Source organism: Boeremia exigua, assembly GCF_020726555.1.
Source record: "Boeremia exigua strain MPI-SDFR-AT-0100 chromosome Unknown C7974scaffold_7, whole genome shotgun sequence".
NCBI classification, from domain to species: Eukaryota; Fungi; Ascomycota; class Dothideomycetes; order Pleosporales; family Didymellaceae; genus Boeremia; species Boeremia exigua.
This window is the reverse complement of record NW_025763524.1, coordinates 1165478-1601057: the sequence shown is the minus strand read 5'-3', so window position 1 is coordinate 1601057 and position 435580 is coordinate 1165478. Positions and strand designations below refer to the sequence as shown.

Below are 435580 nucleotides of genomic sequence, written 5' to 3'. Positions count from 1 at the left end.
TGCAGCTTGTACTCCCCCAACAGAACAGATGTTCCGAAAGCTTATCGTACCCTGATTGCAGCTCATCTCTGGCAAATAGTAGTGCTCTTGTAGTTGCTAAGCCTCTCAGGGAGAATCCTAATATGAAGTTCTGGAGATAAAGCCACGGCGGACGTTTTTCACGCGCTGGCTAAACCCCCAGGAAGATCGATCGACTCTTAGACCAACGATGTACGTTGAACAAGGTCGAGATCTTCTAATCAAGTTCCCGAGGCGAAGTAACTGCGTTTGAGCCATAAAATGCGTCCGGATTAGCGCAGGTGGCTTCGACTACAGTAAAGGTCATTGGAAAGAGAACAGGCACAAGTCACGCTTTCCTGAGTAAGGGTGTGGAGGGTTTAGTGTCGACATAATGGCGTTGAATAATTTCCGTTTCATATCAAGATACCCAGTTCATAGACAGGTTGTTCAATAAGCAAGCAACCCTTTTCAACGTATCGAGCCTTCTGAACCTAATGCGTGCGCCATAAGTTGAGGAGGGATACTGACCAGTGTCCGAGCGACAGCCAAACCTTGGTCTTGCTTAAAAGCTTGAATGATAGCACCACATCATACCAAAGCTACCTGTCGAGTTTGTTGTTTGACGAACCAGGAAATTTGAGCTCTTGTGAGATCAATGGCAATGCTGTCGTCGAGACATGGTTGAGTAAGTTCGAGCTTGACCGAGCGAGTTCATTCCTTACTATGAGCTGCCTGTAGTTGTAAGGTTAGTATAGGTGACTTGTTCGATCATTTGTTGCATCGCAGTGTACGTGGGGACGGCAGTTTCATTTCTTCCCAGCGCACATATTTGAAAAACGATTGGCCGTCTGCTCAGCCCAATTACAGTCGTCATTACGATGTCTGGCATTGTGCAGCTCACCGGACACTCGATGGAGAATCTCCCCACAGCAAGTTCAAACAATATACGAGAAAAGGTCTGCCCTGGGCTTCTCAATGCAAGTGTCGGTAAAACGGCAAAGATGGCTAAATGAAGCCACACAAACCTGTTTCACGCACTCATGATGCACTTATTGTCACCGTCGCCACGGCTTTGACGGAAAATTACAATACCGAAGGGCGTGTCACAATAAATTGTAACACCCTCTCTATCTGCTGAGGGTGTCATTGTGCTATTGTCAGCCAGATGCATTAGTAGGCTTCAGCGGTGACATCTTCATTCGCTTCAATCCCTGTGGTCACATCAATTGTGTCTGCATATGGTAGCCTCCCTCCACACTCCTGTCTTACCCAGCGAGTATCGTCGCCCACTGCGCCAAGAGTCGAGAAGAAGTTGCTGCAAAGCGTATCACATCATCATGTATGACATGTCAGTCCTGCGTCGTATCATTCGAGAAGCGATGTACGGAGATTTACCGATGCTGCATTGCTTGCACATGATCTTCCTCGTATATGTCGCTAATTTCCACATATCACAGTTGTATGCAAAATGGTTGGCAGGGTACCACTATTTGACATCGCGGAGGCTATGTGTAGCTGCTCTGACTGGGTTGGTATATCAGCCTTGGTCTAGATCACGGCAAGGCAGTGCCGCCAGGACACGAGTGTTGGGCCAGGAAATGGCTGCCATATTTGGTCAGCCGCTGTCATGTTACGTGAAGTCTTGCCGAGTGTATGGGTTCCCACAGACAAGCAACACATCACAGAGTTTCAGTCCGAAAAGATGTTGACTAGTTAAATAATTGGGATGATCAAGCAGCAACTTCAACATCGCAGACGTGTCTCATCGATGTATCATGGTGTCGCACAAGACAGAATATTCGTCAGTGTTTGCGTAGTCCAAGCACGATGTCAGATCTTTACCAGGTGACAAATGATCATTGTTAAGTTCCCCGATCATGCTCCCGAGACGAACTTTCAGACAAACAGTCATGATACCCAAACGCACCAGGAAACTTTACACACGAACAGAGAGGTCATCGCTTGAAGGCGTGTCGTTCCAAACCACGCCATACTATTGAGGTGTGGGGCACAATGCCGAGGACGAATATAGTGCAAGTATAAGCGACAACGCAAATGATTCTTATTCAGAAACTTTTGCCTCAATATAAATTGGATGACGAACTTAGGCCCAGTTGAAGCAGGTGCTGCGTACAAATCATGCGATCGCCTTGATCGAGGTTGGCGCGCTGCTGCAGTCCATCCACGCCATCCGGTATCCGAAAAAGCAATGATGCCTCCAACCTTGTCAGTATCGTCGATCAATCCAAGGATCGGCGCGGGTGTGGTAGGTCCCGCTATGTAGCGGGAGATACCGCGCTATATTCAATGTTGATCGCTTCGGTCGATGAGGGGATTCTTCAGATCGCTGTTGCCCCCTCGCGGATTTGAGTATCTGACCTACATGGGTGATACTGGCTGTCAGAGTTTCAGAACCAAGTACACCTCAGTGTCGCGGAAGACGAATGGCGCCATGTCGGCGATGGTTACCCCGCTTTACCGTTGTCGAGCCCGGATCATATATGTGATCTGTGGCGATGTATATGGGTGCGAACAACAAGGAGAGTCCCTGGGGCTGGAAGATAGATGATCCGGCTTAAGCTGTTACGTGTTCATTATGGCTTATGGCGCTGTTCGCGGGCGCCTAGCGCGCATTTATGGATGTCCGTTTGATCAAGTATTGATCATATGCGTGACTGGTGCTTGTTTGATACATGGTGGATGCTGACGGTCTCGCTTGACCACGCTGAACACGACCCTGCTCAAGCTGTTAACCGGTGATCTAGGCTCAACGTACGACCGCCAGCATACTGAGCAGAAGTCGAAGCCAGCAGGCGAGCTTCTGCAAATCAAGCTTGCCTGAAGGTAGTTATGAGTGCGAGACATCCAGCTAGTTGGAATGGCAAGAATGACTATGAAGTACCACTTACCGTGTCGCATGTCACTCAGCAGGATCGATCGGTCACCGCAAGCGAACTCATGGTCCCGCATTCGGGCCCAGGCTGCTTCCTACACAAGTGTTTCATGCACAGGACCTGGGCGTTACGACTAAGCAGTATGGAGCATTCCGATCCATAGCCATGGAGGCACGCTTGATCAGCGTATTGACAACCCGACAGTCTGGCAACTTGTGCAGACATGCCGTTCCTTGCAGCCCTTTAAGACTCTCTGGGTATGTCAACCGGTAGTTTGTGAGCACGGACAATCTCGTATCATGTACCTATGGTGTGTGAGGCACTGTTACGCTACGGGTCTATACATCGAACCAAGGTTTTGGTATCGGGGCTGTAGTCTGTTGTGGACCTCCGTTGCGGTTGTCGGGCTCGTATTCATCTCCGTGGGTCTCCGTGGGAGATATATGGCCGGTAGCAGAACCGAATGCCCTATTCTTGCTACCGGTCGAGACTAGCCTCTCGCGTGTTGAAGGACGCCAAGTGCGACATGTCCGAACCTTCAAACGCATAACTACCCAAGCAATCTGATAAGATGGGTGCGCCTGATCCCGCTCGAGGATGTAGGCGGGATAAAACGATAGTGATTGGACCGGCGCTGTTCACCCCATATTCCAGTTTTCTGGGAACGGTTGTACTTCATGAGTGAGGCGTTCATGGCATGTCACCGCCGCCAAGCGTTAGTAGAAGATCGACACTAATCTTAATTCTTAGACCGCGGCTGATGTGTCTGCTTCTGGTGACATCGGAATCTGGGGCATATAGAAACGTGTCGTTCGTAGATCGTCGTTTCAATATGCTGTTTCTTGCAACTGCGCCACAGGCTAACGCTCTGGCTACAGTCTACGAAACTATTCCCAGGGAGGTTGGTCTAGCATATCAAGCTCTGCATGCAGGTCTAGATGTGCCGTCTTCGTTCAAGAAACTGTTTTTCAGAACAAAGTCACACCGCAAGTCGCTGCGCATTGTCGGGATACATTGCGCATGGAATCGGACCGGTGGTCAGCGTCATGACTTTGTGGCTTTGGGCGCTCTGCCGGCAGATGGGAATAGCGAACCGAGGAGATCACAACTGTCAGGTCGATTTAAGTGCATTCCTCAATGTTTGGTTCGTTTCGAAACCTCTTGTACAAGCAGTTGCTGAGCTATTTCAAGGCCCCTCTTCAGCCCATCTCCAAATGTTTCACGTTTCAAAGTCGCTAGTGAAAATTTGGACTCTCCTCTTAGCGTATCATACAAAGTTGACGGAAGACGTTGGCCCGGGGCTCGCTGGGAAAAGTTGAGGACGAAAGCGAGCGGAGTACGCTCCGGCTCGACTGTAACGCACCGCCATCCCGTTCCGGCACCTCTGCCAACGGACGTTGGTACAATGAACTGCGTGCGTATCGAACCTAGGCACAGCCTGACGAGGCGGTCTTTTGGGGAGATCGTAGATGGAGCCTACAGTAGAGGCCATATGATGTAAGTAATGCGCAAAATATGCAATAGTACGGACCCGTTGAAAAAGTACTAGAACCTAGCTCTCGTAATCAAATGTGCCTTGCTGTGAATCAGAGTGGCGCTCAGGTTGAAAAGGACCTCGAGAGCCATAGGGTAGCAGTGACAGTGGCGGAGTAGCCTCCGATTTCACAGGCGGCCTTCAGAGGTTTGACTTCGTGTTATCCGGAGCAATGCCGCACATATGGAAGTGATCATCGGACCTCATGTGGCACTCGGTAGGAGCCGCAGGAGCATGTCTAGCGAGCGAAGCTTGGTGTCGGTCTTGACCGTCGTCGCATTACCTACCTACCAAAATGCCCCTTTTGCAGCACTCGCACCTTCTTTGACTCCATACGTCACCAGGCTCACATGTAGACAACGCAGCGAGGGTTCGGTGGAACTGTCCGATAGGTCATTCGAGAAGAAGTGGAGATCCCGCGAGTTTGTCAAGCGGAAATTACTTTTGTAGGTCGCGTCATCGTGCGGCGTTGGTAAGGGAACTTCGTGTCTTCTAGTGGACGGGGAAAGCTAGCAGGCCTACTGGTGGGCTGTCTCGTGCTTTTGACGGTGTCAGTTGGCGGTTTCGCGTGGCTGTGCTAGATCAGAGCGGACAAAGACGGGACGACAAGCGTCAGTGATGCTGTCAAGCTGTCGTGATGCACTATGTAGGTAGCTTGTGCTGTTGAAACGACGCTTGCGAGAACTGACTGGGAATTGTTGTGTTCAAGTGCCTTGTATCAAGGACGTTGGGTATCTATGATTAATGCAGTTTGAGTTCATTGGAAAGGCGATCCGGGCCAAGAGAGTGAAGCGAGATATTGTCAAAGCAAGTCTTGCTTAGTGCTGTGTTCCGTACGCTACCGGCTGACATCCGTGAGTCGTACAATAGGGGAGGTACAAACATAGCAGCATCTGCGAAGAGTAGGGGTCTAAGAATGAGGAAACACGATAGCGCGATGCAGGCGGAGCAACGGAGCCTACTGTGTAGCATCTGCGACATCGAAGACCGAGAGAACAAATGAACACGAGCTTCGGGGCGTGTCACAGCAAATCGACGAGATTGACACGCGTGGGGACCGCGGTAAGTGGAGAAGAAGGGACGTGTTGCTCACACCCGTCCACAAATCAGGGTTCGCAGGCCTGATAGAGCATAACCTTGCTCCCTGGTTGATCCCAATATTCGAAACACAGAATGGAGATACTGGCCGAAATGTTGGAGAAATATCTTCTTGTCTAGATCTAGGCTCCTCACGACGTCTGTAACACGTGGCTGCACGTCTGTACAGGGGGTTGACCTTGTTTCAGCAATGCTGGAAAAGCACTCGATCTCTCTAAACAAGTGACCAAGTGTTTAAAATGTCGGAAGCACATCATAGACTTGTTGGTGATCTGGGTGGCGAAGGGGATCGATTCAATGTGCAGTTCAAGCTGAAGGCATGCATGTGACCCAATGAACGTCAACAGTTTCAAGTGCAAAGCCACGCTGCATGACTGCCCAAGGCCTGGAGGTCGGGATACCCAGTGTGCGAGTCCAAGAAGGTCACGGTACGAGGTGTGTCCTACCGGTTGCAGATCACTGGATCGCCGTCAGGAATTGGGATGATCGATGAGTGCCGAAGCCGCAACTTGTCGCGGCCCCGTGGAGGTGCCAACCAACAATTTTGTCATGCTTATGCAAACGCGTGGCTGCCATGTGCGTCGATTGCGCAAGTTCCCGCATGAGGCCAAGGAGCGTAGCGAGTGGCAATAGACCGATGTGGGTTTTCGACGACAGAGGTGTAGAATGCATGTCCAAATCGACACATCCGACAGCTCTCTGGAGTTCAGTACGTCCGGACAGCTGTCTGCTGCTCTTTCGGGTTCACTCCATGTTGGTAGAAGGGTATGCTTGCGCGTGATCTTGGCCCTAAGCCGGCGGAGAAATAAGGTTTGGAGGAATTAGTCCATGGTCATGAACCAGCCTACTGCAGAGCACGCGCTCGCGTGAACGACGCCTACATACATCCAGGGGACCTGCTCCAATCGAGTCGATAGACGTGCTTGCAGGTTCGGAAGACTTTGACAGGCGAGTCCTGTACGATTTCTGCAGCGTCCCAGTCGGTCCCAGACTTCGTACCGGTAGGACTGACTCGACCTTGCCCATTGGGCCGCGGAGTGAGGATGGCAGAAAAGGTGCAGCGAGACGGTCGTTGAGTCGCCCGGCAGACGGAGGGTGGAAGCAGCTTCTGGCGGACGGGAGGTGGGAGTAGCTTCTAGCGGCCGTGAGTGCATGCCACGAGCAGCCATCCGACTGCCGGTGTCTAGCCATGGTAGCTGTACCGGGCATCGGGCATCGGGCTGGGGGATGCGATTGTGGCAATTGCGGTTGTTCATCTCCTTTTCGTGACTGTTTGTCGTCTCTGGTCATCTCCTGACTCCTGGCAGCCATTCAGAAACGAGATGGACCGGCTATCTGCAAAGACTGCTGTCGACCTGCATTGGCCTGCTGCATCTAAAGAGGTCTTTGTCGTCGAGACAGCAAGCAAGACAGGGGAAGTACACCCAGGTGGAAGCTGCCACAACCCGCTGGGTTTCATCAACCAGCAAGCGGACTTACCGATGCACTGCGTGCGATTTGCAAGGGAACGGCCGTCCCGCCGCTCTGGGTGTTCAACGCCCGGATCGAGTTGCGCGTATTATTGGAGCCAACGAGAGGGCGTGTGGCGCAGATCCACCTTGTCGCCATTACTCCCTATTCTCTTGCCCTGTGCTCCAACTAATGATCCTGGCGCATGGGCGCCGACGGCGTCGTGCCTTAACAGGGGCGCCTAAAGTGCAGCATGATGCCTGCACCCATGCCGTTCTCTGCTAGGCTTCCTGGCAAACGCAGTAGCTGCAGCCCACCTTGGTCGCAGTCGCAGGCGGAAGATATAACCAGAGCAAGCCAATCCCGCCGGTCCCCACACGCATCTTTTCCTCTGCATTTTAACGTCGCTGAACTACGGATGCTGCAATCGCGCAGTTGAGTCGCATCGCAAACCCTGGTTCTTGTAACGGTCCACACCACCCCGGCAAGTCGCAGAGCGAGCCGGTACCTGCCTCGAACCTAAAAGTCCCACCTGGTCCACGGGCTTTGCGCAGCGATCCTCCGTATGCTCTGTTGATGCTGAAACGAGTTTGAAGCGACCAAAAGACCAGCTACTTGCTCCGGTCCGGGATTCTCCCATGTCGAACGGTTTTCATGCTTCTTTGTCTGGCTCCCGACGCCCAAGTGTCCCCCACCACCACCCAAGACACAACCTCATTGAAGCAAACCTGCAGGAACTTGGTCTGGTGGGCCACAAGCACCAAAAGAAGAACAAGAGGAAGGTTGTCGAATTTAGATCCCCTGCAGATCACAGCGACGGTACCAGCTCCCTGAACCATTTAGAACTTGTCTAGGAGCTCAGGCCGCTCATGACTTTCCTAGGAGGATTGCGCCCCGGCTCGCGCAGCTCCAATAACACCTCGTCCACCGCCACTGCAAAGCCTTCTTCCTCACACGGCCAAGTACCCTTACACAGTGCCCGCGGCATGGCGCCTGTGCTCGACATCGAGAGGTCGCGTACCAGACGAGAACGTACCTTCATAGGCAGCGATTGTGCAGTATGTGAAGAGGCGTTGGAGCATACGCTGCGAGGCGAGCGCATATTGCAGCTGTCGTGTGGGCATGTCTCCCACGAAGCTTGCTTCTACGAGTACATTCGCGAGTTCGAGGCGAAGGAGTGCCCGACATGTAATGCCACACTTGGGCTTGACACCAGCCGCGGGGGCAACATTGACCTCGGTATGTATCACCGGCGATGGTCATGCTGTGGTATGCTGACAGTGGTATGCAGAGAAAATAGTCAGATCAGTCCAGTCCGACGTGTCGCCGCAGACCAGTAGCCAAAGGAGCAACGCGCCCACGCCGACACCATGGGACAACGCGTCGACGATGCACTCGGTCAGTGGCCACACACAAGGCCGTTCACGTAATGGCAGCGATGCATCGGCTCGGTTCGCACCGTCGCACCACACACGCCAACGGGACAGCAGTCACAGCCGCGAGCGCGGCTCTGACCGAGGCGGCTCCATGTCGCGCCAGCATCTGCGCAGCGATAGTGGTGCAACTGGTGCTGCCTCTTCGCATGACTACGCGGCGGCGCAGGATGGTCGGCGACACGATTACGACGTACAGTCGATGGAAACAAGTCTCAGCAGCCCACGCGCACTCCTGAAGAACCCAATTCCGGCGCCAACGGTGACGGTTCGAAGCGAGTTCCCGACACTCAGCAGGTCGCGTCAGCAGCAAAGTCTGACGTGTTTGGTGACGGTCGAAGTGGTGGAGGGGAAATGGCGGCCAGACCCGGAGGATATGCGAGGTGCACCGCCCCTGCCCTCAATAGCAAGCGCAACCGCCGAGAGCTCGTTTGGGCGCGCCAAATCACCAGTACACAACAGGCACGCAGGTTACGAATATGATACCCCATACGAGTCCGAAGGAGTCTTGGATGAAGTCACTGAGGATCTTCACTCTCGTGTCGACAACTGGCATGGTCTTGACTTCTCCCGTTTTGGGAAGCTGCGCCTGCATGGCCAGATCCGCGTCGGGAAGGACCGACAATCATGGCAGGAGCTCGAATGTTATCTCTTCTCGGAGATGCTTATCTGCGTAAAAGAAAAGAAAGCTCCTGCCCAGCCTCAATGGGATGATTCGAAGGCGTCCAGATCAAAGAAGACAAAGTGCACTTTGAAAGGCTCCATCCTCATCAAGAAGCATCTCAATCAAGTTGAGCACTCGCCCGATAACTTCATTCTCACCTTGAGCCTCTCCGTAGCAGAGTTACCCTCTTTCCACTTACAGTTCCAGGACAGAAGTCAGCTGGAGATATGGCGACGAGCCCTGATGGAAATTCGCTTGGACTTGCCCATGAACAGAGGAATGCCAGATTACGATCAAGACCACTCCGGAACCGAGGAGGACGACTACCGAAGACCGAAGCGGGTCTCATCTGTCAACTCTTCCTACGGCGCAGCTCGATCAACAATGACTGCTCCCACCGAATACACCAGCCCTCGTGCGAGTCCTCCGGAACCCCGCTTGTCTGGCTCCATTCACGTACCCATCGATGTTGTCGTGGTAATCCCTGTCTCGTCATCGATGCAAGGCTTGAAGATCAATTTACTGAAGGACACCCTCAGATTCCTTGTTCACAGCCTCGGCGAACGTGACCGCATGGGGCTCGTGACGTTTGGGTCAAGTGGAGGCGGGGTACCTATCGTTGGCATGACTAGTAAGGCATGGAGAGACTGGTCCAAGGTGCTCGACTCGATTCGACCTGTGGGCCAGAAGAGTCTCCGTGCAGATGTGGTGGATGGTGCCAATGTGGCCATGGATTTGCTGATGCAACGCAAGTCAAGCAACCCGCTATCAAGCATACTGCTCATCAGCGACTCGTCTACGTCGGACGCTGAGAGCGTTGATTTCGTAATCTCTCGTGCCGAGGCTGCAAAGTAAGTACTTCAACCCACGACTCTACGGATATCGGGCTAACGTAGTGCTCAGGGTTTCCATTCATTCATTCGGTCTTGGACTTACCCACAAGCCTGATACCATGATCGAGCTGTCTACACGTACCAAAGCGTCATACACTTACGTCAAGGACTGGATGATGCTGCGCGAGTGTGCCGCGGGATGTCTCGGGGCACTTCAATCTACTTCACACCAGAACGTCAGGCTGAAGTTGCGTCTCCCTGAGGGTTCACCTGCAAAATTCGTTAAGATCAGTGGCGCGTTGCAAATTACGAAACGAGCCACTGGAAGAGATGCCGAGGCTTCACTTGGCGATTTGCGCTTCGGCGACAAGCGAGGTATGTAAAACATCATTTCACAGCGTGAGTTAAATTGTCTTGCTAACTGTCATTAGATATCTTGGTGCAGCTTGCCATCGCGCCTGACTCAGGATCGCCTGACCAGCTTCTCCAGGATCCTTGGGAGACAATAGTTTCTGGCTTGGAAGCCTTGGGCGGGCCTCTGGACCAGGATGATTCCCGCACACTTAGCGTCGAGGAAGTACCACTGATCCAAGCGGACCTCACGTATGGAGACATTCTCAGGGAAGGAACCCTGTCACACCTGGCCAGACCATCACTGCTTGCCATCACTCTGCTGCCTTCTGGACCGAAGAAGGCCTCGACCGCGTTTCCATCAACACCGCCTATTCCTCCCCACCCACATGTCGTTCAACGCCGTATGGAATTGTTAACATCGGATATGTTGACCAGAGCACTTACCCTAGTTTCCCGCGGCCAACATGAACGAGCTCACCATCTCTTGAAAGAGACCCGGAGTATTCTAAAGGGGTTAGGCAAAGGAGGCTTGCCCCCTCTGCCGCCTCCAGGTCAGCGACGAACAGATGCACCCAGCATGACTGGTAGCACCGGGACCTCGTCGCCTACACAAAGCAGTGCTGGCGATCTTCGACCACGGACGCCTTCGCCACACGCTAATAGTCCTTTTACCCCCGCAGCAGGCATCGATGCCAGGACGATGCATGCACTTGACGCCGAACTGGAGTCCAGCCTGGAATGGATCAACCACCCCGCAGTTTTCGGCCGAGACTCGAGGAAGGCTGTGTTGCAGGCGATCGGCGTCATTTCATCACAGCGCGCCTACACGTTCAGGTCACCCTCCGAATCGCTCTGGGCCGAGCGTGTTGCGGGTGTCAAGCGCCTCTCTGAACGCTCGCGCGAATGGCGTGAGTCTGGCGACCAAGAAGCTCTCATGGAGGAGAACTAATTTATCCTCCCCTTCTCCCGAGCTCTACGACTTTCTTGTACATGTTGATCATACTACATCATAACTCGGTTACTTCATACGGCTTTTGTTTTCTTATCGGCTACTATACCCCTGGCGATTGGCTCTCTGAACTTTGTTCACGGTTAGGACCGGACTGGTGGATCATTGCTTCGCTTGATCGTGGAGGCTGACACCATTCTGTCGTATTCATGAAGGATACCACTATCGGTCGTCTGTGTTTGGTTTTATCAGACTTGGCCTGGAAAATTTGAAATTTAGCGTAGTTTCTGTCCCATTTGGACTGATATCACGAGCATATCAACTTTTAGCGCATAGATTTACGAATATTCCCCATCAAAGACGTTGCTTCAGCCCCACTCAGCATATCTACTGTTACTTAGTTCACTAGCCAAGGCGCTGCAACTTGGCGAATGCGAAACAGAAATTGAGCACGAGGGCGCATGTTGGATCTGCAGATTCCAAACATCTTGAGCACCTGCCCATTACAGGCGACAGCCACTTGAAATGGTATCGTTATGATGTATTGGGAATGGTAACCGGTACCACCCAGCTGTATATTTGTCCGCGATACGAGCGCAGATGCAGCAAATTTCCAATCGCCGACGAATCACAATCGCGCCATGTCAGTAATGCCTTCCTTATGCGAAGCCACATTGAAAAGGATGGTTACACAACAGTTATGGCACTGTTCTGCTGGTGACAACACTTCAAAAAGCAGACTCCCAGACCGCTCTTCAGCAGGCGCAAGCGCGCCCATCTCCGAGCCCAGAACAGCGCATCCTTCTCCGGGCTTAGGCGCGTCGCCTACAGTTACTCATTCTTGATACCTCGCTCAAGACCGTAACAATGGCGAGAAAGGCAAAGCAGATCACGTAGCACAAAAGCGGACGCATCCGCTATCCCCGTTAAGCTGACAAGCCAGGGTCTAACAGGCGGGCTGGCCGCTGAAACATGTCTGCCGCATCTGCCTGACAGGCACCATTGGCACCGTCAACACGGTCAACCATGACGTCGCTTCCCTGAACGTCAACGGATGAAAAGCAAATCCTTCGCGTCAATATCGCCTCCATTACGAATCTGCCCCAATGCCCCCTCGCCTCTCGATTCGGTAAACGAAAACGCGCGTGGCCAGGTGTTGAAACAAGATTCCCCCACCCCACCCACGTCGCATCTGGTCCCGAGCGGACAGGCGGAAGGTACGCCTTGTCGAGATCCCCTGGTCGGCGTGCCTGAGCTTCTCGATACTTTTGATCCGCATTTCTCTCGCTGAATATTACGCTGTTGGCTTGCCGTCTGTGGCAATGCCAGCCGCACTACAGGAAGCCCCTTGCAGCCGTACCTGCAGCTGCATCATCTCTAACGCTCTGCTGTGTATACGGCCCGCAACTGCTGTATCACGCTCATTGGGATCTCCTCGGAGCGGGGCTATGGGAGTACAACCGCGGCAAGAATCCCTGACCCAGTCGTGCTCCATCAGTCAGTTTAGGTCGAGACCTCAAGAGCATGTTGAGCTGCCTCCGCTGCCTGGGGAGTCGCCGTGAAACACGCAAATTGCCGTTGCACATCTACAGTTCCACCGTGGCTTACCACAGAGGCCTGGCCGTTCGATCCCAGCCCGCGCCCAGTCTGTCATACGAACAGCGTTTGGCTCGTGGAACAGGGATCTTGAAGGATTTCCGAGCCCGGGCGGGTCATCGGTTCACAAGCCACAGCTAGGCAAAAAAGAGGAGAAACAGGGGCGGCGTAAAGATGCGAGAATACCGAGTGCGAAAGTACTGTACCGGTACATTTGCCAACCTCCTCGATTTTCGTCCACCTGATCCTCATCTGAGATTCGAAAACGATTGCATCTAGTGGCTTGAACGCTCTCATGCAGGGTCAAAACAACGCCTACGCACACCTACGTCGTAGTGATGCAATGTTGGGACTCCAAGCATGGTTGCATTCACTTTGTAACTTTACAGATGGAGCGGCTTGCATGTCGAATTGCTGCAACCGAACAACGACACCAAAGCATCAGAGTTGCCGAGTCACCTCCGTCGTGGGGATTGCATCGGTCCTCCTGTCCTTCGGCAAACCGATCACCTCATCCGACTACAGCTCCACCCGTCCACCGAAGCATTTTACTGTCTGGGCCGTGCAGGGCCGTCGAACCCGTTCCCCTGGTCGCGGCACGGCTTTTGTCCTATTACTTGCTTTTCCTTATAAAAGGTGATTCCAGTTTAGTCAATGGTTGGCATCCCTGAGATGGCTCTGTGGGCCGTTGCAACGCTCGCACGAATCCTTCGCGCTTCTGTGCGGTGTTGCGGGTCGGGGCTTTAGGTAAAGCGCCTTCCGCAGCTCGCCGTAAGGAGCTCGCGAGTCACAATACCAGAGATCTATATTGAAGGTGATAAGGTCCGCCGACGTAGGATAGCCCCTTACAAAGGAACCATTGTCATTGTTCGCGTGCAGTTGTGGCCGCGCGCAAATTGCCCAATGGGTTCCCCCTTGCGCAGGACACAGTCAATACTAGATACCAACATGCAGTCAAGCACTCCAACGCCAATTTTCTTTTTCCCAGTGTGTTGTTTGTCATTTCGGCAATTATCGCCCCGGAAAACGGTTTTCGGCGGCGTTCTCACCGGTTAGCTAACGAACTACAGGATCTCCCCACGTCGCCTCATTCATAGCCCTCGCTAAACCCGCCCGAGTCGATGCCCCAGAAAGGCAGCTTGAATGGTAAACATGTCACCACACGGCGCCTATCGGAATCTGCGCTGCATATAGGACAGGGTTTGGCTTAACAGAAAATCTATGACCTCGACCGAGCGCGCGCTGCAGTCTTGAGGGTTGCGTACGTGCATAAGATAGATGAATCTGCTGCAACACTTGACCACGCGCCAGGATGAGCTTGCATGCAGCCGTGTAGTTTGGCACTCGACACATGGAGGAAAGCCAAGTCCACTGCCGGGCCCACACGTGGGGTAGGTGGATCGCTGCGCAGCGGTTCCATAGAGCTGACGAGGTACACTAATGCCCAACTAGTAGGTGGTTGATGCTGTCGGGGAATTCGAGCGACAGTTGCACCTTGGGTGTGGCAGTCGCAGCAGACACATGTTTCAGGATTGCTGCAGAGTACGAGCTGTGGAGTTGACATGGCTATCTCAGACAGGTGAATGCTTCGCGGCTCGGCTGTTGTGATTGCACGCGCACGCAGCAGCAGCAGGACTGGGGAGTTGCTGCGTCGTCGTGCATGTGTATCGTGTGTGGGGTACATACCGAGGCTTCGAGTCACGTCCATTCCTCCAGATGAAGATCTGAACCCACAAGGTCAGTCTTGTGGACTGCCTACTTTGGCACAAGCCGCCATGAGAACGAAGCAACCAACAGCACACCTGCGTTGCAGCTGTTCCGTGATCCATAACAGTACCTACGCCCGTCATCGTACCATTTGACACGTACCATATCATATCACACAAATTACTTCGGCGAGGAAGATATGTCCTCGCGCGCCGCACAAACGGCGCAACTTCGCAACACATCTCGGCGCCTCTGTGGCTTAGATATTATATTGTCGCCGATAGTACACGACATCTTAGGTATGGGAATCATGTCAGTCTCCACGACTAGCGGTCCGATCCGATACAGAGGGACAAACCGTGCGTTTTGTAGTGCTGCATTATGTGCATGCTGATCTCTGGCACGTGGGTCATGCGTGATGGCGTGTTGATGCTTGGTACTGTGAGTACCACCGCGAGGCCGTACGTCGGAAAATCTGGGACTGGAGATGGGAAATGTGACAGGTGACTAGGAAGGTGGGATATGCGACAGGTGGCTGAGAAACGTATGCTTGGAATAAAGGGTCGAGGATGAATCTTTCTTCAGAAGAGGATTCAACATACTATGATGTTGTGAACTTGACTTGACAGTGATGCATGATAATCACTGTATACATGATTTCCTCAACGTCTACGCCGGACCGGCGAGTCCTTGATGCAAACACTCTATATAGCATAATACACGTACAGCATAATGTCCTCATCATCTAAATCTCTCATACCGCTCCTCCTCTTCTAGCCTCGCCTCGACCTTCGCTACAACATCGGCCCCATACACTTCCTCCACGCTCTTATCGCCCTTTAACACCTCCTTCTCATGCTTTGTAATCTCTTCCTTGGTCATGCACACCAGATCGCGCATCTGCAGGCGACTACTCTTCTGGCCGGGCGTGCTCTCATCCAACATATCTGCCGACGGCTTCTTCCACCGGGTCAAGAACAAGCGGGTTGACAGACCACTGAGGACACTACGAGCACCATAAACCTCCTCGACAAGGTATCCTACGTCGTCCTGAGTAACAGGGATCTTGAGGCCCTGCACAGTTGCGCCGGCGACGTGGCGCGCAAGGCGCTCCTCAGCGCCCTGCAGCGCCCCCAGAATCCCGTCGTACATCTTGTCGCGCGACTTGCTGGGGAGGTATTCGCAGGGGTAGCCGGTGAGGCGCAGGATGACGTGGTTTGCGACGCTGAGGCCGAAGATGGCGGGCATGGTGCCCAGAACAGGCAGGATGCGGACGCGGAAGTCGGCGAGCACACCGAGTTCGCCCACATTGCCTTTTTCAAATTCTTCTTGCTTGAGGGGTTGCAGTTCGGCCTTGCCGGGTCCGGGGCGCTCGGTGCTGTAGACGACGGGTATTCCCGAGCTGACGCCTAGAAGGCGCAATTTGCGGCGGGTGGATTTCGAGAGTGGGTCGTCGGTTGATGTGCTAATGTCGCCGATGAACAGTCGGGTGGGATCACTCTTGCAACCTGCGCCCATCGAGGAGATGACGGGAATGGAGTTTGTGTTGCAGTAGTGCAGGAGCGCAACCTTGGAGTCAATGTTGTCGATGGCGTCAATAACGAAGTCTGGTGCTTGCCCGTTGAGGGGAGCTAGTTGTGTTGGAGCGCTTTGGCCGGAGAACAGGGCGTTTAGGCATTCGAAGTGCGTCCATGGTGTTATCTTCTCGAGGTGTCGGCGGATGCAATGAACCTTGGGTGTTCCAACATCAGCCAGCGTAGCGAGGGCGTGGCGATTGAGAGAAGACAGAGTCACTTGGTCAAAGTCAATCAAACGTAGCTTGGAACATCCTGACCGGGCGAGCGCAGCTGCCGCGTGGGAACCAACACCACCACACCCGACGACGATGATGAATGCATTGCGTAGTTTCTCCAGACCATCATCGCCGAGAAAGACACGGTTACGGGCCAGCTGCTCCAAAATCAAATCATCATCGTAGTCGCCTTTACGAGCACGGGCTGCGAGGGCGATGGAACGTTCATCCTCTTTGCTGGGCTTGAAGACAGTTGAAGCGGCGCCGTATTCAGTAAGCTGGATGATGTTAGTTGGGGTTCGCAGCACAAGTTGTTATATAAAAGAGTATCCCAAACACGTGATTGTAGTACTGAGATTTCGCCGGATATCAAAATCGTCCAAAACATGAAAGGTACTGTAATGATGATTGAGCAGACTTACTCTTGTCGCATGGTGGTCGTCGGTAACGTCTGGTATCGATGCCTTCAAGTCGGCCAACCTGTACATTCGCCTCGCTTTTTGGAAACCGAGAATGGTACTCGCAACGACAACACCTGATACGACCGCAGTCGTCACCAGCTGAGCATTGCGGTTCTCAGTCGCTCGAGATATCCACGAGGACATCTCGGCGGCATGCAAATTGAATATGTATTCCAGGCTCTTCTAATCACAATTCCATCTCTTTCCCACAATGTCTAAAAACTCGTCTTCTCGATGCAACGCCGAATGGTGATGACTAGAGAAAGATGCGGCTCAAAGTTCAGATGTCGGTGTGGGACTAGCTCCAATGAGGACAAGCGCCGTCTGTAAATTCTCCAGATGACCTTCTCCCAGTAGCCGCCAGCGAACGACTGGGGCACGGCTCGACGCGTCTGAGACATTCTGTACGCGCAGTCTAGACACCTGATTGCTGTTGTTTGGTGTGCCGCACATAAGAGTGATCCTCGACCGCCCACGACCCTTCACCGTTTCGCCCGTTCGCCGACCTATACACATAGCGACCATGTCGAAGGTCACATTCGCCATCATCGCCGCGGGTGGTGCAGCAGCCGGCGCAGCAGCAACAGCTGCCTTCTACTCGACCAAGAAGGATAGCCTGCCACCCACACCAGTAACCACCACAGCCACCACCATCACCGGCCCACCGCGACCAGCACCGGTCCCCGCCTTTCCTTCCACTCCCGCGCCCGCCGCCGCATACCGCACACCCCTCGTCGACCCCAACGGCCTCTTCCAATATGGCTTCCCCGGCCCTGTCAACGACCTCCGCCCAGCCGCCTCGCTCACATCTGCCTATGACCGCGAGAGGCGCAACCCAGCCTGGGTAGCCGAGCACATCACACCCGCGTCGCTGGCAGCCAGCAATGCCGACCGCAAGCACAGCGTGTTCGTCGAGGACATCACAATCCCGGAGAAGTTCCGCGCAAAGCTCAAGGACTACTTCCGCAGCGGCTTCGACCGCGGCCACCAGGTGCCTGCCGCCGACGCCAAGTGGAGCCAGGAAGCCATGGATGACACCTTCGCGCTCAGCAATATGTGCCCGCAGGTCGGCGACGGCTTTAACCGCGACTACTGGGCGCACTTCGAGGACTTCTGCAGGCGCCTGACGCGCACGTATCCCAGTGTGCGCATTGTCACCGGGCCGCTGTACTTGCCCAAGCGCGATGCTGACGGCAAGTGGCGCGTCTCGTATGAGATGATCGGTACACCGCCTAATGTCGCTGTGCCGACACATTTCTACAAGGTCATCTTCGCTGAGGACGGGAGCGTTGGGGGGAAGGTGGCGCTGGGTGCGTTTGTGCTGCCGAACGCGCGCATCGATAACAAGAAGCCGTTGACTGACTTCGAGGTCCCCATCGAGGCGGTCGAGAGGGCGAGCGGGCTGGAGTTTGCGACCAAATTGGATCCGGCGAGGACCAAGAGGCTGTGTCAGGAAGTCAGTTGCTCTGTGATCGTCAAGGAGTACGCGCAGAGGCAGAAGACATTCCCCAAGGCTGCGTAATTTCGAGAACTTGTTGGCAAGCATATGCATAGCGGTGGTCAACTGTGACCTGATGTACATCAAATTTTTGGTACATTACATATCTCTTTCTCAATTGTACAGTATGGTACAGATAGCTTGTAGCCAGGCGTATACCCATGGACTACCCAAGCAGTCTTTTCAATCCTCTGCGATTCCTTCGCGTCTCGCATATCATACACCGCCCGCCACCTCTTGCGTCGTCTAACGCCCATCCCCCCTTAGTTGTGCGACCATCTGGTCCTTGGAGGTTCACATGCTCAGTCCTCCGGCGGCACTCTCCTTCTGTATCCGCGCAACGTACTGCTTGCTGACGGTGTTCCAGGCGCTCATGTACTTCTCCATGCAGCTCTTGAAGCAGCCCTCCTCGCCGCTGGACAGCGAGGTTCCAGGCTTGGGCACGCAGCGTTCGAAGCAGTGCTCGTTCAGTTTCTGGAGCCCATATTAGACCGGCATTTTATCGATGTGTGGTGCAGGCTGTACCTCGACCAGCATGCGCGCGTTCTGCATGGCGGCTTCCTGCTGCACCTGGCGCATAATCTGGATCTTGCTGTCCTCCATTGTGTATTCGGCGTGCGATTCGTAAGTGGGTGGATGAAGGGAAGTCGTAAGGTCGTAGCAGGTGGACGGTACAGAGTGCTTGAACCAGTGGTCGCTCAAAAAAGTTGACGTCAACTCGTTAGCGCGCCTGGACCCCTGCTCTCCGCGTGTAAAGGCCACTCATCACAAGCATCCCGACTCCGCCGACTTGCCTCCCTGTGCGCCGCCCACCAGCTTTCTTCTCTTCTCCCCGCTATTTGTTGCACTCGAGCCAATTGCTGGAGCTCAGGCTTCGTACATTCTTTGCGCCTTGCGATTCTGAAAAGGGAGCGTCCCTGCGAAAGGAGCTTGACACCGGGAGTGGTCTCAGGACTGAGGACTTGCAATAATGTTGTTCACACGGCCATGGGCGAGCTTGTGCTTGCTGGCAGGGAGTTTGACGGGCGTGAGCAGCCTGGGGCTGAGTGAGGACCCGGATATCAAGGCTATTTCGGTACGGTGGTGCTCGATATTGTTCGTCAGGAGCGAGTGCTAACATGACCATAGCTACGCACACACAGCCTCGAGCCTGTAAGTCGCCGGCATAATCGCCAAACATGTAGCAGCAGCTCCTAACAGCATCATCAGCCGTACCTCGACTCGGATATGCAGAGCCGCTGGTGGGACTTTGGAGGAGACACCATCATTCGAACCGACCAGTACATCCGTCTCTCGTCAGACAAGCCGTCGCGTGACGGCTGGCTATTCTCGCGCGTTCCCCTGACCGCGACAAATTGGGAGGTGCGCTGGTTCTACCTCCACGTTTGGGAAACAGCTCACACGAGTAGATCACGATCGAGTTCAAGGTCCATGGACAGGGCAACCTCTACGGTGACGGCTTCGCCATGTGGCTCACCAAGCAGCGCGCGCAGCCAGGACCCGTCTTTGGACATGCCGACAAATTCGAGGGACTCGGTATCTTCGTCGACACGTACAAGAACAACCGCCCGGGCACCGTATTCCCCTACATCATGGCCATGAACGGCGACGGTAACACTGCGTACGACAAGGACAACGATGGCAAGGCAAATGAGGTCGCTGGATGCTCTGTACGACTCCCGTATCCACCGACATAAGGTCAAGAGCTAACATAGACTTTTTAGGCTCGCGGTATCCGCAACTCCCAGGTCCCCACCAAAGCGCGCCTCACCTACTTCGCAGACTCCTTCCTCAAGCTCGAACTCCAGTACAAGTCCGAGGATGAATACACGACCTGCTTCGAGATCCCCAACTTCAAGGTGCCTCCAGTCGCATACCTTGGTTTCAGTGCCGAGACGGGCGAGCTCAGCGACAACTTCGACATCATCTCCGTCAAGTCGCTGAACTTGTACAAGCGTAATCCTGGCCAGGCTGCTGGAAACGGTGCCACAAAGCCCGGTAAGACGGCTTCGAGCATGACGCGCGAGCAGGAGGGCGGCAGCAGCTGGACATGGTTCCTGATGAAGTTCGTGCTCTTCGGCCTCGCGCTGACGGGCGCATACGTCGGCTATACCATCTACCGCACAAGACAGCGAGACAGGTTTTAGAGGCGCCCCGGAGACGCACCGCACCCGTCGTTTCCCACCAACTCCTTTCACCAGCGCCACTTCGACTGGGCAGCGAAAGGTCTCATGGGTTGCGGGGGGTAGCGTGTGGTTTTGCACGGATATGAGAGAGCAGGTGTGGTTTGACGAGGTGGCACAGCAACGGCGCAGATTCTGTGGTCTCAGCGGCTTGCGCTCACCGGGCAGAGTCGCGCCTCTGTACCATGTTAGTTGGGTGCGCGGATCAACCGGGTGCGGCGTCAGTGTCTGGGTGTGCACATTCTCGCGCGCACGGCGTTGGGCCGTACACACTATCACGGCGTGTCAGTGTTGACTTGGACGTGTGTGCTTTTATCGTGTTTGTAGCATTGTTTGCATTCTTCCTTTTTTTCCTCCGCCGGACCTCAAAATACCACATTTCATGATCGCACATCTCGAACGTAATCTAAAGTGTGCCCGTGTGAGCTACGAAGCACAACCTCAGTGATGTATCCAGCGCTATTGACAGCCCCAGCATTCTGCCGAGCCAGCCTCTTTCCGCGGACATTTCCTCAATCTCGCACCCGTTTTAGATGATCAGCTGCACGGCAGTATCGCAGCAGCCATGATGTACGCGATGCCTTTCATCATGGTTCCCGTGACCATGATTACCAAATCGCTCCGCAGAGCTTGTAGAACAAGAAGACGGCAGCGAGTCCCGGCGAACGCATAGCTGCAGATTTCAACCTTCCCAATGCGGAAATTCTCATTATCTGTAGATTGCGGGCTGCGGCTTTCCGTGAGAAGTGGGGCGCGGCGGTGCTAGCGCGCCCGTGACCGCGCGCCGCAGCGACTATATGTTTCTCGCACGCCTGCCTGTGCGAACCACTAACACCACCCGAGCTTCAAGTGAGTCCCCCATGGTTTGCAGCGCCGCCACTCGCAGACTCGCAGACAAGAGAGGCTGCATGCAAGAACAGAGAATATCTTGCGAGTGCATCTCGCGAGGCTGCTGCGAATCTGCGAGTCCGCGAGCTACGAGCTTGCGACCACTTCGCCTGCAACAACAGCTAACACCCCGCCCCAGATCCCAGTGAACGACAACCCAGATCACAAAGGCCGCCGGCGCCTCATCAGCCCGGCCGCCTACTGCGTGACACAAGAACGGAAAGCGGAGGGAGTGCGCATCTCACATGGTGACGCATGCCGCGCCCTGTCATTGCACGCCGACGGGCACGGCTGGAGCTCTGGGCGGTGTTCAGCGGCGCCGTTCCTTACAGAGGGCAGCGAGAGAAAGAGGCGGGACGCAGAGACACGGCGGTCCCTGCAGTCGCGGTCAGCCGTTCCCACGCGCATTGAGGAAGAAGTAAAAGAGTCGAAGCGCCGCCGTGCGCTACCCCGCGAGGGGAGCGCGCGCCGCAGCTAATGACACGAAAAAGTAGTTTTCAATCCGAGCGCCTGCACTGCGGTGCTGAACGTGGGGATGCGTGGTCGTTGTCGCTGGCCGCGCTGCAGGGCTGTCGTTGCGCTTTCGCGCTTCCCTTCTTTCTCTTTCCGTTGGTGGTAAAATCCGACCCTTGGTATCTGACTTCGGCAGAGAAGAGGCGAAAGGAGGTCCAGTGATGATGTTCCACCGTGCGATGGGGCATTAAAGCCAAAGTCGATTAGGACCCCGCGGTGCTGCGATCCGTGAAAGCGGCGGGCGCCGTGTGGACGCCTTGTGAGAACAGCGGGAGAGCTAATCTGAGGACCTACAATACTACTTCATCATCTTTGTCCCCTCTCTGCTTCTATGCCTCAAATTAGTCGTGTGAGACTCCGAGTTGACTTGTATGCATGCAGACACTGTGTCACTCGCTATGCTAACATTGTAGCGCCTGATTGCTCTCCTTTCCTTCACCATTGCTTCCCCTTTCCTTCACCATTGCTTCCCCTTTCCTTCACCATATCCGTGTCCTCACACCCTCCACCGGTTTCCGCAGCCCCAACCTCAACCTCAACCTCCGCCGCCACCTGGCTGGGCTGCATGCTCGTACTCTCACCTACTGCGTGCTTACACATCGGCGCTAACTGCCGGGAAGTGCACACTTGGATGCTTTGTGGCGGACGAATGCACGAGGAGATTGGACGCGCCTCGGCCATTCTGCGACCACAGCGGAGAAACCTCGAACGATGGAGTGCGTACCACGTTGCGAGCAGCCCTTACAACAGTGCGAGGCACGGTGGGAGCACTTATCGTCAAGACAAGAAACATGAGATATTATTAAGGATCAAAAACACGCCATTCACGCCCGGAGCCCCAGGATCCCAACGCCGTTCATCTCACCAGCCACACGGCGTGCGTCTCAAGCGCCGTGCCGAAGGACATGCAACAATCTGCCCAGAAACTGCTCGCCAACGCGCCGTCGCTACCGCAGGACAGCAAGGAAGTAGAACACGGCCCCGACAGCAACAAGAGTCGAGATGCCGATGCTGTTGCGAGTCAGCCTGAGCACGCAACAAGCTGTCCGCGTGAAGACGACTGAATACGGCGGCATCGGGTGCTGTTGTGTGGGACCTTACCTGGCTCCTTTCCAGCTGTGCAGCGAGCGCTTATCGAGCGTCAACTGCTCAGCGGCCGACGCCACCAAGTCCGGCTTGACGGAAGGAACAGGTTCATTCTTGTCGTCCAGCTGAGGCCTCGGCGAAGAAGCCTCAGCTGTTTCTTCCCTAGCCTCTCGACGTTGCCGGAGTCCTGCTTCTGGAAAAGCAGGCGCTTCGAGCGTCCTCGGCGTGAGCGGAGGGGTCAGAGTGTTTTTAACCGTTGCCCTCGAAGCTACAATATCAGACAGACCCCTCATGCCTCTGTCCTTCGACCTATCAGTCTTACTAAAACTGCTGGCTTCGCTAGACTCGACGTTGTGAGTGCTTTGCGTCTCGGGCTTCTTTTGTGAAGTGTGGCCAAGCTGCTTGCTGTCGTCAGGATGAGGTGTTGCAAGCGGGTCTTTCTGTCGAGCAAATCTAGGGCCCGCGTGACTCATAATCATAGGAGAACCGAGAGATTCGACATCGGCATTATCTTCTTCGTCCTCTTCTTCCTCATCCTCGCGTACGGATGCTAGAGATATGTACGATTTGACAGGTACGAGGTCGACCGAGGAACAGGCTTGCGAGAGGACCGATGATTGTGGCGAGGCGGGCGCGCCATGTGTTTCGTCTTCAGGTAGTTTGTTGCCGATTGTCGCCACGCGCTCAAGAATTTGGTCACGACCGACAGGGAAATGTTCAAGCCCCGGCTCGTGGAGATCGATATCCTCTGCGTCTGATTGTGGTAGCTTGTTTGGAAGCGTGCTACTGCTGGTGCGCGTCCTAAAAAAAGCATGGCGCAAACTAGCAGATGATTCTTTAGCGGCGTCCATATCCTGACCAAAGACTGGGGCATCATATCTTGTCGGACTCATGCTAAAAGATCGCTCGGATCCCGAGAAACTTTCGGCGGCAGAGCCTCGCTCATGCGGAAGCAGAGGTGTACCGTAGTCTTCCGCAGACATGTCTTGTTCGTGGGAAAAGGTCAGGGCGTGGCCCAGTACTCTGGAGACTTTGCCGTCATTCGAGTAGGCGCCGTACCGCATGTGATGATTTGGCTCATACTCGTACTCGTCCCTACTGAGACGGCTTTTTCTAGAAGCAGCGTCACTGTTCTCACTCGACGAGAAGCCAGTCTCGTGTGGCAGAAGCGGCGCTGCGTCGAAATTGTCTTGGTCGTAGTCATCGTCTACTTTTTTTTTCTGAGAAGTGAAGCCGGTCTCGTGGGGGAGGAGAGGCCCTTGGACGAACTCTCCCTCTTCGTCGCTCTCCTCAGCTGTTGCCCCTTTCTCATGTGAGAGAAGCGGTGCATTATTGGGTTTGCTTCCCTTGCCCACAAAACCTGTCTCATGGGAGAGAAGAGGAACGAGATCCAGCTCATCACCATCTTCCAGATCATCCTGCGATTCAGCAGAGGGCGTGTTCATAGCATCACCCGTGCTGGTGTGGTCGGTTGAGTACCATGCATACTCTTCTTCGATTATTTCCAACGGACGCTCAGGCAGGGACTCTCCTGAGTCTTGAAAGGATTCGTGTCGAAAAAGTGGGACTCCTGTCTCGGAAGGCTCCAGCTCGTCAGGTTCTTCGGGCGAGCGATCTGGGGACGCGTCCGCTGATCTCGATACGTGCCCTGGCTTGTCGTCGGCCATTTCGGCCAATACCAGTGGTACTTCTGGCGCTTCTGGCGCTTCGAGTGTTTTGACGTCAAGGGGAGAATTTGCCTTGGTCTCTTCAAAGTCTGGCTCAGGGTCGGCAGCGCGCTTGCCCTCGTCCACTGTGAGGCTTTTAGGTTGGACGTCACCATACTCTGGCTGGGCCTCATCCTCAACCTTCTCAACCACTAGAAAAGGGATCGGCGCTGGGCCCATATCGCCCGTATCTATAGTACTGTCTTTGCGATCCAGCGTATCCTTCCCGTTGGTCGTGCGCGCGAGACCGACGTGCGAGGGCGCAGGTTTGACGTGGACGACATTGTTTCGATTGCCTTGCTCGTCCGTAGCTAATGTGTGTCAGTCCTTGTCAGGAGTGCAGGCATGGTAATACACACCAGATTCTTTGGACTCGTCGACAACCCAGTGCCCTTCACCAATGCGGATCTTGTACTGGTAGCTGCCCTCGGCAACATTGGCAAACTTCTGCTCGAAGACGAGATCCCCGGACGATGTGTTCTCCTTCTTCAGTGCCAACTCGAGAGGTGCCCATGGCGGGGTGCTGAGGGAGGTGACCACATACACAGGAGGCTCCACGCCAGGCTGCGTAAAGGTAATGGTCGCCTCGCTCTGCATTTTGACGTTCGCTAGTACGATTGGTGGATACGAAAGGGCAGCACGTGGAGAAATGCCCTGCAGCGTTGGGTCGCTGGCGTGCCGGATCAGCTGGGGGAGGGGTTCGAAGCTCTTGGTAATAGGGTCTGCTTTGGGAGGGATATCGTCAGTCGTTGAAGATGGGCGTCTGCTAGTCGTCCACAGCGACCGCAGACGACGGCGGTTGGAGCGTGATAAGATGCTCATGGAACGGGGAGAGGGGTCTAGGTGGTCGCACAGGGTGAGTTCATGTGCATAGAGCAGACGTACCGACGCGCACTTCACGGCGCGATCATTCGATGCAAGTAGAGCAGTCTCCACCGAGACAGCTTCTCACGCGACTGTGGTCCTTAACACTCGAGGGAAGCGCGTGGGCATTTGTTGGGAGTGTGGACGGCGGTTGGCAGGTGCTCAGCTGCAGCTTCCCGGCCCATTGGATGTACACCTTTAGCTCACTCACAGTGAAAGGATAAGCTCGACTGGGGTTTTCGGATTGAATCGATAGTTCTGCCCGGGTCTGACGGCTGTATTTTATCCAAGCCTGCACGATGCACTCCCCGCAGTATTACATCCATGCTGGCGAAGCGGTTCGCAAATGACGTGAGAGCAACGCATGCCGTCGTGCAACCTGGTTGGAACTTGGAAGGCGAGACGGTTGGCGCTAAGCCTCATTGAGATCGGTTCCGCGGGGAAGGTGTTCACATGCAAACCCCGGCCTCAACAGCCTCAAACCATGCAGTTCACGTCCATCGAATGCTCGCGATCAGCTCAACAAAATTCTCCTTCACCTGTAACGTGTATCTTGGTGGTGCAGCGTGGCTGTGACGCGGTGGCAGCTGCATGCTGCCGTGACGTCTTTTCTGCCTCACTCCCAATCATCATCTCCTCATTTATCGTCACCATCGTCCTGTGAACGCCTGTTCCCGGACGATATGCGCGGTTGTAAGAGCGCACATATATTGCTGACAGCCCTCGTATGTGACATCTTGCACAGGCACAAGAATTCATGTTGTGTACGCAGCCCCGAACTGACACGGACATCGCCCCGAGGCCGACTACCACACGAGGGAAATGTCTGAATGACAACGGGTTGTTGGCAACTCGTTAGCAGCGCAGACCTAGATGCTATATACACATCACAGAAGATCTCATCTAGCTGACGAGCCCAACGTCTATCGTGTTACGCTTCGAGATAACGCGTATGACACACGTGACGAGTTGGTCTAGATGTCGAATGCTGTTCGATGAAGCAGTGTCCCCTCCAGAGGCTGCGCCAGCTCAGTTGTGATACAGGGAGATACGTATACACTCGGACAGTAGTAGTTTTATGCAGAGTCCTCCGCAATACGGTCAAGTCCTGAGGCTACCTAGGCTATGCTTGTCTCCGCATTCGGGTAAGACGATCAAGAAGCCATACATGCTGGAGCATAATGCATACTGATCAGACCACAACGCCTGCAAAACGCCAAAAATTGGCTAATCCAGATCCAATCATGATTCAATATCCTCGAGCGACGAGCAAAATGTGCTTCTCAAGCTTCATCTGGTGTGGAGTACACCAAGAACAAGTCACATGGTATCATACAGATCTCGCACTGTATGGTTTCCGATTCTTATTTCAAACTGCCATGCCTTGTCTCGTAGAGCCGCGGACATGGGCTTTTATGCAACAGCGAACCACGTTGCTGGGATAATCGTTCTTGACAGGCGTCAACCACCACCACTAAGCCAGCCGCAGCCTCATCAACAGCGAACAAACAGCCACTACTGAGCCTCGGATTCATCAAGCCTTGGGCACGCGTTCGATTGATCGCATCGGACCAGGTTGATGGGTTGAGATAAAGTTTCGATACACGCTCTGTTACAGGACATGCCGCACCATACCCTTGCCATCACGTCCGAAGTGGAAGCATCCACAGCCGCGTGGTCTCTCTCGCCGTTTGAAAATATTCCAGAATATCTGGTTTCAGGGCTCCGGCATTACGTTGCTGGGCCATGCCGAGCCGGTTTGGGAGTACGGCACCCAAACGGTCTCCGCAACAGACCGGGTCACATTGCCCCGTGCACAATATATCCACGACTCTCCGCTCACCCATCTTCATTTCTCTTTGCTTTTGTCGCTCTCCCGTCGGTCGTTTTGACACCACAGTCCTTCGTTTACTACACCTTTTGCGCTCTAATTTCTGTGGAGTCTGGTGTTAGTTGGCGATACTCCATGTTGTTTGCTGGAACCACGATTCATAGGAAGTATCGACATACGGGTTGACATGGGGCATATAATTATGTCGGCAGCTGCCGACCAAGGCCCTTTGTTGAACCGTGTGAGTCTGGCTCTATACACCGTAGCCGTTTTCTTCGTCCTACTCCGGTCAGTCTCGTCGCCCATTGTGGGCATCAACACAGTACTGATGAGGTGCTAGCTTCTTTACACGGGGCTTCATTGTGAAGAGATTCGGTCTCGATGATCTCTTCATTCTAATTGCCATTGTACGGTACATCCACACAAGTACTGACGGCTCTGCTAACGCCACCAAAGGTTCTGGGGTTCGGCCAAACAGCCACCATCATACTACAGGTCGATCATGGAAGGGGTCGACACTCGTCCGAGCTTCACCAAGAAGACTACGACATGATGCTGATGGTATGGTTCTGCCCGCTGACTACCGCCGCATTGAGCTAATTTGAACAGTACAAGTGGATCAACATGCTCATCTACTTTGTAGCGAACTGGTACGTTTGCACTTCCACAACTATCCTAGTCTTCCCTAACGCTACTGTCTAGGGCAGTTAAGATGTCCATTCTCGCACTGTACCACCGCATCGGCTCCGGAAAGCGCGGTCTGCCATTGATTGTGCAGTCCCGCGCCATCTGGATAACATCATGCTTCATCTCAGCGTTCACGCTCGCTGTACTACTCGTATAGTCCTCCCTCCACCCCAGCCGCGCCATAACCTGACACTCTCCAGGTCCAAGTCTTCTCCTGCCTTCCCGTCACCGCAGCCTGGGACGTCGAGCAAATTCCCATCATGTGCATCGACGGCACGGCCTTCATGCACGCGCAAGCCAGTATCAACGTCTTCACCGACGTCGTTCTCTTGATCTACCCGCTACCGTTACTCCCACTGCTGCAGTTCAACAAGCGGCAACGAAGTACGCCTCCGCCCTTACCAACCTCATCCCTGAAGTACACACCACTAACCCCTCCCCAGCCGCCCTCATCGTCATCTTCTCCATCGGCCTCATCCCTGTCATCGCCAGTACCATGCGGCTGTGCGAAATCGTCATGAGCGGCAACACCGTGCAGACCGGCATGACCTGGCAGCAAGCCGACACAAGCTGGTACGTCCCCCTCTCTCACATCCATCTCACCCCAGCACCTTCTAACGCCCCGTAGGTCCTGGGCCTGGGTCCCCGTGTGGTCGCAGATCGAGGTCGACGTCGGCATCCTGACAGCCTGCCTGCCGTGTCTCTCGCCCCTGCTGCGCATGTTCTGGAGCGAGGTGCGCGTGCCCCGCATCACGACGCCGAGTATGGTCCAGCTGCCCAAGTATAGTGGGAGTTGGGATAGTGTAGATAGCAAGGATAGCCAGGCGAGCGGTGGGTCGGTGGGCAAGGAGGAGGGCGGGAGGGGCGACGGCGCCGTGCGCGTCAGCGAGAAGGAACTCCCTGCGCTGCCGGCGGGGCCGCGCGGGCGGAGCGCCGCGGAGGGGATGTCTGGGTACTATGAAGATGCGAGCGACGAGGAGGAAGCGCGGGACGCGGACGACATCGGCGTCGCGCGGTCAGATAGCAAGAGAGTTGAGCACGCGCTGCGGAAATTATGATATCAATGAATTTACTCAAAAAAGCGCCGCCTCGTATACTCTGTCTACTTGCCGCTCTCGCTCTCGCTGTCCGAGCCCAGAAAACTGCCCTCGTGGTCTTCGTCGCCTGGCGTCCCAAGCAGGCCCCGCTCCTCACTCCCCTCCGCGACGCCCTCCCTCTCCTCTCTCAACCCGCCGCGCCGCACGCCCCCGCCGCCCCCGGCGTCGCCGTACTCCTCGCTCTCGTCCCACGCCTCGTCCTCCATTCCGTTCAGCACATACCACACGTCCTTCTTCGTTAGAAGGCCGCGCAGCATGCCCTTGTCGGTGAAGAGCACGTATCGGAGCCCGAGTTTCTGGAACATGCTGACGGTGAGCTGGAACGAGGCGCGCGCGTTGAGCGTGATGGGCGTCTGGTCCATCCAGGGTCTTAAATCGAGCGAGGAGGACGGGTCCGCGAGGGGCTGGTGTGCGAAGTGGCACTCTGTTTCCTGGGGCAGGGACTTTGAGATGGTGAGGGAGAGGGCGTAGAGAAGTTCCGTGCGGGAGATGTAGCCGAGCAGGAGGGCGTCAGAGGATGCGGGGGAGGAGTCGTGTTCGGAGGGCGGGGAGATGACGGGGAAGCCGCGGTAGCGGTGGGTCTGCAGCATTTGGCGCAGCGACTGGATGGTATGGCCGGTGGCGGAGATGGTGGTGAGGTCCTCGATGCGCGTCATGACGTGGGCGGCAGGAACGTCAGGAATGCTGGAGCCGTTGTCGTCGCGATTGTCGAGGAATGGGTAGCCTTTGAAGTGGATCCAGGATTCGTAGATACCTCGCGGGCTGATGGCGTCGCCGATCCATTTCGATATCATGACGGCTATCATAATGGGTAGGACGTATGTCAGAGCGCCGGTGAGCTCGAACATGATGACCACGATGGAGACGGTCATGCGTGTCGTGCCCGCCAGCGCGGAGGCAGCGCCGACAATCGCGTAGGTTCCAGGCGTTACACATTTAACGTCGGGTTCGCAGGAGCCGAAGATGAAGAGATGGGAAAATGCGGTCTGGAAGACTTGGACGCTGAGACCAACTGCGCGGCCGTAGAGGCCACCGATAGCCATGGAGGGAAGGATAATTCCTGCGGGAATCTGCAGGCCGAATGTGAAGGCTGCGAGCAAGATGCCGAGGAGGGCTGAGATCAAGAGCAGCGCGATAACGCCCGTGTTCGCTTTCCCGGATTTGCAGAGGCCGAGTGTGTCTTCTGTGAGGTCGGCACATTCTGCGAAGAGTATATAGACGAGCTCAGAGGCTTGAGCGCGCATGAATTTGATGGGGAAGTTGATAAGCGCGGTGACGAACGAGATGATCACGACTTCAGTGACAGGGCCTTTGAGGTAGGTGCGGTCCTGACGCCACGATGCTATGGCCATGTTGAGCTTGATGAAAAGCCCGCCGTAAAGACCACCAATGATGCCGAGAAGTGCGAAGGGAACGAGCTCGAAATCGTGCCAGCCACTATGGTAGGTGACCTGGTAAAGAACGAGTTTGCCGGTCCGGAACGGGTTGAAAGCCTGAAGGGTGACGGCGGCGACCATGGCGCAGACGAAGCTGCTCCACATGGTCTTGTCTGGGAAGTAGTACGATAACTGTTCGAGGCTGAACAATACACCACCGACGGGTGCACCGAATGCAACCGAAATACCAGCTGCTGCGGCCGCGGAAAGAACTTCTCGTTTTCTTGCTGCAAATTGTTAGCCAGACTCATGTACGGGTGTGAATAGTACTGACCTTCATTACCATTCACGTTGCCGAACAGCTTCATGAACAGATTTGCGGAGCAGCATGCCACGTGAACCAAAGGGCCTTCTTTACCGAGCCACAGCCCTGATGCCACTGCAAGACACTGTAGTCATCAATATCTGGGACTCAGATGGAGTTGAGGACTTACCAGGCCAAGCGTCTTCGTCACTAACGTCCAGCCACCCAGGAAATGCCGAATCACAAAGCCGCCCAACACAGTCTTTATCTCTGGGATACCACTATGCCTAGCATACGGCGAGAATTCCCTCACGAGCAGACTCGCACAAGCTGCAAAGAAGACCTGTTCAGTGTCAGCTCATCGGCCTTCGCAATCTCCACATGCAGCCACTCACCGAGAACAGGATGAAGAAGATATACTCCACAATCCACTTCCCGCCCACACTCCCAATCCCCATCGCAACCCCCCACTCCTGCCAATCTGCACACTGATCCCCCGTATCAATTCCCCAGCAGCAAAACCCCCTGTTGAGATAGAACCTCCCATCACCCTCTACACTACTGCAATACCCCGTCTTCAGATCCGCGAGCCAGTCACTCGCCACATCGATGAATGCCGCAATACCGCCTGAAAGCACCCCCGCCGCAACTAGTATAATCCACACCTGGCTCGCGTCAGCCAGCTGCTTGACCGAGCCCAACAGCCCCGTAGCGCTGCTGTACAGATGCCGCAGCCGCTGCCGCTCCTGCGCGTACTCGAAGATCCAGTCGATCGCGGTCAGGTCGTCGTACCCGACGCGCCGCCCGGGGCCCTCGACATACCAGTCCAGGCCCGCGGCGTCTTTGGCGTCGGCGAGGTGTGCGCCGGCGTCGGCGGGCGTGTCGAGGTAGTTGAGGATGAGCTCTGTGGCGCCGTCGTCGGGGGCATTGGTGGTTGCGGGGCGGCGGGACTGCTGGGTGCGCGGGCTGGGGGTGTTGCGGGGGGAGGTCGAGGGCCCGGCGAAGAAGCGTGGGAGGATGGAGGACGGGGTTGGTTTGGGCTTGCGCTTGAACGAGATTCTGGCTTGTTAGTACCGCGGGGTGGTGTGTGGTGCGTCGGGGACGTACTGCTCGGACAGGCTGGGGTTCAGCGGGTCGTCGGCCAGCAGGGCTTCCTCGTCGCTGTGGTCATCTTCAACGGCGGGCTGCTTTCCGGGCGCTGTGCGGCCGGAGGGTGGGCGGCTAGAGGATGCTTCGGCGTGTGCGTGCGGAGACTGGCTTGCTGATGAGCTTGACATCCCATGGGCGAGTGTTTGGTGAAAGCTGGCGTGTCATTCTTCGCGGGCGCATCGTGTCGCTGATGCTCGAGCTGTCGTATCTACGTAGGGCTGAATCAACTGGCCTGTGCGTGATCTGCAACATCCAGGGTCTCGAACATGTGAACAGTCCAGACGAAAGGAAAATGATGTACAGTGGTAAAGTCAAAGAATTTGTTCATGGTAATATATCATTCTGTAAGTAATATACTGACGTCAAACGCCTCATCATCCATACATCGTGCCTTATACATTGTCTTCTGTACAGTCAATTCCAATCATCCTGAGGCCCCTACTCCTGATTGAAGTCGACCACAGCTCTGCCAGCAATCTCGCCCCTCCGTAGCTTCTGCACAGCCTCGTCGAATTTGCTCAGAGGATACACCGTGTAAATTGGCTTGAGCAGGCCCCTCTTCGCAAAGTCCAGCGTCTTATCAACATCAGCCATGCTGCTCACAAGAGTCCCGTGGATGCTCTGCTTCTTGAAGCACATCTGATTGGGATCGACATCGATATGCTGGGTGCCTGCAGGAGGCAGACCGATACACATCACCTTTCCGCCCACTCGGCCACCGAGGTAGCTGACAGAAGACGGGTATGTCTGTACCGCGGTGACGAAAACACCGTGCGCTCCGATGCCGTCGCAAATGCGGATAATTTCCTCGGCTACGTTCTCAACTTTCTTGAAGTCGATGAACTCTTCCGCGCCCACGTCCTTGCACAGCTTCTCCTTGTCGGCACCGGTGTCAATGGCTACAGCGCGCAGTCCCATCGCTTTCGCTAGCTGGACGCCCTGCATGCCGACTCCTCCGCCTGCGCCTGGAAAGACGGCCCAGTCTCCAGGCTTCAGGTCGGATTCCTTGATGGACGTGTAGATTGTTGAGGCGGAGCACATGATCGGTCCGGCGATGTAGTCGTTTACGCCGTCTGGAATGATGGTTGTGTAGCGTTCGGGTGACACAACGTATTGTTTGTAGGATCCGTCACACATCAGCCCGGTGAAGACTGCGCCTGCGCAGTAGCACTCTTGACCGCCGCGACAGAGCTCGCACACACCGCAGGTATCCTGGATGGGCTGTCTGCTGTCAGTTCAATCTGTACCTCGAGGTTGCTTGCAGATAAACCCACCTTAAATCCAGCCCTCATGCCAGGCTTGAGTTTCTTGACTTGAGCGCCGACCTGCACGATAACACCAGCGCCTTCGTGACCAGCACACTTGGTGCCCATTTCAGACATCTTTGGTAGTGCCCAATCGTTCAACATGAAGTGAATATCACTGTGGCAAATACCCGTCGCGTTGAGCTTGATCAAGACATCGGTCGGCCCTTCGATTGCTGTCAGCCTGTGCCAGTGCGAAGCAGTACTGTAGGCATACCCGGCTCTGGAGTGGGAACATCTTGGACCTCGACATGGAAGTCAGGGCCCTCATTAACAACTACACCACCTTTGCATGTTTTTGGAATGTCGAAAGTCTGGACCTTGTCGTCTGCCATGGTAATATGGTTTCTGCAATTGATGGGATAGGGGTGAAGAGCAGTGATCGAGTAGAACAGCACAGAGGTCGAACGAGATAAGTATACTTGAGATAGCTATGTATGACGAAGTATTTAGGAACTGGCCTCGGTCCTGCCATTACCCCTCTTCATGGGAGAGGGTCTTGCTACTAGAAGTCCACATCGTTCAGGTCTTTAAGAAGTACGCCCCATTGCAGGCTCTTTTACTGTTGGTTCGGTTGAAAGCTATGATGCCGCACACCCACCCATTGCGTAGAGGCCCTTTAGGTGCGTGGTTCTCAGTCATGCGAATCAACAGTAAAACATGTACTTGACTCGGTGGGTGCGAGTCGGGGTCGAAAGAATATCCCCGCGAGGTTCCGCACTGCGAGTCACGAAGAGTGCGGAATGCGCTGGCAGTGGCCTTCGCTGTCGCCCAGCGCGTGGTGATCCTTCGTGTGGAGCGCCGACCGAGTGCGGGGTGGCCGTGGGGAAGCTTGAGCTTTGAGGCCTTAAAGTCAAGGCAGACGGCCGAGGGCACAGCACGCCAGCACATGTGGCCTGCTCTGCAAGGCTCATGCAAGCAGAGCCCGGAGCATGTCCAAGCATCCAAGACAGTAATTTCTTCCGGACCGTGGCTTTCCGCCCTGTTTGCTACTGTCATCCGCCTCGATCTCGGCCTCGGTATTGGTAAACGTCACGTGTCAAACGCGCCATGCTCAATTCCACAGCCGCTGATTCGCCATTGCCGTTGCCGATCAGCATGGTGCGGTTCCGAGGCGATGTAAGACGCAATAGATTCGTGGCGGGGTGTAACACTTAGTCAAGACCCATCAAATGCTTAGAGGGCAACAGTGCTCAATTGCAGTTGCGATAAGAGATGGCAGGACACAGTGATGTAGAGCGCGACGAGCAGTGTGAGATCGGCTCACATTGTTAGTAATGTCTCGTTGCCCGGGCACGCAGCGAGGCAAACAACGGGGAAAGTGGGGCTCAAGTTGCTGTGATCCTAGGCAAAATCGAGCTAACAAATGCGACCCCGTGCATCATAGGTGAGGGGCAACAGCGAGTGGATGGCCAGACGTTGGAGATTACGAATTGGCCGCTTGCAAAGGCTCCTTATATACTCAACGCCCACCGAGCCACCCGTTCTGCACATCCTCTCCCCTCACACATACAACTCGACCCACAGCAACCATGTCTAAAGGCGAGTGTCCCATGAAGGCTGCCAACGTCGCCGGCGGTGGCACGTCCACACGCGACTGGTGGCCCAACGAGCTCAGGCTCAATGTCCTGCGCCAGCACGATCCCCGCCAGAACCCTCTGAGCGCCGACTTCAACTATGCCGAGGAGTTCAAGAAGCTCGACTACCCGGCCTTGAAGAAGGACATCGCCGCCCTGATGACCGACTCCCAGGACTGGTGGCCTGCAGACTTTGGTCACTACGGTGGTCTCTTGTGAGTACCTGTTTTCGTTGCATCAGTGCATTGGCTAATACTTACTCAGCGTCCGCATGGCATGGCACTCTGCCGGCACCTACCGCGTCTCTGACGGCCGCGGTGGTGGCGGTGACGGCCAGCAGCGCTTTGCTCCGCTCAACGCCTGGCCCGACAATGTCTCGCTCGACAAGGCCCGTCGCCTGTTGTGGCCCATCAAGCAGAAGTACGGCAACAAGATCTCCTGGGCCGACCTGATGCTCCTCACCGGCAACGTCGCCCTCGAGACCATGGACTGCCCCACATTCGGCTTTGCCGGTGGCCGTGCCGACACATACCAGTCCGCCGAGGACGTTTACTGGGGCGGCGAGACCGAGTGGCTGGGCAACGACGTCCGCTACCACGACGGCAACAAGGGCGTCGAGGGCGAGGGCGTCGTCGATGGCGACCAGTCCAAGAACGACGTCACATCCAAGAACGAGGTCCACTCGCAGCGCGACCTCGAGAAGCCGCTTGCTGCCGCACACATGGGTCTCATCTACGTGAACCCCGAGGGCCCCGACGGTGTCCCCGACCCTGTTGCTGCTGCTCACGACATCCGCACCACCTTCGGCCGCATGGCCATGAACGACGAGGAGACCGCCGCCTTGATTGTCGGTGGCCACTCCTTCGGAAAGACACACGGTGCTGCTCCCTCCGATAACACCGGCACAGACCCCAACGGCGCCGACCTCGCTGAGCAGGGCTTCGGCTGGAAGAACGAGCACGGCTCTGGCAAGGGTCCCGACACCATCACATCCGGTCTCGAGGTCACCTGGACCGGCACCCCCACCAAGTGGAGCAACAAGTACCTCGAGTACCTGTACAAGTTTGAGTGGGAGCTTGAGAAGTCTCCTGCTGGCGCCAACCAGTACGTCGCAAAGGGCGCTGATTCCATCATTCCCGATGCGTATGACTCCAACAAGAAGCACAAGCCTCGCATGTTGACCACTGACTTGTCGATGCGCTTCGACCCTGCTTACGAGAAGATCACCCGCCGCTGGTTGGAACACCCCGAGGAGCTGCACGACGCCTTCACACGTGCGTGGTTCAAGCTTCTCCACCGCGACATGGGCCCCCGCTCCAGGTGGCTCGGTCCTGAGATCCCCAAGGAGGTTCTCATCTGGGAAGACCCCGTCCCCGAGCAGGAGGGTGAGGTCATTGGCGAGAGTGACATCGCGTCGCTCAAGAAGGAGATCCTCAACGCAGGTGTCGAGCCCTCCAAGCTCATCCGCACTGCCTGGGCCTCGGCTGCTTCGTTCCGTGGCTCTGACAAGCGCGGTGGTGCCAACGGTGCCCGCATCCGTCTCGAGCCTCAGAAGAACTGGGAGGTCAACAACCCCTCTGAGCTCCAGGAGGTCCTCAAGGCTCTTGAGGGTGTCCAGTCCAAGTCCAGCAAGAAGGTCTCTCTTGCTGACTTGATCGTTCTTGGTGGTGTCGCCGCGATCGAGAAGGCTTCCGGCGTCTCTGTCCCGTTCACACCCGGGCGCACCGATGCCACACAGGAGCAGACCGACGCCCAGTCGTTCGAGCACCTCGAGCCTGTCACTGACGGTTTCCGCAACTACGGCAAGGGCACCGACCGTGTCCGCACCGAGCAGCTGGACGTCGACAAGGCCAACCTTCTCAAGTTGACCCCACCTGAGATGACTGTTCTTGTTGGTGGTCTGCGTTCTCTCAACGCTAACTGGGACGGTTCATCCCACGGTGTCTTCACCAAGCGCCCTGGCCAGCTCTCCAACGACTTCTTTGTCAACCTTCTTGACAACAGCGTTGAGTGGAAGGGCACCGGCTCCGGCAGCCCTTACGAGCTGTACGAGGGCAAGGACCGCAAGAGTGGCCAGAAGAAGTGGACAGGTACCCGCCACGACCTGATCTTCGGTTCGCACCCCGAGTTGCGCTCCATTGCCGAGATCTACGCACAGCCCGACAACGCCGATAAGTTCGTTAAGGACTTTGTGGCAGCATGGGACAAGGTTATGAATTTGGATCGTTTCGATATCAAGGCGAAAGCGGTGAGTGGCACATCAAGTGTTTCGACCAGGCCTCGTCTCTAAACGAGTGATTCTTCTGTTACATGTGCGCTTTATGTACCGACTTCTCGCGACTGCGTTTACGTTCAGTAACAAAGCGCGGCTTACTGACGAGTAATGATAGTAATGATACCGTAAATAGAGCTGTAGAGCCATAGCCACCCAAAAGATACCTAGGTAGTCGGTAGTGTAGGATCAGATAGGAGAGAGCAAAGCCAACCGAGATCGAGGCAGATAGCATGACTTACGAATGTCACAAAGTTACGACCAACTGTGCAGTCTTGAAATTATAAGTGACAGTCGGTGAAGTCGGAGTGCGTTGTTGCACTTGTGCATCTTCCTTTCACACTGTTGCATCTTCTTTTGGAGTGCTGCATTGTCAGCTGGTCACAAGACAGCTTCGGCTTGATCACACGAAATTTCCCGCATCGTCCTTCGCGCTCATTTCGCTCTGCAGCGCCTCGACACAGCCTCTGAGAAACTTCGCACAAAGGGCAGAGTTGCAATCGTCCGCAGCAGCTTCACACCGCCAAGCTCGCCGCCACCCAATCGCGATTCAAAGGTCCGGAATCGCCGCTTCGGCGAAACCATCGTCATGCAGCCCGGACCACTCATAAACACATGGCCACGCAGGGCGTCCTGCATGTGGAGAGGCGGGTGCATGTTTAGCTCGGCCTCCTCGCTGCTTCGTGACTTTCAAGCTCTCGTTCCTCGACCTCGTCGTCCCTTATCTGTTGCAGCATTCCTTTGTGCAGTCTTGTTTCACCTTTATTGCGGAAGCAGGGCCGCCAATCAGGTTTATGCTCGCGCTCGCTCACATTACGCAACTGCTGCGATGAGCAAGGTGATATACGCGACGAGTAACAGAAGACAGCAACTGCTATACTCCCGATAGCACGCAGAAAGAAAGGACTCCGTGTATTCAGGAGAAACGCTTCACACAGACCACTCGTACTAGCTACAAGGCGCGCATCATGGCCCACGAACACAGCGATTCCGAGCCCAGGAGAAGGAGACGCACTCATTCGTCATCTCGAACATCAAGTTCTCGATCGACGGCCAAACAGTCGTTTGTTTCGCAATCAGTCGTTCAAATCAACACGAATGTACATCCCCACGCAGTCCATACTGTTTCGACACAGCATCTTTATCCAATGTATGCTGCACATCGGTCCGGCCCGCCCCCAGCATATCCAGGCAGCCCACCTCAGCACCCCGTGTACGGTGCAGTGCCACAGCAGTATCCGCAAACATATGGATTACCGCCACACTCCGTCGCATCTCAGCACAGCCCTCCGGAGGCACGGTTCGCATCTCCATCGCCCCCTCGGCATCAGCAACCACGAAAACCGTCACGCGACGAAGGCCCGTTTCAGCAGCAATGGGACAGACTGGATCGCATAGCAACGAAGTCAAACGCGGATCTGCGGCAGGGAACCTCCAAGTTGATCACGAATTACATTGAGCGACCAACACATGCCATCGCAATGAGGAGTATGCAAACCCTGTGCCAAGGAGCGGCACTTTGCGACGTCATCAGCTCCAAGTTCGACGCAGTCATCACTAGCATTGACGATGACAAGTTCAGTGGGAAAGAGGAGGATCTCAAAGTGTACGAGGATACACAGCCAAGACCGACTAATCCTAACCCACCACCACCTGGACGCCGAAAGGACACAGCCGAAGACCAAGTTTACGAGGCGCTGGGAGGTGATAAGGGCTCAAATCACTTCGCCAAGGTCTGGCTCTACTCGAACTCACGTCTCCCACCGCATCTTCCTCCCTTCAAAGTTTACATGCCAACCTACCCGCTCCTATGTCTGGCCGCGACGTATTCAGAGCGCGTCTACCAACCGCCCGTGCCAAAATCGAAGGAAGTCGAAAACCACATCCCAGCAAACTGGCGCAGCGGAACCAAAGCCATGGTACTGAAATCCATACCAGTCGACGACATGAACACAGTCGTATTCGCAGTCCGCGGCAGCCAGACATTTATGGACTGGGCCGTAAACTACAACTCCGCCCCCACAAGCCCCGAAGGCTTCCTCGACGACCCGTCCAACTTCTGCCACGCAGGCTTCCTCTACGTCGCACGCAAAATGGTCAAGCCTGTCGCCGAGCGGCTCAAAGTGCTCATGCAAGAAAACCCCGCGCGCTCCAACTGCAGCCTCTTGATCACGGGGCACTCAGCCGGCGGCGCCGTCGCCGCCCTGCTCTACGCGCACATGATGTCCAAGTCGGTCGACAGCGAACTCAACTACCTGACCAGCTTCTTCAAGCGCGTGCACTGCGTAACCTTCGGCGCGCCCCCGATCTCGCGCTGGCCGCTGCGCAAATCCGACGACCCGCGGTACAAGAAATGGCTGTTCTACTCGTTCATCAACGAGGGCGATCCCGTGCCGCGCGCAGACAAAACCTTCTTCAAGAGCCTCGTCAGACTCTACACGTCCCCCGCGCCTGCCGCGTCCGCCCTCTCCCACACCATCGCCAGCATCAGCACGCTCAACCTCGCGCCCGCGGCGCCGCCAAAGTCGCGCCTGCGCTTGCGCCGCCCCAGCAAGGCCGCCGAGCCGCCGCCGAAGGCGAGCACGGCACCGCTGCCTGGCGTCGAGTGGCCGGTGCCCGCGTGCGAGCTGAGTCCCGCAGGGAGGCTGATTGTGCTGCGGGCGCTGCCGGGGCGGCGCGAGGACGATGTCGAGGCGGTCACGGTCGAGGAGAGCATGTTGCGCAAGGTCATGTATGGGGATCCGTTGAAGCACCAGATGCGGATTTACAAGGAGCGGATTGATCAGGTGGCGACGAAGGCTGTTACTATGGGGGGCGCTATCTGAGGCGGGGTTCGCGGGGGGGCGCATGTCTATTACAGAAGGGGATGTTGCACTGGCTTGTAATGTGCTTGGATACATATATGGGGCTGGTTATGGCGTCCACGCAGGTTCGTGTGACTTTCAGCCGTATGAGATCAACGAACAAATGAACGCTACCGTCTTGCACTCCTGGTAATCATCTCACGCTACTCATCACACAGTCTAGTCAAGTAGACTTGCCAAGCGCGTCCATACATCCTACACACTCATCCCATGCACGATGAGTTGACCCTCCCTCTAACATGTAGCGTACCAGGCACATCACCCCTCTGTTGGACAGAGCACTTATTGTAGCGAGGGCTAGACACTTCTCCACGTGCTGCCCAGGCACGAACACGTGCCAAATTTTGCTTCAGGAGCCTGCGATTGGCTACACGTATCTGGTTTGACAGCCACGACACTCCGGAATACATCCTGCAGGGCACACACGTGGCTTCCGACAACCCACACGGCTACCTGCCTTTAGTACCGTGGAATGCATCTTGCTGTTCCATGGTAACAGAAGTCCGCGTGTTTCGGTAAACGTCGGTAAGGGGAGGGAGCGAGACCTGTGTGAACTATGGTACCGCGCTACACTAGATCAAGGCAGATGTATTAACGTCGGGACGTTTCGGGCGCACCGGGGCTGTGCTTGCTTGGATAATACTCGAGTACTTTCTACATGGGAGATTGTGACGAGCGGCGCGGTGTATCGGGTATAGAGTAGTCTACACATGTCACCAAGCAAAGCACAATCCAGGTCACCAGAGAACAGACATCATTGTTTGCAAACTCTTATATTCATCATTAAACTCTCCGCGACTACTTCGCCACCTATCCAACTCATAGACTCGTAGCTCGTAAGTGCATTTAAGCGCCGTTGCCGTTGTACAGGAACAGGTTGGGGCTGCCGCTAAGGCTGCCGGTGACACGGCCAGTAACGCCAAGAGCCTTTATGCGAGCAGTGACGGCAGCAGGAGTGGTCAGGCCCTCGAGCGCCTGGAGGTAGAGGGCGACACCGACGACGTGGGGGGTGGCCATGGAGGTGCCGCTGAGCGAGGCGGTGGCAGAGTTGCTGCCGATGTAGGACGACAGGATGCCGACACCGGGACCGAAGATGTCGACGCCGGCGCCGTAGTTGGTGAACGAGGCGGTGCGGAAGGAGCTGTCGGCGGCGGCGACGGTGATGGCGTTGGGGGCGTTGGCGGGGGACTGGCCGGAGACGGGGAGAGGGTTGCCGTTGAGGTCACCGTTGCCGGCGGCGGCGACGGAGAGAACGCCCTGGGTGTAGGCGGCTTGAATGGCGTTGGTCCAGGTGGTGGAGGCTTGGCCGCCGAGGGACAGGTTGATGACCGAGCGGGCGGCACGGCCCTTGGAGGTGATGTCGTTGACGGCCCAGTTGAAGCCGGCGAGGATGTTGGAGGTGGTACCCTGGGCGCCCTGGAAGACCTTGACGGAGATCAGGTTGGTGTTCTTAGCAACACCGTAGGTGGAACCACCGATGGTACCAGCAACGTGGGTGCCGTGGCCGAGAGTGTCAGTATGGGTTCCAGAGAAGACGTTGTAGCCGAGAGTGGCACGGCCACCGAACTGGGTGTGGGTGGTGATGATACCAGAGTCGACAACGTAAGCGTAAGTGTTAGATCCAGCGGTGGTGTCGTAGATATACGAGGTGGAGGAGCCAGTGCGGTGGCTGATGGCACCAAGACCCCAGGTGGCTCCGGTCTGGGTAGTCAGGGCCTTCTTCTCGAGGGTGTCCTCATGGACCTCATCGACGTTGTACCAGAGGTAGGCAATTGTGTCGGGCTCGACGAGAGCGACCTGTAGTAGTCAGTATGAGTGCCAGAAGTTGAAAGAATTGTGTTTCACAACTATGGAAATGTGGGCAAGAGTACTTGGCAGGCTCAAGGGACTTAATGTACTGAGGCAATACGCAAGAACCAAGGAGCACATTGATACCAAGAAAAAAGGGAGCAAAGTTCAGGCTAGAAGCCTTCAGTGGCTTAGACTGCTACTCACATCAGGGCTGGCCTTGATCTCAGCAATGGTGGCCTCGTCGAACTCTCCAGCGTACGCCTTCCAATCCTTAATGTCGAACTGCTTCTCAATACCAGCGGTGTCACGCTTGGCGAAGCTGCGCCTGTGGACATCGGCAGCCCAGTTCAAGTGAGCCTCGGCGGCAGCAGCATCGACACCAGGCTTAAGGGTGACGATGAACTTTCCGGGGATGATGTCGTCCCTCTTGGTGATGGGAGCAGCGGGAGCCGCGAGGGCAGCCGGGAGCAATGCTCCGATGAAGAGGGCGAGGTTGCGAACGTTGATCATCTTGACAGCTATGGTGTGTGAGCGGAGTGGTCTTCAGATATCCAGGACTGAACTTACTCGAGAAGACAGTGGATGTGGACCGGTAGAAGAAGCTGCTGTTCCGAGGCTGATGCTTGGATGATGGCTGTAAGGCGGCCTTCCGCGTACCTTATATACAAGACCGAGACGTTAACTTGACCATATTATCACCATTCGGCGTTTGTATGATGCCATTAGGACTACATGGTGAAACTGCAGCTGTATTCCTAATGAAGAAGGTGGAAGGGAATTACCACGCGGAAGGGGAGCATGGTGTCTTTTCGAGCAATCGTCCAATACTATAGCGCGTGTTCCAAGGCCGTAGAATCGGAGCTTCTCCGTCTCACTGTTGTGTTGCTGCTATCGCTCTTCAGACGTTAACGTGTAGTGACCAAGAAGGTCAGGCTAACACCTGCCGAATAGGGACGGCATTTAATATGCGATTGGCAGGGGTAGCGCCTTGCCAAGCAAAAGTACCGGGACAAGACCATCAAGAAAGAAGGAAGCAGATTGGTGACTCCAAGACAGTCATGCGTCAGACTGTGGGGAACGTAGAGAAAAGGATGAGGATACCGGAAGTTCATCTGCTGTTACTGGTTGGAAGAACCAGGGGAGAAAGACATTAGTGATAGTGTTGCTTCCTGAGCAGCCACCTGCTCAATGGCCAGTCTGGCAGCAGACCGGCGCGTAAACCACATTACAAGAGTACTCGCTGTTTTAGGCTACTCATGGCGCCCAAAAGCAAGACCCCAGACAGAGGGGTGCGAACGATCAGCTTCGCCACACAACATGCGCAGTAGGCACCCAAAGCCTCTGAACTCATGAAAACACTGAAGGAGGCTTTGCAAGGCGATCCTGTGGCGTTCGTGCGAGTCACCTGCACACTCTGGCGTCCTGGGCTACCTCCGAAACTTGGATCCGGTCTACCAAGAAACTTCGTCTTAATCCTAGGTAGGCATGACTCGAAGCCTCATCCTGGGCGTCGTATAGATCTACCTGTTTACAACCATCTCGGACGGTGTACAGATGTGGCAGTGTCATGGCTGATCCTGCGATGCTAAGCAAATGATGCCACTGGGCGCGGGCATCACGATGGCAGCGATCAAGGGAAGCGTGGAGGCGATGGATGGAAAAGAGCGAGCGTCAGTCTTGGAACCCTTTCATGGTTAAGCAATTTGCTTGGCGACAAACCTACTTGCCATATGTAAGCTGTGATTGGTAGGAGAGATAATGACTTGCCTGTGTGTCTGCCCTCCCGGGCCGTACCGAACGCGCCAAGATTATTCCAGACTTGCCAAGCCATGAGCTTAAGCAGAAGAGGCAGCTTGTTTGGCTCACACGCGCACATGCCTATCACGTCTTATCGGCAAATGAAAACGACTTGTGAGCCCGCAGATACGCCGGCATGCATGGCGGCTAGAAGGGCGGCGGGAAATATCAGAATCGTGGACTCCGGTTGTCACGGCGCTTTGCAGCACGACCCGTACCTGAATGTGTTCGCCACCTGCCTTTACAAGGACACAGGGCACGGAGTCGATAAGATGCTGAGATTAATCGTTAATTAAGAGTGTTGAGACTGTCGGACTTGAGATTCACGATCCATCACGTGACGTGATTTCCTTGTTATAAGTACAGCCGCTTCCTTTCCGTTTTCGCTACCTCGAGGGTTTGCGCTGTCCATATCGCGTTTTTGTCATGTTCTTTTCTTCGAAGCAGTCGTGATGGATCGTTAAGCTTTCCGGGCAAAATGCATGTAAAGCATTCTCAAAACTCCAATAGCAGTCAGCCGATCAGGCACATTGCCGTCGATGTTAACAATGGTGCCTGCCATAGCACATTGTTCCTGGGTAGTCCTTCAAAAAGACCTCTTACCCAAGGAAGACCCCGTTAGGTAGTCTTAGACCAAGCACTCTCCAAGGACCTACCTCCATCGCTCGCATTTGACGATCACAGAATCTGTACGGGGAGTCCATCAGGCCCTTCTATTTACATAACTTCGCACCTTGAAACATCGAGACCTTTTTTGGGACACGCCCTCTTATCAACGCTCTTGAGCTGACTGACCTCTCGGCGGGACTCGCCGTTACGAACACGTGTTGGATTTGGGGTGCGTGTCTTACTTCCCCGAGTCGCATGGTTGGGACACACAGTTCTTTGGCCCGTCGAGGAGTGAAGAGGTGCTTGTCTTGATGTTCTCGAGTTTACGTGAGGTGTAATCTGCCTGCTTGTTGGGTCTGAAATACCCAAGTATTTCAGAGCGTCAAGCACCTCCTGGGTCAGTGCCGGAGGAGAGTTAGTGCGAGGATGGCCCATGACCTTCACAAGTTCCCGGAACGCTTGTATCACCAACTCGATGTGCTCTACTTCCATCTGAGTAAGGGTAGCCGTCTCTTTGTGTTGCGCTTCGTCGCCTCGACCTGAAACATGCACCGATGAATTTGGACATTTGTTCTCTGAAATGATGCCTTCGTTGCACTTGACCAAGGTTGTCGATGTCGGTGCAGGTGGTTCCGGAGTGTTTGCCGTCCATGCTGCGTTCGCCTCGTCCGTCGCGTCAAAGCCAACCTCATCACCTGTCTGTTCCAAATCCTCAGGTGAGAAATAGTCTGCTATCCAGGTGGAATCAGTTTCATAAACCGTGTAGTTCACGTCGACTGGATGCAATGGATCAGTACTGGCAACATAGTCGTAATCGTAGACGTAGTCTGGATGATCGGGGTGAATCACCTCTGGCGGCTCAGGTATGTCGTCAGGGAACACTTCGTTGCGGAGGGGAGATGCTTGGGCCGTGGAGTGGCCAAGCTCGACTCGGATAATAGTGCGGTCCTTGTGGGTGTCAGGAAAGCGCTTTTGGGCAACCCACGTCTCAGTACTGAGCCTATTCTTCAGCTCGTCGACCAAAATCGTCACCTCAAGCACTCCAGGAAACTGTTTCTCCGTGATCTTTTCCAGAAACCCCTCTGCCATAGACAACTTTCGGTCTCGATCCCTCTCGAAAGCTAGAAACTCGCACGGACCGCAGTTGACGGGAATGAACATGTTAATGTACGCACCAGGCTTGCATGCAGCTGTTGGCCGGCGACGTGACTGTTTGTGTTTTGTGCCGCCACATTTGGACAGTCTCACGCTGAATCCGTGCTGACAGGCATATCGGTACTTGATAATCTTGCACATGGCGATCTCGCTACCCGGGAAGTCTCTCAATGGGGTACAGGTGTGCGTAGGGTGCAGTGAGAGTGGATTAGCTGTGTCTCATGACTTGCGCGGCCACTGGAACCCGTGCGTAGTCAACTGTGTCATACAAATACTTAGTGATTGTTGATAGTGTTGATGTTGATAGAATTGAGCGTTATACGAGTGTTAGTGGGTTGGGCGAACGTGCGTGGTGTGTGTGCTCGAGCTGGGCTGTGGTGTTTGTCAAACCCCATCGTACTTGCGTGAACGTCGGGAGATTAGGCAGGACGGACGCCGACGTCGCAGTCAAGAGGCCGTCGTTTGTAGCAGCATGTTTGCGCTGGTTGTCCCAGAGACGCCGACATCGCCGCGACGAGGTGAAGGTAAAGATCCGAGGTGTCAGTGCCATCGCCGACAAGAGACTCATAATGTCTCCGTAGTTATGATACGAATATAGGAGGCCAGTGCAGGTATAGGTTCAAGGCTGACTTTCTCTTGTTAAAGGCGTGTGTGGGTCTTCACCTCCGGAGTTCTTCCTTAATCCCTGAAAGATCGACCCGATGCCTGCATAGACGACACGTCAACCCGTGGCGCCGGGTATAACGGCCAGTGCGTGTGTTTATTTACAGCAATTGTAGCCGGCCCGTAGCCGCCGAGTCTATTGAACGTTGTCAGGTCGATACCTTGCTCCACCCACCGAACATGCTGAAACCTTGGAGGCCCAACGGCCACAGTACAAGATGGGTGACCCTCCGACACTTGTTTCTCGGGTTCATTTTCAAAGCTTGACCAATCTACGAGCAGAGAGTTTGTCCTCGAGCTCTGATCTGAAGCAATGCACGCCGCGCCGGTATTACCTATTACCCCGACGCTGATCTTTCCTGTACGCCGGGGCTGGTACATACCCAGGCAGTGCCGGCATGCGGTGCATGCAGCAAGGGTTTGCCAATCTTCAACAATGTTACGTTCTCTTAGAGGTTGTGACTTGCTGTTTGTGTGTATGCCGCGCTGGACGCGTCCGCTCGAGGTGGGTGGATCCCATACAGGGGGTGGCACGCCGGATGCTGGCTCACGGCTGCTTGTTGAGAGTTTGACCAATCTGCAAGATCGAAGAGTTCGTCCTTTTGCTCCGATTTGCGACCGTGTACGCCGCGCCGACACCATGTCTCAGCCCGATGTGACACCTTTCTGTGCAACGTTCTGTGCTTGGCTGCGAAGCTACGTTGGGCCTTTATACATACAAAGTGAAGCTTGCACATTACCACGGGCCAGGTGCGGGGCGAAACTTTTTGACAACACTGTTACAGGATGTAACAGCTAAGAACAGGGATAGGGATCTTAAGACGCGCATAAGATTGTCAACAACGTGACGTGTGTGTGTTTCCGAGAGATTCAACTGTACCACAATGTGGTGTACAGCTCATGGCGCATTACGCATTACTTCGTGAGAAAACTATGAGTATGAGTGTGATGTGGGTCTGAAGAGCTGAACTGAAAGGACCGGCCGTATCTGCGTATCCAACGCCATGCCAAACCAAGAAAAATATACAGGAATCACGTTGACCAAACATCAACATAAGAAATCTAGTAGCGCACCACAGGTGTGTGCGCACTGCCATCTTGGACGATGACACCCTCTTTAACACCTTCTTTCTCGATCTTGTGCATCCAATCATCCTTCTTCTCTTTCTTCAACATCCAACCACTAAACACTTTCTTCAATCTGCTCTGCTGCTGACTCTTCGGCGACTTGACTACATTAGGGGGCGCAGACTGATCTGACGTGTCTACGCTAAGGTTGCGTGAAAAGTTGTGCTGATCCATACTCGATTTGCTGGTATCGGCGCTCTGATGACGGGCGTGGCCATTGTGGGGAGCGATGTTTCCAGTCGAGGAGGACCAGCCGGTCATCGTTTGGGAGATCTCTAATTGGTCCGGTCGGGGAGAGCTCTTCTTCGAATCCGATCTCTGCTTATTGTACATAGGAGACCGATGGCTGTGCGACGGACTTTGGGGATGTGATTGTGCATATTGCACGGCTAAATTGTCGGACCCGTTGCTCATGTGATGACTGCGCGTTGGCGAAAAGGGACCTTGCTGTTTGTCGTGTGCGCGCATCACACTAGCGATGTGTGAGCTGGACAGTTCAGGTTGTGGCTTGACTTCGCCTTTCCACGAGTCAAGACTGGGTAGTGGTGGTAATTCCCGATTGAGGTTGACCTCTGACTTTTTGGAGTGCTCTACGTCCGCGTCTCGACCCGCCCTCGTTGCCGGTCTGCTGTTGCTCCTCGAATTGACCCTCAACGCCGAACCCCAGCTTCGCCAACCGCGCTGAGACCCTGTACGCCTCGGCTCGCCGTCCTCATCATACAACGCCAGGGACTCCCTGGATTGAGTACGGCTCAGTGCTCGAGAAGGCGCGCGGGAGACGGTGGTGCTGCCTGGGAAGATGTATTCCTTGATGTTCTCCTTGATACTTCGAGCACGGCTCGGTGGTCGGTTGGCGGTGGAGGGAGCTTGCTGAGGAGAGTCGTTTTGTTGTCTCCTCCTCTCAAGCTCCTTACGCATCCACTCAGCAGCTTGAGCGTCTGCGATCGCCGCTGGCTCCAGCTGGTGAGAATGGCGGTTGGACGTCCCACCTGAGGTAAGAGCGGCGGACGAGGGGGCAGTCGATGCCTGATTGACGTACGCATCGGTGGTAGAGGCGGTCATGGGGGTAGCCAGGCTGTCGGTGTCGACAGACTCTGTCCTCTTGCGTTGAGACCGACCCCTCTGCAGCGTCTCGGCGGGCGCTGGCTTGGCTGTGGTATACTTCTTTGTTGCCGACCGCGCCCGCTCGTCTGAGAAGGCGTCGTCGAAGCGCTGTCGGGCAGACTTGGTGCGGACTGGCAGGGTGCTCTGCGTAGGGGCCTTCTTCGATTCGGCCTCTGCTCTGATTCTCCTAGCTTCGAGGGCAGTCTTGAGGTCGATCGGGGCTCCAGTGGGCATCTTAACCCGGACCTCGTTTGCACCGACTACGGCATTGCTCTGCTCGCCCTTGCGCCTGTTCATGGCACCGAAGTCCAGTCGTGGATCGGTGTCTTCCATGCCATGGTCGGAGGGCTTGAAGTTCTGCAGCACATAGCGGCAGGCCACGCGCAGCTCGCGTTCGGTGTGGGCGTCGAGCGACTGGCGGCTGATGTAGGCGGCGAGGTGGGGGAAGTCATCCTTCGAGTGGTGTCGCCTGTGGGCCGGCGCCTCCTTCTGCGACGGGGCACGCGCGGGCGGCTCTGCTGTCTTGTCCTTGGCGGCGTCGGGCTTGCCGGGAATCTTCTGCGCTGCGTCAGTACGAGCATGTGACCTGCAGGCGCAGGATGCTTACAACGGGCGCCAAGTTGAAAGAAAACTTGCGCTTCATGGCGACGGTTGGTGCAGTTAGAGATGCGGTGCTGCTGCTGGTATACTTGCGCAGGCGGGCGGTGCTGCTATCAATAGCACGGCGACGGCTGGGACGGCGGAGGATGAGGCGCGCGTGCGCGTGTCCGCATTCGAGCCGGTATATCTCCGCCGGCTTGAGGCGACTCCGGCGATGGCGGCGCAGCAGTAAGAATGGACAGGCTTCCAGCAGACCAGAAATGCGTGCGCAGCAAAACGGGGACGAGCACGACAAGGAGGGCGCCGCAGTGGATATATCGCCTGTGGCCTCCCGCCAGGAGGTGGTTTGGGTTTCAAGTGATGCTAGCTGCGGCAGGGAACATGGCTGGCGGCCTCGACTTGATCGCTGGCCGGGGTGTCTGCTCCAGCACTGGCCCCGCTCCGCGCCCTGGCCAATGGGCGCGCCCTCGCCAGTGCAGGCGCGCCTTGACTCCAGCGAGTACGGCAGCCACCACTGTCCCGTTGTCGTCTTGCAATCACGGCCGGCATCTCGTGGTGCGTGTGGACCTGTGCTGCCGTCCTGTCTGCGCGCAGCCCCCCACCTGGCCTGCGAAGCCGTTCGGCAGCCCGCCTGGCGGCCAAAGACTATCGAAATTGCTGGTGCTGCGTCCCACGAATCATTCACGCGCTGCGCCCAACTCATTTCTCGATGCAGGTCGATGCGTGTCGATGCGCGTCGAGATGCCCATCCGGGTGCCTCCACACTGGTCTTGCTCTGCCGCAGTAGCAACCTTGGCCTGCATGCAGTAGCAGGAGTGCTACACTCCTTCCAGCTGCACCAACTCGCGAGCGGCGACACCCTCCCAGCATCCGTGACTGTCCAGATCGAGAAGACCCTTTTGCGGGGTGCTAGTTTCACTTTTCCTCTGTCCGGCGTTCGTGGCTTGCCATTGCCTGCCTCACCGCCATCTGGTGGTAGCAGCACCGCAAAGTCGAGACCCGTGTTGCTGTGACTGCGTCCTTGACCTGCGGCCTTCCGAGCGTGCGTGTCGCTTAACCGCAAAACTTCCGTTCACCGTGTCACGGCGCATGTCGTGCCACTGAACGCGCTGGGGCCATGAAACGTCTCTGCAAACGGTCGCTTGTCTATCCACTTCAGTCGTGTCTTTCGTCATTTCGATATCGATTTCATCCGTTGTGCATGCTCAATATCGGGCCTGTATATGCTTGGCTCAATGCAGCTAGCATCTACCGGTTAATCAGGTACCTTCCCTGTCAGATGCACAGCACATCCTTCATGACGACCGAAAACATCGGCCTCCAGCTGCTCCTCGGATATGAGCCTCTCAGCCACCTCGTACGCCGTCGCTCAGCACTGCCGTTCTGGCCATCTGTCTTGGACAAAGAATGCGCAGTGTCACCGACGAAAGAAATCCCGGTAGCAGAGCCGCAACATCGGCAGCGTTCCGGCTCAAAGAATGACTCTCCTTGTGTCGCCTGGGCGCAGGGACATTGCTTGTTGGCGCAGTCAAGCAACAATAGCCGTGAATGGTCGATCGCCTTATTTAGAGTCAAGCATTGACCCAGGCCACGCCTCGTTCACCACCGTCACAACAATACAAAGAACCGCTCTCACGAGCAAGAGCACACTTACAGTATGTCAGGGGTAAGTAGTCAATGTGTCACAAGACTTCGCAGCTGCCAGCTGTTAACAAAACATAACCTATAGAGGTATACAAAATATTTTAGCTTTAATGTTAGCACTTTGTTGTTTAGTCTAGTGTGCTTCACTATTACTTGCGGAGAGGTGCTGCTAGAGGAAGAATATTTAAGAATCTACATTGATTACTTACCCCTGCTATACTGTAGACGCCGCGGATGTTTCGAATAACGACGGTCCTGTTCTGGTAGAGCAGACATGCAACCCAATGTTGTTAGTAGCCACGTCCCCTCGAATTGCCCGAGAATTAGGTTCGGGCCTGGACTCCCCGATGTCTTCGGTACCTGATCACTACTTGCCGACATACAGACGGTGTACAGTTTATCAGATTACTGCTTGGGACTGCGAGGGCTCATGTAACACTCTACAGCAGGTGCTAACACTTTGAAAGCCTACAAGATCGTCATCACAGCCGACATTAAAGCTGGGATCATCTTCTAGCCAGTGGAATGTTATGACTCTGATTGGAGAGCTGACCTTTCAGTGACTACTCCTCCAGATCAAGGTAGACCGCGACTCCACCGACGTTACATCCAATCCAAACCCATTGAACCTACAGCACGACGGTAGCCGCCAGATACATACGTCCAAAGACCACGAAAGGAGTTTCTTGTCGCATGCGTGCAATTCGATCGTCTGCTCTGTCTCAACAATGCAGAGCATGCCGTGCATCTTAGAACTCACGTCTTCAATTGTGCGTGATACGTCTTGCAACTCTCTCTGAACTATCCGAATCAGGGTCCACGATAGCGAAACGATAGTACACTGTAGCGAACCGCGGGATGGGCTGTAATTCTGTCTGGCCAAATTCCACAAACACTTTTAGGACTCGGTCTTTCGAAAGCTACTTCTATTGGATCTGACGCACAAGGATCGGAGTTCAACAACTCGAAGCAGTTGTGAACTGTGATGTATCTGTCTGGTATAATCTAGACATGATCATGCGTAGCGTGCGCAGTATTCCGAGCGGTGGTACTTCACACGAAGGGCCGTACGAATCTGGAGCGACATCGTGCGCTTGGCGTGTGTTGCGGAGAATATTTTGTTGTTGCTGATGAAAGGCCATGAGCCGTATAAACTTCTAGGCATCCCGGTACTTTAGGCAAGGTATCTTAGCATGCACACACTACCGCAATCTGTGGGTTGCGGTCATTTCTGCGTGCGATAGTTTGCTCGGTACATCCAGAATCCACCGACGTTGGGCTGATACGTGGTGCCCATGCACACAAGGTTTGGCCAATCTTTAACAGCGCTGCGCTTCTCCTCGAAGTCTGACTTGCTATGTGTGTGCCGCGTCAGCAATATGTATCAGCCCGACGTAAGTGGATCTTGGAGATGACTTCGGTCTGAAGTGTAAGGTTTCGGGCGAAGAAGGATGTGAGTGCCACGACTATGACGTTGTTGGGTAGGGATGTCAAAAACGAGGATGCGTGGCAGGCCGGGGTCTGATATTAATTTACCTATCTCAGGTCAGCAAAGGATCCGCAGGATCCGTCTTTATCCTTCAAATCACCAAAAAGACCGTTTGGGTAGGTCCCAATCACGCAACCCGCGAGACTCTGCAGGTCGCGAGGCACATTGTTCAAGCAAAGAGGGCGACTGAGATCGCACTTCTTCATATCACGTGATATGGTGTTCAAGATTGTGCATTGCATCTTGCAGCAACTACGATAAGTCAATGAACCAGAACCAAGGAAACAGTAGCCTAACGGCCTCCACCCCAGTGCTTCATCCCCTCGGGCCTGCGCATCTCCGACTCCTTGCCCTCGTAGCCGAGATCGTCGTTGCTGCTGTGGAATAGTGCGCATAGTGACCGGTAGAGACTGGATGCGTGTGTGGTGGCCTTGGGGAGCATTTGAGGGGCCTCCATTGACCCCGGCGCTACGTCGCCCTCGACATCGATCTCCTCGTCGGCATTCGCGAGTGACTCCAGCAGGGCCGAGAGTTTGTTGTGGAAGCGGGTCATGATGGGCTCGGTCTCGTCGGATTCGACGATTGGTGCTGACAGGCGCTCGGCAATGTCGAACTGTGGTTGTTAGACTGGTGTCATGGTGCTTCACTGTCGCTAACGTACCTCGCGCAGACCCTCGAGACGGAACTGCTCAGCGCGCTTCTGAAGCTGAGGTGCTGATGGTGTGATTGGCATCGCGGAGACGAAAGCCAGTAGCGCCATGACGGCGATCAAGATGAAGGAACGCATTTTGATGTTATGGTAAGATATTTTGGTGCGTCGAAGCGGGTGATAGTTGCAGTTGGCGATGCGATCGAGTAATAGATGTTAACGCTAATTCCGGAAAAGCGACAGTAATGAGAGTATGAGAACGAAAGGCACGCAGTCAACAGACGCGGTGTTAATATCACTACAGTCCAGGTAGGAGGGGTCGGAAGTCAATTCGCCTGACGAGACAGCATCATGTTCCGACCATCATCTATATATCTGTTTCTGACTCGCGCCCTTGAATAAATCCGAAACAACGGCTGGGTAGCAGAAAAGGAATGATCAGCCGCAAGGAGAAACATGTTCCCACGTTCGCGCCATCTTGGCCCGACTCATTGGTGCAGGAGCGATGCTGGCTAGGCTAAACGGTGGGAAGCTGCAGAATTCCTCATCTTTCGCATTGATTGCGATTGGCAGAGAATGCCCGCTTGCCGAGGGCGTGTGAGCGCGCGTCGCGAAACGCATAGAGGGATGATCAAAAGACGTTGGCACGCAAGGGCGCACTGCAACCTCACTGGCCAGGCTTTGTCCCGTAGAGAATACAGACAAGCTCGTGGTCAACATGCGGGTTACACATCGTGAAGTCACGGACGAAGAGCTTCATGCACACTGGTCTGTACTCGTGGCCCGGTTGTCGCCTTCCCGATGGAGCATGAACGCTGGTGGAGAAAAGCGCTGGCCAACCGTTTAAGATGAAACATGTCGCAGATTAATGATGCGGCCTTCGAGAAGCAAGTGGCCCGTTGTCAACTGTCAGCTCGATCTATGAGAGTGGCAGCTGTCTGCAACGGTGTGTGCAACAGCGCGGGACGTTCTCGCTAGCTGCAGAAAGGCGTTGAGGTAATCCCTCACTTGGTGTGGGGTGCAGGCTGGGTGGAGAGAAAGGTGGTCCCTCAGAATGTCAAAGGGTAGGCTAGCTGAAAACGGCCTGGGTCGATCACGTCTCGACCGCGCGGTCCAACCTCACGTCGTCATAGTCGTAGCATTCGCGATTCAGTGCAAGCCTCAGCTTCAAGTTTGTCTTTGCAATATTACTTCTTGCGTATGCTATTACGTTTATTTTTGGAGCATTCATACGATGCTTTGCAGATCACATCGTTACTCTCGCAGACCGAGGACTCGATTTTTCAATACATCCTAACCCCGCCCTTGCTTGGTCTTATCGAAGTCCACTACGGTGACATTGCTAGCTATGGACGAGAGTGAACACGCTCAGACAAAAGATAATGGATCCCTTTCGCCAGTATCTACGATCTCGGACCTTGGCCTCGATTTGAGCAGCCTACCACCAGTCGCCATCTTATCTGCTCATTTGAAGGACGATGAAGAGAAGCACTTGAAAGAAACGCTACGCCAATTTCATGCACCGCTCACCGCTGATGTCTCGCGTGCTAGAATTTTCATTGGAAAGGTGGGAACTAAAAAAAGGGCAGAATTTGAACTTAGGTCTCGCAAGTTTACAGTTGAAGAATATGTCACACCAAAACGATCTGTTGGTCCCACCAAGAGCAGTGGTCACGCGAGGAAGAAGCGAAAAGTGTCTGGAGGGCAGCTGTCACTAGACGGAATGAATGAAAACGACTCTACCACTGAAGATGAATCCTTCCATGGGGGGCCTGATGAGGACCGTGAGGCGCCTGACGAGGAGACCGAAGGTCTCGGACTAGATTCGGCATCCGCTCAAGTTGTGTCTCTGTTCGAGCAGTCTCTGAAAGAAGACTTGGTCTGGGTAATCCGACTGGACTGGCTAGACGAGTGCGTGCAGACCGGGCACCTGCAACCCCTAAGAGACAAGCTGGTGTACACCGGTCGGGTACGCGACAGTCCTAGCTCGGCAAACCCGAGACCTAGGATCCCACTTCCCTCGCATAAGCCAGACGTTACTCCCGTAGCTCAAATTCATGTAGCAATTCATCCACAGGGCGAGGGTGACATCTTGGAAAGAGCCAAGGCAGATGCAGCCACATATCCACCAAAGCCACAATACCAAGCCCATCGAACGGGGCCTAGCCATGGCTCCCGAAGGTTCGAGGGGAAAAGCTATGCGCCTACATTGGAGCTCAAGACATCGAAATCTGCTGCAACCACTGCACATCTGCTTCAGCAAACCACAAGTGAGTACGAAGGCGATGATAGTGACATACCCCAGCCTCCAAAATGGGTCGTGAAAGGTGTCAAATACGCATGTCAGCGCTTTACACCTGCCGATGGCCCCAACGAGGACTTCCTTGAGCAGCTAAAGAAGATACGGACGGCAAGAACCCTCATCGACGACGAGATTGGCGTACGCGCATACTCAACAATCATCGCGTCCATTGCAGCATACCCGCACCGACTCAGTCTCCCCCGCGAGCTAGCACGGCTGCCGGGATGCGACGAGAAAACTGCGATGCTATTTGTAGAGTGGAAGAACACGGGGAAAATCAAAGCCGTAGAGGACTATGAGAATGACGAGGTGATGAGAGTGTTGCGATCGTTCTACGATATCTGGGGCGTCGGCGCGAAAACTGCCCGCAATTTCTATTATAAAAACAGCTGGAACGAGCTGGATGATATCATAGAGTTTGGGTGGAACGATTTGGACCGTGTGCAACAGATCGGCATCAAGTACTACGACGAATTTCTCGACCCAATTCCTCGCACCGAGGTAGAGGAAATCGCAGAAATCGTGCATCAACACGCTGTAAAGCTACGAGATGACCGCATCACGGTGACCATCGTCGGCGGCTATCGACGCGGCAAACAGGCTTCCGGCGATGTAGACATGATCGTCTCCCACCCAGACCTCGACGCCACTGCTGGCCTAATCCGAGAGATTGTAGATTCTCTCGAGACCGACGAGTGGATCACCCACACTCTGATCATGAGTCTGGCCAACACCGACAGAGGCCAACAGGCTCTCCCTTTCCGCTCTACAAAAGCCCGTGGCGCTGGCTTTGATACGCTTGACAAAGCGCTTGTCGTATGGCAAGACCCGGTCTGGGCGACTCGCGAGCAGGACTTGGAGGCAAATTCAAATGCGAAGAATCCGAATGTACACCGCAGGGTAGACATCATCGTTGCCCCATGGCGAACCGTCGGCTGCGCAGTTATGGGCTGGAGCGGCGGCACAACTTTCCAGCGCGATCTCAGGCGGTACGCGAAGGCCGCTAAGGGCTGGAAGTTCGATAGTAGCGGCGTTCGCAGTCGTAGTAACGGCGAAGTGGTGTCGCTGGAGGGTGAGAATGGGGTTGACGGAACGCCAGAAGATGCTGAGAAGAAGGTGTTTGAGGGCTTGGGGCTGGAGTACATACCGCCTGAGTATAGGGTGACGTACTGATAGACAAACATGTGAATGGGCTGCCAACGGCCTGCAAACACTGTCCACTAGGAGTCCTACATCTGCAATGGACGTCCACACTGGACCTCCCAAATACCTCTGCTCACTCCTTGCCCTAACTCAAGACAAGCAAAGACTTCTACAAATACGATGTCCAACCCACCACGCTCGCCTCTCCACCCCACAACCCAACTCGCCATCTCCGCAACCAACGTCCCTTTCCACTTCCTCAACCGTCTATTCTCCCCCACCACACGCTTCATCCTATCTACGTGCACCCTCATCCACCGCCTCACCAAGCAAAACTACATCTTCCTCTGCATCTTCCTCCTGCACCTATGGGACCTCTTCAAAGCCTCCCCACCAATCCGCCCCCTCGCGCAGCACTGGAAACGCATCGCAACCGGTCTCCTCTTCGCGTGCTGCAGCACCCCCGCCTCGCTCATCCTGCACGCCAGTATCCCGCCCTTCCGCGCCTACTGGGCCGACCAGTCGCCCAAAACGCGCACCGAGGCCGCGCAGCGGCTCGCGCTGTTCGTATTCACGTGCGCGCCGGCGTGCGCGATACTGGGTGCTATTGTGACGGCAGTGGGGTTCGTGTGGAAACAGCACCGGTATGGGAAGTACCGCGCGAGTATGCGGAAGCTGGGGCGTGGGTACTGGGCTGATCCGCGAGATTTTGAGGATTGGCGTAGGGCGGGGAGTAGTCGAGAGGTGGCGGAAAGGTTGAGGGCGTGGGAGGGGGTAGAGATGGAAAGTTTTGTTGTAGAGAGGGTATGTGAGAGGTGTAAGGGGGTGAAAGAGGGGTTGAGTGCGAGGTGTGCTGCGTGTGGGGCGTTTGAGGAGAGGGTGGACAGGATGGAGTGGTAGGTATGTGTTGCTTGTAACGACTTGGTGCAGATTGGACAAGTAGATTTACTGCTTTGATTGGAATTTATTACTATGCGATTACGAGAAGGAGATCGATCGTATCTCAATTTCTACTCAGACACCCTCACCAACGCCACGCTACATCATCTCAACACTTCAACACACCCGGAATCTTTGTTACAGTGCTCTAGGCGTCTTTGAATCCCTCCTTGGTCGCCAGGTCCAGGTGCCACCTCAACACCTTCTGGAACACACTCTTCGCTCCAGTCTCAATCACATCACCGTGACACGGAATAAGCCTGTCGAAGTCCCACTTGTTGATCCTCGCTGTGGATGCAGCAAAGCTCTTCCTGTCACCCGCGCTGGTGCCCCACCAAATCATCCTCTGCTGCGCCATCGCCTTGCCCTGAGTACTCGTCAGAGCGCCAAAGATCCTTGTGTAGATGCCCGAGCTGGGGTCGACGCCTGACTTGGAGAACTGCTCTGTCGACGGGCTGTTGAATAGGTAGTCCGCCTCGATGAGTGTGCGCGTGGGGCGGTGGTGAAACACGATTTCCTTGTTGGCGTGGGCGTGGACGTATTCCCAGTCAAACTCGGCGTCAAACTCGGGCGAGATGGTATCAAGAGTCTTGGAGGCGCGGAAGAGGAACGCGAAGGGGACGTTTTCCTTGGTCTTGTCTTTGGCACGAAGTTCGGGGAGGGTCTCGGGACCCATGATTTGGGCTTGAGGGTAGGCCGCGTGCCAGGGGCCGAGGAAGATGTGGTGCTGCATGCCAGATCAGTAAGGGTCATGACGAGAGCTTCTGGTAGTCAACACGTACCTCAGCGTCGGGCGCGCAAATGTAGCGGACTTCTCCTAGCTCCGCGACTTTGGCTTTGACTTCATCGGTAAGAGCAACAGGCGAGAAGACAGCGAGAGAGCCTGACTGGAGGCGCACTGGAATGATAGTCAGTTTCGTCTTTGACACCATGTAGATCTTGCATACCAATGGTGCCTCGTCCACCAATCTTTATCTTGCCAAATCGCCAGAAGGGAACGGACAATGTTGTGATGACCCTGGGTACAACTTCACGGATGACCATGACCTTGGCCGGGTCTGAGGGGACTAGGGTTGAAGACATGTTGGTGTATGTAGGTTAGAATGCTAATAGCTGATGTGGGAGTTCTTTTGATGCGATCGCATGTGCCAACGGCTTGAGCTCGGTAGACTATTGACGACGTCACGAGAATGACGCAATGTTCGAGGTGGAGAGATCGCACGTTAGTAAGGTAGTTGATTGCGCGGAGGGTGAATGGTATTTGTAGATTTTCCACTGTCTCTAGACTAAGTTTGCAGCATCCTGCTCGGCCGATCTTGATTCAAATGACGCCGTTCCACGTGTATCCGGCCGATATGTGGAGGTCGCTTGGTGTTGCTCATGCGTCGGCACCGAGCGCATAGACCGCATGCACAGTCAGCATCAGCATCTTTGTCAAAGCTTCCCAAATCTAGAATTTGAGTATCTGTAAACACCACAACGTGCATGAGCGATCCCTTTACTGCTGCCCCCTGGCAATGTGGCTTTGTAATTATCCAGCCGAGGTACTGTCTATCTTCGCATATGCACAACCTCCTGGTAATTACCCTTGAGTCTGGCCATCCATGATCGAGGTATTTGCATTCCACCATGCTGCGCCTACTTCTCCCTACGCGGAGCTCCACATGGTTTCCGGACATTAACCTCCTAAACCGTGGCAATCCTGCAGCCACTCCTGATCCATTCAGGAACGCAACACTTCTCGGACAAAATGTCGTGCGGTGTTGCAGGCGGATGTTGTGGGGCCTCGGAGCGCTCATCGCTGGCTAGAATCGTCGTGATGTGTAAGACGTGCAAGCGCGACTACTCATCCTGGAATTGCAGCATTCTCTCTGGCGTTTTCAGCACTGAGCTCGTTCATGAGGCTCTTTGGATTCCTCTTTTTATTATCGTCATCCAGCTTTTTCTGTATGTATTTACCAATTTGCTTGACCTTGTCCAGCGCAATATTGGTACAGTTTAGAAGAGCCAGTGGATTGATGGTCGCGCCGCCATACTTCGCGATTTGGCAGATTTCGCCGTGCTTGTTCATGGTGATAATGACCTGCCCCTGGCGAACCTGCTCCTCAGCTGCGTTCGCATCGACCAAGTAAACTTCGTCGTCTTCAAAATATGAGAATGTGACACATAGTGGCTGGTGCAGGATAGAAAGCGGTATCGGTTCGCGTTCGCGTACGCTCAGAATAATGGCCTTTTCTCCTTCTACTTGGACGTCTGGTCGCCTGAAGTGTTGAAGCGCAGCCATGACGGCAATGCACGAAGCATCGATCAACCCTCCGTCGTGGTCAATGATGTGTACGTCGGCCCGGAGAGAGAAGCACTTTTGTCCTGCGATGATACAGAGCGACTCGGTATCGAGGGCATTCGAGCGTCGAATAGCTTTCTCCAAGATACGGGAGAGAATGATCTCAGCATCGGTAGGTCGTCCGATCTCAAATGCAGGCGAAGCCATAGGCGAGAACTCGGTGACGATCTGGAAGAGGCCATCGAACTTGCGCTCCGGCGCCGGGGTGACTACGTCGACGGAGATGCGCGCAACAACTCTGATATGAGTTAGTGGTGTATCCCTCACAGTCAGTATCATAGTTGCGCGGACCTTGTCTTCCCCAATTGCACATCTGCGACACCATATTCCTCGCCAAAAGTGAGCTCTAGAGGGCGAAATGCATCGAATGCGCGACCGTCGAGGCGAATTTGTTCTTGCAGCGCCTGCTTGATGAACTCGCGCTCGTTTATGGAGATCTCAGCTTCCCGAGGCATTTTGCCTCTGTTGCAGTTGGTATGGTTTGGGGTAGTGATGTCAACTGCCTGTGCTCTGAAAATATAGCGGGACCGGCGAAAGTGCATCACCGACAGCCTTGGCAGTGCTTTGAAGCAAACACTCACCTTCTCCCACTCCAAACCCACGTCAAAGACTCCCGAAACCTCGTGCGAAACAACAAGACTCACAACAAACGTACACCGACAGCATGACGACCGCCCACAGACCGACGTTCGATCCCGCACGCGGCAAGGAAGCCCAGCGCGGAGTCGCCTACCATCAGCGCCTCCTGCCCGCACACACAACGCTCAAGCACAGGCAAGCCGGCCAGGGCGGAGACGCAGATGGCTACCAGCGCGACCTACGTGCAGAGCTTCTAGAGGCTGAGGCGCGTCATTATGCGAAGAAGAACGGCACCTATGTCGAACCAGAGGCTGCTACCGACTCTAGCAGCGCACCGAAACGACAGATCGACGACGTAGCAGCGGAAGAAGGCGAAGAGGATGAAGCAACTGCGAAGAAGAGACGGATAGAAGTGCTCGAGAAGTACAGGGACATAGACGCGGACGATAGTAGTGACGCGAGCGAGAGTAGTGATGAAGAGTAAGCATTCATCGCCAGGTCGCACGACTGACCTTGCTAACGCGTCAACAGCGACGACGATGAAGAAGACGAAACTGCGGCACTGATGCGTGAGCTGGAGAAGATCAAGAAGGAGCGCGCAGAGGCGAAGGCCAAAGAAGAGCAGGAACGCGCAGCTGAGGAGGAGGAGCAGCGTGAGATCGATGTCGCGCGTGGCAATCCTCTGTTGAACAAGAACGATTTCGCCATGAAGCGCAGATGGGACGACGACGTGGTCTTCAAGAACCAAGCGCGCGGCACTGAGGACAGGAACAAGAAGAAGGAGTTCATCAACGACATGCTGCGATCTGACTTCCACAAGAAATTCATGGTAAGCCCACACATTACAGCACACATCACGAGTCTTCTAACAGCTGCAACAGTCCAAGTACGTGCGATGAGCCCTTAGCATATGGACTTCTTGTAGACTATGCATTACTCAGCCCATCGTGGGATTCTGGCGCATGGCGTTTTCTGGACTGACACGCGGACACGTGAGTGGCACTCCAGCGCACGGGGTCCGAAGCTTTCTGGAAAGCTTCGTGCCCCGTGCGCGCAGCTCCTTTGTCAGCTTCTTACGCACGGGGCACGAAGGTTTGCTGTGAAGCTTCGTGCCCCGTGCGCTGTGTCACCCTACGCACAGGGCACGAGGCTTCTCTGGCAGCTTCATGAACCGCGCGATGTCCTCTTCTAGTACACAGGGCATGTACACAGATGACGCAATTTTGTTCGTCCTTATCTGGATCAGCGAACGTTGACCACTTCTGGTTGTCAGCTATTCCTTATCGCAACTACATCATTCCCAATCGAACGAATAGGAACATCTCAACATCCAACTATGAACTTCGAGCTTCGCATTCACTGTGCGCATGACCCTTCAAGTCTACAGTATTGAGCCTGAAAGGGCGTCTCAAGCATAGCAAACCATCGGCCTCATACTGAATGGGGCCTATTCTCATGGACAAACAAGTCCTTGGTCAGTCAAGCGGCCTGACCGCGATCTTGTTACCCATACTGCCCAGCCCCACAAGCGCATCGGAAGAACACAAGCACACCTTGGCCCTTCCTTCCAACCTCTTATGAGGCTTCGATAGTAGCCAGCCAGCACGGGAGCTGAGCGCGCCCCAGCACAGTGACTTCATGTGGCTTAAGCATGCGCATCGATTGCTCGACTGTGTCTGGCCGTTGCCCATAGGTAGCCAGACTACGTAGTTTAACACATATATACCCCACTTTGTCTCCAGCAGTGTTGATAATCCGTGATCTTGACTTACACTCTACATTTTATATTACTAAATATTACATATATTTACACTCTCCACAATGGCAGGCTACGGCAACCGCACAGCCCCAGACTACACCGCCGACGCGCTCGCGGACGAACACTCATCCACGCGCCTCGGCCTCACAGACTCACACAGCGTAGGCCCCCCATACTAACTAACCCCAATTCTCTGTCCATTCAGATCCCATTTCACACACACATACACACACACACACACACACACACACATATATATATATATATATATATATATATAGACACGCACATCCCTATATACACATACATACACACCCCACTAACCCCCTCCCCTAGCCCCCAACCTACGGCGCAGGCTTCGGCAACAAACGCGCCTCGCAGCCCACAACCCACACAGCCACAGACACAGACGCAGACACCACCGCCGCCGCCTCCGCCGCCGCCGACACACCGCGCTTCAACACCCAGGACGCGCACGGCTCCGCGCCGTACAGCAACGCGCACACGTACGGCAGCGCGAGCACGGCGGGCGCGGGGTGGGGCAACAAGACGGGAAGTTTTAGTGAGGAGGGGAGGGGGGAGGGGGGGCATGGTATGTTTTTCTCTTTACCTCTTCATCTCTCACTGTAGCTGTGGTGGAGTCGTGATAGAAGTGGTTGAACTGGGCACGGGTGTGAACGATGACAGGGCTGACGAACGCAGATTCCGCGCTCGGCAAGGCGATGCAGAAGATCGGGGGTGCGCTGCATGCGCCCGGGCTGGCGCGCAAGGGCGAGGCGAAGAGGGAGGCTGCGGATGCGCATGGGGAGGTGCCGACTGCGAATTAGACTGTTGGGGGTGGAGTATGAAGAGAGAGGGGGGGGAGTAATAGTAGTTTATTCGCCACGAGGCCTATGCAATGCGAGTTCTATCGTCCAACACCGGTGTCTGCGGCTCAAATGCAAGATAGCCGCGGCACGTGCAGAATGCAAGGTCGCCACTTGCCACGGAATCGTGGAAAAGGGGGTGTGGCTAATAGATGCCCTGCGTGCGGTATTGGAAGGTATCGTAACTGCGTGCGTTAGTCCATTGTTTTCTCAATGTGTCCGGGCACAACTCACAGTCTAGTGTAGTAGCTGCCCACGCTCTTCGCAACCAGCTCCTCGACAAACGCCTCCGCCTCCTCTTTACTCAGATGCAGCATCAGCCGCGCCCGCAAGCTGTTCGTCACGCTCGCGCTGCCGGCCGCGAAACACGGCATCTTGCTCTGCTTGCCCATCAGGTCGACCAGCATGATGAGGCGCTCGGCCTCGCGCCGCAGCGCCTGGAACGCTTTTTTGCACAGCGTCTTAAACTCTTCGAAGGCCGGGGATGTGATGCCGCCGAGCACGTCCACGTAGTCTTGTGTCAGCTTGAATGGCGCGGCTTCGAAGCCCATCGACCCAGGCGAGTTGGACAGCATGAAGCCGAAGTCGATGTGGATGATGTGGCCCATGTTGTCGATGAGGAGGTTTCCATTGTGGCGGTCCTTGAGCTGTAGGACGTAGGAGATTACGCTATAGGCTGCCAGCGAGCGGGTGAAGCAGCCGACGCCCGCAATATATGGCTCGGATTCGGGCTCGCCGAAGGTTTTCAGCCAGTGGTCTTTGAGGGTAGAGATGCGTTTGCGAGGGTTCGTGCCGGCCGCGATGCTGGCGAGGGTTAGGGAGCGCTTGAGCGAGTGCAGAGAGACACCGTTGGTGATGGTTTCGATCAGGCCGCAGGACTCGCCCGTCACGAGGATGCGCATGCGTTTGGTCCAGACGGGGATATTGGCGTCCTCCCAGATCTTGGTGCAGACTTGGATGAGCTGGCACGCGAAAGCTTCCTGGCGGAGGTCGTCGCCTGTCTTCACAATGACGGATATAAGATCCCAGTTGGACATGTAGCCGTAGGGGGAGGAGCGGCGGACACGCTCACGTTTGGCACTCCACTCTTCGCCAAAGGTTGCTGCTGAGGGGTCGTCGCGATCACCCTTGCGGCGCATACCAGCAGTCTTGAGGTCGTTCTCCATGCGTGCTGCGCCGGCTCCAGAATTTGTGGCAACTGCCATACCTTCTTCCAGCTCCTCGGGCTCGGCCATAATCGACGTAGGATCAGACTCTGCCATAATAGTATCGAACGTAGGCCCCTGATCGTCCGACATGAAATTCTGCTCTTCCAAGGTCTGCATACTTGCAATAATCTTCGCCTTGATAGCTGCCACTTCTGTCCGTGGTCTTTTCGAGCCGCTCGCCTCCAACTGTGCCAGCATCTGCGCCGCTGTCCGCATATGGGTCGCAAGGGCCGTGAAGTCCGGCTGATCCGGTCCCTGGTTCTTATTCAAAGGTATTGTTGCTTTCCGCGACGGAGCAGGGCTGCTCGAGCGACTGACCTCCATATCTGATGTCCGTGGGGTCGATAGCGTGGCCATGGAGGCCAGCGTGTTCGCCCCACTGGATGACCTGGGCGCTGTGGATTTGCCATTGCTGGTGCTTGCTGGTAACGCAACTCGTGCAAGGCCAGACGCGAGGTCGTCTTCGGCGATATCCTTGATCAGCGTTGTGCTGCCCAAGTCGCCGTTCGAAGGCTCGAAAACACTGTCAGTTCCATTGGGCGTTGTCTTATCAAGCGCCAGACGCTCCGCGTTGGTGATGTCGAACAACCGCCTTCTTGACGTCCCTTTCTCCATCATTAGCTTCTCCAATAGCTGCTGGTTCTGTTCTGAGTCCGGATCAAAGTCAAAGTCCTCCTTCAGCACTTCAACCATGAGCAGGTACGGCACTTTCTCTGCGCTGTTCAAGCTGGTAGCTTCTGCTGGGTTGATGCGCACAATGCGGTGGTGCTGGCTCTGGGACGGTATCCCGTCCTTCAACGTCGGCGGGGAAAGTAGCGGAATGTCGACCTCAGCTGGCAGATCTTGTGCTATCAGAGCCAGTTCGGCGCGCAGGGCGCTTAAGCGTGCCGGCTTGGGCACGGATACCAGACGACTGGAGATGTCCTCCAGGGCACTCAGGAACTGTGTCTCGTTGCGGAAGTAGTTGGATCGCAGCAGCCGCACTCTCTGCGCGCGGGACAGCGCTGTCGGTGTGAGCGGCCGCGGCTGCTGCGCCAGGTACTTGCGAGACGTGCGGTCTGCCTGCGGTCCCAGGCCAGCGGTAGCGGGCGGCGTCGGCAGCGGGGACGACGTCCTGGCGTTGCGGAAGTCGGGCAGGGAGGACGAGCTCAGACGGGCGTCGGAGTCGATGTTCAGCAGCGAGGGCCGGTGCTGGGCGGACATGCCGTGGGCGGTGTGCGGCGGGCGGGCAGCCTGGCGTCGGAGGTCCTTGGGGTCTCGCAGACGCGGCGTCGGCGGCTTGGATGCGCGGCCGTCCTCGGGGTCAGAGTGCCCCTGGTCGGTCCTGCGCTGGCGCGGGCGCGGCGAGCCCCCGGCGACGGTGTTGCTGCGGCCCATCTTGCCCGTCTGCACGTTGTCGGAGATCATGTCCTCAACGGGCCGCGGCTTTCGCGCCTGCGCAATGGCCAGCGGGCCGGCGTGGGCGGGCAGAAAGGGCGCGGCAATGCTGGCCAGCACCAGGCTCGACAGCACCGTCGTGGGCAGCACATTCTCCTTGATGCGCTCGCGGCGCGCGGGCTCGGCCGAGCCGAAGACGATGCGCTGCACGCGGTTGTAGATGCGCCGGCACGTCTTGAAGGCGTTCGAGTTCGGGGCGGCGGCCAGGTCGTGGAGGTACGTCTGGAACAGCCAGAAGGTCTGCGGCACGGTTACTACGGGTCACGGCGGGCGGGCGGCGGGAGGTGCGCACCAGAAGCGCGCCGTTGACCGACTCCTCGCACAGGTCGATGATAAACTCCTCCAGCGCCATGGACTCATTGTCGATGCTGATCAAGAGGTGGCATAGCCTGCGGGCGCCAAATTTGTAAGCGGGTGCTGCTCATGGGCGCCGGGCGCGGGGCGGGCACGTACTGCGGCAGGAAGAACTCGAGCTCCTCGTACGCAAACGTGCGCAGCTTCGAGCAGAGCACGTAGTGGATGCCGACATGGTCAGAGTACCGCCTGGCTGCGTCAGTACGGGCGAGGCAGGGCGCGGGGATGCGGTGAAGCCACACTCACGCCAGGTAGGCCACGGCCAGCGACGGGTCACTATTAAAATGGTCGGATTCAATGAACCGCTCAAGCAAGTTCCAACTCATCTGGGACGGTTCATTGAGGCGCGACGCGAGAAGGGCGGAAGAATGGGCGCGAGCACTTGGACAGGCGTGGCATCAAATGGTCAAATGGGGCGCCCGCAGGGTTCAGGGCGCGCGAGCTGCCGGCGGAGATTAGCTCCACTCACGTCCGCTCCGGCACTGTGACACTGACACCACAGCACCAAGCACCACAGCACCCGGGCCCCGGCACGTTACAGAATGCGCGCGCAGTGCTGGCCGACTCCTAATTGCATTACCCGTACCTTCCCTCCTGCATATTGCTACACACCTGAACTATCCGCCCACAGATCCTCAAACACCTTGCGTCATGCGAAACAAACTCCGGGAACGCCCTCACCACCGTCTTGAGCGCCTGTATACTGTACACGGGAACGCTGCTATGTACACTGAACGCCCATGCATGTACACCAAACACCCGTGAATGTACACCGAACACCCATGAAATGCCTAGTCGGCGGCGTTCAAATCGACAAAGATATTAATAGCGGCCACGACGACTTCAGCAAAAATGAGAATGATGACGATCCACTCGAGCAATTCACCCTGCACACCATTAGCGACGCTCTGTGCCAGCCCGTGCTGCTGCAACTTACATGTGTGGCTGTGAGCTGGTCTTTGAGAACAGCCAGCAGATCTCCAATGACATTCAGCCGCTCCGTGAGCAGTCCGACTCGCTGGTCCATCTCGAGGTAGCTTCGTACCGCCTGGTACACAGGATCGAGCTGCGGCTCTGCCCACATGAGCTCCGGCGCATCGAGCACCGAGCCCTGCAGATGGATGCTGATACGCAGGATGAACAGCTCACCGATCTGCATGTTGATCTGCTTCTTGTTCAGGTTGATCTTGCCCGAGCTTGCAATCTGCGCGGGGATATCCTTGGTGTCGTCGATCGTGCTGTCGACCAGGTCTTCGAACAGACTCGTCTTGACGCTCTGCGAAAGGCCGTGCGAGATGGCGAGCTTGATCATGTAGTTCTTCTTGTCGCGGAGGGAGATGAAGTCGTTGTAGATGCGCGCTTGGTACTCGCGGGTGTAGTAGAAGTTGAACTCTTCCGTCTCGACTTCGTCTTTGCCGAGTTTGTCGACTTCGAATTTGGCAATCTCCTTGAGGAAGCGCTTCTCTTCTTGCAGTGACATGCCCCATATCACCACCGTGCCGTACTCGAACAGGAATACTTCAGGTGTGTGGACCTGAGTGTCAAAGTCGGGTGTGTCCATCTGAGGATCCGAGTCGGCATGTGTGACTGATGGTCGTCTGGGTCTGTCTGAGCTCTCGCCGTTACCTATACTGGGCGCATCGCCGTCGTCGTGCAGATCAATGAGGTCCTCTCTTCGTCGCTCGTTCTGGTGCTCTACCTCGATGGCGCTGTCTGAGAACCTCCTCTGTAGCGGTTCGGGCGTGCCGTCAAGTACAGCTGAGCTGTGTACATCCTCTGATCCCTTGGAGCCGTAGTTGTATGGCGAGTATATGCACTCGTCGAACCGCTTGGGCAGTGCACCCCTCATCTTCTGCTTGCCTTTCAGGAACCTCATCAGGTCGTCGAGCTTGTATGACGATGCCGTACAGTATGCCGTCACCCGCGGTAACCGGTCTCGATCAGCTTTGCCCAGTCGTGCAGCATCTCTTCGCGCGGTGGGGTCCTTGATCCTTGTGTATTGCACGTATACGTCGCGTCCGCTTTCTTCGTCTTCTCCATCTTCGTCTTGGGCTGGGTCGGGGAGAAGCTTCAACTTCTGCGCAGTTCGCGTTGTTCTCTGCGGACCGATCTTGCCGACTGGGGTTGGAGGTATTCTTGCAGGCGCGCCTGAACTGTTCCTTCTTCGTAGTTTGCTGTTGAGGCCGGCGAGCATTGGCTGCCCTCCATGGCTTGTAGGCTGTCGGGCCGAGGACGTACCCTGCGAGCCGGACTGGAATTGAGCCGTGTCATTGGAGGAAGAGACAGTTGTGTTGAAAGTGACGGTGCGCTGCGGTTTTGGGGGCGTTGTCTTCGGCGCCTTGCTGCCGCCCGACATGGACGACATCAACGGCGTGGTCTCGGTTGAGCTTGACGCCATTGTGATACGGGAATTGACAATTCAGCGGCGTCGCGATAATTGGACGGAACGAAGTGCGCGCTGAACACGGGCGGGTATCACGGACTAGACGTAACAACTATGGCCCTGCCATATGGGTGGGGTGACGAAGTGAAGTCGTTGCACGTTCGACCGTGTGCTGCTCGCCGAGACTGACAAGATGACGTTCCTGCCCAAAGCTTGGAGGCCCCTGCAACCTGGGCCCCACGTGCTGCATCTCATGCAAGGCCGTTGACAGGCACTACAAAGTGCAAATCATCAATTGGCCGCTGCTTATTGCGCAACCGCTTCGTTCTGAGACTAAGGAATTCGCAGGCGGAATACTTACTCCTGTGAAGTCAACTTTGCGCTCCACAACTGCGCAACTTGAGAAGAGTGTCGCTATGACCAATGCGACTGACCTCTGCTATAATTGGCGAACATCCCATAGAATCAACTCAAAGAACCAGAATAATGTACATTTGGGTATAGCGGAGCTTATAGACACTTTTAAACGACAGCGATGGAGCAGACTCCCCAGCATGCATCTCAATTCTCTCCTCTCGCGATATTCCTCGCCCTCCTCCGTTCCCTCTCCATCTTCCTTGCCTGATTCATACTTGGCTGCATCCCCTCCTCCTCCAGCCTCGCCTTCATCAAGCTCTCCTCGTCAATCCGATCAAACCCAAAACTCCCCAATTCACCGCGTCTCCACTTCTGGATCAACCACAAAGCAGTTGCTTCGTGGTCGACCACCCCTTTCTTGCCATACCGCCCCGTCTTCTTAGCAACCAACTCCAACAGCTCGACGATATCGTTCGTCGGGCCTGGCGCATACTCGGCGTACAGCTTCGGATCGACCAGATTGATGTGGAACAGGAGATAATCCGCAAGCATGACGGGCGGGATGATGGTGTCCTTTACACTGCCACAAAGCGCCAGCTTCATCATCGCCTCTGCGTCAGGCACATACGGGATGAACACACCCGGCGTGTCGAGCAAATACACTCCTCCCCCTACACCCCTCTCGCCCTTCCCTGCGTTCACATCGTCCTCGCTGGGTATGATCTTGACACCACTGCCAACCTTCCGCGTAACGCCGGGCTGCGCGCCTGTGCGTGCGACTTTGCCCTTGCCTAGACCGAGCCCGCGCAGTGCGTTGAGCAGTGTGGATTTGCCGACGTTGGGCATGCCGACAACCATGACTCGGTGGCCGACAAGCTTCCATCGCTTTTCAGCATGCTCGCGCAGTACTTCAAGCACTTTGCCCGTCGCCTTTCGGCTGTCTCTCTCTTCTTCGCCGTTGCGCACGAACATGACTGTGCTCCCTTTGTGCCATCCGCGAATCAACTCTTCGTTCTTCTGATCGCGCGGCCCACCGCCCAAATCGCGTTTCGTATAGACGATTATGCGCTCCTTTCCCTCAAGAGCTCTTTCAAATAGCGGGTTACGCGAGGTGAGCGGCACGCGATAGTCGCGACATTCAACTACGAGGTCGATGGATGTGAGCAGTTGCTTCATCTTGGCAAGCCCGGATTTGTGATGGCCCAGGAAGTATGAACGCGGGAGCGACGGGATCGGTGGGAAGACATTGCGGGCGATGAATGACATGGAGGAGGAGCGTTGGTGAACTGGCCTCGAGCGTGAACATTATTTCTGGTGTCGAGTCAGGACAGTCACATCGCTTGGCGATCTTTGACTCGTGCCTCCAGCCTCACACGCCAGAAGATGTGCGTCTTTGGCCTTGGGCCCAACATCAATAGTCGATTAAACTATTTACGCTAAAGCTGATAAGAAAGTTATGCTGCGATAAACCTTGCGACCATTTTTCACAGACAGGCTGAACCCAAGCATATGCTGGAGTGTGCGAAGCTCAGGGCGACCTCACAACTGATCGTGTCGGACACTAGTCGAGCTGGGCACAGATGTAGTGACCGTTGTATACACAGTGTATACAGCAGGCGCGGGGAAGCCGATCCACTGCGAATCCGGCCTGTCCTTCTTATCACAGAAGTGGACCTTCTGGATCTTGATGTGGTCCTTGCCTGCCTGACCGCGCTTTTCCCACTCCGCATCGGCGCAAGCCTCCCTCCCATCGATGAATGGGTGGGGAAACTTGACGGGTGTGTGCCAAGATCCCTTCTGTTGGACCTCGAAGTCTAGACGTGGCACATCTTCATCGCTCTCCGAGTCTGTGTCGACATGGTCAGTGTTGAGGCGATGACCAAGTTTGATCTTCTGCGTAGCAGTCGCTGTGGAGGTAGTCGTGGATGTTGCCGTCAGGGGTTCACCATTTGGACCAAGAGTAGGAGCATCTCCGCAGTTGACAGGGAAGGCACCGCCAGCACGGCACTCGATCTTGCGATAGTCGTGTTCGTCGTCAGGGTAGCAGAGATAACAAAGTAGGGACCGGCTCCAGGGATGGAACATCCACACGCCCTTGGTCTCATGGCCTGGGTCGAAGCGCTTGTCAACGGCAGCACTTGCTTGAGCGCCCAATATGGAAAGAGAGCCGGTGTAGGTAGCCGTGTGTACGTTGTGATGTGGTGCACCGTACGTTGAGTCGATGCCCCATATGGTGTGCTCGATGGTTTTGGTGCAGAGGTGCGCAGGCTCCCTAACTTCGCCGCAGACGAACTTGGCAGAGAAGAAGCTGTTCTTGGGACCCTTCGGAATCAGGCAGCTGTTGATATCCTTGGGCATGTCTCCGTTGAGTCCATTCTGGTGTTCCTCGATTTTGCTCTGTTTAGGGCAACCGAAGTCTGAGAATGTCTCAAGCTCACAGTGCATCTGAAGACCGTTGACTTCTTTAAGCCAATCCTGGTGATCGAAGCGAAACCTCGGTCGAAGGCTGCGAGCCTGGTTGACGTTGATGCATTCACCCTCCTTCAACTCATACGGGCTGGTGAAGGGTTGTCCGGTGCAGTCGGATGTCACGAAGGGATACAGGTGGATCTCGGCATCGGACTTTGCGTCGCCCGCCTTGGGTGAAGCACCGTACGCCACTGAGGCGACGGCGAAGGCCACAATCGTGGCACGCAGGAGTGAGCGCATGATGTCGCTGGACCGTGAAGAAAGTCAGCCATGTGAACAACGATCTCAGAATGCAGTTGAATGGGATAGACATACCTAATCGAGCAGACGAGGTTCAACACGGCCTACTGTTGAAGTTCGATGCGTGGCGGAGTACTGTGTGGTGTCAACATATGGCTCCGAACGTGGTGATGTATGCCAATTGATGAGGATCCGACTTCATAAGCCAGACAAATGTATGTAGAACAACGCACCGACGGGTATGGCTCTTGTATCATGTAGCGGCGTGTGTTGGTGATGTGCTATGAGATGTTAGGAAACAGAGATGTCTTGAGAACAGGCAATGCATCGTGTATTGCACATGAGTGTAAAATTGATGAGAGAATGGAACGACTTGCCTGATCGATGGTTGTTTGCTGTGGTGAGGAGTCTGATGTTGTACGGTGAAGAAAGACGGAGTGTTGGGTTGGAAAGGGTGTTTATAAACAAACAGAGATGGCTCCAGCGCGCTTCATTTCGAATGCAGGAAGAGAAGCTGGCTCGCACTGACTGTGTTGCTTCTCGATGCGTGCGGAGGGAGGCGCGCGCAAGGAAGGTAGGCGCAGAGTGAGCAAGTGACATTGGTCGAGAAGAAACTGCAACGACGAAAGAAATGACGGATAGATACGAGTAGCCGATCATGCGGCCCTGATGAGAAAGAACATGAGTACAGCCTCGTGAGGCTTCAGGAAGAGGGGGCGAAGAAAAACTGAGGCACCACTGTCCAGCTATACACTCGTCGCAATGCATTCAGAATCATTCGATACCGTTGGGACCCATTCAACTGAGAATACAGAGTAGTGAGCGCAAGGGAGCCATTCACAGTTGCCGGATGCTATAGCAGTAGCATAACAACCGGCATTGAGCCTGAAATTAGGGTATTGTACTGGCAGAAACTTCGAATGAACCTGCTTATGAATCAGTATGCATCGTACCGAAAGCAGATCTAACTGTAGACGCTCAATTTTGAAATGCTGTGAATGTGAAGCACATTGATGGTAAGAGCGCAGAGGAATTGAAACGCGAGATAAGAACAGTAATGCCGCAGCGGTACTGAAGTTGAACTGAACGCAGTGTCATACAATACCTCCATTGTAGTATGAGAGACCGACCAACGCCATGACTCCCCCAAGCCGCCAACTCCTTGTCATGTGAAGGGGCTCCTGCATCTACCAGTCCTCCCACTTGTCATCCTTCTTGCCTCCCGTCGGTCCCGATCCACTGCCCTTCTTCATCGCACTTGTGCCAATACCCGATGGTTTGGGCTTTTGTCCTAACCCGGATGTGGCGTTTGATCCAGCCTCGCCAGCGCTTGCAAACTCGTCCCAGAAGTCTTGCTTGTCGCTGCTAGGGCCCTTGGGAGCGGCACCAAAATCGTCCCAGAAGTCCTTCTTCGCCGGTTGTACACCACGACGTGTGTTGCCTGAAGACTCTCCCTCGACGAAACGGTTGAAAGCAGTGCCGGCATTCGCTGCGGAAGCTTGGATCGTCTGGCCCATAAGTCCGGCGGTCTTCTGTGCCTGCGAGGCAATATCTGCTTCGGCGAGCTAGAGCGGCATTGATCAGTGCTGCAACTTCACATGTGTAGGCAGTCTCACCTTTTGCATGCCAGGCTTCACCCACCCCTCGTAGCCAGTCTTGCCTGCCTTGCTCACACTCGCACCCAGCCAACCGAATCCCTTCGTGAGAGCTGCCACAGGGTCTTTCTGGAAGTCAGCAATCTCCGGCGGTGCCCCAGGGTCGTCGTTGTTCTTCCAAGAATCCGGTTCGCTTCCAAAACCACCATATTTTCCACCCTGGTTTGGCGCCAGATTGTCGCTCCTATTGGCGTTCTCAGCTCCCATGCGCGAGAAGTATGCTTCGTTCTTCGTCTTCTGTGACGCCATAGCATTCGTCCCAAGAGCCGGCGATCCTGATCGCTGGAAGCCAGACTCAGTCTTGCCCAGTGGTGTCTGACTTCTACTCCCACCGGCACTGGCGCGGCCGCTCAATGGCCCACCGGCGCCAGCAGCGCCAGTAGTCTCCTTCTTCGGCAAACGCTTTGGCAGATTGCTCTTGTCAAACTCCCTGTCCTCGACCTTGCAGCTCAGTCTTTCTTTCCACTCGTCGCCAGCTTCAGAATCATAGCGTTCTTGTATAGACGAAGCCTCAAATGTCCTGTTGTCCTTCGTGTTTGATGGGTGCGCGGTGAAGAAATCCTGGTATGGTTTGTTGCCGCCAGCGGCCATACGTGCAAGCTCAGCGCCCTTGAAGGCATCCATAGTGATGCTGCGAATAAAGGAGATGTGAACACCCAGGCCGCGATGGACGCCGGAGCATGACAGACACATGAAGATGCCCAGTTTGGGAGAGGCCTGATGTCTTCATATCAGTATATAGTGCCGGAGTTGTGGTCGCGTGGGACTCGAGAAGGGCGACCTGGAGGGCTGGTAGTTGCGTACCCACTGTGGACTCGGCGCGTTGCAGTCGACACACTTGTTGTTGTCGTTCGTCTTCTGAATCTCGAGCAACTGTATAGTATTCAATCAGCGATATGTGCTTCCTATCCGCTGACGAGATTGCGGTCCAATTGCTCTGCTCTACGAGCATCACAGCCCCACCTAGATATGTAGGTACACCGCGCAACGTACCTTACTCCGCGTCTCCGGATCTACCTCCCACATTTTGCTCATGATGAAGAACTGCCGCCGCGGTCTGTTGCGAGAAAGATAAACAAGGTCCGCTTAGAACGCGATTCGAGGTTGAAGTGTCGGTGTTGAAGTTTACGGAGGGAGGATCCATAACAGTCGAGATTCAGGGCCGGAAGCTGTGGCGCTGCAGTTGAGCCTCAACCACCAGCGGGGGTCTCGTGCTCCACCATCTAAGTCCGTGCATCGCCCAAAAGCAATCCGGACAAGAGAGAGACTATGAATGCTGAGTTACTCTTGTTCGTTGCGCATAAAATACAAGATCTTTCTCGTGGAAACGGTCACGATTGAATCAGACGCCACCAAGCGGTTTCGATCTCATCAAGGACCCTGCGATGCAAATTGTGGCTTCGAATTGAGAAATGCTCGATCGCTAAGTTGAGAGAAGAGACCAGCTACGGAGATAAGAATGAGTCGCGTTATATGTACCGTCACCTCAAGAGTCATAAACATTACTGTAATCACACTGAAGCTCTCACCAGGCGGAGTGGCTTTCCACTGTCAAGTTACGCTCCATCTCCCCATATGCCTACAACTTGCATGCCAAACGCCAGCCCTGTGAAAACTGCCTTGATACTTTCGGTCAATCTCTTTCGCTCAACTGCCTGCCTCACTTGTTCGCCGTTGACATCGTCGCCCTGCGCTTCGAGATCCAATGCCGTTCTCCGTTCGTTGGTGCCGCTACGGAAGGATACAGCGTAGTCAATAGCTGGACCGGACCCGAATGCGAATATCGATGTATAGAGGAGATATGGATGGCGCAGCCGACGAGGTGATAAGAGGTAGGCGGAGAACAGTGTGAAGGTAGTGATATGACGAAGGTACGAAGTGATGTTCTGTGTCTTGTACGATACATAGGTTGATGTTGTACGTGCATCAACGGCGGTGGGCAGTGCAAGCAGTGCAGGCAAAGTAATGGTCGAGAGGGTCGCAGAAACACCCTTGAACGTATGTTAGCATGCAAGATCAAAACTAGTCCGCCGCAGAGACTCGCGATGAGCTCAGTGGGAGCTGAAGTTGGAAAGGACATCGACGAAGAGCTGAGAGTGTGGCGACATACCGTCAGTAGGCCCAGGCTGACTGTGCCTACAAACTTGCAGACGGAGATTGTAGGTGCTGCCATTGTTCAAGCGCTTTGCAGCAATGTGTATATGTTGTCGTGTTGGGGCGATCAGTTGGGCGCTGTGTGGTCGAAGAGCTCTGTGACGTTATCTGCAAGCTGATTGATGGATTGCAGCGTTTAGGAAGCTTGGCAACTACAGTTCCTGTGGGAGAGCCACGCAGGTATAATCCTTCAAACATTCCTTGACTTGTCTCAAGCATCATGATCACGCATGTCTGTGAAGCTCTATTTGTCTCCAGACTTTTAGAACCGAAGAGTGTGGTTCAATCTCGATGTGTCACGTCCAATGTCGGCTTCATGTCTGCGGATAGTAATCCGCTGGACCTCGGCTTGCTCCACGACTTCACTCCAACTTCTCCACAACCGACGTTCTCGGCCGTATACTTGACTCGACAATCTCACATAAGATCAGACGACATCCACTAACAGCAATAATACAGTCCTCTCCGAGTAACGAAACATTCCGTCACGGCCCATCTACCACAGCGCCAAAGCCAGAAATCCTCGTCAATCCTCCACCATGCCTCTCGAGAGATATCAATATTTGAGCAACGTCTGGAAGGATGGTCTTTTTGACAACAAGGTCATATTCTGCACTGGTGGAGCGGGATCGATCTGCTCAGCGCAAGTTCGGGCTATGGTTCACCTTGGTGCGAATGCATGCATTGTTGGGCGCAACGTAGAGAAGACAGAGAATATGGCCAAAGATATTGCGACAGCACGAAAGGGGGCAAAGGTGATCGGTATCGGTGCGATAGATGTGAGAAAGCCAGAGTTGCTCGAGGCTGCCGCAGCCCGCTGTGCAAAAGAGCTGGGGAGCATTGACTTTGTAATGTGAGGTATACAAGCAGGGGTGCTGAACATCGCTGACGACTTACAGCGCTGGCGCTGCTGGCAATTTCCTCGCACCTATGGACCAGATTTCGGCCAACGCAATGAAGTCGGTCATCGATATCGACGTGCTAGGTTCTTACAACACTGTGAAGGCAACACTGCCCTACCTCGTCGAATCTGCCGCCAAACACAAGACAAACGGTCACACACCACCGGCCAGTGGCACCGGTGGTCGCATAATCTTCGTTAGCGCCACATTACACTATTCTGGAACACCATTGCAGAGCCATGTATCTGTTGCGAAGGCCGGTGTAGATGCCATGGCGATGTCTGTAGCGATAGAGCAAGGGCCTAAAGGCATCACCTCGAACGTCATCGCACCAGGACCTATCGCAGACACTGAGGGTGTAGCTCGTCTCTCCAAGCAAGATCACCGTGATAGATCGTCCAAAGGAATCCCGTCCGGACGTTACGGAACGGTGAAGGAGATTGCCGATGCCACAGTATATCTCTTCTCAGATGCTGGTAACTATGTGAATGGCGCAACGCTAGTTGGTAAGCAACACAGCTCATGCTTGACAACGAATCCAGCTGCTGACATATGTGTGTAGTTGATGGCGGCCAATGGCACACTGCAGGATTTGCGAACGGGTTCGCATACCCCGACTTCCTCCTATCGGGTGAGGTTGTGACGGGCGTTTCTGGCGGCAAGCAGTCGAAATTGTGAACGTGAATCAAGAAGTAGATTCGCCCATAGGCTGGTGTTGTATACTATCATCTTTGTAACGGCGCCCATGTTGATCGTGACCACTGACACTGATGTTGGACCGCAACGTGCCAGCAGCGCGACCAGTCAACTTCGAAAGGGTCTGTTGAGGTCCTGTTAGCACTTCACGGGTCGCACGCGGCACTTGAACACTGACCCTGGCGGCGTATAGCTCGTTGTCCTTTTCAGGATAACTGTGGGACTACAAACAAACAATGGGAGACCTTGCGCAACTCATCCAAACTCATGATCGATCTCACATCGCACCCGTGATCCACACGCTTACCCGCGCAACCTGAACCAGATCAACAGCAGGGACAATTCCAGCCTCTGGGTCGACCACTCAGGGTTTGCTCGCGCGTCCTCAAACGCCGATTGCGCCAACACGACTGAGTTGTCTGAACATCTTCATCTTGCCAGCCTTGCACTGCACCGTCTTCGCGAAGCGCGGCCTCTTCCCCTGCCGATCTCATTATCGAAAAGTGGAGAGAGGTTCGGCGCTCGAGTCAGCCACTCCACATCTGCGTCATCATCAGGAAGCGAGCTGTAAACTGAATAGTGTATGCTGCATTCGACATCCTGGAAATAGCCAAGCTGCTCTGTCTTAACGTGAGGATTGGTTGCGACTCAGGCACCGCTCGGCCTCGGTGCTGTTTCGTGTGGCATGTTCAGGTTGGAGATGACAGGTAGAAAACGAAGGGATATGTTGGCTTCGGTCACACGCAGGTGTTTTCGCTGGCAAGTTCTCTGTTTTGCGACAGATGGGTGTACATGGTTGGCCAGGCGTACAGCCGCTTATGTACTTGAGGGCGCCTCGCTGAGAAGTCGTCTTTTGCTAGTCGTGGTGTGATTCGCCTGAGCTAGAGGGAAATACGATCTCTATCGTGCGTCGTGCAGAGGCCGCGGGTGCAACAAAGTCGAGGGAGATGAATTGCTCTCGTACTACCACAGCCGTTCGTATACGTCGCAAAGCTAATATACATGCAACGGACACCTGCTTCCTTATCGCTGCAGGTTCGCTGGTCGCCTGCAGCAATACCACCCTCACATGAAGTTTTCCCGTCCTATACGCTTCCTTGTCAGTCAATACGCTCATCGTGGCGCGTGCAGCTTGTGATCAGCGCTCAAAAATAGGCTTCCACTCATGCAGCCGCGACTCGGACAACAAAACCACCGCGCCCCCGTCACCCAGCCTTGCTCCTTGCTGCCGGGCGTCTGATCTCCCAGCCTTCACACTCGCTCTTCTCTCCTATTCCCTAGGTCACGTTGTGGCCGTTCACTCGCTCAAGAGGTACCCGACTTCCATTGCAGTACTTCGGTACCGCAGCGTTCACGGTTCGCACTACGACAGAACAGGGCGTTCCTCCGCACGACTGTTTGCAGGCTGCTGTGCTCCAGTGCTACCCTAAGGACCATTGCCCGGAGTGCCGAGGATCTTCCTGGCACGTCATGACCCTTTGGGTCGCAACTCCTTCGCCGAGTATTGACAACTACAACACCTTCAGCGCGAATTCTTGTTTTCGAACAAGCCGTCCGGCACTTGTGCACTGTTTTTAACGCGTGTCCGGTTGCTCCCTCAAATTTGGTCGCGCCGGCAGTGGCGGATTCTAGTGCAGACTTTCATTTACAAGGTTAGTCCCTCTTGGCTGCAGGTTGATCGACGCCGGAGCCCCAGGTTCCTTTCTCAACAGCTGCTTGCGCAGCTTCTTCCCGCTTTTCAATTGCTCTCTGCTTGTTTCTTTGCCGGGCAATTCAGTCAAATGCAGCGATGCTGACTATCGCCTGAGCGAACAGGTCCTGTTTCAGCCGTGGTACTCCCCAAGCCGTTGTCGCTTTAACAATCGCCCTGTGCCATATCACCAAACTATTACACAGCATCGATCGTTGTTCCACCCCGCTTGTCCGCAGTTAAGGATACATCGATCTCCATCAACGTTCAACGACAATTGTTCACGACACCGGAGGCGTTCAGTCGCTACTTTCGGTTTTTTGTCGTATTGAAGTGTTTCGCCACAAACATTCCTTCATTGTTCGCCGTATTATCCATCACGAGGTAACCCACAACCATTGAACAGCACTTCCAGCCTTCTTCGACTATCCAGTCGGAACTTGGCATCGCCACCGAGGACAATGTTTGCCAACATGATTGCTGCGGTCGTTGTTGTGTTGTTCAGCGTGCTGGCAGCAGCACAAGATACTGGGTTTACACAGTCATACTGTTCAACGCAAAATACAGGAACAGGTGATGCCTGTGAGTATGCATTGCTATCCTGGAAGAATCTTGCTGACTGAATCATGTCAGTCTTTTGGACATGGCAAACCAATGGCAAATGTTCAGACTACTGCAACGCCGCGGGCACGTACGCTTTCGCTGTCATCCAAGAGAACGATTGCTGGTGCTCGAATTACATCCCTTCGAGCACAACTGATATCTCCCGCTGCCAGAAGGATTGCCCCGGCTATCCGACTGAGAAGTGTGGTGACGTTAATGCGGGCGTATACATCTACATCCAACTCGCTGGACGGCCTTCTGGTACCGCTGGAGGAGGAGGCTCGCGACCAACTTCCAGAGAAGTGAGTAGTGCGACTCCCGTGCCTTCTTCGACGGCCCCCCCGTCGTCATCATCTGCTGCAACTGTTAGTACTCCATGTTTCGTTTTCTTGCAAGCATTTGTGATTATGTTCACCTTCACTCCCTCCTTTATCTCGCTTTGATCTTTTTTGGATTTCTACTTTTGTGGCATGACTTCTCAACTGAAGTCATGTCTTCTGTTGTGGACCGCATTTGACATGTAGGCAGCCCCCTCCGGCTCCGCCAAGTACAAGTCGTGGTCGACCTTCCACACGCACTGCTGCGGGAGACTCGTCGACCGCGACTTCTGCAACACCTGTATTAAGCCCCGTTTCCTTAGTTGTGATGCGCGTGCAGCCAGCACTTACTAACACTGCTCTCAGTCCTCCTCACCCACCAGCACACCGTCTTCCACCTTTGAGACAGCAGTCACCTCCTCTGCCACCGCAATGTCTACGAGCGTCCAGGTCATTACCGAAAGTGGCGCTATCGTCACCCGAACTGTCATTTATCGACCCACAGAGGCTGCATCGCAGTCCGAGACCTCCAAAAGTAGCTCTAACAACACCGGTGCTATAGTCGGGGGCGTTGTAGGAGGCGTCGCTGCCATCGCGGCTATTGTGGGTGGTATCCTCTTTGTCCTATGGCGAAGGAAAAAGCAACAGCGTGCGGACCAGGAACAGCAAGCGGGCATCACTCGGAACACAAGCACAATGAGCAAGGCCGGACTGCTTGGAGGACGAAGTGTTGCGACCGATCCCCAGCGCCCACCGCCGATCGCTACAAATTTCAGCAATGCCGGCAGCCGGCACGAAACCGAATCGATCAGTCCAATTTCTGGATCGCAGCGCAGATACAGTCAGCCGATGATGATCGACTCCCGACTCAACCCAGAGACAGTGTTGATGTACCACCCCACGTTCGGAAATAGCAGCCGTGAGAGCTTAGGCAGCATTGACGACAGCCGCGATTACGGGCGGCAACTTAATGTAAGCAGCACCGCGGTGTCACTCCTATCTTAATACTGACTTTTACAGGTGAGAAATCCTGATGTGCGCTGAGTGATCGAACCATCGACACTGCAGTTGGTCCCGAATCCAAAATAATGTCGACTCTACGTTCATTTGCGGCATGTACATGACCATCCGTTCCAGCACTAGGCGTTGGGCGAACTACCTTGTTATCATCTTGGACATTTAATTTCGACACCACTATTCATTACTAATGGCGTCACCTTGTAAATAGAATACACTTGTCGCTTCGAAGCGTTATCACGTTGCTACGTACATACGAAGGACAGCCTCATCCGGCCACGAGATCCGGATTGGAATACACATAGCCGCTGCCGGAGCCGAGTCGCGGTGAGCCGGGCGGCATGAGCGAGACAGACGGACACTTCAATATTGGTGTCACGGTGGGAGAAGATCGCAGAGCTGAAAGGCCGCGCGGCCCCCTCCACAGAATCAATTAAATCATACACACCTGCTCTTTCCGACTAGCGATGTCGTTGTATATAAAGTGCTGGCGTTGTGGCGCTACCATGACGCTTACACCGGCCCCAAACTGCGCAGCTCACCTCTGCGAATCGCATACTACGCTCCAATAATTAGCAGTTCTTTCGAGGCTGCACAGTTGACAGTCTATCGTGCAGTAGCTTGCCAACTGCCAATAGCAGCTAGTTCATGATTGGTAAACAATTTTTGTATTCGCTGGACTAACTAAGTGACTCTCGGCTATCGGTTCCCGCCCCATGCAGATCATGCTGCCTTGCATGCTTGTGCTGAGCCGTGTGGTCAATTGATCGGTGGACTGCAGCATTAGCTGCCTGGGCATGAGGAAACAAAGAAAGAAAATGCAGAGCAGAGTAATCGCGCCAAGTTTCCGGTCCCATGCCCAGGCATTTCAGCCTATCGACCAAGTCCGTTACCATCCCACCCCAAATGGCTGATGCCGTGTGTGTATGAAATTGCTCTCAGGGGTCGCTATATGGCTTCCTCCTTGGGCCAGAAACTCAAAGGTGTTCTTGCTTGACTCTCTTACCCAGACGGCCACCTACAGGAGGCTCATGCTTCGTGCGTTTAGCCACCCTATCATGGATAGCCGCGAAATCGTCCTCCTCTTTGACATCAATATCATCGACCTGCATGTCCTGTGCCTTCTCGTCTGAGCTGACGCGAGCAGGCAGTAATGCTACCAGTTGGTCAATTCTGGCCTGTAGCTCTGGAATGCGCTCCTGTACGTCGGCGCGAATGGCTTCCCCGTCAGCCCTAAGCTGGTAACGAATCGGACCTTGGGCTCGGATCTTGTCATTGAACTCATCAAACAGCTTTTCGATATGTCCAAAATGCTTGTCCAGTATGTGCCGTATGTCCTTATCCAACCTTGACTGGAAGTGGTTGATAACTCGGTCGACAAAGTGGTCGCCTGGCTGGAGGAAAAGTTCGTTCAGCCTGTTCATCTGGAACTTCAGCTTGGGTGTGACGTATTGCTTCGACTGCTTTTTGGCATTTGGATTGATCGGCTTCAAAGCTGGCGCAGTATTGAACACTTCAATGTAGATGCTATCAGTCACTTCTGATATCAGACTGTTCTGTCTGTCGTAGTCCATGATTGCCCAATCGAAAGTTTTGGACTGAATCAAGTTAACCTCGTCCATGAGCGACTCAAGCTTCACCAGCATTTTGGTTCTCAGCGGCGCCCATTTCAGCTTTGCTTTCTCCACGGTGGGAACATTCGCCTCAGAGGCGTTCATCACACGGATGATCTTGTGGTAAAATTTATCGAAGGCGTATGCCAGGGAAGGTAACATATTCCGCATGCGTTCTTGATGCTCCTTGATCCATTTTTGAAAGGCAGGTGCCAGTATGACTGCCAGGTCCCTGTTCCAGTCTGCACCTTGCTCGAGCCCTCGAGCTTTAGATAAGCCCTTTGGCACCAGGCCTCGGTTCTTGAGGATGCGGTTGAATGCTGGAGCCTTGAGACCGGACCAGTCTAGAAGGAGATCCTGAACGTGCTCTTTGTAATTCAGTGACTCTAGAGTCAGCGTAGCAATCTTCGCCTGCGAAAAGATTTGGAACTTGGCCTTCACACCCGACAGTGTTTTCGTCATGAATGGCTTTCGTACCGCACTAAAGTCTTCGGAGATGCTCGTGAAACCTCCATCACGATCAGTCACAGTAACGGTGCGTTCAATCCTGTCCAGAAATGCGGGAAGGATGTTGTATATATGGTCTTCGTAATCCTTCAGGTTTTGCTCTGCAGGGAGAGTGTATAGAAATTGCCGAATGGCGGGAATACCTGTCATCTCCACTGGGAGAGATGGCTGGTCTTTGAAGTTGATCCGATCGGGCTTAATCCACTCCATATATTCCGACGCAGACGTGTGGAACACCTGTGGGAGTTCCTTGGTGGTACGGCCTTGCAATTTCGCGGCAAAGTCGTTGGTGATGCCCTTCACGCGGCTCGTAACCTTTGCTTGCAATGTTGCTCGGACCAAGTATGATATGTACTTTGATATCATGTCTTTCTTTATCAGACTTTCGAGATCATCTGCATTTTCAAGAAGAGACTCTTCCTTATCAGCAATTTCCTTGAATCGCTTGATCTCATCGTAGATGCCCCCTTTGTACTGGGATAGTTGGTTCTTATTGATGGCCTGCATGTCATTTAGAAAGGGATTTAAGAGTCTCAGAGCTCTATAGCACTCACGTCAATCTTTGTGGCCACGATCTTGACCTTTGATGCGCCGTGGTGTGCAACGGCTGCGCGTATCGAGTTGATAAGCTTGTCTTCAGTAGTGATTCGGATGGTATCCGTCAGGATTATCACGGCGTCTACGTTGTGACTGATCTCTTCGGCGTGGCGTGCTCGAGACAGATTCAAGTCGCCCCAACCTGGTGAAAAGTTAATGCGGAAAATCAGATAGATGTGTGGGACCATTCATACCAGGAAGATCAATGATCTCCAATCCGGCTGACAGAAGATCGTTATTGAAGTTGACTGTGATGTTGTCGACTAAAGGCCACAGACAATTGACATCCGGAATTTTGGTTAAGAATGGCTTGAGCTGCTCAACAAGTGCGTGCTGATTTTCAGCGCTCTTGACGACTACTCTCTGTCTATCCGCGCCTTCATTCTGTAAAGCTTCCTCGCACTTCAGCTTACAGATGCGAACGAATTCCTTGTTGAGGTATGCTTCTCTGCTCCAGTGCTCAAGGAACGCATTTTTGGAGCCGAATAAAGTGGTGAACACATCTAAAGCTGTGTCACTGAGGCGGACATCCATCTCGTCATCTTTGCCACTCCCATCCTTCTTGGCATCCTCGTCATCCGAATCATCGTCTGCGTGCATGCGCTGGTAGTACGAGCGTGCATGTTCTTCGAGGAGAGTCCTACACTTTTCGGCATCGAGGAATTTGATCTCCGCGAAGTACCGATTGCCACCACCTCCTCCTGAGCGATAGCCGACATATCGCGTTATGGAGCTTGTGCATGCAGCACCATCAGCTCCCGTAAGCGACAGACCATCACAGTCGAAAATGGCATTCGTGCCTAGGCTCTTGCCTGCGCCTTGCGCACCAAGAAGGGCTACTTTGACTGCAGGACTGCGTAGGACGTTGGCGAGTTTGTCGGCGTTACGAATAAGATGTTAAAGTTCTTTGTCATCATCCGGAGACCCCTTCAGAAGATCAACGACTGCCTGTGCAAACTCCTTGAGCAGCTCATCGATCCGGGCCTGTTCGACCTGGTACCAAGGATGATCAGGCCTTCTCTCGACGCTAGGATCGTATCTCGAGAGATTCTTCTGTGTTTTCAGGTACGCAGGAAATTCTTCAATGCTGAGAACATCTGCAACCATGTCGTTGGTCGCCATGAGATGACTGCTCGAAGTTAGCTCCATGAGTGTTTTGAGCATGGTATGGTCTTGATCGTACTTATGTGCAATGCGGCTTTGACTGGTGCAGATAGCGGAATGCGGTGGTGTGAAACAGCCTTTGATGACTGGGAGTGTGATGGCAGAGTCGAGAGTGGATGAGGGATGGAGGTTGGTAGGTAATGGTGTACATAGAACAGCCCCACCAGAGGTATCCGTCCTGCATCGAAGGTGAGAGAAGTCGAGTAGATCAAGTGAGAGAGACGTGAGCGTCTTATGTGGAGCTTAAGGTGATACTCGCGGTTCTAGTTCTTGTGTACTTGCAGGTAAATCTATTCGTCTTGGTATTCCGACGTAGAGATGTGGGGAGTTAAATGCCGTGTTACAAGATATCTAAGATATACTGGAACTACCTCTTCAAGATCGGACATCTAGCAATTATGTTTCCTTACGCATGCGCATTCGGTTAGAATGTAAGAATAAGGTCGCCGAGGTCGCTGTTGGAATCATTATATGCAGCCAGCAAATTCATAAGCATGTCCAAGTTGTGTTCTTCCTGAGAGGTTATAACAATATCAATTGGTTCGGCAACGCACATCCAACTTCTTTCGGAGCGCAGGATCGTGACAACGCATGTCCAAGCTCATGGCTCGGGAGATACGCAGTGTCGAGCTGAAAACATCTGCCACCAGGACTGATGATTGCTTCGTTCCTACTCAGCAGCAGGCCAAGTTTGGTTCAAAGCGCGGGATGGGAGGTGCGAGAATGCAGTTGAATTAGCGACGGGCAGCAAAAATATTACAACACCTACGTCAAAGGGATTATATACAAAGTCGATCTTGGGGCGTATCGAGACGTAGCTCAAATCGTGGTACTAATCGAGCACACAACCTCGCAACCTTTTGGGCCCTATGTGGGTACCCCACAAAACCGCTACATGAAAAATTGGAAGATTGTCTCATCGAGCCGGTGGAAAACTTTAGTGTGGGCTTTAGCATATGATTGCAGCTTATGTTGAAAGAGCTGGGCTTTCAGATGATCTTGCGTCGTCGTGCTCGATGCGACTGCGTGGCAAGCACCAAGTTTCATGCTCTAATCGCGACTTATCAGTAGTAGTTCCGGAGATCGAGGTCATGAAAGAACAGAGAAGATTATGGTAGCGATAGCGGAGCTTCGACCGCGACGCGTTCGCGACAGCACTATCCTGGCCTGGAAGCACTAGCCTTCTCCACCATTCCACTTAGTGGGAGCTCATCACGAACTACTCACGTACCACCCGCTGCCCCTGATATTGACCCACACACAATCTCGGAGTTTATTTGTTGTGTTTTCGTGAAACTCGACGCGAGCTGCGGCTGATCTGACGTTATGTAGCCGCAGCCCCTGGTGCCACAGTTCCGTCGTCACCAATGAGAAGTCATGGGACCACTGCCTTCATCGGGAGCTTCAACTCAACGTCTCTTGATGGATCCATCGAGCGTTAAGCTAGGCGATTCCGATGGGTTGTGGCTACCTGCAGTTGCCGTTTGGCCCGGGGCTGAAGGTCGGAAAGTCAAATCGAATTTCATTTCCATTGTGGGCGCCACTGGAAGGAGTATTGAAGACCTCAAAAAGCGCGGTCTGCTTCCACTGTTGCATTCCCTGCGTTCTCTCTACTTGCCTCATTGACCCGTCTGACAACAGTTGATCAATGTCCGGTTTGGAATACTGCACACTCGAACTGTTTATACGCTATGAGCTCGACTTACTCACCTGCTCCGAGTGAGTGCGGCTCGGTGGGAGTAGCTATCAGCAGCTGTACCTGCTCGAAACGCAGCGAACACGAAGTTGGCGAATGCTTGAAGATCAATGCTGTCAAGTATGGGCAGGTTGATTACATCGCACCTCTCACGCCACAGCCTTCACCTACTCGGCGGCGGCCCGAAGAAGCTATCCTAATGGACGACCTTCGGAGAGCACGTGAGGAGATGCGAGGCCTGCGCGAGGATTTACAGAAGATGAAAGACGAGCGAGATAAATGGAAGAACCGAAATTACGGAATGCCAATAGAATGCTATGAGGTCATCAAGCACTACGGTTTGGAGTCTGGTGAGTGGAGGATCCGATATTATCCTAGAAATGTCACTAACAACGAAGATCTGAGCCTTACAACACTACAACATCTGGACGCCCCTGCAGCAGTGAAACGCCTTGAAGCGCATGAGCAACATATGGAGCATCTTTTTTCCAAAAACTCGTGCGACCTTGCTGCAACTGTGCAGACGATTGTTCTTGAGATACAGTTCGTCAAGACAAACATGGGTGGTGATACATTGCGCTGGAGACTGTACTCGGCGCTGAAACTCATGTTGCACATCTCTAAAGGTCTACAGAAGTCTCTCCGACAGCAGTCTGAAGATGATAGCATCGATCTGGTACCCTCAAAGTTGGTATTCGACGACTATCTCAAATCGACTCTGAAGTCCGCAGACGTACAACTACTATCTACACTGAACGAGATTCGAGAGCGAAGTATGGATGACTATTACTTAGCATTTCGCGAGCGCTTTGCTCCCGAGTACGACCTCATTCACAACGGCTGTGCTTTGGAGTTTTATGAGAAGACGAAGGCGCTGATGGTTCATATGTATTCTCTGCGTAGAACGCAAACCATTCCTCAAGCAAGGGAGTGCGAGGTGGTTTCAAGAGGCAATGAAGAAGAAGAAAAGGAAGAGGTCGTTGCCATAACCTGGATTTAATGTGGTCACCGAGCAGAAACGGTGGTCTGGCGGTTTTCTGAACACCAACGGTTATGATTAATAGTAATGGAATGCTAGTTGGGAGACGGACAAGTCGAACGCTCTGGTAACACAAGTCAGCGAACAAAGAAACACAATGCGTGATGTTGTTGTTCGAAATGGGCAGAGTGGCGTTGAACTCCGCAAGCCAACTCCGCAGGGGGTGCGGAACACCGCACTCAACTTCTGGATCAGATAAAAGACATGACGCGTCGCCAATACGCAATGTCCACGCATAAACCTTTGTCCATTAGGCAACTACGATTCTCACGCCTATATATTGTTCCTGGCAACCTTGGAGGCCATCAAAGGCCAAATCGCACGATCTCGCGCACAAACAATGACGAGCAATCCTATAGGTATGGTACATGTTCATGTTAAAGGTTTACATCTGACCAGTCGCAGAAATCCCATCAGCTGTCGCAGATGCTTTTGACTCCTTCACTCTTGATAGCTCTCTGATAGCTTTGATCTTGACTCTCGACGGAAACACGCTTCATGCCCATCCGAGTATTCGCAGCAAGGGTCCAGAAAGCCCCTTCCAGAGTAATCTCAGCCTGCTGGATGATGTACTTGATTCCAAGACATCTCTCTACATTCTTCTTCGCCGCGGCAGCTCTATTTATGCAATTACATTTGTGCCGTACCGAGCACCTGAGGATGAACGCGAGAAGTACCTCCGCTACAGACATGACTTGGTGCAATTGTTAGGAGGGGAGCATTTTGAGATGAGCTTGATTTGCAAAGAAATCGGGGAGATAACAGATGCACGATCCTGGGTTGAAAGAGATGCACACAGGCAAGGAAACAGACCAGAGAAATGCACAGATGCGTGCGAAGATGCGCACGACCAAAGTTTCGATCCGAAGGATGCAGGCTACAAAAAGAACGAATGCCGCCTCTGCGACCGCAGAATGAAGAATAAGATTACAGATGAAGTTCTTGGAGCACTCGGGAAGCTTGAAAACGAGGGAGACTGTGTGCAGATTGTAAGTCTGCTTCTTCTTTAGGAAACGTACTTACATCTAATCATAATTCAGTCCCTGGACGCAGATCTGTCCCTCGCTCTTGACCTGCAGACTTCGTCTCTGCCGCCTGAACAAGTATCCTCACATCTCCCAACGGCGCATCCCACCTTCACGTTCTACCGTCATCCCAACAAACTTCTCTACTTCGTCTTTCATTCACCCGATTCCGCAACCGTACAGCAGCGCATGAAACATACAATGGCTATTCCCGGTCTAGTCAATGTTCATGCTGGAGATTGCGGCGTACACGTTGATCAGAAGATCGAGATTCACGAACCAGAAGATCTGGTGTTCGAACAAGGAGACGATAAAGTAGGAAAGTTCAGAAGCATGTACCTGAGAGGCGGATGGCAAGGTACTGAGAGTCAGTACGAGGGACTGGATAGGGATAAGAAGTTCTACGACGCAGTGAAGTGAAAGAGATGGCTCGTTTATGCTAATATAATAGGTGTGAACGAAAGAACTTTACGCGTCAGAGTACCATAATTTGTAGACATTGCGAGTAGAAAGGTTGCGAACCGTCAGTGTGGCATGACCTAACTATTTTAGGCTAGCACAGCCACCACAACACTGCACCCTTCGTTTGTGCCTTGTGATGTCAGCACCACAAACGGCATATCTTAGAATCTAAAACGAACAGCTAGGCAACTACAGTCTGTGCGCCTTGTACACCTAGCATGCAAAGACCTTTGTTGCCTTTCTGCCCCTGCACCCGCCTTCTACATCACCTTCGAAGGGTTCCTACATCTTCCCTTCATACTTTTCATCACGGTCAACGGCTTCCATCCTTTTCTCGCTCAACTCATTTACTACGCACATTGCCCCCCAGAAAAAACATGACGACCATCAGCCAGTACAAGCACTACACCTTCAGCACACCTGTCGAAGTACATCTGCCCAAAAGTCTTACGCAGGAAGAGTTCGAAAGTCTCTTGACATCACAGTCAAACCCTGAAGCGGCGTTTACATTTCCAGCTCTCGATAACTGGCTTTCGAATCTGCTGCATAATTTCAGCCTCCAGCAGAATGAAGCTCACCCATTTCACAAGCACCCTTACAAGCTACGGACGCTGGAGGTCCAGGCTGTAGACTGGTTCTGGCGAAATCTACCAGGCAAGCAAGATAAGTTGGGGTTCATGAAAATTCAGTCCAGAATTGAGACAGATCCCTACATACACGATGGAGAAGAGAAAGCGAGAATAGACTGGATTCCTGGAGCAGTTTTCCTAAGAGGAGGGAGTGTTGCGGTACTCGTGAGTGTTCTTCTCAGTCACTCCGCGAACGAAGAACAACATGTTAATCAAGTCAAATATAGATCATCGTACAGCCCGAAGACGCACAAGGAGACGATGATAAACATGTCATTCTCACAGTGCAGCCGCGCATAGCAGCAGGCTCGTTAGCGTTCACCGAGATACCGGCAGGTATGCTGGATGGTGGCTCGCTCAAAGGCGCAGCAGCCAACGAGATCGAAGAGGAGGCAAAACTCAAAGTCAGGGAAAGCGATCTTGTCAATCTGTCAGAGCTCGCGCTGGAAGGTGTACCTGTGACGCCCTGGACAAGCCAAGCGAATACAGCTGCCAATGGATCTGAGAAAGTTGAAAATTCGATGTACCCCAGCGTCGGTGCTTGTGACGAGTTTATACCAATCTTCCTTTGCCAAAAGCGGCTGACTCGACGCCACATGAACTGGCTACAAGGCAAGGCAACAGGCCTGCGCGACGAGGGCGAAAAGATCACGCTCAAACTTGTTCCACTGAACAAAGCCTGGAGGGAGGCTGGCCGTGATGCAAAGGCGCTCGCGGCGATTGCCTTGTACGAGAATCTCAAAAGAGAGGGACAGATACCTGAAGCGCCTCGCGAGGCTGAGGTTGAGCCGACAGATTTAGATTAGGCAATGCAAGGGTTGGAGGCAGTCAGACGATCCAGTCCCAGTACCGGTAGCATGAGGCGTTGCCAAGGCTCAAGGCACCTTCCAAGGCAGGCATCTTAATCTAAGACAACCTCCATTCGTCCTTCACAGTCTGAAATCTATCTCCATTTACTGCTCTCTTTCCTCCCTATGTTGTAGTATGTCAAATATTGACACGACTCACTCCGTCCTCCCTACAGGGGCCGGTGACTTCGATCGTCTGACAGCGGATTGTCAGAACCCTGAAGAAATTGTGCGTAAGATACTCTCATGGCCTTGTTCAAGTTGTTGTAACCTTGATGCACGAAAAATTGCATTCGGTCCAGCGCTGCCCGGTTACGATTGGGCCCAGATTGAGTATGTCGTTGCAACCAACACGCCGAGCACAAAGCTTTCAGTCAAACGTGAAAATCTACTAGACCGTGCAGATGGTGGATGCATGTACTGCAATCTACTCTGCAAAGCACTCAGCACAATCCGCCCTGCTTGGGAAACGGAGAAGTCGTTCGTCGAACTCTTCCTATCGCCCAATCTTCCGGTCATCGTTAGATGGAACAGTGGAGTTACTTCTGCTGGACAGAATACGTACGTGACAGCCGTTGGACCCCAACACGAACCCGAGAGATTCGGGTACGAAATAGAAGTCAAGTTTGTTGAGGGCACACGCGACTTCGAGGTACCTGTGGAGCTTGAAATCTACAGGCCGGGGGTTACGGAGTTGTCAAAAAACGAAAATGGTAGGTTCTTATTCTGTGCTTTATGGAGGAAAACCATTATTCTGATTGCTTCTTATAGGCTTATCTGACACGCTACTGAGCCCTCTCATAAACCATATAGGCACTGCTCCCGAAGAAGCGTGGCACGCAGAAAGTGACGTGAGCATTGACTTCATATCAAACCATATCACAACATGTCTTCAGAACCACAGTTGCGGAGACAACACAACCCCTCGGCTACCCGATCGTGTACTCTGGACTGACCCAGGAAGCAGTGGACAAGTGCGATTGATCGAGTCCAACGGGGCTCACGCACGTTATATCGCACTGAGCTATTGCTGGGGTCCGAAACAGCAGGACACGTTTCTCACAGATGCAAAAACCTTCGCGGATCGAAAGGCTGGCTTCAGGGCGTCTGATCTACCGCCCCTTTTTACTGATGTCCTCACATGTGCTCGCGCGCTAGGAATCGACTATATCTGGATCGATCGACTGTGCATCATACAAGGAGATGCTAGCGACTGGTCCGCCCAAGCGCCTAAGATGGGGCAATACTATGGCAATGCTACACTGAGCCTTGTCGCGGCATCTGCAGAATCAGAGATGGATAGCATCTTAGTAGAGAGAGATCCGAAATGGAGAAGCTATGGTCTCAACATCAAGCCCCAGTGGGCACCTGACCACTCACTTGGTCTTCGCTTTCGTCGAAGACCCTATCTGTTGGGTTGGGAAGCAGAAGGAGGGAAGTATGGCAAAGTCTCCAAAAGGGCGTGGATCTGGCAAGAGCGTTTGCTTGCTGCACGCACCGTATTCTTTACGCCATCTGCGCTGAAGTTTGAATGCCGCAATCATTCAGTCTGGGAAGGATACGGTGCATCTGTTACAAGCCCTTCTTGGACGGCTCGAGTGGAGAAGATGACCCATCTGGACTGGTTCACCCTAGTGCAAGAGTTCTCCCAGAGAGATATCACATACTCCCTCGACCGGTTGCCTGCCATCAACTCCGTAACAGAACGAATTGCCAACATCCATGGGTGGATTCCAATCTGGGGCCTGTGGAGAGACTTTCTCGACAAGAGTCTAGCCTGGACGGCACAAGATGTGCTCCGTTCAGGAGAAGATGCCGCAGATGAGACCCCCAAGCATCCCTGCAGTATGCACCCCAAATACACTGCTCCAAGCTGGAGTTGGGCTAGCATCGAAGGCCCAGTCACTTTCACCAATTGCTTGCCAAAGAGAGGGAGTTTGGGAGCAGATAAGATCAAATTAGATATCAGCGACGTAGACTCGGCGAGCGGCGTGTTAACCATCGAGGCCTATGCATTTACAACGACTATCAGTTGCTCTATCGGGAAATCTCGTTTTACTTGGGGCAACGCATATATCTACAAGTGTCCAAGATTCTGGCAACCTCGGCAAGGCTCAGAAGAAACGGCGTTCTTGAAGTCAGACGTGACAATCTCTGCTGATGTCCCTTTGCGGCCGATCCAACAGAATTCTGCATCAGTAAAAGATGCAGTGCTTGTCGAGCGAGTACCTTTTGGGCAAGAACCGCCGAAAGAATCCTGGACAGGTAGATGTCTAGCCGTCCTGGTAGGGCATACGCGACTGACGGCAAACATACTCTTACTTGGCAGTTCTTCGAGGGTGCCTGGTGCCTGGGAGCGAATTGGTCTTGCTGGTGGTCGGTCCTTGGGATCATTTGTAGGAACAACCAAGTCTTCGATCAGGATCGCTTGATCCTGCACGGCCCGGTATTTGTCCAGCTTCATTTATTCTCGAGCCATAATCGTGGTCAAAACATGACCATTTACTGAAACGTGATTGTGCCGTGAGCTCTTTGGGAAGCTACACAATGTATGCATTCATCTCCCAATCATCGATAAACATTATCTACAGTACAATAACGCCAGTTCCCGTGGTATCTTCGTGTCACCTATGCGCCGTATCCCACAGCGCTAAACAAGCAAAGACTCAAGCACGTAATGCAATCAGGAGGACGATACAGAGTCCTCAGCGGCTGGTGAGAGTGCTGCGGCTCCAGCAGCGTGCAACGATTTGATGGCGTTATCAACCTCGTCGCCAGCCATACGCTGCCACTTCTCCCTAGTCTCCTGGTCTGCCAAGGCAGTAGCACCAGCATCTCCAACCTTGTCGTATAGCAAGCGTGAAATGTCACGATTGATATCAGTATATTCCTCCTTGGTGACTTCTTTCTTTAAGTATAACGGCTTCAAGACTGCAGTAACCATGCGTTGTAGTTCAGCCTTCGTAGAATACGAGAGCGATGGGGCCCGCGAAGGTGAAGAGTCCTTCGACCGGGGCGGGCTGCTGAGGCCGGCAGCGTGGTGTGTCAGTGTCCGCCGCCCGATTCGTTCATCGTCGGCCGGCGAGTATGGAGAGTATGTGGGCGATCCCTGGTCCTGTTCAACAGGAGACTTTGGGCGTGTTAGGTTGAGAGGCGGTGGTGTAGTCATACCAGCACGAGGTTGCTGGTAGACCGGGGATAGGCCCGGGGACGAGTGCTGGGGTGAGCAAGCGCGCTCCACAATGATGCGCTTGGGCTGTGGGGCGGCGATCTCTTTGTCGCGTTCGGCAAAGCGGTCGACTTCGACCTCCTGTAATAACGATGCAAGAAAGCCAGGGGCATTCGATGATTCGCCGGCAGACGGCGACATGGCCGGGTCCGGGCCATCTTCATGGGGGATAGTCCGGCGACGAGCCGCCGAGGCGGACGATTCTCCCCTTCCATTGTCGATGTGTAGACGAGTTCGTGGACGCTTCAACTTGCGCTCAGGCTCTTGCTCAACAGGCTCAGCACCAGCAGGAGACGAATCGGCAGACTTCCGCTTGCGTCCTCGTCGACTGCTTGTAGTACTCTCAGGTGGCGCAGGTGCATCACTAATCTGCACGAGCTGACTCCGTGCTTTCTCGAACTGATTCCAGGCACTGATCTCTTCTTGTGATTCTGGGTTTCGAGGCGTCTTCGGTGGCTCGCGGTGAAGTGCTCGGTTGGTTGGTCGTGAGGAGCGGTTTGAGCCGCGGCGTCGCGAGTGAATGTTGTCGGCAGCAGCGCGGAATCGAGTTCCGGCACCCATCTGACGAGCGAGCTCAAAGCGTCGCTCCCATTCGTGTGCTTCGCGTCTGAGAACCTCGGACTGATTCTCAGACTGATCATCATCCTCGAAGGGAAAGTCAATGTCCCATTGTAGTCGGTTCCAGACGCTCTGCCACACCCCAACCCATTCGTCAGGAGCTCGATTGTGTCTGGGAACACGGCTGCGTCCGTTGATCCACGCAGCAGGACCTCGAGGGTTCGTACGCCGGCGAGTTGCAGCCTCAAGAAGCGCTGGGTTCTCCATGCATCCCTGACAGTACCAAGCGCCGCGAGTGGGCATGTCGTCGAGACCCGCACAGAAGACGTGACAGAGTTGTTCACAGCTGTGACAGAACATGAGCTGTGATGCGTCACCAAACTCATCACAGATCATGCATGCGTCGTAACTACCGTCATCCTCGAGCGCGTAGTCCTCGTCGACGATCATGGCGGGGTCAATATCGGCGATCTGCTGCTTATCCTTGACAGCATACTCAGATAGCTTAGGGCCTGGAGCACAGTTAGTTGTGTTTCATGATAGACGCAGGACGCTGCAACTGAATCGGTCGCGGACGGTTGGGTCGAGTTCGACTGACCATTTAGCCAGTAGCTAGGTGGCCGCTAGGCAGCCACCGAAGTTTGCGGCTCGCCAGTTCGTAAAATCGCAAAATGACATACCTCCTACTCGTGCGCTGAGCTCGACCATGTTGAAGCTGGCTCGACATATTGGACAGCTATTAGCTCTCTCGACCCAAGGTTTCAGACATTCGTTGTGTAAATTGTGGCCGCATGGAAGCAGGTGTGCAACCATTTCGTCCTCAGCTGGTTGTTCTGAAGCTGTCGTGGTGGTCGTATCAGGGTTACCGGGATTGGCATCAGCCCCATCCGGAAGCGAGTTGCTCGTTGATTGCAGCTCAGTGGCGGGTGGTCCGTCATCTGGGTGGACGAGATCGCCGAGGCAGACTATACAAGTCTCGGCCATTGTTTTGTAAATTAGAAGAAGCGAAAGAAAGGAAAGAGTGTCTGACGCGATTCATAAGTTGGAGATGGGGAAGGTCGAGAGACGGAGGGGCGGGCTTAAGTAGTTCGCCTAGCGCCTTCTTGGCCCATGCGCCTGACATGGGTTCTTTGGATGACCTTCCCACCCTGCATCAGCCACACACCGCAGGCAGTAGCGCAACCCTGCGAAACCCGTGATCTGGCATCGTGAGGCGGGTCGTTATTTAGGACGGGCGTACCTTCGTGTTGTATAGCGCTCTTAGCCTAAAGGGACTGTCCGCGGTGACGCAGCCCTTTGACCCGTATCAGGCGCCGAACTTGAGGCTTACCTTACCACGTGTCACGGCACTCTAAATGGATGAGGCGTATGACTTGCCAAAATCACCGGGTGAATGCTTGGAATGCAAACATGTTTCAGCTTCGTTCGTTGCTTTCGTGTTCCGACACCTCCCTGCCAACGCTGCGACCGTGCCGATTTATCGATTGTCTTGGACCTTGCGCTCGTTTGGTAGTTCGTACAATGACTCTTGTGATCGAGATGGTACCCAAATCTTGCGCATTTGCAAGTTGGTCTAACTGCCACGGCAGCAAGTCGTGCGGTTCGCAATATTCTCGCCGTATGAGCCATATCGGGGGATATCCTCGGCTCGCAAGACACCGTTTGCCGGCATCTTTCGGAAGAACTGGAGTCAACGTTTGCTCCTCAAATCAACATCAATCATCATGCAAAGGCTATTGCTCGAATTGCCACAACTTCACGCGGGCGCAGGAGAGGCAGTGTGGCCAGAAGCTCGAGGCGTCTCGATACGGTTCGAAGCAAGGCCGATGGCGAAAACCATTGGTAGTCTCGATACGCATTCGTCGCGCACTCGCGGGTCTGAAGGCCTTTGGGCATTCATGCGGAAACGTATGGTCTTGTATTGCTACGTCTAAGTGCTTCGCGGCTGTGTAAGCGCCGGAGGGCCAGCGCTCGGCGCAAACGACTGGTTCCTGCTCGAGGAGGCAGTTGCTGCCTTGTTCGGGTGCTCGAGCGCGTCTGAGAAAGCCATCCGCTTCGACCTACGAGACCCTAGATCGTCAGCGACGCTCCAGGCGGCAGTGGGTTTGCGACCCCTCCAAGCGCGTCCCAAGGGTCTCCGGCTGCGTGATGTGGATAGCGGTTCGTCAACCACTATCATAGAAAAATTCAGTCGCGCAAATAATCGATCCTGTGCTGGCTAGCTACCCGTCTTTGTGGTGGGGGTGAGACAGCGTCTTGTTGTCGTGGTGCGCTCTGTCTTGCGGTGACCTTGGCAGCGCTAACCTCACTGGCGATAGCCTGGAATGACCAGCTTACTTCGAACTCTACGCGAGCAAACGATACGCTCGGCTTACCTTGTGAATACAGGCGCTGTTCATATCATCATACAGCTGCTTAGTCTCAGTATACATGCACCAGTGAATGCATCATGTGGCGTGACGGGGGCCTGCAGCGTACAGTGACCAGTCCAGGGCGCTTGGCCCTGCCTCGGTCCATGACTTCAGCGGCCTTGCCCACATGCAGAGCTTCGTCCGACATTCAAAGATTGCGAGTACGGAGCCATTTTGGCCACAACTATCCCACTTTGCCCATCAAACAACACCCAGTCGTGCAATTCTTTTTCTGAATTGCAGCTGTTCAACACAACATGGCTGCAACACAGAACAACCGCCAATATGAGCTCATCCTGCTCGGCGCTACCGGATACACTGGAAAATTGGTTGCAGAGTGGATCAGCATCTACCTGCCTGAGGACCTCAAGTGGGCAATTGCTGGACGCAACGCAAAGAAGCTTCAAGGTGTCATTGATGAGCTGAAGAAGGTCAATGCAAATCGCAAGCTGCCAGACGTCGAGACCTGCGAATTGAAGCCAGATCAGCTCGACACTCTTGTCAAGAAGACAAAACTCCTTATCACCACTGTCGGCCCATTCATGCACTATGGCGAGCCTGTGCTCGCAGCCTGCGCTGCCAATGGCACCCACTACCTGGACTCTACCGGCGAGGTGCCTTGGATTTACGACATGATCGCAAAGTATGATACAGTTGCAAAGGCCAACAAGAGCATCATCATCCCAGAAGCAGGCCTCGATTCCGTACCTGCCGATATCATGGCATACGTCCTCTCCCGTACCATCCGCAAGAGGTTCCAAGCAGACTGCGAACGCGTCATCATGACTCTCTACGACTTCAAATCAGGCGTTAGCGGTGGCACCAGTCTCACCATGCTGGAGCTGTTCAGCAACTATTCCCTCGGTCACCTAGCCAAATCCATGCACCCGTACTCTCTCAGCCCAAAGAAGTTCGACAAACAATTGGATAAGCCTGCCGACAGTCCTAGCGGAGGTCTGCTCGGTCTGCCCAACATTGCCGAGCTCGGAGGTCTGCAGACAAAATATATCATGTCCGACGTCGATACCTGTATCGTACACCGCTCCGCTGGTTTGTACGGATACGGATCGCGCTTCCGCTTCGACGAGTATATGCGCGCCAAGTCTCTTGTTCAAGGTCTTATTGTCAAGGTTGCCTTCGCTCTCGTCGGACTGTTCCTTGCGTTGCCACCTACGCGGATGATTCTTGCACCTCTATTCAAGAAGTACCTGATTACTCCCCCTGGTGAGGGCCCTTCGAGGGAGAGTATGAAGAACGACTTCATGTCTTACCGTGCTGTAGGTGTTGCCGAGGGCAGTGGCCAGAAGGTCACGGGGAAGCTGGACTGTGGTCACGGTGGATACGCAGCTACGGCGATCACGCTGGCTGCCGCTGCGCATGTCATCCTAAGGGGTAAACTTGACGAGACAGAAGCGAGCAGACTGGGAGGCGGTATTCTGACGCCTGCTACCCTGGGCGAGCAGTTTGTGGACACGCTTAACGAATTCGGCATGAAGATCAACGTGGATGAATAAGAGGTGGACGAAGCGGATGAAGTGAATGAAGAAAAGGTGGACCTCGCGGTCACAACCTACGATATGTAACGCAGCACAGCGCGTGTAACGATTAGACGTCCTTCAGAAGCCCGGTGTCGGAAATGTCTTTTAGGCAATCAACCTTTGCGTCTTTGCCCCAACTCTCCTTCTCCTCACTGACCATCTGGCCCCTAGCGAAAAGCTCATCAATGAATGCAGGCACAAACGTCCCCGGACCCTTGACATCCTCTCTCTTCGCCGCATACTCAGCCGCTATCTCGTAATGCAGAATTCCTGCAATTGCCGCGTGCAGCTTGTCCTGTGGCCACGCAGCCAGATACGCACTCAACGTAGTTCCCAGCGTACACCCACTGCCAGTAATCTTCCCCAGGTACGCGTGGCCATTGCTGATAGCATAAGTCCTCACGCCATCGCTGATAACATCCGTCGCGCCCGTCATAAGCACCACATTTCTCTCCCGCTGCGCAATCGTGCTAACAAGATACGCTCTCTGTTCAAGGCTGAACAGTGAATCCCCACTGTCAACGCCACGCTGCTGACTTAGATCATCCAACGTGAAGCCCGAAGCGCGCGCAACCGCCATAATCTCCCTCTCGTTCCCTTTGATGAGGTCGAAGTATCCAGCGGCCAACAGCTGTACAAGCGCATCCCGACGCACACTAGTCGCGCCCGCACCGACAGGATCAAGCACGATCGGCCCGCCGGCAGCGTTGTACGCAGTGATGGCCTTCTTATAGTTCAGCAGCCCATCCGGCGTCACAGTGCCCATGTTTACGACAAGCGCACCGCCGAGACGCGACAGATCGGGTGCTTCTTCGCCGTAGTTGGCCATAATGGGAGATGCGCCGATGGCCAGGGCGACGTTAGCGGCGAAGTTCTGGACGACGAGATTGGTCATGTTGTGGCTAAGAGGGCTCTTGGAGTGGACTGCGGCGGTGGCCTTGTCGGCCGTCGAAATCACGGACTTGATTTCATCTTCGTTCTTCTCGAGCCAGAAAACGGGGTCGCTGGACTTGGAGAATGGTGGAGAAGACTTGATGAGTTGCCGAAGGTGGGACGAAGCTTCTTTGGGGTCTTTGGCACCCACTATGGCGGAAACAATGGCGACGCCGTCGATGGTCTTGGGCTTTGAAGAGCTGGAACGGGGAGCAGACAGTTGATAGATGACGCGCTGGACATTCGATGCATTGACACCGCCGATGCAGACTGTTTTGACATCCTTACTCTTTCCGCCAGCGTTGTCGAGATGGCTCAAGATCCTCCTGATACCGTTGACGCCGATGATTTCCTTTGTGTTCTTCTTGGTCTGGGTAGAGTAAAGTGTGCCAATGCCTAGGTAGTCTGCGCCTCGCTCCACGGCTACGGTAGCCTCTTCAACGGATGATACAGTAGCACCAACAATCTTGTCGTTTCCTAGGAGGCGGCGTGCCTCAACGATGTTCATGTCATCTTGGCCAAGGTGGACACCTTCACAGCCTACGGCAAGCGCGACGTCAACTCTGTCGTTGATGAGGAGAGGAATGTTGTACTGCTTGCACTTCTCATGCAATTTCTTGGCCGTAGAGATGAGGGCACCGGTGTCGCTAGTCTTGTCTCTGTACTGGACAATGGTCACACCTGGAACAAGTGTCAATCGCTGATCTCCAATGTGTACTGTTCATCATGATGTACACGTGAAAAGAGGAAAGTGCAACCGACCTCCTTGCAAGGCCTGCTCGACAACCTCAACCAGATCTTTCGAGCCTAAAATGGCCTCTGTCGAGTCCGTTACAAGATACAGCGAGTAGTCGACTTGGTCAGCCATTGTTCCTGATGTCGGATGGTTCTATACACGGTGCCTGATGATTGTCTAATTTGCAAGGAAAAGTCGTGAAGTGACGTTTACTGTTCAGCGGGACAGCCTACCCCACACGAGCGGCGAGATGGGTCACCATTTCTTTCACTTCGCATCGAGTAATACCACAAGAGAAATTTCGCACAATCAGCTGCATACATTGACCAGAACCGAATATCATGTGGGAGTCAGAGCTGGTCAGCTACGGGCTTGCCCAGGTTCAGGAACATGGGGTGGACACTGCTCATCATCATCGCGGCGCAATGTGTGACAATCGGCATCGTCGGCAACGGGCTTCGGGCTTGCTGAAACAGGCACGCTTGTTCCAGGCAGTCGTTTGAATTTGATTGAGAAATTTCTTTGTGGTCGACGGCACGCGGCCCAGGCTGTTTGTCTTACACTGTAAACAGTCTGTGGGAGTACGTTTTGCAAGCAGGCGAACGATAGATTGAACAGGCGCCGACTGCAGCGAGACGAACGGCAGTTTGTGGTACACGTGTTGTGCATTGCTGCTTGCTTGGTGGTTCCACGGAAAGCCCTGCAATTGGCCGCGGGTTAGGGTCGCGCCTGCGCTCGAGCCCACAGATGCTTCTCCACCACCGCCTTTAAAAACTTGCCCTCGACTCTTCCAAGCCCGCACACACCCACACCCTCGCCCAGCGCAAACCCGTCAGGCAAACCCGCCCTCCCCAGTGTCCGCCACTGGCAACAGCAGCACAAGCACCCACAAACTCGTCCTACAAGTCGCACCTCGCGACCTCGCTGATCCGCCACATCTGCCTGTAGGCACCGCAGAAGCAACCCCTCCCAACCACAGAGTCGACAACGACAACTGCGGTATATGTATTCGCGCCAACTCCACGCCTTCCGAGTCGAACCTCCCCCCAAACTGCACCATTCTCGCTGTATGCGGATACCGCGCAGTCTTCACCATTCCACCAACGGTTAACATTGTGCCTGCCTGACTCTAAGTCACATACACACAATCTGCATCCTACAGACAGCTATTGCATGTCTTTTACAGCCCTCCCACGCATATCAGATCTGATCCAGAACCTCTCTTCTAATCCTCAGTAACCACTCCACACCCGCCAACCTCACCACCGCAACCATGGCTACCGTCAATATCCGCCGCGATGTCACCGACCCCTTCTACCGCTACAAGATGGAGCGCCTTCAGTCCAAGATTGAAGGCAAGGGCAACGGCATCAAGACCGTCATCGTCAACCTGACCAGCGTTGCCAACTCTCTGGCTCGTCCCCCAGCTCACGTCATCAAATACTTCGGTTTCGAGCTCGGTGCCCAAACCAACACTAGCCCCAACGATGACCGCTGGATCATCAACGGCGCTCACGATGCTAGCAAGCTCCAGGACTACCTCGATGGCTTCATCTCCAAGTTCGTTCTCTGCAAGAAGTGCAAGAACCCCGAGACTGAGGTTAACATCAAGGACGGAAACATCACGCTTGACTGCAAGGCTTGTGGTAAGATCTCCGAGGTCGACCCTCGCCTCAAGCTCTCTGCCTTCATCGTGAAGAACGAGCCTAAGAAGGGCAAGAAGGACAAGTCCACCAAGAAGGCTGAGCGTCGCGCTCGCAAGGAGGCTGAGGCCAGGGGCGAGGAGGTCTCCCAGAACGGTGGCAGTCCTGGAGACAGTGCTGAGGACGACGACAACGGCGACTTCGAGCTCGATGCCGGCAGCGATGACGAGCTTACCAAGCAGATCCAGGAGCGCGCCGAGGACATTGAGGAAGCCAAGGAGGTTGAATGGCACATTGACACCTCCGAGGCTGCCATCAAGGCTCGTGCTCAGGACCTTCCCGACGATCTCAAGCGCGCCCTTGTCATCGAGGGCGAGGAGGATGCTGAGGCGTCCGAGTACGACGTCTTTGGCAAGTGGATCATCGACACTGCTAAGGAGAAGGGTGGTGTCGACAAGCTTGACAGCGTTGAGATCTACCTCAAGGCCAAGGAGCTGGGCATCGAGACCAAGCACCGCACTCTGACCGTCATTCCCCAGACCCTCTTCAGCGACAAGATCGTCAAGCAGATCGAGGGACGCGCTCCTATGCTTCAAAAGCTCATCACTTCCGAGAAGCACGAGAAGGCTTTCCTCGGTGGTATTGAGCGCTTCGTAGGCAACGACAAGCCCGAGCTCATCCCCCAGGTCTCGGCCATCTGCATCCAGATCTACAACAACGATCTTGTAAGCGAGGAGGTGTTCAAGCCTTGGTGCCAGAAGGCCAGCAGCAAGTACGTTGACCGCAAGGTCAGCAAGAACGTACGCAAGTCTGCTGAGCAGTTCTATGAGTGGCTCTGCCAGGAGGATAGCGAGGAGGAGGAGGAGGAGGAGTAGACCACTGTCTTGAGCACGATGGCGCTGCTACAGCACCTCGAAGCCCGTGTGCTGACTTCTCGCGTTCACGGCTCGAAAGAGTTGTGTGTTCCGAGTAGTGAATGAAGGAGTGTCGGGGTGTCAATGATTGTTTAGCTAGAGGCATTACTCTCCCTATACTCCGCCTATCAAAACTGTTGCTGAATTAGCTTGTTACCTACTCCACTGTGATATGTGCCTGTGCTTGCATGTGCGCTCTGCACGTCCTTCGGCTCCTCATTCCTGGCTCCTGGGCCTACTGGCGCGCATAGCTGCATGTTCGGATATCCCTTCTGTATTCGTACGTGGAGAATCTGGTGGTTCAAGAAAAGCAGCGTGTTGCATGTTGCGATTCAATGTTCTTATCTGATCGGCACATGCTCGGTCTTTGAGCTCTCATTGACTACATTCGTCGCTTGTTATTGCCGGCAACATGCTCGAGCCAGCAAATCGCACAATTATCATGCAGCCCTTTCACACCCTGCGTAAAAAGCAATGCGGGACTCGCCTAGCCTAGCCAGCGTCCAGAGCACGGCTCCACCGCTTGCACGTTGCCGGCTATGGGTAAGCCTCGGAGACTAACCGCGTATATGTGGAGATCGACGGGCGCGATTTGTGTCGAGCTGCGAGCATTTTTGCGCGTGGCGCCACGGCGCAGATGGTGTATAAATGTGGCGGGCCCCGCATGCGCATGGCATCTGAGTACCGTACATCCCTTCTACCTACCGACTAACTGTGTAGGACCGTGAGCGACTTCAGGAGTTTTGCGCTCACGCTGCGATCGAAAAGCTCCACCCCGCGCCTTTGAATTCGCGACTTGCCTATTTACAGACAAGAGTACAAAAGCAACGTCAACATGGCACAGCAGCAACCTCACGCCGCCGATGGCTTCTTTGGGAAAGGCGAAGATATCCATACCGGACCAGTAGCCACCCAAATTGTCCATCCCAAGGGTCCTGAGGGCACCGCGAGCTCTGAAAATGAGCGTACCGGCGCACCCCTGCACACCGTAGGGACGGGCAACGAAGTTCTGGAGAGAGATGCTCAGAGCAAGGGCCGCTGGTTTCAGTACGTCAAAACCAAGCAGTTCTGGCTGACTCTGCTGCTCGGACAAGGTATGTCGTCTCTTTTTAAGATCAGACACCAATGCTAATGTGTTGCTTAGTTCTGGCTATCTGCATAACAAGCACCAACACGCTCTCTTCTCTCCTGGCCAACGAAGGCACCTCGATTCCTGCCTTCCAATCCTTCTTCAATTACGTCCTCCTCAACCTCGTATACACGTCTTACACAATCTACAAGTACGGTTTCAAGCGCTGGGCGCGTCTGCTTCTTGTCGACGGCTGGCGCTTCTTCATCCTCGCCTTCATGGACGTCGAGGGTAATTACTTCGTCGTCTTGGCCTACCGCTACACCACCATTCTGTCCGCGCAGCTCATCAACTTCTGGGCCATCGTCATCGTCGTTGTAATCTCGTTCTTCTTCCTGAAGGTCCGGTACCACTACACGCAGATCGCAGGTATCCTGTTTTGCATCGGCGGCCTAGGCGTTATCTTTGGCTCGGACCAGATCACAGGCAGCAACTCGTTTGGCGCTTCTGACGAGGTCAAGGGTGATTTGTTTGCTCTGCTCGGCGCGACTTTTTACGGTCTTAGCAATGTGTTCGAGGAGTTCCTCGTCAGCGAGAGACCGCTGTATGAGGTTGTGGGCCAGCTTGCATTCTGGGGCATGTTCATCAACGGTACCCAGGCGGGCATCTTTGATCGCACGTCTTTCCGCAACGCGACATGGAACTCGAAGGTTGGTGGTTACCTCACGGGGTACACGTTCATTCTTTCGCTATTCTACTCGTTGGCGCCGGTGTTGTTTCGTCTGTCGAGTGCGGCGTTCTTCAACATTTCACTCTTGACTGGAAGCTTCTGGGGTGTCGCAATCGGTGTCAAGGTGCTCGGGCTTAGCATTCACTGGATGTACCCCATCGCCTTTGTCCTGATTATTTTGGGACAGGTACTCTACTTCATCAAGCAGACCACGTTGTCGGAAGCAAGGAAGCCATGGCTGGGTGAGGATCAGTCAAAGGGCGTTGCTGGAGTGGGTACAGCAAGGAGGAGGGTTGAGAACCCCGAGGCATTTGTGTAAGATGAGATACAGTAGGCTACTAGGCCGAATCTCTCCTAGATGGACGTAGTAATGATCATATGGTGACACGGGTAGTAGTACCGCGCTGTTCTCGCGAAAATAAATACATAACTTTCGGCGCGTGAAAGACACTTCTTCGTTCGTCTATGTGCACGACTCATGCCAATAGTGAGCACTCTTGATCGCTTCGCCAAGCAATACGCGACGAGCATCACTCTCTCCCACATCTGTGTCTCCCTTGATACCATATGAGATTGCCTTCATAGACATCATCGCCGTTGCCTCTAGCTCAAGTATGATTGACGACCCTCACTGATATACGTTAACGCGTCCCATAAAATCCGCCGCCGAACCCCGGAAGTGCCGGCGTGCGCATTCCAAGATTCTTCATGAGTTTCTGCGCAGCGAGAACAATATCGCGAAAAGTACAACATATATTCATCGTGAATCGAGTTTTGTCAGGCTGTGAACAGGACGTTTGATCGTCAGACTGAATCGCTACAGAGACACCGGACGATCGGAGATCTGCAATGCACTGTTCGCGCTCAACGACTCAGATATCCGTGATCTACGCACGCTAGAGACTTGATCGATTTTCTGTACCGAAGAGTCGGGTTTTCTCAAGGTTGCAGCCGTCGTGATATATCTTTGTTGATAGACCGAAACTCTTGAATGGTTGTCGATTGATTGGATGCTTGGAACGAATTTAACTCATGATCTCGGTTGGAATCTATGCCTCTCGTAAGGTGGAAGTGGTTGGATTGAAAAAGCTCAGCGTACAAGGTTAGAATGTGAGTGGGATACATGGTCAACTCGAGAATTTGTTGTACCCAGGCAGGTCCGGCCGTTTGATATGCCCAGGTGCAGTACATAGACTGAAAACCAACTCTTATTATACTCCCTGAATGTGGAATGGCTTCTCGAAGACATCCTGCGAGACCAGTGATTTTATGTCAGGAGTATCTTGCAATGCTGAATTCTGAAGACCAAAAACAAGAACAACCTGCACCTTTCGTGAAACGACACACTTTGTGACCCAGCAGATAGTTCAACCTATCGCAACAAGTCCATCCAACTCGACAGCTACGTACTGTGTCCGTTTATTTCAAGCGCTCAACTTCAGAGTCGAGCATGCTTTCATTTATACTTAAAACCAAGTGTGATAGTGTTTCACGACAACTATAGTAAGTTTGGACCTGGGTGGACTGTCCAATAGATACTGACGTCATCAATTGTTTCGGTTACCTCCATCTCTGCATCATGCAATTGTATGGACAACATCCCCAACAGAAACCACGGTTCAAACCAGATTATTGTGATCATAGATATCACGAACAGTGTAATCGTTGGCGCTCAGATGCAGCTATTGGCAGACTGTTTCTTCAATTGCTTGCGTACGCAAAACCACCTTGCCGGAACCTCCTCGAAGCTGCATGCCTTGGTTCTTGGTTCTGACATCTAAAGCGGATGGAACAGATGCGTGCCAGTCCTCCTAAGCATTATTACCTCGAAGATGAATGAAGACATGTCCAGAGGAGGAAAACACGCAGGGGACAGGGAACACTTGAGAAGAGATCCCAGATTTCAATACCGATGCCACATGGCATGAATTTCTTCCCGACAAGCTTTGAGGCGCTGAGGAAGTGCCGTTCTACAATTCGAGTACTTATGCGGAGCGACCGTTAACGGCTCGCTCTCGCATCACATAGCTGCCATAAGCTCGCCGGCCTTCCACTTCAAGGAAAGTCACGTCAAAGCCCCGCGTACAAATTCCAATGCTCACCTGCAGCTGTTTGTACGAGGAAGAGTGGGACAGATTCAGTATATCACCGACATCAGCCAAGACATGATTTTCTCCTGAAGATCGTCGCCAGCGTTGATCATAGCACCGGCAGATATATGTGCTGTGATTTCCGCGCGTTTCCGCAAAATGAGAGACAGCGGGAACCTGGGGTCGGGGGCATACAAACGGTAATTTGATTGAAACGCCGCGTTGACAAAGGCCCGAATACCACCACTCCGAAACCATCACCAAGCGTGACAAGCGGACCAAGCGCGAACCAGAATGACACCAGGTGTAGAGCCGCATCGACCACAGGGTTTGTAGAACAATTTAGTGTTCCCTGCAGATCCCCCATTCGCCCTGCAAGGTACCATCGCGGCCAAATCTACCTCACGGTCCCAGTCTGAGTTGGCCCGATTCAAGCACACGGGATGTTCGTCCGACTGAGGTGCCGAAAGTATGCTTGGTCAGGACCATAGTCTGGGAATCGTGTGTGTTGGGCTGCAGGCGTTGGTTTAAAGCACTCCAGTAGCCAGTTAGTTGAGCAGGCCAACCACTGCTATCCGCACACATTCATTTTTACATTGTCTTGGCTCTATAGCCGTCCTCTCATTCAACATGCGCTTCCTCACTGCTGCTGCGCTTCTTTCCGTTCCTTTCCTTACTAACGCCGCACCCGTCGAAGATGTCAAGGGTTCCAAGGGTTGGCAGATGGGCGTGTTCTACACCAACTGGGTAAGCTTCTTCTCAATATCAAACTAATATATCTTCTGACCTTCATAGGCAATGTATGGCCGTCAGCACTTCGTCACAGACCTTCCTGCGGAGAAGCTTACAAAGATCACCTATGCATTCGCCAATGTGAACAGCACTACTGGTGAAGTCTTCCTCTCTGACGAGTGGGCCGATATCCAGTTCCACTACCCCGGAGACGCTTTCACAAATGGCACACAGCTGTTTGGTAACCTCAACCAGCTGTACAAGCTCAAGCAGCAGCACCGTAACCTGAAGACCAGTCTCTCGGTCGGTGGCTGGAGCTACAGGGAGAACTTCAAGACCGCACTGGCTACCAGTGCTGGGCGCGCCCGCTTCGCGGAGACTGCGCTGACGCTCGTTACCGATCTTGGCCTCGATGGCTTCGATATTGATTGGGAGTATCCCGAGGACGCCACCGATGCTGCGAACCTTGTCGAGACTGTTCAATTGTGCCGCACCGTGTTCGACGAGTACGCTGCTAAGTACGCCAACGGTTACCACTTCAACCTCGAAATCTCTGCTCCTGCTGGACCCCTTCGCTACACCGTTCTTCCCATCGCAGCTCTGGACAGTTATATCGACGGGTGGAACTTGATGGCCTTTGATTACGCTGGACCCGGTTTCTCTAACTTCACCGGCCACAACAGCAACGTCTACCCCTCCAAGTCCACTCCCGCGGCCACGGATTTCAACACTGCTCAAGCCATCGACTACTACAAGTCCAAGATCTCTGACCCTCGCAAGATTATCCTCGGTATGCCGCTCTATGGTCGCTCGTTCGCCAACACCAACGGCCTCGGCCAAGCCTTCAACGGCTCAGGCACAGGCGACTGGGAAGCTGGTGTCCTCGACTACAAGAACATCCCGCTCGACAACACCGTCAGGACCGACAAGAAGGTCATGGCATCGTGGTCGTACGACAACAAGACCAGGCAGCTTGTCAGCTTCGACACACCCGAGGTGCAGGTCATGAAGACCAAGTACCTGAAGAAGGAGAAGCTCGGCGGTGCGTGGTGGTGGGACTCCAGCTCCGACCGCACCGATGAGAGCAGCTTGGTTGGAACCGTGAGCAAGGCTCTTGGTGGCCCGAAGGCGCTGACCCAAGACCTGAACAACTTGTACTATCCTTTGAGCAAGTACGATAACGTTCGTGGCACCGCGTCGAACGCTACTCTCGCTCGCCTCCGTTAAGCAGAGATCCCGCGGCGGAAGAAGCCTGCTTTCCTACCCTACTTTCCTTTTCTAACAGAGGTGTTGGCGGCATATTCTATAACATGGTATTAGCGGACTCTCTTAACCCGTCCATGGATGTTTACGTAGATAGAGACTAGGTTACACAACCGCAATCACAAAATGCTCTATGATACAAGTCAAACCTTGGCGAAAGTCAATGCTATGTAATGATACGCTGTTTTTTGTACTGTGATCAACTCGGCATTCATGTTGAATGCTGCCTGATTACTCACAAATCAACGCCTAACACTTGATGGCGCTTGATATAATCAGCTCGAATAGATATCTTCAGAGTAGACGCATGTATGTTTCGTAGGAAAGCAATCACACACAAGTTTCACTCTTTATTCCCGAAAAGTATCGAAAACGTCGACGGTTTCTGTGAGAATCTCCACTCCCATAGGACAATCATATACAGCTGGTTCTTTTGTGCTTTGCATTGGACAATGTGTTCAAAATATCTTGACCGGGTAACATGTATTTCATGAATTTTTCTTAGAGATGAGAAACTTGAGTACCTGGGAGATCGTTGGACATACTCATGTGCATCTCAGGAAGCAGGGAAGCGTGAGCGAATAGGGTGATAAAAGAGATGATTGTACACTTGAAAGAAAGTCTCTGCTCCTGTCTTAAAATATGAATCTGAGATCGTGATCTACTCTTCGAGAGCGTCGAGAGCTTCCAGAGCTTTCTTGAGCGCCCTCCTCGCAGCATCACGCTTCGACTTGTTTCCAATGCTGCGTTTAGTCGAGCAGCTCTCCTCAATAACAGCGTCATTCGCTGCAGCGCCAACCGCAGGAGCAGCATCGCTCTTCTGACCTCCGTTCTTCATCATAGTCAAGCTGGTCTCATAATCACTTGTACCGTTGTTCGGATCCGCGTCTTCGGGCGTGCACTCGCTGGGCTTAGACCCAGTGCCATGCTCACCATCAACGCTCTTGAACTTCTGCTTCCCATCGGCGTCGGCCTTGAGCATATTCTCTGCAGCGTCGGCGTACCACCCATTGATGAAGTCACCGTGCATGCAGTAACCGTCACCAACGGTGTCACTGCAGGAAAGCTGCAGAGGTGCAGTACCGGACCAGCCCTCGGGAAGTGCCTTGCGGAGGTCGTAGCGAATGGAGAAGCGTAGTTGGGGGATGCGCTTCATTCCGTCAGGGCAGCGGTTGGCATTACCCCACGCGACTTCAGAGTACTCGTATTTCAGAGTCTCGGAGCTGTAGCAGTCGGGGAAGCGAAGCTGGACTTGGAGGTGCGTGGAACAGGTCTTGGTGGGGAATTTGCCTGCGTCTTTCGCCTCACTCTCGTCCATTTCGCACCACCACTCCAGCAGGTTGTACTTGTGATCTGCTGCCGCCTGGGTGTGGGCTGATGCGTTACCAGCGATCAAGCCAGTGTCTGCAGGGAATGCGGCTTCGGCATAGCCGCTGTTTTGATAGTAGGAGCTGAAACGATAGATAGGGACCTCAATGCGCTCGTCATCCTTGATGTAATAAAGGGTTGGGACCCCTTTGATATGTCAGTATCTGATATCGCTCACAATGTTGCTCAGGGAACTGCTTACAGTATACGGAGAGATCGTTGGCATTGTCGCCTGAGTAGCAGCCTTTTTGGAGCTCGGCAGTAGTGGGCTTCACATTGGTTATAACGTCACTTCCGAAGAACGTGTGCATATGGCTTGTGTAAGTTCCTGGGACGACCAAGGCATCGACGTTCTTGTTCATGAAGGGCTTGTGGTTGATGACCGTGTAGGCAGACACAGCGCTGAGGCTGGCCAGAAAAGAAAGTGTGGAGCGCATGGTTGCAATTGAAAAGAGTGTGGTGATCACAGATCAGGCAAAAAGAACGAATGGTAAAGAACGAAAAGCGAAGTAACAAGCAACCAACGTAGGCAGGAGTTCAGAAAAAGTGCCATTCTTATGCATTTGGATACAATTCCATAGCGCTATCGTAATTGGACTCTGCCGCCGACAGGGATCTTGTTTCGAACGGGACGTTATTAGAGGAGCGCCTCCATGTTTCACACCAAGATCGGATCGTTTACTCAACCCCGCCCCTTGACATACTGGCGATGATCAGTAGCCAGGTGGGTGAACCAACGATTGATCCGAAAAAGTATGAGGTCAAGTAAAAGATCCTTTGGATACTGAAGCCCGAACGGCTGACCATCGGCGAGGAAGGCCACAAAATCGATTTCGGTATAAGCGCTTCTGTTGCTGCCCCACTTCGTTGTGGCACAAGCCCATCACAACGCCTGAAAGGGGCTGATCTTCGGCGGAGATCCTTTTCGGGTCCTAAACTCGTGTGGTAAATCTCCTGAAGCGCTTGGCAGAAGCGGAAGATTCAACGCCTCAAAGTAACGTAGCGGATATGCCCTAGAAACCGTTTCTTGTCGACTGACCCAGGGAATGCGGCGCGACAGAGTCGTATCATTACTCTATTCATGCCGAGTGAAAACACAGTATATTCAGGTGGAAGTATCGGCATCAGCCATGTATCTCGAACAACGCCAAGTGATGTGTGAAAGGAGCGGAGTCTAGCCGTAATAGATTGAAGCCTCGGCTAATCCTCGAGTCCAGTTGCCGGCAAGACTTGCCCATATTTAATCCTGGATGTGCATCTGTTCGAATACTGGAATTGGGGTGGTAAAAATGCCAACGAATTGATGTCACCTCTTTAACATCCTTGTTGTAGTCAAACGTCTTTGCCCATAGAGGCCAACCTTGACTAGATTGATGGTTGACAGCACTCAAGCGTGCTCGACGTTCAGCCCGCGCCATTCTGGCTTCATAGCCTCATTCAACCACGTGCACTCTGTCAAGCCCACATGCTTCCTCACGTACTCTTCCAACACCTTTGCACCTGGTGCGCCCTCATAGATGCCAATCGCGCCGACGCGTGGGATGTGTAGTACACTTGCCAGCCGAGTATCATTGGAGGTGGGGAGAGTGACAAGACGTGTGATCTCTGATAGTTTGCCTTCTGAATTAGATCGCAGGGTGGCAAGATGAAGCAGTGTGGGTATATGCCCATGGGATGAGGACAGTGATGGTTGTGGATGTGTAAGGACGACGAAGCTCAAAGGTCGAGGCGGTGCCTCTGGTTGCTGTTTGTCTTCATTGGGTATGGAGCTGTCGCACTCATTGACGGCTGATCCGTTGACTGGTACGGGAGGAGGTGCGGTTCTGGCGGCCAGAGTTTCTAAATGTCTCGTCACGCTGTTCAATCCGATAAGAACATGGGATCCTATAGCTGGTACTGGCGACTTAGGGGAATCATCTGTGTGGGATTTTATGTCTCGCTTTCGTTTTTTGCCCTTGGAAGGTTGAATGTGAGTTCTGCGATGCTCGCCGAGTGGTGTGAGTAGACTAAAAATGTCAGATGCGGTCTTCTAGGCATATTTGACAGTCTTGTTTTCGCCTGTTCGACTTCCTCTGGCGTTATGATTCTGACGAAAAGCAGGTCTTACCTACTTGCAGAGTAACTCCGTAATCACTTCCTGGTCTTCACGAGATACAGACGGCCTACACTACTCAGCACGTACAAACCCGAAGTTTCTATACTGACGACGAACCATTTAGTTTCTGTGAACGGCGATGATGTTTTGAAGATTGGCTTCGAAGGCTTCTTCAACGGTGGTGCCATATCGGGCGTAAAGCTGCACTGATATTTACCAGAGAAAGGTCACGGTCTGACAGTGCAACGTAACACTCAGACATGTGTTGCTTATTGAGTGACAGCGAGGGGCACAAGATCTGAGACACCGTCGGAATGGAAAACTGCTTAAGCAAGCTTTTGGCAGATGGAAGAAAAGTGAAGTGGATTGTCGTTTCCTCGGGAGTCCGCACACACGCGCTAGGACGGATAGCGTGCCTGTTGGCGACCAATTGGCGATGACGTCCGACAAACTGCCCCGCCACTGCCGCGACCTTCGTGATTTAGAGACGCGTCTAACAGCTCTCCACTACGACAGTGCAAACGATTTTGCATTCAATTCAGTCTTACCAAAGCGACCCGATGCAGTTACAGCTCATGTTGTTACTCACTCACGCGTTACCCACCTCTTCGCACGCGGTCCTTGCCCAGTAAGGCTGGACCTGCAGCTGCAACTGTTGCCTGTGCCTGCCGCAGCGGCTACGCCAAACTCGCCCGCGCAAACAAGCCGTTGGCCTGCCAGCTCACTCAGCCATGAGCGCGCAGCATCAAGATAATCAGCAGTCCCACGCTGCGGATGAGCCGGCTGCTTCTACCTCACCCTCGCCGCCGCGCCGCGATCCTGCCAAAGACGCAGACGACAATTTTACCCGTAAACGCCAGCGACTAGATGACGGCGGTGTTGTTCTGCGCGCAATGTCGACCGACCCAGATTCGCCAAGTAGAGCAATCACGTCGCCCCACAAAGAGATGGTAGCCATGACCATACAAGAGCATTCGCCTCCATCTCCCTCGCCCGCGGACGGCCTAGGGCACAAGCACATTGTTATTGAACCCTCCGCCAGCCAAGAACCAGCACCCGTGCACTCGATCGCGATGTTAGACGGTGCCGAAGATGACCCTACAAGTCCACCTATCATCGAGATCATAGACGATGATGACGACGATGTGTCAGCGAGCGTCACGGTGCAACTCAGTGCCGAGGATACCTTCAAGCAGTTCCCTTATCACGAGCGCTTCAAGACCGCTTCACACACACTGCGTGTAATCACCGACCATATACAGAAGAGTAAGTCGGATATGTGTCGCGTTCTTCCTCACTGCTCACATTGCATAGATCAAGATATTCCTCCCGACCTTCTTCCCTCGCTAGCCCACTGGCTACAAAGCCTCCCTAATGACAGTCCGGGCCATCTGCAAAGCTTCTACGTGAGCAAAGCAACCTTTTGGATTGACTTTGCGGATTTGGTTGAAAGGCTTTTGAAGCGGAGGTACCTTTGGATGACTGCTTTAAACGCTGGGCAAGATGATGACATGAGTAGATACCCATTCGGTGAAAATTTTGGCGATGACCTCGCAGTGGACGATGCCTTCTCCGGATTCTTCGGCGCTTACGTGGGGTTGTGCTCTCAACTCTTTCTTGTTGATGCATACCTGCTGAAACGGTCGCGACCCGAGGAACACAGCCCGTCACCTCTCCTGAGCGAAAAGCATTTGTATCATCTTCATTCGATCCTTCGCACCGAAAAGGCTCCGCTGTTCCATCTCCTGCGCAAACAGCACGATGTTGACATGAGCGACATGAGCAATCGACTGCATGTCGCCTTCCTCGCTGCCAACGGTGCCGAGAACCTTCTGCGTCTAGCCGACGAAGCTTTTGGTAAAATACCCACAACACTACAAAACCAGATGGCTCTGTACATATGCCAGGTTCTGGGAGCCTTGGGTTGGACCGTAGATCGAGGCCACCGCCAAGGCCTGGGCATTGACCCAGAAGAGTACTACCGCAGGACCCAGCTTTTCTTTCGCAAGTACACCGAAGACCTCCAAGACCCAGCAAAAATTGTCGACGCTGGCATGGCAAGGGAGTTGATTTTGTGCTTCTCTGCTCTAGTCCAAGAGCTCAGCCAGTGGAGCGAGAGCAGCGCTAGGATTCTGGCGGACGAGATACTAGACATGCAGGCCACAGGCTCACCCACAGTTTCCTCACCTGTGGACGCACCGATGATTGGGGCCACGAACGAATATCGCCAACATCCCGATTTCCTCCCCATTCTGATTGCGAATGCTTGGAAGTTCAACTTGCTGCGCAGGTACATCGTGAAAGGACGAATGGAACTGCGGGTCATGAGCATTACCTTCATGGATGAAGCACTAGTGACTGTGTACAAAGAGTACAATGATCCCGAATCGACTGTTAAACACCCTGTCCTGAGACACCTAGCAGATGTACTCCTGCACGGGCGGGTGGTGGACTACATCATCAGTGCGGACTCGCATCCACAGTTGATCTCTCGAAGTGGGAACGTTGCCGGGTTTCTGATTGTCACTGACCGATGGATGGATAGTCAAGCCGACGCCATCTGGAACATTGTGTCTCACAGCCCGGATCCACGCATGGTCACAGCCACTATGACGATGCTTCACAGCTTTATTAATTTGATGAATCCTTCAGATCATCTTTACTTTTGCATGAAGCTTTACAACTTGCCCGTCGAAAAGTTTACGGCGGACATATTACGGTTCTTGCGAGAGCTATTCAGCAGGCTTTTGGAGCGAACGTCATCCATAGATTGGACTTTGAGAGACAAAACCGCACGACCTTGGAATGTCTGCGTCCGGCTGCTCCAAGAGACTGCTCCAAGGAACGGTGCCACTAAGCATGACTTGGACCTTAACTCCGAGGTGGACGAACAGTTGCGCTTCATGGCGCGCAGTATCCCAGAGTCCGACCAGCGGTCAATTTATGAGTGCTGCCTAGAGCACATCGTTGCCCGATCTCCAAAGGCCACAGGATCAGTGAGAGTCATCTTCATTTTGAGCACAAATGTAAATACCACGTACTTCCAACAGAACGGGACCATGGTGCGTCAGGTCATCGAAGAACTGTCATCATTCGTTGAGACCGAGGCGGCAAATGCTCCGCATGGTTATCAACTACCCGCGTTGCAGCACCGGCTTGACATCCTTGCGTTTCTGGCCTGTAGAGTTGGCCAGCTGATTCCAGAGGACCTCTACAGGCCTCTATGGGATCACACTGTCGGTGATCGGGCTTTGTCTAACCACGCTCGCGACGCAGCATGGGCTCAACTCCTGCAGGCGACGAAGATAGCGCCTGAGAATGATTTCTGTCAACAGCTGATCTCCGCATACGTGCCGACCATGGACCCACAGTTCTTCACACCTGGATTGTACGACTATGTAGCCAGCTACAACTTCCCTCCAACACGCAAATCTGTTCAGATCGATGGTGTGGAACACTCGCTCTTGCAAATCCCTGGCAGCGACCTCCTTTGGTCTCTAGCTTTGTCCAGCCCTCCCGGAACTATTGAAGAGCTCGCTGCCCGAGATCTTGCTGTTCGTTACACACAGATCTCTCAAAGTCGAGATGTCGTTCTATCGGAAGTTGAAATCGCTCACGTTGAGCTGGTTGAGCGGTGTATGAAAGAGTTGAGATCCGCTTCCGTGGCGTTGCGTGAAGGACCTGGTGAAGGTGGACGAGACAGTCAACTTCGGTTCAGTCGCGTCCTGATGTTTTTGAAATTGATGCTTGAATTGGTACGCCAGAAGCCTGAATTCAATCGTGGACGCAGAGCAGATTCGAAGGTTGAGTCAATGGACACGGACACCGATCTCCCGACTGCGGATGCCATCACCATCCGGTATCAATTCACGAATGACAGGCAAAGCATAACGATTGCTCCAGACCGCACAGTCGCAGATTTGTATCGCATCTTGTGCCGTGCAACTGAATGCACGAAGATCAACCTATTCGCTGGAGGCCGGAAGCTTGACGTGGTAGAGCGGGCCGATGAGAAGGTTTCGGATGTCAACATTGACGGCCACCTTCTTGTGCAGCCTGTGCAGAGGGATGAGACAGCACACGCAGTGAGCGCACCCGTTGCGGGCTTCTCTGAGTTCGAGACAAAGCTGGTCAAACACTTTGACGAAATGTTTGGATGGATGGATGCAGACGACGCAACAAGCCAGCTGCTTTTCGAGTTCTTGACGCTTTTCCCATACCGCAGCACGATTACCAACAGTGTGGCTGCTGGAGAGGCAACATCCGAGAGCCTCTTCCCACCTGGCAGGAACTTCCAAGCAAAATACGCTGTTCAAGCTATTCATAGCAAGTTGAAAGGTCAACTGCGGACATCAGCACTAGACGAGACTTTCTTGATTAACGCTATCAAGCTCCTCGACCGCGCGCTACTTAGTGCAGAGCTCCTCGGCGAGGGAGAATCTGTTGCTAGCAGACTAACACTCACCGCTGTCTTCGTCAGCGCCATGCTGGACTTCTTAAAAGAGCGACCGTCTTCCGACCTATCGAACGAATATTTCTCTGACGCGCCCGCATTGGCTTATCGTCTTGTCGACATTCTCTTAGCTGCGACTCGGACCAAAGCCCCCCCGAAATTTATACACGAGTGCTACTCGACGATCCTTGAAGCTTCTTTGTATTCTCATGTGATTTGGGAGACTTTCTGGGGACACCCCCAGATTCCCCAGATCCACCGAACGCTTTTATTGAGCGACACGCGCGCGACACTACGAGACAAGATCAAACTGAAGATACTGTATATCTGTGGCGGGCACTTGCCATCCTCTTGTCCATTGAGCACAGCCGACATCGTTTCACGTTACTGGACGACCATTGCAAGCATTCTGCCTGAAGCTGTTCAAGAAGTGGAGCAGTCTGTTCAGCTTTTTGACCTTGCGCAGTCCGTTTTTCGAAGCTATGATGAGCATCATCGCAGCGAAGAAAATCTACGATCACTACTGCGGAGTTGGAGTTCCTGGTTACTGGCTTACGACCACACCGAGATTCCTGGCCGGTATGAGGCTGACAATGTTGTCTTGGGTTTCACCAAGCTTCTTCTGTGTCTGGTGCATTCACTGAAGTCTTACAAGCGCCCATTGAACGCGGGCTCGCTTATCTCTTCGATTTTCCAGAAGTTCATGTTCAACAGGTACATCTCAAAGCATGCTCGCTGAGACTCTGCTAATATTCAACAGCGTACCGTCTGTTCACAGCGTACTGCTAGAAGATGATCTCGCATCCGCCTCGCTGCCTGTCCTAGAGAGCAGCACTCGTCGCGAGCTATACGATCTCATGCTAGCACTAGCGGATGACAAGCATTCCTATGAGCGGCTTCTCCGTCTTAGTGACGACGTTGAAAACAGACAGGTAGCAAACGTCCTACCCACCGTCTCGGTTGATCGCACCGCCGAGGTTCGCTCTCAGACCGGATACGTCGGCCTGCACAACCCTCGCGCCATATGCTACATGAACTCTTTATTAGCTCAGCTGTTCATGAACTTGGACTTCAGACAATTCATGCTTGGCCTGGAGGTCAAAGATGGCAACGGCTCGCAAAGACTCCTACTGGAGACGCAGAAACTGTTTGCGACGATGCAGAATTCATATCGCAAGTCTGCTGATCCACGACCTTTCGCGGAGTGTGTACGGACACTAGACAAGACACCTATCGATATCTCGGTACAGATGGATGCCGATGAGTTCTACAACCTACTTTTTGATCAGTGGGAAGCACAGCTCGTGAACGAAGGCGATAAGCGAAAGTTCCGCAACTTCTACGGCGGACAGATGCTTCAGCAGGTCAAGTCAAAACAGTGCGAACATGTGTCCGAGCGTGCGGATTCATTCTTTGCGTTGCAGTGCGACGTCCAAGGCAAAGCCAATCTTCAAGAAAGCCTCCAGGCCTTCGTTCAAGGCGATGTCATGGAGGGAGACAACAAGTACAAATGCGAGTCCTGCGATGACAAATTTGTCGATGCAGTGAAAAGGTAAGTAGCGATTCCGATTTGAGCAAATCATGGCTAACGGTAGTAGAACTTGCCTCAAATCTGCACCAGATAACTTGATCTTCCACTTGAAGAGATTCGATTTCGACTTGACCGACTTCAGCCGCAAGAAAGTTCACGAACATTTCGCATTCCCGGAATCGATATTGGTCTCTACACCGTCGACCACCTTAGTGATCCTTCAAAGCCGCACAAGGCAGACGTCTTCGAGCTCGTTGGCGTTGTTGTACACTTCGGTAATTGCGAAAACGGCCATTACTATTCATACATCCGGAAGCGACCCTGCCCGGCTGGCGACGTCTCGCCTACTTGGCTCAATTTTAATGATGAGCTGGTCGAACCTTTCAATCCAGCGGAGATACCACAAAAGGCATTTGGCGGGTTATTTGAGGATGGCTACACTCGCCAGTACAAGATGTACTCCGCTTACATGCTATTCTACCAACGACGGACAGCTATTGTGAGTGACGAACAGAGCTTGACCGTCTCCCTGAGACCAGAGCCGCCAAAAGTCGAAATCCCTCAAGCCATCCGACAGGAGATTGACCTCCAGAATGAGGCATTCATCCGGGAGTACTCTCTGTTCGACTTGCACCATTCAGCATTCATCCGACAACTATATGGCATGTCGCGGAAAATCAACAACGGATCCTGTTCAGAGGACCATGAGAACGAGTCGCGCGCAACCGATGTCTTCTTGGCGCACCTGGGTCGCGTGGTCTGGCGGCAACAGACAACTGAACCATTCGAGCAGGCATTAAGCCAACTTCGGCGATCTGTGTTTTCGTGCGATGCGTGCTGCGGTGCCACTCTTCTGTGGCTTGCACGGGACGAAGAGGCGCTCCACAACCTGCTTTTGCGATGCCCACATCTGAGCGTCAGGTCACAGACAAGATCATTTCTGGTCGATAGCCTCAGAGCTATGCGTGACAAAGATGTTTACCTCTACAACACATCCTTCGAAGATGACGACTCGGATTCGGGTGACGATAGCAGCATCGTTGTCTGGATCGCAAAACGATTGGCTGTACTGGTGGAAAGCTCCGCGAAGCATTCAAGAGCCTGGGATGATCTGTATCTCTTGCTGACGCAGTTTGCCGAGATGAGCCACGTTGAAGTTGGCGCCTTGCTGGACGCTGATATCTTGAACTTCTGCCTCCGTTTGTTCTGTTTGCAAGCCCGTCCAAAGCTTGCGGATGAGTACATCGACTTTCACCGAGTTTTTCAGAAGAGGATTGGCGTCTACAACCGGCTGATAGGCTTTATATCCACTATGCTTTCGCGCATGGATATAAACCTTTCAACTTCTGATTCTTGCGACCGGATGATGGAAATGAATGAAGATCGCATGTTATTCCGACTCACATTCCAGGAGAAGAGCTTGTTGCTGTGTTGGAACAGCGAAATCAAGGCATACGCAGTCATCGACAAAATGGTCGAACTGTTCGATACATCGAAGACGGAGTCTTACTATCCAGGAGAGATAGTCAAATGGCTGGCCGGATCGCATGAATCCCGCATCCAGCGCGATATCATGACCATGATCATCCAGGGTATCAGTGAGTTGAGTAACCCTTACTGTGACCCATACATACGAGTGGCTTCCAGCTATTGCGAGGCTGCTCCCGGTGTGGAGGGTCTCAGCAAAGTCTGCGACATCGTGGCGAACAGTCTTGCGGTAGTTGAACAAACCTCGGATGAAAAGATGGCACCTAGTGGCGGCGATGTTTTGCGCTTCTTCCGCCATGTGCTCAGACTGCGCAACACAAACTTTACATCTGCGGAAACTCACTGGTGTCTTATCGCTAGATGCCATAAGTATGCCAACGTCCTGCTTCTTTACTCCGACGAAAGCGTTCGCAACAGCACCCACGAATTCATCTGCGAACTCTTCACCAAGTACATGGAGGTCCGTCAGAATCTGGACGAAGCATACAAATACGCCCGAGTCACTCTCGGCGAAATCATCAAGAGGGTTGTATTCGAACCGGATGCTGGCACACCACGCAGGCGTTTGATTCCCCTGCTGGAAACCGGCAACTTCCTCGTTTCGTTACTGTCCGACTTGGACTCGAGCCAAGACCGGGACCTCGCCGATTTGAAGGACGTTGACGACCCAACCTTGGTCTACCAGTGGCAAATTGAAGTGGAGCCGCGAGTTCGCATGCTTCCTGAGACTGGTCTACCGAGCCCGGGCGAGGGAGTGTTCGACGCGTCTGACTACGGCAGTGAGTCTGATGATGTTGAGCTGCTTGATCCCTGAGCGTCCATTGACCACAGTCGTCTGCAGATACTCCAAGCTCGATGAAGTCGGTGAGGGACTCTGGCGTAGTTCAGGCATGTCGGACATCGTGAGAGATTGCTGAAGTCGGGGAGTAGTGGAGATGATGTGCACGAACCACAGGCGTTACGAGTTGATGACATTGATTCCTGATTTGGGAGCGAGAGAGCATACGATGGAGTTTGGGTGTGTCGTTCCACGACACGAAGACAACAACCTTTGTAGCATTGGGCGTTTTCGGTATTTATAGCATAGCGTTGGCGATTGGGATTCAGGGATGCGTCACGAGATCATGAGCATGAGCATGAGCATGGCGCTTTGGCGTTTCCGCGTAGATGAGCACAGAGCTTCGAATACCCAGATTTCATTCTTCAACCGCGATCCTAGCCTTTGATGTGTTTGTATTCGTCTCTGAGTCGGCATGGCTTCCGTTTGATCATACGGCAAAGCGTATGCGATCTACCCAGTGTGATTCACGTCATCCAACGTCCTTTTTTCTGTGACTCTAATGTTCAGAAATGGTATCACTTAAGCCTTCACCTCCGTCTCCCCACCCTCACTCAGTCTATCCAGTGCAATCCGCGTCCCCTCAACAATAACCCCATGCTCCACCGCATGAATCCGCTCCTCCAGCCCCTCCACCCCCTCGCCCTCCCTGATCTCCACCTCCTTCACCACAATCGCCTTCCCCGCATCCACCTCCGCAATCACCTCATGCACCATGACCCCCGTGCGCCGCAGCCCCTCGTCCCGCCCCGCCGCCCACGCGCGCTCGATCGCGCCCGCGCCCGCAAACTCGCCCGGCAGCGCGGGGTGCAGGTTGATAATCGGCACGCTCGCGTCGGCCATTGGGCCCAGGAACGAGGGCGTCACGATGTGCATCCAGCCGGCGCACACGACGAGATGGGTTTTCGACGCGTGCGAGAGGATCAGCGACGCCAGGTCGGCGTCGTAGGCGGCGCGGGCGGCGGCGAGGTCGTCCGGGTGCGCTTTCTTGTAGGGGACGAGGTTGTGGTATGAGGTGGGGATTTGCGCGGTGGCGGCGCGCTGCAGGCCGAATGCTGCTTTGCGGCTGCAGTACATCAGTTTGGTTTCTGCGCTGCGGGGAGGAGGTAGGCGGACTTGGAGATGACGTGAACTATGCGCGTGTTGGGCAGCGCGGGGGTGTTGCAGGCGTCGATGAGGGCCTGGAGGTTCGAGCCGTTGCCGGAGATGAGGACTGTGAGGTTTCGTTGCGCCATTGTGGGGATTGGAGCCTGTTGGGAGGGCGAGGAGTGTGAGGCGCGTTGTGCGAGGCGGTGGGTGAGGCTCTGCGGCGGAAATTATTTTGGAGGGGTGGGGGTGGGGTGACCCCGCGCGCTCTCGGAGGTGAGAAGGTTGGCCGCAGTTGCGGATTTGCGCTAGAGCTTCACGAGGGAGAGTTGAGTTTGTGATATCTGCAATTCGAGTCCATTTATCTCGAATGATTCCTAGCAACACACTAGTCTTATTCTTGAGACGTCCTTGGTATACTACCCATCTCATCCGAAAACGCTCAAGCAATCTGATGGTATCGATGCCCCAACGCCGTGTACTCCCGCAATGCTTTTTCTTCCTCATGCCTTTGGCTTCTTGCTCGCCACAGGTTCAGCATCCATATCCTCCCAATCATCATCGTCTTCATCCTCGACAACGACTCGCTTGCGCTTACTCTTCGCTCCGTTGCTTCTCGCTTCTCCACGTCCCCACCTTGCCCGCTTCTCGATGCCCTGAAGTCGCTCCTCGAACTCCTCTTGCTGGTTGTCGACAGCTGCTTCTAGCTTGTCGACCTTCTCTGTGACTTCCATCTGGTCCAGGGCGTCGGCGTTCTGCATGTAGATGCGATGCTTCAGCGCCAGTCTCCAGAAGTAGTATTTGCGGTCGTTCTCGTTGCTGCTCTTAGCTTTGCGGGTGATGCGCGCTCGGTTGCGGTGGTTCGGTGGGATAGTCGAAAGGGCGTGGAGCTCCAGCACCCTATAGAATTGCCTTGAGACGATCTTGGTCTTGTGCCGAAGGTCGTCTAGATCAACGCCGTTGCCAAGAATCTGGTCGCGAGGGATCGGAGAATCTTTGCGAAGAGACTCGGCTGGGAGGCTGGATGCTAATGAGAGAGACTGGAAGGCAGGCAGTTCGCGCAGATATTCGATGTCGCAGTAGTCGCGCATGGCATCAAAGTCCTCGCTGGGATCCTCGACTGGTATCTCGTAGATGAAGGGCTTGCTTACAAGATCTTCGAAGATGGTGTTGTACAACCGCGATCCCAGGGACTGGCCCTGGTAGGGTGGAAGAATCAAGAACTGTGATATTCTTTCTCGAGACGATGTCTCGAGTCTGTTGAGCTTCTCATTGAACAGGAACGTTTTCGGGTCTTGCGTCAAGCGGCGAGGTGTGTACTTCTCGACAGCGCCGTTCGAACCTTCTGGGGGTGGGCTTGGTAGCATGTTGGTGTAGCGCGCAATCTTGAATGTGGGAAAGACCCATGTCCGGTAGGAGGTAGAGAAACCGGCGAGGACGTATGGCGTGGAAGAGATGTCGGACGATTCCACTTCGTACAGGAAGTACAGCGACCAGCGGTCGAGAGTCTCCTCGTCGTCCAGACCGTCGATAGTCGCGCCGTCAATGAACAGCAGTACCAGTATCCTCATGTTCAGCCAGATCTGTCTCGCGGCAGAGTCCACCATAGACGCCTTCCAGATCTCGTATTGCTTGCCGTGCAGGGTGAAGCTCTGCATCAGCTGGCCTGGCGGCTTCCAGTCTTTCGAAGTCGCAGCATCGCGCTCAGCTGCGCTTTCCTTTGCCTCCTCTGGCAGGAAACTCTTGAAAAGCTCAGGTGAGAGGTCGACTTGCGCCTGGTCTAGGTCGGGCGACAGCTTCTTGAGATCGAGCTGCGCATCGAATGCGATCTTGAGCTTCGGCTTCAAGTCGTTCGCTCGAAAGTCGAGTTCAATTTTGGGGTTTTTATAGCCAACGATTGACTCATTTTCGTCAACCACGGCGTGTGTAAAGCTCGGATTGAAGGTCTCGCCAATGCGCGTTTCGCCGGCAGGGCTCGGTCGGTACAGATTGATATCGAAGCACTCGTTCGAGCTAGTGACCCCTATTTTGTCAGCCTAAAATCTCCGTGCTGAAGTCTGAACGTACATTCGTCGAGATCCATGTTGCGGGCGTGCAGAGGTGTCGTGGTGGAGTTGTCAGATCTGCGGGCGCGTCACGAAAGCGGACGCGAATTTAGCGTGACGGCAGTTCAGCCCTACGCTCTGGCGCTAGTGACGCAGCCCCTGCACGGAGACGAGACATTTGTGGAGAACCGTGTTGATTCAACAGACACTGACACCCGCCACTGCAACACCTCTGACGCCTGGAATCTGCGGCATGGGAAACGCCGAATAACGAATTCTTTTCGACTTTTTTCTTTGGCACATCGGCGCATTATTCCTTCTTCAGCAGCACCTGCGGACAGCCGCACACGACACGCAACATGTGGGACGGTCTATTCATGCTGCTCACTCTGAGCACGATCATGGCAATTGCGTGCGCATCCTCAGCCCTGAAAGCTGATATCGCATAGCTGACACCGCCAGATCTTTCGTCGCCGGCGCACTGCCGCTCACCTTCACCCTCTCGCCGCGGCAGCTGCGCATCATCACACTCCTTGGCACAGGCGTGCTTGTGGGGACTTCACTCATTGTCATCATTCCAGAGGGAATCGAGACAATGTACAGTGCTGGCAAGACCCATTCGCACGTCTCCCGCAGCGTCCTACCTACCATCCCCAGCGTACACAAGCTGCAAACTGGCATCAAGCACCCCTCAGACTTTGGCCTTGGAAGCAGAGGAGATATCCTGGACACTAGCGTACTGAAGGTGGGCGCCGTTAAAGCGCCGGCTGGCCATGTTGCTCAGGAGGGCGAGTTTATCGACCTCCGAATCAGGCGGACCCAGGAGCTGAAGGAGAAGGCCAAGGACAAGCAGCAGCTCGAGGACGAGGAGCACCACGAGGCGCAGAAGGGCGGCGATGACGACTCCACAGAGGGCCACAAGGAAGGCCACACACGCGTGCACGCTCCGGAAGAAGACGAGAACCACAAGCACGTTGAAGACATGCAAGGCCCGAGTCCACATGCGTACATTGGCGTCGCTCTGATCCTCGGCTACATCCTGATGTTCCTCGTCGACCACGTTCCCGAGGCTCTATCCTCCTCCCAGCAAGATTACCAGCCCATGCACATCTCGCTGTCGAACCTGCACCGTGGACCACACAACTCATCCAGTCTCAGTCTGAATGGACTGACAACGCCTGGGTCACCGCCAATGCTGACGCCCACGCCCATGGCTTTGCCCAAGAAGAACGGGTCTGCAACGACCATAGGGCTGGTAGTCCATGCCTGTGCAGACGGCATTGCCTTGGGGGCTTCCTCGGCTGCTCCATCTGGTTCCCTGTCCTTCATCGTCTTCCTGGCTATTATGCTGCACAAAGCCCCGGCCGCATTTGGACTCACGTCAGTGCTGTTGAAGCAAGGCCTTTCTAAGCGCTCGGCACGCACGCACTTGGCGTTCTTCAGCTTGGCCGCTCCTGCAGGCGCTTTCGCAACATGGGCTATCGTACACACCCTTGGACGCAATACACTCGGTGGGGATGAGGGTTTGACATGGTCGACCGGCTGGGTATTGTGCTTCTCTGGCGGCACATTTTTGTAAGCAGCAAGACCAATTCTTCATTCGCTTCACTAACCCGACTAGGTACGTGGCAATGCATTCCATGATCGAGGCGACAAGCCCTCAAGAAGAGCCCATCGTTCACGGATACCTCGACGCACCTCTTGGAAAGGCAACTATGTCCAAGACAGACATTCTGATCGTCGTCTTCGGCATGCTATTGCCACTCGTCACCCAGATCGGTCACGCCAATGCGCATGCTCATTAGGAAAAGTGGTTTATGCTGGCGTTTGGCATGCAGGACCTGCCTGGTTCGTTTTGGGGTGAGGACTACCCTTCAGGATTACATTTCAAATGATACCACACGCTCTCGTTGTAGATTAGCAATGTATGCATATCGACCACTGATGAAGCTCAATGAGCTGTGGTCATCTAGACTCGACAGCACCTGATTCGACGCTCACTTTGATCACGATACGGCTAGGCGTCATCTGTTACACACATCTCGCTGATGCGGAGAGGGGCACCTCCATCACAAAGCAGCTGGCAAATCACACACCGCTGTGCGTTGCCAAAAGCAACCTTGAAAAAGAACGAGCAACATCGCTTCCCGTAACAACGAAGCATCAAGCGACAGCTCACCGAATCCCCGTTTCAAGATGGAAAATATGAAGCTGCATGTCGACAGAAGTGGGTTCGAGGCGTCGCGTGTGCGGCCTTTCCTTCACTTGACTTGTACCTGCCCTTCACTAACGTGCGCCGGTTGCCACACCGTACGTAACATATATTTACTTTCACATGCTCCTGGCAGAGTTTTCCGCACACACCGTTCATATAAAACTCGAAACCACCTACTCCTTCTCAGTAACACCAATATGGACCGCCTTTCCTCAGACCAACTCGTTCCTACCCTACCAACCGCAAGTACAGACGCAGTCAACACCACGACCATGAACGCAGTCACCGCCGGCGACGCTCCCCTCTCACCCCCCGCCTCCCCCACCTTTCCCCTCGCCAACGCAACAGTATCCCGCTACACCGCGCCCACCAACCCGCCCCGCTTCCCGCGCCACCCTTGCCCAACCTCGCACTACACGCTCTCGCTCCTCAGCTCCGAACACGAAGCCCAGCGCCTCTTCGGCCCGGCCTTCACCCTGCGCTCCCCGACCACCGGCGAGCTGCTCGGCCCCTTCGCCCTGCTGAGCTACACCGACGCCTGGATCCCCAAGTACTGCCGCTACATCCACAGCGTGGTGTCGACGCCCGTGTTCACGCTGCGCGAGCGCGAGTTGGTTATCTTGGCTGTTGCGGGCGTGAGTCAGGCGGAGTATGTGGTTGGTGTGCATCGGAGGGTCGCGAGGGAGGTGGGATTAAGGGAGGGAGTTGTGGAGGGGGCTTTGGCGGGTGTGGAGATGGGGGACGAGTGGATGGGGATGCTCGGGTTGAGTGCGAGGGAGAAGAATGTTTGGAGGATTGCGAGGGAGATGGCGCAGGGATGGGGGAGGGTGAGTGAGAAGACGTGGGGCGCGGTTGTTGTGAAAGATGAATTGAAGGGAAGGGGTGTGGAGGGGTGGCTTGACATGGAGGGAGATGGAGAGGATGTGAAGACGGCTGTTGAAGATGGCGAGAAGAAGATGGGAGACGGCAGTGTTGGAGAGAAGCCGGACAGGCTGACTCGAGAGGAGGTGGCGACGCTCGCGCAGGTGTTGGCTAGCACCATGTTTGTCAGTGTGTTGGCGAACTGTGCTGATGTGAAGGCGCCGAAGGACGCGGGAGACATCATTCAGCAGCCTTGAGGGCATTGTTCAGTACCCTCGAGACACATTGTTTGGTTATTGGTTAGATTTCTCCTCTCGTTATTACGAGCACGGCAGAACGATTCACACATAGCTTAATAGTCCTTCGATCCTAGATTCACACAACGCACATCACACGAACCAGCAATCGTGACGAACGAAACACTGAACCACACAGATCTACACAATGCTCGCTAACAAGACAACATCTCAGTCCAAATCCATAATCGCCCAATGCGGCCAGGTTTCATCCTGTCGCGGCCTGCTCGCCATATTGCGGTCCTGGATGTGCTCGCTCAGCGGCAGATCCTCGCGCTGGCTGCGCTCGCCCATACTCACCCCGCGCGCCTGAATCGTGCGCGCATACCCCAACGTCTCCTTCTTCCACTCCAGCCTGCCCACCTTACCCTCGATCATATCGGCCAAGATCATCGCGTCGAAGCACGCCTGGCTCGTGCTGGCCACGGTGTGCGGCCGGAACCCCGCCAGCGCATCTCCGATCAGGATCACGCGGCCGTCGAGGAACTCGTTGGTCGGCGAGAGCACGTCGGTCACGGCCTGGATGAAGGGCATCTCGGTCGCGCACACCAGCTCGGCGAACTGCGGGGGCAGCAGGGCGCGGGCGATTTCGCACTGTTTCTGCCACGCCGGGGGGTTGATTTTGCCCGGCGGCAGCGTGACGCGGTGGTATTTGCCGTCGACGTCGGTCATGAGTTCACGGAACTCTGCGGATTTGTCGGTGAGCCCGCGCGGCCGCGTGTTCTTGTAGTACACGAAGTTGATGCAGCGTTTTCCGGGCTCGAGCGTGCCGTTCTCGCCCGGGATCAGGTACGCGAGGATCTGGATGCCGGGGCTGTGGAAGAAGGTGAAGCGCTCGCGGAAGGCGTCGAGGGTCTCTGGACTTACGCGGTCCTCGCGGACGGTGCCACGCAGCGCGACGTAGCCGGCGTACTTGCGCTCGACGTCGGGGCAGAAGATGGAGCGGATTGTAGAGCTGGGGCCGTCGGCGCCGATGACGAGGTCTGCTTCAATGGAGCCTCTCTTGTTACTGCTGGTTTCAAATTCGACGACCAGCTTACCGCCTTTCTCGCGTTGCTCCCACAAGCCTGTGACTCTGTGGTCGTGTAGGTACGTGACTGGCAAATCGCCGTCGTCCGTCTCCGGCACTTCGCAATACTCGCTCCGCAGACCGTCGAGATTTGCGCGGAGGATATAGTACGCGAGATCCCAGCTCGTCATATTCTGCTTCACATCCTCCTTGTGCACGATTTTCCCATCTTTGTCCAGGTACTGCCTGCGCAGGCTGGAGACAGCGAGCTCGCTCTCACCCCTATCATACTTTTGAAAGAACGCAAGCGTGTCTCCCCCTGCGACGATGCCAGCTCCCTGGTTATCTAGGACGGGCTTGGGACTGCGCTCCAGCAACGTGATCGAGTGGGCATGCGGTGATGGAAGGCGTTTGAGAGCAAGAGCTGTCGCAAGACCGCCCAGGGAGGCTCCTATCTATACCAACGTCAGACACGTACGGATATACGATGACGTAGCACAGCTTCCTCTTGCCAACAACCGCATGACTTACAATGACGATTTCGAGCTTTGCTGTTGTTGCGTGGGGATAGCCCTCGGACCGACGTATGCTTGAGCCCATATCGGTCCGCGAGCACGATTGCAGAAGGGACAATGCATTCTACCACGCTTCATGGTTTTCACGGATCAGCGTTTATGCCGTCAATCTCCAAACACTCTGACGTGTTGAGGCCTGTGAAAACCTCGATCGATGTTCACTTGACTTTGGGTCTCGGATCGCTTGGTCTCGATCGGAAAGAGCGGAGCAGAAAGTCCAGGCCTCTGGAGGCTGCCTCCACGTCTCACACGCCCTTCGACATCCACGACTAAACTGAGTGAGACCCTGCTGCGGGTCGAGTAGAAGGTTATTTTTAGCCTTGGGGAACAGTTCGCTGTTTAGAAGTTAACCTGTCGACTGCCTGCTTAGCAACTGAGACAGCGACAATGGCAGAGTCTGGCAGGGGACTGGTAGCGGTACGTCATAGTCATCACGAACCAGGTCCCCATAGCTGACATCCGTTTTAGGTTACGGGCGCAAATGGAACCATTGGATACGCATGCGTCGCATACGCTCTGCAGACTGGATATCGAGTCCGATGTATTGTACGACGTGAAGATGCGATTGCGACGATCAAGTCAGGACCTTCTGTGCAACCACACCTCGACCATCTCGAGTTTGCCGTAGTCCCCGACAACACAGTCCAAGATGCATACAACAAAGCCTTTGCGGACGTCAAATACGTCGTCCACATCGCAGGAGTATGGCCGCTCCCGACCCTGCACCCCGACAACGAGATCTACCACCCCTTCATCCAGTCCATGAAGAACGTCCTCTCCGCCGCCAAAGCCGCAGGAACAGTATCGCGCATCGTCTTCACGCAAGCCGGCGCCGGCCTGGTCGACTCGGAGGTCGGCGACACGTATGGCCGCGGCATGACCCAGGTGCTCGACGAGCATGTCAAAGTCAACGCCGAATCACTCACCTACCAGCCGCCGCTCACCAGCCCGCACCAGGCCTACTGCGCCGCGAAGGCGCAGTGCATAGACTACCTGGACCAGTTGCGTGTCAGCAAGACGGCGCCGTACTCGATCGTGCAGGTCATTCCTGGTACGGTGATAGGGACGTCGGAGTTTGTCGAGACGGCTGAGCAGGCGAAGAAGTACATGGACCGGCAGACGAGAGCGTTGGTTTTTGATGACAATACGCCGCGGTATGCGTTCGGATTTGTGCACGTCCAAGACTGTGCGAGAGTGCATATCGAGGCCCTTGATCAGCAGAAGGTTGCGGATGCGGATGTGCCGCATAGGTATGTGGCTGCTGCGACGACGGAGGAGGGGTTAGACGGAGACCAGATCTGGGCCAAAGCGGTGGGTATGGTGCGGAGAGAGTTTGCTTCTGAGATTGGGAAAGGCGTTTTCACGGTCGGTGATGAGAGGACGCCGACCAACATGCCGTACCGTGTGGACTCGAGGATAACAGAGAAGACGCTGCTTGGTGGAGATAAGATGAGAAGCCTGGAGGAGTCTGTGAAGGAGGTTGCTCAGTGGTATGTTCAGCTAACCGCGAAGGAGACTTTATAGCCATATTTATGATCTAGGTGTGTATCCAAATGCAATGCAAAGACGCCATTTATATGCAGCCCATCTACCATTTGAAAGACTCTTCGAAATATTCAACTCCCCTGAACCCATTCGCAAGCATCTGCACGCTCGCCTTGCGTGCCTCGTCCGCCATCCTGGCCGGCCCACACGCCACAATAGCAAGAGACGCCTGGCCCGCATCTTCAGCAGCCGCCTCAATCGACAGCCGCACATTCGGCCTCCCAACCACAATCGAGACCCCGCGTGGCGTCTGATTCGGGATGTCGTCTTTGTGCCCCACATCCTGAGTCACATGCACTTCGAGATCGCACCGCTCATCCCCGAGCAGCGTCCTGTACTCCTTCAGCATGGAAGCGAGGAACGCGTGCTCTCTGACGGCCCACACGATCTTCACGCTCTGGACGCGCGATTCTGGGCTCAGCAGATGCGCGAGGTGCGACAGGGGGACTGCAATGCCGGTGCCTCCTACTATGAATAAGACGTTCGAGTAATCGCGCAGAGGCACACTGTGCCCGTATGGTCCTTCGATATTAACACGTAGTGTCTTGGGGCGCGAGAGGCAGTGCTTCTTTAGGCGCGAGGTGAAACCGTCGTAGGGGCGAATTAGATAGACCATGGATGGTGCTGAAGACTCTTTTCGCTTCGGTGCGAGGAGTGCGTCTGATTCAGACGATGAAGTCGAGTTTGCGCGGTGCGTGGATGGCCTCGAGGATACTGGTGAGAGCGGTATCTGCTCGTTGTCTTCTGGCGACGAGACATATGCCAATGTGAAGGGGTGGTTCTGATGTATGTAGAGGGGATCGTTGAGGACATAGATGTAATAGTAGGTGCCGGGCTTAGGCGCAACTCGATTCCGCGGCATAGGAACGTCCATTCGCACCAGATTAGAAGCTGGATCGTAGCTGACGGTGGCTTTGGTGTTCCAGAACCTCCAGTCAAATGCCAAGATTCGGCCAATTCGAAGGACACGGTCGAAGATCCAGATGAAAAGACATGGCCAGATGAAGATGTTCCATTCACCGTTTGTGAAAATTTCGACGTGGTAGTACATGGACCAGAGAGCCGCTATTGATAACACAATGTGCGTGACAAGGAATATCTCGTAGTGGGCTCGGCGGATGCCGTAGAACGAGAAGGCCAGTAGACAACACATAGCAATGGTGGCTAGCTCACCGTTCCAGAAGTAATGCTTCTTCCAGTAGCCCATAAACTCTATGAAGCCACCACCTGCGTCACGTTAGCTTTTCGTGCCACAAACTTAAGAATCCACTGTCGACTGACTGTTCCAAATCATCACCGTGTATCCGATGCTATGTACCACGGCCTGCAGTGTTGCTATCCTTGCAGCCCATCTGTGAAATGCGTTGTATGTGCCAAAACCCCAGCCAGTCAACCACATCAATACATCATTGCGCATGCCAAAAAGCCATACCAACGGGAAGTTGGCGAGCGAAATGATTCCGGTTCGATCCGAAACATATCGGAGTAGCTGGTTCGACTTTTCCGGCCAGTACAGATTGTCCTCTGTGAGTCGGTAATCCGCACAGCACAACACTGTGTTGAGAAGGACGAAGGCGGCGATAGTGAGCGTCTGAGCTCGAGGTGGTATTGTACACCAACCGAGGGGCCTTGAGCAGCGGTCGCCGAAGGCAGCAGGTACAGTAATGTAGCGCTTGAATAAAGTATACGGCAAGCTTAGAAGGCTGCGCTGGGTCTTTGGTCCAGCAGATTCGTCTTCCGCAATAGCTTGATACTCTTGGCTCCGGGCATTTGAGATCAACGCAAGAAGACGAGTGCCGACTCCAAACGATACAATAACAATCCAAAAATAGTACATGTACCATCCATAGACCAGGTGGATATCGTACTCGTAGAATGCAGCATCCTAAAGCCATCAGTGCTCTGGGTACTAGCCCTGGGATCATGCGCCTACCAAAGTCGTGATAGCTCTCCGAAAGAAATCGCTCTCGGGAAGCACAACAGTATTCAAGACCGGCCAGGTATCAGCCTCATCTGCACTGTGTCTGGGCAATTTTGCTCTCTCCTCAGGACTCCAGCGAGCGATCACATCGTGGAATGAAGGCAACGTTACACCCGCATGCTCATCGCACCACTCGCTATGCTCGGCAATAAACTTCGGGACCTCCCTGTCTTCTAAGCTGCAAAATTCGTCGAAGCACAGGTACATGGAAGTGATCCTCAGGTCGCTTCGACATTGTCTGACTTTGCGCGAAAGCCACGGATCTGTGTCGTTAAAGGTTGCATATCCAAGGGTAAGGTCGCATGCCCGCGGACACCATTTCCCAGAAAATAAGGCGGCAGCTACATCTGTAAAGCCAAAGAGGAGAGGAACTTTGCACCAGGCGACGTGCATGTGTAGAGAGATCGGCGCGAGGCGTGGTGTCACAGTGTGGAAATCTGATTAAAAGGATCTGATCTGATAACGACATGTGCGCACGGGCCGACATCGGGACATCGGTTGGGGCGGCCTGAACCCCATTACATGGCGCACCCATATTACCTGGATATCAGCAGGGGTCGTCATCTGATATTACGCATGCACTCTGGACGGATTCTGAACCAGCTCCAGTCATGATCTTGGCGCTTCCCACAGAGCTGCGGTTACGCATAGCGGAGTACGCATTGGAGCAACGCCCAGCAGCAGGTATTCCCTACATGGGCAGCCGTCTGCAAGAGCACGAGAACGAATATCGGCCTTCTCAAAACCTTGCTTTGCTTCTTGTGTGCCGTCAGTTCAATACAGACTTTGCTCAGCTGGCGTACAACAAGACGAGATTCGTCCTGTGGGACCACGAACGCGGCACCCACCTGCAACAGCTCCCTCCTCATATATTGCGAGACATCCGAAAGCTCGCCTTCCTCCTCGGTGCACATGAGATTCAATCCTGGGACAAATACTTCTACGACGTGGAACTGTTACGGCTGGACGAACTCGTGTTCCTCTGCCCGGCGAGATGGACAAATGGCCCTCTGAACATCAGGAATGTAGTTCGATTCTTGCGGCGCCTCGCGCACGTTAAAACCGTCAAGTTCGTGGTGTATGGGAAGGGAGAGGGTCTGAGTCGAGCTCCTTGCTTCTCGTTGATTGGCATGATTATGAAGGAAGATCATTTCCAGAGATATGACGCTCCTGGAGCGCCGAATATTGAGGCTACGGGGTGGGATTGGCATATCAGTACTCCAGAAAACAGCGTCACGCTGAAAGCCAGGGAACCTAGACCGGTGCTGGCGGAGGAAGATTACATGCTGCTCATGAAGCCGGAAGTAGATGCTTTCATGGCAGCAGCTCAGCGAGAGGCAGGTCTTTGAACATCGGCGCGATGAGTCATGTATATGGGGGACGGATGTATTGCTAGCTGATCTGCCAGGACCCTCTACGGTTGTCGTACCTTTAGAATACGCCTGGGGTCTAAGAGCTTGCTCTGCGTTTCTGGAAGCTTCATCTCTGATTCACGGACCACCGCAATGTAAGAGGTTTACTGGAACTAGGTGCATCAGAGAGGCGCCACAGCAAACGTGCGTTAAAACAGCCACGCCACCATCGCTTGTTGGCAACCAAAGCACGATCAAGTCAAGCAACTGCAGCAAGCCTTAGAGATCATGCACGTCGCCGTGCGCATCGTGTCACAGAACGTCGATATCATTTTGTGTTGGCCTACATTGATTTCTCCAACACGTCGGACTTTGGAGAATGGCCACACTTGACGACCATCTTCCTCTGACATGTACAGTGTGGGCCCTCAATATACCAAGCCATGGGCTTGAGCCATCTTCACGTTCAGGGCACGAAGCTGCACGGGCCCAAAAGTTTGCTGCTGAGTTGCATGCACAGAGCGGTTCACGAACAGTAACATACCGGTGCTTGACGCTCTGTCTTGCGGGTTTGAACTTGTCTTGACAATCAAGACAGGGCACAGCAGTCGTTTGGTGCCTACATAAGGGTATTGCCTTCAAGCCAGAGGCGAAGCATATCATCAGTCACTTTCACAGGCTCCGATACTTTCACAGGCTCAGTTGCATTCGCGGGTCGATACAAATCAGCAACACATCTTTGATCTCAGCTTTCTTCTCCGCCTTAACTTCACACTACACTAGACATGGGTTACCCTCCGAGCACGCTGCTTGATTCCAACCACATGGCCGACGGTATGCAAAGCTTCACTTCAGGTGCTTCAGACAACCCGATCATCAACGGCCTTTCGTACGCCTTCGGTATCGCTCTCGCCATCTACTACGTCGCCATGATCTTTGACATCGACCTCACTGCCGTCATCGACGCTACCGTAGCAGTCTATCATGCTTCCCAAAGTGTCCTTACCGCGCAAAACGCTCACGCCACGCCTCGACGCATCCCCAATTTCATCGTCTGGATCTACACCTCCACTGCAACCCGCATTAAGACCGCCTACCACTCCCTCAAAGACACGTACAAACTCCTCCACTGGCTGGCCACCACGCTTTCCCAGCCCTCCGCGCGCGGCGACCCAGCCATCACAGCCACGACCCTCACGCTCGCCCACTGCGGCACCGTCGCCGTGATCCGCGGTCTCCCGTCCGACGTGTCCGCGCCAGAAGTCCGCCGCTATCTGGAGACGAGACTGTACGCGCAGTACCGTGCGCAGCCCAACCTCAACAACGAGACGGCTAGGATCGATACGCCGGGCCTGGGGTTGTGGAATGGGACGTGTGTGCGCGGAAGCTCCTCTGGCGCTGCTACGCCTAGCTCGTCTGGCGTCAACACTCCTGCTTCTGGTTCGGAGACTGATGGCTCTGGTGGCCCTGTTCGCGGTGCGGCGGGTAAGGAGCGCAGGTCTCGGTCGAAGCGTGCTTGAGTAGGTGAGTAGGCATCAGCAGCTTCCCGTTTTGACGGTCTGTGGCGACACCTTGATGGATATGGATGTGGCTATTGATAGGTGGATCTCATTGTCACGGTGGACGACATGTATTGCCAGTGGTGGGCTTTGTGTACTGTGTTTGGATGCGTGGTGAACTTCGAAAGCGCTGGGCTGGAATGATGGATTCGCATCTTACACTCGCTCACATGTATTTGCTATGTTCTTGATTACTGTACTGAAATTGACCTGAGTCGCTCATTAACCGTCATGTTTAGAGTGAAGTTTGACAGTTGTGAAGGCCTGATAGCTTCGCGGAGCCAGATTCTCACTTTTCCTTACATGTCCATGTGCGGTATACCTATTTCAGTGCAACAGACAGTCGTTTGGGCTTTTGGGCAATGCTGTAGTGCTTCCTTAGAAGTGTTCGATAGAATTGATATGCTTATTGTGGTATATCTTGGTGCCAGCGTAAGGCTGCACGCTGTGCTGCGTCATGCAGCAAAGCCGTCATACATGGCCGCTGCGCCAGACAGAACCCCTTTTTTATATTGCTTTTCAGCACGACCTACACCATCTAGGCAGCCGCAATCTTATATGCGGTGTAACCAGACATGAGGAGCAGCGAGTGATGCGCAAGAAGCCAGAGGATACCGTAGTACCTGCCCTTGCCACCATCCTCGCTCGAAGATGTGTACCCGATCGCATACACGACCCTCATGGCGCTCCAGACAGCTCCGAGGACCGCGGTCGCGACGGGCCACCTCAGGCCCGAGATCAAGATTGTGCCGATGATGGTGGGGTGGTTCTCGTTGAAGTTCTGGTGCGCGCGCTGGGCCGAGTTGAACGCGAGCATGGCCTTCTTGGACGCGGGCGCAGCGGTCTGGACCTGCTCGTACGAGGCGTACTCGAAGGGGTAGGGCACCTTGGCGGCCTTGCGGAAGCCACCAACACGGGCGCCGTGCCAGACGCCGACGAAGAAGGTGCCGACGACAGCGCCGAGTACGTAGCTGGGGTTTATTAGCAAGCGTTGCGGCGCATTTATCAACAGTACGGGTAATGGTGGCAGGTGAAGCGGGCGGCCTCCTGGAATGCGACAAGGGGAATGAATCCATTGACGTACCCATACTCGGCGGGGATGAGGTTCTTGATGATTTCGACCATTATGACGACGTTGTGTTTAGCGGGACTTGTTGCTGAGGGTGTGTTCGTTTCGATGGCGGTTGTCTGATGAACAATCGTCGCTAGTGGCCAATTGTGCTTTATACTAGCTCGAATGACCTCCTCGAAGCTTCTGTAGCTTGTTGATAGCGACACGTATGACGACGGACGAGTTTCGGCTGCGTTCGAGCGGGCCACGGGCCCTGAATCTCTCCGCACCACCTCGAGCTAGTCGCACGGCCAGTTTGTGTGCACCGGAGCATTGCGCTGTGCTACACGAAGGAGCATCCTATAGGTACGCAGGATTGCTGCTTGATAATCGCTGAGGGGCAGTTGATTCCGGTGTGAGAGTGTAAGCTGCAGCCAGCAGTCGGTTATACGAGTGACGTAAGATGGCTTGAATGGGAGGAATGTGCAGTTCTGAACCACAACACAACGAGAATTTTTGGCGATCACGACAACGTAGTGGGAGGAACAGGGAATATAAAGAAATGTCCATCGATAGCGCTGGCGTCATTTCTATTTGACATTGCACCATACCAGTGATAAATATGCCGCGTGAATGATTACTACTCGACGTGATTACGGATCGCTGCGGCTTCACCTGCGGAGGTTGCCGCCAGCATTCGCACTCCAGGACAATCCTAGCCGGCGTGAGACAGCTTACAAAGCCCAGTCGGGTATGCTTAAACTGCCTCTGACATGCCTACGCTGTGAAGGCAATCGAGGGGCCGTTCATCCGCATCGACAGTAGCTCACCACATGAGAAGCTTGTTTGTCGACTAATCGCTCGACCAGTACCAAGTCGTCATCTTATCCTGTTATACAGACAGAACTCAAACTTCACGTCCTTCTCCTCGACCTCTGTGCCCTCTTCAAACGTCTCCCCCGTGAACTCCTGCAGCTCCTCTCGACTCGCTTTTGTCCACCCGTCTCCTTCAAGATTCTCCGAGAAGTACGTATCGCACTCATACTCCTTCTGTATCTTTGTCAACAGCACATGCTTCGCTTCCTGGAGCTGCAGCGCTTGCTCGTATATGCTCGCACCACCAATGACAATGACTTTGTCTACTTCCACGCCAATCTTGTCGCTCTGCAGTTGTGATAATGCATCCGAAACCGACCCAGCGACGAGTGGGCCCTCGTAGGCCGCAGCGCTTTGTGCGTGTGGAGGTAATGCCGATGTGAAAGCGTCGACTGATCGAGTGACGACGACGTTGATCCTCCCCTTCAGCGGCCGGAATTTGTCTGGTATGCTGTCCCATGTCTTCCTCCCCATGACCACTGCATTCACCCTCTGTCGCTTCGCAGGAGCCGCTCCTGCAGCGTCGCCCTCCGTAGCAGTGGTTCGCTTTGTGACGCGCGCGAAGTAGCCCATTTCCTTTTTAAGTTGGGGCCAAGGGAGACCGCCGCCTTTCCCAATGCCCAGGGAAGGCGTTGCGGCAAGGATTAGGGTGAGCGACTTTGGTGCCATCACAGACGTGCTTGGGTAGACCGAGGACTGCGCCGCGCTGGACAATGGTGTGGGAGATATATCGGAGTTGCTCATTGCACAGACTCGTGGCTGTTGAGGTTGTGTGGAGGAGATTTGGTGAAGAGGCGATCTGAGGCGTTTCCGGACGGAATCCCGCGTTGCGCGCTGAGCCTGTAAGTATGATGTGGGGATCTTCGATGATACGAGGCGGGCTACAGCGGGGCTCAATGCAGGGAAAGAAACGCGGAAATGACGCGCTAGTGAAACGCGAATAAACGTGATCGCACGACAGAGAGGATATCCAAGATTTGAGCGATCGTAATTGTCCTCGTTCTCTACAACAACGTACGCGAAGTATATAGTACATAGCCAGGCAGACAGAGTACTTTCGCTCATGAGATGAGAATCCAACTTCGGTCGGTGCGTACCAGCCCAAGCCCCCCTAAGCACCTAAGGCACAGGAACGCCAGTAAATACACCTTCAATGCCATGCCGCTAATCTCCCGCCCATCCAGTAATATGAGTGATTGACAAAGCCCTTTTTCATACAATGCGAGCTCGTGTGCGGTTTTCCAAAGGGTATACGTAACGCTTCTCGAGATTCCGTCAAAACTCCCCCATGTTCACTCCAGGAGTGATGTGTTCTCATTCGTTCTCGTTTTCACCGCTACTCTTTACGGGTAGCGAAATTGTTATCTTCTTCGGTGTTCCGCCGTCCTTGCCTGAATTAATTTGCGGCGATCTTCGGCGTAGATTTCGGAGGGTGGAGGTACTTGTGTTGCTTGATGTCGAGGCACGGCGTTTGGGTGCAGTTGTTGTCGAGATGTTGGCGAGCAGTTCGTCTTCCTCGTCCTCCTCTCTGCGCCGCTTCTCCGAGATGCGCTCTGGTGGTGACCCGGTGGCAATTGTTGATTTCGATGACTTTGTCTCTTGTTTAGCTTGGACGGGAGCGGTAGCGCCCCGCATTGCAAGTGGAATGTCCATGTCAACGTCTCCTTCCTCGGCATCGTCGTCAGGGTAGTTCACCAATGGTCGTACGGGCGATGCTCCGTTGAGGACTACCTTTCCGGGAGCTGCCAACTCGTCCTCGTCGTCGGACGTGTTGAAGTATGCTTCCTCTTCCGCATCAATGTCCTTTAGCCCTTGGCCCCACTTGCCGCCATTAACCAGACCAGCCGTCCTGACAGGCGTCTCGCTTTCCACGCTCGTGAAAGAATGATCCAACTCTTGTGTGGTCACTGGCTCTTGCATCTGATCGTAACGCAAAATGAGGTTCTGGAACGTGTCGACATATGTGATATCCTGCAGCTTTTCGCGATATGTCTCGACTAAATGCTGAACAATGATCTTGATATTTTCACGCTTAATGAACTCGAAAAGCTCGAGGCAGGCCGAGTTAAGGAGATTGTCTCGAGGCATGGTGTCGAACAGGACCTGAAGGATCGGTTCGAAAAGTTGATGCTGAATGATTTGCCGGTTGTGAGTTTCGTCGTGTAGGGCGATGACTGTGCGGAAGTATTTTAGGGCAGCTATATCGCGTCAGCAGTTGTTGAGAAAGGGCACAGGCCATCCGTACTGAGTTTGAGGTGCTTCTCGGGACAGCTCATGAGCTGGCCGACTCTAGCTGCCAAACCCTCTGAGAGAATGAAGTATTTGCTGCGGTAAGAATGTTGACGGATGAAGAAGCACAGGACTTCGACCAGATGAGCATAGAGCGACACATCCTGGATCGAGAGATCATTCACTGGTTGATGTTAGTCTTGCTCCGGGTAAGTGTTAGATCTAACTTACTCGACTCCCTGCCTTCAAGATCTTTAAGGGGTTGGAACAGCTTCCTTGCAGATTCGTCGTAGAAGTTTTGTATAAAGGAGTCGGTCTGGGGTATTGATGGCAGCTGGCCTCGCATCTTTGCCAAGAAGTCGCTGTTGGTCCGTCCGAGCGCTTCAATTGATGCTGAGTTGGCGTTGGGGTCTAGTAATATCTTGATCGCGTCTGCCATTTGCGCCTTTACCCCCAAATCTACCTCAATGAGGAGCAGCTCGATCAGCGTGTCCGTCAGGGGTTTCGACTTCTCCTGGATAGCCTTGAAGATGTAGCTCCGGACCATCAGAGCGTCGTGGTCTATCAAGGAGACCAAGATATCTGTCCCTGCAACACGCACCGAAGCGTCCTGGTGCTTCAGTGCAAACTGAATAACCTCAAGTAGACCATTGCTGATGAAGTTCTGATACAGCTGGGCACGGGCGTTTGCCTGCAAGCTCTTTGCTATGGCGCAACACTGCTGGATGAACAGAACGGCATCCTTCTTCCTCTGCATGTTTTGCTCTTTCGCGCTGAAAATGCTGAACAGCTCCTTGAGGAAGGGGAGATTTGCCTGCAGGTGCTGGACAATGTCGACTTGGTGGAAAAATATAAGTGAGTTGAGCACCGAGAAGGTGGGGTCGTCGAGGATGCGAGCTAGCACAACGTCTTTGAGGTATTGTAGGCGGTACGTCGAGTGGATCTTCCGTTTTATCATCTCGTCTTCGATCTTGACCACTTCCTTAAACTTAGACTCATCGGCGAGATACTGTCTGTGGTTCGCCTTGTGCAGGGGAAAGTCCGGATCGTCTGCAGATGTCAGTGATTTGGCATGGAGCAAGCCTGTCCGACACGTACATTCGAGCGCGCCGACAACACCCAGTATAATGTCATCGTGGACCACGTATTCGATGATGGAAGTGTCGTTGAGCAAAATGAGCAGCTTCATGATGCTGCATAGCCGATGCAGGTCTGAGACGCTCTCTAGATCCTCGGCCATGTCGACCAAAGGTATCAGCATGGGGATGTATTTCTGCGCCAGGATGAATTTGGCAAGAGCGTCGCGACCGCCCGGGGTCGAATTTGCAGCGCGCATGTGGTTCTCGATCTCGTGAAGGTTGCCGAGGTCGGGATTGGGGAGCATTATAGGACCAATGTTGTCGACGTCGTCTGAAAGACCATCGTCTGCGTTAGATCAGCTCTGCCGTGCAAGCACAACGGAAAGAACGCACCTTGAGCTAGCTGCTGCAACCGTGACTGCACTTCATTGACAAAGTCCCTATGCAACGTCAGCGCATACGCTACGAGATTCATGTGCAGTGGGCGTACCAGATGTTCGCGCAGCCCTCCGGCTCCTGGAAGCTGAGGGCCATGTCGGTGCCGTTCTGCTCGGTCCATACTATGAGCGTGTCTTGCTGCTTCTGGTAGCCGTCATCCTTGCTGATGCGCGTCTCCAGCAGCTGGCGCGTCTGGTCATCCTCAGACAGCACCACGATCTTGGCATCTTCCTGCTGCATTACACGTCAGCCTAATCCATCGGCACTGCGACGCGAACCTACATTCACCACGACACCCCTGCAGAAGCCGGTGCCCCTGTCGAACCAGTCATTGTTCTTGAGCTCGTAGACCTTGACGCGCTTGCGATCTTGGGCTGGTGGCGCTACCAGGGCCATCATCCACGTGAGGTCTCTGCCAGCACTCTGGCGGCGACAGATCTCCTCTCCGCGGCAGGCAATGCGGTCGCGACGGGGTGCGCAGGGCAGAGGCGGGTGGCGCGGCTGGTTCCGAGGTCGCGATGTTGGCCGGGCGTCGTGTGCGATGTTCGCGCTGGGCGGATGACGATAGGAGGCTAGGCGGGCAGCAGACGCTGCGTGGGCGCGAAGCAAAAGAACGCGACGGGACAGCGGGGTGCTTCGGTGCGATGCGCAATGCGCGCGGGGTCAGCGACAGGCTGGATGCGCAGTATCGTGACTGCGACGGTTGCTCGGGTCGGTGGTGGGTGTGATCGTCCCGGCGCGTTGCGTGCGTGCGGCCTACAGAGACAGCGGACAGACCAGCGGAAACGCCAACTAGCGCGGGTTCGGAGTAATCGATAAGGCTGCTAATTAAAGCTGGACCGCGGCAAAGGCTGTCTTGAGCCGCAACACCACGCGGGGCCGTGATGCGGAGAACAGGTGCGCGATCAAGGGCAATTTGCAGCCGTCACTGCACGAGCTTGCATCTGCTGTGGAAGCTGCCACTGCCAGTGCAGGCGCTCCTTCCTCGACGCTGAACCTCTGACGCCATGTGTCTTGGCATTGGCGACTTCAAGACCACGATGCTGTCTGGGAACGTCCAGTCTGCCATGTCTCAACCACCACTACCTACCTTGCATCATCGATCATGCGTTCTTGCTCACACCGTGAGGCTCTGATGTCCGCCTTGGAGTGTGGAGAAGATGTCACCCCCGCTAGCTCGAGGCAGCATTTATCGCAGTGTCTCGTCTCAAACCATACATCTCAAGTTTACCTGACAAACTACCAATGCCCATCTGTAGATGCTTGGCCTCTGTGGTCTATCAATAGGCCACAGAAAAGGGCTGTCCCATTCCTCCAAGCATGACCAGCCTTGTCCAATGACAGCCCAGCAGACCCTGAACCAGTTCCGACAAACGTGTACCCAACAATGCAGACCTTGGGGAGGACGTCAGTCATCCCTTGGATTTCACGTCAACCTGAGTCCTCACGTCACGACCTGGGTCCCAGCTTGAGCACGAGCGACGTCAGTCTCGACTGACGACAGTCTATCGATGCGCAGAGTCTCCAGAGGCGCCAACCAGTCGGCTTCGACCGTAGTAAGTCTTACAGGATGGTCCACATGGCTTGACTAGCCGAAGCTTCTTCTTCATCGACGATACCCTACCGGTCGGCACCAGGTCCATGTGTCTTTGTTGGATGACAGGCACTCCTCAATGGTCGAGAAGCGGGCAGAGGCTGGTACAGGCACACATGGACCCCCACGGCCATGTAAACTTTCGTAGGAGCAGGGACGTGATAGAGTATCTACTGGGTACGCAGATAAGCGCAGGGCAGCGGCGCCTACTTCACCAAAAGAGCAACCGAGTCGCAAAGGACAGACACTCTACATGAAACGTGTTCCAAACAGGACTTCGAAATTCTCCGCATTCCATAGACAAGCAACAACCGGCGCTTGCTGTAGCGATAAAGCCTCACTCGATACGCTTCGTCAATCGTCACGGCTCAAAAGAGTAAGACGATAATCGATTACATATAACGGATCAGTTATGGGACTAGCGCCATCTGGCACATGAAACTGGGACTGGCTACCTGCCTGTCTGGTTGGCAACTCTGATTTCTGGGACGCAGAAGAGCGTCAGCGCGCGGCACAGTCCAGATTCACGGGCTCACCTTGGCCACTTGGCCAATATCGGCACAGCGGCGGCAGCACAGATGCCTTCGTACAGCTGACAGCGTTATCAGTGATCACCATGCGCTGTGTTCTGTGCGTCCCCTGACACCCTGGGTTGCAGTCGGTCTCGACTTCCTGCACCAACCTCAGGCATCGTACCGGATTCTTATCTGTGCCGGTCAGTCCCAGTGCTAACTTTAGTTGCAGCTGTCATGGCCGCGCTTTGAAACTAAAAAACTGGTTTTGCTCTGATGCTGTTGTTGACGTGTCGCACCTCAACGCTTGGAGACCGCCAACCCGGCTTCCTGTGGGCTTGATTGTGCGCTGAATCCCCATGCCCACTGTTTCGTCCGTCTCGACCGTGCACGCGTGAATCGCCGTACTGTTTTTCACGGTTCCTGATGGGCTGATAGTCTGAAGCGGGAGCTAACGACTTTAAATATTTACTAGTCACGGCTAATGCTTGTGGCTGCATCCTAATAGTTCGGTGCACTTCCGTAGCGCCATTACCAAACACGCACTGACAAAAACGCAATCAACTCTCGCTCAGCCCGGCGGGTTATTGTTGGGCCACTATCTCTTAGCTATATCCCATGCTCCATGACTTGGACGTGACATCCTGTCGCAACATCAAACCACAACTTTCACAATTTTTCGACATCTACCGGCTTAATACATATCCACTCTACCCGACTCGATGGCATTCTTCTCCAAACTGAAAAAGGCAAAGGAAGCCGCTGATGAACACAAGAAAGAAGCGGCTGTTCAAGAGCAAGAAAAGCCCAAGGTCCCATACAAGCATGTTCCCGTCCACGCAGGTAGAGACGCTCTGTCAGCCACCCCATCGGCTATACGCCCCGATGAATTGAGGGAGAAGATCGCAGCGGCACGAAGGAGCAGGTCCATATCAAACGCCAGCGCACCCACGAGATCAGGCTCCGCAGTGTACCAGTCTGCGAACCCAACGCGATCGCGTCCCAGCTCACTATACTCTTCCCCAAGCTCTACTGTCTCCTCGGCCAGCCACAGTCGCAATGGAAGCCTAGGCAGGAGGACGAACAGCGACCTGTCCATTTCCACCATGATGCATTCGCGCCAAGAGACGCCTTCACGTGGACGCCAACCTGTGCGGCACGACTATTTCAGCCACGCATCGGGCGTCCCTGCTGTACCCCAGCTTCCTGCACAGCATCGCCCAAAAGCTCAAAAGCCCGTCAGCAGCCGCTCTTCCATGACCAAGAGGAGAAGCCCGCTCTCAGCCATGTCCATTACTGAAGATGGTATGTTTAATCACTTCTTCCGCGTGGCGTTTCTGACCTTGACAGATGAAGCTGGCGAGCCGTCTTCTAGCAGCTCACAGGCCTCAGAAGGCTCTGTGGCTTCTTCGAGTAGGTTTTACCCATGCATTGGAAGTGTGACATGGCTGACAGATCTGCAGAGAGCTCGGCGACTGAAATCTCAAGGCCTAACAGCAGCCAAGACCACTCCAAAGACATGGCTGGAGACATTACCAATGAGCAGAACTACAGCCGGCCATTGTCCACTGTTACCTCAGCAGCAGAGGTAGCTGCTCAGACGCAGCAAAAGAAGCTCCCAACCGTCGAAGTCACGGCGAAGCCTCAGCTCACACAGAGGAAGTCCCTGAAACAACGATTTTCCCTTTTCTCCCGCAGGAGCATGGTCGTTGCTGCACACTAGATGATATCATACTATTAACAGCGGATATTGGTGCATGACGAAGGTTCTTCGCGGCACAGCACACTCTCTGACCTGTCTTTTGGCGGCTACATTCACTTTGTCGCAATATACACAACTAGCATTTCGTTCTAGCGAGGCGTTTGGGCTTTGAGGGATCACTATGGGCACTACAAGTCTACAACACAAGGCTTTTCCTTGATGTCACGAAGGAATAGGATGGGAATGTGAGAATAGGTACATAACCGGCACAACTATATGAATCGAACATAAAATCCAAACACAAGCTGCTCCGTCAACATCAATACGAATCGTAAGCGACAGGTTTCAAGTTTTCAGCCTCAACGTGCACGACGACCCACTCCTTCGGAGCTTCCCTCAAACGGTCCTTTCCTCTTCTCGTTCTAGTTCAGCCAGCCACATTTCCAGCTTTCAGTCTCTTCCTGTGATGAGCGCACGCGTTATCTTCTTTGGGGACGCCGAATTGATACGACATCCTTCGGTGTACACGAGAAAGTGGGTAGGCATGCCTGACACGTCACAGATCAGCGCACCCTGCTGCACAAACAATCCAGATCCGCTCGGTTGGGGAGCAAGCGGCACCTCGAACAGGGTTAGGCATTCCTTGACACCATGTACCGAGATGGCAAATCTGGACTGTCAACTTTCAGGACGATCTTCTTTGCTCCGTCCGTGGGGTGGCACGCCTCGGCTTCGAGATCCCTCTCGACACATTCTGCAACGCGTATCCAGCATGGCACATGCGTGCGTCGCACACACACGTTGCGGAGCACATTCCGAACCTAGTATGGCAGTGTCGTGGTGCAGCGGCGTCAGCACGCTCGAGCAATCCTGAATTCCCAAGCCATGCTTTTTCGGATGAATGGCCCGCATTCCAGTGTCCCTGATTAGGCTACAGCAAGCCACAACGAAGCTGGCAAGCGAGAAACTACCTAGCTTAGCAGGACACCGCTGGAAGAGAAAGTGCGTCTGACTCGATTGGGAGTCGAGACGGGAGAGGAGATAGGGACGCCTATTTTAGGGCAATGTGGCAGTAGCGTGCGTTGGCTTGAAAATTGGCGTTGGGAGGCTGGTCGACAGCCTTGCACAGAAGGGGGAAGGGAAGCGATAGGACTACGGAAGGCTACCGGTAGTCTATCGTTTCAATCGGTCGTTGGTGTTGGTGTCGACTCGCCCGAGGTCATCGCGGTCCGTAAAGGCGTGTGGCTAAGATCGACGGATTGTCGTGGAAGGGCGCGGCCCACCCGAGATCGACAGGGGACGTCGACCCTGGCGTTTGGCTGTCGTTCCAGGCAACCAGGACCAAGGTTCGACGTTGCTGACAAAGTTTGGTAGACACCACGGTCCCCCCAATCTGTCGGGGAGCTGCCAAACGCCACGACGACCTCATCGCGCTGTAGCTGTGGCATCGGAGTTGTGACTTGCGCTCTAATTTCCAGGATGAGGAGACTCAGCTGTGAGGGGCGCAGCTCGCCCATCGATATTGGATTCAGGGTCTGGAGCTCGTCTGCATCGGAGGAATACCCTCTGGGCGAGAAGTCAGTCGTATTTGAGGCCTCTACAAGATTTGACCTATCCCTGCGGAGTCGTCATACCAAGCGCGACCACACCAATCATGACGGAATCAATACTTTCATGAGGCTGAACTCATTTCAACCCCAGATCGAAGTCTTTGCCCGCAGCTACACGCAGATCTCGCTGCACACCAGTGACAAGATGTTGGGCCACTGGTCAGGCACCAGGGTCAGCCAGCCTTGGAAATTCTTCACCCGTTCCATGGTTGACGACCGACAGAACCATAAAATTCAACCTTGTCGCATCGCTGCTCTACGTACTTCGTAAAGTGCCGATCGGGTGTAGCGTGCACCGTGCACGCGTTAGATGAAAACGAGGCTAGTCGCGTGAGCACCATGAGCTCATCCAACGACCTGACCCCACGTTCCGAATCCGAATCTGGGGTCAAGACTGGTACCTGAGGCTGGGATGGACCCTTCGAAGCGCACGAAGGAGGCGTTGCTTGGTGAGTTAGGTTCCCGTTGTTTGTTCGCAGTCTTGAGGCGCAGTCATGGCCTACAGAGCCCGCGAGCAGCCTTATTCAGGGTTGCCAGGCTTGTTGCCATCGCTGCGACTGGTCTTCGTACGACTGTCCCAGAGCCTAGGCGCAGTATTCTGGGTTGAAGGTCACTGCTAGCCTTCAAGGAAGCTCCGAGCTTCCAATGAATAGCTCGGCGTTCATTGCGCCTTTCCAATCCCCGCTTCTTTGCTCAGTTGCGCCTCCGTTCGAGAACGTTGCCAATTGACGCTATTCAGCTCGTGCAGAGACTCTCTGTGACGCCATAACACCGAGACACGATGATCCCGACCCTGCTGCCGGCGACGGCTACCTGAGCACGATCTTGAAAGCGGTCAAGATGGACGGTGCGCCGCCAAGCACCATGAACGCAGCAAACGACTATGCCACGAGTGCAGCGAAGGAACTGACCATCAGGGAGCAGACTGCCGGTCTGGTGGGTTGCCAGTAGCCATCCGTCGTGGACAGGTTTGCTGACTAGGTGTGGTAGATCAAGACTACGCAAGACATTGCAACCCTGATTCGAGATCTTCAGGAACTCTGGCTCTTTGGAGGTCTCGACACGCTTCAAAACCCGGCAGACGAAGAGGCGCAGAGGAAGAAGGCTGTGGAGGTTGCAGGCATAATCGAGGTTCTGGCGCAGCAGGAACCCATCACAAAAACGCAAGACCAAGAGAACGGTCTTGGAGCTACTACATGAAGCGGTCGATCACACAACGAACACGCAAAGGCGGGGGAAGATTTCATGATTGACTTCCTGCATCATTCCCGGAATAACATACATTGAGTCCACATGTAATGCTGCGCGACGGAATGATCTGACACAACCGTGTGTACGCTCCGAAGGGAGGAGGTTACACTGTCGCTCCGCAAACCAGACTGTGGTATTTCCACACGTCCTCGCTGCATGTGGGGATAGACCGAAGACATCCAGATACCGATGGCCTCTACACGTCGAAGAAGGCAGGCATCAAGGCGGCTAAAACATGTCACAATTCTATCATTTCTGAATTTCCTGGTGTCCTAGAGTGAATTGGCCTCTTGTGTGTATAGAGAACACGTGTGCTTGCGTGGCTCATTCTCTGCTCGGTATTGTGGCACGAATACTGTGGCCTCGCAACAGCTTCGTTACGGTGAGCTTCGTGTGGTGACCACATAAACAATCCGAGGTGGTTTTGGTTGTGGGGCGTGCTGCGTGCACGGACCTGAACCTCAACCTCGAATCTCATTTTTGCTATTCCGTCTCTGCTTCGTGCACCATCCTCGATCGCGGTCATCACATCGCCTCCGCCGGCGTTTGTCGTCTGTCTCTTCCGGTTTCATCAACTTATGGCGTTCCCTGCTGTACATTGGACTTCATACTATCCACCGTTGACTTTACTATATCAGCCATTTCAAAATTGATAAAAGAGCTAGCTATGGATTTTTCTTCCTTCAGGACTTGCCAGAACGCCCCATGAACTAGTCGACAGGATCTTAGCGCAAAACACTGTGCTCAGGATGTTCCGATTACAGTCGGTCTGCCCGAATGTGCCAAAACATGCGATTCACACAAACCCAGTAAGGGTATGTGGACGTCGTCAGGCTACAGTCGTTGCTGGCGGTAAACGATTGGAACGTTATGTCGACGTAGTGCATACTCAAGCACCAGACGTACACCACCTTAACTGGTGGTATAGACTTCGTCCCAACAAGCTATTGACTACACGGCCTACGCCTTATGAAAGGCTCCAGAACCCTAAGCTCAGGCCCACTCTCGCACAACAAGAGAACATTATGCTCGGAAGATCTTTAATAGCAACACACGGAAGTGTTGAAATTGCTGAGCGAGCGCTGCTGGCTGCTGAACATCGGCTACATGGAAGTGTATCAGTTTGGTGGTCTGATGATAGGTTAGTTGACCTGCGCAAGTCGTGGGATGTTTATGGCTTCAATTCCGCTTGTGCTGCCTCTATTGCACACCAGCATATTGGCCTCTGGGAAGCCGCCTATGAAGAAGCAGAAGAGTTTGAAAAACTGTATACTTTGTTTCGTTTGAAACACGTAGTAGCACGGCGGTTCATCGAAGAGCTCATGAAACCATTGCTTTTACTTATCCAGCGACAAGTATTGATCGCCACCTGCCTGAGACAATCGCCTTCCAGCAGCATGGCTGCTTCTGGCATGCAGACTTTTGGTTTAACGAGAGAGCTACATGATCTGTACAAAGCTTTTAGACACGGGTACATTGCAGCCAGGTCGCCCTCGAACTTCGATAGTCGATATGACATGGCGAAAGAACGTGCCTTTCGCCCCTTTGTCGCTTTTCGCAGCACAACAGAGTCTTTGTGGAAAAGTGTGGAAGCGCTTCTTAACTTTACTGAGCTTGGCGCCAGCCGTTTATCAGTGCCACTGAAAACTTCCCTAAACAGGCACCTCCTATTTAGCACCGACGTCGCCTCCGCAGAAGCGGACCTAAGCCTGATAATAATTAGAAGACGGTCACTGAGGATCAGTCGCCAGCAGAACATCTTTAGTGCTCTTCACAGCAATTTCAAGATGACATGTAACGCACAAAAAATTCCAGGAACTACATTTCTCGGACGATTCAGGATCTCTGCATGCAGGCGACGGAGCTTTGTCGAAAGCATAGGTGGAATCCCTCGCCTATCTTAAGACACGAAGATTCTATTCTCGAGGCACTCCGCAAGGTCGACAGCGGTATGGAGGAGGTCGCTTTGACGTACTACAACGACTTCCTGCCTCTCTGGGATAGAGGCGTTAAACTCATGTCGCCCTGTGAGCTAACTCGTCAAAACCGGATCGCGCAAAGATATTGGTTCTCTCGCTTCGTACTTGACAGAGGGTATAAGGTGCGTCAGGCACAACTGAAAGCGATGTCCAGGACTATGTATAAGGCCTATCGCCTACCCGATAGCCGTTTCAGATCCAAGACTCTTAAGGCGAAGGCATATCTAGACGGCCGTGTCGCAAATGTTCCGCAGTACTTAGATGGAAATACCGCGCAACACTTGCTGGCGCGACACGAGACCCTCTCCTTAGCAACTCAAGCCCTACACAACTATCAAGGTCAAGTCAGGGAACATGCAAGGGATTTGTATGCATATCTTCGGAACGACCCATGGAATAACTCACACAATCTCTTCACACATAATATGAGCATCGACCACACTACCTTGTTCTACCTTGAACAGAGAAGATTGCTCTCTGCAGTTGCGTATAAGCAGGCGCAAGGTGTGGCAAGGCATATTGCCTTGCATGCTTTGCGCGAGGACATGTCAACAGTCTCTGTCCTGAAGTATATGCTTCCCTTTCGACATCAGGTTCATTTCCTGTCCTGGATGCATGGGACATTGGAAAACTGTCCGTATCCAAAACTACAGAGACTATCATCATCCTTTGACATCCTCGCCACCGAGACTCAGACGATTGTCACCGGCCTCCAACGTACAAGAGTCCTTGCCACTCTTGGAGATGATCAGGAGCGGTGCCATGAAATTGCCAAAAATCGTTTTACGAGAAGCTACACTGATCTTCTGGTGTCTTGTGAAAGCCTCACAGACGCAATGGATCACTACTTGGAGAACCACACCACTCCTAGCAAAGGGTATCGCTCTTCGTATTTACCACGCGTATTGAAAAACGCGCTTTCAGTTATGCCTGATTTCATTCATTGTATCCATGACGCAAAAGATGCTTCCACCGTAATCGGGATGAGGCGCCGTGGGTCTACGAGTCATCCTCAGCAGAATATTTTCGACATTCTGCATCATCACATCTACCTAGTCCTTGTAAATACCCGTCGAACAGTTGCAGAAGTTCAACGCAGGTACAGAGCTCTTTTCAAGAAGAACTCACGCTCAAGCGCGATCTACGGGTTAGAGAACGTGTTGGTACAAAGAATGCACGACGTCGGATACATCAACAAAGCACTAGCAGACATAGCTCACAGAGATTTCACTCCTCTCTGGATAGCACATATCGAAACCATGTCATCGGAGGAGCTCGAACGTCAGAACCGAGTTGCCCAACGTCACTGGGTGAAACAGTGGACGTCCATCATGGCGAGAACCTCAGTAGTTGTCAAGGGCCTAGACGATGCTGCTAGGGCCATCAGGGGAGCACACTGCCTCCACGTCGAAGCGCCTAGGTACGAGGACGGGAACTCAACTCACATCCAATGGTCGGACTTTGGCAGACAGCACCAGTATCGTGCAATTAAAGAGATGCAACTGCTGGAGGAACGCTTTCCATCTCAATCGCCGAAGAGCGAGCAGGCTCTGCAAGAGCTCGTGGGTGTAGATATGTCCGTCAAACCATTCCAGCGACGATCGGCGAAGGGCGAATCCCTCAACGAACAAAGGAAACAAGAGCAGGGCAGGAGGAGACTCCACTCGCGTTCTGCAAGAGACAAGAACTCCAGTAAAAAAGATCAGGATGGTGGCAGGCTATCCAGACCACTTTCTCCAATGGACAAGAACTCCAGTAAAAAAGATCAGGATGGTGGCAGGCTATCCAGACCACTTTCTCCAATGGACAAGAACTCCAGTAAAAAAGATCAGGATGGTGGCAGGCTATCCGGACCACTTTCTCCAATGGACAAGATCCCCCGTAAGAAAGATCAGGAAAAGGGCAGGCTGCCCAAGCCACAGTCACTAAAGGGCATATCCCTCAGTGACACAAGGAAACGAGACCATGACAAAGGCCTCAGAGGCTTGAACATTTACCCTCTTGGCCCTTTCTGAAACATGACAGCTCCGTGGCGGTATCGGGGGTCCTTCGTGCAATATATTTGAAGATTACATGTTGTTACGAGGGAGTCGGCAAGAACACGCGAGGGTCGGATCGAGTGACATTCGGTTGTCTCACGTAGTGCAGCGCAAGTCCGTTTGCCCTGGTAAAGTAGATGCCTGTTGAGCGCGACGAGCAAACGACCCGTTGATACAAAGAACCACATTATCTGAGCGCATATTTTTGAGCAACAGTAATGTTGTGATCGGGATGCTGCAGCACAGCACAGTAATTCGCTCTCACGTTGAAAAGCAGCATTCCACAATTCACACGTACGATCTGTAGACTACAGCAGAGACAAATTGCACGACAGAACATAGTCGCAACGATCAATTACTCTCGATCACCTCACATCGCAGCTCTCTTACCTCAGCCACAAGTCTGACGAAAGCTAGCTTGGATTCCCGCGGACACTCACCCCACAACTGACCTCTTGATAAACCCCAGGCTCAAGCCCCCGCCACTTTCACCCACCGGAGCTTCGATTTGCCTTCCACCAAGTAAGCAGCACGGCTTACCGACTACTCCTCGAGTGAAAACGAGATTGAAACATAAGTAGCCCAAGTTCTCACGAACCGCGCGACAAGAACTCGCAAAAGGTTCAACACAAGAGTGCGGAAACTGTGAGAAATGAAAGTGGTGGCTCCGACCAACGACAAATTCCACACAAGCGGTTTCCGGACAGCTTGAAGCGGGAGTCACATCACAAAGAGCACAGCCGCAGCAATGCCCGACAAGATGTCGCGATTGATGTCGCTCAGTTGGGGAGCATCGGCCAGTCAGCCCTCCCGCGACAAGAACATGAAGAAACGAACTTTGCCAACTCCAACATCTCCAGCTGCTACCAAGCGGCAAAAGTCCGGCCCGTTCATAATCGACTCAGATGAGGACAGTGATGGAGACCGCGGAAACGATGACGGACCGGTTGAAAATGATGGATCAGAGACTCTGGTGACTCCAACAGGAAGTGTCAGGAACAGACTCCAGTCTCCACTTGCCAAAGATGACGGTATGATAGCTCCGGGCGCAATTTTGCAGCAACAGGCGTCGAACGGGTCTGAATGCCTGACTTTCGGTTCAAAACCAGTCACAGCTTCGCAGCCTGGCAAGGAGAGAAACAATGATCGATTCAAAATGATGATGGCAAGGAAACAAGGTGGTACCGTTGCGCGTGGTTCGGAGCAAAGGCCATTGCAGACTGGGTTGCGAAGTCGACCGATGAACATTACACATGCAAGCAACTTGTGGCAGGAAAAGCCTTTGAGCTTTACGGCGGATGACGACTCGCTTCAACTAGATGGGCCGCAGCGAGGCACCAGTTATCTCGGTCCAAGGGGAGTACGTCAGCAACGAGATACGCCTCGATGTAGCTCATCAGCACACGCTTCTGCAGATGCTCGGTCCAACCCATCTTCTGGGACTGTAGGAAGATCGCTATTTGAGGTCGAATATCCTTATCAGACTCATATCGGTCGCCCACAAAAGCCTGCTAATGAGGAATATCCTCAGCTTGCCACGGCTGAAGCACGCACACGGCAACCTCCAACTTCACGTGCCCCCAATTCATCTGTGTCGCGAAAAACGGAGACTCCAAGATGGAAAACCCCGCCAAATAGCTGCTCTTTGCGCAACATACTGGATGTAGCCAAAGCTGAAGACAACGGCGCAGCGCAAAAGCAAAACAGCGTTGGCAGTGAGTGGCGCAGAGCTCAATCTCAGCGAGCATCGATGGTGTCAGCCAGAAAAGTGCCGAAGCCTGAGGTTGGTGCTCGATATGGACATACGTTGACAGCAAAGAAGATGAGTGCCGCAGAGAAGGCGCCAGTGGATACGAAAAGCGCGAGAGGCTTCAGAGATGACCAGATACCCGTGGCTCGTGATTCAAATTCTCCAGGAGTTTCAGTGGAGGGAACAAGCTCGAGGGCTACTTTTCCTCCTAACGCAATTGTACCTGCTAAGCGGAAGCCAACACCTCAGTCGATTCAACCTGCGAGACAGAAGACTGTGCCTCGCCTTGTCAGCCAAGGATCGCCCAAGATGGCGTCAGGCAGCAGTGAACTATCAGCTCCACCTAATCCTACGAAGGAAACAGTCAATTCTTCTCCTCTCGAAGAAACACCTAGAAGACCTGAGCGGATGTCCAACGTTTCATCACCAACAGATGCTCTGTTTTCCGAAGTGGAGTGTACCACAGGAGAAATCACCATGAAACCACAGTCACCGTCGCTTTTGGAGCCCACTACTCAGCCTAGAAGCTCAGTCGGACTGCTCAGTGATGTTATGGTACGAGACATCACTCTCCAAAACGAGGCAACGGATACGTCCAAACTATCAGACACTGGTTACAAAGTGCCTATCTCTCACGAATTCGAGGTTTGTGAACCACGCTTCCCGTCTTACGAGTCTGCGGTTCGAACGAACGTGCCTGTCGCTGTGATGGTTCGTCCTAAGCAAGGGCTGTCTGGACCATTTCTCGCAGGGTAACAACAACAATAAGCCGCTCGTTACAATTCCTGGAGACGTTGGTATCGAAACTGGCCATAAAACGAGCACAGATGACGCTCTCGAAGGTTCTCAGGTCGCCATGGAGGTGGATGACGCACAAAAACACGCTGCTCTAGCAACAAAAGTCTGTCCGGAGACGGCTGGTCGTATAGGAGAGATATCAGATGCGAGCGGTCTTATGAAGACAGAGCCTTTTGTTCCTGGGAGAGTCAAAGAGGTGCACATTTCGTTACCCTCAAATGCTATCACTTCGAGACAGCAGCCATCAAAGTCACCAGAGCCAACAGTATTGCCAACGCCTATCGACAGCGATCGTGGAACGCATCACTCATCTAAACCATCCTCTTCGGTAGCCTCACAGCGTGTTCTCGAGCCCGGTAACCCACCAGAAGGAACACAGCTAGAGCCTGTCGCCATAACGATGCCAACACGATCTACGACAGAACCATCTTCGCCGCAGCCTTGCTTTACCGTGCCCACTGTTGTGGACGCGGCGACCTCGACAATGGATATGGCAAACCTATCAGTACCATCTCCAACCCCATGCTTGGCTTCCCCAGTAGCGATCGTGCTCCCCTCTCCAAACATCTCCCCTGACGCTGAGCCATACTACGAGTACACAGTTCACCAAAGCCTCACATCATTGTCATCCGGCAACACTGTGACTGATGTCTCGGCTCAACCGCTGATGTCCATCGACGTGGCGACCTCACACACCGAGACTTCTCTACAAAACACAAAACAGCAGTTCGAGCTGCTTGGTCTACTCTGCCGATCGACCAGATCCCAGGTTGACGAAGATGGACTTACAGTACACGAGGCCATCTTCGAAAGCAACGACAAAGACCCCAGCAAAGCCGCAAAACTCACTCTGTGGATAACCAGAGCTGAAGTGGGTGTGCACGCCAACCATACGCCTTCAGCCCACTCATTGTCACCCTCAGTCAGCCGCACTGTGTACTTGCTCCGGCTGTGGGAGCTAGTTGACGCCACCAAAGAAGAGTCCGACTCCGAGTCCAACAATGACGACGAGTTTGAAGACGAACAAGATACCCATGATGCCGAACACCAACAGCACAAGCAAACGCGTACTCACTGCCCACTCCCGCCCATCTGCACCGAGATCCACACATCTCTAGACGCCGCGAACCGCGCAGCAAAGCGTGTTCAGATCTACCTGAGCCACGATAGAGACCCCAAGACGCCGCTGGATAAGCAATGGCAGCACCAGAAGTTGCAGGAGCTGAACTGCAAGGTCGAGGATCTGCGGAAGGAGGTCGAAGACGGCGAAACTGAGGAAGTGGACGAATCCCCGTCGCTGTTCGAGTTCGAGCAGGGTAGAAGGAAGGGGTGCTGGAGGAGCTGGTTTGATGGGGTTGGGCCTGGGGCTACCAGTTACGAGTTACTCGTGTGCAAGGTGGGATTGAGTGGACCGCGGAACTTGTAGTCGCCGTATGCGGGAGGGGAGCTGGTGAAGGAGGAGGTTACTGTGCTTTACGAACATATGACTGCTTTCCGAAATGACTTTCATCCACACTGACACACCGTTCATCTGTTCGTACTTTTGTACTTATACAGTGTAGCAGGGGTAAGTAATCAATGTAGATCCATGAATATTCTTCTTCTAGCAGCACCTCTCCGCAAGTGATAGTAAAGCACACTAGACTAAACAATAAAGTGCTAATATCAAAGCTGGATTTTTTTATATACCTCTATAGGTTATGTTTTATTAACAGCTAGGAAGTCCTGTGACACATTGACTACTTACCCCTAACATACTGTATCACGAAGTACAAGATCGCTACGGGAAAAGACTGAGTTCGTTACACGCGAACAGCAAGAATGAACCGGAAAAGTGTAACACCAGCGCACGTTGGTGCTTTGGGGGAAATGCAAAAAGAGTGCAAAAAAGAGTGCAAAAAGAATGCAAAAACAGATAGCTGAGACTGGTTTCGATCCAGTGTCCTCCGGGTTATGAGCCCGGCGCGCTTCCGCTGCGCCACTCAGCTTTATCTCTGATTGGATGAAGGTATCGAGAAATATTTGCAATATATATAGAGTAAAAACTGCCGTAATAACTGTGGACTTGTAGAACAATATCTAATATCCCATTTTCAATTTGACACTGATTTAAAATCTTTCTGTGGGATCAGGACCGAGGCGCGGAGTGGGTCTGCAAAAACCTGTTCTCAGAGATACACCTGTGAACAGCGACAACATCAAGGATCCGAATTTTCTCTCAACACACCGGACACTCCAACACAGAAAATAATTCATAGTCCGATGACTGCACTCAACACCTCAATGGCACTCATCTATCGAGAAGCGGGTCGAATCTCGGTGGTAATCTGACATCTCGCAGATGCTCTACAGTACGTTCTACAGGGGGTTTATTCCTCCGGTTGTTAGCTCACGGGTAACCATCGAAAGTTTGGCCAATCCACAACAGATGCAACACCCTCCTAGAGCTTTTGACTTGCTAGATGCATGCCGCGCCGGCACACTGTATCAGCCCGACGTGTGACCCTCCTGTATGTAGAATTTACTAGTTATAGATCCACAGCCTCGTCGGTATCAATGAGCTGACAGTGATACTGCTGATGTTCGCGCCGATGAGCAACACGAATAAGAACACTGAACACACGATTTCGCGTAACAAGCCATCTCATACTTGATCGTCACTTAGACCTGCCGTCCGACATCATCCAATCTCACCTCTCCCTTCAGCGCGGCATCAAGTAGCCACGCCTGCTCTGGCGCCAACTTCGCCGGCTCAAAATCCAGATTGAATTCCCTCTCTCTATCTGGCTCAGGCTTTCGGACACCCAGACGCTGCAGCACCGCGACTGTATCCTGCACCGACTTCCCCTTGCGCACGCTATCCACGAAGTCGCTGCTGTACCCGCAATACAGACCATTCCTCTCTTTGGGTGGGGAGAAGTTGCTTTCCGGGGTGGCGCCGGCGACAGTCTGGTTGCGCTTCAGCCGGTCGATGGTCGCGCCTAGGCCCTTGCTGATCTTGAACGGACTGGGAAGCGGCTGCAGGGTGGCGAGGGCTGCGGGTGGTACGTAGGAGATTTGGCTTGTTGTGGCGTGGATCAGGCTCACGAGCTGAATAGCGAAATGCTGGCAGTTAGTTGCGAGGAGTTTGTATTCGCCGCGGAAGATAGCGGCCCAGATCACAATGGCTGTGTCATCAGTTGGCTTTCTGTGGAAGAGATGCGAGCGTGAGACTTACCGTTTTCTGTGATGTAGATATCGCTGCGGAAAGTGATTCCAATAGGTATCTTATCTGCACTGTGGCTGGGGCGGTTGCGCTCCCACTCTTGTATCTTCATTGGCTTGTCATGTAGGGCGTATTCATGATCGTTGTCAACGTCGTTGAGGCGTGCGACGTCGTAGACATTGTGTCGGACCTGGATTGCCCAATGTTGGTATTGAATTCCGCGGAGCACGTCGCCAGCAGCGAACCCGCGTCCAGGTCCGGAGGTCTTCTGAGAAGCGTCGAGGGGCGCAGTGCGAAGGTATACATAGTCCCATGGCCGTATGCCCACAATCTCTTGGACTGGGGTTGCAGGAGCAGCGGGCGTGGCTTTCTTCTTCCCGAATAGGGACGGCATATTCGTGGATCGTACTGCAGCTACTTCTGTAGCTCTGGATGTAAGTGTATGAGCTGAAACCACAATCACCTGTGCGAGATTCTCGCGTAAGGCTGAAGCGCAGGTAAAGTACTCGCAGTTTTGACAACGAAGATTCGAGCTGAAAAGCTGGCTTACCATTCAGACTACATCTGAGACAGGGGTCAGAGCTATAAAAACATGATAGCGCCTTGCCAGCATCGTTGTGTGCGTTGTGGAGGACGTGGTGGTGGCTTAGCATAATCCTCACCGATAAATCGCTTGGCTGCAGGGTCACTGATACTGATTGGCTGCATGATCTAGGCAGAGATCGTCTTGACCTATGTCCTCGCACTCTTAGGCGTAGCAGAGCCTCTTGCGGAGGTTGCCATGATGTAGCAGGCGTGTTGGTGACCGGATGGGAGCTGCACTGTTGTCATTCGATGCTTCGCTCCACACCCTTCGTTGCCGAATCTCTTACGATGCGAACGCCACCTTGTCCAGATACTGAAGTTACAGTCGCTCTTTGCGCTCGAAAAGTATCGCCATGAAGCTGAGACTGTCCGATATCTTCTTGTACCTGTTGGCTTGGCCTTACTACTGGACTCTCCGCCATTACACTATCTATCCTATCCAGAGGATAGTTTTAGCGCAACACGATGAAGACAAGCTGCGGACAGCGGCTCGAACGTTTTTTCATGGAAAGATCAATGAGGCTAAGCTCGTCACCTTGGCTGTAAGTTTTGTCGAAACGGATGTTGTACCCCTGCTAACAACTCAGAGCACGTTGTCGGCGGCCGCCAGCTTCGCTGCCTTCTCATGGACGGCGATTGCAAGGGCCCCTTGGTTTGTGTTCGCGTTCTGGTACTTCAGCCTGGTTCTTGCAATCCTCAGCCTGATCACCGCCGGGCAGCACTCTGCCTTGATACACACCCTGATACAGCATGAAGACGCATTTTACGAGGCACTTCCCACTAAGGTCATCCTCAGACTGGTCGCACTCGATGTCTCAAGCCGAATCGGGGCTCAGCAGTCGAGCGGTCGAGGCCCGAACAGGTCTGGACCTCCAGCAAAAGCCAGGACAGAGGCACAGCAAAGCGCCATGATGGTTTACGTATGGCAGAATCCGGTGATGAAGATGGCTTGGTCGGTTGTAATGTTCATCCTGGGCCTGGTGCTGCTGATAACATCGCCGTTGCGGCACGATCCTCCGGGCATCGATGACCCTAAGATAGCAATCTTCGTCCTCGTTGCCGGCGCAGTCGTGTTGCTAAACTTCGGATGGTGCAGCTTTTGCCTGTATCGCGCTGCGAAGCACGACGATCTCATGGAGAGACCCGCCACAACGGCACCTGGTGAGGTCGATGGAAGCGCGCAAGTGGCAGCCGACCCATAAGATCAATTCAACTCCAACCATACGCAGCACGCATCACGCACAGTTCAACGACTGAAATCTGATCCTGTTACAGCGGGCGAGGAAGATGCTTCGTACGGCCCAGCTCTGTTCAGTGATGAAGAAGCCGGCTGCGGCATTGCAGGGGCGGAGAGCGGTGTCGAGCATCGCAGTGCAGGGCAAAACACAGCTGTCTGCAGTAGTGAGAGTTTGAGCTCGCATTGAATTCACAGAGTAGGAGTGGAATACGAGCTTCTGAAACGGTCTGGGACGGAGCGCAGGGACAAAGTAGAGAGAGCGGATCTCTGACATCACCTCGAGCCAAGAAAGTAGATCACGTGACCGATAACGTCGCCGCCTCTCCTGCAAAACACCGCAACCCTCTATCGCAGGATCTTTGACATTACCACATTCTATGGCCTCACATTGTGGTCTTCTCGGGGCTTGATGGGTGAAGGCGGGCAGGGATGAGGTTGTGCCAGGGAGGAGACCCCAGATAGGCGATCACCGCGCCGCGTTTGATCTAAAACACCGCAATCCTCTGTAGTATCATCATTGGTATCACTGCTTCCCCAGGCCTCAAAACGCGGCCGTCCAGAGTCCTAGAGGACAAATGCGGCTGAGGTGAGTTTTGCCTATGGCGAGTCGTATAGGTAACTCTAGATGAGTATCAACCACGCTGCCTCTTGTCCAAAACACCGCAATTTCTCACAGTATCATCTTTGTTGCTTTGTCTTACTCCGTGCAAAGATTGCGGTCTTTCTAAGCGTTGGTGTTTGTGGGCGGCCGGATGTTATCGAGGTCTTCCCCAAGAGCAGGTCTCATAACTCAAGATAGGCATCAATCACGCCGCCTCTCATTTAAAACACCGCAATTTCTCGTGGTATCATCTCTTCTGTTTTCATTTCCCCACCGCAAAAATTGCGGTCTTTTTGAGCGTCGTAGAGCAAAATGCGGTCGAGGGCGCGGGGTGGACCTGTCTTGGGCCACGCCCTTAACACCTCAACAACCTCCACCGCCTTTCGCGCACAAGCGAGATAAACATCGCAATCTTTGGTAGTAGGTAAAGACACCTAATACAAAACGATAGATGCAAAAAGGCGGTCCTTCCGAGTGCTGGGGCGCAGTGGCGGTGAGCACAGGTGACAGTTGCGGCCGGCGGCGCCAACTACAAGTCCACCGTACTTGGCCCACAACGACCGCAGAGACCGCAATCTTTGGCAGCAAGTAGAAGTGAGTAGCGAGAGATGGGTGACAAAAAGTGCGGTGCTCTTGGGCAGTGGTGCTCAAAATGCGGTGCACACCAATCGCCGGGCGGCGCACCTCAGTACAGACAACCAGAAGCCCAAGTTTTCCGGCCCGCCGGGACCGCAATCTCTGGCAGCGGGTAGAGACACATGTTGCGAGGGTCTGATGCAAGATTGCGGTCTTTCTGAGTGTTCATGCTCAAATTGCGGTGCACAACAGTCGCCGGGCAGCGCACCTCAATAAGACAACCAGAACTCCAGGTTTTTCGGACCGCCGGGACCGCAATCTTTGGCAGCAGGTAAAGACACATACTGAGAGACCCCGACACAAAATTGCGGTCTTTCTGAGATCTGGTGCGCAAAATGCGGTGCTCGACAGGTGACGGGCGGTGCGTCCTACCACAGCACCACCAAAAGTCGACCGCCCTTGACCCCTGCTGACCGCAGGTACCGCAAACTATGGCAGCGGGAAGCGATATATAATACGAGATCACAGTACAAGATTGCGGTCTTTCTGAGAGTTGATGCGGAAAATGCGGTGCGTAAGAGGTGATGGGTGGCGTATACTGACAGCCAGTATAGAACTACACCGCATTTTGCCCAAAAATGACCGCGTGCACCGCAATCTTTGGCAGGAGGTACAAAACTACAATACCTATCGATTGATAAAACAAAGTAGCGCCTGCGGGCATTGGTGCGCAAAATGCGGTGCGCAACAGGCGACAGACAGCGTGTACTACTAGCCGGCATATGACTACGCCGCAATCTGCGCAACAATGCCTGTAGGCACCGCAATCTTTGGAAGTACGTAAATAACTTCAACATGCTTCGATCGGTATCAGAAAACAGCGCCTCAAGATGTTGACGCGCAAATTGCGGTGCGCAACAGGCGACGGGCGGCCTATACGACCGGCCAGCATAAGTAGACCGCATTTTGCGCAAAACTGACCGCAAGCACCGCAATCTTTGGCAGAGGATAGAGAAGTGTAAGACGAGACGGCAATATCATATTGCGGTGTCTGCGGTCAGGTTTGAACAAAATGCGGTGTGGAACCGTCGACGGGCGACGTGTACTTACCAGCCAGCACAATCACACCGCATTTTGCGCAACCACGCTCAAAAAGACCGCAATTTCTGGCAGGATATATAGGAGTGTAGGAAGAGTCAGCGATACCAGATTGCGGTGTCTGCGGTCTTTTTTGAACAAAATGCAGTGTGCAACAGGTAACAGGCGGCGTGTGCTACCAGCGAGCATATATCTCCACCGCTATCGACCACCAACCCTTGAAAAGACCGCAATTTCTGGCAGGAGATAGAGGCACCCAAGATGAGTCAGCGATATCGGATTGCGGTGTCTGCGGGCATCTTTGTGGAAAATGCGGTGTTCGACGTAAGGGGCCCTGCTATGGTAAGCTGTCCCACTACAAGTCGACCGCCCTCTTCCAAAGTTGGAGAAAAACACCGCAATTTTCAATCGTAGATAGAAATACATGTGGAGAGACTACAACCAAGGATTGCGGTGTCTGCGGTCAATTTTGCGCAAAATGCGGTGTTCAACGTAGGGAGCCTTGCTGTAGTAAGCTACACGGGTACAAGTCGACCGCCCTCTTTCAAAGTTTGATCAAAACACCGCAATCTTGGACAGTAGGCATAGAAGCGCAAAAGAAGGCCATAGCCAAAGATTGCGGTGCACGCGGGCGTTGGGGACCAAAATGCGGTGCCTGACAGTAGGAGGTCTCACTTTGGTACCCATGTGACTACAAGCCGACCGCCCTCTTTCAAAACTGGGACAAAACACCGCAATCTTGGTCAGTAGATATATATACATACAGCAAAGCTACAGCCAAGGATTGCGGTGCATGCGGTCATTTTTGGTCAAAATGCGGTGTCCAACAGTGGGAGGTCTGACGTTGATGAGCCACGAGACGGCAAGACTCCAGGTCGACCGCTCTCAACGAACACACGAGTAAAACACCGCAATTTTTGGCAGGAGGTAGTAACACATGATAGAAGACTACAGCCAGATATTGCAGTGCATCCGGACGTTGTGGATGAGAATGCGGTGCTCGACAGTTGGTCTTAGAGTCCCCTACGAGCTGACAGGCTTTATGTTGACCGCTCTCAGCATATATGCAAGAAAAAGACCGCAATATTTGGCTGGAGGTAGATAGACATATTGTGATACTACAGCCAAAGATTGCGGTCCCGGCGGTCATTGGTGCGCAAAATGCGGTCAACTGGAGGAGGTCTCTCTTGGTAAGCCACGGCACTGCGCGACTACAAGCTGACCGCTCTCGGCGAACATACAAGCAAAACACCGCAATCTTTCACGGGAAGTAGACCTACTCGACGCAAACCAGTGATATGAGATTGCGGTGTTTTCGGACGTTGATGGGCAAAATGCGGTGCGTAACTGTCGGCCCCCTGTCGGAGCGTCACGAGACGGCACCACGACACAGACCGCCCTCAACGCCCACACAAGCTACAGACCGCAATCTTTGGCAGGACATAGATGTATCTGAGACAAGACAGCAGCCAAAGATTGCGGTGCACGCGGCCTTTGGCGGTCGAAATGCGGTGCGCAACAGCAGGGCACTGTTAAGGGCTGCAAAACGAGACCGCTCTCAACGCCTATGCAAGTAAAAGACCGCAATTTTTGGCAGGACATAGAGAAGGGTAAAAAGAGATAGTAGCCTAATATTGCGGTCTTTGCGGTCATCAGAGCGAAAAATGCGGTCAATAGTAGGAGGCCGCTCGGTGGTGAGCTACGGGACTGCAAGACAACACCGCATTCAACGTGTATACAAGATATAGACCGCAATCTTTGGCAGGCGGTATATATAGCTTATATCAGACAGCAGCCTAAAATTGCGGTCTTTTCAAGCGTCAGGGGCCAAAATGCGGTCAATAGTAGATGGCTGCTCTGTAGTGAGCCACGGGGCTACATAACCACACCGCTCTCAACCTCTATACGAGATAAAGACCGCAATTTCTGGCTGGAGATAGTTGTGTATGATACGAGACAGCACCCTAAGATTGCGGTCTTTTTGAGCATTAACGCGCAAAATGCGGTCTCCAACCGTGGGAGGTCTACCTTTGGCAAACCACGAGACCGCTCTCAACCTCTATACGAGATACAGACCGCAATTTCTGGCAGGAGATAGCCACAAGCGCACAGAACCAGCAGTACCAGATTGCGGTCTTTCCAAGCACCGGCGCGCAAAATGCGGTCTCCAACCGCAGAAGCCCTCATCTCTGGTGAGTCACGAGACCACAAAACAGCGCAAACCTCCCGTAGCCCAAAACACCGCAAATTCCGGCACGAGGGTAGCGACATGTAGTATGAACCAGCGGTACAAAATTGCGGTCTTTCCGAGCACAAGCGCGCAAAATGCGGTCTCCAACAGCGACGCACGTCGAACGCGCCCACGCGCTCGTTAGGCAGGAGCCAGGCCGCAGCTGCCGTGTGAGATCCAGACTAGTTCTGCCCCGGCGGGCGAACAACCTTATCCGAACGTCGGCCGCGAGCTGGAGGGCCGCTGCAGGGCCGGTGTGCAGGCCCGTCCTGTCTCGCTGCGAGCGTGCCGGGGAGGTCCCAAGCTGGTCCAATGTCGCGGGCTTCGCTCCAACGTTGCTCTAAGCATGGAGTTCAGTGAGAGGACTAGGGTGGACTTCACGGCCTGAGATCGCTACAGACTTCTCCCAGCACCGCTCCAAGCCGGCCCCGGACGACGCCCTGGAGCTCAAGCGTGACTGCTGGTACGACGTCAGCCACTCCCGTTCCCATCGCCGTCGCCTTGGACGTAGCACAGCGGGCGCCAGCGCGTGGCGGCTGGGGCGGAGGGCGCCTCGCTGCGGCGTCGTCCCGGTCTCGCTCCAGCCTCGCCCACCGCAGCCCCAGACGCGCAGCACGACTGGGCGTGGCTGCAGGGTCAACGGCGTAGCGGCCGCTGTCGTGCACGGGTGGTGATGGAGCAGTGATGGAGCAGTACCGCGGCATCGACGGCGCTGGTGCGGACGCGTAGAGAGCAGGGCTAGCTGTGTGCCGTGCAACACCACGACGGGCGTGACTACTACACGGATGATCGGCGGGTTTTTGGACGGAGGCAAGGAGCGCAGCAGCGTTACGCGGTCGATTGGCCTAAGATCAATACATCGGGGTATTCCACCTGCCCAGAACCATACCACATCCGGTCTCCCCACCTCACGCCGCCTCCCCCTTCATCCCCCAGTACCCCTGCCGCAACGCCTTCGGCACCGTCATCTTATAGTGCAGATCATCTTCATCCCCGCTCCCCGCATCCTCACTCCCACTGCCGCCTGCGTAAAACTCCTCATCGCCTCTCAACCCCTTCGCGCCCGCAAACCCCTCCCCGTCGTCGCTGTCGTCGCCCTCGCTCCCCTCGTCCTCCGGGTAGTCGTTCCCGTAGTACTCCTCCGCATTCGAGTCCTCGTCGCTGTCGGCCTCGGGCTCCGAGTCGCTGCCCGTCCACCACTCGTCGTCGTCGGCTGCGAGCACGAGGTACCCGACGGTGCCGTGCGAGGCGAGTGTGGAGGCTGGCTGCGATACGCGGACGTATGTGTCGATGACGTACTCGGTGTCGATGTCCATGGCGTCTGCGTCGTCGTGGGCAGCGAGGGCTGCGGCTTTGGCGGGCGAGCGCTCCGCGAAGCGCGCGTGTGGTGCTTTGGGCTTGTATTTCAGCGGCGACGGGGCCGGGGCGTCGAGGCGGTGCGCGAGCGCCTCGAGTTCGCGCACATCGTGGGCCGACGGTTGGGAGCGGTGCGCGGGCGTCGAGGGCGCGGCGGCGCTCGAGGCGGCGCGGGTGCCGGGGCGTTTGCGCGGGCGCGTTTGCGCGGGCTCGGGCACGGCTTGCGGAGGGGGTGATGCGGTGCGTGGGGGCGAGGCGGCGCGGCGCTCGATGAAGACGTGTTTTGATTTCAGGCGCGACACGGGGTCGAGGTGGAAGCGGCGCTCGGTGGTAGGGGTCGCGGCATTGGGGTCCTGGGGCGCGTCGCCGGGCTTGGTGAGGCGGCGGAAGAAGATGTCGGTCTCGCTGCGCTGGCGCTTGACGCTGTTGTCGAAGATGAGGGCGTCGACGGGGGCTTCGGTGCGTTTGCGCTTGACGGAGAGGGTCTGGGGGGCGCGTTGCGACATTGTGGTGGTGTGGTGTCGCGGGGCGCGGGTGGTGTGGTGTCGCGGGGCGCGGGTGGTGTGGGTGAAGGGCGTTTTGGAGATAAAAGCGGAGGGGCATGTCCGCGGGGGATCGCTGGGTGATGTCAGCCCGGGCTAGCGTGGCCAAGAGCCAGGAACGCGCCGTGACCGCGCATCACATCACCTGCACTGATAGCGGCTATGTCCGTCTGAGACATGTCTGCCTGCGTAGAATCTGCCTATATACATATATCCTGTCCCTGAAGACGTCCGCTCCTTATCACCCCTTCTCGTATCCGCCCCGACCACCACCACCACCACCACCACCACCACCACCACCACCATGTCGATGAAACGGATCCGCGGCATCTTCGAGCGCGAGACGGAGCGCGAGGCTTCCTATGAGCCGCTCGAGGGCGGCTCGGAGCGTCCAGACGGCGAGCCCATCGAGGGTGCAGACGCCTTCTCGTGGACCACCTACTCCGTGTTCCTCCTGCTGGGCGTGGCTATGCTCTGGGCCTGGTACGACAGCTGCTCCGGACGCACAACTACACTAACATCGCTAGGAACATGTTCCTGGCCGCAAATCCGTACTTCCAGCGCCGCTTTGAGCGCAACGACAACCTCCTCCGCAACTTCCAGTCGGCCATCATGTCCGTGTCGACCGTCGGCAACCTCGGCTCCATGATCGTCTTGACCAAGCTGCAGGCGCGCGCCAACTACCCGCGCCGCATAGCAACCTCTCTGGTCCTGAACATCGGCGTCTTCACCCTGCTGGCCCTGTCTACGAAGATGTTCCTCGGCGTGACGGCCGGCGTCTACTTTGCGTTCCTGATGCTGATGGTGCTGAGCGCCAGTCTGGCCGCCGGCCTGTGCCAGAACGGCGTCTTCGCCTATGTCGCCGGCTTCGGCCGCGAGGAGTACACGCAGGGCATCATGGCGGGCCAGGGCATCGCCGGCGTGCTGCCCTGCATCGCGCAGATCGTCTCCGTGCTCTCCGTGCCGCCCAGCGAGCACGCCGACGGCACGCCCCAGCAGTCCAGCACCTCCGCCTTCGCCTACTTCCTCACCGCTACTGTTATCTCTGCGGCCGCACTCCTCGCCTTCGTCTCGCTCCAACGCAACCACTCCCGCGTCCACCTCGAGCACGTCGACGTCCCCTCCGACCGCAAGCCCGTACCCCTAACCCGGCTCTTCCGCAAACTGACCTGGCTCGCCACCGCCGTCTTCCTCACCTTTGTAGTCACCATGTTCTTCCCCGTCTTCACCCAGAAGATCCTCAGCGTGCGCGACCCGGCCTCCGCCCCGCGCCTCTTCCAGCCCGCGACCTTCATCCCGCTGGGCTTCCTGTTCTGGAACGCAGGCGACCTGCTCGGCCGCATGGGCCCCGCGCTGCCCGCGCTGCGCCTGACCGCGTACCCGCGCATCCTGTTCCTCTTCGCCGTCGCGCGCGCCGCGTTTATCCCGCTGTACCTGCTGTGCAACGTCGGCGGCACGGGGGCCGCGGTCGGCTCCGATTTTTTCTATCTCGTTGTCGTGCAGCTGTTATTTGGACTCTCGAATGGGTATCTGGGCAGCAGCTGCATGATGGGGTTTGTGGAGTGGGTTGATCCGGAAGAGGCGGAAGCGGCGGGCGGGTTTATGTCGTTGTGCTTGGTGGGCGGGTTGACGGCGGGGAGCTTCATGAGCTTCTTTGCTGCGCAGGCTATTTGATGGAGTTGTACGAATGGAGTTGGTGGCTGCCTCGAGGATCTCTGGACATCCACATCATGACGTATACCGCTTCTTCGCGTGACGGACAGGTCGTAATCTGCGCTTGTCTCGGCAAGGAACTCCAGGAATTGAATCTCTACCGCCGCTCGCCGCTACGTACGGTTTGAGGAGCTCCGACACCCTGTACAGCCTCCTGCTGGCGCCAACCTACTCCGAGACCCTTCCGGACATCAGAGAGCCTGAACATCGAGCTGCGCCTGTCCATATTGATAGATCCCTGATGGCTTCTTGTCCGTTTCGCTGCCTAGAGCACGAAAGAACAGGACACGGCGGTCAAGAGCAGACGCCGCACACTCTCCTCTCACCACCACCAGCAACCGAGGGTCTCGACAAGCACAACGTCACATGTTCGGTTGTAAGAGAAGGAGTCGCATCCTTGTCCGGCAGGCTGGGGCCTTGCATAAGCGCGCTGCGGCACGGCACAGCTTCCGGAGGGATGTCTGGAAACCCCGCGTTGCAAGGCTGAGTTCATGCTGCCTCGACCAACAGGTGTTTGTGTGCATTGATTTGATGCACGACAATTCCGGACCTGAAGAGAGTCCGACGAGGCTTTGCTGTTCAAAAGCCACCCAATATAACACAGAGAGTCAGAGACATTAGGTAGCCAGGGTATCACAATCTCGCATCGTATCATGGCTTGCTCCAATCATGCTGCTGTGGTGTGTGATTACCCCGCCGTTCTCCCGTGTAAAGCTCCTCGTCCTACACTGATCTTGCTCCAGGCACCTTAACAGCCTCCAGATACTGACTGACAATGACGAGAGAAAGAATGCTCGACGCGATCTCCCAGTATGACTCCCGCGACCTCATCATCGCGGCTCTTGTCGTATTCGTCTCCTACGCGATCGGCAACGCAGTCTACCAGCTCTACTTCAGCCCGCTGTCGAAGTTCCCCGGCCCAAAGATAGCAGCCGTCACGCTGTGGTACGAGATCTACTACGACGTGTTCAAATGGGGCAGATACTGGGTAGAAGTGCAGAAGATGCACGAGGAATACGGTACATATCCTCACACTCCAAGCGCAAGCCAACACTGACCCCCCAAGGCCCCATCGTCCGCATCAGCCCGTCCGAACTCCACGTCGCAGACCTCGCCTTCATCGACACCCTCTACACCCGCTCCGCGCCCCGCGACAAACACTCCTTCATGACCCGCCAGTTCGGCAACGACGACACCACCTTCAGCACCACGGCGCACGCGCACCACCGCCTGCGCCGCGCCGCCCTGAACCCCTTCTTCTCCACCCAGCGCATCGCCGGCCTGCAAGCCATGATCTGGACGCACGTCGAGAAGCTGTGCGCGCGCTTCGACGAATACGCTGCGGCTGCCAAACCGCTGCCCGCCGGCGACGCCTTCGCGTGTCTGACCGCAGACATCATCATCGAGTACACGATGGGCTTGCAGCAAAACGCGCTGGACGCGCCGGATTTCGCGCCGCTGTTCACCCAGGCGGTCAAGAAGTTCGCATCCATGGGCGTGTATGCGAAACACATGCCATGGATCCACGCGCTCACGCACGCACTCCCGCAGCACTGGATTGCGCGCGTGAGTCCGGAGTACGGCGCCATGCTGGCGTTTCGACATATGAACAACGACCGCGTGGCGGAAGTGTTCGCGCGGCACGAGAAACGCGACGCTTTTGGGGGAGGGGGACACGGTCGCGACGCCGCCACGGCGACCGTCTTCGACGCGCTGCTCACCTCCCCCCTCCCTCCCGCGGAAAAGAATCTGCAGCGCCTCTCCCAGGAATCCCAGCTCCTCGTCGGCGCCGCCCTCGACACCACCGCCCACGCCCTGACCACAACCCTGTACCACCTGCTCGCCCACCCCACCGCCCTGCGCACCCTACGCGCCGAACTCCTCACCCTCGGCGACCCGCGCGCGCACCACGCGCTGCCCGCGCTCGAAGCCCTACCGTACCTGACCGCGGTGCTGAACGAGGGTCTCCGGTTGAGCCACGGGTTGGCGTGCAGGAATGCGCGCATCGCGCACACCCCGCTGGCGTACGGGGGGTGGGTGATTCCGGCGGGCACGCCGGTGGGGATGAGTGCGCAGATGACACACTTCAACGCTGATATCTTCCCCGAGCCGCTGCGGTTTTGGCCGGAGAGGTGGCTCACTTCCTCCTCCTCCGCGCCCAACAACCGCCCGCTAAAAGATTTCCTCATGGCGTTTGGCCGCGGCGGGCGGCAGTGCGTGGGGATGGGGTTGGCGCGGGCGGAGATGGGGATCGTTATTGCGGCGATCGTGGGGCGGTTTCCGGGGTTGAGGCTGTGTGAGGGGGTGGGCAGGGAGGAGGTGGATTTGGTGCATGATTTGTTTTTGCCGGGGGTGAAGGCGGGGGGGAAGGGGGTGAGGGTTATGGTGGCGTGAGGGGAGGGGGGTGGATGTGTTGATTGTCAATGTGTGGGGGGTGAGTGTGTTGGTGGTGAGTATGTCGATTGTGAATGTGGATGTATTAATCGTCAATGTACTGCTGAGAGCGTATTGTGTATCTGCAAACTCCTGTCCGTGCAAAGAAATAACCGGGTATCTTGATAACGCCCCCCAACGCCTTAATTCACGCGTTCAGCGTGCTGTCCTCATTACCAGCCCTCGCATCCTTCTCTCCCTGACTGCTCAAGACCCCCCCACGCTCAGACTGCTCTTCCTCTGCCCCGGCCCCGGCAACTGCCCCGGCAGAATCTGCCGCGGCCCCGCCATCCCGCTCTGCCGGCGCCCCATCCCCTCCAGGCCCGCGCTCATCGGGAACCCGCCCATGCCCGCGCTGCCAGGGAACCCGTCGCTGGACGCACTCGGCGGCGCGCCCATGCCGCCGAGCCGCAGCCCCATGCCGCCGTCGGTGGCGCTGGGCGGGTTGCCGAAGGGATTGGCGGCGGGCGGCGCACCCAGCGCGGACCGGATCATGTCCTTCATGCGGATGTACTGGTACTTTGAGCGCTGGGAGACGTGGGTGTAGGCGGCGAGGGGCCGGGGCTTGTGGCGAGCGAGCGCGGCCATGATGGCGTCTTTCTCCTCGTCCGAGTCGACGGCGCCCGAGGGCTCGAGGTCTTCGGGCAGCGGGGCGTTGGCGTCGATGGCGGCGCCTGTGAAGTGTTAGAGGGTGCAATGTGCAAGACAGAAAAGACAACGCACGCTGCTGCTTGGCCTGGTTCTTCTTCTGGTACTGCGCCAGCAGCATGTCGTAGGGCAGGCTGCGGCCGGGGACGGCGCGCTTCAGGCCCATGCTGTGCGACTTGCAGGTCAGGCTGCGGGCGCAGAAGCCGCCGTTGGGGAGCGGCACGCCGCACTGGCGCTCGACGTCGACGGGGCCCTTGGGCTTCGCGCCCTTGGCCTTGGGCTCGTCCTTCTTCTTCTTCTTTGCGCCGGGCTTCTCCGAGTCGCCGTCGATCTTGCGCTTCTTGCCCTTCTTGGCGCCCGGCTCGAGGCCCTTGATCGCAGACTTGCGCGCGCGGATGTCGTCGTCGTCCTCGCCCTTCTCTTTGCGCAGCGCCGCGTCCTTTGCCTCCTTGGCCTCCTTCTTCTTCCGCTGCTTGTCGGCCTTCTTGTTCAGGCAGTCGCGGATGTGTGTTGCTGACGCCGCGCGCAGTATCGGCCGCCGGCAGTGCTTGCATTGTATCGTGTCGACCTTGTCGTCCAGGGGGCGGCCGGTCTGGAATCCCGCGAGCGTCTTCTCGTCGAGCGGGTTGACGACCGGCGAGCCCGTCGAGGCAGGCTTGCAGTCGACATCTGCTGGGGTCAGACGCGCTCGCGTGCAGTGCGGCTACATACTCTTCGCGTCGCTCTCCTTCCAGTTGCCCGCTTCGGTGGGCTTGGGCGCAGCTTTCTTGATCTTGAGTGTGAATTTCTTGTTCTCCGTCTTGATGACGTTCTTCACGGCGCCGCCGCCCAGCAGGCTAGACCGTGAGTCCATGCCTGTTCGTGGTGGTCAGCGTGTGGAGTTGCGGAGATACGCGGCGGGATGGCCACCACGCCACCGCACACGACTATGGCGCCCGGACTGCGTCGATGCTGCTTACCGTGGTATTGTTGTGTGTAGGTCTGGAGACAATATCGCCGAATAACCTCGATGACGAGGGCGACGCTGTCCTGATGCGCAGGCTGTCGTTTGAGCGTCACTTGTCTTGGCATGTTATGTAAGCACATTCACGGGTCTCGAGCACACGCGCAGTTGATCGTGTCTAATTGTACAATAACAGTGCTACCCAGTTGTAGCAGCCATGTGCTCGTCGAACAAATCCGACCCTACGCTTTGCCTGAAAAGAAGTGGACAGTTGCTGACGTCCTGTACATCCCACAACGCCATACCTCTATACGCAGCGCAATGCTGCTCATCCCCGTGTGCAAACTCCAGAAAATGCCCAGTACATGCTGATGGTACGCATGCAACGCCGAAACACCAACCAATACACCCGTAATCGTCGCACGACTGCTATCGCTGGCGAACTACCGTCTGCCTTTGCTTTTAGCAGTCTTGACAACCCTAGCCTTGCCCTTCCGAGGGGGCTCGTACTCGGTGGCGTGTGTGTAGCCGTACTCGTCAAGCATGATGCTATTCGTCCAGAGCAGGCAGCGGTCCTTGACTTCCTCCTTGTCAGCGTTCGCCTTGCCACGCGTTGATACTCGAGGCTTGCTGTCCTCGTCCTCCTCGTCCTCCTCCGCCTTGACCGCTTTCGTGAGGTGCTTCTTCATCTTCTCCATGTACTCCGCAATGCGGTCACGGAAGATCTGCAGCTCCTTGCGAAGCTGCTTCTCACGATGGCCGCGTTCGTCCAACCAGCCAATCAGCCTGTCGATATCCTCAGGGTCGTCGTAGTAAGCCCACTCCTTGGATGTGGTGAGATGTGTGGACCCCTCCTCCTTCTCTTTTCGCTGTGGGATGGTAAACTTGAATCGCTGCATGTCCTGTGACAGAGCCGGCTCTTCAAGACACGGCTGTAGCTCTTCGGCGTCCGGTCCCTGCACCCAAATGCGACCGTTGGCGTATCCGTACTCTGCCGTGCTGCTGTTGGGGACGCCACCAAATGGCATTCCGTTGTGCTCGAACCAGTAGTACTTGTTGAGGAATCGGTCCTTGCCCAGCACCTTGCTGCGATGAACCAAGGTCTCGCGGAGGTCGTCGTCCAGCTCGTTGATGTTCGCTTCGCACTCCTTAAGTTCGTCTTTCTTGTCCTCGACTGATTTCAACAGCTTCTCCCACTCCTTCTGCTTCCTGTTCTTCTCGGCCTCGATCTTGGCCTTCTTGGCCTTCTCTTTGCGGGCTTCTTCCGCTGCCGCCTTCCGCTTGTTCTTCGTGCGGGTTCGGCTCTTCGCGGCGGATGCATCTTCGGACTCGTTGACGTCTCCTTCGGCAGCTTCGGCAACAGACTCCGTCACGCTGAGCATTGATACGTCTTCATTCTCCTTCGCATCCGAGGGCGAGGCTGGCGTGTTATCGGGTAGCTTGATCTTGCGCTCCAGGTCCAGCTTGAACAAGTCATCGGCCCTGCATGTGTTAGTAGTGCGTGCGTCTGGATTTAATTGACTTACAGTTCTTTGCGTTTCCTCTGGAACTCGATCTTCTCCTTGCGAAGTCGAGTCATTTCGAGGGACGCCGCGTTGAGCTGATCACGGAAGGCCTCGGTCGTCACGGTCAGGCGCAGGACCTGGTCCAGCGCTGAGACGCGCAGGTTGACATCCATGTCGCGGTAGTTCTCCGCAATGCTCTCAATAGTCGGTTCCTGAGCACCTGGTACGAGAACGGCGAGGATTTCGTCGCATGTCTCCTTCTGGAGTGGGTCAAAAGACAGGCGGTATAACAGAGCTACCATAATAGCCTGCCAGCCGCCGTTCTGGAAGTTCCTGATCTTCAGCTGTTCGACCCAGTCGAAGTCAGCAACGAACGCGGCAGCTTTGTGGATCTCCTTTGGCGGCTCGGGGGTTGGTGTCCGGGCTTTCTCGACGATCTGCTGCACCTCAGACTTCCTCAAACTACTGCGAGTAGTCCGCTTGGGAGGCTCTGGCTCGGGTGTTGGCGTGGACTCTTCACTCGAATCCTCTTCTTCCGACTCATCCGCCTCGGCCATGTTTGGCAGAGAAGCTTGGAGTTTTCCATTCTCGCCAACGATCTGCTTCAGCACAGAACAGTGGACTTCCACAAACAACTCGCATTCCTGCTCCTCCGAGGAGTACCGCATGGCATCTGCGAAGTCATCGAACGTGAAAGAGTCGAGCGAGTAGATAGTGTCGTGTACGTTGAGGGTCTCCCACGCACACAGCAGCGGGCCGACACTTCTCATCAGAATACCGGTCTTGTCTTCCTCTGCAGGCCCTTCCACGCCGTCCGGGACGTCGTCTGAGAAGAACTTCAGCGAAGGTCGTAGAGTATTCAGGCGAGGCTGCGAGATTTCCAAATCTTCGATAGGATACTTGATCGGCTCGAAGTGTTTTGTCGGCACAGAGACCTGCTGCTGTTGTTGCTGATGTTGAGGAGGGTTCCGGGGCGCAAACTGCTGGTACTGCATGAATCCATTCTGGAATGGAAGATTGACAGGCAACGCGCCGGGTGGGTGATGGATGAGGTGCGCGAGACTGGGAGGAAGGGCGTTCGGTATGTTGAGAGGGACGCCTTGTTGTAGATGGTGCGGCCCGTTTTGATGCGCAAACTGTGGTGGTAGTCCGCCGTGCATCTGCTGAGCATGTGGGTGTATGAGATGGGGTAGGTGTTGCACGTGCGGGGGATTTGTTGCAAACTGAACGAATGCAGACGGCCCTTGCCCATGCTGGGTTTGCTGCTGGGGTCGGTGTCCGTTTGTCTGTGGCGCGCCTCCGTTAGCCAATTGGTGCGGGTGGGTTTGCTGGATGGGTGATCTCGTGCCGTTCGGGTGAGAGCCATTTGTCAACTTCTTCTGCGCCATCACCGATTCCCGGGTCTTGTTATCTGGAATCTTGGTGGGAATCTTGTAGCGTTTGGCCAAATGCTCCCTCGCCATCCAAGGAGCACCAATCCACGACTCTCTCGTCACCGTGCTACGGAGGAATTGCTTCAAGATGAGTTTTGAGAAGTACTTCCGGTCTCTTTGCAGGTCTGCAGCCTTGTACTTTGTGATGGGTTCGTTGTTGTCGTCCATGGTGATAACGTAGGTGTAGGCCCGGTACTGCTCTTCAGGAGACCGTGTGAAGGCATGCTGATGTAACTGGCTGTTGTCGGTGATGTCTGTGATCACGCCGTAACGGCGGTTGATAGGCCCTTCGACCTCGATGCAGACTCTGTCGCCGACCATGTATTGTTCCTTGAACTCCTGCCGGGAGTTAGCACTGAATCTTCAGACTGCCATGGCATCGTCGGGTGGCGACTTACGTCAAAAACAAGATTGACTAGAACGACGTTAGCTGGGACCAAGCAACGTTTGGCCAGAACTTACCCAAGTCGTCCATACGCGAAGTGGTCCTGAATTGGACGAAGTGGAGGACACGCGACCTCAAAGTGTCAGGGAAGATGCTGTCAATCTCCCTTAACGCCTCCGTCTGCGTTTCCGTTACCTTGATGCCCTCCCAGACAGGCTCAGAGCTCACCTGGCTCTCCATGGCCTCGAAAAAGGTGTAGCCCGAATGCCCGGTGGATTCGCAGGTGAACAGCTTCTACATAGGGTGTTAGTGCTGTCTCTCCAAGAGCAGTCGTTGCAAACTCGGGGCCTACCTGAGCATAGAAGTCTAACCTGCCGCAGTGTTAGCAGACCTCAACCTTGACGTCATATGGATCTGTATCGTACCGCCTGAGATATTTGTCATACTCGTTGTAGACTTCCCCCGTCTTTTCGATGACCCAGACCTGTCCACGTTAGCATGTTTTTCGGACAATTGTTGTCCACCATACCTCATCGTAGTCTCCGACGTCACTCGGTGTAGGGTCGAACTTCACTGGCTTGCGTTTGAAGAGCACCTGTCTGGTCAGAAGAACGATCACTCAAACCCTCAAGGGTCGTGTCATACCATGTTGCTGGATTACGAGCTCATGTGAGATCTTGCGCGCTCGAGCAGTCGCGGTTCGACCTTCGGAACGGTCGCGTTGCCGGAATCGCGTCGCGTAGGCTAAGGAGCGTCGATTGAGCTTAGGTATATGTTTGCGCAGCTCCTCCGAGGTGTATTCGACCAAGACTGTAGCTGTTGCGCGTGTCCAACTATGATGTCGTAAAACTTGTCGCAAGCCTCGTGGGTCCGAAATGCGTTCCGAGACGCGTCGTTCGGTTCCGAAAACGCGTGTCTTGGGTGTGTGGTCGAGTTCGTGACGTTTGTGGATGCGGAGGTGGAGGCGATAGAGGGGTGAGAGCGGCAGGATGGCTTAGAATAATTCAATGGGGGGGAGGGAAAGTTATAAGGTAGTTTGCCGGACCGTCAACGCTCTTGCCAAGGGACCTTGACCTAAATCGGCATGAACCCTACTCACGTCGTCCTCACACAACCCTACCTTCTGCACACCGCTGCAGGTCCAGCACAGGCGTATTCGGACTCGTTTTGATCGTCGAGACGAGTCAAGTCTTGATGCGATATATTCTAATCGCTTGCAACTAATTTATGAGTGATGTTGGTAGACATAAAGGGAGGTACGTCAACCCGTAGGTCTTGAGCCACCACCAGTGGACAGATCCGACCCACTTGAACCTGGGCATGATCTTCCGCCTCGCCAACTTGAACAGTTTGCGAGGGCACATGCTTCTTTCATCTCACTTCAAAAGTTCAGTCCTTGCGCAATACATGAAGATGCTTAGATCCATTATCAGACCCTTGGGGGTTTTTCACTACCCCAGAGAAAGTTGCTGGAAACAATGACAAGTGAGCAACTCAATGATTTGTTTATGGACACGTAAGTATATCATGCAAGGACACTGGTAGTGTTCAATATCTGTTTCTCTGAAAAGCATACTTGATCTTGAAAAGGATGGGGATTACCATCACTTATCGAGGCTCAAGATAACCTTCAATCACCACAGACGTTTGCAGCGACCAATCTCAGACTCATGTGTCAAAATAAACAACCAAGAATCCCAGCCAGCTGCTGACAACACCGATAGCTGAGTACGAGCTGATGAACATCAGAGGAAGGAACTCATAGCGGGAGCCGAAGATGACGCTGTGGAACAACGAGCAATATGCGATCAAGGGGATAGACAAAGCAATGTACAGAACAGAGAAGCGGTCAAGCAGGAAGAGGCGTCGTTCGGACGAGCTGGGTCGTTGTCAGTGACGAAACATGAAAACTTGTAGAGTACTCACGCTGGTGCGAGTCTGTCGAAGCTCAACAGAAAAGCAACAAGCCAGAAGATGGTGTAGACCGTCTTGATGGGAAACTCGGCAGTTGTGAACAACAGAGGGAACAGTGACACGTGGCCGGACACTGCTAGAGGCCGGAAAGCGCCAAAGTATCGGCGGTCACGGAGGGCCACCAAGCTGAAAGGGATGATGACGAGCAAGATCGCTTTCTCGTGGACGTGCCAGCCAAACAGAAAAGATGCGTAGCCACACAAAGTGACCGCACCGACAAAGGTTTCCCACGTTGGCTTGTAGAGAAGGCGTAGGAGGACGGGCTGTACACTGTTAGTTATGTCATGCGCGAAGCGGAGATTTAACACACAATCTGAGTGCCAAGAGTGAGCAGAAAGCACGTAAGAGGCACAATGTCGGGGAGCACCGCAAATGAAGAGTCTCCAACGAGTCCACGAGTGACGCTATTGACTGCGTCCTGATTAACGGTCAGGCCAAGACGAGGAGCCACTACACATATTAGCACAACCCGAAAAGCGTCGTAATGGGCAACTTACGATAGATGAGCAGTCTGTCGGTGAAAGAGTACATTGCCCAGACGTTTGGAGCCCAATAAGCATGGCAAAGGCCGCGGGAGAATGGGAATAGACGCTTGAACACTTGTTCGAGTTGCCCCCAGAGCGCAAATGGTCCGAAGGCACTGGCGAAAACAGCAACGATACCCACGCCCAGTTTGACGCAGTTCAAGAAGCGGATGGTGAAGTACGGAAACTTTCGGCGTTCACCCAGGCAGTATGCACGGAGGAGGAACACAAAGTAGGCAGGGGCCAAGTAGAGGTATATGTGCTTCAAGCACAGGAGCGCTGCAAAGAGAAGGCCTGAGAGAAGCAGCGTCGACTTGTTCCTCGCCAGCACCATGGATAGTATGAGGACACCATAGAGGAAGCCGTTGTACTGGAAGTGGATGTGGTCGATGATCAGAAGACCAGGTGAAAGAAGAATTGACAGTGCGGCTGCATGAGCAGTGACTTTCGACTTGGACGTCTTCACATAGCTGTTCAAGGTCAGCAAGCAGCAAGATGCGAATGGGGATAGTGCTGTACAGGTGCAAAGCGTAGACCAGCACCAGCTCCGTGACAATTACAGTGCTCCGCTGGAAATAGACGGTCTGCCAGCTGTCGTAGTTGAGGTCCTTCACATTCAGCAACGCAGGCTCGACGTATGCAGCAGCCTGAGACATGAGCCATTCAAAGTAGGCAAAGAATGGCGGATAGTCGAGGGTCCATTCTGACGTTTTCTATAAACCAGGTCAGACTTCTCGCCTCAGCCCACAGATCTTCCAGCACAAGCTCACTTCATAGTACCACTCCTTGATATCAAGCGAATGCGTCAGAGCCAGCCAGTTGCGGTGGACTTCAAAGTCTGTTGATTTGCTGGCAAAACGCGTGAGCACCCATGTCCGTGACATTAAAACTTCATGCCATTGCACCTACTATGCAGGGAACAGCAGCACTTTCAAGGCCGTCGCCACGACAGCGCACTGCGCAATCGACGGATACAGTTCTGACATTGCGTCTGTGTCGAGTGGTGGGCAAGCAGCAGGCGAAAAGACACGAGTCGGCAGTCACTGCTCACGAATACAGTCCGTGCGCCTTCCCCTTTGAGCACGAAATTGATGCTTTACAAACTCGCCTCACAGACCCAATTCTACGAGTACGGCGAGCATAAAGGAGTCGTTCAGAATACAAGAAAAGCGAATCCCTGCACCGCAAATTCCATCATATGCGAGCGACTACTGATTGAGAACGTGACCACGCTCCTCTTTCATGAAACGACGCGTTTCGCCGCTAGGGTCCCTGACGTGCCCACGGAGTGGGCGCCGTAGTTAGGACCCTTTCGCCAGGGAGCCGCCAGAAGCCTCACAGACGCCGGGCCGTGTTGGTTGCTTTTTCGCAGCGTTCTGGAAGAGAGACCTGGCGGGAGCCTCTTGTTAGCTCAGGCACGATCCTGCAAGCACCCGCTGCACTGCAGTCAGCCCTGCGACGGTGATCGGCGGCCACAGCTGGGTGACCATCCCTGGCCTCAACGTGAGACAGGCAGAAACATCGCTGCAAGCGATGCACGCCACATTGCACAGGCGTCGGCGACGGTTGGAGGCCCCAGTCTGCAGGGCCCGGCAGGTGTTGCTAAATGGTTTGCGCGATTCGTTGTAGAGTAGTGCACGGGCACGCCTTCCCGTATTGGTCGCACTCATTTGCTGCCTTCTCCTGTCTCGCAACGCGGTGAGAGCATTTTCCACCCACCTCTCTTCTTTCTCCCCTCCGCCATCAGGTCGCGTTGTCCTCTGCGGTCCTTTCGCTCATTATCTACGCTTCTCCAGCTCCGGGGCCCTTGGCAAAGTCGGCCTCTTTGCCTCATTCATTCTTATTGTTCGCTCTTTCAGCAACGCCGACCAAAAAACAGACCCAGGCCAGCATCTGCCCCCGCGCACGCAGCCTTTAATTCTGTCCCGTGTGTGGCCATTGCTCGAGATCCGCGGCTTTTAATCTGCTCCTAATACCGCGCTTGAACCCTCTGCTCGACCTTGCATCTGGGACTGTCGACGCCTGCTTGGACTGGATACATTGAGCAGCTGTTGGATCCCTTTGACCTTCGATTCGGCACAGCCCATCTTGTATTAAGTACCCACTTGCCATTGTGCTTTGGATGTAAGCCTTCCCCCTTGATCTGGGGCTCAATACAACCCGATGGCCAGCCACTGACTGCCGCAGATTGTCTTGCACGCATTGACGCACTAGCTTCCGCTCCGCATCCTTCGCGACCACCTTGCAACCGGTTGCACGTTCACCTTCAGCATACATATTTTGCCGTCCGGTCCATCGAGTCCTGGACGCAGTAATACATCGTCACCACGGCTGTACTATCTCACAATCCGCGGGACAGCTTCGGTCTGCCACCGCATATGCTTGGAATGCAAAACGAGGGAACATCTTCAACACCCACTGGACCTCGTCTGCAGTCTAGCTTCCACAGGCAGATGAACGGCGGCATGAACGGCAATATGAACGGCATGAACGGAGGCCACCATGGCTTCTCGCATGGAGCCTTCGCTACCAACCAGCCGGGCTATGCCGACAGGCACCCGGAGAGGTCGAACAACATGTCGATCAATACCGGAAGGCTGAACCCGAGCAACCAGAACGCTGTCGATATGCAGACGCCTGGCACTGGCTATGACATGAACTTCACGCCTTTGTTGCCTTCGCAGCTCCTTCTGGGCAGCCCCTTTCAGCCCGGCTCTCCTTCGGCTTTCGCTTCTCCCCAGTTCCAGAGCTTTGGCAATTTCGCTGCGCAGAACCAGCAGCAAAACAACCATTCTAACCACATGGGGAGCCCCTTGCAGCAGCCCCTCTCACCCCTGTACCAGGGCCTAGTCTCCCCCACGAGTCTCAATGGACCCGGGTTCTTCAACGGACCCCAGTCGCCTACTGGGTTCTCTAGCTTCGGTGCTCAAGGTCTTGGTGGATTCGGTTCGTCTATGCCAATTGCCCCTGGTCTCGTCTCTGGCACGAGCAGGACCGTCTACTTGGGCAACATTCCCCCGGAGACCTCCGCGGAGGAGATCCTTGGCCACGTCAGAAGTGGACAGATCGAGTCCGTCAGGCTGTTGCCCGACAAGAACTGCGCATTCATTTCTTTCCTCGATAGCAGCTCTGCCACTCACTTCCACTCAGACGCAATCTTGAAAAAGTTGTCGATCCGTGGCCAGGACATCAAAATCGGATGGGGTAAGCCCTCTCAGGTCCCGACATCGGTTGCCCTTGCTGTACAACAGTCGGGGGCTTCCCGCAACGTCTACCTTGGCAACCTGCCTGAGGATGTCTCCGAGGATGAGTTGCGTGAGGATCTGAGCAAGTTCGGTCCTATTGATACCGTCAAGATCGTGCGTGAGAAGGCCATTGGTTTCGTCCACTTCCTCTCGATCGGCAACGCTATCAAGGCCGTCGCCCAGCTCCCTCAAGAGCCCAAGTGGCAGGCACCCCGCCGTGTCTACTATGGCAAGGACCGATGCGCATACGTTTCCAAGACCCAGCAGCAGAACGCTGCGCAGTACCTTGGTATTGCTCCTGGTTACGCCCACGTTCTCAACGGCGCGGACCGTGACATGATCTCCAATGCTCTTGCTCAGCAGTCTGTCGCCGCCGCAGCTGTTGCGACGTCCGCCGGTGGTGTAAACAACCTCGGCAACCGTACTGTGTACTTGGGCAACATTCACCCTGAGACTACCATTGAGGAGATCTGCAACGTTGTCCGTGGCGGTCTTCTGCACCACATTAGGTACATTCCTGACAAGCACATCTGCTTCGTGACTTTCATCGATCCCACTTCTGCCGCGTCGTTCTACGCGCTCAGCAATCTTCAGGGTCTGATGATTCACAACCGCCGCCTGAAAATTGGCTGGGGTAAGCACTCTGGTGCGCTACCGCCTGCGATCGCTCTGGCTGTCAGCGGTGGAGCCTCGCGTAACGTGTACATTGGCAACCTCGACGAATCCTGGACTGAGGACCGCCTCAGGCAGGACTTCTCCGAGTACGGCGAGATCGAGCTTGTAAACACACTTCGCGAGAAGAGCTGTGCGTTCGTCAACTTCACCAACATCGCCAACGCCATCAAGGCTATCGAGGCCATCCGTGGCCGCGAGGAGTACAAGCGGTTCAAGGTCAACTTTGGCAAGGACCGATGTGGCAACCCTCCCCGCCAGATGAACAACCAGGCTCAGGCTCAGGCCCAGCAAGCCGGTAGCGACGGCCTTCAGTCACCGTCGCCCATCAACGGCCTCCAGCCCAACCGTGGCGTCGGCCCGTCTGTTTCTCCCACAGGATCTGGTGCTCCTGGCTCGGGCGTTAGCACGAATGGCCAGTACCCATCCCAGGCGCCTGCCCCGGCCAACATCCTGAACAGCGGCGGCAACAACCCGTTGATGATGTATCTTCAGGCCCAGCAGCAGCAACAACAGCAAGCCGAGGCCAGCATTCAGCAACAGCAACAGCAGCAGCAGCAGCAGTACCAGTCTCCTCAAGCTGCTTTCTACGGCGCTGACCTGAACACGCCCTCGCAGCCTCACCACTCGCACACGTCGCACAACAGCACTTCGAGCTTCAGCCTGATCAACGGCACATCGAACGGCGGCGGCAGCGGTGCCACCACGGTGGGCGGTCTTCTTGCGCCTTCCAACCTCAACGCTCGTGCCCAGCACTCCCGTGCCGTGAGCCTTCCGGTCTTCACGCAAGGCCCCTTCAACCAGCCCATGACAAGCCAAGCAACCCAGCAAAACTCGTTTGGTAGCCTGAGCTCTGGCATTGGCGGCTTTGGCAGCGGCAATGGCGGTTACGGACTTGCCATCCAGGGTGATGGCGGTCTGAGCGGATGGGCTGAGGAAGAGGTTGGTGCTCAGTGAGCGCTGGATGTGCAAGCAAAACAGGTCGACCCCGCCTTTGGATAGACCTTCAACTCTTCTCTTATATCCGATTTCTTTGCATTTTGAACTAGGGAATGGAAGGCGTCTCACGTATGGATCCGATCCGATCTGATGTCGCGTAAATTGTTGTAATCTGAACGTTGCTTTACCCTTAATTGCATTTTCACCGCTCTTTCACCTGTTGTAGTTTAGATACCTGTACGGATCCTCATGTTGGGATGGTATACTAATGGGCTTGCCGGGCAGCTACGAGAAGCGTTTAAGCCCTAGCTTGCGAATGATAACCTGTCACTCTTTCACGCTTTGTATTATCTCGTGACGACTCGATCTTATGGCTCTTGCGCTTGGACTGTTCGAGAGTGGTCCATGGCCAGGCCTTGCGTAGACAAGCAGACCAAGTCTTGTGTAGACAGGCGCAAAACCATGCTTGGAGGTCGCCTCTACCAGCAGACACTTGCGGTCGCTGAGATGTCCTTCGTGTGCTCGGTACGTCCCGCGCTAGCCCCTCAACCTCAATACCTCGCACCACATCCTTACCATGGCGTCCTTGTCCTCACGTCCTTGCTCAGGCGCCATAAACACCTCCCTCACCTCCGCCCTCCCCAGATCCCGCCCTTCCCTGACCTTCCCCCAGAACTCCCGAATCGTCGCCTGCGCAAACTCCAAATCGACGTCCTGGCCGTCCACACCATCCTCCTCTCCCCCCGCAACCGTACTAACACACACCACCACACCCGGACTACTCACCCCACCTCCCTGCGCCTCCCGCAGCACCCGCACCTCGCCAATCTGCACCGCAAACAACCCGCCCGCATACGTCGCCCCGTTCTGGATACTCAGCGTGTGCCGCGCACTCCACAGCGCCGCCATCTGGTTCCGCAGCAGCGCCGCCTGCGCATCCGCCTGCGCGAACGGAATCGCGACCACGCTTGCGCTGCGCGTGCCCGGCGGCGGCGATACGTGCACGTAGCACCTGCTCTGGCTCAGCGCGGTGTGCGTGAGCAGGTGCGTGTGCGAGTGGGCATAGGACACGGGGTTCTCGGGGTCGGCGCGCGGCGCCGTGTCGCGGAATAGGCGGTAGGTGAGGGTCCATGGGGCGCCGCGCGCGAGCGTGTGGAAGTGGGTTTCGAGCGAGGAGGTGAGGGCGGAGGCGGTCGCGGCGGACTCGGCGGGCTGCGCGGTGGGCGACGGGATGAAGTAGAGACTGCGGGGTCACGTCAGAGGTTTCGGGTAGCGTGGGGAGGGGAGGCGTACCCGCTGTACTTCATGTTTGGTGGTGGAGTGCCTGGCTGGAGCTCTGCGGCGTGAGGCGCCGCGGATCGTGAGCAAGCTACCCCTGCTAGCGCGGGTTAAGCGAGTGGACCCTGACGTGACGACGCGTCGACGGAAGTCAGGACGGCCAAGGTCCACGGGGCTGTGTGAGTCTCCGGCCCGCTATGGGGGCTGCCCCTTCTTGCTGTCGTTGACATGTTTCATTATCGCTGCGTCGGACTCCGTGTACACTTCCATTCCTGTCGTTTTCGCACTGGTTACACTCCCCATCCGCTCGTTCCGATTAGCTGCTTAATCTGTCTTGATAAGATTTCGTCATTCTCAAGACCTCCTGTCTAGATTCCCAGTGTCTTTCTGCTCCTCCTTTTGTATTGCAGATGGTTTGAATATCTTAGTTTACATCGGCTGTCATGGGCCCTTTAATGCGACGCATTGCGGTGTTGTGCACTTCTACTGTCCTTCTTTACCTTGCTTATCGCCAGCTTACGCTTGAAGCTGGATTTCCACTACCGACCGCCACATCGTCGACCCGCGTCGTTGGGCCTGTGAAGTGGAAGGAAATCCCCCAAAAATACCCAGTAGCTTCGACAATTGCTTTGCCCACAGGCACACCCTCGGCGATCCCCCACATCCAGCACGAATTCGGCGTCGAGACACAGCACAACAAGGCAGAGAGGCTCCGCAGACAGGCTGCCGTGAAAGAAGCGTTCTTGCACTCCTGGAACGGATACAAGAAGCACGCATGGCTGCAGGATGAGGTCACTCCGGTAACAGGAGGCTTCACGAACGCATTCGGGCAGCGGGCTGCAACCCTGGTCGACGCCCTGGATACCCTGGCGATTATGGGCTTGGACGATGAGTTTGAGGCAGCTGTGAAGGCTGTCAAAGGCATTGACTTCACCACGAGCGGTGTGACTCGTATCAATGTGTTCGAGACGACGATCCGCTATCTGGGCGGGCTGCTCGGCGCGTACGATGTAAGCGGAGCAAAGCACCGCGTCCTCCTTGACAAGGCCACTGAGCTGGGAGACATGTTGTATGCGGCTTTCGACACGCCGAATCGTATGCCCGTCGGGCGTTGGGACTGGGCGAAGTGCGTTCTCCCCACTCGCAACACTATCATTTACTGACATATCGCAGTGCTGCTCTGCGCATGTACCAGGAAGCCGACGGACAAGGATTCAGCGCGGAGCTGGGCTCACTGACTCTCGAATTCACCCGCCTCACGCAGCTCACCGGCGATGCCAAATACTACGACGCCGTCGCCCGCATCACAGCCCTGCTCTCCAAGCACCAAGACCGCACCCAGATCCCCGGCCTGTTCCCGATCCGCATCAGCCCCGCGCGCGAAGACTTCTCGCAGGACAAGCACTTCACCATGGGCGGCATGTCCGACTCCCTCTACGAATACCTCCCGAAGCAACACCTCCTCCTCGCCGGCCGCGACCCGCAGTACGAAAACCTCTACGCCAACGCCATCCGCGAGGCAAAGCAACACCTCTTCTTCCGCCCGCTCAACCCGCAAAACGCAGACATCCTGGTCGCCGGCTCCGCCTCGCTCAGCTCCGCCACGGGCTCCTCCACCCTCGACCCCACCGCGCAGCACCTGTCGTGCTTCACCGGCGGCATGGTGGGCCTCGCAGCGCGCATCTTCAACCGCACGGAGGAACTCGACACCGCGCGCAAGCTCGTCGACGGGTGTGTCTGGGCCTCGGAGAACACGCCCACGGGGCTCATGCCGGAGGCCGTCACGCTGGTGCCGTGCGGCAGCGCCGCAGACTGCGCGTGGGACCCAGCGAAGTGGCGCGACGCGGTCTCGGTCGCGGGCGTGGGCGTGGGCGAGTACGAGCGCCACGCCGACGCGGCGGATATCATCAAGGAGGACGGGCTGCCGGCTGGGTTCGCGCGCGTGCAGGACCGCCGGTACTTACTGCGGTATGTGTTTCTGTCTTTCACACCCCCTGCTCTAGTACTTCTACTTCCCCTACTCCTACTATCAACACCCAAGCATCCCCCAAACTAACCCCCCCGCAGCCCCGAAACCATCGAATCCCTCTTCACCCTCCACCGCATAACCGGCGACCCGTCCCTCTCCGACGCCGCCTGGCGCCTCTTCACCGCGACCACAAACGCCACGCGCACCACACACGGCTACTCCGCGATCGCCGACGTGACTTTGCCGCCGACTCACGGCAGCCAGAAACTCGATCAGTGCGAGAGCTTCTGGCTCGCCGAGACGCTGAAGTACTTCTACCTGGTGTTCAGCGACCCGGGCGTCGTGAGTCTGGATGAGTTTGTTTTGTAAGTGCTGTTGTGGAGATGTTGGGAATGGGGGCTAATAAGGGTAGTAATACCGAGGCGCATCCGCTGCGGCGACCGGTGGCGGCGTAGAAGTAGGTGGATTGAAGGCGGGAGGGATGGCTTGGGAGGGGGCGTCGTGTTGCGGGTAAGAATCACGGTCGGTCTTGTGCATGTCTCCGCGTCCTGCGACCTGGGGAAGAGAGAGTGCGCGGCTCTGCTCTGCTAGCAAGACATCGTTCACGAATCGGGATCAACACGTGTTGCAAAATCCAGACAGTGTAGTTGGCAGCGAAGTCTGATCTCCACAACAAAAAGAGGTCATTAACTTAAAGCCTCCGCGCCCATGGCAGGGAGTATTGGTATGAGAATCGCAGAGTTGGCTTTGAGCATTCGAACAAAATAGCAAACAACACCACTAGGCACAAAAGTACATCACTGCACCACGGAAGTGCTGGGGCGTCACGGGTAGAATATACAAATGCATCAACAATATGGGTACGAGCTACAATTTCAAACTATACATCTATCGGTTATCCATTTCGTCTTCCCAACTCCGCTCCCATGTCACGACAGCCACCAGAACGACGACCGATCGCAGAGCGCCATGGCATCCATACCCATAGTCATCTCGTCCATCTGCGGCCCGAAATCGAAACTCCTGTCAAACACATCGATTCTGAACTTTGTTCCCTCCCTCTGCCCGGTCCAATGCGGCATCCCGTCTGCATCGTGACAAACCACAAGAAGAGACGACGCGTTAGCCGACTGGTTTGTGCAGTTGTAGGCCAGCACCGCAGCGGTCTCACACGCATCCTCGAGTGTGAATCGCGAGCGGATATCCCACTGCATCGGACATGTCAACGAGCGCGCGTGCGTGGGCCATGACAGCGTGGCGACAATCCAGCCCAACTCTTCCTGTTCTGGAAACGTATCTGGCAGCCGGATAGGGTGGACGCAGATTCTGTGTGTGCTTGTGCCCAAGTCTATGGTGTATGCGTACGGACTCTCTCTATTATCTGACTCTCCTCCGAAGTTGGTACAAGCTTCGTGCATGCGCTGTGCGTGCTCCAGTGCTGAGGATTCTTCAGAGAAGACGGCTGAAAATAAGCATCTGATGTTGGTTTGGGCGGGAAATGTTGATCGTTGTATGACGTACAGTTGACCTGCCATCGATGCCATAGTGGTGTTGAATTCTGCGTGATAGCAACGAACGCTGCTCCTTAATAGCTATTTTGATCGATCGCTTTGAAACATGTTTGCTGATGTTTGCTCAAAGACCGAAGTCGGTAGAGAATTCAACAATTTTCACGCTCATGACCGAAATCTGGTCCAACACTGCGTTGCGACTATATCCTGACATCTCCAAGCCGAAGTTTGTCGGCCCACTCGGGCCTGTATTTGCTCTTCATGTGCGTCATGAGGTCGGCAAGGGACGCATTAAGGGCAGCCGAGCTTGGCCACTTCCACGACGAAAGCTCGAGCACGTGAACTGTGTTGGAGTAGAGCTGGATAACATTGCCCTCATAGATCTCAGGCATGTTCTGGATGATGATTGTGCCAGCGCGGTAGACCCAGTGTGGCGTGAGGAACGTGTATGTGCCGCCCAGGCTTACCACAGCTTCGAGCACGTACCTGAGATCAAATCTTAGCCACTGGATTTGACGACTTATTAAACACTTACCATGCACTGCCCCATTTCGGATCCAGGAGAAGCACTGTGGTGTGAAGAGCAATGCGAACAACAGGGAGCAATTCAGCCTTCTCGTCCAGACGTGGTAGGAGTTTTCGCACATTTGCCTTTGCTGTCGAGTCGCCGTTGCGGAAGCGATGCTGCAATCTGAACAGCGAACACATGTACTCAGCGGGCCTGGCCTTGTCAAAGCGTAGTTCCCAGTTCTGCGGATGTTAGAAGCGTATCTTGCAACATGTGACTAAGCCTACTGGTTCTGGAAACGTTGCTGGCCGATCCAAGGTAGAAGCAATCTCGTTCTCTATACTAAAGATGGTCATGTGCATGTTTCGAAGCATGTCCGCGTGCTCAGGCGTCGATCCCTCCTGTTCTGCCTTTGCCTCGAGGCTGTACGCAATACGTGCGGCGAGCGCTATCTGCTGACCGATGTTGCCGGACTTTGGATCGAACAGGCTGTTTATGGCCATCAACAGCACTGCGCGAAGGGTGTCGATCGTAGGCTCGAGCGTTGCCGCCTCCACATGATCCATGGCTTTGTCGTTGAACTTGCCCGCGAGGTTGCGATATTTCAGACAGTTTGCTTGGTAACGCGCCTGCTTTCCTGACGATTGCCATAGATTCCGCGCGTCCTGCCGTTTCGCACTGTTGGGGATGACATGGCAGGCAATGGAGTAGATCATGTTCAGCGTGAATGTCTCTATAGGCGAAAGATCTGTAGGCACTTCCAGGTCGAGGTATCGGTGTGACATGTCAACAATGGGGTACACCGGCTGCCTGCGAATTACCATCATCAGCATCCAGCTTGACACGCGTGAGACGGCGTTCATACATGCATTCAAGGTACTCTTCGACCAGCTCGTGCAGCTTCTGCGGCGAAGACTTCCATTCGAGAACGAAGTCATCTTCCTCGTCGAATGGAGACCGGACATAAGTCGATTGCAGTCGTGGCGACTTCAAGAGACACGATTCCGAGCCAAGGTAGCGATAGCTGTCCGCCGCGTATGCAAAGTGATGCTCGTACTGCGGAACAGCGCCTGGCAGTATTGGCTCGCTTTTGGCATGAAAACTCCCACTCTGTGGTGTGTCCACCGACGCAGTTGGCGACGCTGAGCTGCTCTGTGCTTCAAGCCTGCGCACGTGATCGACGAGTTCGGAGATGTAGCTGCACCGCTGTAAGGACCCGTCGCGCGTAACACTTAGTCATCGTACCTGCGAGGCACCAGCGTGCCGCGACCATGATCGTGGTAAAAACAATCTACGCCGGCTTTGCTGCACTGCCTGTTCTTGTTAGATTTGCTGTTGAGCTTCGGGAGAGCTTAATGACCGGCATTTCGGGAGAAGCGTGTCGCAGCCACGGCGGCATTCCCTGCAGCGTTTGCATGCAGGCAAGCCCTGTCTCAAGCTTCAGTATGAGTTGGGACTCGATCGTAAACCATACCTGAATCACAGCAGCCAGGTCCACCGCAGGTGCACTGCTATGACCAGTCGCGGAAGCCATCAGGCGGTAGTCGGTACAAAGGTCGGTGAGCCCCTCAGCAGTCAGGCGTTAGATATAAGCCATTTAGTCCTAAGCGCGAAGGGATGCAACGGCATCAATGCGTGATGAGCTGGGAGACGAACCAGGATTACTGTGACGCAAGATCGAGTGACCTTATCTGGCAAGCGCCGCAGACCAGGCGGGATTGGCAGCCGCGAACTATCGGCACCCTCACTTGCTGCGTGCATGCTGCACAGCCGCTTGCATGCACGCTCGGAGATGCTGCATTCTTGAGATGCAAGGATAGACCTCCTGACCAGAGTCCAGCAGAAACACGTCGACCAACATGCACAATGTTGTTGTTGTATGAGCGCGCTAACCCCAGCTAACGCCCGAGGTGCCAGATATCGACTCGGCTGACCCACCACAAATCACCCAGCCTGAGCCTCGACCTCGAGTTCCCGGCATCATCACAACCATCACGACGGGCTCCTACGCCATGAGCCCTGCGCAGTCCCACAGTAGTCGCATAGCGCCCACGTTGTACGATGCAGAAAAACAAAGTGCGCCGCCGTGTTCTCGCTTGTGCCAGGTGCAGAAAGAGGAAGCTTGCGGTGCTTACCATGTCTCACTATATGTGCCCGGCATACTGACGTAGAGCAGTGCGATTTTAAAGTGCCAGACTGCACGCGATGCGTGGCTGCGGGTGTGAGATGCGTTGGCTTTGATTCTTCCACAGCCTCGACTTTGCCGTATAGGAGTATTGCCGATCACTTGGAAGCTCACATCGCCCGTCTGGAGGGAGCTCAGAGCCCGCCGGCGTCCAGACGCTTTGGTCAGTTGTCGCCTGCGGCTTCCTTCACTTCTGAGGCACATTCGAGCTGCCATGGCGCGGAAAAGTGTGCTTTCGCCGACAGCCTGGTCAACCAAGCCATGGAGGACATTACCCCACCATTCCTCGGTGTTTCCAAGGCGAGGCCGATCCTGCAGTGTGTCGTCAAAGGGACATCACTGCCGTCGAGGAAGGGACCTGTTGGATCTACCGACCTGGACGAGAACCACCCCAGGTCCATCATCAACCCTCCAACCATCAGTCTGTTCCGCGACCTGATTGCCGATGAGAATGGCGCCAAGATTTTGTTCGAAAACTACCTCGAACGGATCATCACGCAGTATCCCATATACCACCGGACTGATGTCACGACGGCGTTCAATTCCATCTATCCGCAGAAGCCAACAAAAGCGGGAGAAGACTGTGTACGCAACCAGTACATAGTATGCATGATCATGGCCATTTCATTGAGTACGCACGCGCGCAAGAACGTGGTCAAAGCGAACCAGCAGGCGTTTCAGCTCGTCAGGTGCGCCATGCAGTGGATCCCCAAAGTCGCAACCAACGACATTGCTGGTCTGCAGGCGATTCTCCTTCTGACGCAGTACATCTTCCTTAATCCCAGCATGGCGGACCTCTGGCTTCTGACCGGGTTGATCAGCCAGTCGGTCATCGACCTGGGTCTGCATCAAGAACTGCCGAACGATGCCAAGATTTCTGACTACGACCGCGATATGCGCCGGCGGCTGTTCTGGTGCGCTTGGGAAATGGAGGTCGGCGTTTGCTCCATCTTCCTCTTCCCTACCAGCCTGCCCATCAAGGGCATCCAGGTCAAGTTTCCGCTGGAGATCGACGACACAGCCATCACCCAGCACGGGACCGTTCCTGAAGGGCGCGTGTCAAAGTTTACGCAGCGGATCATCTGCAGCTTTCGAATCGTCGAAGCAGAGTGCGTTTCAGTTCTGTGGCAAGACGAACCTATTCCAAAGGAATTCGATTCTGTCGAGAGTTGGGAGCAAAGTTGCATTGAGCGCATCCATCAATGGCAGCGCGAGATCTACGCTGCAGCACGCGCAAACAAGGATCCCGGACTTCTGGCACGATGGGAAGAGATGACGCTGTACTCGGACATTGCTGTGCCTTACATCTCCTTCATGCTCAACCGCCCATCGAAACGCGTGCCGACACCCACCACAGAGCAGAGAATGATCGCGATGACCAACGCGGTGAAGATTGCTGCTGGCTACTTCAAGCAGTCAGAGGCTGCTCCTGGAAGGATCAAATACGTCTTCCACCCGTGCCATCACGTGTTTCATTGTGCGATTGTGTTCCTGGAGGGCTTGCAGTATTGCAAACAGGAGGTCCTGACGACATACCTGTGGGAGCAGGTCCAGGAGTCGATGAACGTCTTCGCCGAGTGCTTTCGGTCTATTCGCGAGCGATGGGCCGCTGCCACGCGCTGCCTCGAGGAGTACGAGAGATATCTCGCGCCCTTGAAGAAGGAGTACCAGGAACTGTTTGCTTCGAAGGCAAGCATAAAAGCGCTGTCGGCGCCTCAAGCCGTCACTCCCATCTCGTGCAGCCCTGGTCTCCACGACGAGTCGGGCCACGCGATGATCGAGGTGGGAGGAGGCTTGGCCCACTGGAATCTGTTCAATCCCACTGCGACATCGGAGCCCATCGAACCGCTCAACGCATACACGTATACTACGACACCCCGAGACTGGAATGCGGAATTCCAGCTGCACCCAGGCATCGAGTGCATGTATGAGATGGAAACCCACTGATGCAGGCTGGCACATCTGGAACAATCAACAATGTCAATCGCCGAATACAGAACACACACTGCGATCATCTCCCAATAGGGATGCAGTCGCGTGGTTTTCACGTCGGGATCCTGCCAATGCATGCCTGGATCCTGCAACATGTGGCTGCCTGGATAACGATTCTCCCAGCCCGAGCATTGGCCGCAGAACAATCGTGCCATCTCCAAACGGCAGCAATCATCGCTGCTGCGGCCCAAGTGGGCTGCCACCATGGTAGCGTGGCGCGAGCCGCGAATGAAGGTGCCGCATGCACGGTAGTTCACCGACGTCGCACAACCACGAGCCCGTGCCGGGGAACGCGGGAGCGTCGCTAGTGCGTGCAGCTGCGGTCGGAACGCGCTGGGAACGCTGCTACTGGTACACGTTGCTGAGACGACTGCCAGCGCCTCCTGCGGGGCGAACCGAGGGCACCCCTGGCGCGCGGCGCGGACACACCCGCATGCAGGGAACGGACCCACTGTTGAGGTGGATGTCACCGTTACGAGGCATACAGTTAGGAGCATGGCAGTAATGGTAGTAATGCAGTAATGCAGTAATGGCAGTTAACGGTAGTCATGACAGTAATAACAGTTAAGTCAGTTAAGTCAGTGAATGGCAGTCATCTCCACACTCCACCCCGCACCCAGCGAACCTCACAGCTGCAGCGTAACAATCTCCTCCGGCTCCGTCGGCCTGCCGAGCCTCACCACCGCCTTCTTACTCTTCAAATCCATAACAATATTAAACAACGTCGCGCTCCCCGTCTCCTCCGTCTGCGTCCGGCAAATCGCCCCCGGCGCGCCCTCCTCGTCCTCAAACAACCCCCCAATCTCATCCCACCCGGCCCCCGGCCCCAGCGCGCCCGCATTGCGCTCCATCGTCGCCATCCGCGCCGGCGAATCCTTCAACCACACCGAATCGGTCTCGCCCGGATGCTCGCGCAGGAGGTGGTTCGTGTGCACCACGCGCCCGTCCCCATCCATCTCGCACCGCGCAAACGTGCTCTTCGTGAACTCGACCCCGAGCACACCCTCTGCATCCCCGATCAAGATGTGCGCCGCGCTCGCCATCCCGCAGGCCTCGAGGCGCTGCAGCGCGGCGGCTACAGAAGTGCTTTCCAGGACCGCGCGCAGGCCGAAGTGTGCGGGCAGGCGCGTCGGGTCGGCGCCCCGGATGGAGAGGGCGTTGAAGAGGGTGCCGACGCCGGCGGCGTTGAAGCCGATTTTGCCGATTATGCCGGCTTCGGTTACTTGGATGAGGGTCGGGAGGCCCGGTTGGGTTATGCGGGTGATGATGAGGTTTTCTTTTTGGGCGGTGTCCCACTGCGGGCGGGAGTGCGTGTTAGTAAAGTACAGTACCTACAGTACAGTGCAGTGCGCGTGTTTGCACGGCGCGGGCCGACGCGGACAAGAGCACGGGTGGTGGGTATGGTGGATATTGGATGCTGGATGGTGGATGGTAGGGGTACTCACATCCCAATTCTGCGCCAACCACACCCTCCCCTCCCCATCCCCCTCCCCCTCATTCCCCCCAACCCTCCACCCCAAAGCCGTACACCCCCCACCCATCCCAAACCTAATCTCCGTCCTCACATTCAACGCCACAACATCCAGCACCCCGACCCCCGCACCCTCCGCAATGCCCTCCATCTCCTCATAGTACGCGGGCCACGCCTCGCGCGCGCGCTGCGCAAACGGGGTCGCGCGGGAGAGGACGTCGGGCCAGGAGAGGCCGCATGCGGTGGAGAAGAGGGATGTGTAGAAGAGGAGGGTGCGGTGGATGGCTGCGGAGGCGAGGGTGCCGTGGGTGAGGCCTATCTGCGGGGTGTTAGTTGGGGTGTAGAGAAAGAGGGGTGGAGAGGGAGGGGGAGAGGGAGAGGGAGGGGGAGGTTGTGCGCGAGGTGTCAGGTGTTTAAATCCCGCCCCGCCTTGTTCGCGCGGGCCGTGGATTCAGAATCGGGGACTGTATGTTGCTGCGGGCTGGGCCCGGACTCAGTCGTCTGGATACTGGATGTGCTTGTGCTTGTGCGTATGCAATTGATAAACGACGAGCAGGAGGCGAGCGCGCGTGACGTCACCCCCTCGCTCTCGCTGGGGGCTTACCTCGTACGGCGTCCCACTGCACTCGATAACCAGCATCCTGTATCCTGTATCCTGTATCCTTCCTGTGCTTCGTACTCCGTACTCGTGTCTCGCTATCGAAGCCAAAAGCGTTGTGCAACGTCAACGTACAGTACTTACTGCGTTCGCTGCGCGAGGACGGGAGCGGGGTGTTTCAGCGGCGGGGCACGCGGGACGGCAGGGTGGGGCGCGGGTGCGGGTGCGGGGCGGCTTTGAGGGCGCGCGGGGCGCTGTGTATACTGTACGTACTACGGGGGAACGAGGCACTTAGAACGCAGCGAGGGCCAACCACGAATCTCAATGCTACATGCAGAGAACAGAACAATATCAAACAATACCCCCCCTCCCCCCGGATCTATACCCAACGCCTCAATACCTCCGGCACCTAGCGGAGCGAAAACATGCCCCCCGCGCGACTCGCCTCGAACTGCCTACTGACACTCCCGAACTTAGCCTGCCAGGCGAAGAAATACAGCAGCGCGCCCAGCGGCTGGCCAACGAGACAAAAGCTGACCCAGAAGATCATATTGCCTGCGACTTTCCCGTCGATGCCGCGGATACGCTGGATAGTGTCGGTAAGGGCGATGAGCGGGATCTGGGCCATCATGCCGAAGAAAGCGACGCCGATGACGTTGTGCGTGGGGACGCCGACGAGCAGCTCGTGCAGGACGCCCGAGATGAAGAAGACGACGATCTGGGCGACGGGGGGCGGCACGCCGCGGCCGACGAGCGGCGAGTAGACGTGGCGGCGCATGAAGTTGGTGACGGGCTTGTTCCAGGTGGTCCAGTAGGTGCGGATGGAGCTCACGTTCCACCAGGGGCCGTAGAACTCGCGGTCGGCGAAGCGCATGATTTCGGCGAGGGCGTTGAGCGAGGCCTGGAAGAGCGCGAAGAAGCCGCACAGCCAGCAGAAGACGCTGATGGTCGAGAGCTTCATGGTGCGCTCGAGGATGGCGGGGAGGTCGAGGGTGAGCAGCTTGTCGAGCGAGTTGCGCAGCAGCGGCGCCGCGTATTGGGCTGATGCGATCCAGACGACGATGCTGAGGACGAGCACTTCGGCGAGGCGGTGGAATACGAAGCCCCAGCGAATGTGCGAAGTGCGCGGATACACGGGCTGGTAGACGAGCGTCGGGGCCCACCAGAAGTAGCACATGTTCCGGAAGTTGATGTTCTGCGGGTACGGACACGAGGCGTACAGGGCGGGGAGCGGATCGGCCTGCTTCGGGTGCAGATACGCGTGGCGCAGGTCGCGGTTGGTGAAGGCGTAGGAGGCGCACTTCAGAAACACAATGACGGCGTGCAGCTCGCACAATGTACCGATACCCGGGTGGAAGATGTCGTAGTAGACGTACTTGGAGGCGATGTAGAGGTTCGACACGGCATTGATACTATGAAAGAACGCGACGGTGTGCCAGGTGGAGTTGAAGCTGCGCAGGGCGGCGGCGTACTTCTCGGGGGTGTCCTCGTCGGACTCGAAGCTGGCGTGGGCGCGCTTGGCCTGCCACGACGCGACCAGTTCGATCAGGTAGGTGACGAACAGGTGGGCGGGGACGAGCAGGTACAGCAGCAGGCCGGTGACGACGTCGGAGCGGCGGTAGTCATGACAGCTAATGCAGATGAGCACGCCGTACTTCTGGAGGTTCACGATCATCAGGCGCAGGTTCGAGACGACTGTTGGGTCAGCGTGAGGCAGCAGTGGTGGCAGGGGCCATACTGAGGACCAGGATCATGAGGTTCCTGAAGCCGACGAAGCTGGGGGTGTCGGTCGACTCATGGCTGAGGCAGGTGGTGCGGGCCTCTGCGTGGGTTGCGAAGACATGGCGGTACTTGCTGTCCTTACTACGAGTCCGCTTGTGCGCCGAGCCGTTGTGTGTGGAGTTGTTGGGTGCGTCAAGGTTGGCGTGCGTGCCCTCAACGTTGGGGCCCCTCTGGCGGGTGGAATTGACGCCGTGGGAGTCGACTGCAGACGACGCGGCGTGGGTGAGGGTAGCCATGATGCAGCGATTGACGGGGGTCGGGGGTTTATCAATGGGCGTGGGATGCGAGGAGCGCGGATTGCGTATCTCTGAGCCGAGGCGTGGAATGCGCGAACCGAGCTACTTGGCCAGCCGCGGGCGCGAGAGGGAGACGCAGCGCATGGCGTCCTGGGTGAGGTGCAGCTGTGAATTGTTGGGGCGCGCTGGGCAATGACGAGCCAGGCCCCTCACCCGGTTCCCCAGATCGGCGCCGTTGCAGGTGGCTGGAGAGACGGTGTGGCTGCTCTACTGGTAGGCTGTGGCTGGTGCAGCGACTGGGTGTGGCTGAAGGGTCCCGTCTCCGATACTGTGGCGCTGCTAGTGCAGGTGTGGCTACCTCTCACAGCTCCACCACCACGGCGCGACCTCGACGCGACACAATGGAGCGCGAGCCTTGGCAGCACCAGTTCGACGGCGCCCCGCGCGCGCGGCCGAAGCGTATGTGACCCGCGCCGCGCATGTACTCTACTAACAGACCCAGGCGCCGTGACCGACTACGGCGCGACGACGGTGCAGTGGATGCGCAGCCGCCGCCCGCGCTACAAGCATGCCGCCGCCCCCGAGATGGAGCGCCCCAGCGCGAGCTATATCGTCGACATGGCCCCGCCGGCCGCCCGCGTCGCCCGCGCCGCCGAGTCGATCCCCGCAAAGGCCGTCCACTCGTCGCTCAACAAGGTCAAGCACCCCATCAACGTCGTCAAGTGGACCCCCGAGGGCCGCCGCCTGCTGACGGGCTCGACCAGCGGCGAGTTCACGCTGTGGAACGGCATGGGCTTCAACTTCGAGACGATTATGCAGGCCCACGAGGCCGCCATCCGCTGCGTCGAGTACACCCACACCGACGACTGGCTGCTGTCGGCCGACCAGACGGGCGTCGTCAAGTACTGGCAGACCAACTTCAACAACGTCAAGGAGATGCAGGCCCACGCCGAGGCTGTGCGTGGCCTGGCCATCGCCCCGACCGACTCCAAGTTCGTGACGTGCGCCGACGACACCACGCTGAAGATCTGGGACTTTGCCTCCAGCCAGGAGGAGCTGACGCTGACGGGGCACGGCTGGGAGGTCAAGTCGGTCGACTGGCACCCGCACAAGGGGCTGCTGGTGTCGGGGTCCAAGGACCACCAGGTCAAGTTCTGGGACCCGCGCACCGCCCGCTGTCTGACCACCCTGCATGGCCATAAGAACCCCATCAGCAAGACCATGTTCGAGCCCGCCCACGGCAACCTGCTGGCCACGTGCGCACGCGACCACACCGCCCGCATCTTCGACCTGCGCATGATGCGCGACGTGCTGCTGCTGCGTGGCCACGAAAAGGACATCATCACCATGGCCTGGCACCCCATGCACAAGAACCTGCTGTCGACCGGCGGCGTCGACGGCAGCATCCACCACTACCTGCTGGACGAGCAGAACGCCCCCGCCGGCACCCTGCCCACCCTCTCCCCCTACGACTCGCCCGACCCGGCCAACGCCCCCGCCCAGCCCATCTACCCCGCCCACAGCATCCAGTACGCCCACGACTTCACCGTGTGGACCCTCGACTGGCACCCGCTGGGCCACATCCTGGCCTCGGGCTCCAACGACCGCGTCACCCGCTTCTGGACCCGCCCGCGGCCCGGCGACACAAAGTACCCCGAGGACCGCTACCACATCGGCCAGGACGCCGCCGAGCGCAACGGCACCTTCGACCGCAGCCACGGCCGCCGCCAGCGCGCCGAGGAGGAGGAGCAGGAAGCCGAGGACGAAGCCGAGGGCCTCGTCGACCAGAAACTCCCCGCCAAGCTGCCGCACATGCAGCACCCCCCCTTCCTGCCCCCGGGCCTGTCGCTGCCCGGCCTCGCCCCAGACTCAGGATCCCTCCCGGGCCTCGCACACCCCGCGCCGCCCTTCCCGCCCGGGCCCCCGCCGCCCTTCACAATGCCCGGTGCTGGTGCCCCTCCCCTGCCCCCCGGTATCCCCGCCGGCATCGACCCCGCCCGCCTCGCCCACCTCATCCAGTCCGGCGCCATGCCGCCCCCGCCGCCTCTCGCGCACCACCCGGGCCCGCCGGGCTTCGCGTCCCACGCGCCGCCGCCCAGTTTCCCGCCGGGCCCGCCCCCGGGCTTTTCTTTCCCGCCCGGCTTGCCGCCGGGGTTCCCGCCGCCGGGGTTTCCGCAGGGCGTGCCGCCTGGCTTCCCGGGGATGTCGGGGATGCCTGGGTTGCCTGGGATGCCCGGGTTGCCGGGGATGTCCGGGTCGCCGGGCGCAGGTGCGGGTGGGTTTGCGCCGCCGGGGATACAGATGGCGCAGGGCGGGAGTGCGCAGGGACAGGGACAAGGACAGGGGCAGGGGCAGGAGGGCTGGGAGCGCAAGAGGGCGCCGTTGCCGGATCAGGGGGATGCGCTGCAGGCGGAGATGCGGCAGGGGCGGTATCGGAAGGCAAGGTAGTGCAAGAGATGATCAAGGACGAGGATACGGGGAGGAGAAGAGCAAGAACAAGAGAGGACGAGATGAATAAGTCGCTTGTACGAGTATTCTGTGATATGGTGGGGTATGGTATATCGAATATGGAATATGGAATTCGGAATGTGGAATACGGAATATGGGATATGGAATATGGAACTGGAAGATGCATCATTCCCATCCATCTCACAAACACCAGTTTTTTTTGACTCTGAGACTCCTTCTTTCCTCTCTCACTACCTCGGCTCGAGCTCGTCCGTCCGTCCACACCCTTTCTCTCACCTCCTAAATAACCACCGCCACCAACCCACAACCCACCCCCTTCCTCTCACACCCTACCTACCGCCATCGAATCACCGCCTACCCCAACCACCCCCCCGCCCCAGCATACCCCGGCGCCACCCCCGCAACGCCCCTCACAGCGCCCAGGCCCCGCAGCACATCCCCCTCCAACACCGCGCTCGCGAGCTGCACCACGGCCCCGTGGCCGCCGGCGCGCGTCAGCGCGGTGAGCAGGCGGGCGAGCGCGAGTTTGACATCCTGACTCTGCGTCTGCACCTGCGCTCTCTGCCGCAGCACGAAATCCGCGAGACACACGACCCTTACCCCCCACGCGAGCACCGCAGCCGCACTACCCCAGCCCAGCGGCCCATCAGCCTCGGCGTCGTAGCGCGCGGTAAGAGACGTGAGCGCGTCGAGCGTCCAGCGCGCTGCGTCCGCGAGCACGCCCGCGCCGAGCCCCGCGCTGAGTCCCGCGCCGCCAGACGCTGCGTCGCATAGCACACCGCGCCACCCCAGCGCCGCGCCCGCGTCGTCGACGAACTGGTTTGCGCGCTCCGGCGCGAAGAGCGCGGTCTGCGGACGCGTCGCAACCTCCAAGTACGCGGCGAACGGCGCGCCGAACAGCGGTGCTGGAGGGGGCGTGGCGGTGAGCCGGCGCAGGACGTGGGTGGCTAGGCCCGGGTGCCGCGGCGCCAGGCGGGGGAGGTGGGTTTCGAGGGCGCGGGACGCGAGCAGCGGGACCGTGGGGGCGCAGCGCAGCAGGCGCGCGGCGGCGCGGGCGGCGAGGTCGCGGATGTCGTCGTCGTCGTCGGCGAGGAGGTCGTGCGTGGTGAGGGCGAGGCTGAGGGCGAGCGGGGCGGGGGCGGTCCACAGGTGGTGTAGGGCGTGGAGGGAGAGCGCGGCGGAGAGGCGGGTGGCGTCTGGGTTGGTGTCGGTTGTTGCTGTGCGCAGGAGGTGGATGTAGCGGGTTGTTGCTGCGAGGACGGGGTCGCGGGAGGAGGGGAGGTGGGCGTAGGTGTGGTCCAGGAAGATGCCAAGGAGGTGCAGCGCGGACTGGGTGTTTGAGGGGGGCGCGGAGAGGCATTGGGATTCGAGTTTGGGGAGGGTGGAGACGAGGTGCGCGTCCGGGAGCAGGCTGAAGAACTCGTCCCGGCGCTCGGGCGCGCTGTCTAGGGCGTCTGCGAGGACGAATTGGGCCTTGGAGGTGACTTCGGGGTCTTCGGCGTTGAGCACGACGCGGTGGATGTGTGCCATCAACAAGGACACCGGCTTCTTTGGGGCGTCTGGAGACACCTTCTCGATGATCGTCTCCAGAGTCTCGAGCGCAGCACAGCAGGTATCTGGGTCGTCCTCTGCCAGAAGCATCAAAGCGTCACCGATGCTCTGATAGTCTTCTGAGACAATCGTACTCAAAGACTCGGGACGGACAATGACACGGTCGATGATGAACAGCCTGGCCAGCGCTTCAGCACGGAGCGGACTGTCAGATGCGCTGCTGGTGTCCAGATCGTACTCCGGACCGATCTCAATGAGTGTCGTGAGCTGTGTCCACGCCACCAGCACAGGCTCCGACTCCCTTCGCTGAAGGATGGACAGACCGCAAGTGCTGACGATGTCGAAGAAGACGGCGTCGAGGAACGGGCACTTGTTGTGGGTGAACCATCGAGGAGCGCAGTTGATGAGTTCGAGCAGCAACGCCTCGATGGACTGTGAGGCTGCAGAGGTTAGCGAGTGTCAAAATCGAACACAAATCTGCCTACCTAGACTCAGCTGCTCGCTGGCCAGCTTTCTCATCATGTACTTCACGGCCAACAGCACCCCGTGTCGTGTGTTGGTGGAGTCATAGTCCACCCTGAGCATATCAAACGCTGCGTCGTACATCTCGTGCGACGGAAGCAGGGCTACTACCGTCCGTGCGGCCATATCACGCATATGCCAGTGCGGGCTCGCCAGGAGCTTCTGGACGGACGCCCTGATCGGCCCCAGTTCGTTTGTCGGTGGCCGCGCTTGTCGCAGGATTTGCAGCGCTGGGAAGACACCCTCGGCGCCATGGAGGTCAAAGGGGTTGCTGCCCTCTGCACTGCTCTCGAGCGTCGCCTTGACGGGACCTGCGGGGTCGAGGAGGTCTGCCAGTATGCCCAGCAAGCTGGGGTAGTTGTCGTATGAAAAGCGGGACGTCTTTGCGCGTTCCTGCTCTTTCCAGTCCTGCGCTTCACTGCTGCCCAGCAGTCTTTCGATCAGAGCCTTGAAGAGCATGAGACTGCAGTTCCGGATCGGCCAGCTGTGTGTGTTAATCTCAAGTCAACGAAGATCAAGTCATACGTACATATTCGAGTTCAAGGTCTTTGCTGCCAGTTCGAGTCCCTGCGCGATGTACGCTTCGGACGCTACGCTGAGCTTTGAAGTGGTGAAGATCTCTTTGATGCAGTTGAGAGCGTGCACCTGCGGGAGGCGACTCTCTTCGATGTTGGTGTGCTGCGCCTCCACAGACGCTTCGCTGGTCAGGTCAGTCATTGCGCGAGCGAGCAGCTTGCTGCTAGCTTCAGGTTCTGCTGCGATGATGCTGGCCATCAGCGTGGGGATGCCAGCAGATCTCCGAGTGATAGCTCCAGCTTTGTCTTGCATCGACCGCAGTGTTTCCTGCAAATCGTCAGATTTCTTCTTAAAAATTGTTGAATAGACCAACCTGATACCAAGTATCTGGTAATGCCTTCAGCTCTGGGATTTTGGATGTTGCGCATCGACGACAAAATGCAGCGAACGTCTGAGCGACTGTCGAGTGCGCACCACGGTGGCGAAGCTCGAGCAATTGCGTAAAGCAAAGGCGGCCAAGTCTCTCAAACACAGCTGGAGTGAGTATGGACTGCTCATCGTTACCGATAGGAGCTCTTGTGATGATAGTTCGGACCAAAACACTGGCCTGTCAGCAGGTGTCACAGCTGTGATAAAGGTACTGACCTGGCCTCTTTCAGCCCTCTCCATGAGTAGCTCAGGACTTCCCTGGTGTCCAGATTTGCTGCTTCATCTATCTCGTCGGGGACGTTGCCTTCCGGCGCATCTGCGCAAAGAACGTTGTAGACTATCGACCAGAGAGCCTCGAAGCTCACGATCAGCTCATCGTGCGCTTGAACCCACGTGAGATGTGCTTCTGGAGTATCCTTCGCAATCGATGGATAGAAGGAATCCTGATCTACGATGTAACTGTCAAGTATCAGTGGGGAACTTAATTTTGGAAAGGGAAACGAACGTCAAGGCAGCATAGATACCATGTACTGGGCGACCGTTCACGGCTTCAGATAGGTTCGTGCGAGCAATTTCGAGTGTTTCTGTTAGCTGCTTTCTTAGGCCGTCGAAAATTCCAGAGCTCGAAGAGGGTAATTCCAACGCCTCCGTGACATTTGCATCGGCCACATTGAACAGCAGTGCGTACGCTCGAGCAACTCCGTCAGCCTGATCAGCGCGCCCTGTACGCAGCATCATTGTCTCTGCACGAGCCACGAACTGAGGGAGCATCGACAGCGTCACAGTCTTTTCAGAATCTGGTAACGCTGATAACGAAAGCTGCAGGACTGATATGGAAGCTTCTCTGATATCGTCGAACGGATCCATGACCAAGTCCAGCAGAAGTCGCGTAAGATTTGTGTTCGAAACTTGTAGACTGTGGGCCCAGTTCAGCTCGCCTTGTGCAGACTTGGAGAGCTGCGCGTGTGGAACGCCGGCGTCAACGCCCGACTTGAGGACAATGATCAGAGACCGAAGAGCCGTGATGCGTCGCTGATAGGTGCCAGTCGAGCGCAGCTCCCACTCGAGGAACCGCGTGTACCATACGATGAATGCAAGAGACTCTTTTAATGGATCTTCCGACGCAGAAGTCTGCTCCTGGAAACATTCTTTTGGAATCGGCAATCGACCTTGCTCCGGAGTGCGGCCCTTGACCAGACTCTTCGACAGCGTTGCTGTGCTAGCCCGGAGGCGGTCAAACAGCTTTTGCGTGTAGCCGTGGACCTCCCTCCGGAAGTAAGCATCAGTGTCTGCGTGGAGATGGAACAGATTGCGCTTCAGTGACTTGAAGACGCCACCGGTCATAGGTTTCGTGACGGCGGTAGAGTGTACTGAGAGGAACATGCCAGCGAGCCTTACTTCGGGTTCAGAGTGTGACATCCACGTGTCGAAGATGTCGTCGGGCAGATGTAATGAGTTGCCCTGGATCTCGATGCGGTCGCATGTGCGATAGTCTGGAAGATGTTAGTGCGTTTCTACCCGGTAGTACATAAACTCACCAATGTCACGGACAATGGTCAATTCCTTTCCAGTCTCGAGGGCGGCCAAGAGGATCTTGAACTCCTCGGATTTGGACAAGCTACTAGTCCGCGACTCGTACATGCGCAACGCTTGAGGTACCTCGCCTTTCGACTGGACATGTAGGCCGAAACGGAGGAAGGAAAGGAAACGCAGATACTCGTCAATGTTGGGCAAGAAGCAGTGTGGGAATACGTTTGCTTTGAACTCGCGCAGACGATCCGGCCAGTCGTGAAGCATCTCTACCACTGGCTCTATCCATAGAGGCGAGACGGTCTTATTCTCCCCTTGAGTGGAATACTCAGGCAGGCGGCGCGCTTGAATAAGGAAGTTCTTGACCAGATGGCCGGCCGAGAGGGAGGTGTCGTGGTGAACCACCCATACGAGAAAAGTCTTGAACAGGACTTGTGGGGAACTTCTGAACTGTTCACTGGATGATGATTGAGCACCCTGAATGTCCAGCAGCTGTGCTATTGACACTACATCCCGGAGCAAGAAGTGTGCAAGACCCTGTAAGGCTGGCTTGACTTTGATGCGGTCTTGCCGGTCGCATATAATATCCACGAATGTTGACGCAGCCTGCAGTCGGAGTTCTGCAGCCCGTGTACTTTGATTCTTCGTTATGACACTGGTAAGAAGCAGAAGCATCTGCCTCATCGACTTGCCTTTGGCGTCGTCTGATCTCTGCAGGTAGATGTTGAACAGTCGCAGCCAGACCGAGTCATCTAAGATGGCGTCCCGTGCATACTCGGTCTGCGATGCTTGACAGCATTCGAGAATCGAGCACAGTGCATTTGATGCTGCGGCTCTGTGACCAGGGTTCAGGTCTGGCAGATCGGTCGTCTCCAGCAAAGGATCAATCAGATCGTGAAGCTCTCTATCAAAGTCAGCATGATCTAGATGCTGAACCCCGATGTTCACGGACTTTGTGATCTTACTTCACGCCGGTGATTGGTTCTTTTTCTTCGAAACGGGGGATGGCTTTGGCCGCATTTTTGGCCAAGTCTCGCAGCAACTTCTCCGGAACTGGCACTTCACGTTGCTTCACAGCATCTGCCATCATTGGGATGAGCAGCTGTCGTGCAAGGCGTAAGGGTCACGGGCCACAGATTCGAGGGAGGATTTGGGATGGGACGCGCTGGGAATGGTCAAATGTGGGGCACCGAACTTTTTGGCGCTAGCGATGGACCCAGTTAAAGGCCAATACGACCCCCATGCTTGCTCCTACTGATGTACATGTGGAAGGGGGCTTGAAATCTCGTGTCTCAAATTATGAGAGGTGTAAATCACGCGGCAGAAAGACAGATGGACAAGGGATCAAAGTCAGGAAGGAGTATCATTGTCTACAGCATTGCGCTCGTTGACTGATGTCAAGAAAAGAAAGAAACATGCTCAGAAGTTTCAAGACGCCTATCGTGCTTAATCACACATCCTGAACTTCTAGCAAACGATCTGTAGATGCCGCACTTCTTGTACTTGGACCCAGCTTGCCGGCAGATTCTGGCTCATCCAGTCGAAGATACCTGTTCAGTTATCTGCACTATCGTAGTGCACGCCTTTCGCAAGCTCGCAAGGATCGGGGGAGTAGGTGATTGTGCACTGCTCCCACTCCTCGTCCCTCATCAGATAATTTTTGAAATTCAGTGCATGATGGACATTGCCAAATCGAATCTCGATGTAGTGATGCTACATTGTGTCAGTTTGCGTACCAGGTTGATGTGTGCGTTGACTTACTCCGCGCGCAGTCTTTCCTTGCTTGACATGCTCAACGTCACGTGGAATCTTCTGTTTGCCGCGTGCGAGGTTAAAGAGCATTCCGTTCGACCAGTCATCATCTGCGCCTGTAGCCCGAATGCAGCGGGTCACATTGCCATCGATGCAGTTTTGAATGACATCGTTGATGGAGTTCGGTTCTGGCTGTTGGTTCACGAAAACGACGGTCTTCTTCATTCCGCCCTGGATCTCGATACCATTTTGAGTGGCGTTGAGGTAGGCCTGGCAACCTTCTGGCGTGAGGAACTTCACGACCGCGTTCTCTGATCCAGGCTCTGGCATGAAAATCGACTCTAGGCGTCCGCCCCAAACAAGAGCTTGCAGCTCGTTGAGAGTCTTGACTCCACCGACACCTTTGAGAATACATGCCCGGTAAATTGCACCTGCTAGAAGTTAGTATCAACTATAAATACAATGCATGACTGCATGTGAGACGTACCGTGTTCACGCTTCTCTTGTGATGGCCAAGCCTTCATGTTTTCCATTGGATCAGCTGGCGTCGTGGGATCCGCTTTAGCGACAGTGATAGCTGGAGCAGCTGCTGTATCGACCTTGGAGGTAGCCACCACACTGTCGTCTGCCTTTGGAAGCACGGCGAGAACGTTCCGGCACATGTTCGTAATGTGCTCCAAGCTGTCGAGCGCGATGTATTTGTCAGTGACCAAAGCGGCGCATAGGTGCAAGAAGTTGCCGTTGCTGTCGCGTAGTACGCTGTTCACGAAGGCTGTGGTCACTGGCTTAGGATTGAGCTTGACCTTGTTGTTGATGAAGGTCACAATAGCGAATGAGTATCGTGCTTTCAGCTTTTCTACTTCCTCTGGTCGAATCTTAGCTAGGCCGGGAGCGTAGGCAGCATGCAGCTTGTTGGCCACAGTCTGAATGGTATGCGTAGCGGAACCAGGACGAGAGGGGAGCGTGTTGAAATATTTGACTGCTTTGCCAAAATACTCTGCCTCGCCTTCAGACGCCTTAGAAGCGGACGAAGATTGCTTTGGCTGAGACGAGAGGCTTCCAGGCTCCGAAAGTGCAGGAGCTGGCTTCGAATCGATCTGGCTCTTGGGAGAACCCTGATCCACACCCTTGCTTGAAGGTGCGGCCGTGTCTGCGCGATCCTCGAACGAGAAGAAAGACTTATCGGGCCCAGATAGAGAGATCTCCTTGGCGGGTCTTGACGGCTCGGGGGTTGTAGCTGACAACCGTGCAAACATGTCGTCCAAAGAGCTGCTGGGGAGAGTAGGCTGTGGGGGCAATTCAATCTTTGAAGGAGGTGAAGTGGGACCTGTACTGACTGAAAACAGCGGAAGTGGGAGCTGCTCGTTCCTGCGCACGGAGTGTTAGTGACGATCGAACATTGCAAACAAGTGGACGTACTCTTTGGGCGCCACTTGTTGTGCCTTGCCCAACCAAGAAGCTGGCGACGGAGCCGGCGTCGACACAGAAGTCGTAGCCATTGATGAGCTCGAGCTGATTCGGAGTGGAGCCTTCGGTCGTGATGCAGTGGGTGTTGGGCCCGCGGCGCCTACGATCTTGACAGCCTTCTTCTTGAGCTTGAAGGTGACTGGAGTCGTAGCAGGCTGAACTGCAAAATTAGTTCCGGCATCCTGCGAAGTTCTCGCATCTTGGGAAGCCCTCGCATCCTGGTGACCTTGCGTGAGACCTTGCGGAAAGCCTGCGGTACTACGAGCAGGACCGCCATGCAGAAGCGAGCGATCCATGCTTGCTACCGTTGATGGCGAAGACGAGTTCTGGCTCTGCGGTGAGTCTGGAGGTGAGTCTGGAGGTGAGAGTGGGACACTAGATGGGTTGACTGGCGCAGGCGGAGCCACTGCCCTAGCGGGAGGTGCAAGAGAGTGAATGCCTCAAAGACGCTGTCAGCTGCAAGGGTGAGACGAAGTGAAGAGAGCTTGAACATACGAAATAAGCTTCGCCTGTTAGTGACTGTCCAGTTCTCGATTCCCTCAATACACGCGTCGAGATCACTCTTGTAGAGCGTGTCTGCGCTGCTGCGAGATGGGGAATTAGCGACAAGAGATGGTTGCGAGACCATAGATCTAACCAGACATGGGCCCCGGTCAGGGCCGTGGTAAAAGATTGACTTTGGGTGGGATGAGTGGTTTGGAAGAGGGGTTGACCGCGACTGCTTTATATGGGGTTCGGCAGGTTTGGCGTTTGACCGTTAGCTCATCACATCATAGTGAAGGTGAGCAAGTTCGTCAAAGCCGGAACACCCAACATGAGCTGGTAAATTTGACTGAGAAACACGACATCAATGTCAACGGTCTGATAAACAAACAGATAAACACACATGAGGAGAGAACGAAGCACCGACACCTGCCTACCAGCTCAGTCCAAACTCCATTGTTTACCTCCGCGATCCACAGCGGGAGCCAAAGATTATAAGCAAGAAATCCAAGACCAATACATCGATTTTGGAAGCGTTTAGAACACCATCAAACCTGTCACATGCCTAGTTCTAGCAGTTCGTGATGGAACACCTTTGATGCGGTATTGTACAGTCTCCGGAGGCGACTTTTGGGCCACTCTGAGCGTCTGTGAAATACAAACACGAACTACCGCTGAGAAGACATCTGGTAAGTTCATCCACAAAGATCCCGCAGAACACTCGAGATGCATGTGCATGTGGCGTGTGATAACAAGATCCGAGCGTGGATGTGCTGTGGCTGGGTAGCGCTTGCCCCATGCGCTGGGTGACGTCGCGGATGTGCGCCGATCACTAGCGTGCGCTGTTCCGGCGGTGCCTGGAGCTCAGGACTCCATCTCCACAGTCCAGAACAGCTCGAGCGTTGCAGCCACAGACCGTATCGTCGCTACCATTCTTTGTACCGAAGCCGCAGATTCTGCCTCTCAACAGACTGGTTACCCCGCGATGTGGGACGACGAGGACAACAACCCGTATGGGTCCTTTGCCCGCCATGATTCCAATGCCTCTGATGTTACTGGACTAGCCTCGCCGACAGCCCGTAAGGCCTCAATATGCTGCCAGCAGCTGAAAAAGAGCTGTGAGCTTACTGTGCCGTAGTGCCCTATCGTCCAGCAACGCCGCCTTCCGAGGCATCGTCCCCCGCGCAAGAGTCCCCGGAATATGTCCCGAGGAGGGACATGAGCGAGGTCGACTACGACGAGGACCAGCAGGACGACGAACCCGTTGCGCCCAAGAAGGGCGGCTATGACGCGCGCGTGGAGCAATGGCTGTACGAGAATCCAGGGCAGCTCATCCTGATCACGGAGGCTGGGAAAGACAATGTCAACTTTATACAATACACGATCAATTGCGGCGTACGACACGGAACTTCGGTTGTAGTAATATGGACTAACGCAACCACAGGGTCTTGAAGTTAAGCGCAGGTACTCTGAGTTCGCCTCGCTGCGAGCGACGCTGGTCAGCCTCCATCCCACTCTTGTCGTACCGCCTATTCCCGAGAAGCACTCGATGGCCGACTACGCCGCACGGCCTACCAAGGCAAAGGAAGATGCCGGCATCATAGATCTGAGGAAGCGCATGCTTGCTGTGTTCTTGAACCGCTGTCGAGCTATGAAGGAAGTTATGGAGGATGGGGTCTTTTGGCGATTTCTCGATCCGCACACAAGTTGGGTGAGTATCAATGCTGGGCATTGCACCCATATGCTGACGTATGCCGAAGAACGAGGTCCTGAGCAGCGCGCCAGTCGCCAATATCCCCAAGCAGATCTTGAAGGCTCCCCCACTCGATACCGCGAACCCTACACAAGCGCACAACTATCTACCGGTTCCGTCGTCCTCGGCGAAGCTCAAGTCTGCTGGAGCGACGTCCAGCTCAGGTACACCCACATCACCACCCAGCCATGCCGCACTACCTTCTGCTGCTGCGCATACCACACCTGGACCACAGATCTTCGGTCGTTTCCCTCCAGAGTCGCGGGAGCTGTCAGAAGAAGAGCTGGATCCCTACTTCGTCAACTTCGAGCAGTCGTCGAAGGAACTCGAGCATCTACTGCAAGGTCCCATGGAGAAGGTCAACAGGCGGTTACTTACGCACTTGGGTGCTTGGGGCGACGATCTAGCAGACCTGGGCGCACGCTTCAATGCTTTCTCGCTATCTGAACAGTCTCAGTCGCTTGCCGCAGCGATAGAGAAGACAGGGCAAGCAGTGGACTCCACCTACGTCTCAACCACCGAACTCTCCTCCTCCCTCAGCGCAAGCTTCGCCGAGCCCATGCGCGAGAGCGCACAATTCGCCGGCGTCGTTCGCGCCGTCCTCAAATACCGCATCCTGAAGCGGATACAAGAGGACATGACCAAGGACGAACTCGAGAAGAAGCGCAACCTCCTCGAGTCCCTCGAGCGCAGCGAAGCCGAATCCAAGCGCCTCGAGCAACACCTCAGCGGCGTCGGCCACGCCCCGCAGACGCGCAGCCGCGCGCCCTCCCACAGCTCGCAGCGCAGCGACGCCTCGGAGCCCCCGCGCCACGAAGAAGCAGACCGCGTCTCCATCGACTCCGACTTCCCGCCCACCCACGGCGACGGCCCGCCGCCCAGCAGCCACCAGGGCGCCCCCGACTCCCCGAACCCAAGCCACTACTCACCGCCCACCAGCCCGCACAAGAAGACCGCGAGCGGCAACTTCGTCACGAACAAGCTGTTCGGCTCCATTACACACGCGTTCCGCGGCATGGCGGACGTCGATCCGGAGAAGACGCGGCGCGACCAGATCGGCAAGACGCGCGACAGCCTCGTGCATGTACGTGTATCCCGCATCAATTGACCCAGCCAGCTAACAAGTGCAGCTCGAGCAGGCGCTCGGCGTCGCGGAGAAGGACACCAAGGACGCCAGCACGGGCGTGATGCGCGACCTGCGCCGGTTCCAGACGGAGAAGGAGAACGATCTGCGGCGCTACATGGTGCGCCCACCCCCTCTCTCACTCGGCTTCACGAGCTCTTGCTAACGCGTTGCAGATGGAATTCGCACAGTGCCACGTCGACTGGGCGAAGCGCAACAAGGCGGCGTGGGAAGAGGCCCGCGCCGAGGCGAGTAATATCCAGCACCCGGCGGACGAGTACCCGCGGAGTACAAACGACATGTAGAGTGAGCGGACAGGGGGGTAGTAATACAGTAATGAAGACCCCACGCAGGCGAAGATGCGCCGCGTGGGACGGTAGAGAATCATGCACTCAAGTACTGTCATTGAATATGCTGCAATTGGTATAACCGCTGCCAACCCTCCCTTCCCCTACGCCTCAGTCCAATCCCTCACGCTCGTGCTGCTAGAAAGTCGTGGTCGCCAGTCTGCTCGCCGCGTTCTTGGCGTCGATGCGGTCATCGTCTTCTTCGCCGGCCTTGACGCTTCCCGATTTGCTGGGCGCGCGTTTCCGCGAGAGCCCCGACTCGTCGTTCTCGTCCTCGTCGCCTTCGGGGAGCACAGGAGGTATGCTGCCACTGACGCTCCTGTTAAGGCCCTCGCCAGGGCGGCGGGGTACGCCGGACCAGGCGTCGCCCTTGGGGCCCTGGGATGTGGCCATCGTGGCGCGGCGTGTGGCAGGGTGTGCTTCGCGGCCGAGGCGCGACAGGCCTCCGCTGCCGTCAATGGCGCGGATGTCAGGGCGTACCGATTCGAGAGTTGCGAGGGTGCGGCGTTCGGCTTCGATCTGGCGGATGGCGTATTCGCGGATTGCTTGGCGCATGTCTGCTGTAGTGCGGCCGAACCATTTCCTCTGCTCCTGGAGTAGGTTCGCGGTGACGCGCTGGGCTTTCGAGGTTAGGTACTGCTCATGGCTGCGGGCTTCGTCGAGTTGGCCAATTGCCTCGTCGACCTTGTCGCGTTTTACGCTGGAACTGGCCTTCAGTCGGTCGGCGGCAGTGAGCTTGGATTTGGTGGCTGCTTGCGCCTGGAGCAATTCGCGGAGGATGATATGACGGTTGGTGAGGGTTTCCTTGGCAATAAAGGCGTCACTGCTGTGGTACTGGAGTGGGTCGCCGAGCGTGGTCGCTTCAGCAGTACCTTGAGCAGCATGGAAGTCGCCGGTCGCTTGGATGACCTTTCCTAGCTTCTTGTACGCGTGCGCAAGTCCAGCGTGTGTCTCCTGAGCGTGCATGGCAGCGAATTTGGCGCCCAAGTCAGATTCAGCGACACCAAGATCTGCGTGATGTTAGTACGGTCAGGCAAGAAAGCGACAATCTCGTACTTCTCCTGTGCTTGACGACCTTCTCGACTTTCTGCTCAGCCTCCATTGTCCCCAGGTAGAAGGCCTTCACAACCGGGCGGGCGGCGGCGAGCTCGGGCGTGTCATCCGGTGGGGGCGCAAACTGCTTGATGACCTTGCGGCGCACGCCTGTGGCAGGCTGCTTCCGCCGCACGACCGGGCTGTATCCAAAGTCGCTCTCGACGAAAAAGACCATCTCCTCATCGCGAATGAGGATGTCGTTGGTGCAGACGACGTTCAACCACCGCTGGATCGCCGCCTTTAAGCGCGCCTCATCCTCTTCAGTGCCAGCTCCTGCAGAGGTCGTGGCCGGGGGCACGGCGGGCACGATGGCCTCGGGGCAGGCGGAGATCAGGTGTTCGCCGAACTTGACGAACTCGCTATGCACGCGGCGGACGTCGCGGAACTGGGTCGTTCGGAACTTGGGCAGGTTGGTCTGCGATAGCGTCAGTATTGCTGCTGTTGACCGATGCTGCCTGCACATACGTATACGTCGAAGCGGATGATCGGGTCCTTCTTGCCATTGCGCTCGAGTCCCGTCACCTTGGCCTGGAGCTTGTAGTGCTGCTGCTGGCGCTGCGGCCGTGTTCCGTGGTATCGCTGGGGCTGCTGGCCCGGCTGGGGAGCTTGTTGGTGCGCGTTTGGGTGCTGCGGCAGCTGCGGCGCATCTTGGGTGGGCTGTTGCGACGGCTGCTGTTGTTGCGCCGGGTACGATTCGCCGTTTTCTGTCGAAGCAGTGCCGGGTCGGTTCTGCTGGGCGTTGTCGCCCATGTAGCCAAACTGCTCCGAGTCCTGGCCGTAGGGTGACGCGGGCGGAGGCAGCGGAGATGAGGGGAGGTCGCTGGTGGGAGTCTGCCCGAATGACGCGCGATTGTGCTGCGGCGACGACGCCCATGGACTGGAGCCGCCCGCATATCCGTCGTCGTTGTGCGAGTAATCCATGGTTCTAGGGCGCAGCTGGGAACAGGCAGCTGTTGCTAGCCATGGTATTGACGTCGCCCTCGGCCGTGCCTTCTTACCCGCATTCTTGGCAGCGGCCCTTGCCATCATCGGGCAAGGTGCGACCCAGCATCAAACTGGACATCACGTGCAGCATTCTCAGCGTCATTCCAAGTCTACTATCCACACATCAGTGCAGACTTTGGCATGTTGGTTGGATGGGCGCGTTGTGCGAGTCGAGTCGTCCGACATGATGTGAAGGTGCCGCGGAGGCTGCTCTCCACCCAGGCACCTACAGCAGATCGACTATCCAAGACCACTCGGAACATTGGCATCGTTGCTCATATCGATGCTGTAAGCCTTGTTGATGACTAGTTGGAACCCTCGCTGATTCGTGGGTAGGGCAAAACGACAACAACGGAGCGCATGCTCTATTACAGTGGCCACACACGGAGAATTGGAGGTGCGTTGTCACAGAACGTCGAATATCAGTACTGACGCCCTCAGATGTCGATGAAGGATCGACTGTGACCGACTTTCTCCCTGCTGAAAGGGCTCGTGGAATCACGATCCAGTCCGCTGCCATCACCTTCCACTGGCCACCCCAAGAACCAGGCGCAAAACCTGCTCCAGCACCTGAATCCTTTGACTCTATTTCTCCTTCGTCATTCCCGCACAATGTGAATCTGATTGACACCCCTGGCCACGCGGATTTCACGTTCGAGGTTTTGCGTTCTCTGCGTGTCCTTGATGGAGCTGTCTGCATTCTTGACGGTGTTGCCGGTGTTGAAGCACAAACTGAGAAGGTATGGACGCAGGCTGGGAACTACCAGATCCCAAGAATCATCTTCGTCAACAAGCTTGACCGAGTCGGGGCTGCGTTCTCAAGGACCGTGAAAGAGATCGGTGTCAGACTCCATGGATGGCCGGCTATCTGTCAGATTCCTTGGTGGAAGGGTGGCAACGGCGACTTCGTTGGTGTCGGCGACGTCGTCAATCTTCGCGGGATGCTCTGGCAACCTGGAGGTGATGGGAGAGACATACAAGCACCCAGTCTTGAGGAGCTCGACAAGACCGACCCAAAGTTCGCAGACGAGATCAGAAAGGCCAGAATCGCCCTGATCGAAATACTGAGCGAGCATGACGACCTCATGGTCGAAGCTTTCCTGGACCACGACGAAGATCATCTTGCTATCCCTGCGTTGCACATCTGGCAGTCCCTTCGACGCGTGACGCTGCAGAGCTCACAAGCTGTCATACCCGTCTTCGCCGGCGCCAGTTTTCGCAATGTCGGTGTTCAGCCGTTGCTGGATGCCGCAGTCGACCTTCTTCCGTCACCCCTCGAACGACCAGACCCAGAAATCAGCATCTCAGGACAGACCAGCACGCTGTCTTCGCTGCTCAATGCATCAGCAGCCGCCAAGCCTGCAAAATCAGCCAAGAAGGGCCAGCAATCTTCAGGTCTGGCGATCCCAGAAGTCAAAAACCTCTCAGCTTGTGCGCTCGCATTCAAAGTGGTCAATGACGCTAAACGAGGTGTGCTGGTCTATGTGCGCGTCTACTCTGGCTCGTTGGAAAAGGGTTCTACACTTTATAACACAAGTTTAAGAAACGTGGAACGCGCGCCGCGCTTACTCAAGATGTACGCTAATGATGCTGTGGAGGTTGACAGCATCGGGCCCGGTCAGATTGGCGTCATTACTGGTCTCAAGCATGCAAGGACTGGCGATACGCTGATTGTATACAGAGGCCTGCAGATGAAGGGTACACCTGCTGGTGGACTGGATACTCTACAACTCAGGCCCATCCACGTGCCCCCGCCCGTCTTTTTCACAAGCATTGAGCCTCAAAGCCTCAGCGAGCAGAAACATGTTCATGAAAGCCTGGCGATATTGCTTCGAGAGGACCCAAGTCTGCATCTTTCCATCGACGAGGAGTCAGGCCAGACACATCTGGCAGGCATGGGCGACTTGCACCTAGAAATTGCTCGTGACCGCCTCCTCAAAGACTTCAAAGCCAAAGCGCGCATCGGAAAGATCGAGATCGGATACCGTGAGACCATCAGTTCAGCGACCTCGCCATACACCCACGAACTCGACAAGCTCATCGCCGGCAAACAAGCCAAGGCTACCATCACAACATCCGTGGAGCCAATCGACGACAGCATGATCATTCCCGGCGCCCAAGTCGAGACCGAAACCGCAGCCGGCCCCTTCGAAACCATCTACACCCTCCCCGACAACAATACCCTGCACATCTCGCACCCCGCGCTCTCGCGCCACGACTCCGCATCCCATAAAGCCCACATCCCACTCCACCTCTCCCTGCCCGCCATCCTGCACTCCCTGCAAGCCGGCGCGTCCGCGGCCCTCGCCCGCGGCCCCTTCAACGGCTTCCCCGTCGCCAACACCCGCGTCCACATCGCCCTGGACCCCGCCCAGCTATTCGCCGACACCACGCCCACCGCGCTGTCGATGTGCACCCGCGCCTGCGTGAACGCCAGTCTGCGCTCCTCCATCGCCGCCAGCGCCCCGGCGCTCATGGAACCCGTCATGAACGCCACCATCTTCGTGCACGAGTCCTCGCTCGGCGCCGTCGTGCAGGACATCTCGTCTGCGCGCGGCGGGCAGGTGCTGTCGCTCGACGGCGCCGACGCTGGTGTCTCTGCGGCCGACGACGCGCCCCGCATCGATCCCGGGCTGATATATACGCCGCCGGACCCGTTTGCGTCGGGCACTGGAGATGTGGGCTCTGGCCTCGCGGATTCCCAGCGCCAGATCACGGCGCGCGTGCCGCTGAAGGAGATGGTGGGGTATCTGAATCATCTGCGCGCGCTGACGGGCGGGCGCGGGACGTTTGTTATGTCTGTGGATGGGTTCGAGAAGATGGGAGGGCAGAGGCAGAAGGAGGTTCTGGACAGCATGCGGGAGTTCTGAAGTGTATAGTAACGAGTATGTCGCGCTGTATGATAGGATTGTACAATACGGGTATAGAAATGCTGGCTCCATCGGTTGCTACAGCGCCGAAGCTTCGTGAAGGCAAAACGCGTCTATGTTTACTTTCGTCCACTGCTTTCACCTCGACACCACGCGCCGCGTCTCCACACTCGAGACAACCCTCTCCCATCACCATATCACAACACAGCAAAATCCGAACCCCCACAGCACATCCCGCCGCACAAGATGTCATACGACCTCCCCGATTCGCACGCCGTAGTCCTCACCCTAATCCTCATAACCGCCTTCTGCGTCTTCTTCGCCATCTTCCTCTGGCGCTGCTGCAGCCGCGCCGTCGACGTCGAGTTTGTCGCGCTGCAGGAGCAGTATAGGGCTGAGGCGGAGGCGGAGGCGGAGAATGCGCGTGCGGGCGCGCCTGCAGCTGCACCTGTACCTGGTGCTGCGGCTTAAGGGGGAGTTAGGAAGAATGGGGATGGGTAGGGGGGAGGAGGAAGGAGAGGGGAGGTACGTTGCCATACCGTGCGGTGTGTGGAGATACGCACTAACAGTCCAAGGTAAGGTCCACGGTGGCTGGATATTACTGCAACCAGTCGCTACCAGCTGCAAGCCAGTCATCAGCCAATCGTCAATCGCTACATCCTCGTCCATTGTCGTCCAGTCGTCAGTTGTTACCCAGCCATCAGTCGTTACCCACTCGTCACCGACCCGTCACCAGCGTGACACGGACACAGACACAGACACGAGCACAAGCACAAGTACGCCGTCCCACCCTCGACAACGGAATCCAGCGCGGTTTGTGCTTGCGTCGCTCCCGACCCTAACCCGAGGACGCGGCTCTGACAGGTTGGACGGTTGCACTTGCGGCTTCGTGGTGGCTAGTGTGCGGGTTGTTGGTTCACGGCGTTGCTGGTTTGTCTGGTGGTGGCTAGTGTGCGGGCTGCTGTTTAAGATGCCGTCGGTCCTGTCTGGTGATGGTTTTAGATCTCGACTTGGGTTAGGTGTTTGCCTTCATTAGTGTGGTATGGCGAGTACATTTGACCTCAACTGCGCTTTTTGGTAGATCGTAACATCTTACTTCTCCAGCCGTTCGTGGATATCTTGTCTGTGCTTTTGTTATGCCTGAATCTGCTGTCGCGGCTGGTCTTGTTGTGGGAGCTGTCCTGGGTGCTGGGTTGCTTTGCTTGGGTACTTATCTTGTCCATCGGTATATGAACCTGCAGTCTCGACAAATCGACCTCCGGGCTCAGCACAATGCCGTCAGCGTCAATCACTACCAAGATGTCGAATCTATAGGAAGGAGTTGGGAGACGAGACACCAACCAGCTAATAGGAAACGGCGGCCATCACGGCGTGAGGGTGACGAGACTCAGAATGTTGCGAGATTGAGAGGTGGACACGGACATAGGGATCTAGAGAACGACTTGAGTTGGGCAGACGAGCGACAGTTGCAACCCAACATCCAGCAGCCAGCACTTGCATATGCACATCCTGTTGTTGACCCTCTGGCGTTTGGATGGGAACGACACAAAGTTTCATATCACCAGGGATGCCATACTCCTGCAGTTTTCCAGCAAGCGGTCCCCGGCACCTACTACGCATACGTGTTGCCAAGGACACACGTGGCGAGGACAAACGTGCAGCCTTCGATTGGCCAGTCGGGTGCATTTGATGAGTTGTGCCCATCACGCAGGAAGCGTACTCACAACAGTGAACGCTGCTCAGCCCCGGTCCAGGCAGTACCTGCAAAAGTTCATCTTAAGGCACAGCCCGTGGTCTACGAGACCGACTGCTTCGAAGTCGTTGACGAGTACCCCTCCTTCATCGAAAAAGCAAGGAGGCAAAAACTCCAAACGAAGAATGTGCAGAAGAACAAACGCATCGCAGAAAGAAGCGAACGATCATCCAGTACCGATTTGGGAACCTGTTCGAGCAGCGAAGCTTCAACATCTACCGAAGATGTACACCGAGATAGCATTCCCAGTGGAGCACCGAACTGCGGGTCACACACCCCACACGACTATCCCCTGTCGGCGGAGTGCTCGACACGCAGCTCATACGCAGATCGATGGCGACACGTACGTCCGAAGACCGCAGCGAGGCGAAAGGAAAGAGAGGCGAAGGGATGACGGCGCCGCGCGGTCGAAGGCGAGACGGGAGCCTAGTGCTGGAGTTCGACAACAAGCAAGTAATACTCTACTCTGCTGCACCTGCCTGTTTTCTGGTGGCCGGTTATACTTCCAGTGTTAACGGGTATTGTAGTCTCTTCAACGGCCCGCGTGCGAGGAGGTGAAATCGGCAGAAACGTCTTTTCGGAGGGTAGGCGTGCGGGAGAAGGTTCTATGCAGGGCCGCTACACTACTAGAGATAATTCTGGGGTGAGGTCCACTGATGGGCAAGGTGGAGCGGCGAGACAAATACAACCATGGCTCCGGATCACAGCGGAAGATCCGTTGACCAGCCAATTCAACAATTTTCATGGTCCGTAATACAACCGCGAAAGCAACCTCCTGTGTACTTACGGCAGCTTTCTGCACCCATATTTCAGAGATCGGCTGTCTCGTGTAGTGACTGTCTCAACGAGGACACGCCCTTTATCTTCCCGGCACAGCCGAAGACCGGAGTACGTGACGTATCCATATCGAGAACTAATGGTCAGCAACGAGTGTGTTCGACCTCATCAGATTACCATGTCCTCGGCTGGTTTCGACATGAGTGCTGGCGCCAGACAACACAGTTAAGGGTGCATAAGCGCCCAGGCCAGTCTTTGTGTCGGCAACCGAGAGCAAGAGCGGAGATCAGCATGGGAATTGTTTGGTGCTCTGTAGATCCCCCTCCGGTCCCCGGTCTTCGATTTTTGAAAGTTGAAACCTCACAGTGATGATGCTCAGCCACGTCGGAGCTTACTGTGTTGTAGCGTCTAGAAGACCGCGCGTCGTACAACGCGTTAACTCGCGCAGCCCTGGGTCGGGCTGTCTATCGTCCGGCGACTGGTCGCTGTCCGAGGCAGATTTGCGGTGTTGCCTAGTGCCAATGGGTCTGGGTAATGCCTTGCTGTGAAATAGCTGCAAGTCGCATCAAGGCACAATGCACGATGATGCTAATTTCGTATTCTTGTATAAGCGAGGCTTAGAATCAGCTGTGCAATGTCACTCAGCTCTGCGCCCACAACGTGCAAATGACTAGACGTATACGTGCACGTGAAAGAGGATACGCATCCGCATACGCAGGTACGCAGTGGAGCAGCAATGCGCTATTGCGCTATGATGTTTGGTGCTTGGTGGCAGTAACGTGCTGCTAGCGGTTGACACCGGTCCGTAGCTTCAGGGTCCGCGGTCCAGCTCCTTTGGATGCCCGCACGGTTTTGTGCCGTGTCTGCAATTTGTGAGTGATTTTTGCGCACATACGAGGTTGGTCTCCAACGCCGGTTGACGATCAGCTTGGTCGTTGAAAGCCTCGACGATTCGGGCCAAGGCTGCACGCGCCGGGCCTCGCTTTCTACTCCCATTTCAGGGGAAGCAGCCAGCCAGCCAAGGCCTGCAGTTTGCAGCGTTTGGCAATTTTCACGGGCATCTGATAGGCGGGGACGCGGTGATCGGACCCATCGAAGGTTGCCGCAGCCGCGGCACGCCTGTCGAAAACAGTCTTGGTTTGGTGTTGGTGGAACCACGGCGTGTGAGGCACTAAGGACCCTGTCCCAACTGCGCCCCGTGAGCTTGGTGCTGGGGTAAGATTGCGAGTTACAAAGGTCCGATGCCCAGCTCCTGACGAGCGGGATCCACGATCTTGGTCGGTTCATCGATATCTATAGCAACCGCCACTATCACCACAGCTCCAAGGACTCTGCCGTCGCATGGCCTCGTGATATCCGCGCAGCCTCCCTTCCTCTCGACCAGGTCTCCCCCGCGCCCTCGTCATATGCGGACTCTGCTCCGCCGGCGCTCGACGTTACCCTCAATCCCAATGTCTGGTCTTCTGCGACACGACTATGAGCGCCTGCCTCGCACCTCGCTCGAGGCCTCGGACCTGCCTGAGCTGAAGCGCTCCGTGTCCACCTCGTCGTGGCTGAGCACCCTGAGCGCACGGCTGCCCGGCGTGAAGACGCTGTCTGAGCGCGCAACCTACACACATCTGGTGACGCCGCGGAGAAAGAAGCGGTCGATTCTGCGCGCCATCATCTACACCGTCTTCGCCTTTCCATACTTCTGCGCCTTCCTGGTGCTCGTCGCGGGCATCTTCTTCCCGAGCTACACCAACCGCCCCGCCCACTACGTCGCGCTCCAGCAGCGAGCCGCAAATGGCACCGAACCAGGGCGCGCAAATCCATACAGCGAAAAAGTCTTTATTGCAGCGTCGCTGTACGAGGACGAGGGCCAATTGACGTCTGGTGGCTGGGGCAGATCGGTGCTGGAACTGATCGACCTGCTGGGTCCAGACAACGTCCATCTGAGCATCTACGAAGACAACCCCACCGAAGCAGCCAAGCAGTCGCTGGCTAGCTTTCGTCACAATGTTACTTGTAAGACAGGTTCATGTTGGGCACGAATGCAGCAGCTAATTTGTCAGGCAACTCGACCATCATCGCCGAGAAGTTCGATGCGAGCACCATGCCCCGCGTCACCCTCCCCACAGGAGAAACCCGCCTGAAGCGTATCGCCTTCCTCGCCGAGGTCCGAAACCGCGCTCTGGCCCCCATCGACCACCAGGGTATGAAATTCGACAAGATCCTGTACCTCAATGACGTCAATTTCCACCCTATCGACGCTGTTCAGCTGCTCTTCGCGACCAATATCGACTCGACAGGCCGTACCAACTACGGTGCTGCTTGCGCCCTCGATTTCATCAACGCGTTCAAATACTACGACCGTTTTGCTACGCGGGATTACGATGGACGCATCACCGGGATCCCGTTCTTTCCGTTCTTCACGAGCGCTGGATCGGCGACCAGCAGGAAAGACATTCTCTCCCAAACTGATGCTGTCAGGGTACGGAGCTGCTGGGGTGGCATGGTGGCGTACGAGGCACAGTGGTTCCAAGATCAGACTCAGTTTGAAGAGAAAACCGCGAATACTACGGACGTTGTACAGCACAATCCGAGCCATCGAGACCCACTACGATTCCGCCACGAAGACGAGCTATTCTGGGAAGCCTCCGAGTGTTGTTTGATCAACGCAGACTTGCAGTATCGACGCACCGGGAAAGGCATGCCGGTGGAGTCGGGCATCTACATGAACCCCTACATCCGAGTCGCATACTCCGAAAAGACCCTTTCGTGGCTCAATTTCATTCGCCGCCCGGAACGTTTATACTCTATCATTCACAACATCCTCAACCCCATGGTCGGCTTCCCTGGCCCGAATTCGCGTTTGGGTGACGAGCCCGGGCAGACCGTTACTGATATGGTCTGGGAGTACGATGACCCAGTACGAGGCTTCGCCAGCAATGCTACAGACGTTGACCGTGCGGGCCACTGGACTGAGGTCACCAGAATCGCAAAACCCGGCAGCTACTGCGGCGGAGCAAATCTCCTTGTTATCAACGACATGCCCGGGGATGGCGAGGGCAAGTGGCACAAGATCCTTGTCCCCCACCCACCAGGCGCATAAACAACTTTCCCAGCATTTCTACGCGCCCACGGCCTGTTTCACCACTTCCCCACCTTTCTCACACTTCATAAAGCCCATTTCTATTATCTTTGTAATCAGCATAGCGAAGGCGCATCTGGGAGCATGACACCCGCTTCGACAAGGAAGCTTGCAAGCGTGTCGGGCGTTTTGAGATTCGAGTTTCATAGCCACATCCGGCGAGACAATGGGGAGTTTTTTGGACAAGATCCAACCAAACATTCATATGTAGTCACGAATATAGACATTCTTCAAACCACCACGTTGAATTACCAGTTGTTGCCGTGACTCGAGCAGTATACTCAAAGGGACTTGATCCTTGCTTGTCACACCGCATGTTCACCACCAGACTGATATCAAGTCCGAGGACTGTTGTCAGCCAATCAAAACACCCGCATTCTTTTGCGGTGACATCCACGTGACGAGATATTTCAGCCCTACGCCGCTAGCCGCCGATCTGCAGACTGCCCATCAAGGTGCCACCACCATCAGGACCGCCTACAAACCTCAGTCGTGCAAGTCAAGCCTCGTCTGCTACCTAGAGCCCGCCAGTCACTCACTTTCAGCGTCTGTATAACACCAGTACCGGTGCACTGGCTTGTGTGACGTTGTTTTGAAGTTTTCCCAGATCTACGCCACGAGGAAAATACGGAGACGCAGGTACGGTACCCGCGGAGCAGACAGGAGGTCGCAATCATGCTTGACAATGATACGCGAGGATGGATTATGGCGGTGGTGAGCGGCATTGGTATGATCGCGCGTTTGTTGTGAGGGACTGAGTGCTGACGTAGACTCAGCGTGCACATTCGGCGCGTCGATAATATGCGTCGATCTCATTATACGCCTGCTCCCTGGCCACAGAAACTTTAAAATCGAGGACAGCAACGCCTTTCTTTCCACTGGGTTGAGTCTTTCATTTGGTGTTATGGTACGTGTGCCTCCTCCACACCGTGTCTGGACGCCTAACGAATGGTGTAGATATTCTCTTCCCTGTTTAGCATGCTGCCATCGTCAAAAAAATACTTAATAACAGGAGGCATGACGCCAAGGAATGCAACGCTGACGATGATTGCTTTCTTTTTGCTGGGTGCACTAGGCATCTCGATTTTGTCAGACATCCTGCATCGGTATATACCGCATTCGATTGTGGATTGCGATCACGAGCATGGCGACGAAGAGGAGGGTAAGGTCGAAGATGAAGAGGCCGCGCATTTGCACAAGCCCATGCAAGATCAGAACCCTGGACTATCACTGGCTGATAGTGAGCATGAAGACCGTTCATACGGCACAAACGGTAGCGGTTCACTCCCCCGCCGGCCATCACTACACACATCCCTCTCGACCAAGGTCTCGCAATTTGTCACTGGCCAGAAGAAGGAACTGTGCGATGAGAACGGACAGTGCTATGGCTACTCGGACGCTTGTGGCACTGAGTGCTTCAAGAACGTCCAGCAGCGCCCGCCGCGTTTGCATGCCTCTAAATCCAGCCAGCATCTCAACCCAGCAAGACCTTCCGCAGCAAGTAGACACCAGACAACACAAGGGCCGCATGCGCACGATCGTCAAGTTCTCACTCTCGAAGATGTCGACGAGACAACGCCACTAGTGCCATCTCGATCAGGACCTGCAACAATGGAGAACTCTACCGCAAGTCTTCCAGCACCCAACGGTCATAGCCACGGCCACGGCCACAACCATCCCCAACTCTTGCAGAAACACAGCACGACATCTCTCTCCAGTACCTCTTCCCACTCATCACACCACTCGCACGCCTCCCACCCCGCCCAACACCACCACCACGTCCCCACCAACGCCTTCCTCGCCATCGGCCTCCAAACATCCACCGCCATTGCGCTCCACAAAATCCCAGAAGGCTTCATCACCTACGCTACCAACCACGCCAACCCCACTCTGGGCCTCTCCATCTTCCTCGCTCTCTTCATCCACAACATCACCGAAGGCTTCGCCCTCGCCCTCCCGCTCTACCTCGCCATCAACTCGCGCTGGAAAGCCATGTTCTGGTCCGCGCTGCTGGGCGGCGTCTCACAGCCTCTCGGCGCCGCTGTGGCTGCGCTGTGGTTCAAGCTCGCGGGACGCGGGAAGCAGGATGGCATGGGCGAGCCCGGGGAGAAGGTGTACGGGTGCATGTTTGCGGTCACGGCGGGCATCATGGCGATGGTTAGCTTGCAGTTGCTGGGCGAGAGTTTGGATTTGACGCATAGTCGGAAATTGTGCTTTGTGAGCGCGTTCGCAGGCATGGGCGTTTTGGGGCTGAGCTCTGCGCTGACGGCGTGAGCGGGTGGAGGGTGCTGGAGAGCGATGGAAAGACGTTTATTGTTGTTGGGTGGTTTGATTGCATCTTTGGAGTTGGGAACGTAGCATGTTGGATTTGGTTATAAGATGCATTGGCTCCGCTCTCGTGCACTGATTGTCGTATAATGGAAGCTGATCAACAGCCATCAGCGCCTGTCAGCCCGAACTCACAGTCGCACCCTGTACGCTGAAGCTTGAAAAGCCCTCCAGATACCGCTACAAGTAGTGTCAAAGTGAGCTAAGCGGTGGCGAATATGCCCCTGATATATTTCCGAGTCTACGAAGTAATACGCCAGAGTGGTTGCTGACGTTCAGGGTCTAATGCTACCGTGGTAGAACACATACAGGGTACAGTGAAACCCTTCCCTGCACACTACGCCTTAAATGAGATCAGAGACTTTTTAATTTTCATCTCACCTACCTCAAAGTCTTACCGAGCCACTCCAAATTTGTAAATTCATCGTTGCGCCTTGAGACACCATGGAGTTCGATCTTTTCCCTATCTGGTTTCACCCACTCCTCTTATTCACGATATTGATCAGGCTAATTATTCAAGTATGTCGTGAGCATAGCCTTACTCCCCACAAACTAATTGATCTCTTAGAGTCATAAGATTGCGAAGCATCCGAATCTTCGCTCTGTCCCCGGGCCTTTCTTCTCGGCTTACTCGAGTCTCCCCTTGCAGATAGCGATTCTTCGCGGCCGAAGGACGGTATACATCCATGCGTTGCATGAAAAATATGGTTAGTAAAGGAATAATGTTCAGTGTGGAGTGCTCTGTTGACTAAAGATAGGACCCTATGTACGCATCGGCCCACAAGAAATAGCCATCGCCGACATCGAGGCTCACCGAGTCATCCATCGAGTCGGTAGTGACTACAACAAAGGCTCATGGTGCGCGTAACGACTCCTCGCAAGCACGATGTAGAGCTGACAGAACCAGGTATCAGGGCCAGGTCCCCACACTGCACACCGACGCGCCATCAGGCATCTTCTGTATCATGAACAACAAGGACGCGTCCCACCGCCGACGAGTGTTACAGAAAGCCGGTCCCATGAAGGTGGTGCTCGAGTGGGAGCCGCATGTCATCGCGTTGACGGGGCTCGCTGCCCGCAATATCAAATACGAACTCGAGAAGTATGGGTTCTCGGATGTGATGAAGCAGTGGACTGTGATGAGCGCGGAAATTCTGAACCTTGCATTTGGACAATCGTCTGGCGACACTGAAGAAGAGGGCAAGAATCATGTGCCGCACGCTGTCGGGCCCATGATGCCGATGATTAGCATGCGAGACGACTGGCCCTGGACGAGATTCTTCTTCGAGACCTTACCATCTTGGTGCCCGTCTGGTCTCACTTCAGTATGGAATCGCTTTGCCAGGGGCGAAAAAGGAGCAGAGAGAGCCACACACAGCAAGACGCTCTTCTCGAAGATGGTGCGGAGCGCCCAACACCCCAACGGCGCAGCCACACAACAAGAAGCCGATGCCCTCGCCGCCGGCACCGATAACACCGCAATCACACTGACCTACCTCGTCTACACCGTGCTGAAGCACGAAGACGTCAAACTCAAATTGATCGAGGCCCTCGCAACACTGCCACGGAACCCCTCCTCCAGCCAGCTAGAAGCCTTACCACACCTGCAAAACGTCATCCAAGAGGTCCTGAGACTGCACCCCGTAGTCCCCGGCAGCCTCCCGCGCATCGTGCCAGAGGGCGGCGGACGCCTGGGCCCCTACGTCTTCCCCGGCGGCATCCAAGTCTCGACGCAAGCCTGGACCATGCAGCGCGACGCCCGCGTCTTCGCCGATCCGCTCAAGTACCCAAACCCCCTTCCCTACAGCTACCTTACAGCAGTAGCTAATCATCGCAGATTCGACCCCGACCGCTGGAACGACCCCACGCCCGCGATGCGCGAGCACATGCTCGTTTTCGGCGGGTCGGCGCGCAGCTGTCTGAGCAAGGACATCGCGCGGGTGAGTCTGGCGCACGCGGTGGCGGCGCTGTTCAGGGAGTGTCCGCGGATCGGGCTGGGAGCGGAGACGACGGAGGAGAGTATGGAGATGGTGGATTATTTTGCGGTGAAGCCGCGGGGGAGGCGGTGTGTTGTTGTGCCTGTGGATCGAGAGTAGATGGCCCTACTACCAGTTCAGTGTTTGTAGCAGAGAAACGTCTTGGGTGACTGTGCTTTTTGTTGCCCTGTGTCGATTTGCCGGGTTTCTGCTCTGATGATTCTAAGAACGACTTTTGCTTTTGATGGACATATCAATCAACCCTTTTGAATGATTCGGCGATTTTACATCCACTTCTGGTCTCGTTACCCTGTCGAAGTTCACGGGTGCTGAGTACAGCGTTCTCCTTGCTTGAATATGATGATGTGGCTTCATGATCTGTGATGGCCATAAATTGGCAGTGTGTTCTTCATGTTGGCACCTTGTAGGTGCAGTCCTGGTGGCAGGCCTGAGTGATTGTATGTTTTCAGTACATGGACTCTGTATTATGCCAGGCTTTCCTGTGATCTGACTGTGAGGACTTGGTGATGCTGCTTGAGTGATTTCTCTTCGCGATACGTTAAACTGTGTGGCGGTCGCACGTTTCAGTGGTCAGATTTCACAAATTGGAGACTAGAAGGCTCATCGCGTGAAGGGGGCTTTGTTACAAAAAGATGATCGCTTGTGCTAACACATTGTATTCCATGAAACCGTAGTTGATATGCTGGCTGACAGTGACTTCAATGTTTACGGAAGCGCTGCTGTTTTCTCAAGAACCTGCAGTATCCAAAGAACTCATCAATTACCCTATACAAACAACAAATCGAACAACAAATCAACATGTGTATACAATACACCACAGTTTACTCGTGCTATGATCGTGGCTGCCATCACTGCGAAATTTCCTGGTCTACCAACTGCAGGGCCATTGGCCGAGATAATATTCAAGGCAACCCAGCAAAAGGCTGTCCCGGAGTCACTGAAGGTGAAATCATACGCTTGAACTATCCCTGTGCAAGTTGCAGCGGTCTCCGAGGCGGGCAAGACCCTCGAACTGCAGCGGACATAGTCAGGCGTGACGGGAGTGACTCGTGGCGATTTGCACCAAACACAGGCACGAGCTCGGGCGGAAGAAATTCATATCCTGCAAAATTGCAGTACACGCAGCTGCGGAAAGGTTGGGAGCAAGATCCAGGTAGATACGAGGGAACACCACCTGCTAGCCACCGGGAGGCTCGGCTCCAAAGAGAAAGTGTCCTTGGTCCGGGTCCCGATTATAATCATGGTAGGAACTATGAGGCAGATCCACAGCCCTGGGGACACAACAGACCTGGTGGAAGGAAATACTAAATTTGTTCAGGCGTGAGTATTGTGCTGGATGTTGAGGTTATGTGAGCATACATAGTAACGAGAAGTCGAGACCAGTTGCGTAAGAACAACGGCGCACTATGCCCAAGATCGAGACGCTGAAGTCTTCCATGTACGAATACTCCTTTTCAGTCTGTTGCACTGGACCCTGGAAATGAGTAACAAAGGCTTTCGATGTCCTCTATAGTTTCTGGCATGATTCTGCGCGCAATTGTGAATGTGCCGACGTCGATTTTACTCACCACAGCAAATCCCACCAGTCACACAACGACTGTATAGCTTGCCACGCTTGCTTGTGACTCACGACGCCATGCCAGATGCTTTGTCGAGTCTTCCAGTGTTCGTAATGCTTTGCAAATAACCGCGTTGATAAAGGCGTGAATGAACACCTTGAACAACAGCGGTATCCTGTCTAGCTCTAGCAAAACCGAGGACCCTGTGAAAATCTTAGAAGTTTTGTCAAGGTCTCTTCGGAATAGTCATTGTTGGTGGACACTGATTATTGTGTATCACATGTGTAGTCATCGTCCGCTTGAATGAGAGGGTCAGGGAAGCCAAGAGCACAAATATATTCCCTCTTGAAATCTGCTGAAGTCAGGGCATAGAATGGTATAACCGACAATGATGTGCATGTATAATGTGACAGCGAGCTGCAAAACGCTCCGCCGATCGACATCATCGTGCCAAGGCCGCGCCGCAAAGCCGAGGTCGGTTAACGTTTGATGTGAGCTCCGATGCTATCCCCACTCTCGCCGGCTCCATTCCTCTAGCAATTGCTCATCCTACTCTCCAGCAAGTACCTAGGAGAACGTACACGTCAATATGTCTAGCCTCAGGATATTGGTCCCCGTTAAGCGGGTCATCGACTATGCGGTAAGCCATGCAAATCCTCCATGAATCATCAAGGATGGCCGCCGAGTATCGCGCAACAGTCCAACAGTCTTGCAGCTCGCCCACCGCATTTCATATTTCGCGCATTCCATGATGGTGTTCTAACATGTCTCAGGTCAAACCGCGCGTCAACCGCGCCCAGACCGCCGTCGAAACCGCCAACGTAAAACACTCCATGAACCCGTTCGACGAGCTCTCGATCGAAGAAGCCGTCCGTCTGCGCGAAAAGAAGACGACCCCCGTCGAGGAAATCGTCGCTTTCAGCGCCGGCCCTGCAAAGGCCCAAGACATCCTGCGCACGGCCATGGCCATGGGCGCCGACCGCGGCATCCACGTTGTGGTGGAGGAGAAGGACGCGCTGGAGCCGCTGGGCGTGGCAAAGCTGCTGCGCAAGGTGGTCGATGAGCAGAAGAGCAACCTGGTGATTCTGGGCAAGCAGAGTATCGATGATGACGCGGGGCAGACGGGCGGTATGCTGGCGGGTCTGCTGAACTGGCCGCAGGCGACGCAGGCTAGCAAGGTTACGATTGAGGGCGAGAACGTGACGGTCATTAGGGAGGTGGATGGCGGTGTTGAGACGCTCAAGACCAAGCTGCCAATGATCATCACCACGGATCTCCGACTCAACGAGCCGAGGTATGCCAGCTTGCCGAACATCATGAAGGCGAAGAAGAAGAAGCTGGAAAAGAAGACACTGGGCGACTACGGGCTGGACAGCGAAGTCAGACTGAAGACACTCAAGGTTACAGAACCGCCGACAAGGAAGGCGGGTGTTAAGGTCGATGACGTGGATGGCATGATTAGCAAGCTGAAGGAACTTGGTGCGCTGTAAAATCTCATCGGGCGAGCAATCTGTGTGTATAGCATGTTTTGAATAGACCTGGAATGAAGATTGAAGCCACGGACGTTCTGACAGTCATTTAGTTACACACAGGAAATTCTGGCCATTGACTATTAAAGGTTACGTCTTGAAGCCCTCGATCTATGAAACGACAAAGGAAACTGACTTGGTATCCGCGCAAAGAAATTGCCGCCCATCATTCCTCACTCCCCCACACTTAGTGCTGACCCCTCAGACAACAGCCTCTTCCTTCGTCCACGGAATCGCCTTCTTCATACTAGCTCCATTCGCCGTCGGCGCCCCACTCATCGAGAGCATGTAATCCCTCCCCTTCAACGCCCACACAAACCAACTCGGCACTTTCCACCCCATGACCGCACCGACACCGCCACCGCTGCCAATAGGAACGATCTGCATCTCCTTGGTTTCTAGGACGAGCTCACGGTCCTTGCCGGACGGCTTCGCATCGGGCAGCAGGGCGTTGTAGGACAGCAGATCGCGCTTAAGGTTGACAAAGAGCACAGGAAGACTGTTTATGATGTCGACGGCGCTGTTGCGCGAGTAGCTAGCCACATCGCCGATGGAGTAGACGCGCGGGCCGGCGATGTCGACACGTAGCGTCTTGGAGTTCGTGGTGAGGTACTGCTTTGCGTCGAGGAGGTGCGCGGGCAGGAAGGACGAGTTGGGCTCCACGCCGTAGGCTGGCACGTATAGGTCTGCTTCGAGTCTGTCGCCTTTGGCGAGCGTGATGATGGTTCGGTCGCCTGAGGTTTGGGAGTCGGTGACGCGCTGGTTGTACATCACTTCCACACCCAGGGCGTTGAGTTTCTGTTCTGCGGCTTTGCCAATCGCGGGGCGCAGCGCGGGGAGCAGGGCGTCGCCCGCGGTGATGAGGGTGATGTTGGCTGTCTTCGAGATGCTGCTGAACCAGCCTGGCTTGCCGTTCTTGTGCTCTGCGACCTCGCCTGCAAACTCGACAGCCGTGGGGCCGCCGCCTACGATGACGATGTCCTTGGCTGTGCTGACCTTCTCGTTGGTGAGCTTGATTGAATTAAGTGTGGTTTGGGTATCGCCGCTCATGGAAAAGGCTTGGTGGTAGGTCCTGCTGCCAGTCGCAACGATCAAAGCATGATACTGGAGCGTTTCTTCGTCCGAGGCGCCAGCACGGCGGTAGGACACTACGCGCTTGGACTCGCTGAGGTTAGTAGCTGCACCTTCAATGAACGTGATGTCGTCTCGGGAGTATTGCTTCAGCCCGGTAGGAATGTCGAACAGGATCTTCTCGGCGGCCATACGGGTAGTCGAAGCTGCGACTCGAGGTGATGCGACTCTGAACCACCAATCGGATGAGGGGTTGATGAGGTAGACATGGTACTTGGCATCTTTCGTATGTTGTTTGAGAGCTGGCAGGATGTGCTTCATGATGTAGTGAGCGCTCTGAAGTCCTGCAGCAGATGCGCCGAGAACGACGATGTTGCGCTGTTCGGCCATGATGAAGGTGTCGTGAGAGTGTTGATGTTGTGAAGTCAGACTAATGGAGAAGAGAGGTGAAAGCAGGAGGAGGTGTCTGAAAAAAACTGCTCGGTGTATACACTCTAGGAAACTGCTCGGTGTATTTATGAACAGCACATTCTGGGGGAGATACTGCGCACTCTTATGCTTCTATCGGCGCCGGTGCCACTGCCCAGCCCTCCCCATTTCATTCAACACGCCATTCTACGGACGAAGGACGAAAATTCATTCGACAAATACGATTCGATGCACGGAATCGATGCGCCAACATCTTGCGTGGAAAATTGCGTGTAGTCTCAGCCAGAAAGCAATTTTGGTAGCAGTTTGTAAGCTTCGGCGTGTCAGCGACGGAGCGGATCTGCAATGTTCCCGCTCCCGGGCGCATTGTCAGCGAATTTACAATCAGCTCAACAGATTGTGATTGGTCTGCTGACTATTTGTCCGGACTAGTGCCGCCGAAACACGTCTTTGTAGAACGAGGCACTTCACGTAGACTGCAAAGACCCAAGTCATTCAAATGCATCAATAATACCGTAGCGCTGTTTTCTGATTCTTCAAACTTGTTCAGTGCATATAGTCTGCTTATCTAGTGCCAGATGCGTGCACCCAGCAACTCTCAAAGCCCGAGCTGCGCATCGCTAAGAAAGTGGCTCCCTCCTGCACACCTGTATCCAACACTCTGCTTGTGCCACATGTATCCAGCAGGACATCGACCTAGTTCCTTCAGCCTGCGTTGAGCCTTCCTCTCTCTTGCGCGCTGCTCTTCTATGACAGCCAATTCGGCGTCCTTGCGTCGCCTCTCCAGTTCAGCCTCAATCCTCTTTTGCTCAGCTTGGCGACGCTCTTCTTCGTCGGCAGCAGCCTTCTCGGCCCGAATGAGATCCTTGATACGTTGCTCCTCCTTCTTCTTGTCCTCCTGTCGGGCTTTGTATTCGCGCTCCCTGGCGACGAAGGCATGTTTGTCACGCTCAAGTTCTTCCCATACTGCGTCAGAAACTCCAGCATCGCGCTTGATCTGGAAAATATAGTCAAGCGGATCTCCGTTTGGCTTTGCCTTTGATTGATCACTTTGCTCGGCTTGTTTTGCGGGAGCTGCAGGCGGCGGTGATTGAGCACCAGGGTCCTTCGCTGTCCCAGACGAAACATTGGGCGGCGGCGGTGGTTGTTGTGGCGGCGCTTGCTGCGGCGGCTGCTTATTGCGGCGCGACGAACGATCTGGAAGACGAGATGTGCCAACAGCCTGGTCGCGTTGATGTCTGTCCTGAAACGTGTCTTGCATAGTCTTGAGAACAAGTTCTTTCGTCAGAACCAACGATGTCGTTGCATCCACAGGCGCTGAGATAAGGCTACGGAACATAGCATCGCCAAGAGCTTTTACGTCGCGACCGTTGCCCCAGGATTCGAGCTTGGAAAAGCTGGTGAAGAGATCCAAGATCTGGGTCTTCAACTCTGGTGTTGGAGGTGAAAGCACCGAAAGATCGAGTGGGGTGTCGCTCCTTCTCTGCAAGTCTTTTGTGAGAAGTTCAAGACAGTCCACAGGTTCCATGTGCTTGAAGAAGACGGTTTCCGGGAAGCGGCTACTCAGGCCTGGATTCATACTCAGGAGTCGGTCGATGTCTTTGTCGTAGCCAGCAAGTATGATGATCATCTTCTTTGCATACTTCGGATTGGTCATGCAGTCCACAAGCTCATCCATAGCCTCAACGGCGAAGTGGCCCTCAGCAAGGCGATAAGCTTCATCAATGAAGAGGACCTTGCCCATTGCCGATTCCAGCTTCTTCTGCACTTTAGGCCCAGTGTGGCCGACATACTGACCAATAAGATCAGTAGCTGAGCACTGCACCACCTTTGCTGCGCTAAGAAAGCCCATATCGTAGAAAACTTTCCCCATCTTCTGCGCAGTAGTGGTCTTTCCGGTCCCTTGCAACACGTTAGGGGGATTGGGGATAAACTACGAGGATTTTGCCACTTACCTGGTGGGCCCTTGAAAAGAAAACTGAACGGAACAAGTTCACGTGGATCCTTTCCTCTGGCCTTCATGTTGGCAGCAGTCGCCTGGTATCCTTGGAGCTGTTTGACTACGTCGTCGCACCCAATGATATCTTTGAACAAAGCAGGCAGATTTGTCGCAGCGCGCTGGCCTCGGTCAAAGTCGGGATCGAAGTCGACAGCTTCGAGAGTGTCACGATCGAAGACTTTTCCGGCCGACAAATGCTTCTGATGCAAACCTTTCGCTCTATCGAGCACGATGTCAACTTCTCCTGCATTGCCGAAGTTCGGACGATTTCGAGCTCGCCGGAGAACCTCCATGGCCACCCTCTTCGCCTGGTCGGTCGCATTGAAACCAATGTCGTTGAGTTTGAGATCCAATATGCGAAGGAGATCAGCATCATCGAAGTCTTCGAAGACGAATGCCGATTCCATCGGAAATCGCCTGGCCAGACCTGGATTGACGTCACGGAACATATTCTCCATCAAATCCTTGTAGCCAAGTAAGAGAACACAGCGATCTTCCCCAATAGTGCTCTGGACCTCTGCGACGATAGTGTCAATCACTGCAGTCTTGAAAGAGTCCGCCGTCTTCGATGAGTCTCCAGAATTGCCAGCTAGCATGTAAGCTTCGTCGATGATGAGGACTTTGCCTACTGTCGAGGCTAAGATAGCCTTCGTGTTGGCCTCTGATCCACCGATGACGTTACCTATGAAGTCTGCGGGATTCTTCACAACAACTACATTGTGTAAGCAAGATTCATAGTAACTGATGCATCGACTTACCTTCGCCGTTAGAGAGTAGACTAAGGTCTGCCAGAACTTTCCCGTAGAGCTTTGCGACGGACGTCTTTCCAGTGCCCGGTGATCCAATGAAGCATTTGTTCAACGAATACTCCACAAGAGGCTTTTCGTCCAGCTCTCGTAGGTAGTTGGTCTGAATACCATCGAGCAGCGATTGCACCGTCTCCTTGACTGACTGCAGACCGATGAGTTTGTGAAGCTTTGACCAGGCGACGTTGTTCTGTAGCGCTACCGCAGGTTCTGGCCCTATGAGATCCTCCTTGGTCAGATAGTGATCGTCCGTTGGTATGCGTGCTCGCCTTTGCTTTCGTAGGCGTTTAGCCTGGCGTTCTGCGATCTGAGCTATCTTGTTCTGCACTTCTCGAGCGTTGCCGAAGCCCTCTCGCCCACGGCCTCGTCCAATACGTCGAGCCACAATCCGAACATAGAGGCCAGAAAAATCATCCTCAACCTTCATCCTCCCATGGTACTTTTTGCTGACGTAATGGCAGAAGATGGCTTGGAGTTCCGGGTCGGTGTAGTCGTGAAACTCCATCTGGATAGGAATACGGCTTGGGATACCTGGGTTGTGGGCGAAGAACGCCTCCATCTGCTTGTGGTATCCGGCTAGCACGAAAACAACCTTTCCCGTCAGGTTCTCGATTTCAGCCAGCAGATAGTCCAGGACAGCTTTGCCTCCAGGACTATTCCCAGACACAAGCTGATAAGCTTCATCGATGAAGAAAACGCCGCCGCCTGCCTGAAGAATGCTGTTGATTTGGTCCCGACATTTAGAGACACCATCATTCGCGAGCGCTGATCCAGAGGTTTCGATGAAGTGACTGCCGGGAAGCGCACCCACCTGACCAAGGAAGTCCGCATAGAGACGCGCAACAGTAGTTTTTCCTGAAGAACATCAGATTGGTTTCACGAGAAGTACGTTAATGTAGCTCACCTGTACCAGGATTTCCAAGAAGCGCGGCACTGAGTCGTTCTCCACTCAAAGGCACACCTTGGCGGACAAGCGTATCAACCTTATTCTTGATGGCAAGAAATTTCTCTTTCACTGTTTCCAGACCTACTCAGTTCATCAGCCGCTGCACGTTACCGCATACAGTGTGATCCTACCTATCATTGGCATAAGTGAGTCCAGTGCTGTGTTCTCTGCGCCGTCGAACTTCTTTTGGTGGTTCCAGTCATCTCTGGCATCGCTGTGGTTCCACGGCAAGCTAGGTCCTCCGCCGTTGGTGGTATTACTCTTCTGGCCAGAATTACCAGGAGGCGTTTGACCGGGACTCTGTTGAGGAGCTGGTACGCTGGTTGTGCCCGCCCCTTGATTCGTAGTAGGCGCATTTTGACCGTTGTTGGAAGGGGCATTGGCTTGAGTAGAACTTGGATATGCACCAGGCATTGTAGATCCAGTGGGTTTTGATGCATGGTTCTTAAAGTTCTCGAGATCCTTTCGCTTTTGAGCCAATGCAGCTTCTTGCTCTGTTTCCTCATGGCGATTTTGTTGCAGCCGTTTTTCATGTGCAATCTCGTCTTCAATCTCGACCAGCCTTGTCAGATAAGCCCGTTGTCTCGCCTGTCTATCTTCTTCCAGCTTATGGTCGCGTCGGGCGCGCTCCTCCTTGGCTCGTGTTGCAGCCTCACACTTCTGGCAAGCATTTGCAGCCTTGTTGTAGCATTTTCGTGAGAATTTGTGATCGTTTGGACACGTAGACTTTACAATAGCCATACAGTGCATTTTAGAGTGGTCTTGCAGTTGATGACAGCGATATGGACAGGAATGAAGCCCACAGGCGAGCAGTTTTCCACTACGAGAGTTAGCATGACATACCAGACCTCAAGATATGCCGTTACATACCATGGTTCAGAGCACCCTCCGTCAGGACATACAGTGTCGAACTGGTCCTTCTGGGTTAGAAGAGCAGTCTTGTCTGGGTGTTGCTCGCACTTGACCGGGAATCCATCGTAAACGTGGCCATCAGTCTTGAGTTTATGCATCAATGGTACCCAAACATCCCTACCTTTGCGACTGTTTATGAACGTATCTGGGTTTCCAATCATCACCAGACCGTTCCTCGCACGAGATAACATGACATTGACTCGTTGCGGTGCCGACATGAAGCCGATGTCCCCCACGGAATTGCTGCGTGTGAGACAGACGATGACGATATCACTCTCCTCGCCTTGGTAGTTGTCTGGTCTTGTTAGTTGTTGCATTCCCAGCAATGGATTTAGTACGTGCAGAACGTATGTCGGGACTACTGACCAATGGTTGAGATTCGTATTCTCCGCTTCGAGATGTTGGCACCCGCGGGAGAGAGCAGACCAGCTCGAATGAGTTCGTAAGAGTCCAAATCATTGAGGTACGGGTCATTTTCTGCAGCCAGAGTCTTCGTCAAAAGATAAAGCTGACCCAGGTACGGCGTGAGTACCACTATGTCTTCAGTATTGTAGCCCTGCTGCCCAAGGTAACGGATACACCGCAACACCATATCAGCCTCATATGCATTCTCTTTGCTGGATTTTACATCTTCGTCACGTCTATCGGCAATCTTATCTGCGTTGACCTCGGGGTGATTGTGACTAACGAATATGACGTTGTCCTGGAAGCCTCGCAATGCAGGCCTGTTTTCCGTCTTATCAGCGTTTTCCAGTTCAGGATATGTCAATTCCTTGACTAGAGATGCTATCTCTGGGCGCATGCGATGTTGTTTTGTGAGCGTAACGTGTGGCACCCCGGCGTGGACCAATCGCTCGAAAAGAGACATGTTGAGGTTGTAGCCTTCGCCTTTCTCGACCGTGAGAGAGTAATTGTTGACTTTGGGTCGCAACTGCTTGTGGTCGCCGATGAGAACTAATTGTTTTGTCTGGGCAGTCATCGCCGTCAAGATATGGCTCTCAAGGATCTCGCCAGCCTCCTCTACCAAGATGATACCAGGAGCTGCTTTGCGCAATTCTTCTGTGTACATCGCGGCCGCAGTAGTCGTGCATCCTATGATTCGCGCCTGAGTCATATTGTATGATTGCTTCTCTTTGAACAGCTGCCTTATTTGATCTTGACATCGATTATACTTCTTGAAGAGGGTACCGATTTCCGCAACCTGCTCATCCAGTATTGCTTGTCGCCATCGGGCTTGGTATTCTTGGCGGGCTTCAGGTTTCATACTCCAGATGTGAGGGAAGTCCTCCTCTGCAACAGCCTTGAAGATACCGGCATCTCTGTTGTGTGTCCATTGCTCGATTAGGTAGAAACGGCTGATAGCCTTTCCGTCCTTACCGACTGGTATCATTCCATCAGTGCTGTCCGGTGCGACAAACGCATCGTAGAACTCGGAGTCATCGGAAAATTCAAGATGGTCCAACAAAGCCTGATTACCGATGTGGAGTGCGTTAAAGCGAGTTGCTTTCTTTTCCAGCGCACCTACATAGCTTTCCGCCTCCTTCTTCTGAGAATCGAGAACGTTCCATGTCTGTGAAGACATTTTATAACTGCTCTTCTTCTCAAACATTGACAAGCATTTCGTCGAGGGAGACGCTTTCGAGCCTAACCGAAGCATACAGTCATCTGGAATGCCTATATTCCGCAAATCCTCAAGGAACTGATCAAGAGCATGATTAGTGTACGTTAAGACCAACATAGTCTCCTTGGTGTGGTCTTTGAGGATTCTGGCAATGAGCGCCCCAATGAACGATTTGCCGGTTCCTGTAGTCATTGTTAGTAAGACTGAAGTGATGATACCACTCTCGGACCATTCCCAAGACCGTATAATCATGAGAAGTGATCGCGAAGATGGAGGGAAAACTTACCAGGAGGGCCTTGAATGAGACTGACTTTTTTCGTCAATCCTTGAAGCAGCGATTCTGTTTGGGCAACATCGAGTTGAATCGGGCGGTCGGTCTCGATGATGTGCTGCAGGTTGCTCTGCCAGTTATCGCTAATGGTCCTAACGATCTTGCTGGGCTCAATGCCAGAGAAGACTTCGCCCATGTCCGCTCCCAGATTGAGAACTTGGTCCTGAAGCGGCAGGTCTGTCAGTTTTTGAAGGCACTTCAAGACTGGTTCGTAAGCAAAGACAGCAGTGTCAACTTGAACGAAACTCAAGTCTGCTCCGGATTTGCACGCAAGGAGGGTTTGTCGAAACGATTTCTCTTCTGCAATGCGCAGCACAATGATAGGTGGCTTCTTTGCAAGCATATCTTCATCCCGTTCCACTGTCGCAAACGCGATAGTCTTGCCACCACTGATAAGGCAACCCAATGATTGGTGCTTCATAAGGTTCTTATTTCGTGAGTCATTGATGCATGTCTTTCTCTTCGACTCATCTTTGATGTGCTTGAGTTGAGGTATGTCATCAAGACACTTCAGTTGCAGAAGGCACGGTTTGCGTTTCTGGGACGAACCACAGTCAATGCCCGCGAATTGCAGTTTCGTGAAAACAGTCTTACGCCTGCCCTTCTTTTGACCAATAGCAATTTGAAAGTCGCTACGCAGCTCTCCAAGCATGTCCTCGCGGAGTAACCGAAATTGATTGTCGATGTGTATGAAGCCGCGCTCCTCGATGTCCGCAGCCTCAACGTCAATAGCACGCCGATAGTATGGAGTAACAGCTGAAGCAAACTCGTCTGATGTTGGTAGAATCTTGATATCCCGAAAGTTCGCGTGGTCATTGTCATGGCGTCCACCGGGTCCATCAGCAGTGTCATTGGTCGTACTGAGAATGTGCTTGATCTTTTGACCAAGATTTCGGACTTCCAAAGATTGCGAGTTGATGAGTGACTCCTTGTCTGTCACTATTTCAGCGATCTCTCGTACATCTGGGCCATCCTCGGATCGTGAGATGAGCAACTCGAGGAGCAACCACGCAAACGCGTGAGAAGCGTCCAGAGTAAGAGCGCGTGCATCGTGCGCATTGACAAGCGCAGTCCAGAACGATGCAGGATTTACGATCGCCTCAATGATACGCTGCAGAAATTCACCACCGTATAGCTGTTTGAGTGATGGATCAGAAAGTCGTAGCAGAACTGATGTTGCGTGACTATTGATGAAGGTGGTGCTGTTCGAAAAGCGGAAGGCGCGCGCGGTGGCACTGAGCCCCGCCGGTGCCGCGACCAATACCTCCACACACTTCGACACGTCGTCCTGAGCGCACAACGCCTCCAAGAAACGATCACCATCAGCTGCACTCTTCAGGTCGCGAGTACCGTGTATGACGGCATGGAACAGCTTCTTCAGGCCGGCGGCACGCCTCGTGGTTGCGTCTGTCTCCGCCATGCGTACCCAAGATGCCAAAGTGACTGTAAAAGTGCTAATCAGAAAGTAGGTAATGGTTTGATCAATATGACATTTCTGTAGGTACCTCCTTCGATTTATAAAGACACGGGACAGGCGGCGCGACAGTAGAGCACGTTCTGGCTGTGTGGATACCTTCCATTGCATCAGGCTGAGCAAATGATTGGAACACAGCAATGATTTTGTACGTGGCAATGCTTGCTAGATGCCTGCTTGCATGCTTCATCGTACACCTGGCAAATGAGCGTTCTTTGCGCTGAGGTCGTGCCACATCAGGTCGCAGCAAGCGCCCTCTATCTCGCAAGCCGCTTGCTCAGCCTTGTCTGTGCATCACCTTGTTCCCCCCATATTTGGGGTCTCTGACACGTTATACCAGGCTTCTCACCCTCTGTTCTCTTTCTCTAATCCTTACAAGACTCAAATTCCCGACCTCTCCCCATGTCTTTCATGCGTTCAGGCAACAGTCGAGGTGGGTATGCTCCACGACGAGGACGAGGTGGGTCGACTCGTCCGTTTGTCAAGCGCCAGGAGCCAGTGAAGCCTGATCTCGACAAATACCCATTGGGAGAGCTCTTGCTCACACTCCGGCCTTCAGACTTGATGCCGCCGACAACTGGACTGCCTTCTTCGCCTCACATAAATGATTGCCAGTACGTCACTTCGTACAATTGGCTAGCCAGCCAGGATCGTACCATACTGGTGCCAGGTCGGTGCTCGTGTTATGAGCATGAATGTAGTTAACCCAAAGCAGGCCAACCTCCTAAGTGGACGCCTCCCAAGGTCGCTCAACGACTTCCTGAGGATAGTGGCAGCTACTATCGAGATCCGAATGCTGCAAGATATCCTGAGTATCCCATCGCACCTGCAGTGCAGGCTGTCATGGATGCTACCGATGATGCACCCATAGACGCCGATGTCTTTGCGTGTGGCAGCACGTTGGGCAATCTTCTTCGTTTTACCCGCGGTATGGATCGAGCGTTCCGCTTCAACGTTGAGACCATTGGCGATACCGTATTCCTTGTGCGTAAGGAGAATGATCCCAAAGAGCTCATTGAGGGCGTTCGTGGCTTCGGACACACCTTCCCTGAAGCCTACACAACATGGCCAAAGGAAGTCAAGGGCTCCGAGACTCACCAACGGATCATTCAGTACGATCTGGGAGGTCTACAATGTCTTGTACGTTTTGAATGTGACGGGTTCCTCGACGACTCCCCTGCACCAAACAAACTCGCACCCTCCACAGCAAAACCCCCAACTGCCCCACCGTCCGAAGACATCCTCTCCCAAGCCCTTTCCAGCACCACCGTAACCACCCCGCAAACCACCAGCAAGCAGCCCCTCACCATCCTCCACACCGGCACCCCAATCCCACAGTCCTCCATCTTCGACCTCAAAACGCGCTCGGGCAGATACAACAAGACCATCAATATGGACGACATCACCCCCCAACTCTGGCTCAAGCAAGTCCCCAACTTCATCGTCGCCTACCACGACGGCGCAGGCCTCTTCCAACCGCCCCAGATCACCGACACACGGCCCCTCATCTCAGCCTTCGAAACGGCAAACGCAGAGCCCATACGCCGCCTCATCGCCCTGCTGACGAAGATCATCGACGTCGCGCGCGCGGACGACACGCGCGGTCTCGAAGTCTACTGTCCCGGCGCCAATGCGCTGGAGATCCGGCGGCAGTTCGGGGACGGCGTGCGCGCGCTGCCGGCGGCGCTGCATGCGCAGTGGGTTGCGAGGTGCGATGGCGGCGGATTGGCGTTGGATGGGGGGGACTCGGGACATGGGGCGTCGCCGAGGGGGATGGGAGGTAAGTGGAGTGCTTCGTCTGATGGGGAGGATGATGAGTTGGATTTCACGGCGTGTTCGGCGGAGGACTGTGGGTATTGTGGGCGTTGCACGTACTGATATGGTGTTACACTACGAGGCTGTTGTGTGCTTGGGTTGATCGAGCTGGATAGTTCACTCTGTCAGATAAATCAAGTATACTCCTGAAAAATGGTGCTCGATTGCTTGAATTCCCTGATATTTTGCTGTGTCAGATATGAAACTGTCATCTACACACATCGTTGCACCTCAATCGGGAGAATGGCACTACGTCCGATTTTGCGCGAGTTGAAGGGGACTAAGACAGGGGTTAAGATCGATAGCGGGGAACACTTAGACTAGTATATGAGGCAGCGAATCAATATCATTGCTCGCACAAGAAACTACGTTGTTACAGTGCCCTTCCAGACCGCCGATTACTCAGCGCGGGTATCAGTCTAGTCGTCGTCGCGGTCCTCCTAGCGTACAAAGCTGCATTCCACAGCTGCAGCGGCCGAATCTGCATCCCACCGAGGCGTGTCACCGAGAAGCGTCATCGAAGACCCACCGCCTACCCCAGCTTCTCAAGCAACTTCCTCCGTCTCCGCTCGACCAGCTCCTCATTGACCTCCTCGAGCGTCGGCACGCGCCAGCGCACGCCATCCCCCGCATCCCCCGGAATCTCCACCCAGTCATCCACCTTCTTCCCCTTGCGCAGATCGTCCGGGAGCGCGAGAAACTCCTTCCACGCGGCTTTTTCCTTCTCCTGCTCGTACCGCAGCAGCACCCCGTCCTCCTCGTCCAGATTATACCCGTAGTACCCCGCGTCGACGCGCTGCCGCAACTCGCTGCGCTTCTCGCGCCCTTGCGCCGCGCCCTCGTCGTCCTCGGGCCGCTCCTGCCGCTCAAACAGCTCTTTGACGCCCGGCAAGTCTTTCGCGCGCCCAAAGTACCTGTACCCCTTCCCGCCGCCGGGCACCTCGCGGCCCTCCTCGTCCAGCACGCGGCCGCCGCGCATGTAATTCGGCCCGCCGAGGTCGCGGATCTGCTTCTCCCACATGTATTTCTCGCGCATGGCCTTGTTGATCTCGTCGTTGAGATCGCGGATCTGGTAGTCGCTGAGCGCCTCGTCCTGGATCTTGGTGACTTTGCGGCTGATCTCTTTCAGCACCTGGCCGCGCCACTTCTCGCACACGGGGATCTGCGTCACGCCTGTTATGAGCTTCGGGCGCCGCGTGCGCGAGATGTCGATTATGCCGGCTTCGGCGGCTTGTGCCGCGCGGAAGCGGAACAGCATCGAGTGCGCCTTCTCGGAGTTGCGCGCCATGGTGAGGGGTGTGGGGGATGGGTTGTGCGGGTGGCGAAGGTGATGCGCGTGGATGTGCGCGAGGGCGTGAGCGTGGAGTCGTGATCAAGGTCGTGCGCGAGGATTGAGTGTCGTCAAGAAGCAGCTGCCGGCAGTCGCGAATACAGGAGCGTTCACTTCGGATTGGTATTACGTTGGTGTCGGTGGTAGTGCGTTGGGAAATTAGACGTGTTGAGTAAAAAGTTGAAGTTGGTGTTGCGACGAGCGGGTGACGTTGGCAGAATTGGCTTGGCAGGTCCGCAAGCGCATTGACACCTTCACCTCGCGTTGCTGTGGAGAACGTCACTGCGCAGGTCTAGACCCTCACGTATGTAGCAAATATAGCACTTCACCCAAAAAAAGGAAGTATTCCCAACTTAGACGTTTCTTGCATTCCTTTCTACGGCTAACGAGCGCCAATCTATGCACGCTAAGACATTACCAGCAAGAGTCCTTCTTGCGCGGAGAGTAGAGTAGAGTATCGTCGAGAGAACAACTTGGCCTGATACAACAGTTACAGCACGGGCTAAGCCGCGGGAAAAAGAAAGTCATTGACACCATCCGTATCCGCACTCAATCTCACTCCGCCAACCCGCAAACAGCTGCTTGATGGACGAACGCCAAGTCCAGGGCCTCGTCCAAACGCTAATGCGCACCCAATCTAGACATTGCTGCTTCTTCTGCTTCCTGCGAACCCAAGCCGAGAGACGACATCCAAATACAGAAACGCTGATGGTGAGACACATAGGAAATAGAGAATGGGTTTTGCGATGATTGCTGATACTGATACTGATATTGAGAACTAAGGAAACAGAGACTGTCAGTCAGATTAAACGACTATAGTGGCGTACGTGTTGGTACAACATACACCAAGAGATGTTGTAGGAATGTAGTGGGGTGGGAATGAGGAATCTAACCACCAGCGCTGGAAGTTGAGGCATCATGTCGGTCGTTGCGAGCTTCTATGCGTGACTCGGTCCTGGACTCGGTTCTCGACTCTGCTCGCGACTCCGCACGCGACTCAGCCCGGGTATCTGCACGCGACTCGGCCCGGGTGTCTGCGCGCGAGCTTGAGCGTGAAGTCAACGAGCCGATGAACGATGGCCGGTTGCTCGGAGCACTGAGGCTATTAGGTCGGTGCTTCATCGAGTGCATGTGCAGATGGGCTACATCATGCTTGCCGTCGCAGCATGCCCGAACGTTAACCAGGCCTTCCATGTCGCGCTCGACTTGGTCATGTATCTCGCGACTGAGATCGATGGTGGCAATGCTTGGCTCGTCGAACGTGTCTTCGTCGATCCGGCTGCGGCGACTCGTGAATGAGCCTCGCATAGCCGAGTTTGGTCGGAGCATGCTGCTAAATCGGCCACTCATGGATCCGGTCAGGGAGCCTGTCTGACCAGGCTCAGTCGAAGCTGCACGTTGCGGTGTGACATGATGTTGTCGAAGGGTAGGAACCTCGTCGCGGCTCACAGTCGTGTTTCGGCTCATACGGGACGTCCTCGACCGACCAGTAGCTCGCGATGCGCTCCGGTATCCACCGTTGAACTCGTCTTGAATTTCATTGGCAGACGGAGACTCGGGTAGTTTCTGCTCCTCGCTGCCCTCTTCTACTCTTTGGCATAGGTAGTGGAGCGCATTGTACCACGTCTCGTGACGCTTGCCTGTAGCTGCGGTGAACTTGATTGCACGGCCAGGCGTAGTCACGATCAAGCTCTTCTGGTGAAGACCAGGAGGCGTAGGGTTCAAATCTTCGACCTCCTCGACAGACTCAATCGCCACACTCTTCGCTTTCAGCTCTGTCTTGCCGGCTGTCTGAGGGTCCCTATCGCTCCAGTACAAGGTCCTTGTGTAGGGGTGAATCCAGAAGAATCGGCGATGGCGTGTGTCAGACATACCACCACCCATGGTCTTGCGGGTGTATTTCCAGAGATACTCGCCGATCATAGTTTGAGTAATTGCCTGGATCATACGAGGATCAGTGGCACCAGCGGGGATCCCAGGAGGCGCGAATGATGGTCCACCTGCCATGTTAAAGCGTTGGTCGACCTCAGACGTGAACGAAGAAATTGACGAACGACGGCTGATCGGAGAAGAAGCTCTGCTGTGACCCTCACCACGGTTGGTGGATCGGCGACGCGCGCGTGGCGTAGTACCGGGGGTCAATGTTGCTGTGCCAGCCCTGAGCGAAGGTGTCGAAGGCTTCTTGTAAGCTGATGCCGGGACCGCAGGAGGGCCCATCGTTCCTGGAGTTGATGGTACGAGTGGCTGCTTAAGCGCCGCAGCGGCAATAACCTGTCTGTGGTCGGCTGGCAGTGGTGGTGGGGAGGCAGCGCGAGAGCGTATGCTACTAGAGCTGCCAGGGCGTCGGGGAAGGCGCTCGTTTGAATGCTTTCTGCTTGGTGAAGAGGGTGGCGACACTGACTTTTCGATACCAGCTCCCAAGTACCTGGAGCTGCTACGAGCTAGCAATAGCCTGTCAATTTGATCGGCCGAGACCATGGTTTGGGTACCACCATCAGACATAGTTGAGCGTGGTGTACTACGCACCGCATCAGCGCTGATAGGTGTAAGCGGCGAGCGAGCGTCCTTGTCAGCAAAGGGAATTTGATCCGCTTCCACCGACTTGTTGTCAGGCCACGGCTGTGTTGCTTGCGAGAAATCAAGCGTCCACGGCTTAGGCCCATCTCGGTGCGCGGTCACAGGCCTCGAAGGTACCTTTGGCTCAGTGACTTGGGTAGAAAGTGTTGACAGCGACAACGACGGTGTGACACGGCTCGCAGTAGATGGTCGGCTCGCGGTGGATGGTCGGCTAGGGGTGGGAAGGAATGAGGGCACAGTAGGCGACTCAGGTTCGCGACTTTGCAGAGTTCTTACGTCTGAGAAGGCCGGCTGACCCGCGGTAGGCTGGAAGGGCTCAGTGTGTTGAGCTGTGACGAGCGACACTCCAGATCGGGGTATTCCTTGGGGCGCCAACGGCTCGGTGGTCTGCGAAGAGAACGTCGAGAGATTCGAAGGTGCTGACCTCGGCTGGACGGGGTCGGTGGTCTGAGAAGACATAGTCGAGAAGACTGGTCGTGCAAGCTTCGGTGCCTCAACAGGCTCAGATGCCTGGTAAGAGACGGTGGACAGCTGGGACGAAGCTGGCTGTGGTGTGACTGGCTTGGTGGCTTCGGAAGCGAACGACGAAAGCTGCAGTGACTGCGGCTTGGGGACCACAGGCGCTGTAGTCTTCGAAGCGAAGTTCGACAATTGCAAGGGCTGCTGTCGAACCGTGACAGGCTCAGTGGTCTGAGCAGAGTAGGCCGAAAGCTGGTGAGCCACCGGCTTGGGAGCGAACGGTTCTGTTGTCTGGGAAGCATACGTCGAAAGCCCATGAACAGCCTGCTTGGGAGCAAATGGTTCCGTCATCTGAGCAGCGTGCACTGACAACCCATTAACCGCGATTTTAGGAGCAAATGGCTCCGTTGTCTGCGAGGCGTGCATGGAGAACCCGTGCGCTACCGGCTTAGGAGCAAATGGCTCCGTTGTCTGCGAGGCGTGCGTCGAGAAGCCATGGAGAGCCTGCTTAGGAACGATAGGCTCTGTGGTTTGGGCTGAGTGAAGCGACAACCCGTGAACCGCAACCTTAGGAGCAAGCGGCTCCGTCGTCTGAGCAGCATGCAACGACAGTCCATGAACAGCCTTCTTAGGAACGACCGGCTCTGTCGCCTGAGCTGAGTGCATCGAAAACTGGTTCGCCACGGGCTTCGGTGCAAACGGCGCCGTCGCCTGCGAAGAGTGCATCGAGAACTGATGGGGAGTCTGTCTCGCCTTGTAAGGCTCTGTTGCCTGCGAACTCATCGTCGAGAAAGACGACAGCGGTGCGCGAGGCACATCGGTGGGCTCCGTCGAATGCGCCGAGAAGCTCGACAGTCCCAGCGGAGCTTGCCTAACAGCCTCCTTCTCGTTGATCTCGCGGCTGAGGTTGGCAGCTTGGTCGTCTGACTCCATCGACCTGGACGCCTCCTTCGGCTCGGTCATCTGCGAGGTGGCAATGCCAGATGCAACGAGCGCGGCTGGAGCCAGCGCCTTGAGGCCGAAGCCGTGACCCTGGCCCTCCGCAGGCTCGGTGCTTTGGTGCGACATCGAGGACATGTTGAGCGCGGATGCCTGCGCGTGCTGCGGCTCGGTCGCGTGGCCTGAGACGGTGGACATGTTGAACGCCTGTCGTGGAGCATCCTGGGGCTCGCTTTCATGGCCTGAGACCGTGGACATGTTGAATACTTGACGAGGAGCGTCGCGGGGCTCGCTTGCGTGTCCCGACACCGAGGACATGTTGAACATCTGTCGAGGAGCATCCTTGGGCTCACTGCCATGTCCTGCCACCGAGGACATATTGAAAGCCTGGCGAGGAGCATCCACCGGCTCACTCTGGTGTCCTGATACCGAGGACAACCCAAACACCTGTCGAGGAGCATCTCTCGGCTCGCTCTCATGTCCTGAAACCGTCGACAGATTGAACATCTGTCGAGGCGCATCCCTTGGCTCGCTCGCATGCGCAGAGACCTGCGACATGTTGAACACTTGCCTGGGAGCATCCTTGGGCTCACTTGCATGCCCAGAGACCTGCGACATGCCAAACTCCTGCCTGGGAACCTCTCTTGGCTCCGTCACGTGTCCAGACACCGTCGACATGTTGAACGAGGGAGCGGGAACAGCCTTGGGCTGCGTCTCATGGCCAGAGACCGAGGAGAGGTTGAAGACCTGCGCGGGCACAGAGCGAGGCTCGGTGGTGTGGCCAGAGACCGAGGAGACGCCGAGGGCGGGAGGAGGCACGGCGCGCGGAGACGTAGCATGGCCCGCGATGGAAGAAAGGTTGAAGGTTGGCGCGGGTGCAGACTGTGGTGAGGTGTGTTGGCTGTGGTGAGCCTCCATGGTGGAGATACCAAGGGACGGCGCTGTGGGGATCCGTGGTGACGTATCATGAGCGGACATGGATGAGATGACCAGAGGTACGTTTGCAGGGGATCTGGGAGACGACTCGTGTCCAGAGACGTTGGAGATGTTGAGCGATGGCGGCAACACAAGCTTTGGCTCTGTGTGGTTGGATGCGTGCGCCGAAAGCTTGAGCTGCTGCGGGAGTGGCGCTGCCGGATTTGTACCCTGGCTGACCAAAGGCGACAGGTGGAGCGCTGCTGGCGCAGGAACCTGGGGTGAGACATCATGGATGTTGTGGATCGACGAAACGCTAACATGCTGTGGCACATGAAGCTCGGTCATCGTGCCAGAGTCCACCATAGCCACCATGGGTATGGTTCGCTGCAGAGCCGACCGCCCAAGCACGCCCTTCTCATACGTAGATTCAGGAGATGCAATGCTCGATCGACTCGGTGTACCCTCAACACTGTCCGTGTCCTCGCCGCCACTCAGACCATCCAGTTCAGCGAACAGACTCCTGCCCTGGGCAGGAGTGCTTTGATTGCTGTTGATGATTGGAGAGCCCCTCGTCTTAGGGGGTGGTGTCCCATGATGGAAGAGGTCCTGAAGACTTCCCCTGGGTGTCGCAACCGACTTGCGAGAGCTACCTGGGCGCAAGAACCTGAACGAGTTGCGGCCTTGGCTACCAGACGCCCGTGTGTCCCTTTCAGAGTCGTAGTCAGAGTTGGAGGCGGTACTTTCGTACATATCCTTGTAGCTCCCACCGCTCACTTGGCGTCTCGGGATTGGTGATCTGCTCATGTAGCTCCCGCCGCTCACCTGGCGTCTTGCGACCGGTGATCTGTTCCTGACGGTTCCTTGAGTCGATCCAATCTCAGTCTCGGTCATCTCATCACTGCTCTCGCCATCGAGAGTCTCGGCACCAGTCTGGAAAGCATCAGTCTCCGTCGTCGTACCATCGTCGTTGGCAGTCTCAAAGTCGGCGTCAGAAACCTCATTGGCAGTTTCGAAGGCTTCGTTCGCGCTTGCCTCAGCCATGGAAGTGTAACCGCTGTGGAAGGCTCCGGGGACCGAGTGGTGAGGGCGTTGAGGCTTGCTGGGAGATGGAATAATGTCTTGCTCCTCCCACTCATCGTCATCGAGTTCCATGACGACTTCTTGCGTGCCTTGCCTCAATGCACCGAGACGGTCCGGACGAGCTGGCTTCTTGAACAGCTCCTTCTCACTCTTCTTGCGCTTAGCTGCACTTCCGGGGGCCTTGGCGTCAGTACGAGAAGTCTCGATCTCATCACGGGCATCCTGAAGCATGCGCTTCAACTCGATCTTCTCGGTCTTCTCACGGTGGACGGTGTTCTTGAGCTGCTGGATCATGCGGTGAGCATGCTGCAGCGAGTGCTTGAGCGTCTCCGATTCGAGTTGGCCGTGACGGGGAGTCGCCTTGCTTGGGGAAGGTGGCGGAGAGTGCTCAGGAGTAAGGTCATTTCCCTCGTTAAAGCTCTCATCTGGGGACGCTTCGTCAGGCGTGTTGTGCTCGTCGCCTCTCATTCGATAGGCAACGGCCTTCGCAAGCTCTTGGTTCTGATTAGACAGCTCCTCCACCTTGCGCTGCAGAGCATTGCGCTCAGACTCTCCCATGAGTACATTGCGTCGCAGACCAGACAGTTCCGTCTCGTGCTGCTTGACCCTATTGATGTGATCGTCGTTGAGCTTTGCGTGCATGCCCTTGAGCTCCTCGAACTCTCGCTCCAAAGACGCCTTCTCGGATCGCGCCAGGTTCAGGATATGCGTAAGACGGTTCTCCTTGTCGGCCGCCGACTTGGACATCGCCTCGAAATCCCGCACTTGGGTTTCGAGATTCCAGTTGACGTCCTTCAAGCGCGAGTCGCTCTCATCCAGGGTCCGCAAACGCTGCGAGAGACCCTCAACCTCGATTTCCAGATTCGCCCGTTCCAGATCGGCAGACTTGAGCGCCTCATCCTTCTCCGAAAGAACAGCCTGGAGCTCCTTGAGCTGCGACAACAACGAAGTAGAGATCTCGGTGGCCAGGTGGATATCCTGGATGCGGTTCGGCTGCTGGTTCCGTTGCTTGCGGGATGGAACGCTGACTTTGGTGGGCGATTGCAGGGCCTCGCTGGCATAAACAGAGCCATTGGGATCCGTCTCGCCACTGGGGACGCGAGATTTTGGGAGAAAGGCGCGAGCGGTCTCGCGGCCGACCTCATTGAACTCCTTCTCGAGCTCGGCCAGACGTGAGCGCAGCTCTGGTCCGATGTCGTTGTCTGCCTGCTGCCCCTCAACCTCCTTCAGCCGCTCCTCCAGCTCCTGGCGCTGCTGGACAAGCGCATTGCCCAGGTGTGATGTCTCCTGGAGCCGGCGCGTCGTCTCGGCGAGATGCGCCTCCAAAGCGCGCCGGGCCTGCGCCGGGGAGCCGTTGAGGTAGAGCGAGAACTGCGAGTTGTCGAAGGCCGAGTAGCGCTGGCGGTGGCCGTCCTGGGTCGTGAACGGGTCCAGGGTGGTGTAGTCGTCCACCACCAGCGCGCCCGGCGGCGGGTTCGCGGTCGTCGCCATGGTGTGATGCGCAGGGCTCGGTGCTCACTGTTCCATGCCCGGTCGTGGAATTAGAAAGTATAAGGGTTAAAAGGAGGTCCGTCCGAACGAGGCAGCCAGGACAGACGACGCAGGCAAAGCAAGTGCGCGTTTCACTCTGGGGGCCCGGAATGCGCGCCCAGGAACGGGACGGCTGGAAGTTCGGCGACGCGTGAAAGGTAGGGGAACGCAGCGGCTACTGGCACACTTGAGCGGTCCACGAGGGCATCGCCGTCACCAGCGCCTAGAACTGCACGGGGTGAAGAACAAAAGAAAGAGAAGCCACGGGGGCGCGAAGAGAATGACGAGAGAAGAGGTGGGCGATGCGCAGCAGCTGGAAGCGGGAGTGTTGTGCAGGAACGAGATTGGATCGCGCACAGGACAGGCTTAGTGCACCCCCAAACAGTTGACAAGTGAAGGCGGCGCGCTGTCTCTTCCTGATTGGTCTAGGCCCCCCGTCCAAATGCCTCTAAACAATCGATAAACAAGAGCGACATCATCTCACGCGTCGTGCCCCTCCTTCTGCTGGCCCGCGAGGCGCGCCATTGGGCGGTTGTGAGTGTTGTGATTCACACCCCGCCTTGTCAACAAGCAACAGACCCGATGCCTGCGCGTTAAGGGGCTTTACGAACAAAACCAAACACAAAGCACATGCCAACGCATGTCGCGCAGGGATACGCTTGGATTGCGCTGTTAGCTAAACGGCACTCCTCGTGCGAGGTATTCATCTGAAGGTAGGTGGCACTTTTGTGCGCCGAGGTAGGCACGCTGTGCAACGGGGGGCTTGGTGTATGGCCGCGCCACGAACTTACTTTTGAGCAGTACGGACAGCCAGAGCTGGATCTACACATCACCGATACAGGGCTAGGCAGACACCTCACGCGAGGCCAGGATCAGCCGTGTGCCTAGATTGACGTGTCCAACGTGAAATTACTCAAAACACCGCCCATACGTACAGATCCTACTATGTACACAGCTACAACGAAGCTAATCAAAGTCTAATCGCACGCGACCCAAACGCCGCAGTACACCACACGCGTCTGCGCATGCATGCAATACAAGTCTCACATGACATCCCCGATATCTCAAAAACTACAATCGTGCGAATCCAAGATCATCTCTCTCATCTCTTTCACAAATCCTCAGAAATCGTCCATACTCCCCATGAAATCATCGTCATCCGCATCTCTCCCCCTCGCCACATCAACACCCCACTCATCGTCCTCTGCTCTTTCTCTCTCCTTTTTGTCCTTCTCCTCCTTCTCCCTTCGCCGCTCCTCCAAGCCTCTGAGCCGCTTGAGCTCGTCCTGGTCGCCCTCGCGCTGCGCAGCCGTCATGCGCACGCTCAGCGGTCGGCCCTGCATGTAGCTCTCGAGATAGCTTGCGCCGAGGCTGCTCGGGTACCCAACGCTGCCGACCTGGTTGACGTCGTCGACGCCGCTACCGGAGATGCCGCCGACGTACGTCTGGAAGTTCTCGGCGGCGGCGGCGTGCGGGACAAGCTCGTCGGTGGATTCGGGGTAAATTGCGGCGGGGCCAGCGGTCGTGGGGATGTCTTCGATGTGCATGCGCTCTGGCGGCGGGTCGAGGAAGGAGCGGGTTGCGTAGGAGGGCGGGGCGAAGGGGGTCGTGGGTGAGCGGAGGCTGGGGGGTGTGGGTGGGGAATTCGCTGCGTCGGGCAAGACGGGCGTTGGGGTGGAGAAGGGCGGCGCGGTGGCTTTGGTAGGGCTCGTCATCTTGGGCGCGGTCATGGTCAGCGGCAGGCTGTGGTGCACGGCGTCGTGGTGCTCGATGTACACGGGGGCGTCGGAGGTGAGTCGGGGGTCGATCATCTCGTCGAGGCTCGCGGTCGAGTTGGTGGCAGACGTGGTGTCGCTGCCCGGGCTGGTGAGGGGCGGCTCGAGGATCATGTCCGACGGCAGCACGACCTGGTCGTCGATGACGAGGCTGACGCGCTTGCGGTTGCGCGGCGTGCTGCTGTGGCGCAGGGCCGACTTCTTCTTGATCGAGGACCGCCGTGACTTCTTGACCGGTTCAGAGACGGACCGCTCCTTGACGGGCATCTCCCCAGGCATGTCGCTGGCCGGGTCCTTGGGCGCGTTCGGTGGCTGGCGGCACTCTCTACTGTCCGGCGCATCGCTCGTGGGCGTCAACTGCGCGGAGCTGGCGGTGCTGCTGGCGTCGGCGGACTTCGTTGGCGTGGCAGGCTTCTGTTTCTTCTCGGGCGGTGACTCGCGCGCGTCGAGCAGCGGCAGGAACACAGGCGTGACTAGGCCATACAGCTCTTTCTCGCGCTTGTGCACGCGGCCGTGCTTCTTCTGCTTCTTGGGCTCCTCGGGCGATGCGGGCGACTGCGATTGCTGCGACGCTTGCTGCTGCGGGCTGGTAGGGTCCGCGGTGCCGTCTGTCGAGGCGGCGCTGGCGCTGGACCGTCTTGAAGCAGCGTCAGGGTCCGCGGCGCGTTCCATGGAGCACAACTGCTCTATAAGCTAGGCCGCGTTAGTCGCTGCAAAGACAGAGTCGTCCAGTGCCCGGAAGCGTGGACGCAGGAATGCGCGCGGCGCAGAAGGGCCTACCTCGCTCTCATGCTGGCGCAGGTCGGCTTGTTTGCGCGCAATGTAGGCGTTGATGTCCTCCTCGAGTTGCTGCCGCCGCGCTTCAACGCTGCGGGCGAGGCGGTCCAATTGCTCCTGCGAGAAGCCTGGGACCTCGGCCGCCAGACTCGGGGTCGCGTGAAGGTGCATGGACGTGTGCGAAATGTGCCGCTGAACCGTCGAACCGGCCGCTTCCGTCTCCAGCGCCGAGCCGACTCAGGACCCGGGACGCAACTTCAAGTAACGGTGGATGAATTCGGAATATACTCTGCGACGCCTGGACGCGGCCTGTCAGTTGTCTCAACTCCATGGCGAGCAGCTGCGCAGCTGCGAGCAACGTGCGGGCGACCGTACCTGGCGCAAAGTGACGCATGCGGAACTCCAGGCGATCGATTGGAGGAGCCGAGTCACAGGATGGCGTCTGCGGCAGCTGAACACGGCGATGCTACCGCGAGGGATGCACGTGAACTCCAGCGAGCGATGCAGCGAATGGAAGCGAGCGGCTGAACAAACGACAGTAGCAGTGTCGAAGCGTAGACATGGCCAGGACCACGCAAAAACTTTCCCTTTCTCTCTGGCGGAGGGGCTCGCTCAAGTTGCGGTCACAATCGTCTGTATCCATCTTACGCCATCCCGCATGCAGGCTCGCTAAACCGCCGTGGTGGGGCGCAAACTGTTCCAGAAGCGCGATCCAGCAGCCGGCCAGCAAGCGGCCGGCGAGTGTCTCCATTGATCTGCCCGGCGAGCGCACCACACGCACTTCCACGCGTCCCTCACGTTGCTGTGCACTGTGTACGCACGTGTCTGCCTGTGCTACGGCGACCACGCCGCTGGACGCTGGAGTGACGCCCTAGGCTCGCTGGTTGGACGCGCAGGCGCCCCGGTCTGGCCACGAGGGGAGACTGCAAGGATCTGCAACGGCGCCGGTCAGGACGGAAGTCAGCCGTGTGCCTGCGGTGCCAAGGCCGTTCACATGAATGTACCCCGAAAGGTACCAAAATACTCGGCGTAGTGTAAGTACTTTCACGTGGTTGTATTCAAGTAAGCAGATGCATCACATGCGAATTCGACGTCTTGGAAATCCCTTGGAGTTTTCGCTTACTCTCAGAGGGAATATCGAGCCTCTGAGGCTAAATAGACTGTGCTGGTGCGTCATTGTGTGAAATACTGTTTGCAGTCAAGCCAGCTTATCACATAGCCAACGATAAGGTGGCCTGATAACATCTGAGGTTGACAGTCGCTGTGGGTAGCACTGAGGGTTCTAGACCCTATACTCGCGCACATGTGGAGACCCGGTGACAACTTGTGCTCAGGAACAGTATCTCCGGTAACGACAGTGTTACTTTGTGAATATCCAAGATAGATAGAGACAGCGTCAGATACCGTTACTCCAAATCCGATCCCCGACTCCTAAAAGCTGCTCAAGATAGCCACCTCGGATCCAGACCCTTCAGAAATTCGACATCAACATTTACAAAACTCCTCCAAAAATCCACTTCCAGCCTCCACGGCTTCGTCTGCACTATCCAAGTAACCCCCTCACTAAAGCGTCTGAGTTCCTTCTCATTCTTACCCATCACGATGATGAGATCCTTCGCAATCCACACCTGCTTGCCCCAGACGACCTCGAACGGCTGCAGCCTGAGACTCAACTGCTGATGCACGCTCCACTCGCTGTACGGCATATCCTTGGGTATAAACTTCCACTCCCAGCAGCGCCCACGGTCATCGAGGAAGCTGCACATGTGCCTGCTGTCGACGCCCAGCATGAGCGGGTAGAAGTGCGGGCTGGACCACAGCCGCATCGCCGAGAACTTGGCGCCGGGGTTGTTTGACGCGAACTTGGTCACCTCCTTGATGATGTAGTCGCGGTCAAAGACCGTAGGATCACGCAGTTGACTGCCAATTTTTGCGAGTGGGACGCCGACACGATAGTCGATGTACATGTCCATCTCGCGTCCGGGCTCGGCTGCTGCCGTCGCGATGCCAGAAGCACTACCACCGTAGGAGCTGCATATCACACCGGCCTTAAAGACTACATCGTGTTAGCGCGACCGGAATAGATAGCAATGCAAAGCGGGTAGGCTAGAAGCCGGGTAGGGCATTTGCTAGTCTGCTCAACAGTTTGGTGCTGCGGACCCACAACGGCGCGTAGCCTGGGAAGAGATAGCAAACTTACGCTTGATGATAATTGGACGCAAGGCTTTGCGCCACTCCATAGGGAAGATGTCGTCGACAGCGTCGCCCGACTTTCTCTTGTTCTTCTTTAGCAGATCGTCCCAGCTCTTCCAGAATTCTTTGGGCAGCGTCTTATTGCTCATGTGAGTTCGTCGGTCAGGAACATGCCTTGCTCGCTCTTCTTGATTGAGCAGTTTGGTGTCTCGCCATGGTTCGCCCATTTCAGATGCCAGGAATGCGTCGCCCTCAAAGAAGACTGCAATGGAAGCGTACGCGGTAAAAGCATCATCGACGACGCGGCGCTCTTCGCGGAACATGTCGGCCATGTGCATCGTCTTGCAGAGCTCGAAGGGTTCGGGGTTGACGGACCGAGTCATGATGAACATGTCCATTGCATCAACCATGTACTTGTGCTCAACGTAGCGCGAGAGGGCGTTGGGCTCTGCATCTCCGAGATGGAAGCTTTGCTTGAACACTGTACTCGTGAGCGGATACACATCTCTATGAAAATATCCACTTACCCTTGCTTTTCTGGCGATCAATGTGACGGTAGAAATCAGCCTCCATACCTGCGGAGGTGTGCTCATACTCCTGTTGGCATCGCAATGCGAACCGACAAGCCCCCATGAGTTCCTCAGGATTCGTCCTGATCGATAGTGGCAGCATTTGAGCCCTCTTCGAAGTCGTGTTGCGTAGTATGGGTATGAAGTAGTCAGGGTCTTTCATCAGGGAGGAGCTAAATTGATCGCTCAGAATCTCTATCGCTTTCGCAGCATCTTCACTTTCTCCAGGCCGAAGCTCGCTTTCCAGAACGTACTCGGACTCAGGGTCGCTGTGGTCTTCCCAGTCGGGATTACCATCATCTTCAGCCTCACCAAGGTCTGTGCCTTCCGAAGAGCTGACTTCGTCGTCGGTATCCAGATCTGCAGCGAACCTACGCAGGTCGATAGGATCTGTTTCAAACATTTCCATGGCGTTTGGAACATAATGATAAAGGTCGTTAGGCAGCAGCCCACTCTCTTCGAGTGGGAACAGAATGGCGTCTTCGAGCTCGTCAGCCTCTGTGTATTTGTAGCTGTCCTCGAAGCCCTCTTTGTCGAAGCCACTCTGCGGCGACCATGACCAAGCTCGCGCGTTCTCATCAAGCCCATCCCATATGCTTTGCACATTCTCTCCTGGTTTGATGCTACGCATGCGATCAGTATCCGGGTCCTTCGTTAGTGTCTTGAGTATCGGCCCGGCGGTAGAGAACATGTCTTTCAGCTCGCGAACCCTCATGGCGCGGGTAAGAACCTCCTCAATCTTTCTTTGCAAGATAAAGAAGGAGCGACCAGGGCTGGAGTCCCAGATATACACATCGTAAAACTCCTCGAAACCAAAGTGCCATTTGCGAGACTTGTCCATGGATTCGAAGAATTTAGGGCCAACTTCACCAACATTGTTGTACTCGTTTCTGCTGGCTCTGCCCCAACCACTCTTTTCACGGACCAGCCAGAGCTCATCTTCAGGTGGCGAAATCAGGACCCGGCCCGTCTTGGCGTCGCGGACGAGTGCACGCAGCTCCCATGTTTCCATTGCCAGGTATTGGATAAAGCGTCGGCTGACAGGATCATCACGCTTGATATGGCCACATATGAAGTTTCTCATCTCAGTGTGCTGATGTGCCCTGCGGGCCATTCCACGGCTGCCCGTCTGAGAGTAGTTAGTCATTGACTCAGCCTTGTCTCCATGGAAGTAAGGTATGAACCCAAGCTGAAGCAACTGCTGGCGTGCCAAATCGCCAACAAATTTAGTCCACTTTGGTGCCGGGAAGTAGTGATATAGGCAGAGGATATTGAGCTCGAAAAACTCGTTCCAGTTACGGCACAGCTCTACCGCATCGAAGAGATCGGAGTCTTTCGCGATGATGGAGAAATGAAACCAACCGCCGCGAGTAAGTGCCTTCTCGCTAGGGTAGTTGTACATGTAGCGTCCACAAATCTTGATGCGGGTTCGCTTGCGAGAGTATTGGCTCTCATCAGTGACTCTGCCGAAATTCAGGACACCATCATTCTCATCCTGAAACAGATCCTTTGGCTTCTTCGCGGCTCTCTTTGCGGCCTTCTCACGCTTCGTCTTGAAGTTCTCGGGTACCTTGCCCTTATTAATCTTGAGCCTGTACTTTTCTGGTGTTCTATACGTATTTGCGTAATCATCGGCGTCCTTCGTCTCTTTTGGTTCTTCGAGATCCTCCACGCCATCTCTTTCGCGGATGAAGTCAGCGCATGCATCGCGGACGTCTTGCAGTACGGGTCGCTCAAGTTTTAGGCAGATATCGCGAAGATGCTCACGCGTGACTTCCTCCTTGCCCATGAAATCCTCAATATTCTCCGCTTTCAGTGCAGCTGGAAGCAGGGTTGACTGCGCAAGCAGTAGTCGACAGAAGAGAAAGTTCTTGATCTCAGCAACTTCATCCAGTAGCTGTTCGACATCGTTCTCCGGGATAGGCGGCGTGTCAGCATCAAAGCCGTTCGGGCCATCTCCCTGTACATACCAGCCCGTGGCTCGCTCGAACTTGACAGGCGTACGAAGACGTTCCCGCATTTGAGACCTGGTCTCCATCTCGATGACATTCGCTCCTCTTCCCTCTTCAGTTTGCTGTGTTGGATCGGCCAGCTTCTTCGTTTCTGCGTTGGCTTTCTTCACCCTCTTCTTAGCACTCTTAGAGAGGGCCTTTGTGGGTGCAGCTGCCCTGGAAGCCTCGTCGGCGTGGGACATCCCTGCGTCTGCGGACGGGTCCTCGGCTCCAGCGCTAGGCTGATGTTCCTTCAACATGAGGAAATACTTGATGAGCTCTACATAGTTGTCCCGCTCGAAGCCGTATACATCTTTGATAGGATCCCAGTCGTCCTGCTCTTCCTCGGTCATGTCTGACAGACGCTGCTGGTAAGTTTCATCAAGGTACTGCTCCTGTTGCTTTTGCGCTTCCTTTGCTCTCATTGCCCGCTGCTGACGTTTGAGCTCCTTTTGATGACGCTGGAAGAGCAATGCCTCGAGTTTGACCTTTTTGGACTCCGTTTCTCCCTCCTTCTCTTCCTTGACCTGCGTCTGTTTGATCCAGTCAAACCACTGCTTCTTCTCATACATGACAGTAGCTGCGCGTTTTCCGAGTTTCTCGAGAGCCTTTACCATGTTCTGCTTGTCATTCAAAAGCTTGTCGAGATACTTCTGATGGCCGTAGTCGTTATCGATGGCGAAGAAATGGCTATGGTGCAGCTTTCGAGCACGAATCACTCGATCAAGTAGCTGATAGGTCTTGAACAGATGATCATGCAGCGTCTTGAGTGCTGCTTCATCGTCGACGTCTGCGTAGTCATGGGACACTACGGAGCCTTTCTTGCCCACGAAGTAAGATGGCGGTTCGTCAGACAGAGCATCCAACTCCGCATTGCGTTTCTTGTAGCCACGATAAAGAGCTGTAAGTTGTAAGATGCCGATCAAGTGGTTACTGCATGTTGCTCGCTACTGAGTTTCAATTGCAATCGAAGGCAAGCTTACCCTGACATTGACGAGAGTGGAACGCGCACAAGCGTCCATCAGCAGATGTTGCCTCATTGTCGCACGCTGTCTGTCCGCTGAGATCGGAAAGCAGCCGAGCTCGACAAATCGCAGCCATCTTGCCGATGATCGATGACCCAGATAATGATGGAATTGGATGAATGGATAATTGGGACGAATTAACTTCACAAGTATTGGAAACCCCGCGCGCTAGGAACCCTTAGCGTCAACCTTCAACGCGTGTTCTCGTGATGACGGGAAGCTCCCATTCGTCCCTTAGCCTCCTTGTGCTTGGACGCGTTATTGTACGACGACTTCTGAAACACAGTAACAACGTTGACAAATGGGTATCACATAATTCGGTCTAAGACAGCTCTGAAGTCTAACAAAGACAGAGAATCTTTCTATGAATCTTCGTTTTCTTTCTCCTCCGCCTCAGCCTCGGCCTTCTTCTTGTCCTCCCATTTTTGCTTCTTCTCCAGCAATCTTTGCAGGTTCTTGGCGCCATTGAATACGCCATATGTCTTCGCGCTACATGCTGCACATGTCGGGTCTTTCCTATACCGCTTGAGCGCGCATGCCTCGCAGAAGTAATGCCCGCACTTCGTGATAATAGGGGTTGTGTAAGGCTTCTTGCATATGATGCATGCGAATGGAATCTTCTCCAGCAGCGCCAGATCTACTCCGTCTTCTTCTTTCGCCTGCGCATCACGGTTTGCCGATGCGATGATTGTGCCACCCGGTTTCTTGCCCTTTGTCGACATTTCCCACTCGCGATCTAGTTTCCAGCCTGCAGCGTAGTCCTCTCGAGCGTGCAGGAACTTGCAGTTGTCGCCAAATCCGCAGAACCCTGTTTGCTTATAGTCCTTGCAGACATCAGGTGTGTAGTCGGTTACTGTGATGGTTCGCACGTTCGATGAAGATTTCTGGGGGCCAACTTGTCGAGTGGGCGCGTCGGGGTTCTTCTCGATGAACGTATTGGGCTTTGTGCGTGTGCTACCGAGGAGATTCTTTGAGCTCAATTCGTCTTCGCCTTCAAACCAGTTTGATTGTTTCGTTGCATCGTTGCTAGCTTCTATCGTTGCGGAGCGGTTGGCCTCGTATTGTGTCGTACCCTCAAGGGCTGCTGTGTTGGGCTTATGATCAGCAGTCGATGCTTTCAGAGCACTGCTGTTGGTTTTGCGACGCTTGACAACGCGCCCGTCTTCGCCCTCTGCTTCCGAGCCTGACGAGAAATCGTCCGAGTCTGAGCGTGGTGGTGGCGGTGCGATCTTACGAGGAGCAGCCTTTGCCCCTCGCTTCTTGAACTTTATGACCGGTGCGTCTGCCATGATTGTAGTATGAATGAGAAGAATAGTTTAGGGTAGGTTGCAATTTTGGTCTCGTTTGGAGAGTGGGAGCGTAGACTATGTATGTTGGCGCATCGCAAAGAATGTTTGGTGCTGATAGTCCGGGGAAGCTCGGACGCCACGCTAACACTAAGTGCGGCTGAACGACTGTCTGCGAACCATTTGTCATATTTCTCGAAAGCTAAATTGAGCATACTTAGCGACACTGGAAGGACGGAGAAGTTTACACAATCTTCCACTTCACGTGAGACATAGCTGGAGATTGGCTTAAGACCCCCCAACCAACGAAAGATACATTTCATTGACTAACAATCTCATGAACATTTGCACGTTACGTTGTAGCTGGTATACAATATTTGCGTCTCCACTATACAAGCGCCAGTCATGTGCAACGATGCATCGTCCGCACGAATCACATCTCGCCTCCATACAGAAAATCGGTCGAGTTCCGCCTGTGAAAGCCGTAGTCTGTGCTATGACGAATCATTTCTCTCCTGAGCTCGGGTGTCTGCATATCAAATTAATGCATGTTCGGAAAATTATCATCGCGATTAAGACTCACTCGTTCGCTGACTTGCTCAACCCGATTCACCACTCGGTCAAGTAATGATGTCAGCTCCTCGCTGACAAATCTCGGGCTGTCTTTCTGAATAAAGTGCCCACAATTTAAAGCTATGAGCGGACCAATGGCCTTGCCGTCATCGGTGATGTGCGTGAGAGCTGAATTATACTTCTGCCAGGCTGGATTCGCGTAGGTCATTGTCAAGACCTTTGGTGTATGGAGGGAACCTTGATCTTGGTTGGGAAAGTCAGCTTCATGTTCGGACCGTTACATGCATTGTGCGCTGGTCTGCTTAATAAATTCAAAAAAGAGGGGGAGATGTACGTACAGGACTGCTCAGCGAAGGTTTCCCAGTCGTGACCCACGACTGTCAGGTATGGCCCAGAGCCGCCCCAGCCTTCCAAAACAGGCCCATCAGCTTCTGGTAGTAATGCGGCCAGATTTCGCCGCGACAGGCCCTCCATGTTGGGAACATCAGGGTGAAACATCTTCTTATAATTTTCTCTCGTTTCTCTTACTTCGTCTGCCGTCACGTCGGCGGGTAGGGAGTGTGGGTCGAAACCAGGGGCGTCCGGATCTGGCCACATCTTGGACATATCTGTATTCGCCATGATACTGTCGAGGAACAACATGCCGATCACAGTCCCAGGATATGTTTGAGCGAATAGTCTGGCGATGGCGCATCCAATGCTGTTGCAGACGAAGACAAGAGTAGGAACCTGGTTTGGACTTGCTCTTTCCAAATGCTCCTTCCAAATCTGAAGGGTGAATTGCCTGAGATCCCGGACTGCAGACATTGCATCGTGCCCATGACAGGGAGGAGGCTCTTGGTCATTGGGGTCACGGTCCGAATCGCCCTGTCCATATCGATCGTAACTCAACAGAGCAGGATATGGAAGACCTGCGGTCACTCGTTTCTCCAGGAAAGCTTGAATACTTGGGTCCCAAGAGCTTCTTGGTAGCATCAGACCATTTAAGAAGACGATTAGCGACTGTGCGAAAGGATTGTTGTGTCCCAACTTTGAAGCAGAAGATGCTGGGTAGTATGTGTAGTGAACCTTTGCTCCATGCTTGCCCTCGAGTGGGATGGCGGAGATTTCTGGCTCTGGAAATCCCTGGAACGTCTCTTCGGACGGAGGCATGCTACCTAGCATAGGGTTTCCAGGGTTTGATCTTCTTGTGGCATCGTGAACAACACGTTCGGGCGATGTGACTGGATCGTGGTCATCATGCACAGACTTCTCTTGTACTGGTGTTAGTGTTGGCTCCAGTACATACTTCGGTTCCGGTTGTTTGGTATGGTTTTTAGACCTATGGAACAAGTGAACCATGCTGGCGGCGACTTTGCTGATGTGAAACCGGCCTTCGAATCCGAGAACCAACGACAGGCAGCGAAACGTAAACGGCCTTACAGGTTGCCGAAGAAGCTCACCTCGTGCCTTGGTCGTTACAGAGTCCTAATTCGATGGTTCGCATGTGTTCCCAGCCTTCCGGGTCTGATAGATGCAATCTGCGACAGATGCAAGGGATCAAATCCAACAATTTAGCAGTTGTTAGGCAAAAGCTGACAGTCGAACGCTGTTGGATTTCTGGGTTTACTTCAAATATCTGAAAGGCCCTGGTGGTTGCAAAACTTGGTCATGCCCCTCCTTCTGACGGGCAAGACGGGAAGGATTCCAAGACGTTCTGACGACTTCTCGGACCGTCTCTACGCCGTGAATAGGTTGCTATCTCGAAAGAAGCGATGCCTCCGTTCTTGGTGATCGGTTGATAACGAAGAATGTGTTGACTTGCCAAAGGCGCAGGGTCATCATCTCGCTGCGCTCTATGCCGTGAGGGGTCATCATGGCCAAGGAACGGTCACCTCTCGCATGATGACATGCAGATCCACAGAACCGCTCTGTGGCTTGAACGGGACCCGTGTCAACCAGATTTCAACGGCAGATGCATTTGGCGCGAGATAAAACGCCCTATCTGCGAGGTGCATGGCTCCCGCTGTCGTGGCCGTCAGTCGGAGCTGCGAAACGGTGGCTCGGCTCAGGTACGCGGTTGTTCCTGCCAGATGACGTGTTTGGTGATGCAGGTCGCTCTTCCTTCCTTTCCACCGCATGGACCCCTGCTGCAGATCGCGCGTTTTGACACGACAACAATGCCAGCATTTCTAGACATTCTCCACCCCCACAGTCTTATTCAAAACCGTATCATCCATCGCCGTTCGCTTTGACACCTCACACGATCAACCAGCACTACGCGACATCTCAGACCGAACCTGACACTACTCGGCATCGGACCAAGCCTCCGCTAGGTCGGTCCTTTGTCCTTCTTGACGAGTTCTTGCGTCAGCGGCTAACCGCTTGCAGTATTCCGCGATCTACCATGTCGAAATACGTCGATGCTTCTTCGCAGACAGAGTGGGCGGGATTGATGCAGAAGAACATTGTTCGTCCCGAGGCCCTCTTTGCTCCTGCTCCAATTCCTGATACCAGCACACCGCCAGCTGAACCACTAACAAACAAGGAGCAGTGTGTTGCCGACCTGCCGACAATATCGCCAGCAGAACAACGAGGGCAGCCACACACGCCACCACAGTCGAACAATTCGTCACAAGGAGAAGTGCCTGCCATGTCGACATCACCGCTACTCGCCAGGCGCCAAAATCGCCCTGACGACTTTGTGCCTTACCTCAATCTGCCGGCACCAGATCTGCCAGCAATCGCGCCAAGCCCACTCGATAATCAGGCACCAATGTCACCACCACCGTCCGCCCTTCCTTTATCACCGGTACCTGAGGCCAATAGGCGATTTGCTGGGCATACGCCCTTGTACGCGGGGTCGCCGTTGCAAGAGATGAGACAGCCACCCGGTCGCCACCTGCATCCAATGGCGCCAGATATGCTCCCGTCATTGCCCACACACGAATTGATCGTCGAGCAGGATCCTAGCGAAGATGCCGACACGGAGCCACAGATGGAAACGGAGAGCCAGTCAACGACACCACAGAGAGACGTCGGACTGACCGGACCGCTTAGTCTCGCGGCAAATCCAGGCGACGGAAGCCAAGATACTATCTTACTCAGCGCACTGGATGAGGAGCTCGAGAGGGTTGCTCGGGAACAAGCGCGGGTCGATGGCACCGCAGACGTTCACCGACTGCCCAGCCGCCAGGGATCAGCAGACTCACGTTCCTCGGATGTTCAGCCTGTCGACGGGGTCATTCTCAAAAAAACGGTGCCAATGAATTTCGGAGCGCCAATGGGAGAAGTGTAGGATACGCCAAACGGCTCCTCGAGCAAGAGCAAGCGCGGATCGCGCGATGAAGGTTCAGACTCGGACAAGCTTGGAAACGAATTTGAATAACAGCATAGATAGCCATTAAGCATTATAGCGATACCCAGAGGTCAAGGTCAGCGTCGCGGACTCAACTACAGCACCAGATTACAAAGCTGCACAATAGGAGCATTACTTCGAAAACCAGCCAATTCATTCAACGCTGTGACTTTGTTGACATGTGACGTGCTCCCACAATGCTTTGGGTCGTTCGTTTACTGTACAATGATTCTACATGAAGATTCTCACATGCGTACTCTACACACCCCAGTGTAAGTAGTTGCGTTACCGCTCAGCGAGCATGTTCTTGATCTGGCGCCAGTAGTCACCCTCAACCGCCGTCTTTAGTTCATCCTTGTGCAGCCACTTGAAGTCCTGCAACCCGAGCTTGTTCTCCGCAAGATTGGCCTGGCCGGCCATGATGCGCGCCTTCAAGAAAAAGGTCTTGGAGCCTTGCTCCTGCAGCCCAGACTCCAACTGCTTGGGGCTCGCGTATTTGCGCTGGTAGTGGCCAATGGGCACGTGGCCCACGAGCCAGGTGTTCATGTTGATGCCGCCCGCTGAGGTGATGATGCGGTGCGCAGCCTGTTCTAGTCAGCATCTTATGCCCGCGCTTCATGAAGGCATCACGAGCCAACGTACCCCGTGCAAGTTCTCATCGGCCAGCCTGTCCTGCGGGAACTCCCACCGGCCCTCCTTGTTCTTGACCAGCAGATACAGCGTCCGCTGCAGCGCACGCGCCAGGCTCTTGGTGTCGTTTGCGTGGTCCGCGGCGGTGATTCTGCTCGGCAGCTGCTCGATCGTCTCGCGCTCGTCTTTGGCGGCCTCTGCTGCGGCGGCTACAACCGCGGACTGGTCCTCGGCTCCCGTGGTCTCGGCGTCCTCCAGCAATCGGTCCACCTGCCATTGCGTCTGGCTCTCCTTGGCGCCGACGAGCACCTCGTCGTTCCACGCCTCCTCGCCGTAGCCCTTGTACCGCCCGATGTCGCGCGCGGGCGTCAGGCGCTGCGCGATCTTCCGCTTCCACTCGCGGTCTGCCGGTGTTTTCGGTTTGATGTAGAAGTAGCGTGTGAAGGGCAGCGCGGTGCGCTCGTTGAGGCGCTTCTGGTACAGGAAGAAGGCCTCCTCGAACGGGTGCAGGTCGCGGGTGATCTGCGGGGGGCGGGAGAGCAAGACGCCCGCATTGACGGCGTAGGAGGGCGAGGGCGACGACTGGGCCACGGGGGGGATGTGCTGGGCGACGGGCTCCTCGGGGGCAGCGGCCGCGGCTGCAGTTGCGTAGGCGCGCGAGGTGGAGGTTCTACACGAGCGGCATACCGCCTGGCCTGGGTCCATCAGCAATGGGTCTCTTTTCGGTGCGCTGAGGCGTCTCACCTGCTCTCGCAGCCACGCGCCGTGTCTGGTGCGGATTCATCTTCGCGTGCGGGCCTGCTCGCGATAATCGTCCTACGTCTGCTTCGAGCCCATCTCGAAAAAGTCGGGGAGCGGGAGTCGCGCGGCCTAGCGCCCTTATGTAATCCGAGGCGAGTGCATTTAAAACTCGGAAAACGATGCGCCTGCTCTTTACTTCTATATGGCCCTCCTTATCCCCAGCGTGTCGCTTTCTCTTCTACCAGACGCTGGTCATTAAATGAGGCCTAGAGGGATCGAGCAGTCTTTTTCGCTAGCAGTACCTTCAAATTGTTCCAAGGCGTACAGCTAGATAGATTTTGCTCACATTCTTTGTCGTGACCACGGTACTTTGGAGTCTACAAATGCGCAGATTCAGGTGCTGTGCTTCTGTACTTGTGATTGCGTTCATGTTCTTATATGGGCTTCAGCCAATGTGCTGCGACGGCGCATTGTTATCGACTTTGAGGATGTTCAAAAGTGCTTCTGAACCCTGCATACAGAGGTGTACAGGATCTTCGCTAGCAACGCCTGCAAGACGGTGGTAAAGACCATTTCTGGATGGAAAGCACTGTCTGTAGATATCTGGTCACACTCAAGTAGTCCATGGCCATCGTTTCCTCGTGCATAGTCTTTACATCGCCGCCGGTCGTGCTCCCCGCGGCGCTTGCTTTCGCCGACGCCAAGCCATCTGTAAATTTACCAGACGCGTCCCGCGCTGAGCTCCCAGGCACAACCAAACCCCAGATACCCCTCACATACCGCCAACATGTCTCTCTCGATACCCAACGCCCCGAACGCTGGGCTGTTCAAGCAGGGCTACCAGAAGTGAGACTCGTCTACCCCACCATAACATTTGTGTCCTGCTAACACCCCACAGCTACGACGCTGAGGATGGCGCTGTTATTCGCAACATCGATGCCTGCAGAACGATTGCGCAGACTGTGCAGACCTCCCTGGGCCCCTTTGGCCGCAACAAGATCGTCATCAACCACCTCCAGAAGATGATCCTCACCTCCGACGCCGCCACAATATTGAGGGAACTCGAAGTTGTGCACCCCGCAGCGAAGCTGCTGGTCATGGCCAGCCAGCAGCAGGAGGCGGAGATGGGCGATGCGACCAACCTCGTCATCGTTCTTGCTGGCGAGCTGCTCAAGAAAGCTGAGGAGCTCATTCGCATGGGTCTAAAGACAAGTGACATTGTCTTGGGTTACGAGAAGGCACAGAACGCGGCACAGCAGGTCCTGGAGGGTACGTAACGTGTGAAAGACTGTAACACCTAGGCTGACAGTAGTACAGAGCTGGTATGCGACAAGGTCGAAGATATCCGGTCGCAATCCGAGCTCGCCAAGGCTATTCGCACCGTCGTCGCCGCGAAGCAGTCCGGCAGCGAAGACTTCCTCGCCGATATCGTCGCAGAGGCTGTCTTGGCCGTGCTGCCCAAGAACCCCGTCAACTTCAACGTCGACAACGTCCGTGTGGTCAAGATCATGGGAGGCGCGCTGGAGCAGAGCAAGGTCGTTAAGGGTATGGTCTTCGCGAGATCACCAGAGGGCAATGTCACAAAGGCCACCAAGGCCAAGGTTGGCGTGTTCTCGTGCCCCATCGACATCTCGCAGACCGAGACCAAGGGCACGGTCCTGCTGCACAACGCAAAGGAGATGATGGACTTCACAAAGGGCGAAGAGCAGCAGGTCGAGCAGGCCATCAAGGAGCTCCACGACTCCGGCATCCGTGTCGTTGTTGCCGGATCCACCATTGGCGAGCTCGCCCAGCACTACCTCAACCGCTACAACATGCTCACCATCAAGATCCTCTCCAAATTCGAGCTCCGACGGTTATGCCGCGTCGTTGGCGCCACACCTCTGGCGCGCCTGGGAGCACCTATGCCTGACGAGATGGGCACTATTGATGTAGTCGAGACCCTCGAGATTGGCGGTGACCGCGTCACCGTCTTCAGACAAGAGAACGAGCAGACACGGACAGCGACCCTCGTCCTGCGCGGCGCTACTCAGAACCACCTCGACGATGTTGAGCGCGCCATCGACGACGGCGTCAACGTAGTCAAGGCCATCACTCGCGACGCACGCCTTGTACCCGGAGCTGGAGCCACAGAGATGCAGCTCATCGAGCGCATTAAGACCATCGCCGACAAGACACCCGGCCTCGCACAGTACTCGATCCGCAAGTTCGCCGAAGCCTTCGAGGTCATTCCCCGCACCCTCGCCGAATCAGCAGGAATCGACGCCACTGAGGTTCTCGCACGCCTGTACGTTGCACACGCCGCACAGAAGGGCCGCAAGGACGATGAGTGGACAGTCGGTGTCGACATCGAGAACGACGATAACACCGGCATTCTCGACGCCAAGGAGGAGGGTATTCTAGATCTCTGGGTCAGCAAGAGCTGGGCTATCAAGCTGGCCACCGAGGCTGCCAGGACAGTGCTGAGCGTCGACCAGATCATTGTCGCCAGGCAAGCTGGTGGACCGAAGATGCCCGGCAAGGCGCAGCAGGGCAACTGGGACAACGATGATTAGACACGAGCAGCCTAGAAAAGTGTATAATGACATGAAATGAACCGATGTTCATACCCGCATCATTTGTCACGCACAGCCCGGTTTGTTCTCTATGTGATGTTAATAATCAGGGATTCTCGATTACGATTAACGGTTATCTAGATCATAAACACCACTATGTCAGAGCTCTGATAGATCAACGCTGCGCGAATGAATGATAGGACAGTCACCATATCTACGTAGATCCGGAGATAGGCATGTCTACCCCGCGGCGGAAACGACTTTCCTTATCCGGTTCAAGCATGTCGACAAGATATAAGTTATCTTAACTTGCAACTGAGGCTCGAATATTAATCATTGAATTCTGTAGCCAGCAGACACATTATCTGGTCCATCGAAACCTCGACACCCCACCTCACCACCACCACCACCACCACCACCACATCACTATCTCACCATGCCCGAACCCGCACCACCCCGCAAAATCCCCCTCGGACCCCCCTCCTCCCCCTGGCACCACTCCCCCACAACCGGCTTCGACCTAACCCGCGCCTCCCCCTCCCGCCTCACAATCGAAACAACAACCACCCCCCTCACCCTCTCCCCCACAACAACCGCCCTCCTCATAATCGACATGCAGAACTTCTTCCTCTCCCCGGCCCTCGGCCACCCGCCCCCGAGCCCCGGCCACGCCGCCTGCGCCCAACTAGTGCAGCACGCGGTGCCCGCAGCGCGGCGCGCGGGGATTAGAGTCGTGTGGGTGAACTGGGGGCTTACGGAGGGCGAGGTGCGGGATATGCCTGCGGGGGTGGGGCGGGCGTTTGGGTTCCGCGCTGAGGGAGCGGAGGGGGTGGACGGGGTGCGGTTCGATAAGCACGGGCGCGAGGGCAGGGGCGGGGGGCTGGGGCGCGAGATGGGCGCTGTGGAAGTCGGGGGGGAGACGGTGGACGCGGGGCGGGCGCTGATGCGGGGGAGTTGGAATGCGGGGTTGTATGGGCCGCTGGGGGAGGTGTTTGAGGCGGGGCGGGCGCGGGCGGTGCGGCCGGACGTGTGGGTGCACAAGAACCGGATGTCTGCGCTGTGGGGGGCGACGACGGAGTTGCAGGGGTTGTTGGAGAGCGAGGGGATTACGACGCTGTTGTTTGCGGGTGTCAATACGGATCAGTGTGTTGGCGGGACGCTGACGGATGCGTTTAGTAAGGGGTATGATTGTGTGTTGCTGAGTGATGGGTGTGGGACGAGTAGTCCGGGGTTTGCGCAGGAGTGCTGGGAGTACAATGCTGCACATACGTTTGGATTTTGTACTAGCTGTGAGAAGTTCGCGGATGCGGTGGAGAAGATGGGGAAGTAGAGTAATATCAAAGTAATGGGGGTGGTTATAGTATTGATGCACTAAGAGCCCTGCGCGAAACGCTTCATCCGCTCTTCTGCGGCGCGCGCTCGCCTTTCGCGTTCGAGTCGCGCTTGGGCTTCTGGTGTGAGTCCTCTTGCTTGCTCTTCGCGTATCTCAGCAGCTGTCTTGACTGGCAACGCACCAAGCGTCTTCCCCTTGCCCAGGCGCTGCGTAGTACGTGCTGACTCTGCTGCCTCACTTTCCTTCCTCACACGCTCTGTTTCTGCTTTTCTGCGCTCCGTTTCTGCTTTGGACTCAGCAGCTTTCTCAGACTTGTCTTGTGCTTCGCGCTTGTCTGCTTCTGCTTTCGTCAGTGCGGCAGGCACACCGGCCTTCTCCCAGTCCCAGGCTGATTCGCCGAGCTCAGATCGTGACACGCGGAAGGCGTCGCGAGTTGTTCTGTCGCCCGCGAGAGTGAAAGGTGTCCTCGCGTCGTCATTCATGACGGTGGGGTCTGCGCCGGCCTTGTTGAGGAGCGCAGAGATGATGGGAGCCGAGTTGAGCGAGGCAGCCAGGTGTAGGGGTGTCGGTGTGTGGTGGTTTTCTGGCAAAAACGTGAATGTGGGAGGAATGGCGTTGGTCTTGATGTAGTTCAACAACGCAGGTACTTTTGATCGTCTGATTAGCGGAATAATCTGTGATGAATGGAGCATGGCTGTCTCTTCCTCCTTCGATGGCTTTTGAGGCTTGGGCTTCGCTACTGGCTTTTTCGATTGCTCTTCAGGCTGCGGAGCGTTGAGTGCCGCAAGCGCTGCTTCGTCGATGGTGCTTTGCTTGACCCGTGTAAGCTCAACAAATGCACGCATAAGTTCCTTCTGTGTCGCACGTCGTGTGCTGAACGGAAAGCCTCTGTTCCTGGGGTCGTTCGTACGGAGAACCTGTCCCTCGTATGGACCGAACAGAGTCCGTCGATTTGTGGCACCTGTTGCACGTACGAAGACCAACTCTGCAGTATCGATCATCGACTTCCAGCTTGTCATCAGATCGCGGACCTCCTGAATCAGCGCGTTCTCGTTGTATCTTCGTATCGATGAACCTGCTGAATGCGCGGCACCCTTTGCGTTGTCATTCGCCGACTGCGAGCCACCCTGCTTCCGTCGCGTTGTGTACCGGTGGAATGTCTTGTGCGCAATGACCGTAGCTGACCGCTCGTCAACCCCAGTGTGGCTCTTGCCAGTCTTCGGTGCCAGCGCCACAATCATAGCGGCAAAATGGCCACCACCGATCATGGCGAGGAAGTAATGCGGCCCAATATCTGTCTGAGGGACCGGGACGCCGCCTTCAGAAGATTTGATCTTGGGTGGCTGCACAGGAGCGAGCTGCTTGCTTCGTATTGTCTCGACGATGTGTGATGTCTCTTCCTGTTCCGCATTGGTGAGAATCGCGCGGTATATCCCCAGAGACACGTTCTCTGCTAGCTTGGGTGAGGAGAACCATAACAAAGGCGCGTTGCCAGGCCCTCGCTGCTTCTTCTTTGCCGCAAACTCGTCAAATTCAGGATCTTGTATCTTGGCTTGCTTCTTCAAAAGCGCACTCAGCGTGGAGTCCTTTGGCTTTCCGTTCTCGTCCTCCTCTTCGTCCGACTCGGATGACTCGGAGCCCGATATGCTCTCGTCCAGATCTCCAATAAGCTTTTCAAACTCGACTTCTCCCACAGGATTTTGCCCCTTGATCTTCTGCTTCAAGTTGTAGCCATGCAGGTCTGATCGTACGTGTTTGCGCTGCTCATCCACAGAGCTGAAATTGAGTGTGCAGAGGTTGCAGGATGTCGCCTTCGTTGCGCCACCATCTTCCCCCTCCAGTCTCTCTATTGATCCATTCGAGGGTGTTTGTGCTTCGGGCGCTGGCGTAGCGACTGGCCGACCGGACTGGTCTTTGTATTCGAGAGTTGCCAGCAGCTCTTTCGGCAGGTCAAACACTGCAATTATTAGCACTTATGCTGCTGATCTGGCCTTGAAACATACCATACAGCGGTCGCTGCAGCAAGTCCTCACTTTTCTGCGCCATTTTAACCTGAATCTACTTCGTGGGAAGGGTTCGAGAGGTTGCACAATCAGGCGACAGCTTGTGAATTTGGTGGGGAGTCAAACGATGACGTGCAACCGCGCTGAGTCCATGAGTCAGGCGCGCGCTTAATGTGTAGCGCGCTTATTCGCGCTCCGCTTTCACTGCAAGACACCGTCTCGTTTCGTATCTGGGTCTCAAATCTTGTACCCACATAGTGCACGTAGGCGTTTTGTTGTAACTGGCGTTCGTTGCGACAGACGCATCGATCTGGGGCTGACACGCGTTTTCGACCAAGGCTGGAATCATGCACCTCACCCTCCAGTCCTACCATCCAAGAGAGTCCAGAAGCTGAACAAAAAGACGCGATCTGGACTTAGAATTCAACAATATGGAGTCCGCCAAAGCAACTCTTGACACACTCCCCGAGGAGCTCCTCGTCGCTATCCTGGAGCACATTACCACCCTCCCCGCCCTGCTCGCCCTCTCCAAAACCTCTCGACGCCTGCACCGCCTCTCCCTCCCCCAGCTCTACCACACCTTCCCCGGCCGAAACTCCGAGCTCTTCCTACGCACAATCTCGCACTCCCCTGACCTCGCTGTCCACACCAAAACAGCAATATGGCACCAAGAACGCCGCACCGTCCCGTCCATCGACATGCTCGAAAAACAGCACATCGTCATGCGCCTCGCCCAACTATGCGTCCCGCACGGCACTGATCTCGCGCAGCACTTCTCTAACTTCGGGAAGCATGAGGACTACTGGTACTTCGAGGTGCTGGTGCTGTTCATGCCGAGCCTGGAGGAGGTGCAGGTGCGCGAGAGCTGGCTGTGGGACGACCACCAGTACTGGTTCAAGAGCCTGAGTCCGTTTTTCAATCCGCTGTGTGAGAGTCGCTTGAGGACGGCGAGACTGGATGGGCCGATGAGGCTTGAGAATCTGGTGCCGCTGCTGACGATCCCGACGCTGAGGACGCTGGAGGTCACGCAGGTGACGGTGATGCGGCGGGAGGGGTTTCGTGTCTTTCAGTGGAGCGTGTGGCCGGTTGAGAAGTTGCTTGCTGAGCGCAGTTCCGGGCTTGAGACACTGAGTTTGAGGGAGAGCTACATTGATTTGGAGTTGCTGCTGCCGTTGCTGCGTGGAGTCAAGGCGCTGAAGTCGTTCACGTACGAGCACTTGCCCAATGATCTCGTAGATGAGTTTGTGCTCGAGCAGCGTGTGGAGGATGGAGCGCTTGCCGCGTGTCTTGCGGTTCAGCGAGAGTCGCTTGAGTATATCCGCGTAAGGGATACGGAAGAGCGCGATTTGATCGGTATGCCACAGCTACTGTTCGACCCAGAGTTGGACTACGATGCAGCACATGACGTAGGAAAAGCCTTTCCAAACCTGCACACTCTGGACATTGGTCCGCTTAAGTGCATCTGGCATCAGATCAATCATGGGCACGAGACATCTGTGCTGAAGTTGCTGATGGCCAATCTACCGCCGTCCATCAAGATCCTGAGGTTTGTGGCTAGTCCAACTCATCATCAAGATCTTGAAAGGCTCCTAGATATTCTCGCCTATGCTTTCGCAGCCGAACAACGCCCTTTGGAGGCCATTGAAATCACGGACTGGGATCCAACACTTGGCTGGTTTCCTGAAAACTTACCAGTTCTGCAGAAGACGTATAGTGTCCTCGGTCTGCGGCTTATATCGGTGGCTCGTGATGCGACTGACGTTTATGGGGCAGAGCCGTTGCTTATCGACGAAGATACGGAACCAGATTGGATTTTCGTCACGGATTTGAGATTGGCAAGTCAGGTGTAGGTTGCCGAATCCTTCTATTGAATGTTCCACGACATGAAACTAACTACCATGTCTCTTGTCTATATCTCCCGATTTTCTCAAGCGCCACCAAATACGCCTCTGCGTCCTCCCTAGTCGACTGCGCGTGCTCTTGGAACCCTTCGATCAGTGCTTCGCGCACTGCTTGCGGCATCTTTCCCGACGAGCCACATATGTATATTATTCCATTCTTGTTTGCAATTATATCATATACAAGTGCGCTCTGTCGGCGTACAATGTCCTGGACGTAGACCTTCTGCCGCTGATCTCGAGAAAAAGCAGTGAAGACTTCGAACGGAGCACCACTGTCCATAAGAGATCTCCATTCGTCCTTGAAGAAGTAATCTGATTCAGCATTTCGGCAGCCAAAGAATAATACATCTTTTGCGGCGGCTTCGTGATATCGGGCATTAGCATTGCGCCATTGTATCCGCTGCTGTGTGAGGGCACGCATGGGTGCTACACCTGTGCCAGGGCCGATCATGACGACTGGCCTGTCTAATTCGTCATGAGTGGCACCTAGTCCACCACGTGAGAGAGTTACAGTGATCTGCTGGCCTGGCGTGAAGCTGGCGATGTACCGCGTGGCTACACCCTGTCTGATCCTTTTTATCACTGTCTTGTACTTGACGATCGCAATAAGCAACTCGACCCTTGTGCTTTTGTCTTTGCCTTCTGCGCCCGGTGTTTCAGTCATTGCGCTTGCAATACTGAACTGCCGCCCGCGCAAAGCAGGAATGATGTCGCATACTCGTTGCCAAGGGATCTTCACACTTTCAAATTCTTGCAGTACTTCGAGGATGCTACGCCGTGGACGGGTGGTATAGTCATACAATTCATCGATGTACTCTGGATCCGTGAACTCTAAGAGTCGATCTCGGTGGAACTCGTCACTCGTGTAGTGAGCGAGCTTGGCGAAGAATGACCGTCGTGGAATAGATAGGATATCAAGGTGATTTGTGAGAAGCTGTCGTAGGGTCGTAGTACTAGTGGACGAGAAGGTGGGTACGGGAAGGCGGGCGGTGGGGGAGACAGACGAGGAAGAAGGCGTGAACTTTATACGCTTATCAGCGATAGGCGTCCAGTCCATAACGGCAAGGAGCTGGTCAACATCCGACGGAAAGTTTTTGGGATATATTGTCAAGACATCTCCGGGAAGGTAGGGATGTGAGCCTTCGATGTCCAGTTTTAAGTGACGCACGTCCTGCCAATGTGTTTCTGGTGTTACTCTTTCGTTGGACGAAATATTTGCTGTGAGACCGCCAGGAATGTCGAGCAGGTCCTGAGGTGGGATCTCTTCTACCTTACCATTGGTCTGTGATGCAGCATGGGCATCTGCTGGTGCAGCGCTGTCGAAGTCTAGCACCCATTTTGGGTCTAGCAAAACACCGTCCGGTATCGGCTCTAGTTCCTCAGGCAGAGGATACTCCTGGAGGAGACTGCTGCGTAGAGTTGCTGTCCATGGAAGGAAGGAGCCGTCAATACTGACAAAGCATCAGACACAAGTCATGGTCCAGGTTATAAGGGGAAGAATTGAAGCGGAAGTTGGGCAAGCAGTACAGATTCATCGCATAAAGTATAACAGTGCTGAGATAAGAGGAGAACCGCGACATACCCTTCAGGATGCTGTTCGTCTGACTCTCCACGGTCACATATTGGCTGTGCTCCCAGCTGGACGAGGCGATTGTAGAGCTTGCGATGTGCCCAGTTGTACCTTCCCGATGTCAGAACACCATGGCAACACGTAACTGAGCACACTCACTTTGGATACGAAGTATCTCCAAGTCCGAAAGACGCAAACTTCATTCGCTGCAGACATCCTGGCCGTAGTCGGACACTGCGCAGCGCCTTCCAAAAGGCCTGGCTGTTCGGGGGCAGATCACCCTGGCCGGTGGTGGAGATGGCGACCAGAACGACGTCGTGCTGCAGCAATTGCTTCTGCAAGATATCAACCACTGGCTCTGCGTGCTATCGCGCCTGACATACTAGGCTGACTGCATTCAGTTCTGCGACTTCCGTGTCGAAGCGCAGGCGCTCAGCGAGCCTTCCCATCTCTTCGGCGACATCCTGGGCGTTGCCTGTTTCGGAACCATAGAGAACCAGGGCTCGCCGGAGGTTTTGCGAATCCCCCATGGTCGGTGCTGGTGCCGCCAAACTCAGAATGCAAGCTGCGGTGAGACTAGGCTGGAACGGCCTGGAGAAATTGATGTCTGTGTGGCGCTTCCCCGGGCCCGTGGAGTGAAAAGCGGTGCGCTAGCGGACACGTCAAACGGGCGGGTCTCCATGGCAGCGGCCCCATCTGTGAGCGACGAGCACCGCATCTCTCGAAGCTTCGACGGGCGAGCCATTGCGTCAACCGGCCGTCGGTCGCCGTCGCCGTGGCGTCGCCGCTCGCTAAAGGACCGCCTTGCATTCCAGCAGCGTCGCGTGCCTGCGTCGCAGGGCGTCGACAGCGGGCGTCGAGGTGAGCGCAAGGCGGCGCCCACCTGCCCAATTGCCGGGCGCGCTGCCCTCCTGGCCTCACCGCTCTCGCCGCTGCCTGGCTCGCAGCGGAGCCCTTGCCAGCACTGATCGCAGGGCGCCTGCGTGTGTGGCTTTCTCGCTGCAAGAGCTCGTCTGCCCTGCCCCATGCGGTCTAGCGTGCTGGTGCACCCGTCGAATCGCTTGATTTATTTTGATGCTGTGCTCCCGCTCCTGTTCTCCCATCAAGTCAACAACTGAGACACTTTCAACCCATCAACCCACCTCTCACCAACCTTCCGGGCTCGTAGCTTCCCACCCCACCCCCCTCGTCAATAGTTCCACCCTCCAGGCGGTTCATCCCACTACTGTTCACGGTTACCTTCACCGGTCTACTAGGACTCCAAGTTTACTCCACTTCCACACGCTTCGATCCAGTTCGTGTCCGTCAACCCCAAACTTCAGCAAAATGTCCGCCCCAGTCGAACAGGTCACCGCCCAGATGGCCAACACCACCCTCGACAACGCCGCTCCCGCCACCACGGAGAGCACCGGCGCCCAGCAGCCCACCGCAGCCGAGGACGAGGCTGTGCGTGCCAGCGCCGCCGAGGGAAGGCGACTTTACATTGGAAACCTCGCGTACGCGACCACCGAGGGGGAGTTGAAGGACTTCTTCAAGGACTACCTTGTGTGAGTGACGCCGCGCGCGAGCTGTGGAGCGAGAGCTAACACGTTGCACAGCGAGTCCACCACCATCCCCACCAACCCGCGCACCTCGCGTCCCGTTGGCTACGCCTTCGTTGCCCTGTCGACACCCTCCGAGGCCGAGCGCGCCATTGCGGAGCTGAACGGCAAGGCCATCCTCGACCGCAAGGTCTCGATTCAGCTCGCCCGCACTCCCGAGGCCCACGCCGAGGGCGCTGGCAGCGGTGCTGAGGGCGCCAGCGGCAACGAGCAGCGCCGCCGCGGCTCCACCCGTGGCCGTGGTCGCGGACGTGGCCGCGGTGGCCGCACTGGACGTGGCGGACGCGCCGTAAGACTCATGACTCAGATGCATGAGGCTTAATGCTAACGTGGCTGCAGAACGCTGACGGCGCCGAGGCCGAGCAGATCGAGCTCACCGACGCTGCTCCCGCCGAGAGCACCCCCACAAATGTACCCGGCCAAGTCGCTCCCCTCACCGAGACCACGAACGAAGCGCTTACCAACAAGGACTCTGCCGCCAAGCAGCCCGCCGCTCCCCGCGAGCGCAAGCAGCGCGGTCCCCCCGAGGATGGTGTCCCTTCCAAGACCAAGGTTATGGTCGCCAACCTGCCTTACGACCTCAAGGAGGACAGGGTACGTTGCTTCAGTTACATCATGAAGCTCGTCTAACAATCTGCAGCTCCTCGAGATCTTCAAGGACTACTCCCCCACCCAGGCCAAGATCGCCCTCCGCCCCATCCCCCGCTTCATGGTCAAGAAGCTCCAGGCTCGCGGTGAGCCTCGCAAGGGCCGTGGTTTCGGTTTCGTCACCCTCGGCTCTGAGGAGCTCCAGCAGAAGGCTTGCAACGAGATGAACGGCAAGGAGATTGAGGGCCGTGAGATCGCCGTTAAGGTCGCGATTGACTCCCCCGGCAAGGAGGATGATGCCCCCGCCGAGGCCGCCACCACCGAGGGCGCCGCTGCCACCACCGAGGCTACCTCTGCCACCACCACCCAGTCCACCGAGAAGCCCACCGAGAAGCCCACCGAGAAGCCCACCGAGACTCCTGCGGCTGCTCCTGCGGCTACTCCTGCAGCTACCCCTGCAGCTGCCCCTGCGGCTGAAGCTGCGGCTGCCCCTGCGGCTACCACGACTGCCGCTTAGGTGCCTCCAGTTGCTCATGGCCACGTCGGACACCGTCAGCAGCGCTCGATGGACTCCTTCACCAACCCCGACACACGAGTTATGACTTAGATGACACGACTCAGCGTTTGATTCGCTGCGATTTGATTACCGAGTTTCTGGTCTATCGATATCTATCATCTTTGCTAGATGTTCAGGCCATTAGCTTTACCGACTTCGTTCGAGATGACCAATCTGGAAAAGTGTTTATGGAGTCTGCCGGGCGTCCGAGTTATGGTGGAAAACATGGAAAGCTTGTCTTAACTGCATTAAGCTTTGAGTGATATGAAATATATGAACATTGATCTACATGCCGCATTGGCTGATGACAAACCTCACGACTACTTATTGCACCCTTTGATGTGCAACTATGTGCACAGACCCATATACAAGCTTCAGTGACACTGCGATTGTTGAGCGAGTTAACTGGCTTTCCGAGGCAGACATGTAGATCAACAGTAACATCTGCAGAGCCTCGTGCTGCTCGTGTTAGAGAGATGCATGACAGTGTCATTGCCTTGAGGCTCTGCTTAACTTCATGCATGTTATGTTGATCTGCATGCGCCCAAGGCGCATCCCAACAGTCATTCAGCACGCCTGAAACCCTCGCATTTCCGTCAGCACGGCCAACGACCATGTTTTGTACAGATGCAGTTTTCTAAGCCAGAGGCAGTTCTCGTCGGATTCTGAGTCTTCTCAACTAGACTTGCGTCTGTGTACAGTAGGCGTCACTGCTACAGTAGTGGCCCGCTTAGTCATCAGGTACGAACCATTGCTTCCCTGCGCTGTTTCGTCAACACCACATGTCACAACGGATACAAGCATTTCTCTCAGGTGGAGCACATTCTTCCCATCAGGATGTTGACTTGTTGAGTACACACTGATGCCATTTTGTACAACAGTACATGCTGATCATCAATGGCTGTGGACGTGTGTTAATGAGTGACTATCGTGTTGCGAATGTCAGCCTGCCCGCTTAATCCTCCTTCAGCATGGCAAAGCCAGCGAATGCGGCTAGCTGGAGCCTAACCACCTTTATGCTGTGCACTGCCTGGCACACCTGTACGCCATGGAAGGCTGAGCCCCGCCCTCGTACTTTATCAGGCGCCGTCGACTTCACTCTGCCTCGACACTCATCTCACTTCCATTTCACTTCCCTTGCCCAACTTTCGGCGATTCGCAATCATCGAAGCCGAAGTCATGCCTTGTGAGAGTTGCCAGTCGCCACGTTCTCATGTCGCTTTCTTCGAGTTTCGATTATCCGATCGTTCTCTTGACGCCATCAACCGGTTGGTGTCGCTCCAAGATCTTCAGATGACCTCTTCCGCTGGCTGCAGACGGTGTTTCCTCATTTTAGAGGCTGTTCGGAAACGGGGTGTGTCCGGACATCATCCTGTGTCTTACTTTGACCTGCCGGAACAGTGTGTTGTAGGTGTTGGTGATACAACGCGACGTTCAGAAAACAGCTCTTTATACCCCAGATACGGATATGGGTCCATACTTGACATAATGTTGTGCAGGAGGAGCAGCTGGATTGTAATGGATTACAACGCTCCGATCATGTTTGGTCTATATACTGAATCTGGCACGTGCCAGTCGTGGAATACCACGCTGCCATATTTTGTATATGATGCTAACCAAGTTCAGTTGAAACTTCGGATGTACTACTCATACCCTTTTCAACAACGGTGTCGGCCAAGATGTCGGCTGAAAGCTACAGTGTCATGATCAAGCAGTGGCTGGAGCACTGCTTAGACACACATCAAGAGACGTGCCCAGAGACTGCATCAAGACTTCCGAACCGAGTAATAGATGTTGGAAGTAACCACAGGAGACCAAGACTTCACACAACCGATGCTAAGGAGAAAGGAAACTACTGTGCGCTTAGCTACTGTTGGGGTGATAGTGTCGCGTTCCGAACGGAGACATCCACTTATGGAGAAAGAAAAACAGGTTTCGATCTTGAAGCCCTCCCGAAAACAATCAGAGATGCTGTTCTGCTTGTTCGTGGGTTAGGTATTCGATACCTTTGGGTCGACAGTCTTTGTATCATCCAAGATTCCGTCCTAGACTGGGAGTGCGAAGCAGCGCTCATGGGTGATATCTATTCCCGGGCATTCATTGTAATTGCTGCTGTTGATGCTCCTGATAATGATACTGGCCTGTTCCATGAGGATGAACGCCGTCGTATTCAAAGAGTCGGTGCAGATCACGAGTCTGTATTTGTGAGACAGGATTTCCACAACGGCGTCGCAGGTTGGGGCAACGGGCAGCCGATAAAGCAACTCACTGAAAACGCTTTGCATAAAAGAGGATGGACACTACAAGAAGTTGCTCTGGCTTCACGGATGGTATGGTATGTACTTTACTCGCATCACTAAGTGATGATTAATCAACGATGACAGGTTCAAATCAGGCGAGATCAGTTGGTCTTGCGTTCGCTCCACCGCATGCGAGTGCAGACCAGAGTTGCTGAATATCATCCATTCTGAAAACTACAAATCACACCTCTTACAAACCATTGCATACCTTCGAAGTTCAGGTGCCAACCGTTCGCAATGGCTAGAGAAGTGGCATAGCTTTGTTGGGGATTACTGTACTCGCAAATTCAGCGATGTCAGGGATAGACTCCCAGCCATTGCAGGCGTAGCAATCAAAATGCAAGGCGAGATCAATTGCAGGTATCTGTTTGGGTTTTGGGACAACGAGACATTCTTGGATCGCTTAATCTGGCACTGTAATAAGGCGCCCAAACATGAAAGTTCCTTCGATCCTCGTCATTTTCCTCCATGTGACTACGCACCTACTTGGTCATGGGCGAGTTGCTCGGTGAGTAGCGAACCAGGATGGCTAGCTCCTAAGTTGCGGTATACAAACGTTTGGATATTGGAGTCCATGAAGATCGATTTGAGTACATCCAATCCCTTTGGTCCTGGTCGTGGAGCTTTGCATCTGCACTCGCTCATCGTTCCCGTTACTCGAGATTTCAAAGACAGCCGTCAAATCCGCTACTCAGGCCCAATGAAGGATACAATTACATCGAGATCCGAGAGCAAAATCGCCTCAAGAGTTGCTGTCATGTTGCTCAGAAACAGCGGATTTGAATTGAACGACAGCAGGATCGACTACGTCCATACATCAGACTGGTATCAGGGCAAGGAGCTTTCCTTCATCTTCGGCAAAATCGATGACAAAACTAAATCGGGCGAATTCGTGGGATTATTGCTGGAGCGGCTGGAAGGTGCTGAGAGAGGTCTGCACAGATATCGGAGACTGGGTCTCATCGTGGGCTCCTTCGCAAGACCAAGTGAGGTGCAAGTCGGTACTTCGTGGGAGATTGAAAAACGCACCAGGTCTGAAATCATCTTTGTAAAGCCGACGTGGGAGTATTGGCAGAAGTTAGGCAAGTGGGAAACTATTGTTCTGGTATAGACAGTGCAGGGTACATACAGTTCTTCAAATTCTTTATCTGAGAGTACAATTGCATCAGAACAACAAAACCAATCAGTAAAAAAAGGCGTAATCTAGCCATTCCTATTTCCAGTGGTACTGCGATGAGTGTACACTGTTCAAATGTTTACCTGCATGTCTCCAAGGGACTTATCTGGGTACAGAGCAGTATTTAGTCGGTCGAAGATTGTCATGGGTTCGAACATTTGGGGGGGGGGGGGGGGGGGGGGGGGTTCGAGCAGATGGATCTGCAACGCCCTGAGGCAACAGCTCTCATCCCATGCATGTAAAGTTCAAGCAAATGGTTCTCCAGGGGACTATGTACTTGGAAGCAAGGCAAGCAAAGTTGATCTGTAGCTAAGAGGAAATAAGCAATCCAAAGGAACGGTTGAGTTTAGACGCTACGGGAACTAGTACTAGCGCATCCACCTGTGAGAGATCCTCGAAGGACATATTTGCAGTTGACTTAGATGAAGATCTCCAAGTAACTCGCATCTGCACTGCACCTCTGCTGTCAACTAAGTTGAAATGCATTAACCGGTTGCCGACCAGCTGTATGAGCGGGTCGAGAGCAGAAACGTAACCAGCACATCGAATTAATGCCGACGCCCCTGGAAACGCCACCAGCGATGTTGATTAGCCCATTTCATGATAGCCTGGTCAGGCGTGCCGCCTTCAACCATGACTCGTAAGGACTATATGTTGCCGCCTTGGACCGCCAGCATAGCGAACCACCGGCCGGTTTCTCACAGATCGCCGTCACTCATTTCAGTCTCTCGTTAGCGTTTGCACACAAATTCAGTAACTCACCACCGTCAACAAGCTCTCCGTCCAACCACACAACACCACACAACCCGTTCACAGTACTCAACATGATCTCCGCACTCATCCTCTCAACCATGCTCGGCATAGTCGCAGCCCAGCAAGATCACACCCTCACCGTTCCTCTAATCGGCGGCGACGCAGACACAGTCGCCGCATCCGTCGTTAGCGCCAACAGCGCTGCCACCACCCTCGCCCTGGCCTGCATCTCCACCGAGTGCGGTCTGTTCCCCGCGCACACCCTCGTTGTCGGCCCTTCGACATACAATGTCGACATGTCGGATCCCAACACCGATTTCACGGCAACCCAGGACTGTGTCATCGCGTCCAGCAGCGCGGTGTGCAAGGAGACGGCGGGCGGCAGCGAGGCGAACTTCCCGGGCTCGAGTACTACCACGTATGAGGGCACTGAGGTGGGAAGGTTGACGGTCACGGTTACAGCGGGCGAGGAGAAGCTGGCGTCGATGGGGCCGGGTGTGAGTGAGTCGGCGGCGGCGTCGCAGACCAGCTCGCAAAGTGCGGCGGGGAGTGCGACGCCGAGTGTTACGCCTGCGCCGGGGTCGGGAAGTGCTACTGCGTCTTCTAGTGCGTCGAGGACGGGCTCGGCGGCTACGCAGGCTTCTACTGGTGGTGCGGTGGTGAATGGTATGCTGTTCGGAGGAGGATTTGTTGGCGCTGCAGCGGGTGTGTTTGGTGGTCTGCTACTTTAGAGGTATGTGGTGAGCAATAGATATCTTTTGATACTGCAAAGGTGAGGCCAAAGGGCCATTGTACCATACTGTAGACTATAGAAATATATCATGAGTGCGATCCATCAATGCGGAGCTTGCATAACTCTTTGCCTTTTGTAATTATGGTGCTGAATATCTCCATTTAGATGCTTCGATGTTTTGACGCCTGTAAAGATGCAGCGACTTGACATAGTTTCTTATGCTCATCTTTGACGCGAGTGAGCCTTTGAGTGGTCTCCCTTCACTTCAACATAATAGTTGGCGCGTTGACACTTCACTCATCATGGCAGGGTATCCCCACCAGGGACCGTTTGCGAGCTGTCAGCTCTTATTGTCAGCCAACGCTTCGCCTGCAACTCTACCCGCAACATCACCTGCCTGTTTCCAAAGAACTTTTGTTCAGCATGAAGTTCACTCTCCTACTGGGCGTGGTCTTCCTATTCAGCTTTGTTGTTGCACTTACGGTACCTCAGTCGGCCTCTTCAATCGGCGGCAAAGACGATCACTCGTTCAACTTTACCACTCTGGTCGATGTCGGTGCTGATTGGACAGACGATGTAACAACTACTGCCAACGATGAGCAAAAGTGGGCGTCCAACGTCGCGAGGGGCAGGAAGCTACTTGCAGCCATGAAGGGCACTGATGCCGAAGCTGCCGCTATCTGGAAGATGGAGGGCACCGCGAAGAGTAGCTTTGATGGCGACCTCAAGACCGAGATGAAGCAGTGGGGCTGGAACGATAACCCAGACAAACAGAAGAAAGCGCTCGATCCTCAGTGCGACGTTGCTGTCTACCATAAGATCGGACGCGCCTTCGAGGAGCTGGGTTTAGGAACGAAGTCCAAGAACGCCGGCGGACCGAATGAGTGCTTCATAGCCGAGCACTGGAGCGGTCCTACAATCAAGAAGAACCTTCTTGGTAAACTGCCTAAGCCGGAGGACCAAAAGTACAAAGCCTGCGACGGAAACAAGTACAGAGTGAGTTCCACCTTAATTCCCGTCAGAAAATAACAGCACATTGACGCATTCCAGGTCACCAAAGGCTACTATTGCATCGGCATCAACGCCCCAGGCGGTGCCATCCTAGCCCTCGACCGCAAATCGCCCGCTCACGGCGCCGCACAGCTCTGGGGCCGCACGCCCGAGGATCGCGAACTACCTCACATCCGCTCTTCCTCAGACGTGACGTGGGCATTCTGGAACCGCGCGACCGCCGGCGGCGACATCACGAACATCAAGTACTTCTTCAACTGCCTGATCGTGAACCCAGAGACACAGGACTTGATCCGGCAGGCGCACGAGAAGATGACGCCGCCGAGGAGTGCGCCGGGGATGTGGCCTGGTACGGAGTTTAGCATGGATAGTGAGCAGGGGCTTGCGCTGCTTGGTGAGTGGTGTCGGTATATCTTGCTAGAATTGACATGCTGATTGTGTCTAGGCTCTCCTTTGGGTCGATCTCATGGCTTCTTCCTTATTCAGCACAAGGAGAAGCTCGGTAGGTCGAAGTTCATATCCAAGGCTCGTGTGTTCAAGAGTGACGCGATGAGCATGCCGTACATAGTATTCTACGTGCAGAGTGCTGTTGCGGGCGCAAGGAACACCTCTTGAACCTCAGATATGGCGCGATCGATATCTGAAATGAGATCCAGTCTTGATCACTCTCGGTTCCTGACTCTAGCCTATGCGCCAATGCTTTGAGGCTGTCATGTATACTACTATTATGTCTAGCAATGATTTCGGCAGGCGTGGGTAGCTTTTTCGTGCAGAAGAAATCGGAAACATGGTCAATCAGCAATCCCGCGATCTCCAAGAAAACCGTATGACCAGTCTCGACGTAACGTTTGATGCTGAGTCTCAGTGGCGTAGACCTATGAGGAGGTCCAGAGTCTGGCTTTATGCCTGTAATGTAGAGCAATAACTGCGCGATTCTATAATTTGCAGACTCCACAGCCCACACCAGTGCAGTTCGACCCGACTTGTCTGTCAAGTTTGGACGTATGCCGCCTTGGACTGTAAGTTCGGCTATCATCGCACATGCAAATCCGTCGGCTACTTTTGCACACCATGAGAGAGCAGTTCCTCCAGAATTGTCTCGTGCATTTGGTTCATGTTTTGGATGGTGCAGTAAGAGCCGAAATGAACTGAGATCGCCCAGCTTGATAGCGAGCATGAGTGCGGTTGTACCATCGTAGGGATCGCGAGCCATGGGATCAGAACCGGCATCGAGCAACATTTTCACATAGGTTTTCCGTCCTTGATACAATGCCCAGAGGAGTAGCGTCATGCCTTCTGTGCGATCAAGTGTAGCCTTGGGATTGAAGAGGGTTGGGATGCGTTCTCCGCGATGGAAAGTAGCGTCCAGATTGGGATTCATCTTCTCCAAAACCTGTTCAACTATACACTCATTGTGCGGAAGGCATATCGTCTCGAAAAGCTCTTGTTCGACACTCACTTTGTCAGGAAGAGAGTCCAGTCCGACTTCGAATAGCTGTTTCAAGATCAGAGTGCGGCTTTCCTGGTTGACTGCGCTACGCATCGCAGATAATAGGGCCATGCGCCAGTTATGGGCATCGGTCGTCTCGATACATAGCCTTGCGATCCTATGGAAGCCTTTCGCGGCGGCGTAGCTCAATAAGCCACCTGAAACTGCCCAGATGGAAGTTGAGTTGATGATGTCCGGATGATCTTTCAAAAGTAATCGGAGGTATGGCAAATCGATACTAGCATCATCGGGATTTGCAGAGGTCATTGGTCTCCGCCTGGTAAATGTGTAGGGGTCATCGCCCGAAATCCGCTGGAACGATACGATTGTGTCAACAATGGCTTCGGAAACCGCGTAGGGATATAATTGGTGGGAAGGAACAAAATTTCGTTCTTCGTTTTCCTCGATCAAAACACATTCCAGTAGATCTGGATCTCCATATTCGCACAGAATGGTCCAGATCTGTAATTCATGCTTGAACTTGTCCTTCTTCAGAGCGAAAGTTGGACGTTGTCTCGATTGCAGCGTTGTAGAACTGCAGTCATCGAGCGCAGGTGGCAGATCGAATAAAGCGCGCGCTGCTGCGTTGTGGCCCGCATACAATGCAGCCAGTAAAGGTAGACCATAATGGCCTCCTTCACTGAGATCGAGATGACGGGATCTTTCTGGATGAAGTCTTATAAGCTCGTCTGCGCCGAACTCGCTTAGAATGTATAGGAGATGTGCATTGCTCAGAGAATCTCCACGGTCAGTGCAATACAGACTGCACCAGCCCCGCCTGTAGTGATTCTCGAACTGCGATAAGAATGAAGACTGATCCCTGTTTGTCCTTTGTGCATTGTTCGCATGGTACAACACATAGTCCACGGCGTATGTAATAAAGGATCTCTCACGTTCCACACCCTCACTTCTGAATTTGTTGTTTTGGATGACGCTGTCCAACTGTTGCAGACACAGTTTGACAAATATACTGTGTCCCGATACCTGGCAGCCATTTTCCGTTGATCGAAGCTTGTTCAGTCCGTTCTCTGTGAGGAAGAAATCTCGCACAGATTCGTGTATCCATTGGACAGTCGGCTCCTTCGACTTCGTGATTTCTGCCAGTCCCTTGGAGGCATCGAGTACGAATTTTCTCAAGTTTTCAGCGCTCAGCGATTCGGCATCGTAACATTGATCATGACCGTATGATGGATCGAAGTACGACTCGATAGCGATACGAAACTCCTCCGGCTTTAATGGTCGAGCGGCGTGTAGAATGATTTCAATGGTGATGCGAAGAAATCGCACTCTTCGTTGATCCCTTGTAAGCATGTCAACGAAGAGGTCATTTAGATTGTCCGGAATCTCTGTAAGTCGTTTCTTCAGCGCTTTGATTCTTCCGGTGTCATACTCTTTGTTCAAAACCGGAATGACTAGATGTACCCAGAGGAAGATTCCAGATGCCTTGCGCAGAATCTCGGCTCTGACATCCTCAAATTGCGAGACGTGATCGATCCTCAAGTTTGCATCGATATAAAGAGTAATGTCATTCTTATGCTCTGCTTCGTCTTCAAGCACAAGTTGCAGTCCAGTCCGAATGTTGATTTCAGGATAGTGCCGACTCGAGAAGCAAACGCGAAATTCCGCGGTCGACTCGATTTCTCCAATCTCCTCAAAGAAAGAGACCATAGCGCGAATGTCATCTTCGGGACATTCGTCTAAAGCATCTACAAAGCAGACGACTCGATGGTCCCCCAGCCTCTGAAGGCATCGAATGAAGAGCTGTCGAAGGACTTCTTCTTGCCAACCAGATTCTTCGATCAAGTTGAGCGTGGCGCCAATTTCATCCAACTCAAATGCAGCCCAGGTTTGAGGTGCTTTCTCAAGGAGCTGTAGTACCAAAGCACGATACAGGCCAGACGTTGTTTTCTCCAGACTCTCGCCTCGGGCGTTGAAGAAGAAGGAAAGAACAATGCTTTTCTTCATGGACCTCTTTGCGTGGGAGAATAGAAACTTCATCATGATAGACTTTCCCGAGCCTGGCTTCCCCTTGATCCAAAAGAAACCACGGTGCTCAGTAATTTTGTCCGCGTGTATCCAGTCAGCATATTTCGCATTCTTCAGCAACCACTGACACGTCTTAGCTTGCGCTTGCTTAAGAGTAAGCAGTCGCGCATCTCTCTGCTTGAAATGGAGGCTAGCCTTGATCACTTTGCGTTGATCATCCGAAAGCTCGAGCTTCTCTGGCGTGGTTTCATGGTTCAGGGATTGGCGTGTCTCGTGATTTCTTGCTATCTGGCTGGGTTGGGAAGGCGGCCTTGCAGCTGATACATGGTCGACGGCAGTGGCATTAGGCTGAAAGGTGTGACGATGTTGAGCTGGCTGAGGATCTAGTCAATGTTATCAGTACTCGGCTTTGGATTCAAATGCATGCATCCATTGTTGTGTGTACTAACCGCTGCGTTGACTGACTTCACTGTCTGCTGTCTGTATGTCTGCCACCTCAGTAGGCTGTATGACTGATACAACTTCTCTTGCGTATGCGGCCGCAATGCCTGCAGCATACGCTTGCCAACGATCATTCTTGTGTGTGTCGGAGTAGTCGCAAATCCCACGGATGACGAGGCATGGAAAGGTGTTCATCAGCCCCGCAGCTTCCATTTCGAAGCAGAGGACACCGCCGAGCTGCGCGCTAGCAATGTCCCTTTCGGTGGCATTCTTCATCACTCGATTCCCCGATGCGACTGTCCCAAAATGCACGACGACTTCCTCCCCGTCCATTCGTGGCTGTCTTGTCTCGATCCTGTCTGCGCTGCACTTGACGCACGTCTGGCTGTGTGGGTCCTCGTGCTCATACGCTGCGTGGAACAAAACGTCCTGCCCTGCCCTGCTTCGTCGAAACTTCGTTCCTTCCAACTTCTGGGCGTGCGCAAGAAACCCGCTCTTTCCAAGCCATTCATCCGCCTGAATCGCCGCTAGAGCATTGAGTAACGTCTGCGGCGGAGAATTGAGTGAGCCCGTCCGCAGGAAGCCATCGCTCGTCGTCTTTCCCATGTCATACTGCACCACTCCGCCAAACGTGCCGGCAGGCTGACTAACTACTACGTCCCCAAGTCTGATGTCGGAATGGGTGCTGGGAACCCCACCACCGATGCCCACCATCAGACCGAACCGAATCTTCTTAAACGTGGCTAACATCTGCGTCGCTACAACCGCAGCTGAATTGTTCCCAGTCTGGCCAGCTGGCAGACACCCAATAACCACGTTGTGTCCATTGATCGAGCCGAAGACGTACAGATTCCCGTGGTTGTCCGACGGGTCGCGTGGGAGGTCGGGGTGCTTCGCGTCAAGCATGAGCTGCGCTGCCGCCAGCTCGACAGGCAGAGCACACACCCATCCTACGGTGTAGTCTGTGCAGCGAAGCTGGCGCTGCATGTGCAAGAAGGTGGTGATCGGTAGCTCATAGAGGGAAGAATCGAGATGCAAGACGACGCCTCGCAGCCTGGCGGTTTTCAGCCCCTCAGCCTTGTCATTTCGCTGCGCCTCTGCAGGATGGGATTCGTCGAATGTAGACAAAACGCCGCTGACGCATGCGACTATGAACCGAATCTCGCTAATTGGACGCGCATGCGCCGTGTCACGCAGCGCGAGACAGAGGGTGAGTCCGGTCAGTGAGGCTGCGTGCAGCTAACTACACCAGCCCAGTCCCTTGCGTAGGACGTAGCACACTCGACACAAATATTTCAATGCAACCGCTGGAAGTACTGCATTTTAGTACGTTACATGCACACAGTCAGATCAGCAACTAAGCGAGCGCAGCAGCAGGAGCATGGGTGCTGGAAGCGAAGACGGGAGATCATCTGAATGTGAGCAGCCCTGTCCGGCGTAGATCTGTCCGGCGTAGATCTTCTAACAAATCACAGCATACTGCCTCGACCTATGAATACATGTACTGTTCGGATTAGCAGAGTAATAGACTGTCCTAATGTTGTTGCAGATTGATCGAAGAGGACGTCTACACTGTGGATACAACCCCAGCACCAGAACTCGTGACAGCATTTCAGATTCCCAGCCATTTGCTCACGCATGTGTATCGGCGCTCGAACGGCTTCTTTGGATCTGGAGAATCCTTTGATGCAAATGGCAAACTCCAATCCCACAGCACGTAAAGCCGTCGCGACTCCAGCAGCTGCTGACCACAGCAGATACATGGTTCCGCTTCCTGGTCAAGATGACCGCCCCGGATTCCAAGTCGAGCTACACCTGGCACGAGATGACTTTCTTCTCGCGCTGGACTCCGAACGGGTGCAGAATGCTCTGCATTGGCGTACCCTCTCTGTTCACAACACTCCTCCAGGACTCGCTGTCACGCATGAACACCCCACAACCCCCGACCGAGCCCTACTCGCTCCACGTACCTGTGCTGGAAGCCATAGTAGCCATGCAGGATCTGTCTCTCTGGTCGATGCGCGACATCGTCCGGGGTATTGAGAAGGTGAGTCCATCGATCAAAACGGACAACAAGAGCCAACACCACTAACACCCCAGACCCGCGCCCTCGCCCTCCGCGGCCCCGAAGCTTTCCTGCCCATGCACGAAGGCGCGCGCCACGCCATCCACGCCTTCGAAGTGCTCAGCGTCTCCGTCCAAACCGGCGAAGCCCTGCAGCAGAACCTGGCCCAGCTGCGCCCTGATCCACGTTCCAGACGCTCGAGTGCCCTGGTACCACACGTCGCCTTCCAGCTGCAGATGCTGCGCAACTTGCTGTCGCGGTCGCAGTCGAACAAGGAAAGGCTGCAGAACGAGGTTGCTCAGGTACGTTGCGTTGTTCTACTGCCTGCTCCGTGGTGGGAGAGTGGAATGGAGATCATGTGTGTGGAGCACAGTGCTAACAGGTGATGGTAGGCGCATAACATGATTGCCCAGCGGGATAGCCAGACCATGACGAAGCTGGGGGAGGCGGCGAAGCGGGACAGCGGCGCGATGCGGACGGTTGCGGTGGTAACGATGGCGTTTCTGCCGCCTACGTTTCTGTCGGTGAGTGGAATCAAATTGCTTTGCTCTTTTCTTAGGGCTTCGATTTTCTCTCATCTCCCGGTGTTCCCTTGGCTTGTTTTTTCTCACACCTCCACCCCCTACATCTCTTCTCTTACTCCTTCTCAATACTTGTCTGAATATTTCCCCCTTCATACTTTCCCTCACACACTCTCCCTCACACACTCTCCCTCACACACTCTCCCTCACACACTCTCCCCCGCCCCTCCCAACAACGAGCATCCAACTAACCCACCCAGGCCATATTCAGCATGTCCTTCTTCAACTACACCCCCCCGCCGGCCAGCAGCGGCTGGAGCGTGTCGAGCAGCGTGTGGATATATTTCTTGTGCGCGGTGCCGCTGACGCTGGGTACGCTGGGGGTGTGGTTCTGGGGCGCGTGGGTGGGGCGGTGGATGCGGCGGGTGGCGGGGGGCAAGGCATGAGTGTGTTGAGGTGTGTTGTATGTTCGTTATTCTCTGCGCAGTGGATTCGAGATACGAACGCTCTAAATGCGGGATGTTTCGTGCTATCGTACAGTCTATACCACATACACTCATATACACCATCATATACACTCATGCCCTCATTCAGCCCCACCCTATCCTACACTCATCACCCCTGCCCCTCTCTCTCTTTCTCTCTCTCTCTCAGATAATAGCCCCCTAAATCAGCGCCTCCCCCCTAAACATAGCCTCCCGCACCTCCCTCACCACATCCGCCCGGTCGCCCGCGCCCAGCAGCACAATGCCCCTCCCGCGGCGCCCCATGCGCCCCGTGCGGCCCAGGCGGTGGATGAAGTCGATGGTGGTGTGCGGGACGTCGTACAGAATCACGTGGCGCACGGCGACGGTGTCGATGCCGCGCGAGCCGAGGTCGGTGGTGACGATGACTTTGGTGTTGGGCAGGGCGCGGGGTGGTTTGCTGGCGGAGCCGTGGGCGTCGGCGTCGGCGTCGGCGGAGGAAGAAGACTCGGAGTCGCCTTTGAAGCTCGCGCTCTCGCTCCCGTCCACGAAGCTGCCCAGCGCGCGCGCCTGCCGCACGGGATCCGTGTCGCGGTGGAACGCGAGCGCGTCGATGCCCTTGCTCGCCAGATACGCGGCCACGCGCTCCGTGTCCTCGCGCTCGTTGACAAAGACCAGGATGCGCTTCGTGGGCACGCGCTCGCGGTCTGCGTCGCCAGCGTCGGGGTCCGCGTCGTTGTACTCGGCGGCGGCGCGGCCGATCTGCCAGATGGCGTCGGCGCACGCGAGGTTCTTGTTGCCGCGGTAGGGCTCCTTGTTCACGTCGACGACGCCGAGCTGGACGCGGCGCGGGATGGCGTGCAGGTTCGGGGTCACGAGGCGGGTGATGTCCGGGAACTTGGTGTTGAGGTACTTGTCGAGGTATTTCGGGATGGTGGCGGAGCACAGGACGAGTTTCTTGAGGGATGGGGTGGCGCGCTCGAGGAGTGCGAGCGTCGAGGGCTGGAAGGATCGGTCGAAGAGCGAGTCCGCTTCGTCGCAGATCAGGTGGGTCACGCGGGCGAGGATGTTGGGGGTGGATTCGGCGATGGAGGCGAGCAGCGGCGGGGTGCTGATGACCACGTCGACGCCGGCGGGGCTGAAGAGGCGGTTGCGGATGACGGTGGCGCTCATTTTGGCGCTGATGGGGGCGGCGCGGAATTTGATGGTGTGGGAGAGCGACTTGGCGACGGCGCCGACCTGGGCGACGAGCTCGGCAGAGGGGACGAGGATGATGGCGCGCGGGCGGGCGGGGTCGACAGACTTGTTGAGGCCGGGCTCGGGGGCGTCGAACATGTCGTTGCGCTTGGTGGGCGGGGCGGCGTCGGTGGCGGCGGCTTTGGCGGCCTCCTCGTCCTCCAGGCGCTCGTCGAGCTCCTCGCGCTTGATGGCGTCGAGGGTGGGCAGCAGGTAGGCGAGGGTCTTGCCGGAGCCGGTCTCGGCGGCGAGCAGGAAGGCGTCGGGGCCGGACGAGGGCTTGGGGGCGGCGCGTGTGCGCTTCTCCTTGCGCAGGCCGAGCAGGGCGGGGATGGCGACGGCCTGGGCGGGGGTCGGGTTGCGGTACTCGAGGTCGGGCAGGGCGTCCTTGACGGCGGCCTGGACTTGGTCGAGCAGCGGGAACTTGTCGAAGGCGTCGTAGTGGTCCAGCTGGCCCTTGACGGCCTTGCGCGAGGCCCACGGGATCTCGTGCAGCGAGCGCTGCATCTTCAGCGCGTGGAAGGCGTCGGGCTTGGTGCGCCGCTTGTCGCTGTCGCGGCCGCGCGGGTTGCGCGAGCGGTCGCCGCGGTCACCATCTGCGCCTGCGTCTGCGTCTGCGTCTCGGCGGGTGGCGCGCGCGCGCTCGCGCTCCAGCATGGGCGGGGCGCGAGTCTTATTGAGGAACGAGTACGGCTCGCGCGGCTTGCGCTTGGGCGTGTCCGCGCGGTCGACCGACCCCGACAGCTGCAGCGTGTCGCGGCCGTACGTGGGCCGCTGGCGCGAGCGCTCTGCATCGTCGCGGTCGCGGCCACGGGGGGCGCCCAGACGGGTGTTGAACGAGGCGCCGGTGCGCTGCGGGCGGCTGTCTCGGGGCGGCGGGCGCGAGCGCGGGGGCAGCGAGGAACGGTCGCGGTCGCGGTCGTTGCGGTCGCCACGGGTGCGGTCGCTGCGGTCGCTGCGGTCATTCCGGGGCCGGTCGCTGCGTTCGTGGACCTGCGTGTAGAGGCGGGCGTGGGCGGTCACGGGACCCAGCAGCGAGCGCGCCTCGCACAGCGCGCACACTCTCGTAGCCTGGCGCAGCATCTTCAGTTGGCAGACGGCAGACTCGTCTGACGTCGAGTCGCAGAATCCTCGGGAACTTTTTTGGCGGCCGCGGGCCCATCACACCTCTACTAACTATAACTAGACCTAGCGCTAGCGGCACGGGTCTGCGAACGGTCGCATGGTGAATCGGCGTTTCCCTGGCAACTCCTCCACATGATGTTGACAACCTGCCTTGATTGACCCCGGCTGATCCTGGGCCACTACAAGTGCCTTATCTCGGCGGCACAGCCCATCCTTTCCTCTTGCCCTCGACACCAACAGAGCGCCGTGCTGCATCTGCCTTCGCTTCTTGCTCGCTGTGGAGCGTATCCTTATCGATTGTAATTCGCGTCTTTGTTGACGTTGCCGTCGCGCCGCACGCGCCCACGCCTTGAGGGCGCCATTCTTCACAACATTCCAGCTGCCCCTCCGCCGCTGTCCACCATGTCTCGCAACGAAGCCGTAAGTCCGACCCAGACGCTTGATGTGTCGTCCATGCCCCCGCGCCCGACGTCATCGCTGACCGCCCAGGTATCGCCGCTGCGCATCAACAAAACACCGACTGCCTCGCCCGGGAAAGGCAGTCGCCCGCTCTCTGAGATCGGGTCGGGTGAGCGCCGACGCAACTCTCCCAGCTTCGACCAGACAACAAAGGTATGTGCCCATTGTTCTCGCGTGCCTTGCCTCGTGCGACGCAGCCTGACGCCGCCAGCGCATGTATCTTGCCAAAGACACCTCCCCCTTTAGCTCGTCGCCCTTCCAAAACAGCCCGCGCCTGTTTTGGAAGGAGCAGACGCACTCGCCGCGTGAGCGCTTTGAGAACTCGGAAAACAGCCTCAACGAGGACGCCCAGCTGCCCATGTCGCCCAAGCGCAGCAGCATTGAGAACCTCAAGAAGCAGGCCCGCGTCAAGAACAGCGGCATCTTCGCCAAGGAGCAGATGCACGCCTACGACCCCACATTAGTACAGCCACTGGACCGACCACTGGCCTCTGGCCGCCCGCTGAGCACCCACATCCAGGGCAACGCCTTCGGGGGCGCCGGCCTCCACGGACTGCGCCAGCACAGCGCCTCGCCCGACAAGAACCGCCGCCGTGGTGACAGCATCAATAGCCCCATGCTCCCCTCCATCCAGACATCGCCCGCAAAGCTGCCCACGCAGTCCTCCTTCGCCTCGCCCTTCTCCTCGCCCACCAAGGACCGCCCCTCGTCGTCAGCCGGCCGCCCCTCGTCATCAGCTGGCCGCGCCTCCCCCACCAAGTCCTCTCTGGTCAACAACGGCCGCTTCAACTCGCCTCAGTACAACCAGGACTCGAGCGTGCTCTCATCAGACGACGAGATGAAACACCAGACCCCGCGCGCCCTGCGCCGCCACGCAAAAAGTGTGACCTTCGATGCTGCCCCCCCTACCATCACAGAGTACGAGCTGGTTACACCCGACCCGTCAATGGCCTCCGGCTCGCGGGCCGGGAGCTACGATGAGAGCGACGAGGAAGACGAAGGCAGCTTCGACCAGGACGACAGCTTTGACGCCTCGCTGGAGGACACCGAGAAGACGCCTGTTGTTCTTCCTGAGGACTGGCGCCACGTGAGCCCGGACAACGCAAACTCATCCGTGACCGACACCTACGACGACGTCTTCGACGGACGCGACACTAGCCCAGCGCCGGTCGCCCAGCCTAATGGGGCTTCCCCCAGCTCGCGCCGCGGCTCAGAAGGTTCTCCAAGGCCACTACCACCTCTTCCTGGCATGGGCCTGAGCCGACCGGACTCGACCACTGGCGAGCGGTCGCTGCCACCGCTGCCCCCGGTTTCGGGCTTCTCCAAGGCCGATCTCATGAGCAGGCGCGAGAGCTCCATGTCGCTGGAGGACAGGCTGCGCCTCATGAACTATGACGGTGATCGCGACACCTCCACGCCTACCCAGGAGAACCACCGCGACGACGTGGGAGTCCACGTGGATGAGCTTGATGACGGCGCATCGATTCTGACGGCCGACAACGAGCAAGACGCTTGCATCCCTCGCATCTCGCGTGAGTCCATCTTGCGCAGGGTGAAGAGCCAGAACTTCGACGACCGCGAGGACATCTACCCTTACGACGCCGAGTCGAGCCCTGGACGCAGCTACGGCGAGCTGGCGGACCTGGATCCTGATGTGCCCATCCCCTCCCGCGAGTGTTCGTCCAACTTCGATGAGACCGCCCACCAGGTTGTTCGCGAGTCCGAGGCCGACAGCGTTGTGGATGCCTACCAGGATGTAGACGTCGACGGCTCCGCCATCTCCGACCTCGACGATGACGAAATCGATCCTTACAGTCAGGACTTCGAGCGCGAGGGATCTGACAGCTCCGTCATCCGCCACCCCGTCAGAGACGACAGCGACGAGCCGGAGCTTGCTGAAGACGACATCAGTATCAGCCAATACTCAGACCATGCGGATGAGGAGCAGTACAGTGACCCCGAGCCGGTTCCAGTTTCAGCACCGGTTCCAGTGCCAGCACCGGTTGTCGAGCTGGCTGAGGAGCATCCTGAGACACAAGACACCATCGACAGCTCTGGTCCACCAACACCCACAGTCGTCGCCGAATCCCCGTCTGCGGCCGAAAGGAAGGCTCGCCAGAACGAGCTGTTCGCCAACTTTGACCGGGAGCAGTCGATGGACCTCAGTCTCGACCCGCTCAAGGCCTCTTTCGCAACAGCTCCAAGCCCTCTCGACACTGCACCCAAGTTGGAAGCCATGCGCGACTTCCTCGAGCGTCCTGGCACGCCCGATGCCGAGGAGGATGAAGAGGAAGACTATGTCGGCAGCCCTGAATCGACCTTCCGCGCTCCAGTCGTCATCTCGCCTCCTGACATTGATTCTGACCAAGAAATTCCCCAGCGCGAAGCCACCATCCGGGGTACTGGCCAACACAAGCTGAGAACTCGCCCGTCCCTCATCCCCGGCGAGATCGACATGGCAGCCACCCGCCGACAGGTCAGCGGCACCTTCCCCCCGCCTGTGCCTGAGAAGAGCAACAAGCGCCAATCTCTCAACTTTGAGATTGGACACGTCGACGACGACTCCTCTCAGCTCAGTATTGGCACCATGGAGAGGCGGATGCTGGATTTGGATCTGGGTGAAGACGAGAACGAACTGAGCTTTGGGCTTGACAACGAGTTCGACAAGATTATCGAATCTCAAAAGGTACACTCCCTTTTCCCTTTACCCGACTTTGCTCAATTCCCATCCACGCGGTCACACGCGACTCATACGTTGGAAGGGTTTGTGTCGAAGTACAGTCCCGCTAACACGCCTGAACAGAAGGGTTACATGATGCGAGAAAACAAGAAGGTTGTGGTTGCCAGCAGCCGACAGTTCAGTGATGAGGCGCGTCTGGCCGAGACCCCCGCTGCTATTGATCCTACCACTGGTGAGAAGCTCGCCAAGGCGCCCGCCCGCAAGATCAGTGGAAGCAAGCAGGCATGGACAACAGAACCGTGGAACGGCAAGGCTCGCCGCAAGAGTCTTCGAACTGCATCCGGTAGTCGCAAGGCCCCCCGCACGTCCAATGTTGCTCCTCCTCTTCCAGGCCAGGAATCTGCCGTGACTTCTGGTCTCGATGCTGTCAATGAGCAAGGTGACGAGGAGCTGGACGACGGCGAGGAGCGCGGTCGCGTATTCGTCAAGGTGGTTGGTGTCAAGGATCTCGACCTCCCCTTGCCCAAGAGTAAGCCTTCCAAGACTGTGAGTAATCCAACGCTAACCTCATTATAGACGAACGCACATGGTTTCAACTGACGCTAGACAACGGTCTTCACTGTGTCACGACATCATGGCTGGAGCTGGGGCACTCTGCTCCAATCGGGCAGGAGTTCGAGCTTGTTGTTCTCGACGACCTCGAGTTCCAACTCACCCTTCAGACAAAGCTTGAGCCTCCGGCACGTCAACCGGAGGTGTTCACAGCACCACCCCCGAAGGCTGTCACTAAGAAGACGTCTGGCTCTACTTTCCGCAGCCTGCTGTCTTCTCCCAAGAAGCGCAAGGAGCAGGAGCGACGCGCCCAGGAGGAGGCCGACCGTGCTGCCCTCCAGCAGCAACAAGAGGCCCAGGCCGCAGCCAAGCGCAACAAGAAGGCCACCGCGTGGGATCTCCTGCACGATCTCGTCGGCCAGGACGGTTCGTTCGCTAGGGCCTATGTCTGTCTCGGCAACTACGAGAACCAGGCCTACGGCCGTCCCCTGACTGTCGACATCCCCTGCTTCAACGAGTGGGCTGTTGATGACAGCGGTGTTAGCAGCGTCAAGAGCAAGCGCGGCGGTGTTGTCCGACGACCTCCTTACCGAGTCGGCAAGCTTACTGTCCAGCTTCTCTACGTCCCCAAGCCAAAGAACGCGACCGACGACGACATGCCCAAGAGCCTGAACGCTTGCATCCGCGAGCTCAAGGAGGCGGAGGAGGTGAAGAGCAAGACCTGGGAGGGTTTCCTCAGCCAGCAGGGTGGTGACTGCCCATTCTGGCGCCGTCGCTTCTTCCGTCTGAACGGGACCAAGCTGACGGCGTTCCACGAGACAACGCTGCAGCCACGTGCGACCATCAATCTCGCAAAGGCCACCAAGTTGATGGACGACAAGAGCGCGCTCAAGCAGCCATCGGCCACGAAGAGCGGCGGCCGTCGCAAGTCGGCGTTTGCCGAAGATGAGGAGGGCTACATGTTCGTCGAAGAAGGTTTCCGCATCCGTTTCGCCAACGCCGAGGTCATCGACTTCTACGCCGACAGCCGCGAGCAGAAGGAGGAATGGATGAAGGTGTTCTCCGAGTGCGTTGGGAAAGACATTGCCTCCGGCAAGGCGTGGACCCACATGGTGCTCGAGAAGGAGCGCGCAGAGAAGGCACAGAAGCCAAAGTCCCAGAGCGGAGCACCTGTGCTCGACACCAGCCGTCGACCCTCCCACGGCCGCACGCAGTCGCATGAGGTGTACAGCAAATCAAACCCGTCGAGCCCTGCCGTGCCATCGCACGCGCGGACACAGTCGTTCGCGCCCACACCGCCACCCAAGGAGCGCGACCCTCGCATGGCGCCTGCGCCTGCACCGCGCCCAAGGCCGCAGACACAGGTGCAGCCCGCCACGGGCAGCAACAGCCGCCGAGACCAGGTTCGATCGATGATCTTCTAAGCACATCCTGCACACAGCATCGATACTCCATCGCTACGCTTCCTCTTGGATATTCACTTACATGCTTCTTCGCTTCCTGTAGGTTCTACGCAGACTCCGCCTGCGGTTCGCGCGCCGCCTGCGCCGCCGAGGTGCTGTGCACTCGGCGTCGCTTGTGTAGGGCCTGTGGCTCGACGCCTGTTTTGCTGTCCCGGTTTCCTGGTGCGAGTCGAGACAAAAGCCCCCTCGGGGGATGTTGATGTCGGGGCGTTTCTTACTATACCTGTTTACTCCATCCCCGCAGCTGTTTCTCTTTCTTTGGACACGTGGTTTTGTGTTTTGCGTTCTGTTTGGGCGGATTTAGTATTGTTTGGCGTTTTGGGTGTGCGGCAGGGCGGGTGGGAACGCATCGATGTGTAATGCAGCGAGGTCACGACTACGGCTTTTCTGGTTAATGATGCTGATGCTGATGCTGATGCCGGGATGAGGCGCGTTTAGAGGCGAGGTGAGGAGTGAAGGGAAGGAAAGAAAGGGTGAGGGGAGAATATACGAGTTCACCCACTGCTGCCGTCTCGACTTGCTTATAAGTGATGTGCTGGTATCACGACCATGTAATGTACTGACGTGATGAACCGGTGATACATTCTCCTCGCTCGCACACCCCGACCGCCGCACTCCCAGATTCGCGATCGTATTATGGAAAGGATCGAGGCCCTTGGAAAGAATGTAGTAGTTTGCTCTCGAGAGAGCTCTTGCTACCTCAAAGTGTTCACATTCCAACGCCAATCTCAGTGCACTCCATCACTATTGATTCCAGCCACGGCTCGAAGGTGCCCTGTACATAACCCCTCCCGAAGCACGGTTCCATGCAACTAGACCCCGCAACGTGCCCCCCCCCCCCCCCCCCCCCCCCCCCCTCCTCTACTACCCTGTACATTCACGTTGGCATTTATGTTCATAACCTGTTGTTGATTGGAGATTGTAAGCAATTAGGTAAAATCTCGTTAAGATAGAATAGATCTAGAGTAGTTGAGTAGATCAATAAAGGTTTCTGCTTTTGTTAGGGTGTTGTAACTACGTATATACAGTCTGTCGTAGTGTTTGGTGAGAGTAGAGTGATGAGTTGTTTGGTGGTTGTTATGGATACGGATGGGTGGGGGTGGGGGATGTTAACTCGGACTAGGTGATTGCGTGCGTGTCTTGGTGCTTGTGAGAATATGTGGATTACTGTAGCTAGAAAACAGAGGTGTGCTTATAGGTAGTAAGGGCCTGGTTAGATGTCCTGCACAGCAACAACGCGGGATTTAATTAATAATAGGATAGTTTGTAAATTGCTACTATAGTACGTACCTACATTGTCCCACGGTTGTAAGGGTCTGCACAAAGCGCCAACAATTACAGGGGTGTAGTATGAACTGCAACCGAGTAGAAACAACCCCAAACAAACCCAAACAAACACACTCTGCCTGATATGCGAATGCCTTGAGAACGACTACTTTGGATGCGCCGAGGAAGACCACACGTTCCCTCTTGATCGGCAGGGAGAGAATGTCATGTCGTGAGCACAAGCCGACTACCAGCATCTAGACGTGTTGAGTGTGGGGAAGCATGTGTAAGTCGAGATGCGGAGCGCACCGGGCGCGAACAGGGATCGTAACGGACATTTAATATACATCACAGTGTCTATTTGCATCGAGATCCACGTTTAATATTTCCGTGCCTTGTGCGTTTAGAGTTGTTGAGTCAGAAATAGGGTATATGTATGCATCACTCCCCCCCCCCCTCATCCAGCCCCTCCACGCTACACGCTACACGCTACACGCTACACGCTACACGTCCTCCCTCCGTACTGGAAACGGCACGGGAGCCGTCCGCGGCACCGGCGGCACCGGCGGCAGCCGCCGCACCACCCCCGGCGCCCCGAGGCCCAGCACCATCCCGTCATCGACCACCGCCTCCGCCACCGCAACCGCAGTCCCCGGCTCCTTGCCTGCTGTAGATGCGACGCTGAGCGTCTCCATGGCGATATCGTCGCCGTAGAACTCCCTCGGGGCCTGTGCCGACGGGCGCCGCGCCGCCTCGCTCGGGCTAGAGTGCGCGTCCGCGGTAGACACCACGCCGACCACGCCGTCGATGCGCGCCAGCGCGTCCAAGTCGCACGCGCGCTCGCACCGCAGGGGCGGCAGGACCGCCGGGTCGAGGGTCGCAGCGATGCGGGCCACGGCCAGCGCGTCGAGGGTGCGCGTCCAGCCCGGGCGGCGGTACAGCGCCACCGCGCACGCCAGCAGGGCGGCGACGTGTAGCGCGAGGATGATGGACAGCACGATCTGCACGGCGAGTGACGGGGCGGGGCGGCGCGCGGTCCAGCCCTCGGCGGTGTAGAGCGTGCGGCCCGTGTCCGCGGGCCAGGGCAGGACGCCCGCGGTGTGGGAGGTGAGGGCGGCCTGGTTGGCGAGGAGGACGGCGGCGGTGATGCGGGAGGAGGTTGTTTGCGGGTTGGCGAAGGCGGAGAGCAGACTGTCGAAGGACTGGCGGAGGCCGAGCAGGTTGCGGGGGCAGTAGTAGTGGGCGACGTTGGTGGGGCGGAGTCTGACGAAGGGGGTGCGGTCGCAGAAGGGCGAGAGGAGGGCGGCTTGGTCGGTGTGCGAGGCTGCGAGTTCGTCGGTGGATTTGTTGATGGTGAGGTTGCGGACGGATTCGGCCCACGAGAGGGGACCGAAGATGGTCAGGGCCGAGGTCATCAGCGGACCGGCCATGTAGGTGTAGGTGGGTGGATCTTCAATGTTCTCCCTGGGGTCAGATACGCGGACTGCACTACCGACAAAATCGTCCCTGTGATGATCAGCCAAGTAACAATGGTGCAATCGAGGTGTGGGACAAGATGTACTTACACTTCCGACGGGATGTACGGCGGGCGACGGTCGGAAGTGGCGGTAAGTTCCTGTTCAAAGTAGTCGTGGTACTGGTATGGCACCTCGCGGCTGGGCCACTTATCCAGCAACGGACCAGCTTGGCCTCCATTGTAAAAGTTGCCGAGCTCAAAATACCCCCTGCTCGTCTGCGCCGTACAGTGTATCACCCCATCGCGCGAATCATCGCCAAAGCTCTCCGAGACGTACGTCTCCGCGTACCTGATGAACAGCTCTTCGGTGATCTCTTGACGGTTGCGACTCAGCGTCCAAGGGTATGTCCCCTGATCGCCAGGTGCGCAGACTTCCAAGGTGCCATTCCAGCGCGTTTCCCACGACTCGTAGTTGAAAGAGGCTCGAAATGGGTTGGTGCCGGTACAGGTCGAAGGGAACGCGGAGGCTGTCAGATTGGTGCATGAGACAGAGGAGTTGAGGCGCATGATGTGTTCGCGCAGGACACCTGTCGTAGTGTCGGCAGGTAGAGCGGCAATCCAGACTTGCTGGTCGGCGTTATCAAGGTTTGTGGGGATACTCGCCCCGTATTTGTCCTCCGCTTGCCACATGTATGAAATATCTGAGCCACGCGTGTATGAAGACAGATCACTGCTGATGCGCGGTATGATAGACGACGCTGAAATGATCGCCATCTGTGCTGGCTCCAGGTCAATCCCGATTGACTGAAACGCTAAGGCGGGCTCCCGGCTGAGCGCATCACAGCGTAGCATGCCGTAGTCGCGTTCTGTGATGAATCTTGTGCTCGCGCAATTCGGAATACGGACATCTTCCCACGGCACTAGAATCTGCACCAGCGGGTGTTGGATAGCACCTAACTAATCAGCACTGCCAACCCGTGTGTCTGGTCGAACTCACCAAGGAACACCGTGACCGCACCCAGCAGGAAGATCCAGTTCGCTGACTTTTCGCCATCCATGAGCGTCCGGGGAAGAGCTGCCCAGTCACACCACACCCGGTCCGCGAGAGCAAATAGCCGTCTGACGCTCATCTGCTGGCCGGCATGTCTCCTTTGGGCGAATAGCACTGCCACTTGCGCAATGACCGACGAAGTGACACTGATAGCAAAAATCGCTGCAAAGACGTTCATGATCGGTATCGCCTTCGCCCATCCCTGCATGACCTTATAGTCCTTGTACGAGAAGCCTGGTCCGTAGGTCCAAGACGACTTGGTCATTGGCCGATAGACGAGAACCAGAGTAACAACCCATGGTATGACCACGAGCGGGATGTAGAAGGCCAGCAGCAAGAACGCGCGCTTATGAGTCCGCACTGTCGGCTTCTGCTTGGGATCCGGCTGAGGACGCGGCTGGACTTGGCGCACATGGTCGTTCATCTTGTCGAGCGTCTACCGAGAGGGTAGTCACGACCGTAAGACTGGGGAACCACGACATTGTAAAGCTCTTGACGGTTGTCAACTCGTACGACGGGTCTCGCCTTGCCAAGTTTGGAGGCGTAGAAACCATTTCGCTTGCGTCCCAGTTAAGCTGTTGGATGCCTTAAATTCGATATCGTTATCGCCGGTTACCCGTACTCGACTTGGCATCCCAGCCTCACCCGCGCCTGCACAGCAAGAATCCTCCGTCTTTAGACTGTGCACCATATACAAAAGCGTCCAAGTCGTTGCAAAATTGCTCTTCTACACTCTGCCTTGCGCTTAGGCGTTGTCGTGCACAAGCCTCGCCGTGCACAAGTCTTGCCATGCACGAGCCTCTTGTGTAAACAACTGCCCCTGTATGCTCTTGGCAGTCTGAGATAGAGTACCACCGCAGGTACGTCTGGGTCGCTGGGCGAAGGATCGAAGTATCTTTGACTCAGCCAATCGCTTCTCTGGACATGAATAGAGTCTCCACTCAAGCACCAGTAAGGAAGCTTCCGTTTATGTTATTGATCCCTCGGTTTTGGTCTTGCTGCTTCGGTGGCTACCTGAACGCTCCTTGTCAGTACAGGTGATGGGTGGGGTCATGTAGGATGCTCGTGGGGCAAGCATGAGGCTCGGCTTTGCAAGAGGTCGGTTCCTACATGGAATACGATGGATACAGGGGTATCTACGGAGTGTTAGACAGAAATACTCCCATGCGCAGTTGTCGCTTCTGGGCCGCAACACAGGAGTTGAACAGAGTCAGGATGCTCGTGGGGCAGACACGAAGCTGAGCTTTGGTGAGCGATTGCAACGCAGACGACGGCATGAGATTGGCTCTTGCATGAAAGACGGTGAATATCAGGGTATCTACAGAATGTTAGTGGGGTGGCAAAGACACACGTACTCTTACAAAGCGCTCCTCCAACCCTAGCCCTCAGCGACTCCGCAGCTCACCACCCCCCAAAGCGCCTCTCGCCCCCGCCAAAGCCCCCAAACGCGCCCTTGAAGCTCTCAAAACTCTGCCCCGTCCCTGCGCACTCGCTCATATCAGCCTGCTCGTGCGCCTTGGGTAGCCACTCCCTGATCTTCTCCTCGCGATTGTGGTTGCTAGGGTGCGTGCTCAGGATCTGCGGCGGACCGTGCTGACCGGATTTCTCCATGCGAGCCCAGAACTCCATTGCGGCTTCGGGGCGGTAGCAGGCCTGGGCCGCCATCAGTAGGCCGATGTAGTCGGCTTCGGCTTCGTGTTTGCGCGACGCGGGCATGGAGAGGAAGAGCTGCAGGATCATGTTTGCGCTGTAGAAGGAAACGTCGAAGGCGAGGGAGGCGAGGATGGGGATTAGGATGAGGGGAGCTTGGGACATGCGTTCGCTGTTGGATTTAGTGTGAGAACTCGCATGGCGCGTCTTGAAGCATGGAGTCTGAGGGAAACGTACGCGGTATGATGCGCAAGCACATGCGCAATCTCATGCCCCAGCACCGCCGCAACCCCATCCTCATCGCGACAGTGCGGCAAAATCCCCGTGAACACAAACACCTTCCCACCCGGCACCACAAACGCATTCATCTCCGGGGAATCAATGACATGAACCTCCCACTCCATCTCGGCCAGCCCGTCGCCCTCCTTGAACGCAAACGGTAGCAAGCGCTCCAGAACCCTCTTCACCAAGCGACTCCGCGGATCCGCGTCGTCCAAGAATCTGCCTGCATACTGCTGCTTGATCTCCGCGACCGTCGACTCGCCCAGCGCGGCTTCCATCTTCGTAGGGATGAAGTTGAAGCGCCGCCGCCCGGACACAGGGACCGTTTCGAGGTTGAGCACGTATACTGTGCCACCGCCGGCGGTGATTAGGCCCACGTCGCGGTAGAAGGTGGGCCGCGCGGCCCAGTTGGTGAAGAAGGAGGCGATGCCGCCGCGGGCGGAGAAGCGCTGGTACTGCGGGCGGCTGCGGCCGAAGGGGAGTTTCTGGTAGGTGCGGAAGGGCACATGGTTGAAGGTTTGTTTGGGTTGGAAGAATGTTTGCGGGAGCGCTCGGGGGCGGATGCGATGCATGGTGGTGGATGTGGGAGTGGTTGTTCGAGAGGAAGCGAACGAGTGCTGATTCTATAGGCAGCGAGAGAGTAGTAGTTCAATAGGCAGTGAGCGAGTAGTGACGTCGAAGTCCGCGGGAGTGCCAAGAAATCCGGGGAACCCTGGATACGGCAGACACAGAAAACAGTCCACTGCGTCGAAGGGACAGTGGTTCACGCTCATATTATCTACTTTTAAAGATCCGAATAATACTGTACATCGATGGAATCTACTTGCGTGCCCTTTCCAGGCCAACGCGCAATACCGACAAAGGCGCCGAAGCGCATCTCAAGAACCATATCCAGCGTTAAATCAATATGTGTGTAGATACTCCTTGCGCCGTCTTTATATGCTGCCCCCGTGTCGTGCGCCATAGTAGTCAAGAACGATTCGTGGCCACGTTCCAATTCCTCCCGCCGTCACGTCGTTGAATGTGAAAGTTACATGGTCTTCCTGGCTTTTGTCCTCCTCTTTGGTGGCGTGTCCACATCCACGCTTGTGCTCATGCTGCTGCGCTGACTCCTGGGTGTCGAATAGCGCTGCATGATGCTCTTCTTCAGCATCGTCCTCGACTTGCTGTGTTTGAGCTCGCGCTCCTCCTCCGGGTCGACGAAACGGTTGACAGTGCGGTGGTCGAGAACGCGCTCTTCTTTGTCGTGCTTGCCTTCTTTTTCTGTCTTTGGCCACCTGAAACCGTACAGCTTCGAGTGGCGCTCGCACCGCGGGCACTCTTTGCGGGTGTTGTAGCTGTCAGCTTGGACGAACATGTCGTCGCACGTCTGGCATTCAACCCATTTGCTGTACTTTGCCGAGAGACATGCGCTGCTTGTCATGTAATCGCCAGGCTTGCGCTTGTTCTGGACCCACCCCTCCGGCACATCCTCGGCTGTGAGTTCGATAGGCGTGCCGATGCGATTCTGATAGTCGTTGTTAGATTTTGAACGTGTTGTGCGTAGTGTTGGGTAGTATTTGCGTTTGATGATTTGCTCATGCTCGCTGTCAAACTCTAAGCTGTCTGACAGTTCGCTGAGTTCTGACGTGCTATCGTCGTCGGGGAAAAGAAGGGAGGGCAACGGGGCGTTTACCGTTGTCGTGGTGGATTGCGTTTTGAGCGTGGCTACGCCTAGCGTAGGATTCTCGATCAGGACTTCGGCTTCGATTTTGATCTTCGGTAGCGTTTCCGGTGAATGCTCATCATCGATGGAGGTCGCGTCAGTCGAATGTGCAGACTTGGGTGATTGTACCTGCGACAAGGGGCTCGTGCCGCGCGACGAGCTGGTTTCATCCATACTCATCGTGAGCGGCGTAAGAAGACCGTCGTGCTGCAAGTTGTGCATGTCGCGCGCAACAATCGGAGACGTCGATTCTGATTCCTCGATGCTGCTGACAGGTAGAGACGATGTGCTGTGCGCCTTTCTCAACGTCGCCTCTCGTAAATGTTCAGAAGCGCGCTGTTTCGGCTGAGGCGACCTCTTCATGAACCGGCCTTTCTTTCGCGGGGCTGGCTCCTCTGATTCTGACTTGCGCTTCTTGCTCTGCTCCTGTGGTTCGTCCTCTTCTTCTTCGTCTTCACTGTCTTCTATCCGCTTCATTGGCGCCCAGCCATTAACGCCTCGCTCCTCGCACGTTTTGCACAGACACTCTTCGTTGTTCTCGCCAAAATAGTCTTCGCCATACGACACTGTGATCTCGTCGCCTGCTTTGATTGGCTTTGCGGCGACAATCTGCATCCCATCGTAGCCCTTGGTTGAGAGGCGTGCGTTCGCGTCGCAGTCGTGATTGGCGAAGCGCGCGGGCCCCAGAAACAGCGAGCGCGTCTTCTTCCGGCTGGAGATGACGAGACTGAAGTCTTTGCGCGCCAGTTCCAGCCTCTGCTCCTGCTCTTCGGTCATGGCGACCTGGACGCCCGTGAGATACTTGATCTCCTCGCGCGGGTTGATGTTTCTTCGGGCGGTGATGGAGGCCTCGTGCTCGGTGATCATGTAGCGGTTGGTCGTAGTGACTTCGAACGGGCAATCCGGCAGGTAGATGTTGACGTATCTCTTCAGGTGTCGCTTGAACTGGTCCTGGTCTTTCTCGTCCTTCATGTTGGCCATGAACTTGCGCAAGCCGGGCAATTTGAGCAACTCCAGGACGGCCTCGGCGCAGTCCTTCTCCCAGATGGCGTACCTCCGCACGCGATCCGCGATGTCCTCCTCATGCATGCCTCGAGACGCAGCGAAGCGCCCGCCATGGTTCTTGCGAATGGTGGTCCAGTAGTAGACCTGGTGCGCCTGTCTTAGCCCAGCTGCTCTCCTGCGTGCCGCGACCGCCCGGGCGGGCTTCTGCGAGAATGCGACTCACCTTGTCGACCAGCGCGTCAGTAATCACGTCGTCGTATGAAGCCAGCTTCTCCAGCGTTAGGCCGCCCCTGACTCCTCCAATTTGGCGTGGCATGGTGCGCAAAGAGTCGCGGTAAGTCGCAGTAACAAGGACGGGTGTCTATGGCAAAGCTGACGGCAGCATAAGGCGACACGAGGCCAGGAAGCCGAAAGGGGTGGTTGGGGGCGGGTGGCAGCCAATAAGCCGCTTTCACCTGAAGGAGCGACGGCGACAAGGGACAATGGGCGCCAGAATGAAAGACAATAGCAGCACAAACGCTCCACGGGCTCACGGGCTCACGGACGGGCAGGAAGGAGCGACGGCGCACAAACGCAGCGAAGACCGGGATAGCGCACGACACTCGGCGCAAACGAGGCTGGGCTGAGTTGGGGCCGGGGCGGCAGCAGGGGGCCTGGTCCGACGCTGTGAAGCGTGGGCAAGCGAGCGCTAGCACTGCCTAGCAGACGGGAAATGGCCGGCGGCCGACGACATGCGAGGAAAGTTACGCTGGGCGGCACCACCACCAGCACACGCCGCACCGCAACCACGCCATTGCCCCGGAGGAGCCCCCACAGCCGCCCACGATGATCCAGCTGAAGGTACGCGGCCCTGCGCGCTGCAGCCGCGACGGCAACTGACGCGCGCCAGACTCTCGTCAACTGCATCGACAACTCGGGCGCCGCCATCGTCGAGTGCGTCAATGTCCTGCGATCGAAGCGCCCGGCCAAAGTCGGTACGTAGTCGCGCCACGGGGCGAGTCGGGCGGCCAGTGCTAACACGCCCAGGCGACCGCATCGTCGTCGTCGTCAAGAAGCAACGCAACTTCGGCCCCGAGACGGGCAAGAGCGTGTCGGTCAGCGCGGCGAACAAGGTGCGGAGAGGAGACGTGCGCCACGCCGTCGTCGTGCGCACCGCGAAGAAGTGGCAGCGCCCGGACGGCAGCGTCGTCAAGTTCGACGACAACGCCTGCGTGCTGATCAACAAGGCCGGCGAGCCCATCGGGTCGAGAGTCAGCGGCGTGGTGGCCGCCGAGCTGAGGCACAAGCAGTGGTCGAAGATCCTGTCGCTGGCGCCCATGCACGTCTAAGAGGGAGATGCCCATGCACGTCTAGGAGGGAGATGAAGAAACGGGGATTGCATTTTATGGAGTATAGGAGCGCAAGGCCACTGTAAAATATGTGTATGCCATTGTATCAATACCCTTGGGTATCAGAAGACTAGTTTCCGGGACTCCGCGCCGTGTGTCAAATCAAACGCCGGCCAAATGCCTGTCAAATGCCGCATAACTCATGACGTGTGCGTGACTTTACCGCAGCCGCAGCAGACGTAGTAGAGGGCCTGGAGTGTCAGGCACAGTCTCACAAGCTGAAGGTGCACTTACCATGCCCGTGATCAGGGTTCGCTGTTGCGACTGGAAGAAGACGGCCTCGTTCTCGCCGCAGGAGCACTGCTTCTGGATGCGCGGTAGCTGGCCGCAACTGTTAGCAAGCAGGTTCAAAAGAATCAGGCTAGCAACAGAGGGGTGTGCTCAGGAAAGGACGTCTTCCATGTCCTCGTCATCGAAGAAGTCATCGTCGTAGACATCATAGTCATGGTCCATGTAGAACGGCGGCTCAACGTGCGACGGCTCGTCCTCGGCCTCGAGCATGTAGCCCGGGGCCCAGTCTTCGCCGCACACGTTGCACATGATGTCTTGCCCGCACATGGTGCAGCATGTGACCTCTTTGTCCTTTTCTTCAGGGACGAAGTAGGCGACATTGTGGGCAGCATGTTGGGCAGAGTTCTGGGGAGAGGGGTCGGAGAGACCAACCGTAGGATCCTGCGCAACCTCTGCGGTGACACCAGCGGTGGCGCCCACCGTCGAGGCGATTTCGTGCCTCATGACGCACGCCGAGGGAGCCTCTTCGGTGAAGGAACATGTCCTGCAGGCGAACAGCAGCTTGTTCTCGGCCTTGTCTTCGCGGGGAAACAGCAGATTCGAGCTGCGAAAGTCAGCAGTTGGGTGCCAAGGCAGCGCGGCCGACTCACCAGTCGGAGCAAAAGCGGAAGAGGATCTGCTTGTTGGCGTCCTGCGCGTCTTTGGGGGCATAGTCAGCCTCGGCGGGGGACGACATGGCGATGTGGTGTGCGTGGCGTGGAGTGGAGTGGAGTGGAGGAGTGGAGGAGTGGTGTAGTGGTGTTGCGGTGTTGCGTTGGATTGTGTGGGCGGTGTCGTGAGGGCTGCGGATGCGCTGCGAGTGCTGCTGTGGCGCGCGGTGTTGCTGGGCCGATGGTGGCGGGACTAGGCCTGGCAAAACGCAGGCACCGGGCGCAGACAGCCTTCCCCGCATCCCAACACCAGGATACACCACGGCCAACCTCACGCGCACCCACGCTCCGCAAAACTGGTCCCTGCCCGCTCTGCACTGCGCGCTGCCCCATCACCCCCATCCGAGCCCGTCCACTGCCAATTGCAACCATGGTAAGCCGCCGCGCTGCTGGCACGCCTCGCGCGCCTGCGCCGCGGGCTCGCTGTTGTCTCTGCGCCGCTAATGCCCGCAGTCGTCGAGCGAAACTGGCCTGCCCGAGGGCTGGGAGATCCGCCGCTCCAACAGCAAGAACCTGCCCTACTACTTCCACGCCGCGACCAAGGACTCGCGGTGGGAGCCCCCCGCTGGCACCGACCCCGAGAAGCTGAAGCAGTACATGGCCGCCCACCACAGCTCCAAGGGCGTCGCGCCCGCCAACTACGCAAACTCGGGCGACAAGATCCGCGCCGCGCATCTGCTCGTCAAGCACAGAGACAGCAGGCGCCCGGCCAGCTGGCGCGAACCCAACATCACCCGGTCCAAGGAGGAGGCGCGCGAGCTCATCGACGGCTACGAGGCCCAGATCCAGGCGTACGAGGGCACCACGACTGATAACGGCGCGGAGCCCAAGTCGCTCTCGGAGCTGGCGACGACCGAGTCCGACTGCAGCAGCGCGCGAAAGGGTGGCGACCTGTACGTGCGAGCCTGATGTGTGAGGGATGCATGCTGACGCTCAACAGGGGCTTCTTCGGCCGCGGCGATATGCAGAAGGAGTTTGAAGAGGCCTCGTTTGCGCTGGAGAAGGGGCAAGTGAGCAAGGTTGTGGAGACGGCGTCCGGCCTGCACTTGATCCAGAGGTTTGCACCACTCCGCCCGGCCGACGCTGCAGCACTGACGTATCGCACAGATTGGAGTAGGCCTGCACGAGAGCGTGAGGCAGGACTACATGGACAGCACGGGTGACTTGAGTGACATGTGGTACGAATGCAGGGTGTCGCGGAGGGTGCGCTTGACAGGCAGTATGGGAACGTGGCGTAGACCCTGGCCACGGCAATGATGCCCAACAGACGACTGCTGAACCGACGCTGCGCGGAGGCTGCGCGGAGCACGCGTCGACGTGCCATACTAGCAGCTGCATCACAATGAAGTCAACGTGTCCAGCTTCGTTTGTCCACAGCCCCCCTCAGCCCTCCCTAACCGCCTCAGGCAGCCTACAGCGACCCAGACCTCTGCCACTCTGGACCTGACGACGCAAAGCCGCAACCAGCAATCAAAGTGCGGTGCCCAAGCCTAGGATGCGGGGAAACGGTAGCTCGACAACAGAACCATAGTGGGAACTCTCCCAACAGCAGGTCACCTATGGTTGCGTAGCGTCATCGCTTGTGTGACAGGGACCAACGCCGCCGCCCACATATCTCACATCAAGCCAGACGTCTGGATTGTCTCACGCGTCCCAGCAGCGAGCTTGTGGCACCACGCAGTGCGCGTCGCGCGGCCGCTTCCTGAAACGGCGCACCTCGGCCGCACTCGAGCATTGCGAAACGCACCTCAACACGACAGTGTGCATGCCTGTATACGATCTGGCGACGTGCTGCACGTTCACTGACGCCCGCCAGGGTGCAAAAGCTTGGTACGGCACCCTCATCCGTGTCCGGCATCCCGTTTGGCGCGTCCGACCCGATCTTTCCCGTGCTGAGAGTGACCTATCCCGGCTGACGTAGCGTTGGCCCGGCCGTGCCAAATCTCGCAGTACCAGCGCACAGCCATTGTCTGAAGCAGCCAAACCTGGCAAACCACTCATCGCTGCGCCTGCATAAGCAGCCCGCACTGCGCTACCTGGTTTGGGGTACGCGCGCAGTCGCACATCATTAGGTGCCGCAGCACGCGCAGCAGCTGCCTGCGCGCCGTTGACCTGGGCAGCAGGGCCAGAGTATTGGGCTGTCATCCCTGCAACCATGGAACCTGGTGTTCCGCCTCAACTTGTTGCTGAACGCGCGCGTCGCCGCATACGGAACATTTCACCGCCCGATCTGCCTTTGTGCGCTCTTCCATAGGTCGGCCCTTCCCGCTTGGCGGCACCGCCACCTTCACCCGCGGTCTTTCCGGAGAGGCTCTTGCAAGCTGCGACCTCATCCACTGATACGTCACATGGAAAATAGCGAGATCCCATCCACCAAAGAGTGGATCTTACCCACAACCACCCCGACCTCCACATTCCTTTTATTACCTGACCTCTCCCGCGCGCCAGTCTCGATTGACACCCCAACTGCGATCCCTCGCCTTGCAGCTTACAGGGCTCCGCCCAGCTCATACTTTATCTAGAAATTTCGCCCTTGCCAGTACAAATAAACACCGCACCCCCTCGCTTTTAACTTCAGTCTATCCGGCCGGTGCACTAGCTTAACCCTCATTCCCCTCACTCTATTAAGTGACACTAGTTGTCGCCGACTCCAACGCTACACAACATCGCACCCCATCATGGCTAACCTGGCTGTCGTCAACCCGCTGCACGACTCTAGGTCGTCGCGCCCTCACACTCGCCGCAACTCGACACGTCGGAGCTTTGCGTCTTCTCTTTCTCGCTCAAGCTCTTACCTCGACTCGCCGAGGACCGCTTGTCCCCAGGACGGCGACGCCTTCGCCTACAACCCAGCTCACCTCAAGACATGGGACTGCCCCCAGTCCACCTGGGACAGTCTCCCCAACTCCGTACAGAAATGTCTCGCCGCGGTTCAGCATGCTGGCGCGTCAGCCTTGACTGGTGTGTAATTACTATTTTTGTGCCACTATCGAAGCGCTGCGCCATTGGCCGCACTGTTGCGCGATATCCACCCATGTAAGAACGCATGTTGTGCATATCAGGCTAACCCACTTCAGGCTTCGAACGTCTCCATGAACACCGTGAGGTCTGCGATGGTTCACGCACTGACTCGAAGACGCAAGAAGAAGAGATCTTGGTCAACCTAGACGAACTCCGTAGGCAGAAGTTCCGGACTACCAGCAATGCTAGCAGCATCTTCATGTCCGACGTTTCTTCGCCCACCTTCAGCGGGACACCAGCATCAGACTCTGGCTCTGCCTCTCCCGTTCCCTCCACCTTCTCGCTCTCGCAGTCTGCGTCCAACCCAGCTCCTATCTCTCTTGGACCGCCAGAGCTCGAGGCCAAGCGCACACCGACCCGCGAGCGCTCGTTCTCCACCCCTCTTGAGCCACAGGACGCCAAATACGCCTCCGAACTGTCGTACTTGCGCACCGAAGCCCTACCCCGTCTTCGTCACGCCGGCCACAAGGTCGACACGGAGTGGTACGAGGCCAAGCGCACCGGCTCCGTTGCTGCCGAGGATGCGCAAGTCTTCGAGAGCTGGTGGAGCGAGATAAAGTGCACCATCTTGAAGCTCAGTGAGCACGGCAAGCGTCTTGCGGAAGCCAACGGTGTGACTCCCAACGGCATGGGCTGGACTGCCCCGTAGTCGCTATTGAGGTGGGTTTTCCTTTGTCTGGTCATGTGGAGCAGTTCACTGAGATTGTCAGTCTCTCCATCATGGCGGCTTGGGTCGTTTCTTACTTTCCATCAGATTGACACCACATTTCACTTCTTTCCGCTTTCACCTAGGGTATATGTTTCTTCCAGCGAGGAGTTGGGCTCGGCATGTACCGAGAGATGCATTTGCACGCAGACGGCATGTATCGGTCTGTTTCCTGGACAGCAATGGTGTCCACGCACTGCACCCAGACCCCGCTCCCGTCGAGGTCTAAATCGTCGAAAGACGACGCGCCGAGAGCGCCTTTACGAACCACTTTCTCTTTCTGCAGCATCCCTGCCGGCTTTCGACAGCCAGGCGTTTACGATCATACCCTGAGATAGCAAGCATCATGACTACGAATTCCACTCTCATCTCCATACTATGCAGCCCGTCCCTCTGTGCGTTTCGATACTAATCTGAGAGTCAAGTGCTGCCACGTATGCTTGTCGTCAATTCAAGGCGCATATGAGATGGAGGCTCCAATCCCGTATCTGCACATTGAGATTACCAAGCTACGGCGTCTTATCTCTCCGCAGCATGCACCAACTGATATCAGACGGGGATCCCAACAGGGAACCTGTAGGTTGCCCGGATGGTCCCGAGAGCGGACAGGATCGCCCCTGCGAGCCATCGATTCATACGTCTGCCTGCAGCCACGTTGCCGACGTCAATCCAGACCTGCCTCCGCGGGGTTGAGCCACAGCGGACCGTTCTCGTGAACCGGCAGGGGTGGTTAGCCAATACGCTTGTGAGGCTAGATGGGTGCTAATTTTGACGTCAATCTGATAAATGTATACAATCAGGATTTAGAACGACATGCTACAGGTGCGTTTCTCATGAATCAAGGACTAGCACTACACCTCAGAATTACAATAGATGTGGGTCTTCAAGAATCCTCGTCTGTTTCAACGCGCGCCTGCTTCCCCGCAGCCCGTCTCCGCACCCCACCTCCGGGTGGACTGAGCCAGGGTCGTCGCCTCTGGGGTGATGCACCGACGTCGCTGTCCCCACTATCGCTTCCTGGCAGAGGTTCAGCCACATGAACTCTCATCGCACTAACAAGGCATGGCTTACTAGGCAAAGCGAACATCGTAGGCCGACCGTCACTGTGACCAAAACCCTTCATGCGAGGCGGCCTCCTCGGATCAGGACTTACATCACTCTCGTCAAGCTCGAAGCGAGGATGACTTCTCTTATGACGTCCCTTGCCGAAACTGCGATGCCGCGGACCACTCGGCTCACTATCGGATTCAACAGGGCCTCCTTGAGGGTCAAACCTCGCCCGCCCTCTCGCAAGCATCGACGCCTTGTGCTCACCCTTGCGCGCCGCCCGGCCAAATAGAGTCCCCGTGCTGCCCGCTCCCGCGTCCCCGTCGCCGCGCACGAAGAACCCGTCGTCCCCGCGCGGCATCCGCATTCCAGGCTGCGGCGGCATGCGCGGGCCCCGTCGGGGACGCGTGGTCAGCGAGTCGAACATGCCTTGCGCTGGCATCGTGGTGCGCATTCCGCCTGTGTTGTACGGCGATCGGCGCGTGTCCAGCATGTGCATGCGCTCCAGCGTGTCCGGGTCCAGGGCGCCCATGTGTCCAGGGAACGACGGTGGTGGATAGCGAGGCCCTTGCGTCCGCATCATCTCGTTCATCCTGGCCTCCAGCCTCTTCATCTTCTCGCTCGTCCGCAATTTCTTCCCGTGCCTGCGGTCCCGCTTCCGCGGCTGCGAGGACGCGTCGCTGCTGCACCCCGAGCTCGCACTCGCACTCGCACTCGCACCCGCGCCCCCGCTCGTCCGGCACGCAGCGTGGTCGCCGCAGTCCTTCCCGATGTCGTCGGCCAGTACATACCGCGTGTTCAGCTTCGCCCGCACCGGCACCTGCGCACCGCCGATGTTGGCAACGCCCTTGTACCATTTCGTCCCGCGCTCGCCCTTGCGGCACCGGCAGTTCGTCGTGCAGATGCACGTGTCGATGCCCTCGCCCCAGCCGCCGTGCCTCTCCGTCCCGGACGCCGCGGGCGCGGTCTTTGAGCGCGTCCGCGCACCGTCGCCGCGGGCGTGCTGCTGCAGCGCTGCGTCGAGCGCGGCCTGTATGGCGTGCGGAACGCGCCGCGGCGTGTCTGGCCGCGCCTCGGACGCGGACCTGCTCAGCGGCGCCGCTGCGTACGGGAACCCGCCCACAGACTCCCGCGACACGTAGCCCGGCGGCGCCCCCGTGTTGTCTCCCCCGCTTCGCCGCTCTTCCCCGCCCCGTGCCTGCCCGCCTCTCATCCCCACCCGCGCGCGCCGCCGCTGCCCCTCCATCTCGCCGAGCTGCGTGCTCTCGCTCTCGTCGGCGTATTCGTAGACACGCAGATCGGGTGTTTCGCGGCCGTGGCGGAGCGGGCGTGTATCGCGTCCCGTGTTGACGCGGGAGAACACTTTCGCGCCTCCACCGCCGCGAAAGAGGCCTGCGTTTGTTCTTGGGTTGTAGTGCTCGGGGTATTGGTGCTCGCCGCGGTGGTGCGAGTGCGAGCGTGAGCGTGAGCGTGAGTGTGAGTATGGGAACGGGCCCGGCGGCATGGCGTAGAGGTTTGTGCCGTAGGGGATCATGACTTCGTTGCCCGGGGCGTGGATGGAGACGAGGGGGGGCGGGGTGGAGGGCGTGTTGCCCATTTTGGGAGGTGGGTGGATGTGGTTCTTGGAGATGGTGTGAGGACGGATATGCTGTTGGGAACGCGGATACTGTGCTGTGCTGAGATGGTAGGATGCTGAGGTAGGTTGAGATGGTAAGACTGTGTTGAGACCGTGTGTCGAAAACGCTGGAGAAGGTAAGACGAAGTGCTTTGCTGTGGCGTGCTATGCCGAAGACGCTGAAGTTGCTCTGTTTGAGGCGCTGCGTTAGGGACACTGTGGATGCTGTGCTGAAGACGCTGTGCTGAAGGTGCTGTGCCGAAGCTCCTGTAGACGCTGGAAGCAGTAAGATACTATGCCGTGCTGTGTCGTCCTGCAAAGATACCGTCGAAGCATCCCAAACACACCATCCGCGCGGTCTTGTACTTACAATCCCACCTCACTGCGTCGCAGCAGACGCCCGACAGACGGCGGGAACCTCGTAGGCGAACGACCCAAGCCGTTACGAACAACCGTCGCAACAAAGCAGTCTGGTAAACAGCACAGTAAACAGTCGTCACCCCAAAACCAAACGAAACCCGCGCGTCTGTCAGACTCGCGAACAGTGCGGAGTGACAAGAAGAGCACAGGAGAAGTCAAGACCCACACCCACGCAATGAACACGCCGTTCCCAACAGCAAATCCAAATCCCATAACACCGACACTGGCTCTAAATCGGAGTCAGCAAACTGCAGGCTCCAGCACCAGCACACTCCGCATTCAGCAGCCAATGCAGATGAGACCTCACATCGCACCACGTTGTTTGCTTGCGCACAGTGACACGATAAGCGTGTGGTGTTCGCTCTATCACGTCCTGTGGTGGTGGGGCTGGTTGTGCGCCGTTGTACAATGGGTGCTTGTTCGTGCGCCGTGCGGTGTGCTCCACACTCTACGCTCCATACTCCACGCTTCACGCTCCACGCTCTACACTTTACGGTAGAGCTGCCACACAGCGACTCGGAGTTCTGGCTTGCTTCTAGTGTGGCGCTGGGAACTTTGTGACTAAACAACGCATAGTTGTATTTACATGACTCCTGAGATACACCTTACAACTGCATACCTATCAACCTCTCTTCAATATCGGCTGCGCGTGTTACACCCTCTGTGGGTCGGTGACTTTGACCACCTACACCACTGCCGCACTCAGGACACCTCGCAAGCTCCATTGGCATACCGCACTCACCTACAGTGAATGGGTGTCCGTTGGCACAACGATACCAGTGTCCCGTACCACGAAATTCTTTTGCCATTGCTCTCACCACCATACCCATCTCACTACTCGCCAGGGATTCACACAACATCCTTCGCACCTCAGCAGCTTCGTCAATGAAGATGCTCATGGGATTTTGAAGCATGTTGACTCGCTGATCGGTACGCTCGAAGGGCATGAAGTGTCGCCTGGTCGTAATATTCTCTGCATATTGCGCGCAGATGCTTTCCACAAGGTCTAGACGCGTCTTGGCACCTTCTCTCAGGATGTGCAACCTTTGACGCAGCTCTGGGTCATCTACCTCTCCTATGGCTTCCGTGATGCCGCACTCCATCGCAGCGAACTTAGCCCAATGGATCTTAGCCTCGACTGCTTGACATATACTTTTGCTTTCCGTAGCTTCGGCAATCACTTCGTCACATAGGATGCGATTTTCCAGGAAGTCGACATGCAAGCTTCCCCGATTACCAGCATGAGTCTTTTCATGGACACTGATAACGTCGCCCAACAATATAAGGTAACTGCGATTAAGCAAGTTGGATGCCTGTAGGTGATCTCGCAGCTGGAGCTCACTGCTGGGGAACTCAAACTTGGCGGTTGATGTTGGCACAGCCCGGCGTCGTGCTACCTCAACCAGATTATGCACTACTTGGTAGGGTTGCTCGTCTTTGCTAACCTTTTGCGCAAACTGGGCGATCTCGGTAATAAGTGCGTAAAATCTTTCGTAGCGCTTCGTCGTCTTCAACTTCTTGATGGACATTATCTGTGAGTCAACCGACCCTGCCAGTACGATGGTCTGATTTGCCTTGTGCGGAAAGTCGGCGGATCCCATCAATTCGCCTTCAAGGTTTGCCAACTGAGTGACTAATTCTTGATGCCTCCGGTTCGACCAAGTGGTGAGCTTTTTAGCACTTTCGTCGAGCATAGCTCTTCTAACAATGCGGCCGTATCGGGCGAGGTTGCGTAGGGAACCACGGCATTCTGGACATGGCTTACTGTCTTTGTTGGAGAACGGTTCGGCGGACGACTTCAACCCAGTATACCTGTCAGTAAGTGGGTCGACTTGGTAATGGTCTTGCATGCCCATGGTCCCGTCCAGTGAGTCGATCGTGAAGATATGACCGCATGAGGTAAAGATACATGGGTCTACATCAAGATCGATATCCTCATATTGAGTGAACATTAGAAGGTCAGCCCACATGGCCTTGACTTCGTCGCTAGCATGGTGCTGGCAGTACTTTGCATCTGGACACGTCTCACCACAGACCGAAGGACACCGACAGCCGCAGGAAAGGTTTTGATCGCATCGCTCAGAGCATGGGATCCAGGTACACGGAGCTGCGCAAGGCATTATGCAAGGCTGATTGTGTGGGCAATTCGTTCCTGAACTACATTGCTCCTCCATGCACGGCATGCAAGATTCGGAGCAGAGCTTGCCGCATCGAGAATGAGTACATCGGGTTTCACACTCCGTAAGACATGGCGGGCAATGATCGCCTTCGTGGCAGGTGGATTTGCATCGGTGACAGCACGTGCTGTATGCCCGATCGCATTTCTGCAAGCAAGGGCCGTGGCCTCTCGTGTCGTTCTTCTTTTCGTTCTCGTTACACTGCTGACAGATTCTGCTGCAGAAATGCCCACAATCTAACATGTCGCCGCAAGTAGCGATACACTTGAACGTATCATCTTCGACATTGACGTGGCAAGGTACAGTGATCTCATGGTTACAACCAGGAACCACTCGCTTCATGGGCTCCCTGCAGACCACAATGGATGTATCCTGATGTTCGAAGCACGCTAAACTTGTTCTTATGTGGCCACACTCAAGCTGGATCTCGATGTTTTCAATGAGGAACATGCAGCGTGGATCGCACTGAGCCCCGCATGGCTTTGCGCAAAGGTGTTCGCATCCATCTTTGAGCTTCATGCAAGGCTTCATGCAATACACTGCTCGGTGGAGCATGTCGGAATGACATTTCGCAATACACGCGTGACCGCACTGGAGTTGTTTGTCGCAGAGAACATCACATCCCGCTTCCGGCGACAAACGTACAAAGTCGGCGGGGGTCTTTACGAACATTGGCGCATCTTGGTGCCGCGGACAGCATAGCTCCAAGGCGTCCCCTACATTGTCATCTCGGCGTAATATCTCCAACACATCGTGCCACATGGGAACACTTTTGGTTGTGTTCGTGTTACCGAAGATGTACATGCCATGCTGTGCTCGAGAGAGTAGAACGTTGATTCTGTTTGGTGTCTTGAGAAAGCCAGGATTATTCTTGAGATTGCTGCGCACAAGTGACACGATAACAACCTTGGCTTCTTCACCTTGGAAGTTGTCAACTGTGGCGAGGCGGATCGCTTGGCTGAGTGTTCCTTTAATAACCGTCGTTTGATCCGGATCCGACTCCAACTGCAAGGTGGAATCATCGTCATCGCCAGTCGCATCTTTGGCTAGTTCATCGACATCTCTATCGTTGAGGAGAACGCTATGTATGCTACTGAGCCTTTTCCGTAGCTTCCGCAACTGGCCGAGGTAAGGCGTAAGAACGGCAATATCAGTTGGTATATAAACACCTTGTTGAGTAAGGTGCTTTACCAAGGCCATGACCATTTCCACTTCGAAAGAATTAGTTCGGGAAGTCATATCCCCCTCTGACTTGTCGTCCTCTAGCTCTTCGTGATGCGTCCAGAAGAGCCGACGACGCATACCGACTACCTCTGGATAGGAGGAGACTGATGGATCATCCTTCAGACTAGGATATTGCGTTTCCCGCACGAGCTGCGAGATTGACGGATGCATACGCCTCTGAACCTCTAATGTGGATAGAGGCAGAGGATTCGCAAAGATGTCCTGAGGTTTGACAAGGCGCTCGAATAATGATATATCGAGCCCATACTGACCGCCGCTGCGGCTCTCCGACGACAGGTCAAAATTCTGCACTTGGGGGCGAAGTTGTTGATGGTCTCCTATGAGCATGCAATGCTCCACAGACGGTAAAAGGGCTGTCAACATATGTGCTTCGAGGACTTCGCCCGCCTCCTCACAGATCAGGACCTTCGCATTGACGCCGCAAAGAAGTTCCAGGTTGCGGGCTAAACCACTGGTCGTGACACCAACGATGTTTGCTTGTTGTAACACTCGCAGGTTCAGCTCCGTATTGACATCATTAAGTCGCTTCTTGGTTTCGTCGTAAGACGTCAGAGCATGATCAAGCTTCTCATTAAGCTCATACTTCATCTCGGCGATCCAGGAATTGAAAACGACCCATCGCTCGACCATGGACATATGATGTACATTCACGTCACTGAGATCGGCGAGGTCGCGTGGGCGCCACGAGATAGTGATGTTGGTCCTGAGCCAGTTATCCAGTATGGTGTCTTTGCTTCTTTGAACTATTGTATAGCCGTCGTCATCGACACTGCTGAAAAGCTGTGCGTGATATGTGGGGTGGTGCTGATAGACGTGATTTTCTACAGCTGGCTGCGTGCAAATCAAAGTGAACGATTCCAGTAATCCATCGATCTCTGCAGTCTCTTCTCGTACCTTTCTGGTCAGCTCCCAGCGTGCGTTCTTTTCTGTCTTTGTAAGCTCAAGTTTCGTGGCCAATACTCGGAGGTTCACATCCTTTACCCTCTCGGATTTGGACTGCCCTCCGATCCGAACAATATTCTTTACACCATCATCAATGGAACGCTCTAGAATGGCGTCCAAAGCGTGATTGGTCTGAGTGCATACGAGAATGGGGCCTATCTTTGTTGCAGCCTTGTTGGCAAGGCTTACTCGGATTAACTGAACTCCCGTGTACGATTTGCCGGTCCCGGGTGGTCCTTGAACGATTGCGAATGACCGTGCCAAGCAGGAGATTACTGCCACCGCTTGACCAAGATCCAAGGTGGAACACTCGGCAAGTCGATCCGCTGCTTGTGCTATGTTCTGGCCTGGTATAAATGACAAAGGTGTATTATGTTGGGTAATGCTTGAGAGGTCAAACTGAAATCCAGGCTTCGTCGCATATGTTGGCTGTGCGATGTCGCTCTCTCGTTCGCCACCATCAGGTGATGGTGTAGGTGCCAAGATGTGTGAAAATGGCATATCCAGAGTTTGACTCATGCGCTGCATCGCCTTCAGAGTGGGCTCAAATGCAGGCAACAGAACACCAGGAAATTCTACAAGTGATCGCTGCACAGACGCCGTATCTGCAATCTCTTGTGAGAGCAGACTGTGAAGGACGAAGTGATCCATGGGCTTGGCGATCAGGTAAGCATGATCAGGGTCGGAAAACAGGTTGAATTCAAGCTGTAGTCTGGTGGGCTTTTGTCCTTGCAGAGCAACGACGAAGAAAATTGCAGAGCCCTCGGAGCCAAGAAGGCAAATGAGTGCATCTGGACCGAGTCTCCTGGAACTGTTCCACCACTCTTTGCGATGGGCTACAGTTTGCTGCCGTTTGGCTTGGATCTGCGGAAAGCGTATTACAATCTGGGCGCCATGATACTCGTCGAATTCAGCCGTGATGATATCCACGTTATGGTAGACATGGGTGCGTGCACTCTGACGATTGGACCCGGTATTGTGGGCTTGACGATCGGGATTTTGGAGCCTCTCAAGCTCAATTTTGGCTGCCTCTCGAATCTGGCCAACAGTGTCTTCTCGTAAAAGACGGAAATGTCGATCGACTAGACCGTGAATGCCGCCAAAGTGCCATTCACTTGGGTTGGCGACAGGGAGATATTCATTACGAGGACTTTGTATTTCTTGCAAAGTCGGCAGAATTGAAATGTCTGAAATGTGCACATGGTCGTTATCGTGCCTGGGACCTTGCTCTGAATGCACACCCGGCATGTCGCGAGCAAGTTGGAACTCCGCGCGCGCACCAACAAGCCTTCGAGTGTCATGTCGGTTTGGAATATCATGGCCAACGCTGAGACGGTTATGTAGCCTGTCCAGATTCTTCCTTGCATTCCTCATTTGGTAAACCAAACCTTCTGGGAGTGCGTTCAGTAGGGCAGCGAAGGCTCCGGCAATAGCTATGAAGCCGGTCTCGGTCTGGGCAGCAGTGTTGACGTCAACTAGAATCGAAAGAGCAGCCAAAATAGTGTCAACAGCTTCCATGATATCTCCGCCATCTTCACTGCCACCTTCATAGCCTTGATCACTGGTACGTATGGCCGCGGAGTTTGAGAGATGCGTAGCCAGCACAGTGAAGAGTGAGATTGCGCGTTCGCTAGTTCCATCGCCAGCATAGAGGACGTTGTAGACGGTGACGACTCTTGCCCGCAGTAAGACAGAACCAAGTACTTTGGTGTGTGTGAAGGTCTTGAAGAATGGTAGGAGCTGCTTATCAATGACCCTAGAAAGTTGCGATGTAGTGAGTATCTCAAATGGTTGGTTAAGAAGCTCATCGATTCGCAGGAGCCCCCCTTCGCCGCTGAGCAATGTGACGACTTCTTGTAAAGTTTCGACGCCACTTTCAACAAGATCAAACGCCTGCTGGAAGAAGTCACCAAGGCGGTGTCCTAGGGGCATGGCGCCAGTGACTTGCCTGGGGATCTTCCATCGAAAGTCTTTCAAGCGCAAATCTGCGCTGGGTATCGCACTGCGGTCTGTCACTGTCACGTCGTTGGCATATGTGACGTCTTGAGACTCGACTCGCTCGTGCGAAAAGTTGCAATTATTGCCTCTGTTACAATTCCCTTTGAGAAAGTAAAGACAAGGCAAGCGTCTGATGTTAGGATCGGTGACATGCGCAAAACTGCAGCTGGCATCTCTTCTGCAATTACCTCGCTGAAAGAATTTACAAGGTCTGAATGATCTTAGTCTAATAGGTCCAGCGTTGGGGTGAGGTTGAACTGACCTCTTCATGGGCGCCATGGCAACGGACAAATCTTGGTGCGGGTCTGTAACGGCGTCGAGTGAATGCAAGCGTTCTGGACAGAATTTGGTAGCTATAGAATGGAAAATTGGAGACTAAACGCAAACTTAAACCAAGCCGCGGATGATTGCGTCACAAAGCATATCATTTGAGGGACTATCCCAGGGACCAGCGATCCGCGGATGCCACTGGAATGTGGTGAAGCACAGCATCGCGAGCTGGAGTCCAGGCAAATCTATTACAAGCACTTCCAAGTGATTCGTCGCGTGTTAGCCAATCAATGGATCATAGCTATGGCAAGTAGGACTGTCGTTGTACGTTGTACGTTGCACAACCTCACAGATCTACCCATGGTATCCAATTACACACGGTTGAATCTCGTTTCATGCACCAGTTCTCGCATTGCATAATGCGAGGCTGCTGATCGGCTTCATAGCAACTTGTACCAATGATTGTACAGATTGTTGATAGCTACTCAGGAAATTGTTGAGTAGAGATATTTTGCTTCGAGTTCTTGTCCGCAACAAATGTTCGAAATATGATTCTCGTCGCTGCTTGTGGTGGTTTTGAATGTAGATTTAACATAGATGACCTTTAGCTCTAGGTAGTCACTCGGCGTTAGGCGCATTGGCTTGGCATTACCGGACACTGGTGTCCAGTTACAAAGGAACTTGTATCTGGATTTTCCCGGCCGCCCTCTGCACCTTCATCCCATACAGCACGTTCGTGGAGAACCGCTCGAAAAGCGACGACCCTTTGTAGGCGTTGAACGGGCCCCACGTCGCCTGTCTGAACGCGTACTGTGCTTCTTCTCTCTGCAGGCGCGACTCCAAAGCAGTGACTCTATCGGCGATGCCAAAAAGTCGCATTCGCTTGGCCATTCTGCCAGCCCCCGCTATGTACCTCGCGGCGACCTGACCGCCGTTGCCGTTATTCGCCATCGCTACATAGAGCAGCGTGAGGCCGGCCAGGTTTGGTGCGGAGTCGTCGCACTCAGCGCGCCAGAGCATGCGGGCCTCTTTCTCGATTCCAGACTCTTATCAGCAGCTGTTGGATCGGTTTTGCAGCAGGCTTGCGATGCGAACGCAAACAAGCTGTTGACAAGGAACGCCGAGCAGTGGTCATCTCTCAGGTTAATGAGATCGTTCAGGAAAGCTTCGGCGTCGAACAAGCGCAGCATGGACACACTTGCCCAGTAGCCTATGGACAAGTGCCTTACGAGGGCCTCGAAACACGTAGAAGATGATGCAGGTATTCCAGTTCGTTTTGGCCCTTGCCAGCCATCATCGGCAGTGGGTTCTGCAGAGGGCTCATGGGCTCAGAGCTCAGCGATGCTTCCCTCACCTTTCAAGTAACCCCCCTCGGCGCTTTTGATCGCAAGGTCAGTCTTCTGCAATGGAACATTCTGCGTGTCTCTGCAACAGTGGCAACCTCTATTGGATGCATCTCTTAGTACGGCACAAAGCACTCCTGTAGTACCGTGCAGGTTAGTACAAGTACCTATGCTAAGGGAGAAGTTTGCAGAGCCTAAGGTACAAATATTAAAGTACTTATTAGCTATTATTAGGTAAGGGCTAGAGTAGTTATCTTTAGCTATTTAATTGTTGTTACACTCCTAGCTATTACCTCTTTAAATAGTATAGGGAATAGCAAGACCTTAATATGTAGCTGTTAGGTTTAATAAGCATGTAGATAAGGGGTCCCGTGGGAACATGTTTGAGTTAATAAAGCGTGAGATGTAGAGATTTCCTATGACATGAGTATACTGCGCTGGTAGTGCTCCACTTCCCTCTTGCATCTCGAAATTTACATCATGATGTTTGAGTGTGTCCTGTTGCCTCTCTTGGTCTATTGTTTCATTCGTGAATAAATTCAGACAGTTCCTTACATCCGATCGCACTCAACTCAATTTCGTCTGCCTCTTGATTCTTGTTCGACCAAGTGGTGAGCTTTTTGGCACTTTCGTCGAGCATAGCTGTTCTAACAATGCGGCTGCATTAGGCGAGGTTACGTAGGGAACTACAGCATTCTAGACATGGAAGCAACGAGTTTTTACGGTAGAGTATACTATATTGAAGAAGAACTATATCTAGATACCAACAATCTTAAGTGAATCTTCCCACAACCGAGTGGCCTGCTGGACATCAAAAGCCCAAGGAGCATAACCCTTTGAGGTCAACTTGTCCTCGCCTTCAACGTGAGGACCTGCGACCTGGCAGTCAACAAGGTACTTGCCAGCCTGTGCCTCCAGGTTTCCAACCGCAGCCAACACCGTGGTTGCGGCGCCCTGCTCGACACTCTTCATGGTAGGGAATATGTGATCCATGCCCTTCCAGGAATCTGCAGGCATGTGCTGTGCCAGCCCGGTGGCGATGATGCCGGGGTGGAGGCTCGTTGCGTGTAGGTGTTGCGAGCCAAATCGGCGCTCAACTTCGTTGGCAAAGTAGAGGTTGGCGGTCTTAGACTGACCGTATGAGACATTGGGCTCGTACGGGGTTTTCTGGAAGTTGTAGTTGTCGGAGTCGTTGATGCCGTTGAAAAGGTGGGCCGTAGAGGATAAGCTTATAACGCGAGAGGGTAGCTCAGCTGAAGCATTTGCTAGGAGAGCAGGCCTAAGCAGCTCGAATAATAAGAAGTGAGAGAGATGGTTCGTTCCAAATTGAAGTTCGTGGCCGTCAGCAGTAAAGCTAAGTGTAGGGATTCCCATAATGCCAGCGTTGTTGACAAGGAGGTGGATTTTTGATGTCTTTGAGAGAATAGTCTCAGCCGCAGAGCGAATAGAAACAAAGGAGTTCTGGTCCATCTTAACAATCTCCATAGTATCGGGATTGAAGAAACTTGAGAGTGCAGTTTGAGCTTTAGAAACATCCCTGGCGGTAAGGAAGAGCTTAGCGCCTGTGGTGGCTAAGGCTTTAGCCGTCTCAACACCAATACCAGATGATGTTCCAGTGATGACTATATATTGACCGACAAGCTTGCCTTCAGCTCCCTCGTCCTTGATAATCTGGAGAGCTGTAGGGCGGGCGTCACCAGGACCCTGGGGCTTAGCGTGCGCTTCAGAGTAGCGAGACATGGTCGTGTTGGCTAATGAAGAACGAAGATACTATGACTTTCGACTTGAGGCTCAGAAATTGTGAAGAGGAATGTTGTTTGTTGGAATGGTTGTATCTGCAATGCTTTGGACGCAAGTGGTTCTTATATAGGTTGCTTGCTACGGAGTTACAGCTGAAGAATCCGGAGGCTAAACGAACCCTATTCGTCTGGATTATTCAGACACGTCTCGGCAGCTTATCCATCATTGCTGTGTTGAGATGTGTGTTGTGTGAGTGGCCTATCATGCCCCGTGCGCGCTAGGCTGCGGGTGGCATGAGACTCACTAAACCCAAAACGACAAAAATGTCATCACGCTAGTTATTTAACTCGACAGCAGAATAGCGGTCCGAGACAACGCTGATCAATATGCTTCGTGTGAAAACTACGAAAACGCAAACAACGCATGGCTCTTCGCTTATCGCCGGTAGGTACAGGTACGTTGACTAATGGACCGAAATTGTTGCTGCGTCTTGGGACTCAGCCGGCTGTCGCTGCCTCTGGGGCACTTGAGCACGTGCATGTTATGCGGCGGGCGCGGCCACACTGGAGATTAGGAAATTCATACTACGCACGAAGCAACATCATCATACGCTTTGATGCGCAATCTGTGCTCGATGGTGGGGAGGTGAGCTGAATATGTCAGCCGCAAGTACATAAACTTCGGAGTTCCTGAATGTAGTTCAGAACTACAACTTCAACTCCAACCATCGATGAAAGTCTGCGCGATGCGTCCAAACTTTGCATTTGCAGCACTCTACTTGCTGAACGGACATGTCTCTTTAGCAGCACCGTCTGCCAAGGCCCAGAATCTGACTGTTGATCTGGGCTACGAGGTCTATCGTGGTGCTTACGACTCGACTGCACAACTCGATATCTGGAGAGGGTATGTCAAACAAGGCTGCAATGGCTACATCGATGATGAGATGTGCTAGAATACTTACCACTGCCCTATAGTATTCGCTACGCAGCACCCCCAATTGGCGACCTCCGTTGGCGAGCACCGGCTGCCCCGATTGCTTCTGAGAATGGCGTCGTTGACGCGATCGAGTTTGCACCTGGATGTCCTCAAGCTGCCCCTGTGCCTTTTCCAGCCATCCCAGGGATATCCGGTAGTGAAGACTGCTTGTTTCTTAACGTATACGCACCAAGATCTAAGAAGAAAACTAAGCTTCCGGTGCTCGTTTGGATCCACGGTGGTGGATATGGCTTTGGAAATGGGCAGCAGGACATGCGCGAAATCATTAAAGCGAATGACAACAAGTTTGTCGCAGTCTCTATTCAGTACAGAGTAAGTTTATTCCATTGCATTGACGCCGAACTTAAGAACTGACTGTACTAGAGCTTGGGGCTTTCGGATTCCTCTCGTCAGCTGAAGTGGAGCAGAACGGTGCTCTTAACACTGGTATTCTAGATATGGCTTTTGCCCTGCAGTGGGTTCAGAATCACATTGATCAGTTCGGGGGCGATAAGTCACAAGTCACTGTTTCTGGTCAAAGCGCTGGTGCTGGTGGTGTGATGCAGCTTGCTATCGCAAAGAACGGCACTTTGAAAACTTCTTTGTTTAAGAATGTAGGTTTTCCATTCCATTCGACTAAGATCCTTGATCAGACCGGCACCAAGATCGTTACTAATACTTCACCAGATTGTGGTTGCCTCGCCTTTTCTCCCACCACAGTACAAGTTTGATGGCTCGATACCGACGAGACAGTATAAGAGCTTTGCATCTTATGCTGGATGCGCGAACGCAACTGATGTTCTCTCATGTCTGCGCAGCAAGGATACCCTCACATTGCAAAATGCAAACTCAAACACAAATGCTGCCAATTTCTATGGTAATTGGGCATTTGCTCCTGTGGTAGAGCCGAATACTGGTTATGTTACTACTCATCCAAGCAATGCTCTAACAGCAAAACGCGTCAACGGCGAGCACATCCTGGTTGGTAACAACGCCAACGAGGGGCCGCTCTTAGTTCCCACGATCAACAGTACTGAAGCTTTTCACACTTGGCTAGAGGGCAACTTCCCTTTGCTTACTTTGGCTGAATTGGACGCCATTCTCGCAGCGTATCCGGCTTCAGAACTGCCGATCAAGATTAACGATGCGTTCGCAACCTCGGGCTTTGGTCCAGTGACAGCTCTTGATGTCAGCTCATTCGCAACTGGCATGCAACAGCGCGCAAACAATATCTTTGCAGAAGCAACCTTTGTGTGTCCGTCCTACTGGCTTAATGACGCCTTCACGACACAGAAACGCAAGTCATTCCATTACCAGTACTCGGTAGTTGGTGCCTTGCATGGAAGCGACGTGAGCGCATATTTCGGCCCTGCGACACCAAGTCAGCCACCTCCCTTTACCGATGCTCTCAGACAGATCTGGGGAGGCTTTGTCACGGTAGCAGACCCAACTACTGCAAAGGGTCTGAAAGACCTGAAATGGCCCGTATGGAAGCAAGACGGACGAAGCCAGATGATCAACCTGAACACAACGGGAGGTGTGCCCTACTCTGCTCTGCAATTAACAGGCATGAATCTTACAGAGTACATGGAACCTGGACTACGAAATCGTTTCAGCCTTGTGAATGCGCTACAGTGGGAAGGGGACCGGGGCGCAAGATGTGAGCTTTGGAGAAACATCACTAGCAGAGTACTTGTCTAGTACAGGAAAAGTTATTGTTAACCTTTTAGATTCTTCCTATTCTACTTTCTCATATAGATATTGAAATATAGGTCTTTAATTAAACTAAATAATCTACGTGTCTCTGCAACAGTGGCGACCTCTATTGCATGGCATCCCTTGGTGCGGCACGAAGCACTCCCGTGGCATCGTACTAGGCAACATAAGTACCTGTGATAAGGTAGAGTTTGCCATGCTTGAGGTACGAACATTGAGGTACTTGTTGGCGCTTGTCAGGTATAGGCTGGAGCAGTTGTTTCTAACTATTTAATTGTTTTCACACTCTCGGCTGTCACCCCTTTGAATGGCGTAGTGAATAACGAGACGTTGATGTGTAGCTGTTAGGTTTGATGAGCACGTAGACGAGGGGACCCATGGGAACATGTGTGAGTTGATGAAGCCTGAGATGTAACCGCTACAGTACTCATTCGAACAACTACTACCAAAGGGTCGCGCGAAGACACAACGTCGACCCATTATAAAACCACCTGCGGGTATCACACACCACAACCATCCATGCAATCTACCCCTTCAGCGCCTCCTTCACATTCCCCTCGATCCCCTTCAGCGCCTCCTGCACGGCAGGCGCATAATGCCGCCTCAGCAACTCGCCCTCCCACACCGTCGCCGCAAACGCATTGCTCCCCTCGAACTCCGCCTTGAGCGGGTCAAACACGCCGTCGCCCCGGCGCTCCTCCGTGTTCCACAGCGGCGCAACCTTCTTGCCGTGCGCGCGCGCGACCCGGTTTAGCAGCCCCAGCATCGCAATGCAGCTCTTCTCGGGCAGCTGCAGGGATATCGACATGAGTTGCTTGGTGAAGGCGGCGACGCGGATCGGGGGCACGCCGCGCAGGGCGGTGGCGGGCAGCAGCACGGAGGAGAGCGAGCGGATGAGCAGGACGATGGTGGTCTGGACGTTGATCTTGTTGGGGCTGGGGGCGTGGGGGTTTTCGCGCGCGCCCGGGTCCGGGAGGTGGAGCGACTTGGCGCTGAGTTCGATGTCGGCGTTGACGCTGACCGGGTGCAGCGTGCGGTACAGATGGGTGATGAAGAAGGTGAGGTCGAGTTTGAGGGTGGAGGCTTGTTTGAGGACGTCCTGGCCCTCGAGGAGCGCGAAGGCGGTGATGACGCATAGGAGCGATTCGCGGGAGAGGTTGCGCTCGGGGGCTTCGTCGTCGTCTGAGTCGGACTCGGCGTCTTCGTCTTCGGAGACCTCGGCGGCGGCGGAGATTTCGGCGGTCGCGATGATGTCGCGCAGGGCTTCGAGGATGTCGCCGAAGAAGTCCTGGTTGATGAGATGTGCGTAGCGTGCCAGGCCTTCAAGGACGGCGCCCATGAGCTTCGGCGAGCGGGCTTTGAGGATGCGGAAGTAGCAGACGAAGACCAGCTTGAGGGTCTCGGCCTGCATCCTGTCGCGCTCTTCGTGTGATACAGCCGCGTCGGCCTCCTTGAACTCCTTTGCGATCGCCTTCTTCTCCTTCAGGTCCTTGCGCAGGCGTTTCGTCCTGAACTCGCGCTTCTGCTTGATCTTCTTGACAGTATCCTCTTCGTCCTTGTCGACGGAGTTGTAGGAAGCTTTCCTGTGGAAATCGGAGAGAAGGCGGAGATGGAGGAATGTGTTCAGTGCACTCTCGTCGAAGTTGTAGTGCTTCGCCTTCATCATCTTGGTCAGCAGAGTGACGCCCTCGAGGGAGACGTTGCCGTCTTCGTCTTCGGCGAACAGCTTCTCCACTGCCTCCCTGCACCGTACAAAGTCTGCATCGACGCGTCGCGTGCTCAACTTGCCGACCATAATCTTCAGCAGGTCGTTGCGGAAGTTGAAGTGAGGCACCGCTGTGAGCAGGTTGCACGCGCAGCTGACAGCGACGGTGGCCAGGCTTGCTTTCTGCTCGTCGCTGGATCCACTGAGCTTGCAGAGCGCAGCCAGCTGCTTGACATATGTCTCGTAGCCGGAGACGAGCTTCTGCTCGAAGTGGCGCAGCTTCTTGACCTCCCTCGACACCTTCTCGCCCATGGCCTCTTCGGCGATAGGTCGGATCCGGTAGCCGGGAATCAGATCCTTGAAGATTGTGACCGATGTCGCCAGCGCCAGTTTCTTGACCGTGTTGTTCTCGGACTCGGCAATGGCGGCCAGTGTCTTCAGCGCGCCAATGTGCTCCTCGGGATCCTCGTTGACCAGGCTCGCAATGCGGGCCAGCTCCTCCTTTGCCTCGAGAATCTGTTGTCGCGCGGGGATCTTGGGCGCCTTCTTTTCCTCCTCCGCTTCTTCCTCGTCGCCCTCACTACCAGAGCCCAGGAAGCTGTCCGACACTTCCTCGTCCTTGACCTCGACCGGAGCGGCGGGCAGCGCGACCCATCCCTCAGTAGTCCGGACGGGCAGCTTGTCCTGGCCCTTCTTCTTCTTCTTGTCGAGGCGGCGCGGGCGGTTCTCGTAGTCCTGCTCCAGATCCCACTTGGCCGCGCTCTTCAAAAACGACTGCTGGTGGCCTGGCGCCGGCGCATCGTCCTCGGGCGGCGAAAGTCTCCTTCTCTTCGGGGCAGAGGGGCGCGACATGATATTGTATGGCGGGGTGTGAGCGGAGCAGAGGGTGCAGCACGTCCCGGCTGGTGTGCACACTTTTTGTTTCACCGCCCGCGATTCTGCCGGGAATTTTCCAGCACCGCGCTCGCGACCCCGGCTGCAGCAGCCCTCACTCACCAACAACCCTCACATCCACCACTATGCGGCCCCTCACCGAACCCGAGACGAAGGTGCTCTTCGAGAAGCTCGCCACCTACTGCGGCAAGGGCATCTCCAACCTCATCGCCGACCCCGCCGGCGGCAACGACCGCAACGTCTTCCGCGTGCAGGTATGAACACCGCATGTCATTCTCCGGCGCCCACTAACCTTCCTCAGGGCTCGCGGTGCTACTACGTGCGCGAATCGCTGGCCAACCTCGCGACCTCGGTGGCGCGCGACAACCTGCTCAGCCTGGGCGTGTGTCTCGGAAAATTCACAAAGACGGGCAAGTTCCGCCTGCACGTCACGGCGCTGAGCATCATTGCGCCGCACGCGCGGTACAAGGTGTGGGTCAAGGCGAACGGCGAGATGCCGTACCTGTACGGCGGCAATGTGCTGAAGGCGCACGTCGGCCGGTGGAGCGAGGACTGCCCGGAGCACCAGGGCGTCGTGGTGCTGAGCATGAACGACACGCCGCTGGGCTTTGGCGTGTCGGCGCGGAGCACCGCCGAGGCGCGCAAGCTTGACCCCACGGGCATTGTGACCTTCAGGCAGGCGGATATCGGGGAGTACCTGCGCGAGGAGGATACTCTGTTCACCACATGAGCGTGGGACGGGGCGAAAAGTGGTTTCAATCAATCGGCGTTCTGGATGGGCGAGGGATCAGGCACTTCCGTATTTGAGCCTGGGCGGCCGACAGTGTGCCGGAGCGACAACACTCCGACGTCGCGCAAGCATGGGTTACCATACAGCAAACAGTCATCTACCAGAGGAAGACACGCTAGGAGACATGCCAGGAGAATGAGAAGCAGATACCCAGCAATAGACTCAATCCATCTTCTACGGACCCTGCTTGCACCCCGCCAGGTACTGGTGTTCGACATACTCTTCCAGAGACTCAAACCTTGTCACGCACTCACAGCAGATATGCTGCAGGCATTTATGACATCTGATGTGGGTGCGTGCCTCGGGGTTGATCACGTTTGCCTTGCAGACGGGACATTTCATTACGACGTTCATTGACTTTCCACAGTCAGCAGTGGCTCGTGAATGCAGTTTCAATCCACGTTACCTTTTCCAACTTGCAATCCCATCCTACGTGAGGCGCCTTCCCACAGTGTTTGTATGTGCACGTCTGTGTGAAGCACAACACGCACGTGTACAACGCAGCAGTTTCTGTAACAAGGTACACTGACTGACATTTCTTTTCACGACATGACCGATAGGTTTCGGGGAGTGACAGCGTGTGCTGATCAACAGATAGTTCGAAGAGAGCTTGCAGCCTTTCCGCTGATACGAGTTTGCGAATATCCGACACCGCTATCCGTTCGCCACAGCTGGCTATTCCGCATCTCAGAGGGAAGTGCTTCCCTAAGGGGTCGGCGAGAACGTGCCACATCCGTTTGTCAAAGCAGGAAAAGCAGACGACATGCTCGCAGAAGGTGAGTATGACACCTCGAGCAACTTTCCCACACGCGTGACATCGAAAGTGTGCCTGTGCTCTGGAGATGGATGGATGTGGTGAGCTGAGCTCGTGCTGAAGAAGCTGTTCCGTTCGAGGAGGACATCTGACAATCAACGCAGTCGAAGCTTCATCGAGGACGAAGTTGCCACGGCCAAGAACCGCTTGTGCTGCCTTCCGGAGATCGTGTGCTTGTACAGCTGCCCAGGTGGAAGCACTGAGCGCAATCGTCCGCGCAGGCTGCATTGCGTCAAGCTTCGCAACAACGTCTGCAATTATGGGCGGATAACTTTCATTCAGTCTATCGTCGTCGGCGTATAGTAAAAGACGCTCTTGCATCAGATCAAAAACAAGAAGACTTGAATTGTCATCCTTGACGTGCTGTGGCAGTAGGTCCTCGACGTCCGGCGACAAGAAACCCACATGCCAGATTTCGTGCCTGACGAGGGACTTCTTTTCGGGATCGAGGCTGACTGTGGTTCCGGTGAAAATTTCCTTTGCGCGTTCTTTGACGAAGTTGATCATATTGATCCTGTCTCCGAACATGCGAAGGATGTGGCCGCTGGACGACGATTGCTCCCACACCTAGTAGAACCCGTCAATGAGACTGGGAAGTCGCTCCAGCCTCATATATATCAGATCCACGATCTGTGTCGATGCTTTGAAGCGCACATTGTAGACCAGTGTAGCGTCGATGCCGGCCATTTCATTGAGCAGCTGCACGGCCATATGAGCGTGCTCGGGCTCTTTGAAGTCCATCCAGAGCTCATTGTCTGGAAATGCGTATACCATCCTGCTTGCAATCGAGTGGAGGATGGATTCGATTACGGCGACTTTGGGTCCTGCGTGAACATCGCGCCAGACGATCCGCACGGTGTTCGCGTCGACCTTCATGAACACGTCAGGCCCAATTTCGACGTCTGTTCCTATGTCGAGCTGCAGAAGCGCTGCTCCGGCTCGAAAGTGAGCGACGCACCCCCTCACATGCCTGAGCATGGTGTGATCAGCCATTTGCTGCATGTAGGATGTTGGAAAATAATATGAACGAAAGTGCGGTTAGTGAATAAACGACGGCCAGTGGTGTCGTGAGAACTGAGATCCGGCTCAACTGGCTCGAAAGAAGGCGCCGCCATACAATCCGGCAGGAGCTACGTCTAGACATGTAGTAAGGGAAGGTCCTGCTTGCCGAACGAGTACTGCATGTGTTGTGTCACTGTATGGCGCTCTACCGTCGATGGGGTCAATCAATGCATCTACAGTGCATAGCGGCATCATAATAGACAATACTGAAGTGCTCAACGGTCGGAGCATAATGTGGTGCCTGTTGGGTGTGGTGAAGGGCAAGGGTCCACGGGGATGCGCCGCAACATGATTGGTTTCAGCTGGAGCCGCTTCCTGAACGTCCACGACCACCACTCATTCCTTGCACCCCACTTCGCACGCACCGCTCCAATGCGGGGTTATTAGACATCAGATGGACTTCGTTCGTGCAGTATCTCTCCTGCTCTGCTTTTGCTGACCCAGACTTGTAGTGGGTAAGGTTACTCGGCGGCTCTTCCCAGAAGAAACAGGCCGCTCCGAACAACCCGCAGCAACGTCTGGCACGCTTTCGACAGCGCTACAACCAAGTTCTGGTGCGCACAGCTATATGGACCATAAACTCGGAGCTGACTCCGCCTCTAGTCACAATGGCAGAAAACACAGAACCTCGCCAACGACCGCGAGGCGCTGAACAACATCCGCCGCGGCTTCCAGGCCCTGACCGCAATCCTCAACGATGAATCCCGGTCGCCAGCGCCTCACCTGTGCCTACAATTCGCGGCTGTTCAGCAGATATACACCGGCATTTCAAAGATCGCGGCAACGTCCTTCGATGAGGGTGTTGTGCGAGACGCTGTTGCTTTCTACAATGCGCTCATCGATAGCGAGGAGGAGGACTTCTTGGAGAACGACGTCTTTGCAGTATCCCTCATGAACTTTATAAACAGGACGGTAGGCTCCGGCGCCATGAACGTTGGAGAGGATATAGAAGCGGATATTGTCGAGCTGCTCTTCGGAATTGCGGCCAAGATCAGGTTACAGCCAGAGATATTGCCAGTGTGGTTCACCACCACCACCGACACGGCTAGCCGGGCTCAGGCGCAGGGCAGCGATTTTGCTGGTGTGACACAAAAGGAAGACTTTCCTTTGTGCTATCAGCTTATCGACCACGTTCACCATGAGGGACGCATCGGAGACTTCGCTCGCACCGGCTTGCTTTACGTGTTTGAGTCGGCTTCGAAGTCGATGACTCTCGAGCAGTGGATAGTCAATAGTGATTTGCCTACACTGATGGCTTCGGGGCTGGGTGCGCTATACAGTCAACTTAGCAGGTGTGTTCTTTTATACCCAACCGACTGTTGTGGTGATCTGACCAGTAACAGAAAGCTTTCGATCCTGCATCCACAAGACAACCTTCCACTCGTACTGTCCTTCTCCGACTACGTGGAAACAAAACCCAATAACGATACCGAGAACCTCCACACCGACGAGTTTCAGAGTCATATTGGCACGTTCTTGTCGTATCTCGCATTCTGGCAAGATGTGCTAGAACACTGTCGATCTGCAGACGTCAGGCATACACTAATTGATCACTTCCACGTCCTGTTTCTCCAGCAGCTCCTGTCAGTCGACACCACATCAGTATGTATAGCACAAGCTAACAGCGTACAGTTACCCATCTCTGTTGGAGTCTTCTGATGCCGATGGCGGTTCCTCTGTTGCCGTGCTCACATATCTGCGACGGATTCTTGACGCCCTCGACCACCCCGAGCTCGTTCATATGATCCTACAATACCTTCTTGCACTGCCAGATCGTGCAATAACGGGCAGGGCCCCCCGGTCATCTGCTGCAGTCAAGCGACGTCGAACTCTCGTGCTCATGACACAAAGTGAGAAAGAAGAAGAGCGGCTGAACCCATCCTTGTTCAACCTTGTCGATCTGATTCTGGGCAGCACTGACTCTCGGAACTCACAGACCGTCACATCAGCACTGAAGCTTACCACTGTCATTCTTGGCAAGAACCACAGTTATGGACTGGGATCTTTGATCAAAGTTATGAACGTACACTACAAGGAACCACATCGGACTGCCGGGGCTCTGAACATCGAGCTCGAGACCTATTTGAACCTTGCAATTGGCCTCGCTGGTGAGGATGGGGTCGACGAAGCCTACGAGATGCATTTGAGAGACACCCAAAGCCTGCTCGAAAGTCATCCCTGTTCTCTGAAGACCTTAGCTCTTCCTCCCACGCAAGGCTCTGGCTACTACGAGTCCGCTGAAAGCAGTGGCAGAGAAGTACATCAGCACTATCTGATTCCAGAGGATCCACTCTTCAAATCTCTGATTGAACTACTGTTAACCTTCCTTACGAACGACGTGGAGACCAATCTGGCATTGACGGAAGCGGTCATAAATCTTGGCACATGCTCTCAACTCCGTCTCGAGGGCTGGCTCTCGGTTGATCCTGCCGATTATCGCTTTGAGGATACTGTGCCAGAGACCATCGTCTTCTCAAATGATAGTCTCCGGGATGTATACATGGCGAGTCGCACACCGACTTGGAATCCATCAGCTACACCACAGCTGCTTGCGTGCATACAAAATGTTCATGCGCAGGTAGCAGCTCTCCGCGCCGATGTACCCGATTGGGATGAGCATGTCACGCATCGTAAGAATGCATTCCGTTTCCATGAGGAAATGCACGACGCGATGAAACAAGCGGTAATGCAGCCTAAAGCCGTCCAGCAACTTCCAGAGGCTCCGGTAGGATCGTGGACGCCACAGCTGCCAAAACATGTGTTGGACAACTCTGCAACACCGTCAAGAGCGCAGTCTCCAAGAGGCCGAAAAGACACGCTCTCGGAACACAAGAGTTCTCAAGCATCCTCTCCAGCGCCGTCGAAAGCTGCCAGCCTTGCGAGTCCGCCTCCAGGAACATCGTCACCTTTGCAAGGTGGGAAACGCCAGACCACACTGTTCTCAGACATCGACGCAAATCTCGCAGGTTTTAGACAGTCCGATTTACTTAGGAGGCGGATACGATTTCGCCGACCTGCTGGTTCGCAGGATGTCGAGGTCATGCTGTCGAAATATCAGCCCCCACCAAAGGAGCCTACTGACGATACTTCAGCCGGTGCAGAGACAAGCAAGGAGCAGGACGATATCCGCGAAGCTAGTCTTCTACATATCATCACGAACGTGGTTGTACTCCAGGAATTCGTGTTGGAGCTGGTGGCTCTGATGCAGGTCAGGGCGAGCTTGTTCAACGAGATCAAGTTTTCTTGAGTCGTTGCTTGTTGAAACTATGAGTTTTCGGATGCGAGTTAGACGGCATAGCGAATATACCCCTTTTGTGTTTGGCATCCTCAAGCGAGCATAATTCGAGTTTTCGCACACTTCTGTGCCGTGGAAATGTTCAACAAGGCTGTCAAAAAGCGCTCAAGGCCAGTCTGAGGCCTGCACCGTCGCTCCTGCGACGATGGTAGTTGGAAGTTCCACCAATGACAAGGGTGCTGTGCAACATCGTGATGGAGCCTCAGGAGATGATGTCCGGGAAAATGGGTCAAGAGCAGCCGACCTTCCTCGCTCCAGCCGGCCTATCTTCGTGCACGTGCCAGAGCGGGTCTACTCGGGACCTGTGTTTGCGGATGCTTTCCGGCACTCGCTTGAACGTCATCTTTCACATGGAAGCTACACCAGCGTTCCGTGATCATATGCATTCACGTGGACGTCCGACACCGCACCCGACCAAACTTCGGCAAGCCTCATTGTCTGAAGTGTGAAACCCAGCTTCAGGAGCAGGCACAATGAGCCTGCAGTGTTCTTGTATTGCTGCTCGGTTAAGGCCATCCTCTACAACCGATCCCGGCCGAAAGACATCTCCGCTCTCCAGGTTCCGCTCGCCCACCATCACAGATCTGGGGTAAAACGAGCCCTAGCGCCAAGCACCCTGAAGCGCAGCTCGACGCGTGCGCTCGCTTTGGTAACAACGGGTCTGGGCCGCTTCAGAGGCCGAGGCCTCGGCGCGTGTTTTATGTCCTCACACCCGCGGTAACTTGGGAGCTGGATTATGACTGTGATGCACTTCTTTACTTTTCCAGACTTGCGTCCTCTCTCTCCTTCTCGCTCCTAAAAGCTTGTGCTGCTGTGTCTGTTCTGCATTTAGCCAGACCCTTTGTTTCCAGTCGACAGCCGAGGCGCTCGAAAGCTAGCTAGAGCTCCAAACCCGGGGAAAGAGCTTGGGGAGATCAGCCAGCGTCATAATCACACACCTCCGCAGATCTCGAGCCTTTTAAAGTCCTGCGGGCTTCCGTTCGCGCGCAACTGCACTTTTGTAGAGTTGCACAACTCACTTCCTCCCAATATGTCTGCAAAGTCGACGCAAGGGCCTGGCGGCAAGAAGCCGGCGTCCGCAGCTACTAACTTGATCGGTACGATTAAATAGAGCCATTGCGCAGAGTGCGTGGTCGTTTGAGGACTTACTGATTGTTTTGCAGCTGGTGGTGGTGCTGGTATGATGGAGGCGCTCGTGTGCCACCCTTTGGGTATGTATTATGCCTGTCTTCGAGCTGCAAAGTATTAATTGAGCCTGCAGATACTATCAAAGTCCGCATGCAACTTTCTAAGCGAGCGCGCATGCCTGGTGTACGTACCGTCCCGACTCGAGCGCTGTCGTTCGGAGTGTATTCAGCTTCTAATCCTGGTTACAGGCCCCAAAGCGTGGATTCCTCAAGACTGGATCCGAGATTGTAAAGCGCGAGACTGCGCTGGGTCTGTACAAGGGTCTTGGTGCTGTCCTGACGGGTATTGTTCCCAAGATGGCTATCCGTTTCACGTCGTATGAGTGGTACAAGCAGATGCTCGCAGACAAGGACGGCATGGTGTCTTCAAAATCGACATTCCTGTGTAAGTGTGACCTTATTCTCGCAAGTGGAGAGATGGCTGGAGAATGTCCAACTTGTGAATCGTATGCAGGCGCAATTGCTAACCTCGTCTAGCCGGTCTCGCTGCAGGTGTCACTGAGGCTGTCCTTGTGGTGACCCCCATGGAAGTCGTCAAGATCCGCCTTCAAGCGCAACACCACTCTATGGCTGATCCGCTCGATGTGCCTAAATACCGCAACGCTGCGCACGCCCTATACACCGTGCTGAAGGAGGAGGGTGTCGGCGCCTTGTGGCGTGGTGTGTCGCTGACGGCTCTCCGTCAGGGTACCAACCAAGCCGCCAACTTCACAGCTTACTCAGAGCTGAGGTCGCGGCTGCAGACGTACCAGAACACCACCGACCTGCCCGGCTGGCAGACGTCTTGCATCGGTCTCATCTCCGGTGCCGTCGGGCCCTTCTCCAACGCGCCCATTGATACAATCAAGACCAGGCTGCAGAAGACACCGGCCGAGCCGGGGCAGAGCGCCATGAGCAGAATCACAGCGATTGCAGGGTAAGACATGACTGTCGTTTTGATTTGACAATGCTGACACTTTGACAGTGATATGTGGAAACAGGAAGGCGTGAAGAGTTTCTACAAGGGCATCACACCCCGCGTGATGCGTGTTGCACCGGGACAGGCTGTGACATTCACGGTATACGAGTACCTCAAGGGCATACTCGAGAAAGGAAGAGAGATGATTCCCGGCGGCCAGTACGAGGAGTAATGCGGGGTAATTCTTTGATATCCACGACGCTTTGATGGTCGCGTGCAGCAGGGCGGTCGTCTGCTCCTTACAGTAAAACATGTTCATACACAGTCAGAAACATTCAAAGTTAGCACAGCCGATTTGTGACATGTGAGAGGGACGCGCCAGGATGCAGGGACCCCATGCAACCGAGTCCAGCCCCACTACTGCATGCGACGTCACGTAAATAAACACACCTCCCACACAGCCCACGCCTCACCTCGCACCCAAACATCGACACCCAGAATCTGCCATTGCCGTGCATAAATCTCCATCATCATGCAGTCTGGTATCTCAGGTGAGTTGATGAGTCGAATGTGTATGAGTGGGGACTGACAGACTTCACAGCGTCCCAGGAGCTCAAGACGGCGCTGGGCGAGCTCATAGTCTCGCCCACGCAACGCGGCCTCATCGCGCGCATCGAGAAGGAGACCATCGTCCCCGGCGCCACGATCCCCTCCACAGCATCGACCTTCCTCGACGACCTCTCCAACGTCAGCACCCTCACCCAGCCCAACGAAGCCCTCTACATCCTCCTGCGCCGCGCCGACTCGCTCGCCTCCGACGACAAGTCCCTCGTCGCCATCACATACGTCCCCAACGCGGCCCCCGTGCGCCAGAAAATGCTCTTCGCCTCGACCCGCCTGACCCTCGTCCGCGAACTCGGCGGCGAGCACTTCCCAGAGAGCGTCTTCACGACCGAGGCCGCCGAGCTGACCGCGCAGGGCTGGCAGAAGCACGAGCAGCACACGGCGTCCAGCAACCCGCTCACGGCCGAGGAGCAGTCCCTGCAGGACATCAAGGACGCCGAGGCGCTCGAGAGCCGCGGCACGCGCGGCCACGGGCTCGCGCAGGCGGGGCGCCTCGCCGTGCGCGCCGACGACGATATCGCTGCCGCGCTGCAGGCGCTGGCCCGCGGCGGCGACAATCTCGTGCAGCTGCGCATGGACTCCGGGTCCGAGACGCTGTGCCTGGTGTCCGTGTCGAGCACGACGCCCGCGGGGCTGGCGGCCGCCATCGATGCGCGCGAGCCGCGGTACAGTTTCTACCGCCACGACGACGCGGCACAGAGTATCGTGTTCATCAGCACGTGTCCCAGCGCGGCGAAGATCAAGGAGCGCATGCTGTACGCGGCGAGCCGCGGGAACGTGGTCAGTCTGGCGCAGGGCGAGGGCGGGCTGACGGTGGCGAAGCGGCTGGAGGCGACGAATCCGGAGGAGGTCACGGAGCAGGTTATTCTGGACGAGTTTGCGGCGGAGAAGGTCGAGGTCAAGCAGGGGTTCAGCAAGCCGAAGCGGCCGGGGCGGCGGTAGGGCGCAGGCAGGCTGTTGTCGAGCGGCTGCGCGGCAAGACATGCGCGGGTGGTTTCAAGCACACAGCGAGCATAGCATCAAAACGCAGAGCCCTGCCTGCTCAAGCACCACAGCCAGAGTCTTCGTTCATTCATTTCATTGTACCCCTTCGCTAATCACCCCTCAAAAACCCCCCGCCCCCAAACTTCGCCCTCTGCCCCCCTTTCCCTCCTACCGCCTTCCCTTTGCCCCCTTTCTTACCCGTCCCATCCCTCCCTTTCAACCACCCCTCCCTCACCCCCCTCCCCCCCTTCCCCACCTTATCCGCCAACACGCCCTTCCGCTGCCCCAGCACAGCAACCCTGTGCTTCCCCACGCGCCGCTCCTTGGGCGCCTGGCTGCTCTGCTCGAGGAACTTGATGTGGCGGGCCAGTTTGGCTTTGTGCTGGGCCTCGGCCGAAGTGTTGGGGGTCTCGGGTGGCGGTGTTGGCGGGCGGGTTGCGCTGAGGTTCGCGAGGAGGGAGGCGGGGAGGAGAGAGGGCAGCGCGGTGTGCGGTGTGCGCTCGTCCTCGCCTGAATCCATTGCGTCCTCGACATCGTCAGCGGTGACTGCCAGACGCGCGGCTTTGGCGGCGTGGCGCGCTGCTTTTTCCGCTTTGCGTGCTTCTCGGTCGCGCTTGGCGGCTTGTTCGGCCGCGAGGCGCGCGGCGCGGGCGTCTGCTTTCGCGCGCTCTTTCGCGGCCTGTGCGGTGAGCGCGCGGGTTGTGTCTGCGGTGGCGGCGGCGGCGGCGCGGACGGCGGCCGAGGCGGACACGGTTTCGGGCGCGGCGTCGGAGTCGGAGTCGGAGTCTTCGTCTTCGTCTTCAACGGGCGCGGGGGTGGGTGCGGGCACGGCGGGGGGTGCGGCGGCGGGCTCTTCGCTGCCGAAGCGGACGTGTGCTGGGGCGGGCGGGGAGGCGACGGAGCTCTCCTGCGTCGAGGAAGGGATTTCTTCCGGGATGTCCTGTTTTTGGGCCTTCTTGGGGCGGCCGCGCGCTTTCTTTGCCACGGTCGGGGTCTCGTTCTTGGCTGATGCTGGTGTGTGCGAGCCCGCAAGCGCCTTCTTGCTTGTGAACGGCGTCACGAAGGCGGCCTCGGACGACGCGGGCTCGGGGGTGTGGAAGCCGTCCTGGGTGTGTGCATCATCACCCGCGTCCGACGACGGCGCGACGACGACCTTGGGGCTGGAGCGGCGGCGCCGTGCAAGCGGACTCGTCTTTTTTGGCTTTGGTGTGGGTTCGTCTATCTCGGATGCCGAGTCTGATATTTCAGTCGCGCCCTTGCGCGGCGTCGACCTCAATTTGCGCGTCACTTCCACGACGGTCGTCTTCTGGCGCTTCGGCTGGCTGGGCGACTCCAGCGCCTCGAGCTCGCGCTTGCCGACGAACTTCTTCGCAGAGCCCGCCGGCGTCGACATGCCCGGCGTCTCGGTGCCGCGGCGCGTGGTGACCATGGCGGCAGATTCTGGGTGTAGAGGGGCGGGGTCGCTGGTGGGGATCTCAGGGACTTGTTCTGCGGCGTCGCTGGAGGGGCCCTGGTACGATGGAGTGCGGCTGATGGCTCTTCGTGCAGCACCGAAAAGCTGCGCGAACATTGTATGGGAGCGGACGGCCCAGAAAAAGTTCTAGTAGCGCCCTGCACCAAAGCGGGCCTCTCGGAGGAGCCAAGAGTTCGGCTTAGCGCGCCTGACTAAGCAGCCGTCCTTCACCACCGGGAACGACATCATCTGCACAACAATGTCTTCGTCTCGTGTACTGGCCTGCACGGCAAGCGCTGCGCTTCGAACACATGTGTCTGCGTTCTGCCGTGCGCGACAGCTGCTGCCGGTCGGCCAAAGCAATGTCTTTTGCCCGCCAAAAGCAGCACGAGCGTACTTGCGTCTGGAGAAGGCTGGACAGACAGATGTGAAGACACAGCGCGCCAGGCTTGATACGCAAGCCCGACGCAAGTTCTTCGGGATCACAAGGGAGCAGAAGGTCTTGCTTCTGGAGGTCGATGTGGCCGAGGCCATTTACCAAGAGTTCATCGCGAACAAAGACCGCAAGCAATACGGGGCAATAATCGAGCAATTGATGAAGAGTTCGTACTTGGTCTTCAAAGTGAAGTCTACAACTGACAAAACCCAGAGTACAACGTCACGTCTGAGCAAATCTCCGGCCTCGCCCTAGTAATCTTCTCCGTATCAGACCGCGCCCCCGCAGCAGCAAACTTCCCCCCCAGCCCGCACAAATCCAACGCCGCCCTGCTCCTCCAAGGCTGCGCTCAACTCAACGACCCCCTCGCCCTCAAACACCTCCTCACCGCCGTCTACCTCAGCACCTACACCGCCTCCCCCCGATCCAGCGCCCACACCCTGGCCTCCCACGTCCCCCGCGCCGCCATCCCCACCTACCGCACCGCCCTCGCCTCCCTCACGCTCGCCGGCCAAACCGACCCCGAAGCCCTCACCCTCACCGGCCTGTTCCTGGAGCGCGAAGCCCAGCCCGCGCGCGCACGCACCTGCTACGAGCGCGCCCTCGCGCAGCCCTGGATCTTCGCGCACGCCCCGCACGCGCGCCACCCAATGCAGCACCCCGTCGTCCCGCCGTGGCTCGCGCTGGGCTACCTGCTCTCCGCGTCCCCCGACGCCGCGGCGCGCGCACAAGCAACTGCGGTCTTCGAGCGAGGCGCACGGGAGGCCGATGATCCCCTCGCGTGCTACGAGTTCGCGGCAAGGCTGCCGCGGGATAGCGCGGCGTGGCTCAGGTTCATGAGTAAGGCGGCGGCGTCGGGGCATGGTGGGGCGATGCTGGCGCTGGCGCGGTTTTATCGGGGGGTTGCGGCGGGCGAGGTGCAGACTGGGGCGCTGAGGGGGGCGCTGGCGTGGTTGTTGAGGTGGCGGAAGGGCGCGGCGGAGCGGTTGGCGGCAGAGTGGTATGTGGTGGCGGGACGGCGGGGGCAGGAGGGCGCGGAGGAGGAGTTGGCGGAGTGGCGGGGGACGGGGGCTGGGAAGGTTGGTGGGAGGGCGGCGTGAGGATGGGGTGGGGATGTATGATATTTGGTGTGTACAGTGTACAGCGTGCCTGTGGCGATAATGTCGAGAACCAAGAGAGTACTCTGACGCACACCCTCGCTGTCGAGCCACGCGGCCATGCCGCCTTGTCCGCGAACAACACGACACAGAGATCCAAAGCCTGCGGCTCCTTTCATATCTCGCCTCAACGACGTTGCTCCCACATCAACGTGTCTGGACATTGTTGCTCAGCCCGTGCGTGTAGCATGGCTAAACTAGAAGCTTGTACTCCATCGTCTCGATCATCATACAACAGAGTCTTCGCACGAAGCACGACAGGCGCGCTTCGACCTCTTCTTGTTCTCCAGTGCAGCGGGGTCGATGTCTTCGTCACATGGAGGTCGCTGTCCGCCAACAAAGCGGTACAGATGCGTCTGTGGTAATTGCCTGCACGCCATGCTGGACTCCTCGTTGATACTCCTTGGAGGTCTGGGGACTTTACTGAGCACGCTCACACGAGCGGGTTTGAGGCCGGAGCTCCTTTTTTCGTGCATGCGTTTTCGCGGTTACTGGTTTGCACACTGGGATTCGTGACACCTCTGTATAATGTTGGCGCTATAAGGCAGTAAAGTAGGAGATGAATCAAAATAAAGCAACCTGTCTATTTCTTTTATAACATATACCCGTGCCTATATTGGGTATTTTCCAATAGGTTCAGGGGTCCATTGCAGCTACAGATGAATCAGCGGTATTTTTGCGGAGTCTATGTAGGCTTTCTAAGCCCATGCCAGCTCCACTTTTTTGTCCTACCAGGTATCATTCATATTATGGTTAGAACAGAGTTGTTCCTACCATCGAAACGCTCTTCAGGAATCGAGATCGTAGCCAGACCGATGCGTGTATAGATGTGTTTATTAGGATCCACACAGGCGAACACCAAGCAATGTGCGTCCTCAAAACCAAGAAACGTGCGATAGATGGCCATGACTGTCGCCATCGTTCCATTCGAGAGCTCGCTCGGAGAATCTGGGTAGAAGGAGCTGCAAATATTGGCCTCCGTTCCCGACTGATCTCCTTCGTGAAAGATACTGGAATCATCGAGACACCACACGCCCGGTCTCTCTCCTATTCTCTCTGCAATACGTCCAGTAAAGCAAGGACCTTTGAGCTCCAACTGACCGGAGAGCAATTGACCGAACGGGTCGGATCCAAGAGGGATGGTTTGTATGCTCACTACTTCGGCCAAGAGTTCGAAATCCTGTGGATAGTTGTACCAGTACACGCGACCTGTGACTGATGCCCACGACCAGCTCGGTGCTCTGCATACTGCAGGTCGACTATGATCCCAGCTGCACCACAGAAGATCAAGAAGAAGCGTTTCCGAGCGCCATAGGCCGGCGTAATAATCACCGTAGTGCTGCAGTGATTTTGCTACACCTTGGAGCGCTGGGAATATATCCGTTTCGTACTGCAGTTTTTTTCGTGTGTACTGCCGTACCACGAAGTGCCATAATCCAGATTGCGTTGGGTATGGCTTGTCAGTCTCAAATCGACGGCCCAGCCTGGTTGGAAGATACTCGCTCTCTTCCACATATCGCCAATCCGAGCACTCACATGTGTTCCCCACTCTGCACTCCCAATACAGTTCATCTGGTCCGAAATGCACCACTCGCGGCGACAAAACCCTTTCTTGGAAGAACCACGCTCGCTGGATCAACGGTGATGTTTCAAGTTCATGCTGGATGCTCAGACGCATGTTGACACTGTACTGCTCATTGTTTGCATTGGTGAACCACTGTGGAGTCTCTTGTATGGTATCGGCTATCGAATAGCAACCGCCAGTACTGTCTTCAGACCTGCTTGCTGCGATTGTGAGGTAGGATCCTGAGTATATATCGCACATTTTACTCCCCTCATGTCGCCAGTCTTCTAGGTCATCCTGCTCTCGTAAGTCTTCATCAAAACTAGGAAGCCTCATACACTCACCTGGATGATGCAGAGACTGTCTATCCAAATGTACCTAACGCCCAAACGTCTTGTGATGTCAATGGTATCCTGGAATGTCGTTGGAAGATCGTCCCAGGAAATTGTATCACAATGCGCGGCAAGTGAAGCTGTCGTGGTGCGGATGAATGACTTCTTACCCCAACAGTGGCTAAGGCAAGTGTAGATACCCTTTTCATGGCAGTCTTCTCGTAGCCGGATCGTGGTCGCATCTATGATTTCGACGACGCGTGTCGGTAATTGTGGCTTTTGCCGGATCTGTTGGCACGGCTCGTGAGAGTCAAAGCATTCCTCAACCCAACCTTTGATTGTTGAGATAGCCGCTTCGGATGCAGTATTTAGAGAGATAGTACCACGTTTTAGTCGTGGCCAGGGGCATGTTTTCCCTGTGTTAGTCAGCTTGAGATCGTTGATAACTGAATAAAACGCCGCTGAACACACCTGTTGTCGTGAACAGATCGAAACGTATTGGACCTTTACCACTATACCATACCTGCATACGAGATGGGTCTATAGCGCCTCCCAGTATGCACAAAGACCCCTCCACATTACCACGATGCCCCTCATATGCAGCTAAAAGACTCGCAATAACAGAGCATCCGGCACAACCATTTTGTGCCGATCGAAGAAAGTCTTCACAGTTCATAGCTGTCACATATTCGAACTGGAGATGATCGCAAAGACTGCAAGAAAGCTTAGACGACTTGCTCCACGCTCGTTGAGAGAAGGATGCGCTGCAATCGTGTGTTGTCTTGGTATTTCGTGCAAGCATGATGAACAAGACCTGCAGTCGATTGTGATGATAAAAGTGTGGTTGAGTGAGCTACAGTTAGGCTTAGGCAGCCGCGAGGAGGTAGTCAGCATGCTCAGACGGGGAAGTACCTACCTAGGAAGGTACCCCGCACTGCGCCTGCATCAGGCTGTGCTCGTGTTGGAAAGAACCTCAAACAACGAAGCTCACCTGTACACTCGTGCTGATAATGTAAACATACCTGCTTGCTCAAGGCGTCAATTACATAGCTGCAAATATGCAGCCAGGGCATGCAAGGTGAACGCAAAGCAGACGGAGCGAACTGCTCATCAAGCTGCAAAGCTTCCGAAACGTCTTTCCGATAAGGCATCTACTTATCGACTGTCACAAGTGATTGTACGCTCACATCCAGTAGTTATATGCATAATTTACTAGCGTCTATGGCGTGAGTGATTACTGCATGCTTTGCGCTTAAATATAAGTCAGTATCAAGAACACTATAACTAGCGGTATATCTTTGTTTATTGACTGTAAAGATAATATGGCAACGCCTTCTAAAGAACCTACAACGCTACTCGGCTTTGTCTACGAGCCATTGCAATCCCTGTCTTCAATCCGAGTGTTGGACTTGCTTCCATCCCTCAACCAGGCCAGCACAATCAAATGCAGCGTTCGTCAGGTTGTTCTCGGAAACGCAAACGCTCGATATGACGCTCTGTCATACGTCTGGGGCGCGCGCAAGGGCAACCTTCCCATTCTGTGCAATGACCAGGAACTCTTTGTCACACCTAATTGTCGAGATGCACTCATCCGCCTCCGACAACGCCTCGGGATTCGTACGATATGGGTCGATGCTATCTGTATTGACCAGAGTGAGACGCCGACCGCCACGACAGAGCGAAATAGACAGGTACAGATGATGGGCGAGATCTATCGTCGTGCCCAGCAGGTCGTCGTTTGGCTGGGCCATGGCGACGGCAACCGATCTCGACGTATCTGGCAGTCATTGAGGCTCCTCGCAACCGCAAGACTCGCCGAAGTTGTATTAGATGACCTTCCCCTAAGCCTTCGAAATGCTTTTCGCCATATCACGAAGAGTGTCAGTCGTGTGGTGGAAACCAAGGGACTCAAATATCTCGAACGAGACTCCGACCCAATCTACGACGATTTCCTCAAGATCCTGGAAAATTCATGGTTCTTTCGGGTCTGGACAACCCAAGAAATCGCCTTTGCAAGGAGGTGTACCGTTGTGTGTGGTACTTCAAGCATGGACTGGACAGGCTTTACCGTCGCGATCAAACGAGCCCATGCTTTGCATCACTCAACCACAAACACAAGAATGATATCCTTCAAAGACAACATGCGGGATGACGTTCGAAACAGAGACATAGAAGACGAACAGTCGAGCGATTATAGCCGTATGTATGACATACAGCTACTCAAATCTATGTGCAAATTGCAATGTAGTGTTCCAAGCGACAAGGTCTACGGGCTGTATTCAATTTTGGAAGCCCGCGGTACCCCAATGCCAGAGCCAGACTATTCGAGGCCATCAATCGAAGTTCTCGAAGAGTTTGCGAAGGCATATACGCGCAGTCGTGGACAACTAGATGTGCTTCGCATTACGCTTCCCGCTACGGAGGCCCGTGGTCTACCGTCCTGGTTGCCTGACTGGTTCGAGGGCATCGCGGTCAGTGAACTGACCTGTAGCGATGTAACTGGCACCTGCATCGTGTGGTTTGATGACTTCCCCAGCGGTATTTCGGCGTGCCGTGAGGCCTCAGCGAGCCGTGAGCTGTCACCGGCATTTGGGAAGCTGAGGGTGAGAGGGAGATTTGTGGGCAGTCTCACGAGGTGCATTGCTGCGGTACCAATCGGCAGTGTTGATGTCGATGACTTCCCCCGGTTTGAGGATTTCTTGCAGACATGTCAAGATTGGTGTTCCGCCTTTGCAAGCGTTAAGACCTATCCTACCGGTGAGGATCCATCTCTTGCTGCAATTCGCACGATTGGAAGCCATCGAAGCTACGGTGGTCTGAACCTGAGCCGGGAGGATCTGACACTGTGGTATGAAAGAATGCTGCAGCGTCGCGACGATCAAATGGTTCTAGATCAGGACAGCCCTTCCCGTACCAGAGATACCGTGAACCTTAGCAACAGCGGAGATTCATCCAATCCTAAGGAACCCGGTCAAAGCTACGATAATAGCAGGATGCAGAAGGTCCAGAGGTTCGTCAACTACAAAGCTAACTATGCATCTTTTATTCTCGACAGCGGCTACTTTGGTACTGCATACAACACATGCCAAACAGGTGATGGCATCTATCTATTAGCAGGTCTCGGAGTACCGTGTGTATTGCGAGCTGTCGATGAAGAGTTCCGGTTCGTGGCGCTTGCGTACGTACACGGCGCGATGAGAGGAGAGCTATGGCCTGACGATACATGCGAGCTTCGTGACATGGTCCTCATGTAGCTACTGATTCTCCATGCCTCGAGATAGCCAGAGCTTGAGCTGTATCTGCCATATAATCAAATGAAATATGTCAATGAAGTAGTGCCGGAGTTTTGTCGCATAACTTGGGCAACATCTGGCGGTGTTCGCCAACGATGACTTCGCATGCCGAGATCTTGACGTCCCTAAGCAGTTACCAATGATGTGAAGGATGGATAATGCATTGATTGGCTTCATTTGCTCGTGTCACTGGTGAGAGCAGGTTAGTTTTGTTGGTACGACCTGTGTATCGTGGGACAAGCAATTTTAAGGGCGCATGCGATCTCAGCTGTGAGCCCGACAACATTCATACTCCTTATTGTTTAGAATCCTATCTTTTTATCTCGAAACGATTTGTTGTTCCTTTGATACTGTGTCCGTCGACATGATGCTGCGTCCTTGCTTGCATCACATCTGAAGGGAGCCAAGCTCAACTTCGCAATATAGGGTTCCACTCTTAAATGAATATGAGAGTATAGCTGAGTGGGCGAGAGGGATTTGGCGCGGTGACAAGGATTCAGAATACCCAGAAGAGGTAGTAATGGCTCTTACAGTCTGCAAAAAAAGCGTCCGAATTTTACCGAGTTATCACGTATTTCCCAAGGTTCTTGGTTTCGGTTCCAAATACTGACAGCCCCTGCTTTAATCTCACTTTCTGTAACGTACCGTGGTTTCTTGGTGTCGTTACCAAAATTCGAAAGCCCTTGCTTCATATAGATGTGAATCCAGAGCCCTTTACCTATATCACAAACATTTGCGAGACGAATAACTCCAACAACCACTCACGCCAGTTCTACTCCTGTCACAGCCGCTGCATCCCCGAAAGATACCAAAATTCTGAGAAATAGCAGATCTCCATCATGGCCAGGGAAGATGAAAACGTGAAGAGGAACCTGGATAGTGTTCAAGAAAAGCAAGCACAGAGATGGACATTGAGCCGTGCGGCTGAGCTAAACCCGCCGAAGACACCACAGCGTATCTCAAAAAATCCTTCTGACCCACAAATAATCAAGCACGCGGTCACTACTGTTAACAATGCTCGTCAATTCATCTCGCCGATCACATCTGAGCCGCAAAGAAAGATCTCATTGACAGATCCGCAAGAGCTCGAAGGAAGAGTGAGAGTTGCGAAGAGAACGAGCGTGTTTCACGCGGATGAGTGGAATACCCCCAAGAGGTTGAAACGCGACCCTCATATCACTGAATCTGTATGGAAATAGACCAAACAAGCAGGGAGAACTCCTTAAAAATCACATAAGGGGCAAAGTTGCAGACATGGCGTACGTTGATGCAATGATTATCTAGTATCTGCTCTTGGCTGGTTACACATCCTGAGGTAGCGACGGTCTACTCGCGAACCTGACATGGCAAAACCCCCACAGCTAAGGCTTTGACTACGCCACGCACATGTACGACGCACCCTCCGCGCCAGAACAACGAAAATTGGCTGCCGAACAACCCCCTGAAGAACTCCGACATGGTCCTGCGCCTCCACCACAAACCTGATCGCATACTCGGCCCGCTTCATCGCCAACACCTATCCCCTCGTGTTCATTCTTGCCACTCAGACCAATGCACTCATCGATCGCTTCGGTCAACCACACGCAGCTAGTCTCCACCTGTAAGACAGCTGTGTGCTAGCCATGCTCGCGGCCCCCGGCCTACTTGTAACTCCGAATTTCGAGTTCCTCTGGCTCTCGTGTACACGCGACAGAGCCACGCGGCGCTCTGGCACCACTGATTTGTACGGTATGTTTCATCCTGACGTGAATCTGGAAGCATGGCATGGCCGTGAAGTGCTGTTTATGGAGACACTACAGGTGTTTATGCGTTCTGGAGAGGAGGTTGCAGGGCGTGTTGTGTAGATGCTGGGCAACTATTTGACGAGAGCTGGGTTTCTTTGAGCTGTATATTCCAAAGCCTATTTCTGTGTTTTGAGAATAATCTAGCCTACGGCGCACTACAAGTTCTAAAACCGCCATTCACGTTGTCAAATTCCATAGTGTTGAATTGCCATCTTAGTACGCCCTGTTCCTAACAATCTTAGTTAAATTCCTCGTTCCAGTATCCCTATCATTCGCAAACACAATCTCCAGCTCATTCTCTGCATTGACTCTTACACCAACACCCTCGCTAAAGGTCTTGATAGAGTCTATGCCAACAGACGTGTGTCCTAGATGATCTGGCTTCTTTGACTGGAGAGCGAGTGCAAAGAGCTCAGTTCCAGAGTTCCAGGCTGTTGAAGCTGAGCCAGTGATGAGAGTGTATAGCATATAGCTAGCTGTGATCGCACAGTATACAGTTAGAACCGCCATGGAGAGGTATACTGGTGTTGATTTGGCTCCGTAGCCGTATCCATAGTTGGTTATAACGAAATATAAAGCCGTTGAGTTTGGCGTTGCTGTTTGTAGTCTGTCATGCCACTGATCATCGGGGTTGGGCAAATTAGCTAGCGTTACAGCCAGAACCTGCGCCAAACTGCGACCCATCTCAAACATCTCCATGAGGTAATGGAATCTCGAAGCGCGAAATGTGTCGGCATGCGTGAAATTCAAGATAATCGGTTGGGCATCCAATTGCCTGCGTATTGATAAAGATTTCGTTTGTGCGATCGTCGTAAACCCGTTCACGAAGTACTGTATCTCGCCAGTATTCCAGTAGGCGGAGACAGTGCAAGTGGTGGCGTACAGCTTGATTCCAGGGCTCTTCGGAGCCTCGCTGAGCAAATCCTCGCCCTAAAATGGCATGCGTGGATTCGTTCTTGAATTTACCGGAGGTGTGACCAAAGATGAACACTCCCACCGATGATGCGGAACTAAAATCTGGTGACCGAATCCAGACAGGACCAAACCAAACCGTCGAAGGAGTCCCGATCGCGTATGGATTATTCATCTCCATGTGGTCTGAAACTTCGTTAACAAAAGTGCCTACCGCTGGAAGTTCGCCGACCGTGATCCGATCGTTTCTCCAATATCTGATCTTGCTGCTGGCATTGAGACTACTGGAGTTCTGCGTCAAGCATTGCGCCTCTACAATTGGATGTGCCGTCACGCTTGTTATGCTGCCATTGGTCAAAAGATCTGAATCGTAGGTCATAGCACCGGTAATGTATGCTGTGGGCAAAGTGGCAACAAATCCAGTTTCTTGATTTAGGGGAAATTCAAACCCGAAGGGGAGCGACCGTAGAATGCGCCGTCTGTTGAGGCCGGGGATATTTTGATACGCGAGTGACATGGGACCTTGACGGCCGTTGTAATCCCAGAATGATGATTGATATAGACTCGAGTTGTATCGCTCAATGTCACTGTCGATAGCTTAGCGTTTGAGTTGCAATAGGCCAGGCGTCGTACACGGTCAATCCTTCAGCAACACCTATCTGACTGGGGTAAAAACTCTCTGTAGACTTGTTGAGGTGGATTAAGTTCTTGTAGCTAGAGAGTGGACTGTTTGGGCGTGGTTTCATGAGGATAGCGCTTGATGGCCCAACTAGCGATGTCAAGCTGATTAGCGCAGGGATGGCAACTATAAAGACAATTCGCTGCCACCTACTAAGAGCAGGTGACCCGAAGAGGGAGAAAAAATCAAGGGACCAGAGGTATGATACCTGAGTTGTCTGGATAGTACTCGTCAGTGCGCCAAGAGGGACCATGTTGTCTATTAGACTTGTTCGAACAAGACAGAGCAGGATCTCTACAATGGACGCTTGCATCACCAGCTCATGAAGCTTAGCTGCAAACTGCAGGGACGTTGAGTAATCTTCAGCCCAACTAACCCAGTATTCAGTCCACTGGAAGACCAGAAGTATCATAGCCCCAGTGAGAGGAACCAAGTGTGACAAGCTGTGTGCAGCAGCAACTGTCCGACTTTTGTAGACTACCGTCTTGCGATGCTCTATGGCAGCATTCCAATTCGAGCGACCTAGTTTGGCAAGTATAGGGATTGCAAATTGGAGTCGAAGATGACGCAGCAAGCTGCTGAATGTGATGTTTTTGTTTGGAGGAGATTTGTTCTCATCGTGTGAACGGTCACACGCACCATCGCTCGTCAAAAAGTTCGTGTATGAGCTTTGAGACCTGTTAAGATGAGTTCAAATGCTCATAATATCGGCATGAAATGACTAACGGCATCCTCGGCAGCTCACGCTCAGATCCAGCCTTGTGGCTCATTGTATGCGATTGGGTGGTAAGTGCTACAAGATGACAGCGTAGTCTTTGTTTCTGACGATGATATAGATCTGCAGCCAACGATCAAAGGAGGTCTGTTTTTGAGGTTGTTTAAAGAAACAAACATGAAGAAAGACACGGTTGATATTCGAAAGGCTACCGTGGGGGCTATGTTACAGCCAAGTGTGTGTGCCACCAACGAGGCCTCCTGATAGGTACCGGTGAGCACGAGACGCACGGTGTTCAAAAACAAGAACTGTCAACCAGCATGTAGCAGATGTGCCCTAACAATTTATACTGTAACTGCGTTTGGAGTAAAGTGTCTCATTGTTTAAGCTCTTGCAAGGAAATGATATAAACAACTGTTCTTGTATATGGTGTAGGGTTTTTTTTTGAACATATACGGAACATGCGATTTCCAATTTCTCTCGACTGCAAAGATGGACACTGACCGGTTCTCGGGTCCACTCTCTCGAACAGGGGGAACTGTAGACCTACGGTGTGCTGCTTATGGAAACACTGCAGTGACACATATTTGCAGATCACGTAGCTCGACTGCAATTTGTGTGCGCTGGAATGGCATTAAAGATGTACGTATGAGCGCATTGGGTTCCTGCTTACGGCGAATATGGCGGACCCGGAGGTATCCGTAGGTTGCAAGGAGCAAGTGGTGTTACGTGGTATGACTGAAGTCTCTATGAGCCATGGATGCGGAGTTGTAACTGTAGATGAGAGTCTTCGTCTTGTGGAAGCACCCACCGAGTATGTCTACCGATTCGCTAGATTACAGTGCAGTGAGAGCCACAATCGCGATCGTGTATAGATCATCCACCACATACCAGGGTACCTACCACAGTTCTCCCCGCTTCTAGGTACATTCCATGGTCTCACTCTCAGCACCTCATTGGGCAGCGCCCTGACAGCGAAACACATAATCAACAAACCAGACCGTTATAGCCAATCAAAGCACCACTCAGCCTCATGTCCGCCCATCAAGAACAGCAAGTAAGGCAAACTTGTACCACAAGCACCGCGCGTCGACACTACCTAAGCCTCCCAAGCGACGATTACGCGCTCTGCCACTTCACAGCCGAGGGCGACTGCGCCTCATCGACATGAGCCATGCTGTGTCGTGGCGTACACTTAGCCAGTTAGAAAACCAGATAGAAAAAGACAACCATTAGCTTTACAAAATCTAACTATCCGTTAAAAATGGCACTTAGCCGGTTACAGCGTCTAGAACATGAACTGGTGATGGTGTTGAGGAAGCAGCGAGGCTGAGAGCTGGGGACGGAGTCGCTAGGTTGCGGCTAGGTGTCGCGTCATGGTACAACGAAAGAGTTGCGGTAGGGTATTCGTTTCGCATTGTGATGGCTATGTATGGGAGCGGTGCGTTGGTGTGGGTATATCGTGGGGTAGCTCCATCATCCCCATGTCTTCATCTCCATCATCTCGTCATCTCCTCAATCTCCATCTCCTATCCCTCTCAAACCTACAACCGCGCCCTCACCGCCTCAACCGGCAACGCCCCACTCATCAACACCTCCCCGCTCCCCGCATCCTCCCTTCCAAACAACACCGCCTCCCGCCCACCCCCCGTAGTCCACCACCCCACCGCCACCCCACCCCTCTCCGCATCCATCTCGCCCACCAGCACCTCCCAAACCCTCTCCTGCACCGCGCCCCTCATCCCGCTGTCCTCAATCCCACTCACCAGCCCCGCCACAAGCGGCAGCCACTCCCCCAACACCCCCGGATCCACATACGGCAGCGCATCGACCAGCGCCAGCGCCAGCACCGCCTGCTCCGACAGCGGCGGCGGCGGGGCGTCGCTCCCTTGCAGCGCGAGCGCGGTGGCGTCGGGCGGGAGCGGGGCGGTGGGCGCGTGCGTTGCGCGGTGGAGCACGAGTTCGAGCAGGGTGGCGGGGAGATCGGGGTGCGAGGCGCTCAGGGGCGAGGGGGGCGCGGTGACGCGCAAGAGCGTTTTGAAGGCGAGGCGGAACTGGCGCGGCGACAGGGTGTGTGGGAACGCGGTGAAGAGCGCGTCGATGTAGAAGGGTAGGTGGGTTGCGGTTGTGGCTGCGCTCTGGGGCGCGGAGAGCACGGAGAGGATGACGGAGTGGGCGGCTTCGAAGGCGGGGGTTTGCGAGTGCGACGGCGAGGGCGTGAGGTACGGGATTGCGGTTGCGATGAGGAGGGTTTCGTTGATGGGGGCGGGGAGGGTGAGGGTGAAGTGCTCGCTGGTGTTGAGGAAGTAGAGGTCGAGCGTGCGGTCGAGGGGGTGCGAGGGGACGGTGCCGAGGTGGGGCGGGGCGATGTGGGAGAGGAATTTGGTGGCGGCGGCGGGGTGCGTGGAGAGGATGTCGATGGCGGTGAGGTAGACGAAGGTGTGTTGCGAGAAGGACGCGGGGCCGAGCCGCGAGGTGATGAAGTACATGTGGCGGAGGGTGTGGAGGGCTTTGGAGGCCAGCGCTGGAGCGTTAGTGTCGGACGCGAGAACTGGATCGCGGAGGGTGCGCGTGAAGACGCCGCGCAGGATTATAGTAGTGGCGAACAGAGCCGCCTTCAGCAGCTTCCACAGCTGAGGGGTCGTTGTGTGAAGCGCCTCTTCCTCGAGATGTGCCGCCTCGTCGGCGGGGTCGATATCCGAGAGCTTGACCTGCCGCCACTGCGTTGTGAGTGCGCGCGCAAAGCTCGCCAGATCGTCCATCATGGTCCGGATGATCCACGGATTCCTCACATTCTCGACCGCATGCGCAATCAGCCGCGACAACGGCCCCATCGACGCCACCAGCGGCCGCGCCAGAATGCCCTCGACCTGCCTGAACGAGCTCGACGCCGCACTCCAATCCAGCCTCCCGTCCCTCCCAACCCTGACATCCAAATCCAGCCCGCCCAGAAAATACGCGCTCTGGAACCCCTCGACCGAGTAGAAGGCGGTCCCAATCAGCACCGGCAGCGCCAAGTCGTAATCGACCCTCGCGCGCTCCGCGTCCCGCACACACCCAAACGCATGATTCAGCACCAACACCACCGTCTGCCCACCCAGCCCATCCGCCTCACTGCGCTCCCTAACCTCCTCCAGCGCCAGATTCGCCGCGTCCACCAGCGCGGCCTCGAGCTTGCCCCGTACGCCCCCCGCCCAGTACAAATCCACGCCTTGCTCCTCCAGGCTGCCGAGTCCGATCAGCAGCCCGCCGAGCACGAGCAGGTGTTTCCAGCGCCTGCTGCGCTCGTCGGCGCCCGCGACCACGGCCTTGATCCACGCATCAAGGCCCAGGCCGCCGCCGACGGGCGTCTGGCCGGGCTGCAGCGCGGGCGCCGTGTGGTGCCGGGCGTCGTGGTGGTGGGTCAGGACGGCTGTGGCGGCGGCATGGAAGACGGAGAGCAGGCGCAGGGGCGTGCGGAGCCCGTCGGGGCGGTCCCAGAGCGCGGGCGCCGTGAGCAGGTGCGAGGTCAGGAGCGAGAGGTTGTGCGGGTTGCCGAGCGAGGTGAGGAGGGAGGACGCGGTGCCGAGGATGCTGGGTGGGTTAGCTTGGGTTGGGGAGTGTCGGGGGTTGGGCGTGCCGTGGCGTGTCTTCCTGGTCGGTGTAGACCTGCAGCGCGCGCAGCAGCGTCGAGAGGAGGCGGTCGGCCGGCATGGTGCCTGCGGTGGGCGAGATGGAGATGTTGTGGTGGTGCGGCGCGTGGAGGCGCGATGGTCGACGTCCAGCTGCGAGCCGAGGTTGCGGCTAGCGCGGTGAGCACTGTGGGTCCCATCGCGGAGCCGCATCGCCAACCTTCACCGTCGACGACGCGCTAACGAACAACCAGCGAGCACTGACGTCGTGTGCTGCCTCTCACGCCCGGAGCGCGTCCTCGCAATGCCGCACCGATGAGGTAAGACCTTCTCCTCGTTTCTAACCCTGCCCCACGTCTGACACCCCCAGCTTCATCCAGCGCCTCGACAGCGCCGCCCCGTTGGGCTACACAACCCCCCCCCTTCCCATCGCTCTACTGGCCGCTTCCGCCCGGCGCCGCGCAATCCTACTACCTCTACACGCCGTCAGATATCCTGCGCTTCACCGTCTACTGGACGCTGCTGCTAGCGGGCGGCATACACCTCGTCGTTGCGCTGTGGGCATGCATCACGCAGTGGCGCAACTGGAAGTACGTGTGGGTAGTGCCGCCCCTATTTTCGCTTGTGGGTGCGCTCGAGGGCCTGTTTGCGGGCGCCATCGTGGGCGGGCTGCTGGGCGGCGTCTACCAGAGCGGCTATTTTGAGATGAGCACGTGGATCCCGTTTGTGTGGGGGTGCATCAACGCCCTGGTGTTGATTCTGGCCAGTTTTGCAACCTATGGTGGGCTGTAGTCATGGCGAAGAGACGCGCGGCTTGAATGCCGAGTTTCGGCAAGCAGGACGAGAGGTGAACAATAGTATTCATGGAATATCATACTCAAGCCACAAGTGCAATCTAACCCGATATGTGTCCCTTTTTCCTTCTCTTAGTATGCAGTGTAGGAAATCAGTAACAGACCGAAAAATAGCGAATGACTGCTGCAGCCAACTCTGCCCTCCGTGCTGCGCATCAGTTCTCGTTCTCCCCAGTGGTGACGTCGAAGTAGCCAGGACTCCTTCCACTGCCTTCCTTCTGCTTGTTCGGCGTCAAATCGAACCTCGGGCTGCTGAGTCCCGCACTCATCTTCTTGATCGCTAGGAACGTCGCCTGCAGCCTGGTCTGGCCCGGGCTGCTCACACCACCAGTGCCGGTAGGTGATTTGGCCGTGGGCGTCAGCGCAGAGGCACTGGGGCTGCTCCCCTCGCGCTTCAGCGCACCGCTCCAGCTCATTGCACGGCTCAGTACCGGCGCCGCCCGTCTTGCCGCGATCGATTGGGTGGGTGGGCTGCTTGCACGCTGCGTCATCTTCGGGCGCATCCCCTTGTGCAAGTTGTGTTCTGCAATGGGGCTGACCATCGGGCTCGAGATCGGATCGGCAAACTCCAACACCACAAAAGACCCGCCTTGAGACTCATACGTGTTCGGTCCCGGGACAAAGTTTCGCACTTTCCGTGGGGGTTCAGTGAGCGCTTTGTGGTGATGGTGCGCTGAGTGGTGGCCTGGTGCCCTGTCAGTCTATTACTCCGCATCAGAAGAGGATGTGATTGATGACGACGAGTCGCAAGACGGAGATGCATGCACGGAAGAGCGAGGGCTCAAGGCAGGAGAAGATATGGTTTATATCTTGGTGCAGGGGCGTACCTCGACTGTGGCGGGCGGTTCGCTCCATACTCTGCAGTTTCAGCGGTGGCGGGTGTTGACCAACCGGCGTTGCAACAAGTGTAGAGACCGCAGTGATTGGGCTAGAGGGCTGTGAATTAATTGCGAGACCCAAGCCTTCTGTTGTGATCCGCGGCGTCGGTGGGAGTACACGAGGCGTACAAACAGTATGCCCGGGAGTAGGTGGTGGATCTCGGGCATCAGCGGTGATATCCTCGGACTCAGCAGGACTGAGATTGATCTGCGGACCCGGCAAGTCTGTAAACTCTGCATGGGGTATGCTGTCGACTCGGGGCAGGGTTTTATGCTTCATATCGAGATCCGTGACCTGTACATCACCGAATTCTGCAGCATCGTTAGCTTGACTTGTCACTAGACATGAGTTATGACTTACCTTTTTGCAAATTTGCCAGTCGGTCGTCGTATGATTCCAGGAGAGTGTTTGAAATGGTGCTGACTGTGTCGGACGCGTTTGAATCTGGCTTCCAGTCGATCGGACAGAGAATACCATGCTTTGCAACAGCCTGGAAAGCCTCAAGGAGTCGCAGGGCTTCCAAGACACTCCGCCCCACAGTGAGATTGTTCAGTGTGATCTGTTTGACTGGTTAGCTCGTTACGCCGCAAACAAACGACTCTTTCTGATGAATGCGTGTACAAACCTGCTGTACCAGTCCTTGGCCGTCGATGATGAACATGCCTCGCAGACATACACCTTCCTCCTCGAAGAGTACGCCATAGTCCCGACCGATCTTGTGAGTCGCGTCACTCAACAGCGGTATTTCGATGTTACCGAGACCGCCATACTGCCGTGGCACATTCTGCCAGTGCCACAAGGAATGCTTCGTATCGACCGAGATAAAAGCAATACTACAGTGTCTCTCCTGAAATTCTTCGTAACAAGTCTGGAAGGCAATGACCTCAGTCGGACACACAAAGGAAAATGCGGCTGGTATGAAGAGCAAAAGCAGCCAAGGGGCATCCGAGTCGGCGGAGCCAGGTGAAGTCGAAGGACGAATAAAAGTGCTGAGCGATACTTCTGCCCTAACGTAAGTAGTGCTGCGTAAAACCGGCATGGGTCAGTAAATACCCTTGATGGAGCCTCCGACGACTGCTTCACAGTGGAAGTCGGGAGCTCTATGCCCGATGCGGACTTGGCCTAGATGGCTCATGTTTATTTTCACGGCGCGCAACAGGCACTCCAAGACTGGGAATTTCTTGTATGGATATTCCGAGATTGGAATCGGTCAGCCATGTCCGCGGAAAAGCTTGTATATAACACCTGTCATGCCATTGACTATCACTGACCTCATAGTGTTTTGGACGCAAGCAAATCGCGCCTGCCCATTCACTCTAGTGTGTCTCTGTTGCTTGGGGTGTTGTTTCTGAATCTCGTTCCACGCGGCCGGATCGGGTCGGAGCGGCATTTTCTTGGCATATGGCTGCTTTGTAGGGCTGTGCAACATAACATGATAATGATGGTGCTGTCGCATGCGTGTCTAGAAGTGAAGTAGTTAAAGTGCTAAACAAGAAACCGCTCGATACAAACCATGGAAAGCGTGGAGATGGTACTGCAATTCACGATTACGACGAAGCACCCCTACATTACTGATGTTTTGCGCATCTGATTTGTTTCGGATGTAGCTAGGCGAAGCTCCATCGAAAATGTTTCTCATACTAATCTTTCGAGCACATGTCCCATCGAATTTGAACTTGGCACGATCATCCGGGTGGTGCCACAACACATCTGCGGTCCTCAGAATCCATCCATTGAACTATTTGCATCGCCAAGCGTCCCTCTATCGCGAACGTCAATCCGGCACTCCGGGTACCTAGGGTAGAACATGTGGATCTGGTTGCGGGAACGTGGCAGCAAACGAGAGAGAAGAGCCAACGGAATGAAGCTCTAATGGCAGGCTCGGGTTATATGTCCGATGGCAGCGTCAGCTTACCGTGAGATCTTAAGACACCTACTTAGTGGACCAACTCTTACCCTTGCAAGTGGACCAATGCGGCCGATATATAGCCCATATCGCTGGTGGTTGCTGGTCTTATTGCTCGTATAGCAAATCTAGTCGTGGTCGTATATATCGACTAATCAACCAGTATGAATCCTGAATCTCTGCTTGACTTGCTTTCGACACATGGGACAATTGGAAGGTCTGATTGGGATGTGAGAGTGCTTGACAGGCACAACCACGTCTGCGCACCACTCACACATGACCATGTGGCCGCAGGGCAACACAGCAATATCGGCCAATTGCTCGTAGCACACCTGGCACGCGATCACCTTTGTCATCTCCACATCTGTCTTCGGCGGTGGTCGGTTAGGTTGGTTGTCCAAGGTTGGGGCAGGTCGTTCAGGCTCCGGCTGAGTGTGGAGAGCTGGGGAGATAGCCTCTAAAGTCATTTGCAACCTTCGCAGTTCACCAGTGTAGTATTCAAGCGTACTACCCAGAGAAGGAGAACCCGTCGCAATAGCCTCATCTGCAACTGCGCCCATAGGTTGTACGTTCAAATTCAGCCAAGGCGGGGTGATAGTCACCTCATTGGGTCTCGGTTCAGAGCCCGAGTCGGTCCTGACTGGAGCGTAGCTCCACACGGTACTTTCCGGATCTTGATCGAGCTGGGACTGGTGTAGCACACCCAAGAGGAGCCGATCTTCAACTTCTCGACGCTCCTGGCCAGACAGCCCTTCCAGAGGAGACGCTTCTGTGTCGCCAGCGGCTCGCAGGCTCTCTGCTTGACGATAGTGGTTCCATGCTCGATCGTACATGGCCGACAGAGGAGACTCATCGAGATCGCGCTCGACGTCTGCAAAGGGGGTCTGAAATCGTTCCCGCGCCCTCTGCCGCTGCGCGGCAAGGCGCACTGCAACTATGGACTGGAACGCCGGTATGGGGCCTGTGTTTAAGGTTGGCGTCTCCGGTGTTGCTGGTGTCTCATGTTCTGCAGCCTCGGCGTCTGAAGCCGCTTCCAGAAGGCTGTTCAAAGCATCTTCGAGACTCTGCTGCGGCTCGGCGGGCCTTTCATCTTCCGATGTCAGTCGGTGCCGTGCTAGCCTATTTTCCGGTCTCCTGGCGTCATTCTCGACACCTGCTCGTAGCTGATCCAATGTTCGTGGCAGGAAGCCAGGGCTGACTTCATGCAGAGGCTCGCCCATGACTGCGATGCGCTGCTCGGTGCCATCAGGACGCGTTGCTAGCCGGAAGCCTTGATGAAATTCGAACCATCGCTCGAGAAAGCCCTTCTGGTCGGGTATCTCGGGGATGCGTGACTGGGAGATCTCGAGTGGAGGTTCGGTGGCGGCCATGCGGTTGGTCCAGAATTCTGCGCACGATCAGCTGTCTTGTCGGGCTGGCAGCACGAGAGAGAGCGGCTACCTTTACAGAACCAGCAGTAGCCTTGCCACCGGGTCCCTCGCTGCACGAAACCGATGCCATCTATATACACTCTGTAGGTCAGGCTGTGTGGTCGCTCGTCTGCACAGGCACAACAGTTGAGTGTGGATGTCAGCCGGCACGACGTCGCAAGCTTGTGGTCGCAATGCGCGTCCAGCCGCGGGCAGTCGGCAGTGAGCGTGCCCATTACTGCAATAAAGCCAGAGGCCAATAGCGAGGGGAGTTAGTGAACCGTTGAGGCAGCTATAGATAATTAGTGATGATCGATTGTTGCTGTGGCCACTGGCTGCTGAATACCTGCAATGACGCCGGTGGTGGGGCTGAACGATGCGGAGGACGGCTTGCGGAGGAAGGCGCTTGCCAAAGCTGCGCGGCTGGACTCGATTATAACAGCCAGAGTGAGTTCTTGCTACACCACTCGCCAATCGTGTGCTACATTGCTCTCTGTCGAACGCCAGTTATGATGGTCATTTTCGGGTCAGCCAACAAGCCCATCGGAGAAGAAGTAAACGCTAATTTAGGGCATTGAACAGGTGAGACTCTACAATAACTCTGCATCTACCAGTGGATAGTCGTTACTAGCTATTGTGCCGTTGAATAGAATGATCGGTGTTTGACAGAGATCACGGTAGCTGCTTTTGCTTCATTCTTTTGACAGATTTCACTTGTGTCGACGTTCTGCCCATTCTATCGAAGCGCAGGGGAAGCAGCCGTTATAAGCGCCAACACCCCTCCTTAATCGTGGTACCTTTGTCTCACGAACAAGCCAGCACTCGGCCACCCTACTACACGAAGTAATGTGTGGAGCAGCAGGCATATGTTCTACAAGAACGACTTACGAGGTCTCGCAATCAACCCCGCGGCCAGTCGCGTTTTGACACAAAACAATTGGCCTCATGGCTGCCCTGGAGCTCACGAGAGAGCCTCAGACGGTCTCTCTTCTACAAAGTTCATATTGGGCCCAAATAATTCCTGATATTGCTGGCTAGTGATGCTGACGTAACTGCCGTGGCGTGGTACGGAGGGCCGAAAACGCGGGGAACCTTGGACATTGACGGCCCGCGATTACCTTCGTACGAGAATACCGACCGTAGAGAGCCACCTCATCAAAATGACTCCACCGGCCTCCGCTGAGCTGTCTCGGAAACGACGCGCTATCAACGCGTGTATCTCCTGTCGCTCGTCTAAAGTGAGATGTAATGGCAGGCAGCCCTGTGAGCGGTGCGACAGAAATGATACCATCTGCCAATATCGCGACGTGTCAGTGCAGGACCCCAGTATTACTCGCATAGAGAAGCTCGAGGCAGAAGTAGCGCTTCTCCAGGCGCAACTGCGACGAGATCAGCAGCCGACTGGAATTCCGCCACCGCAGACTGCAGAGACCAGTGTCGGGCCTAACTTCCTTCAACCAGGGGAAGTGTCGATAACACAGCCTCATATATCGATGAACGCGGTTACAAAAGGTATCATTACATACGATGATGCTCTGCAGTGGTTCGCTGGTTTCTTTGCTGGTAGCCATTACCTCGTCCCGATTTTCTCGGAAAGCAGCGACGTGATCACCTCGGTTGCCACGCGCAGTGCGTTTCTTTTTGATGCCATCGTCAGTGTAGGTTGTCGAGCGGAGCAAGGTTTCAACTCCCCAGTCTTTCGGCGACTGCAGTCTGGTCTTCGAGAGCATCTCACCCATCTACTCATCACATGCGAACCACCAACACTGGAGGCAGTGCAAGCTATTGCGCTCATGGCAGCTTACAGCGAGAATGGATACATCCTAATAGCCCTTGCCCTGCGGTTTGCTACACAGCTGGGTCTTCACACGGCTACTGACCGGCTATTGGCTCCCGTGAATGACCCAGATCATTCGCGTACTGAACAGTCGGAGCTTTACCGCTTGCAAAGAGTTTGGCATGGCATCTGCAATCTCGAGCTTTTGTAAGTTTTTGATCGTCTGCATTACTAGATTTGATTTAACACTGATTTCGGTAGCTTCTCGCTCGATGGTGGCCACGTCCCAGCTGTAACGCCACGCTCAACGCCGCGCAAGATACGCGCCCTCCTTAACCATGCAGACTGCACACCGGTAGATATTCGATTACTCTCACAGGTAGAGCTCAACCTCATACGAATGGACGCGTACAACGATGTCCTGAAGTATACCAGCACCAGTTCGTCCCTCTTGGAAGACGAAGAAGTCATTCGAGCCAAGGTTCGCGACACGACTACCGAGCTGTCACTTTGGCTAAGCGAGTGGACCAAAGTCATGTCTGAGGACCCAGTACTCCACCAGCGTGATCTTGCACTACTCAACCTCCACATTCAGTACGACTGGGCACTCACTACACTGCATCTGAAAGCTGTGTCCGCTTCAGGCATAGAGAATATCGCCATTATGACTAATTTCCAAAAGGAGATGATTCAGATAGCCAAGGAAGCATCGACAAGACACTTGCGTCATTTGCTAGGAGTCTCCACTTGCCCATCATCGCCGTCTGGATTAGCGCCTGCGTATCTCAACACTTTTAAGTGGACGATGGATTATGTGTGGGCGAAAGGTGCATTCTCCATATTGCTCGTGCTTCGACTGTCTGTGCTCCTCCGCGATCCAGTCCCTCACACCTTGGCTCTACTCCGCGACGCCCATCGCGTGCTCGAAGAACTTAAAAAGGTCACGATCGGGTATATACCGTACTTCCAAATTCTGCAAACCAGTATCGAGAAGTGTGAGGCGGCGTTAGTTGACTACTCTGCGCAGCAGGACATTCCGGACCCGAGCTTGGCTGTCAGTGGTCCAGCAGAGAGCGACTTCCAGGGCTATGCCCCAAATCAGTTCACGTTCGAGTGGGACTTTCCTGGCTTGAACCTGAAGCATATGCCGCTTGGATGGCAGGATTTGTTTGTTGATGTCGACAATCTCTTTTAAATGAAGACTGGCATTACAAGAGCGCAACTACACGAAGAGCAAACCCAGGTTTATCAATATCTAAGACCCGAAGACTCGACATGCAAACACATGTCTTGAGATACCGTACACGTTGAGTCATTCCCACTAACAGATATAGACAAAATCCTCGCTCTTGAAGTCAGTCTGGTTATTGAACGCTTTGTCGGCCATACCGCTTGCCTGGGCATTCTCTGCATTTCCAGAGTCGACATCACGACTCGCTTGCATACTCGTGTTGCCAATATTTGCAGACCTACCCATCGCCTCGCGAGTAGCTGCATGCTTGCGATTGAGCTTTTTTAATGCATGCTATCATCAACACAACGAGCAGCACGAGGGTGACGAGCATGACAGATTCGATCTCAAGCGTTGGCGATAGTGGGGTCGCTCAGAAGGCCTGAAGAGATGAAGAACATTCATATTGTCTACGCTAGCTTCTACGACCAGAATGTTTGTCGTCACATTTCTCTTTGTGTCGCCTCCAGTGTTCTGTCCTAGTCTGCCAAACGGGCAACTTAATATGCATAGAAAACATTGCCTCCGCTGTTCTTGAGCCTCCTGTTCTGCACAGTAAGCCAGGTGCGGAGTGCCCAGGCAGCGGCAATGGTTGCGAAAGCAAATGAAGCATTACTGCTCATCGCAATGACATACTTCGGCCCGTCCCACTTGGGATACATGTAGGGTGTGTAGATAAAACTTGCCATGGAGACGACGTTGACGATAGATAAAGAAACAGCCTTCTTCTCTGCCGTCTGGCCGAGAGTACCAGATACCCAGCCGAGAATGACTGAATTGACCGAGTAAACGCCTGTTGGGTTATGTTAGCTTGGAATGTCCAGCAGATGGGCTGATTTGCGCGTACCTGAAGCGAACAGAAAACAGGACAGATACCGAGCAGGAAGGTTTAGTGTGACCGCACTGATGATGAAACCAACCATTGCAATTCCCATCATGACGGTGATGTGCCATGTGCGATCGTTGAATCTGCCAGATGATATTCCCACACAAATGCCCACCACACCCGCCACCAACGATGGGGGTGCTGTGAGGACAAGAGTAATGGTGGTGTTGAAGCCGAGAGATGAGACGACGGTAGGAAAGAACTGGCGTGATTGTCAGTAAGTCAGGCACTTGACAACACCCGGTGGGCGGGCATACTTGATTGAAGGAAGTGGCGCTCAGGTGCATGTTTTGCATGAACACCAATAAGTACAGTCTAGGATCGCGCAGAGCTTGCATAAACCCAGCCTTAACGCCCTTGCTAGACTCCAAACCAACAGTATCGCGCTGGATACGGTCATGAGCGAGCTGGCGTTGCTCCGGAGTGAGCCATCTAGTTGTGAGGGGTTCGTCGGGAAGGAGGAATATACACCCGATGGCCACTCCAACAGTGACGACACCTTCGATGATAAATAACCTGATAAATTATGGTCAGTGCGTTCATGTGTCGTGGTATTGATAAAAACTCACCACTGCCATCCGTGCATACCGTGCTTGTCGTCCAGAGTGGCGAAAGTCGCAGCTGCGATGAGTCCGGCGAACGATACTGCAAAGATATTGCCAGCATATAAGATAGAGACTCGAGTAGCAATCTCCTTGCGCGTATAGAACAAAGATAAGATGTACAGCGCCCCGGGGTAGAATGGCGCTTCAACGAAACCCAGGAAGAACCGGACTAGGACCAAGCCGACGTAGTTGTGGACCAGCGCGGTGAGCGTCGCGACACACCCCCATACCATCATGCAACATGCCATGTAGATTGATGGCCTGACTTTCTTCGACGATAGAATCATGTTGGACGGTATTTGGGCAAAGAGGTAGCCAACATAAAGAATCGAAATGCAAGTGTTGTACTGAGAACCTTTGAGACCTAGATCTTTCTCGAGTCCGTTCAGCCTTGCGTTTGCGATGGCGTTCTGATCGAGTTTGTTGCTGGGGATGTCAGTATTCTCGCCTGGTTCTGCAAGCTGCGCAAGACTCACAGGAAGTACATGCAGAACAATGCTGGCATGATACGATAATCCAATCTGCGGACCAACGCAATTTCTTCTGGGTCCGTTTTCGCTATGGCACCGCTGTAGTCGGCACCAGCCAGGGGTAGGTTGGCTTTACTATCTTTGTCGAAGGTATCGACATGATCCACTTGGAGAGGCATATCTTTCTCCAAGTCTGGGCGGTGGTTCTCGGATGAAGGCATCTTATTCAGTCTTGCAAGCGGTTGCGAAGTTTGGCATTCAGATACACATGCCAGTCGAGTTCTATATAGATCAGCTGGGATTAACTTACCCCAGGATCTCCGCAGGTGGACAAAGTCCCCCGGACTTACCCCATACTGGACGCTATTGCCAACAAGCCATGTGCGGCACTAATGTGTGGGGAACATGCGAACGCCGGTGAGACTCGCCTATTGAGTGAGTAGTCATGTCGGTTCCACAGTGTGTTGACTGGGGCTGTGAATCGTTCACCCAAGTGCCGAAGGTAGCTTGCGATGCTACGGACAAAGACATGTCCGCCCCGGATCGCACTAAAGAAGTCCCTGCAGTCGCTGTTGACTTTCCCCAGCCAATGAGAGAGTACGGCGACACAGTGTCAGTGGGGCGTATCTGGTTGCCACTCAGCTGTGTTAACGGACTTTCCTTTGTCCGTGTCGATAGCTTGCCAGTTGCACTGTGTAGGTGGAGTGTGGGGTGCATGTGAACCATCACGTTGGTTCATGCGGCTTCAAGTGCCCGAAAGGTCATATTCTCGCTGAACATATAATGAGGCAGTATTGGCCTTCAACTGAGTCCATCATCATCCATCTCGCTTCATCAATACACTACCATTTCAACCAATTACATATACCTTCACAACATGGGTTCCATGCCTGAGATTCAGAAAGCACCTTTCATTGACCTTGCTGGTCTTGTTCCTGCTCCTGTAACACCCTTCAACAAAGACGGCTCGGTCGATTATGCGGCTATTCAGCGACTAGGCTCCTGGCTCGGTAGCATAGCCGGAGTGAAGGGCCTGGTAGTGCTTGGCCATGCGGGAGAAGGTACCTTTCTCACCCAGGAGGAACAAGTGGACGTCATCAAGGCCTTTGTCAAGTCGGTCGACAACAAGATCCCCATCATTGCTGGAATTACCACCGAGGGCACAGAAGTTGCTGCACTCGAGGCTCAGCGTGCCAAGGCTGCAGGGGCACAAGCTGGTCTGCTGTACCCAAGCCACGGCTGGCTTCGCTTTGGCTACCAGCCTGGCGCACCCCAGGATCGATACAAGACCGTTTACGAGAAATCTGGACTACCTCTCATCCTGTTCCAGTACCCAGACAACACAAAGGCTACGTATTCATTGGAAACGCTGCTGGATATTGCCGCACAGCCCGGTGTCATCGCGATGAAGAATGGCGTCCGCAACATGCGTCGCTGGGACGTGGAAATCCCTATCATCAAGAAGCAGAACCCTGATCTCACAATCTTGACATGTCACGACGAGTACTTGCTCCACACCTGCTTTGATGTTGATGGCATGCTTGTCGGCTATGGCAACATCGCCCCGGAACCGCTTCTGGAGATGATCGAGGCAGGCAAAGCGCGCGACTATGCCCGTGCGAGAGCTGTCCACGATAGGCTCCTACCTGTCACAAGGAACGTGTACCACCGCGGGTCGCATATGGAGGGCACCGTTGCTCTGAAGCACGGTCTGGTTGCGCGTGGAATCTTGGAGCATGCGACAGTACGAAGCGGTCTGCTGCCACTTGTTCAAGGAGCCGAGCAAGAGATCCACGACGCATTCAAGTCTGCGAAGCTTGGTAAGGTTGTGCCACCTAAATCCGGGTGAGAGTACGTAGACTGTTCAATTTGCAATCCAAAAATTTGAAAACTTTCAAAGAAGCCCGTCGAGTCCGTAGTCTGGTCCCATCCACCATGATAGATCGTCTTTGTTAAACATCTGAGTAATATCCTCGTTTGGTCGTGGGACATCAGACGACTGTTGCGCTATGCCTAAGAAGTCGCCGGAGCTGACAATGTAGTTGTTCGTGGTCAAGAAAGCATCTGGGTCAACATGACCTTGCAGCGCGGTATACTGATCCATGCTACTCAGGTCAAAAGTACCAGGAGGGCGCTGATTGCTGCTTTGTGGGGCGGGTCTGCATTGCTCTGTCGTCCCGAGCTGGACACTATTGGAGAGACGATTATCAGCAGTGCTCCCCGAATCTACAGCGCGACCACGACGCGGATTCATGGATTGAGAGGGACCTTCAGATCTGCCTGGACGATTTGTGTCGAGAATCTCTGATCGCGGTGCACCAGTGATTCCTTCACGTGCTCGTTTCAGTCGTGCGACGAGATTTCTGATGCCCACAATACAAGACTCAGGCCAGCTGGTTCCTCGCAAGGCAAGATACTGTAGCACTTCGATACTACGTTCAGCCAGTCCGAAGGCGATCTTATGTGAGAGATGTTTCTCGGATGCGGCGAAAATCACAACGAAAGTGCTCATCCAGATAGCCCAGGTAAAAGACGGCCAGAGGAGAGGGCTACTTTCGTAACCGTGTTGCCCAGGTGAGCCATCGAACGCTCCAAACCCTTTCAGTGCTTTATGTAACGTGTTGATGATAGACCGGGATGCTGTGATGCAGCGCTGCAAAGCTGCATTGAAGACAGTGTCGTGCTTAGGATTGCCCAAAATGGACCTATGCAACGCGAGGATGGTTTCAAAGCGAAGTACTATCAGAGTGACTTGATGAGGTTTCGCGATGCTTTGCGCTGTCTTATAGTCGGAAAGATGCTCGTCAACCGTGGTCCACCATTTGGCGTGCTCCGTCTCTACCAACAAAGCCTGGTCGTCATCTTGAATGTCAGAAGTAAGAGTCGTCTTATTCCGAATCTTCATGATGGAACCTCGAATGTCAGCGTGTCGAGCTAGAAAGTCGATGAGATCGAGCCTGTCGTCATGGACTGGAACTTGTCAGTACGACGCAAATGGGTCGAGCTTTGTGCTCTTACCTGCAACGTCAATATGACCCTGATTATGTCTTTCGGATTGTGGATAGCAAACGTCAATGTCTTCCGAGGAGATCACACTAGGGTTGCCAAGTCTGATGGAAATATAACGATCAATGCAAAAGACTGACCAGAACAGACGCTTTCGTAACTCCGCTTCCTTGTCAGTCGGCGGGCAGGTCCTGCCAGGACATTTATACAGGTGAAGTTGAAATGTCAAGTGCGCAGATATACCCTGTAATCTAGATGCCGCATTGTATCGGTTCATGGAAATCAGAAAGAGTTGAACGCTAACGAGCGCTTGAAGAGATAGTATCGAGCTCTCCTCCGTCAAGATTGGCTGCACGCTATTTATGGCGTCGTTGAACGTCTGGAACAGAAATTCGGACGGCACAGGTTTGTGCGATGGGGCCATCTGTCTCCGGTCCATGGCCGCTATAGACATAACGGATCGTAGTATGATATGATCGAAGCTGTTCAAACTTGATGGATTCGACAGTCCTCCATCTGAGTAGATCAACGCCTTAAAGTGGTCTAGTAGTGCTGGCGCATGCAAGAATGGGAAGGAAGGATGCCAATGATCGAAGTAGCTTTGGCTCCATTCGAGGAAATCCTCAAAAGCTAGAGGCAATCTCGATCCCTCCGTGGCCCTGATTTGCACCTCGTCTGTACGCCAAAGCCATCTTGAGGCGCTATAAGCAGCCCCTGCAGGTAATTGGTCATCCTCGCCAGAAGCACCATCGTTTGGGGCTGGTACCGTGGCTTGTGAGATCGCTGAGTCGGCAGCGCGTGATGCGGGTCGTCCACCGGGGCTGGGGAACGTATTTCGAGATTGGTCCTGAGGACTGACACCTTCGTTGCCGAATTCCCGAAGTTGCTGGCCCATGGTATGGAGGAAAGCCCTACGCTTCCTGGCTTCCACAACATCAGTCTCCGGTAGATCAGCCAAGCCCTCGCTGGGGTCGTTGCGAGCGCGCCGCCTCTTAGTGCCTGCTAGTGTATCAGACATCGCATGTGCACTCCTTCGTCGGCGACGTTCATTCTTGATATTCTTGATGGTCCGGATACATTAAGATGGATGCGCGACGGGAGTTGGCGACGAGAAGCGATTGAAGTTCCAAAACGACTTATCGAGGTTAGCGCAGCCTAACGCGCCCCACTTATCTTCGTTGCTGGTCACGGTGGCGTTAACTACGAATTATGTTCATATCCTCGGATTTATCAACACACGAAATTCAAAATATAGTTTATATTTGTATAGAGTCTCATGTCGTCAGAAGTATTTCCGCCATTTGTCTGCGGGCTCGGCTCTGGATCTTATCGATATGGGACTGGCAGGTGGCAGCGGTGGAGTAGCTGCAACTTTGTCTACCTCCAGAGGTCTTACATCTGTCGCGACCGTGATATGAACGCGATTCCCAGCCTCTTCTGATAAGCCTGCCGGAGAGCCGACGGCGAGCAATGTGCGTTGTGTGGAAGGCTGAACCGGCGAGAAAACACTTTCGAAGTCTCCCATGCTCTCGAATACGTCAGGCGAGAACTCTGATGCATCGTTAATATCCGTATCAAGCATCTCGTGTGTTGATGATGTGTCTGGTCGGGAGATACAGTCCCTTTTCGCGGTCCACCAAGCCTGCCTCTGTTGATCGGTCCCTAACGGCGAACTTTTCCATTCCTCAATCTTATCCGATTTCAATTGCTTTTGTGCGATATCTGTCAAGAGCTGGCGCTGATTGTTGGACAGGCGATGTCGCTGTTCCACCGAGGCCCCTAATTCCTGGAGTACTGACAGAACTTCCAGTACGAAAATCTCAGTCTCATGAAGTCGCTGCTCTATAAGTGAGACATACCCCGAAGGTATCCCCCTGCACATCTGTGAGCTTGGGCTCTGCCTCCCATGGACTGTCGCCTACCTTTTGTTGATTTGTGGATATCGACATGTCACCCCTGTAACGGTGCACTGCGAACAAATTGGACTACGCGATGTTAGGACTAAATCATAGACCTGAAGGGAAGACAGCGCACATCTCGCGGGAGCACTGCGAGGTCAGCAAGAGCCTTTGCGATGTAAACACCAAGCATACCTTGGATTTCTTGTTGCGACATGACTCGCAAGCAATCGGATGGAACCCACTGCTCTCTTCCTCACATGATTCAGCACTAGGTAAGGTATGAAGGATTTAACACTCACCATTACATTGGCGCTGTGTACGGTAAGGAGGATTTGCGGTCCTTTCTTTCTGCGGCACCGGACTTGACTTTGTCCTAGCGAACTTACCCCGCCTCTAGGCTCGGCTTACTAACTGGGTACTCGTCTTTCAAGCATCCGACTCAATTCGCTTTCTATTGTGTATTGACATTGTTGAACCGTTGATTTTGAAGTGCAAATCGTCGACGAGATCTTTATCCTAACTTAAGCACGACGGCTTCTTGAGTTCTTTGCTAGGTGGAACGTGATAACGATGACACTCTATAGAGGGTGTAGCAGTCGCTCGCGGAGAATGCAACACTGTCGCAAATTCGCCTGGCAACGTAGTGGCTAGGTAGATTGGACAAGAGAAGACCCATGAAGGGTGCAGCCAACGGCGGAGACTGCGCGAGGATGGTTGACAGCGGTATGGCATCGCCGGAAGACGATCTGGCTAGCCTGAAGGATTCCCCAAAGTAGCTTTTCGGATTCGGCCAGGCTCACACATTCGCGTTCTTGCCAGAGACCTAGTGCAATGTCCCTCGTGGTGTTTGGCGGCAGCCGGGCGACCGCTGCGACAATGACGTACAAAGGATTTTGCAGGGAACGTTTTGGCCACGAGCAACTTTTCAGCCATACTGTGTTCCCGTGGTGTTCCAACTCTTAATCTCCCAGGTAGGTAGAGATTTTTTTGCTTGTCTAGTACTCGTGCTTCTTCCCTTGCAAATGAAGTATGTTTACTTGTTTTGTGACTGTAAACGGCAGGTGTTCTAGGCACACCTTAGTTTTGGTAACTGGGCCAAGCTAATTGCACAGCATATATACAAATCCAAGTCGCGTACGCGCCCAAAACAGAATCTAGAGGGGAACAGCTAGCGCCTTACTGCCCCTGCACAGCACTAAGGCGTGTTTCAGAAAATTCAATCGCAACATGCTCTTAGCAGGGGGACTATGGGTGTTCCGCATTGACATCTCATATCAGGGGCAGTTATCGCTAAGAGAATCTCTCGCTGGCAAGCTGAAGATCTTGATACGCTCTACCTGACGGCATGAACGTTTCCTTTGAGAGTTCTAACGAGTGACTTCAGCAGCTATCGCTTCGCCAGACAGAACCTGATGCTCGTCCCACATAAGAACCACAGGAAGCCGAGGAAACGGATTATGGACAAGACTGCAGTTGCATACAGCAGGATTCTGAAGTACATTGGTGTACGTGTCTTGTCGGCAGGCTGTGGACTGTCAGATAGTTTCCCGAATGCGTATAGCGACAGACTTACTTTCAATCCCACCATATTAAAGTCATCAGTGGTCACCACTAAGATCAGAACGATGTTTGACAACAGCCACGAATACGTCAAACCGGTTCTGAAGCTCTTGTACGAGTCTTCAGTATCCTTTTTCTCCATCTTACCATCTTCAACCGCTACTGGCGTCAAGGCCCGCCTGACAACTTTCTCAAATTTGATGTCAATGTCTTCCTGCTCCTGCTCGATCTCCTCGACCGTAGCCTCTTTCTCATTAGTCAAAATGTGTGCAGACGGCAAGCTCTCTGTGATGTCGGATCCCTTCGTTCCCCAGCTCACGTCGTGCCAGTTGTTGAATGCATATACCATCAAGATATTGATATATGTGCTCATCAAAACGAGATATTGCGGGAAAGAGTGGAACATATGCCAAGGATCGAGGTACAAGAATGAGGCGATGAAATTGAGGCCGTATATCGTGATAAGAGCGATCAAGATCAAGCCAGCAACCCCGGTTTTGCCACCGAAGAATGTTTCGAAAAATTCCTTGCCAGACGCGAAAGAGATTTGATCCTCGATTGGCTTTGAGCTGAAAGCGCGGTAGACGAGATAGACAGTGAGTATCAATATGTAGAGCTGAATCAAGCCAAAGACAATGAAGGAGGCTTTATATGTCTTTTTGGATCCTTTGGGGCGATTGCCGAGGGCGAGAATGAACTGTAGGATGAGAAAAGCAACATAAACGTATCTGATAACGACGTTGAAGACGGGGGTGACTTGATCACCGAAGGGCCATCCGTGGTAGTCCGCTTCTTTCTGGGGTGTACCTACTAGAGTCATGATTACGACTGTCGTGAGGTAGTAGGATGCCAGTGAGAACCAGGTGAAGAGGACCTGGGCGAAGTTGTACAGAAGTTGGATGTGAAGAAAGATCAGTCGAATAATGCCATGGCCTGAGGAGTAGAGACGTCCGAAGTGCATGATGGAGTAGAGAGAGGCGGCAAATGATCCGTTCAACCACCTTCGCCGTTGACCTATAAACTCTGCGCTGCCTTCAGGTACGTCTGTCTCACCCTTAGAAGCTTTTGTAGATTAGCGTTCGATCAAGCCTATGTGATCACTTCTACTTACCCTTCACATACGACAGATGCCATTTCGAGCCCGCCTTGGCCACGAGCTCAAAACACAGTATTCGGTCCTCAGCAAGGAACATATTTTTCTTGAAGATATTCATACCGTCAATGCCTTTCTTGCCAAGGATCTTTGAGAGCGTATGATCGCCATGAAAATATTGTTCGAGTGGCCTTCCCATGATTGCGCGGAAGCGATATGCTGAAAATGCGCCAGGAAGTACACTTACATAGCCAAACGCACTTTCTAGTGGTTTGTCCAGGACATTCGAGATCTTGTACTCGAAATTCTGCACAGCGACTAGTGGGTTCAAAAGTGCGCGGCCCTGTTTGCCGAGCATAGCGTGAATCTCGCCGCAGGCACCTCCCAGATCTTTGTCATTGTAGAAGGCCTCCCACAGTGATAGCAGCGAACGATACCCTGGCTTTGTACCAGCGTCGATAAGGATCGCCACCTCTGGATTCAGGATTCTGCCGAATGCGTTGAAGAGCCATCGATGCGAGTTGATTTTCTTTGTATTCTTCTGTTTCAAACAGAAAATGAACTGTACAGGCGGCAAGTTCTCAGACTCTTTTCCTGCATTAGGTCGAATGAGCTGGTGCTCAGGTGTAACAGAAAGTTGACTGGTGTACTCGAAAATATGCGCCACTGTCTCCTTGCCATTGACATCCTTCTTGATGATCCCGTCTTGGTAGATGCCAATGGTCGCGAGAACGTCGAAAACATTCTTATCAACATTGTCGATACCATCGAAGACAAGGCATACTACGATCTTCTGCCATGCAGGCCCGCCTTTGTCCCAGAACTGAGAGTTTTTCAAATTGGCGATATCTCGGATGTTCTTCATCACGCCATGCAATGTTCGCGCAAGGAGCGTTTTATCTTCGTTGTAGTAGGTAATGGCAATGAGAAGTTCGGTATGACGATTGTACATTCGTGCTCGTAGGTTGTGTCCGTTTGCCAAGGTGAAGTCGTTCGGGTCACATGCAGCTGCAGTGTAGCGTAGCTGGGTAAACTCTTCCTCATCTATTCCTTCCACGCCGCGATAACAAGGCTCGACAGCATTTTGAACAGCGCTAGGCACAGGATAGTTCGCAGAGAGGACTGATCCTTGAACAAGCTTTACTTTGCGTGTCCTTGAGCGCTTCAAGCCGCTGCCTTCTGGTCGCTGTCGCTGCACCCAGTCGTCATCAGCCTCCAGTGAAAGATCTCTTGGCAGCGCAGTGTTGTGATTGGGATGAGTGGGGATCTCGAAGCCATCATGGCGTTCCGAGGCAAGGTCAGACGACTGCTTGTCATTTGCGTTGGGAGTGTCCGTCTCTGTTAAGCTGTATACGGAAGACGGCGCTGTGTATTGAATCGTTCTTTCGTCTTGGTATGAGTGTTGAAACGGTGGCGGAGACGTAGATACCGGCGAGTCGCTCAAGAGACGTTCGTTAGCATCGATCTGTTCGGGCAGATAGTGATACTGATAAGAGCTGTCAGGAAGGCAACGTGCTGGAGAAATCTAATGGCACTACTTACAAGTTGATTAGACACCATGTCCTGCATAACGTATTCCTGGCGGTTAAATGGATCGTTGTGGTCGGCAGCCATGACTGAATATCGATGACAATGAAAGATAAGACGCTGATATTAATTATAATATGTGATAGCTGTACGTTCAGGACGCTGGATAGCTATCATGTATACGGAGATCAAGCAAGTAGATATGCAAACAGAATGGGTTTGCAAGGAGGCGAAGAATGGGCCTAGGGAGATGCATTTTTCACACCGGTAACATATAATGCATCCTTGTCAAGCACTCACCGCCCAAATTTAAGGGGCGCCTGGCGCATATGCACAATGTGCAACATTAGCTCCTGCACCGTTGCATAGCCTCTTTGAGGTGGCTAACAACTTGATAAGATGCCAGCACCACCACACCTGACATCAGGTCAGAAGTAGAGCACCTAAACTTAGCACATGAATAGCCAACGTGTGCTCTTTGGTCCTGCCAAATACCCAACGCGGGTACCATTGACTGAGTTTGAGCCCTATAGTCATGGTTCAGGATCGTAGAGTCAGCCTTGACTGGATGACGTCGGTCTCGGTGGACCCACTGCTACCAGAGATATTCGGAGCCGACTAAAAATAGATTTCTCCGCCATCACCTAGTACGGACCTCTCAAGAACACAATTCTGTCTCCTATTACTCAACTACACACCTACAGCAATTATACCTTATGAAGCAAGCCAGACGAAGTGTGGCGAAATTTTGAAAATCGGTACGGAGGTGATGGACTTGGACATACTGTGTGCTGGCTTATAGCGGTTAGGTACCTAGGTATTGCTAGTCCGCACGTCCGCGGTCACTTCTTGCAAGGTTCTGTAGTTGTTATCGAGCGACACCGTATCGCCAAGTGTTTCCGTGAGCTTGCACGTCGTCCCACTACCCTCTATAGGCAGCCATAGCGAGATGTCTTGAGATCCTTTGGAGGTATCTAGGTAGGCCGACATGCTGTGCAGCAAGCTCGGCGACAAGACGGGTATTTATCATGAGCTACATTCATGAAGTAGGTATCTCACAAAAGTAAATCGAGTTGTCATCATAGCCACAGGTGAGCAGCAAGATTAGTCTGGTGACGATGTTCCTGCCGCTGATTGGTCGCTGGAGAAGAAATTCTTGTTAGCGTTATTAGGTACCTACCTAAGGTTGTACCACCTACCTGTACTACTAAGAAAATATACTGATATACGATATACCTTTTGAGCAAGTAGTACGGTTGTTGGCAAAACTGCGACCGTGACTTTGCCGCTGGAGGGCGAAGAGAATATTCCCTTGATGGAGTACATCCACTGCGGCCCCTCACGCGAGTACCTGGCTACCTCTCCCCTCCTTGTATATCAAGGTGTTTATCTTCAACCTCGATCTATCTTACCTTGACTCCAAACTAAGCAGCAGCTCTCTACCACGCGTCTGGTGCCTCTCGTACGCGTAGACTGACCTGAGTGATCTCCTACCGCCAAGCCTCCGACGGCAACACTATAGATTATTCTGAGCACTTTTTCCAGGAGTGTAGGGCACAGAAATGTATCCTCGATTTTTCTAGACTGTGCGAAACCGTTCACTTGTAGTGTATAGTGTTGCGCAGTCGGTGAGCGAATACCCAGGTAAATTACTCCAAGATTCATTTGGGTGCACATCGCGACCTTACAAACCTTGACACCTGCAGACTGACATAAGCATAGCGCACATGTGCATGTGTCCGCATATTTCAGCTCGGACCAGATGGATATCGCCGAGTTCGCATATCCGTACGACCAGTTCGGACCCGTGAATGATCTCCGATGCTATGTCCGAGTCTGACATGTCACTAACCAATCGTACATACACAAGAGCCTAGCCGCAGCCGTAAGCATTATGGACTTCGTCAATGGGTAAGGCAGTGCAAGCCACATACCTGGGCAGCAATTGTTAGACAAACGGACGAAAGAATGCGCGTCCGGCGTTCAAGACCCTGCTCTGCAATGGTATAGAAGGCCTCGGGCCTGCAAGAGTACACTTAACCAGCACAGAAACAATTATCACGAACATTATCCCTTTACCAACTAAAAAATGATGCAACGAACACTTCACGCCATTCTAGGCCTTGGGTTTTCTGCTCTAATGGCGACTACTCTAGCCCACCCAACTCACCAGTCATCTTGGACGGCCTTGGCGTCCATCCCGCTGCCACGACAAGAGCACACGACCGTTTTCCTTCCACCCAGCACCATCGCTGTCCTTGGTGGGGTCATTCCAACTAACGACACTGGCGCAATTCCGGTCGTAACAACCAACCTCATGCAACTCTATTCACTCCCTAAGAACACTTGGATCAACGCCCCGCCACTTCCCCGGGCACTCAATCATCTCAATGCCGCTGTGGCGAACGGGCAGATATATGTCCTGGGAGGTCTTGCGGATCTCGGTGGGCCTGAACTGGCGTGGCGCGCAGTGCCGGATGCGTTCATGTACTCACCCTCTACGGGCATCTGGTCGGAGCTACCCAACTTACCAGTGGGAGAAGAGAGGGGCAGTGCAGCTGTTGGAGTGTGGGGGACAAAGATCATTCTCGCTGGCGGCATGCGCGCTCTTGAGCTTTCTGGGAACAGAACTCAGAGTAGCGTTTCTGTTGTCAGTATATTTGACACCAAGAAAAGGACATGGCTGGACCTTCCAGTTACGGCTAAGTATATCCCAGAAGGAAGGGATCATGCTGGTGCCGCTGTGGTTGACGGAAAGATGTATGTCCTTGGCGGTCGTGATAGGGGCCAGCAGAACGTCAAGAATACTGTTTTCATCTTGGATCTGACTGATCTCGAGACTGGCTGGATTACAGCGGATTCCAGGATGCCAACACCTAGGGGTGGTGTTGCAGCCGGCGTGGTGGGCAGCAAGGTTTTCGTGATGGGCGGCGAGGGCAATACAAATGCAGAGACTGGCGTGTTCAATCAGGTGGAAGTGTATGATACGAAAAGGGGCTGTTGGGAAAGGGCGGGAATTATGCCTATTGCGCGGCATGGGACCTATGCTGTCGGCGTGGGAAAGAGGGTGTATGTGCCGGGCGGCGGATTGAGACAGAGCGGAGCACCTGTTGCAGACTTTGATGTGTTTGAACCCTAAGGTTATTGGTGGTTGTCAGTTTTTGCCGATCCTCTTTCCCCTCCCTTTTTTGGCTGGTTGAGGTTCATAATAAATTGATGCTTAGCTAGGACATCACTTTAATTACCAAATGCTTTATAGTACAGACATAACGCTCTATCGCATATTCACGTCATCAACCCAAAGGATAATCCCAGTGCATCAGCAATGGTTTTGGCTTGCGATACAACTTTCGGATTCAAGTTGTACTCTGCATTCGTAAGGCTAGGTGAGCTGCTGGAAAGGCCCATTGGGCTCCACAGGCTGGGAAACGACATTGGGATCCCCATTAAAGATCTGCAGGTCTCAGGCGAAAGGCCCGAAGGCCCTCGCTAAATCTTGAAAATCCTCCAGCAAGTGGTGGCTGATGACTTAGTACGGCTTGAGTGCAGATGTCGGCGAACCCGATCCCATTTGCCGTTTGCCGCATCGGCATCATCGGCACTTTAACGGCAAAGTCCTGGCGTCGGCCCAGAAGATAAGAATACAAAATCATTGTAGGTGCCGTAGCCGAATTCCAAGGTTCTTTCGAATTATTCCATTTGTCATATACTTATCTTCTATTCCTCCACATGCGTCATGTCGTCCAAACCACAAATCGTTTTTGTGCCAGGTGCTTGGAACAGTCCTGAGGGTCTGACCGACTTGGTTGAGAATCTAGAGAGTCATGGTTACACAACACACACCTGTCAGCTGCCCTCAGTTGGTAGTAAAAGCCCCCCAAAAGACCTTTTGGAAGATATAAAGGCTGTCCAGGACGTTATCGAGAAAGCCATTGGGAACGGCAACGACGTTATTGTTGCTTCACACAGTTGGGGTGGTATCGTCGTTAGCAGTGCTGCGGTCGGATATGACAAGACAACCCGGCAAGCTCAGAACTTTAAAGGTGGCGTTGTCAGACTTGCATACATGGCTAGTTTCCTCCTTCCGGAGGGAGTTAGCATGATTAATGCATGTGGCGACCAGGTCCCCGAGTTTATCAACATTGAGGTAAGGGCACGACCAAGTAATGATGCTTTCTGTAGCTAATAAGCTTAATCATTAGGGCCCGTACGCCATAGTGAAAGATTCGACCGCCCTATTCAACGATCTTCCGGCTGTTCAGAAGCAGTACTGGACCTCAAAGTTGCAATCTCACTCATTCGCGTCAATGGAAGCAAAGTCGACAGGAGCTGCCTGGAGAACTATCCCAACTAGTTATCTTGTATGCGAGGACGATCATGCAATTCCTGCTTCAGCCCAGGAAGCCATGATCAAAAGCGCCAGAGAAGCTGGTGCCACCGTCAATTATGAGACACTCAACACTGGTCACTTTCCGTTCCTCACACGCTCTAGTGCTGTAGCTGAGTACGTCAGAAGAGCTGCTGGCGAGGCTATCTAAAATCCTAGAAATTCATTAGTCTGTTCGAGCTGTGCACAGTGTACTGACTCGTAAGTGTGCAATTTGCTGATACTCATGACTACCTAATTACGTGATTGCTGAGAAGGTATCCAGTGATCTTGTAGTTTGCAGGATAATGCATAGACTACCTAGGTATTGTTTAGACGGCGTACGCAATCACCTCTCGAGCTTTCAAAATATCGCAATGTTCATACAGAATGAGCCGCAATCGATGGTCTGACCGTACTGCTTCTGGCACTAGCTATCTCTCCATCTTCACTCCAGTGTCCGGCGACATTCTCAGAATCATCTACCAGTACTCAAACTCTCGGCTTACTCAATGTTTCTTCAGTCGGGTACGAGCACCAAGGCACGTATCTCAGATACCGCTAAAGCCGAGCGATGTAGCGCCGTGCTTGAAAGTAGTCATCGGATTGGTCACGGGCTGAGACATACGGAGATGGTCCTTTTGCTGCAATTTCTGTAGAGTGAACAAGGTGCGGTGCTGTGGGACAAGACCGGTGTGTGTGCCAGTGGCTGAACTACATTGCTTGCACGTACTCGGTGATATAAGGCAGCATTCAGCGATAAGACGAGCGACAAGGCAAGAAAGAGTATATCTTGAACGTTTCAACAACTTAAAGCCAAGCAGAATTGCAGGGCGGAAGATATATTGAAAACTTGCAGCGCCAAGTGAAGCATCTGAGAGATGATTATGAGCAGACCAGATGAGACCTTGTCGGCAGCAATCCCGTCACAACATATTGATTAAACAGCACAACCATCAGATAATCGATTCATGGGTCTTGAGTTGCCGCAACCTACAGGAATGTGATCCAAGCTTTGCAGAGCCGCGGCGGATCCCAGCCATGTGATCAATTCTCAACCCAAATTCTTGTGCGTAGACGATAGCGTGTAGCATCTAGCAAGGTGTGTAAGTTGTTATGGAGCCGTTATGTGGCAGGCGGTCGATGCAAACTAGGTCTGCGAAAGCGCTATCTGCGCGCGAAGCATTAGCTATTCTTCTTTGCCCATATGCTTGTTTGTTTCCTTCAAGACCCAGATCTTATCACTTTGGCATAATATCTGCCTCAAGAGTATGTCAAGCGGATCAACTTTCTCATCTAGTAGTATTGCATTGTAGAGAGCTACATTTCATTACTACATGCTTTCAGTGCCTTTTAAGTTTGGGCCGCCAGCTGAAATCAGTTGCCATCACCACACACCTACTGCGACTATGTTGTGTGCAATCAACTACGGCCTTGCACTATTAGCTAAAGTCAATAGCCTGGAGACCGAAAATATCTTTCTGTCCGTGAAAGATCCAACGAGTTTGGGGATATAAGACGGGAATCCAGAAAGCATTTCTCGCAATACCCCCCACGACTGCTCGCCATCGACTGTGTATGGTTCAGTCGACGCCAGACCAGTTGTATTGAAAGACTGGTACAAAAGAGGCTGTTGCGTGAATGGTACCGATGCTTGAACAACGTTCAAGTCAAGGCCTTCATTATCTAAAAAGCGAGCGTTTCCAACCGAAGCAAAGACTAAGGGCGCTTGGGCATTGACGGCATACACGCGCGCAGCTGCCAAATTGACCTCCAGGCTTTCCCAGTAAGCAGCTGACTCTTCCGCTTCGTCGGGGGTATCTTTTCAAATAATGTTAGCTCAGCGATGTTTGTCAGCGATACGAATACCTACATGGCCAGGAGGCAATGTGCAAGGTCTCAGTTTGCGATTGGGTATTGAATGTCATAGCCGGATGGAAATGCTCCCAGCATTCTAGAATGCCCCATCTTCCATAAGGCGTAGCAATGACCTTGAGATCCGTTGCCGCACCATCTGACCACACACCTCTTTCTCCTGACGATGGCCGCAATTTATGCCGAACAAGATAGGTACCGTCTGGAGAAATCAAAGCCTGAGCCATGTAGAGTGCATCGTTCTCTTTATGCGAAAATCCTGGTACAACATAGATTTTGTTTTCAATCGCGGCACGAACAAGGGCACTCCATTGCGGGGATTTGATCACGAGAGACTCGTCAATGTAGCTCTCTAGCCAAGGACGCATCGTGACATTGTCGGCCATGCCCTTTGGGTATCTGCGTTCATCCAGATTAGCGTCTCTACAGAGCTTGTCAAACCGGTATGAGAACTGTGAAGACTCACCCTGGAAACCAAAGCTCTGGGAAGACCACAAGATTGGCACCGTTTTCAGCAGCTTCGCCGATTAATGCAACGGCCTTTGCGACCGTCGCATTCAAATTGAAAGCATGACCGGTCCAATTTTTGTTCATCAATGGCATGGGCCAGTAAGCCGGCTCAGCTCTCACAATCGCCACAGTGAGATTGTTGTACTCGGCAGTCCCGTTGTTCATATTTGCGCGGGGGTGAGGTGCAGCAAATGCACATGTTAGAAGGAAAAATACGGTGGACTGAAACAACATGATTTATTCCAGACAATCAAGGAGGTTACTTTGAAGCCATGGGAATAGTGCAGATTGATACTTATAAGATACAATGCGAGTATCTGTGATGACGTCGCAATGCTGCTAGGTAACTAGAATGACATTATCGCCAGTTAGTGCCGCTCGGCTTCATTCACGGCATCTCGCCGCACTGCGCACTTACTCGGCGAACATCGATAAGCCGACGAAGAGATAAGACTGACTGAAGAAAATTGAGACCATATTCACAAATTTGAGGCCGTTACTGCGTTAGCTATAGGCTTATCGCCTTACACAGTACACGAGGGCACGGAACCCTGTTCCGCCTTTCGCGTAACCTGCCAATAATTGCAGCACAGTAATGTGCCTATCCGACAGTTTGTATAGCTCTTAGAGACTCGACTTTGTCATCAGTTCAGGGCGAGATACTCTGTGACTATCTGCGCGGTAGCAAGGTCAGGCTTGACTCCAAACTGCTCTATAGGTCCTTGAGTAGTATGTACAAAGAGCCTGAGGTAGAGCTGACATCTTAGTTCATACCTGCGTGTAGAACAGACGTGTGCAGTACTATCTCAAGTGGCTATATCTACCCTCCAACGATAACATGTAAACGGCCTCGTCGTCACCTCAGCTGTCCGTCAAACGACCTCCTGCCACCACGCATGCGCCATTACCTGGTCTATCGTTAATCTAGCTCTTGGGTCAATTCTCGTCATTCCAGCTATCATCTTCTGGGCTTCAGTTCCCAGTTCGTGTCCCCACACATCGAAGCTCATTACTGGCTGCTCTTGCAACGTCTCTTCCGCCACTTGCGATGCCGATTTGAGTGCCTCTGACCATGTGTCGCTATCAACGTGTTTTAGAAGGCCCTCATTCGCTGATCCAAAGTACGCGAAGTGGCGCGTGAGAACTGCTTGCTCAGGTGGGATACCATGCTCGACGAGATACGAGTAGTCGTTAAGCAGTAAGACTTCTCCGGCCCCAAGAGCGTATATTCACTGTGCGGAAGCTTAGCACGAGTCCTTTCAATGAATAGAAATGGCATAGAGTAACTTACGACCAGTCCAAACGAGTAAATATCCGATGCCTTGCACATACCTCTACCGGTCTGTCCTTCTGGGCTGCGCCACATGGCGTTTCCTACTGCATGCGTACTCCAAATCAGAGCCCCTGTTTCACACTTGTATGTAATGTCAAAGTCACCTAGAGCAACGTCGGTACTATCTTAGTGCCCTCTTCGTCGCGCGTCCAGTTGACTAGTATGTTATCGGGCTTGATGTCTGCCAAGATCGATTGTCAGTTATAGTACTTCTTTGGATGGAAGACCAAAGTTGGACTGGCAATCGTATTTACCAATATGAATCCAATCCTTGCTGTGAAGTCTTGAATGGCTTCTCCTGTCCGCAGCAGGATCTTCTTGCGTGCTGCATCAGAGACGTTTGAATCCTCCTGGAGCAGTGCAAGCAGAGTGTGTTGGTAGTACGGATAGATCAAGACATTTTCGTCCTCGTTGAGATCAACATGCATGCGGAGCCGACGAGAGTTAGGAAATTCGGCTGCAAGGCGTAAGGACAGGTCGAAGAATGGTTTGGACACGCGCTTGAAGACAAAAGACTGGTCCTGAGATCTAGATTGATCTTCTCAATCGAAAGTCTAGATGTGAGTTTGATTCAACGTACTCGGCTTTGAAGATGTTCAATCTAGGATCTTTGCGCTCCTGGAGCACCTCGCGCTGGATGTATACCCGACCAGATTGGCCTACGATGGTGGATGCCATCCTGATGCCTATGCGTAGAACAGGAGATTTTTGATAAGCTAGACGATTAAGAAGCATGAGTAAAGACTAGACAACAAGATCCTACAGTAAAGAGGTTAGAACAGTACGGGGTACTTTGTAGCGACTAAACAACAGTCCTTCTTAGCGCTGTCCCGCTTGTTTATTTTCGTCGGGCAAGCGCCGCGCTCAATGTTCGCTCATTTTGATTTTTAGCGCAGTGTCTTAGGTACATAGCACGATCGCTGATTTTGGTATCCTGCATCTCAATCACCTGCGGCTTGATCTGGATTTTTTTAAGAAAGGCAGCCAATGTGCCGTGTTTACACGCTCCAGTCTTCTAATAGAAATCGGAGCAACAATGTGAATGCGCTGATGTCAATGCTGTACATGTTAAGTCATGTTCCAACCTCATTCCTAGGACTGCGTACCCCTCTAATTTACCTATTGGCGGGGGGCTAACTAGCGTCGATTGCGGGGTTAGCACTTACCATACCTTTATTGTCGCTAGTCGCCGCTCCCTCAACAAAGGCATCAAGACACATTAAGTTCTGAACGATCTGAACTACATTGCATCTCATTGATCAGCTGACTCAAATACTCTCGCAATGACTAAATCCTCTACTCAGCAGCAAGACGGCTCTAAATTGCCAGCTCTCAATGACAAACTCGTCGCATCAGCAGCTGCAAAGCTTGATGCTGCTAAGATTTCCTCTCTCCTCTGGGGTAATTACATGTTGACCATCTTTGGCGTTCCGAACATAATCGATGTACGTATCTCACCCCAATCTGAGCTGATTAAGTCTAACACATATCTCAGGGCATTGACTTCGTTGTTTACGACGTTTTCACAGGCGCTGCCTATGATACTCCTGACAACGACGGTTTCCAATAAGTGCAAGCCATAAGATTGCAATGGTAATAAGAAACTTCTCTACGCTCTAACTCCGTGTACCCATCTCCATATCACCGAGAATGAACGGCTGGGCCTATATAAAAGACCCGACATTCTGTGGCGGCTTCCAGATCTATCAAATGTAGACGGTGAGAACACAATTCTTGCATCTGATCTTAATCAACTACCCGGTCTCGACGTCTTAGGAAGAGAATGGTGTTTCTAGCAGGATCTGCATCCAGTGCGTGTCCTGGCCGTCTCTCAACTAGTCAAGGTACTACTTTTGCTTGCAAAGAAATATCAGAGTACTTACGGAGGATACTGGATGAATTGGGTCAGCTACATATCGGAGTACTGCACTGCAAATGGTGTCTTCGATGGAAGCCGATTGACCGGGTACTACAAGACCTACATTGAGCCTTTCCTCCAGAGCGATCACGCATTGAAAGACTACGCTTTTGGATATATTGGTCTCATAGAGTAGTTGATTTGTGATAAAGTTCGAGGGTTTGGGGCCAAGGAAGAGTGTCGCTTCGGCCTCGATCATTGTTCCTTGATTGCAGGCACGAAGATCTTAGAGTATTCTAACCAAACCAGCTACGCTGAAAATGCTATACGTCAGGTATCTTCTTCAATGCTATGTAGTTAACCGTGTACAGATACTGTTCCATGATACTACGTGTGACACAGTAGGAAGTGCTCAAAGTATAAAAGCACAGAATCATCAATACAAGAAATGACTAGGTACTTACAACAGCTGTGAGAGAAGTATGCAGAGTCTGAATGAGTGTTTTGTCGTGTTCACCATGAACGTATACTACGCTTCTTCTGCCGGGCTACAACGAAACCGAGGGCACAAAGTCAAATTGATACTCGAGCAGCAAACAGGCTTACGTCATCTTGCACCGCTCTACAACGTTTGATCGTATGGCCTCGCTAGTAATGTACATTTTCGACTAGCCATTTAACTTTTCATCGCAGCGCAACAATGTGCATTTTTCAATATTCTGTGCAGCCCTTCTGGGCGATAAATTCTCATCAATTCGGTGCGAGATACTCTGTCACTGTCCGCGCGGTAGTAAGGTCAGGCTTGACTCCAAACTGCTCCGTCATCTGCCGGAAACTCAGTTTTATTGCAGCACTGCCGTACTCGCGCATACCCTTCTCATAATTTGCCGTTACGCCTTCCCAGGATTTGCCCTCGCCTTTCGCCCATGCTTCTGCAGTAAGTCTACCCAGCAGTTCCGAGTCTCGTACCGCAGTGTTTGCACCGATGCCTCCGGCTGGCGTCATGGCATGCACTGCGTCTCCAATGACTGTTACGCGTGGCTCGTTCGGCCAATCTGGTACGCCTTCTGGGCTGGAACATGTGATCTTCCAGAACGCGGCTTCGCCTTCGATCATGTTGTTAAATAATGGCTTGATACGCTCATGCCAATGTGCAGTCAACGTTTTTGCGATGTCGGCGGCCGGCTTTCCAGTAATGGCGTAATCATCGTTGGGCGCTTGGATGACACCAGGACTCGCAACCATTGTCCATCCAAAGTTGATGTCTGGATTGTTCATGTCGCCTGCTCTCACGTTCGTTATGATGGAAACACGGCCACCGTCAGGTTGAGTAGCGTCGTCAACCACGCGAAACACGCCCTCGCCTAGCCTTCTAAAGGCCGAAGTAGGTGCCTGTCCGTGGATACCTCTCAAACCTAGATCGTAAACCTTGATGGCACCGTTGGAGAGCTGTCCTGCTACTGCGCTCTTCACGCCCTCACCCCCTACTATCAGACTCCCTTCCTCGCTTTGACTACCGTCTTTGAACAGCAAACGTACGCCGTGCGTGGTCTTTTCGTAGCCAATCACGTGGTGGCCCCATCGAATACTGTCCTCCAGCCCTTCCATGAAGATCTTCCGCATATCACCACGACTAATGCCAACGACTTTACCGTCTCGGCTCGATAATTGCTCACTTCCTACGCTTGAAGCGTTGCTGCTGAGCGTTTCACCTGTCAAAGGGTCGATAGCTGCTGACCCCGCGCCACCTGTTTTGCCACATGCGTTGTAGAATCTCTCAAATCCCTCCGGGCCAAGTACCGACTCGATGGCGTCAAGTCCATCAGCTGAGAGGCGTAGACGATACCCTTGCGCTCGGAACACAATAGACGCATCGCGTTCGTAGACAATGAATGGGATGCTCTGGCGATGTAGAGACCGCGCAAACAAAAGTGCAGCAACACCGGCCCCAGAAATGAGAATAGGGTTTGGAGTCTCTATGGAGCCCATCGCATTGGTGAGCGTGTGTGCGTGCGAGCCTGCGTGTGTTCAAAGAAAGCTTGCTGCCTGTGCGAGTAGACGACTGATCAATAGCGGAACGCAATAAAACGGCTGCATGCGCATGGAATTTTCAAAGGTAGTGGACGAATACAGTATTTAGAACAAGCGCCGCACTGCATGATGGTGTATGTCGTCAGCTCGGCATCGGTGAGGCGATTTGCAAGCAATCGGAAGCCCGCAGTACTCAGCATCCGAGCGTTTGTCATCAACTACATACAAGGCTCCACAATAACCTAGATCAAGATTAGCCTACCCAACGCACAGTGCATGTTGTCAGATGTTGCGACCAGGGCCCGCCAAGATAGGCATTACTTAGCCCCAATCAGATAAATCACAGCTACAGTAGCGAACATGAAGCGAGAAACCTTGTCGCATTGTTAACCTATGTGAGATCGGCTAATCAATCACTGACAAAATTTCCTAACATAGTCCGAGCCTTTACGCTGCGCAGTCCACTGTGTAAATCACCACTTTTGGTTGCATATTTTAAGAATCTCGGTGTCAAGGGACTTTGTTGTGCTATCAAGGTCAGGCAGAGAAGTGATCTGCCTTGTTGCTCCAAAAATTACCCCATTCTAGCGTTTAGATCTGTTTGCCACATTCCAGCGAGAGTTTGATGCCGACGTTACTAAATCTTTTGCCAAAGTCAAGTAAGCCTTGTGGTCAACCTCCAACCTTTGAAGAAAAGGCTTACAAGGGATTGCTCCATCGAAAACTTTCGAGCCTGATCTCAGCCAATTGCAATGATCAGCTTAAAACCAGCGGCGTACGCGATCACGGAAGGAGTCATTAGGATCGTGGTGCCTAAGCCAACCAAATCGAAGGCTGGTGAGGTGTGGAGTGCTCGAAAATGTCTGACGACGCGGCTGCTGGCCGTAGTTATCTTGGTACGTGCTGGCAGATCGTTGTGCGCGGCCACCATAGTACTCGTCGTTGCGGTGACCATGGGACTGACGAGAAGTCTCGGGTACATACCCGTCTGCCCAGCGATCAGCACGGTGGCTGCGGGACCTACGGGTAGGCTCAAGCGCGTATTCATCTGCCCAGCGATGGCTGCGAGACCGATGAGAAGGCTCAGGCGCATACATATCTGACCAGCGATCAGTACGATAGCTGCGAGACCGACGGGAAGGCTCAGGCATGTGTTCGTCCTCCCAGTGGACGTTGCGACCAGCGCGATTGCGACTAGACCGACTGTCGCCCATGTTCAAGCCTGCGAAGCTGTATGCCAGATCGTCGGCATTAGAATGTCTACGATCACGACGACGCTCTTGCTGATAACGCTCGCGCCTATCAACATCGTAGGCAGCGTAGACATTTCCCGGGTTCCAGCCAGAGCGTTGGCCAGACGTGCCGCACGGGTCTGCATATCGACCTTGAGCACGGCGGTAGGCCTCTTCTCGCTCTCTACGGGACATGACGCGAAGTTCAGGGGCCGATCTGAGGTTTTGTTGGTTCTGGTTATGGTAATAGGCTGGGGCGAGGGGCGCGGGCGTTGACTCTACAAGCGTTTGATTGTAGAGGGAGGAAGGGGTTGAAGGTGAGAGTGTTGGATTGAACTACAGTTGAGGACAGGGGAATTATATATTATGAAGCGTGTGGGCTGGCACACGCTTTCACTGTCACTTCTGAGAGCAGACGCCAAGGTTTGGGATACATTATGAAGGTACTACGAGACATCCGCCTCCTTATTGTGAGGCTAGCTCTGGTCATCCGTGAATCTACACTCATCCGAATCCACAGAGACCTCAAATACTAGGTAATTGTGATACTGTCACTAGACATGACAATTCAACAAACCCGAAGTTGCACAATTTGCTTGGAGCTTGGTCTTTCACGTTGTTCATCTTGACTGCTTATAGTACACTGAGGAATCGATTTCTAGCCACAGGTCAGAGTACGGACAAGCAGAACGTGAGTAAGGCGATATATGGGAGTTTCCAGCAGTGAAACCGGTGATTAGGATAGGGGGCTGAAGACATAGAGCTCCAATCGTAATGATTAGATGAAACTAGAAACCCCGTGTAGTCAGGTGGATCATTTCGAGTACATTGTGATGATGAACAAAGTCAGATGTGTGGAGAATAATGGTAGGGGACAAATGGCGAGGCGAGATAAGAGGACAAACAAAAGAGGTAGAGAACTCATTGAGTCAAGGTACAATGCCGACCGGTCATGAGATTGATAGTGAGGAGGAATTCTGCAGGGGGTTCAAATCAGACATCTGAAGCAGTTTGTACACGACATACTAACTGCACGTGTAAGCCAGGACTGGAAAGTCCGTGGTGCCTCGATAAAGACACAAATCTGGTAATCGGGTGTCTGAATAGCCATGACGAGCGTTGGGTCAAGCGTTGAAACTCACCGATGCTCAAGTCTGCACGTCCATCAAGTAACGGCTGTCTAGGTAACATCATGGATCACAGACAGTTTAAACATGGTCAAATAACCCGCGCTTTCGTACAGGGTTCCCGAGGATTCAGATACATCGGTGCGAGAGCAATGTTCGAGTCAATTGATTTTCGTCATCTTTGTCAAACATAATGTGCATCCCAACAATGAGGGAATAATGTCCTCCGGCTGCTGTAGTAATTTGAGGTCACCAACAGTGCTTGCAGTGCAGTTCCACATTGAGCTTTTCTGAATTAGCATAATGCCTCCTTCCTCAACAGCCATTCAATGGACGAAGTTTTTGAGTTCCGCGATCTGCAGGGCGGAAAAGGTAAGCACGACTGCCTTGCCGGATGCATCCCTCGGCTTCGACGATCATTGCTCCCACGATACACTTGCTCAAGCCCAGAGGTAGATCTACTCAAGCGACGACGCCCACAATCAGCAAAAGGGTCACCATTCACCATAGCTTTTGGACGAACGACTCGCTGCCGGATGTCCGCACGTACATCTGACATTCTTGTTTGATTTGGTTACTTTTTTCGTGTTTCTCAGTTCTGTGTTTAGAGTTCGGGCTCGCAGCCGAGAAGGGATCGCCGCAGGTAGAGACAGCCGCCAACCCTGGACCATATTTGCCGATAAAGCTCTCGATGTTGATTAGGGATACATATTCAAGCTATACGTTGATCTCATCAGATGCACTCGAACATATCTCTTTTGCATTTTTTTTGCGACATTTTTCGTAGTTATATGATCCGTATGGGGGAGGTGGGGGGTGCTCTTATCCTTACGTACTTGCACAGGTCAGGATGAGATATTGCAGCCAGGAGCGTCTGGTTGTTAATCTTCAAAGTCGCGAGGGTAGAACCGAACATACCCAGACAGTGATAAGAATATTCAGTCCAGTGCGCTCAAGTGGACACATGGCGTGGTCGTTGTCTTTTGGTGGTGACAAGGAAGATCGATAATCTTAAGCTCGCAAAACGTGGGTCGGACGTGCCTTAATGCGGTATTTCATGGTTAGACCTTGATTGTAGTATGATGAAAAGCTACGTGGATTGTATACAGTCTCCAAACTTGCGAGAGTCGTCCACCTATAATTGAAGTCGGGGAAGTCAAAGACTCGGACATGAACGACAGGATACCGAAGAGTAAATTAACATTGGCAAAGATGTCCTTAATAAGACGCGTTCCACCACGCGCGTGCTGCACACCATATCTGTAAGGCAAGTGCTCAATTCGCACCATCTACATCCCACCTGCGTCTACTTACTCATGCGTCCAAAATGCGCCCGCCCCTTTCCATCCGTCTTCACTTTCTGAACCGCCTTCCCATTCAGACTGACACTTCTGTTATCCCCATCGGGCAGAATGACCACCACATCCTCCCACGCTGGCTTGAAACCCGGCTGCAGCGCCTTCACCAACTCTACCTCCACCACATCCTCTGTTGTCGAGTATTTCAGCTCGAACGCAGAGATACTCGCCGGCGGTGGACTGACGCCATCGTCTTCGTACCATGTAGTGCTGAATACTCGACCGTTCGACGAGCCCTGGGGCGGGAACACTTCAACGCCGCGGTAGTCGTCGGCCGGCAGGTTGGCGGGGTTAGATGTATCGCCGACCGCGAGAGTTTGCTCTGCACGGCCAACAGGAATTGCGCTACCAACTTTGGAAAGAACGGGGATGCTCTCATCCCACTTTGCGGAGACTTCGATCCACTGACCGGCGGTGTAGTATGTCTGTGGCGCATTGTTGAGGTCGAGGAACTGCAGGCTGGGGTCTGAAGGGTCTTTGGGCAGGTACATTTTGGCACTTGAGACGCCGGGTTCGAAGACACCGCCGACGAGGAGCGAAGAGCCCAGCCAGTACTGAGTCTCGCCGTCCTTAAGGGTTTTGTTGGTCCAGATCTCAGGATCTTGGGAATAGCCCCAGCCCACCCAGCGTTGTGGCGGGGTCGCGGTCATGTGGCTGTCAAGAGCAAGGGAGTACAGATAGGGGATGAGCTCATACCGCCTTTTGATGATGTCACGGACGAGCGCCGTAGTCTCCTCGTACATCCAAGGTTCAATAACGTCGCCGAGACTGTTGTTTTCGGGTGATGTCTTGAAGCAGTTGATTGCAAAACGTGGGGAGTAGATACCTTGCTGACACCAGCGCACGAGCAGTTCCGGCGACGGCTGTGGCCCTTCAAAACCACCGATGTCGTGGCCGTAGCACTGCATCAGACTCAGACCTGCACCGAGAGACAGAGCGTTGGCACCTTTCATGCCGTCCCAGCTGGTGACGTTATCACCACTCCAGGCGCTTGCGCAGTACCTGAGGGTTCCAGCGGTAGCGCTGCGAGTCAGGATGAATGGTCTTTGTTTAGGTTCGGCATCCAATGTGGCTTCGTATGAGCTCTTGCCCATCAGTTCAGTGTTCAATGATCGTCCCCAGAAGCCAACCTCATCGCCATAGCTGTCCGTTCCGTCCTGATTCACGGATTCTTCAGTCAGAGCGCACTTCCATGTGTCATTGGGAATTGTGTACTCGTTATTGTCGTTCCAGATACAATCAATACCGACTTTTTTGAGATCGCGGATGCCATCATACCACCACTTGTAACCCGCTTTCGAGGTAAAGTCCAAGTGACCACCTACACCGCTCTCACCACCACCCGCACTCCAGAGTCGTGCTTCAGCGGAGTCGTCACGAACAGGATCCGTGAAGAAGGCACCAGCTGCCTTGAGTCCCTCATATGCTGGATGATTGGCTAATACATACGGCTTAACATTGGCGATCAAGCGTATACCCTCCTTATGGAAGGCGTCCATGAAGCCCTTTGGATCGGGGAAGCGGTGTTTATTCCAGGTAAAGACGTTGCGAGTTTTTGGTTCTGTCTCTGCAACAGTGTAGCCGGAGCTCATTTGAAAGCCACTGCAGGGAATTTCATGCTTCTTCATTTTGCCCGCAAACTCCATGAGTGCTTCTGACGCACGCGGCTCGTCCAGCATGCTGTACTTCATGCCTCCAGCCAGGTATCCGAATGCCCAGCGCGGTACTAGTAATGGATATCCCACTAGGTCTGCGTAGATGCGTACCACGTCCGGAATGGTCGCGCCCATGATGATGTATTCCTCGAGGCCGCCGTGCTCCTGACGGTAGACCTTGAATCGACCCCACATGCCGTCCATTTCAGATCCTACGGAGTAGAAACCTCGAGCATGAGATGAAGAGAAGACTCCGACACAGCCTTTAGGTGTTGCGTTGATCAGAAGAGGAATGTGCTTGTACAGCGGATCTGTACGGTAAACGTCGTAGCCAAAACTGTCGGTTGCCGACAGTACAAAATGTCGGTTGGACAGATCAAATGGCGCCGCCTTCTCTCCAAGACCGACATGTAGCGTATTCTGATTGTATCGGGTGTAGTGAGCTATTCCAGTGCCATCCGCTACATATGCGCGATGTGGGAGATCGGAATGGATCGGAGCGTCTTGACCCGCAAAACCAAGAGACAAGAGGGGCGGTCCAGTCGTCCAGTCGACGGTTGCTTTGACATTTTCTATCTGGAAAGACTTTCTGGTTGAAGCAGAGTCTTCATGCTTTACACTGGCCTGTTGCAGATTCCTTGATGGGAGTGCGGCGGCTCGATGGGGAGGAAGTAAATGCTTAGGGGAAGTGAACGTTGTGCGGAACAAGCCAGGTCTTAGAGCTTCAAAGCTGAAGTTGTACCCGCCTTCGGACGATTGGAGATGGACTGAAGTGTTGGATTTACTAGCAGTAGGCTGGGAGCTGAAATTGAGAGGGACGATCTCGAGTTGACCCATGACTTGGTTCGATCTGACAGTTTTTGGGGTGTTTGGGTCAGAGAAATGCCCAACTCCTTGATGCGACTTGTAAAGGTATCGTGGACTGTTTACACTTTATGTGAGAAGCTCCGGCTGTGATCGGCGCTTGCTCTCGGTATTGTCGGAGTGGAAGGATGCTGCGATCCTCGCGCCATCGCTCTTTCAACCTAGCGCCGCGGCTTATCGGTAACTTCGGCCGCAATGTCTCTCAGGATCAGATCATCGTGAAACTAGAGAAGTGGAGTCTGGGGTGTTATCCCTGTAGTGAAATGTATAGATTAGTTACCTAAACTAATCTTACTTAATCTCTACAATCTCATGTATGGCACGCGATGGCGCCAAGAGCGCAGAATCTGGGGTTGTGGGGTTTGACCAAATCCTAAACTGTGGGAACGTAAGGATGCGGAAAGTCGGGACTTTGCGGGTCACTTTTCAAGAGTCCGAGTATGGAGCAGGTGCGCCCACCGCGGGAAGCCGGAACGCCTTTGAGTCTACACAGTAGTGTCTGAAGCCTGAGCCGTTGTGGAATAGAGTTCAACTGTTGCTTTGGAATTGATGAGCGAGGTAAGAAAAATGCCAATCTCTTGCGGGGAAAGATCTCGCCTTCCTTCACGTATGGAGTGCTGTTGATGCGATTCGCCAGACCATCGATACAAACCAGCGTCGAATAACGAACTGTGCGATGGCTTTCTCCCCATTGCAATGAGTAGGGCCGGCAATACATAGATTCGTTGTCTAGCTAATCCTTGTATCTCAACAGCCGACATTGGTATGAAGATACACGATTCATGGAGTAATCTTGTTACGCTTTGCACGGCTGCTCTTCACGCGATCGCGTCTTCTGTTGGTATCTTCGCGTCAACGTTGACCGCGTGAACCCAAGATCTCTTGCTATCTATGTCCGATGTATATATTCTGTCTTTCACAGGTACCACGCTCTACCGTGGTATCTTGCGGCGCCATCGTGGCGTTGAATTATGGGGTTGTGGAGTATAGATGCAAAGGATGCCTTGGCGAATTGCGGCGATCCAGGCATTGCGGTAACCCGCGCATTGTGCACGCAAATCAGATAGGGAATAAGCTATGCCACATTGATGGTTAAGCAAAGTGGTGAGTCTATTACGCATTGGATTCCTTCGCTGATATTGCGGATCAATCGTTGGGCACAAAGACACAATACAATTAGGAGGGCGAGGACGCGCTGATTAATCGGAATTGCTCAATTGACTCTCGATAAAGAGTTCCTCCCTGAATTGATATCCCTTGTCCAGCTCGCCTACAACACTTGCTTAGCTTGTTCTACTAGCCGAGGTTCTGAGTTCTGCTAGAAGGCTAACGCTCGCGCAACGCCGCCTTACTTGTACAAGAGGGTGGCATCTCGGCCAAAGTTGAGCTCGAGTTCACTCAGAGAACCATTGTTGGTGAGTTCGAAGTACTTCGTGAAGATCGGTGTGAAGTTCTGCGTGACTAGTATCCGGTTGAATAGATCGACATCGTTTGTAAAATCGGCACTGGTTGGATTCGCGCGGAGATTCATTGCCTGTTTTGCCGCAACAATACCATCTCTTGGGAACAGAGTTAGCCGCTCAGTGATTTCTCCGATGTGAGTGTACATGTCTTGAGGTGAATCGAACGCTTTGTTGATCCAACCAATTCTCTCCGCCTCTTTAGCTGTGATGTCCTTGGAGGTCAGAATATACTCCATTGCCAGGCCTTTACCAATCAGCCTGTGCAGTTGTTGACTCCCTCCTCCTCCAGGAAAGGTGCCGAAAGCATTTTCCACCTGACCAAGGAAGACGTCTTTCTTTGTCGCGAAGCGCATGTCCATTGCCATCAGCAACTCATTTCCGGCAGCGCGAGCCCTCCCTTCGACGGCAGCGATGGTGACCTGGTTAAGGGTCGAGATGTTGTACATGAGTGCAGCAAAATTGTCCACGGCCTTGTCTGGTTTTTCAATCAGTATCCTCCAGATCTAAAATTGCACTTTTCTAGTTGAACACAGAAATGAACTTACCGACAAAGAAAATCGCAGGGTCCAGATGATTCAGGAAGAATCTAGGCACATCGCTCTTGAAGATGACCACTCTGGTCTCATTGTCCTGTCCAAGTCTTTGGACAAGATCTGTGAGCCCATACTGAATATCTTGACTCCAAGTATTGATGATAGAGTCGGGGTTATGGATCGTGACTTCCAGGACGTTGTTGCTTTCAGTCGTTTTCAGAGCTCTGTACTGCGGAAGATCCAATGCCAGGATCGAAGGAATAATCAAGGCCATCGCTTTCATCGTGAGCCACTTAGGAGTCATGTTGTTCAGCACAATGGATATGGATTTGAAGTAGGTAAGAAAGATCAGTTGAACTAGTACTGTGTGAAAGGACAAAATTGAGGATTAGCTGCAGGAGAACTGTACGTAGCACTTATATAGTTTAGAAGCTTACCTCTACTGTTAAGATTTGTTTGCACGTTACTGATCAAATTTATTATTCTACCAAATTGCTAACGGCTTCAAGGCGAGGTCAAATTCTGCACTGACTTGGATTATACTCTAGCGTAGAGCACTAATGTTTAATAGGAACCCGCTAACGTTCGCAACAAGATGGTCCGTGGAATGTCGGAACAACTTTTCGTGCGACGGATGAACACATGCACCGCGTTTGGTAAAAGTCCTCCCGTTTTGCAAACAATAAAACTCTTTTCGCAATCTTGAGTCCTGGAAGGATTCTTGCGGCCACGCGTTTACAACCGTGACTGCATATTAATCACTCGACATTCTTGAGCATAATAGCACAGCACTCAAAGCTATGCAATCAAACATCGATCTCTGCAGACTTACGCTTTGAAAGGCCCCGGAAAGCAAGCCATGAAAATTTAACAAACCTGAATCAGACCCAGAGAAAAGACAGACTCTTGCAATTGCAATGACGAGAAAAGTTACAAAGACTATTGCGGTGGTTGGTATCACTGGTAATCAGGTATAATGTCCTGATAAACATCTGTTAATGATATTGTATCCTGCTAAAAGAAGACAGGGATCATCTGTTGCAGCGACGTTCCTTGCCGATTCCGATTGGACTGTGAGAGGCATTACTCGGGACCTCACAAAAGAGACATCCACAAAATGGGCCAACCGCGGTGCTGACATGGTAGCCGGGGATCTTGATGTTCCCGACAGCATGACGAGGGCTTTCCATGGCGCGAACATTATCTTTGGGACGACGGACTTCGTACAACATCTACAAGATCCGCAGATCATTGCAAGCGCAGGGGCTCGACATGTCAATGAAGCTGCCACTGAACGCGAATTCGAACAAGCAAAACGACTCATCGATGCGGCTGCTGCGCACACCTCCACTCTCGACGGTTCATTCTCAGTACGCTTAGTGATTGCAAGGCATTGAGCGGTGGCAAGATACGATATAACTTGCACTTCGATTGCAAGTGGGCGGCGGTCAAGTATCTTCAAGAGAGATACCCGGAGCTGTGGAAAAAGACAAGTCTTCTTCAACTGGACATCTTTGCGAGCAACTGGAGAGTTCCTTACTATACGCCCAAGAAGCAAGCGGATGGGAGTTTCAAGGTCAGCTTACCCATGAGCGGTGACAAAAAGTTTCCAATCATAGATCCGAACAGTGATACTAGTAAGTCACGAACAGAGACACCTCGTTCTCCAGTCAGCTGATCTTCACAGGTGTATTGACCCAGGCTCTCCTGAAGAGCAAAGCAGGAACTCATTTGGTTGGAGCCAGCTCAATGATAAGCTGGATAGAGTGGTGTAGAATTTGGAGCAGTACAACTGGAGTGGAGTGCGGCTTTGAAACCATCGATCGTAAGATACTGGAAGACGCTATGGGGCCTCTTGGGAGAGAGATTACGGATATGTTCCAGGTATGTTGAACAATGTCGTGCAAGATAGTTTGCTAAAACTTGGAGCAGTACATGAATGACTTTGGATATGATGGGAACGATCCAAAGGTGGTGTACCCATGGGATTTAGAGATGAAAGTGGAGACTACCCCTATCGACGAGTTTTTCAAGATACAGGGTTGGTCAGGAGTCTTATAGGACGTCTGTTATTGTTAACAGGCTGCGCATAGGGTTGTCAATACCAAGGATAAGTTGATAGAAAATTAAAAGACCTGAATAACGACCAGATCGTTAGCCAGTGCGGAACTGAGATTCGTTCCCTCACATACGATCTCGCCCCTCGGATATCGTATGATAAGCTAACAAGTTCGCATCCAAGAATATTGCATTTTGGAATTCAGAGCATCAGACCTAACTTTGGTCTTTCAAGAGCGCCTGCGAGCCAAGCCAGAAAGAAGGCGAATGGAAGAATTCCAACGAGACTTTTGTGCTCTACGGTCAGAGCGACTCATAGGTTTAAGAATCTCATGATGGGCTTCTGATAGGCGGCCGTCTTCCTGCAGTCAAACTCTCCTATATCCTAATTTTTAGCTCTATAGCTTTTAATATAAGTTTTTTTCGATTTTAAATTACACTTCAAAAATATATATAATATCTACCTATACTTTAAATTCAAGGTTTATAGCTATGATGTTAAGAAAGTTATACTAGATATAAGATCTACTAAGGCGCGCACTAATATGCTGCGCACAATTAGAGCATAGACGCTGTATCTTGTTCTAAAGCTTTGATAGCGAATGCTGTCGTCATGCCTCGACTACCGATCCGTTTTCGACTCCGCCCAAAGCAGCACACCCAGCCTATCTCCCATCCACCATCCAGATCCTGTAACTCCCTCAAGTAATGGATGTCTGACCTTGCGCACACATCAACTGCCTGGCAGGCAAGTATTCTTGCGGCAACTGCAAGCGCGTCGTCACGTCGTCCCACGCGCTCGCGACAAGCATTTCCGAGCTCCCGTCGTAGTAGCCTTTGCAACTCTTCATCCCTCCGGTTTTCTTCAACTGGACACGAACAGAAATATAGAAATAATTCTGGCGTGACGTAGTCGTGTGAGCCATCCACATACGCTCTTGTCTTGAGCACCCTGCTTACGTATTCCAGCTCAGGCCGCACTTCCGCACCGCGATTGTAGTGGTAAAATAGGCGAACCACGTTTGTCAAAACCCAAGGATCAATGCGCTGGCGTTGGGTGCAAAAGTAGGTTTGTATGAGCTGCCTACGCGCGCATCTGTTGGAGAGAAATTTGTCAAGAACGATGTTTGCGGAGGAGATGGGTGGCGAGAAGGCAAGTAAGGCCATTGCCGTATCGTCTACATCCGTGGGTAAGGTGGACGTTGTGCCGATGGGAGAACCGATGAAGTAGTTCCATAGCTTAGCTTGATTCATTGCTTTTGAGATTTCGCACTCAATTTCCGTAGAGAGCGAGTCGGCGAGTGAAAGACTTATAAGGCTGGCGTCGCGTAGAATATGATAGATAAAAAACTGTGAGAACGTATCACGGATCTCGGGTCCGTTTTCTATGCGTGAGAAGCTGCTTCGTGCATTGTCCCTCATGTATTGTCTTGCTCTGGTGATGGGGTCGAAAAGGCGGTTTTGCAGCTGGCGTAACAGTTGTGTGGGCGAACTGAAAACAATGCCCTGTAGACCGAGAGAACGTGCCTCGAGCACGTTCACGACTTTGTCATCCACGAAAATCGCAGAGTCGTTGTTGACTAACCCTATCGTACTCAAGACACGGTGATAAAATTGCTGTTCGGGTTTGATCATGCCTTCTTCAAATGAGGTAAAGATTCCATCAAACAGACTCCAGTCCTCTAACACGGATTTGAGTCGGACAAAGTCCGGTTCCGAGATATTTGTCATGGCGTAAATCTTGAGTTGTCCATCCATCTCCGCCTTTAAGTTTTGCAGCTGGCTGTAAAGTTCGTGATCTACACAAAGCGTTTTTCGGCATTGTTGTAGTGCTTCTTCGAGTGACTGTTGCTTGAAATCAAGCTCTTTACAAATGTTCTGGATAGTTTCGGTCTCGTTGATATGGCCGCGTTCGAAGTCGCCCCATTCTGGTGAAAGAAGACATGCGTGGAGATCAAGAGAGCCCAAGGCTGTCAGGTTCTGCGAAGACCAGTGGAATATCACATCTCCTAGATCAAGAATGAGTGTGCGCGATCTCTGGCGTCGGCCTTCAGTCATTGAAATGTGGTTTGAAGGTGCCATTGTATCAGACTTTGAAACCTGGTGCTTGTGTATAATGCAAAAACTTTGTCGTTGAGGTTATGGTAGAATTATTCTATCGAGCAGTACGTGTCATCGCCGGGCGAGGATCCTTAAGCTCTATGTTGGGTCGATGGGATTCACCTGACAATTCAACGTATCTTTGGCTCAATCATGGTTCTTGATCTACAAGGGCACATGGATCTACGTCCTACATCTCAAACGGCTATAACAGCTTCAGGCTTGCTTAGAATTGAACGAACTAACGGAGATGCTTCCTATCGAGACAGCCAGTCTATCTAGTGCTGACCTCAGATCCGCAGTGCATACCAAAAAGATCACGGTTAAAACCAGGCAATATATCGGGCGACAGATTATATCTAGAGCTGACAATGCGCGGCATGCACCTGCATGATTCGCAAGTGATACATAAAAGCTGCAGCCGTAGAACCACATGTGACAACAAGTTCCCTGCAGAGCGAATCAGGGCTACGGCTTACCAATTCCTGTGAGCAAGGTTTCATGTCGCTTTCTGGAGTCATTTATGTCCTAAATTACTTGTTTGTGTAGAAGTTCGTGATCGGGGGTTGAAAATGGTCCAGTCCGTCAAACCTAACTAAAGATGATGTGGCTCAAGACTCAGAGTTCGCGGTCTATCTGTGTGGATAGCACCAAAAGGACTCAGGATACATAACCATATTCCATTCGCTAATAGTCTATGATCAATCATAACTCCACCATAGGTTTGCTTTTGTTTGTGTCGGAAGACTGCTTCAATGTTAGCTGTGGATGTACTTGCATAGTGTCAGAGACAAGTCGCGTCCGAAAGCAGGGAAGATCTCCTGTAAGCTTTAGTGCTGACTGTGTATCTTAAGCGAAGGGCTTTTGCTATTTATATTAAGCGTGCGTCTTTCATCTCAATGCGTGTACAAATTCGAGACGTCTCGCCTTGATTGTGGCCCTTCAATTGAGTCCGGATGCATTACGTGGCCGAAGAAAAGCCGAGCGCCATCAGGTTTCGTCGGTGATCTTGAGGCCCCACCCAACTACATAGCTCGGTTTAGGAAAGACTCCACAAGCTCGCGGCGCCTCAACAACCTCCTTGGTGGTGTTCTCCATACATACATGATCTGTAAGCGCAATTCGGATTCTTGTAGTCAAGCTATCGCATATCGGTATGCGACTGGATTGAGACGGCACGGGCAATCGATTCATGCTCCGATGGCTGCCTGCCTGAGACTGGACTAGGCACACGTGGCACGAAACACAACATACACCCGATCGATCATCCATTCAATCTTACCTCAAGTTGTCATTTTGTATTGCTCACACCAATCACTTGCAAGCTTCGCAATGTCACTTCTGAGCCTATCGAATGAATTGCTTTACTGCATATTGGAAAGTCTCGAGTCCGAGAGAGACATCAACGCTCTCGCACAAGTCAGTCGTCGCCTATACCGCTTGCTAAACACCTGCCTTTATTGTTTCAACATACGGTATTCCGGATGCTCAGCGCTGCTTTGGGCTGCCCAAGAGGGCCAGATAGCAACAGCTCGAAAATTACTGGACGAAACAGATGACGATCAAGTCAGCAGCGACCAGTTCAGGATATCACTCTGTGTGGCAGCAGCAAATGGCCATGCGGAGATTGTAGAGCTACTCCTTGATAAAGGTGTTGATGTCAACGCGCAGAGCATCGCCGTAGACGACGGAGATGTAGAGTACAACAGCACCTTCGCGCTCGAGGCAGCCTCAGAAAGAGGCCACGAGCACATCGTAACGCTGCTGCTTAACAGGGGTGCCAATATCAATGCGCAGAGCACACATTATTTCTCCAAGCAAGAGCAGTTCTACGCCAGCAATGCACTTTGCGCAGCTTCAGAAGAGGGACATGAGCGGATTGTAAAGCAGTTACTTGACAATGGCGCCAACGTCAACATGCGTGGTGGATACTGCGGCACTGCGCTTCAAGCAGCTGCAGCAGGTGGTTATGCACAAATTTCGAAACTGCTACTTGACGCAGGTGTCGATGTGAATGCGTGCGGCCAATACTACTGGAAATGGTGGTGCGAATTTCTTGACAGCAACGCACTGTGTATAGCTTCTGAAGAAGGCTACGAGCATATAGTGGAGCTACTCCTGGACAAAGGCGCGGAGACCGAGATGCAGGGCGGTCAGTACGGCAACGCTCTCGTGGCGGCTTCAGCTAGCGGCTATGAAAAGGTAGTAGAGCTGCTGCTGGACAAAGGTGCTAATATCAATGCACTGGGCAAAGAACCCACCATAGATGGCGATGTGTATACAGAGATCAGCGCACTTCAAGCAGCTTCAAGAGAAGGCCATAAGCAAGTAGTAAAGATGCTGGTGGCGAGGGGTGCTACAGGCAGCACCATGCATAGATGAAATGACCAAAGCACTCCAGGAGCCGTTGCAACAAACCCATTATCGCGTACGCTTTGTAATTCTCTCGTACAAGCTACCAAGTTAATTTCAAAATAGCTAGTGTATTATGTGATTGCGCTATCCAATCATGTATCTTTGCACTATCTTGTACTCCATCGGTATAGTAAAGAAAACCAATCTGCATAGATTTGGTGAACCTCGTGCCCAATCTCTAGCTAACGGCGATACAGACCTTACCAATGTGCTGACCAGATACGAGATACTCAAAAGCACTAATAACTTCCTCTCTTGAGAAACCGAACACCCTCTCAACAGGCATGTTAAGGTTCTTTGAAGTAACGAAGCGCGCCACATCTTCCAGCTGCTGTTTCGAGCCAACCATGATACCCCGCACTACTGCACCCTTCCCCAATGCAAGAGCTGCAACGTCTGGCATCCTTTCTTGCGTACAAGAGGCAAGGAAGCCGATCACAGCGATATTTCCTCCGTACGCCACAGCATTGATGCTCTGAGCGATTGTCCCAGCACCGCCGTTCTCGAGGATGAAGTCCGCACCATGACCCTTCGTAATCTTGAGGACCTCCTTCGACCAGTCCGGGGTGGTCTTGTAGTTGATAGTGTAGTCGACCCCGTAGTTCTTCTGAACCTGCGCAAGCTTGTCGTCGGACGAGGATGTGATGATGGTGGTTGCGCCAGCAGCTTTGGCGAGAATCAGACCCGTGATAGAGACACCACCGGTACCTATTGATCTTGTCAGCAAGACGTTCATTCATAGAAGTTGAACGCCTACCGAGGAAAAGGACAGTCTGCCCAGGCTTCAACGGATTATTGCCGTACAGCGCGTTCCAGGCCGTCGTACCCGTACATACGAGCGCACTGAGTTGCGCAAAGCTAAGCTCAGTCGTAGCAGGTATTTTGACGAGAGCTGAGCTAGGAAGGACAATATATTCCCGAAGTACACCATCATAGCAGCCGCCTAGGCTGTGGTGCCAATCTGGCATGGCACCGTATAGTGTCTTCAGGTCAAACGAGGCGATAACCTTGTCTCCCTCAGCGAAATCGTCGACGTTGCTGCCCACGGAAACGACCTGGCCGGAGAGATCAGAGCAAGGGATCACATTGTCTTTGTTTGGGAAAGGGTACTTTCCAGTAGCTACAGCAAAGTCGCGGAAGTTGAGAGCCACATTCTTGACTTTGATCAAGACTTCGTTATTGTTGGGCACTTGGACGTCCTCTTGATAGACCTGGAGATTTTGGATGGAGCTACGTTGGGGCAGACGGAAGACCTGTTGCTTGGCCATGGCGATATCGATGGAAAGGCTTTTTGTCAAAAGGGATGTGCGCGGCACCGGCTGAGTGGAGACGTCATTTAAAGGTATGTCTGCGAGTGCGAGTACGTAAATGAAGTTAATATGAAGAACACAGGGCTGTGTCTTCAACTTGACGAACAAGGGGTGGAGTGGTTTCAGTCCAGCGCTTGTTGGCGCAGCTTTTTGGGCCTTTGCCCGCATTGGTACGTGTTAAAAAACACTCGTAACATCCTTGCTGACCGATAGCAGACGTATGGATTTCCTACCTCTTGGCAGAGAAAACTCTGATATCCCCGGAAAGCTGGGTCAACGATGATAATCCAGTATCAGTTGCAACCTCAAGAACCGTCGAGGACTATTGTAACCTCGCCACCCTCCTTCTTGCCAAGATAGTCAACCTTGTAGGAAGAGGTTCTGCAGTGTTGGAACACCCATCTACATCCGCTGAGATCCATGCACTCTGGATCGGCCTTCAGCAATGGCACGATCACCGGCCTCGACACATGCGACCTCTCATGGAAGCATCTCATAACCACAGGAGTGTGTTCCCTGCTATCCTACTCACCAGCGACTCCTAGCATTTAGTAAGTCACGTTTTTCTGTTCGGCTTTCATCAAGCCTCTCGCCCAATGTCTTCCTGATAGCTAACGATTGCAGGTTCGAGAGCAGCGACTCCACAACTCTTCACGACGCACAAAAGCTTAGCTGCATGCTTCAGGGCAGAGACGTGCGTACAGTAAAGAGATTCCAAAGTTCGACACCCTGTTGCCACATTAAACTAAACATGGAGTTGTATCGTCAGGCCGCCTAAAGTTTCGCGAAACACCACACATTTCCAACCTCGTTCGAGTCGGGCCGCAGCACTGACTCTTTTGTCGACGACTTCCATTTCATCAATGTGCCGTAAACCAGAAGCTTAGCGGGGTATCGTTCCAATAGTTTGAGATATGTCACCATGATTAGATCGTACAGATGTGCCTACTGAAGAGCTTCAGTAACCTCCAGCTATGATGCTGTTTCCGGGCTTTGCGGCTTCTGCGGCTTTTGCAACATCACGCAACTTAACATAAAGCCGCAACTTCAGATAATGACTTATACTCAACCAAACTGATATATTCAACTTTCGAAGCGATTTTCATCAATTACTTCTCCGGCCCTCCAACATCATGGCTCCCTTAAGCGAGATCATTGATATGCTGATTGGGCAAGCTTTCGGCAAACTTCGGATTCCTGACCTCAATCTTACTGGCAAAACCATAATTGTGACTGGCGCCAACACTGGCCTGGGACTAGAATGTGTCAAACATTTGTAAGCGTCGTCGTCCATTTGGGTTATATCATGTTGGCTGACACTGCGAAGAATGAGGCTACAGGCGTCACACATCGTTCTCGCCTGCCGGGACGTCAAAAAGGGCCAGGCAGCCGTGCAAAAAATACGAGAAGAGATCAAATATGGGGACAGTACAAAGCTAGAGGTATGGGATTTGGATCTCAGCTCCTACGACAGCGTCCTGGCTTTCAACAAGCGAGTCGACACCGAACTCTATCGCCTCGATGCGTTCATTGCCAACGCAGGAATGGAGGTCCAGACCTTCCAAGTGGCCGAGAATATCGAGAAACATCTCACGGTCAATGTTGTCTCCTGCTTTATGAGCGCCATCGCTTGTCTGCCGCTACTTCGAAAGACGTCCCGAGACTTCGACACTCATTGCACCCTTACGTTCTGTGGATCGATGTATCATATCTTCGGGCCTGACAGCGAGTTTGATGCTGCTATGACTGAGGATGCCGACATGTTCGATGCACTTAGCGATCCCACCCGTACAGACATTATCTGGAGGTATGCGCTCAGCAAGCTCATGGTGCATCAGTGTTTCCATGAACTAGTAGCGCAAGTCAGAAACGGCGTGGAGCATACAGATTCGCGGGTCGTTGTCAATATCGTTAACCCGGGCTGGTGCGGTACCGAGCTGTCGCGTGCGAAACCTTCGAATCTGGGCGAGAAGTTCTGTTTTGCTCTCATGGGATGGACGGCGGAGAAAGGCAGTCGGATCTATCTTCATGCACTTGCAGGCGGACAAAAGAGTCACGGACAGTACTTATCCGAAGGTAGCCCCAAGATTGAGTCGCAGTATGTGCGCAGTGATCGGGGCCGGCGGATCCAAGTGAAGATGTGGAAGGACTTGGTGTCTAGGATGGAAAAGGTTGCGCCAGAAGTCGCAGGGCTGGTCACGTAGCGACCGAACTCAAGGTGGCCCTCGCCAGTTGTGTGAAGTAGCAATTTGATGTTCTCATTCCTAGACTTGGAACTTTGATCTCAAAAGTTGCAGTACGTTGTTTAGCCGGTTATGAAGGTCACGCAACTATGAGCTAGGAAGATTCACGCAAGGTTCATAAGACAGCATCCAGCATCAGGCAGAGATTTTGCGTTGAACGCCGCGGAATCACTGCCACGCACTGGTATCAATGATGTCTTCAAGGAACTCATCCCAGATCAGATAGGATTGTTGGTCCGACTCAAAGCTGAGAATATCGACGCCGCGTTCGAGATGCTCCTCGGATTGATGATGGATGTTCTGTGCGGGATGGCTGAAAGAATGGAGGTCGTCTGGGGAAGGTAATTTGGCAGGCATGTGATCCAAGAGTGTTTCCAGGCTGAGTTGCGAAGTGTTTGAGTCTTGAGAAGCCACACTTGCTTCCTCTCTCGCGCGTTGCACTCGACGCATGAGGCGTGCTATCGGCTTCCACAATAAACCAGACTGAGAATCAGCGACAATGCGGGCATAGTAGCGGTACGCGTTCGATGCTACTTCGAAAGCTCGATCTGCCAGTGGATCAGATAGCCTCACCGACAATTCGGCAAGAAGAACAGCCAGCGCATGCCATTGCACCCAGTTTTTCCAGGCCCATGGCTTGAGCTCTAATGATGGAACCTCCAGGTGCAGCTCCAGAACTTCTGTTGCAGCTAGCATGACGTCAAAACCATCCCATATGGGCACACTCTCGATAGACTGTCGATAAGGTGGTCTTCGCAGGAGCAATTCCAGACTGCGATGTATTTTGCGACCAGATGTAACGATTAGAACGTGCATTGGTATACGAGATTCGCCGATCTGTCGCGCTAGCTGATCAATGTGAGCGCCAAAGTCCACGACAAGCTGCTTTCTTTCCGACCAAGTGTCGAGCCCCTTTGTACTCAAGTCGTACATCTTGCGTTGACACAGCATTGCCTGATAGGTCATCGTGGAGTGAGTCATGTCTGTAATGGGAGGTCGGGAAGGGGTTAGTGCGCCACGTGCTGGGCTGTTGTCGCTATCGTCAACATCCAGGGGCGGTGTCCGAAATGCACTGGCTGGCAAAACGGGTATCGTGCCGCGATCGAGAGCCGCATGAGTATCGAGCACGCCGATAGCATATAGAACTCTACGGCGAGCGTCCAACTCCAAAATCGTGAACTTCGAAGGGTCTTCATCTCCAAGACGCAACGCTGCTGCAATTCTAGCGGCTACTGCCACCAAAGTCCATGTAGTTGCGCTATTAAGGCAGGTCCTCAGTCCAATCTAGCATGTATACGTTAGTGTCTTGTGCTGACTCATGTAGAACAGCCGCTAACCATATAGATGACCAGAGCTTGGAGGGTGCGCAGATCTGGATGGCTCAGCAGATTTGCGGACGCTAGGTACCGCTCCGCTCGAGCCCGGTAGAACTGAATAAGATCAATGCGCGACCCAAGACCCATAGCCTCAGCTTCATCCTCATTGATTGTGCATATTGCCATGAAATACATCGCATACTCAAGGGCGAGGATGTTTGCGGTCAACGTGCCATCAGAGTAGGCCGCTCTGATCAGAGCCAAGACTTTTGATAAATGGACCACTTTGTAGACTGTGTCGACCCGATCTTTAAACAGGCCGAATAGTGTCTCACTAGTTGCGGGCGAAGCATCCGGTAATTCCAATCCTTGACTTGACATGTTCGGAAAAAGTAAGTGTGCGTCCGATGAGGCGGTCTTTCCAGGGTAAGCTTGTTTTTCAGCATGATATTCAGCTACCTCTTCTTTTTCATCTCCGGAATCTTCGAGGATCTCTCGGACACCTGAGATGCTCTTGGATAAGGATGACCAGAAGTCTGGAGCCAAAAATTGTCTTTGAGTAGGCTGAAGTTTTGAGTGCTCTGCTGCTTCCATCAAATTCATCTATAACTTGGGGGTTAATTACGAAATGCAGATATATAAAGCATATGTCGGAGATTTACCTGGGCGTGCTGATTGATATAAGTCTCCAACTGTTTCAAGCGACTCTCTAACGATTGCTTCTGTGTCTGTTTTTTTCCGCTCTTTCCTCGCGGCAAACGTGCACGTTGCACAACCTGGCAAACCAGGCCCGCATTACGACAGGCGTTGCATGGGGAACCTTTGTCACAGCGGAGCTTTCTCTGCTTGCACTGCTGGCAGGCGAGACGTGGCGCAGGGTCCATGGGTAGATACCGTAAGAGAGAGGCGTTACATATGGCGTACAAGCAAGCTGGATGCTCAAGTCAGAATGTGTACGTGACACTACCTAGGCGATTTGATGTTGGCAGTCGCGAGCACAGCCCTTGACAGACTGCGAGGGTTTCGCCGGCCCGTTTCGAAGGAAAAGCAGGTCATGACGTCATAAGTTAAGCGAATAACGTACAGGAGCTGGCATGCCACCTAACCATGGACGTGCCGAGAGGTGGCATGCCAAGGTGGACGTGCGCGCGCTAGGCTAAGCGAGCTCAAATTATTTTAAAATTAATTTTGAATTGTTTCTACTAACAAGAACCACCTACCTATAACATAATAATAAGCACCTCTATCTTAGTCCTTGCTAGCTTTATAAGTTTACGCAAAATTATTTTTAAATTAATCCTAAATTAATTTTAGGGCCCTTACATAGCTTACCTTGCCCTCCCTATGCTCCTCTTAAGTGCAACCTTCTATAATCTAGATGCTGCTAGCAATCCTATTGTCTACCTTAGCAAGCTCTATATTAAGGTCGTACTTTAAGCAAAGCTTGTAAGCACTATTTAATTAGTTCTTAGGGATAAATACTATTAGGGAAACTAAAGGAGGTCTTACACTAAGGAGTATAGATACAATCTATCTATCTTAAGGGCAAGAGGTAACAATAAGTAGTATAGAGTAGACTATCTAGCTTAAAAGTTAGGTTAAGATCTAATATTATAGATTAATACTTAGGTTAAACATAAACTATAAGGGTTGTGTTCCTACTTACTATATACTATAGAGAGTATAGTAGCTTACTAGGCTTAATATAAGCTATATAAGCTAGGCTTACTAAGCTTAATATAAGCTGCATAAGCTCTACGTAAGACCTACTTTAGCTTAACTACTAAGGAGTAAGCTTATTATATAACTTATAATAAAACTATGCTATATAGGATAGCCTATATAATATTATGCTAAGTGTGTTAGCATTTGCTAGGTGTTAGTATCTAGTTGGTTATAAAAGAAAGATTATAACACTTACTCCCCTCTCTCTTAGATTTATCTTGAATCTGTTAGCTATTCTTTATAAGCTTACCCTACTACTACCTTTAGTGCCTATAGTAGTATTATATCTTCTACTTCCTAAAAGCAACTCTACTTAAGCATTAAAATCTATTAATATAACACTATTACTCCTATTTCCTATAATTATTACTTTACTTCTAGTTATAATTGTTTTGTTATACCTTTTACTAATAACTACCTAAAATGTTCTAAGTATAACATACCCCACGGGCGAGCGGATCAACGGGCGAGCGAATCACTTTTGCCAAGCCCCCACCAAAACTTGACCCATCATGGCCCAAAACACCACACTTTGGTCCTGCACGGTACAGTACAGGCTGGAATATCATTCAGAGACCTCTTCTACATCAATCTTGCACGTTCGCGCGTTGTGTCCTGTCTAATTGCACCTTCCACAGCGCTGTTGGGTTAGCTCGCCCTCTTAAGTGCGCACCTGCTTCTTCACCCTCTTCCTATCACCACGCGCCCCAAACTCCTTTAGAGCTGCCAGCCGCTGCCCATCTTCAACTATTAGGGTCCCTTCCTTCTAAACTCGCTTTCTTTTATGTGATTTTCGTCGCATAGCAGCCTTGTTAGCCGCTCAAAGCTCCTTAATTTCCTGTTAAGCTAAAACCAGCTTATAGGATAAGATTGCTCCCCCCTTTGCGTAGTGCTCAAGCGCGCTTAGAACAGAATTTGGTAAGCTGCCCTGCTGCCTCTTATACTTCTCTCAAATTAGAGTTAATTGCGACCCAAATTCCAGGGTGTTGCTGGGGGTTTGCGACTGCCAGGGTACGTTGTTGGTAGGGAGTGGTGGTGATGGAGTCCAAAGCTTCACATTAAGGGCTGATATGACCCGTTCTAGGTCAAAGGGGACCAATCCAGCACCTCGAAACCCTCCTTAGATATTGCTAGAGGTAAACACCGCATTATAGGCTGCTTTGAAGCATAGCAGGAACTCAGTCTTTATAATGTGGCTGATTCAGTTGCGCATAAGCAATTCGGCTTGGCGCCCGTACGCTGTCTTCAAAGGGGCAAAACAGCCTACATCAAGTGGCTGCAGAAGGTGCGATGAGTGCGGAGGCATATATAGAGTAACAATCTTGTTATCCTTGCAGTATTTCTAGAATTGGAGCAATTCGTGGCTCTCGTGGCCGTCAATAACCAGCAGTTGGTAGGTACCAGCAGTACGCTCCTTTATATGCGCGTCAAAGTGCTTCAACCACTCAAAACCAAGCTCATTAGTAGTCCAGCCGTTACCAGAGACTGCAATAACCCAATCCTGGGGCAGGTCTTCCTCCTTGTACCAGCCGGAGAGGTGGTGGCGCGCCTTGAAGATAACAAAGGGTGGAATAGCCCATCCTTTAGCATTGATACCCTGTATAACCGTTGTCCACTCCTGGTTGCCTGGCTAGACTGCCTTTGGCCTTCCTTGTCTCTCTGAAGCTGTAACAACTGCTCCCTAGGAGATCTGGCCCATCATGAAGCCTGTCTCGTCAAAGTTGTACGTGTCGTCATCTAGGATACCATACTTGGCTTTTGTGTTTCGCACCAGGGAAAACCAGCCCTGCACAACCCCAGAATCCTTGCAGAGGGCTCGCTTATAGTCATACCTGCGATTAAACTTCACTTTGAGCTCTGGTTAACGCTTTACAAACATACTAGGCCAGTTTGTGCCAATAGGGCCTAGATTGCGCTCTGCGCGCAGAGAATTGGCCATTGCAGCCACATCTGCCAGCTAAGGGCCAAATCCTCGCTCGTCCAGCTCAAGTATGTGATTAACAATCACCTGCTCCTCTAGATCATCCAGCCCTCGTGAGTTAGGCATAGTATCGCCTCGTGAAGGTCGTCCAGTGAGTCGATGGCTTAGTGTAGCTTGAGGAACGTTATAGATAGCTGCAGCGCGTCGCTGTGAGAGTTTCGCGTCTTGTTTAAGAGCTTAAAGCGCAAGCTGTATTTGAGCTTCCTTTAACGCGTTAAGATTAGGTTGTTGTTGAGGCATTGGTATGTAGAGGATACTTTGGTGGGGGCTTGGCAAAAGTGATTCGCTCGCCCGTTGATCCGCTCGCCCGTGGGGTACGTTATGCGTGTTAGGCGTCTATATATTAACTTGTTCTAGGAGTCCTTAGATAAGACTAGGGCTAAATATAAGAAGAAGGTTAAAGAGAATAAAAAGTTACTAGTAGAGGTAATATCACGTCTACTATAAAATAAGAAGATTCTTGTATAGGTAAAAGATAGAGCTATAAAGAAGGCTAAATGTTTAGTAAATAAGATAGACATAGAGGGCAAGGATATTTAGGCTAAGGAGATTACCTATCCTACTACTAATATATAGGTTACCTTTTCTCCTACTATATAGTCTACCCTTAGGTATCTTAATAAGTTTATAAACTTTAGTACTAGTAAAGTAGTATCTAGTAGTTTATAAGGTGCATCTCTAGTTCCTATGTATTTTCTAAGTCTAGGTATCTTAACTATTTAACTAGAAATTCCTTGTTTAGTCTAGTTCCTTAATATTTTATTATTTTCTTAACTTCCTATTTATTATTACTATTATTCTAGTAATAGAAGTCCTTCTAGGTTAGTATATTAGCGTTAGCTAGTTCTAATAAAGAGATATAGAATATAGGGTGTATTTTTACATCTTTAGGTAGCTTAAGTTAATAGTTAACTAGGCTAATTTTCTCTAAAATAAAAAATAGTCTAACTTTAACTTTGTCTAGTTTTTTTATTAGTCTTCTTATACGTAGATTCTTTATAAGGAGGTATACTTTATCCCCCTTCTTTAGTAGAGGTGCTATTTTTCTTTTCTTATTAATATAAGAGATTGCTTATAACTAAGCTCTAGTAATATTATTAAGCAATGTCTAATATACTTCCTTTAGTCTCTATACTAAGGATATTGCTAATTCTATTTAGATATTACTATTAAGACTTCTTATAAAGAGATTTAGATGTCTTCTATAATTTATAAGAAATAGCATTGTGCCTATTACTTTTAATAGTTTATTATTATATGCAATTTGTGCTATAGGCAAGAGTAAAACCTAATTATTCTACTATTAGTTATAGTAGATATAGAGATATATCTCTATTGTCTAGTTTACTTATTCTATTTATCTATCTATCTATAGATAATAAGCTATTAAAAGCTTCTTCTTTGTTTCTATTGCTACTAGGAATATTGTCTAGAAATTTAAAGTAAAGAGCTTATCTCTATTACTAATAATTAATTTAGGAATACTATAGTGTTAAACAATCCTATCTAGGAATACTTAAGCAAGTTACTCCATAGTATAGCTATGTTAGAAAGGCACAAACTTAGTAGCTTTTATAAATCTATCTACTACTATAAATATTAAGTTATAATTATAGTCTATTATAGGGTCTTTAGAGATTAGTAGTTATATAACAAAATCTATTATAATATTTATCTATAGTATAGTTAGTAGTTCTATTGCCTATATTTCTCTATACTTAGTATATATACTATGTTTTTTCTACCAATAGTTAATATATCCTTTAATATATTTAGTAACCTTGTCTTTTATATTTAAGAACTTATAGTGTTATTTAATAAGTTCTATAGTCCTTATAATTCCTAGGTAACTATATAGTAGATTATTATAGTAATTATATATTATTCCTTCCTAAAAGTTATCTAGTACTTAACTTAGTATATAATGTTCCTATAATACACGCATAATATTATTAAGTTACTATAATAGTCTAAGGGATCTATCTTAGTTAATCCTAAGTATAGCAGCTTTATTAATTATCTTCTTACCTACTAGGTTGTGTTGTTAGCTAAGAGCGTCTACTCTACTATTATCTTTGCCTAGGGTGTATAAGATCTTAAACTTGTACTAGCCTAGCATTTCTAACTATCTAACTTATCTTTAGTTTAGAACCTTGGTAGTAGTAAAGTGTACTAAATTCTTATAATCTATATAGATTAAAAGGTCTAAATAGCTTTTAGCGTATACTTGCTAATATTCTAAGGATAATACAATTACTAAGAGTTCCTTATTATATATATTATAGCATTCTTCTAGTCCTAAGAACTTACGTAAGTAGTAAGTAATTAGGTACTATTATCTATTTTTTTCTTGCATAATGCATACTTCTAATACTAGGTCTAAGGTATCTATCTCTATTTAAAGCGGTTTATTACTCTTAAATATAATTAGTATTAGGGGATTAATACACGCCTATTATAATAACTTGAATATATTATCTTATTCTTTTCTCTATAAGAAGGGTATATCCTTCTATATAAGCTTTATAAGCAGCAAGGCCTTCTTTAAGTAATCCTTAATAAACTATCTATTAAAGTTAACAAACCTAAGGAATTCTTAAATTCCTTTAACTATTGTTAGAGTAGGCTAATTCTTTACTATGTTAATCTTAGTATTACTTATCTTAACTCTGTGTTATTCTATAACAAACCCTAGGAACTTAACTTTCTCCTTATGCTATTTGCACTTCTTAGGTTTTAGTTAGAGGTCTACTTGTTTTAAGCATTCTAGTACTTCTATAACATGTTATGTGTGCTCTTCTAGTGTCTTAAAGTATACTAGGATATTATCTAGATATACTACTACTATTCTATTAAGGTGCGCCCTAAGGACATTGTTAATTAATTCCTAGCACGTAGCTAGTGCGTTTATTAGACTAAACAGCATAACTAGGTACTTATAGAGTCTATATCTTGTTTTAAATGCTATCTTCTATTCTTTACCTTCCTTTATGTAGATAAGGTTATATGCTCCTCTTAGATCTAACGCAGTAAAGTATTAAGCTCCTTATAATTAATCCTGCAACTCTAATATATTAGGTAATAGGTATTAATTCTTAATAGTAATGTTATTAAGCTTTCTAAAGTCAATGCAAGGTTATAGCTTGCTATCTTTCTTTAGTATAAAGAGAATAAGGTACCCTATAGGTAATTCTAATCTTCTAATAAATCCCTTCTAAAGGTTCTCCTTAATGTACTTGTATAGTATACTAAGTTCCTTTTCTAATAATTAGTATAGTAGCCTAAAAGTTAGTTACTTTCCTTCCTAGAGCTTAATCTTATAATCCTAGGGTTTATACTTAGGTAGGGCTTTTACTATAAGCTCTTTTTTAAACATCTATATATATTGTTAATATATATCTAGGATGCTAGGAGTTGCATGTTTCTCCTTAACTACTACTTTATAAGGCTAGGGCTAGTTACTCTCTATATAGTTAACTACTCTATCTTAGTGCGTCTTAGTTAAAGTAATATTACTAATTGTCTTCTTATCTACTAGTTATATTATAGTCTATGCAGGTTCTAACTATATTATGCTATATTTATAGTGCTTTAGCAAAAGCTTCTTAAGTGCCTAATCTATTTATAGGTTATACTTTTATAACTAGGGAATTCCTAATATAATGTTATAAGTAGCTATCCTAAAAGCGTCTAGGGTTATTTTCTTATAGTGTCCTTAGATAGTTATTAGAACAGACAATACCTTATAGGTTATTTCTAATTCCTTAGGCATAGGTTCTCTATTAGCTACTTGCAGTAGGTAAGGTTCTATCTTCTAAGTAGGGCATAGTTTAGCTAGCTATATTGCTTGCAAAGAAATATAGTTAGACTATAATCTACAGTCTAATAGTGCCTACATCTATACTCCTCCTAGCTTAATAGAGAGTATAACTAGGTAATTAGTACTAATATTATTAATAGATTAATCTCTAGTATATATTGTTTGCGCTAGTCTAAAAAAGACTTATCCTTGCTATCTAACACTTCTTCGTGTTCAAGGAATCCTTACTACCTCTTAGCCTCCTTGTAGCCTTTGCAGTCGTTATATAGGCATTATTGCTAATATAGGTTTAAGTAGTAATTATTAATTAATAACTATTTAATACACACATACTAAGTGTCTTTTTCTCCTAGAAAGTAGTGTTATTATTACTTATTCTATAAGTAAACTTCGCACGTGTTATCCTTATATTTATACTATTTATTATAGTAGTATTATTTTATACTAGGGAACTATCTACTATTTATTTTGTTATTATAGTATACTATACACAAGTCTATGCTATAGGCTATCTATAAAAGGGTGTAGTAGAGTAGGTTCCTTATGTTAGTTAGGTACTAAGGTGTTATCCATTGTTATGTAGGTATTTGCCTAATATTAGGTTTATTCTATACTAGGATATCTTAGCTAGCATATTATAGCATCTTAATAGTTATATAGTTATTTTATTAATAGTCTATGAACTATTTATTGTACTATTCTTTAGGTTTCTTTAGGAGTTTATAGATAGATACTAACACATTCTTATAGTTCTTATAGACTTATAGGTCTAAGGTAACTATAACTAGTATCTTGCTATTATTATATCTCTATAGTAACTTCTATAACTAAATACAAGCTACTATAGGTTTATTATCTATAATATTAAGTATATTATTGTTTAGTAAATAGTATCCTATACTTTCTTTATTATTACGTGCTATATATTTATTGCTAATGTGTTATACTATATTAGCCTAGTGCTTAGCCTCTAGTTATTAGTCTAGGACCTAGAGCATCTAGTTGCAATATTCTTAATATTTAGCAGATCTGCGTTGTTTAGTAGTATAGACTTCTTCTAACTGTTAGTGTAGTATAGGTATACTACTTTAGATATTTTATTAGTCCTTATTAGGTTTAATATATTTATTATCTATCCTAGGTTCTATCTCTAGGTCTTCTATAAGTTATCCTATGTTATTAGTAATTATTTCCTAATTACTAGTATTAGCAAACCTAACTTTACTAGATAATATATTAAGCTATTATATAACCTTGTTCTTGTTATAATAGTCTCTAGCAAAGTAGCCTACTTTACTATAGCTATAATAAGTTATTAGTAGCTTATTAGTTCTAGAACTACCCTTATTCTTAACATTCTACTACTTAGGTCCTTTGTTAATATTAGAAAGGTCTATAGCCTTAGCACTATAGTATCCTATATTAGTTCTAGTATAGACTTATTATAACATATTAGACTAGTAGCATCCTCTATGCTATCCTTATTAAATGTTATTCTTCTATTAGTTCCTAAAGGTCTATAGTGTAGAATTAGTAACCCTTACTTAGGGGTTATCTTATAATTCTAACTATAGCTTATATAGTTTAATATTAATGTTAATTATAGTGTTAACTAAGGTAGTAAAGGTATTAGTACTAGTGCTAGTGTGCATTAGCTCTTCCTTAATCTTTAGTTTAAGGCCTTATCTAAACATAGTTAAAAGTGTAGTATTATCCTAGTTAGTGTATATAGCAAGTTACTAAAACTCTATAGTATAGTTAGTAGCTAACTTAGTTTATTTAATACGTTAGATGTTACGTCTAGTACTAGAGACTTTATTAAACATACTAAACATAGGTTTAATTTATTCCTTAAAGGCATTAAAGTCTTTTATCTAGATATCTACTTTGTCTAGGGTAGTGCCTATATTGTACTATAGGACAAAGGGCTTAATCTATTTAAATGCTACGCTATGCATATAGCTGCTAACAAGTATAACTCTTTTTTTCTCTTTAATGCGCTTGCCTTAGAACATAAAGAATAAGTCCTATTATATAAGCTAATTGTTAAGTTTGTTATGTTCTCTATAATAGAGGTTAGGTTTATTAACTATAATATTACCTATATAGGCAGCACTATTGTTAGTTATATCTATATTGTTTAATAAGCTAGGGGTGGCCTAGTTTCCTAAGGTAGTAGACATCTTAAGAGTATTTAAAATATTAAGGTTATACTTTAAGCAAAGCTTATAAGCACTATTTAATTAGTTCTTAGAGATAAATACTATTAGGGAAACTAAAGGAGGTCTTGCACTAAGAAGTATAGATACAATCTATCTATCTTAAGGGCAAGGGGTAACAATAAGTAGTATAGAGTAGACTATCTAGCTTAAAAGTTAGGTTAAGATCTAATATTATAGATTAATACTTAGGTTAAACACAAACTATAAGGGTTGTGTTCCTACTTGCTATATACTATAGAGAGTATAGTAGCTTACTAGGCTTAATATAAGCTGCGTAAGCTAGGCTTACTAAGCTTAATATAAGCTATATAAGCTCTACGTAAGACTTACTTTAGCTTAACTACTAAGGAGTAAGCTTATTATATAACTTATAATAAAACTATACTATATAGAATAGCCTATATAATATTATACTAAGCGTGTTAGCATTTGCTAGGTGTTAGCATCTAGTTAGTTATAAAAGGAAGATTATAACACTTTACTACTATAAGGAGATTATCCTAGGTTAGCTCTATAGTATATAAATTAATCTTAGATTAATTTTAAATTAATTCTAACAATTTAGTAGTACTAATTTTTAAGTAGGGGCAACCTTATTAACTATCTCTATAACATTTACAGCATTAGCGCAATTACTAGTAGCTAGCATAGTATTAGCATCCCTTATAGTTACTTTGTTAAGGCTAAGAAGCATAAGTTTAGTAAAATTAGTTTAAAATTAATCTTAAACTAATTTTACCTAGGCTAGTAACATACCTCACGGGCTAATAGATTACACGGGTCAATGGATCACTTTTGCCAAGACTACACCAAAACACCATCACCATCTAAATGCCCCCCTACTAACCTCAATTAGATGCGTTAAAAGAACGTTAGATATAGCTTGCGCTTCAGGCTATCAAACAAGCTGCAAAAATCTTATAGCAACGCGCTGCAGCTATCTATAACGTGCCCTAAAGTACCCTAAGCCAGCAATGCGCTAGACAGTCCTCATAAGCTAATTCTATAGCTAATCAACAGAATCTAAATAAGTATAAGGAGGAGGCAATTATTAATTATGTTCTTAACCTTATTAACTAAGGAAGTCCTCCCTGCCTCTTAGATGTAGCTGCAATAGCTAATTTGCTGCAAGAAGAGCGTAGAATGCCCTATATTAGGTAGAACTAGCCTAAAACGTTTATTAACTATTAACTAAGGCTTAGAGTAAGGTTTAGTTGCAAGTATAACTATAAGAGAGCCCTCTATAAGGATTTAAAGGTTATATAGGCCTAGTTTAACCTAGTAGCTAATATTAAAGCTAAGTATAGTATACTAGACAATAACATATATAACTTTAACAAGACTAGCTTTATAATAGGCTAGATAACCCCTAGAGCAGTTATTATAGATGCAGAGAAGCCAGGACGAGCTAAGCAAGTCCAGCTAGGCAACTAAGAGTAGGCAACAGTTATCTAGGGCATCAATGCCACAGGGTAGGCTATTCTAGCCTTTATCATCTTCAAGGCACGTAACTACCTGTTAAGCTAGACTAAGGATTAAACTCTGCCGCTAGACTAGGTTATTAGAGTCTCTAAAAACAGCTAGACTACAAATTAGCTTAGTTCTAACTAGCTAAGGCACTTTAATGCGCATATAAAGAAGCGCACTATAGGGACCTACTGTCTACTTATAGTAGACAGCTACAAGAGCCACCTATTACTAGATTTCTACTAATACTATAAGGCTAACTAGATTATATCTCTATATATGCCTGCTCACTTATTACACCTCCTCTAGCCTCTTGATATAGGTTGTTTTAGCCCTTTAAAGCAGGCATATAGGCGCTAAGCTAAAGGGCTTATACGCAACTAGATTAACTATATTATAAAGTATAAGTTCCTGCTATGCTTTAAAGAGGCCTATAATAAAGCTATTACCTCTAGCAACATCTAAGGAGGATTCCAAGGGGCTAGACTAGTCCCTTTTAACCTATAACGGGTTATTTTAACCCTTAATATAAAGCTACAGACTCTATTACCCTAACTACCTACTAATAATAAGCTATAGCAATCCTAAACCCCTAAAAACCTAATTGAATTTAAGTTATAATCAACTCTAATTTAAGACAAGTATAAGAGGCAGTAGGGCAGCTTACTAAATTCTGTTTATAGCGCGCTTAAGCACTATGCAAAGGGGGGAGCAAAGGTAGCACATAAGCTAGCTTTGCTTAAGAAAGAGCGCACTAAGCTTTAGGCAGCTCTAGCAGCTGCAATAGAACGTAAATTACATAAAAGAAGGCAGATTTAGCAGGAAGGGACCCTTATAATTAAGGAATCCTAGTGTGTAGCTACCCTAAAGGAGTTTAGCACTTATAGTAATAGTAAGAAGCTAAAGAAGAGGGTGCGCGCTAAAGGAGGCAAACTATCCTAACAACAGTATAGAACGTGCAGAGAGACAGGGCACAACGCGCAAACGTGCAAGAATAATGTAGATATAGTCTCTAAGTAATAACATAGGTTATTTTACCTTATACTAGCCTATAGTAGGCAGATGCAGGCTAAAGTAGGGTATAATAGGGGAGGGTCTTAGCAAAAGTAATCTATTAACCTATATAATCTATTAGCCTATAAGGTACGTTATAGAAACCTAATAGCTACCTATAATTACGCCTATACCTACCTCTAGTAGTAGAACTTAGCCTATACGCAGGCTATAGCTGCTGCTAACCTATAGATACTACCCTTTGCTATTATCTAGCTTCTAAACCTTTATAACGTACCTTATAGGCTAATAGATTATACAGGTTAATAGATTACTTTTGCTAAGACTCTCCCCTATTACACCCTACTTTAGCCTATATCTACCTACTATAGGCTAGTATAAGGTAAAACAACCTATGTTATTACTTAGAGACTATATCTGCATTATTCTTGCACATTCGCGCGTTATGCCCTGTCTCTCTGCACGTTCTATACTGTTGTTAGGATAGTTTGCCTCCTTTAGCGCGCACCCTCTTCTTTAGCTTCTTACTATTACTATAAGTGCTAAACTCCTTTAGGGTAGCTACACGCTAGGATTCCTTAATTATAAGGGTCTCTTCCTGCTAAATCCACCTTCTTTTATATAATTTGCGTTCTGTTGCAGCTGCTAGAGCTGCCTAAAGCTTAGTGCGCTCTTTCTTAAGCAAAGCTAGCTTATGCGCTACCTTTGCTCCCCCCTTTACATAGTGCTCAAGCGCACTATAAATAGAATTTAGTAAGCTGCCCTGCTGCCTCTTATACTTGTCTTAAATTAGAGTCAATTGCAACTTAAATTTAATTAGGTTTTTAGGGGTTTAGGATTGCTATAGCTTATTATTAGTAGGTAGTTAGGGTAATAGAGTCTGTAGCTTTATATTAAGGGTTAAAATAACCCGTTATAGGTTAAAAGGGACTAGTCTAGCCCCTTGGAATCCTCCTTAGATGTTGCTAGAGGTAATAGCTTTATTATAGGCCTCTTTAAAGCATAGCAGGAACTTATACTTTATAATATAGTTAATCTAGTTGCGTATAAGCCCTTTAGCTTAGCGCCTATATGCCTGCTTTAAAGGGCTAAAACAACCTATATCAAGAGGCTAGAGGAGGTGTAATAAGTGAGCAGGCATATATAGAGATATAATCTAGTTAGCCTTATAGTATTAGTAGAAATCTAGTAATAGGTGGCTCTTGTAGCTGTCTACTATAAGTAGACAGTAGGTCCCTATAGTGCGCTTCTTTATATGCGCATTAAAGTGCCTTAGCTAGTTAGAACTAAGCTAATTTGTAGTCTAGCTGTTTTTAGAGACTCTAATAACCTAGTCTAGCGGCAGAGTTTAATCCTTAGTCTAGCTTAACAGGTAGTTACGTGCCTTGAAGATGATAAAGGCTAGAATAGCCTACCCTGTGGCATTGATGCCCTAGATAACTGTTGCCTACTCTTAGTTGCCTAGCTGGACTTGCTTAGCTCGTCCTGGCTTCTCTGCATCTGTAACAACTGCTCTAGGGGTTATCTAGCCTATTATAAAGCTAGTCTTGTTAAAGTTATATATATTATTATCTAGTATATTATACTTAGCTTTAGTATTAGCTACTAGGTTGAACTAGGCCTGTATAACCTCTAAATCCTTATAGAGGGCTCTCTTATAGTTATACTTGCGACTAAACCTTACTCTAAGCCTTGGTTGACGGTTAACAAACGTTTTAGGCTAGTTATGCCTAATATAGGGCATTCCACGCTCTTCTTGCAGCAAATTAGCTATTGCAGCTACATCTAAGAGGCAGGGAGGACTTCCTTAGTTAATAAGGTTAAGAACATAATTAACAATTGCCTCCTCCTTATACTTGTTTAGATTCTGTTAATTAGCTATAGAATTAGCTTGTAAGGACTGTCTAGCGCATCGCTAGCTTAGGGTACTTTAGGGCATGTTATAGATAGCTGCAGCGCGTTGCTATAAGATTTTCGCGGCTTGTTTAATAGCCTGAAGCGCAAGCTGTATCTAACATTCTTTTAACGTGTCTAATTGAGGTTAGTGGGGGGGCATTTAGATAGTGATAGTGTTTTGGTGTGGTCTTGGTAAAAGTAATCTATTAACCTATATGATCCATTAGCCTGTGAGGTATGTTATAGGTGAAATTATTTTTAAATTAATTTTAAGTTAATTTCTATAGGCTAACACTACCTATATAGCTTAGATTAGTGCCCTTACCCCTAGTTATAGTATGCTCTGCAACACCTACTCTATAGAAGAGCCTACTAACACCTATATGTTTGCAAAATTAATTTTAAATTAATTACTAATTAATTCTAGACTACTTCTTCTTTAGGGATTCTAACTTCTAGAAGTATAAGAACTATAATCTCTAGATTAAGCTAGTTAATAATAAGGATGTAGAGAAGGATAAGGAAGAAGAAGAGGAAGAGGATAAGTAAAATTAATTTTAAATTAGTTAAGGAATAATTTAGCAGAAATTAATTTTAAATTAATTAAGGATTTATTTAGCCTTAATTAGTTCTAAATTAATTAAGGATTAATTTAACCTTTAGTAATATTATAATCTAGCCTTAAGCTCTCTTTTAGATAAATATAAGTAGTTTCTAATATTTCTATCTACTATCTACTAAAATTATACCTTATTTATATATTAGTTTTTAAGAAAATACCTTAAATATATTATTAGTTACTTTTAAATTAATTAAAGTTAGAAGTATATACTTTTAAGCCTTTTTCTTTAATAGTTCTTATAGAGTATAGAAACACCTAGTTCTTATAGGACTCTATAAGCTTCCTTATAGTCTATCTACTCTTTTTTTTACCTCTTTGTCTTATTTATAGTAGTAAAAAGAGGTATTAGTATAAGAGGTTGTAAAGATAGTAGTTATTTAGCTTCTATATAGATTTAACCTAAAATTAATTTAGAATTAGTTCTAGATTAATTTTATATATTCTATAAAGAACTTAGGGCTTATATCTCTATAATTAAGATATTAGTAGGAGATAGTAGTAGAATCTCTGTCTAAGCAGTCTATAAGGTTGCTTACTATAATGCTAAAGCTATAGCACCTATAGTAGAATTAATTTAAGAATAGTTTATACTAGATTCTAGGATTATATAGTACACCCTTATAATATTCTAGAAATAGGCAATTATAGTATATAGCCTATAGAGTAATACTTTCCTATTAGGCACTTAAGCTATCTTATACTATAGGTAGTAGATATAGAGGTAATAGGTAAGTGCACTCCTAGAGCTAAACTTTATCTAGATAAATTTAAAATTAGTTTAAAATTAATTTAAGTAATAGAGTAATATATATAGCATAGTAGGCTACTCTCTTAATATATTACTCTATAGAAGAGCTTACTAGTATATAGTATATACTCTCCTTACTTGTTAGTAGGATATAGAGGTATAGAACTCTCTAGTATAGAAGTAAGATTAGTATACTCCTAGTATGCAGGCTATATTAATTTAGAAATAATTCTTAATTAATTTAAATAACTTACTATACTTAAAAGGGTCTTGCTTGCTATTTTAATAGATAAGTTAGTTAAGAGAAGGGGTATAAAGCAGAAGTAGGCTTTTAGTCTCTATACTTAGCACTTAAAAAGTTTTTAATACTAGACCTAATTAGGCTAAGTATTAATATTTATATTAAAATTAGTTTTAAATTAATTTTAATTAGATTTAGTAAGACGCTCCCTTGCTACCCTAATGCTTACTTATTTCTCTTAAAATCTTATCTTAGCCTCTTCTTAAGCTAGCTTAAACTTATGCTTCTCTTATAGAAGAAGAGCTTTCTTCTTATATACTTTAAACTATTCTCTCTCTTGCTTAAGAATCTAGACCTCTAACAAATTCTTAGTTAAATTAATTCTAGATTAATTTTAATATAATTCTTAGCTTAATAGAGGAGATAAGTATATAGAAGAGCTTACTAGAGGTAAGGACTAATATAGCTGCTATTATAATACTCTTACCCCTTTTCTTCTTCTTTTTAGTGTTTATTTTACTTTACTAGAGCTATAGTTTATAAGACTATTATCTAGTATATTATCTTTATTATTAATAATAATTAGATGCTGTTAGCTATTCTAACATTCTAACTAATTTAGAATTAATTTTAAGGTAGTTTTATATAACTTACTCTATTATTAGCTAATACTCTTATAAAACTAAGCTATTAAGCTAAGGTTCTGTTAAGATTTGTGCCTAATACTAAGGTCCTTCTAATTTCTATACTCTTAAAGGTCCTAGAGGTCTATTTATATTCCCCTTTATAAAGTTAGTTTAAAATTAATTTTAAATAAGTCTCCTTATATCTTAATACTATAGAGTAAGTGCTAGTAAATACTAGTCTAGTACCCCTTAGAAGCAGCCTGTTTAACTATATTATAATAGGATTTAAGAGTATTCTATTAAGATACACCTATATTACTATAGGTTTAGTTAAGACTAAATATAACTACTAGGTTCTTTTTATTCTTAACCTAGTCCTTTACTACCTAAGAGGATAATATATCTAGGATTAATTTAGAATCTAATTAATAATAGTTTAGATTAAATTAACTTAAAATTAGTCTTAAATTAGTTTAAGAATAAAACATACCTTCTATTAACTTATAGAGCTCTATATACTCTATAAGTAATATAGTAGTAAGTAAAGAATATATACGTCCCTAATCTAAATCTTATATATATAAGGAAGAAGGTATAGTCTTATTAACTCTATAAGAAAAGTAGATCTAGTAGAACCTTAGGCAATAGCTAAGTTAGTATTGCTATAGCCTATGCTATAGAGTATCTAGTCTAAAGAGATATTAGCTAAAACCTGTTAAAATTAGTTTAGAATTAATTTAAGATTAGTTTTTATACTAGCTATCTATTTTGTGTCTATATTAACTATTATACTAATAGCACCTTTACTATATAGATATATCTATTTAAATAGAGTACCTATAAGCTCTTTATAGACTTTAAAGAACTCTATAAAAGCCTTCTTATATATTATAGATGTTTAAGTATTAGTTACAATATAACTAAATATTAGAACTTAAAATTAGCTTAGAATTAATTTAAAATTAATTAATGCTTACTTTTTCTATGTGCTGCATAAAAGGAGGCAAAGAGTACCTCTGCCTAACTATCCTAGAACCTCTTAAAGGACATGTCTACTTAAAATATATCTTAACTTTTAAGAAGTATAGCTTGCTCTTTAAATATATAGATAATAATATCTCCTATATATGCTAGTAGAACGCGCTAAATAAATAACTTTTAGGTAAAAATTAGTCTTTAATTAATTTCTAATTAATTTAATAAGAAATATACTAACTCTAGCTACTAGTAGTTAGTTCTCTAATTAAATATTACCCCTTTAAGGCCTCTACTATAAGGGAATAATAGAAGCTTCTCTCTATAGACTAGTCTTATAATTCTATCTTTATTAGTAAGAGTACTATAAAGCTGCTTAATACTTTAATATCCCTTCCTTTAAAGATAGGCAAGTAGAGCTAGAGATTTTAAGAATTTAGCTAGGATTATTTTAGAATTATTTTAAAATTAATTTCTAATTAAAAAAATATACTTTAAGTAATACCTAGATATAGAATTAGTTAGAGAACCTAGATAAGCTTCTCCTTAAGGCTAATATCTATAAGCTAAGAAGGAGGAGAAGTATATAAGTAAACCCCTATAGATATAAGTACTATAAAGGGGGTATAGATAGTATTTATAGGTATAAGTAGGTTAAAAATAACTATATAACCCTGTTTAACAAGCGTTCTATAACCTTATATATAATTAGTACCTAAATTATTTTAAAATTAATTTAAACTTAATTTAAACTAATTAAGAGCACTTACTATATACTAAAAGTTATAAACACTAGGGCTTAATAATACTATAGTACTCCTGCTAAGAATCTGCAGTTCCTATATATAATAATAGAAGATATAGAATATCTATCTTTAGAGGTATATACTAAATAAAGTGTTTCTCTATTATACCTAGTCTCTAGCCCTAGCAGCTAGCGTACTAAGGAGGATTTCTAGTAAGTAGCTAAAATTAATTTAGAATTATTTCTAAAATAGCTTTAATGACCTACCTAATTTCTCCCTAGCTTAATTATTAAACTATAGTTTAAGTTACTAGGACTATAAGCTCCTTTATATTAGTATATAAGACTTATATAGTAGGCTTTTACTTTCTTTCTCTTATTATTTGTCTTAATTTAAGATAGTAAGCCTCTAATCTTACTAATTTATAATAGTAGGGTTTTATCTACTTTAGTATAAAAAAGGCTTTATAATTAATTCTAGATAAATTTATAGTGTTTAATTCTAGAACACTAAAGAACCTAGCAATTTGCTAAGGTGTTTAAGTAAGGGGAGAAGGTTAGTTTCTTCCCTACTTTACTTACCTTTAAATATTAAAACTTAGTTTAAAATTAGCTTAAAATTAATTTAAAAATAATTTACGTACCCCCTTTAGGTATTTTAAAAGACCTGCTTTATCTATTTCCTAAAGCTATTTATTACTTAACAAGATAATATATGCGTACCTAGTAGGTAATGTTTTTAAGTACTATAGAAGTATAGCTATATACTCTAGACTCTCTACTTAGACACTAGACCTATAGTTATTTCTAATAGTAAATAAGTATAGCTCTGCCTAAATTAATTTAAACCTAATTTTAAACTAATCCTAGATTAAACATATATTACCTCTAGATATAGTGCCTTCTTCTCCCTCCTTCTCCTCCTCCTAATTATAGTTCTTATTCTTACTAATATCTAGGTTAAAGATATTAAGATTAAATAGGTCTACATTAGTGTTAATAATAGGGAAGGACACGTTTATAGAGTTTAGTTTTAAACTAATTTTAAATAGATTTAGTGCATTTAATTAAAAAGAGGTTAAGAATTAATTTTAATAACGTAATATTAATTTTGCTTATTCTTACTAGTCTCTAACACAGAACGCTATAAAGTAAAGATAGCATGCCTAAGTAGGGTTGCTGTACTACCTTACGAAGTTTGGTTAGCCTATGCTACCTCTTGGCACGGCCATGGTCAGGTGGCATGCCGCCTGAACGTACAGATATAACGGTAGTAAGAAGATTAAAGATATTGTTATTGGAGATGCCACACATACTATTTTAAGATGGTTTCATCTCGCCTTTCTCTATAATAAGAATTGTGAAATAAATTAATGCAGATTGTACTTTGGCGTTATATAGATAATATAGAAGCTAGCAAATACTGTATCTGCTCTAAGGAAGCCGAACCTGCCCAGACAATTATAGTCTGGACTGCCATAACAAGCCGCGACTGATATACAGAGCTGGACTGCCCTGCAACATATAGCAGTACCGTTGTAATAATGGCAGTTAAGCCCGGCAGCTGGAACTGCGTTAGTGACATGGGGCTACATCAAAGGGAACGACGACATACCTGGTCCTGCAGCTCAAGCGAGGCCTCTGCGTAGAGCTCCGTGGAGGGACTTGCCGCGAGTTCACTGAAGCGGCGGAACAGTGCGTTGTCCGGGTTGATGGAGCGACGTTCTTTGACTAGCAAGCTTTCTGTCGCGCGCAAAACAGAGCTCTGCAATCCAAGCAGTTCATGCTTGGACCACGACTCGGACGCGCCGAGTAGCGCATCCAGTAAAGTTGGCAGGCGGCGCAGTCGCCCCAGGCGCTGCGCGTTTGAACATACCGAGCCGTCCTCGAACTGTGTGGTGTGCAGGACAGACACGACCTGTTCGAGGCTATCGAAGCCGACTTCTCGCGCTAACCGGATCATGCACTCCAGACGCTCATCCACAGATGAAGTCGAACTCGACCCAGGCTGGGCGGTCGAACTGAAACTTGCAGTATCCGATTCATGCCACGAGAAGATTTGGTCAGGCTGACTTCGAGTAGTCTCGGGTCCACATGGGTTTCCACCTTGGCCATTCTGGCGTGATCCTTCCGCTAAGACCTGGGTAGCAGGGTCATCACTGTCCATTGTCCAGATTCCAAGCGCTGTGGTTGAGCTTTGATCTGAGGAGAAGCTGGGACGGGGTTACTCTAGTTTGTTGAGGATGTCGTCGGTCTGCCTTCGCTTCCTAGGTGACACTGCATCACTGCTTAGCCCAAGCGCGTACTAAAAGTCGACCTATAGCATATACCGTGTCCATGTGCATCAAAAACAACTTCAGAGATGTGTGAGATCAGATCTAGTTGACCCTCCACTGATAAGTGGGCGTCAGCGCTAGATATATTTTTGTTGGAGAGATTTGAGAAATTTGACGACAGCTTGCCCAAAGATGGTTGTGCCGTGAAAGGTGTTGAATCTTTATTAGAGTCAAGTCCCTGGATACTGCCATCAGTGATATAGTCTTGCAGCATGTGCAAGGTCTGGTGCTTAGGCTGCTGAAGTTGAGTAAGCCGTGAGCTTGTTGGTTGCGCTGCAGGGTGTTGGATAACTTCATCTACTCTCTTGTCGGACGAAACCAAAGCGACATGCTGGTGCGAATAAGCCACAAGACCAGCTTGAGCACGTATTACTTCTGCTTGAGCGGCGTTTTGTTGCTCCAATCCGATTCTTATCCGCTTTTCTCTCTCTGCTTCTTCGATCCGACGCTTGACATTTTGCCCTGTAATGGTTGTTAGGCATGCAGAAACATTGATTTGGAAATTTTATTGATGATATACGCACTGTAGTTTCTTTGAGCAAGCCTGTTCTGCAACCTTTTCTTCTCCACTCGGTCCCGAATTTTTGGCCAGTCTTTCTCCGTGGCTGCGATGTCAGCTGGCATTGCAGCTTGGCCTTTCTCTAGTAATCAAGATGAGTAGTGGTTGTGTCAGCTACTAAACTGTGTCATTCGTTGTTTCCAGACAGGTAATTCGCTTGACGGGCTGAGAAGGGAGAGTCATTCATTCTTCAATACAGACCAGATCCCTGGCCGCACAGACGTCGCACTACTAACATCAATCAGAGGATGATGAAACGTCAGGCTTATCCAGTGTGCCGTTATAGCAGGCGCTCGGCAAGTCAGAAGCTCTAGGAGCGCACTGCGGTATATCCCATAAGTTTCGTTATTACGGCAGGGGTGCTTCGGAAGAGCGCTCGATGGCCCTACTAACTGGATTACACCGAACCTCTCCTGATACAGGTTGCCTGTGAAGCTACTACTTGATAAGTCACACTTAGATGACGTCAGGGTCGGCCAGCTCTTCTTGCTGATGCCCAAGTAGACAACCTTGAGGCCTCAGAGTTTATGTGTATCAGATAACAAACTATAGCCGATAATACAGCCGAGTATACCTGTTCCGGAGCTATGCTCACGAAGCTCATACGACATACCACAATAGTTGAGGTGTTCTAGGTTGGCTAAACTCTTAATGGATAAGGTAAGCTATTAGTCGGAGGAATACGCCTATTGTGGTATTAGGCATAGATAATATGATTGGATCTCGCAATAGCGGCAAGGAAAGCCTATTTATTTTTAATATTACAGCTGTGCACAAAGTAGTTGGTGGATAAATCTTTAATTTCAATAAAATTTGTTGGCTTATCACACGTTCGACAAATTTGTTAGGATTGTTAGCGACCCTGTCTGCATTCTCCACCTACATTACTCACCCCTTGTCCATAATTGCAACATGCTTTTTCTGATTCATCAATACTTGTCTGTTAGTGGCAGTCTCGATGTCGAATATGAGACAATTTCGATCGAACGCAGGATCCGTCTTACAGCCCACTTTCTTGCGTGGGGGAAAGTGTAAACCTCTCGGTAGATACGAAGCTTATAATATCATCTCCGTGGAGTGATATCATGGATTCGCGACGTCATTTCAACGGCCGACTATACTTTGCTTTTTCCTTCTGGCGCTAGAGAGGAGTTTACAACTTTGTCGTTTGCCTAGCTCCAACACGGTCTTTACATTGGAATACCTAGCTCATGACTAAGAGTTGCAAAAAGCAGACATAGGACAAGTGCGTGAGATTAGTGATCGCAGTACCCGCAGCTTCCACGACATTGGTAGTCATGTATGATGCACGGGAAATCCGGCACCTCCAACAGCTTTCACATTATGAACAGACATCGAAACTTAACGGTGTCAGTTTTATGCTGTGGCGCTAGGTCGGCTTATGGGTCATAGACTAAAATGGCAGGATCTGGTTGCGGTAGACTTACTACCTATTCAAGCATCGGAGATCGATATAATATCCCCGGGGTGGTTGGGGCGAGCCCTCCAGTCTCAGCTTATCAGTACTGCATTGACCTACTGTGAGCACAAAACGGGTTGGTCACGATTGTGTAGCTAAGCAGTCGTCCGACACTAATCAAAGGAAAGGACACTCTTGCACTGCGGTTCTGTTAATATAAAGCGGATGATAAGGGTGTGTACTGATCCCGGCCAACTGAAACATTTACTAGGTATGACTGGCAGATATACGCCTTGAGAATCAGGTTGCTTCCAATCACGTTGCTACAATCTGTACAGCGTCATTCGTAGTACTACCCTGTCAACCCCACCATACTCACAGCACTTATGGGTTGTATCACAGTAGTAAGCTAAGATTGCTCTCAGCCGTACTCGTATTCGCAATATATACACTGATTGCACCGTAGCAGTCAACCCGAGTGAGACCAGGAACGGCATATGACAAGCACGGGGTACCGATTTGGGTTAGTAATTTCACATCTGCCGTTGTCAGAATACAAGGTACGTTAGTCAAGTTGACTGGAACTACCGAAACCTTACCCTATGCTCAAAGGATTTGACTAATTTTGTTAATATCAAGGCGCTCAGGACACTGCTCTCTATATAAAAAAGGGCGATCCGGGAGGGAGCCACAGCACTCGCTAGATCCGAAACCTCCAGGAGAATGACAACAAGTATGTTACGTGACCTCGAAGCGGGTAAGGAGCATCGTTTGCTCACACCGCTGACCAGACAATGGGACGGGGCAAAGCTGCGTGATGTCGCAGAACGTGTGGAGGGGCTCTTGCAGGAATGGAAAAGCCAGCCGATCTCGCCATTCTCTCCAAACGTCGATGCAGTGGTTCTGGACACGATGGAAACATTACGACAAGCCGGAGTCTTCTGGTTCAATAATGGAATTCTAGCACCGGACGAGGAACCCGGCAATTGGCCCTTCCACCTCAAGGAGTTTGAACGGCAGGCGGTCCGTGCGAAGGCGGAGCGCATTGGTTCGAGTATGGACCAAACGAGAGGATATGTCTGCAGCGTAAGCGAGGCACACGCGTTCTGCATCCGCGCAGCGCGACAGGATATACTGCGGGCCGCACCGCATGCGCCAGTGACGCTCATCACCGGTGCTTCGGCCCATCCAGGGGTGGACAATGCAGCTGAACTGCTCGGGATTCCGCTGCGTCATGTGCAGTGCGGGCGGCTTGGGGCAATGATCATCAGCGAGCTGGAGGCGGCACTCGACACCATACGCGGTGCTGTCATTGTGGTGGCGACATGGCGCAACACGCTGGGGGGCGGCTTCGACGACGTGCAGGCCATCTCACAGCGACTATCTGCGCGGACGCAGCGGAACGGGCTGCCTTCTCTCATCCACCTGGATGCAGTGCGTTGCTTCGACGACGTGAGCACACTAGGCGAAGCCCAGCGCACGAGCCTGGGGCTGCCGCGGTTGGTACTTGGGGGGCCACCAGGACAGGAGCAAAGCGCGTACGTGGGCGTCGCAACACTGGCGGCCGGTGGAGTCAGTATTGGGGGCATGGGCAATGAACAGACGGTCGCACTCGTGCCGCGCGAACTCGGCGGCAGCGGCGGCACGTTCATCGAGTGCGTCGCCGGTAGGGACGACACTATCGCGGGGTCACGTGACGTGGTGGGAGGGGCATTACTGGCGCTGCACGACGCGCGATTCGATGCAGCCGGTCTGCAACTGGTATATTCGCAGTGCCGGCTGCTTCGCGATGCCCTGGTCGCAGCGCTGGGCGCAGCCGGAGTGCCGGTGCTCGCAGATGCGCGCGGGCTTGACCTGGTCGTCGAGGCGGGGCCGTGGGCGACGTCAGCACTGTTCGACCGGTGGGGCGCACGGCGCCTGCCAGACGGGGCTGCGATGCTTGCTGTACAGCCAGCCTGGACGCAGGCAAGCGTGACGCAGCTGCTGGCCGACTTCAACATTGTAGAACCCCTCGTCGTGCCCGGGCTAGAAGAGCCCCGACTCACGGCAGTGCCAGCGGGCATGGTGGCGCGGCTCATGCAGGTGACTGGATCGTGGCGCACTGCATCCGCCCGCTCATGCGGCTATCCGGGCGATCATTCCACCCTCTCGGTGCTGGGGCCTATCGTAGGCCATGCGGTCACGGCGCCCTTTGTAGCCAGTGCCGCTACCTGGACGGCTTCACGCGAGCAGGAACTGCTGGCTGAGACGTGCGCCGCGTTGGGCGTCGAGGCTGGGTGGGCGGCGGCTGCTTTCACCAGCGGTAGCACGGCCAGTAACCGCATCGGCATCCTCACTGCCCTGCGCCAGCTGCCCCACGCGACCGTGTACGCCTCTGCCGCCGCACACTATAGTATTACCAAAATCGCCGCTGACCACGAACGTCTGCGCAGCGTCGCCATCGTCAACGTCCCCACCGATGCATTGGGCCGCATGGTACCGGCCCAATTCGCTCGCTGCGTGGCCCAGGGCCAGCGTACTGCAGCGGCTGAGGGAAGAGCCTTCGCCGTCTTGCTGCTCGTAAGCGCAGGTACCACCTTCTCGGGTGCTACTGATGACATCCCCGCCCTCTGCGCTGCCGCCGCTCGTGTCCGCTGCTGCGTCGACTACATCCATCTCGACGGCGCCCTGAACCTCGGTGCAAGCATGGATCGCATCACCCTGGGCCCGCCAGGCGCGCCACCCATCGATCCATTCAGTGGTCGGCATGTCGTGCAGGGCATATCAGTCAGCCAGCACAAGTTCCCCGGCCTCTCTGTTGCGGGCCAAGTCGTCTGCTGGAGCCCCCAAGGCGGGCGCCTGGCTGCCCATGACGGCCAAGTCGATCGCCGCGCCATCTTCGAGATGTGGCTATACCGTCAGCTGACGTCGCCAGCCGATCGCCGCGCCCTATATCTCCACTGTCTGGCCAACGCCCGTCGTCTGCGCTTGCGCTTGCAGCATGCTGGCATACAAACCCTCTTTAATCCTGACTCAGTCATCACTCTCGTTGAGCGACAACCACCTTGGTTGATTGATCGTTTTAACCTTGCTCCGGAAGGCAATTGGGTGCACTTCATAGCCATGCCGCACGTCGCTTCGTTTGTCGTAGACGAATTCGTTGATGCTGTAGCTGACCACGCCTCTGCCGTTCGCCGCGCACTCGTGCCCGTCCATCGACATGTTGCACGACTATTTGCTCGTCCCTTCTCTGACGTGTTTCTCAAACCGCTCAGCAGTCTGAATGACAAGCTTCTTGCTTCCATCGCCACTGCTCTCTACAGTAGTCGCATCAGTTCATCAGCCAGGCAGGTTGAAGAACTCAGGCTCGAATGGATAAACAGCACACTCTGCTTCGCCGCTACCGATTCCTCAAATTCGTTGCTCGCAGCACTCCTGTGCCGCATATCATGTGATAGAGCTATCGAATCGTGCGCAGCCCTGATTCGAGATTCGGATTCGGTGCCAGAAGACATGCAATCAACAGCCAATATTCTGGTGGGTTCATTGTTCGCACTTGGTGTCGTCCACAGGCAAAGTGTTCCCAAGATATCCGTCACCCGCATCCGTCTCAGTGAGACCACAACAGCTGGTGTGAATGCTGGGGCTGGCGCTGCTACTGCTTTTGCAGTGAACCCAAAGTTCAAGTATGTGTCGAGGAATCGAAAGTCCGCTAGGACTGTTATTAGCCCTCAACAGGCAGATTAGAAACAATTAAGGCAATTCATCACTTCCATGGCAACAAACGCAGCTCATTTGTGCAGGTATGACAGAATTTGCGAATGCAATGACCAGTGTCTCGTCCCGATAGGAGGAAATTCATGAGCCGAGTAACAGACTTGTCAGTGATTGTGACTGCTTCTGCACTCCAAAGCTGCTATCGCACCAACTCTGCTCACCGCGTGTGAAGTTCAAGTGACGCGCATTAAGAAGTACCCTTCGCTGACTCGGTGTGATATTTGGGTGAACTTACTAAGCAACAAGGGCATGGCGTACTCTAAAGCGCTGCTTGTGCAGTAAACAGTACGCCTAGTTGCATCAAGCAATCGCGACCAGATTTGAGGACCTTGCATGCACCCTATAGTATGAATGTGATCGCTGTACGTTGTATGCTCTGGTCCACAAGCCAGGATTGCCAGACCAACTCGCAATCCATGTTGGACCGCACCGTCCCTATTGGTTCCTACCTAGGTATTTCTATGTCCTTGCGTTACACAATTGGTAATACAATTTAGGTTTACGGCAGCGCTTGGCCTAGTATGACAAGCCTTCCATTACTAACAAACGGCAGAGGCAACTTACTCGCCCTGTTAGCCAAGAGAGGCTTGATCCTCTATCTTCTCTCTTGGCTCTAGTGTCTTACATAGAAAGCTATCCACCGCGATTTAAGCAAATAAGAGTCTTGACATAGACAGCCACCAACCTAAGCGAATCCAACCGAACAGCGGCGTCGTCAGCGCTAAAGCCGTATCTACCGAAGCTTGCTTAAACCGCAAGCTGAACAAGGAAGGTGACATCTAGATCCGAGGTCAACTTTGCAATACGATTTCTGATTTAAAACAATGGTGCACTCCGTGCAGGTCTTTGTTTGATTTCGAGATTTTAGCTGATTGTTGCTTCTTAGCGCTCTGTCGCAGTGTCTGTACTCAGACGACAAGCACGTCATGTCGTCCATGGTAGTGGCTTTCTGCCTCGCATTTCTTCAACCTGCTTCCGCCGCACCAGCAACCTTACCACCTAGCACTGGTACACGTCAACTTCAAAAGCGCCTTGAAACCGGCTCCACGATTGCGATCGGCATCTGCGTTCCCAGTGTGGCTCTTGTGCTCGGCCTCGGCATCGGCATCATGTGGTTCTACCCCGAGCAGAGGCGCAAACTGCGTGCGGAGAACGCCAGGCGCGAACTGGAACTCGCAAACCGGGCGAATAGACAGCATGGACACATACAAGGGGTTGAACACGAGACATTACCTGCCTATAAGGAACATGACGAGGAGGACCATGAGCTGGAAAATGTGACGCGTGGATCTACTCCAGCTGCACCGCCTGCACCGCCTGCACCTGCGGTGGCTGCGCCTGCTTAGCTTGGCCGCAGATACGAAGCGCAGCCGTCGACAGACACAAGGCGTGCTGCGCTTCCAGTGTAAGATGGAAAAGACACTGGATACTTTCTGGTGCAGTAGGACAAGCACTGTAAGAGTGTGTCGCGTACATACGGTTTCAAGGTGCTGGAAGAGTATTCTAGGCTACCCCACCAGGCGGCGCACTTTTCAGGGCAGAACGCCTGCGCAGCGTTGTATACCAACACAACGCCAATAAACAATTGCTTGCAGACCTAGATGATTTCATTTAGGTGACGTCGCTGGTATCTACTTCCTCTATCCTTACCTTGCAGGTGCGGAAGCTGTGTCCAATCTCACCGCAATGCCCGCAGCGTCGTCCTCACTGTAGAGATCGTTGAAGCAAAATGACCGGAACCAGTGATCTTCCATTCAGGATGATGAATCATGCAGGTGTTTGTAACAAGAAGGCTGCACTGTCACAGCGGTGTTGATTCTTTAGTCAAGGACAGCTATAGGCAAGATTGTGAGCTATGTACCCAATGACGATCCTAGGCATCGCTTACGGGTGACTGTTACGGTCAGGGGGCCAAAACCAAAATCTAGAAACTAAAACACCCTAGCATAAAAACTAAAACACAAAAGCACAACAAAATTATTATAAACTACTAGGCTAAACTACAAATAGAATATAGATAGGTGCTTTATATTAAAAAATAAATATTAAAGCTTTTTAAAATATTTAGTTACGTTATTAACCTATAATCTTACTTTAGAACAAAGTTCTAGAAATCTAGCGTATATACTAAGACTATTATAACAACTATTATAATAACTATTATAATAACTACTACACTATCTATAATGCCTTTCTATAGAGCTAGAGGTTAAAAGAGTATTAACTTAGCAAGCTACTAAGATAAGATTATTAGTTTAATAGAAGGTAGTATAACTAATATTAATATCTATTAGTAGCTTCTTAAAGAGTATAGAATAAAGTATAGTATTTAGATACTAAAGAGGAAGTATATAGCATAGGGAGTATAAAGACTTTATATTAACACTATAACTAAGGTAGTTAAGCATAAGATCTTTTAGTTATTCTTTAAAGAAAGAGTAGAAGATAAAGAGATTTTATGCTATCTTTAATATAATAGTATATTAATAAGTATAAAGATACTTACTTAAGTATACTAGTTAATAAGAATAAAAAGAAGGATAAGAGATATATTAGAATATTAAGAGGCTTTAAAAGTAGCTTATTATTAAGGTTGTACTTTAAGCAAAGCTTATAAGCACTATTTAATTAGTTCTTAGGGATAAATACTATTAGGGAAACTAAAGAGGTCTTGCACTAAGGAGTATAGACACACTCTATCTATCTTAAGGGCAAGGGGTAATAATAAGTAGTATAGAATAGACTATCTAGCTTAAAAGTTAGGTTAAGATCTAATATTATAGATTAATACTTAGGTTAAACACAAACTATAAGGGTTATATTCCTACTTGCTATATACTATAGGGAGTGTAGTAGCTTACTAGGCTCGACGTAAGCTACGTAAGCTAGGCTTACTAAGCTTAATATAAGCTACGTAAGTTCCACATAAGACCTACTTTAGCTTAACTACTAAGAAGTAAGCTTATTATATAACTTATAATAAAACTATGCTATATAGAATAGCCTATATAATATTATACTAAGCGTGTTAGTATTTACTAGGTATTAGCATCTAGTTAGTTATAAAAAGAAGATTATAACACTTATATAGTAGTTTAGGAATAGCTACTTAAGAGTATTATTAATAGGTATAGCAAGTAGTTACTTTATTAATACTTTAAATAGTATAGAATATTCTTTAGTAGAGATTTACTATATAATAAATATAGCAAGCTTAACCCTAAAGCTATAGCCTAAAGATGCAATAATTATTAATACTACTAAGGAGAATATATTATACTAAGGCTAAACTAGTGCTAGTTAATTAATAGATATAATAAGCTAAAGAAGATAGGTATTAAGATATATACCTATATAGATGCCTATTTACACTACCTTATCTAGGTATATATAGGAATCTTATCTAGTACTACCCTAAGTATTCTTTATTAATACCTATATACTATAGGAGAGTAAGGGTATAGTCTATGCTTTATTTAATTAGACTATAGAGTTAAGACTAGTTAGATATTATACACTTATCTAATACTCTTAAAAGCTAACTAACTAGAGACAATATAGGTTAATTATTATATAATATACCCTACAGGCAAGCCGCCTACCTAGGCAAGTTACCTACTTTTACTAAGACTATACTAAAACCTAACCTATTATAGCCTAAAATACTACACTTTAGCTCTCTATAGTAGATTACAGCACGTAATATTATTTAGAGACCTCTTCTATATTAATCTTACACATTTACGCGTTGTGCCCTATCTAATTGCACCTTCTATAGCACCTTTAGGCTAGCTTACCCTCTTAAGCGCGCACCTACTTCTTTACCCTCTTTCTATCACTACGCGCCCTAAACTCCTTTAGAGCTGCTAGTTGCTACCTATCTTTAACTACTAGGGTCCCTTCCTTCTAAAACTACTTTCTTTTGTATAATTTTTATCGCGTTATAGCCTTATTAGCCGCTTAAAGCTCCCTAATTTCCTATTAAGCTAAAACTAGCTTGTGCGCAATAATTGCAGCCCCCTTTAACACCTTCTTAAATGCCTTAACTATAGATATAGAAGAGCTATCTACATGCCTCTAAATCCTTAACTTTATAAGTGTTAATTATAACCTAAATTCTAGGGTATTGCTAGGGGTTTATAACTGCTAGGGCACGTTGTTAGCAGGGACTAGTAGTAATAAAGTCTAAAGCTTTATATTAAGGGCTAATATAACCTATTCTAGGTTAAAAGGGGCTAATCTAGTACCTTAGAACCCTCCTTAGATATTGCTAGGAGTAAATACTACGTTGTAGGCTGCTTTAAAGTATAGTAGGAACTTAGCCTTTATAATATAGGTAATCTAGTTATATATAAGCAATTTAGCTTAGCGCCTATACGCTATCTTTAAAGAGGCAAAACAGCCTATATTAAGTAGCTATAGAAGGTGCAATAAGTGCAGAGGTATATATAGAGTAATAATCTTATTATCCTTATAGTATTTCTAGAATTAAAGCAATGCGTAGCTCTTATAGCTGTTAATAACTAGCAGTTAGTAAGTACTAGCAGTACACTCCTTTATATGCGCGTTAAAGTGCTTTAACTACTTAAAACCAAGCTTATTAGTAGTCTAGCTGTTACTAGAGACTGCAATAACCTAATCCTAAGGCAGGTCTTCCTCCTTATACTAGCTAGAGAGGTAGTAGCGCGCTTTAAAGATAATAAAGGGTAGAATAGCCTATCCTTTTATATTAATGCCCTATATAACTATTATCTACTCCTAGTTACCTAGCTAGACTGCCTTTAGCCTTCCTTGTCTCTCTAAAACTATAACAACTACTCCCTAAGAGATCTAGCCTATTATAAAGCCTATCTTATTAAAGTTATATATGTTGTTATCTAGGATACTATACTTAGCTTTTGTGTCTTATACTAAGGAAAACCAGCCCTACACAACCCTAGAATCCTTGCAGAGGGCTTACTTATAGTTATACCTACAATTAAACTTTACTTTAAGCTCTAGTTAACGCTTTACAAACGTACTAGGCTAGTTTGTGCTAATAGGGCCTAGATTGCGCTTAGCGCGCAGAGAATTAGCTATAGCAGCTATATCTACCAGCTAGAGGCTAAATCCTCGCACATCTAGCTTAAGTATGTAATTAACAATTACCTACTCCTTATTGTTGTCTAACCCTTATAAGTTAGGCATAGTATTATTGCATAAAGGTTGTCTAGCACGTCTATTACGTAGGGTTGTTCGTAGCGCGTTATAGATAGCTATAGCACGTTATACTAAGAGTTTAGGGTCCTATTAAAGAGCTTAAAGCGCAAGCTGTATCTAAGTCTTATTTAATGTGTTATTTTAGCTCTGTTATTAAGGCATTGGTAATAGAAGGGTAAGTTAGTGTGGTCTTAGCAAAAGTAGGCGACTTACCTAGGTAGGCGGCTTGCCTGTAGGGTACGTTATATAGTATAAGTATATTAAATTAAAGGATTAAAGGTTAGTAGTTATAGCTAGAGAAGAGTTTAATATTTATATAGCAGGTAAGTAAGAAAGATAATATATAGGACTATTATACTAACTATTATAGATATACTTCTATTAACTCTAGACCCTAAATCTATACTTTAAGAACAAGCTTATAGATATAGTTATAGCTAGAGCTCTATATATCTCTATCTTATACTATAAGATATACTTATATACTAAGACATATAATATATATAGGATCTAGAAGTAAAATAATTAGCTAAATATAGTAGTTAGGAAACTAAGTATACTATATAGGTGCCTACCTAATAGCACTAAGAACTATATATAGCTACTAAACTCTATAGAGTTTAATAGACTTTATATAGAGACTCTAGCATAGGATATATATATAATAATTTCTATACCTATATAGTAGTAGTGCAACTAGTAGTTTTAAAGTATAGGCTTTAATCCCTATATAAGTGTTATAAGAAGTATAGAAGAATATATATTACTCTATATAGATATATATCTAGAGCTCTATTCTTATACTATATATTATATTAACTATAGTATATAGCCTTTGCTTGCACTACTAGCACACCTAACTAGTAGTTAGATATTTAAGGTAATACTATAAGAGAAGTATTTTAACTTAGTAGATAACTAAGATAGTAAGAGTAATATTAGAGATTATAAGAGTAGAATATAGCAAGTAAATTATCTAGCAGTATATAGAGCAGCTAGTAGTAGTATATAATAGTTAGCCTAGAATATATAATAGTTAGTAATAGTTCTTAAAAAAGTATAGTTTAGTATTAAGAATATATAACTTTAAAAAAGCTTATACCTACTAGTAGTTAATTATAATATACTTTCTAGCAATTTAGTTATTATATCTTCTACTATTTCTTAGCCTATACTATAGGGTCTATTTTATTCCTATAAGGGGTTACTCTACTTAAACCTTAATATTCTAGTTAGGTAGTTTTGCTTATTCTATAGCACCTAAAACCTAGAAGCTAAACTAGGCGTTATACTACCTATAATTACTATTAATAATAACCTAGCTCTATCCTATATACTATTAAAACAAGCTATAACATTAGCTATATCTTAGATAATACTAGGTTAGAGTATAGATAAACTAGCACCTCTTATAGACGCTACTACTTAGGTATATTATAAAAATTAGGCTATCTTAGAGAGAACCTATTCTATTAATAGTTAGCCTTTAGGCTAGATTAGAGCTGCACTAAAAGTAGAAGTAAAGGCTAAAAGCTATATTATAAAAGTTATCTTTAATATAAGCTTTTACTACCTTATATAGTATAGTAATTAGCTAGAGTATACTATAAATATTAGAGGTATATACTATAGCCTAAAGTCTATATATAATAGTT

At 53.3% G+C, this 435580-nt stretch overlaps 160 protein-coding genes and 1 non-coding gene across 161 annotated transcripts; 76 read left to right on the top strand and 85 right to left on the bottom strand.

The window, feature by feature from the left end:
• The first annotated feature begins 3637 nt into the window (after positions 1-3637).
• Positions 3638-4503, top strand: C7974DRAFT_205699 (uncharacterized protein). The gene is made up of 2 exons (XM_046136852.1): positions 3638-4038; positions 4086-4503. The coding sequence occupies exons 1-2, from the start codon at positions 3833-3835 to the stop codon at positions 4393-4395; spliced, it is 516 nt and encodes a 171-aa protein (XP_045996475.1). The 5' UTR covers positions 3638-3832; the 3' UTR covers positions 4396-4503.
• Positions 4504-7629: 3126 nt separating this feature from the next.
• Positions 7630-11707, top strand: C7974DRAFT_205662 (von Willebrand and RING finger domain-containing protein). The gene is made up of 4 exons (XM_046136851.1): positions 7630-8214; positions 8267-9923; positions 9976-10280; positions 10337-11707. Exons 1-4 carry the CDS (start codon positions 7845-7847, stop codon positions 11206-11208), a joined length of 3204 nt encoding a protein of 1067 aa, XP_045996474.1. The 5' UTR covers positions 7630-7844; the 3' UTR covers positions 11209-11707.
• Positions 11708-15078: 3371 nt separating this feature from the next.
• On the bottom strand, positions 15079-17098 carry C7974DRAFT_205620 (uncharacterized protein). Its single transcript, XM_046136850.1, has 2 exons — positions 16726-17098; positions 15079-16581 (listed from the first exon to the last, which is right to left on the bottom strand). The coding sequence occupies exons 1-2, from the start codon at positions 16906-16908 to the stop codon at positions 15253-15255; spliced, it is 1512 nt and encodes a 503-aa protein (XP_045996473.1). The 5' UTR covers positions 16909-17098; the 3' UTR covers positions 15079-15252.
• Positions 17099-17287: 189 nt separating this feature from the next.
• Positions 17288-18286, top strand: C7974DRAFT_312920 (uncharacterized protein; the record flags this gene model as incomplete). Its single annotated transcript, XM_046138384.1, has 1 exon — positions 17288-18286. The coding sequence occupies one exon, from the start codon at positions 17288-17290 to the stop codon at positions 18284-18286; it is 999 nt and encodes a 332-aa protein (XP_045996472.1).
• Positions 18287-18556: 270 nt separating this feature from the next.
• Positions 18557-18865, bottom strand: C7974DRAFT_313685 (Tim10/DDP family zinc finger-domain-containing protein; the record flags this gene model as incomplete). Its single annotated transcript, XM_046138425.1, has 2 exons — positions 18557-18736; positions 18788-18865. 2 exons carry the CDS (start codon positions 18863-18865, stop codon positions 18557-18559), a joined length of 258 nt encoding a protein of 85 aa, XP_045996471.1.
• A 181-nt stretch (positions 18866-19046) lies between these two features.
• C7974DRAFT_396543 (vesicular integral-membrane protein VIP36 precursor) lies at positions 19047-20853 on the top strand. The gene is made up of 5 exons (XM_046142085.1): positions 19047-19337; positions 19391-19414; positions 19472-19624; positions 19672-19932; positions 19987-20853. The coding sequence occupies exons 1-5, from the start codon at positions 19233-19235 to the stop codon at positions 20407-20409; spliced, it is 966 nt and encodes a 321-aa protein (XP_045996470.1). The 5' UTR covers positions 19047-19232; the 3' UTR covers positions 20410-20853.
• Positions 20854-21959: 1106 nt separating this feature from the next.
• On the top strand, positions 21960-22909 carry C7974DRAFT_205551 (uncharacterized protein). Its single transcript, XM_046136849.1, has one exon. The coding sequence runs from the start codon at positions 22178-22180 to the stop codon at positions 22874-22876; it is 699 nt and encodes a 232-aa protein (XP_045996469.1). The 5' UTR covers positions 21960-22177; the 3' UTR covers positions 22877-22909.
• A 34-nt stretch (positions 22910-22943) lies between these two features.
• On the bottom strand, positions 22944-25235 carry C7974DRAFT_377164 (uncharacterized protein; the record flags this gene model as incomplete). Its single annotated transcript, XM_046140335.1, has 2 exons — positions 22944-24949; positions 24998-25235. 2 exons carry the CDS (start codon positions 25233-25235, stop codon positions 22944-22946), a joined length of 2244 nt encoding a protein of 747 aa, XP_045996468.1.
• Positions 25236-27234: 1999 nt separating this feature from the next.
• C7974DRAFT_205507 (uncharacterized protein) lies at positions 27235-29100 on the top strand. Its single transcript, XM_046136848.1, has 8 exons — positions 27235-27621; positions 27674-27740; positions 27790-27894; positions 27943-27983; positions 28036-28171; positions 28221-28404; positions 28464-28593; positions 28649-29100. Exons 1-8 carry the CDS (start codon positions 27521-27523, stop codon positions 29076-29078), a joined length of 1194 nt encoding a protein of 397 aa, XP_045996467.1. The 5' UTR covers positions 27235-27520; the 3' UTR covers positions 29079-29100.
• C7974DRAFT_464073 (chloride channel) lies at positions 28898-33741 on the bottom strand. The gene is made up of 9 exons (XM_046146258.1): positions 33468-33741; positions 33221-33417; positions 32389-33167; positions 32308-32349; positions 31905-32066; positions 31193-31856; positions 30988-31140; positions 30828-30942; positions 28898-30780 (listed from the first exon to the last, which is right to left on the bottom strand). The coding sequence occupies exons 1-9, from the start codon at positions 33583-33585 to the stop codon at positions 29123-29125; spliced, it is 3888 nt and encodes a 1295-aa protein (XP_045996466.1). The 5' UTR covers positions 33586-33741; the 3' UTR covers positions 28898-29122.
• Positions 33742-34654: 913 nt separating this feature from the next.
• C7974DRAFT_337838 (heme peroxidase) lies at positions 34655-37363 on the top strand. The gene is made up of 2 exons (XM_046139221.1): positions 34655-35042; positions 35092-37363. Exons 1-2 carry the CDS (start codon positions 34783-34785, stop codon positions 37115-37117), a joined length of 2286 nt encoding a protein of 761 aa, XP_045996465.1. The 5' UTR covers positions 34655-34782; the 3' UTR covers positions 37118-37363.
• Positions 37364-38100: 737 nt separating this feature from the next.
• Positions 38101-39915, top strand: C7974DRAFT_337833 (Alpha/Beta hydrolase protein; the record flags this gene model as incomplete). Its single annotated transcript, XM_046139220.1, has 2 exons — positions 38101-39557; positions 39651-39915. Coding segments are annotated over exons 1-2 (1575 nt in total), but the record flags the coding sequence as incomplete, so codon positions are not given.
• An 807-nt stretch (positions 39916-40722) lies between these two features.
• On the bottom strand, positions 40723-42486 carry C7974DRAFT_205434 (alkaline proteinase). Its single transcript, XM_046136846.1, has 3 exons — positions 42322-42486; positions 41959-42272; positions 40723-41760 (listed from the first exon to the last, which is right to left on the bottom strand). The coding sequence occupies exons 2-3, from the start codon at positions 42262-42264 to the stop codon at positions 40810-40812; spliced, it is 1257 nt and encodes a 418-aa protein (XP_045996463.1). The 5' UTR covers positions 42265-42272; positions 42322-42486; the 3' UTR covers positions 40723-40809.
• Positions 42487-44772: 2286 nt separating this feature from the next.
• On the bottom strand, positions 44773-45456 carry C7974DRAFT_277558 (uncharacterized protein; the record flags this gene model as incomplete). Its single annotated transcript, XM_046137574.1, has 1 exon — positions 44773-45456. A coding segment is annotated over one exon (684 nt), but the record flags the coding sequence as incomplete, so codon positions are not given.
• A 13-nt stretch (positions 45457-45469) lies between these two features.
• C7974DRAFT_205467 (uncharacterized protein) lies at positions 45470-45952 on the bottom strand. Its single transcript, XM_046136847.1, has one exon. The coding sequence runs from the start codon at positions 45881-45883 to the stop codon at positions 45632-45634; it is 252 nt and encodes an 83-aa protein (XP_045996461.1). The 5' UTR covers positions 45884-45952; the 3' UTR covers positions 45470-45631.
• On the bottom strand, positions 45953-46830 carry C7974DRAFT_205419 (uncharacterized protein). Its single transcript, XM_046136845.1, has one exon. It carries the CDS (start codon positions 46618-46620, stop codon positions 45994-45996), a length of 627 nt encoding a protein of 208 aa, XP_045996460.1. The 5' UTR covers positions 46621-46830; the 3' UTR covers positions 45953-45993.
• Positions 46831-47040: 210 nt separating this feature from the next.
• On the bottom strand, positions 47041-48853 carry C7974DRAFT_414175 (uncharacterized protein; the record flags this gene model as incomplete). The annotated part of the gene is made up of 2 exons (XM_046143787.1): positions 47041-48768; positions 48818-48853. The coding sequence occupies 2 exons, from the start codon at positions 48851-48853 to the stop codon at positions 47041-47043; spliced, it is 1764 nt and encodes a 587-aa protein (XP_045996459.1).
• A 3382-nt stretch (positions 48854-52235) lies between these two features.
• C7974DRAFT_312307 (uncharacterized protein) lies at positions 52236-52730 on the bottom strand (the record flags this gene model as incomplete). The annotated part of the gene is made up of 2 exons (XM_046138361.1): positions 52236-52556; positions 52605-52730. The coding sequence occupies 2 exons, from the start codon at positions 52728-52730 to the stop codon at positions 52236-52238; spliced, it is 447 nt and encodes a 148-aa protein (XP_045996458.1).
• Positions 52731-53719: 989 nt separating this feature from the next.
• C7974DRAFT_396508 (terminal deoxynucleotidyl transferase-like protein) lies at positions 53720-56481 on the top strand. Its single transcript, XM_046142084.1, has one exon. It carries the CDS (start codon positions 53941-53943, stop codon positions 56065-56067), a length of 2127 nt encoding a protein of 708 aa, XP_045996457.1. The 5' UTR covers positions 53720-53940; the 3' UTR covers positions 56068-56481.
• C7974DRAFT_455991 (uncharacterized protein) lies at positions 56096-56735 on the top strand (the record flags this gene model as incomplete). The annotated part of the gene is made up of 2 exons (XM_046145989.1): positions 56096-56600; positions 56657-56735. Coding segments are annotated over exons 1-2 (545 nt in total), but the record flags the coding sequence as incomplete, so codon positions are not given.
• Positions 56736-57124: 389 nt separating this feature from the next.
• Positions 57125-58059, bottom strand: C7974DRAFT_414171 (uncharacterized protein; the record flags this gene model as incomplete). The annotated part of the gene is made up of 3 exons (XM_046143786.1): positions 57125-57703; positions 57759-57874; positions 57924-58059. The coding sequence occupies 3 exons, from the start codon at positions 58057-58059 to the stop codon at positions 57125-57127; spliced, it is 831 nt and encodes a 276-aa protein (XP_045996455.1).
• Positions 58060-58822: 763 nt separating this feature from the next.
• On the bottom strand, positions 58823-59775 carry C7974DRAFT_313212 (ribosomal protein S5 domain 2-type protein; the record flags this gene model as incomplete). Its single annotated transcript, XM_046138396.1, has 2 exons — positions 58823-59558; positions 59612-59775. The coding sequence occupies 2 exons, from the start codon at positions 59773-59775 to the stop codon at positions 58823-58825; spliced, it is 900 nt and encodes a 299-aa protein (XP_045996454.1).
• A 209-nt stretch (positions 59776-59984) lies between these two features.
• C7974DRAFT_434703 (Cwf15/Cwc15 cell cycle control family protein-like protein) lies at positions 59985-60798 on the top strand (the record flags this gene model as incomplete). The annotated part of the gene is made up of 3 exons (XM_046145007.1): positions 59985-60379; positions 60431-60728; positions 60781-60798. The coding sequence occupies 3 exons, from the start codon at positions 59985-59987 to the stop codon at positions 60796-60798; spliced, it is 711 nt and encodes a 236-aa protein (XP_045996453.1).
• An 847-nt stretch (positions 60799-61645) lies between these two features.
• On the top strand, positions 61646-62485 carry C7974DRAFT_425297 (uncharacterized protein; the record flags this gene model as incomplete). The annotated part of the gene is made up of 3 exons (XM_046144473.1): positions 61646-61819; positions 61995-62250; positions 62361-62485. The coding sequence occupies exons 1-3, from the start codon at positions 61721-61723 to the stop codon at positions 62483-62485; spliced, it is 480 nt and encodes a 159-aa protein (XP_045996452.1). The 5' UTR covers positions 61646-61720.
• C7974DRAFT_396501 (phosphatidylinositol 4-kinase-like protein PIK1) lies at positions 62234-65938 on the bottom strand. Its single transcript, XM_046142083.1, has 5 exons — positions 65770-65938; positions 65623-65712; positions 65462-65558; positions 62759-65409; positions 62234-62709 (listed from the first exon to the last, which is right to left on the bottom strand). Exons 1-5 carry the CDS (start codon positions 65847-65849, stop codon positions 62670-62672), a joined length of 2958 nt encoding a protein of 985 aa, XP_045996451.1. The 5' UTR covers positions 65850-65938; the 3' UTR covers positions 62234-62669.
• A 79-nt stretch (positions 65939-66017) lies between these two features.
• On the bottom strand, positions 66018-68227 carry C7974DRAFT_396498 (sporulation protein-like protein RMD1). The gene is made up of 2 exons (XM_046142082.1): positions 66461-68227; positions 66018-66410 (listed from the first exon to the last, which is right to left on the bottom strand). Exons 1-2 carry the CDS (start codon positions 67919-67921, stop codon positions 66315-66317), a joined length of 1557 nt encoding a protein of 518 aa, XP_045996450.1. The 5' UTR covers positions 67922-68227; the 3' UTR covers positions 66018-66314.
• A 113-nt stretch (positions 68228-68340) lies between these two features.
• Positions 68341-69610, bottom strand: C7974DRAFT_396496 (mitochondrial GTPase 1). The gene has a single exon (XM_046142081.1). The coding sequence runs from the start codon at positions 69527-69529 to the stop codon at positions 68468-68470; it is 1062 nt and encodes a 353-aa protein (XP_045996449.1). The 5' UTR covers positions 69530-69610; the 3' UTR covers positions 68341-68467.
• A 110-nt stretch (positions 69611-69720) lies between these two features.
• C7974DRAFT_425293 (uncharacterized protein) lies at positions 69721-71390 on the bottom strand. The gene is made up of 3 exons (XM_046144472.1): positions 71350-71390; positions 71048-71253; positions 69721-70979 (listed from the first exon to the last, which is right to left on the bottom strand). The coding sequence occupies exon 3, from the start codon at positions 70970-70972 to the stop codon at positions 69803-69805; it is 1170 nt and encodes a 389-aa protein (XP_045996448.1). The 5' UTR covers positions 70973-70979; positions 71048-71253; positions 71350-71390; the 3' UTR covers positions 69721-69802.
• A 769-nt stretch (positions 71391-72159) lies between these two features.
• Positions 72160-73662, bottom strand: C7974DRAFT_312610 (ADP-ribosylation factor GTPase-activating protein 1; the record flags this gene model as incomplete). Its single annotated transcript, XM_046138372.1, has 4 exons — positions 72160-72537; positions 72589-73351; positions 73409-73500; positions 73621-73662. 4 exons carry the CDS (start codon positions 73660-73662, stop codon positions 72160-72162), a joined length of 1275 nt encoding a protein of 424 aa, XP_045996447.1.
• A 125-nt stretch (positions 73663-73787) lies between these two features.
• Positions 73788-74978, bottom strand: C7974DRAFT_396492 (uncharacterized protein). Its single transcript, XM_046142080.1, has 2 exons — positions 74738-74978; positions 73788-74618 (listed from the first exon to the last, which is right to left on the bottom strand). Exons 1-2 carry the CDS (start codon positions 74798-74800, stop codon positions 74184-74186), a joined length of 498 nt encoding a protein of 165 aa, XP_045996446.1. The 5' UTR covers positions 74801-74978; the 3' UTR covers positions 73788-74183.
• On the top strand, positions 74979-76584 carry C7974DRAFT_396490 (peroxisomal 2,4-dienoyl-CoA reductase-like protein SPS19). Its single transcript, XM_046142079.1, has 3 exons — positions 74979-75634; positions 75681-76189; positions 76246-76584. Exons 1-3 carry the CDS (start codon positions 75321-75323, stop codon positions 76359-76361), a joined length of 939 nt encoding a protein of 312 aa, XP_045996445.1. The 5' UTR covers positions 74979-75320; the 3' UTR covers positions 76362-76584.
• A 1958-nt stretch (positions 76585-78542) lies between these two features.
• Positions 78543-80033, top strand: C7974DRAFT_377149 (uncharacterized protein; the record flags this gene model as incomplete). Its single annotated transcript, XM_046140334.1, has 4 exons — positions 78543-78651; positions 78703-79037; positions 79356-79961; positions 80010-80033. 4 exons carry the CDS (start codon positions 78543-78545, stop codon positions 80031-80033), a joined length of 1074 nt encoding a protein of 357 aa, XP_045996444.1.
• A 950-nt stretch (positions 80034-80983) lies between these two features.
• Positions 80984-83845, bottom strand: C7974DRAFT_414159 (uncharacterized protein; the record flags this gene model as incomplete). Its single annotated transcript, XM_046143785.1, has 4 exons — positions 80984-82627; positions 82681-82865; positions 82918-83576; positions 83649-83845. 4 exons carry the CDS (start codon positions 83843-83845, stop codon positions 80984-80986), a joined length of 2685 nt encoding a protein of 894 aa, XP_045996443.1.
• Positions 83846-86862: 3017 nt separating this feature from the next.
• C7974DRAFT_361030 (actin monomer binding protein-like protein) lies at positions 86863-88256 on the top strand. Its single transcript, XM_046139702.1, has 3 exons — positions 86863-86981; positions 87028-87611; positions 87633-88256. The coding sequence occupies exons 1-3, from the start codon at positions 86963-86965 to the stop codon at positions 88065-88067; spliced, it is 1038 nt and encodes a 345-aa protein (XP_045996442.1). The 5' UTR covers positions 86863-86962; the 3' UTR covers positions 88068-88256.
• Positions 88257-88486: 230 nt separating this feature from the next.
• Positions 88487-89544, top strand: C7974DRAFT_414156 (uncharacterized protein; the record flags this gene model as incomplete). The annotated part of the gene is made up of 2 exons (XM_046143784.1): positions 88487-88903; positions 88966-89544. 2 exons carry the CDS (start codon positions 88487-88489, stop codon positions 89542-89544), a joined length of 996 nt encoding a protein of 331 aa, XP_045996441.1.
• A 1049-nt stretch (positions 89545-90593) lies between these two features.
• On the top strand, positions 90594-91298 carry C7974DRAFT_271844 (heterokaryon incompatibility protein-domain-containing protein; the record flags this gene model as incomplete). Its single annotated transcript, XM_046137548.1, has 1 exon — positions 90594-91298. A coding segment is annotated over one exon (705 nt), but the record flags the coding sequence as incomplete, so codon positions are not given.
• Positions 91299-92087: 789 nt separating this feature from the next.
• Positions 92088-94544, bottom strand: C7974DRAFT_204951 (uncharacterized protein). Its single transcript, XM_046136844.1, has 2 exons — positions 94054-94544; positions 92088-93885 (listed from the first exon to the last, which is right to left on the bottom strand). Exons 1-2 carry the CDS (start codon positions 94355-94357, stop codon positions 92270-92272), a joined length of 1920 nt encoding a protein of 639 aa, XP_045996439.1. The 5' UTR covers positions 94358-94544; the 3' UTR covers positions 92088-92269.
• A 1404-nt stretch (positions 94545-95948) lies between these two features.
• Positions 95949-97343, top strand: C7974DRAFT_204914 (Saccharopine dehydrogenase-domain-containing protein). Its single transcript, XM_046136843.1, has one exon. The coding sequence runs from the start codon at positions 96042-96044 to the stop codon at positions 97296-97298; it is 1257 nt and encodes a 418-aa protein (XP_045996438.1). The 5' UTR covers positions 95949-96041; the 3' UTR covers positions 97299-97343.
• C7974DRAFT_204913 (Hydroxyethylthiazole kinase family-domain-containing protein) lies at positions 97344-99263 on the bottom strand. The gene is made up of 2 exons (XM_046136842.1): positions 99018-99263; positions 97344-98936 (listed from the first exon to the last, which is right to left on the bottom strand). The coding sequence occupies exons 1-2, from the start codon at positions 99121-99123 to the stop codon at positions 97390-97392; spliced, it is 1653 nt and encodes a 550-aa protein (XP_045996437.1). The 5' UTR covers positions 99124-99263; the 3' UTR covers positions 97344-97389.
• An 829-nt stretch (positions 99264-100092) lies between these two features.
• Positions 100093-101656, top strand: C7974DRAFT_204853 (eukaryotic translation initiation factor-like protein 5). Its single transcript, XM_046136840.1, has one exon. It carries the CDS (start codon positions 100265-100267, stop codon positions 101507-101509), a length of 1245 nt encoding a protein of 414 aa, XP_045996436.1. The 5' UTR covers positions 100093-100264; the 3' UTR covers positions 101510-101656.
• A 544-nt stretch (positions 101657-102200) lies between these two features.
• On the top strand, positions 102201-103825 carry C7974DRAFT_204855 (uncharacterized protein). The gene is made up of 2 exons (XM_046136841.1): positions 102201-102642; positions 102693-103825. The coding sequence occupies exons 1-2, from the start codon at positions 102384-102386 to the stop codon at positions 103664-103666; spliced, it is 1233 nt and encodes a 410-aa protein (XP_045996435.1). The 5' UTR covers positions 102201-102383; the 3' UTR covers positions 103667-103825.
• Positions 103826-106001: 2176 nt separating this feature from the next.
• Positions 106002-107770, top strand: C7974DRAFT_425280 (glycoside hydrolase superfamily). The gene is made up of 2 exons (XM_046144471.1): positions 106002-106184; positions 106233-107770. Exons 1-2 carry the CDS (start codon positions 106068-106070, stop codon positions 107394-107396), a joined length of 1281 nt encoding a protein of 426 aa, XP_045996434.1. The 5' UTR covers positions 106002-106067; the 3' UTR covers positions 107397-107770.
• Positions 107771-108057: 287 nt separating this feature from the next.
• On the bottom strand, positions 108058-109712 carry C7974DRAFT_204806 (uncharacterized protein). Its single transcript, XM_046136839.1, has 2 exons — positions 109003-109712; positions 108058-108947 (listed from the first exon to the last, which is right to left on the bottom strand). Exons 1-2 carry the CDS (start codon positions 109235-109237, stop codon positions 108094-108096), a joined length of 1089 nt encoding a protein of 362 aa, XP_045996433.1. The 5' UTR covers positions 109238-109712; the 3' UTR covers positions 108058-108093.
• On the bottom strand, positions 109713-111267 carry C7974DRAFT_204805 (uncharacterized protein). Its single transcript, XM_046136838.1, has 3 exons — positions 111013-111267; positions 110912-110962; positions 109713-110806 (listed from the first exon to the last, which is right to left on the bottom strand). The coding sequence occupies exons 1-3, from the start codon at positions 111081-111083 to the stop codon at positions 110188-110190; spliced, it is 741 nt and encodes a 246-aa protein (XP_045996432.1). The 5' UTR covers positions 111084-111267; the 3' UTR covers positions 109713-110187.
• Positions 111268-111370: 103 nt separating this feature from the next.
• Positions 111371-119562, top strand: C7974DRAFT_396461 (uncharacterized protein). Its single transcript, XM_046142078.1, has 6 exons — positions 111371-112161; positions 112210-112363; positions 112415-116062; positions 116109-116900; positions 116947-117067; positions 117106-119562. The coding sequence occupies exons 1-6, from the start codon at positions 111627-111629 to the stop codon at positions 119179-119181; spliced, it is 7326 nt and encodes a 2441-aa protein (XP_045996431.1). The 5' UTR covers positions 111371-111626; the 3' UTR covers positions 119182-119562.
• On the bottom strand, positions 119563-120533 carry C7974DRAFT_464044 (formyl transferase). Its single transcript, XM_046146257.1, has 2 exons — positions 120322-120533; positions 119563-120271 (listed from the first exon to the last, which is right to left on the bottom strand). The coding sequence occupies exons 1-2, from the start codon at positions 120438-120440 to the stop codon at positions 119728-119730; spliced, it is 663 nt and encodes a 220-aa protein (XP_045996430.1). The 5' UTR covers positions 120441-120533; the 3' UTR covers positions 119563-119727.
• Positions 120534-120630: 97 nt separating this feature from the next.
• C7974DRAFT_337763 (acyl-CoA N-acyltransferase) lies at positions 120631-122406 on the bottom strand. Its single transcript, XM_046139219.1, has 2 exons — positions 122359-122406; positions 120631-122314 (listed from the first exon to the last, which is right to left on the bottom strand). Exons 1-2 carry the CDS (start codon positions 122372-122374, stop codon positions 120795-120797), a joined length of 1536 nt encoding a protein of 511 aa, XP_045996429.1. The 5' UTR covers positions 122375-122406; the 3' UTR covers positions 120631-120794.
• A 289-nt stretch (positions 122407-122695) lies between these two features.
• On the top strand, positions 122696-124141 carry C7974DRAFT_313479 (Zinc/iron permease; the record flags this gene model as incomplete). Its single annotated transcript, XM_046138413.1, has 3 exons — positions 122696-122748; positions 122799-123911; positions 123958-124141. 3 exons carry the CDS (start codon positions 122696-122698, stop codon positions 124139-124141), a joined length of 1350 nt encoding a protein of 449 aa, XP_045996428.1.
• Positions 124142-124748: 607 nt separating this feature from the next.
• Positions 124749-125669, top strand: C7974DRAFT_414144 (uncharacterized protein; the record flags this gene model as incomplete). The annotated part of the gene is made up of 1 exon (XM_046143783.1): positions 124749-125669. One exon carries the CDS (start codon positions 124749-124751, stop codon positions 125667-125669), a length of 921 nt encoding a protein of 306 aa, XP_045996427.1.
• Positions 125670-125879: 210 nt separating this feature from the next.
• On the bottom strand, positions 125880-127317 carry C7974DRAFT_377132 (monooxygenase; the record flags this gene model as incomplete). The annotated part of the gene is made up of 2 exons (XM_046140333.1): positions 125880-127172; positions 127249-127317. 2 exons carry the CDS (start codon positions 127315-127317, stop codon positions 125880-125882), a joined length of 1362 nt encoding a protein of 453 aa, XP_045996426.1.
• Positions 127318-127679: 362 nt separating this feature from the next.
• C7974DRAFT_434664 (uncharacterized protein) lies at positions 127680-128816 on the top strand (the record flags this gene model as incomplete). Its single annotated transcript, XM_046145006.1, has 2 exons — positions 127680-127709; positions 127761-128816. 2 exons carry the CDS (start codon positions 127680-127682, stop codon positions 128814-128816), a joined length of 1086 nt encoding a protein of 361 aa, XP_045996425.1.
• Positions 128817-128848: 32 nt separating this feature from the next.
• Positions 128849-131240, bottom strand: C7974DRAFT_204735 (ferric-chelate reductase-like protein). The gene is made up of 3 exons (XM_046136837.1): positions 130771-131240; positions 130119-130722; positions 128849-130064 (listed from the first exon to the last, which is right to left on the bottom strand). Exons 1-3 carry the CDS (start codon positions 131209-131211, stop codon positions 128881-128883), a joined length of 2229 nt encoding a protein of 742 aa, XP_045996424.1. The 5' UTR covers positions 131212-131240; the 3' UTR covers positions 128849-128880.
• Positions 131241-131348: 108 nt separating this feature from the next.
• C7974DRAFT_204211 (uncharacterized protein) lies at positions 131349-132358 on the top strand. The gene has a single exon (XM_046136833.1). It carries the CDS (start codon positions 131430-131432, stop codon positions 132165-132167), a length of 738 nt encoding a protein of 245 aa, XP_045996423.1. The 5' UTR covers positions 131349-131429; the 3' UTR covers positions 132168-132358.
• Positions 132359-132955: 597 nt separating this feature from the next.
• On the top strand, positions 132956-133690 carry C7974DRAFT_377128 (uncharacterized protein; the record flags this gene model as incomplete). The annotated part of the gene is made up of 1 exon (XM_046140332.1): positions 132956-133690. The coding sequence occupies one exon, from the start codon at positions 132956-132958 to the stop codon at positions 133688-133690; it is 735 nt and encodes a 244-aa protein (XP_045996422.1).
• A 577-nt stretch (positions 133691-134267) lies between these two features.
• On the bottom strand, positions 134268-134854 carry C7974DRAFT_377127 (uncharacterized protein; the record flags this gene model as incomplete). Its single annotated transcript, XM_046140331.1, has 2 exons — positions 134268-134700; positions 134814-134854. 2 exons carry the CDS (start codon positions 134852-134854, stop codon positions 134268-134270), a joined length of 474 nt encoding a protein of 157 aa, XP_045996421.1.
• Positions 134855-135381: 527 nt separating this feature from the next.
• C7974DRAFT_396452 (dihydrofolate reductase-like domain-containing protein) lies at positions 135382-136634 on the bottom strand. Its single transcript, XM_046142077.1, has one exon. The coding sequence runs from the start codon at positions 136398-136400 to the stop codon at positions 135660-135662; it is 741 nt and encodes a 246-aa protein (XP_045996420.1). The 5' UTR covers positions 136401-136634; the 3' UTR covers positions 135382-135659.
• C7974DRAFT_337742 (component of IIS longevity pathway SMK-1-domain-containing protein) lies at positions 136635-140222 on the bottom strand. The gene is made up of 7 exons (XM_046139218.1): positions 139685-140222; positions 139455-139636; positions 139358-139404; positions 138984-139310; positions 138117-138935; positions 137902-138069; positions 136635-137854 (listed from the first exon to the last, which is right to left on the bottom strand). Exons 1-7 carry the CDS (start codon positions 139799-139801, stop codon positions 136971-136973), a joined length of 2544 nt encoding a protein of 847 aa, XP_045996419.1. The 5' UTR covers positions 139802-140222; the 3' UTR covers positions 136635-136970.
• Positions 140223-142119: 1897 nt separating this feature from the next.
• C7974DRAFT_204399 (uncharacterized protein) lies at positions 142120-143454 on the top strand. The gene is made up of 2 exons (XM_046136835.1): positions 142120-142813; positions 142972-143454. The coding sequence occupies exons 1-2, from the start codon at positions 142231-142233 to the stop codon at positions 143229-143231; spliced, it is 843 nt and encodes a 280-aa protein (XP_045996418.1). The 5' UTR covers positions 142120-142230; the 3' UTR covers positions 143232-143454.
• A 1500-nt stretch (positions 143455-144954) lies between these two features.
• Positions 144955-146165, top strand: C7974DRAFT_204536 (uncharacterized protein). Its single transcript, XM_046136836.1, has 4 exons — positions 144955-144992; positions 145044-145269; positions 145569-145756; positions 145811-146165. The coding sequence occupies exons 2-4, from the start codon at positions 145233-145235 to the stop codon at positions 146018-146020; spliced, it is 435 nt and encodes a 144-aa protein (XP_045996417.1). The 5' UTR covers positions 144955-144992; positions 145044-145232; the 3' UTR covers positions 146021-146165.
• A 2043-nt stretch (positions 146166-148208) lies between these two features.
• C7974DRAFT_377122 (uncharacterized protein) lies at positions 148209-150065 on the top strand (the record flags this gene model as incomplete). Its single annotated transcript, XM_046140330.1, has 1 exon — positions 148209-150065. The coding sequence occupies one exon, from the start codon at positions 148209-148211 to the stop codon at positions 150063-150065; it is 1857 nt and encodes a 618-aa protein (XP_045996416.1).
• Positions 150066-150451: 386 nt separating this feature from the next.
• On the top strand, positions 150452-152768 carry C7974DRAFT_204230 (uncharacterized protein). The gene has a single exon (XM_046136834.1). It carries the CDS (start codon positions 150838-150840, stop codon positions 152593-152595), a length of 1758 nt encoding a protein of 585 aa, XP_045996415.1. The 5' UTR covers positions 150452-150837; the 3' UTR covers positions 152596-152768.
• Positions 152769-154553: 1785 nt separating this feature from the next.
• On the bottom strand, positions 154554-154625 carry C7974DRAFT_t82. Its single transcript has one exon. It is a non-coding gene; the product is annotated as a tRNA-Met (tRNA).
• Positions 154626-155133: 508 nt separating this feature from the next.
• C7974DRAFT_204206 (uncharacterized protein) lies at positions 155134-156559 on the bottom strand. The gene is made up of 2 exons (XM_046136832.1): positions 155855-156559; positions 155134-155804 (listed from the first exon to the last, which is right to left on the bottom strand). Exons 1-2 carry the CDS (start codon positions 156393-156395, stop codon positions 155299-155301), a joined length of 1047 nt encoding a protein of 348 aa, XP_045996414.1. The 5' UTR covers positions 156396-156559; the 3' UTR covers positions 155134-155298.
• Positions 156560-156780: 221 nt separating this feature from the next.
• Positions 156781-158076, top strand: C7974DRAFT_425261 (uncharacterized protein; the record flags this gene model as incomplete). Its single annotated transcript, XM_046144470.1, has 2 exons — positions 156781-156969; positions 157015-158076. The coding sequence occupies 2 exons, from the start codon at positions 156781-156783 to the stop codon at positions 157627-157629; spliced, it is 804 nt and encodes a 267-aa protein (XP_045996413.1). The 3' UTR covers positions 157630-158076.
• Positions 158077-162795: 4719 nt separating this feature from the next.
• On the bottom strand, positions 162796-164092 carry C7974DRAFT_425260 (uncharacterized protein). Its single transcript, XM_046144469.1, has one exon. The coding sequence runs from the start codon at positions 164029-164031 to the stop codon at positions 163078-163080; it is 954 nt and encodes a 317-aa protein (XP_045996412.1). The 5' UTR covers positions 164032-164092; the 3' UTR covers positions 162796-163077.
• Positions 164093-164377: 285 nt separating this feature from the next.
• Positions 164378-165741, top strand: C7974DRAFT_313699 (nucleoside transporter-domain-containing protein; the record flags this gene model as incomplete). Its single annotated transcript, XM_046138426.1, has 2 exons — positions 164378-164550; positions 164595-165741. 2 exons carry the CDS (start codon positions 164378-164380, stop codon positions 165739-165741), a joined length of 1320 nt encoding a protein of 439 aa, XP_045996411.1.
• An 829-nt stretch (positions 165742-166570) lies between these two features.
• On the top strand, positions 166571-168174 carry C7974DRAFT_312184 (cytochrome P450; the record flags this gene model as incomplete). The annotated part of the gene is made up of 2 exons (XM_046138351.1): positions 166571-166799; positions 166847-168174. 2 exons carry the CDS (start codon positions 166571-166573, stop codon positions 168172-168174), a joined length of 1557 nt encoding a protein of 518 aa, XP_045996410.1.
• Positions 168175-168420: 246 nt separating this feature from the next.
• Positions 168421-169714, bottom strand: C7974DRAFT_434655 (SCA7, zinc-binding domain-containing protein; the record flags this gene model as incomplete). The annotated part of the gene is made up of 3 exons (XM_046145005.1): positions 168421-168887; positions 168937-169530; positions 169573-169714. 3 exons carry the CDS (start codon positions 169712-169714, stop codon positions 168421-168423), a joined length of 1203 nt encoding a protein of 400 aa, XP_045996409.1.
• Positions 169715-169957: 243 nt separating this feature from the next.
• Positions 169958-176776, bottom strand: C7974DRAFT_425256 (ALG6, ALG8 glycosyltransferase family-domain-containing protein). The gene is made up of 14 exons (XM_046144468.1): positions 176535-176776; positions 176396-176474; positions 176145-176338; positions 175599-176095; positions 175412-175551; positions 175054-175364; positions 174841-175006; positions 173657-173722; positions 173553-173611; positions 173480-173498; positions 173205-173421; positions 173141-173157; positions 171331-173081; positions 169958-171286 (listed from the first exon to the last, which is right to left on the bottom strand). The coding sequence occupies exons 1-14, from the start codon at positions 176609-176611 to the stop codon at positions 170248-170250; spliced, it is 4632 nt and encodes a 1543-aa protein (XP_045996408.1). The 5' UTR covers positions 176612-176776; the 3' UTR covers positions 169958-170247.
• Positions 176777-177618: 842 nt separating this feature from the next.
• C7974DRAFT_203963 (uncharacterized protein) lies at positions 177619-180693 on the top strand. Its single transcript, XM_046136829.1, has 2 exons — positions 177619-177749; positions 177813-180693. The coding sequence occupies exon 2, from the start codon at positions 178004-178006 to the stop codon at positions 180497-180499; it is 2496 nt and encodes an 831-aa protein (XP_045996407.1). The 5' UTR covers positions 177619-177749; positions 177813-178003; the 3' UTR covers positions 180500-180693.
• A 9-nt stretch (positions 180694-180702) lies between these two features.
• C7974DRAFT_203998 (mediator complex, subunit Med20) lies at positions 180703-181897 on the bottom strand. Its single transcript, XM_046136831.1, has 2 exons — positions 181775-181897; positions 180703-181724 (listed from the first exon to the last, which is right to left on the bottom strand). The coding sequence occupies exons 1-2, from the start codon at positions 181786-181788 to the stop codon at positions 181019-181021; spliced, it is 720 nt and encodes a 239-aa protein (XP_045996406.1). The 5' UTR covers positions 181789-181897; the 3' UTR covers positions 180703-181018.
• A 30-nt stretch (positions 181898-181927) lies between these two features.
• Positions 181928-184586, top strand: C7974DRAFT_396421 (class I alpha-mannosidase-like protein). The gene is made up of 4 exons (XM_046142076.1): positions 181928-182885; positions 182933-183727; positions 183827-184093; positions 184141-184586. Exons 1-4 carry the CDS (start codon positions 182203-182205, stop codon positions 184181-184183), a joined length of 1788 nt encoding a protein of 595 aa, XP_045996405.1. The 5' UTR covers positions 181928-182202; the 3' UTR covers positions 184184-184586.
• Positions 184587-184657: 71 nt separating this feature from the next.
• Positions 184658-185272, bottom strand: C7974DRAFT_414121 (uncharacterized protein; the record flags this gene model as incomplete). The annotated part of the gene is made up of 1 exon (XM_046143782.1): positions 184658-185272. One exon carries the CDS (start codon positions 185270-185272, stop codon positions 184658-184660), a length of 615 nt encoding a protein of 204 aa, XP_045996404.1.
• Positions 185273-185355: 83 nt separating this feature from the next.
• C7974DRAFT_203885 (uncharacterized protein) lies at positions 185356-187463 on the bottom strand. Its single transcript, XM_046136828.1, has 7 exons — positions 187222-187463; positions 187108-187175; positions 186993-187061; positions 186613-186945; positions 186035-186557; positions 185775-185989; positions 185356-185725 (listed from the first exon to the last, which is right to left on the bottom strand). Exons 1-7 carry the CDS (start codon positions 187279-187281, stop codon positions 185440-185442), a joined length of 1554 nt encoding a protein of 517 aa, XP_045996403.1. The 5' UTR covers positions 187282-187463; the 3' UTR covers positions 185356-185439.
• Positions 187464-187729: 266 nt separating this feature from the next.
• C7974DRAFT_203971 (GAL4-like transcription factor-like protein) lies at positions 187730-190176 on the top strand. Its single transcript, XM_046136830.1, has 2 exons — positions 187730-187874; positions 187924-190176. Exons 1-2 carry the CDS (start codon positions 187809-187811, stop codon positions 189877-189879), a joined length of 2022 nt encoding a protein of 673 aa, XP_045996402.1. The 5' UTR covers positions 187730-187808; the 3' UTR covers positions 189880-190176.
• Positions 190177-190446: 270 nt separating this feature from the next.
• Positions 190447-192227, bottom strand: C7974DRAFT_337712 (peptidase C45 acyl-coenzyme A:6-aminopenicillanic acid acyl-transferase-like protein). The gene is made up of 3 exons (XM_046139217.1): positions 192000-192227; positions 191370-191714; positions 190447-191219 (listed from the first exon to the last, which is right to left on the bottom strand). The coding sequence occupies exons 1-3, from the start codon at positions 192033-192035 to the stop codon at positions 190551-190553; spliced, it is 1050 nt and encodes a 349-aa protein (XP_045996401.1). The 5' UTR covers positions 192036-192227; the 3' UTR covers positions 190447-190550.
• Positions 192220-194234, bottom strand: C7974DRAFT_396409 (diacylglycerol O-acyltransferase-like protein 1). The gene is made up of 2 exons (XM_046142075.1): positions 193732-194234; positions 192220-193688 (listed from the first exon to the last, which is right to left on the bottom strand). Exons 1-2 carry the CDS (start codon positions 194009-194011, stop codon positions 192403-192405), a joined length of 1566 nt encoding a protein of 521 aa, XP_045996400.1. The 5' UTR covers positions 194012-194234; the 3' UTR covers positions 192220-192402.
• On the top strand, positions 194204-196459 carry C7974DRAFT_313651 (WD40-repeat-containing domain protein; the record flags this gene model as incomplete). Its single annotated transcript, XM_046138421.1, has 2 exons — positions 194204-195962; positions 196350-196459. The coding sequence occupies 2 exons, from the start codon at positions 194204-194206 to the stop codon at positions 196457-196459; spliced, it is 1869 nt and encodes a 622-aa protein (XP_045996399.1).
• A 375-nt stretch (positions 196460-196834) lies between these two features.
• On the bottom strand, positions 196835-202115 carry C7974DRAFT_414116 (putative death-receptor fusion protein-domain-containing protein; the record flags this gene model as incomplete). Its single annotated transcript, XM_046143781.1, has 8 exons — positions 196835-198471; positions 198517-199037; positions 199083-199396; positions 199443-199671; positions 199715-199957; positions 200004-200991; positions 201037-201932; positions 201994-202115. The coding sequence occupies 8 exons, from the start codon at positions 202113-202115 to the stop codon at positions 196835-196837; spliced, it is 4950 nt and encodes a 1649-aa protein (XP_045996398.1).
• A 467-nt stretch (positions 202116-202582) lies between these two features.
• C7974DRAFT_414115 (uncharacterized protein) lies at positions 202583-204543 on the bottom strand (the record flags this gene model as incomplete). The annotated part of the gene is made up of 4 exons (XM_046143780.1): positions 202583-202741; positions 202790-203211; positions 203268-204148; positions 204200-204543. The coding sequence occupies 4 exons, from the start codon at positions 204541-204543 to the stop codon at positions 202583-202585; spliced, it is 1806 nt and encodes a 601-aa protein (XP_045996397.1).
• Positions 204544-205588: 1045 nt separating this feature from the next.
• C7974DRAFT_396397 (uncharacterized protein) lies at positions 205589-208026 on the top strand. Its single transcript, XM_046142074.1, has 6 exons — positions 205589-205809; positions 205869-206125; positions 206175-206441; positions 206491-207567; positions 207614-207727; positions 207783-208026. The coding sequence occupies exons 1-6, from the start codon at positions 205716-205718 to the stop codon at positions 207909-207911; spliced, it is 1938 nt and encodes a 645-aa protein (XP_045996396.1). The 5' UTR covers positions 205589-205715; the 3' UTR covers positions 207912-208026.
• Positions 208027-208091: 65 nt separating this feature from the next.
• C7974DRAFT_434644 (retromer complex subunit Vps17) lies at positions 208092-209969 on the bottom strand (the record flags this gene model as incomplete). The annotated part of the gene is made up of 3 exons (XM_046145004.1): positions 208092-208963; positions 209010-209463; positions 209514-209969. 3 exons carry the CDS (start codon positions 209967-209969, stop codon positions 208092-208094), a joined length of 1782 nt encoding a protein of 593 aa, XP_045996395.1.
• Positions 209970-210045: 76 nt separating this feature from the next.
• On the top strand, positions 210046-213046 carry C7974DRAFT_203712 (P-loop containing nucleoside triphosphate hydrolase protein). The gene is made up of 3 exons (XM_046136827.1): positions 210046-210320; positions 210369-210429; positions 210474-213046. The coding sequence occupies exons 1-3, from the start codon at positions 210174-210176 to the stop codon at positions 212900-212902; spliced, it is 2637 nt and encodes an 878-aa protein (XP_045996394.1). The 5' UTR covers positions 210046-210173; the 3' UTR covers positions 212903-213046.
• Positions 213047-213805: 759 nt separating this feature from the next.
• C7974DRAFT_203676 (uncharacterized protein) lies at positions 213806-215236 on the top strand. Its single transcript, XM_046136826.1, has 2 exons — positions 213806-215104; positions 215183-215236. Exon 1 carries the CDS (start codon positions 214039-214041, stop codon positions 215047-215049), a length of 1011 nt encoding a protein of 336 aa, XP_045996393.1. The 5' UTR covers positions 213806-214038; the 3' UTR covers positions 215050-215104; positions 215183-215236.
• Positions 215237-216883: 1647 nt separating this feature from the next.
• On the top strand, positions 216884-220839 carry C7974DRAFT_434642 (cryptococcal mannosyltransferase 1-domain-containing protein; the record flags this gene model as incomplete). Its single annotated transcript, XM_046145003.1, has 4 exons — positions 216884-217439; positions 217487-218380; positions 219342-219472; positions 219523-220839. 4 exons carry the CDS (start codon positions 216884-216886, stop codon positions 220837-220839), a joined length of 2898 nt encoding a protein of 965 aa, XP_045996392.1.
• A 249-nt stretch (positions 220840-221088) lies between these two features.
• Positions 221089-222989, top strand: C7974DRAFT_455860 (cytochrome P450; the record flags this gene model as incomplete). The annotated part of the gene is made up of 4 exons (XM_046145988.1): positions 221089-221412; positions 221462-221600; positions 221652-221751; positions 221801-222989. Exons 1-4 carry the CDS (start codon positions 221338-221340, stop codon positions 222987-222989), a joined length of 1503 nt encoding a protein of 500 aa, XP_045996391.1. The 5' UTR covers positions 221089-221337.
• A 1897-nt stretch (positions 222990-224886) lies between these two features.
• On the top strand, positions 224887-226017 carry C7974DRAFT_396386 (uncharacterized protein). Its single transcript, XM_046142073.1, has 2 exons — positions 224887-225089; positions 225223-226017. The coding sequence occupies exons 1-2, from the start codon at positions 225039-225041 to the stop codon at positions 225937-225939; spliced, it is 768 nt and encodes a 255-aa protein (XP_045996390.1). The 5' UTR covers positions 224887-225038; the 3' UTR covers positions 225940-226017.
• Positions 226018-227807, bottom strand: C7974DRAFT_396384 (uncharacterized protein). Its single transcript, XM_046142072.1, has one exon. The coding sequence runs from the start codon at positions 227437-227439 to the stop codon at positions 226180-226182; it is 1260 nt and encodes a 419-aa protein (XP_045996389.1). The 5' UTR covers positions 227440-227807; the 3' UTR covers positions 226018-226179.
• A 158-nt stretch (positions 227808-227965) lies between these two features.
• C7974DRAFT_396382 (P-loop containing nucleoside triphosphate hydrolase protein) lies at positions 227966-235807 on the bottom strand. The gene is made up of 8 exons (XM_046142071.1): positions 234049-235807; positions 232508-233944; positions 232100-232436; positions 231361-232049; positions 231188-231310; positions 230236-231138; positions 229434-230189; positions 227966-229380 (listed from the first exon to the last, which is right to left on the bottom strand). Exons 1-8 carry the CDS (start codon positions 235676-235678, stop codon positions 228077-228079), a joined length of 7179 nt encoding a protein of 2392 aa, XP_045996388.1. The 5' UTR covers positions 235679-235807; the 3' UTR covers positions 227966-228076.
• C7974DRAFT_472936 (uncharacterized protein) lies at positions 235808-237553 on the top strand. The gene is made up of 2 exons (XM_046146550.1): positions 235808-236237; positions 236283-237553. Exons 1-2 carry the CDS (start codon positions 235970-235972, stop codon positions 237443-237445), a joined length of 1431 nt encoding a protein of 476 aa, XP_045996387.1. The 5' UTR covers positions 235808-235969; the 3' UTR covers positions 237446-237553.
• Positions 237541-238885, bottom strand: C7974DRAFT_396380 (Isy1-like splicing factor). The gene has a single exon (XM_046142070.1). The coding sequence runs from the start codon at positions 238668-238670 to the stop codon at positions 237915-237917; it is 756 nt and encodes a 251-aa protein (XP_045996386.1). The 5' UTR covers positions 238671-238885; the 3' UTR covers positions 237541-237914.
• Positions 238886-239600: 715 nt separating this feature from the next.
• Positions 239601-246176, bottom strand: C7974DRAFT_313052 (anucleate primary sterigmata protein A; the record flags this gene model as incomplete). The annotated part of the gene is made up of 5 exons (XM_046138388.1): positions 239601-241895; positions 242433-242619; positions 242893-243159; positions 243364-244358; positions 244428-246176. The coding sequence occupies 5 exons, from the start codon at positions 246174-246176 to the stop codon at positions 239601-239603; spliced, it is 5493 nt and encodes a 1830-aa protein (XP_045996385.1).
• Positions 246177-247190: 1014 nt separating this feature from the next.
• Positions 247191-249085, bottom strand: C7974DRAFT_203528 (uncharacterized protein). The gene is made up of 2 exons (XM_046136825.1): positions 248771-249085; positions 247191-248683 (listed from the first exon to the last, which is right to left on the bottom strand). Exons 1-2 carry the CDS (start codon positions 248936-248938, stop codon positions 247337-247339), a joined length of 1515 nt encoding a protein of 504 aa, XP_045996384.1. The 5' UTR covers positions 248939-249085; the 3' UTR covers positions 247191-247336.
• Positions 249086-250209: 1124 nt separating this feature from the next.
• C7974DRAFT_434634 (uncharacterized protein) lies at positions 250210-254621 on the bottom strand (the record flags this gene model as incomplete). Its single annotated transcript, XM_046145002.1, has 6 exons — positions 250210-250823; positions 250968-251441; positions 251488-251535; positions 251584-251747; positions 251784-254421; positions 254504-254621. 6 exons carry the CDS (start codon positions 254619-254621, stop codon positions 250210-250212), a joined length of 4056 nt encoding a protein of 1351 aa, XP_045996383.1.
• A 77-nt stretch (positions 254622-254698) lies between these two features.
• On the bottom strand, positions 254699-255959 carry C7974DRAFT_396369 (uncharacterized protein). Its single transcript, XM_046142069.1, has one exon. It carries the CDS (start codon positions 255832-255834, stop codon positions 254908-254910), a length of 927 nt encoding a protein of 308 aa, XP_045996382.1. The 5' UTR covers positions 255835-255959; the 3' UTR covers positions 254699-254907.
• A 131-nt stretch (positions 255960-256090) lies between these two features.
• C7974DRAFT_203426 (Alpha/beta hydrolase family-domain-containing protein) lies at positions 256091-258001 on the bottom strand. The gene is made up of 3 exons (XM_046136824.1): positions 256743-258001; positions 256415-256647; positions 256091-256360 (listed from the first exon to the last, which is right to left on the bottom strand). Exons 1-3 carry the CDS (start codon positions 257743-257745, stop codon positions 256265-256267), a joined length of 1332 nt encoding a protein of 443 aa, XP_045996381.1. The 5' UTR covers positions 257746-258001; the 3' UTR covers positions 256091-256264.
• A 789-nt stretch (positions 258002-258790) lies between these two features.
• On the top strand, positions 258791-259681 carry C7974DRAFT_312693 (uncharacterized protein; the record flags this gene model as incomplete). Its single annotated transcript, XM_046138376.1, has 2 exons — positions 258791-259277; positions 259362-259681. The coding sequence occupies 2 exons, from the start codon at positions 258791-258793 to the stop codon at positions 259679-259681; spliced, it is 807 nt and encodes a 268-aa protein (XP_045996380.1).
• Positions 259682-260026: 345 nt separating this feature from the next.
• C7974DRAFT_414096 (50S ribosomal subunit L30) lies at positions 260027-261155 on the bottom strand (the record flags this gene model as incomplete). The annotated part of the gene is made up of 3 exons (XM_046143779.1): positions 260027-260326; positions 260384-261066; positions 261116-261155. The coding sequence occupies 3 exons, from the start codon at positions 261153-261155 to the stop codon at positions 260027-260029; spliced, it is 1023 nt and encodes a 340-aa protein (XP_045996379.1).
• A 710-nt stretch (positions 261156-261865) lies between these two features.
• On the top strand, positions 261866-263750 carry C7974DRAFT_464010 (t-complex protein-like protein 1). Its single transcript, XM_046146256.1, has 3 exons — positions 261866-261958; positions 262011-262381; positions 262430-263750. The coding sequence occupies exons 1-3, from the start codon at positions 261900-261902 to the stop codon at positions 263665-263667; spliced, it is 1668 nt and encodes a 555-aa protein (XP_045996378.1). The 5' UTR covers positions 261866-261899; the 3' UTR covers positions 263668-263750.
• A 1-nt stretch (position 263751) lies between these two features.
• On the top strand, positions 263752-264997 carry C7974DRAFT_464009 (Isochorismatase-like protein; the record flags this gene model as incomplete). The annotated part of the gene is made up of 1 exon (XM_046146255.1): positions 263752-264997. The coding sequence occupies exon 1, from the start codon at positions 264104-264106 to the stop codon at positions 264995-264997; it is 894 nt and encodes a 297-aa protein (XP_045996377.1). The 5' UTR covers positions 263752-264103.
• C7974DRAFT_203397 (uncharacterized protein) lies at positions 264997-267122 on the bottom strand. The gene is made up of 2 exons (XM_046136823.1): positions 267004-267122; positions 264997-266957 (listed from the first exon to the last, which is right to left on the bottom strand). The coding sequence occupies exons 1-2, from the start codon at positions 267044-267046 to the stop codon at positions 265039-265041; spliced, it is 1962 nt and encodes a 653-aa protein (XP_045996376.1). The 5' UTR covers positions 267047-267122; the 3' UTR covers positions 264997-265038.
• A 1-nt stretch (position 267123) lies between these two features.
• C7974DRAFT_203370 (uncharacterized protein) lies at positions 267124-268874 on the top strand. Its single transcript, XM_046136822.1, has one exon. It carries the CDS (start codon positions 267435-267437, stop codon positions 268851-268853), a length of 1419 nt encoding a protein of 472 aa, XP_045996375.1. The 5' UTR covers positions 267124-267434; the 3' UTR covers positions 268854-268874.
• On the bottom strand, positions 268875-271431 carry C7974DRAFT_203369 (uncharacterized protein). The gene is made up of 4 exons (XM_046136821.1): positions 270858-271431; positions 270634-270809; positions 270487-270585; positions 268875-270355 (listed from the first exon to the last, which is right to left on the bottom strand). Exons 1-4 carry the CDS (start codon positions 271002-271004, stop codon positions 268897-268899), a joined length of 1881 nt encoding a protein of 626 aa, XP_045996374.1. The 5' UTR covers positions 271005-271431; the 3' UTR covers positions 268875-268896.
• A 143-nt stretch (positions 271432-271574) lies between these two features.
• On the top strand, positions 271575-273539 carry C7974DRAFT_396355 (uncharacterized protein). Its single transcript, XM_046142068.1, has 4 exons — positions 271575-272021; positions 272073-272364; positions 272415-272669; positions 272716-273539. Exons 1-4 carry the CDS (start codon positions 271801-271803, stop codon positions 273178-273180), a joined length of 1233 nt encoding a protein of 410 aa, XP_045996373.1. The 5' UTR covers positions 271575-271800; the 3' UTR covers positions 273181-273539.
• A 1383-nt stretch (positions 273540-274922) lies between these two features.
• C7974DRAFT_360877 (heterokaryon incompatibility protein-domain-containing protein) lies at positions 274923-276699 on the top strand (the record flags this gene model as incomplete). Its single annotated transcript, XM_046139701.1, has 2 exons — positions 274923-275554; positions 275604-276699. 2 exons carry the CDS (start codon positions 274923-274925, stop codon positions 276628-276630), a joined length of 1659 nt encoding a protein of 552 aa, XP_045996372.1. The 3' UTR covers positions 276631-276699.
• A 652-nt stretch (positions 276700-277351) lies between these two features.
• Positions 277352-278474, top strand: C7974DRAFT_203301 (uncharacterized protein). Its single transcript, XM_046136820.1, has one exon. It carries the CDS (start codon positions 277521-277523, stop codon positions 278178-278180), a length of 660 nt encoding a protein of 219 aa, XP_045996371.1. The 5' UTR covers positions 277352-277520; the 3' UTR covers positions 278181-278474.
• Positions 278475-278605: 131 nt separating this feature from the next.
• C7974DRAFT_313491 (uncharacterized protein) lies at positions 278606-279808 on the top strand (the record flags this gene model as incomplete). Its single annotated transcript, XM_046138414.1, has 3 exons — positions 278606-279182; positions 279288-279587; positions 279639-279808. The coding sequence occupies 3 exons, from the start codon at positions 278606-278608 to the stop codon at positions 279806-279808; spliced, it is 1047 nt and encodes a 348-aa protein (XP_045996370.1).
• Positions 279809-280093: 285 nt separating this feature from the next.
• C7974DRAFT_377081 (uncharacterized protein) lies at positions 280094-284096 on the bottom strand (the record flags this gene model as incomplete). Its single annotated transcript, XM_046140328.1, has 3 exons — positions 280094-280099; positions 280158-283051; positions 283118-284096. 3 exons carry the CDS (start codon positions 284094-284096, stop codon positions 280094-280096), a joined length of 3879 nt encoding a protein of 1292 aa, XP_045996369.1.
• Positions 284097-284141: 45 nt separating this feature from the next.
• C7974DRAFT_414085 (uncharacterized protein) lies at positions 284142-286141 on the top strand (the record flags this gene model as incomplete). The annotated part of the gene is made up of 5 exons (XM_046143778.1): positions 284142-284319; positions 284867-285156; positions 285210-285476; positions 285567-285698; positions 285956-286141. 5 exons carry the CDS (start codon positions 284142-284144, stop codon positions 286139-286141), a joined length of 1053 nt encoding a protein of 350 aa, XP_045996368.1.
• Positions 286142-286300: 159 nt separating this feature from the next.
• C7974DRAFT_396346 (P-loop containing nucleoside triphosphate hydrolase protein) lies at positions 286301-288193 on the bottom strand. Its single transcript, XM_046142067.1, has one exon. It carries the CDS (start codon positions 288050-288052, stop codon positions 286361-286363), a length of 1692 nt encoding a protein of 563 aa, XP_045996367.1. The 5' UTR covers positions 288053-288193; the 3' UTR covers positions 286301-286360.
• A 421-nt stretch (positions 288194-288614) lies between these two features.
• C7974DRAFT_455830 (GTP binding protein-like protein Bud4) lies at positions 288615-293820 on the top strand. Its single transcript, XM_046145987.1, has 3 exons — positions 288615-289132; positions 289191-292188; positions 292236-293820. The coding sequence occupies exons 1-3, from the start codon at positions 288923-288925 to the stop codon at positions 293633-293635; spliced, it is 4608 nt and encodes a 1535-aa protein (XP_045996366.1). The 5' UTR covers positions 288615-288922; the 3' UTR covers positions 293636-293820.
• A 2428-nt stretch (positions 293821-296248) lies between these two features.
• On the bottom strand, positions 296249-298338 carry C7974DRAFT_203234 (uncharacterized protein). The gene is made up of 2 exons (XM_046136819.1): positions 297394-298338; positions 296249-297349 (listed from the first exon to the last, which is right to left on the bottom strand). Exons 1-2 carry the CDS (start codon positions 297869-297871, stop codon positions 296502-296504), a joined length of 1326 nt encoding a protein of 441 aa, XP_045996365.1. The 5' UTR covers positions 297872-298338; the 3' UTR covers positions 296249-296501.
• A 510-nt stretch (positions 298339-298848) lies between these two features.
• C7974DRAFT_414081 (peptidase family M48-domain-containing protein) lies at positions 298849-299951 on the bottom strand (the record flags this gene model as incomplete). The annotated part of the gene is made up of 2 exons (XM_046143777.1): positions 298849-299269; positions 299335-299951. The coding sequence occupies 2 exons, from the start codon at positions 299949-299951 to the stop codon at positions 298849-298851; spliced, it is 1038 nt and encodes a 345-aa protein (XP_045996364.1).
• Positions 299952-300059: 108 nt separating this feature from the next.
• On the bottom strand, positions 300060-302714 carry C7974DRAFT_337618 (histone-lysine N-methyltransferase SET9). Its single transcript, XM_046139216.1, has 2 exons — positions 302313-302714; positions 300060-302233 (listed from the first exon to the last, which is right to left on the bottom strand). The coding sequence occupies exons 1-2, from the start codon at positions 302403-302405 to the stop codon at positions 300410-300412; spliced, it is 1917 nt and encodes a 638-aa protein (XP_045996363.1). The 5' UTR covers positions 302406-302714; the 3' UTR covers positions 300060-300409.
• Positions 302715-302914: 200 nt separating this feature from the next.
• On the top strand, positions 302915-303417 carry C7974DRAFT_434615 (ribosomal protein L14b/L23e; the record flags this gene model as incomplete). Its single annotated transcript, XM_046145001.1, has 3 exons — positions 302915-302929; positions 302979-303063; positions 303116-303417. The coding sequence occupies 3 exons, from the start codon at positions 302915-302917 to the stop codon at positions 303415-303417; spliced, it is 402 nt and encodes a 133-aa protein (XP_045996362.1).
• Positions 303418-304129: 712 nt separating this feature from the next.
• Positions 304130-305581, top strand: C7974DRAFT_312408 (uncharacterized protein; the record flags this gene model as incomplete). The annotated part of the gene is given in 5 exon segments (XM_046138363.1): positions 304130-304405; positions 304422-304498; positions 304632-304791; positions 304872-305311; positions 305359-305581. Coding segments are annotated over 5 exon segments (1176 nt in total), but the record flags the coding sequence as incomplete, so codon positions are not given.
• Positions 305582-306836: 1255 nt separating this feature from the next.
• C7974DRAFT_203033 (uncharacterized protein) lies at positions 306837-308205 on the top strand. The gene is made up of 3 exons (XM_046136817.1): positions 306837-307379; positions 307496-308099; positions 308194-308205. The coding sequence occupies exons 1-2, from the start codon at positions 307097-307099 to the stop codon at positions 308086-308088; spliced, it is 876 nt and encodes a 291-aa protein (XP_045996360.1). The 5' UTR covers positions 306837-307096; the 3' UTR covers positions 308089-308099; positions 308194-308205.
• A 763-nt stretch (positions 308206-308968) lies between these two features.
• On the bottom strand, positions 308969-310764 carry C7974DRAFT_396321 (uncharacterized protein). Its single transcript, XM_046142066.1, has one exon. It carries the CDS (start codon positions 310724-310726, stop codon positions 309029-309031), a length of 1698 nt encoding a protein of 565 aa, XP_045996359.1. The 5' UTR covers positions 310727-310764; the 3' UTR covers positions 308969-309028.
• Positions 310765-310945: 181 nt separating this feature from the next.
• Positions 310946-311779, top strand: C7974DRAFT_203041 (uncharacterized protein). The gene has a single exon (XM_046136818.1). The coding sequence runs from the start codon at positions 311103-311105 to the stop codon at positions 311724-311726; it is 624 nt and encodes a 207-aa protein (XP_045996358.1). The 5' UTR covers positions 310946-311102; the 3' UTR covers positions 311727-311779.
• Positions 311780-317932, bottom strand: C7974DRAFT_455806 (uncharacterized protein). Its single transcript, XM_046145986.1, has 3 exons — positions 317852-317932; positions 315796-317800; positions 311780-315723 (listed from the first exon to the last, which is right to left on the bottom strand). The coding sequence occupies exons 1-3, from the start codon at positions 317866-317868 to the stop codon at positions 311833-311835; spliced, it is 5913 nt and encodes a 1970-aa protein (XP_045996357.1). The 5' UTR covers positions 317869-317932; the 3' UTR covers positions 311780-311832.
• A 596-nt stretch (positions 317933-318528) lies between these two features.
• Positions 318529-318879, bottom strand: C7974DRAFT_377071 (uncharacterized protein; the record flags this gene model as incomplete). Its single annotated transcript, XM_046140327.1, has 1 exon — positions 318529-318879. The coding sequence occupies one exon, from the start codon at positions 318877-318879 to the stop codon at positions 318529-318531; it is 351 nt and encodes a 116-aa protein (XP_045996356.1).
• A 1035-nt stretch (positions 318880-319914) lies between these two features.
• Positions 319915-321182, bottom strand: C7974DRAFT_396314 (retinol dehydrogenase). The gene has a single exon (XM_046142065.1). It carries the CDS (start codon positions 320940-320942, stop codon positions 319959-319961), a length of 984 nt encoding a protein of 327 aa, XP_045996355.1. The 5' UTR covers positions 320943-321182; the 3' UTR covers positions 319915-319958.
• Positions 321183-321319: 137 nt separating this feature from the next.
• C7974DRAFT_455790 (carboxylesterase type B) lies at positions 321320-323618 on the top strand (the record flags this gene model as incomplete). The annotated part of the gene is made up of 4 exons (XM_046145985.1): positions 321320-321845; positions 321917-322250; positions 322304-322531; positions 322605-323618. The coding sequence occupies exons 1-4, from the start codon at positions 321673-321675 to the stop codon at positions 323616-323618; spliced, it is 1749 nt and encodes a 582-aa protein (XP_045996354.1). The 5' UTR covers positions 321320-321672.
• A 415-nt stretch (positions 323619-324033) lies between these two features.
• C7974DRAFT_202915 (nucleolar complex-associated protein-domain-containing protein) lies at positions 324034-326275 on the bottom strand. Its single transcript, XM_046136813.1, has one exon. It carries the CDS (start codon positions 326188-326190, stop codon positions 324160-324162), a length of 2031 nt encoding a protein of 676 aa, XP_045996353.1. The 5' UTR covers positions 326191-326275; the 3' UTR covers positions 324034-324159.
• Positions 326276-326357: 82 nt separating this feature from the next.
• Positions 326358-326962, top strand: C7974DRAFT_414071 (uncharacterized protein; the record flags this gene model as incomplete). The annotated part of the gene is made up of 2 exons (XM_046143776.1): positions 326358-326486; positions 326534-326962. 2 exons carry the CDS (start codon positions 326358-326360, stop codon positions 326960-326962), a joined length of 558 nt encoding a protein of 185 aa, XP_045996352.1.
• A 117-nt stretch (positions 326963-327079) lies between these two features.
• C7974DRAFT_202969 (uncharacterized protein) lies at positions 327080-328643 on the bottom strand. Its single transcript, XM_046136816.1, has 2 exons — positions 327429-328643; positions 327080-327379 (listed from the first exon to the last, which is right to left on the bottom strand). The coding sequence occupies exons 1-2, from the start codon at positions 328362-328364 to the stop codon at positions 327197-327199; spliced, it is 1119 nt and encodes a 372-aa protein (XP_045996351.1). The 5' UTR covers positions 328365-328643; the 3' UTR covers positions 327080-327196.
• Positions 328644-329200: 557 nt separating this feature from the next.
• C7974DRAFT_202918 (Retinoic acid induced 16-like protein-domain-containing protein) lies at positions 329201-332253 on the top strand. The gene is made up of 5 exons (XM_046136814.1): positions 329201-329301; positions 329351-329452; positions 329502-330190; positions 330242-330481; positions 330531-332253. Exons 1-5 carry the CDS (start codon positions 329293-329295, stop codon positions 332143-332145), a joined length of 2655 nt encoding a protein of 884 aa, XP_045996350.1. The 5' UTR covers positions 329201-329292; the 3' UTR covers positions 332146-332253.
• A 680-nt stretch (positions 332254-332933) lies between these two features.
• On the top strand, positions 332934-334669 carry C7974DRAFT_202920 (succinate/fumarate mitochondrial transporter-like protein). Its single transcript, XM_046136815.1, has 6 exons — positions 332934-333290; positions 333357-333404; positions 333455-333504; positions 333570-333765; positions 333858-334296; positions 334345-334669. Exons 1-6 carry the CDS (start codon positions 333224-333226, stop codon positions 334508-334510), a joined length of 966 nt encoding a protein of 321 aa, XP_045996349.1. The 5' UTR covers positions 332934-333223; the 3' UTR covers positions 334511-334669.
• A 67-nt stretch (positions 334670-334736) lies between these two features.
• Positions 334737-335991, top strand: C7974DRAFT_396303 (uncharacterized protein). The gene is made up of 2 exons (XM_046142064.1): positions 334737-334829; positions 334880-335991. The coding sequence occupies exons 1-2, from the start codon at positions 334811-334813 to the stop codon at positions 335842-335844; spliced, it is 984 nt and encodes a 327-aa protein (XP_045996348.1). The 5' UTR covers positions 334737-334810; the 3' UTR covers positions 335845-335991.
• A 4-nt stretch (positions 335992-335995) lies between these two features.
• C7974DRAFT_425202 (uncharacterized protein) lies at positions 335996-337486 on the bottom strand (the record flags this gene model as incomplete). The annotated part of the gene is made up of 1 exon (XM_046144467.1): positions 335996-337486. Exon 1 carries the CDS (start codon positions 337454-337456, stop codon positions 335996-335998), a length of 1461 nt encoding a protein of 486 aa, XP_045996347.1. The 5' UTR covers positions 337457-337486.
• A 112-nt stretch (positions 337487-337598) lies between these two features.
• Positions 337599-338875, top strand: C7974DRAFT_312183 (uncharacterized protein; the record flags this gene model as incomplete). The annotated part of the gene is made up of 2 exons (XM_046138350.1): positions 337599-337941; positions 337989-338875. 2 exons carry the CDS (start codon positions 337599-337601, stop codon positions 338873-338875), a joined length of 1230 nt encoding a protein of 409 aa, XP_045996346.1.
• Positions 338876-339992: 1117 nt separating this feature from the next.
• C7974DRAFT_273415 (heterokaryon incompatibility protein-domain-containing protein) lies at positions 339993-341245 on the bottom strand (the record flags this gene model as incomplete). Its single annotated transcript, XM_046137554.1, has 2 exons — positions 339993-340796; positions 340841-341245. Coding segments are annotated over 2 exons (1209 nt in total), but the record flags the coding sequence as incomplete, so codon positions are not given.
• A 903-nt stretch (positions 341246-342148) lies between these two features.
• On the top strand, positions 342149-344082 carry C7974DRAFT_472904 (heterokaryon incompatibility protein-domain-containing protein; the record flags this gene model as incomplete). The annotated part of the gene is made up of 1 exon (XM_046146549.1): positions 342149-344082. A coding segment is annotated over one exon (1934 nt), but the record flags the coding sequence as incomplete, so codon positions are not given.
• A 2036-nt stretch (positions 344083-346118) lies between these two features.
• On the bottom strand, positions 346119-348079 carry C7974DRAFT_455777 (uncharacterized protein; the record flags this gene model as incomplete). Its single annotated transcript, XM_046145984.1, has 3 exons — positions 346119-346818; positions 346931-347380; positions 347451-348079. Coding segments are annotated over 3 exons (1779 nt in total), but the record flags the coding sequence as incomplete, so codon positions are not given.
• A 1527-nt stretch (positions 348080-349606) lies between these two features.
• C7974DRAFT_463988 (uncharacterized protein) lies at positions 349607-351939 on the bottom strand. Its single transcript, XM_046146254.1, has 2 exons — positions 351831-351939; positions 349607-351784 (listed from the first exon to the last, which is right to left on the bottom strand). The coding sequence occupies exons 1-2, from the start codon at positions 351902-351904 to the stop codon at positions 349756-349758; spliced, it is 2103 nt and encodes a 700-aa protein (XP_045996342.1). The 5' UTR covers positions 351905-351939; the 3' UTR covers positions 349607-349755.
• A 115-nt stretch (positions 351940-352054) lies between these two features.
• Positions 352055-352739, top strand: C7974DRAFT_396292 (uncharacterized protein; the record flags this gene model as incomplete). Its single annotated transcript, XM_046142063.1, has 2 exons — positions 352055-352142; positions 352193-352739. A coding segment is annotated over one exon (399 nt), but the record flags the coding sequence as incomplete, so codon positions are not given.
• C7974DRAFT_396290 (thioredoxin-like protein) lies at positions 352740-354957 on the bottom strand. Its single transcript, XM_046142062.1, has 5 exons — positions 354609-354957; positions 354181-354557; positions 353916-354114; positions 353504-353866; positions 352740-353361 (listed from the first exon to the last, which is right to left on the bottom strand). The coding sequence occupies exons 1-5, from the start codon at positions 354688-354690 to the stop codon at positions 352832-352834; spliced, it is 1551 nt and encodes a 516-aa protein (XP_045996340.1). The 5' UTR covers positions 354691-354957; the 3' UTR covers positions 352740-352831.
• A 528-nt stretch (positions 354958-355485) lies between these two features.
• On the bottom strand, positions 355486-357211 carry C7974DRAFT_202877 (uncharacterized protein). Its single transcript, XM_046136812.1, has 2 exons — positions 356902-357211; positions 355486-356848 (listed from the first exon to the last, which is right to left on the bottom strand). Exons 1-2 carry the CDS (start codon positions 357104-357106, stop codon positions 355617-355619), a joined length of 1437 nt encoding a protein of 478 aa, XP_045996339.1. The 5' UTR covers positions 357107-357211; the 3' UTR covers positions 355486-355616.
• A 632-nt stretch (positions 357212-357843) lies between these two features.
• On the top strand, positions 357844-360323 carry C7974DRAFT_337563 (uncharacterized protein). The gene is made up of 2 exons (XM_046139215.1): positions 357844-358854; positions 358909-360323. The coding sequence occupies exons 1-2, from the start codon at positions 358031-358033 to the stop codon at positions 359840-359842; spliced, it is 1758 nt and encodes a 585-aa protein (XP_045996338.1). The 5' UTR covers positions 357844-358030; the 3' UTR covers positions 359843-360323.
• On the bottom strand, positions 360262-362172 carry C7974DRAFT_202844 (major facilitator superfamily domain-containing protein). The gene is made up of 5 exons (XM_046136811.1): positions 361846-362172; positions 361334-361795; positions 361022-361280; positions 360726-360966; positions 360262-360671 (listed from the first exon to the last, which is right to left on the bottom strand). Exons 1-5 carry the CDS (start codon positions 362058-362060, stop codon positions 360379-360381), a joined length of 1470 nt encoding a protein of 489 aa, XP_045996337.1. The 5' UTR covers positions 362061-362172; the 3' UTR covers positions 360262-360378.
• Positions 362173-362590: 418 nt separating this feature from the next.
• Positions 362591-363800, top strand: C7974DRAFT_202833 (uncharacterized protein). Its single transcript, XM_046136810.1, has one exon. The coding sequence runs from the start codon at positions 362717-362719 to the stop codon at positions 363686-363688; it is 972 nt and encodes a 323-aa protein (XP_045996336.1). The 5' UTR covers positions 362591-362716; the 3' UTR covers positions 363689-363800.
• Positions 363711-365954, bottom strand: C7974DRAFT_202827 (fungal-specific transcription factor domain-containing protein). The gene is made up of 2 exons (XM_046136809.1): positions 364858-365954; positions 363711-364809 (listed from the first exon to the last, which is right to left on the bottom strand). Exons 1-2 carry the CDS (start codon positions 365861-365863, stop codon positions 363734-363736), a joined length of 2082 nt encoding a protein of 693 aa, XP_045996335.1. The 5' UTR covers positions 365864-365954; the 3' UTR covers positions 363711-363733.
• A 155-nt stretch (positions 365955-366109) lies between these two features.
• On the bottom strand, positions 366110-367190 carry C7974DRAFT_396279 (uncharacterized protein). Its single transcript, XM_046142061.1, has 5 exons — positions 367046-367190; positions 366939-366998; positions 366880-366893; positions 366768-366830; positions 366110-366719 (listed from the first exon to the last, which is right to left on the bottom strand). Exons 1-5 carry the CDS (start codon positions 367046-367048, stop codon positions 366128-366130), a joined length of 732 nt encoding a protein of 243 aa, XP_045996334.1. The 5' UTR covers positions 367049-367190; the 3' UTR covers positions 366110-366127.
• Positions 367191-367805: 615 nt separating this feature from the next.
• C7974DRAFT_202797 (chitin synthase) lies at positions 367806-371187 on the bottom strand. Its single transcript, XM_046136808.1, has 4 exons — positions 370942-371187; positions 369418-370885; positions 368320-369368; positions 367806-368271 (listed from the first exon to the last, which is right to left on the bottom strand). The coding sequence occupies exons 1-4, from the start codon at positions 371011-371013 to the stop codon at positions 368134-368136; spliced, it is 2727 nt and encodes a 908-aa protein (XP_045996333.1). The 5' UTR covers positions 371014-371187; the 3' UTR covers positions 367806-368133.
• Positions 371188-373376: 2189 nt separating this feature from the next.
• Positions 373377-374155, top strand: C7974DRAFT_396270 (uncharacterized protein). The gene has a single exon (XM_046142060.1). The coding sequence runs from the start codon at positions 373412-373414 to the stop codon at positions 374063-374065; it is 654 nt and encodes a 217-aa protein (XP_045996332.1). The 5' UTR covers positions 373377-373411; the 3' UTR covers positions 374066-374155.
• Positions 374156-374605: 450 nt separating this feature from the next.
• Positions 374606-375796, top strand: C7974DRAFT_425190 (Alpha/beta hydrolase fold-1). The gene is made up of 3 exons (XM_046144466.1): positions 374606-375073; positions 375129-375514; positions 375579-375796. Exons 1-2 carry the CDS (start codon positions 374663-374665, stop codon positions 375462-375464), a joined length of 747 nt encoding a protein of 248 aa, XP_045996331.1. The 5' UTR covers positions 374606-374662; the 3' UTR covers positions 375465-375514; positions 375579-375796.
• Positions 375797-376580: 784 nt separating this feature from the next.
• On the bottom strand, positions 376581-377940 carry C7974DRAFT_396267 (aliphatic nitrilase-like protein). The gene is made up of 3 exons (XM_046142059.1): positions 377634-377940; positions 377166-377566; positions 376581-377113 (listed from the first exon to the last, which is right to left on the bottom strand). The coding sequence occupies exons 1-3, from the start codon at positions 377909-377911 to the stop codon at positions 376719-376721; spliced, it is 1074 nt and encodes a 357-aa protein (XP_045996330.1). The 5' UTR covers positions 377912-377940; the 3' UTR covers positions 376581-376718.
• Positions 377941-378549: 609 nt separating this feature from the next.
• C7974DRAFT_463981 (kinase-like domain-containing protein) lies at positions 378550-380230 on the bottom strand (the record flags this gene model as incomplete). Its single annotated transcript, XM_046146253.1, has 6 exons — positions 378550-378881; positions 378965-379091; positions 379133-379183; positions 379265-379538; positions 379591-379726; positions 380182-380230. 6 exons carry the CDS (start codon positions 380228-380230, stop codon positions 378550-378552), a joined length of 969 nt encoding a protein of 322 aa, XP_045996329.1.
• C7974DRAFT_425187 (uncharacterized protein) lies at positions 380222-380580 on the top strand (the record flags this gene model as incomplete). Its single annotated transcript, XM_046144465.1, has 2 exons — positions 380222-380455; positions 380506-380580. Exons 1-2 carry the CDS (start codon positions 380294-380296, stop codon positions 380578-380580), a joined length of 237 nt encoding a protein of 78 aa, XP_045996328.1. The 5' UTR covers positions 380222-380293.
• Positions 380581-381385: 805 nt separating this feature from the next.
• C7974DRAFT_396265 (uncharacterized protein) lies at positions 381386-383039 on the bottom strand. The gene has a single exon (XM_046142058.1). It carries the CDS (start codon positions 382855-382857, stop codon positions 381619-381621), a length of 1239 nt encoding a protein of 412 aa, XP_045996327.1. The 5' UTR covers positions 382858-383039; the 3' UTR covers positions 381386-381618.
• Positions 383040-383660: 621 nt separating this feature from the next.
• C7974DRAFT_425185 (uncharacterized protein) lies at positions 383661-384416 on the bottom strand (the record flags this gene model as incomplete). The annotated part of the gene is made up of 1 exon (XM_046144464.1): positions 383661-384416. The coding sequence occupies exon 1, from the start codon at positions 384324-384326 to the stop codon at positions 383661-383663; it is 666 nt and encodes a 221-aa protein (XP_045996326.1). The 5' UTR covers positions 384327-384416.
• A 2015-nt stretch (positions 384417-386431) lies between these two features.
• C7974DRAFT_337548 (alpha-glucosidase-like protein) lies at positions 386432-389347 on the bottom strand. Its single transcript, XM_046139214.1, has one exon. The coding sequence runs from the start codon at positions 389106-389108 to the stop codon at positions 386565-386567; it is 2544 nt and encodes an 847-aa protein (XP_045996325.1). The 5' UTR covers positions 389109-389347; the 3' UTR covers positions 386432-386564.
• A 1136-nt stretch (positions 389348-390483) lies between these two features.
• Positions 390484-391489, bottom strand: C7974DRAFT_455743 (ClpP/crotonase-like domain-containing protein; the record flags this gene model as incomplete). The annotated part of the gene is made up of 2 exons (XM_046145983.1): positions 391144-391489; positions 390484-391073 (listed from the first exon to the last, which is right to left on the bottom strand). Exons 1-2 carry the CDS (start codon positions 391433-391435, stop codon positions 390484-390486), a joined length of 882 nt encoding a protein of 293 aa, XP_045996324.1. The 5' UTR covers positions 391436-391489.
• Positions 391490-391840: 351 nt separating this feature from the next.
• C7974DRAFT_455741 (uncharacterized protein) lies at positions 391841-393251 on the top strand. Its single transcript, XM_046145982.1, has 5 exons — positions 391841-392102; positions 392160-392490; positions 392595-392768; positions 392819-393015; positions 393064-393251. Exons 1-5 carry the CDS (start codon positions 392049-392051, stop codon positions 393190-393192), a joined length of 885 nt encoding a protein of 294 aa, XP_045996323.1. The 5' UTR covers positions 391841-392048; the 3' UTR covers positions 393193-393251.
• A 374-nt stretch (positions 393252-393625) lies between these two features.
• Positions 393626-395456, bottom strand: C7974DRAFT_396259 (HAD-like domain-containing protein). Its single transcript, XM_046142056.1, has one exon. It carries the CDS (start codon positions 395269-395271, stop codon positions 393748-393750), a length of 1524 nt encoding a protein of 507 aa, XP_045996322.1. The 5' UTR covers positions 395272-395456; the 3' UTR covers positions 393626-393747.
• Positions 395457-396472: 1016 nt separating this feature from the next.
• Positions 396473-397831, top strand: C7974DRAFT_202715 (ankyrin repeat-containing domain protein). Its single transcript, XM_046136807.1, has one exon. It carries the CDS (start codon positions 396622-396624, stop codon positions 397669-397671), a length of 1050 nt encoding a protein of 349 aa, XP_045996321.1. The 5' UTR covers positions 396473-396621; the 3' UTR covers positions 397672-397831.
• A 51-nt stretch (positions 397832-397882) lies between these two features.
• C7974DRAFT_312162 (uncharacterized protein) lies at positions 397883-398972 on the bottom strand (the record flags this gene model as incomplete). Its single annotated transcript, XM_046138346.1, has 2 exons — positions 397883-398412; positions 398462-398972. 2 exons carry the CDS (start codon positions 398970-398972, stop codon positions 397883-397885), a joined length of 1041 nt encoding a protein of 346 aa, XP_045996320.1.
• Positions 398973-400147: 1175 nt separating this feature from the next.
• On the top strand, positions 400148-401218 carry C7974DRAFT_434591 (uncharacterized protein; the record flags this gene model as incomplete). The annotated part of the gene is made up of 2 exons (XM_046145000.1): positions 400148-400290; positions 400342-401218. 2 exons carry the CDS (start codon positions 400148-400150, stop codon positions 401216-401218), a joined length of 1020 nt encoding a protein of 339 aa, XP_045996319.1.
• Positions 401219-401321: 103 nt separating this feature from the next.
• Positions 401322-403613, bottom strand: C7974DRAFT_202685 (uncharacterized protein). Its single transcript, XM_046136806.1, has 3 exons — positions 403236-403613; positions 402595-403176; positions 401322-402541 (listed from the first exon to the last, which is right to left on the bottom strand). Exons 1-3 carry the CDS (start codon positions 403455-403457, stop codon positions 401426-401428), a joined length of 1920 nt encoding a protein of 639 aa, XP_045996318.1. The 5' UTR covers positions 403458-403613; the 3' UTR covers positions 401322-401425.
• An 18362-nt stretch (positions 403614-421975) lies between these two features.
• C7974DRAFT_377038 (uncharacterized protein) lies at positions 421976-423615 on the bottom strand (the record flags this gene model as incomplete). The annotated part of the gene is made up of 5 exons (XM_046140326.1): positions 421976-422001; positions 422105-422219; positions 422271-422788; positions 422986-423453; positions 423516-423615. 5 exons carry the CDS (start codon positions 423613-423615, stop codon positions 421976-421978), a joined length of 1227 nt encoding a protein of 408 aa, XP_045996317.1.
• Positions 423616-425882: 2267 nt separating this feature from the next.
• On the top strand, positions 425883-430072 carry C7974DRAFT_414037 (pyridoxal phosphate-dependent transferase; the record flags this gene model as incomplete). Its single annotated transcript, XM_046143774.1, has 2 exons — positions 425883-428635; positions 429613-430072. The coding sequence occupies 2 exons, from the start codon at positions 425883-425885 to the stop codon at positions 430070-430072; spliced, it is 3213 nt and encodes a 1070-aa protein (XP_045996316.1).
• Positions 430073-435580: the final 5508 nt, after the last annotated feature.

Excerpts from the sequence above, each read along its gene's own strand:
- C7974DRAFT_205699 (XM_046136852.1), top strand. The coding sequence starts at position 3,833 with ATGTGCCGTCTTCGTTCAAGAAACTGTTTTTCAGAACAAAGTCACACC. Across the intron at positions 4,039-4,085 it reads AGTGCATTCCTCAATGTTTG|GCCCCTCTTCAGCCCATCTC; the intron begins GTTCGTTTCGAA and ends AGCTATTTCAAG.
- C7974DRAFT_205662 (XM_046136851.1), top strand. The coding sequence starts at position 7,845 with ATGACTTTCCTAGGAGGATTGCGCCCCGGCTCGCGCAGCTCCAATAAC. Across the intron at positions 8,215-8,266 it reads CGGGGGCAACATTGACCTCG|AGAAAATAGTCAGATCAGTC; the intron begins GTATGTATCACC and ends AGTGGTATGCAG. Across the intron at positions 9,924-9,975 it reads TCTCGTGCCGAGGCTGCAAA|GGTTTCCATTCATTCATTCG; the intron begins GTAAGTACTTCA and ends CGTAGTGCTCAG.
- C7974DRAFT_205620 (XM_046136850.1), bottom strand. The coding sequence starts at position 16,908 with ATGTCCTCGTGGATATCTCGAGCGACTGAGAACCGCAATGCTCAGCTG. Across the intron at positions 16,582-16,725 it reads ACGACCACCATGCGACAAGA|CTTACTGAATACGGCGCCGC; the intron begins GTAAGTCTGCTC and ends AACATCATCCAG.
- C7974DRAFT_396543 (XM_046142085.1), top strand. The coding sequence starts at position 19,233 with ATGTTGTTCACACGGCCATGGGCGAGCTTGTGCTTGCTGGCAGGGAGT. Across the intron at positions 19,338-19,390 it reads CGGATATCAAGGCTATTTCG|CTACGCACACACAGCCTCGA; the intron begins GTACGGTGGTGC and ends ACATGACCATAG. Across the intron at positions 19,415-19,471 it reads GCACACACAGCCTCGAGCCT|CCGTACCTCGACTCGGATAT; the intron begins GTAAGTCGCCGG and ends CAGCATCATCAG.
- C7974DRAFT_205551 (XM_046136849.1), top strand. The coding sequence starts at position 22,178 with ATGCCTCAAATTAGTCGTGTGAGACTCCGAGTTGACTTGTATGCATGC.
- C7974DRAFT_205507 (XM_046136848.1), top strand. The coding sequence starts at position 27,521 with ATGGGGCATATAATTATGTCGGCAGCTGCCGACCAAGGCCCTTTGTTG. Across the intron at positions 27,895-27,942 it reads ACTACGACATGATGCTGATG|TACAAGTGGATCAACATGCT; the intron begins GTATGGTTCTGC and ends TAATTTGAACAG. Across the intron at positions 28,405-28,463 it reads GTTCAACAAGCGGCAACGAA|CCGCCCTCATCGTCATCTTC; the intron begins GTACGCCTCCGC and ends ACCCCTCCCCAG.
- C7974DRAFT_464073 (XM_046146258.1), bottom strand. The coding sequence starts at position 33,585 with ATGGCAGACGACAAGGTCCAGACTTTCGACATTCCAAAAACATGCAAA. Across the intron at positions 33,418-33,467 it reads TGTTCCCACTCCAGAGCCGG|GGCCGACCGATGTCTTGATC; the intron begins GTATGCCTACAG and ends CAGCAATCGAAG. Across the intron at positions 33,168-33,220 it reads GCATGAGGGCTGGATTTAAG|CCCATCCAGGATACCTGCGG; the intron begins GTGGGTTTATCT and ends GACAGCAGACAG.
- C7974DRAFT_337838 (XM_046139221.1), top strand. The coding sequence starts at position 34,783 with ATGTCTAAAGGCGAGTGTCCCATGAAGGCTGCCAACGTCGCCGGCGGT. Across the intron at positions 35,043-35,091 it reads GGTCACTACGGTGGTCTCTT|CGTCCGCATGGCATGGCACT; the intron begins GTGAGTACCTGT and ends ATACTTACTCAG.
- C7974DRAFT_205434 (XM_046136846.1), bottom strand. The coding sequence starts at position 42,264 with ATGATCAACGTTCGCAACCTCGCCCTCTTCATCGGAGCATTGCTCCCG. Across the intron at positions 41,761-41,958 it reads AGATCAAGGCCAGCCCTGAT|GTCGCTCTCGTCGAGCCCGA; the intron begins GTGAGTAGCAGT and ends TGACTACTACAG.
- C7974DRAFT_205467 (XM_046136847.1), bottom strand. The coding sequence starts at position 45,883 with ATGAGTCTCTTGTCGGCGATGGCACTGACACCTCGGATCTTTACCTTC.
- C7974DRAFT_205419 (XM_046136845.1), bottom strand. The coding sequence starts at position 46,620 with ATGGTGTCGGCGCGGCGTACACGGTCGCAAATCGGAGCAAAAGGACGA.
- C7974DRAFT_396508 (XM_046142084.1), top strand. The coding sequence starts at position 53,941 with ATGGACGAGAGTGAACACGCTCAGACAAAAGATAATGGATCCCTTTCG.
- C7974DRAFT_396501 (XM_046142083.1), bottom strand. The coding sequence starts at position 65,849 with ATGAGTTGGAACTTGCTTGAGCGGTTCATTGAATCCGACCATTTTAAT. Across the intron at positions 65,713-65,769 it reads CTGGCCGTGGCCTACCTGGC|GCGGTACTCTGACCATGTCG; the intron begins GTGAGTGTGGCT and ends TGACGCAGCCAG. Across the intron at positions 62,710-62,758 it reads GGCAGCTACTACACTAGACT|TTACGATACCTTCCAATACC; the intron begins GTGAGTTGTGCC and ends TAACGCACGCAG.
- C7974DRAFT_396498 (XM_046142082.1), bottom strand. The coding sequence starts at position 67,921 with ATGGCGTCAAGCTCAACCGAGACCACGCCGTTGATGTCGTCCATGTCG. Across the intron at positions 66,411-66,460 it reads ACCAGCTCACAGCCACACAT|GGTGAATTGCTCGAGTGGAT; the intron begins GTAAGTTGCAGC and ends AATGGTGTGCAG.
- C7974DRAFT_396496 (XM_046142081.1), bottom strand. The coding sequence starts at position 69,529 with ATGTCATTCATCGCCCGCAATGTCTTCCCACCGATCCCGTCGCTCCCG.
- C7974DRAFT_425293 (XM_046144472.1), bottom strand. The coding sequence starts at position 70,972 with ATGCGCTCACTCCTGCGTGCCACGATTGTGGCCTTCGCCGTCGCCTCA.
- C7974DRAFT_396492 (XM_046142080.1), bottom strand. The coding sequence starts at position 74,800 with ATGGCAGCACCTACAATCTCCGTCTGCAAGTTTGTAGGCACAGTCAGC. Across the intron at positions 74,619-74,737 it reads TCAGCCTGGGCCTACTGACG|GGTGTTTCTGCGACCCTCTC; the intron begins GTATGTCGCCAC and ends CATACGTTCAAG.
- C7974DRAFT_396490 (XM_046142079.1), top strand. The coding sequence starts at position 75,321 with ATGCCTCTCGAGAGATATCAATATTTGAGCAACGTCTGGAAGGATGGT. Across the intron at positions 75,635-75,680 it reads GGGAGCATTGACTTTGTAAT|CGCTGGCGCTGCTGGCAATT; the intron begins GTGAGGTATACA and ends GACGACTTACAG. Across the intron at positions 76,190-76,245 it reads GAATGGCGCAACGCTAGTTG|TTGATGGCGGCCAATGGCAC; the intron begins GTAAGCAACACA and ends ATATGTGTGTAG.
- C7974DRAFT_204951 (XM_046136844.1), bottom strand. The coding sequence starts at position 94,357 with ATGGCCGAGACTTGTATAGTCTGCCTCGGCGATCTCGTCCACCCAGAT. Across the intron at positions 93,886-94,053 it reads GCTCAGCGCACGAGTAGGAG|GCCCTAAGCTATCTGAGTAT; the intron begins GTATGTCATTTT and ends ACTGTGCTCCAG.
- C7974DRAFT_204914 (XM_046136843.1), top strand. The coding sequence starts at position 96,042 with ATGGCTGCAACACAGAACAACCGCCAATATGAGCTCATCCTGCTCGGC.
- C7974DRAFT_204913 (XM_046136842.1), bottom strand. The coding sequence starts at position 99,123 with ATGGCTGACCAAGTCGACTACTCGCTGTATCTTGTAACGGACTCGACA. Across the intron at positions 98,937-99,017 it reads CGAGCAGGCCTTGCAAGGAG|GTGTGACCATTGTCCAGTAC; the intron begins GTCGGTTGCACT and ends CACTTGTTCCAG.
- C7974DRAFT_204853 (XM_046136840.1), top strand. The coding sequence starts at position 100,265 with ATGGCTACCGTCAATATCCGCCGCGATGTCACCGACCCCTTCTACCGC.
- C7974DRAFT_204855 (XM_046136841.1), top strand. The coding sequence starts at position 102,384 with ATGGCACAGCAGCAACCTCACGCCGCCGATGGCTTCTTTGGGAAAGGC. Across the intron at positions 102,643-102,692 it reads GACTCTGCTGCTCGGACAAG|TTCTGGCTATCTGCATAACA; the intron begins GTATGTCGTCTC and ends TGTGTTGCTTAG.
- C7974DRAFT_425280 (XM_046144471.1), top strand. The coding sequence starts at position 106,068 with ATGCGCTTCCTCACTGCTGCTGCGCTTCTTTCCGTTCCTTTCCTTACT. Across the intron at positions 106,185-106,232 it reads GCGTGTTCTACACCAACTGG|GCAATGTATGGCCGTCAGCA; the intron begins GTAAGCTTCTTC and ends TGACCTTCATAG.
- C7974DRAFT_204806 (XM_046136839.1), bottom strand. The coding sequence starts at position 109,237 with ATGCGCTCCACACTTTCTTTTCTGGCCAGCCTCAGCGCTGTGTCTGCC. Across the intron at positions 108,948-109,002 it reads CAACGATCTCTCCGTATACT|GGGTCCCAACCCTTTATTAC; the intron begins GTAAGCAGTTCC and ends GACATATCAAAG.
- C7974DRAFT_204805 (XM_046136838.1), bottom strand. The coding sequence starts at position 111,083 with ATGGCACCACCGTTGAAGAAGCCTTCGAAGCCAATCTTCAAAACATCA. Across the intron at positions 110,963-111,012 it reads CCGTTCACAGAAACTAAATG|GCCGTCTGTATCTCGTGAAG; the intron begins GTTCGTCGTCAG and ends TGAGTAGTGTAG. Across the intron at positions 110,807-110,911 it reads ATTACGGAGTTACTCTGCAA|TCTACTCACACCACTCGGCG; the intron begins GTAGGTAAGACC and ends TGACATTTTTAG.
- C7974DRAFT_396461 (XM_046142078.1), top strand. The coding sequence starts at position 111,627 with ATGAGCGCGCAGCATCAAGATAATCAGCAGTCCCACGCTGCGGATGAG. Across the intron at positions 112,162-112,209 it reads CACCGACCATATACAGAAGA|ATCAAGATATTCCTCCCGAC; the intron begins GTAAGTCGGATA and ends CACATTGCATAG. Across the intron at positions 116,063-116,108 it reads CAGAAGTTCATGTTCAACAG|CGTACCGTCTGTTCACAGCG; the intron begins GTACATCTCAAA and ends AATATTCAACAG.
- C7974DRAFT_464044 (XM_046146257.1), bottom strand. The coding sequence starts at position 120,440 with ATGGCGCAACGAAACCTCACAGTCCTCATCTCCGGCAACGGCTCGAAC. Across the intron at positions 120,272-120,321 it reads ATAGTTCACGTCATCTCCAA|CCGCAAAGCAGCATTCGGCC; the intron begins GTCCGCCTACCT and ends GATGTACTGCAG.
- C7974DRAFT_204735 (XM_046136837.1), bottom strand. The coding sequence starts at position 131,211 with ATGCACGTCGCCTGGTGCAAAGTTCCTCTCCTCTTTGGCTTTACAGAT. Across the intron at positions 130,723-130,770 it reads GGAGAGCTATCACGACTTTG|GATGCTGCATTCTACGAGTA; the intron begins GTAGGCGCATGA and ends TGATGGCTTTAG. Across the intron at positions 130,065-130,118 it reads CACGGTGATGATTTGGAACA|GTGGTGGCTTCATAGAGTTT; the intron begins GTCAGTCGACAG and ends AACGTGACGCAG.
- C7974DRAFT_204211 (XM_046136833.1), top strand. The coding sequence starts at position 131,430 with ATGATCTTGGCGCTTCCCACAGAGCTGCGGTTACGCATAGCGGAGTAC.
- C7974DRAFT_396452 (XM_046142077.1), bottom strand. The coding sequence starts at position 136,400 with ATGAGCAACTCCGATATATCTCCCACACCATTGTCCAGCGCGGCGCAG.
- C7974DRAFT_337742 (XM_046139218.1), bottom strand. The coding sequence starts at position 139,801 with ATGATGGCCCTGGTAGCGCCACCAGCCCAAGATCGCAAGCGCGTCAAG. Across the intron at positions 139,405-139,454 it reads GAGGGCTGCGCGAACATCTG|GGACTTTGTCAATGAAGTGC; the intron begins GTACGCCCACTG and ends GACGTTGCATAG. Across the intron at positions 137,855-137,901 it reads CGAGAAGCACCTCAAACTCA|CTGCCCTAAAATACTTCCGC; the intron begins GTACGGATGGCC and ends GACGCGATATAG.
- C7974DRAFT_204399 (XM_046136835.1), top strand. The coding sequence starts at position 142,231 with ATGGCATTCTTCTCCAAACTGAAAAAGGCAAAGGAAGCCGCTGATGAA. Across the intron at positions 142,814-142,971 it reads CATGTCCATTACTGAAGATG|AGAGCTCGGCGACTGAAATC; the intron begins GTATGTTTAATC and ends ACAGATCTGCAG.
- C7974DRAFT_204536 (XM_046136836.1), top strand. The coding sequence starts at position 145,233 with ATGGACCCTTCGAAGCGCACGAAGGAGGCGTTGCTTG. Across the intron at positions 145,270-145,568 it reads CACGAAGGAGGCGTTGCTTG|AGACTCTCTGTGACGCCATA; the intron begins GTGAGTTAGGTT and ends CAGCTCGTGCAG. Across the intron at positions 145,757-145,810 it reads GGGAGCAGACTGCCGGTCTG|ATCAAGACTACGCAAGACAT; the intron begins GTGGGTTGCCAG and ends TAGGTGTGGTAG.
- C7974DRAFT_204230 (XM_046136834.1), top strand. The coding sequence starts at position 150,838 with ATGCCCGACAAGATGTCGCGATTGATGTCGCTCAGTTGGGGAGCATCG.
- C7974DRAFT_204206 (XM_046136832.1), bottom strand. The coding sequence starts at position 156,395 with ATGGTAAGCCAGCTTTTCAGCTCGAATCTTCGTTGTCAAAACTGCGAG. Across the intron at positions 155,805-155,854 it reads TATCTACATCACAGAAAACG|CCATTGTGATCTGGGCCGCT; the intron begins GTAAGTCTCACG and ends CTGATGACACAG.
- C7974DRAFT_425260 (XM_046144469.1), bottom strand. The coding sequence starts at position 164,031 with ATGTCGCAACGCGCCCCCCAGACCCTCTCCGTCAAGCGCAAACGCACC.
- C7974DRAFT_425256 (XM_046144468.1), bottom strand. The coding sequence starts at position 176,611 with ATGTCAGAACTGTATCCGTCGATTGCGCAGTGCGCTGTCGTGGCGACG. Across the intron at positions 176,475-176,534 it reads GTGCTGCTGTTCCCTGCATA|CAAATCAACAGACTTTGAAG; the intron begins GTAGGTGCAATG and ends GCGTTTTGCCAG. Across the intron at positions 175,365-175,411 it reads TCACTCTTGGCACTCAGATT|CCCGTCCTCCTACGCCTTCT; the intron begins GTGTGTTAAATC and ends AACAGTGTACAG.
- C7974DRAFT_203963 (XM_046136829.1), top strand. The coding sequence starts at position 178,004 with ATGCTTGGAATGCAAAACGAGGGAACATCTTCAACACCCACTGGACCT.
- C7974DRAFT_396421 (XM_046142076.1), top strand. The coding sequence starts at position 182,203 with ATGGGCCCTTTAATGCGACGCATTGCGGTGTTGTGCACTTCTACTGTC. Across the intron at positions 182,886-182,932 it reads GGGCGTTGGGACTGGGCGAA|TGCTGCTCTGCGCATGTACC; the intron begins GTGCGTTCTCCC and ends GACATATCGCAG. Across the intron at positions 183,728-183,826 it reads GACCGCCGGTACTTACTGCG|CCCCGAAACCATCGAATCCC; the intron begins GTATGTGTTTCT and ends ACCCCCCCGCAG.
- C7974DRAFT_203885 (XM_046136828.1), bottom strand. The coding sequence starts at position 187,281 with ATGGCTTCCGCGACTGGTCATAGCAGTGCACCTGCGGTGGACCTGGCT. Across the intron at positions 185,990-186,034 it reads CAGCAACGTTTCCAGAACCA|AACTGGGAACTACGCTTTGA; the intron begins GTAGGCTTAGTC and ends TAACATCCGCAG. Across the intron at positions 185,726-185,774 it reads CCGAAATGGGGCAGTGCATG|GTACGTGCTCGAAGCTGTGG; the intron begins GTAAGTGTTTAA and ends ATTTGATCTCAG.
- C7974DRAFT_203971 (XM_046136830.1), top strand. The coding sequence starts at position 187,809 with ATGCAGAAAAACAAAGTGCGCCGCCGTGTTCTCGCTTGTGCCAGGTGC. Across the intron at positions 187,875-187,923 it reads GCAGAAAGAGGAAGCTTGCG|TGCGATTTTAAAGTGCCAGA; the intron begins GTGCTTACCATG and ends GACGTAGAGCAG.
- C7974DRAFT_337712 (XM_046139217.1), bottom strand. The coding sequence starts at position 192,035 with ATGCTGGTTATCGAGTGCAGTGGGACGCCGTACGAG. Across the intron at positions 191,715-191,999 it reads GCAGTGGGACGCCGTACGAG|ATAGGCCTCACCCACGGCAC; the intron begins GTAAGCCCCCAG and ends AACACCCCGCAG. Across the intron at positions 191,220-191,369 it reads GGTTGGCGCAGAATTGGGAT|TGGGACACCGCCCAAAAAGA; the intron begins GTGAGTACCCCT and ends TCCCGCCCGCAG.
- C7974DRAFT_396409 (XM_046142075.1), bottom strand. The coding sequence starts at position 194,011 with ATGGCTACCCTCACCCACGCCGCGTCGTCTGCAGTCGACTCCCACGGC. Across the intron at positions 193,689-193,731 it reads CCTCATGATCCTGGTCCTCA|TCGTCTCGAACCTGCGCCTG; the intron begins GTATGGCCCCTG and ends CTGACCCAACAG.
- C7974DRAFT_396397 (XM_046142074.1), top strand. The coding sequence starts at position 205,716 with ATGTGGGACGACGAGGACAACAACCCGTATGGGTCCTTTGCCCGCCAT. Across the intron at positions 206,126-206,174 it reads AATACACGATCAATTGCGGC|GGTCTTGAAGTTAAGCGCAG; the intron begins GTACGACACGGA and ends ACGCAACCACAG. Across the intron at positions 207,728-207,782 it reads ACGATCTGCGGCGCTACATG|ATGGAATTCGCACAGTGCCA; the intron begins GTGCGCCCACCC and ends AACGCGTTGCAG.
- C7974DRAFT_203712 (XM_046136827.1), top strand. The coding sequence starts at position 210,174 with ATGTTGGTTGGATGGGCGCGTTGTGCGAGTCGAGTCGTCCGACATGAT. Across the intron at positions 210,321-210,368 it reads TCGTTGCTCATATCGATGCT|GGCAAAACGACAACAACGGA; the intron begins GTAAGCCTTGTT and ends ATTCGTGGGTAG. Across the intron at positions 210,430-210,473 it reads CCACACACGGAGAATTGGAG|ATGTCGATGAAGGATCGACT; the intron begins GTGCGTTGTCAC and ends TGACGCCCTCAG.
- C7974DRAFT_203676 (XM_046136826.1), top strand. The coding sequence starts at position 214,039 with ATGCCTGAATCTGCTGTCGCGGCTGGTCTTGTTGTGGGAGCTGTCCTG.
- C7974DRAFT_396386 (XM_046142073.1), top strand. The coding sequence starts at position 225,039 with ATGTCTAGCCTCAGGATATTGGTCCCCGTTAAGCGGGTCATCGACTAT. Across the intron at positions 225,090-225,222 it reads AGCGGGTCATCGACTATGCG|GTCAAACCGCGCGTCAACCG; the intron begins GTAAGCCATGCA and ends AACATGTCTCAG.
- C7974DRAFT_396384 (XM_046142072.1), bottom strand. The coding sequence starts at position 227,439 with ATGGCCGAACAGCGCAACATCGTCGTTCTCGGCGCATCTGCTGCAGGA.
- C7974DRAFT_396382 (XM_046142071.1), bottom strand. The coding sequence starts at position 235,678 with ATGCAATGGAAGGTATCCACACAGCCAGAACGTGCTCTACTGTCGCGC. Across the intron at positions 232,437-232,507 it reads AATACGAATCTCAACCATTG|ACAACTACCAAGGCGAGGAG; the intron begins GTCAGTAGTCCC and ends TAACAAGACCAG. Across the intron at positions 231,139-231,187 it reads TCTTGGAAATCCTGGTACAG|GAAAAACTACTGTTGCGCGT; the intron begins GTGAGCTACATT and ends GATGTTCTTCAG.
- C7974DRAFT_472936 (XM_046146550.1), top strand. The coding sequence starts at position 235,970 with ATGTCTTTCATGCGTTCAGGCAACAGTCGAGGTGGGTATGCTCCACGA. Across the intron at positions 236,238-236,282 it reads TCGTACCATACTGGTGCCAG|GCCAACCTCCTAAGTGGACG; the intron begins GTCGGTGCTCGT and ends AACCCAAAGCAG.
- C7974DRAFT_396380 (XM_046142070.1), bottom strand. The coding sequence starts at position 238,670 with ATGGCGCGCAACTCCGAGAAGGCGCACTCGATGCTGTTCCGCTTCCGC.
- C7974DRAFT_203528 (XM_046136825.1), bottom strand. The coding sequence starts at position 248,938 with ATGCACCTTCACGCGACCCCGAGTCTGGCGGCCGAGGTCCCAGGCTTC. Across the intron at positions 248,684-248,770 it reads TGCGCCAGCATGAGAGCGAG|CTTATAGAGCAGTTGTGCTC; the intron begins GTAGGCCCTTCT and ends AACGCGGCCTAG.
- C7974DRAFT_396369 (XM_046142069.1), bottom strand. The coding sequence starts at position 255,834 with ATGGCAGACGCACCGGTCATAAAGTTCAAGAAGCGAGGGGCAAAGGCT.
- C7974DRAFT_203426 (XM_046136824.1), bottom strand. The coding sequence starts at position 257,745 with ATGGTTCACTTGTTCCATAGGTCTAAAAACCATACCAAACAACCGGAA. Across the intron at positions 256,648-256,742 it reads AACCTTCGCTGAGCAGTCCT|ATCAAGGTTCCCTCCATACA; the intron begins GTACGTACATCT and ends TTCCCAACCAAG. Across the intron at positions 256,361-256,414 it reads TTGAGCAAGTCAGCGAACGA|ACACCCGAGCTCAGGAGAGA; the intron begins GTGAGTCTTAAT and ends TTTGATATGCAG.
- C7974DRAFT_464010 (XM_046146256.1), top strand. The coding sequence starts at position 261,900 with ATGTCTCTCTCGATACCCAACGCCCCGAACGCTGGGCTGTTCAAGCAG. Across the intron at positions 261,959-262,010 it reads TTCAAGCAGGGCTACCAGAA|CTACGACGCTGAGGATGGCG; the intron begins GTGAGACTCGTC and ends AACACCCCACAG. Across the intron at positions 262,382-262,429 it reads GGCACAGCAGGTCCTGGAGG|AGCTGGTATGCGACAAGGTC; the intron begins GTACGTAACGTG and ends ACAGTAGTACAG.
- C7974DRAFT_203397 (XM_046136823.1), bottom strand. The coding sequence starts at position 267,046 with ATGGCGCAGAAAAGTGAGGACTTGCTGCAGCGACCGCTGTATG. Across the intron at positions 266,958-267,003 it reads GCTGCAGCGACCGCTGTATG|TGTTTGACCTGCCGAAAGAG; the intron begins GTATGTTTCAAG and ends TAATAATTGCAG.
- C7974DRAFT_203370 (XM_046136822.1), top strand. The coding sequence starts at position 267,435 with ATGGAGTCCGCCAAAGCAACTCTTGACACACTCCCCGAGGAGCTCCTC.
- C7974DRAFT_203369 (XM_046136821.1), bottom strand. The coding sequence starts at position 271,004 with ATGGGGGATTCGCAAAACCTCCGGCGAGCCCTGGTTCTCTATGGTTCC. Across the intron at positions 270,810-270,857 it reads AACTGAATGCAGTCAGCCTA|AAGCAATTGCTGCAGCACGA; the intron begins GTATGTCAGGCG and ends GATATCTTGCAG. Across the intron at positions 270,356-270,486 it reads GACGAACAGCATCCTGAAGG|TATTGACGGCTCCTTCCTTC; the intron begins GTATGTCGCGGT and ends ATGCTTTGTCAG.
- C7974DRAFT_396355 (XM_046142068.1), top strand. The coding sequence starts at position 271,801 with ATGTCCGCCCCAGTCGAACAGGTCACCGCCCAGATGGCCAACACCACC. Across the intron at positions 272,365-272,414 it reads CTGGACGTGGCGGACGCGCC|AACGCTGACGGCGCCGAGGC; the intron begins GTAAGACTCATG and ends ACGTGGCTGCAG. Across the intron at positions 272,670-272,715 it reads ACGACCTCAAGGAGGACAGG|CTCCTCGAGATCTTCAAGGA; the intron begins GTACGTTGCTTC and ends AACAATCTGCAG.
- C7974DRAFT_203301 (XM_046136820.1), top strand. The coding sequence starts at position 277,521 with ATGATCTCCGCACTCATCCTCTCAACCATGCTCGGCATAGTCGCAGCC.
- C7974DRAFT_396346 (XM_046142067.1), bottom strand. The coding sequence starts at position 288,052 with ATGCTGGAGCGCGAGCGCGCGCGCGCCACCCGCCGAGACGCAGACGCA.
- C7974DRAFT_455830 (XM_046145987.1), top strand. The coding sequence starts at position 288,923 with ATGTCTCGCAACGAAGCCGTAAGTCCGACCCAGACGCTTGATGTGTCG. Across the intron at positions 289,133-289,190 it reads GCTTCGACCAGACAACAAAG|CGCATGTATCTTGCCAAAGA; the intron begins GTATGTGCCCAT and ends TGACGCCGCCAG. Across the intron at positions 292,189-292,235 it reads CGACCTCCCCTTGCCCAAGA|ACGAACGCACATGGTTTCAA; the intron begins GTAAGCCTTCCA and ends ACCTCATTATAG.
- C7974DRAFT_203234 (XM_046136819.1), bottom strand. The coding sequence starts at position 297,871 with ATGAACGACCATGTGCGCCAAGTCCAGCCGCGTCCTCAGCCGGATCCC. Across the intron at positions 297,350-297,393 it reads TGCGGTCACGGTGTTCCTTG|GTGCTATCCAACACCCGCTG; the intron begins GTGAGTTCGACC and ends CTGATTAGTTAG.
- C7974DRAFT_337618 (XM_046139216.1), bottom strand. The coding sequence starts at position 302,405 with ATGCCACGCCAAATTGGAGGAGTCAGGGGCGGCCTAACGCTGGAGAAG. Across the intron at positions 302,234-302,312 it reads CTGACGCGCTGGTCGACAAG|GTCTACTACTGGACCACCAT; the intron begins GTGAGTCGCATT and ends CAGGCGCACCAG.
- C7974DRAFT_203033 (XM_046136817.1), top strand. The coding sequence starts at position 307,097 with ATGGCTAACCTGGCTGTCGTCAACCCGCTGCACGACTCTAGGTCGTCG. Across the intron at positions 307,380-307,495 it reads TGGCGCGTCAGCCTTGACTG|GCTTCGAACGTCTCCATGAA; the intron begins GTGTGTAATTAC and ends AACCCACTTCAG.
- C7974DRAFT_396321 (XM_046142066.1), bottom strand. The coding sequence starts at position 310,726 with ATGATCCCCTACGGCACAAACCTCTACGCCATGCCGCCGGGCCCGTTC.
- C7974DRAFT_203041 (XM_046136818.1), top strand. The coding sequence starts at position 311,103 with ATGCCGTGCTGTGTCGTCCTGCAAAGATACCGTCGAAGCATCCCAAAC.
- C7974DRAFT_455806 (XM_046145986.1), bottom strand. Across the intron at positions 315,724-315,795 it reads CCGGCAAATCGTACACGGGA|ACCAATCACGCTTTGGACGC; the intron begins GTTCAGTTAATC and ends GTATGCACTCAG.
- C7974DRAFT_396314 (XM_046142065.1), bottom strand. The coding sequence starts at position 320,942 with ATGTCTCGCTACTCTGAAGCGCACGCTAAGCCCCAGGGTCCTGGTGAC.
- C7974DRAFT_202915 (XM_046136813.1), bottom strand. The coding sequence starts at position 326,190 with ATGTCGCGCCCCTCTGCCCCGAAGAGAAGGAGACTTTCGCCGCCCGAG.
- C7974DRAFT_202969 (XM_046136816.1), bottom strand. The coding sequence starts at position 328,364 with ATGTTCGGAGACAGGATCAATATGATCAACTTCGTCAAAGAACGCGCA. Across the intron at positions 327,380-327,428 it reads GGGATTGCAAGTTGGAAAAG|TCAATGAACGTCGTAATGAA; the intron begins GTAACGTGGATT and ends GACTGTGGAAAG.
- C7974DRAFT_202918 (XM_046136814.1), top strand. Across the intron at positions 329,453-329,501 it reads AGCGCTACAACCAAGTTCTG|TCACAATGGCAGAAAACACA; the intron begins GTGCGCACAGCT and ends CTCCGCCTCTAG. Across the intron at positions 330,482-330,530 it reads CTGTTTCTCCAGCAGCTCCT|TTACCCATCTCTGTTGGAGT; the intron begins GTCAGTCGACAC and ends AACAGCGTACAG.
- C7974DRAFT_202920 (XM_046136815.1), top strand. The coding sequence starts at position 333,224 with ATGTCTGCAAAGTCGACGCAAGGGCCTGGCGGCAAGAAGCCGGCGTCC. Across the intron at positions 333,291-333,356 it reads CGCAGCTACTAACTTGATCG|CTGGTGGTGGTGCTGGTATG; the intron begins GTACGATTAAAT and ends ATTGTTTTGCAG. Across the intron at positions 333,766-333,857 it reads TTCAAAATCGACATTCCTGT|CCGGTCTCGCTGCAGGTGTC; the intron begins GTAAGTGTGACC and ends AACCTCGTCTAG.
- C7974DRAFT_463988 (XM_046146254.1), bottom strand. The coding sequence starts at position 351,904 with ATGCCGGCCGACCGCCTCCTCTCGACGCTGCTGCGCGCGCTGCAGGTC. Across the intron at positions 351,785-351,830 it reads GACCAGGAAGACACGCCACG|CATCCTCGGCACCGCGTCCT; the intron begins GCACGCCCAACC and ends TAACCCACCCAG.
- C7974DRAFT_396290 (XM_046142062.1), bottom strand. The coding sequence starts at position 354,690 with ATGAGCCATCTAGGCCAAGTCCGCATCGGGCATAGAGCTCCCGACTTC. Across the intron at positions 354,115-354,180 it reads GCCAAGGACTGGTACAGCAG|ATCACACTGAACAATCTCAC; the intron begins GTTTGTACACGC and ends CCAGTCAAACAG. Across the intron at positions 353,867-353,915 it reads ACTGGCAAATTTGCAAAAAG|AATTCGGTGATGTACAGGTC; the intron begins GTAAGTCATAAC and ends ACGATGCTGCAG.
- C7974DRAFT_202877 (XM_046136812.1), bottom strand. The coding sequence starts at position 357,106 with ATGGGCACGCTCACTGCCGACTGCCCGCGGCTGGACGCGCATTGCGAC. Across the intron at positions 356,849-356,901 it reads CTACTGCTGGTTCTGTAAAG|AATTCTGGACCAACCGCATG; the intron begins GTAGCCGCTCTC and ends GATCGTGCGCAG.
- C7974DRAFT_337563 (XM_046139215.1), top strand. The coding sequence starts at position 358,031 with ATGACTCCACCGGCCTCCGCTGAGCTGTCTCGGAAACGACGCGCTATC. Across the intron at positions 358,855-358,908 it reads ATCTGCAATCTCGAGCTTTT|CTTCTCGCTCGATGGTGGCC; the intron begins GTAAGTTTTTGA and ends TGATTTCGGTAG.
- C7974DRAFT_202844 (XM_046136811.1), bottom strand. The coding sequence starts at position 362,060 with ATGCCTTCATCCGAGAACCACCGCCCAGACTTGGAGAAAGATATGCCT. Across the intron at positions 361,281-361,333 it reads GGTATGCACGGATGGCAGTG|GTTATTTATCATCGAAGGTG; the intron begins GTGAGTTTTTAT and ends ATAATTTATCAG. Across the intron at positions 360,967-361,021 it reads GCGCCACTTCCTTCAATCAA|TTCTTTCCTACCGTCGTCTC; the intron begins GTATGCCCGCCC and ends CAATCACGCCAG.
- C7974DRAFT_202833 (XM_046136810.1), top strand. The coding sequence starts at position 362,717 with ATGGGTTCCATGCCTGAGATTCAGAAAGCACCTTTCATTGACCTTGCT.
- C7974DRAFT_202827 (XM_046136809.1), bottom strand. The coding sequence starts at position 365,863 with ATGTCTGATACACTAGCAGGCACTAAGAGGCGGCGCGCTCGCAACGAC. Across the intron at positions 364,810-364,857 it reads GGGTCATATTGACGTTGCAG|TCCATGACGACAGGCTCGAT; the intron begins GTAAGAGCACAA and ends GACAAGTTCCAG.
- C7974DRAFT_396279 (XM_046142061.1), bottom strand. Across the intron at positions 366,720-366,767 it reads TATCCACAAATCAACAAAAG|GGGGATACCTTCGGGGTATG; the intron begins GTAGGCGACAGT and ends ACAGATGTGCAG.
- C7974DRAFT_202797 (XM_046136808.1), bottom strand. The coding sequence starts at position 371,013 with ATGGCTGCCGACCACAACGATCCATTTAACCGCCAGGAATACGTTATG. Across the intron at positions 369,369-369,417 it reads GCATCTGTCGTATGTGAAGG|CTTCTAAGGGTGAGACAGAC; the intron begins GTAAGTAGAAGT and ends AATCTACAAAAG. Across the intron at positions 368,272-368,319 it reads TTAATATGGTGGGATTGAAA|CCTGCCGACAAGACACGTAC; the intron begins GTAAGTCTGTCG and ends GACAGTCCACAG.
- C7974DRAFT_396270 (XM_046142060.1), top strand. The coding sequence starts at position 373,412 with ATGTACTCACCCTCTACGGGCATCTGGTCGGAGCTACCCAACTTACCA.
- C7974DRAFT_425190 (XM_046144466.1), top strand. The coding sequence starts at position 374,663 with ATGTCGTCCAAACCACAAATCGTTTTTGTGCCAGGTGCTTGGAACAGT. Across the intron at positions 375,074-375,128 it reads CCGAGTTTATCAACATTGAG|GGCCCGTACGCCATAGTGAA; the intron begins GTAAGGGCACGA and ends CTTAATCATTAG.
- C7974DRAFT_396267 (XM_046142059.1), bottom strand. The coding sequence starts at position 377,911 with ATGTTGTTTCAGTCCACCGTATTTTTCCTTCTAACATGTGCATTTGCT. Across the intron at positions 377,567-377,633 it reads CCAGAGCTTTGGTTTCCAGG|ATACCCAAAGGGCATGGCCG; the intron begins GTGAGTCTTCAC and ends GGATGAACGCAG. Across the intron at positions 377,114-377,165 it reads GCACATTGCCTCCTGGCCAT|ATACCCCCGACGAAGCGGAA; the intron begins GTAGGTATTCGT and ends TTATTTGAAAAG.
- C7974DRAFT_396265 (XM_046142058.1), bottom strand. The coding sequence starts at position 382,857 with ATGGGCTCCATAGAGACTCCAAACCCTATTCTCATTTCTGGGGCCGGT.
- C7974DRAFT_337548 (XM_046139214.1), bottom strand. The coding sequence starts at position 389,108 with ATGGGTCAACTCGAGATCGTCCCTCTCAATTTCAGCTCCCAGCCTACT.
- C7974DRAFT_455741 (XM_046145982.1), top strand. The coding sequence starts at position 392,049 with ATGACGAGAAAAGTTACAAAGACTATTGCGGTGGTTGGTATCACTGGT. Across the intron at positions 392,103-392,159 it reads TTGGTATCACTGGTAATCAG|GGATCATCTGTTGCAGCGAC; the intron begins GTATAATGTCCT and ends AAAAGAAGACAG. Across the intron at positions 393,016-393,063 it reads AGATTACGGATATGTTCCAG|TACATGAATGACTTTGGATA; the intron begins GTATGTTGAACA and ends AACTTGGAGCAG.
- C7974DRAFT_396259 (XM_046142056.1), bottom strand. The coding sequence starts at position 395,271 with ATGGCACCTTCAAACCACATTTCAATGACTGAAGGCCGACGCCAGAGA.
- C7974DRAFT_202715 (XM_046136807.1), top strand. The coding sequence starts at position 396,622 with ATGTCACTTCTGAGCCTATCGAATGAATTGCTTTACTGCATATTGGAA.
- C7974DRAFT_202685 (XM_046136806.1), bottom strand. The coding sequence starts at position 403,457 with ATGGACCCTGCGCCACGTCTCGCCTGCCAGCAGTGCAAGCAGAGAAAG. Across the intron at positions 403,177-403,235 it reads ATATCAATCAGCACGCCCAG|ATGAATTTGATGGAAGCAGC; the intron begins GTAAATCTCCGA and ends CCCAAGTTATAG. Across the intron at positions 402,542-402,594 it reads AAGCTCTGGTCATCTATATG|ATTGGACTGAGGACCTGCCT; the intron begins GTTAGCGGCTGT and ends TATACATGCTAG.